We start from the raw sequence: 448,761 nt of genomic DNA on the forward strand, positions 1-448,761 counted from the left end.
ATAGACTACATATTAAACATAGGTTAGAGTGCTGCCTTATAAACTACTGACACTGTGAGATCATCAGTGACCTGGATGGGCAGTTTCAGTGGGGAGGAGGCAAAGGCCTAACTGAAGTGTGTGAAAAGTGAACTAGAGGAGAAAGGAGAGGTATTGGAGACAGTGAGTCTGGCTAACAAGGAAGTGGTAGCTGTAAGGACAAGTGGGCTGAAAGGAGACTTTCTTGATGAGAATGAATGAACTCAGCTGGGAGAGCTGCTGGGGCCATTTCTTTGAGTCCATGCAGTTGTGAGGCCCCTGGCAAAAACCATATGACACTCTCCAAAGAGGGAGCCTGGAGAGATTATAATAGAGGAATGGGCTGACTTAAGAGAAGCACTCAAGGAATGGTGAATCACAGGGTGCTCACCAAGCGGGAGGGCCGTGAAGGAGCAAAATCAGAGGCAGTTATACGAAACCAAGACAGGGAGCTTTAGCTACAGGAAAGGATTGCCCAACCAAAGCTGGAAAAGAGCTTCTGCCAACCCAAGGCCGTGGGGAGGCATTGAGGATAAATACCCCAAAGTCTCCCTCCTCCACCCTTCTCTGTACTACTTGTACCTCCCATTGTCTCATCCCAACAGAAGTCAGAATGCAACGAGATCTGGTTGATACTGCACAGAGATCAGCTCCAGGGCCCAGTGCAAGGAGAAGAGATCTGGAAGGGCAAAAGGAGGACACTTAGCACAGTGAGAGGAGATAGTATCTAGTGCACAAATAGAGGGACTGGATTTAGAGAGGGACATGGATAATTCACCCGCAGGAGGGACTCTTAGCCTTTATATATACCATAAATTCTTTGATGGATGAAATTTCTGGATGGTCAGAATAATGTTTTCAAATGCATAAAATATAAAGGAATACAAAGAAAACTAATTATATTAAAACACAGTTATCAAATCATTGAAAAAAAAAATCAAAGCCAGGTGTGGTGGCACATGCCTATAGTCCCAGCTACTCAGGAGGCTGGGGCAGGAGGATGGCTTGAGCCCAGGAGTTTGAGGTTGCAGTGAGCTATGATTATGCCTGTGAATAGCCCTACTGCACTCCAGCCTAAGCAATATAATGAGCCCCCCATATCTAAAAACAAACAAACAAAAATTGTGATACATTAAACCTGTGTTTCTTTATTAATGCCGTATATAAGATCTAGCAGTGGGTCGAGTAACTACCATAATTTCAAAGTAGACTGAGTGTAGTGGCTCATACCTGTAATCTCATAACTTTGGAAGGCCGAGGTAAGCACATGGCTTGAGCCCAAGAGTTTGAGGCCAGCCTGGGCAACATGGAGAAACCCTGTCTCTAAAAAAATTAGCTGGGTGTGGTGGCATGTGCCCATAGTCCCAGCTACTTGGGAGGCTGAGGTGGGAGGATCATTTGAGCCTGGGAGGTCAAGGCTGCAGTGAGCTGTGATAGTGCCACTGCCACTGTACTCTAGCCTGAGTGACAGAGTGAGACCCTGTCTCAAAAATAATAATAATAATAATAATTTCAAAGTGGTAACACACATATAACAATATTTTATGAGTTCTACAAAAACTGTTTCATATATCCGTAGTGTCTTTCGGGGCTAAAAGCACAGGTACTGCTAATGCTACATTTATTAACTACATTTATAGTTGAAAGACATGCTAGATTTCAGATAAAAGTCATTGGAAATAAACTTTCATTCCCACATGCAAGATCACGACCCTGTGGATTCTGCCCCCAGACCCGTTAGGAAAAAGGCAGAGTGTGAGGCCACAGAAGTCGACAGGTGGGGAAGATAGATGGTGGGAATCTGCAGCAACTTCTTCTTGCTTTGCATTTCTCAGTGAAGAAAGAGTCAAGTCATGAGCCAACAGTGAGGATGGAAAGGTAGATGTGAGAGGTTGAGAAAAGAGAAGGCATGAAAGAGTCTTCTAGGAAAGTGGGAAAGTGAATGAACTAGGAAATAGCATGTGATTACCAGGCAGCACAAAGGGCCCATCTGAAGTTCATGGTCATGGACTTTAACAGGAGACTGGTCAGCAAGGGTGTTTTCTTCTAGCCACGTTCAGCTTCATGAGAAAAAGACAGGCTAGAGGGAGAATTGGGTTAACCACTGCTGGGTTTTTGCCGCGTGAGTATAACAAGAAAGAGGCAAGGGAGGAAAAAGTGTGCATGCTTAAAGGAGGGATTGTAAAGATAACCCATGGAATGTAGATTTTTTTGATTTTTATTTCTTATGTCATTTATTTATGTATTTATTTTTTTGAGACAGAGTCTCACTCCATCACCCAGACTGGAATATAGTGGCTCAATTTCAGCTAACTGCAACCTCTGCCCCCCAGGTTCAAGCGATTCTCCCGCCTCAGCCTCCTGAGTAGCTGGAATTACAGACACACGCCACCACGCCCAGCTAATTTTTTGTATTTTTAGTAGAGACAGGTTTTCACCACATTGGCCAGGCTGGTCTCAATCTCCTGACCTCAAGTGATCCGCCTGCCTTGGCCTCCCAAAGTGGTGGGATTTCAGGCGTGGGCCATCATGCCCGGCCAGAATGTAGTTTAATTAGAAGGGAAGAGAGGACATTAGGAAATAAGGCACACTGAAAAAGTGGTAGACTTGATGAAGTGAAGCTCCCACAAAGGCTCAAAGGATTGTGGAATCAGAGTATAAGAGAGAATGAATGGAGAGATAGGAGGTAGTTGTCAGACAATGGGATTTTAAACATAACCTTTTGTGGTAGGCAGAAATCCTCCATCCTTCTAAAATGTCTAAGTCCGAATCCTTGGAATTTGTGACTATATTATCTTACATGGCAAAAGCAATTTTGCAGATGTAATTAAGTGCCTTAAAATACGGAGCTTATCCTGGATTATACAGGTAGGTCCAATGTAATTGCAAGGGTCCTTAAAAGTGGATGAAGGAAGCATAAAAAGAGAGCCAGAGAAAAAGAGGTGACAACAAAGCAAGGTCACAGTGATGCTATGTTGCCAGCTTTGAGTATGGAGGAAAGAAGCCATGAACCAAAGAATGTGGGTTGCAGCTGGGAACTAGAAATGGTATAGGAACAGATTCTCCCCTGAGCCTCCAGAAAGAAACACAGCCCTGACAACACCTTGGTTTTAGACCAGTGAGACCCGCGTTGGACTTCTGAGCTACAGAACTGTAAGATAATAAATATGGCCGGGCGCGGTGGCTCACGCCTGTAATCCCAGCAATTTGGGAGGCAGAGGCGGGCAGATCATTTGAGGTCAGGAGTTCAAGACCAGTCTGGCCAACATGGTGAAAACCTGTCTCTACTAAAAATACAAAAATTAGCTGGGCATGGTGGTGCATGCCTATAATCCCAGCTACTCGGGAGGCTGAGGCAGGAGAATCATTTGAATCCAGGAGGCAGAGGATGCAGTGAGCTGAGATCGTGCCATTGCACTCCAGCCTGGGCGATAGAGCAAGACTCCATCTCAAAAATAAATAAATAAATAAATAAATACATGAATGAATGTTGTTTTAAGCCACTGAGTGTGTTGTAATGTTTTACAGCAGTGATAGAAAGGTAATGCATGTCTTAATAATCAGTTTCATGCAGACTTAAACTTTGAGGAATTAAAGTATAATTCTAGATAACAAAGCATAAACAAGAAGCCATGAACAGAAGACTGTTATTTTTTTAAACTCAAAGAAATTAACTTAATGTTAAAGATGAATATTAAATAAGGCCAGTATAACATTTCTCTGTTTATATGTTTTCTTACTACATTTAATACTTTTTCACTTTCTTGATTATGGATTTTTTTCTCTGTTTTCCTCACCTCCATAGGTTTTTCGTTCTTTATCAGAATTCTCATTTTTTTGGTTCTCTTTGGGAGTAATATTTATAGGAAATTGAAGAATGTGTGCAAATTTAAAAAGTACAATGCACTCATTATTATTATTTGTTTGAGATAGTCTCACTCTGTCACCACGCCCAGCCACTCTTATTATTGATATGGATGATAAACTTAAGTCCTTTAGGGTTTCCCAAGAATAATATTCAAATGTGTGGAAATATGCGGTGGCTCACGCCTGTAATCCCAGCATTTTGGGAGGATGAGGCGGGCAGATCACGAGGTCAGGAGATCGAGACCATCCTGGCTAACATGGTGAAACCCTGTCTCTACTAAAAACACAAAAAATTAGCTGGGTGTGCTGGTGGGCGCCTGTAGTCCCAGCTACTCGGGAGGCTGAGGCAGGAGAATGGTTTGAACCTGGGAGGCAGAGCTTGCAGTGAGCCGAGATGGTGCCACTGCACTCCAGCCTGGGTGACAGAGCGAGACTCCGTCTCAAAAAAATAAAAATAAAAATAAAAAACAAATGTGTGGAAATATTTTAAATGATGTTAAATACCATCTACTACTGCTGACCTAGGTTCCCCTATATCTCAATAGTGTAGTAGGAGTAGGGTTAGAGATAGGTTACGATGACTTCTACAGATTTGGCTGAATCACTTATAAACCTTACTAGCAAGATTTAAGATACATTATAATTATATATCCTAAGACCTATAAAAATAGGTTATCCAACTTATTTAAAGAAAGCCTTATAATATATGTAGATGATTCTTTCAGTAAATTGCTCTTACCTTCACATTTTTTTTTCTTTGAGATGGAGTCCCACTCTGTCACACAGTTTGGAGTGCAGTGGTGCGATCTTGGCTCACTACAACCTCCGCCTCCCAGGTTCAAGTGATTCTCCTGCCTAAGCCTCCTGAGTAGCTGAGATTACAGGCACCCACCACCATGCCCAGCTAATTTTTTGTATTTTTAGTAGAGATGGGGTTTCACCATGTTGGCCAGGGTGGTCTCAAACTCCCGACCTCAGGTGATCCACCCATCTTGGCCTCCCAAAGTGCTGGGATTACAGGTGTGAGCCACTACGCCTGGCCCAAAAATATTTTTAAAACTTAATTTTTTTTTCTTTTTTGTTGAGACAAGGTCTTGCCCTGTCCTTCAGGCTGGAGTGCAGTGGCATAATCACAGCTCACTGCAGCTTCAACCTCCTGGGCTCAAGCAATTCTTCTGTCTCAGGCCCCCAAGTAGCTGGGAATTATGGGCACAGCCACCACACCTGGCTAATTTTTGTATTTTTTGGTAGAGATGGGGTTTTGCCATGTTGCCCTGGCTGGTCTCGAACTCCTACGCTCAAGTGATCCACCCGGTTTGGCCTCCCAAAGTGGTAGGATTACAGGTATGAGCCACTGTGCCTGGTCTAAAACTTAATTTTCTTTATTCAACTTAGCATCCTCTTGCATGTCTGCTTTATTATTCTTGGTGTCTAGTAATTCTACTTTATTTGAATGTTTTTAATTTAATATCAGGCTCAGATTTATTTGTAGACTTTTCTCTATTACTCTGTTTTCTTTGCTGTGCTTATGTGTGGATTTGGAGGTGGTTTTTTTTTTTTTAAGTAATGCTTACTTTTAATTTAATATGTTCTTTATATTAAAATCATTCTCTGAAAATAAAACAAATGTACTGATGTTGATATATGTATATATTCAGTATTTTGTTTAATATAACATTTGAGTTCAGGTTTTTGGACTAAATATTTTTGAAAAGGAAGTTTTTCAGGAATTTGTTTTTCAACTCTTCCTCCTCAAAAAAACTTTTTTCTTGCTCTGTTATTGTGAAAGCAAGTTGTTTTCATGTCTCGTGTTGTTTTTTAGATTTCTAAAGCATATATCCATAGCTATTTTGTTTCCCTCTAAACAAATGCCCAACAAAGAAAACCACTAGAAGAAACCAGATCCCACAAAGCGTAAGTGCAGAAAAGTAAACTCCCTAAAGACACAGGCTCTTGGGATTCCACCGGAAGAGCCAAATCCTTAACAGTGTTTGTAAAATACAAATCATCATTTTTGAGCATTTACTTTACGGTCAATTGTAAATAAGATCACTATGTACCTAAGTTTTTTATTTTTATTTTTTAAATTTTGTCTAAGTTTTAATAACCTCACAGTGAGTCTCATGATGCCAAAGGCAAAGTTTCATGGTATTGGCTTTAATGAGTCAATATGTTCATTTAAAACAAATGCACGTGTATAATATAGTACACAGCTCATTTTCACATTGCCTTCTGAAATTCCATCCCTGTGAAAGTGAATGGGGATCACTTACAAAATAATCTTAATAGAATTTTTATTTTTCCCTTCTAAAACACCAAGTATTTTAGTTTTTAATGTTTTTCAAGCACAAACAAGAGCATTTATAACAACAGATTATTATTTCACTGTAATGGTGACAGCCTCTCATCTTACTCAGAAGAAAGTCAGGGTGACCTAGGAGGCCCATCCTGTAACCTAGAAGGCCCATCATGATCTGGCCCCCTCTTACCTCTGTCATCTCATCTCCCATCACCCCTCGTCCCACCTCCCACCGTTATCTCCACCCCAGACACACTGGTGTTTGTACTGTGCCGTATTAGCACACTCTCAACTCTGGGCCTTGATCCCTGCTGTTCCCTCTGCCTGGAATACTCTTCCCAGATAGCCACATGACTCACTCCCTTGTTGCCTTCAGCTGTTTACTCAAAAGCCATATTCTTAGTAAAGTCTTCCTGGCCCTTTATTTCAACCACCTTTTCCCTAAAATTTTTTATATCCTCTTTCCTATTTTTTAAAAAAATACCTAGAACCGATCAACTACTTAGCATACTACATACTACATATTTTATCTATTTATTTATTTTTGGAGACAGGGTTTGTGTTGTTGTTGTTCTTGTTTCCCCAGGCTGGAGTGCAGTGGCACGATCTCAACTCACTGCAACCTCTACCTCCCAGGTTCAAGCAATTTTCCTGCCTCAGCCTTCCAAGTAGCTGGGATTACAGGCACCTGCCACCACGCCTGGCTAATTTTTTGTATTGTTAGTTGAGACAGGGTGTCAGCACGTTGGCCAGGCCTGTCTTGAACTCCTAACCTCAGGTGATCCACCTTCCTCAGCCTCCCGAAGTGCTGGGATTACAGGCATGAGCCACCGCGCCCTGCCTCTTCTTTTAATTCTTTTTTTAAGAGATAGGGTCTCACTATGTTGCATAGGTTGGCCTCAAACTCCTGGGCTGAAGGGATCCCCCTGCCTGAGCCTCCTAAGTAGCTAGGACTATAGGCGGTGCCACCTTCTCACCTTGTCTGGCTCATGATAAACATTCTTACTATCTGCCAAGAGTTACGTGATAGAGTATACATGTTTCATATCTGTATCAGTATGGTCCAATCAGGAGACAGAATCCACATGGAAATTTGAACAGGGAAACATTTAATATAAAGAATTATTTTTGGCTGGGCGTAGTGGCTCAAGCCTATAATCCCAGCACTTTGGGAGGCTGAAGTGGGCAGATCACAAGGTTAGGAGTTTGAGACCAGCCTGGCCAATGTGGTGAAACCCCATCTCTGCTAAAAATACAAAAAAAAAATTAGCCGGGCATGGTGGCGCATGCCTGTAGTCCCAGCTACTCAGGAGGCTATGGCAGATGAATCGCTTGAACCCAGGAGGTGGAGGTTGTAGTAAGCCGAGATCGTGCCACTGCACTCCAGCCTGGGCGACAGAGAGAGACTCCATCTCAAAAAAAAAAAAAAAAAAAAATTATTTTTTAGAAAAAGAATTACTATGCTAGTGCTGTTACGGAGGAATGGAGTAATGAGAGATTGGCTAGTGAAAAATAAACACATAAGGAGATATAAGCAGATATACAGAGCAGCTATGAGAAAGAGCACTCAAGGAGGAGCCTCCAGCCCCCAGAACTGAGATCCAGACCTTGCTGGAGAGGGTAACTCTAGCTCACTGGATGGAGAGAAGTTGCTGTGGTACAGCACTGGTGGAACTTGCTGGAAAGCACGCTTCTGGAGAATGCTGTTCAAAGAGAGGTGTTTTATGGAAGACCCTCCATTACAAAAGTATCTGAGGCAGGTGCCAGGGGAAGCTGCTGGCTGCTGGGTGCTCCTGACCCCGTGGCACTGCAGGAGCTAGGTGCTGAAGGAGCCACATACACTGCAGGAGCTTGCTAAGCAGGAACCCTGAAACTAGGACTAGGAAGGAAAGTCCCTTCCCCATCTCTCCAGCAGCCTCTATTTTTTTTTTTTGTTTTTTTTTTTTTGAGACAGAGTCTCACTCTGTTGCCCAGGCTGGAGTGCAGGGGCGCAATCTTGGCTTACTACAACCTCCGCCTCCCGGGTTCAAGCAATTCTCCTGCCTTAGCCACCTGAGTAGCTGGGACTACAAGCATTTGCCACCTAATTTTTGTATTTTTAGTAGAGGCGGGGTTTCACCATGTTGGCCAGGCTGGTCTTGAACTGCTGAACTCAAGTGATACACCCGCCTCAGCCTTCCAAAATGTTGGGATTACAGGCGTGAGCCACCGCATCCCCAGCCAGCACCCTCTATTGACAAAGCTTAACAGAGTGTGCAGGCTGGTAAAGAGTAAATTTTAAAGGGCTCACCTCCATTTTCATAGGGCAGGCAATCAAGGGAGGATTTGAAGTGGAGAGGCATGAAACAGAATACATACAGGCATAATATCTATGTCCAAAATTATCATAGTAGATATCGTACTATGTTACATATTATTATTTGGAAAAATTTGTTTCCTATCCTAAAGCTGTATTCTTAGAGGACTATATGGCATATTTCAATACTTATTCCACAAATGTACCATCTGAAATAATGTAGGCAGAGTATTTGGACTTCTAAAATGAAAATGCCACCTGTTGCCAGAGTCTACTGGACAAATTCATTATAAGTGGTAGCTATGTTAATAATGAACTGTTCAGTAATGGTAAATTCAAGAATATAAGGAAACAATTGATCAAAGGGAGGCTATTTAAGGCTAGAAACATTTAATGTTAACTGCGGCAATTACAAGTATGTCTTACACACTCATTTATGGAGGAAAGTATCCATATTTGAATTAGAGTAATACAGATTTGCTTAAAATATTAAATGGTACACTTTGGACAGAAGCCTAAGGTATGTCAGTTCTAAGAAAACATTGTCTGTTAGAAAATTGCCTTTTCTCCTCACTTAAATTTTGTTTGGTATGTTTCTTTTTAATCCAAAATGACCACAATGTTCTTGGACAACGCTGCTAAATATTCTCTCTCAAGGGCTCCAATCAATGTCTCAAAACATTTCCCAATAGGTTCCCACAAAGCTTCCCCTTTGTAAGGGTTTATTCAAGATGTAGAAGACAGCACCTACCCCAAAGGCAATTGGAAAACATAAGACACCATAGTCCTTTTAAATATTACAGAGAATCAGATGTTGGCAAGGTACACAGGCAGCAGTTATTGGCAAACCTCAGAAGGCTGGGTCAAGGCGGCCAGTTGCATTTGAAAGCAGCTCTTTCCACATCACTAATATATTGAAATACAGTAGTCCTTCCATGGTTTCTGCTGCCCATAGCACAATACAATATTTTGAGAGAGAAAAAGAGAGAGACGCAGAGAGAGAGAGAGAGAGAGAGACCATATTTACATAGCTTTTATTAGAGAATATTGGTCTATTACATTATTAGTTATTGCTATCAATCTCTCACTGTACCTAAATATAAATTTTATCATAGGTATGTATGTACAGGACAAAAACATAGTATATACAGAGCTCTGTACCATTTGCAGTTTCAGGCATCCACTGGGGTTCTTGAAACATATACCCTCAGAGAAGGGGAGGGACTACTGTATTTGATAATTATGTCGAATCAACAGCTCATTCACATATTGTAGGCAGGAGAGGGAAAAACTGCTCTAGTATATGAGATGTTTCTTACAAAACCAGAAAGGCAAGGTAGAAGGTAAAAGTGATTGAAGTTGTAATGAGTATTTTTTTCAATGTTTATATTTTTTAGTAGAGACAGGATTTCACTATGTTGGCCAGCCTGGTCTCGAATTCCTGACCTCAGGTGATCCACCCTCCTTGGCCTCTCAAAGTGCTGGGATTACAGGCGTGAGCCACAGCACCTGTCCAGATCTTTGGGTTAGAGGTCCTCAAAACCACCCCCACGTATGATGATTCACTAGGAGGATTCGCAGGACTCAGCATATAGTTATACTCATGGCTAAGGCATATAGATGATATCTATATATGTCTTTACTGACCTATTGCACAATCAGGAAAGGGAAAAGGCACCTGGGCACAGTCTAGGGGAAACCAGGCACAAACTTCCAAGTTGCTTCTCTCAGTGGATTCACATAGGACTTGCTTAATCTCTGCAGCAATGAGTTGTGTCAATACATGTGAAATGTTGCCAACCAGGACAGCTCACTAGAGACACTGTGCCCAAAGCTTCTATTGAGGGGTAAGCATGTAGGCATCCCCTGCCTGGCATGTACACAGATTCCAAACTCTCAGAAAGAAAAGCAAGTATTTAGAAAAAACCACATTGTTTGTACAGTTTTAGGTACAATGAGCCACCCTTATCAGTTAAATGTTGAAAACCCTCCCCAGATCTAAGTTTCTAGATGCCAGCTAAGGGCCAATCTTGTAATTGGGCTATTCCAAAGATAGCAGTTCAGGGGTCCTATGCTGCTTTCTGCACAATTTCTATCACAGAGAATAAAGAATATTCTTCTGATAATGATCTCAAAATATCAGTTATAGTTGAGACATTAAATTGTTAGATTTTTACTACCTGGGTGGTTCTATTAAACCAAGGTAAATAATGTTTATTTTTCCTTTAGTCTTTCACAATTTACTATGTATGTTCAAATCTGTCTTATCTTTTTTTTTATAAAGCAATCTGGCACTGTCATTTTTAATAGAAATTTTCTTTTTCTGGCTGGGAGCAGTGGTTCACGGCTATAATCCCGGCCACTTTGGGAGGCCGAGGGGGCGGATCACCTGAGGTCAGAAGTTCCAGAGCAGCCTGGCCAACATGGCAAAACCCTGTCTCTACTAAAAATACAAAAATTAGCTGAGCGTGGTGGCACATGCCTGTAATCCCAGTTACTTGGGAGGCTGAAGCAGGAGAATTGCTTGAACCCGAGAGGTGGAGGTTGCAGTGAACTGAGATGGGCCACCACACTCAAGCCTGGGCAACAGAGCAAGACTCTGTCTCAGAGGAAAAAAAATTTTCTTTTTCTTAAGCAGAAAAGTTGTTTTATTTCCCTTGGGAATTAGAAAAAGGACTAGCAATTGTTGGGTGCTCATGTCTATCTTGGAGCCACATGACTGGATGGATTTTTGGATAATCGTCCTGTTTTTTAGCTACGCAGTGTGATACATTGTTTCTTTTTTCTTTTTTTTTTTTGAGACGGAGTCTTGCTCTGTCACCAGGCTGGAGTACAGTGGCGCAATCTCGGCTCACTGCAACCTCCACCTCCCAGGTTCAAGTGATTCTCCTGCCTCAGCCTCCTGAGTAACTGGGATGACAGGCGCATGCCACCACACCCAGCTAATTTTTTTGTATTTTTAGTAGAGATGGGGTTTCACCATGTTGGTCAGGCTGGTCTTGAACTCCTGACCTCGTGGTCTGCCCACCTCGGCCTCCCAAAGTGCTGGGATTACAGGCGTGAGCCACCATGTCTGGCCACATTAGTTTCTTTAATGGCCCTTCTGCTCACTGTATTTACAAATGTCCTTATCTACAGGCTTCAACATCTTAAAGAACGGACACACTATGGGTTATTTAATAGAATGCACCATAACAAGTATTGATTTCCAGTTTGTTTATATTTTAAAGATGTCTGAAAATGTTGACCATATATTTGATATTTTTCTAAGCTTGCAATTATATATTTTTAATTCATTAAGAAAATTAAATCCCCTAAATTAGGTTTAAGCCCATTTACAAAAAGAGAAGGTAAGGCCCCTTTTAATTCAGATACTAGATCTGACCCAGAATACTGAAAGTTTCCCAAAGTTTATTTTGTATTTTTATCTAATTTATAATCTTTAATCTTTGTCTATTATATCCTTAAAATAAAGGCTTCTATAACTGCTTTATTTAGTGTATATTTTTATATTTAAAACATTTTACAGTTGCGTTATTTAAATCTCCTTCATGATTTGCTGCTTTTAGACATTTTTCTCTTTGGTAGGTCTTACAATTAATTGACTTACTTAGTACAGGTCTATAGTTTAGAACAATACTCATCTTTTAAAAACCTGGATTCTATAGCACATTTTTGCCTATTTCTCTGAAGACTGTAATTTCTTAATTATGGTCCTTAATTTGGCTCTAGACTGGGATTTTAATTCAACTTCAAATATCCATCAAGTGATAAATGGATAAACAAAATGGGGTATACCTATTCAATGGAATATTATTCAGCCATCAAAAAGAATGAAGTACTGATAATGCTGCAATGTAGATAAACCTAGAAAACAAAATACTAAGTGCCAGAAGCCAGTCACAAAAGGTCATATGTTATATGATTCAATTTATATAAAATGTTCAGAATAGGCAAATCTATAGAGATAGAAAGCAGTTTAGGCTGGGCACAGTGGCTCACGCCTGTAATACCAGAACTTTGGGAAGCTGAGGCGGGCAGATCACTTGAAGTCAGGAGTTCGAGACAGCCCGGTCAACATGGTGAAACCATGTCTGCCAAAAAATACAAAAATTTGCCAGGTGTGGTAGTGCATGCCTGTAGACCCAGATACCCGGGAGGCTGAGGTAGGATAATCGATTGTACTTGAGAGGCAGAGGTTGCAATGAGTTGATATCGTGCTACTGCACTCCAGCCTGGGTGACAGAGCGAGACTCTGTCTTGGAAAAAAAAAAAAAAGAAAAAAGCAAGCAGCGGGAGAATAAGTGGATTAATGGCAAACATTTTCAAATGGTACACCTCCAGAGTAAAAGGAATAATTACCTTACTAAATACCTGGGTCTGATTACTAAATGGTGCTTCTCCAAACCAAAAGTTGTCTAATTACTTGGTACAAACACCTAGTCCTAATGGATCTACTTAGTCATAAATCCTAGAATAGAAGAATAAATGCAGTAGTAGGGATTCAATGAAAACAGAGCTCAAATGGTTATTGGTACTGATTTCATATGGCAGCTGATCTGGTAGACCAACGAAATTTAGATAGAAGGAGCCCAGTAAGTGCACCCGTTGGTCTGAAGGTTGCCTGGAATACTGCCAACCAAGAGTCTTCAAAATGATCTTGGTGGAACCTCCAGAATTACTAAAGGATGAGACTGCTACCGAGCAATTAATGGGCTCACTGCCCAGTGCTCTTAGAAGGCAATAGCACAGCAGCAGCTTTTGAGAAAAGAAAAGCTTTATTGCCAGTCAACTGGCAAGGTAACAGAAGGAAGTGCTCAAGTCTGTCTCTTCAAGCTGAGGGCTGGCTCAAGTTTTATAAGCATAGGGTAATGAAGGGTGATCTGATTGGCTCTTGCAATGAGGTGATGCTGGGAGGCATGATCCAACTGGATACTGCTATGGGGTGACCCCAGGGCTCAATCTGATTGGATCCTGGATCCTGCCATGTGGCGTCCACTTGATTCAGTCCCCACTCCTCAGGCAAGCAAGTTCTGACAGTGGTTGTAGGCTTGGTTCATCTGCGTACATTCAGGTTACATGACCTTCAACCTGGAGGTCCATGGCAACTGAAAAACAACTCACAACTTTGTTACCTAAGTTGAGCCTGACTGGTCTGGTGGAGTTAGAAGACCACTACTCAGTATCTAAATAAAAAGACAAAGCTGGATTTGCATGCTACAGTAATGGAAAGCTATACTGGTCAGGTAGAGTCTGAGCAGGGCAGACTGCTGGACTCTATAGGGTTTGGGGGAAGCATGGAGTTCAGGGATGGGCAGATTCTCAGAGGCATAAATGGGATGGCAGGATCCTTAAAAGCTTGGTTACTCGGATGCTGCTGTTGTTGGTTGGCTGGTACTCAGACATCTTTTTTTGGAGTGAGTTCATCCCTGGTTGGTTGACTTTCAGACATGAGAGGCTGATGCTGATTGGTTAGCTTGCAAAAGTGGTTCATGGAGGTGAGTTGTGTTTATCAAATGAACGAGTTTAAAACTCATTCTGAGCTGGCCTGGTGGCTCACGCCTATAATCCCAGAACTTTGGAGGCCGAGGCGGGTGGATCACTTCAGGTCAGGAGTTCGAGAACAGCCTGGTCAACATGGTGAAACCCCGTCTCTACTAAAAAAATACAAAAGTTAGCCAGGCGTGGTGGTGCATGCCTGTAGTCCTAGCTACTTGGGAGGCTGAAGTGGGAGAATCTCTTGAGCCCAGGAGGTGGAGGCTGCAGTGAGCCGAGATTGCACCACTGAACTCCAGCCTGGGTAACAGAGGGAGATTCTGTCTCCAAAAAAAGAGCAAAACAAAATTCATTCTGGTTGCTACTTGGTTCTATGGCTCACAGAACAATCTTTTCCTGTTTGTGAGTTCTTATTCTGATTTTCTTACATAGCCACAGTACAATTATCAAATGTAGAAAATGTAGTCTTTTTTAAAATTTCACAACTCCTTTAAACAAAACGTGTTGTTTCCAATCCACAATCACGCATTGAATTTGGTTATCATGACTGTTGAGTCTTCTTTATTCTGAAACAGTTCTGTTTTCCTTTGTCTTTTGTCTTTTATGACATTGTCATTTGAAGAGTACAGGCCACTTTTGTGTTGGACTTGTTTTTTTGTTTTCTGTTTACAGAACATCCTTCAATATGGATTTTTCTGATTCTTCACGGATAGATTTAGGTTATGAAGGTAGAAGTGATGTTGTTTCCTCAGTGAATCATATCAGGGAATCTCAGTGATATCAGCTTTTACCAGTTTTGGTGATATTCATTAGGTGCCTCCACTGTGAAGTTACCGTTTCTTCTTCTTAAAAAATATATCATGGAGAGATATTTTGAAACTGCTCTTCATTAAACTTTTACTCAATGGTTTTAACACCTACTGATTATTGCCTGAATCAATTATTACTGTCATTGTTGCAAAATGGTGATTTCCTAGTTGTGACATTCCTTCTCCTTCCTTTATTTCTTTATCTGCACATTTTTAGTATCTGTATGGGCTCTTTTTCAATCAATGGGTTATAATTCATCGTTCCAGATTCAGCCCGTGGGAGTCCTTCTGGCTGGCCCCTGAGTCATTTTAACACGTTCCCATCATTTTCTAAGCACTTTTTACTTTCTCAGCCTCAGCCCTGGAATTGGCCAGTTCTCCATGAATCTCTGGTTCCTTTTAGTGAACCTTTTTTTCATTAAATATATTTTGGATATTGGTATATATTAGTACTGGACATTAATAGCTGCAAACTATTATACAGCGTAGATGTTCCATAATCTACTTAACATGTCCTCTTTGGTTGTTTCTAATCTTTTAATATTACAGACAATTCTGCAATGAACAAATATCTGCATACTTTATTTTGCACATGAATGTGTATATCTGTAGGATTATCATCTAGAGGTGAAATTTTTGCATCAAAGACTTAGGGAATTTTTAATTTAGATAAATACTGAAAAATGTCCTTCAACAGTAGAGGCTATACTAATTTACATTTCTTTCTTTTTTTTTTTTTTTGAGACGGAGTCTTGCTCTGTTGCCCAGGCTGGAGTGCAATGGCGTGATCTCGGCTCACTGCAACCTCCAACTCCCAGGTTCAAGCGATTCTCCTGCCTCAGCCTCCTGAGTAGCTGGAATTACAGGCATGTGCCAACATGTCTGGCTAATTTTGTATTTTTAGTAGAGATGGGGTTTCACCATGTTGGTCAGGCTCGTCTTGAACTCCTGGCCTCAAGTGATCCACCCGCCTCGGCCTCCCAAAGTGTTTGGATTATAGGCATGAGCCACCGCACCCGGACACTGATTTATATTTCTACCAATATCCTATGACAGCAAATAACCAGGCTTACAAATTTAGGTCAAAATTCTGTGTTTTCCATAGTACAGTTAGAGGATTTTAATTTTTCAATTATATTGGATTACTAGAATAGGCAGTTTAAGAAATATTTTCTTCATCCAGTGATCAAGAGAGAGTGATTAATCCTTCCTATGAGTAGCCCTGATGATGAAGTCAAATTGGATTTGCTTTCTTTTCTTGTTTTATTTTGTTTTATTTTTTTTAAAGAGATTAGGTCTTCTTATGTTGTCCAGGCTGACCTCAAATTCCTGGGGTCAAGAGACCCTCCAACCTCAGTCTCCTGAGTAGCTGGGACTACAGGTGCAGGTCACCGCACCCAGCTTCAAACTGGATCATTTTTCTAAAGTGCGTGATTATGTTCTTTCTCCAGAAGCCCTGAGCATAACAATGAGTTAGGCTTCCCTTTTGGCTCCTCAAGGTTGTCAGTTTTAATAGTTTTGTAGCTCTTGAACTTCTGAAAATTTTTGTTTTCTCTCCATGAATATATTTTAGATGGAGACAAAGAATTTGTGCCATACATAGTTGGGTTCTTTTGGGAAACTGATATTTGTATTCCAATTACAATACATTTAATAGTTGAACTATCTTATCAAAGTTATAGAAAATTTGTGCCTTGAACATAGTAGGAATCTCAAACTTTGGTGCTGATAAGAATAATTTAGACTGCATATAAAAAGTGTAGATTAGTAGGCTTATCCTGAGAGGTATGGTCCAGACATTTACATATAAAGAAGCTAACCTGGGATTTTCTGATGCAATGATCCCAGAACCACGCTTTCAGAAATATAACATTAAATTACTACTGATAGATTGTAGTCCCTTTTTTTAAGAGACAGGGAAGGCCAGGCATGGTGGCTCGCACCTGTAATCCCGGCACTTTGGGAGGCCAAGGCAGGCCTATCATCTGAGGTCAGGAGTTGAAGACCAGCCTGGCCAACATGGCGAAACCCGGTCTCTACTAAAAATACAAAAATTATCCAGGCATGGTGGCGCATGCCTGTAATCCCAGCTACTTGGGAGGTTGAGGCAGAAGAATCGCTTGAAACCAGGAGGCAGAGGTTGTAGTGAGCTGAGATCATGCCACTGCGCTCTATCCTGGGCGACAGAGCGAGACTTTGTCTCAAAAAAAAAAAAAAAAGAGAGACAGGGTATTTTTATGTTGCCCAGGCTGGTCTCAAACTCCTGGGCTCGAGCAATCCTTCCAACTCGGCCTCCCAAAGTGCTGGGATTACAGGCATGAGTGTCCCATATTTTTAATGTGGTCTAGGAAACCCATTTCAATGGAAAAGTGCTTCTTTATTATTTTTTTATTTTTATTTTTATTTTTAGATGGAGTCCCGCTGTGTTGCCCAGGGTGGAGTGCAGTGGTGCGATCTTGGCTCACTGCAACCTCCACCTCCTGGGTTCAAGCAATTCTCCTGCCTCAGCCTCCGGAGTAGCTGGGATCACGGGTGCCCGCCACCACTCCTGGCTAATTTTTGTATATTTAATAGATACAGAGTTTCACCATGTTGGCCAGGCTGGTCTCAAACTCCTGAGATTGTGATCCGCCTGCCTCAGCCTCCCAAAGTGCTGGGATTACAGGCGTGAGCCACTGCGCCCGGCCTGAAAAGTGCTTCTTTATTTAGAAGGATTCATGGTTTTGAAATGTGTTGTTCTATTTAAACCCAAGAAATAATGTTTGAATGGCTAACATTTTCCTGAAGATTTATAGCACATGCCCACTCATTGTTCTTAGCAAATTCCATATACGTATTAACTTACATACTCTTCACAAGCCTGTGAGGTTAGTGCAACTACCCCCATTTTACAGATAAGGAAACTGGGGCATAAGAGGTCAAGTAACTTGCCACAGTCACACATTAGTCCCATAGCTAATAAGTGGTAGAGCCAGGATTCAAACCGTCTCAATCAAGCTCCAGGTTTACTCATTACACTATGAACTCAAGAGGACTCAATTTTCACACCTAAAAAGTAGTTTGGCCATAAATGATAGGAACTCTCTGCCCAACTCAATGGAGAGAGTGAAACTGTTTGTCTAGATAAGGCCTTTGGTCTGTTAAAGGACTAAAGCTCTGCTTGGTTAATACAATTTATTTTATTACTATTTTTTTTCTTTTCAGACAGAGTCTCACTCTGTTGCCCAGGCTGGAGTGCAATGGCATGATCTCAGCTCACTGCATCCTTCGCCTCCCAGGTTCAAGCAATTCTCTGCCTCAGCCTCCCAAGTAGCCAGAATTACAGGCGCTGGCCACCACACCCGGCTAATTTTTGTATTTTTAGTAGAGACGACACAGGGTTTCACCATGTTGGCCACTCTGGTCTTGAACTCCTGAACTCAAGCAATCTGCCCACCTCAGCCTCTCAAAGTGGTGGGATTACAGGCGTGAGCCACCATGCCTAAGTAATACAATTTATTTTTATTTTTATTTTTTTATTTTATGAGATGGTATCTCATTCTGTTGCCCAGGCTGGAGTGCAGTGGCACCATCTCGGCTCTGCAACCTCTGCCTCCTGGGTTCAAGCGATTATCCTGCCTCAGCCTCCTGAGTAGCTGGGACTACAGGTGTGCACCATTAGTTTTTTTTGTGTGTGTGCGTATTTATTTATTTATTTATTTATTTATTTATTTATTGAGATGGAGTCTCACTCTGTCACTCGCCCAGGCTGGAGTGTGATGGCGTGATCTCAGCTCACTGCAACCTTCACCTCCCGGGTTCAAGCCATTCTGCCACCTCAGCCTCCTGAGTAGCTGGGATTACAGGCACCCGCCATCATGCCCAGCTAATTTTTGTATTTTTGTAGAAATGGGGTTTCACCATGTTGACCAGGCTGGTCTCGAGCTCTTGACATCAGGTGATCCGCCCACCTCGGCCTCCCAAAGTGCTGGGATTATAGGCATAAGCCACTGAGCCCAGCATATTTTTGTGTTTTTAGTAGAGACGGGGTTTCACCATGTTGGACAAGCTGATCTGGAACTCCTGACCTCAAATCATTCGCCTGCCTCGGCCTCCCAAAGTGCTGAGAACACAGGCGCCAACCACCATGCCTGGCCAGTTAATACAATTTGATGACACTGTGAAATTTGAAAGTAAGGATAGACAATTTCATGCTAGTCATAAAGCATGTTATTAGCTATGTATATTCATTATATATGAACTAGTGATAGGATGAAATAATCATAAAAATGATTTTTCATCTATTACTTGTTTTGTTGTTGTTGTTGTTTGTTTTAGACAGAGTCTCACTCTGTTGCCCAGGCTGGAGTGCAGTCGCACTATCTCAGCTCACTGCAACCTCTGCCTCCCAGGTTCAAGTGATTCTCCTGCCTCAGCCTCCCAAGTAGCTGGGGTTACAGGTGCGTGCCACCATGCTCAGCTAATCTTTGTATTTTTAGTAGAGATTAGAGATGGGGTTTTGCCATGTTGACCAGGCTGGTCTCAAACTCCTGACCTCAAGTGATCCGCCCGCCTCAGCCTCTCAAAGTGCTGGGATTACAGGCATTAGCCACTGCGCCTGGCCATGTATTAATTCTTGAAAAGTCTATCAGGGGATCAGTTAAAATTAAAATGCCAAAATAGACCTCAAAGTGTGACATTCTTTAAAAAGAAAAAAAAAAGGTGACTTTCTCTAAATAAAGCCAATAAAATAGTTATCATCTTGGGCAGTATTTCAAATGTCTCTCAGAACTCTTATAACTTCACATTTTCAAGGGTATTTATTGAAGTTTTTTTTTTTTTTAGACAGAGCCTTGCTCTCTGGCCCAGGCTGGAGTACAGTGGTGTGATTTCAGCTCACTGCAACCTCTACCTCCTGGGCTCAAGCAATTCTCCTGCCTCAGCCTCCCGAGTAGCTGGGACTACAGGTGCGTACCACCATGCCTGGCTAATTTTTGTATTTTTAGTAGAGATAGGGTTTCACCATGTTGGCCAGGCTGGTCTCAAACTCCTGACCTCCAGTTTTCCACCCACCTCGGCCTCCCAAAGTGCTAGGATTACAGGCATGAGCCACTGGGCCCGGCTGTGAAGCAAAGATTATTCTTGGACAACATTGCATCTATGAGTACTAGAGTGAATAACAAATTATTTATGGCTCATAATTTCTCATAAAACACTCACTTCACCTACTGTGAGTAACATACAAATATTGTTGATGGATTGTCAAGTAGAAAAAAAAATGAACAGAACACAAATTCATATCATGCCATGGGATTAAAAAGATATTTTTCCATTATACATAAATCGTAACATAGAAAATAAAGTTCTTTCAAACTTCATAGTGCAGCATTTGTCAGTAGTGTGCTATTTGTGTATGTGTGGTTTTAAAAATATTTTTCTAGGCCAGGCGCGGTGGCTCACGCCTGTAGTCCCAGCACTTTGGGAGGCCGAGGCAGACAAATCACGAGGTCAGGAGTTGAAGACCAGCCTGGCCAACATGGTGAAACCCCATCTCTACTAAAAACACAAAAATTAGCCAGGCATGAGGGCAGGCCTGTAATCCCAGCTATTCAGGAGGCTGAAGCAGGAGAATTGCTTGAATCCGGCAGGCAGAGGTTGCAGTGAGCCAAGATGGCACCACTGCACTCCAGCCTGGGCAACAGTGCGAGACTCTGTCTCAAAAAAAGAAAAAAATTTTTTTTTTTTCCGAAATTGACAAATTATAATTGTATATATTTACGGGGTAAAAAGTGATGTTATAATTTATGAATGCAATGTGAAATAACTGAATAAAGATAATTAACGTACCCATCACCTCAAATACTTATTGTTTTTTGTGGTGGGAACATTTAAAGTTTACTCTCTCAGCAATTTTTAAATGTACAATACACTATTATTAACTATATTCCTTCATAGTTCTCAAAAGCAAACTTATTACTCCTATATGACACTGTACACTTTGACCTATCTTCTCCTATCCCCCAACCCCCAGTCTCAGATAACCACCACTCTACTCTCTGCTGAGTTCGATGGTTTTAGATTCCACACATAAATGAGAAAATGTGGTTCTTTTTTGAGACAGAGTCTTACTTTGTTGCCCAGGCTGGAGTGCAATGGTGCAATCTCAGCTCACTCCAACCTCCATTTCCTGGGTTTAAGCAATTCTCTTGCCTCAGCCTTGCGAGTAGCTGGGAATACAGGTGCATGCCACCAAACCTGGCTAATTTTTGTATTTGTAGTAGAGATAGGGTTTCATCACATCGGCCAGGCTGGTCTCAAACTCCTGACCTCGGGTGATCCACCCGCCTCAGCCTCCCAAAGTGCTGGGATTACAGGCATGAGCCACTGTGCCCGACTGAAAATGTGGTATTTTCCATGCTTGACTTATTTCACTTAGCATAGCGTTCACCAACTCCATTCAAGTTGTCACAAATCAGTTTCCTGCTTTTTGAAGACTGAATATTTCATTGTGTAGAATAAATAATATTCTATTTTCTTTATCCATTCATCTATTGATGGACACTGGTTGATTCCATAATTTAGCTATTGTGAATAGTGCTGCAATGCACAGAGGAGTGCAGACATCTCTTCAACATACCGATGAAGAGACATACTGATGATTTCAAGCCTTTTGGGTAAATACCCAGCAATGGGGTTGCTAGATCATATGGTAATTCTATTTTTAGTTTTTTGAGGACCCTTTAGTTTCCCATAATGGCTGTATTAATTTACATTCTCACCAACAGTGTTCAACATTTCCCTTTTCTCTACATCCTCACCAACATTTGTTATCTCCTGTCTTTTTGATAATAGTCATTCTGACAGGTGTGAGGTGATATCTCATTGTGGTTTTGATTTGCTTTTCCAGAATGATTATCAACATTGAAAATGTTTTCATATAACTGTTGAACACCTGTACGTTGTGTTTTGATAAATGTCTATTCAGGTCTTTTGCCCATTTTTAAATCACATTATGTTTTCTTGCTATTCAGTTATTTGAGTTCCTTAAATGTTTTGGATATTGACCCTTACCAGATGTGTGGTTTGCAATACATTCTCTCATTCCATAGGTTGTCTCTTTACTCTGCTGTTTCCTTTGCTGAGCAGAAGCTTTATAGTTTGATGTAATCCCATTTGTCTATTTTTGATTTTGTTGTCTAGGCTTTTGGAGTGAAATCCAAAAAATCATTGCCCAGACCCAGACCAATGTCAAGAAGTTTTTCCATTTTTTTTTCTAGTAGTTTTACAGTTTCAGGTCTTATGTTTAAGTCTTTAATCCATATCGAGTTTTTTTTTTTTTTTTTGAGACAGAGTCTCGCTCTGTCGACCAGGCTGGAGTGCAGTGGCACAGTCTCAACTCACTGCAACCTCCGCCTCCCGGGTTCAAGCAATTCTTGTGCCTCAGCCTCCCAAGTAGCTGGGATTACAGGCATGTGCCACTATACCCAGCTAATTTTTGTATTTTTAGTAGAGACGGGGTTTCACCATGTTGGCCAGGATGGTCTCGATCTCCTGACCTCGTGATCCGCCTGCCTCGGCCTCCCAAAGTGCTGGGATTACAAGCGTGAGCCACTGTGCCCAGCCTTCAGTTGATTTTTGTATAATTCTGCATAATTTTTAAATAAGAATTAAACTAATTATATTTTAGAAAAGAATTAAGAAATTTTAAATTCATACAATCACTTAATAAATGCTTATTAAATACCTGTTATGTGCCAAGATTTGTACTAGGCACTGAATTTTGATGTAAGTATATTCTTCTAATTTTATTGATGAAGATGTGGTAACTTTAAGCATTTCTCTGGAGGATCTCAAGTCACACAGTGGCACAGCGAGTATTTAAACACTAATTTCTTTGATCCAAAGCTGAGCTCATTGCATTTACTATAATAATTTGGATTACAGATGAATACTTGATTTTACTAAATGAGTTGCTATATGAGCCCTTTACATAGTGAGCTCCCATAGGACTTTATACTTTATTTTTCTTACAAGATTCAGTAATAAATCTATCACGAAAACCATTTTACCACAGTGCCTTGTGCAGGGTAGAGCTCATTACATGTTGGTGAATGAAAGTAGTTTAAGTAGACTAGCTGTTACACACGGCTGGATTAAAGTTCTCTGTTTTAATTTACTCTTTAAGCTTTACATGGCTTATGTGTAAATCCAGGAAAGTAATTCATCTTAGAACTATTGTGAGAAATAAATGAGATAATGTTTGTATGGGCTGGGTGTGGTGGCTCTCGCCTGTAATCCCAGCAGTTTGGGAGGCCAACGCGGGTAGATCACTTGAAGTCAAGCATTCCAGACCAGCCTGGTCAACATGGTGAAACCCCGTCTCTGATAAAAATACAAACATTAGCTGGGCATGGTGGTGCACACCTGAAATCCCAGCTATTTGGGTGGCTGAGGCATGCGAATCACTTGAACACTGCAACATTTGAGGTTGCAGTGAGCTGAGATTGTACCACTGCACTCCAGTCTGGGCAACAGAGCAAGACTCTGTCTCGAAAAGAAAAAAAAAAGATAAGGCATGTATGGCATCAGGCACTCAATAAAAACTTTTTTTTAATTTTTTTAAAGAAATAATATGTTTAGGTGTATTTAGGCTAGAAATTGAGATTTTAGATACACATTGGTGGGTAGATCTAAGAATTATTGAGAAGGGAGAATCATTAGGACCACTGGGGACAAGTAAGAGAAAGGAGTCATTGATAGATACAGATTATAGGCTTGATGTTTGCTGAGTAATGTGTGCTTAATGTGGCTGGGCATGGTGGTTCACGACTATAATCTCAGCACTTTGGGAGTTTAAGGTGGGAGAATTGCTTGAGCCCAGGAGTTTGAGACCAGTCTGAGCAACATAGCAAGACCCCATCTCTACAAAAAATAAAAATTAGCCAGGTATGGTGGTGCATGCTTGTAGTCCCAACTACTTAGGAGGCTGAGGTGGGAGGATCACCTGAGCCCAGGAGGTACAGGCTGCAGTGAGCCATGTTTGCACCACTGCACTCCAGCCTGGGTGACAGAGCAAGTCCCTGTCTCAAAACAAAACAAAACAAAACAAAAAAACAAATGAGGAAGTTAGAAACGAATATTGGATTGCAGATATAAGGCTCTTCATCTAGAAAGGGAAGATGATCTGGGGAGAAGAGATATAGGATTTAGAGAGGGAAAGATAGAAATCGTATATTAGATGAATAGATGGATGAATTAATATATGAACAAATTATTTCAAATTATATTTATTGAGTGCTAGATACTATGAATTTATTGCCCAAAGGTAGCAGATCCATGAGGGTAGCTATAAACATTTCTATAGAAATTTATATGGAATTCCTATAAAAGAGAAGTTTTGGGGTAGCAACCAAGTTGTAAAGGTGTGTGAAGAGGGGTCTGGGTGGGGAAGGGTATTTGTTTTCATTCTGTAATCCCTTAGCACTCTAGATCAGATTGAGAAAATGTCAAATAGCAGGGAGGGGCACTGATGAGATGAGATTACAGATGGAATTAATCCCCGTCAGGATAACTCTCAACTCTGCCACTGCCACTGCACTCAAACACCTATAACCAAACAATAATAAATTAATGAGATACTCATTTTATCAGATCTATAGCATGATAGCAGGGAGGCAGGAGCATTTAATTCTCCATGAAGAGAATGCGTGTGGTTGGAGAGTAGGTGAGGGAAAGATTTCACAAAAAGGTGTGATTTTAGTTGACTTTTTCTTCTTTTTCTTTTTTTTTTTTTAAGACGGAGTCTTGCTCTGTTGTCCAGGCTGGGATGCAGTGGCACAATCTTGGCTTGAATCCGCCTCCTGGGTTCAAGCGATTCTCCTGCCTCAGCCTCCTGAGTAGCTGGGATTACAGGCATGTACCACCACGCCCGGCTAATTTTTGTATTTTTAGTTGAGAAGGGGTTTCACCATATTAGCCAGGCTGGTCTTGAACTGACCTCAGGTGATCCACTTGCCTCAGCCTTGCAAAGTGTTGGGATTATAGGTGTGAGCCACCTGACTCTTATTTATTACTCTTGAAGAAGGTAATTAATATTCTAAATACATGCTCTGAATAAAAGTCTTCAAAGACACAGAGAAGCTGGAGATCTTAGCAGACTGTTCAGAATCTGATGAAGTGGGAGTAATCTGGAGATGAACAACAAGCAGTGGCCCAATCATGATAGGCTTGTATGTTATGTCAAAAGTTTTGAAATCCATCCTGTTACTGATGGGAATGGCCGGAGAACTTTAGGCACAGGAATGACAATGATAAAATCTTACATAACATTTTTGAGCTACTTACAAGGCTGAGAGGCAGGAGGATCATTTGAGCCCAAGAAGTTCAGGGCTGCAGTAAGTCACAATCACACCACTGCACTCCAGCCCAGGTGACAGAGCAAGGCCTTGTCTTTAAAAATAATAAAATTTAAAACATAACATTTTTGGAAGATCAAAGAACCATACATATGAAAGAAATACAAGCAACATGAGCACCGTAGTCCTTTCATTATAAATGGGAAATTATGAAAAAAATAAAGCAAAATCCCTGTTCTCATAGAATTTATATTCTAATGAATGGGTAGAGGCAGGCAATAAAAAGACCACATACAGCCCGGTGCGGTGGCTCAAGTCTGTAATCCCAGCACTTTGGGTGGCCGAGGCGGGCGGATCACGAGGTCAGGAGATCAAGACCATCTTGGCCAACATGGTGAAACCTGTCTCTACTAAAATACAAAAAATTAGCTGGGCGTGGTGGCACATGCCTGTAATCCCAGCTACTCGGGAGGCTGAGGCAGGTGAATCGCTTGAACCCCGGAGGTGGAGGATGCAGTGACCTGAGATCAGGTCAGTGCACTCCAACCTGGGTGACAGAGTGAGGCTCCGTCTCCAAAAAAAAAAAAAAAAAAAAAAATATATATATATATATGTATGTGTATATATATGTGTGTGTGTGTGTGTATATATATATAAAAGCATACTATGTATGGACTGCTTCGTTTGGCAGTCATTTTGCTAAGTGCAGATGACACAAAGAAGAGTGAAAAGCAACACCCCACTTCTAGAGCTGAGAGTTGCAGCGCATGTGAGTGAGAGCTCAAATCCTGGGCCAGGAACCCATGATGGAGAGTTCCACTGCTGCTGGGCTTCATGTGTCTGATTTAGAGTTGATGCAATCCTGTCTGTTGTGGAGAGTGCACGAAGGCATATGAAAAGGGGAGCAGCAGGCCGGGCGCGGTGGCTCACGCCTGTAATCCCAGCACTTTGGGTGTCCGAGGCGGGTGGATCACGAGGTCAGGAGTTCGAGACCAGCACGGCCAAGATGGTGAAATCCCGTCTCTACTAAAAGTACAAAAATTAGCCGGGTGTGGTGGTGGGCGCCTGTAATCCCAGCTGCTAGGGAGGCTGAGTCAGAGACTCGCTTGAACCCGGGAGGCAGAGGTTGCAGTGAGCCGAGATCGCGCCACTGCACTCCAGCCTGGGTGAAAGAACGAGGCTCCGTCTCAAAAAAAAAAAAAGGGGGAGCAGCATATTAACAACGAGGAGAAATGACTGTCATTGTGTTTACTTAAGTTTCTCTAGGGAAGAAGCCCTGGCCAAATCCCACCCTTCAACCCCCCAGGGGCCTAACAGAAGAATGCACATCCTCGGGAGCTACCTAAATCTACTGAATTACAATGCATATGGGCGGGGCCCAGGAATCTGCAGTTTAATAATGAATATCCCCAGGCCATTGTTATGTACGCTTAAGACTTGAGAACCATTGGCCTCTCCAGCCTTTTCTCACTTCACCTATTAAAAGCCCTATTTTATAGAGGAGGAAATTGAGGCACAGGTTAATTAACTTGCTAAAGTCACATGGAACCAGAGCTGGACTCTAGATCAGCTTGAGATACAGCTCTTTTCTTTCTTTCTTTCTTTTTTTTTTTTTTTGAGAGACGGAGTCTTACTCTTTCTCTGTCGCTCAGGCTGGAGTGCAGTGGCGTCATCTCGGCTCACTGCAACCTCCGCTTCCCGGGTTCAAGCGATTCTCCTGCCTCAGCTTCCCAAGTGGCTGGGACTACAGGCGTGCGCCACCACACCCAACTAATTTTTGTATTTTTGTTTTTTTTAAGTAGAGACGGGGTTTCACCATGTGTTGCCCAGGGTGGTCTCGAACTCCTGACCTCAGACCCGCCCGCCTCGGCCTCCAAAAGTGCTTGGATTACAAGGTGTGGGTCACTGCGCCCGGCCAGCTCTTAGTCTTAAACCTAACAGTACGTTATCTCCTTTTGCTAACTGATTTGTTGCTAAAACTTCAACAAGCACTGGACTTGGAGTTTGAACACTTAGTCTGAAGGTCCACTATGTTCAGTCTAGTGAGTCTGAGCAATTAACTCACATTTTGAATTTCAAGTCTCTCGCCTTAGGCAAAACACCACCACCTGATGCTCACCAGAGGGGCGTGACGCGGCAGCTGGGCAGGGAAGGGATGGGAAGGGAGGCGATCGATAACTCCGGTGCGCCGCTGACTGTTGGATTGGCTCGAACTTCTCCCGCCAGGCCTAACCTACTCCCGCGCACTCCTGGGCCCGCCCAGCCGCCATCTTGATCTAGGAGGGAGCGCGCCGCACGCGTGAGTAAACAGCCGGAGCCGGGAAAGTCGAGCTCTGGCAGCGTCCGGGTGCCGAGGGGCAGAGGCGGAGAGAACCCTGTCCTGATCTTCCTAGGTGGGATAAATATCGGGGTCACAGTGGTAGGCCGCGGGGAACCCTCAGTCTGCCCACCCTCCGCCCCTCTCGGCGAGATGCCTCGTTCCCCGGGCTTCTCCCGCCCTCCGCCGATCTCCTCCCTCTGTTGAAAGCTGCCCGGGAAAGTGGTGGCGGGAGCGGGCCCAGGCCCGAATGTGGCGTGGGCTCAGGTGCCTGGTGCCGGGCGCCGGAGGAGGTTCGCGCTGGGGTTTGGTGCTTTGGAGGCCTGGGGTGCAGACGCGGCGTGGCTGTGAGGCCGGGGCGGGCGTGCGGGTGTGAGGGCCGGACTCACACTGGGCCGCCGCGGGGCTGTTTCCATCGGTCACTGGATTTTCTCCTCTTCCGGTTCGGGCCTCAGGGTGGCCGACATGACGGCCAGGGGTCAGAGCCCCCTCGCGCCGTTGTTGGAGACTTTGGAAGACCCTTCTGCCTCCCATGGAGGGCAGACTGACGCTTACCTGACTCTGACCAGGTGAGGTCCGCCACGGGGCGTAGCGGGGAGGGGGGCGCTCTATAGTGGGGAGAAAGAAGGTGGTTGGGAGGGGCGCGTAGAATGAATGTGAGTTCTAGAAGTCTAGCAAATGTGAGTTCTAGAAGTCTAGCAAATGTGAATTCTAGAAGTCTGGCAAATGTGAGGAAGCCCGAGTCGCGGACGCGTTGGGGGGCGGGGGAGATGTATCCTAGGTGACGTTCCCGGGTGCTGCTGCTGCTGCGCTTGAGGTGTGTATTTGGAACGAGGGAGCATGCACGTGTGTTTTCCAAGCGAGAGATTTTTAAAAGTTTCGGTTGGAAGTAGTTGTTGGAGGAGGGGTCTTCAGTGTAAACCTCCGATGTGTTGGGAAAATGTGGCTACCCAGAGTTGTTTTTTTAACAGAGCAATACACTGATTTTTATTAATTGGAAAATACTTCAAAATAATTTTCATAGAAATGTACTAAAGTTTTGTAAAACCTTTTGTAAAGGCTTAGCAAATCGTTAGTAACTAGGGATAGGGATCCCTGTTCTGTCTTTTTGGAGTCAGGCTGTCACAACTTGCATGTACTCGATGTAAAAACTTATTCTGAGAGTTTTTCTACTTTCATTTTTGATATATATTGCATTATATATTCTGTATATCCTTAAGGACCTTAACTACTGGGTCAATTCATTTGCAAGAGTTAGAAAGTAATTTTTAAAAAGATTGTACATGTATTTTGGGGAGTATTTTTTTTTTCCTGTCAACTGCTTAAACTTGTGTTCTTCCTGCTTTTTAAGTCGTATGACTGGAGAAGAAGGAAAAGAAGTAATTACGGAAATTGAGAAAAAACTTCCTCGGCTGTACAAAGTTTTAAAGGTATGTATCTGTTTGTTAAATAGTTTTTCACTTTTGGTAGTTTTTTTTTTTTTTTTTTGAGGTGTAGTTTTGCTCTTGTTGCCCAGGCGAGAGTGCAATGGCTCAGGCTCGGGCTCAGCTTACTGAAACCTCCGCCTCTCGGGTTCAAGCGATTCTCTTGCCTCAGCCTCCTGAATAGCTGGGATTATAGACATCCGCCACCACCCCGGCTAATTTTGTATTTTTAGTAGAGAAGGGGTTTTTCCATGTTGGTCAGGCTGGTCTCGAACTCCCGACCTCAGGTGATCTGCCCACCTCGGCCTCCCAAAGTTCTGAGACTACAGGCGTGAGCCACTGTGTCCAGCCACTTTTGGTGGTTTTTAAAAGTTTTGCCAGTTGACTCAAAAGGTTTGAATCTAAAATAACAGCAATAATACTGATTGTAATACTCTTTATTGTTACTTAAAGCTTCTCGGGTACTTTCTTAATTACCTTACACGCTTTATCACTTAACTCTCCATGGTTCCATGAGATTATTTCTTAATGATCACTTTGCAGGTGAAGAAATTAATTTAATTTGCCTAAAGTTGCCTAGGGGCACTTGAATCTGAGTTTGTGCTCTTGAAAGCAGAGATCAGAGATTAATGTTTCCTTTCCTTTTGGGAATCTACATCTAAGTGATTCTAAAATTACAGTTGTCTTTGGTCTAGTCTGTAGGTAGCATTAATTTCTTTTTCCTCATTCACCCTCAGTTTTTGCTACAACCGTTATCATTTTTGCTTTAGGGAAATGATGTTTGACATCATATTATGGACCTGTGTTCGTGTCTTCACTTGCCTACTTAGTGGCTTCCTGACCATCCTTAACATCTTTTAAATTTCCTTGTTTTTAGAATGAAAAAATTGAACTTTTATCTCCAAAGTTTCTTTGAGTTCTCATTTTTATGACTGTGTTCTTTTTTTTTAAATTTTTTTTTGTGTTTTTATTATGACCTTGTTCTTGTGCTTTTATTTTTGTTTTTAATTTTTAAAATTGAGGTGGGGGTCTTGATAGGTTGCCTAAGCCAGTCTCGAACTCCTGAGTCCAAGCGATCCTCCCACCTCAGCCTCCTTAGTAGCTGAGATTACAAGTAGGTGCCACCATGCCCAGCTTTTGTGCTTTTTGTTTGAGACAGAGTCTTGCTGTGTCGCCCGTGCTGGAGTGCAGTGGCACAATCTCAGCTCATTGCAACCTCTGCCTCCCAGGTTCAAGCAATTCTCCTGCCTCAGCCTCCTGAGTAGCTGGGATTACAGGCATGCCCCCACCACATCCAGCTAATATTTTTAGTAGAGACGGGGTTTCACCATGTTGACCAATCTGGTCTTGAACTCTTGACCGCAGGTGATCCACCCGCCTTGGCTCCACCAAAGTGCTGGGATTACAGGTGTGAGCCACCGTGCCCAGCCATGTGCCTTTAAACAAGTGTTTCATCCAGGCATGTACATTTTAACGTGATTTTTGGCTGAGTGTTAACAGAGATACTGCCTACTCTTGTTGTTGTCATAGTCATCAACATTTTTTGTGTAAGCAGAAACTTTATTGTGTGCTAGTTACTTAGTATCAGTGTTTATTCCATTTTCTTCATTATCCATATTCCACATTACAGTAATTCAGTGTGAAGACATGCACTTTTGTATATTGAGTATTTATAGGATCAGGAATTCTATTGCTTCCTTTTTTTTTTTTTTTTTTGAGACGGAGTTTTGCTCTTGTTGCCCAGGCTGGAGTGCAATGGCTTGAACACCTTCCAGTTTCAAGCCGTTCTGCTGCCTCAGCCTCCCAAGTAGCTGGGATTACAGGCATGCGCCCCTACGCCCAGCTAATTTTTTTTGTATTTTTAGTAGAGACGGGGTTTCTCCATGTTGGTCAGGCTGGTCTTGAACTGCCGACCTCAGGTGATCCGCTCACCTTGGCCTCCCAAAGTAAGCCTCGGCCATTGTGCCCAGCCAAAATGTCAAGCCAACTTGACATTTTGAGTCAAGTTGCATTGTTTGTAAATAGGATTTGTACCTGAAATTATTTGGATGCACATGGAAGGTTGATAATAGGACAATAAGCAATTTTAAACAATGAAGGATAATTGAATTCTTTCAGAGTAGGAACCATACCAGGTAAAATAGAATATGTTTCTATGGCGTGTTTAGAGTTCAGCTAGGATTGTGTCTAGGAATCTACAACATTCTTGAAAATGAGACACATCATCGTTAAGGAACACTTTCAAGTAAGTTTAATGAAAATTAATCACAAACATTTACTAGCTGTTATCCAGGAGATACACTAGTAGCTCTCAAAGTATTAAGCCTTACTTAGGTGCTTACAATTGGTTGCTGTGCTATATCCCTCACATTCTGTACTCTAGGGTTTGCATTTTTTGGCTTTGTTTTGTAAATATATAGAAGACACTGCAGGGAAGTATCTGCTCATATTGAACCATTAATATTTGCTATTCTTCCTGCTCAAGAATAACAATTGAAGATTCCTTGGATATTTGATTCAAATAGATATGGTGGTTTTGAAGATAAATCCCTTTGGAGTAGGAAATGGTACAAGGGAATGGGGTACAGGGTAAAAGTAAACATTCATATTGAGATCCTCTTTGACAGATTTGGCCTTTTATAGCTTTTACATAAATAGTATGAGTTGGGCTTTAAATTCTAGATTGACAGCCAGGCACGGTGGCTCACGCCTGTAATCCCAGCACTTTGGGAGGCCTGAGGCGGGTGGATCACCTGAGGTCAGGAGTTTGAGACCAGCCTGGCCAACATGGTGAAACCCCATCTCTACTAAAAATACAAAAATATAGGCATGGTGGTGTGCGCCTGTCATCCCAGCTACTCTTGAACCTGGGAAGCAGAGGTTGCAGGGAGCTGAGATTACGCCATTGCACTCCAGCCTGGGCAACAAGAGCGAAACTCTCTCAAAAAACAAAAATTTCTAGATTGACATGGATTGAAATTCTCTTATGTATAAAGTAAGGTTTAAAAAATTGTTTTATTTTACTATTAATTGAGATAATAATAGATACTTTATAAATGTTACATTCTAACCCCTTCCTTCTCCCAGTCTTAGAGGAAGAGATGTCACTCCACTGTAAAGCTAGGATGTTAGCTTTTGGATTTGAGTCTCTTGTTTACTCAGTGAAAGGGCCTTGCTCCCTTTTCCCTGTCATGTCTTTAGCATCTTTCATCTGTTGACCTCTTTTTCTTTGCTTTCATAGGTGTAGAGATATCCTTTATCTTCATTCAGTTGATCTCGATCCAGTTTCCTCTCCTTTCTTTACCAAGCTGTACACATGGCCTTCTGATTTTATTCCTTGTTTATTTTTATTTTTATTTTTTATGCGTATTCTCAAGGATTTGTTGGAGTAACGTGATGAATTTGCTTGTTCTGTAATCGACTTCTGCTTTCTAAAAATTGATTTATAGTTGTGCTTGTTTGTAATAAATGTGATTTTGTTTTTGTAGACTCACATTTCCAGTCAAAACTCGGAGCTGAGTAGTGCTGCTCTACAAGCCCTGGGGTTTTGCTTATATAATCCCAAAATTACCTCAGAATTATCAGGTAGATAAATTTCTTATGACTGTTAATATTTTTAGAGTATAAATAAAGTATAAGTTTTAAGTATTAGTAGTTTGATGCTGTTAAAAGTACTGTTATCTCTGGATTAGTTTCAGAACCTGTAGTTTAAGGTTTGCTTTTAAGAAAGAAAGAATGGCCGGGTGTGGTGGCTGACGCCTGTAATCCCAGCACTTTGGGAGACCGAGGAGGGTGGATCACGAGGTCAGGAGATCGAGACCATCCTGGCTAACATGGTGAAACCCCGTCTCTACTAAAAATACAAAAAATTAGCTGGGCACGGTGGCGGGTGCCTGTAGTCCCAGCTACTCGGGAGGCTGAGGCAGGAGAATGATGTGAACCCGGGAGGCGGAGTTTGTAGTGAGTCGAGATCGCGCCACTGCACTCTAGCCTGGGTGATAAGCGAGACTCCATCTCAAGAAAAAAAAAAGAATGTTTAGATTATCATTACCTACACATAGCTCTAACTTTGATACTACAAAATTTGCTCTTAAAAATAATGGTATTTGACAAAAAATTAGCCGGGCGTGGTGGCAGGTGCCTGTAGTCCCAGCTACTGGGGAGGCTGAGGCAGGAGAATGGTGTGAACCTGGGAGGCGGAGCTTGCAGTGAGCCCAGAGTGCGCCACTGCACTCCAGACTGGGACTCTGTCTCAAAAAAAAAAAAAAAAAGGTATTTGCTGGGTGCGGTGTCTCATGCCTGTAGTCCCAGCACTTTGGGAGGCCAAGGCGGGCGGATCACCTAAGGTTGGGAATTCGAGACCAGCCTGGCCAACATGGAGAAGCCCCGTCTCTACTAAATATACAAAAATTAGCTGGGTGTGGTGGCGCATGCCTGTAATCCCAGCTACTCGAGAGGCTGAGGCAGGAGAATCGCTTGAACCCGGGAGGCGGAGGTAGCAGTGAGCCAAGATGGTGCCATTGCACTCCAGCCTGGGCAAGAAGAATGAAACTCCGTCTCAAAAAAAATCAGATAAAAACGGTATTTAAACATGATTGCTGTAAAAAGGGAAGCTTTTATTCAGGCATATGCACTAAGGAATGTGCTGAATTGAAAAGTTCTTTGACATGATAAATGTGGGATAATTTGGAACTAAAAGTGGTAATGAAAGCACAGAACCTAATGCTTTCCAAGTTTTCAAGTAGTCTGCACTGTTGCTCCATAGTTAGATGATTTCCATTGTAAAGGAAACCCTTATCTTTAGAGAAGGGAAGTTAGGAATAAAGATGTCAAAGTTGTTACTATCTGTTTTTGAGGGAAAAGCCGCTGCCTGCTCTTTTTTATACATGGAAGTGTTAGCAACCTAAAGCAGGAGTTGTTCATTTTGGAGCAGAGATGCAGGATTGAAAACATCTTACCAAAAATTGTCTTGTGTGTTCAAACCTACAATGATATCTAGTTATTTCAGTTGCACAAGATATCTGATTTGGTGTCTGTTGTTTTATTTTCTCTCAGTATATCTTCCCTTCTAATCTGAATTTTGTGTTTTGGGGAGAAGTTTGGTATCAGCATTGGTTCTCTGATCTGTTCTCTGGATATACATTTAATTTTATGATTGATGAGTATATTGTTTTCTCTAGTTTTATATTTGAGACTTTAAAGAGTATCAACTATTGTATACGAAATTAAAACTGCTTGTTTTTCAGAGGCAAATGCTCTGGAATTGCTTTCAAAATTGAGTGATACCATTAAGAGTTCAGACAAAAATGTACGTACCAGAGCACTTTGGGTGATATCTAAGCAGACATTTCCCTCTGAAGTGGTTGGCAAAATGGTGAGTATAGTTTTTGGGTATGCCATCTTAACTATATGCCAATTAAAAAAAACTATAATCCCAATAAAAACAGTTCAGGCTTATTTCATTTGTATTTATTTGGTTTGTTTTTTAGGTATCCAGTATAATTGATTCATTAGAAATACTGTTTAACAAAGGAGAGACGCATTCTGCTGTTGTTGATTTTGAAGCATTAAATGTTATCATAAGGTATGCATTTGGATGTTGTGCAAATTGAACAATAGTTTTCATAAATTTAGCTGAAGGAGAGGGCTTTTGGGATTTAAATGAGAGACACTTTAAAGGGGGAATGTCATTTACACAAAACGACTCAAGGACAAAAAGTAACAGGAAAAAGATGGAAGTAGATGTGCATGGGTTACTAGGTTTTTTGTTTATTTTTACTGGGAATATGTTCAAGGTGAAGTCTTGGTTATGTTCCTGCTAGTAACATACACAGTTCAGGTTTGAAAAATATCTGTTAAAGCTTGTGTAAGGGTTTAAAAAATAATGTAAACTCATAAGTGGGCTTGGGTTGTTTAGGAAGGCAATCAGTGTTTAGCAGGGAAAAGAGTACCTTGTTCATTTTTGTTGTAACAGGCATGCCAACGCATAAACTCTTTTTTAAGTGTGAACTCTTTGATGACATTTCTGTCTTCCCTGTGTTTTGTTCTTTAAAATTTTCTTGTTGAGTTACTTGCTTTAACTTCCCCACTGTTGAGTGCTCTGATTGATGCTAAGATTATGTCATGGTTCTCTGGCTATCCTCTTCTATAACAATGATGAATTTAGTAATATAACAATAAGTAATACAGTTGGCCCTTTGTAGGTTCTGCATCCTTGGATTCAACCAATTGAGGGTTGAAAGTCTCAGAAAAATTGCGTCTGTATTGAACATGTACAGACTCTGATTTTCTTGTCATTATTTCCTAAACAATACAGTATAACAACTACTTACTTAGCACTTACATTGTATTAGCTGTTATCAGTAATCTAGAAATGATTTAAAGTATATGGGAGGATGTGCATAGATTATATGCAAATACAGTCATGTGTCACATAATGATGGGAATACATTCTGAGGAATGCATTATTATGTAATCTCATCATTGTGCAAACATTATAAAGTGGACTTAGACAAACCTAGGTGGAATAGCCTACTATATACCTAGGCTGCATGGTACAACCTGTTGCTCCTAGGCTACAGACCTGTACAGTATATTACTGTACTGGATATTGTAGGCACTTCTAACATGATACTATTTGTGTACCTAAACATAGAAAAGGTACGGTAAAAATATGATAAAAAAGATTAAAAAATGATACACCTGTATCTCACACTTAACCACGAATGGAGCTTTTAGGACTGAAGGTTCTTTGGGTGAGTCAGTGAAGGAGTGATGAGGGAATGTGAAGGTCTAGGACGTTACTGTGCACTATTGCAGATTTCATAAAGACTGTACACTTAGGCTATGCCAAATCTATAAAAACATTGTTAAAATAAATTAACCTCTACTTTCTGTAACTTTATTTTTTTGAGACAGTCTCACTGTGTTGTTCAGGCTGGAGTGTAGTGGTGTGATATCAGCTCTCTGCAACCTCTACCTCCCAGGTTCAAGTAATTTTTGTGCCTCAGCTTCCCGAGTAGCTGGGATTATAGGCGCCAGCCACCACGCCTGGCAAATTTTTGTATTTTTAGCAGAGACGGGGTTTTGCCATGTTGGCCAGCCTGGTGTTGAACTCCTGACCTCAGGTGATCCACCCACCTCAGCCTCCCAAAGTACCAGGATTACAGGCCTGAACCACTGTTCCTGGCCAGCTTACTGTAACTTCAAAATTTTTAAACTTTTTGTCTTTTGTAAGAATAATTAGCTTTGGCCAGGCACAGTGGCTCACGCCTGTAATCCCAGAACTTTGGGAGGCCCAGGTGGGTGGATTACCTAAGGTCAGGAGTTTGAGACCAGCCTGGCCAACATGGTAAAACCCCATCTCTACTGAAAATACAAAATCAGCTGGGCATGGTGACGCGTGCCTGTAATCTCAGCTATATGGGAGACTGAGGCATTAAGAATCGCTTGCACCCGGGAGGCAGAGGTTGCAGTGAGCTGAGATTGCACCACTGTACTCCAGCTTGGGTGACAAGAGTGAGACTTGGTCTCAAAAAAAAAAGAACGCTTAGCTTAAAACACAAACATACAATTGTACAAACATATTTTCCCTCGTTAGATCCTTATTCTAGGAGCCTTAATTTTACATTTTTTTTTTTTTTTTTTAACTTTCATAACTTTTTGGTTAGCAACATAACACATCAGCCTAGGGCCTCTGCAGGGTCAGGATCATTATACTGTCTCCCACCTCCACATCTTGTCATACTGAAACGTGTTCAGGGGCAATAACATGCATGGAGCTGTCATCTTCTGTGATTGATGCTACCTTCTGGAGTATCTGCTGAAGGACCCTTCAAGGCTACTTTGCAGTTAACTTTTTTTAAATACAAGTAGGAGTAAACTCTAATGATAAAAATTATAGTGTTGTAGTGAGGTCCTGGAACCAATCCCCCAGGGATACTGAGGGATGACTGAAATATTTCAATCTAAAGACAAGATTGGTTCTTTAAAAAAAATTTACAAAAGCAGTAATGTGCAAATTTGTAAAAACAACATCTATTTCTTGTGTGTATGCATATTTGTATATATTCTAAAACAAATGGGCCGTACTGTGTATATTTCTGTGTGTCACATATTTTACTGCTTGTTTAGACTTAAAACATGAGGTCATGCTAATTATTCATTGATTTCTCTATTATAGGCTAATTGAACAAGCCCCAATTCAAATGGGAGAAGAGGCAGTGAGGTGGGCAAAACTGGTCATACCTTTAGTGGTTCATTCAGCACAAAAGGTACATTTGCGGGGAGCAACTGCCCTGGAGATGGGAATGCCATTATTGCTTCAGAAACAGCAAGAAATAGCATCTATTACGGAGCAGCTTATGACTACTGTGAGTGTTCTTTTATGTAAGAATTTTCTGGATACTGCATCAGAAGGTTCTGCACTAAGCTTAAAATTCAGTCTGGTGGCCAGGTACGGTGGCTCTCACCTGTAGTCCCAAAGCGGGAGGCTGAGGTGGGAGGATTGCTTGAGGCCAGGAGTTCCAGACCCATCTGGGCAACATAGTGAAGACCCATCTCTACAAAATATCTTAAAAATTAGCTGGGCGTGGTGGCATGCGCCTGTAGTCTCAGATGCTTGGGAGGCTAAGGCGGGAGGGTTCCTTGACCAGAAATTTGAGGCTGCAGTGAGCTATGATCTCATCACTGCATTCTAGCCTGGGTGGCAGAATGAGACCCTGTCTCAAAAAAGTAAATAAAAAATCTGTCTGGGCATATTGGTATAGTTGCACTATGATCTAGGATTTTAGCTTTGAATCAAAATCTTAAGAGTTGCATAAGTTAGCATAGGCACATTGCTCATTACATAGTAGTAAGGAAGGGAGCTATCTATTGTTACTAAAATCCAGACATTTTACTTCATGTCTAGTAAACAGGAAATAGGAATTGTATTTCTGAAAGAGGGAGAGCATTAACTGATTCACTCATGTTTGGGTTGTTACTGTATAATCCCAGTAGATACAAATTTAATGTACATAAACTTACCTAGTCTCTATAGTTTTCTAGTTACTACTTGCCACAGATTTTAGGTTTTCTAACCATTGTTCTTATAACATATTTACTGGGCATCTGATATGTGCAGTGCATTGTTGCAGGCGCTGTGAATATAGCAGTGAACAAAAGAGGCTTGATGGAGCTTATTTCCTTGTGGGAGAGATCATTAAGTACGTAGTGTAGTAAGTGAAGACCACTAAGGAGAAGAGCAAGGACCGGAGAGTGCCGTGAGAAAGGAATGTAAGGTGGTCAGAGAAGGCAAAGGAAAGGACATTTGAACAGTGATTTGAAGGCAGAGTAGGAGTTATCCATGTAGATAATGAACCAGACAAGAGAACTATGAGGGCAGAAGGCCCGGCTCTAATGGTTGTGTACCTGCTTGGTGTTCTGGGAACACTGGGCAGTATGACAGTAGTGGAGTGAATGAGAGTGAGAGGAAAAGAGGGCCCAATCACATAGGACTATGGCAGGGACCATTGTAAGGATGGATTTTTACTCTAGATTACACGGAAAGCCATATTTGAAGGTCTTGTTTTGTTTTTTGTTTAAGAGACAAGGTCTCACTATATTACCCAAGCTGGTCTCGAGCTCCTGGGCTCAAGCAATCCTCCCACTTCAGTCTCCCAAAGTGTTGGGATGACAGGCATAAGCCACCACGCCCAGCCCCTAAAACCTGGGATTTTACTTACTTAAAATGCAAAAGACTTCTTGGTAATGTTCAGTATGACACAGTAACTCGAGTGTCTTCATAAATAGCTTTATTCTGATGAATTCAATTTTAGTAACACACACACATATATATATATATATATATTTTTTTTTTGAGACAGTTTTGCAATTGTTGCCCAGTCTGGAGTGCAGTGGCGTGGTCTCAGCTCACTGCAGCCTCCGCCTCCTGGGTTCAAGCGATTCTCCTGCCTCAGCAGGAGTAGCTGGGATTACAGGCACCTGCAACCATGCCCTACCGATATTTGTATTTTTAGTAGAGATGGGGTTTCACCATATTGGCCAGGCTGGTCTCGAACTCCTGACCTTGTGATCCGCCTGCCTCGGCCTCCCAAAGTGCTGAGATTGCAGGCATGAGCCACTGCACCTGACCATAAAATTCTTTCTTTAACCCATTTATCAAGCTTGCAACAAAGCATATATGAAATTCTTTATATAAATTTGAGCTAAAAATTATTTCCCGTGTCTGTTGATTATGAAGCTATTAATGTATTTTTTCATTATTGTGAAAATATTAATACAGTGTCATTTAAACTAGTTAATGATATGCATGCTGACATTTTTAGGGTAAAGTATATTGGTAGAAAAAAAAAGTTGGATTGATGGATGGTAGGATGACCAGATAGGTGATAAGACCAACATAGTAAAGTGTTAGTGGTAGAATCTGGGTGTTTGTATTAGAGCATTTACTGTAAAAACTCATTCAGATTTGCTGTATGCTTCAGTTTTCCTTGGAGTCTTTTGGGAAAATTTTTTTTTTTTTTTTTTTTGAGACAGTCTTGCTCTGTCACCCAGGCTGGAGGGCAGTGGCACAATTTCTGCTCTCTGCAACCTCCACCTCCCAGGTTCAAGCGATTCTCATGCCTCAGCCTCCTGAGTAGCAGGAATTATGGGCCCCTGCCACCATGCCCAGCTAATTTTTGTATTTTTAGTAGAGACAGGGTTTCACCGTATTGGCCAGGCTGATCTTGAACTCCTGACTTCAGGTGATTCTCCTGCCTCGGCCTCCCAAAGTGCTAGGATTACAGGCTTGACCCACCGCACCTGGCCTCGGGTGGGGTAATATTTTTATTATGGAGAAAACTATTTGGTTGAATCAGTTTTTGAAAATTATTCCTAGACTTTGGTATTGGATTTTTTTTTCTAAGAGTCTGTTTGGTAAATTAATTGCTTTTGTTTGCAGAAATTAATCTCAGAACTTCAGAAGCTATTTATGAGTAAAAATGAGACTTACGTGTTAAAATTATGGCCTTTGTTTGTCAAACTACTTGGAAGGGTAAGTGCCCAGTTAATGAACAGTCAACAGTTTTTACATGCTGGACTCTTTCTTTTCTTAGTTTTTCTTTGTACACTTGATGCTCGGTATTTCCTTTGTACAGCTGATGCTCATTATTTCATGCTTACTCACTAAAATTTATTTGTAAATCTGAAACCAGTACTTGCATTGCTTTTGCCTTCATTTGTAGACACCCAGAGTGGCAAAGAATTGGAGTCACACAACGTGCATGTTTCCAGCTGAGGTCAAGCAAGGTTACACTCTGCCTTTTTTAGTTCTTATACCTTAAACAGGTGTCCTTTTTATAATCCATGTAATGCCACATTTTTCACTTTTCTGTGCTTTCCTGGTGGTTTCACTGTTTAAATTTGGAACCCAAAGCTTGGGTCCAGGTGCTGTCTAGTTTGTGTTCCTAAGCAAAGGAAGGCTGTGATATACCCAGTGGTGAAAATAAACTTTGTTCAGGCACGATTTATAGAGCTACTGGCTGTGAGTTTGATGTTAGTGATTCAGTAGTGTGAAATATCTTCTAATAGATAGACGTTAAGCAGGTTATGTATTGAACAGCTGACAAAAGTGTTGTGTCCAAAGAACCTAACCCTGTATTTCCCATGGGATTGATCACTCAGTATTTGCCAATTTAGTGTTCAAGGCTACTTTATATAATAGAAAACCATAACTACTATGAATAATGAGAGAGAATCAATTGTATGTTCAATGATTAAGCCAGGTTTTGGATGGTAGGGGGTGTGCTGCTTTTATTGTGGTAAATATACATGTTCTAACCATTTGTAAGTGAACAAGTCAATGGCATTAAATCTATTCATAATGTTGCAAGCATCACCACTATCTGTACCCAAAACTTGTGCATCATCCCCAACAAAAACTGCACCCATTAAACAGTAAACTTCCTCTGCCCTCCTCCTACACCCAGACATTACCCTTTGGTAATGTCTGTTCTACTTTTTTGCTTATTCTAGGTACCTCATAAAAGTGAAATTACAACATATTTGCCCTTCTGTGTCTGGCTTATTTCACTAAGCATAGAGTTTTTTTTTTTTTTTTTTTGAGACGGAGTTTCTTGTCACCCAGGCTGGAGTACAATGGTGTGATCTTGGCTCACTGCAGCCTCTGCCTCCCGGGTTCAAGCAATTCTCCTGCCTCAGTCTCCTGAGTAGCTGGGACTACAGGCATGTGCCAGTATGTCCGGCTAATTTTTGTGTTTTTAGTAGAGACAGGATTTCACCATGTTGATCAGGATGGTCTCGATCTCCTGACCTTGTGATCCACCCACCTCGGCCTCCCAAAGTGGTGGGATTATAGGCGTGAGCCACCATGCCTGGCAGCATGAAGTTTTTAAGATTTATCCATGTCATAACATATATTAAAGTTGCATTCTTATGGCTGAGTAATTGTATGTATATAACACATTTTGTTTATCTGTTGAGAGACATTTAGGTTGTTTCTACCTTTTGGCTATTGTGAATAATGTTACTGTGAACACCAGTGTACAAATCTGTTGGAGTTCCTGCTTTCAGTTTTTTGGGTATATACCTAAGAGTGGAATTGCTGAGTTATGTAGTAGTTCTATGCGTAACTTTTTGAGAAAGCTCCAAACTCTTTCTTCTTTTGAGACAAGGTCTGGCTCTATCTATCACCCAGGTTGGAGTGCAGTGGCACAACCTTGCTCACTGCAACCTCTGTCTCCCAGTCTCAAACCATCCTTCCACCTCAGCCTCCCAATTACCTGGGACTACCACCCAGCCCGGCTGATTTTTTTTTTTTTTTTCCATGTTTTTTGTAGAGACGGAGTTTTGCCATGCTGTTCAGGCTGGTCTCCAACTCAAGTGATCCGCCTGCCTCAGCCTCCAAAATTGCTGGATTACAGGCATGAGCCACTTGGACCAGCCAGCACCAAACTCTTCTGTAGCAGCTGCACCATTTTATGTTCCCACCAGTAATGCACTGGGGTTCCGCTTCCTTAACAGCCTCACCAACACTTTTTATTTTCCTTTTTTTGATAGCCATTCTAGTGAATGTGAAGTGGGATTGATTTGGTATAGATTTGCATTTCTCTGATTACTAGTGATGTTGAACATCTTTTCACTTGGTTCTTGGCTGTTTGTTTCATTGTCTCTGGAGAAATGTCTAAGTCCTTGGCCCATTTTTGAGTAGGTTTGAATTTTTATTGTTGAGTTGTAGTTCTTTATATGTTTTGGATATTCATCTCTTATCAGTTCTGTGATTTGCAAATGTTTGCTTCCATTCTGTGGGTTCTCCTTTGCTTTCTTGGTAATATCCATTGCAGAGTTTTTAATTTTGGTGAAGTATTATATATATATTTTTTTTATTGCTTGTACTTGACATCATATTCATGAAGTTATTGCCAAATCCAGTGTCATTTTTGTTTCCCAATGCTTTCGTCTAAGAATTTTCCAGTTTTAGATCTTGAATGTAGATCTTTGAACCATTTTGAGTGAATATTTGGATATGGTGTAAGGTGAGAGTCCATGTTCATCCTTTTGCATGCAGATGTTCAGATTCCTCAGTATCATTTATTGAAAAGGTGGTTTTTATTAAATCCTTGTGGTACCTTTTTTTTTTTTTTGAGACAGAGTCTTACTCTGTTGGCTAGGCTGGAGTGCAGTGGCATGATCTCAGCTCACTGCAACCTCTGCCTCCTGGGTTCAAGCAATTCTCCTGCCTCAGTCTCCCAGGTAGCTGGGATTACAGGCGCCCACTACCATGCTCGGCTAATTTTTTTTTTCTTTTCTGTATTTTTATTAGAGATGGGGTTTTACCACGTTGGCCAGGCTGGTCTCGAACTTCTGAGCTCAAGAGATCCACCCGCCTTGAACTCCCAAAGTGCTGGGATTGCAGGTGTGAGCCACCGCGCCTGGCCTGTGGTACCCTTTTGAAAATCAATTGAACATAGGTGTGAAGATTTATATCAAGCTCAGTATTCTATTCTTACGGTCTGTATGGCTGTCCTTATGCCATTACCATATGTATTAATTACTGTAGCTTTATACTAAATTTGGCAGTCAGTTTGTCTGGTTTTATTTTTCAGGATTGTTTTGGCTTTTAATTTTTTTTTTTTTTTTCTTTTTGAGCTGGAGACTGTCCCTGTCGCCCAGGCTGGAGTGCAGTGGTGTGATCTCAGCTCACTGCAACCTCCGCCTCCTGGGTCCAAGCGATTCTCCTGCCTCAGCCTCCCGAGTAGCTGAGACTGCAGGCGCACGCCACCACGCCCAGCTAAATTTTTGTATTTTTAGTAGAGACGGTGTTTCACCATATTGGCCAGGCTGGTCTCGAACTCCTGACCTTGTAATCCTCCCGCCTTGGCCTCCCAAAGTGCTGGCATTACACGTGTGAGCCACCACACCTGGCTGTTTTGGCTTTTTGAGACTGCATTTCCGTGTGAATTTGACGATCGACTTCTTTATCGGTGAAAAAGACAGTTGGAATCATGGTAGGGATTGTGATGAATCTGCATATAATGCCTCGAGTAGTTAGCATTTCATTGATGTTAAGTCTTTCTACCCATGAACACAGATGTCTTTCCATTTATTTAGGGTTTTTTTTTTTTAAAGACAGGTCTCGCTCTGTTGCCCTGGCTATATTGGCTCACTGCAACCTCAGCCTCCTGGGTTCAAGTGATTCTCCTGCCTCGGCCTCCCGAGTAGCTGGGATTATAGGTGCCTGCCACCACGCCTAGCTGATTTTTGTATTTTTAGTAGAGATGGGGTTTTACCATGTTGGCCAGGCTGGTCTCAAACTCATGACCTAAAGCAATCCATCTGCCTCGGCCTCCCAAAGTGCAGGGATTACAGGTGTTAGCCACTGTGCCAGGCCTGGGTCTTTAATTTCTTTCAGCAGTGCTTTGTAATTTTCATCTTGTGTCTTTAACTTCTTGGGCTAGATCTATTTCCTTTAGCTCTTGTAGCTAACTTGTGCGTTTTTTTTTTTTTCTAAACCATTTTTTTTGTTACTGGTTTATAGCCTGTTAAGATTATATGTGGTTTATAGCCTGTTAGGAGCATTAGTGTTTATGTAATTTTTTATTTGTGATGCATTACTTGTCATTTTTCCATTTTGTGCTTTATTTTCCTTTTTTTTCTTTTTTTTTGAGACAGAGTTTCATTCTTGTTGCCCAGGCTGGAGTGCAAACATGATCTCAGCTCACTGCAGCCTCGGCCTCTCAGGTTCAAGTGATTCTCCTGTCTCAGCCTCCCGGGTAGCTGGGATTACAGGCATGTGCCACCACGCCTGGCTGATTTTTGTATTTTTAGTAGAGAAGGGGTTTCTCCATATTGGTCAGACTGGTCTCGAACTCCTGACCTCAGGTGATCCACCCACCTTGGCCTCCCAGAGTGCTGGGATTACAGGTGTGAGCCACCGTGCCTGGCCTCTTTTTTTTAAATTTTTTTTTTTGTCTCCTGAGCTCATATTTTTCTTTTTGTTTGATAGTATTCCCATTTAAATCTTACATAATATTTGGAAGTAATTCAGAAGTTATCCGGTTTTCTACCGGCTGTGGTTGCTCACATCTGTAATCCCAGCACTTTGAGAGGCTGAGGCGGGTGGGTCACTTGAGGTCAGTAGTTAGTCACCAGCCTGGCCAGCATGGCAAAACCTTGTCTCTACTAAAAATACAAAAATTAGGCCAGCACGGTGGCTCACGCCTGTAATCCCAGCACTTTGGGAGGCCGAGGTGGACGGACCACCTGAGTTTAGGAGTTCGAGACCAGCCTGGCCAACATGGTGAAACCCTGCCTCAACTAAAAATACAATAATTAGGCAGGCATGGTGGCACGCACCTGTAATCCCAGCTACTTGGGAGGCTGAGGCAGGAGAATCGCTTAAACCTGGGAGGCAGAGGTTGCAGTGAGCTGAGATCCAGCCATTGCACTCCAGCGGGTGACAGAGCAAGACTCCATCTCAAACAAAACAAAACAAAACAAAAATTAGCTGGGCGTGGTAGTATTAGCCAGTAATCCCAGCTACTTGGAAGGCTCAGGCAGGAGAATCACTTGAACCCAGGAGACGGAGGCTGCAGTGAGCCGAAATGGCACCACTGCGCTGTAGCTTGGGCGACAGAGTGAGACTCCCTCTCAAAAAAAAGAAAAGTTATTCAGTTTTCTTGATTTTTATCTCACTTTTACTATTTTTTATTAGCAGATAATACTGTTTTTTAAAAATATTTCTTTCACAGCTATGAAATAAGGTGTTTCCTTAATTTTCCATTCAGTTTGTTTGAAAGGTTATTTTTATTATTTTCAGGGTTCAACACCTTTTTTCTCTAATATTTTTTAATATAAATGTATATTTTGTTTGGTATTGATTTGATAAAGTTTGGGATTTATCTCCTCCTAATTTTCTCTAATGTTTTAGAAATGTTCTGTGTTATGCATTTTCTGCTTCTTCAAACTTTATATATTTTGTGATCTTGAGTTTAGAATGTGTGTTTAAAGTTTATTTTCTTATATTCCTAAGACTTTTAACATATCTAACATTTAACACATCTCTTTATGTTTTGTGAATAATTTGTCTTTTGTCTCCCCATTAGATTATGAAGTCCTAAGAGCATCTGTTAAGTGAATGAATAAAGGAATGATAGCAATTATTCTGTTTCATGGAGATGAATAACTTCTTTAATGATTTTTTCCCCTTTTTAGACCTTGCATCGAAGTGGGAGTTTCATCAATTCTCTGTTGCAACTAGAAGAACTTGGATTTCGTAGTGGAGCACCCATGATTAAAAAGATAGCTTTTATTGCTTGGAAGAGTTTAATAGATAATTTTGCTTTAAATCCAGGTAAGTAATATTTTAACAATTTTGATTTTCTATGAATTCGTTTTGCTTAAAGCAAGATAAATGAAGTTTTTCTGGTTTTTTGGATTTTAAGTTGAAATTAAGTTACTACTGAATTATTTTCATTTTAAGGGAATAGGAATAAATTTGTACTGAAAATAGAATTCACATACTAGGCATTGAAAATCACAAATATGAAATCTGTTTCACAGTATTTCAAAAACTGAACAAAGTGAAAAATAATGATTTGTGGCTTCCTTTTTTATTTATTTTTTTGAGACAGAGTGTCGCTCTTGCCCAGGCTGGAGTGCAGTGGTGGGATCTTGGCTCACTGCAACCCCCGCCTCCCAGGTTCAAGTGATTCTCCTGCCTCAGCCTCCTGAGTAGCTGGGATTACAGGTGCCCACCACTACACCTGCTAATTTTTGTATTTTTAGTAGAGACAGGTTTCACTATGTTGGCCAGGCTGGTCTGGAACTCCTGACCTCAAGTGATCCGCCCTCCTTGGCCTCCCAAACGCTGCGATTACAGATGTGAGCCACTGCCCCCAGCCTATTATTTGTGGCTTTCTTACATGTTAGCACTGAGTTGAGTACTTTATGTACCTTTTATTTAATCATCACAATAGACCTGAGATGTAATTATTAATCACTATTTTAGAGAGATTGAGTAATTTTCCAGAGGTCACATAGCCAGTAGATGATAGGAAGCAGTTGTGATTTCCATGGAATAAAAATATCAGTGATTGATGGCCTTACTTCTTTCGGGATCTCTAGAAGAGTACCTAATAAGTGGTTTAATATTGATATATGGAAGTCATTCTTTTTGATTTACTTTAACCTTACCTTCTTATTGTTCAATGGAGTTTTCTGATAATATATTCACAAGAAAGAATATTTAGCCCAAAACTGTGTTAGTATGAGTACTTAACTAGGTGGTAGTTAATCTTAGATTTAATTAGTACTGTATGTTTACAAGAGCTGCTAAGTAAGTTGGTTTTTATCCTATATTTTTCCTGCCAAAGACCATTATTTATCACATTTCTTCCTCCTTTTAATATGTTTTGTATTGTGATTATTTGCATTAATGTATAATTACTTTTTTTTTGAGACGGAGTTTCGCTCTGTCGCCCAGGCTGGAGTGCAGTGGCACGATCTCAGCTCACTGCAAGCTCCGCCTCCCGGGTTCACACCATTCTCCTGCCTCAGCCTCCCGAGTAGCTGGGATTACAGGTGCTCGTCACCACGCCCGGCTAATTTTTTTGTATTTTTAGTAGAGACGGGGTTTCACCATGTTAGCCAGGATGGTCTTGATCCCCTGACTTGGTGATCTGCCCGCCTCGGCCTCCCAAAGTGCTGGGATTCCAGGTGTGAGGTACCGCGCCCGGCCTTTTTTTTTCGAGATGGAGTCTCACTCTGTTGCTCAGGCTGGAGTGCAGTGGCGTGATCTCAGCTCACTGCAACCTCCGCCTCCCAGGTTCAAGCAATTCTCCTGCCTCAGCCTCCCACGTAGCTGGGATGACAGGCACCCGCCGCCACGTCTGGCTAATTTTTGTATGATTTCAGTAGAGACAAGGTTTCAACGTATTGGCCAAGCTGGTCTCGAACTTCTGACCTTGTGATCTGCCTGGCTGAGTCTCCCAAAGTGCTGGGATTACAGGCAAGAGCCACTGCTCCCAGCCCTGTAATTACTTTTATTTAAAATACTGGCACATACATTTTGGGGGCATAGGTTCCCCCCCCGCCGCCAGGGTCTTGCCTTGTCACCCAGACTGGAGTGCAGTGGCTGACTGCAGCCTTGACCTCCTGGGCTCCACTGATCCTCCCACCTCAGCCCCCCAAGTAGCTGGGACTACAGGCGTGTGCCACCATCTCTGGCTAATTTTTGTATTTTTTGTGGAGGCGGGGTTTGACCACGTTGCCCAGGCTAGTCTCGAGCTCCTGGACTCAAGTGATCCACCTGCCTCAGCCTTCCAAAGTGTTAGGATTACAGACAGGTGTGAGCCACTGTGCTCATTCTACTATAATTTTTAATTGAAATTGTAGCTTATTTTTATGTTTATGAGCTGGCATGTATTTGGGTCTAACTGTAAACCCAGAAGTGTGAGGTAATGTTTGGGACTACGATCTTTAGAAATTAAGTTAAAGCATAAAATAAGAGTAGTTTAAAGATAGTAAGTTAAAAATAAGTTCAGAGCTAGGGAATCCATGACTGATACTGTGGATCCAGGAAGTCATCAAGGAATCAGATGACTGTGTTTTTACTCTGCCATCTTCGATTTGTCTTAATTGCAGACAGGAAGGAGGGAAGGCAGAAGAGCAGAAAAGGTTTCTTCACAGCTTACTCACCTATACCTAGAAATAGCCTTCTAAGAATCTTATATACACATCCACTTAAATTTTACTGGGTAGAATGGCTCAGTGGCCGACTAGAAAAAGTAGTCAGAAACTGGGCACCCATCACTGTCCTGTGTAAAATCACATTTTGTAATTAAAGGAGATTGGTTTATTGCATGGCAATTAATCTCTGCTACTGTAGAGTTATTATTATGGAGCTCTTCTCATAAAGAGAACAGAATCCAGGCATGGTGGCTAACGCCTGTAATCCCAGCACTTTGAGAGGCGGGCAGATCACCTGAGTTCTCGAGTTAGAGACCAGCCTGACCAACATGGAGAAACCCCATCTTTGCTAAACATACAAAGTTGGCCGGGCATGGTGGCGCATGCCTGTAATCCCAGCTACGTGGGAGGCTGAGGCAGGAGAATCCGGGAGGAGGAGGCTGCAGTGAGCCGAGATCATGCCATTGCACTCCAGCCTGGGCAACAAGAGTGAAACTCCGTCTCTGAATGAATGAATGAATGAACAAACGAAAAGAATAGGAGCCCCCAAAAAGGAAGTGTCTTGGACTGGAGAACTTGTTCATACAGTGATTGCCTTTATTTTCTTATAGAACTGTTAACTGAAATAGCTAAATGGCAGAGTAGTTGTAACAGACATTGTTGAGTGCCATTCCACCAAATACATGGCCTGATTGATGTTTCAGAATCCTTTTCAAGTCTATTTATTTATTTATTTATTTATTTATTTATTCAGGACGGAGTCTCACTCTGTTGCTCAGCCTGGAGTGCAGTGGTGTGATCTCAGCTCACTGCAACCTCTGCCTCCTGGGTCCAAGCGAGTCTCCTGCCTTAGGCTCCTGAGTAGCTGGTATTACAGGTGCCACCGCCATGCCTAGCTAACCTTTTTGTAGTTTTAGTAGAGATAGGATTTCACCATGTTGGTCAGGCTGGTTTCAAACTCCTGACCTCAAGTGACCAGCCCGCCTCATCCTCCCAAAGTGCCAGGATTATAGGCGTGAGCCACCACGCCCAGCCCTTTTAAGGTCTTTTTGACAAGTTATTTTAGCACAGACTGTGTCTTAATTTTACATATCCCCAGTCTTACTCATTTGGCATAAATGTTTTTTCTGAAGATTGGATTTAATTTCTATGCTGAATTTTAACAATATGATTATTGTTAAGATAGGGCAGTCCTGAATCTAAATGAATCTATTTAGATTTCAAAAATGTATTCAATCATTGGCCCCAGTAGTAATGATTTTTGATGGAATATATTAATAATTGCTTTTAAAATGATAGCCCTTTTTGACATAATGTAAACATATGCTTCCGTTTCTTTGTCAAATGGGGATAATGAGAATGCTAAAGCAGCTAGGACAGTATTTCTCAAAGTTTTGGCATTTTGTGCTGGATAATTTGTTTTTCGGGACCGTCCTGGTGTGTTGTGTTGAAGTTTAGTAGCGTCCCTAGTCTCTACTCACTAAGATGTCAATAGCATCCCCTCATTTGTAACCAACCTGAAATATTTCCTGGTGGGAAATTGCCCCGGCACACAATATCTAATAAAAATTACTTATTTGTTTTAAAATATATTTTTGATTTATTGAGTGTTTTTGGTTCAGCTGTACTGCAGTTTATCAAAATTCAAGTTTTGGGTAGAGCAAGGACAGCCTGGGGATTTATTTTTTAAAAAAATATTTTAAAATCTGTTCTCTTGCTGTGATAAAAGACTATTGCACAGCTAATGTTAGAGTTAATCTTTAGCTTGGACGTCTCTTTAACTGTGTGCTTATTTTCTTTTAAGATATACTATGTAGTGCAAAAAGACTCAAGTTGTTAATGCAGCCTTTGAGTTCCATCCATGTGAGAACAGAAACTCTAGCATTAACAAAACTAGAAGTCTGGTGGTATTTGCTGATGAGACTTGGACCTCATCTTCCTGCTAATTTTGAACAGGTAACATTACAAGTGTTGACTATAGCACTCCATGTTTTTGTTAATGTGTTCTTAAATTCTTACCAATGTAATCTTTTAGTGTTATTTTTGCTGTTTATTAGCAGACTAGAACATATAAAAGATGTTTCACTTTACTGGCAGAGAACTTAAATTCATTTCCCACAAGGGATATTGTTCAATTGCTTGAAATGGAGCCCCTTTACCTGAAATGTTTTTATTTATTTATTATTTATTTATTTATTTTGAGACGGGGTCTCGTTCTGTTTCCCAGGATGGAGTGCAGTGGCGCGATCTTGGCTCACTGCAACCTCCACCTCCTGGGTTCAAGTGATTCTCTTGCGTCAGTCTCCCGAGTAGCTGGGACTACAGGCGCACAACCACACCTGACTGATTTTTTGTATTTTTTAGTGTAGACAGGGTTTTACGGTGGCCAGGCTGGTCTCGCACTCCTGGCCTCAAATGATCCGCCCATGCCAGCCTCCCAAAGTGCTGGGATTACAGGCATGAGCCACTGCGCCTGGCCCTGAAATGTTTTTAAATCAGCAAGTACTCAAGTATTCATTCTTACTCTACAAGCATTATGATTTTAAAAAGAGGGTTTTTTTCCCTAGAGCGTTTGGAATATAATTGAGAAGAAAACCAGCATCAGTGAAATAGAAATCAGCCAGGTGCGGTGGCTCACGCCTGTAATCCTAGCACTTTGGGAGGCAGAGGCAGGTGGATTCCCTGAGCTCAGGAGTTTGAGACCAGCCTGGGCAACATGGTGAAACCCCGTGTCTACTAAAATACAAAAAAGTAGCCGGGTGTGATGGCATGTGCCTGTAGTCTCAGCTACTCGGGAGGCTGAGGAGAATTGCTTGAACCCAGGAGATGGAGGTTGCAGTGAGCAGAGATCACGCCACTGCACTCCAGCCTGGACAACAGAGTGAGACTCCATCTCAAAAAAAAAAAAAAAAAAGAGAAATCAAGTGCTACACTGGGTAGATACAAGGTTGGACCAGTTCTTATTTGTTTATTCTGCCCTCCATTTTCTAGGCTGCATAGTGATAACCAGTGACTGAATCCTATTTGTAGGTTCTTTTTAATTGTTACACAAAGATTTTACGAATTCTTCAGGATTTGCATATCCTTACTGGTATTTAGATATAAAGTTTAATCTTAACCTAAACGTTTTGAGTTATTTGCAATTATTTCCATCCTTGGTTTTTGAATTTTTTTTTTTTTTTTTTGAGATGGAGTCTCACTCTGTTGCCCAGGCTGGGGTGCAGTGGCACGATCTCGGCTCACTGCAAGCTCCACTTCCCGGGTTCACGCCATTCTCCTGCCTCAGCCTCCTGAGTAGCTGGGACTACAGGCGCCCGCCACCATGCCTGCCTAATTTTTTGTATTTTTAGTAGAGACAGGGTTTCACTGATGGTCTCGATCTCCTCACTTTGTGATCTGCCTGCCTCGGCCTCCCAAAGTGCTGGGATTACAGGCGTGAGCCACTGCACCCAGCCTGGTTTTTGAATTTTTTTACAGTTAAAAGGAGCAGCTCTGCTAACATCTTTCTCATTTCTTTATCACTTATTTTGGATTTTGGGGATATATTTTACTTCTGGGGGTATATTTTGGGGGTATATTTTGTATTTTATATAAATAGCTGCATAGCAGGGAATGCATTCTTGGACAGGAGGACTTATACTTGAGCCATTTTTATTCAGTTTTTAATTTTTTAATTATTGAGTTTTAAATTTATATAACGTGAAGTAATTGAAGATGGGCATTGTCAATAATGTAATTTGGATCATAATGAATTTTCCAAATTCTACCATTATAAGGGTCCAATAGGCTAATTCTTTGCATTTGTCCAATACATTAATTGGAATAATTTATTTGGTAACTACATGTGACTGGTACTAGGATGATGTTAGAAATGAGCTTTGTCTTAGTTCATATTTTCCAGAGTTTTAAAAAGTTAAAATTAGTTTACCAATAATGTGTACAATTCAGATGTTGATGTATATAAACAAATTTAGGTAATACACATTTAGGGCAAATGCAGTTGTAATGTTCATATTTTTTCCAAATTCCATTTTTTAGCCTGTTTGTGCATGGGAACGATCTGTAAAATGGAATATATTAAGGCTCCATTTAATGAAATTTATATTATGTGAGGCTTTTAAAAACTGTGACAGTTGTATAGTTTATAGATCGATATTTTCTCTTCTTTTACCCCGTAGGTTTGTGTGCCTCTGATTCAAAGTACAATAAGTATTGATTCTAATGCCTCACCTCAAGGCAATTCGTGTCATGTAGCTACATCTCCAGGTTTAAATCCTATGACCCCTGTACACAAAGGTAAGAGGTAGATATTCTTGTTTTTTGCTTTTTTAATTAGGCTTTGTTGACCTAGAAGCATAGTTTTGAAGTAGGGAAAAAAAAGGCTTTGAGAGGTTTTGCTCAGTGTTTTTCGTTTGAAATGAAGCACTTCATAATTTTTAGGTTCATTACCAAAAAATCCATTATGTTTTCCTGTTTTTTTTTTTTTTATATTACTGATTACTGTTGTAAGCGCATTGTTGTGGTTAGAAGAGACGGATGTTTTTTCAGTACATTATACGAGGTACCTTGCAAAAAAAGCCTCAGAGCAGCTAACATGAAACTGTTGATTTTAGAACCAGAATCTTAGCGCTATTAAAAACAACACATTGGCCAGGTGAGGTGGCTCACGCCTGTAATCCTAGCACTTTGGGAGGCCAAGGCCGGCAGATCACTTGAGATCAGGCATTTGAGACCAGCTTGGCCAACACGGTGAAACCCCGTCTCTACTGAAAATAAGAAAATTAGCCAGGCATGGTGGTGGGCCCCTGTAATACCAGCTACCTGGGAGGCTGTGGCAGGAGAATCACTTGAACCCCGGGAGGCGGAGGTTGCAGTGAGCCGAGATCTCACCGCTGCACTCTAGCCTGGGCGACAGAGCGAGACTCAGTCTCAAAAAAACAAAACAAAGCAAAAACAACACTTCAGCCAGGTGCAGTGGCAGGCACGTATAATCTCAGCATTTAGGGGGGCTGAGGTGGGAGGATCACTTGAAGCCAGGAGTTCGATACCACCTGTACCACATAGTGAGACCCTGTCTCTACAAAAAATTTAAAAATTAGCTGAGCACAGTGGCATCCATCCATCTATAGTTACAGCTACTTGGAATGCTGATGGGAGAATTGCTTGAGCCCAGGAGTTTGAGGTTGTAGTGAACTATGATTGTACCACTGCACTGCAGCCTTGGCAGTACAATGAGACTGTCTCAAAAAAAAAAAAAATCTTAGCAGTTATAAAGTGTCTCTTTATGTGTGTCATTGAAAGACATATGATATACATATGTGTCATATGTATTATTTTATGTTTGCCATCTGAGTCTTCAAAATTTGTTACAGAATACCTGCATATTAAGATTTCAAGGTATGGATTAATGCCTGAGACATTTAAACTCTGTTTTTAAAAGTTTCGTTGAAATGAAATATATGCATTTGGGTAGCTAATATAAAATGAGCTTGTATGACTTACCCTTTTTTTTTTTCTTAAAGGTGTTTCCTCCCCGTACGGAGCCCCGGGAACTCCCCGAATGAACCTGAGTTCGAATTTAGGTGGAATGGCCACAATCCCATCCATTCAACTTTTGGGACTTGAAATGTTGCTTCATTTCTTGTTGGGTCCAGAAGTCTTGAGTTTTGCTAAGCAAAATAAACTTGTGCTGAGCTTAGGTATTTAAAGGTTTTAAGAATAATTTTAATTACTAAAACAGTCTAGGACTTAATGCACTGGGGTGAGGAGAGGTGTTATTTTTTCACAGCCAAAATATTTTATAGTTGTGTATGAAATATGAATCTTTTTTTATAGAAAACACACCTACTTAATAGACGTTTTAAAGTTTTATAGTGACAAATGTATTTCATAAATCTGTTGTTTTACATAATTATCTTTTATTTTCCCTTTCAGAGCCACTGGAACATCCGTTAATCAGCAGCCCTTCTTTTTTTTCCAAACATGCAAATACACTTATCACTGCTGTTCATGATAGCTTTGTTGCAGTTGGAAAAGATGCCCCCGGTAAGAGAATTTGATTTATTATTTGCTCAAATGTGTGTTTAAAAAGAAGAAAAAATAGGCCAGTCACAGTACCTCACACCTGTAATCCCAGCACTTTGGGAGGCCAAGGTGAGTGGATCACTTGAGCTCAGGAGTTCGAGACCAGCCTGGGCGACATGACAAAACCCTGTCTCTACAAAGCATACAAAAACTAGGTGGGCATGTTGGCAGGATACCTGTAGTCCCAGCTACTCGGGATGCGGAGGCATGAGAATTGCTTGAGCCCAGGAGGTGGAGGTTGCAGTGAGCCAAGATTGTGCCACTGCACTCCAGCCTGGGTGATAGAGCAAGACTCTATTAAAAAATAAAAAATAAGAAGACAAAATAGTAAATATTTATATGGTGCCATCTACTGGCCAGATTGTGCATTGAGAACTTTACATTTATTCATTTAATTTTCGCAGTAACATACCATGTTAGTTCATTTTACAAATGAGGAAACTGGGTTATACAGGAAATACATAAGTTGTGCAGAGTCACTTACGATTGGTAGTACTGTGTCAGGCTCTATGGCTCTAGCATCTGTACCTAAACTCCTGTGTTATATGGCCTATCAAATAATGAGGAAAGGAAATTTCAAAAATTGTTTGCTGTTTAACTGGTTGGAAAAGGAATCACAATGAATCACATAATTTTTTTCTATTGGTTGTTAGATATGCTTCTGAATCTCCGTGAACAATCTCTGCCTCAAAAGTAGTGGGCATTCAATTCAGAAAAGAAAGATAATAAAAAAAAAGATAAAGCAATTACCCTTAGTTACACAATTCATTGTTAACATGTTATAGTTGTTTTAAGGAACACATTTATGGCTGGCCATGGTAGCTCACGCCTGTAATCCTAGCACTTTGGGAGGCTAAGGTGGGAGTTCACTTGAGGCAGATGTTTGTGACCAGCCTGGGAAACGTAGAGAGAGTGCTATCTTTACAAAAAAAAAATAATTAGATGGGTGTAGTGGTATGTACCTATAGTCCTAGCTACTTGGGAGGCTGATGTGGGAAGACTGCTTGAGCCCAGGTTGTTGAGATGACAATGAGCTATGATTGTGCCACTGTACTCCAGCCTGGTGTTGAGATGACAATGAGCTATGATTGTGCCACTGTACTCCAGCCTGGACAGAGCAAGACCCTATCTCAAAAAATAAACATATTTAGTTTCAACAAACAAAAACGAAGTGATAGTGTTTTATAAACTTACTACAGGGTTGAATATCATGAGGGAAAATTAAATTAAGTATTGTTCAATTTATTTGTTTAATGTAAGGAAAGGGAGAGTGTTAGTCATCGTAGTCATATGTACTTCATTTAAAATACTCGTTTATTTTGTTTGACAGATGTGGTTGTCAGTGCTATCTGGAAGGAGCTAATTAGCTTGGTGAAGTCAGTTACTGAATCAGGTAAGCACTATTACACTGATCAAAATTCTTTTTTTGAAACAGGTGGTGATCAGATGATTTTTACAGCATCCAGTGAATTGTTTGGCAATATATAAAATTTATTTTAAAAGTATTTCTTGCACTACCATAGCTTCCAGTTTTTAATTTGTAGTTAATGCTTGAAGAACACTGGGGTTAGGTGTGCTGACCCACCACACGGTCGAAAATCTACATATAACTTTAGACTCCCCCAGAACTTAACTACTGGTAACTTAATATTGATTGGAAGTTATCAATAGTATATTGATAACAATAGTATATTGATTATGTTGCTGATATAAATAGCTGATGAGCACACATTTATATGTTATATGCATTATATGCTGTGTTCATTAACAATATTAGTAAATTAGAGAAAAGAATGTTAGGAAAATCATAAGAGAAAACATAATCATTAAGCGGAAACGGGTTATATTCTTGTCTTTATGTTGAGTACACTAAGGAGGGAAGAGGAGGGGTGGAACTTGCTGTTTCCGGGATGGAAGAAAATCTGAATATGAGTGGACTCATGCCGTCCAAACCCGTGTTGTTCAAAGGTCAACTGTACTTAGTATTGTTGATTTAGGAAAAAAAAATAAATTTTTGCAGCTCTCTGTATAGTCATCTCTGAAATTACATGCTTAGAAATACACCCTTCTAGCCGGGCGCGGTGGCTCATGCTTGTAATTCCAGCACTTTGGGAGGCCGAGGCGGGCGGATCACCTGAGGTCAGGAGTTTGAGACCCATCTGACCAACATGGAGAAACCCCGCCTCTACTAAAAATACGAAATTAGCCAGACACGGTGGTGCATGCCTGTAATCCCCAGCTACTCCAGAGGCTGAGGCAGGAGAATTGCCTGAACCTGGGAGGCGGGGGTCGCAGTGAGCTGAGATGGCGCCATTGCACTCCAGCCTGGGCAATAAGAGTGAAACTCCATCAAAAAAAAAAAAAAAAAGTAAATACACCGTTCTCGGCCAGGCATGGTGGCTCATGCCTGTAATCCCAACACTTTGGGAAGCTGAGATGGGTGGATCACCTGAGGTCAGGAGTTTGAGACCAGCCTAGCAAACCCTTCTCTACTAAAAATTAGCCAGGCATGGTGGTGCACACCTGTAATCCCAGCTACTCAGGAAGCTGAGGCAGGAGAATTGCTTGAACCCGGGAGGTGGTGGTTGCAGTGAGCCAAGCTTGGGTGACAGAGCAAGACCCTGTCTCAAAAAAAAAAAAAAAAAAAAACAGAACTATACCCTTCTTTTTGCCTTTGATAGGTAACAAAAAAGAGAAACCAGGTTCTGAAGTTTTGACTCTCTTATTAAAGTCTTTGGAAAGCATAATAAAGTCTGAAGTATTTCCTGTATCAAAAACGCTGGTAAGTATCATACCCGTATGTTGGACTTTAAAAACCATTTTCTGAAGTTAAATTTTATATTGAAGATATTTGCATAGATCTAGTTTGGGAAGACTTTTTTTATATCAAGCATTCATCAGTAGTTTAGTCCTATTGCAATAAGTGCATTCTATTAACTGTAGAGTCATTTGAAAGCTTTTTAATAAAGTGACTATAACAACAGCCACAAAAGTCTTCAATGTGGTAAGAAAAAAAGTATCCGCCATACAGAGAAAAACTAGGGTAAAGGACATGAAACTTGAACTGAAGAAACTCAGATGTCCTTTAATTTTATGACAAGATTGCTGAAAACTACTAATAGTTAGCTGGTACTTTGTTTTAAGTTAACTGTTTTTAACCAAGTTAATGACTTTGGTATTAAAACACTTTTTTTTTTTTTTTTAAACCCATGTAGTACAGGAAGAAAAGTGAATTGGATTTGATTTTGATGATATGGGCATCTCAAAATAAGCTCCAGTGGAACAGACAATACCCTTAAATTCTGATTTTGTTTCCTTTATGTACTTTGACAGTTACTTGTTCTGTGGCAGTATAGCATAGTGGTTAATAGCAAGGGCTCTGGAGCAGACTAGGTTGAATACCAGCCTAACTGTTTATTAGCTGAGTAAATTTGTGCAATTTATCTATTCCCTTGGCTTTGCCTAACCCCATATGTAAAGAGGGAATGTAGCAGTAGTTAAAGACTAAATGAATTGATACATGGAAAGTACTATGGGCCAGGAACAAACTAATACTGTCTATTATTATTACTAATCTGTTTCAGATGACAGTATGTGAAAATGTATTTTCACTGACGTAACTCTTCTATAACATTTAAGTTATGTAGTGCATGTTCATACCAGTATATTACCGCTGGGCATGGTGGCTCACATCTGTAATCCCAGCACTTTGGGAGGTCAAGGTGGGCAAATTGCAAAAATTAGCCAGGCGTGGTGACATGCCTGTAGTCCCAGCTTTTATGGAAGCAGAGGTGGAAGAATCACTTGAGCCCATGAGGTTGAGGCTGCAGTGAGCCAAGATCGTGCCACTGCAATCCAGCCTGGACAACAATGAGACCCTGTCTCAAAAAAGAAAAAAAAGACAGTATGGTAGTATTTTTGGAGAGCAATTTGGTAGGCTCAGTTAGTTTGATTTAGCAATCTTAGACCCAACTATTAGCAGTCTTTTGAATATTTGCTTTGGGTACCAGTATAATTAATTGCAGAATTTCTATTAGTAGTATGAAAAAACAGAAATAACCCCAAGGTCTCTTAATAGAAAAATGGTTGAATAAATAATGGACATTCATATAGCAGTATTTTTATATATTGATGCAAAAATTCTGTAACAAGATAAAATGAAGGTTAGTTGCAGAGTTTAATACCATTAGTGATTTACAGTGTAATGGCTTTAATGGTTTAAAGGAATGTGTGTATAACTGGCTGCCCAAGAAGTTGTGTGTTTTTCTGTGTACTTATACAGAAATTTAGAAGGGGAAAATAGACTCTGAACTGAAAATATTGATTATCGTTGGAGATTAAAGACTTTACCTGCTTTTTATATTTCTGTGTTTGAACTTCTAAAACGGATGCAGATATATTCATGTTAATGAATGTATTTGATCTTTTTTAACTAATGAGATTATGTTTACGTTAATGAATGAACATTACTTGTAATTGTTACAGATATAGTTAACACTCAGATTTTTATTAGATAATATTTTTACGGCTAATTTACTGTAAAACCTTTTATCTCTCATAGGTCCTCATGGAAATTACAATTAAAGGACTTCCTCAGAAAGTATTAGGTTCACCAGCATATCAGGTTGCTAATATGGATATTCTTAATGCAAGTATCTTAAATGTAATATGATGAAGATTGGCCAAAAACATTTATACTTCCCTTTTTTATTTTTTTATTTTATTTTATTTTATTTATTTATTTTTGAGACGGAGTTTTGCTCTTGTTGCCCAGGCTGGAGAGCAGTGGCACGATCTCGGCTCACTGCAACCTCCGCTTCCCAGGTTCAAGCTATTCTCCTGCCTCAACCTCCTGAGTAGCTGGGATTACAAGCATGTGCCACCACGCCCGGCAAATTTTGTATTTTTATAGAGACGGGTTTCTCCATGTTGGTCAGGCTGGTCTTGAACTCCTAACCTCAGGTGATTTCCCTGCCTTGCTCTTCCAAATCCTGGGATTACAGGTGTGAGCCACTGTGCCCAGCATATTTTCCTTTTTTTTTTTTTTTAAAGAAAGATGACCTTACGTAAAATTCTGAGAGTATTGGATTTGAAGTATATTGCCCAAATTAAAGGAAAAACTGATAGTTAATGTAAAGAACTAAATACGCTGCTATGTGAATGAAAAAACTATTTTCCTGGATTAAATACATGGCTCTAAAAGGAAAGTTTCCTATTTGTTTATATACGATATAGTGTTGGTTACTGCCATAAATATTGGAAGCTAATGTAAAATGCACTTAGGATATAGGCATTGGGATTCCAGTAAGTTTTACATCAGTGTTCTTTTTATATCTGGAATCTCATAATTCCTTGATTCTCTGTGTAGAGGAAACAGCTATGATTAGACTATAAAGAGCTTTATTTATTTATTTATTTATTTATTTTTGAGACGGAGTCAGGCTGTTGCCCAGTCTGGAGTGCAGTGGCGTGATCTCGGCCCACTGCAACCTCCTTCTCCCGGGCTCACACCATTCTCCTGCCTCAGCCTCCCGAGTAGCTGGGACTACAGGCGCGTGCCACCCTGCCCGGCTAGTTTTTTTGTATTTTCAGTAGAGACGGGGTTTCACCGTGTTAGCCAGGATGGTCTCGATCTCCTGACCTTGTGATCCACCCGCCTCGGCCTCCCAAAGTGCTGGCATTACAGGAGTGAGCCACTGCGCCCGGCCAAGAGCTTGATTTTTGTGTGTAGTTTATGGAAATAATTTTACTAACATGGTTGTCATACCCTAAGTAATGCCAAAAGTTAAATTTGTCATGCTAAAACAATTTTATTTCTTAAATAACCAATTATAAAAAACAAGTGTTCTATTCTTTGTAACTGAGAAGGTTGACTTCATTTTCTCCTTCAGGGAACTCCAGCTTTGTTCTTAATTCAATTAATTTTCAACAATTTCTTGGAATGTGGTGTATCAGATGAAAGGTAAGTTTCTACTTTAACTTGAAACTTTGTCTTGGAAAGGTTATGTAATGAATGAGATTATTTATGTACTATTTCATAAGTTTAAGTTTTTTTTTAAAAAAATTCGTTAACTTTTTGTCAGTTATTTTAGAATTTTGTTAACATTAAATTAATATATTACTGCCAAAAAGTTGATGCATTGTTTATAATTTTTTGTTCAGGTTCTTTCTCAGTTTGGAATCACTTGTAGGCTGTGTTCTTTCTGGTCCAACTTCACCACTAGCTTTCAGTGACTCAGTTTTAAATGTTATTAATCAAAATGCAAAGCAGTTGGAAAATAAGGAGCATCTCTGGAAAATGTGGAGTGTTATAGTCACCCCATTAACTGAATTGATTAATCAGGTATGAAATAAATCTGCTACATATTTTGGATAATATACCTTTTTTTTTGTTAGTGCAATTGGGGAAATGAATAGAAGTTTGAATTTGAATAGAAGATAGTAAATATTTTTTCTGGTGGAATTGACAAACGTTGTACTTTTGATTGATTTTATTGCATTTCTCCCTCACTGGTAAAGAAACTATAACTTAATGGGGACTAATCAGCTTCATTTTCTTCAGTAGTGATTATAAACCTAGAAGGCTCACATAGATGTAAATTCTTGTATCTTGGGTTCTTTCAGTAGTTTTATTAACAGGGAATAACAGCGGTTATCTTGACTAGGCTATATATTCCCATAGTTAAGCCACGTTGGTGATTACCTCAAAGCCATATAGCATTTTCTTAAGTCAGGAATCTATTGAGAGTTGAATAATCTGTGTATTTAAATACTTAAATCCTTAATGTTTACCTATTTAACAAAAGTGGGAATAGTGACAGGCTGTGGAGCACAAGTTCTGTTTATGATCTGTCAGCCTCTTTGTCAGTCTTTAAATGGGAATACGCATTCTCTGGGCTAATAGTGCGGTAGCTCAAAAATGAAATAACTCAAAGGAATTCTGTTGTTTTTGTTGTTGTTGAGTTGGATTCTCACTCTGTCACCCAGGCTAGAGTGCAGTGGCATGATCTTGGCTCACTGCAACCTCCGCCTCCCAGGTTGAAGTGATTCTCCTGTCTCAGCCTCCCGAGTAGCTGGGACTACAGGTGCACGCCACCACGCCCAGTTAATTTTTGTATTTTTAGTCAAGATGGGGTTTCACTGTATTGGTCAGGCTGATCTCAAACTCTTGACCTCAGCCTCAGCCTCAGCCTCCCAAAGTGCTGGGATTACAGGCGTGAGCTACTGTGCTCAGCTTTTTACATTATAGTTAACGTAGCCCTTGTTTTGGCTACTCAAGCTAGCACACTATTCTTCTGGAAGAAAAGTCATTTACATTCTTAAATAGCTTCCCACTGTTAGAAGGATCACAGAGGCCCTTTTTATTGTATTAGTTTTTGCTGGAATGCTGTGTATGTATAGTAGACGACTTTGGAGTTGGCTCTGGGATTCTTTTTTAGAACTTAAACATAGTGCATAATTTCCCCAGGTTGCTATTAACAAATTACAGCCAACTGGTGACTTAAAACTATAGGGATTTATTCTCTCAGTTCTGGAGACCAGCTATCCAAAATCAAGGAGTTGGTAGGATTGGTTTCTCCTGGAGCTCTGAGGCAGAATCTGTTCATGCCTCTCAGCTTCTGGTGATTGCTGGCAATCCTTGACCTTCCTTGGGTTGTAGCTGCATCACTTGACTATGCCTCCATCTTCACATGGTATTGTTTTCTGTGCCTATCCAAATTTTCCTCTTACAGAAAAGACTCCGTTCATTGGATTGGGGCTGACCCTAATCCAGTAGGACCTCATCTGAACATCTGCAAAGACTTTATTTCCAAATAAGACTACATTCGTAGATTCCAGGGGTTAGGAGTTAAACTTATTTTGAATCTCATCATTGGGGAACACAGTTTTGCCCACTACTTATAAATAAGTTATGTTACTACTTAGGATTAGAATAAGATGGTAATTTGTCTAACTTCATTATTTTTCTTGTTTTAGACCAATGAAGTAAATCAAGGTGATGCCTTAGAACATAATTTTAGTGCCATCTATGGTGCATTGACTTTACCAGTAAACCACATTTTTTCAGAACAGAGATTTCCAGTGGTAAGGCATTGTCAAGTATTGATTTCTGAGGGATTTGTATTTTTCTGAAAATATTATTTCATCCTTTATAATCAGCTTCCACAATGATTTCTTTTTCTTTTTCTTTGTCTCTTTTTTTTTTTTTTTTTGAGACGAGTCTCACATTGTCGTCCAGGCTTGGAGTACAGTGGTGCAATCTCAGCTTACTGCAACCTCTGCCTCCTGGGTTCAAGCAGTTCTCCTGTCTCAGCCTCCCAAGTAGCTGGGACTACAGGACCATGCCACTGCGCCCAGCTAATTTTTGTATTTTTAGTAGAAATGGAGTTTCACCGTATTGGTCAGGCTTGTCTCGAACTCCTGACCTCAAGTGATCCACCCGCCTTGGCCTCCCAAAGTGCTGGGATTACAGGCGTGAGCCACCGTGCCCAGCCCACAATAATTTCTAAAATAAGACTTCTTTATGACTTTATTATTAGCTTAGGAGAATGATGAAGGGTGAGAGAAGTTCTTTTGGATCTTTGATAATTTTTAGTATCATGGCCTTATTTCCTCTCTTCAGTTAGATCTCTAGGATGTGGGGGAAAGGTTATTACCCTGTGTTAGTCTCTTTTTAATTTTGAGACAGTTTTGCTCTTGTTGCCCAGGCCAGAGTGCAGTGGTGCAGTCTTGGCTCACTGCAACCTCTACCTCCTGGGTTCAAGCAATTCTCCTACCTCAGCCTCCCGAGTACCTGGGATTACAGGCGTCCGCCACTTTGTCTGGCTGATTTTTTGTATTTTTAGTAGAGACAGGGTTTTGCCATGTTGGCCTCGAGCTCCTGACCTCAGGTGATCCACCCACCTCGGCCTCCCAGAGTGCTGGAGTTACAGGCGTGAGTCACTGCGCCCGGCCGTTAGTGTCTTTTTTGACACACTAAATGTTGCAGCGTTTTTAAAAAATGTTAAAGATGTATTGATTCTATAAACTTTGATAGGTATATATTAACGAAACTTCTTTTTTTATTGTTATTGGTAGGCCACCATGAAGACTTTGCTTAGAACTTGGTCAGAATTATATAGAGCATTTGCTCGTTGTGCTGCTTTGGTGGCAACAGCAGAAGAGAACTTGTGCTGTGAGGAACTTTCTTCCAAGATAATGTCCAGTTTGGAAGATGAAGGCTTTTCTGTGAGTTTGTCCTGATGCTACCTTTTTTTGTTTGTTTTTAAAGGATTCTTTTCAAGTAAATGGAGATAATATTTGTGAACTATCACCTATTACTGCTTCTATTTATATGTGGCAAAGTTGATACTGAAAACAAGTATGCTTTGTGTAACAGTTTTGTGTCTTTGGGCTCTAAGATTCATGTTTTTGGGATCATTAACAGTGAAGATCTTTTAGTATACTGTGTATCTCCTTGTGCTTGTGTCATTCTAGATTAACACTTCAAGGGCCTTGCTCTCCTGGACCTCACTTTCTCATATGTATCTGTTAGATCTTTAAATTCAATCCCTGGGTGCAGCATACCAGCATGGCACATGTATACATATGTAACTAACCTGCACATTGTGCACATGTACCCTAAAACTTAAAGTATAATAATAATAAGTGCCCTAAAACTTAAAGTATAATAATAATAATAATAATAAAAAGAAAATATAAGTCTCTTTTCTCTTTCCTTCCCTCCTCATGGAAAGGACAGCTGTTGGGAACAGATTGATATGTGTCATTCCAGAATAGACCTCTTTCTGTTTACACATGTCATTTGTATATTGATACTTGCATGTGCATTTGAATACGGTATTCTTGTCAATGAAATCCTTATTGCATTTATTCCGAAGTAATTATGTAACTTTTCGTAAAACATTGTCTTGGCTCCGTTTCAAGTCAGTCCATATAGCTCTATTATTTGTTTCAACTGCTGTCTAGTATTCTGTAGTATGGTTGTACCATTACTTGGAATTCTATTATTTATTTATTTATTATTTTTTGAGACGGAGTCTCACTCTGCCGCCCAGGCTGGAGTGCAGTGGCACGATCTCAGCTCACTGCAGCCTCCGCCTTCTGAGTTCAAGCGATTCTTCTGCCTCAGCCTCCCGAGCTGCTGGGACTACAGTTGCACACCACCGTGCCCAGCTAATTTTTGTATTTTTAGTAGAGATGGGGTTTCACCATGTTGGTCAGGCTGGTCTCGAATTCTTGACCTGAGGTGATCCACCTTGGCCTCCCAAAGTGCTAGGATTACAGGCATGAGCCATTGCACCTGGCCTGGAATTCTGTTATTTTAAGGACATTTTGGTTTTTTCAATTATTTATTAGTTTGTTTGATCCTGGTAATGGCCTTCACACAGAAACCGTTGTTTTTCCATGCAGATTATTGAAATGATACTTGTTGTGCCTGTTTTCTCTACATCTTATATCTAACACATATTTTAATGAGGAATAAAAGAAAGTAAAAATAACAGTTCTTTTTTTTTTTTTTTTTTTAAACTGCCTGAGACAGAGTCTCACAGTGATTGTTGGGCAACAACCTAGGCTGGAGTGCATTGGTACAATATGGGCTCACTGTAACCTCTGCCTCCCAGGTTCAAGCGATTCTCCTCCCTAGTAGCTGGGACTACAGGTGTGCACCACCACGCCTGGCTAATTTTTCTATTTTTAGTAGAGAGGGGGTTTCACCATGTTGGCCAGGCTGGTCTTGAACTCCTGACCTCAGGTGATTAGCCCGCCTCAGCCTTCCAAAGTGTTGGGATTACAGGCGTGAGCCACTGCGCCCAGCCAAAAATAACAGTTCTTATTGTAAAAGATTACAAACAACAAAGCAAATTCCCCTTCACACATGTCTTCTCATCAGTAATAATCACTACCCAGTTAGATGTTCATTGTTTTAGTGTTTTAAATGGATTTATATACATATCCTCTACTTGTTATTAGCACAATTCTAATTGTATTTGTCAGAGTGACTTTAAAAATGTAAATCAGATCTTGTCACTCTTGAAGTACTATAGTTTTGTGTTAGATTTGGAATAAAAATCTGAGCTCTTTACACTACCCATGAGGTTTCTGCTTCCTTTTCCAAAGGACTTACCTAATCGCGCTTGTTTATTTTTGTTGTATAGCATCTTGTTAATTCCTTTTTAGTACTGTCTCGAAATTGTTTATGTCTGTACTTTATTATGTTATTTCACCCACACTCCATGAGGTTAGGGACATTGTCTGTCATGATGGTGATTATCTCTGGGATCTGTCTACTGAATAAATAATCTGCAGGTTTTTATAACTGATCGGGAGAAGGTTGACCCTCAGTTATCACCTTTTAAAAATGGTCTTAGTTAGGCTTTCTCCCTTTGTTCTTTTCCAGAAGACACTTGGAGTCTATCAAATTTCACAAAATACCCTGTTGAGATTTTGCTTGGCTTTCATAAGGGTGAATTCACAGATTAATTCGGAAAAGAATTTACATCTTTCTAATCAAATTGTTCCTTCCAGGGATTTGTGTTTATTTAGGTCTTGTAAAGTTAACCTAACTTGATTATTGTTTTTAAGCTGTTTTTTAACATTATAAATGGGTCTGTTCTTCCCTCATACTTGCTTGTTGCTGAAGGACATAAAAGTTGTTGCTTACATATTTCCTTGTATTGAATCATGTGTTTTTGGGATACACTTCTCGGTTACAGTGCTATTCTTTTAAATTATCATAGGATTACTGTTTTTTTCTGCATGTATATCTTCATTATGATATTGGAGTTCTCATTGTTCAATTTTTGTATTATGGCAATAGTGATTTCTTAGAATGATTTAGAAAACTGTTCTTCAATTTATATAGTGTAAGAGGAATGTCATATCTACAGTTGTATTCTTTTTTCTTTCTTTCTTTCTTTCTTGATGAGGTCTTGCTGTGTTGCCCAAGCTGGAGTATAGTGGCTGTTCACAGGCACCACGCACACTACATCCTCCAACTCCTGGGTTCAAGCAGTCATCCTGCCTCAACTTCCCGAGTGGGTTGGACTACATGATGCCAAGCCCACCAACCTTTTTGTTCTGAAGTCTTCTCTTTTCTTGGTTGGACTTGGTAATTAAAGGCTTCTCTAAGTCTACCAAGGAAAACAGCATGTAGTTTTATTTTACTGATCGTTACTACACAGCTTTTTACTTTTCTTTGTCGTTACATACATTGAATGGTTTTGTTTTAAAGCTTTTTTTCAAACATATGCATGTAAGACTTCGATTACTGCCATCAGTGATCATATAGACTACTTTGATGCCTTTTGTTTTTTTGAGACCGAGTTTCACTCTTGTTGTCCAGGCTGGAGTGTAGTGGTACGATCTCAGCTCACTGCAACCTCTGCCTCCGGGTTCAAGTGATTCTCCTGCCTTAGCCTCCCTAGTAGCTGGGATTAAAGGTGCGTGCTGCCACGCCTGGCTAATTTTGTATTTTTAGTAGAGACGGGGTTTCTCCATGTTGGCCAGGCTGGTCTTGAACTCCTGACCTCAGGTGATTCTGCCTGCCTTGGCCTCCCAAAGTGCTGGGATTACAGGTGTGAGCCACTGCACCCAGCCTTTGATGCCCTTTTTTTTTTTTTTTTTTTAATAGCACCAGGGAACTTGGAAGGGTGCTTTGTAATTTGATAATTTTTTATGGATATGTGTTGCTATTTTATCATTTTTTATTTTACTGTATTGTGATCAGAGAGGATCATCTAAAACTTCTAATTTTGGAATTCATCCTGTGTTATAACTGTGATAATGTAGTTTTATAATTGTTTATTTATAAGACACTTGGGATCAGGTATCTCCCTGATTATGAATTTGCTGTATATTAACATGTTTATTAAATACTTTGATGCCATATTGTTATACATTAGAGATTAATGACTATTGATGTTTTCATGGTAATGTGTTCCTTGTTACTACCTTTTTCTTAAATTCTACCAGCTTGAAATTTATTACACCTTCTTGAAAATTTGTGTCAAATGTGTCTTTAAAAACACCGTCCTGAGCAATAATTCTTTCTTTCTTTTTTTTTTTTGACGGAGCCTCACTCTGTCGCAGGCTGGCATGCAATGGTGCGATCTCGGCTCACTGCAGCCTCCGCCTCCCGGGTTCAAGCAATTCTCCTGCCTCAGCCTCCCGAGTAGCTGGGATTACAAGCATTCACCACCACGCCTGGCTAATTTTTGTGTTTTTAGTAGAGACGGGGTTTCACCATGTTGGCCAGGCTGGTCTCGAACTCCAAACCTCAGGTGATCCGCCCACCGCAGCCTCCCAAAGTGCTGGGATTACAGGCGTGAGCCACCAGTCCTGGCCAGCAACTTCTTTTTATGTTTTGTTTCCACTGGGTTTAGTGAAAACTTTTACTTCATAATTTTCAAGAGGAATTTAATAGAGAATCTGTGATCCTAGTATTTCCAATCTCAGTTTATTGGTTGATATGATGGCTTTTATGGGGATCTTAAAGGTGAATTATTTTTCTTAAATATTGAGGAAGAGAAAGTACAGTGTTTGACTCACAGCAGTTAACTGAAAAAGATTTGTAATCATGTATGGTCGTGCGCCTCATAACAATGTGTCAGTCAACAACAGACCGCAAATCGAGTGCTACATATCCTAAGCAGAACATTATGATACGATATTTTTACTGTGTCTTTTCCATGCTTAGATACACAAATACATACCATTTTGTTACAGTTGCCTAGAGTATTCAGTATAGTAACTACACACCCATAGGGGTGCCTAGGCTTCGTGTTTGTAGCTTAGGAGCAACAGACTATATAGGTGTGTAGTAGGCTGTATCATCTAGGTTTGTGTGAGTACACTGTGTTATCACAAGATGAAATTGCCTGATGACCCATTTTTCAGAATGGATCTCTGTTAAGCCATGGGTGGCTGCACTTAATGTACTGTAAGCTGTGGCATGTGTGTTACATAGGATATATGGGAGTAACAGTCTTATATTTTTTCATGTTGCTTACTCTTGTTGAATACTGTCCCAGTACTTGAATGTTTCTAACAGTGATACTCTCTTCCCTAGAATTTGTTGTTCATGGATAGAATTATTCATACTATTACTGTAATGGTTGATTGCATTGACTTCTCACCATATAATATTAAATACCAGCTCAAAGTTAAATGTAAGTATGTATTTTTTAACCTTTGTTTGTCCAGTATTTCATAAGCAGTACTGAACTTCGCCAGGGGACGTCCTAATACCTTTGCCACCTCATTTTACTAACTTTTGATTTTGTTTAACCATGTTAGTTACTATGCTAGGAGCTTTCATACATGTTCTCTCTCTTTTTTCTTTTTAATTTTCATATGCTCTGTATCATTCTCTTATCTCTATCACACAAAATGTCTTTACTCCTTTTTACAACACAGAAAGATAAATACTATTCTAATTAGAGATTGCCTAATAGTACAAATGGTTTTACTCATTCCATCTGGTATGAAGGATTATCTGGACAAGAAACTTAGACATAACTTAAAATGTTTTTATTTGCAAGCCTGATTTAAAATAGTCATTGAATTGACATTATAATTTAAAACAATGGGATCAGTTAATTGGTTATTTTTTCCCAGAAATGTTACAAAGTGTAACTCATCGTTTACCTGAAACATGGTAATTAAATGATTAAAATCGGACAATTGGGATCATAACAAGTTGTGTGATTTTTAAAACCATATGCCTTGGTTAGTTTTAAGTTATTTTGTAGCAAATAGTTTTTAAAGTCTGTTAATTGATTCATTGAAGTCATATATGTCCACCTATGTTTATATGTTCATACCATATAGGTAGTGATAATCTGTCATTAATGAAAAATGTTAGTTGATGTTGAGATATATTATTTCTTCTTGTTTAAAAATGAGGAACATAAAATTATCTACCAATAAGATTTGCCATTGATGAGTTTTCTAAAACATTCTTAGAATCTTTTTTGGTTTTTGAATTTTTACTAAGTAGCAATATGGAGTAACATGTTAAGCTCCTGAAGTATATTACAGGTCAGAGCATCCCGGCCTGAGTGCCATGGAAATATAGATTATAGATGTTCTTGACATACTGATCTTAGCTCTCCTCTTGGGCTGAGCAGGACCTAATCTGATTACCTCAGTGTGTCAGAAAAATAGGCTTATCTCTGAAAACCATAAGTATACCAAGATTGTATAACAGATGATGTCAGAAATTATAAGCCACCAAAGTTTCATAGAGCGAAGATGATCAGTCTCATTTTGACATAATTTTACCTATGTTGGTACTTCTGAAATTAGGTTTAACCGAATATCCAATTCAGGAACCCACAGTTACAAATGTCTTTTCCATTCCGTGTCCATGCAAAACAGAGCCAGAGTTCCTCTTGCTGTAAAATTTGGGTAATGGGGAGATTTTTAAAAGGAGTTGAGAAGAGGAAACGATGTTAAGACTAACCGAAAGGAAATTGTTATTATCAGGATCACCTTGGTATTTTTTGGTGACTTACATTGTGATGATTTCAAATTTAGAGAAATATTGCAAGAGTTTATGTGGAAACTTCGTATTCCTTTACTCAGGTTCCTCAACGGTTGATTGCATTTATCTTATCTGCTCCCCCCTGCCCCCAGAATATACATTTTATTCTTTTTCCCTGCTGAACCATTTTAAGGTATAGTTTTAGATAAGTTGACAACCTGGAACAGTTCCTCAGTCTTGTCTTTTATGTCTTTCAAAAAGCAACTTTAGGCTGGGTGCAGTGGCTCACGCCTGTAATACCAGCACTTTGAGAGGCCGAGGTGTGTGGATCACCTGATGTCAGGAGTTCTAGACCAGCCTGGCCAACAGGGCTATAACCTGTCTCCACTAAAAATACACAAATTAGCGAGGCATGGTGGTGCGTGCCTGTAGTCCCAGCTACTTGGGAATCTGAGGCAGGAGAATCTCCTGAACCCAGGAGGCAGAGGTTGCAGTGAGCTGAGATCATGCCACTGCACTCCACCAGCCTGGGCAACAGAGCTACACTCTGTCTCAAAAAAAAGGAATTTTACTTTCTTAGAGTCTCTCAATCTGGGATTATCATATTGCTTTAAGATGAGATTCAGGGTCCATTCATTACTGGAGTACCACAGAAATACTGCTGTAGTTCTTTTCAATTCATTATTTTCCCATTACTGGTGATGTTAACACTTCCTGTTTCTTTGAGGATGGCATCTGCCAGGTTTTCCACTGTAAGTTTAATTACTAAATACTTACTGTGGCACAATTATTACTTGTTTCTCTAGATACACTTTGATTTACCATCTAATATCACATGGGTTATGCTATTCATTCCTTTTCTGTATTTGTCTCTACTGTCTCTAATAGTGAGAAATTGATTTTTATTACCCTCAGTGTATTTACAACTTGATCATTCACTTGTATGTAACCAGTCTCCTGAAATATGGCTGTCACCTCACCTCAACATTCTGTCAGGGAATTTCTGGATATAGTTTTTCAGTGTACATTAATGTTTTGAGAAATTGATTCCAAGGAGAAAGATCAACTTCCTTTTAGTAGCAACACTTGTTTTTCATGTTACCATATGAGATTAATTTTAATTAAGCATTCGTTTTCTGTTAAATTTGAGATCTCATTCCTTAAAAGAATGGATTGATTGAGAGAAACAAGTAATTTTGGAATGGGTAAATTTTTTGGGCAAGAGCTATGTGGGTTTATTCTTCTAGGTAGATGTTTGCAGAGGGATTATCTAAGGGTACAAAAGAAAATCAGACAGTACTTTTAGGACAAATCTTTTTCTTTATATCTAGGAAATAGGCAGTAGACTTACTGCATTCCTTCTCAGCTTTGCATCTCTGGCTTGTTCAATGTTGTTTGTAGGGATCAATGTACTATAGGTGAGCAAAAAAATGGTCCATCATTCTTAGTGGAAATTTTTTGTTTTTAAAACTAACTTTCAAAATTTAAATTTGGAACCTATCTTATGTAATTTAGTACTTTCTTGCATATTAATGGTTGAAATTTTATGAAATGTAAAATAAAAGTTTGAGATGCATTTTATAATTCCTAAGAAAAAATGGACTTGTTTTTCTGGAATTCATATTCATGATCTGCCAAGTAGTTTTCGTCTCCCATTCTCATTTGTAAAGATAATGTTCTAGTGATACTTATCCATTAATGGTACATTATGTTATGATTTGTTTGGGGTGTCAGTCAACAAACGGATATGTATTTGATGTATCTAACATTTAAATGTGAGCTATAAATTGTAAAAGTGGACAGTGACTCCTATTTTCAATTTATTTGAGTTTTTAATTAATTCAATTTTTGTTTTTAGCACCACAGAGACCTTCAGATTGGTCCAAAAAGAAGAATGAGCCCCTAGGGAAATTGACTTCTTTATTTAAACTTATTGTGAAAGTGATCTATTCTTTCCACACTCTGAGCTTCAAGGAAGCACATTCCGATACCCTCTTCACTATTGGCAACTCAATCACCAGCATTATTTCCAGTGTACTTGGACATATTTCTTTGCCTTCTATGATCCGAAAAATATTTGCAACTTTAACAAGACCTCTGGCATTATTTTATGAAAACTCAAAGTAAGTATTTTGGGCTAAGTAGCTTTGAATTAAATGTATACAATTTAAATATAGGTAGCAACTTTTATTTTTTAATCAGCTGTGCTGTAGATGGTAGTCTTGACAATTTTGCGGAGAGGATAATAAACTACACTTTTGTTGAAAAGATAGTTCAAGTAGTATAGAAATATGAGAGAGAAATTGGAAGTCTTTCTATTTTGCCTGTTAGTTCCCTTTCCCTTTGCTTTTCAATGCTTACCTTTTCAGAATTGTTTATGCAAACAAGCATACCTATTAAATGCATGATAGATAGGAAAGCTTACTTGACATGCTGTTTTGCAATTAATTATATGGTATGCACTTAATACAGTTGGCTGTTTGTATCCATGGGTTCTGCATTCATGGATTCAACCAACCCTGGATCGAAAATATTTGGAAAAATTAAAAAGAATAAAATTAATGCAAATAAATACAATATGACAATTACATTGTATTAGATATTATAAGGAATGTAGAGATGATTTAAAACATATAGGAGGATGTGTTTAGGTTACATGCAAATACAACTTGTTTTATATTAGAGTGTTGAGCATCCATGGATTTTGGTATCCTGGCAGGAGGGTGGTCCTGGAATTAGCCGCCACCATGCCCAGCTAATACCCCATGGATACTGAGGGATTTCTATCTTTGTACTATATACATGAGAATCTCATTTTTAAAAATGTCTACATATGATTCTGTTAAACTTTTTACCCAGTTTCTGATTGGTGGACATACATGTTTTTCTAGTGTTTTCCCTCATAACAGTTGAACATTATTTATACGTAAATCATTGCCCACATTTGCCACTATTTCTGGGTATGCACATTTATGTGTCTGAAATGCTCTCCAAAAAATTGAATTAATTTTGCATCACCCTTTATTTGAATCGAAGCAAGCAGTGCCTTAAAACCTGAAAGAAAAAAAAAAAAGCCCCAGTAACAAACTCGTACAAGCATTTTGAAAGGATTCATGAATATTCTTTATAGCAAGCTTGTGTGGTTCAATCAGAAGACGGTTTATCTTTCATAAATTAACAGAAAGTTTTAGGAACAGATTTTATAAAGTACAGTACAACCCCCAAATCCATAAACTTTTCTTTGCAAATCTTTAAGTCTATGTTTCATTAAAAATAATGCCTAAAAGAAATGTACAGAAACAAGCAATTAATATGATTATTACTTTGAGGTTTATTGTAGATATTTTCTGTGATTCATTTTTCAAAGATGGGATGGTTTTTTGCTTAATATTTAGCATTTGAGTTTTTTACTTGTTAAGTCTTTGGGCACCTTTTTATATCATCAATTTATATTTATTATGTCTTTATTACCTTTTTCTTAGGATTAGCTTGATAGTACAGTTAACTTGCAGAAATATAAATGGTGTTCTATTTTATGTGTTTTCCTTCCTAGGCTTGATGAAGTTCCTAAAGTATATAGTTGTCTGAACAACAAGGTAAAAATAGACAATTGTCCATAAACCATACTTTCATGATGAGAAAATGATAGGGTTTAGATAATTTTCTTAAACATAATTCTGCTGATTTTTAAAGAGGTTATTCTTTCTTTCTTTTTTTTTCCTGGAGACAGAGTTTTGCTCTTGTCACCCAAGCTGGAGTGCAGTGGCAGGATCTCAGCTCACTGCAACCTCCACCTCCTGGGATCAAGTGATTCTCCCACTTCAGCTTCCTGAGTAGCTGGGAGTACAGGCACATGCTACCATGCCCAGCTGATTTTTTGTATATTTAGTAGAGACAGGGTTTCACCATGTTGGGCAGGCTTGTCTTGAACTCCTGACCTCAAGTGATCTACCTGCCTCAGCTTCCCAAAGTGCTGAGATTACAGGTGTGAGCCACCATGCTTGACCTAGTCTTCATTTTTAATGGACATTTAATAACACCATATGAACACATTTAGAGGGTGTTTTTTGTTTTTTTTTTTAAGGATTTACTACTTTAAATTCATATTAAGTAATGAACTTTTTTTTTGGTGACAAAATCTCACCCAGGTGGGAGTACAGTGGCATGATCACGGCTTACCACACCCCTGCCCTCCTGGGCTCAAGGTGATTCTCCCACCATAGCCTCCCAAGTAGCTAGGACTACAGGCATACACCACCACTCCTGGCTCATTTTTGTATTTTTTGTAGAGGTGGGGTTTTGCCATGTTGCTCAGGCTGGTGTCAAACTCCTGAGCTCAAGCAATCTACTCGCTTTGGCTTCCCAAAGTGCTGGGATTACAGGCGTGAACCACCGAGCCCAGCCTAGTTAATCAACTCTTAGCTCATCCCTTTGTATATGATGGCTACTGGACCCAAAGTTTTCTAGGTGAACGTATGTAGGTAACTATTTATCTTGTTATAATTATTACAAAAACATAATTTCTTTTGTTAATAGAAAATAAGTTCAAAATTGAACTGTAATATTAATAACCAAAGCAAATTCACCTGATAATTTGTCGAGTTATAAAGAGGGATATATATTTAAGGCAACAATGGGGGTTAGTTTAAAATTATCTTAATTTTAAAAATTGAAATAGCAACATAAATTCTGTGAGTTAATGTTTAGTATATTTTTTGCTTTTATTTTTTCCTTTTTCCTAGTTAGAAAAGCTACTGGGAGAAATTATTGCTTGTCTGCAATTCAGCTACACCGGAACTTATGACAGTGAACTTCTTGAACAACTCTCCCCACTATTATGCATAATATTTCTGCACAAGAATAAACAGATTCGAAAACAGAGTGCTCAGTTCTGGAATGCCACTTTTGCTAAAGTGACGATGTTGGTTTATCCTGAAGAGTTAAAGTATGCTAACAACAAAACTTATATACAACTAACTATTCTGTTGTGATCATATAAATTGAAATTTTGATTCAAAATAATCTTTTCTTATGGAGTATTGTTACAGAGGATTCCTTAGTTGAAATATTACCATTTGGAATACATGATAATTATTAAACATTATTTCACCTTTTTGTTGGTGCTTAGAATAACCTTGATTTCAGGAGCCAAGAAAAGCAGTTTAAATTATCCTTAATAAAAGAGAGAAGGAGGACAGGAAATAGATGATTTTTTTTTTTTTTTTTTGAGATAGAGTCTCGCTCTGTTGCCCAGGCTGGAGTGCAGTGGCGCGATCTGGGCTCACTGCAAGCTCCGCCTCCCGGGTTCAAGCGATTCTCCTGCCTCAGCCTCCTGAGTAGCTGGGACTGAAGGTGCGTGCCACCATGCCTGGGTAATTTTTTGTATTTTTAGTAGAGACAAGGTTTCACTGTGTTAGCCAAGATCGTCTCGATCTCCTGACCTCGTGATCTGCCTGCCTCGGCCTCCCAAAGTGCTGGGATTACAGGTGTGAGCCACCGTGCCCTGCCTGGATAATTATTAAAGCTAGACATGAATACTTTATATAATATTCTACTTATTTGAATTTTCCATGATAAAAATTTGGAAATTCAGAGAAGTACAGGGAAAAATACAAAAATTGCCTAATTTCTCCCAGTTTTATATATGCATAGTAAGGAACAGTCTTTATTTAAAAATAAAGATGTATTTTGCTGCTCTAAAAATTAAAGTGCTGTTGTTAACAGATCATCAGTGTTCACCAGTACTACTTGACTTAAGGTGTATATTTTATGTACTTTTTTAAAGACCAGTACTAACACAAGCCAAACAAAAATTTCTGCTCCTGTTGCCTGGTTTGGAAACTGTTGAAGTGATGGAGGAATCCAGTGGACCATATTCTGATGGAGTAAGTTGGGGGGTTTTATTGTTCATTTGTTTTTGGACATTTAAGTTATTTATTGAAAGTTACAAATAAGTAGAACCTGAACAGAAAAGAGTTTTGTAACATAGGCTTTTTCCACATTGTCAGTTGTGTGGCCTCAAATTTCTTTTGTGATTTTCCCTAGAGATTGTCATGTAAATAATCTCTAATTCTTGTCATTAATCATTTGTTTTGAACTCGGCCTCATCTGTGCTGTTCACAAAGAGTAAAATACATAATTGTTGCTTTGGAAAAACTGGAAATAACGGTTACTAAGCTATGTCTAAGCCAGAGCTGCTGTTCATTTTCTTATTTTTTAAAAATTGATTTTCTCATTTCTTCTATCAGAAAAACAAATCTTTGCTGTCACATCGCATTGGGAGCAAAGTTTCTTTGGCTAATAATATTTGATTACTGCCTGAAGATGTAGTAATGTAAGGCACGGGTACTATAGACTTGTGAGCTGGCGTGTTCTTAGAAAACTTTTTTCTATTCAGGAGCAGCTAGGGTATAGCTAGTTTTTGTTTAGAATCTTTCGGAGAAAAAAGACTGTTATAGCCAACTAAGTATCGCATTTGGTTTTGGCTGAAGTAAAAATTTTCCACTAGATAACTAACAATTAGACTTGTTAAAGAGTTCAGTGGAATTTGGTCTGTAAAAGCTATATATTCTGTTGAGGGGAAATATGCTCTGTCATACATGCTTTATTAACCCTCAATTGTTTAATGTTTAAAGTTCTATGGCTTTGAATATTCTCTTAGAAATATTTTCAGTTACAGGTAGAGTGTTTGAATCTAGTAATTCAATTCACTTTATGTATTTATGTGACATGTCTCATTTTCAGAATTCATAAAATTGAGTGGTATTAAACAGCTACTATAAAAGAGACACCAAAGCCATTTGCTATTATTGAATTAGACAGTGGCTTTCCTTTCTTTGATTTTTATGGGATTGAATAATTAGAAAAATTTTGACAATATTTGCAATTACTATTTATTAGGCAGGAATTTTCAAAACGTGAAAAGGAAAAGCAAAATATTACCGTTGTATTTAATGAAATTGTTTCGTTTTTAATAAAACAGACAGAAAATTCACAACTAAATGTGAAGATAAGTGGCATGGAGAGAAAATCAAATGGAAAAAGAGATTCATTTTTGGCACAAACAAAGAATAAAAAGGAAAATATGAAACCAGCAGCCAAAGTATGTTTTCAAAAGTTTAATCAAAATTTTTAAGATAAAGTATGTGGTAACTTACATACAACTTTAAAAATTGGATGGAAGAACTATAAAAGACTAAATAAAGGTTGGGATTGCAGGGGAATTGAGGGCATTTGATCTAGAAAGACTGCTAGGATAGCACGGTAACCCAGAAGCCTTTGGTGATGATTCCTGGTTAGGAAAGGTAAGTTTCTGTGTAATGCTTAGCAACTGTTACATGTAGTTATTCCAGGTAGCAGCCCCCTTGAGATGGAATGAAACTAGTTATGAATGACTAACATAGGTAGCACAAGAGAAAAATATTTTAGAACTTTTGTTTAGGATTATTGTTATTTTATAACTTAATATTTTGAATAGAAATAAATAATGCCTAGATAAGACACCTATGTTAAGCTCATGCTAGTTGCCAGTTAACTGACTTTTAGACAACAGTTCTCTCTTACATGACCTCCAGTAAAGGTTATTCTAGAATCTTGAGACCATGGCCCTGGTGAAATGAAAGAAAAGTGTTATTTTTTAAGAATACCTTTGCCACATTCTTGTAGCAACTATAAATGGAATTAAAGCAGTGGTTCCAGTGAACATTTATTAAGATAACATTGTAGTACCAAAGTTACTTGTATGTAGGGCATATTGTAGTGGTGACTTTCTCTAAGTCATGCCTCAACTTGAGAGCTGCAAATATACTCTCCTGCTGCCAAATCAGTTCATTTCCATGTGTTAGCCTGACAAATGGTTTTGTCCATACTTTGTAGTTAAGCACAGACTTGCCTACTTTGTAAAGAGGTTTAATACTTTCTACTTTCTTAGTATTTATTAGAGGCAGAAAGAAAGTGGGGGAACATTGTACTAATTTGTTACAGATCATGAGTATCATCAACTTCATAATCACTATTGAAAAATGGTGTCATTATTAGAAGAGAGTGATAGAAATATTGGAAAATAATTTGGAAACCAAAATATACATTTGCTTATTTTTTTCAAATCAGCTGAAACTTGAATCTTCATCTTTAAAAGTAAAGAGTGAAATTCTTTTGGAAGAGGAAAAGTCTACTGACTTCGTGTTTATACCTCCAGAAGGAAAAGATGCAAAGGAAAGAATATTAACTGATCATCAAAAAGAAGTTCTCAAAACAAAGCGGTTTGTAGGCCTTTTATCTTGAGTTGGGTATTTGGTATTCAGGCTTAGATTTCATGCAAGAAAACTAACTTTGTGTTTAGAACTAAAATATGTGTACTAATGTTTTGGTTTTGTTTGTTTGTTTTTCTTTTTGACACGGAGTTTCGCTTTGTTGCCCAGGCTGGAGTGCAGTGGTGCCATCTTGGCTCATTGCAAGCTCCGCCTCCCGGTTTCATGCCATTCTCCTGCCTCAGCCTCCCGAGTAGCTGGGACCACAGGCGTGTGCCACCACACCCAGCTAATTTTTTTGTACTTTTAGTAGAGACGGGGTTTCACCATGTTAGCCAGGATGGTCTTGATCTCCTGACCTAGTGATCCGCCCGCCTCAGCCTCCCAAAGTGCTGGGATTACAGGTGTGAGCCACCACGCCCAGCCGTGTGTACTAAATTTTAATGCCAAAAGTTATACTGTACCTAAATGCATTTCATAATGTATAAAGCTGCCTAGTAATGTACCAAATATTTATAAACTGAATTTCTTCTCTGAGGTAGATTGGGAGGGGAAGACAGTTTGATGGAATATCTGGGAAATATGCACTTAGGTCATGATTTTACAACAATTTAGTAGAATTCTAAGTTTCTTTTCTTTTTATGTTTTGTTTTATGTTTTTGAGACAGTCTCTCTTTGTTACCCAGGCTGGAGTGCAGTGGCATGATCTCTGCTCACTTCAGTCTCTGCCTCCCGGGCTCAAGTGATCCTCCTGCATCAACCTTCCAAGTAGCTGGGACTGCAGATGCACACCACCATGCCCAGCTAATTTTTTATTTTTTGTAGAGATAGGATTTTGCCATGTTGCCCATGCTGGTCTTGAACTCCTGAGCTCAAGCAGCCCACCCACCTCAACCTCCCAAAGTGCTGGGATTACAGGCGTGAGCCACCGTACCTGGCCATAAGTTTAATTTCTAATTGTAAGAATATCATCCAGTTTTTGAAGTTACTTATATACAGTTTTTTTCAGGTGTGATATTCCTGCCATGTATAATAATCTGGATGTTTCCCAAGATACCTTATTTACTCAGTATAGTCAGGAAGAGCCTATGTAAGTACAGAAGCCATCAAACTTTTATATCTGTTTTATTCATTTTCAAATAATTATAAAAACAATATTCTTACTAATATTTATTTCAGGGAAATTCCTACTTTAACCAGAAAACCAAAGGAGGATTCTAAGATGATGATTACGGTATGTTTGGCATTTCATATTTTGAGCTTTTTAGAATCACCCTTCCATTATACAGTCTGTTAAACTGCTGAAATATCTGTAGGTCTTCCCTTTATTAATTTTAAAATTTATTGTAGATTTATTGTAGGATTTCCTTTTAACTCCCATTCAGATACTAGCAGAATATCAGCAGACACTGTGTGTGTGTGTGTGTGTGTGTGTGTATGTATGTGTGTGTGTGTATAAAATAAATGTACTTGGCTTTTCTTGAATATTTACAATTAGGAAAACAAACTGTTAGGTATCTACCACTAACTTTGGAATAGTTGCCATATATTGAATGTCAGTGATTATCTTTGGGTTACCGAAGTTTTATACTAAAGTTTTCCCAGAAAGTCAAACTTGTTTGCCAGTTATTAATCTGTGTGTGTATATATATGTATATATTTCTGTGCAGGAGGAGCATATGGACAGTGACATTGTCATTCCTCAAGATGTCACGGAAGACTGTGGTATGGATGAACATCTTGAAAAGGCCTCCCTTTCAAATAATGAGTGTGGTTCTCTTGACAAAACCAGTCCAGAAATGTCGAACAGTAATAATGATGACAGAAAAAAAGCTTTAATTTCATCAAAGAAAACATCAACTGAATGTGCATCTAGTACAGAAAATTCTTTCGTTGTCAGCAGTAGTTCAGTTTCTAATACCACTGTTGCTGGAACTCCCCCATACCCTACAAGTCGGAGGCAAACCTTTATTACTTTGGAGAAGTTTGATGGTTCAGAAAATAGACCTTTTAGTGCATCCCCCTTGAATAATATTTCATCAACTGTTACAGTGAAAAATAACCAGGAAACCATGATTAAAACAGATTTTCTACCAAAAGCAAAGCAAAGAGAAGGGACTTTTTCGAAATCTGATTCTGAAAAAATAGTGAATGGAACTAAGAGATCAAGCCGGAGAGCTGGTAAAGCTGAACAAACAGGGAATAAAAGGTCTAAGCCCTTAATGAGATCTGAGCCAGAGAAAAATACTGAGGAATCTATTGAAGGCATTGTAGTCTTAGAAAATAACCCACCTGGTTTGCTTAATCAAACAGAATGTGTGTCAGATAATCAGGTTCATCTTTCTGAATCTACAGTGGAGCATGACAATACAAAGCTTAAAGCAGCAACAATGGAAAATGCTGTATTATTGGAAACTAATGCTGTAGAGGAGAAAAATGTAGAAATTAATTTGGAATCCAAAGAAAATACACCCCCAGTAGTAATATCAGCAGATCAAATGGTAAATGAGGATAGTCAGGTTCAGATAACTCCAACTCAGAAAACCCTTAGACGGTCTTCAAGGCGACGTTCAGAAGTAGTAGAGTCTACCACTGAAAGCCAAGATAAGGAAAATAATCATCAAAAAAAGGAACGACGTAAGGAAGAAGAAAAACCTCTTCAGAAGAGTCCATTGCATATAAAAGATGATGTGTTACCTAAACAAAAACTGATTTCTGAACAAACTCCACAGGAGAATTTAATTGAGAAAGGAAGTAATTTACATGAGAAGACTCTTGGGGAAACTAGTGTTAATGCAGAAACTGAACAAAATAAAAAAAAGGCAGACCCTGAGAACATTAAGTCTGAGGGGGATGGTACCCAGGACATTGTAGATAAGTCCTCTGAGAAACTAGTCAGAGGCCGAACACGGTATCAAACAAGAAGAGCATCTCAGGGTTTGCTTTCCAGCATTGAAAACTCAGAATCTGATAGTTCGGAGGCAAAAGAAGAAGGTTCTAGGAAGAAGAGATCTGGAAAATGGAAAAACAAAAGCAATGAAATTGTTGACATTCAAGATCAAGAAGAGAAAGTGGTGAAACAGGAATGTATAAAAGCTGAAAATCCGTCACATGATTATAAAGCAGGTTCTGAAGAAGATGTAAGCATAAAACCTCAGATTTGTGAAAAACAAGATGAAAGTAGTACTGTAATATGTCAGGATTCTACAGTAACTTCAGATGTGTTGCAAGTTCCTGATGATTTACCAAATGCGTGTGAGGAAAAAAGTGAAACTAGCAAATATGCAGAATATTCCTTTACAAGTCTACCTGTGCCAGAATCAAATCTAAGGACTAGAAATGCCGTTAAGAGATTACATAAGCGAGACTCTGTTGATAATTGTAGTTTGGGAGAATCCTCAAAAATAGGGATATCAGATATTTCTTCGCTTTCAGAAAAAACTTTTCAAACACTTGAATGTCAACACAAGAGAAGTAGGAGGGTGAGGAGATCTAAAGGTTGTGATTGCTGTGGGGAAAAATCACAACTTCAGGAGAAGTCACTCGTTGGGTTAAAAAATACAGAAAATAATGACGTAGAGATTAGTGAAACAAAAAAGGCAGATGTGCAAGCACCTGTAAGCCCATCAGAAACTTCTCAAGCTAATCCATATTCTGAAGGACAGTTTTTAGATGAACATCATAGTGTGAATTTTCATTTGGGTCTCAAAGAGGATAATGATACTATTAATGATTCATTAATTATTTCTGAAACCAAATCAAAAGAAAACACTATGCAAGAATCTCTTCCTTCTGGAATAGTCAACTTTAGAGAGGAAATTTGTGATATGGATTCTAGTGAAGCAATGTCTCTTGAAAGCCAAGAGTCACCTAATGAAAATTTTAAAACTGTTGGCCCATGTTTAGGAGACTCAAAAAATGTTTCACAGGAATCTTTGGAGACAAAAGAAGAAAAACCAGAAGAAACCCCAAAAATGGAACTGAGTCTGGAGAATGTTACTGTTGAAGGAAATGCATGTAAAGTAACAGAATCCAATCTAGAGAAAGCAAAAACTATGGAATTGGATGTAGGAAATGAAGCTAGCTTCCATGGACAAGAGAGAACCAAAACTGGTATTTCTGAAGAAGCAGCAATAGAAAAAAATAAAAGAAATGATGACTCTGAAGCAGACACAGCTAAACTGAATGCCAAAGAAGTAGCAACTGAGGAATTTAATTCAGATATTAGTCTTTCTGATACTGCTACACCTGTAAAATTGAATGCTCAAACTGAGATTTCTGAACAAACAGCAGCTGGGGAACTAGATGGAGGAAATGATGTATCTGATCCACACTCATCTGAAGAAACGAATACTGAAATGAAAAATTATGAAGAAATGATGATCGGCGAGGCAAAGGCTGAAACTGGCCATGATGGTGAAACAGAGAATGAGGGCATAACTACCAAAACCTCAAAGCCTGATGAAGCTGAAACAAAAATGTTGACTGCAGAAATGGACAACTTTGTTTGTGACACAGTTGAAATGAGCACTGAAGAAGGAATCATTGACGCTAATAAAAGTGAAACAAATACTGAGTGTAGTAAATCTGAAGAAAAATTAGATAATCAAATGGTAATGGAAAGTGATATTTTACAGGAAGATCACCATACTTCACAGAAAGTGGAGGAACCATCACAGTCTCTGACATCTGGAACAGCTATCTCTGAACTAATAATAGAAGACAATAATGCATCTCCTCAAAAACTAAGGGAACTTGATCCTTCACTTGTGTCAGCAAATGACAGTCCTAGTGGCATGCAGACACGCTGTGTCTGGTCTCCTTTGGCTTCTCCATCTACGAGCATTTTAAAGAGAGGACTAAAAAGATCCCAAGAAGATGAAATCTCATCACCTGTTAATAAGGTAAGGGGAATGAGGCTGAATATTAAGGAACCCAGTATTTGGTTGGGATATTTTGGCCATACAGTGACCTCTGGTGAATGACAAAATATTACAATTATATGGTCACTCATTTGATTATTTACCGTAATGGTTGCTAGGGAAAAGGTAGGTAGAAGAAAAGGTTTCGAAAAAAGGAGACTGAAGCCTTTTAGATAAGTCTTCCATTTTACAACACTAAAGATCTTTATGCAACTGTGCACATTGTTCACCTTTGGCAAAATTGATAAGGCTCCTAGCATCTTTTCTGCTCCCCATACCATAATATCATATGAGGAAACAGATTTAGGAATGCAGGCAACACTGCCATTGATAAAGCAGATTTAGTAGTTGTCATGTCTTGGAACATTATGCTGTTTTACGTTTTACATACATGTTCCAGACCATATCTAATTAAAAAAAAATCTCATGTGCCTTCATCAACTTGTAGATGTGATCTTATTTGTAGTTATTTATATCCCCATTTCCTCAGCTAAATTATAGATCTTTTACTTTAGAAAAGATAGATTATCTATATATCTGCTTTAGCTTCAGGCCCTGTGCCTTGCACATAGTTTGTTGAATGAATGAATAAAAAAATAGGAAAAGTTAAATGTATTTACGTAACTCAACTTGTCTTCTACTTAACAAAATAGATGTCCTGAAAAGGTATGATGTTGGCATTCCTTAATTTTGAACTTGAACCCTCTATTCATTGTAGAATACATTTTATATATACAAGCATGAACGTATAGACATGACACCTTGTTTTTTGCCTTCAACAAACACACTTTGAAAGTGTTCCTTCGGCCAGGCTCGGTAGCTCACACCTGTAATCCCAGGCATGGGATTTGGGAGGCCAAGGCAGGTGGATCACCTGAGGGACAGGAGTTCAAGACCAGCCTGACCAACATGGAGAAACCCCATCTCTACTAAAAATACAAAAATTAGCTGGGCATGGTGGCGCACACTTGTAGTTACAGCTACTCAGGAGGCTGAGGCAGGAGAATTGCTTGAACCCAGGACGCAGAGGTTGCAGTGAGCTGGATTGTGCCACTGCACTCCAGCCTGGCGATAGAGTGAGACTCTGTCTCAAAAAAAAAAAAAAAAAAGAAAAAAGAAATGTTCCTTCAAAATCCCTGTTACTGTTATTCATATGTCTGAACTTTGCAAGATACACTGAAAATTCTTCTGCTGAGAATCTAGAGATTAAGTTGTTTTTTGTTTTGTTTGTTTGTTTTTTGAGATGGAGTCTCACTCTGTCGCCCAGGCTGTAGTGCAGTGGCACGATCTCGGCTCACTGCAGCCTCTGCCTCCCGGGTTCAAGAGATTCTCCTGCCTCAGCCTCTTGAGTAGCTGGGATTACAGGCATGCGCCACTAAGCCCGGCTAATTTTTGTATTGTTAGTAGAGATAAGGTTTCACCATGTTGGTCAGGCTGGTCTTGAACTCCTGACCTCAAGATCCACCCGCCTTGGCCTCCCAAAGTGCTGGGATTACAGGCGTGAGCCACTGCGCCTGGCCTATTTCTGTTTTTACATCAGTCGTCTTTCTAGTCTGGTAATCCCATAAAGTTATTAGAATCAGATCATACACTTTTAACTGCCGCATGTGGCTTCGTTAAGTTTTTGCTACTGTGCCTTTTTCACATTCTTTGGTATTATGCAGAGACAGTTTAAAATATAGAAAATTAGAATGAATTGTGGTATTGAGTTAATATGATCTGTAAAGGCAGTCGCTAGGAACTGTGCAGCTGACTTCCAGTGAAATTCTCTAAATCCACATTCTATTTTTGGGTAACCTCATAATGAAAATTTATGATGTAATTTTTTAAAAACTTTAATTTTGTTAAGTAAAATCCTGACCTGTGTTTTCAGGTTCGCCGTGTCTCCTTTGCAGATCCAATATACCAAGCAGGATTGGCAGATGACATTGATAGACGGTGCTCTATTGTTAGGTCCCATTCTTCGAATAGTTCTCCCATAGGAAAAAGTGTTAAAACTTCTCCTACTACACAATCTAAGGTAAGCTATAGGGTTTAAAATATACATATATGTATACTGACACAGAATTACATGTACATGATGTATCAAAATGAACTATATATGTGAAAAACTTCTTCCTTGGTTTAAAATATATTCTTTTGTCTGCTACACGGTAAGCAGAAAGGAAGAGAAGAGGTGGTAAGAGGCAGTAATGATCCAGCAAGTGATTGATTAGGTAGTAGATTACTCTTTTTATGTTTTTTGAAATTTTAAAGAAATGATTGCAGTCTAAGTTGTAAAAATTGTAAAATTATAGTCATCTAGGGTTCTGAGTGTTTTTTTCTCTCCTTTCTTCTATCTAGCATAATACCACTTCAGCCAAAGGATTTCTGTCCCCAGGATCACGTAGCCCTAAATTTAAGAGCTCAAAGAAGTGTTTAGTAAGAAGTGCTTTAGTTTTCATGTCACTTTATATTTTCATGTTCAGTCAGTTGACCTCTGTGTAACAGCTTCTGAAATTTATTCTAAGATTTCAGAAATGGCCAAAGAATCCATACCGTGCCCAACAGAAAGTGTTTACCCAGCATTGGTGAACTGTGTGGCACCAGTTGACATCATTTTACCTCAGATTACATCAAACATGTGGTAAGTGGTTATTTAGGCTTCTTGCTTATATTCCAAGATGCCACTTATTTAAGAGGACTTATCTGAATGCTTGGTTCTCATGTTTAGAATTGATTGGCATGTACTCCTCTCACACACATTTTATTTTTGAAATAAAAATGCAACTGAGAAGGTAGGCCAGATAAGGCAATATGAAAAACATTTAATATAGTAAGATGTATGCATAGTATTTCAGGTGCTGCATTGAACCCTTATATTCATTATCTTGTTTAATCCAAATATAAACCTTATGAGGAATATGAATATCATTTCTACTTTATAGGATGAAGTTTACAAAGATTACCACCAAAACCACACAGCTGTTAAGTCATCACATGTAAGAAGCATGAGATTCACATACATAAAACTTGTTCATCAGCTGTTTTGTTTTGTTTCTAATTAGAAGTTTGTTTCCTTGATGTTTTAAGTCTTGGAAACTTAAATGCGTGCGTGTAGATCGTTCACTATATCTTGATTAAAAGAATTACTTCACGTAGTTTGTGATGCCTTGAGATAGATTCTCTTTAACTGAATTATCAAGCTACTCTGTCATAGCATAATCCCCAATAGGAGATGAAGTATTCTTAAACGTCTCTGAGGAATTTAATGATTCAATAATATGTGTCAGACATACCAAGTCCATTTCTGATTAAAGTTGGGGAGGGGATTATGTGTACTTAAGAATTATCTATTAATGAGATGTATGTAGAAGCACAAGGCATGCAATGGGCTCATTCAGTTGCCAGTACTATTGCTCATACCAGACATACACATCAGATTCGAATTTTGTTTTAAATTACACATACATGTGCCTGTCTTCACTGTGGGCTAACCTCAGTTATGATTGAGCTTAAATGGGGAAATTCAACTGGATAAACCCTTGCAAATAGCATATAAATAAAACTGTATAATTATAATTTCCTGTTTCTGTTTCGTTTAGGGCAAGAGGCCTGGGACAACTCATTAGAGCTAAGAATATAAAAACTATTGGTGATTTGAGTACTCTTACAGCATCTGAAATAAAAACTCTTCCTATCCGTTCTCCAAAAGTGTCCAATGTAAAAAAGGCTCTCAGAATATATCATGAGCAGCAGGTAAAAACTTAGATGTTAGCTACGATGTATATTAATAAATGATGTAGCAGTACACTTACAGAAGTTTGTTAAAAGATCACTACGTAATGGCACAGGGAAATTGATTCATTTATTTTGTACTGTCTTTATGCATTGCACCTCAGATAAATTTTTAAATTGTTTTCTCTTTAAATTCTGTTCATCCCCTTCTCTCTTTCATTTCCACCATTCGGTATTTGATTCCATGGCTGCTACTGCTAAAACCTAGATGTTCAAATCCAAACATCTACCAAAACCATACAGATTTGTAGGTCACGGTATTTTGATTTTGATGCCTACCACATTTGTGACTTATTTTTTTTATTTTTCCTTTTTGTCAGTATTGTGCACATGAACATTTTGGGTCATGGGCATTTTTCAAGATTCTGATGAAAGCTAAGATTCTTCTCTGCTGTAAAACTATACAGAAAATTTTGTATATAATTTCAGAAGGATTCACAAACTACTGAAACCCATTCAGAGACCCTCTGTCCATTGACACTACAGGTTGAGTATTCCTTATCTGAATTGCATAGGACCAGAAATGTTTTGGACTTCAGATTTATTTCGATTTTGAGATATTTGCATTATGCAGCTACTTGCCAGTTTAGCAGCCCTAATCTGGAAATCCAAAACGCTCATTAGAGCATTTGGGCATCATGTCAGTGCTCAAAAAGCTTCAAATTTTGGATTCCATTCCATCCAAAAAAGATTCCATTTTTGGAGTAGGCATACTCAACCTGTATCAGAAGTTTTGAATAAATGCAAAATAGAATAAGCAGTGTTCTGAATCAGAATTTCTCAGACCTGGGGTTTGCCAGCCACTGAAGACTTATGCTGTATTCTTGAAGGTCCTTGATTTTATATTAACTTATTTGTGATCTTCTAAACATTCGTTAACCGGTTACTCAGAAAACCAAAACTAGTAATTTTCTGTCTCACAGATTGAATTTAGTTTCTAAAGTATTTTCTTACTCAGTTTCCATGGGTCTTGGGAAAGTCTATGAGAATTAGGTTTTTTTTAACAGCTTTATTAAGGTGTGATTTACATCATGTAAAATTCACCTACCCTATGTGTGCAGTTAGTTTTTAATATATTCACAGAGTTAAATAATATTCCCCGTGATCTAATTTTGAATCTTTTTTTTATCACCCGAGAAGAAACACTAACCCGATAAGCTATCACTCCTCATTTCCACTGCCCAGCCAGTGCCTACTTTTCCTCTATAGATTTGCCTATTCTGGATATTTCATAAAAGTGGGGTCGTACAACTTGTGATCTTTTGTGACTGGCTTCTTTCTCTTAGCATAATGTTTTCAAGATTTATCCTTAAAAATTTCTGTTTTGAGGTTGAATAATTCTTTGTAGATTCTGGATATTAGCGTTTTGTCAGATGGGTAGATTGTAAAAATTTTCTCCCATTCTGTAGGTTGCCTGTTCACTCTGATGGTAGTTTCTTTTGCTGTGCGGAAGCTCTTTTAATTAGATCCCATTTGTCAATTTTGGCTTTTGTTGCCATTGCTTTTGGTGTTTTAGACATGAAGTCCTTGCCCATGCCTATGTCCTGAATGGTATTGCCTAGGTTTTCTTCTAGGGTTTTTATGGTTTTAGGTCTAACATGTAAGTCTTTAATCCATCTTGAATTAATTTTTGTATAAGGTGTAAGGAAGGGATCCAGTTTCAGCTTTCTACATATGGCTAGCCAGTTTTCCCAGCACCATTTATTAAATAGGGAATCCTTTCCCCATTGCTTGTTTTTGTCAGGTTTGTCAAAGATCAGATGGTTGTAAATGTGTGGTATTATTTCTGGGGGCTCTGTTCTGTTCCATTGGTGTATATCTCTGTTTTGGTACCAGTACCATGCTGTTTTGGTTACTGTAGCCTAGTAGTGTAGTTTGAAGTCAGGTAGCGTGATGCCTCCAGCTTTGTCTTTTGGCTTATGATTGACTTGGCACCACGGGCTCTTTTTTCGTTCCATATGAACTTTAAAGTAGTTTTTTCCAATTCTGTGAAGAAAGTCATTGGTAGCTTGATGGGGGTGGCATTGAATCTGTAAATTACTTTGGGCAGTATGGCCATTTTCACGATATTGATTCTTCCTATCCATGAGCATGGAATGTTCTTCCACTTGTTTGTGTCCTCTTTTATTTCATTGAGCAGTGGTTTGTAGTTCTCCTTGAAGAGGTCCTTCACGTCCCTTGTAAGTTGGATTCCTAGATATTTTATTCTCTTTGAAGCAATTGTGAATGGGAGTTCACTCATGATTTGGCTCTCTGTTTGTCTGTTATTGGTGTATATGAATGCTTGTGATTTTTGCACATTGATTTTGTATCCTGAGACTTTGCTGAAGTTGCTTATTGGCCCAAGGAGATTTTGGGCTGAGACGATGGGGTTTTCTAAGTATACAATCATGTCATCTGCAAACAGGAACAATTTGACTTCCTCTTTTCCTAAGTGAATACCCTTTATTTCTTTCTCTTGCCTCATTGCCCTGGCCAGAACTTCCGACACTACGTTGAATATGAGTGGTGAGAGAGGGCATCCCTGTCTTGTGCCAGTTTTCAAAGGGAATGCTTTCCGTTTTTGCCCATTCAGTATGATATTGGCTGTGGGTTTGTCATAAATAGCTCTTATTATTTTGAGATACGTCCCATCAATACCTAATTTATTGAGAGTTTTTAGCATGAAGGGCTGTTGAATTTTGTCAGAGGCCTTTTCTGCATCTATTGAGATAATCATGTGGTTTTTGTCTTTGGTTCTGTTTATATGCTGGATTACGTTTACTGATTTTCGTATGTTGAACCAGCCTTGCATCCCAGGGATGAAGCCCACTTGATCATGGTGGATAAGCTTTTTGATGTGCTGCTGGATTCGGTTTGCCAGTATTTTATTGAGGATTTTTGCATCAATGTTCATCAAGGATATTGGTCTAAAATTCTCTTTTTTTGTTGTGTCTTTGCCAGGCTTTGGTATCAGGATGATGTTGACCTCATAAAAAGAGTTAGTGAGGATTCCCTCTTTTTCTATTGATTGGAATAGTTTCAGAAAGAATGGTACCAGCTCCTCTTTGTACCTCTGGTAGAATTCGGCTGTGAATCCTTCTGGTCCTGGACTTTTTTTGGTTGAATAATATTCATTATATGTATATACCACATTTTGTTTATCCAGTTGACAGACATTTGGGTTGTTTCCACCATTTGCTATTACGAATAATGCTGCTGTGTCTGCAAGTTTTTATATGGATAGATGATTTCATTTCTCTTGTATATATACCTAGAAGTGGAATTGCTGAGTCATATGGTTACTGAACTTATTATTTTCAGAAAGTTAACTTTCTGAACTTAGTATTTTCTCAATCAGTGGTCCATAGGTCCTAGGAACACTTAAGAAAATTGTATCCTTTTTTTTTTTTTTTTTTTTAAATACAGTGTCACTGTCACCCAGGCCAGAGTGCAGGGGGGGCGTGATCTCAGCCCACTGCAGCTTCCACCTCCTGGACTCAAGCAGTTCTTCTGCCTCAGCCTCCCGAGTAGCTGGGATTACAGGCACCGTAATTTTTGTGTTTTTAGTAGAGGGGGGGTTTCACTATGTTTGCCAGGCTGGTCCTGAACTCCTGACCTCAAGTGATCTACCCATCTCGGCCTCCCAAAGTGCTGGGATTACAGGGGTGAGCCACCGCTCCCAGCCAGAAAATTGTGTTCTTTTTTAAAAAAAAATTCTATATTTTATTTAAGCTTGGAAATCTCTGGTATAGACTTTTTTATACCACATTCTTGAACTTGGGAAATAGACTGTAATTTTCTTAGCTGCCATGCCTATATTTCCTGAGAAAACCATTATGAAATATTGTTAAATTCTAACCCTCTCTTTGAGGAAATACTTTGTAATGCTTTATTTTGTGTAGTTAGAACCTACTTACTTAGCAGTATTAGCTCTTAATTGTGATGGGTGGTAGAACATAGGTTCTACGCAATATGTTTTCCAGTGTTTGTACTATTACTCCTATTAAAAGTAAATTTCAATTTGTTGTTGGTTTTTTTTTTTTTTTGCGTTTTTTTCTGCTCCAACTGTATTCAAGGTGAAGACTCGTGGACTAGAAGAGATTCCAGTTTTTGATATTTCTGAAAAAACAGTAAATGGAATAGAAAATAAATCTTTGTCACCTGATGAAGAAAGACTTGTCTCAGGTATATTTTAGCAAATGTGGGATAATTTTATTTAGAAGATCAGCTGACTTTCTTGAAATATTTTGTTATTTTTTTAGTCTGATTTGACCATGCCTTATTATTTCAACAATTATTTTATGTTTAATGTGAAGGATATGAAAAACTAATCGATTGGACATCAAATGTGTCTACTTGTTTTTCTTGTCAACTTCTCCATCAAGGTCTCAAGGATTTAAACTATATACTTTCTCTTCTAGTTATATTAATAAATGAAGTAGTCTACCCATTTTTAAATAGCACAGAATAATCTATGAGAATAACACAGAATAATAAGCTGTGGTAGGCTGGGCATGGTGGCTCACGCCTGTAATCCCAGCACTTTGAGAGGCCAAGGTGGGTGGATCGCTTGAGGTCAGGAGTTCAAGACCACTCTGGGCAACATGAAACCCCGTCCCTACTAAAAGTATAAACAAATAGCTGAATGTGGTGGTGCATGCCAGTAATCCCAGCTACTTGGGAGGCTGAGGTGGGAGAATGGCTTGAACCTATGAGGCAGAGGTTGCAGTGAGCTGAGATTATGCCACTGCACTCCAGCCTGGGCAATAGAATGAGGCTCCATCTCATAATAATAATAATAAGCACCAGCAGCAGCAGCAGATATATGGTAGATTTTTTTGTCTGCTTGTCCTCATCAAGACCTAAGCCTGCTCTCTCAATTTGAAACCTAGGCACTTGGACTAACTTAAAAGATCATGTAAATAATTTAGTTTTTGTCTGGTATAGATTTAATTGTGTTTTTTTCTCTTTTAGATATAATTGATCCTGTTGCTTTAGAAACTCCATTATCCAAAAACCTTGTGGCACAGATTAGTGCTCTTGCTCTTCAGCTGGATTCAGAAGATCTTCATAATTATTCAGGAAGCCAACTATTTGAAATGCACGAGAAACTAAGTATTATGGCAAACTCTGTCATAAAAAATCTACAGTCACGTTGGAGATCACCATCCCATGAAAATTCTATTTAGTATTTTCAGAGAAAATTAAAGGTTTTTTTAAACATCACTGGATTTCTTGATTGAGGAAACAAGTTCTGAAATAATAGCACAATTTCAAAGAAGAGACTCTTTGCAAAGTTGATAACATTTCAAACCCTGAAGGACAGTGATTTATTATGTAAGTTCAATTTTGTAAGTTCATTATGTAAGATCTTTTTTTTTCATATGTATTTTTCTTGGCTGCTATGCGTGGTTTTTCAGGAAATTTAATTATCTTACTGAGATGTGAAAGCAAAACTAGTAACAAAACTATACATTTTATTTCATAACTTTCTTAAACCCGTGCATATTCTGATGAAACATGTAAAATACTTTAAGTAAAATTGAACATTTTTATTTGAATTTTTGCTGAACTGATAAAGGTGTTTATACTTTTGTTTGTTTGTTTAATTCATGTTTGTTGGGACTGAGGTTTAGGAAGTTTGTTACTGGTTAAAAACCTCAAATGAAATGCGAAAGAATTGGAACTTTTCCTGCATATGTCAACTTTGGACAGCTTTCAAGAAAAATGAGAAAAGTTTCAACTTCTGGGGGTTAAAATATTAATGCAGAATTTACTAAGATTTTATTCATTTGCATTAGCAAATATTCGTGCAGCAGCAGTTGACTGTGAAAATTTATTCTTGAGACGTATAGTATTCGTTTTTAAATGCATGATTGTACATTATGTATAGATGACAATGTTTTTAATTTATAAATTTCATTCTTTGTTAATTGCATGGGTTTTTCTGCAGTTTATTGTGAATACCTTGGTTCTGTTCAATAGAAAACATTTTGTATATATTAAATACTGAAATATCAGTATCGACAGTGGAAGTGCTTCATGGGCTTGCTGCACATATTTGTAGGATACTGTATCTGCAAATACAACAACAAATAGTTTTGTACTTAGTTAACAGTCTTAGTTAAAACATGAGTTTATTTTCTAAAAGTATCCAGAATAAGTAAAATCATAGAAATAAGAAAATGTTACACAACTTTGCTGTTCATACCCTTACCTTCTTACTACTTTTGGTTTGGAAGAGGGTATCAGCCACTAGAAAGTGTGCCTCCTTAACATTTCTTAAAGGAAAGTTAGTTTCAGTATTTCACAGCAAGTTGGACTACGAAATCTAGAGTTGATCTGCTTTTTAAACCTTCATTTAAAAGCAAACTTGGAAGAAATTTGAAACTGTTTTTAATATATGTCTGTTTTGCCTAGGTTTTCTTTTTTTAAAGAGGTATGTGATTAAAACCTTTGTAAATTTTGCCAACTAATATTAGTGCCTGACTTCCCATATTTGTTTCATCTTTTTAACTGATAATATATCTCACTTGTTCTCTGAATAGAATGAGTGAGTGATCTCAGTTTTCACATTTTATCCAGAAGCTAATCCCTACTTAGCAAGGCACACAATTCTACAGCAAGTCATAGAAAGTTTAATCCTTGTGCCTAGTTAGCTCTCGTATATTCAGGGATCTCTATAAAAGTTGGTGTCTTTTTTCATCAGCCCTTATAAAAGTTGGTGTCTTTTTTCATCATCATAAATTCATCATAATCACAGATATTTTTGGGTCTAAGTAAGATATTCATATACCAAGGATGGTTTTGTAAAGAATTCTGGGATCATTGAATTAAGGATTGTGGCTTGAAATAACTAAAGAAAAATACTAATTTCTTTAAAAGAAATTATAATTGTGATTTACATTTTACATCATTAATTTCCCAAATTACATTTAACCGTAAGGAGGTGCACATGAGTATTTAGCAAACAGATATGAATAAGCAGCTATGTATATGTGTTTGGGGCAGAGGGGAGCAGATTACTTTAACACACTTCAGAATTAAAATTAGCTTGTTTCATGACTATGTGCCTTAATGTTTGTGTGAACTAAACTTGCTGATTGAATGAAATTCTTGGGAAGCTGAACAGTAATAGCAGAAAATGTGACCAAATGAGTATCATGTACTTAAATCACTGAATTTTATATAAGCACAAGTATTAATTTTAATAACATTATAGTTTAATAAGGTTGTATTTAAAAATATTTGGGAGCAAAGACAAGCATGCTAAATCTTCATTTTGCTATGGCTATAAGCATGTATTTTTGGCAACTTATTTGCAATATTCTTGCCTTAAAGTTTCCTGCAAATTTCCCACTTAGTAATTCCCAAATAGCAAAACATTAATATTCCATGATTAGCTCTACTGTGTTGTCTCACTATTAAAATGGAATTCGTTTTTTCAAATCTTTTCTAATGGTTAATAAAACAAATGTCAGATCATAATAACACTCAAATGTGTCTTAATTGTCTTATGCATATTTAAGAAGAAAAAACTAGTGGCATACAGGAGTGTCATGTAGTATCTTTTTTTTTTTTTTTGAGACACAGTCTTGCTCTGTTGCCCATGCTGGAGTGCAATGGTGCGATCTAGGCTCACTGCAAGCTCTGCCTCCCAGGTTCTCGCCATTCTCCTGCCTCAGCCTCCCAAGTAGCTGGGACTACAGGTGCCCACCACCACGCCCGGCTAATTTTTTGTATTTTTAGTAGAGAAGGGGTTCACTGTGTTAGCCGGGGTGGTCTTGATCTCCTGACCTCGTGATCCGCCTGCCTCGGCCTCCCAAAGTGCTGGGATTACAGGCGTGAGCCACCCTACCCGGCCATTTTCTTTTTTTTGTTTTTGAGATGGAGTTTCGCCCTTGCTGCCCAGGCAGGAGTGCAGTGGCACGATCTCAGCTCACTGCAGCCTCCACCTCCTGGGTTCAAGCGATTCTCCGGCCTCAGCCTCCCAAGTAGCTGGGATTGCAGGCGCCTGCCACCACGGCTGGATAATTTTTGTATTTTTAGTAGAGACGGGGTTTCACCATGTCGTCCAGGCTAGTCTTGAACTTCTGACCTCAGATATCCACCTGCCTCAGCCTCCTAAAGTGCTGGAATTACAGGCGTGAGCCACCGCTTCTGGCCCATCATTCTCATATCTATGAAATCTATTTTGGATTTTAGAGTGGATTTACATTTTCAATATTTCAGTGACCTCATTGTTAAAGTTGCTTTGCCACTTGTACAAGTTTGAAAACCATCGTTGAATCATATGGAGCTTCACTCTAATTCCAAATAGTTAAAGGATGAATCAGGTTAAATAATGCCGTTGGATAATACAGGTAAAAACAGGATTTAAATCCACACATTAAAAGCATGATTGAAGGCCGGGCAGGTGGATCACTTTTGTCCAGGAGTTCAAAACTGACCTGGCCAATGTAGGGAAATCCTGTCTCTACTAAAAATACAAAAACCAGCCAGACATGTTGGTGCATACTTGTCATCTCAGCTACTCAGGAGGCTGAGACATGAGAATTGCTTGAACCTTTTAGGCGGAGGTTGCAGTGAGGCGAGATCATGCCATTGCGCGACAGAGCGAGTCTCTGTCTCGCAAAAAAAAAAAAAAAGTTTAACATTGCCCATGGATTTTTTTTTTTTTTCTGTACAGCTTGAAGATAAGATAGTTAAAGACTCTGTTACAATTTAAACATCATAAAAATGTGAAGAGTAAGTCGTGAGGCAAGAAACAAAATTGGGGGAAATTGTGGGGATCGTGAATACATAAGTGAAGTTTTATTTTTTAAGGTGTAAAGGAATGAGAATAGAGTAATTGCTTTTTAAAAAGAAAGTATAAATGGCTTAATTTTTTTCTTCCAACTTTGACTTTAATGCAGTAAGAAAGGCCTAGGTTTCATCTCATATTCTTCATAATTGATTTTCAAGAAGTTAATTTGTCATTCAGCCTAGGAGGCTATAAAACAGCAGTTAGTTGGCATTATTAGACTAAAACTTGGGTGCGGGGAGGAGACTGTTTCCTTATTGCTGCAACCCATGTCTATCTTATTCCTAAGCCATTAGAAAAACCTTGTACTTTGTATAGAAACATTAGAGTGAGGTTTTGATTTTTAACATAGTGCTGCTCTCTCAAACTTTGATGTGCATATGAACGAGCGGATTCTGATTCAGTAGATCTGCATTGAGCCCCATGAGTCTTTTAAAACACAGTCTCGGGTGATTCATACAGATGCCTGTGAACTGCGCTGGTAGATGGGCCTAAGCGGCTTCAGGCTGTGTTTTAGGTTTTGGTAACCTAGGCAGATTCAAGTCCTTTTATAACTGTCAATTTTATGAATTGGGGGTGCAGACTGGTTTTGAAGGCTTAAAGTTCAAAAATTTTAAGAAAGTTAAGAATTTTGCTTAAGAGCCTTTTAAAAATATAGACGATTTATTTTTTAAGTAGGCAGACTAAGAATTTCAGGTTGTAAAGAATCTTGATAAGGCAAATTAGACAAAGTATTTTCTCATGAGTATTTGTGGGTTATGTTTTTGTTAATATAAAAGTTGAATTCTAAGTATTAGAATATATTTAGTCTCTAAATAAATCTTGCCGTCTATTATGGATCATCATTATTAATAAACATGGAAAATCAACACTACCCCTAATATTAATGTGGCAGTTAAATTTAGTAGTGCTATAATGAATAAGTCAGTCTAGCAGATATGCCCTGTCATTATACTGCGGACCTCTGGTCACTTAATTTTCCGTTATATTACGTGGTTGAAAATTCCTGTTTCATTGTAAAGTGAAATTTGAAAGATAGAGTTGAATAATATGATTCTCGAAAAGTGAGTTTTTCTTGGAATTCTGTTAAGGTGTTAGATTTTCCTCACATATTTAAATAATCTGTAAGAACTACCCTGAAAGCACTAAGGAAAATGTAACCGAAGGTTAATAGGTTTTAAAAATTTGTTTATCAAAATTTATTGATAGTTTGATCTGTAAAACAAATTGGGTTTCGTCCTTTCTGATGTCCAGTTAATAAGTATGTTATGTGCTAGGCTTTACATATTGCTCTTTGCAAGTAGCCATTAAAATGTAAATCATTGAAGTTTGAAGATCTATAAATATTTAATATAGTAGTCTAATAAAAGTTGTGAGAATTTACTCAGTTCTGAAATAGAGTGTTAAATTTTCCAATGTGGTCCTAATCATTTTTTTCTTTACATACTAAGCCTTCCTTTCTCCAAAGAACAGTTAAAACCAAATATGTTATGGTAAGCTGTAAATACCATTGGAATAAAAGATAACCCTTCATCTTACCTAAAAAATTGAAGACAATATTTTCCATTGTTGATGTCACAAGTAAGAAAAAAAACTCTGTAACTTTTGTACTCTACTTGTAGCAGAGGGAATATTTTTGGCCACAGTGTGCCAATTTATAATTGTAGATAAAGCTAAATTTACTGGACAGCAAGCTTATGTGCTGATAGAAGTTGATGCACTGAGAAGTGATGAGTTGAAGAGAATGGAAAAGACAGATTGAGCTGGAATTTTAATGCATAGTCTGTTTAGTAGAGAGACAAGCTGTCCTATATACTCCTGTATACTTCAGAAACAGCTGATAGCCTATAGTCTCTGAGAGCTGTTCTGTACATAGCACAGTATTATAATTGATGTTCATAAATACCCCAAGGGATTATGTTAAAATACATTAGTAATACTCCCACAAAAGCAGTAAGTTAATAAGTATTTCCAACAAAAGTCAGCTTTGTTTCTTAAACGGATAAGCAACATATAACTAGGAAGATCACCTTCAAAATAAAGTGTCATGGAACTGAAAATAGAATATAGTGTAACAATTATTTTGATACATTATTGAATAGCTAACAAGTGTCTAAAGAATTTTTTATTTTTATAGAATAGGAAGTTTCCAAAAGAAAACAATTAAGAGCAAAATTGGTTTTGAGTATAGAAACTGAAGGATGGCAGTCTTAACTCCTGAGTTTTTTACAGAGCACAGATTGGTAAACTAGCATGCCACCTGTTTTTTGTACTACTTGTGAGCTGAGACTGATTTTTACATTTTTTAATGGTGAAAAAAGAAGGAGGATATTTTGTGACACATGAAAACGTATTAAATTAAAATTTCGGTATCCAGAAATAAAGTTTTATTGGAACAGCTGTGCTCATTGTCTTTAGCTGCTTTCCTGGTACAGTGGCTGAGTTTAGTAGTATAACAGAGTCTGTACGGCTTCCAACAGTCAAAATACTGTCTGGCCTTTTAAAGAGTTTGTCGATCCCTTTTATGGAGGAAGGTTTTGCTCATACATGGCATGTTAGTCAATTTAGTTATTTGCTTCTAGCTGGCAGAGTGAGGTCTTGATTACTTAATTTCTATTACCCCTGTATTTTCCAAAATGGCTTCTCTTGATTTTACTTACGTGTTTTACTATTGCTCAAATTACAGATACTAGGAAACACTAGTACTTTATAAGTACACTTCTTTTTCCTACTTAAACTCTCAAACTATAGTTACGTATTTGCCATGATGTTAAGGGACCTTGATGGTCTGTGATTATCAGTTGCTTTCTGCACTACCTCCTGTGGATAGACCTGACTGATAGCACTTAGAAAAAGACTGGTAGATGCCAAATCAGTCTTATTAACCCTATAATATTGTTGTGGTAGATGCCAAATCAGTCTTATTAACCCTATAATATTGTTGTCCCGATCATTTGGTAAACTCTAAGCTTAGTTTTACATTCACAAAGTATTTATATTTGATAAGTCTTAAAAATGATCTAAGTTGAAGCCTAACAGAAGTACTTGTTCATTCCTCAGTTACCTGCAAATAATGGAAATAATGGTGCAGTCGGTTTTATTTGATTGTGTAATGCTTTATACTAGGGGTCTCAAACCCCTGGGTGGCATTAGATTCTCATAGGAGCGTGAACCCAATTGTGAACTGCACATGCAAAGAGATCTAGGTTGTGCGCTCATTATGAGAATCTAACACCTGATGATCTGAGGTGGAACAGTCTCATCCTGAAACCATCTACCCCAACACCTCTGTCTGTGGAAATTGTCTTCCACAAAACTGGTCCCTGTTGAAAAAAGGTTAGGGGACCACTGCTTTATACAGTGTTTGAAGCAGGCACACTTAACAGTTACTATTTCTGGTTCTTTATGACTGTTGGGGGGGGGCAGAATTCTATGTTTGATTCACAGTAAAACTTTTCATGAATCATTGAGGGTTAACTGTTATCACTTGCCAATGGAAACTGGATATTGAAACATTTTTAAAGAAATGCACTTTTACCTGAAATAAAATTATAAAAACTAAACTCTGGTACTTGTTTTTGTTGGCTACATTTCGGTTTTTCGTTTTGTTGTTTCCGTGAGATCTGAAATGAGTATGAATAGCTTAATTCAAATACCACAAAGTGTATGTTATATTCCTCCACAAACGTGAGCCGTTCCTTTTCCTTTTCCCCTTTTATGGCCTGCTTTTTAACCACAGAGGTTTTCTGATTTATGCATAGTTTTATGGGTTCCACTGGTTTCCAAATCCAGAGGTGGTGGTTTTTTTGTTGTTGTTGTTAATGAGTTCAGTTTCTCATTGAACTTGTTACAAGAGAGGTTTCGTCAAATAAGGGCTGAGTAGATGCAGGCAAGCTTGGAGAGGCAGTCCACATGGTGTGGGTGAGGGCAGAGCTGGCACTGCCAGGCTAGTCACCAGATGAAGTAAATGCCTTACCCCAACGTGACCTTAGCTTCCTCTGCAGAACCAAGCATGTTGGTGGCAGCTGAAGAAAAGCTCCATAGTTTTAAGGAAAAAAACAACAACAACAACAATTAGGGTAAACAGTGATGTTGAAAGATACTGTATTAGTTTCCTAGGGCTGCTGTAACAGTACCACAAACCTAATAAGTTAAACAACTGAAATGTATTGTCTCAGTTTTGAATAGTAGAGGTCTGAGATATGGTATCAGCAGGGTTTGTTCCTTCTAAGGACTGTGTGGAAGTTATCTGTCCCATACCTCTCCCCAGCTAGCTTTCTGGGGTGGTGTGCTGGCCATTTTTGACAGGTAGAGGTATTTCCCCAGTCTCCCATCTTCATACGACTTTCTCCCTATGTGCCTGTGTATTTGTCTAAATTTCCCTTTTATAAGGATAGCAAGGCCATTGGATTAGGGCCTCATCTGAATTAACAGCATCTGCAAGGATTCTATTTCCAAGGTCACATTCTGAGGCCTTGGGGGTTAGGACTTAACATGAATTTGGGGGTGGGAGGGTGGGACACAATACAGTTCATACATTTGAGTGAGATTTGGTTGAGATGTAACCCGTAGACCTAATTTCTCCCTTTTATAGTTTCTTGAAGATGGCTCTTTGCAGCCTACGTGGTAGTGGAGATATATACAAAGGACTTCCCTAGTATCGTTGGACCAACAAGCACAAGCAGATGACAGGAAGATTAGAACATTGGATATTGATTGCCAGTTTTTAAGGTGTGTTAATTTTCTTGTGATTAATGTTTTAAGAGTCCTTTATAAGATACACACTGAAAGGTGACTAATCTATAATGAGACTCACTGTAAGGAAGTTATAAGGTAATGGGAGGAGTGCATTGGTTTGGTGGAGAGGAAACAGGGTTAACCATGAGTTGATAATTTTTGAGGCTAGTTGGTGGATGTAGGATTATTCTCTACTTTTATATATACAGTCATCCCTCAATATCTATGGGGTATTTGGTGTCAGGACCACCCCCACCTTGTGGATGTTAAAACCCCTAGTGTAAAATGACCTAATATTAGCATATAACCTATGCACATTCTCCCATATACTTTAAATCAGGGTTCCCCAACCCACGGGCTGTGGAGTGGTAAGGGGCCATGGCCTGTTAGGAAACAGGCTGTACAGCAGGAGGTTGAGTGGCCGGTGAGCAAGCATTACCACCTGAGCTCTGCCTCCTGTCAGCTCACTGGCCACAGTAAATTCTTCATGAACTGCACATGTGAGGGATCTAGGTTTGTGCTCCTTGTCAGAATCTAACACCTGATCTGAGGTGGAACAGTTTCGTTCCCCACCCTTCCCCACTGTGTGGAAAAATTGTCTTCCACAAAACCAGTCCCTAGTGCCAGAAAGGCTCGGGACCTGTGCTTTAAATCATCTCTTGATTATAATACCTAATATAATGTAAATGTATGTAAATATGTTATACTGTATTGTTTAAGGACTAATCACAAAAAAAAAGTCTAGCTGTTCAGTACAGATGTGATCATCTTTTTTTTTTCTGAATATTTTTGATTCATGGTTGGTTGAATCTGTGGATATGGAACCCAAGGATCTTGGAAAGCCAGCTGCATGTTGAACATTTTCCAGGCTTTAAAGAAAAATCTGTAAGAGACAAAAGTTCTGTTTTTCTTTGCAATAGCAACTGCAAAGTGTGCCTTGGCAAACCAATAAAGTAAATAGGAAATTTAAAACTAAACCAGCCAGGCCAGGTCCGGTGGCTCAGGCCTGTAATCCCCGCACTTTGGGAGGCTGAGGTGGTTGGATCACCTGAAGTCAGGAGTTGAAGACCAGTCTGGCCAATATGGCGAAACTCTGTCTCTACTAAAAATACAAACATTAGCCCAGAGTGGTGGCGCACGCCTGTAGTCCCAGCTACTCAGGAGGCTGAGACACAAGAATCACTTGAACCCAGGAGGGAGAGGTTGCAGTGAGTAGAGATTGGGCCACTGCACTCCAGCCTGGGCGACAGAGCGAGACTCTCCAAACAAAAAAATGGCTCATTGTAATGGAGATAGCATATACTTTAGTATTCTAAAAGTTTGGGAGTTGGAAATCACAATAGGATTGTTGCCTAACTTGCATTTTTATCTAGTTTAAGGCGAGGTGGAAGACTTGGGAGCAGGAGAGTAGCAATCTCTGGCACCTTTTGGATGGTTAGGCATAATCTGCCTTTGTTTGGGTCTGTAAATTCCCTAAGGGCATCAGCTGTCTCTTGTTCTTCACTTGAGCTTCAGCCTCTAACCCAGTGCCTGGCATAGAGGTGTACGTTGGTCATTCGCAAGTGAGTGCACTCTCTTCGCAAGAGCATTTTCTCCCTATGAGTCTCAGACACATTAAGAAGCTTGAGGCAGCATTACTACGGCTATGAAATTACAGGGACTTAATCTGCCTTCTAGGAAGAACAGTCTGTAAACTTAAACATTAAACCATTATGTTTGCTTCTCCTCCCTTTGCCTTTGCCACATGCTGCCATCCTACTGGATACAGATGGGAAAGATGCCCTTGAAGTTAGGATTGGAGTCCACAGATGTTCTTAAAACTGTAATAGAAGCTTGCTGAATGCAAGTATAGATAGAATTTTGAGAATGTCTACTCTTATGCGTAACAGTACATTTTTTAAATTTAGATAATTTTTTAGTAATTTTATGTAGAATTTGCTTCATTAAATTTTTATAGGTAGATATTAAAACCATTAAAAATAAATAATGCTCATTCCATCCACAGAGTGTTGCAGAATTAGAGGTTTTATTAGTTGCTGGTTTGTTTTGATTATAAGTTTATAATTTCAGAACTGAATTAGAAATAATAAGCATTCGCAGTCAGCAAGGAAAAGGTGAACATCTCTGCTATTTTTCCTTTAATGTGTTTGGCATATTCAAAATCCCTGTTTTAGAAAAGAAATAATGTTAAAACATGTTCATAATGGAGAAAGACTAGGCACAGAAATAATATTGCAGAAGCTTTTAAAATGTCTGTTCTGCAACTTATTTTAAAACCCAAAGGAGAAAGGATGGTACTACCATAAATCACATTGACACAGAAAAACCATAGGCAGCTTGAGAACTTAGGTAACAGTGGAGAGTCTAAACTGAAACATTGACTGCAGGATCTGTAAGTCGTGCAGACAAGTGTGATGCTTTGAAATGCCTAAATAGCTTCAACGTAGTTGGCTGGGAGCATTCCGGTCCTGCCAGTCCTCTGCACAGTGCCATACATCCAACCTTCATCAATTGCTTGAACATTTATGATGGCATCTCCATCCTTGAAGGACACCTCATCTGCATCAGCAGCCATATAGTCATACATGGCACGGAAGATTTTCTATTCGTGGGGATGGAAGAAGGGGAAATATTATATGTTGGATTTACAACAGTTAACACACAACTATTTGTAAGATCTCTCATGACTGACTCCACAAACTTAAGTTGAACAAAAGAGAATGTGCAACCATCAACAAAGTAAAAGGAACCCACAAAATAGGAAATACTTGCAAGTCATGTATCTGATAGGCAATTAATATCCAGAACATATGAAGAGCTCCTACAACTCAATGCCTTCCCCCACCAAAAGAGGCAAAGGATATGAATAGACATTTCTCCAAAAAAGATAGACAGATAGCCAAAAAGCACACAAAAGGATGCTCAAAATTAGTCATCTGGAAAATGCAAATTATTAAAACCACAACGAGATGCCCCTTCACACATGCCAGAATGGTGATAATAAAAAAGACAGACAATAACAGATGTTAGAAAGGATGTGGAGAAATTGGGTCCTTCATAAACCACTGGTGGAAGTGGAAAAGAGTGCAGCCACCTTGGAAAAGAATTTGGCAGTTACCACATGTTAAATACAGCATTACCCTATGGCCCAGCAAATTCCACTCCTAGGTGTGTACCCAAGAAGAATGAAGACATAGGTCTGCACAATAATTTGTACATCCATGTCCATAGCAGCATTATTCATAATAGCCAAAAAGTGGAAACAAATGCCCACCAGCTGATGAATGCATAGCAAGATGTGGTATATCCATACAGATCTATTATTGGGTAGTAACAAGAATGAAGTACTAATACATGATACAACATGGATGAACTTCAAAAGTAGAGGAAGCCATGCACCAAAGTCAGTATATTGTATGGTTTTATTTATATGAAATGTCTCAGGTAGCCAAATAATATAGTGACAGGAAATGGATACTTAGGATTGGATGGGGCAGAAAGGGGTAAGTTGGGGATGGAGAATGAATGCCAATGGGCACCAGCATTTGTTTGTTTGTTTTTAATTCACCAGAAGAGTTTTGAATACACAGTTGTTTTTATGGTGATGAAAGTATTCTAAAATTAGATTATGGTGATGGTTGAAAAAAACTTAAAATCATTGAATTGTACACTTTAAAGTATGAACTTCATACTAAGTTATGTATGCATGAAATTGTGTGTGTGTGCACATGTGCGTGTGTGTGTACTGACAGAAAAGAGAATATGCTAATTTTATTTATGGCCTTTTTCTACCTTTTGAAGAGGTCAGTCTTGTATTTTAGAGAAGAATTTGAAAACCCATAGCACTATTGCATGTCATCTTTCACTCTGGGAATTTGGGAGCATACGAGTAGTAAAAGTTTCTCAAAGCTGTCCTCCACAGTGTTAAAATTGTAATAATTTGGAGGTATATAATAAGTGATAATATCAAAAGTTTCTTCCTAGGAGCAGCCACTGGTTAGTAGTTTTGGATGTAACCTATATGGTTTTTTCTTGCATTTTGAAATACACATGCATATATTCAAATTCACAAATAGATTTCCTTTCCCCTTTGCATAAGTGGAACATTACTATAAATAATACTGTGATTTGTTCTTTCCATTTAATATAGCTTGGAAGTCTTTCCATGTAAATATAGCTGTATCTTACCCTTTTTGACTGCTGCAGAGAATTTCACATTTTAGTAATATCATGAATTATTCAGCCATTTTCATTTTTCTGGACATTTAATTGTCACCATTTTTTCTTACACTATAATGAGCATCCTAGCGTTTATCTTTGGGCAAATAATTTCTGAAGAAAAAGCTTTTGAAAAAGGTGAAAGTTTTAGGTCAAATGGCATGTGTGTTTAAACTTATTTTATACATATATATATATAAAGTAATTTTACAAATAGAGATGGGGTTTTGCCTTGTTGCATAGGCTGGTCTTAAACTCCTGAACTCAAGCAGTCCTCCCACCTCAGCCTCCTGAAGTGCTGGGATTACAGGTGTGAGCCACTATTCCTGACCTAATTTTTTAAGTTTTCTGTTAAAATGTTCGAATATGATACAATATGATATTTGATTCAATTTGATACTTTGTATTATGTACTTTATCTTATTTTTATATTCCTCGTTACTAGCACTTTTTATATTTCTTGTTACTAGTCATGGTGAACACCTTTTTTTGTTGGCCATTTATATTTATTTTGCCATAAATTATCTATTCTTAGTCTTCCAAATCCTATTTTGAGGGCGAGGGGAATAATTTATCAGTGAATTTTAGAGTTCTTTATTCTTTTTCAATATTAATAAATATTTTTGCTATGTATGCTGTAAATGTTTTCTCCCAGTCTGACATGTTTGTTTTAAAATTTTATGATCAAATTGGCCAGACTTTTATACTTCTAGATTTTGGAATTTGCCTGGGAAGGCTTTCCCCTTTATATTTTAAAATTATTGTGGCCGGGCTGAGTGGCTGATGCCTGTAATCCCAGCATTTTGGGAGGCCAAAGCAGGCAGAGGGCTTGAGCCCAGGGGTTCGAGACCAGCCTGGGCAACATAGTTAGCCTCTACCAAAAAAAAAAAAAGATAGCCTGGAATGGCATATATGCCTGTAGTCCTAGCTATTCTGGAGGCTGAGGCTGGAGGATTGCTTGAGTCCATGAAGTCGAGACTGCAGTGAGCTGTGATCGTGCCACCACACTGCAGCCTGGGTGATAGAGTGAAACCCTGTCTCTAAAAATAAAAAATAAAAAGTATTCTCTATTATTCTTTGAACTTCTACAGTTTTGTATTTTACATCTAAATCTTTGGTACAGCTACAGTTTATGCTTTGAGATGGGTATCTAATTTTATTATTTTACTAAATAGATAACTGGTTACCTCAGATCATATAATTAAATAACTTACTCCTTTCCTGCTGATTTATAATTCTTTTAGGGTCTGTTTCTGGACTTCATCTATTTTTGTATCTATTGCCATGCTAAATCCATATTTAATTTTAATAGCTTTATAGTATGTTTTGTTCTTTTTTAGTTGAGTCCTTAAGTATTATCATTTTCAAATTTTACTTGATTATCCTTGCATCTTTTTCAAATTTTAGGGTTAGCACAGTTTTTTTAAATGCTATTGGGATTTATATTGGAATTGAATGCATTGGTTTATTTCAGGGAAAATTAGAACTTTACAATATTCCCTTCCTTAAATATAATAGGTCTAACACTTATTTAGACCTTCTTGTATGTCATTTAGTAAAGACAGTTGTCTTCATACAAAGATTGTTCATATCAATCCTAAAGTATTAGGCTTTTGAGGATATTATGAATGAGATCCAGGGTTTTAAACTAAGAGTTGTGAAGTAGTCTGGTGAACTGTGAAGATGATTTGGCTTACCATTTCTATATATATTAATAGGGGAGATCTAAGATAAGGCATGTATATATGTGGGCACATTGCATACATCTATACATTCTTGTTTTTTGAGACAGGGTCTCCCTCTGTCATCCAGGCTGGAGTACAGTGGTGCAGTTATGGCTCACTGCAACCTCAATTTCCAGGCTCAAGCAATCCTCCCACCTCAACTTCCTCAGTAGCTGGGGCTATAGATGCGCCACCACACCTGGCTAATTTTTTGGTTTTCAGTAGAGATGAAGTCTCACTATATTGCCTAGGCTGGTCCCAAACTCTTGAGGTCAAGCAATCCTCCTGCATCAGCATCCCAAAGTGCTGGCATTATAGGCATGATTCACTATGCCCAGCAAATGTTTAAGATAGTAGGTGAGACCAATGAGCCAAAACTGATGCTTTGCTCTAGGTTTGGGTTTTTTTTTTTTAAGTTATTGAATAATGCATTTCATTAATTTGAGTTTGATAATGAAAGTTTTCTGATATCATTAATATGAAACGTAATAAAAGCATTATATAAAATAGAAGGTTTGGTTAAAAAAAAAAAAGACTGTAATACCTAATACTTATAATCATGTTTGCACATATCAAAAATTAAGAATAATTTATTTAAGTGAGTTGTTATTCACTTACTCCAGCAGTAGATGGATGTGATGGGATGGAAGATACCGTTGTCTGTTGGGTAGCAACTGAAGATGATCGTTGTTGTGGGAGCTCTGTGGTTTTTGCATGTTTGTAAGCTGAAAAGAAGGGGGGAAATTCTTTCTAAGAAGAAAAATGGCTAGGTATCCTTTAATCTGTGTTTAGCAGCTGAGTGATGTCTTTTTCCCCCAACTTGGAATGATTTTCAAAAAGAGAAATCAAAGAAAATGAAACATCTAACTTCATGCAACCCTCCACAATTCTAGTCTTTTCTCATTAAAGGAAAGGATGAAAAATTTTTAAATTTGTTTTTGTACTCAAAGCATCTCTTATAGTAACCATCAATGAGCTGGCCACTTGGGACTGCCAGAGTCAGCGCCATGCACTTGTACCTGTTGAGACTGCAAAGACACCCCCGTCGCTGTAAGTCGAAAGGTGGTGGTCTGGCGCTTCTGAATGCTCAGACTTCTCCTCACCCCCACTGATGCTCAGTGCACTGGCAGATCGTGACTGCTCCCGGCTCCGGCGCTGAGCTTGGACTGGGAGAGATGCAGTTGGGGGAGATGTAGCAAACATGAAATTTCTATGGTACCAATGCCTAACAGTAATTGAATCTCAGTTATTGTTATCTTTGCCAAGCATGGTTTTAAGTACTTTCTCATGGGTCAAACCCTCACAGTTATTCTGATGTAGGTTTGTCTTTCTTATTTTTACAGATGAGAGCTTAAGTACATGACCAAAGGTCATGGAACAGTGAAGTTGTACAGCCAGGTTTCAAATCCAAGAGTCTATTTATAATATCTCCCCTCCACCCTGCTAATTTTCCTGGCTCACCAAAATGAATAAATAGTAATATTCACATTCAGACTCCATCTTTAACTTCTCCAGAAAGTCCTCCCTAACTGCAAATCAATTTAGAGTCTTTCTCTGTGTTCCCAAAATACCATGGGCAGACCTTTAAAATTGCACATGTCAGAATGCAACCATAGATTTACTTCTGTGTCTTCATCAGAAAACTGGAGTACAAATCCTTTGAGGACTGTCTCTACATAATATCCTTTTTTTTTTTTTTTTTTTTTTGAGATGGGGTCTCTGTTGCTCAGGCTGAAGGGAAGCGGTACAATCACGGCTCACTGCAGCTTCAACCTCCTAGGCTCAAGCTATCCTCCCACCTCAGCCCCCTGAACAGCTGGTACTACAGGTGTACAACACTACTCGCGGCTAATTTTTTTTTACTGTTTGTAGAGAAGGGGTCTCATTCTCTTTTCCAGGCTAGTATTCTGCTTTTTAACATGAATAGAAGGAATAAAGTTGTACAGCCTGCTTTGTGTAATGAATAAACTTCCTTGATGCAGTAGAGCTCAGGAAGTTCCTACAGGTCAAATCCTTTCTCTTCCTTTTGCCTATGTATTTTCATTATTTCTCCAATAGAAAGATTTACTACTGTTTTTTCTTTGGAAAAAAAGTTAGAAATGATAATAATGGGAGACATGCACTGAGGCGGTGAAACAAAATTTTTTCTAACTTGAGCTTATCTAGAAAGTAAGTTTTGCTCACTAGTTAACAAGGCATTTTTTGCCAAATGGGCAGCTCAGAAAATGGAAAACTCTGGAGGGAAGGAACTTCAGAGCCCAAAGGAATGTCATTGACTCTACCGTACTAAATGGTGATGTTTATGTTGTAAGCCTTTTTCAGCATAACACACCATTAATCATGTGTAAGCTTCGGGACTGGATGTTGTCTTCTGCTGGATCATAGTCAAAAACCGAACCAGGATTAGTACGCCAGACACGTAAACCTGAAAGGGAAACCAGTGATCAGAACAAGTGTTCTTGGAGTTTTCCCATAACTTGAAAACCAAGGCATGAATTTTAACAACCACCAAAGGATTGAATCACACTTATTCCAGCCTAGGTTCTGGGTCATGTCTTCACCTCAGAGGAGAACAAAGATAAGGTAGAAATCAGCTTTGTAAACTATGAGATAATAGGAGCTTTCTTGCACCCCTAAAAAAACAGATTGAAGTCCTTTATATTTTGACTTGATGTAGATAATGCTACTTTTGTTCTTCTACCCCCTCACTTAAAGTTAATCCCCTCCCCCAACCCAGGCTCGGTTACCTGTAATAGTCTCCTGATCTTGGTCATTCCGTTTTTGTTCCATTTCTACCACTTTCCTCTGAATACCTCGGTAGTTAATGTCACTGAAGTCCTGCATGTTCTTCTTTACTCGTTCAGTGATAGGATCTGTCACCACTGGTGTGAAGCAACCCTTGTGTTTCTCAAAGTCTTCATGATATTTCACCTGAAATGTCATGAATTTGCTTTATGAAAATATGATGGTGTGACTGTATCCCTTTTTACACATTCCGACAGGCAGCCAGCCAATCCTAAAGAATTCCTGACTCACCGTTGAGATGTGCCGTTGGGTCTCCCTCACCCGTCTCATCTCGGGGGTATCCAATACGTAAGCAGCTTTGCCTTGTATTTGTTTCCGGAAGCTATCAGAATAAAGAACCTGATGGAGGAGAGACCATGAATGAGTGGTGCTGTCCTAAATCTGAAACCTCAAAGCCTTTCCAGCAGATAGAGATGGATAGGAGCTGGTGAGGGACGCTTGGGTCAACTGAAGGGGCCCAGTGAGACACATGACCAACTTTGGAACAGGCTAATCTGGGGACCAGGAGGGCCCGCCAGCGGAAGAGAAAGGACTTTTGACTTCGAAAATGAAACTCATTTTCAAAGAAGGGGCACGGTATAATTTTGAAAAGAAAAAGTGACCTCTTGAAATTTGCTAGGAATTACAGCATCAACATATTCGATGGTATTTGGCTCTAAATCTGATATTGAAGGGAATTTGAAAGAACTGTCCTTTAAAACAACTGATTATTTTCCTTAGGTTATGTCCAGACTTCATAAACCAGTATGCTAATATAGAAATCAAAGTCCTCCAGACATTAAAACCCCAAAATATATCCAAAGAAGGCATCCGTTTCAGAGTATTACCCATGTCATAAAGTATCTTAAAACTAAAGGAGAGCAGAAGATTGAGGATGTTAGAAGTAAATTTGTTATAGTTGGTTATGTAGAACTACCCCAAGTAAAGTATAGGGGAAGGAAAACATTGGCAATTAACTTGTTATGTTTAGTATGATGGTTTGGAATGTAAAAGCACAGTTAATGTCAATTTTAGTGTAAATTTTCAGTTGAATAAGTGCAAATTTTTATGGTGTTAAAACGTTACTTTCCAAGATGTTGCATTTTTCTCTTTCTTTTTAGTGTTTTTCAGTTGAATGAGAAAGGCGTGTTTTTATGATGTTAAAATGTTATTTTCCAAGTTGTTGCACTATTTCTTTTCAGTCCTAGAAAATACCGAGCTAATGTTTTCTTGGTTGCGCTTAGCTCTCTCCATCTCTGGAGTAACAGGTGTCGGAGTTGCTTTTCTCATGTTCTCTTTGTACAATACCTAGGGAAGCCAAAAGAGCATCCAGGCATCAGACAGCAGAAAACCAGGTCTGAAAATCATCATTTAGCTGGTGTTACGGCTCATGTTATGGCTCAGTTATATCACACTGAAGGTAAAGCTATTAAAATGTTATGGTAGGAAGCAAAAGTTTAAGAAAGAAGTAAAATCACTGTGACCTCGTGGGGTTGGTTTGTTGTTTTTAAGTGGACAAGGAAGAATTTTTAGAGATACACAAAAGTTTTGGAAAACTGTAAGATAAATTAGTGGTATAACCATGTTTGCCAGGGCTGTTAAGATTTTAAGGATTTATTTTTCCTTTCTAAAATACCGAGCTAAAGTTTTCTTGATTGCGTTTCACTCTTTCCATCTCAGGAGTAAAGGGTGTGGGGGTTGCTTTCCCCAGGTTCTCTTTGTATAACACCTGTGAGATACAAAGTCGTGCCCGAAAGTCACTACGAGGTAATAATCACTATTAATTATATTGCAAGTTGGGGGAAAACGCTGTGTTTAATCTATTACTATTAGTGAGAACACCTCTCAAGAAGAAAGCTTAAAAAGAGTTAACGGCTACAGTAAATGTAGTGTGATATTTAGAGCAGATGCAAATGTAACTGGCATTTTGTTTGTTTTTAACCTGGGACAGGGTTAGGAGCAGGCCAAACTGCAAGAGTTATTTTGCAAAATTAAAAGCACTTTTGTTTCTCAAGACAATACCGAGCTAATGTTTTCTTGATTGCGTTTGACTCTCTGCATCTCAGGAGTGACAGGGGTTGGGGTGGCTTTCCCCACATTTTCTTTGTACAAAACCTATGCGAATCCAATGGATCCAAAAAGCCAAAAAGAAAAAGAGTTACAGTTACCAAAAAAAGGAAATGGTACAGATAACTTTTGATTATCTTTAGGGCCCCAAACCATTTGGGCAATCAGGTTAGATGGAAAGTAGTATGTTTCCTAAGGAAGTTAAGTGTAGTTACAGCAAGACACAATGTTTCCAGGATAGGCCCCTGCCCTGAAACCCTTGAGGACTGCAAGAGAGATCTGTGGTGTTCCTCAAAAGGATGAGAAACCACCATCATTTTACTGCTAGTCTCTCAATGTCAAGCCCCTGAGAGATGATCTAAACAGGAGTTACAGGCATGAGCTTCAATCACACTGAGAAGGTTGAGGCTGCTCCTAATATATCAGCTGTTTTTCTTTTGTTTCGTTTTGTTTTTGAGACAGACAGAGTCTTGCTCTGTCACCCAGGCTGGAGTGCAATGGCACGATCCCTGCTCACTGCAGCCTCCGCCTCCCAGGTTCAAGTGATTCTTCTGCCTCAGCCTCCTGAGTAGCTGGGATTACAGGCATGCACCACCATGCCCGGCTAATTTTTGTATTTTTTAGGAGAGATGGGGTTTCACTATGTTGGTCATGCTGGTCTTGAACTGCTGACCTTGTGATCTGCCCACCTTGGCCTCCCAAAGTGCTGGGATTACAGGCGTGAGCCACCACGCCTGGCCCACAGCAGCTGTTTTTTTTACTGGACTGTTTTGCAGCACTTAAACTCTCATAGACATACCAATAAAACTGTAGGCCCTCAGACAAAGCAAAGGGTTTCCCCTACCCTCTTTTTCTTTGTTATCCTCTATGCTCTGCCTCTTGCTTTAGTTTCATACAGCATCCAGCTTATCATTAAGGAATAAGGTTTTTGGCTCTTGTATCACTGTCAGTCATGGTAAATCAGTAGAAAATGAGAAACATAGTAACACATCGTGATAAATCCTCAACCTCGGTATCTGCCCTCAGTGTCATTCTTGGAAACGTGGGAAATTTAGGAAATGACATTGAAGAGGAAGAATTCTGTTGAAATAGTGATTCTCAACGTGGGGTCCTTGGACAGCAAGGTCAGTAATGAGAACTTGTTAAAAATGCAAATTCTCTGGCCCCCTCTATAACAGACCTACAGAATGAGAAACTAGAGCAGGACCCAGCAATCTGGCTTCACAAACCCTGCATGTTATTCTGATGTGTGCTAATGTTTTAGAAGCACTGTACTCAAGTACTGGAGAAACCTACAGACAGTGGAAATGTGGACACCACAAGGTTGTTTGCTACTGAAAGCTGAAGTCCCCCTGCAAACCTCAATCCCTGGGTAATTTACAACCATATATAATGTCATAGAGCACAAGCTTACAGGAAATGGTTTACTAAAGTTTGCAGTTAAAGACTACAGTAAAACTAAAGAACAACAACAAAAAACGAAAATTGGTAGAACAAAAAGCCATTCTGGTGACACTTTCATTTTTAAGTAAATTGATAATCAATTGCCAAAACTACTATTGGATCATAATTTATATCATTATTCTTGAAGGAGGGGATCAGGGATTATTTTTCCCAAGGTCTCTTTGTCCAAATCTGACAGGGTAAATTAGAACCTGAAGTCATTGACACAAAAACACAACAAAATCATATTTAAGAAAGAGCCCCATTGGACCTACTCTACCACCCCACACATACCCATCCTAAATTTCAAGCATATCTAAAACAAAGAGACCTTGGGGGTAGTGGATAGAGAGTAAGTAAGTTTGGGGAGAGAGAAGCAAAAAGATGTTTTATAGGAAAATCTGTTACTTCTTGATATTAGAACTTTATGGATTAAAGCAACCTTGTTATTATGGGGTTAGGCTAGAAGTAGCCCAAAGGAAAAAAGGGTAAATTTGCTAAAGAAATTCACAAAATTTAAGTTGTCTTTAAAAAGTAGGATTAATATGTATTATTTTAAATCATGAAAGTAGTTTTTAAAATCAGTAAGTAGTTTTTTTCTTTTCTCGCCAAGTACCGAGCTAATATTTTCTTGATTGTGTTTCACTCTCTCCATCTCGGGAGTGACAGGTAAAGGAGTTCCCTTGCCCATGTTTTCTTTGTATAACACCTGTGCGATGAGAAAGCATCCAGAAAAACAACCATGAGTAACATTTCATTTGTTGAGAGGTTTTAAGGGTAAGGTCAGCTTCCTTGTTAAGAAAACACAGTCGTCCAAGGAGCCAGAAGTTATATGCTGACAAAATGCCACCGACTACTTTAGTGGAAGCTGTTGTTGGGATGGGGAATCTGCACCCTCTAGAGAAGCAGGGACCTCAGCTGCTAGGGAAAGGCTGTCAGTTTTCCATGTTATTTTTTTTCATTTTTGTGAGTATGGTGCCTCCTAAACAATCACATGAGGATTTGAGACTGTTAGAACTCAGTGTTGTTATCCACACAAATGGAAAAACTCATTTTTAAAAAATGATTGAAAATATCAGATGAAATAAAAAATCGAAATTAACTGTATTATGGAAATGGTGTTAGGCTAGAAGTAGCCCAAAGGAAAAAAGGATAAATTTGCTAAAGAAAGAAGTTCACAAAATTTAAGTAAGTTGTCTTTAGAAAATAGGATTAATATGTATTATTTTAAATCATGAAATAGTTTTTAAAGTCAGTAAGTAGTTTTTTTCTTTTCTTGCCCAAGTACCGAGCTAATATTTTCTTGATTGTGTTTGACTCTCTCCATCTCGGGGGTGACAGGTAGAGGGGTTCCCTTGCCCATGTTTTCTTTGTATAACACCTGTGCGATGAGAAAGCATCCAGAAAAACAACCATGAGTAACATTTCATTTGTTGTTGAGAGGTTTTAAGGGTAAGGTCAGCTTCCTTGTTAAGAAAAAACACAGTTGTCCAAGGAGCCAGAAGTTATATGCTGACAAAATGCCACCGACTACTTTAGTGGAAGCTGTTGTTGGGATGGGGAATCTGCACCCTCTAGAGAAGCAGGGACCTCAGCTGCTGGGGAAAGGCTGTCAGAGTTATCCATGTTATTTTTTTTTTTCCTTTTTTGTGAGTACCATGCCTCCTAAATAATTACATGAGGATTTGAGACAGTTAGAACTCAGTGTTGTTATGCACACAAACGGAAAAACTCATTATTTTTAAAAAAGATTGAAAATACCAGATGAAATAAAAAATTGAAATTAACTGTATTATAGAAATGGGAATGGTGTTAGGCTAGAAGTAGCCCAAAGGAAAAAAGGATAAATTTGCTAAAGAAATTCACAAAATTTAAGTTGTTTTTAAAAAGTAGGATTAATATATATTATTTTAAATCATGAAAGTTTTCAAAATCATTAAATAAGTAAGTAGTTTTTTTCTTTTCTTGCCAAAGTACCGAGCTAATATTTTCTTGATTGTGTTTGACTCTTTCCATCTCGGGAGTGACAGGTAAAGGGGTTCCCTTGCCCATGTTTTCTTTGTATAACACCTGTGCAATAAGAAAGCATCCAGAAAAACAACCATGAGTAACATTTCATTTCTTGGGACGTTTTAAGGATGAGGAAAAAACACAGCCATCCAGAGCCAGAAGTTATATGCTGACAAAATGCCACCAACTACTTTAGTGGAAGCTGTTGTTGGGATAGGGAATCTGCACCCTCTAGAGAAGCAGGGACCTCAGCTGCTGAGGAAAGGCTGTCAAGAGTTATCCATGTTATTTTTTTTTCATTTTTGTGAGTACAGTGCCTCCTAAACAATCACATAAGGATTTGAGACTGTTAGAACTCGGTGTTGTTATCCACACAAATGGAAACATTATTTTTAAAACATGTTTGTAAATACCAGATGAAGTAAAAAATTGACATTAACTGTATTATAGAAATGGGAAAGTATATCCTTTTGTAATATAAGATATATTAGAAGCAAAGAAGGGAAATGGGCTTAAAACAAAAATAAATGTAAAGATCAGTTTAATTCTGACGTTAAGTGGCATTTTTCCCCTTTCTTTCCAGAATACCGAGCTAAGGTTTTCTTGATTGTGTTTGACTCTCTGCATCTCAGGAGTGATGGGGATTGGAATTCCTGTCCCCAGGTTTTCTTTGTATAGCACCTGTATGATGAGAAAGCATCCAGAACAAAAAAAAGCAATCAGTCATTTTCCCCCTGCTTTGGAGCAGTTGGGAGTGGGAAGGGAGGGGGGAAGAGAGTAAGTTAGAGGAAGAGAAATACCAGAAGCTTTTAGACTCAACCTGTTTGAGCCTAAAGACATCTTCAAAAGCAAAGGAATGCAGGAAAGAGCAGCAAAAACTAAGAAATAGGAAAAGAAAGGTTGTTATTTTCATTGTTTGAACTAATCTCTGCAGCACTGAGCAACCATGAAAGAGAGCAATTAGTCTTTCCCACCTTGTTACAAGGAGGGAAAAAAAGTAGAAACAGACAAGAGACAGAAATAAAAACCAAGGAAGTTACTTTTGATTTGAAAATGCTATTAATCACATAGGGATATTTGGGTTTTACAAACATTGTGTATATGGAGACACATACACGCAACTCTTCTTTTGTTCACTTTCAAAAGAAGTCAAAGTATTTAATTTTTAGTTTGGGTGAACATATTGAGAACAACGATGGTTTAAGGCAAATGGAGAGCAATGACAAGGTGCTAAAAAAAACACTTCAAAATATCTGTACAAGTAACAGTAGAGATAGAAAAGGTTAGAATAAGAAACGAGGCTAATAGTTGGATCTTCGCAAAATACATTTGTTTAAGCTTTAGGTTCAGATCAAATTTGCCAAAGCAGTATAAATGTGGATGCTTAGACACTGAGAATGTTACATTTATAAAAGCAGGAATATAATACTGAACACTTTTTTTATTAAGTTAAATGATTATATTAATGTTTTACCAAAATGGGGAAAACTGATTCATAGGAAATGGCAGCATTAAGTTGGGAAAAAGACAGGTCAAATTTTTTATTGGGATGAGTTGATTAGATTTTTTAAATCTAGCCATTAATCTTTTTAAAATTTTTTTTAAATAGTTAAAGGAATTTTTTATTTTTAAATACCGAACTAAAGTTTTCTTGATTGTGTTTGACTCTCTCCATCTCTGGAGTGATGGGGATTGGAATCCCTTTTCCAACGTTTTCTTTATACAACACCTGTATGACACAAGAAAGCATCCAGAAAAAACAAGAGCAGTCAAAACAGCCCTTTCATCTACCTTGTGGGGAACCTGGTATAAAACTACAGACGTCAGACAGAAAAGACAAATTCAACAAGTCAACCTCTCTGTTCAGGCACAGACCTGGGTGAGAACATGTTTTGTATTTCCTTAGTGAAATATCAGTGTATTTGATATTCATCTTTTTATTGTAACTTGAATATAAATATTTATTTCCTGTGCCAGGAATTAAGGAAAAAAATACAAATAATTTCCTAAGACCACTAAAATACTCAGTGTACAATAGAAAAATTGCTTAAGTTAGATTAGCAAGTATTTTCTCTACAAAAAACGTTTGTCTTACAGTCTAACAAATATTGAGCTTGACTCTAGTCTGGCACAGTGAAGAGACATGAGAGGTGTAGAATAAGTGGGAGGCCCCCGGTGCCCCCTCGCCCCCCGCCGTCCCCGCGACGGGGTGGGGCGGCACAGGCCAAATCTATGCAATATGGCAATTTGGTCTTTGTCATTAAGTTCAAGTTGTAGAGAGAGATGGTCAAGTATAAAGGTTCAATATGTGGCACTGTCTATTTTTCACAGTATCTAATAGGCTTATGCACCACTGGGCAATTTTGCCTAAATGCAATCTGTGTAAAAATTAACACAAATGGTTACTTTAAAAAAAGTCCAGGATCATCAGGATCATTAAGGTTTCAAATAGATACAAACAATAATATACTTACTGTAGTATAGAAGAAAATAATTAGAAAATAATTTTGAAAATTGTTGCAAACTTTTCAATAAAAGGAATAATAATTATAACCCACAGGGAAAACGATGAATATTCCAAAAGACATATTAACATTAAAAATTTAACAAAATTGAAGGTTAGTGAATAGTAATTAAAAAACAAAACAGAACAAAAAGACAGTGGGACCAAAGAAAGTTACTGATCTAATTATGTCAAAGAATCAAACTTTTAGAATATATTTAAACTGACAGTTAAAAATATTTTGGATTAATTCCCACTCCCCAGAAAAAAATCCATCTAAATTTTCCTAATGACATTTGATTCTCCATCACAGGTATAAGTGAACCTAAGGTCTTGATATAGAAGCTTCAGAGTTGTGTATAATACACAAATAATAATTTTTGTGTTAGAGTTTTTCAGCAACAATATTAATAAAAGAGAAAATAACATTAAATATAAGCTCATGATCTGATTTGTATATTAAAAAAAAAAATCAGAAGGCCTGGATTTCTATTCATGAAATGGCTTGTTTTGAATAAGTATCAAAATAAATAAGATTTCTTTCTTCCTTTCTTTTTTTTTTTTTTTTTGAGACAGGGTCTCACTCCTGTTGCCTAGGCTGGAGTACAGTGGCACGATCACGGCTCACTGCAGCCTTGACTTCCTGGGGTTCGGACGAACCTCCCACCTCAGCCTCCCAAGTAGCTGGGACTACAGGCACGTGCCACCACGCTTGGCTAATTTTTTCTATTTTTAGCAGAGATGGAATTTCACCATGTTGCCTAGGCTGGTCTCGACCTCCTGGGCTCAAGTGATCTGCCTGCCTCGGCCTCCCAAAGTGCTGAGATGACAGGTGTGAGCCACCGTGCCTGGCCCAAAATAAGATTTCTTTTGGTTTCAATATGGAGCAATTTTCTTTCTTGGTGCTACTGTTTATCTGAATAGGGTCTATGTTAAGATGATACCTGTTCCTAAGGAAGAGCCACCATTTCTACATGTGGCTTCAAGTCCAGTATCTTCTTGCATCTCTAACCCAGAAACATCAGATAAAAAGAGTTCCAAGTAAATAAGAGCTTTAGTGTTTGGTTTTTCTTTTCTGGAAATCAATTAACTTCAACAGTCCCAACAACATAAAGATGAAAAGAGAAGGAAAGAAAAGGTTTTAAGGGACTATTATAGAAAGTATAAAATGTTAGAATTAAACGGTGAGTAGGAGATCTGGAAAACAGAAGGATTCAGTTGATGTGATTAAAAAAAATTTTGTTAAATTGATTATTATAAAGGGATGAACAGTGAGATGTTCTGTTTTGTAGAAATTATTATTTTTTAATATGGAGTTAAAGAGCTTTTTCCCAAATACCGAGCTAAAGTTTTCTTGATTGAGTTTGACTCGCTCCATCTCAGGAGTGACAGGTAGGGGAGTCCCCTTGCTCAAGTTCTCTTTGTACAATATCTGTGTGCACAAAACCAACAAACAAATCAACCTGGACCCATCTTTTAGGTAGACTTAACCTAAAAAAACAGCCTAAAAGTATTTTTATTGTTGTTTTTATGATGAAGTACCTCAATAACTTCTAAAAATAGAGTTAACTATAGATCCCCTTTGGACATTTAGTCACACACAGGATGTCTGTCTCTAAAAGACATCAGTAAAACACAGCTGCCAGGCTGCCAGCAGGAGTGGCTTGACTTATGTAGGCCTTCTCTCAAAGACCAGAGTATCAAATAGCATTCAAACTAATTGAAATTAATATCCATGAGTTGTTGGTAACATTAAATTAGGGAACCAAAGAAAGAGGGGAGAGAGAGACAGGTAGGTTTGGGGGAACAAAATAAAGAATAAATGTTGAAAGCTAAATAATACTAGCTTTCAATGATACTGAAAGTTTTCCAAAGGAAAAATTTTAATTTATATCTTACATAGCCTACAAAAAATAGCCGAGACAAGTAAATTATATTTACTGTGAATTGCTGTGTTGTCTTTGAATGAAAATGTTTAAGAATGACATTCTTTTAAGAAAAGCTGCAAACACAGTGACCTCTAATGAGATTGGAGACTAGTATTGTAAGTGAAGTAACTCAGGAATGGAAAACCAAACGTTGTATGTTCTCACTGATATGTGGGAGCTAAGCTATGAGGATGCAAAGGCATAAGAATGATACAGTGGACTTTGGGGACTTGCAGGAAAGAGTGGGAGTGAGGCGAGGGAATAAAACACTACAAATATGGTGCAGTGTATACTGCTCGGGTGATGGGTGCACCAAAATCTCACAAATCACCACTAAAGAACCTCTCACAAATCACCACTAAAGAACCAAATACCACCTGTACCTCCCAAACTTATGGAAAAATAAACATCTAAACATAGAAAAAAAAACCTTAAAGAAAGAAAAGCTGCAAACACAAAGAATACATTAAACAGCCACAATAAATACAAATAAAATTCTAATTAACATTGTCCTTTTGAAAGGGTGTTTGTTAGATTTTACTTTTGACTGTGTCACACCAGTTAGAAACACCTACTGTTATTAAAGGAGGAATGGAGTAAGAAAACACAGAGTATTACAGGTTTTTAAAGAAAGTGATAAATATCTATGTTTTAGAGAAAACACAGTTAAAATTTCACACCAGAACTAAATACTAAATTAGATTCAGGTTGAAAACTGAGGTAATATTTGGTATCATTATTTTCATTATATGAATTTAGTAATTTTACATTTGTAAGGTGTTATTATTTTAAATAAAATTAAGGGTTTTTTTTTTTTTTTTTTGGCCCCCTAAGAAATACCGAGCTAAAGTTCTCTTGATTGCGTTTGACTCTCTCCATCTCTGGAGTGACAGGTGTTGGGATTCCTTTCCCCAAATTTTCTTTGTACAAAACCTGTGAGATACAAGAAAGTACCCAGAGGACATTTAAAACAAGCACAGAGAGTAAGGAAGGAAGGAAATGGGGGAAGGGGTTATATGTGAGGAGGCAGTTTTTTAGTAAGTAATATTTAGTAAGGATAATGTTTTTACTTTTTTCACAGTTTTAATGATGAACTCTACAATGCTAATTCTGTAAATGAAAAAGTACAATGGAAAGCATTAAGTTACATAACGCTGAGGAATCTTGTTAATTCTACTTACAGTATTTCAAATCTAGTCAAGTCACTGAAAATGTTCAAGTATAATCGGAAATGTGAGTCATTTTGTATTAACATGGTTTTGGTAAGGTAATAATACACAACACACACAGACACACACACAATTGCTGTTAAGATGTTACTGTAAAAAAGATGGGTTATTGTGGTAAATTTTTTATGGGAAATAGTTTCTTATATGATATATTTGTAAATACCGAGCTAAAGTTCTCTTGATTGCGTTTGACTCTCTCAATCTCTGGAGTCACAGTGGTTGGAATGCCTGTTCCCAAGTTTTCTTTGTACATAACCTGTAGAAAATAATTAGAATACCCAGAAAGGTAAAATGACCATAAATCCTTTAGATAGCAGCTACATGTGGGCTATTTGGGGGAAACTCATAAAAACAATCTAGCTCTCAAATATAACATTCAAGGAACAGGGGGGAAAATTCCATAAATATTTATGTTGTCTTTTCCAAAATAGTAAAAATGTTACTACCTTGAAAACTGGGCACTAAATTATGCATTTTCTGTAACCACTTAGCACATGCCTAAAATGCATTAATAAATTTACCAGTGAGAAAAAGCCAACCATTTTGTTGAATCTAGCTTTGGTGCCTCAAATATAGTAGGCCTGCAGTAGACTTGTACTTAATGAATAGATTGCTTGGTTTAAAATTTTCCTATCATAGGATACTCTATTCCTTCAGGCTTATTGAGAATTTTCTTCTTGTTTTGTATGTTCTAATGAATGTTCCTCGCTGGCTCCTAATCTGTAGGAGCCTAGTCCCTGGATATGAGATGGCTTAATCAGTTTATTTTTCAGGAAGAGCATCTTTACCTGAAATTTTTACTGCTAATTGCTGGATCAAGTAAACTAGTGTTTTCTGAATTGGGAGAAGTCCATATTTTTTAGTAGTAGTATCTAAGGACTATGCATTTTAATGAAAACATTAAGGAACCTCCACTCTCTGAGCCTCTTTAACTCTTAAGTTTTCAGCCTAAAGGACTGAATGGGTTCTTTTAAATGGATGGATTCCCTGGTGTATTAGTGCATGGGGTGGGGAGCAACGTACCCAGATTTTAATTCTTAAAATCAGTGACAAGCTAGGCGTGATAGCTTTGTTTTGCAAGGAAGCTTCTAGGAACCTTTGAACATCTACCTTCTTGGTAACAAAGTTGCATTTCCTTACTCTTCACCCAACAAAGCAGCAGAATTGATCTCGGACAACAGCACAAAGCAAAATTAAAGAAAACCAAGAAGTTGTAATGCAAAGTGACAAAGGAATCTGGGCTAGCTTTCTCAACTCATATTAGAGGACACAAACTCTAAATGAAATTTGTACCACAAGGAAATCTGTACCACAGAGTATAAGCAGAGAATGAGAAGGGAATGAGATCTAAATAATATGAACAACCTGCAAGAGAAATATCAAGTATCTTTTAAAGAAAATCAAATGAGAGTTCAGTCCTCCATTGACCAGGGGAATCCCAAGACCAAGGTCCTCCCATTTTATTGGCCATAAACTATTTCCCAAACTTCACATAGTCTTTTGCTAGTAGCCAACACCTGCCTAGAATCTGCGTATGGATGGGAAAAGGGGTAGGGTGCAGAGCCAGGGCTTGCATGACAAAAGGTCAGGAGAAATGTGCTAACCTGATATTTCAGGTGTGAGGGACACCTGCCCTGCAATAAACTGCACAGGTACCTGAAATTCCCATGACAGAACAGGCTTAATGTATAATACACCATTGTAGGTAGATCACAGCCTGACCCACTGCATTTACTAGATGGAGAGAGCAAAGAATACAGGAGAAGAAACCTTGAAAGGGAGGGGAGAAGAGACTTCACATGTCTACCCAGGCTCTTTTTGGACACTGGGAATCCTATCATTCATATGATGCATCATACATACACACACGCATGTTTTATATATATACACAAAACCGGAGTATGTTATACTACTTATATGTTTATATGTATATGCTTTTAGTTAAATTACTTGAGATCATCCCAATAACCTTATTACTACCATCAAAACATTTTACTTTGGAAACGAATGGCATGATAATTAAGCCAAGTCCATGAGCTTCAAGTCAGTGACAGGTAGGAAAAGAAAGCCAAATCCCTTCTACTCCTTGATTATGAGAAGAGAGGTTTCTTATCTACTTTTGCAACCTGTAGTGACCCCATCAAGACTAAGGGAGAATTCACAACATCCGTAAGGCATGGAAGCTCTTGATAGGAAGCAGAAGGATGAGAGAGCACCAGGGTAGCAACTGAGAGATGGCCAGTCACACAAATGGAAGCTGAGAGTATGGCCACTACCGAGCTAATGTGCTTCTGCGTCTCCTTCACACGTTTCACTTCAGGCAGGTCAGGGATTGGAGTTCCTTGTCCTATTGCTTCCTTATACTTCACCTGCAGATTTAAAAATGGGAAAAGAAAGGTATTATTACATGCTGGACTGTTATTCTTCCCAACATGTACATGTTTTTTGTAACCCCCAAATTTAAAAAATCAACAGTGTAAATAACGCAAGCTTTATACTTAGTGTGAATGGGACCTCATTCTGATACTGGGTAAGAGGAGAACAATTCCGAGGACAGGGACGTTTTGTCTCTCTCTCCGTCTCTTTGGGGCAGGGATGGGGGCCCCTGTTTAGACTGCTGCCCTTTCCTGTATACTCCAATGTCTTTATGCCCAGCAGGTCATTTGACTAGGACAAACAGATTCACATACATATATCCAGGAAGGTTGGTTCTTTGACTGTACCGGATTCTACCTTCTCACAAGCCTCTCTGTTTCTCAGATCTAATCTCTCCCTCATGAAAACCGCCAAGGCACTGCACTGAATATGAGATGACTCTAGCCACTGATGTATAGTACACAGGCACCTATTTTAGCAATATAAGCTGTTTCTGGTGACAGAGGCTTTGAGTGCAACTCATAGGTCATTGTAAATTATCAAAGGGAGGCAGAAAATATTGCAAGTGCATTCACTGTGTCTTTACCGCGCTAATGTGGTCCTGTGTTTGTTTCACTCTCATCATCTCAGGTGTCTTTCCGATAGCCGTTCCTGGTGAGACATCCTCTTTATATAAAACCTGGGCATTCAGAATCAAGACAGTGTTACACAGAAGAAAAGAAAACCCAGCAGTTCCTGGAGAAAGACTAGGACACATGGCTTCTGTGAAAACAAGGCATTAGACGATGTTCCCAGGCAAGTGCCAGAGCATCGCACTTGACATTTCCATGTCAGTATCAGTGACTCAGACCAGTTATACAACATGGATCACTTTCCAGATCTTAAGATTTCTTCTAAGATTGTGGTATACCGTACTAACACAGGATGAGAAGAGCCAGGAAATGTTGATTAACAACAACACCCTCCCATATGTAACACAAAATCCATTAAAGAAATGCAAAGTCAGTCAGTTATTTGGGGGAGGGATAACAAAAGAAATCACAATGTCAAAAAGAAATCCATCTTCTTGGAGCAAGACAACACATGTTACTGCTCTGGGATTAAAAAATTTAAAAATAAAAGTTACGTTGTTAACAGATTTAAAGTTATTTCGCATGGTCTCTGGAGAGATGATTTTGGGGCAAAGTATGGGGGATTTTAGCAAATCACTGCTAGTATTACTGAGGAGGTTAGATGTTAATTGTCTGTATCAATATAAGGCTAGTATATTTTTAAAGAGGACAGTGAAATGACTAGGTTAGCATTAAATGCAAAATAAATAGTAAATATACCGAGCTGAAATTCTTCTGATTTTCTTTTACACGCAGTATTTCTGGCGTGTCTTGAACAACTGTAATTTTTCCTTTACTGTTCTTAAGGTCACACTGGTATTGGAGCTATGAAGAAAGAGTAAACATCTTGTTAAGATTTCAACATTGCTTTGCTTTCTTTTTTTGTCGTATATTATGTGAAGAAAATTAAAATCGTGTATCTTTAAAAAAAGTCTATGCCACAGTAATTATGGTCTGGTAGCCCAAGGGAAATTATTTGATAAGAATTTTGTGGAGAAACTAATTTTAAAAAACATATAAAGCTAGGGGTTTGTTTTTGTTTAAGTATCCCGTGCTTAGATTTAACTTTGAAAAAGATAGATGTCACCACTAATGGAAAGCAGTGATAGTTCACATTCAGTAAAGGAAGCCACTGACAGGGTTTAGGATACACTACCCCAAAATATGGCACCTTGGCATTTGAAAAAACAGCAGAAGCAAGAGGGTTTTTCTGGCCTTCTCTGTTTTTTCCTGAAGCAGATAATAATTATCTGACCTTCATTTAAAGCAGGCAATAAGCCCCTCCTTCCAGAAGGGTCCTCCCTAGACCCAGAGGAAAGGAGCCAAAGACACAGAGATACTAGGAGAATCTGAACAAACAGGCCTCGCTAAATCCCGTTTATTACCATTGGATCATTACCCCTCATTGTCCAGTCACACTTCCGCATCTCTATCCATAAAAATACACACATTTCCCTGTTTCTTTGGGTAGTCATTTCTGAAGCTTTTATTAAATAAATTGTGTGTCTCTTGTTAATCTGTCTTTTGTTACAGGGGTTTTAGCCATGAACCTTGCCATGGGTAAGGAAAAGATACTGTATTTTCTCCCCACTACCACCAATGAAGTAACAGATGAGTCTCTCATGCTGTGATTTGGGATTAAGATATAAGGTGAGCCCAGAGATGAATTGAGCACACATTTCCTGGGGCAGGATGGGAGTTGTGGAGGGCTGCACAACAGCCCCACTGCAACCCTGGGATATCCAGAGGCATCTTCCTCAGCACCCCTAGGTGCCTGTGGGCTGTGCGTTACATTTAATACAAACTTACAAGGCTGAAGTTCTTTTGGTTCTCCCGGACTCTCTGTATCTCTGGGGTGTCCAAAACAGTCTCATAATACGACATGGACTTCTCAGCATCTTCCTTGTACTTTTTCTGGGAATAGATTCCAAGAAAAGGAGGGTAAACACCACAGGGATATAGGCCAATGGGACCTAAAATAGGCTATTTTAGCCCTTCCAGGCTCAGCAGAGGGAAAGTCCTTTGTATTTTCTTAACTGTTCAAGGATGTTAGGGCATCGCAAGGAAGAACCCTCTCAGTCAAAGAGCACCATACTTTTTCTTCCCAGGAAAGCTGAGCCCAGACATTCAGTAGGACCTATTGTCATGGCAAAGCTGCAGAGGGGGAACCTTGCTAGCTGGTCCACAGGAGGAAAGTCACAGCCAGCAGGGCCCAGAGAGAGAGATGGGGATGCCTCCAGTGGCAGTAATCCTCGCTGGGCTGGATGAAGCTATGGAGCCAGACTGTTCAACAGGCAGGCGGAGAGAAGCTGGAGGGTTAAGAGTCAAAGACATGACCTCTAGAAAGCCTTAGCTGGTGACAAGATGTTCACTGAGCCATGAGCAGGTGCGGTCAGGGCTCCCAGCTACAGGACTGAGCAGGCAGGCCCAGAGGCATTTCCAGAATATGGCTCTTGATGCTGCAGAAAGCAGCCTGACAGGACTGGCAGCTCTACCAAACAGACACACCTGGAGCGCCACTAAGACCAGCCGACTGGCCAAGGACTGCTCTGAACCAGACATCCCTATTCCTTGGGCTCCCCTGCCCTGCCCCAGCCTTTGGCTGGAGAGACGTGTCCATATAGAGGCTGCTCTTCCAGACACCAGTGGGCAGTCAATCCCACCACCAAACTGATCGTTTTTATTCTCTGCAGCAGAACACTTTAGAACCTTATTTTTCTTTGATTGCTTGTCACTATGTCCTTTCACTTTTCTCTCTAGCTTAACTTAGCTCCAGTTTTTCCCACTCTTCAGGGAAGTTTTGGTTTGTAGGGCTGAGGGCTGAGGAATGAGACTAGCCACTGTTATAATGGGGATAAAACTATTCTGTCTGTCTCTATTTACGTTGTTAATATAGGAATTACATTTATAAGTATTGAAATTTGTAATCTTGCCACAGACAACAAACAAGCAGTTTCAGCCAGTGAGCGATTTAGGCCTAGATTTTGTTCATCTAAATGGAAGCGAATTAAAGCCAAGATTTTTCGGAAGAAATGGTAGTTCACCAGGAACAAATGTTTTGTTCATGAAAAAATCACTTGGATGACTCCTTAGCTATGTAGATGTAAGGAAAACAGTTCTCATTGTCCTGGGAAAAGAATAGAAACAATCGTCCTTTTATTTTTATTGTTTGTCTTTTACTTTTTCCAAGATTAAGCAAAAGCTACCTCAACTGGTTTGCAGAGCTGGTGCTAATCCCTTAGAGGGGTAATCACATTTGAACACGGAACTTGGATGTATTCTGGGAGAAAGGGACCTGAACTCCCTGGTGTTCCCAGACCAAATTGAGGGTTGGGCTGCAATAATGAAATGCAGATGAACTGGGGAGGAAGAGAGGTTTTTGTTTTGTTTTGTTTTTTGTTTTTTTGTGACGGAGTTTCACAGTGTCTCCAGGCTAGAGTCCAGTGGCGCAATCTTGGCTCACTGCAACCTCTGACTCCCTGGTTCAAGTGATTCTCCTGCCTCAGGCTTCCGAGTAGCTGGAATTATAGGTGTACGCCACCACAACCAGCTAATGATGGGGTTTCACCATGTTGGTCAGGATGGTCTCAATCTCCTGACTTCATGATCCGCCCACCTCGGTCTCCCAAAGTCCTGGGATTACAGGCGCGAGCCACCGTGCCCGACCAAGAGTTTTTATTTCTGTAACTGGTTACTGGGAGAAGGCCTGGAAATTATCACCAGGCCAACTCAAAATTACAAAGTTTTTCAGAGCTTACCCTTTAAGCTATATGTCTTTGTGTAAGTGTTCATTCATCTAAAGACGTAAGTGATTAACTTCTTTTAATTTATAACTAAGGTCTGAGTTCTGAAGACCTTCCTCTGGAGCCTCAGAAAATTTACTTCATTTAAATGGGTTCAGTTGCTGGGGTGATTACTCTTATGTTGTCTCCTGCTAAATCAGGGAGGTTTGAGGAGTTTCTTCAGACCCCCAATAAACTTGTTTGTGGAGGCCTGGGGAGTTTTTTTTAGACGCACAGTAAAACGTTTAATTCTACATGGGTCCTGTTAAGAATTCCTTCATTATTTTGTTATGCTTTAAGGCCCAGGAAAGGCCTAGGCGAAACTTTTGGTGGGCTTTTGTTACATCCCAGCCTTTGTACAGGGACACTGGCTTTTTATCTAACTTAACCATTCATTTAGTACTCAAACAGTTGTTAGTGAGACCTGGCCTGCCATACTGGCATTAAGTATTCAGTACAGTAGTCCCCACTTATCTGAGGTTCACTTTCCACGGTTTCAGTTAACTGTTGTCAACCCCGGTCAAAAATAAGAGTACATTACAATAAGATATTTTGAGGGAGAGAGAGAGAGACCACATTCATGTAACTATATAACTTTTATTACAGCATATTGTTATAATTGTTCTAGTTTATTAGTTGTTAATCTCTTACTGTGCTAATTTACAAATTAAGCTTTGTCATAGGTGTATATGTATAGGAAAAAACAGTATATATAGGGTTAGGTATTGTCTGTAATTTCAGGCATCCACTAGAGGTCTTGGAACATATCCCACTCAGATAAGGGGAGACTACTGTATAGTATCCTAAATTTGTGAGTCAGCTTACATTGCTTGTATTAACCCCCAAGTATGAGGTTTAAGAGTTATAAATACAGATTCTCCACTGGAAGTCGAGAAGCAAGTTTGTGGAAACACAAGCACCATCTCACCAGTATTTACCATTCAACTGTAAAAACTGATCTGAACTGGGGAGGAACTAACTTGCCTGGCTATATTTTAGGCCTTGAGGAACCAGCCAAAGACAGTCCCAGGAGAGCAGAGCAAGTGACTTGATCCCACACTGGGATAGGCCCACATGCTGAAGCTTTCGTTAAAGATCAGCAGTGTCAAAAGCAGAAGGTAAAAGGCTGGTGAGGCTCTCACAGCCCAAAGAATGTCAGCCTCCCTGGCTCCCTCAATGAACACAGCATGGTAATTTGGAGCCCATATAATTTTGGTAATTTTTAAAAAGCTAATTATTCTTCCGCATCCCTACCCTTCAAAGAAAAGAAACATTTCTACCATTTGAATATACCTGCCTCCTAATCAAACCACTCTCTAGTGATAACTATATTTTTCATGTGTAATTTTACAATATACAACTATATGTTGCCAATAAAGGGTTGAAATCCTTGATTCCCCAACCTGATTGGTCATTAAGAGATCATCTGTGAAAATTAAAAACAAAAATAGATTTCCAGAGCCTACCACAGATTTACTAGCATCAAAATTCCAGAGTTGGACCAGGAAATCTACATCCCCAGGTGCCTATAAAGCACAGCTAGGGCACGTTAACTACGGCTTTGGAACTCATTGATCAGAAGACAAGCACAAATTCTAATCTGGCGCCACTCAAACAAATTGCAGACTCCTGACCATCACTGACAATCGTTAATACAAATGAAGGCCTATCCCGGGGTGTGAAGGACGGCCTACTTTTCTTCATCTCTCTATTTGTAGGAAGATGGAGAGTTATTCATCATGAGGGGAGTCAGGGGTTAGACTGTGTGGTCTCAATCTCAATCTTGTTTGAGATTGGTAATCCAATGTGGGCTACTTTGTTTCTTCCAGATTTGCGCACATATTTTTAAAGCCACATCATAAGAGATTTTACATGTTAAAATATTGATTCATTAATTACAAGTTGTACCAGGTAAGAGTTCTTCAGTACCTTAAAATTCCTGCATCATAGGTTACCCTCTCACTCTTTTTTTTTTTTTTTTTTTTTTTTTTTTTGAGACAGAGTCTTGCTGTGTTGCCCAGGCTGGAGTGCAGTGGCGCGATCTCAGCTCACTGCAAGCTCTGCCTCCCGGGTTCACGCCATTCTCCTGCCTCAGCCTCCCAAGTAGCTGGGACTACAGATGCCTGCCACCACGCCTGGCTAATTTTTGTATATTTTTTTAGTAGAGATAGAGTTTCACCGTGTTAGCCAGGATGGTCTGGATCTCCTGACCTCGTGATCCACCTGCCTTGGCCTCCCAAAGTGCTGGGAATACAGGCGTGAGCCACCATGCCAGGCCTCTGTCTCTTTTTTTTTTTTTTTTAAGAGTCTCACCCTGTTGCCCAGGGGACTGCAGTGGTGCAGTCACAGCAGACTGCAGCCTCAACCGCTTGGGATCAATTGATCTTCCCATCTCAGCCTTCCTAGAAGCTGGGACTGGCGTGCACCACCACACCTGGCCAATTTTTGTAGGGACAGGGTTTTGCCACATTGCCCAGGCTGATCTCAAACTCGTGGACTTAAGTAATCCACTTGCCTTGGCCTCCCAAAGTGCTGGGAATACAGACGTGAGCTACCGCACCTGGTGAATCTCTTTTTTATTGGGAAAAACTGATTTGAAGAATCTCTTAAGGTATTAATGGAAGGACTTCCATTCTTTCATGATTGGGGTTTATGAGTGATGGCATGATGAATGTCCTTACCTGGCTTGAAAGATTCTTGACTTGTTGGGCATGAATGATCTCTGGAGTATCAACCACAGAAGTGAAATTGGCTTTCTCCATTTCTGCTGATTGCTTATACTTAATCTGTAAAACAACACCCAATAGTTGGGTAAATGTTTACAATGTGCACAACAGTTGTTGGCTTGATTTGATTAAGAGGTGAGCCATATTTCTTTTCCAAGAGGAACTCATTCATTTGACATTCAACAGACATTTCTTCCTATTTTGTTCATAGTTTTATACCAAAGAGTGAGATTCAGTAAGAAAGGTCAAGTCCTAGCTGTTGAGAGAAGATTTAGTTGGATGCAGGATGGGATATGGGTAAGGAGGGATCATCAACAGATAGTAAGGCATGGATTGTTTACATACGAGCTGGGAGGATGACAAATAAGCAAAAGACCCATACCAGTGAGCATTTGACAAGCTAAGATGCCTAAAAACTCTTCTAAACTTAGGGCTTGAAAGGAGAGGAAGAACTCCCAAGATATTCTAAGCAAGGAATTCCTGGCATCAAATGAGTGGATTGACTCAGAAATAAGGCCAGGATGTCGAGTTTGCCCCAGCTCCAAACAGCTACTTAATTCCTCAATTTCTGCCCTTTGCTCTGAATGTCCCCAGAGCCTATAGACTCAGAAAGGCAGACAGCAATGAGCCTGGCAAAGGGTACTCCATCCTTTCATTGGGATGGATTCCTCCAGGCAGATGTTCAAGAATGCCATTGTATGCATGTGACTGTCACCAGTAAATCAGATGACAGAGGGACACTTTATGTCCTTAAAGTTACAACTACTTTCCTGAAAGATTGACATCGAATAGTAGCACTGACCTGACTGGCAATATCAGTAGCATTCCTGGCCCTCATAAAATCCGGAGTTTCATTGGCCATGGCATTCAGGCCTCTTCCTTTGACTTCCAGTTCCAGGTCTCGCTTATATTCTTTCTATAGTAGCATTAAAAGAAAAAAAAAGGTACCTAAATTCTACTACTAGGTAATAAACATACAGGGTGAATGTAAATCCACATAACACGCCACCCCAGTTGTCACAGATAGTGTCGCTTGCTACTCTTCACCTTCACTCTTCCGTGTAGTAGGATGGAGTGGTGTCTCCAGAAGCCCTCTGGAGGAAACTATTCTATGCAAGTCAGTATGGGTCAACAGAGGTCTCCTTTTGAATAGTTATAGCATTCTCTGCTTAGAAGATTAGAGTATAAAGTAAATTGTACATCTAGTTTGGTACATAACTAAGATTACACTTAGGTGCACACCACTCCAGTGTAGTGTTTTTATGTAAATGAGCACACCAAATACATCAAGTTAAATCAAATAATATTAGATAATAGATTATGATAACCACTACAGAAACATACTGTTATAATGTCCATTCATCAGAAATTGAGGTATATTTTATGTAATGGTTAACAATTATGTTGATATGGAATCTGAAAATCAAAAGCTCTGTTTTTCTCTGTTCTCTGTTTTTTTGCTTTTTCTGGTGTAATTTGGCTAACAAAGAAATGATGCTCTATGAATTACGTGCAGGTAGTCAGCTGTGGGCCTACCTCATTGAGGATTTGAGTGGCATTCTTTGCTCTTAGCATGTCAGGTGTATCTTCCATTTCAGTGAGGCCCTTCCCACGGATGCTTTCTTCTAGATCTTTCCTGTACTCTTTCTGTATCATGAAAGAAAAGCAACAGCACTGACAAGAAAGCCCAGGTTGATTCTCTCAGGCAAAGAAGAAAATAAAAAACAATTCCAATTTTTAAAGGGTTCACAGTTTAGTAAGTAAAAATATGAATAAAGGCGGGGTATAAGCATGATCAGTTAACATTAAATATCAAATGAAACTTGAAGTTAATAGAATGCTAAGGTAATATTCAAATAAAAAATTAGAAGAATTAACATGGGTAATAGATTAGGTGGTAGTACCAAGCACATGAGAACCCAATTTGAAACCCACAGTTAGGTGGTGATGTAAATGGTAGGAGGAACACATTAATGAGTGTCATTAGTGGAATTATTTGGATTAAGAGGGAAAGAAAAGACCAAGTGGGCACTACCTCGCTTGCTATTTTAGTTGCATATTTGACATGTAACAAAGCTGGTGTGACCTCCAGGCCAGTCAGGTTTCTGCCTTTGATAGACTCTTCATAATCTTTCCTATATTCTTTCTAATGTAAGTAGGAAGGAAAGACAAGTTAAAAAAAAATCTTTATTACAATTTAGCTCTCCATCTCAGGAAGAAAAAAAATAACAGCATTTTCTGTGTATGGACTCTTAACTCGATCATAGTTCTGCTAATGGTCACACATTTGAAACATGTATGATTGTACTTGAAATATGTTGTCTGGAGCAAATGGCCACAAGGAAACTCAGGCTGAGACACTTTGATGGGCCCCTCACTCATCAGTCTAATGTTATGACTGGGGCAGGCCCTTCACAGAGTGGAAGGATGGATGCACCATCAAGACTGAATCCTCTGTTGTCTCTTCTGAACTTTCCCACACCTTTCTTAAGGTAACAAAAGATTTTATTTCAGAATTACAAGTCAGTGATGCAAGGGGAAAAAAAATCGCAGAGGAAGGAGAGCCTAAGGCTACCAAATGCTAACTTGCTTTTTTTTCCTAATCATGACCTGTTTTTTTGCTATGGGGTCTTGCTATGTTGCCCAGGCTGGTCTCAAACTCCTGAGCTGAAGTGATCCTCCTGCCTCAGCCTGCTGAGTAGCTGGGACTACAGGTGTATGCCACCACACTCAGAGTTTTGACCTTTTTTTTAAAAAAATCACTGAATAGCTTAGGTGGGCAGTGAGGCACAGAGAAACTCTATGGTTTTGTCCACTCTGCCTCCCTGCCCCATCTCCTCTCCAGTCTCCAGACTTGGCTGACTCACAGAGGGGCTTGGAATAGATATTGGAACTCTACTTTTGTAATTTTGTTATTTTAATATAATTTTAAATTTACAGGAAAGTCACAAGAACAGTATAAGAAACTCCTATAGATCCTTTACTCAGATTCACCAATTGTTTGAAACCATTTTAAAGTATTGATGACCTGACATTCTATCACCAGAAAGCTCCACAAACTGCTACTTTTATTTAAAACAATTTTTCTTTATAGTTGGAGGAAGAGAGGCAAATAGAAATTCCAAATAAGCCCATTTCCCACTGAAGACAGACTAAGATTTAAAATAAGATTCCATTCTCTACTCTTGGTTAAAAATGACAAAAAAAAATTTAATGCTTCTGCTTACAATTCTAGAATAACGAATACGGCATCTTCAGTTTTGATTATCTGGAGTCTTGATAAACATCTTGATCACAAATACCCTTTTGTTTGGCTTGGGGCATTCTACTAAGAGTAGAGCATTTCAAAGCCAAAGGGGTGTCTGTGTGGAGGGAACTTTTCATTCATAAAGGAAAATCCAAATTACATTCAGTATAATTTGTTTGTGTTGGGAATAGTTTTCCATGTTCTAATTTTACAGAAATGGCTGTTGAAATAAGACATATGGTAAATATCTACTACCTAGAGCATTTTTAAAAAATAACCGAACCATAGGATTTCTGAGATGGAGAAGATTTTAGTGATCACATGATAAAAAGTTTCATCAGCTACCACTTTTGGATGACAGGAAACTGGCTATGTCATGGGCAGAGCTTGTGTTCAGTAGTGTGATGGATCATTGTTGTGTGGTGTGCTTTTTTTGACTCACCCCACTCTGCATCTGCTGAGACTCTTTGGCAGTGATGTATGTTGGTGTTTCAAAGTCCAGCATGGGTTTTCCTCGTTCCTTTTCATACTTTTCTTTGTATTTCACCTGGTGATAGAAAGCCATGTTAGATATCGCTCCTCTGGTCAATTCCTAGACAGCAGTTTAAGGATAGTATTTTTTAATTGATATGTTCTGTCAATTGGATGGCATCTCATTGCCACTTAAAACAGTTTCCTGTTATGTTTCAGATCCAGTACATTTTTGTTGTTGTCTAGGTGTTGAGGGGATGGGTACCATTACTGTCTGCAAGGCATAATTAGGATTTGGATTCAATTCAAGGAGACAAAAGAATCATTGACAAGAACTAGCTGAGAGAAATGCTGATGCAAGAAAATGCATGGGTAAAATTACCCAGGTAGATGAGGTTGGTCAATAATTGATGGGTAGCTGTAAACACTTTAAAATTATTAATGCTAGTAGCATTAATCAATATTTCTGATAAAAATCCTTAGTTTTTCTTTCACAAGAACTTTTATCAGAGACCTGGGGTCTAGATTGAATGGATAACACATGGAGCTTTATTTATAAGTAAACAACTCTATGTGGGTCCCGACTGGCCATATATTTAATGCAGCCAATAAATTGGTATAAAAATGAAAACTAGTTTACATATTGACTGACTTGTTAAAAAACCTGACAGTCTCAAAAGATCCTCAAGGCTGTTGTATAAATAAAATTTCCTCATCCTATAACATGTGGTTAAGAATCAGGGGAGCCACATAAATGTTTGTATGTGACAGAGGAGAACTAGAAAAACAGGCAAAGACCCTCATGCACGCAGCACCTTGATGGCAGTGCTCAATCTCCGAGCTCTTGGGTTGTAACAAGATGTTGGAATAAAGGCCTGGGGGCACATACTGCCCTACAGAAGACACGAGGACGTTTCTAGTAGTTAGTCCTAATGGTTAATGCCCAACAGGGGACCTAAATAATGCTGAATTTGTGATATAGGAGGTCACGTGATAGTAAGTTCTTTCCTCTGAGAATCTTCAATTATAGTCATGAATTGCTTAACAACTGGGATGTGTTATGAGAAAGGCTTTGTTATGCAATTTCATCATCGTGTGAACATCACAGAGTGCACTTACACAAACCTAGATGGTATAGCCTACTACACACCTAGGCTATATGGTATAGCCTTGTTGCTCCTAGGCTAGAAACCTGTACAGCATATTACTTTACTGAAATCTGTAGGCACTTGTAAGACAAGAATATTTGTGTATCTTGATACCCCTAAGCATAGAAAAGGTACAGTAAAAATGTGGTATTAAAGATTTTAAAATGGTACGCCTGCATGGGGTAGCTCCATTATAATATTATGGGACCACCGTCATACAAGTGGTCTGCCGTTGACCAAAAACATCATGTGGTATATGACTGTATCTTAAAAATTTAGTAATTTTGTAAATTCTCAGAAATGCTTTCAGTAGTAGACCTGATCATATCACTTCTCTGTTTGAAATCTTCCTGACTCCCTATAATCTACTGTAGTGTTCCCTAACCTGGGGCACGAACCCATGGGGCACATTGGAGTTACCATGAGGGGTTTGTCCCCTCATAACACACTCTTTATGCTTCCAGCCCCTGCCAATAGCACATAATTGCATGTATATTTCTCAACTATATGTAGATATTGTTGTAATTTATAACATAAGAATTTGTTTCAAAAAGTTACCAAATTCAAAACCCCTTATATCTTTGTGCATTTTCTCAAACAATGGAGGGAATCTATGAAATTTTTTTTCACATTGTACTGTGGATGAGTGTGCGCCAGAGGAAAAATTGGTCTTGATCCACTTACTATGCTCTGTAATTCTGTGGCCTCTTTTAGGTGAAGCTGCTCCAGATTATCGGGTATGGTGTGGTAGTGGCCTTTACTCTTCTCATACTTCTTCTTGTACTGGTACTGAGGGGAAGGTGGCAAAAAAGGCACATTGATGGAGAAGCTGCTCAGCATTCCTATTTTTCCTCTTTAGATTAGACATTTACAAAGCACCACTGTCAAGATCAAACTAAAAATGGCAAACACTAAACAGGAGGTTAAGAAAAAGTTTTAAAAATGAGGATCCAAGTTCAGTATTGTCAGTTAAGATGTAAACACTTAGGTTATGTGGCTTGTTCAAAGTAGGTGTTATAAGTAAAAAGTTAAAAGTGAAAGAAACTATTCCAGAGGGTATTTCTGTGTCCTTAGAGAAAAGGGAATGGTTAATTGGAGGGCAAAGTTTAAATATTTTTAAAAAAGAAGCATTTTTACATTCTGAGAGGTGTTACAGACAATGGAGAATTGGTAGATTAATGTTGTCATTTGGAAGAATAGACTCAAATGAGAACAGTTTTGTAATAAATCTAGGGTATCAGTAGCAGAGAAGAAGATGCATCTGGGCTCAGAGAAAGAATTTAGTTCCAAATGGATAAAACAAGCTGTTTCTGGAGCAAATGACTAGCTTACAGAACTGGCAAGTTGGCTTGTATTCAGGACATGATTCATGATCAGAGACTCCTTCATGTCAGTCACGGGTTTGTGAAGCTTCTTCAGGTCAGCCTTGTATTTAACCTGTGTGTTAAGGGGGAAGAAAGGAAATCACATAAATAGGAAATGGAACAGCACTAATGGAAATCAAAGTGAGATAGCCCATCGTCAAACAAATGCTGGAGATGGTGATGAAAAACCATACCTCATTCATAGTAGCCAGAAGGCAGAAACAACCCAAGTGTCTGTCAGCAGATGAATGGATAAACAAAATGTGGCATATACATACAATGGAATATTATTTAGCCATAAAAATTAATGAAGTTCTGATATATCCTACAACATGGATGGACCTTGAACATATTATGCTAAGTTAAATAAGCCAGGCACCAAAGGACAGATACTGTTTGATTCCATTTATATGCGCTCTCTAAAACAGGCAAATGCATAGAGACAAAAAGTAGATAAGAGGTTCCCAGGAGCTGACGGGAGGAGAGAATGGAGAGTTTTTGCTTAATGGTTATAGTTTCTGTTGGTATGAAAACATTTTGGCAATAGTGACAGTAGTTGGATAATATTGTGAGTGTTATAAATGCTACTGAATTGCACACCTAAAAACAGTTAAAATGGCAAAACCATGTTATATATTTTACCACAATTTTAGAAACATACCTCACTTGCAAGATTATTAGCATCTTTCATGACTTTGTAGAGCTGGCTGTCTTTTGGATTGTATTTTGGTGTCTTGCCCTTTTCTTTATCGAAATTTTCTCGGTATTTAACCTAACAGCAAATGCAAACATCCAAATTATTCCTGGACATCAATCAATTTGGGAATTGGGGAATAGTAGAAACACAAATGCCAAAGAATATGCATTGTACATAGAGTGATCATATAATCTATTATCCAAACTGGGACATTTAGAGTAAAGAAGACACTATTAATAATTAAGAATGACAAGACAACAGGCATTCAAATATACGATCACTGGCCTTGCTCATTTTTATATTATTCCAAGGTATAAAAAGTCATCACCTCTTTCTAATGCAAAACAAACAAAAAAAAATGGAAAAGGCTTCAGGCTAAATTCAGAGATGTGATTTAATGTACTTGATTTGGAGCATTTTAGCACTCCTAACTAGCAAAACCAACAGCAATTTAAGTCTGTATGAAATCCAAAGAAGGGCTGTAAATGATCAAGAAGGTTGAAAAATAAAGAATCTGTTAAATTAGGAGAATTTACTGTTATTTTAAAATGGCACTTTGGCTATATCATTTAAAAATTATTAAACTTGGCCAAAAATGGTATAACTCCTCAGTAAACAAATATGAGAGTTTGGGGGTTAATGGCTTCAAGTGTGATTTCAGACTAGAAGTAGGAAAAAAGTGAGATACTTTAGAATAATGAGAAGAAATCAGATTAAATATAGTTTTAGTATACATAAAAATAAGTTTAGGTAGGCAGAGGGCTAAATAACTCCAATTTAAAAAATAAGCACAATGCCTTGCACTAATAGTTGCTTAATAAATGTGATTTGATTGAATGAAAGGAAGAGACAGTCATTATGTCTAGGTAAAATATCTAAAGAGGATGATAGCCGGGTGTGGTGGCTCATGCCTGTAATCTCAGCACTTTAGGAGGCCAAGGCGGGCGAATTACTTGAGCCCAGCAGTTTGAGACCAGCCTGGGCAACATGCTGAAACCCCATCTCCACTAAAAATACAAAAATTAGCTGGGCATTGTGGTGCACCCTGTAGTCCCAGCTACTGAGGAGGCTGAAGTGGGAGGATCACTTGAGCCCAGGAGGTGGAGGCTGCAGTGAGTCAGGATCGCACCACTGCGCTCCAGCCTGGGCAACAGAGCAAGACCCTGTCTCACAAAATAAATAAGAAGATTTATTTATAGGAGAATTCAACAGAATGGAAAGTGACAGAAACATCTCCTAATTGAAAAACAAACTGATGCTTTTGTCAACAGTATTGTAGAATTAAGGCCAGAAGTAGAATTCTACTAGTTATTCACTCTAGGAGGAATGAAAACTGAGCTGTTTCTAGATGTTAGCCAACCAAAAGGGCAATATTTAACCCTCAGAGAATCCTAGAGTTTCTGTTATTGTTAAGATGAAAGACTCACTAACACCAGTACCCCTCATGCTTCATCACTGCTCTTCACCTCCCCCAACTTGACACATCCAGCACAACAGACACAAAATAACAATGAAATCTGCCACATCAGAGAAAATGCATTCACAATGCTGAGACTCCTTTACTTTGAATAAATCCTCAGTGGAAATGCAGAGAAAAAATAAGCATGCAGAACAGTTCAGCATGATGCAGGCACACTGAGACAGACACACAAAGTAAAGGAAAAAGAAATGTAAACAAATGCTACAATGGCTCTTCTCTGAAGAAGTTTCACTCTCAACATAAAGAAGTGGAAGGCCTGCTAAGGAAAGTCTGAGGTGTGAGCTGGTGTCTGGACCAAAGGCAACTTTTCCTAAGAGATACAGAAGTCCATAAAACTAGGAGATGTTCCCAAGAGTTGTGAAACACAGAAAAGCAAACCAGATATGCAGAGTCACAGTAGGGAAGAAAAGAAGCAAAAGCCCATCTCAAATGAGAATAAAATCTGCTTCTTTTAGAAGCATACTAAAAGTCCTCCTATCTTTTAGAAGATACTTGTTTCTGAAGAGGTATTTTTCAAGCAGCAATCCCATTGGTTCCACTTCAGTTTCTTTTTCTTCTGTTAATTTCAAGTTAACTTCAACCTTTTTACCTGAAAAAAAGTTATGGCTCCCTTCTCCATAGGAAGTCCTCTGAACAAATGCAGCTTAGTACAACTACTAATATGAATCTGAATTCAGAACTATTGGCCTTCCTTTTTGACTGGATCTTCTTAAAACTAGTTTGAAAGGTAAGGACATGTACCAGGTTTAGGACTCTAGGAATTCTTGGAATGGTGTTTGACTAGGGAGTAATGTAGTAAAACTACATACACTTGGCATTAGGGAATGGTGAAGCTTTTTCCCATTAACCATGGAAGCTAAGAGGCAACTCTGCAATGCCATGTATCGGCAAGTGGCAGCCCCCGGGGTTTATAATCCCATCAGGCTCAGAAATTGGGCCTATTATGGATGTTGTATAGGAAAGTGATTTTGAATTAATTATATTTTTAGGAGTTTAATTATATTTAAAGTTTAAGATCTAATTTTTTAGCTCCTTTTTATTGAATTGAGATGTATACTGGTGCTTCTAAAGACTGAAGAACAGTCCCGAGAATTAGAAAAGCTATTAAAAGTTTATACTGTTGATTCATAGAAGGCCTGAACTGAGAAACTATATTAAATACCAATCTTCAGTATATTAAAAACCAAAAATGGCAAATAACTTAAGAAGCAGCAGAGGTTTCTTTGGTTGAAGATGAGATTCTCAGTTTGTTTTCATTTCATCATTTAATTTGATCAGTGTCAGCAACCTAACGTACACATACATTAGGAGGCCATCTCTGAGTCTAGTCTACCTTCCTATTCCAAGTGGTATGTTCCAGATGGAAAGTTTCATGCAGGAAAAGAAGGGTGTGTGCAAAAGTATATCCTTCAACAAATTTCCACAGCAATCTACACGTTCCAAACACAAAAATCAACAGAAAAGAATGCAACCTGGTCAGTCCCCTGACCAATGCCAAGAAAGTAGACAAGAATCAGAGGAAGACAGAAATAATGGCTTGCTGGTTTCAGTCTTTCTTACATCACTGATGAGTACATTAATTTTCTTAAGATGCCTCATCATAGGGGTGTCATAAGATGCAGCGCCGTGCCCTCTCCTTTGGCCTTTGAGGTATTCCGCCTAGAGTACGCAGCAAGACAGCAAAGTCAGAACAGGGAGAGCCCACACACAGCTGAAGCTCCCTTGGGCCCAGGGCCACACCATGAAGCTGTCAATCCGGAGACCAGCCTTTCACAGGAAGTAAATGGGACCCATGGGGTCCCATTCTCCATACGATAGGATTCACTTAGTACTAGAAATAGGAGCCTCTTGATTTTCAAAAACAATAAAGTTTTCAAAATTTCAACATCATAGTCATTTGTTTTTAAATTATAATGATATGACCTTGTACATTTAAAAACACTAACTTTTTGCATTAATAAGTTCTTGTTACATCTCATTACTCTTAGAGATTCCACTGTTTTTTTGTTGGTGGTGGTGATCCCATATCTGTTTCAAATACTTATACAATTCCATTAATTTACAATAAAATATGTTACATAGGAATTTTAAGTTTAAAAACTTTTAAAAAATAATATTTGCTTTTCACCAGTCATCTGACCCTCTTGTGTTTTCATAATTCTAACTTGTTCTGTCACTTGACATTACGGCATTATATCTTCCAAAAGATTGGAATCCCATGTTTGCTATTGCTGAAAGTCAGTCACTCACAACAACCAAATGTATATCCCAAACCTATTTCTTCAAACCGATACCTGAGAGGACAAGGAAAAAGAGGGTAGGATCTGTAAATTGGAGGAGAAATAAGATATTCTTAAGCTAAAGTCCTATAGGACCAAACTTGCACTCTGACAGGTCTGGTGGTAGATGATGGGATCTCTGAGCTAAAGTCTGAAAACCTGTCATAACTTGGGGAATTTTAGATAATTGGTCTAACAAGGGAAAATAAGTCATGTGGTAACTGGGTTTGGGCAACACATTTCTGAGTCCATTTGCTTCTCAATAATATGAGATCTGCAAGAACGTGGCATTCTCCATCAGCACCCTGTGCATACCCTGATCAAACACTTGCCAAACAAAATTTTAATGATTTATCCATGGACAAGTAATCTGAAGACATCTGCTCATCCCTACTTCCTAGCCCAGGCAGTTAATATATGTATGTTTAATGAAAAAAAAAATATATTTTCATCTGGTTGGATTCTAGAAGTTAGAATTTCATTGCTCTTCATGTTAAATCTACCCCAGTTGACTCAAGTATGAATCAGACCCCGAGGATGAAACTCTTAAGGCCTGGGGAGAGGTTCCAGTAGGATCTCATGAGCTGATGTTTTTGTCACATAAAGATAGTTAAGCACACAGACACCCAGACAAATGCCCATAAATGGTAAAGTGGAGAACAAGAAAGGTCTAGACAGCTTAGAGGGAAATGAGAAAAGGCCCTCAGTGCACTTTTTATAACTCTTGGAAGCTTTGCAGTACTATTACAGACCCAGCATCCTTTTGCATTTTCAATCTGGAAATCACTTCTTCCTGCAAGGTCTTTTATAATCTCCTCACATGAGAGCCACCAGTGCACCCATCTGCATTACCTGGCTGCTCAGCTTGGTTGCCTTCTTGGCCATTTCTATGTCTGGGCGACCGAGCATGCTTAAGCCATGGCTGCCTTCCTTGCGGTGCTTGGCTCTGTACTCCACCTGAATCAGAGAAAACCAAAATGGGCAATAGGTGACGGTTGCCTGGCATGCCTTGACAGTGGCTGTTGGGGACTGGGGACATTTTCATGACACCCTTACCTCACTGGCCTGTTTGGCTGCCTGTGTGGCCTTCTTAATGTCTGGTCGATCAGCCACTGTGGTGTAATGCAGGTTCTCTTTGGCATCTTTTCTGTAAGCGACCTTTATTGGGGAAGAAAATGTTTACTCAAGAGAGAGGCTTTTTTTTTTTTTTTTTTTTTTTTTTTGAGATGGAATCTCACTCTGTTGCCTAGGCTTGAGTGCAGTGGTACAATCTCAGCTCACTGCAACCTCTGTCTCCCGGGTTCAAGTGATTCTTCTGCCTCAGCCTCCCGAGTAGCTAGGGACTACAGGTGCGCACCACCATGTCCGGCTGATTTTTGTGTTTTCAGTAGAGACAGGGTTTCACTATATTGGCCAGGCTGGTCTCAAACTCCTGACCTCGTGATCTGCCTGTCTTGGGCTCCCAAAGTGCTGGGATTATAGGCATGAGCCACCACGCCCAGCCAAGATATGCTATCTTTCTAAAAGTCCCCATTAAGCACAATCAGCTTTTTTCCTTAAACCCAAACCAATTCTCGCCACTAACTTTTTGAAAACTACCACATAGAGGAATTAGAGTGACCACACACTGGAACAAGAGAATGCACCAATCTGGGTTCCACTGCTTCAAATGGGCCCCTGAGAATGTTGAGAGGGAAAACTTACATCACTTTGCTTCTTAGCCACTTCCATAGCATGTTTCACCTCTGGTGGCTCCAGCATGATGGAGTAGTTGGATTTTCCTTTCTCCTTGACAAACTTCTTTTTGTAATTTGTCTAAATAGAGCCAGAATTACTTTTATGAGTAAAGGAAACTGGGAACAGAGTTGGTTTACTTGAAGAACTGTGAAATCTCCAGGAAAATCCATGCTCCCCATTTTGGCATCAGTCTGGGACTTAGATAAGACCCATATTCTAGTTCTTCTCTGTCATTTGTGTCCTGCAACCCAACACTAGAACCACGTGGCAATCTTTGGAGAACCTGGGTACAGGCAAATTAAGCTCTTTTATTTACCATTTCTACCTTTTGAAAATATATGGGACCATATGGGACTCATATAATACCAAGTTTACTACAGCATTATTGATAAGGATAGAGCAGGGAGAGATTACTGAGGCCCAAAGAGGTAGTTTTACCTTTCTAAAATTGGGTAGCAGTTTAATAATAGGAGAGGCCACTCCTAATCAACAACGTTTCCTTCTGTTATTAATAGGTTAGTAATATCTGATATGGCTAGATTACATGTCCTGTAGCAAAACCCATATTTGCCATAATTGCCAGAATTGGAAAGCCAATAAATACTGGGTCATTTTAAAAATCAGAGTTTAAGATTCACATGTAGATATTGATGGTAAGAGTGAAGCTACATAAAGGAAGCAAAAGGCAACTGACAGTATTTCACCAGATTCTACAGTCAAGTGGCATTTTTGCTGCCAAGAGACTGGTGGTTGATCACTTACATCACTGACATGCTTGGTCACTTCCTTGACGTGAACAGTGTCCCGGGTCTCTGGTAGTGTTGTGTATGAGCCCTGTGCCAAGTGCTTCTTGACATGGTCCTTGTACTTGTTCTGGGGGAATCCATAGAGAGCTCGTTAAGGCATCTGCCTGGGGCGTTCTCCCAAGAGGGAAGCAGAACTCATGGGCGGCTGGGGGTTACCTCAGACACCAGGTTGCTGACAGTCTTCGCCAGCAGGATCTGAGGCGTGTCAGGTACGGCGTGGCAGGTTCCTCTTTCCTTGACATGTTTCTCTTTGTATTTCAGCTTCAGGGGCAGGAAAAAGGGCATTTCTTTAGCTCTGCTGGATAGCCTACATATTTTTATTACACCCCCGAACCACTAGAACAGCATCGTTGACAATACTAAACTCAATAAAAGATGTGATACTTGCAAATTTTGGGAAATATTCAAAAGGGTTTTTTCCTTATCTCTAGCAAGTTGTAGTTTTAATAACAATCAAAATGGATCTCGTGATGAATCTTTATATAGTCAGACTTATGTTCACAGCATGCTCAGATATGCCATTTGTCCCTCCCATAAGCCCTCCATAAGCCCATTATTATTCCTTCTTTACAGAGGAGGAAACTGTAGTGAAGGGAAAGTATGATCCCATAGAAAACAAATCATGGCGTTTCCATAGAGTCCAGCCAGGCCTTAAGGATCCTAATTCCTGCTGTGTGAACTCTCTGCTGGTGCAGTATAAATCAAGGACTGTCACCTGGATCTAATGGCCCCTGCACTGCTGCTGCCCTGCTTGACTGCTGGTGTCCATCACAGGATAGGCCATAATTCAGGACCCATACCTGAGCCCTGATGGAAGCAGCTCTTCTCCATCCTTCCCTGGTGTCCCTGGGGACTGTACCATGGAAGATGGCCCTGAGTGAGATTAGGCATCATGAAAGAACTAGATACTTACATCACTTTCTATTAAAGTATTCCTGAGGGCGAGCACCGTGTTTTTGTCATCAGTGACAGAAAGCTTGCAACCCTTGAGGAACTCCCGGTCCAGCTTATATTCAAACTGTTATAGAAGAAAGGCAGAAGAAAAGGGAAGGGTCACAGCACAGGAGGAAGCTGGGCATTTGATTAAACACACAGGGTGTCCTCTTAAGGAGAGGACAAAGACTTGCTACCAGAATGAGGGGAAGAGCTTCTTGGTCCCTCACTGCATTTTGGACTCCTCCTTTTCAGCCTAGCTGCCAGGACCAAGCCCCTCCATCCCCAGTCTTCCCCCAGACTCTCCCCAGCCTCAGTCAGAACTCAGCCATTTGTGTCCAGGCCCAGCCAAAGGAGAATAGGCTCCATGGGCAGGTTTGGGTTCTGAGCTCGCCTATCACTCCCACAACCATCCTCCTCTCCTTCTCAGATGTCAAACGAGCAAGGGTTAACACTCATGACAGTGGTTATTATAAATATTATTCATTGTATTTCTCAGGTGCAGTATGCAGTTACGATCGTCTATGTCTCTCCTGTCTTACGTCGCTTTGCTGCAGGGATGACTTGGCAGCCTGGAGGAAGTCCGGTCGGTCAGGGGTCCACTTCCAGTGGGCTTTGTTGGCTTCGTACTGTTTCTTATAGTCCAGCTGTTTTTAACAGGAGAGAAAGAAATCACTTGATTCAGTAGGCTAAATTCACAAACACACACAGCACAGAGGGGCTCTTGCATTTTAAAACATCTCAAATCATGATCCCTAATGCAAGAGGGAACCCCAATTAAAATTTCTGTACAATTTATGCAGCTAGTCATCCACTCAGAGGTCATCTGTTGGGACCTTGTGGTCCCGAAATGGAGGCTAAAATTTTTAAAGGCCTCCAGGTGAAATGATTCTTCAATCTCTCTAGCTCTGCCAGTCCAGCCCAATCATCTTCAGAATCGAGTACTTTTAATTTCAAACTAAATTCAGGTTTAATTTTTAACAAAAATGATCAAACACTAGGTATTTATTTTCTGCCAGGCACTTTTCTAAGTTCTTTACAAATTACAAAACTAATTAAATGAATTATAAAATTTTATAAAATTAATTCATCTAATCTTCATAACAACTGCATGAAATAGACAGCTGAAGAACTGGATAGAAAGGTTAAGTAAACTTCCCAAGGTGAGACTTAGCAATTGGTGGAGCTGGAATTTAAACCCAGGCAGTCTGGCCTCAGAGGTGCTTGCATGCTTCCTAGACTCTTCAGGGCTGGAGAACTGGCTGCACTGGGCCAAATCTGAGCCACAGAAGTGTATGTAATTTAATTTGAGTGTCCTTGGGAGGAGCCTGCACTATTAGGCACATTTCTTTCCTCATTCTTTCTCTCTTTTTAAAATTGAGGTATAATTTATACACAATACAATGCACATGCTTTTATGTATACTATTTGATAAGGTTTTTTTCCCCTCATTTTATTTTGAAAAATTTCAAACATACAAAAATGTTGCAAGAATATTACAGAGAATACCCATATAACCTGGATTTTGCAAGGTACATTTTACTGCATTTTCTTTATCTCACATGTATCCTTCTATCCGTCTACCCTCAATCCATCCTCAGGATACATACAAGCTCTTTGCCAGCTCCTACAGGCATTCCAGTTTGCTAGCCCTCATAAATATATGTCCCCTCTAGCACTAGTGGGTAATAATTCGGTTACAATGGTTTCATTGTATAACCATTTAATATATTTTTAAGAAGTCAGTGCTCATCTAAATGCACAAAATTATTTCTGTAGTTGAGGCCTTAAGATGCTGCACCCAAGAAGAGAGTCAACGCAGGGAATATCTGAGCAGGAAGAAGGTCTAGGCCAATGCCTGATGGCACCAAATGGCTCAATGTTTTCTTCATCAGAAGAAGCAGATTGTAGAGTTTGAGTCAGGAGGAGAGCACAGGGGAAGAGAATAAAAAATGCTCAGGCACTTTCCAAAAATGCAACCTACATCTCAGAATTAAATGTCCCATTTCTCAGCCACCCACTGCAAGACCTGAGTGGGTGTAGCATCCATGGCATGGGATGAAGCCTCCTTTGCTCTTCCCTATGCTCCTTTGTGAGGACCAATGCAGCATTTATATTTTAGCATCATTGTTCACGCTCCTGGAGCCTGACTCTTGCTTTGGAATCAATCACTAGAGCTCAATTGCCTGAAGAGATGTAAAAAGAGGCCATGTGTCCTACAGAAGCTGGTAAATCCCCCACCATGCTTGGGGAAGTTTCTGGAACTTACATTGGTGTTGACTTTGTAGGCGTCCTTGGCTGCTTTGATATGAACAGCATCTGGCTCAATGGTGCAATTGGATTTATTTCTTTGGTATACTTCTTTGTATTTCAGCTGTGGGAGGAAACACAATGACAAGATTAATTTTTTTATAGCAGCATACTGAGCATCTTAAAAAACAAGAAATTAAATCCATGCATGACTATAGTACACAATGCTCCTTAAGACAGAATTTTAAAAATCTGCTGTGGAGCAAGGATACAGCCATGCAGAGATGCACTTTCCTATCTCAGATCAGGGCACACTGACTATGGTCATCAGTGTTGCCATATAATTTTTTTTTTTTTTTAACAGAGTCTCTCTCTGTCACCCAGGCTGGAGTACAATGGTATGATCTCGGCTCACTGCAACCTCCACCTCCCAGGTTCAAGCAATTCTCCTGCCTCAGTCTCCTGAGTAGATGGGACCACAGGCCTGCGCCACCTCACCCCGCTAATTTTGTATTTTAGTAGAGATGGGGTTTCACCATGTTGGCCAGGCTGGTCTTGAACTCCTGACCTCAGGTGATCCCGCCCACCTCAGCCTTTCAAGGTGCTGGGATTATAGGTGTGAGCCACCGTGCCCGGCCTGCCATATAATTTTTGTTTCTGTGCTTGTGCTGAAAGGACCAGTTGGACACCTATTATTCAGGTTTTCCTTTCCCCAAATCAGCAAATCTTGCTTTCAGAACATCTTGATAACTGCTGATGGAAGAGAAGCCTTTCCCTACCAGCTCACCCAGACAGAATTAGTCTTGCTCTCCTTCTGTGCTCCTGCAGTTATAGCTATTATCATATCATGTTATAATTTTTTTAATCTGCCTATTCTTCCCATTAAGAAGAACCCCTTAAGGGCAAAAACTGTTTATCATCCATCATCTCATTCCTAGTGTCAGGCACATAGACAATAAATATTTGATGAATGAATGAACTGATGAATACAGCAATCATTCTACCTTTTAAAAATATATGGAACTGTATATCGTCATTGCTAGAGACATACCTAGCAAGTTTTGGTATATGTGGGTTTGGATAGGAGGGAGAGGCAAAGGGAAGGCTTAGCCTCTGCAGGCCCAACAGGCAGTTTTTCCATCCTGGGCCTGGGACTTGCAGCTTCACCCACTTTTGCTCTTCTTAAATTTCAAGGTCAAGGGCCTCGATCTGGGCTTTCTCATTAATCATTGGGGAAGGATCCTAGGTTTTAATGTGACTAAGGCCAAAATAAACTGTTCTGAGGGAGCCATAGTGGGGTTTACTAAACTGATCATAGGAATCACAATTTTCCTGGCTTCACCATAGACCTAGTTTACCAATTTACTTATCAGTATCTTTAGGAGAAAGTCATGGAAATTCATTTTTAAAAACTCAGTACCTCAGGATATGTTTAAGCCATGTGGAGAGCCATCTGGGGAGAAGTCCAAGGCATGTGGAGAGGCCACATGAAGGGGTTCCTGTCTTGTCTACACAACAGCCCAGCTCCCAGCCGGCAGCCATCACCAATGGCCAGCCATGGGAGTGAGCCACCTGGATGTCCTGGCTTGACTGAGCTCCAGGTGTCTGCCAGCAACATGGGGAGTAGGACTATTCAGCTGTGTCCAGTCAACTTACCGAATCATGAGCAAAAGAGATGACTGTTATTTTAAGCCACTAAGTTTTAGGGTGGTTGTTACACAGGAATAGATAACTGGACCAGGGTTTGTTACATCACATTAGAAGGAGGTCAAGATGAGAGGGACTGCTAAGCCATTCTAGTACTTACATCACTGACTTCATCTTTAACCTTGCGGACATGCAGCAACATGGGCGTGTCGTGGATTGTGGTGTAGCCTCTGGGTTTGGCCTTGTTGTATTCCAATTTATAAAGGATCTGAAAGATCAAAAAGCAGAAAGACATCACGTCATGCTTCTCAGTGTATAATATCAAAATATAAATGCAAAATTTTTTCCTGAGTGAATATAAAGGAAAGAGAATTCTGCGAATTTGACAGGTGCTTTCATGCTCTCTGCTAAGACCTCAGTGTTTCCAGCTGGCGTGTCTGCCAGTTTGGTCACAACAACTCTTTTTTTTTTTCTTTTTTTTTTTTGAGACAAGAGTCTCACATTGCCACCCAGGCTGGAGTGCAGTGGCGTGATCTTGGCTCACTGCAACCTCCATCTCCTGGGCTCAAGCAATTCTCACGCCTCAACCTCCTGAGTAGCTGGGACCACAGGCATGCACCACTGCATCTGGCTAATTTTTGTATTTTTAGTAGAGATGGGGTTTTGCCATATTGGCCAGGCTGGTCTCAAACTCCTGGCCTCAAGTGATCCACCTGCCTTGGCTTCCCAAAGTGCTGGGATTCCAGGCATAAGCCACCACGCCCGACCACAACAATTCTTTATTGGGGAGGAGAATCCTGAGCATAACAGGACATCTCGCACCCCTGCCTCCCTCCCACTAAATGGCAGTAGTCTCCCAGACTGTGACAATTTAAAATGCCCCTCCATGTTTGCAGATGCCCCCTGAGTTTGAGAAGTTATTCAGTGTTTCTTGCACTTACATCGCTGATTTGTTTGTTGACTTTTGTAGTACGCAGGTGTTCTGGAGTATCCACAATTGAGGTAAATTTGTCCTTTGATTTTTCATAGTTTTTCCTGTATTTGATCTTAATTGTGGAAGAGAAGAAAGAGCTCTAAGAAGTTGTAGAGTGGGCTTTAAGGTATCTAATTGTCCTCTTGAAACACCAGAGTGGGAGATGGTATCTAGCTTTCTCTTTAATTCCTAACTGGAAATGTTTACTATAAATTTGTGTCTGATAGCAAAAGTGAAATGGAGTGAGCAGATGATACTACTACTAATAATTCCCTTTTTTTGTTTCCCTCCGAGACGGAGTCTTGCTCTGTCACCCAGGCTGGAGTGCAGTGGTGCGATCTCGGCTCACTGCAACCTCCCCCTCCCAGGTTCAAGCAATTCTCCTGCCTCATCCTCCCAAGTTCCAATATGTTTTATACACATGTACTCAGAGGCCCCCAGAGGTTACGAGACTGACCGAAGGGCACATTTAGACCAAATCTCAGAGCAGGACTAGAACCTGTTCTCTGGAGTCTGACAAACATTGTTTTACTCATAACATATTGTATTGAACATGTACAATCTCCAAAGGCATTTTTCCATATCAAAGATGAAACAGGGATATAAAATAAAGAATGAGTATATATGGTTTGAAGTTTTAAAATTTTAAAAAATTCGTTTTTGCAATTTTCAAGTCATAATTATTTTCATGCACAAAAGCTGTTTTAAGCAGGACAGATACAGAGAGCACCATAAAATTTCATGCACAACTATTTGAGGATCATATAAGGACAAAGGAGGAAGTTCAGGCAAACAGGATATTTATAGGGAGAGCTTAACCTCCTCATTTCACGTATTGATTTCATGGTAAACTAAAATGACAAAACAAGTTGCTAAGAGAAAAGCTCAATTAACTTTTTTTTTGTCTGGGAAAAATGGTATTATTACTAACATTGTGTCTGGTAGTTACCAATTATCACTGTTTATTGCTGCATCAAATTTACCTTTCAGCATGTGCTGGAAAGTGCATGCTTCAGTTGGCCTTCTAAAAAGGCATTATTATCAGAGACACTGTTAACCAGTTTGTGCGGGATCAGATGTGCTGGAAATAACCTAGCAATTCAGCATCAAAGTCAAGAGGCACCATGAATATATACAATATTCATAGAGCTGCACAGTAATCCTCATCTCCCCACAACAGTTGTAGTGATAATTGAACAAGGGACACATTAGATGAAAACATTAAATATTCAGACCTTTTACATGCTGTTGAATCTACTTACTATCTTCAATCTCTAAGGAATCTATTCCTTTGAGGCAAATACTGAAAAGTATAAATTAATGTTATACCACTTTGGAAATAACACTTGAAAGAATCAGTTGATTTTATTAAGAGTTCTGAAAGTGTCAGATGATGTACAGATGACCGCTGTCCCATCACCTTTGGCCACATTCAGAGGTCATTTACAAGGAATGAATATTTACATAGCTTTACCATACGAAGCCAGCGTGGGTAGGGAGTGGGAGAGGAATCAATGAAAGCATACAGGGGGATGCATCCAAGACTTCTCAACCTCCTTCTTCACATCCCGTCAGACATTACCTGGCTCCACATATGCGAATTGTAGAGAGCAGTCAACATATCTGGACGCAGAATTTCATTACATCCATGCTGCAGAAACATCTTGGCACTAGATTTATATTTTCTCTGTCCATGCAAAGAGCAGTGAAGCACAAAAGAGACTTATGAAGACAGAAAAGAACACGGCTCTATATCCCAATCACTTCTGAGTGAAGAGATGTAGGCATACACACTTTATGTACTCACATATGTGTGGGTGAAGACATCAAATACATTATAATGTGAAGCAGAATGACTGCAATGCTTGCAGTTGGCCATTCATAGTCCTTGTGAATGGGGAATGATACAGCTAGTTTCACTTACATTACTACCAAAATAGCTTTATAGAAAAGAAGACATCTTTGGAATAGAAAGATATATAGTAAGGAGTTATGTCTTCTTTCCTTCCATTAATTTTTGTTTGTTTTTTGTTGTTTATTTTTTGCTTTTGCAACTCAATCTGCACTTTACAGTTGCAGTTTTCAAACAGGTTCTCCAGAAGAGTAAAGGATGGGAGGACCCAGCTTTTCCTTTCATCTTCACCACAGCACAAGTGAGAACATAGAGCATGGACTGGCACACTCAAATAGCTGACAGGCTCTTTGGGTGGCTAGACAGATACTTTGAAACAGAACAACCCAATATCATAGGCAGAACCTATGACATCCTTGCAGCAGACGGGACGACATCTCATGAGAAACCGGGAGCACAGTCCTGCCTGGGCCACCGGCCAGCCCCATCACAGTACCTGACTGATCTGGTCGCCTGCGGTCTTAGCCAGCAGATGTCTAGGCTCATCGACTACCAGGTGGTATTTATCTTTCCGCTGCTCATAATCAGCTCTGTATTTTTTCTGCTCAAACATCATAGCATATTATAGCAAGAGTACAACTTCAAGGCTACACAAAAATGTCTCAAGGTAAATACTCCAGAGGGCCAGAACATGTCATCTCTAGTGGTGGGCTCCCAACATACCCAAGACAATAAAAACAGGGAAGCAAAGAGAGTCAAGTGGAGGAAGATTACCTGAAGAAGGCTGGAGTGTGGGATAGGTCAGATTTATGACACTGAAATTAGAGTTTCTTGTGCCCAAACATTTTACATCTTTGCATATGATGCCATTAACAACATTAGGTTCTATGACCTCTAATGGTATATTTAAAATAGGGTACTGATCAGCTACAGCTTTCTAACTAAGGCTGTGAGAATCTCAAAGCATAACTGATGCTAAAGCATCCATGGGAAATTTGTAATAGTCTTCTAATGCTATTAATTTATTGGATTATAAAGGAGACCTGGAAATTCTTCATGAAATAGAAAAATAGAAACAAAATATATCAAGATTGTATTCATAGGAAGCTACTGACAGTAATTCTTCAGGGTTGTCCCATCTGGAAATCTACTGAAAGTGAACTGAATCAAATGTAAAGACAACAAACAAAAAAGTCATACATTTAAGTAAATATACCATTGGCTATATTTTCATTTTTAGAAACATTGTACTAATTTTCTCACGTAATTTTTGAACTTATAGAAACCTGTGAAAAATCTGAAAATAGGAAATTAAATACAACTTTAACTATAAAACCATCCCAATGTTACAAAACCATCCAAACTAAATAAATTCATAGCTTGTTTATTTCAGCCATCTTGAGCTAAATTTAACTTAAATTATTGCAAAGATGGTTACAGGAAAGGCTGGATAAAATAGAAAGAAAAAATTTGGGTGCAAATGGATACTTCTGTGCACCAATATATGTGGGAGTAACAATGGCAATATCTTTGAAGCATGAATCACAACTATTCCTTTAGCATAGCTCTTCTAACAACTGACATTTTTGTGCCTTAGTAGAGGATACTAAATTAACCTTGAACTTCTGTGTCTTCCAAATCTACACAATATTCTATATAAGGGAGTTCTGCTGACAGTCAAGAAAATCCTTTACCTGCCTGGTATTGTCACCCGCAGGGCTTTGCTGCCCTGTGTTTGTGCAGAGGTGCTGAAGTTTGCGGGGCTCTCCCACCACTGAATGGTCCCTTCACTTGTTCTTGTTTGTAGTTTGGCAGAGCTTGTTGGATGGTTACATTATAGAGTCTTTTCCAAATCTTTAGTTAAAATGAAAACTTAGGATGGCTTTCCTGTCATTCTGTGTATTGGGCTTTAATTTAAAAAAAACTCTAAGACTTCTTTAGGGAATTGAATAGGCTTAATTGGAGCAGTTTATTCATACATACCTCATTCATCAATTGAGTTGCATACTTGAAATGCCTATTGATCGGAGAGTCGGCAACATACTTGAAATCTGACTTTGTCCTTTCAAATACTTCTTTATACTTATACTAGAAAAAACAGAACATGGTTACTTGACAGCAGGCTATGATTATCTTGAGAATGAGACATGCTGTTTATCATATGATATAATTGTGATAATTAATTCATAGAGCTAACACATATTCGATTGTTTGTTTTGAGACAGGGTTTCGCTCTGTTGCCCAGGCTGGAGTGCAAGGCACAGTCATAGCTCATTGCAACCTCTGCCTCCCAGTCTCAATCGATCTTCCCACCTCAGCCTCCCAAGTAGGTGGGACTACAGGTTGTACACCACCATGCCTGGCTAGTTTATGTATATTTTGTAGAGATGGGGTTTTGTCATGTTGCCCAGGCTGGTCTCATACTCCTGGGCTCAGGCTATCTGCCTGCCTTGGCCTCCCCAAGTGCTGGGATTACATGTGTAAGCCACAGATTCCAGCCAAGCTAACACATATTTACTGATTGTTTATTCTGCCTCCAAGGCAATGAAGGGTAGAACTGCCTAGATGTCTTGAAAACTAGCCCAAAAGTGGACACTACAAAAACACTTCCATTGAATGGATGCCAAATAGATTTATTTTCCATATTGGGCAAAAATTTAAATCAATGTCTAGTTTATTTCTATATATTATAATTATTATTTAACTTTGAAAGTATTTTCATGTGCACTTGAAGGTTTTTAGTACATTAATTTGAAGAGTTTTCCAGTAATTAATCAGATAATCATAATCTTCTAAGAGCAGGTGTGGGGTATAACCCATCTAGCATGCCACCTGTTTTTAAACAGCTTCATGAATTAGAATGGGTTTCACCATTCCACAGTGTTGTAACAAACAAAGAAGAATATGCCCTAGAATGAATTTGGCCCACAACATCTTCTTAGATGTTTTATTTACTATCTGGCATTTTTCAGGAAAAAGTTTGCTGGATCTTATTGTACAGCTCAAATGCAAGTGAATTGAATTGCTTTATATTGTAAACAGGAAAATGAGGCTATAAAAACTAGGTGGTTTGCCCCACGTCATACATTATTTGTGGATTAAAATAACCCCACTTTATATTGGCTGTCATATCAGCTTTAATAGGAGAAACCACCCAGAGACATATTAATACGGAGAGAGTTCTAGAAGAATCATGAGGGGTTGAACAGAGTTGATTTTTCATCAAATTCAAATAAATGCCTTCAGTCAATGAGGTTAAAACCCAAGAGTTTCCTAGGAGTGAACAACTAAGTATGTACTCAAACTATAAGCTCTAGAAGCCGTGATAGGGATGGAAACATGAAAGACTATTTCCTCAGTGCTAATTCTCTCTGGGTACAGGTATATGTCGAATGGATGAGGCCAATTCTCCTTGAGTATATATACCTTGCTGTAGAGAGTCTTGTTCTTTTCAGCCAGAGTGAAATCAGGGGTATCATAGGCATAGCAACCAATGCCTTTAAGCCAAGTCAGGTCTTCTTTATATTTTACCTGGGAAAAGAAGAACATCAAAGAGTTGTAAGAAGCCATCTCCAAACAGCAGTAAGTTAGTATCTATACAAGTGGAACAAACAGAAGCACTACCCCTTGAGGTATATGAAATAATAAAGTATTAAAACAATTATTTAAAAGACATTTTCAGTAATACTGACCTCTGGTATATTGTTTTATAACATATGGAAGTTTTCCATTTTTAATACTAATTAAAGCAATTCAAATTTAACAGGCATCCTAGAGAGTATATCATTAGCTTGGCAGCTATATTTTCACACACAGAGCTGAACTTTCTAAGTGAGCATTGTTATGTGTCTTAATTGCTTCATGAAGTTGTCACTTCATTGGATCAAAATAGGCTATTTCCTAGATGATATATATCACTTCCAGTCCTGTAATATGATATCATACATTTAGGAGAAAAATGAGGTTTATAAATTTGAATATATATTTCCTTCTCCCAAGTTGAAATTCACTCACTTAGCAATTGAGTTTTATGATTTAAACATCCACACACAAAATCTAAAATCTAGCCAAGGGTTTCTTCAGTTTTTATGCTGTGTATGATTTCAGAGCTTATATGGGAATATGAATTTATATGTGAAAATAGAAGATGTCAACACTCACATCACTGACTGCGTCAGTGACTGCTCGGTGGTGGAAATGCTCTGGACGATCAGGAATGGACCTCCAGATACCCAACTGGCTCATGTAGTTCTCCTTGTATTTTATCTGTTATAAAAAATACAAAGACAGCTGTAAGTCTTACCCAAAGTTAATGTAAATATGGCTTCTTTCTGGAGAATTGTAGAAGAGGGAGGTTGCTAAAAAATATATGTATATGTATATGGTGAGTTGTAGAGCCCAACACAAGTAGAAATATTTAGGGACATACTTTACTGATGTCATCTGTGACTTTGCGATGATAGACAATGTCTAGGGCATCTTTCACCGTGTGGTATTTCCCTTTGGTCTTTTGAAACGTTTCTTTGTAGCGTAGCTAGAAAGAGAAAAAGCACATGAATTACAAAAAAACTACCAAGTTAAATAATTGAGCTCTTTTAAGCTTGAACTCTCTTGTCTTCTTTCTGGTTTTCCCATGAATACATTTAGGAAAAATTTAAAAGCTTATTTCAGACCCTAGAAGAGAAAAAGAACACTAGGGAAAACTAATGAAATCCAAAGCAACTATGAAGTTTAACTGATCATAATGTATCAATCTTGGTTCACTGATCATGGCAAATCTATGATGGTGATATAGGTGTTAGCAACAGGAGGATATGGGTGTTCCCCTGGGTGTGGGGTATGTGATAACTCGTATAATTTCGATAAATCTAAGGCTACTTAAAATAAAAAGTTTAAATATAAAACACAAACCAAAAGTTCATTTGAGAGAAAAAAAAAAACCCCAAGCAAACAACATTGTTGAGCCCAAGATATGCTAATGTACATGGAAAAGGGAAAAAGGTTTAGCTTCTAACTCCTGGTATTAAAATGCCTTCTTCACTAAGCAGTCTTAAAACTTTATTTCATTATAATCTTTATCTTTGTGATATTTCAAGAGAAAACAGCTCTGATTCTAACCTGAGAATATCATAAATGATTCATCTAATCTACACAAGATGGGTGCTTCTCTGCACAACCTATTTTCAACGTCAAACAGTTCTTTTCTTTTGTGGTAACTGAGCAAGCACACAATGAAAGTTGTCTTTTCTTTGACTTTGTAATTTTGTTTTTTAGATGGATCATAAGATTGTTTAGATCTACTTGTGGGGCTAACCACGGTTAATACTGAATTAAATGCCAGATACTACCCTTGTTACATTAGACTATTGTAAAGATTAGAGTTATCAGAATTGCTACTGATAAAGCCCGAGGGATGGTGCTGTCCAGTGGGGCATGATGAATCCCAGGGCCAATTTCAATGTGTGGTCACCACTGTAAGATATTAATTCAGCTTGGCTCAAATAAATATTCAACATTAACTTTGAAGTGATAATGATGAAGGATGTCACAAGAAGACTAAAAATATCCTAGAAGGTAGTTTTTGAGGGGAGTATATGATTTTTTCCCAGCTTATATTTTAAGCACTAACTGGCATTGCCTTTTTCTAACTAGTAGGCTCTTCTCTGCTCCAAATAAAAATTCCTAACAAAATTATGGAACTGAGATATTGTTCACATTTGCTGTGCCTTCTCTTTTCTGCTTCGGGCTTACTGCAATTACCTTAAGATGCCTTGAAATCCTAGAGCTATGTTGCTAAGTTGAGGGGGTCATGAAGTTGGCTTGATTTTTGGCTCAGTTTAAGTCCCAACATGTCTAGTCCTCTAGGGGTGTGGCTCTGGTAATGGGTACAGTGAATTCCTGGTTGGACCCTGAGACACAAAACCCGTAAGGACTGGCTATTTACCTTGGATTCACTACTTCACATCTTCATTAACAGATTATTGACAGATTATTACCATTAAAAGGCAGCCTTGCCCTCGATTGTGTGATATGGAAAATGAACGTCTGTCCCCCCTAATTTTAACCACTGTGTCATGCATCATTCACATGATCTATATGCAATTAAGAGAAGAAAGGGAACAAACATTTTCTGAGTGTTAACTAGGAGCCCAGCAGCATGCTAGACACATATACATTATCTTGTTTGGTTTTATTTAATTATCACAATTCTCATTGTCATTCCACATATATGAAAAGAGACTCGGAAAAATTAGACAGATGATATAGAGTCATACAGCAGGCAAGTAACAGCATCAGGATTTGAATCCATGTCTGGCTGACTGCCAGACCATAATTTTATGGATAAGTAAATTAACTGTCAAGTATCCCCAGAAAATGCTACTGAAGAATTACAAGAAAGGGTCATATTTTTACTCAGGAGAGAATTGAGAAGAATAGGCTTCTGGTATCTCTCAGCTATTTTGCCTGACTAGTATTGTTTGGGCATTTTTTTTTTCTCCTTAAAAAAAAATGTGTTTTTTTCCCGGGCCATGATTTAGAACTATGGATATGGCTGAAATATGTTATGTTTCTTAGGTACTTCAACCTCAGCTCTCCCTATCACAACAGAAGAAAAAAGGAAGGGATGCATACATCACTGGCATTCCAGTAAGCCCTCTTGGCTCTGATGAGGATTGGCGTATCTGGAACCGGAGTGTACTTGTCCTTCATCTTTTCATATTGAATCTTGTACTTTTTCTGAGAAATAAATACAGAAGAGAGAGACAAGCTTAAGTGTCTTCCCAATTTACAACCAAGCCACAGGTCTTATGGAGGGCACAATGTGTTAGACACTTTAAGAGAATAGCCCTGCCTTTTGTGTTTTGATGATGCTGAGCACCATTTATAGTAATGAGCTCTCTGATCAGAGGTAGCAGGGGAAGGCTTTAACAAAGTATTTTTCCTTTTACCCAGTGCCTCAGTGCTGAATTCCCATCTTACCTCGCTGACCATGTCCTTCACGTCTTTAGCGTGCTTCAAGGCTGTGGTCTGGTTTCCAGCGTGATGATGGGGTCTCTCTTTGGTGGCAAGTTCAACATACAGATACTGAATAATAGAAGAAAGTGAGGTGTCATAGAGATAAAGCATTTAGTATTTAGCATTCAGTCCACTTCATTCATTTCTAACCATTCAGTAGGAAGGTGTTTGCTTACTGTCCTGATGTTTGTTTGCTTGTTTTTTTGTTATATGTGTTTCTGTTCATTTGTTTCTGTCTCATATTTGAAAACACATATACATACTCTGTTCTCTAATATGCCTACTGCTGAGTATGATCCAAGCAAAGCCATGTGATAAAGAATGCTAACAGAAGTGTGAGAGGATTCTGATAGACCCCTCAACGTATTTTCCCCTGATTTTTGCTTGACTGCATGAAATACAGCTTCGTTTGTCTGCGGATAACAGGAAGAGTCTATAGAATGATCAAACAATTATTTTCATTACTCCAAAACACAAGTTTTGTAACACTTAGGAAAGAAGATGTGGCATCCCTTGCCTGAGTAAAACACAACCATAATTATCATGGCCCGAAAGAGAACTGCTTCTTCAAGTGCAGTGTTAATGGGCATGAGGTTGCAGCCAGGACAACCAAGTGTGTGAGTCTGCCACTGGCCAGGTGGGGCCAGGCACATATAATAACCCCCTGTGATGCCCGAGTGGCAGGTTTATGAACCTCTGAGCTTACCTGACTCTGAAGCTTCTGCCCTCGCTTGGCTCTTAAAAGATCAGGAGTATCAGGAACTGAAGTGAAGACTGACTTCTGCTTCTTGCCTGCAGCTCTGTAGACCAGCTAGACATAAACCAAGTTATCACCATCATTTCTGTTTCATGGGCATGTTATGTTCTCTGCAGATGCCTTCCCTGCTTTTACATAGAAAAGGCAGGAGCCCTCCCACTGCAACGACTACAGTTTCTTCCCAATAAACCAACCTTTTATTTACCTCCTCCACCCTCCTTTTCTTTTTTCCCCTGTGTCAAAACAAGAAACATTCTCTAGCCTATCCAAAATTCAAGACTCCTGCTGTGTTCTTGGTCCCATTTGCAGTTGTCCCTTCTAGTACCCTATTCCAGCAATTGTCTCCATCTCCTCTGTATCTTCCACCCTTCCTGTTTTCCCAACCCCCTCTCTTCACCTGCAAACAGACTCAAGACCTCCCGTCATTAATTAAGCCTTTTCCAGTCTCTAGCCAATGGCCTTCATTCTTCTTTTCTCAGCCAAGTTGCCTGTGTTTCTTCTTTGCCTCTCTTTTGATTAATTTCTCAAGACCATAGTTTGGCTCCCACCTACCCACATCAATGAAGTCACACTCATTGAGACTACCAAGAACTTCATGATTGCCATGAACACTTCTCTGTAGCAACTGAAGCTGCTCAGTGTTTCATTCCTGAAAACTCTCTTCTCTGGCGTCTGTTCCACCATTCTTCCCTAGGTGGCCTCCTGTCTTTTAGACCTCCTCATCAGCCTTCCTCTGGTTCTGCCCTCATGCAAAGGCTGCTGTTAGCTGGGGTGAAGGATTGGCCCCTTTCACCCAATACATTCTCCCGGGGTGATCTCATCTGTACCTGTGATCTCAAGCATCACTTTGAGATTGATGACTTCCAAATCTACATATCCAGTGTCTTTCCTGAGCTCCAGACCCAAGTTTTTTACAACTTTCTGAATTTAGGTGATTTACCATGTTCAATATATAATTCTTTATATTGCCTCTATCTCAAATTGCTGCTTCTCCTATTTTCTCTATTTTGCTCAATGACTCGTTGATATCCCAGTTACTCAGGCCAGAAACTTGGGGGAGTCATCCTAGGCTCCTCCCTTATTCCTACATCAAAATGGTTGTGAATCCTGGGCTCCTCACTGTATGATATTCCTGAAATCTGATTCTTTGCCAACACCTCTGCCCTAGTTCAGCCTTCCATCTTATTTTCTACATGTCAAAACCACCTGCTCAACTCCTCTATTGGACCACCCCATATGAGTCACCCATCTTTCAAAAGTCTGAGACACATATTTTCTTAATGCTCAAATCTATTCTTCATAGAAATAATTCTTCAATGATTTTTCATAAAGTCCAAGGTCATTTATATAACACCTACAAGTCTTTATAACCTGGCTCCAACCTATGTTTCTATAATAGCTTCATTTCCCAGCATCCTTCCACACCCTCCATGTGCTATGTAAACTAGTCCCAGTTACTGGAACTCATTATGGCTGCTTTCACAGACTGTCTTTCCTGCCTTGAATATTCTTCTCCCTCTTATTTGCCTGGAAAACTCCAAGAGTCCATGCTGTCTTGACTGTTCCTATATAAGGCCATTTATCACACCAATGCCTGTTTCTTCTCCAAGACTAGGGCACAGCAGTTCAGTGGTACGATCCTTTCATCAACTAGAGCTCAGACAAAGGGCCTAAAAAATAATAGTTGCCTAATAAATGTTGAAGGAATTTAATATAATGAGGCAAATGAGAAAGAACCAATGGATACCAAATAAATTCTAATCATGGATATAAATACCAGTTGAACAGATAAAACATAAGAAACAAACACACACACGTCAATTTCTTTAAATCTGAATTATATACGACTGCAAGTTAAAACAAAATGTTAGTTGTGTGTTTGGGGCTGTTTTTTTCATGTTACTATTGAAAGAGATAAACTAAATGAAAACTTAATGTTTCTTCCAAGCTAAATTTTGAGTAAAGTAAATCAACAACTCTTAGAATTTTATGGTTAAAAGGAGCTCAAATCATCATTTAGTCCAGTTCTTCAGTTTAGGAAATTAGGGTGCTAAAGTTGTGAATTACATAAGATCATATAGCTAATTGGAAGTGAATCTGGGACTAAAACCCAATTCTTCCCTGCAATTTTTTTCTTATTTTTAAATTTTATTTATGTATTTATTTTTAGAGACAGGGTCTCACTATATTGCCCAGGCTGGCCTCAAACTCCTGCACTTCAGTCATCCTCCAGTCTCAGCCTCCCAAGTAGCTAGGACAATAGGTATGTACCACTGTGCTTGGCCTGTATGCCATTTCTAGAATTATACATTTCACTGTGTATTATATTTCCCCTGTACTTAGGTATGCATTGCTTATGCTTCTTGGGACAACGTCCCTGCTTCCTAGTACTACAAATGTGTATATGTCAAGAATCTATACAATTGAAAACTCAAAAGTCAGTAACTTCTTTTGGCCATCACACTTTTTACTAACTCAATGTTTTCCAAACTTTCCTGATATTAACCCTCCCCCCACCTCCACAGTTCTTATTAAAAACAGACTCGTAGGCTGTCTCCCAACCCTTCTAAATTCAGGGGAGTGGCTTGGATCAGCATTTTATCAAGCCTGGGTCATTCTTATGGAGAGGTAAATGTGGTGCAAACTGCTCCACTGAAAAATATCCATTCTTCTTCCTCAGTGCTGATGCGCAACTTGCCCAAAATCCCTCTGGGAATTGGGAAGAGGAGAAACTAAACTTTTAGATAATTCTGAACCCAGAAAGCCAAAAAGAGTAAAGGTATTTCAGAGTTATCTTTACTGTGAAGCACTATAAGTTACCAATTTTTTTTTTTATTATTATTTGGTAGCTGGAGGAGAGATGTGGTGCGGTGGTTTTCAACACAGGCTGCATATTATTAAACAGAATCTCTATGGAGCATCTAAAAGTGTATAGATGCCCAGACACAGAGAATCAGAGTCTGGTGTGGAACTAGGGGTCAGGGCCCTCTCTGGGTGGTTTTTAAATATTCCACAGGTGATTCTCATACTGAGCCAGAGTGGAAAAGCACAACTTTACCAGGATAAAAATAACGTAAGCATTCCAGTCTGACTGCGAGCACTGGCTGAAATAACACAGTGAAGCTTTTAGGAAAGCAAATTGGCTCAATGTTGCATTTGCAAAAGCTGAAGAGTTAGTCATCCTCTGTCTCTGGCTCACTAAGTATAGTATAGGAAGCTGCATATCCCTCCACTGAGGGTGACATTTGGTATTTCAGGGCATCGCTGAGAGCCTAAGATTCCTAATCAACAGCCATCAGAGCTACTGAGAAGGATGAAATGGCCTGGAAGCCAATGCTCAGCTGGGTGAAGCCACAATACAGAATGGTGAATGCACAAACTGATGAATGGAGCTACAATACCAGAGTGACAGTAGAATGAGAATGGCCAACTGACCTATAAGAAGAGCAACTATTTACACTTGTGAATTGCCCTTTGGCAAACATGTACATCTATTATGGCCAAGGCACTATGGGACACACGTAAATAACATGGGGTCCAATCATCAAGGAACCAACACTCTAGGTGAGAAACTCAGATCTACTCACAAATAACTGCAATATATCAGGAGCCTCAATGACAGATGAAAATGAAACTAAGTAGTCTGAATTTTACTGAATGGTCAGCAGAGCAGGGAGCCACTGAATACTTCTCCAATGGCACTGCCATGCTCAGGGCTCCTGATAGCAGGAATTAAAGAGAAAGAAAATTTTGAAATAAGTTTAAAGACAACAAAAATAATAAGTAAGAAGGTCTTTCTAGGCCAGGCGCGGTGGCTCACGCCTGTAATTCCAGCACTTTGGAAGGCCGAGGCGGGCGGATCACCTGAGGTTGGGAGTTCGAGACCAGCCTGGCCAACATGGAGAAACCCCGTCTCTACTAAAAATACAAAATTAGCCAGGCGTGGTGGCGCATGCCTGTAATCCTAGCTACTCTGGAGGCTGAGGCAGGAGAATCGCATGAACCCAGGAGACAGAGGTTGCAGTGAGCCGAGATTGCGCCATTGCACTTCAGCCTGGGCAACAGGAGCGAAACTCCATCTCAAAAAAAAAAAAAAAAACAAAAAAAAAAAAGGTCTTTCTAATCTATAAAATCATGCAAAACCCCTCATCAGCCCTAGACATAGGAAGAGCAAGTATGAATATCCTTATCTTACCAAAAGGGGGCAAAATAAGTAAACTGAGGTAAAGTGCAGTTGGTTGACTTGCTTAGACATAGTAGCCATTCCACAGTTAAGGGGCAAATATTTTACCTGCCGCAGTTGCCTGAACAGCGATCACTAGGGGAACTAAGAACCTTGTGGAGTAATTCAGTTTGTACAGGTCAATTTGGTTGGTTGCAGTGACAAGTAAAGTGTCCTTACCTCACTCAAATGTGTCTTCAGTTCTTGCACTTTTCTGTATTCTGGAGTGTCAAGCACCACTTTGTATTTGTCTCGCATCTTCCTTGCCTTATCAGTGTATAGGTAATTAGACTTAAAAAAAAAACAAGAGAAATACAAGTTGATTAATCATTTAAGGGATTCATGTCATGTTGTCTTTCAAATGTCTGGCATGTGTAAGCTGAACAGGGCTTTCATGTGTCCTGGATGTCTTCCCAGGCAGGAGCAAAAACAATTGTCATTTAACTAAGCTCAGCACCTTTCATAGGAGGCACAGATCACATTAAGCAGGTGATAATCTGCTCAAGTGAGTTAATGATAAATTTCTCCTTAAAAGTAGCTGCAGGCTAAGATCCCTTCTGCCTAGCCCTGGAGGCTGGTGATGGGGGCATCCAGCTGTGCGGGGGTAATTATGCATTGTGGTGATGTGCACTCACCCAGAGCTTCCGCAGGTGCCGGGAGCGGACCATGTCAGGAGTGTCATACAGGAAGCAGCCAAATCCCTTCAGGACCTGCAAGTCCTCTTTGTATTTAATCTGAGAGGCAAACACAGAAATATAGCTGGTCATAAGCAAATGTAAATCAGGAAACACAAAAGATGGAGTAGCAACACTTCCTAATTACTGTATGTTTCATTTTGGTTCATCTACTTTTTTTTTTTTTTTTTTGAGACAGAGTTTCATTCTTGTTGCCCAGACTGGAGTGCAATGCCAAGATCTTGGCTCACTGCAACCTCCGCCTCCCGAGTTCAAGCGATTCTCCTGCCTCAGCCTCCCTAGTAGCTGGGATTACAGACGTACATCATCATGCCCGGCTAATTTTTGTATTTTTAGTAGAGACGAGGTTTCACCATGTTGGCCAGGCTGGTCTGGAACTCCTGACCTCAGGTGATCTGCCCACCTCAGCCTCCCAAAGTGCTGGGATTACAGGTGTGAGCCACCATGCCCGGCCAGTTCATCTACCTTGTACTCTTTGTTTACTTGCACCCAAATAAGTCATGGTTTTTTTCATTTAAGTCTCTAGCCCTGAGCTGAGGAGAGAACACTGCTATTATTTTATTACTATAATACTGATTGGAGAAAAGAACAAATTGAATGGATTGGTCTTTTAGGAGGAGAGAACATACAAGGAGAATGAAAAAAATGGCAGCAAGAAGTTGCTAACGGGGTCAGAGTAGGGATGAGTGAGAGGAAAATACTCAACATGACCTGGGACAGAGGCCACATAGGGAGTTAGGGAGTGAGGAGTTGGAATGATTCCGCATTGAATGTAGAATGGTGGTCACTGAGTGATCAAGAATGATGGCAATTCTCTCTTTCCCAAGTGGTCCTCTTATTACTGTTTCCATAGCTGTAGAATTGTGGCATCCTCCTCCCACAGTCTTACCTCCAACTTGTACTCTTTGTTTAGAAGTGCTTATCAGAAAAGGCTGTTCAAAGACCACTGATTGTTTTAACTGCTGAAAGCAAGCCTGCGTCTTGGTAAGACTACTCCAGAAAGACCCCTATGAGATGCTTACATCACTGGTGATGTCTCCTACATAGCGGCAATGGATCACTTGGGGTGTGTATGGCAGAGAGATCATGTGGCCCTGCATCTTGAAGAAGTCTGATTTGTAGATCAACTAAAGAAAAAAAAAATACCCCAAAACACATGTATTAGCGACCGAATGATTGACATTCACCCCTAGTCTCTACTCCCTGTCTTTCCTAAGAAAATACCCACCTCACTGACAGCCTCTTGTGTCTTCTTGACTTGGCGGATCTCAGGGGTATCAGGAGTTGTATGGATCTTGTCTTTCAGTTTGTGGTACAATTCCCGATACAGTCTCTACGTTGGAGGAAATATCATTACAGGCATTTAGTAGGGGATGACGAAGGCATCTACTGACTAATCAAGAATAAAATATTTTACATAAGGAAGAGGGGAGGAAATATCAAGGATATAGAAAATGATTGAGATTAGGAAAAAAGGAGAAAATGAGAGTTATTTCATTTAGGTGAAGAATTCTGAGCACAAAGCCTTCCACTTTCTATCAGATGGTTGCATAGTAGGATCAGGTATGCAAACCAACAGTTGGTGTAGAAAACCAGGATCATGAGTCAGACTAAAATGCAACCTTATTAAAGATTTTTGAATATAAATGTCAAAGAAGAAATTAATTCTTTAGAAAAGTTTTGCATCATAATCTATGGAACCGAGTCTCTCCAAGGCATTACCAAATACAAAAACCACTACCAAGAAATATCAGTATCAAAATGTGACAATAAGGACCTTTTTCGTTTTTGCTGGTATGTAAGTTTACAACTGAAATACAATTCTTAATGCATTTCAAACAAAGCCATGGCTATTGAAACTCAATAAGTCTCTTGGAAAATCAGCATTCAGGTACCTCGCTGGTAACATTGTTGACTCTCCGGACGTGGACAAATGGAACATCTTTGGGGCCAAGTGTATACCCATATGCCTTGGTGTGTTCATAGGCTTCTTTGTACTTGAACTGCAAAAGCAAAGTCAGAATGAGATCAATGACGGGTAAACAAGGAGCAACATTACATTTCTCCAAATAGAAAAGAGATGTCACCTTTGTTTGAAAAATTGCTCTTTTTAAGGATTAAGTATGAAGAAAAGTCATTGACAAAATTTCAATATTAATCTAGGCCTTGAAAATTATGGGTTGGAAAATAAAACCAGGCCCAGAAAAGAATAAAATTCAACCTTGCCTAGGTGAAATCTGTTTGTAGGGAGGTATGCAAAATGCCAGAGAAAAATCTTTATTTTTAGCCCCAATGTGGCTAGAAAATTAGAAAATACAAAGAAGAAACAAGAGAATGTATTTAAGACTGACGAATAGCTTTGTGGACTGATTTTAACCAACCATTTTAACACATCCTTTAGGTGTTAGATTATTAAATCTGTGACTGTCTACTTTGGAAGTACATTATTGAGCCACAGGTTATTGGGTCCTTTCTGGCCACCAGGTTTGATTCCCAGGACTATGAAGGGTAGCACGGAGGGAAAGCTTACTATTCCACCAGTGGCTGTTTGTGGTCTGCAGGCCAGACTTACTGGGATGGCCACAATTTCCCTAAGCCTTCCCTATGGGGTAAATGCATCAAGTCCCAGTTGAGTACTTGTAAAAAGTGGAGAAGGGCAACATGAGGGTCATCATTTGAGCAAGCTACAGGTAGTAAGAGCCTATCTACCCCTCTAGCCTTCTATGAACTGGGCACAGAGGATAAGTAGTGAGCTAAATATCAGCCAGCAGCTAGGCAAGAAGCCTTCTTTTCAAAGGAACACATGGTGATGTTATATCTGCTGCAGTGAAACAGAGCAGAAGGAAGACAATACTATCACCACACCTCAGTAGTATATGTGTGAAGTTGCATTTCCAGTAAATGGCTTGGGATGATTCAGGGTGCATCTGTGCTAAGTAAGGCCAGCAGAAGTAGAGGCCTCATGACAGCCATGGGCCCTCAGCCAAGGCTCCCACGAACATCCTGTTCTAACCCACGGGGCTACCCAGGCACTGCTGAATTGCAGAAGCGATCAATTGCACAGCACCCCTCAAAAATATGCTATCTCTCCTCTCCAGCTCCCATCATTCAATCAGGTTGAACCCTTAGGGTGAGACTGGAGGATTAGAACAGGCTATTAATTAATATGAGTCTCCTGCCACCCCACCTTCAGACCCATCTCAATGAGGAGACCACTCACATAACTGCTCATGTAACGGGTGTCCTTGATGTGTTTGAAGTGAGGAGTGTCACCTGGAAGCCTATATCCAGTGGGCAGGGTGCGTAGGCTGGTTTTGTATAGATTCTGCCGGAATGAGGAAGAGCAGGTTAAATGACATCGAGCATCAAGTAACTGATCTCAGCTTAACAAATCACATATAGCTCATGTTACGTTTTTGACTAGATACTTAATACACTTACGCTAACTGAATTGATTTCAGGAAAGAAATACATTCTAAGAGTCATAAAATGAGTCAGATTACTCTTCACCTATTGTTTTGGAAAAATAGAACAATGAGTGAAATGGTTTATTGAAAGTAGTTCCTCACCAGGTGTGGTAGCTGATATCTGTAATCCCAACACTTTGGGAGGCCAAGGCAGGAGGATTGCTTAAGGTCAGGAGTTGAGACCAGCCTGGACAACATAGCAAGATCTCACCTCTACAAAAAATGTTAAAATTAGCCAGGCATAGTGGCGTGTACCTGTAGTCCCAGCTACTTAAGAAGCTAAGGTGGGAGGATCACTTGAGCCCAGGAGTTTGAGATTGCAGTGAGCTGTGATTGCACCATTGCACTCCCACCTGGGAGACAAAGGAGACCCTGTCTCCAAAAAAAAAAAAAAAAAAAAAACAAAAAAACTAATTCCTCTATGCTTCCGAACATATGCCCAGTTGGCTATATGGCATCTAGCAAGAATTTGGGAAATGCAGAGAAGACAGGTACCCAAGGGTCACCTCTGCCATTACTCCATCCTCAGGTGATGATATGCAAGCCATCACGAAGATATAGCCAGGCACATGTTTGTATTACCCTCTCCTGCCCCCTCCAAACACAGTGTGTTGACATCAGGCCATGAAGAAGTCAGGATGCACGTGTTCATGGCAGAAAGGGAGGACACGGAGGAGTGTCTGTCTGTGACCTTAAATACTCTGTGTCTTGGAGTTTAGGATTAAGAATTACATTTAAAATATGAAAAACAAAATTATTTTTATTTTTGAGACAGGGTCTCACTCTGTCACTCAGACTGTATCACAGTGGCACCATCACAGTTCACTGCATCCTTGACCTCCCTGGGCTCAGGTAATCTTTTCACCTCAACCTCCCAAGTAGCTGGGACCACAGATGCATGCCACTATGCCTGGCTAATTTATTTATTTTTGTATTTTTGTTCAGACAGGGTTTCACCATGTTGCTCAGGCTGGTCTCGAACTCCAGGCTCAAGCTATCCGCCTGCCATGACCTCCTAAAGTGCTGGGATTACAGGCATGAGCCACTGTGCCTGGCCAAAATTATTATTATTATTATTATTTGAAACGGAGTTTTGCTCTTGTTGCCCAGGCTGGAGTGCAATGGCGCGATCTCAGCTCACTGCAACCTCCGCCTCCTGGGTTCAAAAGATTCTCCTGCCTCAGCCTCCCAAGTAGCTGGGATTATGCATGCACTACCATGCCTGGCTAAATTTTTGTATTTTTAGTAGATACGGGGTTTCACCATGTTGGCCAGGCTGGTCTCGAACTCCTGACCTCAGGTGATCTGCCCGCCTCAGCCTCCCAAATTGCTGGGATTACAGGCATGAACCACCGCACCTGGCCCAAAATTATTTTTAATACTCAAGATGGGAAATAACATGAAAAGTTGAGACCAAATCAGCACCATTGGGTAACACAGAATAGGCAGGTTAAATATGCAGGTGGGATCCAGGTTCTTTCTCTTCTGAATTCCAGCAACAATTTCTAGTTCATCTTTTATTGAGGTTAAAGGCCTTGTCTCTGTTATCTTGATTTTCAGCTTTTTGAAAGCAGAGAATGTATATTGGCTTTCTTCTTTGTAACTTGTAAATATTGCTAAAACATGCCCATTATCATGCCCATTATGTTGGTTTGATTGCTCCATAGGGGGATCCTGGCAGCTAGGAGGGAAGATAGATTATGCTCTGTGTTTTTGTTTTTTCACCTCATGTGAATGGAACAGCATTTATACAAGGTCAGGTCAAGAGGAAGCAAGCTCAGCTTGCTTCCACAGAGGTTGACGGAATGGATTTCTGCTGGGCACTCTCAAGTTCTCACTGCTCACCGAACTCTGGAGCTTGTATGCATGAAGGGCCCGGTCCAGATCCACGGTTTTAGTAGTTGGAGCCACTTTGCCTCTGACACTGTGCACATAGTCATAGTGGTAGACAGCCTGGTGCAGAAAGAAGCATTGTTAGAAGCAAAGAGAATGGGAACCCAGGTCCCTCTTTAAAAAAAATAATGGTAGCCTGCTTCCCTTTGCCTGGAGAACTCATCTGACATATTACTGTGGCTTGTCCAATAGGATCAGAGCCAGTGTGTGGACACTCACACTGAGAAACAGAAGAGATGGCCCAGGCACAAGAAGAGGAAGGGTGGGCATTTTACCACTAGAAGTTCCAAAATAATAGGTCTCAATGTTTGCACTCACTAGCGGGATCTGATAATGACTTATCAACCTGTGGAGTTAATAAAGAAAGAGCAGCTTTGTGCCTACCCTGCTTGCTCTGTGTCAGGCATCATAGTGGGCGCTTCCTTACGTCCCCATTTTATGCATCAGAATGGGAGGCTCACATGGATTAAGTGCTTTTCATAAGCCTTATAGATAATGTGTGGTAGAGGTGAGACTGCACTCCACAACTCTAACTCCAGAGCCTGCTTGCTTCTTATTCTACCATAGTTGGCTCTAATTTATTAAATGGCCTAGACAGAAATAAACTTGCTATGACACAGGGCACAAAAAACAACTTTGGAAGTGCTAAGGCATAAAGTTACTTCATAGACTCGGATCACCTACAACTTCACCCCAGAAAACTGCTTGAACGCATCAGGTTTCAGGAAACAACAGCCAGCAGCATCTTCAGTGCTTTCAAACGTACCAACTCTGGTTTCCCAGTTAGAAAGGACTTGGCACTGCCCGGTCTATGGTTTTTGCCACCTCTGCTTGGGTGGTGGCCCTGCTTTATTACTGTCCACTTAACTTCCTCAGGGAGCACTTACGTCACTTAGCTGTTTCCCACTTTTGACAGCCTGCACGTAGACTGGTGTATCTGTGACAAGCTTGTAGTCATTTCTTGTTTTCAACATGTGAGCTTTATACTTGATCTGCCAAGAGGAAGAAAACAAGCCCATGTTGGACCATTCCTTATGCTTGAAACTGCTGGTTTTCATAGAGGATTTGGTTGCTTTTAACTCATGAGATTTATATTCATCAGCACTTACTCAACAGACCGAGATGCATTTGAATTTTATAACAGTGTAACCAACACTTATATGGGGCTTCTAGAGTCTTCTAGGACACTTGATAACTACTCTTCTAGGAAAGTTGAAGCTTTCTTACTGAAATCCTCATTACAGTATTTAATTTGCGTGGCAAATCCTCTCTTTACAAAATAGAGCTTGTCTATAGCATTGCAAACACTAACAAATGACACTTTCCTAAAATGACAATTAAGTGCTTGTTAATATATCCAAAATAGCCTAAAACGTAGAAAGAGAAGACGCTGGTCCCTTCTCCACCAGAGGATGATGGCACACCTGGACTGCACTGTTTAATAAGAATGCCATATGCCTTCCTGAGAGACGGTTGCTCTGCTCCTAGCATCTTTCTCCAGCTCAGACACCCCCCAGAGCTGGCCTGTGACAATGTCCCTATTTTATATAACCTCCTCTTAACTCTAGACTATGGAGAAATGGAAATATACTAAAGAACAAAACAAGGCAAACTCACATCATCACGTAGATCATAAGCATGCTTGGCATGGAGGATTTCAGGAGTGTCCCAGATGTAGCAACCAATGCCTTTCAGCCAGTTGAGGTCATCCTTGTATACAATCTAGAGGATTTTGATAGAGAGGATCAGAAAAAAAAAATTGACCATAATAACTTTAACACTAAAAAGAGAGATGCATTCTAGACTCAGAAGCCTTTGTGGAATGAGGAGCAAAGGCATTATGCAAAGAGGCTCAGGGGAGCCACAGAAACATGTGTACACAGAGCCCTGCTTCCAGAGACAGCTCTGAAGTCAAGTCAGACAAATGGACATACAGGGAAGAGATAGTGGAAAAAGGCTAAAGTAAAGAAATGGGTGAGTTTGCTGCTCTTCTGGGTGGGGCCGTGGGGCAGGGCCGTGGAGGGGTCCTTCTTAAGTCACAGGCTTACATCGCTGATCTGATCTGTGACTTTCCTGACGTGATCATTGACTTGCAAGTCGGGGTGGCAAATCCATTCATGGAGGTGCAGGCGGTAATCAATCTCACTGACTTTCTTCTGAGAATCCTTGGCAGTAACCATCTCTACCATGTCGGGCACGATGTGGATTTTCATCTTGTTCTTTTCATAAACTGATCTGTACAGGCGCTGTAAAGTTAAAATCACATGCCAGTTATACAGGAAATTGTGCCAAGGCATCATGGCCATACATGAGAAGTCAGGCTAACCAACTCACAGTGAACAGTTGGGGGCAGGGCGGTGACTGGTATTTTCTGACATTTTCTATAGATTTATACCAAGGGAAATTTTTAAAAAATAAAGCATTATAGCTGAAATAATGTGTAGCTTCTTTACATGTGCACAGTCAGTGTCATATGCATTGGTAAATAGAAAATGTTCGGGCTGGGCATGATGAATCACACCTGTAATCCCAGCACTGTGGGAGACTGAGGCAGGAGAATCGCTTGAGCCCAGGAGTTTGAGACCAGAGTGGGCAACATAGCGAGATTCCAATCGCTATAAAAAAAAAAAAAAACCTTAGCTGGGTGTGGTGGTGCATGCCTGTAGGCCCAGTTACTCAGCAGGCTGAGGTGGGATGATTCCCGGAGCCCAAGAGGTAGAGGCTTGCAGTGAGCTGTGATTGCACCACTGCCCTCCAGGCAGGGCAACAGAGTGAGACCTGTCTTAAAAAAAAAAAAAGAAAAGAAAAGAAAAAAAAGTTCCTATTAATAATACATGGCTATTTTACTTGACTTAAATTTGAAGTAAGGTCTTTGGAGTTACCCTCATGTGTTACATAACAATGTTTCAGTCAAAAGATTATAATGCTGTGTTTTTACTGTACCTTTTCTATGTTTAGATACACAAATACTTGCCACTGTGTTACCGTTGCCTACAGTATTCAGTACAGTAACATGCTATACAGGTTTGTAGTCTAGGAGCAATAGGCTATCCCATCTAGGATGTGGAAGTGCATTCTATGATGTTAGCACAACAATGAAATCACATAATGAGCGGCGCGTTTCTCAGAATGTATCCTAGTCGTTAAGGGGCGCATGACTGTACTTACATCGATATTAAGCTTGCCAACTCGGAGGCACCGTGCTGTGTTCGGATCATCGTCAACACTTCTTGGTAACGTATAAAGAGCTTTGAACTTTTCATATTCTTCCCGATATTTGATCTATAGAGAATAAGTAGAAAGGAAGAAACAGTTTTAGAGAGTAATGGATTTATATTATTAAAACAGCATAAGATTTAATGGGAAAAACCTGACTCTGAGATCCACCCAGCGTTGGGGACAACACTTCTCTGAACTCATTTCCCCACCTATACAGAGAGATACAGCAGTAGCGCCTGCCATGGGGTTATCGTGTGGCTTAAATCAGACTGTATCAAAAGTACTTTTAAACCATAGAGCACTATGAAATTTTGGTTGCTGTTTTCAAAATTCCTATAGCAATACTAGTACTTTTACTGCTACTACAAGCAATTCATTTTAAAGATTATGTAATTTAAAAATATTCTCTTGTGGTAATGGCTTTGTTTTTCTTACTAAAATGAGTGCAAGATTAAAACTGTGCTTAGGAATATCTTTGTTTTTAATAACTGAAAAGTCTGCTGCTAAGAAGACACAATCCTTGGATTTCAGTTTCTACAAGGCTTTCAAAAATACAGTGCAATCAACTTCTGTGGGATAACAATTAGTTCTTAAGCCATGTTGCCCGTTAATTAGTGTTCCATGATTATATAAACTAGGTTAAGACAGAGACTAAGATCCAATCTCATAGCACACAATAATAAAATAACAATTCTTCCACAACTCAGAGATTTGCACCTCTGTAACAAAAGAGAGATGGGAGTATATATTTGTATCAGAATTCCAGCAATGCTCTTCATTGACTGGAGGCCAACCAAAATTTCCACCAGATTTTTCCAAAACAGAAAATCAGCTTCTTACATCTAATCTATTTCCCAGCTTCAAAGATGATGGCATTTAAAGGCACCCTTAAAAAAAACAAAACACACACACACACACACACAAAAACTTTTTCCTAAAATAAGGTCAGAATACTTCTTTTAAAGGATTAATTTCTCTATGTTTTACCTTGCTCCAAAACCAATTTGCCAAGAATCTTGCCTCTATAATTTTGTTCATGACTCAAGGAAAAAGCCTCTTTTGAGCTTTTAAAATCTTATCTATAGTACTTTTCTTCCAAAATGAAAAGTTTGCTCCTTTTTGCAATCTTCCAAATAGAGTTGGGTCTGGGTAAAATCACATACGTTACTTTTTCCTCCAGGTAAAAATTAAATAATTCCACAGACTGTCTAATGAAGTTTATTTCTAAGCTGTGCATCTGTAAGCCCAGTAGAGTAGTGAAATCAATTTACTGAGTCACTAGCATTTAAATGAGTAGAACAGAATGGAAATTATCAGAGTGCACTGTCTCTAGTCTAGCAGTCACTACTCTTCTGTTAGACATTTGTGCCAGAAGAAACTCAGGTAAACTTCAGGGGTGTGTGTGTGCATGTGAACTTGAAATAAAAAATAAATTTCCCACTGTGAGTCATGGTCAAAACACGTTTGAGAAATGCTGATTTCAAGTGTTACATAAAATGTTCACAATTAAGAGATAAGATCTCTAATTTTTCTGAAGGAGAACTGGGCTAAGAATTACAATAAAGCTTACAGGGAATTTTACAATAAAAGGTTTTACACAGACTTTAAACCAACAAGATCAAAAAAGACAAAGAAGGGCATTACATAATGGGAAAGAAATCAATGAAACAAGAAGAGCTAACTATCCTAAATATATACGCACCCAACACAGGAGCACACAGATTCATAAAACAAGTTCTTGGAGACCTACAAAGAGACTTAGACTGCAACACAGTAATAGTGGGAGACTTTAACACCTCACTGTCGACACTAGACAGATCAACCAGGCAGAAAATTAACAAGGATATCAGGACTTGAACTCAGAATCTCTGGGACACATTTAAAGCAGTGTGTAGAGGGAAATTTATAGCACTAGATGCCCACAAGAGAAAGCAGGAAAGATCTAAAATTGACACCCTAACATCACTATTAAAAGAACTAGAGAAGCAAGAGCAAACAAATTCAAAAGCTAGCAGAAGACAAGAAATAAAGATCAGAGCAGAACTGAAGGAGACTGAGACACGAAAAACCCTTCAAAAAATCAATGAATCCAGGAGCTGTTTTTTTGAAAAGATCAACAAAACAGATAGACCGCTAGCAAGACTAATAAAGAGAGAAGAATCAAATAGACACAATAAAAACTGATAAAGGGGATATCACCACCGATCCCACAGAAATACAAACTACCATCAGAGAATACTATAAACACCTCTACACAAATAAACTAGAAAATCTAGAAGAAACGGATAAATTCCTGGACACACACACCCTCCCAAGACTAAACCAGGAAGAAGTCAAATCCCTGAATAGGCTAATAACAAGTTCTGAAATTGAGGCAGTAATTAATAGCCTACCAACCAAAAAAAGTCCAGGACCAGACAGATTCGCACCCGAATTCTACCAGAGGTACAAGGAGGAGCTGGTTCCATTCTTTCTGAAACTATTCCAAACAACAGAAAAAGAGGGAATCCTCCCTAACTCATTTTATGAGGCCAGCATCATCCTGATACCAAAACCTGGCAGAGACACAACAAAAACAGAAAATTTTAGGCCAATATCCCTGGTGAACATCAATGTGAAAATCCTCAATAAAATACCGGCAAACCAAATCCAGCAGCACATCAAAAAGCTTATCTACCATGATCAAGTTGGCTTCATCGCTGGGATGCAAGCCTGGTTCAACATATGCAAATCAGTAAATGTAATCTATCATATAAACAGAACCAAGGACAAAAACCACATGATTATCTCAATAGATGCAGAAAAAGCATTCAACAAAATTCAACAGCCTTTCATGCTAAAAACTCTCAATAAACTAGGTATTGATGGAATGTATCTCAAAATAGTAAGAGCTATTTATAACAAACCCACAGCCAATATCATACTGAATGGGCAAAAGCTGGAAGCATTCCCTTTGAAAACTGGCACAAGACAGGGACGCCCTCTCTCACCACTCCTATTCAACATAGTGTTGGAAGTTCTGGCCAATCTATTCATCTGACAAAGGGCAAATATCCAGAATCTACAAAGAACTTAAACAAATTTACAAGAAAAAAACAACCCCATCAAAAAGTGGGCAAAGGATATGAACAGACACTTCTCAAAAGAAGACATTTATGCAGCCAAAAAACACATGAAAAAATGCTCATCATCACTGGCCATCAGAGAAATGCAAATCAAAACCACAATGAGATACCATCTCACACCAGTTAGAATGGCAATCATTAAAAAGTCAGGAAACAACAGGTGCTGGAGAGGATGTGGAGAAATAGGAACACTTTTACACTGTTGGTGGGACTGTAAACTAGTTCAACCCTTGTGGAAGTCAGTGTGGTGATTCCTCAGGGATCTAGAACTAGAAATACCATTTGATCCAGCCATCCCATTACTGGGTATATACCCAAAGGATTATAAATCATGCTGCTATAAAGACACATGCACACATATGTTTATAGCGGCACTATTCACAGTAGCAAAGACTTGGAACCAACCTAAATGTCCAACAACGATAGACTGGATTAAGAAAATGTGGCACATATACACCATGGAATACTATGCAGCCATAAAAATAATGAGTTCATGTCCTTTGTAGGGACATGGATGAAACTGGAAACCATCATTCTCAGCAAACTATCGCAAGGACAAAAAACCAAACACCACATGTTCTCACTCATAGGTGGGAATTGAACAATGAGAACACATGGACACGGGAAGGGGAACATCACACACCAGGGACTGTTGTGGGGTGGGGGAAGTGGGGAGGGATAGCATTAGGAGATATACCTAATGCTAAATGACAAGTTAATGGGTGTAGCACACCAACATGGCACATGTATACATATGTAACAAACCTGCATGTTGTGCACATGTACCCTAAAACTTAAAGTATAATAATAATAAAATTAAAAAAAAGAAAAAAAAAGAAAAAAAAAAAGAAAATATGGCATATATACACCATGGAATACTATGCAGCCATAAAAAAGGATGAGTTCATGTCCTTTGCAGGGACATGGATGAAGCTTGAAACCATCATTCTCAGCAAACTAACACAAGAACAGAAAACCAAACACTGCGTGTTCTCACTCATAAGTGGGGGTTGAACAGTGAGAACACATGGACACAGGGAGGGGAATATCACACACTGGGTCCTCTCAGGGAGTAGGGGGCTAGGGGAGGGATAGCATTAGGAGAAATACCTAATGTAGATGACGGGTTGATGGATGCAGCAAACCACCATGGCATATGTATACCTATGTAACAAACCTCCACATTCTGTACATGTACCCCAGAACTTAAAGTATAATAAACCAAAACAAAACACACACACACAAAAAGGTTTTACTTGAGAGCATTAATGGTTAGAGGCCATAAGATTTAAAGGCATAAAGAGTTAGAGGACGTACGATCTTCTACTATATTTAAACAGCTCATGAGATTTAGGGTTTGTTTGTTTTACAATTATGTTTATATCTAAGAAAAGTTCTACCTAAAAAAGGAGAATTAAGCAATTTTTAAATGTTTTCTATTTCATTGCTATAAAATAATTTATATTAACTGGGGATGGTATAATAACCAGTTATCATATTCACTGGTTTATTTTTGCCCTACATCCATGTAATTCTATTGAAAAAGTCTATTTCTGTAAGGTGTATTATGTCTTCAGCCCATCCTTACTTCTGACTCTAGCAGAGATTATCATGTGCAGACAGGCAGCCTGAAAGGTCACATCCTGTCCTCTTTGCAAGTGCTTGTGATTCTCTCCAGGCAGCAGAGAGAGAGGCAGTGAGCACATAGACTCTAATGATTGAGCATTTGGAATTATTTCCTGGACATGCCCACAGGAGCGCTAGGGGTACTTCTGGACAACGTATGAATCAGCCTGAAAGATTCTTGGAGTGGAGAGCAGGGGAGGGGAGGGAGGGTGGGAAAGCTGTCATGTTTTTCCTTGACTTACATGGCTGGCCAGATGCTTCTGGTTCTTGGCGTGTGTCAGGGACAAGGTGCTGGAAGGCAGGATGTAGCTGGTGGCTTTCACTCTATCCCAGGCCTCCTTGTACAGGTTCTGCAGGAATTAAAGACCTTCTTGTGAATATGGGAAAATGCATCTGGTTAGCTTCTGAGTAGCAGGTTTTTCTGTTTCTGTCCTTCTCACACATTCCCTACTAACTCCCAGGATTCCTCTTTAAGGTGGGGCTTATTTAATTGTACCTACTAGAATTTTATGAGGTAAGTAGGATTGAAGGTCCATGAAGAAACCATAGAAAAGCCTTTAGGGATAGAGTGTCCATCCCGTTTATTCTCTTACTGTCCCGGAAGGGGGAAAGGTGGCTCATATATAAGAGGGGGAAAAAAAACTCAACTCACACTGCTGTAAAGATTCTTCAGGTTTCTGGTTCTGTCATAATCCACTGTTTCCAGAACTGTTGTGTATTTGTCCTTAATCTGATGATAATTTTCTTTATATTTCACCTATAGACAAGCAACAATAGGTTATTCACCTCTGTTGTTAGAAAATACATAAAGACAAGAAATAGTTTGTCCCTGGAAGAGGAGTATAGGAAGACGCACCTCACTGGCATTAATGCCACTCTGAACAGCAGTCACATAGAGGGGCGTGTCTGTGACCAGATTATAGTTTTGTAGATTTTCTTTACCTGCTGCTGTATATTGTAGCTGTGAAGAAAAACAAAAGTCATCAAAAATGGTAACATACAGGTCTGTCATCAGCTTTAGCTGCTTGTGCCAACTTAGATGTGCCTTTATTTCTGGATTTCTGCTTTAATCCTAACAAACAGGCTGTCATTCTAGAGTCTTGCAGACTTTGTATGGCTGCCAGAATGAATAGTTTCTCTTGACCAAGACTGGGGTCGAGATTTTGGCCATTTTGTTGCCTTTTCCATGCCTATTCTCCATCCCTGACAGCAGCCCCTCACTTTTAACATTCTATTACAACTGCCCCATCAGAGCTGAACCACGTGCTGAAAAGTTTTCCAGATACTGATTTTTTTCCTCCAAAACTTATCTACCTGTAATCAAAGGATGCTTCTACCTCCTACTCTCTGCAAGTTAACCTGATCAACTAAGGTACAGATGCTTGAGAGTAGTTCACTAAGAAACACCTCCCAGATAAACTTTTGTTATAAATGTGCACTGCCTTAAACCAAAGGAGAGACTCAGACTGGGAAGATCCAGCCCCAGAGCAGGCCACCAGAAGAGCTTTGATTGGGAGAGGAGGGGCTTCGGTCAGTTAGCCTACACTGTTACAGCAGCTTTCTTCACCTGCCCATCAGCTCACTGATACCACCATGGATTCTGATGACCCATGGAGAGCCAGTCCTTCTAGGAAGGTGGCTCACCTGACTCTGAAGGTCGTATGATTTCTTGGCATGGAGGATTTGGGGTGTATCCCAAACGTAGCAACCAATGCCTTTCAACCAATTCAGGTCATCTTTATACACATTCTGCAAGAAAGAGAGAACAATGAAATGTGGAAGGTATTCTGAATTTACAATTGAGCATTTGATAATTTCCTATCAGCCGTTGGCTGTGCTTATTGCTTAGAAGACATAGGGTAGGCCTCTTACCAGCTGGAAGGTCTTTAATTCCCAAGCCTAAAGAAGCTTGAGAGCAATATCAATGTCTGAGTCTATTGTTAAACCAATTAAATATTTAACATATGTGTCCTATGGCTTAGGGTGGATTCTTATACCAAAAAGTGGTTACTCATGCCACTTTGTTTTGAGAAGCAGCAAGATTTATGAATACAGGGACAACGGGAGCATGGCATCCAGGGTTGGCGGGTAGCCAAGACACACTCATGGAAGCTGTAGCTGAGTCAACCTGCAGAAGGGACATCATACATCACTCAAGATCTCCTGGGCGTTTCGGACGCGTATAACATTGGGTTCTTCTGGAAGAGACGTCCACTGGTGGAAATAGTGTCGATACTCCAGGTCACTGAGGATGTACTGGCACCTTTTAGCCAGCACATGATTCATCATGTCATTGGGGATATGAACATTTGCTTTGGTATCCTCATAATGTTTTCTGTAGTTCAACTAATATGTTTTAAAGACAAAAATAAGAAAGGGGTTTAAATGTAAATTATTCAGATCAATGTCTTTTAGATCCTTATTTCCCATATAGATCAGTATCTCTAGAATAAACTAAGGTTAATATATACTTTATTATATTCTTCATACTTTATATACTTTATATATATATACTTTATATACTTTAATATATTCTTCTTTTGAAATTTCCCATCTTTTTTTTTTTTTTTTGAAATGGTGTACTACTCTGTTGCCCAGACTGGATTGCAATGGTATGATCTCCACTCACTGAAACCTCTGCCTCCTGGGTTCAAACAATTCTCATGCCTCAGCGTCCCGAGTAACTAGAATTACAGGCATGCACCACCATGCCCAGCTAATTTTTGTATTTTTAGTAGAGATGAGGTTTCACCATGTTGGCCAGGCCAGTCTCGAACTCCTGACCTCTGGTGATCTGCCTGCCTTGGCCTCCCAAAGTGCTGGGATTACAGGTGTGAGCTATTGCGCCTAGCCTGAAGTTTTCCATCCTTTTATAACACAGGGTAAATAGTGACTTTGATGCTTTTTCCTTTTCTTAACACAAAGCAGTCACAGTGTTAAATAGTTGGGGAGAAAGTGGCAGGGAGGAAGCACACAGCTACTAACAGTCCACAGGCTGACTGGGAGGGGTGAGGAAAATCTCAGGAAGGGCCCTACGCTACTCCATTTCCCAGCTAAACTGAACTAAAGGGCAAGTTATAAACAGGCAGACACAACAGCACACTTATGGGGCGCAAATCCCATGTTAAAGTGGACATTTACTTACCGCACTCCTCATCTTTTGGAAATCCAGACAGTGAACCACACCAGGGAATTCACCGATCACTTTTCCAGCCAGGTAGTGACCTTTCTGCTTCTCATATGTCTCTTTGTATTTAAGCTGTAAAGTGGGTTCAACATTGAGAATCGCTGGAGTTTCCTAACCAGCCCGTTGATCCCCAGTAAAGACTCTCAAACTTAGGAGAGGAAAAGGTCATACTGACCTCACTGTTCACCAGATCAGCATGCTTGGCTCCAACAATGGGAATGTAGCGCTCATCCAGGGTGTAGCCATAGGCCTTGGTGCCCTCCCACGCCCCTTTATATAGTATCTAGAACAAATAAATACATGGCAACAAAAGTTTTCTTTCAACTTCTTTTAGATACCACTAAAACAATTGGTCTAATTAAGGTGAAACATGTATGTTCAAGGCAAGGCTGAAATCTTTATCTATAGCTGTTAGTGCATCTACCTAGAATAGGGCAGTTATTTGGTTTATTGCAAATTAAACTTACAGACTCGAGGCATTTTATTTTTTATTTTATTTTATTTTTATGTTTTTTGAGACAGAATCTTGCTCTGTCACCCAGGCTGGAGTGCAGTGGCATGATCTCAGCTCACTGCAACCTCTGCCTCCTGGGTTCAAGAGATTCTCCTGTCTCAGCCTCCAGATTACAGCTGGGATTACAGGCACGCACCACTATGCCTGGCTAATTTTTGTATTTTTAGTAGCTGGTCTCAAACTCCTGACCTCAGGTGATCTACCAACCTCGCCCTCCCAAAGTGCTGGGATTATAGGCGTGAGCCACCATGCCCAGCCGACTCTAGGCATTTTATGAGTTGACTATTTTTGTGACAACAAATTTGCACACAGGGAGAGAACTGGCAAAGATTCTTTCCCATTGGGTGCACACATGTACACTATTGGTCTCCTTTAAATTAGCTGAATGAAATTTTGGAGGGCAAGTTTTCCTCTTGTTGGCTAGAGATGCCGATGCATGATTACTAAAGAGGGACCAACCTTACCTCCCTTTTCTCTATTGGTAGGTGCTCAATGCTGTGTGCCCCCAGAACACTTGTTAGATTATTATTCTATCAATTTAAGTCTGTTCCCCTCACTTGCATGATCTCCTGAAGGCTTGTCTCATTGAGCTTTAGCCCCTCATTGCCTCCTAAAGAGCCCGGCACATCACAGGAGCTCAAAAACACCAGCCGAATAAACGCTATTTGCCTTGAATAACATGGTACTTCTAATACACAAGACTAAGTGCAATGGGAAAATAAATAATAGGTTGGCTTATAAGTTCAGCAGTTGACAAAATCAGCCAAGAATATGAATGCAACAAGAGCTTCAAATTAGAAATTGAGTGGTTATTACATAAAAGAGAACTTACAGTACTGTAGAGTTTTCCCATGTCTTTGGAGTGGGAGATATGTGGTGTATCTGGTGAAAACGTATACTTGCCCTTTGCTTTATTAAATGTTTCTTTATATTTTACCTAAGGAGAGAAAACCAAATCTTTTATTATTATAAATGAATATTAAATTTTTATAAGATTACCTAGAAACATAATCAGTCCATGTTTAGAGATTAAAACTAACCAACTGGTTGAATTTTAGTCCATTTTAGCTAAAACAATAGAATAATTTGAATAGGAATATAGATATCTAAAAGTGAATACAATTTACCACCTGCTAGTGACTTTTAAGACATACCCCCCAAAGATGGTCTTAGAATTTACCACCTCCCAATTTTTTTTACAAGCAATTATCTAAAGTTAAGCTAATTCACCCAATGATAGACAATTTACTCCCCAGTCTGTGCACTTCAGCATGCGCAAAGCAAACTTACATCACTTTGATTGACAGAATTAATCTTGGCTAAAACAATCTCTGGAGGATCCACCACACTTGTAAAGTTAAGATAGTTTTCAAGGGCATTTTTCTTATATTTGATCTGTAAAGAAACAGAGACAATTAAGACAGGTCTACCACCACAGGTTATCTACCCCAACATGGCAGGTAGGAGGACAGGCATAGGTTAGGAGAATAGGCTTTGTGTACCTGATTCATCATTTCCTGGTTCTTAGTAACCCTTACATGGTCCACAGAATCCAGTGGGATCCAGCCAATGCCTCGGAGCCACTCCAGGTCAGCTTTGTAGACATTCTGAGAGCAGGAAGAGAGATATAATGGAGGAATAAATGACTGAGACACAGGCTTACAGAGGGCAGGTTACAATTTTTTCAGAAGCTTTTAAAGGATTTCTCTCTAGTAGTTGTCTCATTCATTCAATCGTGATTTCACCTGAGCAATATTTCTTGAGGCTGTTACTGTGCATGAGGCACTATACTTGGTGTTTTGATGAATAAGTATCAAGAAGGAGTCTAGGAGTTGAGATAAGTCATTGATAAAGCAAGAAGTGCTGTTAGATCAGGTGCTCAAATGCTATTGGAGTTGAGGGGAAGGGGCTGTTATTTTCTATTGTCATAAGAAAAGGCTTACCAAGGAGGTTGTACTTTTAGATGGATTTGATACATTTAGTCACGTAGAAGCATGTGGGGCATTTAGACTAAATGAGGGAAACTACACAAGTAAATATTCACATATTGGGTAGGGGGAGGCATCCCCTGGGTCCCAGCCAAACCTGTTCTTGCCCTTACACCTTCAAGAACCTAGATTCTCCCAGCCTACTCGACATGAAAATAAGAAGAGTTGCTATTCTGATTAAAGTTCCACAACAGCTATTTTGCTGCAGCAACCAGTGAGGTGGGATGTTCAAGTTCAACATCTATGCTGCAGCAGTCTTTGACTTCCAGGTTCCCTTTTGTTAATGATGAGAAGACCCAGGGAGCATTAGCTTCTCTGGGCACCTAAGCAACTAAGTTGATGCATCAAGTTACTGTTCTGCACATACAGAAGGCTGGTGGCAGATAGAGATCTTGATTCAGGCTTCAGTGGGAGGTAGGCTATGTCTTATTCTCTATCCTAGCTTTACCAAAGCTCTGCATGAGGCATACTGGGCCCTCGTGCAGCTTAATCAGTATTTTGTTTCTCTTTTGCTTTGCGAACAACTTCATAAATGCCTCGAGGAATGAGATGTTTGGCAAAGCAGGAATAGGGCATGCTTAGGTCTTTAACTGTGCTATCATCTAATATTGTCAAAACCTCAACTCATTCTCAATTCCCACCCAAGCCAATTATTATTTTCCATCAGCTGATACTTTTCTATGTGAATGTGAGTGAGGAGTTGCTGATGGCCAAAATGGTACAAAAGCAGCAGATTTTTTTTTAAAAAAAATTGATTGAAAGTTATTCAGAAATGCAGTCAGTAGGCAAACCTAACAATCCATCACTGCTCCTGATCTTTCTTTACTTCATATCCAGCCTCAATTCCCTTCGGGAACGAATTAAATATCTATGGCCTCAAATTTCAAGCACTTGTGGATCTGGGATGTTGCTCATCATTCTCAGAGTGTACCATGCGTTTTCTAGATAATGAAGAAACAAAAATCACTTACATCGCTCTGTAGGTCATAGGCCTTTCTTGCCTGAATAACATCGTTCTGGTCAGGATGACACATCCATTGGTGCAAGTAATTACGATAATCAATATCACTGACAAGGGTCTGCCCCTGCTTGGCGGCCAAGACTGACACCATATCAGCAGGTATATTGATTTTGGTCTTTGTTTTGTGATAGTCCTCTTTGTATAGTCTCTCGTTCTGAATCTGGCCTGCATGCTCAAACCAAACCAGCTTAGGATCATCTCTCATCGTTGGGACACCAACATAGTGACCTTTTTGCTTCACATGTTCAGCTTTGTATTTCAGCTGGCGAGAAGAGGAATATAAATTCCATCAGTTTTGACAAGCACACAAGGCAGAGGGGGCTTGACCATCTACTAAAGGATATCAGCAAATTCAGCCCCCCAGCTTTTTGTTTGACACTCGCCCCCAACTCTGAGAGCAAATAATAAAAAGCATTGAAATAAATCCATATGAAGAGACACCCATTTAAAAATAGAAAAATATTCTGCTGAGATAGCCCTAAAAATGATAAAAATAAATTTTAAAAAATAAAAAGAGAAAAAATATATACTTGTTCTCTGATTCTGGCAATATTTTTATTCAAAGGCCTAAAGATTTTAGGGAGGGCAGAGAATATAAGAAAAAGTAAAGAATTTGAACAATTGCTTTTAAAAAAGCCAAGGGGGGTGGTAGGCGGGTGAGGAAAGAAGAAAGCTCAAAGCCCATGGAAGAAAGACCAAAAAGGGAGCAGGTACTCCAACCATCACCAAGCCTGGCCAGGTCTGCCACACTGAAACTGAATACCTGGAAGGTTCTATCTCTGCCTTCGGCATAACTGGAATCTCTGGGAGCAAGGTCCCACTTTTGCAAAATGCACTCCCATCAGGATATATTACCTCACTCTGAACGTCATTGCAGTGATGGGCATGAACAAATGGCACAGCATCTGGAGGCAAAATGTAACCTGTGGCTTTTTGTCTCTCCCAGCCTTCCTTGTAGAGATACTGAAAGACAGAGCCACAATAAAGGGTTAAAATGAAGCGGAGAAGGGAGGGGTAAGTTGTGTGCATAATTATCCTACAGTTCCATTAAGGCCCTCCACTCGTGCACAAACACCAGGCATCTGGGTGAAACCCATACCTGGTCCAGTATCCTAGCAGCCTCCTGGGCAGTGTGCAGCAGGGGGGTTTCTGTGAGGGTGTACTTTGATTTGGTGGCATTCCAGTCTTTCCGGTATTTAATCTAAAAAAAAGAAAAAAAATGAGAGGCAAGGGGGCAAGTTACTTGTTAGGAAAACATCATGTTGTCCAAGCGATTGTTAGCATACATCATTTCAGTGATTAAAATCTGTATTTCAGATGATTGCATTCTGAGTGTCAGTAGATGGAAAAGCTTTGGGAGTGATATCTGCATCACTATGAGATTTTAAAACAGCCATATACTTACATCATCGAGGATCTCGCCACTTTGTTTCGCTGTCACATAATCAACTCTGTCATCCACAGGCGTAAAGTTGAGAGTTTCTATTTTTGTGCGATATTTTTTCTATGGGAAAGAAAGCATCTTTTAGATAGTTGTAATTCCTAGACGTGTGTGAACTGAGAAGATACACTAAATTTAGGGTCCTTCTCTACTAGAAACATACAGTGCCGCATTCGAATAGCGTCTTCTTGGGAATTTGGCTTTCTTTTTAGCATTTTATTTTTTAAACAAGTGCATCAGCTTCTTATGCCTCCCACAGATTTTAAAGTAGGAAGTTTGCTTAGCTCTCAAAGTTATATAATGTATCATTATGTGTATTGTAATGCACATTTTTCCAATGAAACAAACTTTTCCCAAGTATATTGCTATTGCTGACAAAAAGATTTTTCCATTTATACAATGCCAAGCATCAGTGAGTGTGCTGGATATTATATTATGGATGTGGTTCCATAATGTGATAGGGACAGTACATTTTTAAAAATATATATGCTCAGTTTAAATCACAGCAATTGAAATGGTTAAGATTGCTGATATTAGATGACTATATTTTAGCTTGTGCATTTTGTCACTTTCTTGGGAAATGTACTGAATGTCAGGGTAAAATCTTGGAATACCTCACTGAAGATGTCCGCGGCATGTTTGGCATGATTGACGGACACGGAGTCGTTTGGCATCCACCCAATTCCACGCAACCATTCCAAGTCAGCCTTGTAAACATTCTGTGAAAACAGGGCTAGAATGAGTTCAGCAACCCTAGTCATGTGGTCCTAGTTAGCCTATGCATTGGTCTCATGAAGAAATACAATGTAAATGCTATATAAGCCAAGGAGGACATACTCAAGCAGCCACGCAGGTAATGTAAGAAAATTAATTAGGTGGCCAGGCCACATGCTATGTGACAAACTATAGCATATATTTTTATTTAAAGGGGGTTATCCTAGATTCCATTCTGGTTATTGTTACTAAGGGATAATTCAGAGCTGTGTCCTCTGAATTTCCAAGAGAAATGGGAAATCTGACATTTGTACACAAAAATTTTTGGATTTTAAAATCTTGGCAACTTAATTCAAAATTTCTGAACACTGTATCAATTAAAAAAGCATGTCTGTGCCTACATCCTGTCCGTGGACTGCCAATATTTTACTGGATATAAGCCTCTATTGCTATCTAAATTCTATAGAAAGAATATTTTCACAGTTTTCTTTAATCTGATACAATTAAGACCTGTATTCATACTACCACTTATTTCTTGATATAAAGTCTAGGTCCTTCTTGGATTTGGCGATTTTGATACCATACTATAAGGTCTCACTAATATTAAATTCTTGGTGATATGAAGTTGTAAAATGATGACAGAAGGGTTTAGTGTCATAAACTCTCTGGAAGTCATGGCAAACTGAGAAAAGAGTTCATCCCCAAATGCAGCCCACTCACATCGCTCTGCAGTTCGTAGGCCTTCTTGGCCTGAATCACATCGTTCTGGTCGGGCATGCAGGTCCACTGGTGCAGGTAATTGCGGTAATCCATGTCACTGATCAGAGCCTGGGAATTTTTAGAGTGCAGGATGGAAAGCATGTCCACAGGGCTCTGGATCTTGGCCTTCCATTTGGCCCAGTCCAGCCGGTACTCTCGTTCATTCTGGAGCTTGTCAGCTATGAGGGCCCAGCGGATCTTGTTGTCATCCCTGGCTGTGAGGGTGCCCACGTAGTGTCCCTTCTGCTTCTCATGGTCAAGCTTATATTTATACTGGAGATGCAAAAATAAAGCAGATGGGTCACAGCATGTCCTCTTGATGCACCTAGGGCATCGGCTGAAAAAAAAAAAAAACTGAGAAGTTAAAAAAGGCCACTCACGTCACTGGCAATCTCCCTGGAAGCCTTGGCAGCCTGGATGGGGATGGCATCCAGCCGGACATCACAGCCCGCCTTCATTTCATCCCAGCCCTCACGGTAAAGTTTCTGAAAAGGAGAAAAATAAGGTATCATCCTAGATTCAAATTTGCCAATACCTTCAATGGCTCTGGTGGAATTAATACCACAGGGGCACAGTTTTGGAGCCCAAGGACTTGAGAGCAGTTAAAGAAGAGAATAGGTGAGAATCGTTCTATGCACCATTGTCCTGGAACATGTAATGGTGTCTGGAGTCCAAAGGTCTGGGCTTGACAAACTCCTTTCTTTTGTTTTTATTATTTTTAATGTTTTATATTTTATTTTTGTGGGTACATAGTAGGTATATACATATTTATAGGGTGCATGAGATATTTTGATATAGGCATACAATGGGTAATAGTCACATCAGGATAACTGGGTATCTACCACCTCAAGCATTTATCATGTCTGTGTCATAAACATTCCAATTATATTCTTTTTCTATTTTTTGAGACGGAGTTTCGCTCTTGTTGCCCAGGCTGGAGGGCAATGGCACGATCTCGGCTCACCCCAACCTCTGCCTCCCAGGTTCAAGCCATTCTCCTTCCTCAGCCTCCCGAGTAGCTGGGATTACAGGCATGCGTCACCAGGCCCAGCTAATTTTGTATTTTTAGTAGAGACAGGGTTTCCCCATGTTGGTCAGGCTGGTCTCAAACTCCTGACCCTCAGGTGATCCGCCTGCCTCGGCCTCCCAAAGTGCTCCAATTATACTCTTTCAGTTGTTTTCAAATGTACAATAAATTTTAAATTTGAATGATAGCCTTGAAGTAGTTGCTCATGCTTTATAATCTCATTCATAAAAAGGGTTTTCTTGTGTTGGCGTATTGTTTTCTTGTGTTGGCGTATTGGTAACATTGGGATAACTTTAGACATTAATGGGTTACTGAATATCTTTAATGCAATAATTCAATTTATTTATCTCCAATTCAGTTTTGTGAACTTCAGAACTGTAAACTTGTTACATTTGTGGGTTTTTTTCAGTATGGCTTTTTTGATCTTATATGATTAATGATCCATATCATTTGGTAATGTTAGATCTTCTGCTGAAGCATGATTGGATGTCACAGCTATTTTTTTGGTTTTAAAGAGAAGTTAACGAAAGTAGTGACTGATTTACAAGTATTTTAAAAATGTATGTAAGTATATGTTCATATTTTAATGGATACATTGTGTATAAACAAATAACAGAAAGACTCAGAAATAATAGTAATTTAAATATATAATTCACAAATCATACCTATCAGTAGGGGAGCTTCTACAGCACAGAAAGAAGTGGATTTTAATTAGTGACAGTTTTGTAGCTTTTGCATGTCTGAAAAATGAGTGCTCAGACAAATTTTATCCTTGTAAGCATGGACAAGTTTTGTATGAATTTTCAATCAAGCTTTTGTATAAATTTTGAGTGGGCCTATTTTGACAACTGACTTGTTTTCTGTACAGAAGAAAAAATATTCTCCATATTAAAATGTACAAGAAGGGCTAGGTGCAGTGGCTAACGCCTATAATCCCAGCACTTTGGGAGGCCGAGGCAGGTGGATCACTTGAGGTCAGGAGTTTGAGACCAGCTGGCCAACACGGTGAAACCTTGTCTCTACTAAAAATACACAAATTAGCTGGGTGTGGTGGCACACACCTGTAATCCCAGCTACTAGAGATGCTGAGGCAGGAGCATCGCTTGAACCTGGGAGGCAGAAGTTTCAGCAAGCTGAGATCGCGCCACTGCACTCCAGCCTGGGTGACAGAGCGAGACTCCCTTTCAAAAAATAAATAAATAAAGTAATTAATTAATTAAACTAGAAAATAGTTAATGCAAACATGTATTATGTTATCTTTTTACTTTTTGTTTTCATTCTATTTTATTATGCATATTTTACACTATTTTTCTTATGTAATGCTTTTTATGAGATTGACTATATATTGAATATTTATATATATATTGAATATATATTGAATATTTATATACATACATAAAAGTACATATATATATATACTTTTTTTTTTTTTGACAGAGTCTCGCTCTGTCACCCAAGCTGGAGTGAAGTGGCAGGATCTCAGCTCGCTGCAACCTCTGCCTCCTAGGTTCAAACGATTCTTGTGCCTCAGCCACCCAAGTAGCTGGGATACAGGTGAGCCACCACTATGCCTGGCTAATTTTTGTATTTTTAGTAGAGATGGGGTTTCATTCACCACGTTGGCCAGGCTGGTCTCAAACTTCTGGCCTCAAGTGATCCACCCTCCTCGGCTTCCCAAAGTGCTGGGATTACAGGCATGAGCCACCATGCCCAGCCAAATATGTATATATTTTTAACTAACTAACTAAAAAAAAAAAAAGCCTGGGGCCTGAGACCCAATTTTTTCAGCTACTAACTTTGAGAACATGGGAAAATTTCTTAACTTTTAAAAGTCTCAATTTACTATCTGATAAAAACAAAATAACAATATCTTACTCATGTAGTGAGCATGAAGATTAAATGAGTCATTTGAACGTGAATTTGCTTTGTTACCCATAAAATCACATACAAATATTCTGCTAAAGTTGTGCTTTCTAAATGACGGCAGCAGTTTTAAATTGTGGGTTTAATCAAGATTACAGTAATGGTGATACATTGTAAAGAAAACGTCCGTACAGTTTGGTTAGCATTCAAATGGGGTGTTTGATTTCTTCCAAAATGGAAGTCATTCTCATTAATATCTTAATAAAGTTAATAATTTTACTTTTAGCATAATTTTGAATATTAGTCTTGTTCATATAGTATCAATGGTAAGGTTCTGGTGTTTTCAGCTGAGAAATTTATCATGCAAAAGAGAGCGTATGTGAGTTTCTAGAATTCTCCTGCCACAGATGCCTATGGATTGAGTGGGAAGAGGAGTCTATACTGCAATGAAGAACTGACGACCCCTTATTCAGCCTCTTGACAAGAATGCACTGCACCATGATATTGATATCTGGTCCAAAAGAGAAAATACATCAGCGCCCTAAAATTATATTTTCTTCTTAAACATTGGAAAACACTAGTCCCCAAGTGGCTCATTATACTAGAATTTATAGAACTGTTTGGCACATGGTGAGGAATCTTTGCTGGCAGCCTCCTTCTCTCACAAAGACATATTATTCTTTTGAAAGCATGCAAAGTTTCTAGCCTTGGCAAATTGCACTAAGGTAGTATCCTTCTTCTGAGGTCATACTATTCTACACACAAGCAATTTCTGCGATTGATGAAGATGGTATCTTCCTTGAACTTTTGAATTGTGTAGCCAGCCACGTAACTGGATTATCTTGTACTCACAAATAGTTTTTTTTTTTTCTCAGTTGATTCTCTTGCTTTTTTAAGGCTTAAAATGACTTCTTCTGCAAATAATGATAATTTGGCCTCTTTCTTTCCAATATTTATCTTCTGTTCTTACTCTTTTTTGTTTGTTTGTTTTTTAAGACAGAGTCTCGCTCTGTCGCCCAGGCTGGAGTGCAGTGGCGTGATCTCGGCTCACTGCTAGCTCCGCCTCCTGGGTTCACGCCATTCTCCTGCCTCAGCCTCCCAAGTAGCTGGGACTACAGGCGCCCACCACCATGCCTGGCTAATTTTTTGTATTTTTAGTAGAGACAGGGTTTCACCGTGTTAGCCAGGATGGTCTCGATCTCCTGACCTCGTGATCCGCCTGCCTTGGCCTCCCAAAGTGCCGGGATTACAGATGTGAGCCACTGCGCCAGGCATGTTCTTACTCTTGAGTAATTATATTAGCATCAATGAGAATCTCACTCACTTAGCCAATACTTCCAGCAAATGTTAAATAATGATGATATTAGGGGCACCCTCATTTTAATCCTGATATGAACAAGAAGTTTGGTCACAGGATGAGTTGGCCTTTGATTTGAGATTTATTTTTCAGTCATGTTGAGAAAATATTCATTTATTCTTTCTTAACTAAGATTTTATTTTTAAAAAATAAGAATGGGTATTGGATTTTGTCAGATGCCATTTAAATCTAATAAAATGAGCCTTTTCTTCTTGTTCTATGGCACTATTAGGTCTCTGACTATGGGGCCCTCTTGGCATTCCTGCATGAACCCCAGTTGATTATATCATATCATTTTAATGTAATGCTGAATTTGATTTATTAATATTTAAGATTCCCTCCATTATTATTGGTCTACAATTTAAATTGTATTTATTTATTTATTTATTTATTTATTTGAGACAGGATCTTGCCCTGTCACCCAGGCTGGACTGCAGTGGCATGATTATGGCTCACTGCAGCCTCTTCCTCCTGGGCTCAAGTGATCCTCCCACCTGAGCCTCCCAAGTAACTTGGACCGCAGGTGCACCTCACTTTGCCCAACTAATTTATTTATTTTTTATTTTCTTGCAGAGATGGGGTCTCCCTATGTTGCCCAGACTAGTCTTGAACTCCTGGGCTCAAGCAATCCTCTGGCCTTGACCTCCCAAAGTACTGGGATTATAGGCATGAGCCACCATGCCCAGCCGGTCTGGGCATAGTTTTTAATTTGTGACACTATCTTTGAAAAGTTTTGGTAATTGCAATGGATTTCCTTCTTTTACTAGGCTCCTGGTAATTTATTTATTTATTGAAGTTTTGAAATAATCAAGGGGACCCTGACACTTGAAAGTAGGAAGGAAAGTGTTTAAATGTTCTCCTTAATTTCTTAATTAAGAAACCTCTTAATTTCTTGCTATATGTTTTTTGTTTTTTTTCTCCTTGGGTCAATTTTGGTCATTTATGATTTTCTAGAAAACCCCCAGAGGTCCATGTTTTAAAATTAATTCATATATTTTTGCAGAGACTTCTTATAATTATTTTGAGTTTATCCGAGTCTATCGTTAATTCTCTTTTCTTGTTTGTGCATCTCTTCATTCCTCTTTCACCTTCTTTGTCCCCTTATTCAAAAAGGACAACTAAAGAGACTTTTGTTGTGGAGATATTGACTCACCAGTAACTGGCCTTGCCCAGTGAATCACCAGGGATCTCCTCCTTGCCTCACTCCTAGTCAAGGGGTGACCACAGGGAGTCTTCCCCTGTTGCGGGAAGTCAGGGACCAAGTCCATCTTCCCTCCCTTCCATGCTCATAGTATAGCCCTGACTGGGTAACTTTCCAAACAAAAAGAGAGTCTGTTGTGGTACTTACATTGCTCACATTAAGAGCATTTGCTCTAGCGAGATTAATTTCTGGAGTATCTGGCATTATGTGGATTGAAGTTTTATCCTTGTCCCAAACCTCTCTGTACTTTGGCTGTGGAAAGAAACAATAATAATAAAATTACTTCACAATTTTCATGTCGCTAGTCCCAGCACACAACTTTTAAATTTTCTTTTGGATTTGATCCAAAACCTTTTCATGTTAGGGCAAAGATTTCTGGAATCTTTTCACATAAGTTACTCAAATTTGATGTAAAATCTGTATTATTCCCTTTTATTAATAATTTGAGTTTTTGCTTAAAAGTAATAAGCAAACCAAGACAATACTGTATTACTTAAATAAAATTTTTGTTATTAACAAAGTTTTTATTATTCTAAAATAGATTACCGGGTTTATTATTTCTCATATATTTATGGTATTAATTCAATTTTAATAGAGAAAAACTAACTCACAATACTAATATTTTCAGCATTTGATTTAGCAAGGACCACTTCAGGTGTGTCAACAATGCTTGTGTACTTAAGGTTCACCACAGGCGTCCGATAGACACTGTCACAAAAGATCTTCTGGGCGTTTTTGACTCTCAACACTTCAGGAGACCCTTGGGGCATCCAGCCAATGCCACGCAACCACTCCAAGTCAGCCTTGTAGAGGGCCTGAAAAAGAAAACATAGGTAGAAGCAGGGTTTGCGTTTTGTTGTGTATGTGTGTGGTAAAATAAGGACAGTTTTTATGTTGTGTGTGTATATATTATATATACAACATAAAAATATATATAACATAAATACAGAAATAAATATATATATATATATATGTACTTTTTTTTTTTTCAGACAGAGTCTCATTCTGTCACCCAGGCTGGAGTGCAATGGCACGATTTCAGCTCACTGCAACCTCCACTTACCGAGTTCAAGCAATTCTCCTGCCTCAGCCTCCCGAGTAGTTGAGACTACAGGCACATGCCGTGATGCCTGTCTAATTTTTGTGTTTTTTTTAGTAGAGACGGAGTTTCACCATGCTAGTCAGGATGGTCTCAAACCCCTGACCTCAGGTGATCCGCCCACCTTGGCCTCCCAAAATGCTGGGATTACAGGCGTGAGCCACTACGCCAGGCCTCTTTTATTTTATCTTCCACAAACAATAATTAAAACAGAGCACTAGCCTGACAAACATAATTCCTCAAATGCACAATGGCATTTTATTTTGCTTGGTTTTCTGTGGCAAGGGTCTGTGTGGTAGTGCCCATGTGCATTCTAAAAGACAAAGTGATGCAGAAGCAGCTCTCCATTTGACGGACTGCATGGAAGACTTTTGAATAACATTTAGGTTATCATCATACCATTACCAATGCGGACGTTAAAGCAACAATAATGGGCTTTCTAGTAAGTTCTCCACACAGCAGCCAGAATGATCTTTTCAAAATTCAGAATTCAAATCCGATGTCACAACATTCCCCCATCCTATGGCTTCCCATCGGTCACAGGATAAACATCAAAATCCCTGACACAGACTAGAAGGGGATGAATGGTCTGGCACCAGTCCCCACCTATTCTTCCAGCCTCGTGTCATCTGTACTTCCATTGGCCCTGTGTGTCCTGATCACACAGCCTGTCTTTCAATTCGTAGTCTCATCAGCCCTCTTTGCACATGTTGGTCACCCTGAAGGAATGCCCCATGTCCTCCTAACCAACCCAACTTCTATTCTTCCTTCATATCTCTGTAAAATCAGTGCCTTCTCAGAAGAACTTTCTCGATCTCTCTTCATAGCACCATGGATCACTCTCAGCCATTCCATTTTTATTCTTTAATGAACATCTAGGTCTCGGTTATCAATGTGAACTCCCTAAAGTCAGGAGCTGTCATGTTTTTTGTTTGCTTTTGAGATGGAGTCTCACTCTGCCACCCAGGCTGGAGTGCAGTGGCAATCTCGGCTCACTGCAACCTCTGCCTCCTAGGTTAAAACGATTCTCCTGCCTCAGCCTCCTGAGTAGCTGGGATTACAGGCACATGCCACCACGCCAGGCTAATTTTTGTGTTTTTAGTAGAGACGGGGTTTCACCATGTTGGTCAGGCTGATCTTGAAACTCTGGACCTTGTGATCCACCCACCTCAGCCTCCCCAAAGTGCTGACATTACAGGTGTGAGCCACCACGCCCAGCCCTATGTCATGCTTTTTCTTCTTCTTTATTCACCATGGTATCTTTAGTGCTTAGCACAATGCCTGGCACATGGTGTGTTTAATAAGTATTTTTAAAAGGATGATTAGGAATTCGATCACTAGTTCCACAGTTTTGGTCTCCAGAAACCGTCTAAAATCCCCCACTTGGCAATGCATTTTAAGTGATGAGCATGCTTTCCTGTAATGAACTCATTCATTATAAAAAAGTATCTCTGGAAGCTTAAGGGAACCAAGGTCAGATAATTTTTAAGTTATCCATTCTATACAGGAAATAAATAACCTTCTGGAATCCATCATTTCTAAAAGTTTGAAGGGCAGAAAATACGAGTAAATCTAAAAATGCCTTAGGTGAGTTAATGAAAGACCGCATAGTGAAGAACGTCAAGTTAAAGGAAACAAGTGGTCTGGAGCGTGCTGCTAACTTTTCAAATTAAGTTTGAGGAAGATTGTCCTGCCCTTCTCTGATACATAGCCAAAGGACCATGGACATTCTTAGTTTAAGAAACTGCCCCAGCACTTTGGGAGGCCAAGACAGGTGGATCACCTGACGTCAGGGGTTTGAGACCAGCCTGGCCAACATGATGAAACCCTGCCTCTACTAAAAAAATACAAAAATCAGCCTGGCATGGTGGCATGTGCTTGTAATCCCAGCTACTTGGGAGGCTGAGGCAGAAGAATTGCTTGACCCCAGGAGGCAGAGGTTGCAGTGAGCTGAGATCACACCACTGCGCTCCAGCCTGGGTGACAGGACGAGGGAAGGAGGGAAGGAGCGAAGGAGGGAAAGAGGGAAGGAGGGAAGGAAGGAAGGAAGGAGGGAAGGAAGGAACGAAGGAAGGAAGGAAGGAACTGCAAGGCTGGGCGCGGTGGCTCACTTCTGTAATCCCAGAACTTTGGGAGGCTGAGACGAGTGGATCACCTGAGGTCAGGAGTTCAAGACCAGCCTGGCCAAGATAGCGAAAACCTGTCTCTACTAAAAATACAAAAATTAGCCAGGTGTGGTGGCACATGCCTGTAATCCCAGCTACTTGGGAGACTGATGCAGGAACATCGCTTGAACCAAGGAGGTGGAGGTTGCAGTGAGCTGAGATTGCACCACTGCACTCCAGCCTGGGTGACAGAGCAAGACTCCATCTCAAAAAAAAAAAAAAAAAAAAAAAAAAAAAAAAGCAAGAGACTGGAAACACTGTACGCATTAACAAATCTATAGGAAAATTCTGGTAGCACCTTTAACAATGAAAACTTTCTGAAGAAACCTGGCTGTAGGTAGGCAATTAATAATTCTGATAAAATAATAATAAAGTGGAGTGCCTACGTACAGAGAGTTGTGTTTTCAGAGCATTGGAAGAGCCATCAGGCAAAGCAATGGGGGGCTTGTTTTCTGGGGGACACACTTACGTCGCTCTGCAGGTCGTAGGCTTTCCTGGCTTGGATCACATCATTCTGGTCGGGAAAGCAAGACCAGTGGTGCAGGTAGTGGCGATAGTCCACATCACTTGCTAGTGCCTGACCTTCTTTGGCAGCGTTGATGGACACCATGTCCACGGGGATGGAGATCTTGGCTTTGTGGTCGTTGTAGGCCTTTTTGTACAGCCTGTCATTCTGCATCTTCAACACATTTGCTGCCCAAACCAGTTTAGGGTCTTCCTTGGCACTGCGACATCCAATGTAATGGCCTTTCTGTTTCTCATAAGCGGTTTTGTACAGATACTGGTAGATGTGAACAGAAAATAGAAGAGTAATTTTTCCAAACCCACTTTTTCTAGAGATCCTATTCAAACTAACTCCATCTCCCTTAGTTTACCTTTTTTGGGGGGGTCGGGGAATACTGTTTTTATTTAAATTCAAGCCATAAGTTTTGATATATTGGTTTGTCTTCTGTGTCTACATGCATGAAAACATTGAGAGCATCTCTTAGGCAGGAACTGTGTTGCTGGATTATCTCCCAATATAGCCTGGCCACCTTCAGATGTTTTGTCACACACAAGTACCAGTTGTACTTCTTATTACTTTAAATCAAATTAATTCTTTGTTGAAATATATATATTTTTTCTTTTCTTTTCTTTTTTTTTTTTGAGACACAGTCTCGCTCTGCTCCCCAGGCTGGAGTGCAGTGGCACGATCTCGGCTCACTTCAAATCTCCACCTCCCGGGTTCAAGTGATTCTCCTGTCTCAGCTTCCCGAGTAGCTGGGATTACAGGCATCCGCCGCCACACCCGGCAAATTTTTGTATTTTTAGTAGAGACAGGGTTTCACCATGTTGGCCAGCCTGGTCTCGAACTCCTGACCTCAAGTGATCCACCCGCCTTGGCCTCCCAAAGTGCTGGGATTACAGGCATGAGCCACCACGCCTGGCCTGAAATAATTTTTAATTATAAACTTATTTTAAAATTTTATTTAAAAATGTATAACCCTATCTACGTGGAAAAAAACCAGTATATTTCTAGCACACATTAAAACAACCATATAACTATTTTAAAAAAATACTTGTGCATGTACTACATAAAATTATTATAGGAACCACCGGTAGTACACATGCCACACTTTGAGTAACAACAGAATTCTTTGTACTATGAAATTAAATCTCTTTAAGTACTTGTAAATTAAGTGACATTGTGAAGATATTGAAAAGAAAATCAAAATCTGTGCTTAAACGCAAGAGTTGCAGAACCAAACAAAGATGCAAAAGGATCCTCAAATTGTAAGAGTTGTTATTGAATTTAGGATTTACAAATATACTAATAACAATGACCCAATGCCATTTAAACATAATTCAAAGGGCATTAAGTTAAACTCCCTCTGTTTCTACTAGTTAGTGCTTGTTCCGGTTGGGCAAGGAGGAGCTCTTACATCACTGGCAATATCCCTGGAAGCCTTGGCATGCTGGATCCCAATGGCATCTGCTCGCAGGTCATAACCAGTCATCTTGACGTCTTCCCAAGCTTGCTGATAGCGTTTCTGCAAACAGAGAGTGCAATACCACCGTCAGTCTGAAGACGGAGCTACTGAGTCAGCATTACTGATGTATTTAAAAATAGATATTTACGGTTACACTGAACATTAATGTCTCCTTAAGATTTATAAAAGAGTCTGGTTTCATATCAAGCTTGAATTCCAGTAGATTTTTAATGACACTTAGTAAAGCTCTCTTCTAATAATTATTTTTTGAAGAAGGAAACTTAAGAGATAATAAATCATGTAAAAATCAGAAAAAAACATATTGCTTGGCTTTTACAAGGAAAAAGCAATGAGGGATGGCCCACTAAAAACTGAGAACTAGGTATTACTCTACATGTATCTATAAGTTTTATGTTGTGTTTTTGGAGAAACTATTCCATTTTTCCTTCCAACAAACATTGAGATGTACATTATACAGACACACGCAGACCCACACAGCTACTTATCATTAACTTAAAGACTAGAAATAAAAGGAATGGGAAGAAAATGCCTTTTGCCAAACTCTCTTTGGAGTGTATGATAAAAGGTTTGTATAGGCAGAGAGCACTCTGAAAAGCAAATGATGTGTGCTGTCTTACATTGCTGATCTGCAGAGCATTGATTTTGGATTGCAGCATCAGGGGAGTGTCAGCTGGCACGTTCACATTAGCCTTCTCTTTCTCCCAGGCATCGCGATACAATGGCTGGGAAAAATGAAAAACAATGGAATGGTCAATTAGTAAATAAGTCAGTTACCACAAAAACAAAATTATAAAGTCATAAAACATATGCTTGAATAAATGGATGATGAATAAAATTATAAGTGAATTTTATAATAAATTAAAACTAACATAAGTAAATTAAAATTTTTAAGTAAGATTAATAGGTAAATCTAATTTTATATTAAATAATAAGTAAAATGAAAAGTTCTTTTTGGATGTTCTCCGATATAAATGTAGATTATACGTGGCATAAGCCACTGCACCTGGCCTCATTTGCACTTTCATTTAAGAGGTGCCAATAGTGACTTCAATGAGAACAGATTTATGTGTGATACAACATAATTTAAAATGAGTCAGAAATATGGTAGTAAAATTATTCTTTTCCATTTACTCACATCTAATTATCTGATGGGTAAGTCCACATTGCAGATAGCTCTGATAATCCCCATTACTAAGCAGGACCTAGCTGTTTTTGGTCCAAACAACTACCATAAAGTCTAATACTGAAGTTGTCCCTAGACTTCTCAACCTATTTCAAGCAATAAAGAAGTGGCAATTTTGTGATTATAGTACTAAGTGGTGGGCCTGTCTTATGGTCTGGATCTCCAAATGTGATCAAAGTGTGTATCAGGGTGTGTAGAACATGAAGATGCCCACCACATGTGCATTCACCAAACACTTACCAAAGCAAATGAAATACAGAGGCTGCTAAGAGACTGACTACACAAAGATTCATCTGGATACATGCAAACATGTTTCAGATCCTGACGCTGACATGAAGAGTCTAAAGTACACGTTTAAAATTCTTCTTGATTGAGATTTCTTCCATTTGTCTGAAAACATCATCCACCTGGACTTACCTCACTGATCTGTACAGCATTGATCTTTGCCTGGATTACTTCCGGGGTGTCAACAATGCTGGTGAATTTGAGGGCCTCAGGCTTTATACGATACAACCTTTCATTCAAGAGATTCTGGGCATTCTTCACTCTCATCACTTCCACAGAACCCTCTGGCAACCATCCGATACCCTTCATCCATTCCAGGTCTGACTTGTACAAGTTCTACATGAAGGAGAGGAACACAGAGTGGGGAAGAGTCAAAGTTGCCCATAAGAGTTTGATGCTTGCAAACCCCACATCACCTCTATTTAAATCAGTTAGGTGGCTAATCTCATAAAACTCAAGGATCAACATTAAATGTTAATATTGGGTGTTATCTCTCTGGCACACATGGGAGAAGTTTAGAGTATCCTGCAGGAATTGGAACAGGGCTCACAAGTGGCACTTGGTAGAATGGCAGCCAGCAATGGCACATAACTTTGTATGCTTGGATTAGTTTCTACACTCACCACTTGAAGTCTGCCTTTTATGTACCACTGGAAGTAACATCAGTAATAACATCAGTTTGATTTAAGGAGGTAAAGAACCTTAGATGTATGCATAATGAGAGAAAAATACATACCTGTATCTATATCCGCCCTGCTCCCCATCTCTCTCTTTTTCTGTATCAAGTAAACATGAAATCCAACATTTCCTTATGCTTACATCTACTTCTGAAATATGTATATGATTATGCAAAGGTAACGGCTCAGAGCAGCTGCAACTGAAATTTTCTACCTAATTACATAGAATAAGAGACTGATTTTCATCTTGGTAAATAAGGTGTTGCTACCATAAGAAGGAGTCCTCTATAAGATAGAAAATGTCTGAGGAAAATTCTGCTACCATGAATTCTACAGAATATGTTAGGTTCTATTAAGATTACCACTTAAATTATGCCTCTGGGGAATGCACTGGGATTAAACACACAAATACACATCTCCCCGGGGTCTGGTGATAATATACGCACATCACTCTGCAGGTCGTAGGCTTTCTTGGCCTGGATCACATCGTTCTGATCTGGCAGACACGTCCACTGGTGCAGATAATTGTGATAATCAATGTCGCTAACCAGGATCTGGCATTTCTTGGCTTGAACAATTGACATCATGTCCAACGGTGTGTTGTGAATTCCTTTAGACTTCTCGTAAGCTTTCTTATATTCTCTGTCACTCTGGATCTTGGCAGCATGTATAGCCCATACCGACTTGGGGTCATCTTGTAGGGTGCGGAAACCCACGTGGTGGCCCAGTTGCTTACGGTAACCTTCTTTGTATTTGTACTAAAGTAGTGAGAAATCAGATAAAAGAGACATGAAAATAATGTATTAAGAGGGGTTTTCTTTAAGTGGTTTCAGAATGTTTTCTTAGCCTTGGTATAAATTGTCTCAACATTGGCCATCATTATATATTTCAGTTCACTTTAAAGAAGTTAGATAATACGATTTTAGGTCGTTTCAGAGAGCACATGAGTAAATCAGGAGGGAGATGGTATGGTGAACAAGAGTAATAAAAACAATAGCTAACATTTACTAAGTAAGTACTCTATGCCAGACACTATTATGACTACTTCAAATGTGTTGGGTAGACCCATATGAAACTACCATGTTTTTCAGTCAAAAATCATTGACTGGCGCCAATTATGATCACAGTTCATCCTCACAATGTCTCTATGAGGTAGATACTATTATTAACATATATTTCAGATGGGGAAAACAAGGCACAGGTGATAATCTCCATCACCAAGTTTCCCTGACAAGTGCAACATCAGGTCAGATGATCTCCTAAGAGTACTGAAGGAACCTCAGGTAGGGAGAGGTCATATGTGTGTGGTTTTGGAAACAGATAAGAAAGATGCATGTTTCAAGGATGGAAAGCAAGGTTGTGGCTTGAATCAAAAGATAACAACAAAAGTTCTGTGGACAAGAGTTTCCATCTGATGAGTGTCTCAGGACTAGTGTAAGGTGGTTTCTGTTTCTTTCCTGTATTTGGACAACATAGGCAAGTTTGAACAAAGAGAGGGAAAACTGGGAATAAAGCAGATAACGTGGACTAGCTATGATTATTAGAGGCAAAAATGAAGAATAAGAAGGAGGAAACAAGTGGCTACATGATAAAAAGCAGAGAAGAACTCAGAGAAAGGGAACAAGGTGGCTTAAAGAGTTGGAGCTGGGGGCGGGGTGGACTTGGTAGCATAATTATTCTATTTTTGTTTTTATTTTTTTTGAGATGCAGTTTCACTCTTGTTGCCCAGGCTGGAATGCAATGGCATGATCTCGACTTACTGCAAACCTCCGACTCCCGGGTTCAAGTGATTCTCCTGCCTCAGCCTCCTGAGTAGCTGGGATTACAGGCTCCCGCCACCACGCCCAGCTAATTTTTTGTTTGTTTGTTTGTATTTTTAGTAGAGATGAGGTTTTACCATGTTGGCCAGGCTGGTCTCGAACTCCTGACCTCAAGTGATCCGCCCACCTCAGCCTCCCAAAGTGCTGGGATCAGAGGCGTGAGCCACCATGCCCGGCAGGTAGCATACTTATTTTGACCACTAGTAAGTTTTAAAATTAGAATTAAATGAACTTCAAAAGATTACTAAGAGTATTCTACATAAGCCTCCAGTATAAAATCTTGCATATAAATATGATTTCAGTCTTAACTCTTATATGAAACTATCATCTGTGATTTATATTTGTGGAGAATGTCAGAAATATTTTAGGGATAAAATGACATTGTATTGGGTCCTGAATTTTCCCAGGAATTTAATACAGACTCTTCATGATGTTTTGTTTCTACTTTGTAACAGCATCAAAGTAAATTTACACATATACCTCATCTACGCTAATTTTAATGTTTTCCATTCCATTTTAATATTTTCAAATACAGAAAGCTTCCAGCACAGGATGAGATGCAATTCTATGCACGGATTTTTTTAAAACACAAAATTCTTGAAAAATAGTCTCCCTGCTTGTTTTGTAGAAGAGAAAAACCACAAGAAAAGAGAAGAAAGCGTACCTCACTGGCAATTTCTCTGGAGGCTTTGGCGTGCTTGATTTCAATGGCATCTGCTCTTATGTCATAGCCTTTCTGCTTGGCCTCATTCCAGTCTTTTTGGTAGAGGTTCTATAGAGGGAAAATATAGGTTTGTTTACAAGAATGGAAAAATAAACAAATCAACTCAAATTTGTCATAATATAAATCATATGGAATAATGTAATGTAGTCACTATAAGGAAAAAGCATTCATTTCTGGGTTCTTTTGGTTGTTGGATATTTCCTTTGTGGTGTACAGGATACTTCTGGTTAAAATTTTAAAGCTAAACATCAAACTCTATTGATGTTTGAATATTTGCATCCATCACAATATGTTATGCATTTGAAAATATCCCACTGCAAGTACATGGAACCTAAGGATCAATGGGGAAGCCAGAGAATCTTTATCAAGGTATCAGGTAAGATCTGATAAGATTTTTCTTCCCCTAATTTTTCCCTTTGACTTTTGAGAAGTTTCAGCTAAAGAGTTGTGACATAGATATCATACATAGCCTGCCATTTGGATGTAATTAAAAATGGTCTTTTGTCTTTCTTGTGGCCTTGAAATGTCAAATGAAAAAGTCCTGGATCAATAAAAAAACCTAAGATGATAACAGAGACTGTTAAGAGTGAAGGAGGACACCAAAAGGATTCAGGTGTCCCAAATCCTGCAGTCTAGGCACCCAGCGATGTATCCAAGCACACATTTAAAAGAGAGAAACTCCATTCATATTGCATTGGGACTGGTAGCTAAAGAGAAAATGTCTAGCACCAAAAGCCACAAACATTGCAAAGTAGGCAATTTGTCTGCTATAACACTCTCCATGAGCAGACAGACATTGCCCATAAAGGCTTTTACACTTCATGTTCGTGCCACTTACATTGCTGATTTGCAAGGCATTGATGTGGGCCTGCAGCATCTCCGGAGTATCAGAAGGAATGGTGATGTTGGTTTTATCTTTATTCCAGGCTTCTTGATACAGTTTCTGTGGAGAGAAGGGAAACAAGAAATCAATATCTGAAATATTAAGCCTTAGGTAACGTTTGGCTAATAGTTAGCTAATGTAAGCCTTAGCTAACTACTCAATCTGGAAAAATGTTTTTACATGTTTATAATGGTTAATTTTATGTGTCAGCTTGGCTGGGGCACGGTACCCAGATATTTAGTTAAACATTATTTTAGGTGTTTCTGTGAAAGTATTGTTAAAATGAAGTTAACTTTTAAATCAGTAGATTCCAAGTAAAGGAGACTACCCTTCATGATGTGGGTGAGCCTTATCTAATTAGTTGAAGACCTTGATAGAAAAGACAAACCTCCCCAGTAAAAAGGAATTCTGCCAGCAGAAGGCCTTTGGGTTTGAATTGCAACACATCCCTCAGTCTCTAGCCGGCTGGCCTACCCTGAAGACTTTGGACTTGCCAGCCTGCATGATCTCAGGAGCCAATTTCTTAAAGTCTCTCTCTTCTGTGTGTGTGTGTACAAACACACACACACACACACACACACACACACACAGCCCCTATTGGTTCTGTTTCTCTAGAGAATCTAGACTAATACAATGTTATGTTATTATGTAGCATGACACTACATGTCTTAGTATTTAATATGAGGTCACAAATATTTGTGTTCCTGAGTTGCCACGGAGTGACATTTTCATTGCAGTGCTTCAAAGTGTGTATGTGTGGTAGAAGAAAGGCATGTTGGTGTTTGTCAGAGTTCTATTTTCAGTGTATCTTCACTAGTGAAGACATTTTTAGAGTTGCTCCTCTCACCAAAATTCTTTAATTCTTTGAAGAAGTCCAGTCTGCGGGCTCAGTTTGGGTGGTATCTTTGGAAAACAGAATCCAGAACCAGGAAAGCTTGATAGTAGGATGGTTCTTACCTCACTTATTTGCAGAGAATTGGCTTTTGCCAAGACAACTTCTGGAGTGTCGGCAATGCTGGTGAATGACAAAGCTTCTGGACGTATCCTATAGAGTCTTTCATTCACGAGGTCTTGAGCAACCTTCACTCTGTTCATTTCCACTGAGCCTTCTGGCATCCAGCCGATGCCACGCAGCCACTCCAGGTCTGCCTTATACACACTCTATAAAGAAGATGTCAGACAAAAATACCATTTCTGACCAACATGGTGAAACCCCGTCTCTACTAAAAATACAAAATTAGCCAGGCATGGTGGCGCATGCCTGTAATCCCAGCTACTTGGGAGGCTGAGGCAGGAGAATCACTTGAACCTGGAAGGCAGAGCTTGCAGTGAGCCGAGACCGTGCCATTGCACTCCAGCCTGGGCAACAAGAGCGAAACTCCGTCTCACACACACACACACAAAAGGCAAATGTCAACATTTAATGAAAAAATAGGCAAAGATTGTATGAGAAGCGAGGTGCAGGCCTTCAGCACTGAAACTCTGGGTACATGCAATGGCAAAGCAAAAACAAAACATGAAAGTACATCATTGTGACACTGGAAATCCCTTTTGTGATCCTAAGTTAAAGTCGTGAGTGCTAACATTTAAAAAAAATTTTTTAAGGGATGGAGTGCAATTGGAGATTGCACTTGCACTCCAGCCTGGGCAACAAGAGTGAAATTCCATCTCACAAAAAAAACAAAACAAAACAAAACAAAACAAAAAACATTTCAAGTGTTAGACATACCAATCCTTAGCTGAAAAATAAAACACATGGAGTTAAAGGGATAAGTGCAGGAGATTGTACTTCCAAAAAAGTAAGACCTGAGATCTCACATGATTCAGGGTTTTTAATATTGATCACAGAAGTCATTTGTAAAAACATAATTATTTATATTAGCCATAAATAATACTATGTAGTAATAAAGCTGCATTCCATAATATAATTATTTGATATTTCAAAAAATTTTATAATTGAAAATTTTTAAAGGAAAATTTTGCTGAATTGGATTCTATTTTAATCCTGTGATAATTGACCCAAGGAAATGCTATTTAGTGTTTTGGATCTAGCATAATAGCAGCAGTTATTTTAAAAACATTCAGATGATTTATATTTGTCTGAAAATACATTTGCCTGAAAAGTGCTGGGATTACAGGTGTGAGCCACCGCGCCCAGCCCTATGTGATGTTTTTTCTTCTTCTTTATTTACCATGGTATCTTTAGTGCTTAGCACAATGCCTGGTACATGGTGTGTTTAATAAGTATTTTTAAAAGGATGATTAGGAATTCAATCACTAGTTCCACAGTTTTGGTCTACAGAAACCGTCTAAAATCCCCCACTTGGCAATGCATTTTAAGTGATGAGCATGCTTTCCTGTAATGAACTCATTCATTATAAAAAAGTATCTCTGGAAGCTTAAGGGAACCAAGGTCAGATAATTTTTAAGTTATCCATTCTATACAGGAAATAAATAACCTTCTGGAATCCATCATTTCTAAAAGTTTGAAGGGCAGAAAATACGAGTAAATCTAAAAATGCCTTAGGTGAGTTAATGAAAGACCACATAGTGAAGAACGTCAAGTTAAAGGAAACAAGTGGTCTGGAGTGTGCTGCTAACTTTTCAAATTAAGTTTGAGGAAGATTGTCCTGCCCTTCTCTGATACATAGCCGAAGGACCATGGACATTCTTAGTTTAAGAAACTGCCCCAGCACTTTGGGAGGCCAAGACAGGTGGATCACCTGAGGTCAGGGGTTTGAGACCAGCCTGGCCAACATGATGAAACCCTGCCTCTACTAAAAAAATACAAAAATCAGCCTGGCATGGTGGCATGTGCTTGTAATCCCAGCTACTTGGGAGGCTGAGGCAGAAGAATCAGTTGAACCCGGGAGGCAGAGGTTGCAGTGAGCTGAGATCACACCACTGCACTCCAGCCTGGGCCATAGGGAAGGAAGGCAGGAAGGAAGAAAGGAAAGAAGGAAGGAAGGAAAGAAGGAAGGAAGGGAGGGAGGGAGGGAGGGAGGAAGGGAGGGAGGGAAGGAGGGAGGAAGGAAGGAAGGAAGGAAGGAAGGAAGGAAGGAAGGAAGGAAGGAAGGAAGGAAGGAAGGAAGGAAGGAACTGCAAGGCTGGGCACGGTGGCTCACTTCTGTAATCCCAGAACTTTGGGAGGCTGAGATGGGTGGATCACCTGAGGTCAGGAGTTCAAGACCAGCCTGGCCAAGATGGTGAAAACCTGTCTCTACTAAAAATACAAAAATTAGCCTGGTGTGGTGCACATGCCTGTAATCCCAGCTACTTGGGAGGCTGATGCAGGAACATCGCTTGAACCCGGGAAGTGGAGGTTACAGTGAGCTGAGATTGCACCACTGCACTGCAGCCTGGGTGACACAGCAAGACTCCGTCTCAAAAAAAAAAAAAAAAAAAAAAAGTAAGAAACTGCAAATACTATATGCAGTAACAAATCTATAGGAAAATTCTGGTAGCACCTTTAACAATGAAAACTTTCTGAAGAAACCCGGCTGTAGGTAGGCAATTAATAATTCTGATAAAATAATAATAAAGTGGAGTGCCTACGTACAGAGTTGTGTTTTCAGAGCATTGGAAGAGCCATCAGGCAAAGCAATGGGGGGCTTGTTTCCTGGGGGACACACTTACGTCACTCTGCAGGTTGTAGGCTCTCCTGGCTTGGATCACATCATTCTGGTCGGGAAAGCAAGACCAGTGGTGCAGGTAGTGGCGATAGTCCACATCACTTGCTAGTGCCTGACCTTCTTTGGCAGCGTTGATGGACACCATATCCACGGGGATGGAGATCTTGGCTTTGTGGTCGTTGTAGGCCTTTTTGTACAGCCTGTCATTCTGCATCTTCAACACATTTGCTGCCCAAGCCAGTTTAGGGTCCTCCTTGGCACTGAGACATCCGATGTAATGGCCTTTCTGTTTCTCATAAGCGGTTTTGTACAGATACTGGTAGATGTGAACAGAAAATAGAAGAGTAATTTTTCCAAACCCACTTTTTCTAGAGAGCCTACTCAAAATAACTCCATCTCCTTTAATTTACCTTTTTTTTTGGCGGGGTGGGGGTGGGGGTGGGGGGCAAATACTGTTTTTATTTAAATTCAAGCCATAAGTTTTGATATATTGGTTTGTCTTCTGTGTCTACATGCATGAAAACATTGAGAGCATCTCTTAGGCAAGAATTGTATTGCTGTATTATCTCCCAATATAGCCTGGCCACCTTCAGATGTTTTGTCACACACAAGTACCAATTGTACTTCTTATTACTTTAAATTAATTCTTTGTTGAAATTTTTGTTTGTTTGTCTGTTTTGAGACAGAGTCTCACTCGGTTCCCCAGGCTGGAGTGCAGTGGCACGATCTTGGCTCACTTGCAATCTCCACCTCCCAGGTTCAAGCGATTCAGCTGCCTCAGCCTCCCGAGTAGCAGATTAAGGCATCTGCCACCACGCCTGGCTAATTTTTGTATTTTTAGTAGAGACAGGGTTTCACCATGTTGGCCAGGCTAGTTTCGAACTCTTGACCTCAAGTGATCCACCCGCCTTGCCTCCTAAAGTGCTGGGATTACAGGCATGAGCCACCACGCCTGGCCTGAAATAATTTTTAATTATAAACTTATTTTAAAGTTTTATTTAAAAATGTATAACTGTATCTAAATGGAAAAAACCAATATTTTTCTAGCACACATTAAAACAACCATATAACTATTTTAAAAAAATACTTGTGCATGTACTACATAAAATTATTATAGGAACCACCAGTAGTACACATGCCACACTTTGAGTAACAACAGAATTCTTTGTACTATGAAATTAAATCTCTTTAAGTACTTGTAAATTAAGTGACATTGTGAAGATATTGAAAAGAAAATCAAAATCTGTGCTTAAACGCAAGAGTTGCAGAACCAAACAAAGATGCAAAAGGATCCTCAAATTGTAAATGTTATTCTTGAATTTAGGATTTACAAATATACTAATAACGACCCAATGCCATTTAAACATAATTCAAAGGGCATTAAGTTAAACTCCCTCTGTTTCTACTAGTTAGTGCTTGTTCCGGTTGGGCAAGGAGGAGCTCTTACATCACTGGCAATATCCCTGGAAGCCTTGGCATGCTGGATCCCAATGGCATCTGCTCGCAGGTCATAACCAGTCATCTTGACGTCTTCCCAAGCTTGCTGATAGCGTTTCTGCAAACAGAGAGTGCAATACCACCGTCAGTCTGAAGACGGAGCTACTGAGTCAGCATTACTGATGTATTTAAAAATAGATATTTACAGTTACACTGAACATTAATGTCTCCTTAAGATTTATAAAAGAGTCTGGTTTCATATCAAGCTTGAATTCCAGTAGATTTTTAATGACACTTAGTAAAGCTCTCTTCTAATAATTATTTTTTGAAGAAGGAAACTTAGGAGATAATAAATCACGTAAAAATCAGGAAAAAACATATTGCTTGGCTTTTACAAGGAAAAAGCAATGAGGGATGGCCCACTAAAAACTGAGAACTAGGTATTACTCTACATGTATCTATAAGTTTTATGTTGTGTTTTTGGAGAAACTATTCCATTTTTCCTTCCAACAAACATTGAGATGTACATTATACAGACACACGCAGACCCACACAGCTACTTATCATTAACTTAAAGACTAGAAATAAAAGGAATGGGAAGAAAATGCCTTTTGCCAAACTCTCTTTGGAGTGTATGATAAAAGGTTTGTATAGGCAGAGAGCACTCTGAAAAGCAAATGATGTGTGCCGTCTTACATTGCTGATCTGCAGAGCATTGATTTTGGATTGCAGCATCAGGGGAGTGTCAGCTGGCACGTTCACATTAGCCTTCTCTTTCTCCCAGGCATCGCGATACAATGGCTGGGAAAAATGAAAAACAATGGAATGGTCAATTAGTAAATAAGTCAGTTACCACAAAAACAAAATTATAAAGTCATAAAACATATGCTTGAATAAATGGATGATGAATAAAATTATAAGTGAATTTTATAATAAATTAAAACTAACATAAGTAAATTAAAATTTTTAAGTAAGATTAATAGGTAAATCTAATTTTATATTAAATAATAAGTAAAATGAAAAGTTCTTTTTGGATGTTCTCCGATATAAATGTAGATTATACGTGGCATAAGCCACTGCACCTGGCCTCATTTGCACTTTCATTTAAGAGGTGCCAATAGTGACTTCAATGAGAACAGATTTATGTGTGATAACAACATAATTTAAAATGAGTCAGAAATATGGTAGTAAAATTATTCTTTTCCATTTACTCACATCTAATTATCTGATGGGTAAGTCCACATTGCAGATAGCTCTGATAATCCCCATTACTAAGCAGGACCTAGCTGTTTTTGGTCCAAACAACTACCATAATGTCTAATACTGAAGTTGTCCCTAGACTTCTCAACTTATTTCAAGCAATAAAGAAGTGGCAATTTTGTGATTATAGTACTAAGTGGTGGGCCTGTCTTACGGTCTGGATCTCCAAATGTGATCAAAGTGTGTATCAGGGTGTGTAGAACATGAAGATGCCCACCACATGTGCATTCACCAAACACTTATCAAAGCAAATGAAATACAGAGGCTGCTAAGAGACTGACTACACAAAGATCCATCTGGATACATGTAAATGTGTTTCAGATCCTGACGCTGACATGAAGAGTCTAAAGTACACGTTTAAAATTCTTCTTGATTGAGATTTCTTCCATTTGTCTGAAAACATCATCCACCTGGACTTACCTCACTGATCTGTACAGCATTGATCTTTGCCTGGACTACTTCCGGGGTGTCAACAATGCTGGTGAATTTGAGGGCCTCAGGCTTTATACGATACAACCTTTCATTCAAGAGATTCTGGGCATTCTTCACTCTCATCACTTCCACAGAACCCTCTGGCAACCATCCGATACCCTTCATCCATTCCAGGTCTGACTTGTACAAGTTCTACATGAAGGAGAGGAACACAGAGTGGGGAAGAGTCAAAGTTGCCCATAAGAGTTTGATGCTTGCAAACCCCACATCACCTCTATTTAAATCAGTTAGGTGGCTAATCTCATAAAACTCAAGGATCAACATTAAATGTTAATATTGGGTGTTATCTCTCTGGCACACATGGGAGAAGTTTAGAGTATCCTGCAGGAATTGGAACAGGGCTCACAAGTGGCACTTGGTAGAATGGCAGCCAGCAATGGCACATAACTTTGTATGCTTGGATTAGTTTCTACACTCACCACTTGAAGTCTGCCTTTTATGTACCACTGGAAGTAACATCAGTAATAACATCAGTTGGAATTTAAGAAGTAAAGAACCTTAGATGTATGCATAATGAGAAAAAAAAAACCAGTATCTATACCCAACCTGCCCCCCATCTCTCTCTTTTTCTGTATCAAGTAAACATGAAATCCAACATTTCCTTATGCTTACATCTACTTCTGAAATATGTATATGATTATGCAAAGGTAACGGCTCAGAGCAGCTGCAACTGAAATTTTCTACCAAATTACATAGAATAAGAGACTGATTTTCATCTTGGTAAATAAGGTGTTGCTACCATAAGAAGGAGTCCTCTATAAGATAGAAAATGTCTGAGGAAAATTCTGCTACCATGAATTCTACAGAATATGTTAGGTTCTATTAAGATTACCACTTAAATTATGCCTCTGGGGAATGCACTGGGATTAAACACACAAATACACATCTCCCCGGGGTCTGGTGATAATATACGCACATCACTCTGCAGGTCGTAGGCTTTCCTGGCCTGGATCACATCGTTCTGATCTGGCAGACACGTCCACTGGTGCAGATAATTGCGATAATCAATGTCGCTAACCAGGACCTGGCATTTCTTGGCTTGAACAATTGACATCATGTCCAACGGTGTGTTGTGAATTCCTTTAGACTTCTCGTAAGCTTTCTTATATTCTCTGTCACTCTGGATCTTGGCAGCATGTATAGCCCATACCGACTTGGGGTCATCTTGTAGGGTGCGGAAACCCACGTGGTGGCCCAGTTGCTTACGGTAACCTTCTTTGTATTTGTACTAAAGTAGTAAGAAATCAGATAAAAAAGACATGAAAATAATGTATTAAGAGGGGTTTTCTTTAAATGGTTTCAGAATGTTTTCTTAGCCTTGGTATAAATTGGCTCAACATTGGCCATCATTATATATTTCAGTTCACTTTAAAGAAGTTAGATAATACGATTTTAGGTCGTTTCAGAGAGCACATGAGTAAATCAGGAGGGAGATGGTATGGTGAACAAGAGTAATAAAAACAATAGCTAACATTTACTAAGTAATTACTCTATGCCAGACACTATTATGACTACTTCAAATGTGTTGGGTAGACCCATATGAAACTACCATGTTTTTCAGTCAAAAATCATTGACTGGTGCCAATTATGATCACAGTTCATCCTCACAATGTCTCTACGAGGTAGATACTATTATTAACATATATTCCAGATGGGGAAAACAAGGCACAGGTGATAATCTCCATCACCAAGTTTCCCTGACAAGTGCAACATCAGGTCAGATGATCTCCTAAGAGTACTGAAGGAACCTCAGGTAGGGAGAGGTCATATGTGTGTGGTTTTGGAAACAGATAAGAAAGATGCATGTTTCAAGGATGGAAAGCAAGGTTGTGGCTTGAATCAGAAGATAACAACAAAATTTCTGTGGACAAGAGTTTCCATCTGATGAGTGTCTTAGGACTAGTGTAAGGTGGTTTCTGTTTCTTTCCTATGTTTGGACAACATAGGCAAGTTTGAACAAAGAGAGAGAAAACTGAGAATAAACCAGATAACGTGGACCAGCTATGACTATTAGAGGCAAAAATGAAGAATAAGAAGGAGGAAACAAGTGGCTACATGATAAAAAGCAGAGAAGAACTCAGAGAAAGGGAACAAGGTGGCTTAAAGAGTTGGAGCTGGGGGCGGGGTGGACTTGGTAGCATAATTATTCTATTTTTGTTTTTATTTTTTTTGAGATGCAGTTTCACTCTTGTTGCCCAGGCTGGAATGCAATGGCATGATCTCGACTTACTGCAAACCTCCGCCTCCCGGGTTCAAGTGATTCTCCTGCCTCAGCCTCCTGAGTAGCTGGGATTACAGGCTCCCGCCACCACGCCCAGCTAATTTTTTGTTTGTTTGTTTGTATTTTCAGTAGAGATGAGGTTTCACCATGTTGGCCAGGCTGGTCTCGATCACCTGACCTCAAGTGATCCACCCATCTCAGCCTCCCAAAGTGCTGGGATCAGAGGCGTGAGCCACCATGCCCGGCAGGTAGCATACTTATTTTGACCACTAGTAAGTTTTAAAATTAGAATTAAATGAACTTCAAAAGATTACTAAGAGTATTCTACATAAGCCTCCCATATAAAATCTTGCAAATAAATGTGATTTTAGTCTTAACTCTTATATGAAACTATCATCTGTGATTTATATTTGTGGAGAATGTCAGAAATATTTTAGGGATAAAATGACATTGTATTGGGTCCTGAATTTTCCCAGGAATTTAATACAGACTCTTCATGATGTTTTGTTTCTACTTTGTAACAGCATCAAAGTAAATTTACACATATACCTCATCTACGCTAATTTTAATGTTTTCCATTCCATTTTAATATTTTCAAATACAGAAAGCTTCCAGCACAGGATGAGATGCAATTCTATGCACAGATTTTTTTAAAACACAAAATTCTTGAAAAATAGTCTCGCTGCTTGTTTTGTAGAAGAGAAAAACCACAAGAAAAGAGAAGGAAGCGTACCTCACTGGCAATTTCTCTGGAGGCTTTGGCGTGCTTGATTTCAATGGCATCTGCTCTTATGTCATAGCCTTTCTGCTTGGCCTCATTCCAGTCTTTTTGGTAGAGGTTCTATAGAGGGAAAATATAGGTTTGTTTACAAGAATGGAAAAATAAACAAATCAACTCAAATTTGTCATAATATAAATCATATGGAATAATGTAATGTAGTCACTATAAGGAAAAAGCATTCATTTCTGGGTTCTTTTGGTTGTTGGATATTTCCTTTGTGGTGTACAGGATACTTCTGGTTAAAATTTTAAAGCTAAACATCAAACTCTATTGATGTTTGAATATTTGCATCCATCACAATATGTTATGCATTTGAAAATATCCCACTGCAAGTACATGGAACCTAAGGATCAATGGGGAAGCCAGAGAATCTTTATCAAGATATCAGGTAAGATCTGATAAGATTTTTCTTCCCCTAATTTTTCCCTTTGACTTTCGAGAAGTTTCAGCTAAAGAGTTGTGACATAGATATCATACATAGCCTGCCATTTGGATGTAATTAAAAATGGTCTTTTGTCTTTCTTATGGCCTTGAAATGTCAAATGAAAAAGTCCTGGATCAATAAAAAATCCTAAGATGATAACAGAGACTGTTAAGAGTGAAGGAGGACACCAAAAGGATTCAGGTGTCCCAAATCCTGCAGTCTAGGCACCCAGCGATGTATCCAAGCACACATTTAAAAGAGAGAAACTCCATTCATATTGCATTGGGACTGGTAGCTAAAGAGAAAATGTCTAGCACCAAAAGCCACAAACATTGCAAAGTAGGCAATTTGTCTGCTATAACACTCTCCATGAGCAGACAGACATTGCCCATAAAGGCTTTTACACTTCATGTTTGTGCCACTTACATTGCTGATTTGCAAGGCATTGATGTGGGCCTGCAGCATCTCCGGAGTATCAGAAGGAATGGTGATATTGGCTTTATCTTTATTCCAGGCTTCTTGATACAGTTTCTGTGGAGAGAAGGGAAACAGGAAATCAATATCTGAAATATTAAGCCTTAGGTAACGTTTGGCTAATAGTTAGCTAATGTAAGCCTTAGCTAACTACTCAATCTGGAAAAATGTTTTTACATGTTTATAATGGTTAATTTTATGTGTCAGCTTGGCTGGGGCACGGTACCCAGATATTTAGTTAAACATTATTTTAGGTGTTTCTGTGAAAGTATTGTTAAAATGAAGTTAACTTTTAAATCAGTAGATTCCAAGTAAAGGAGACTACCCTTCATGATGTGGGTGAGCCTTATCTAATTAGTTGAAGACCTTGATAGAAAAGACAAACCTCCCCAGTAAAAAGGAATTCTGCCAGCAGAAGGCCTTTGGGTTTGAATTGCAACACATCCCTCAGTCTCTAGCCGGCTGGCCTACCCTGAAGACTTTGGACTTGCCAGCCTGAATGATCTCAGGAGCCAATTTCTTAAAGTCTCTCTCTTCTGTGTGTGTGTGTACAAACACACACACACACACACACACACACACACACAGCCCCTATTGGTTCTGTTTCTCTAGAGAATCTGGACTAATACAATGTTATGTTATTATGTAGCATGACACTACATGTCTTAGTATTTAATATGAGGTCACAAATATTTGTGTTCCTGAGTTGCCACGGAGTGACATTTTCATTGCAGTGCTTCAAAGTGTGTATGTATGGTAGAAGAAAGGCATGTTGGTGTTTGTCAGAGTTCTATTTTCAGTGTATCTTCACTAGTGAAGACATTTTTAGAGTTGCTCCTCTCACCAAAATTCTTTAATTCTTTGAAGAAGTCCAGTCTGCGGGCTCAGTTTGGGTGGTATCTTTGGAAAACAGAATCCAGAACCAGGAAAGCTTGATAGTAGGATGGTTCTTACCTCACTTATTTGCAGAGAATTGGCTTTTGCCAAGACAACTTCTGGAGTGTCGGCAATGCTGGTGAATGACAAAGCTTCTGGACGTATCCTATAGAGTCTTTCATTCACGAGGTCTTGAGCAACCTTCACTCTGTTCATTTCCACTGAGCCTTCTGGCATCCAGCCGATGCCACGCAGCCACTCCAGGTCTGCCTTATACACACTCTATAAAGAAGATGTCAGACAAAAATACCATTTCTGACCAACATGGTGAAACCCCGTCTCTACTAAAAATACAAAATTAGCCAGGCATGGTGGCACATGCCTGTAATCCCAGCTACTTGGGAGGCTGAGGCAGGAGAATCACTTGAACCTGGAAGGCAGAGCTTGCAGTGAGCCGAGACCGTGCCATTGCACTCCAGCCTGGGCAACAAGAGCGAAACTCCGTCTCACACACACACACACAAAAGGCAAATGTCAACATTTAATGAAAAAATAGGCAAAGATTGTATGAGAAGCGAGGTGCAGGCCTTCAGCACTGAAACTCTGGGTACATGCAATGGCAAAGCAAAAACAAAACATGAAAGTACATCATTGTGACACTGGAAATCCCTTTTGTGATCCTAAGTTAAAGTCGTGAGTGCTAACATTTAAAAAAAATTTTTTAAGGGATGGAGTGCAATTGGAGATTGCACTTGCACTCCAGCCTGGGCAACAAGAGTGAAATTCCGTCTCACACACACACACACACACCAAAAAAAAAAAAAAAAAAAAAAAACATTTCAAGTGTTAGACATACCAATCCTTAGCTGAAAAATAAAACACATGGGGTTAAAGGGATAAGTGCAGGAGATTGTACTTCCAAAAAAGTAAGACCTGAGATCTCACATGATTCAGGGTTTTTAATATTGATCACAGAAGTCATTTGTAAAAACATAATTATTTATATTAGCCATAAATAATACTATGTAGTAATAAAGCTGCATTCCATAATATAATTATTTGATATTTCAAAAAATTTTATAATTGAAAATTTTTAAAGGAAAATTTTGCTGAATTGGATTCTATTTTAATCCTGTGATAATTGACCCAAGGAAATGCTATTTAGTGTTTTGGATCTAGCATAATAGCAGCAGTTATTTTAAAAACATTCAGATGATTTATATTTGTCTGAAAATACATTTGCCTGAAAAGTGCTGGGATTACAGGTGTGAGCCACCGCGCCCAGCCCTATGTGATGTTTTTTCTTCTTCTTTATTTACCATGGTATCTTTAGTGCTTAGCACAATGCCTGGCACATGGTGTGTTTAATAAGTATTTTTAAAAGGATGATTAGGAATTCAATCACTAGTTCCAGTTTTGGTCTCCAGAAACTGTCTAAAATCCCCCACTTGGCAATGCATTTTAAGTGATGAGCATGTTTTCCTGTAATGAACTCATTCATTATAAAAAAGTATCTCTGGAAGCTTAAGGGAACCAAGGTCAGATAATTTTTAAGTTATCCATTCTATACAGGAAATAAATAACCTTCTGGAATCCATCATTTCTAAAAGTTTGAAGGGCAGAAAATACGAGTAAATCTAAAAATGCCTTAGGTGAGTTAATGAAAGACCACATAGTGAAGAACGTCAAGTTAAAGGAAACAAGTGGTCTGGAGTGTGCTGCTAACTTTTCAAAGTAAGTTTGAGGAAGATTGTCCTGCCCTTCTCTGATACATAGCCGAAGGATCATGGACATTCTTAGTTTAAGAAACTGCCCCAGCACTTTGGGAGGCCAAGACAGGTGGATCACCTGAGGTCAGGGGTTTGAGACCAGCCTGGCCAACATGATGAAACCCTGCCTCTACTAAAAAAATACAAAAATCAGCCTGGCGTGGTGGCATGTGCTTGTAATCCCAGCTACTTGGGAGGCTGAGGCAGAAGAATCAGTTGAACCCGGGAGGCAGAGGTTGCAGTGAGCTGAGATCACACCACTGCACTCCAGCCTGGGCCATAGGACAGGAAGGAAGGAAGGAAGGAAAGAAGGAAGAAAGGAAGGAAGGAAGGAAGGAAGGAAGGGAGGGAGGGAGGGAGGGAGGGAGGGAGGGAGGGAGGGAGGGAGGGAGGGAGGAAGGAAGGAAGGAAGGAAGGAAGGAAGGAAGGAAGGAAGGAAGGAAGGAAGGAAGGAAGGAAGGAAGGAAGGAAGGAAGGAAGGAAGGAAGGAAGGAACTGCTAGGCTGGGTGCGGTGGCTCACTTCTGTAATCCCAGAACTTTGGGAGGCTGAGACGAGTGGATCACCTGAGGTCAGGAGTTGAAGACCAGCCTGGCCAAGATGGTGAAAACCTGTCTCTACTAAAAATACAAAAATTAGCCGGGTGTGGTACACATGCCTGTAATCCCAGCTACTTGGGAGGCTGATGCAGGAACATCGCTTGAACCCGGGAAGTGGAGGTTACAGTGAGCTGAGATTGTACCACTGCACTCCAGCCTGGGTGACAGAGCAAGACTCCATCTCAAAAAAAAGTAAGAAACTGCAAATACTATATGCAGTAACAAATCTATAGGAAAATTCTGGTAGCACCTTTAACAATGAAAACTGTCTGAAGAAACCTGGCTGTAGGTAGGCAATTAATAATTCTGATAAAATAATAATAAAGTGGAGTGCCTACGTACAGAGAGTTGTGTTTTCAGAGCATTGGAAGAGCCATCAGGCAAAGCAATGGGGGGCTTGTTTCCTGGGGGACACACTTACGTCGCTCTGCAGTTTGTAGGCTTTCCTGGCTTGGATCACATCATTCTGGTCGGGAAAGCAAGACCAGTGGTGCAGGTAGTGGCGATAGTCCACATCACTTGCTAGTGCCTGACCTTCTTTGGCAGCGTTGATGGACACCATGTCCACAGGGATGGAGATCTTGGCTTTGTGGTCGTTGTAGGCCTTTTTGTACAGCCTGTCATTCTGCATCTTCAACACATTTGCTGCCCAAGCCAGTTTAGGGTCCTCCTTGGCACTGAGACATCCAATGTAATGGCCTTTCTGTTTCTCATAAGCGGTTTTGTACAGATACTGGTAGATGTGAACAGAAAATAGAAGAGTAATTTTTCCAAACCCACTTTTTCTAGAGAGCCTACTCAAAATAACTCCATCTCCTTTAATTTACCTTTTTTTTTGGCGGGGTGGGGGTGGGGGTGGGGGGCAAATACTGTTTTTATTTAAATTCAAGCCATAAGTTTTGATACATTGGTTTGTCTTCTGTGTCTACATGCATGAAAACATTGAGAGCATCTCTTAGGCAAGAATTGTATTGCTGTATTATCTCCCAATATAGCCTGGCCACCTTCAGATGTTTTGTCACACACAAGTACCAATTGTACTTCTTATTACTTTAAATTAATTCTTTGTTGAAATTTTTGTTTGTTTGTTTGTCTGTTTTGAGACAGAGTCTCACTCGGTTCCCCAGGCTGGAGTGCAGTGGCACGATCTTGGCTCACTTGCAATCTCCACCTCCCAGGTTCAAGCGATTCAGCTGCCTCAGCCTCCCGAGTAGCAGATTAAGGCATCTGCCACCACGCCTGGCTAATTTTTGTATTTTTAGTAGAGACAGGGTTTCACCATGTTGGCCAGGCTAGTTTCGAACTCTTGACCTCAAGTGATCCACCCGCCTTGCCTCCTAAAGTGCTGGGATTACAGGCATGAGCCACCACGCCTGGCCTGAAATAATTTTTAATTATAAACTTATTTTAAAGTTTTATTTAAAAATGTATAACTGTATCTAAATGGAAAAAACCAATATTTTTCTAGCACACATTAAAACAACCATATAACTATTTTAAAAAAATACTTGTGCATGTACTACATAAAATTATTATAGGAACCACCAGTAGTACACATGCCACACTTTGAGTAACAACAGAATTCTTTGTACTATGAAATTAAATCTCTTTAAGTACTTGTAAATTAAGTGACATTGTGAAGATATTGAAAAGAAAATCAAAATCTGTGCTTAAACGCAAGAGTTGCAGAACCAAACAAAGATGCAAAAGGATCCTCAAATTGTAAATGTTATTCTTGAATTTAGGATTTACAAATATACTAATAACAATGACCCAATGCCACTTAAACATAATTCAAAGGGCATTAAGTTAAACTCCCTCTGTTTCTACTAGTTAGTGCTTGTTCCGGTTGGGCAAGGAGGAGCTCTTACATCACTGGCAATATCCCTGGAAGCCTTGGCATGCTGGATCCCAATGGCATCTGCTCGCAGGTCATAACCAGTCATCTTAACGTCTTCCCAGGCTTGCTGGTAGCGTTTCTGCAAACAGAGAGTGCAATACCACCGTCAGTCTGAAGACGGAGCTACTGAGTCAGCATTACTGATGTATTTAAAAATAGATATTTACAGTTACACTGAACATTAATGTCTCCTTAAGATTTATAAAAGAGTCTGGTTTCATATCAAGCTTGAATTCCAGTAGATTTTTAATGACAGTAAAGCTCTCTTCTAATAATTATTTTTTGAAGAAGGAAACTTAAGAGATAATAAATCATGTAAAAATCAGAAAAAAACATATTGCTTGGCTTTTACAAGGAAAAAGCAATGAGGGATGGCCCACTAAAAACTGAGAACTAGGTATTACTCTACATGTATCTGTAAGTTTTATGTTGTGTTTTTGGAGAAACTATTCCATTTTTCCTTCCAACAAACATTGAGATGTACATTATACAGACACACGCAGACCCACACAGCTACTTATCATTAACTTAAAGACTAGAAATAAAAGGAATGCGAAGAAAATGCCTTTTGCCAAACTCTCTTTGGAGTGTATGATAAAAGGTTTGTATAGGCAGAGAGCACTCTGAAAAGCAAATGGTGTGTGCTGTCTTACATTGCTGATCTGCAGAGCATTGATTTTGGATTGCAGCATCAGGGGAGTGTCAGCTGGCACGTTCACATTAGCCTTCTCTTTCTCCCAGGCATCGCGATACAATGGCTGGGAAAAATGAAAAACAATGGAATGGTCAATTAGTAAATAAGTCAGTTACCACAAAAACAAAATTATAAAGTCATAAAACATATGCTTGAATAAATGGATGATGAATAAAATTATAAGTGAATTTTATAATAAATTAAAACTAACATAAGTAAATTAAAATTTTTAAGTAAGATTAATAGGTAAATCTAATTTTATATTAAATAATAAGTAAAATGAAAAGTTCTTTTTGGATGTTCTCCGATATAAATGTAGATTATACGTGGCATAAGCCACTGCACCTGGCCTCATTTGCACTTTCATTTAAGAGGTGCCAATAGTGACTTCAATGAGAACAGATTTATGTGTGATACAACATAATTTAAAATGAGTCAGAAATATGGTAGTAAAATTATTCTTTTCCATTTACTCACATCTAATTATCTGATGGGTAAGTCCACATTGCAGATAGCTCTGATAATCCCCATTGCTAAGCAGGACCTAGCTGTTTTTGGTCCAAACAACTACCATAATGTCTAATACTGAAGTTGTCCCTAGACTTCTCAACCTATTTCAAGCAATAAAGAAGTGGCAATTTTGTGATTATAGTACTAAGTGGTGGGCCTGTCTTACGGTCTGGATCTCCAAATGTGATCAAAGTGTGTATCAGGGTGTGTAGAACATGAAGATGCCCACCACATGTGCATTCACCAAACACTTATCAAAGCAAATGAAATACAGAGGCTGCTAAGAGACTGACTACACAAAGGTCCATCTGGATACATGTAAATGTGTTTCAGATCCTGACGCTGACATGAAGAGTCTAAAGTTCACGTTTAAAATTCTTCTTGATTGAGATTTCTTCCATTTGTCTGAAAACATCATCCACCTGGACTTACCTCACTGATCTGTACAGCATTAATCTTTGCCTGGATTACTTCCGGGGTGTCAACAATGCTGGTGAATTTGAGGGCCTCAGGCTTTATACGATACAACCTTTCATTCAAGAGATTCTGGGCATTCTTCACTCTCATCACTTCCACAGAACCCTCTGGCAACCATCCAATACCCTTCATCCATTCCAGGTCTGACTTGTACAAGTTCTACATGAAGGAGAGGAACACAGAGTGGGGAAGAGTCAAAGTTGCCCATAAGAGTTTGATGCTTGCAAACCCCACATCACCTCTATTTAAATCAGTTAGGTGGCTAATCTCATAAAACTCAAGGATCAACATTAAATGTTAATATTGGGTGTTATCTCTCTGGCACACATGGGAGAAGTTTAGAGTATCCTGCAGGAATTGGAACAGGGCTCACAAGTGGCACTTGGTAGAATGGCAGCCAGTAATGGCACATAACTTTGTATGCTTGGATTAGTTTCTACACTCACCACTTGAAGTCTGCCTTTTATGTACCACTGGAAGTAACATCAGTAATAACATCAGTTTGATTTAAGGAGGTAAAGAACCTTAGATGTATGCATAATGAGAGAAAAATACATACCTGTATCTATATCCGCCCTGCTCCCCATCTCTCTCTTTTTCTGTATCAAGTAAACATGAAATCCAACATTTCCTTATGCTTACATCTACTTCTGAAATATGTATATGATTATGCAAAGGTAATGGCTCAGAGCAGCTGCAACTGAAATTTTCTACCAAATTACATAGAATAAGAGACTGATTTTCATCTTGGTAAATAAGGTGTTGCTACCATAAGAAGGAGTCCTCTATAAGATAGAAAATGTCTGAGGAAAATTCTGCTACCATGAATTCTACAGAATATGTTAGGTTCTATTAAGATTACCACTTAAATTATGCCTCTGGGGAATGCACTGGGATTAAACACACAAATACACATCTCCCCGGGGTCTGGTGATAATATACGCACATCACTCTGCAGGTCGTAGGCTTTCTTGGCCTGGATCACATCGTTCTGATCTGGCAGACACGTCCACTGGTGCAGATAATTGCGATAATCAATGTCGCTAACCAGGACCTGGCATTTCTTGGCTTGAACAATTGACATCATGTCCAATGGTGTGTTGTGAATTCCTTTAGACTTCTCGTAAGCTTTCTTATATTCTCTGTCACTCTGGATCTTGGCAGCATGTATAGCCCATACCGACTTGGGGTCATCTTGTAGGGTGCGGAAACCCATGTGGTGGCCCAGTTGCTTACGGTAACCTTCTTTGTATTTGTACTAAAGTAGTAAGAAATCAAATAAAGAAGACATATGAATATAATGTATTAAGAGGGGTTTTCTTTAAATGGTTTCAGAATGTTTTCTTAGCCTTGGTATAAATTGGCTCAACATTGGCCATCATTATATATTTCAGTTCACTTTAAAGAAGTTAGATAATACGATTTTAGGTCATTTCAGAGAGGACATGATTAAATCAGGAGGGAGATGGTATAGTGAACAAGAGTAATAAAAACAATAGCTAACATTTACTAAGTAATTACTCTATGCCAGACACTATTATGACTACTTCAAATGTGTTGGGTAGACCCATATGAAACTACCATGTTTTTCAGTCAAAAATCATTGACTGGCGCCAATTATGATCACAGTTCATCCTCACAATGTCTCTACGAGGTAGATACTATTATTAACATATATTCCAGATGGGGAAAACAAGGCACAGGTGATAATCTCCATCACCAAGTTTCCCTGACAAGTGCAACATCAGGTCAGATGATCTCCTAAGAGTACTGAAGGAACCTCAGGTAGGGAGAGGTCATATGTGTGTGGTTTTGGAAACAGATAAGAAAGATGCATGTTTCAAGGATGGAAAGCAAGGTTGTGGCTTGAATCAGAAGATAACAACAAAAGTTCTGTGGACAAGAGTTTCCATCTGATGAGTGTCTTAGGACTAGTGTAAGGTGGTTTCTGTTTCTTTCCTATGTTTGGACAACATAGGCAAGTTTGAACAAAGAGAGAGAAAACTGAGAATAAACCAGATAACGTGGACCAGCTATGACTATTAGAGGCAAAAATGAAGAATAAGAAGGAGGAAACAAGTGGCTACATGATAAAAAGCAGAGAAGAACTCAGAGAAAGGGAACAAGGTGGCTTAAAGAGTTGGAGCTGGGGGCGGGGTGGACTTGGTAGCATAATTATTCTATTTTTGTTTTTATTTTTTTTGAGATGCAGTTTCACTCTTGTTGCCCAGGCTGGAATGCAATGGCATGATCTCGACTTACTGCAAACCTCCGCCTCCCGGGTTCAAGTGATTCTCCTGCCTCAGCCTCCTGAGTAGCTGGGATTACATGCTCCCGCCACCACGCCCAGCTAATTTTTTGTTTGTTTGTTTGTATTTTCAGTAGAGATGAGGTTTCACCATGTTGGCCAGGCTGGTCTCGATCACCTGACCTCAAGTGATCCACCCACCTCAGCCTCCCAAAGTGCTGGGATCAGAGGCGTGAGCCACCATGCCCGGCAGGTAGCATACTTATTTTGACCACCAGTAAGTTTTAAAATTAGAATTAAATGAACTTCAAAAGATTACTAAGAGTATTCTACATAAGCCTCCCATATAAAATCTTGCAAATAAATAATGTGATTTTAGTCTTAACTCTTATATGAAACTATCATCTGTGATTTATATTTGTGGAGAATGTCAGAAATATTTTAGGGATAAAATGACATTGTATTGGGTCCTGAATTTTCCCAGGAATTTAATACAGACTCTTCATGATGTTTTGTTTCTACTTTGTAACAGCATCAAAGTAAATTTACACATATACCTCATCTACGCTAATTTTAATGTTTTCCATTCCATTTTAATATTTTCAAATACAGAAAGCTTCCAGCACAGGATGAGATGCAATTCTATGCACAGATTTTTTTAAAACACAAAATTCTTGAAAAATAGTCTCGCTGCTTGTTTTGTAGAAGAGAAAAACCACAAGAAAAGAGAAGGAAGCGTACCTCACTGGCAATTTCTCTGGAGGCTTTGGCGTGCTTGATTTCAATGGCATCTGCTCTTATGTCATAGCCTTTCTGCTTGGCCTCATTCCAGTCTTTTTGGTAGAGGTTCTATAGAAGGAAAATATAGGTTTGTTTACAAGAATGGAAAAATAAACAAATCAACTCAAATTTGTCATAATATAAATCATATGGAATAATGTAATGTAGTCACTATAAGGAAAAAGCATTCATTTCTGGGTTCTTTTGGTTGTTGGATATTTCCTTTGTGGTGTACAGGATACTTCTGGTTAAAATTTTAAAGCTAAACATCAAACTCTATTGATGTTTGAATATTTGCATCCATCACAATATGTTATGCATTTGAAAATATCCCACTGCAAGTACATGGAACCTAAGGATCAATGGGGAAGCCAGAGAATCTTTATCAAGATATCAGGTAAGATCTGATAAGATTTTTCTCCCCCTAATTTTTCCCTTTAACTTCTGAGAAGTTACAGCTAAAGAGTTGTGACATAGATATCATACATAGCCTGCCATTTGGATGTAATTAAAAATGGTCTTTTGTCTTTCTTATGGCCTTGAAATGTCAAATGAAAAAGTCCTGGATCAATAAAAAAAACCTAAGATGATAACAGAGACTGTTAAGAGTGAAGGAGGACACCAAAAGGATTCAGGTGTCCCAAATCCTGCAGTCTAGGCACCCAGCGATGTATCCAAGCACACATTTAAAAGAGAAACTCCATTCATATTGCATTGGGACTGGTAGCTAAAGAGAAAATGCCTAGCACCAAAAGCCACAAACATTGCAAGGTAGGCAATTTGTCTGCTATAACACTCTCCATGAGCAGACAGACATTGCCCATAAAGGCTTTTACACTTCATGTTTGTGCCACTTACATTGCTGATTTGCAAGGCATTGATGTGGGCCTGCAGCATCTCCGGAGTATCAGAAGGAATGGTGATATTGGCTTTATCTTTATTCCAGGCTTCTTGATACAGTTTCTGTGGAGAGAAGGGAAACAAGAAATCAATATCTGAAATATTAAGCCTTAGGTAACGTTTGGCTAATAGTTAGCTAATGTAAGCCTTAGCTAACTACTCAATCTGGAAAAATGTTTTTACATGTTTATAATGGTTAATTTTATGTGTCAGCTTGGCTGGGGCACGGTACCCAGATATTTAGTTAAACATTATTTTAGGTGTTTCTGTGAAAGTATTGTTAAAATGAAGTTAACTTTTAAATCAGTAGATTCCAAGTAAAGGAGACTACCCTTTATGATGTGGGTGAGCCTTATCTAATTAGTTGAAGACCTTGATAGAAAAGACAAATCTCCCCAGTAAAAAGGAATTCTGCCAGCAGATGGCCTTTGGGTTTGAATTGCAACACATCCCTCAGTCTCTAGCCGGCTGGCCTACCCTGAAGACTTTGGACTTGCCAGCCTGCATGATCTCAGGAGCCAATTTCTTAAAGTCTCTCTCTTCTGTGTGTGTGTACAAACACACACACACACACGGCCCCTATTGGTTCTGTTTCTCTAGAGAATCTGGACTAGTACAATGTACGTTATTATGCAGCATGACACTACATGTCTTAGTATTTAATATGAGGTCAACAAATATTTGTGTTCCTGAGTTGCCAGGGAGTGACATTTTCATTGCAGTGCTTCAAAGTGTGTATGTGTGGTAAAAGAAAGGCATGTTGGTGTTTGTCAGAGTTCTATTTTCAGTGTATCTTCACTAGTGAAGACATTTTTAGAGTTGCTTCTCTCACCAAAATTCTTTGAAGAAGTCCAGTCTACAGGTTCAGTTTGGGTGTTATCTTTGGAAAAGATAGTAGGATGGTTCTTACCTCACTTATTTGCAGAGAATTGGCTTTTGCCAAGACAACTTCTGGAGTGTCGACAATGCTGGTGAATGACAAAGCTTCTGGACGTGTCCTATAGAGTCTTTCATTCACGAGGTCTTGAGCAACCTTCACTCTGTTCATTTCCACTGAGCCTTCTGGCATCCAGCCGATGCCACGCAGCCACTCCAGGTCTGCCTTATACACACTCTATAAAGAAGATGTCAGACAAAAATACCATTTCTGACCAACATGGTGAAACCCTGTCTCTACTAAAAATACAAAAATTAGCCGGGCATGGTGGCGCATGCCTGTAATCCCAGCTACTTGGGAGGCTGAGGCAGGAGAATCGCTTGAACCCGGGAGGCAGAGCTTGCAGTGAGCCGAGATCACGCCATTGCACTCCAGCCTGGGCAACAAGAGTGAAACTCCGTCTCAAAAAAAAAAAAAAGGGGCAAATGTCAACATTTAATGAATAAATAGGCAAAGATTGTATGAGAAGCAAGGTGCAGGCCTTCAGCACTGAAACTCTGGGTACGTGCAATGGCAAAGCAAAAATAAAACATGAAAGTACATCATTGTGACACTGGAAATCCCTTTTGTGATCCTAAGTTAAAGTCGTGAGTGCTAACATTAAAAAAAAATTTTTTTTAAGGGATGGAGTGCAATTGGAGATTGCACTTGTACTGCAGCCCGGGCAACAAGAGAGAAACTCCGTCTCAAAAAAAAAACCAAACATTTCAATCCTTTGCTGAAAAATAAAGCACATGGGGTTGAAGGGATAAGTGCAGGAGATTGTACTTCCAAAAAAGTAATACCTGAGATCTCACATGATTCAGGGTTTTTAATATTGATCACAGAAGTCATTTGTAAAAACATAATTATTTATACTAGCTATTAATAATAATATATAGTAATAAAGCTGAATTCCATGATATAATTATTTGATATTTCAAAAAATTTTATAGTTGAAAATTTTTAAAGGAAAATTTTGCTGAATTGGATTTCATTTTAATCGTGTGATAAATGACCCAAGGAAATGCTGTTTGGTGTTTTGGATCTAGTATAATAGCAGCAATTATTTTAAAAACATTCAGATGATTTATATTTGTCTGAAATATGTTTTCATTGCCAGAAGTTACAAATGACATGGAAAAAAGTCTGGAATCTAGGCTCGGGAATAAAGGACATGACCTCACTAGGGCTCATCTCTGTTTTTGCTTCCCACGACATAACTACTAAGGATGGATTTTATATTAGACAATGTGAATGGTACCCCCCAGCCCCACCCCTAGGTTTGTGCAGTGCACAGCCCAGGGGGCTGTCCTCAGAGGCACTGACTGGGCAATGAACAAATCTACGTCTTCCCCTTCCCCCTTTCCCAAAATTCATGTTACGTACATCACTCTGCAGGTCATAGGCCTTCTTTGCTTGGATAATGTCATTTTGATCGGGCATGCATGTCCATTCATGCAGGTAATTGCGATAATCAATGTCAGTGACCAAAGTCTGACATTTCTTGGCCAGCAAGATGCTTAACATGTCCACTGGGCTAGAGAACTTGGTTTTCCACTTCTGGAATTCCTTCTTGTACTCCCTTTCACTTTGAATTTTTCCTGCATGTATGGCACACATAATCTTGGGATCATCTTCAATGCTCTGGGCTCCAATGTGGTGGCCTTTCTGTTTCTCATAGGCTTCCTTGTATTTGTACTAAAATGCCAGAAATACAGGTGGAGACATCCAGTTTTGAAACCATGCTCATGTGCTGACAATTACAGACAACATGAAATGGACAAGAATTTTCTATTACAAACATTTTGGCATCTCTGAACTATTATATTTAAAAGCAATGTTTTATACTGTTATAAAAATAATTGTAATGTAATCGTATATCTTCATTGGTGAAAGCATTCCCTGCAGCAACTCTAACTATAATGCCAAAATGTATTTTTATTCTCTGTAACAAGAAAGGGAACAGTCTTGGGAGGTAGGAAGTAGGACTGGAAGGTACATTTGGAAATAACTATAGAGTGTGGTTCACCAGCCACCCTCTGGGTTGTTCAGCACGGTGGAGACCACAGAGAGATAGATGGAGGGTACTCACATCACTGGCGATGTCCCTGGAGGCCTTGGCACTTTTGATGGAAATAGCGTCTGCTCTCAGATCATAGTCTTTCATCTTTGATTCATCCCATCCCTTGGTGTAAAGTTTCTAGGGAAGGGATAATAGACGACAGAAAATAAGAGTGTTTGAGGAAGGTAATAGGCCAATTCCAGAAAGGAAATTGTTACGGTGGAAAAGGCATTTTAATTACTCTTAGGTTTAAGCAACAATCAGGAAATCTCTTACTTGGCTGATATTGGCAGAATTACTCTTGGCCAGCAGGATTTCTGGGGTGTCTGGCATGACGTGGATGGAGGTTTTGTCAGCATCCCAAGCTTCTGTGTATAAATGCTACAGGGCAGGGCGGCATGGGGCGTGGGGAGAGGAAGGGAGTATAAGACCTTCTGTTAAAGCCAATAACATCATTACAGTTGTTAGCAAATTTAACTCACATTTAACTATAAAATAGCTCCTTCTAATGCATTTGGGAGGTGAGGGAAGCAAAAGAGTCATGGGGAAAGTAAAACATAGCAATATTTAAATAGCTGTACAATGGTTTCATAATTAATATGAAGCAATATAATGGTTGCTATTAGTAATTCTTTTCATCCAGTGAATCACAAGCTTATTCAGATATCCAAAGATGGATCTCAGTTACGGAACTATGAGACAGTAGAAATCCCTAGACTTCAGAGTCAATCCCAAGTGCAAACCCAACTCTACTATTTCCAAGCTGTGTGATCTTGAGAAAGGTACGTAACTCCTCACATTCCCCATTTCTGAGAGGGGGATAATCATTCTTTTTTATTATTTTTTGAAGGTGATCCATAGCATATATAAAATGCCCAAGTCATAGCAGATACTCAACGATTTTTTGGTGATTCCTATTGCTGTTATCGTTGTGGTTGCTGTTGATGGATATGGTATAAAAGAGTTTCTAGAGTTGTATACCCCAGACTCTGGAGTTTGCTGTCTGAAGCCACTTTCATATTTGTACTGAGCACTCAATTGTACTAGCCTAATGATTGGAAGGCCTCCAGGCAGGTGCGGGAGAATTCAAGTTCAAGTCAGTCTAAAATATGCATATTAAGGGCTGACTCATTGGATAAAAATAGATTGATAAAATTTTGTATGAAACAAATGATCATCTATCTTGTGTAATAAAACTGAAAGCAGAAATAGCAGCTAGCTTTCAAAAGTGGATTTCCATAACCTAATGTGGAGGAGCAACCTGAGCAACCAATTTGAATGTATACCAGCATTGCTATGAAACACTATGTGTATCCCAGCCCTCAGAATGAAGTGTAAATGGCTTATATTCCTTACCAGATGGCTAAAGACACGTAAGTGGCCTGAATCTGCTCTGCCTAGGAGAATGTGTGAGGAAGGGTAATGCAATTGTGATGTCTCCAGGTCACTGCTCAGAAGGGTGAGTGCATCACTCCAGGGAAATCATTCCAGGCTCTGTTCCCACATGCAGAGAATTAGGGGGCAGGGTGTTGAGAAGAGCACACTTTGAATTCAAGCAGATGCTCTGTTAAAGGCCTGCATGAAAATCAGGCCTATGACACCTCCTTTCTCAGGGAACCCTTAGGGAATTTCCTACTTTATGAGCCAAATCTGTGGAAGGTATGATTCTGGCAACAGGAAACAGCTGGAGACTCACCTTGCTCATTGTCAGGGCATTATTCTTTGCTAGGACAATTTCCGGAGTGTCTGTAATGCATGTGAATTTGAGCTGTTCTGCAGGCTGGCGATACTTCCTGTCACTCAGGATTTCTCCAGCTCTCTTCACCTTCTCGACCTCTACAGAGCCAATGGGAACCCATCCTATGCCTCTCAGCCACTCAAGATCAGATTTGTAAATAGCCTGAAAATGAAATAATGTCAAATATTTATGGATGTCACCTAGACAGCCTGGTGCCTGATCCTGATTTAACATACACAGATAATGTATAAGTCTGAATCTTATTTCTGTAAATTTCTGGGAAGACCCACAGGATCGCTTTACTTTGGTTTAGAATGGCTAGTTAAATGCCTGGCTCCTGAAGGTAGCCAAGATTTACTGTTTTAAAGACTCATAAAAATCTCTTTAATGCTATTCATTTTCAGTGATAAAAACCACCTTAAGGAAATTACTGCCTGCCTCCTGAAACAAAGTGTTTATTCTCTGATTTGATGGTCCCTACCTCCTCTTATGGAAACTGTACCAGGTTAGAATACAGTTGGCTCCTATGTTGTTAGGCAGTGGCCTTCATAGCTCTTCTTGGTATATAGAGAAGAAATGAGCATTACTGGTTGATCACGTTGCATTAACGTGTTTTTTGGGGGATAAAAATGACATCTTTTTTCATATGCTTCTATGTACATGCTTCCAAGTCAAAGAGTACATCTTTTTTTACTCATATTTATTTTATCCTCCATCCTCTTTCTTGTCTTAGAATTCAAGTAAACAAATACATTTTTTCTTTCTTTCATTTTCTTCTTTGAATATAAACAATTGGTTGAAGGAAAATTTTTCTTGTAAGGAAGGGTAACAATTCTTTTTGTTTTTATGGCTTTCGGAGAATCTCTCTTTTTTTAACTGTCACTGCTTTTATCATTCTTCCAAAAGTGCATGATTTAACCAGAGCTTGATTAAAACAAGGAGCTACGATATCAATGAGGTAATATTTGAGTCTCCAAAGGACTCTATTGGCCAACAACAAAAGTGCCTAACATATTTCTAGGGAGCAATCGTTTTCAAGTTTCTTAGAAAATTTGTCTTCATATGTATAATTCATTTTTAAACTTCCATTCAAAAGTTACAATAGATACTTCCTATAAGTTAAATAGACACAAAATTATAATGCAATTGATTGATTTGGAAAATTAGCTTGTTTAGAACAGGAATTCTTAACCTGGCATTAGTGAACTAGGATAGAAAAAATATGTAACATCCTCATTTTCATTAACCTGTAACTGAAATATAGCATTTCATCCATTATAAGTATAAGCAATATATTACAGTAGTATTGACACTACACCTGACTTTGTCAGCTATAGAAATCTCAAATCTTTTTATGTCCTATTATAGTTTGATATAGTTTGGCTCTGCATCTTCATCCAGATCTCATGTTGAATTGTAATCCTCAATGTTGGAGGAGGGGCCTGGTGGGAGGTGATTGGACTTCCCCCTTGCTGTTCTCGTGATAGTGAATGAATTCTCATGAGATCTGGGTGCTTAAAAGTGTATAGCACTTCCCCCTTTGCTCTCTCTCTCCTGCTCCACCATGTGAAGATGTGCCTGCTTCCCCTTCAACTTCCACCATGATTGTAAGTTTCCTGAGGCCTTCCCAGCCATGCTCTGGTACAGCCCATGGAAATGTAAGTCAATTAAACCTCTTTTCTTCATAAGTTACCCAGTCTCAGGTAGTTCTTTATCGCACTGTGAGAACAGACTAATACAGAGTTGTTGCTGATGTCTTAAAGTATTTATGCTCATCACTTCTTTGAAATTAGTTATTACAGTTACCACTAGAATTGTTTACTTAATGTGTTAATGAAAAGCACATTACAGGTTTGGTTTAATACTTTGATAATGATATTTCAATATGATTGGTTTCTTTTGAAACTAAATACATATTTTATTTTGTGCATTTCAGAACATTATCCTAAAGAGGTGTCTGTAGGTTTCACCAGACTGTGGAAAGATTCCATGGCACAAAAGAGTTAGAATGCTTTTCTAAACCATTACTGAAGAATATTAGAGCCACTCACATCACTCTGCAGGTCATAGGCCTTCCGAGCCTGAATGACGTCATTTTGATCAGGCAGGCAGGTCCATTCATGCAGGGGATGCTTGTAGTCTATGTCGCTTACAAGGATCTGACACTTCTTGGCCAGCACCACCCCCAGCATGTCCACTGGGCTGCTGAACTTGGTCTTCCACTTCTCAAACTCCTTCTTGTACTCCCTGTCACTCTGGATCTTGGCTGCGTGGATGGACCACATCATCTTCGGGTCATCCTTAATGTTCCGGGCCCCAATGTGGTGGCCAAGCTGTTTGCGGTAGCCTTCCTTGTACTTGTACTAAAAAATAGAGATATGAGTATAATGACAAGAACATCTTATATAATCATGTTTCATAGGTTCACATTCACATTGTTTCTTTTTCTTTTCCCCAACACTATCATGAAGGAGAAAAGTGAATATCATCAACCCTATTTTTAAAAGTCAAAACCTGAACCTAGCAGGGGTTTAGTGATTTGCACAGTCACACCACAAGCAGGTGGCAGCATGAGCCTAGAATGAAGAGCTTCTCATTCCTAATATTTTTCCTCCTCATTATACCACACTGCTTAGTTTACATTTGATTCCTTAACAAGTAGAGGTAAATATATTGTACAATCTTATGGAGCATAACAACCTGATGGAAAATAACATAGTTATTATTTTCCCAAAACTGTTTGACATTGAGAATATTTTAGAATAGTTCCCTTATTAGAACTTATAATAGACTTCTCAGTCAAGGATATGTGTTACATTTAGATAGAGTTTATGTGTCACCAGGAAATGGCTCTCTTATTAGCCTGTCAACATCACTGAACTTTCACTATGAGTCAGTTTATCTACCTTTAAGATTCAAGAATAACATATTATGGTCCATTTTACCATGAGACGATTATGGTGTGGGCTTCTCCAGCTTAACAGCAAGAAAAGTTTTGATAATAGGGTGTGTGTCCTTAACCTTGGCAAAATAAACTTCTAAATTGATTGAGATCTGTTTCAGATACTTTTTAGTTTACAGAAGAAATGAAGCATATGTCCAAGGCATGAGAACCTTCCAGAAGTGGGAAAGTCTGGATTTGAGTCCTAAGGAGGCTTGTTACAGAATGAGGACACTGGCCACCCTTAGGAGGTGTTTCCCATGTGAAGAAAAGGAGTAGAGAAGAGGCAAGCGGGTGCTGAGAAAAAGCTCTGCTTACTTTGCCACTTGTTCTTGTGTCCAGTGAGGGACATCTCACCAATCAGGAGTTACAAAGGACAAAACAAATCTCTAAGACATATCCATCTAGTTTTCTTTTAATGCAAGAATAAATATAAGTAGTAAGGAAGAGTTTACATGTATATTGGCTGTTTCTCACATATTATTTAAAGGGAATAAATTAATCCATTTAATTTCACAAACATCTAGGTCAACTGCTGCTCAATTATTTATTTATTTTTTTTGAAGACGGAGTGTTCAATTTCTGAGGCTCAAAAATATGAACCCATTTTTGGTGTCCGTAAAACACTTTTTTAAAAATAGTATGTCTCTAGTTTTGATTGATTGATGGGTATAATGGGTCTAGAATTTTGTGCTTTTTTTTTCCATTTACAATTTTGTATAGGGAAAAATCACTAAAGGGAATTGAGACTTATAGGGGTAACTAAATTTCTGGCAAGAAAAACTCTAAAAGCTTCTATTTGTCAACATCTTTGAATAAGAAATGGCTTTTCCAAAACATCCACTTACATCACTAGCAATATCTCTTGAAGCCTTGGCTGCTTGGATTGGAATGGCATCCAGACGCAAGTCATAGCCTTCCTTCTTGGACTCTTCCAAAGCAAGTTTATAGAGTTTCTGTAGAAAAGAAAGTCATTATTCATTTACTCCTTCCATAAAAAGTGCCAAGATTATTACTTTTTCTTTGTCCTCATTTAAACTACAGAAATAATTCACAAAGTCAAGCATTAGGGTGGGTTTATAGATAGCTTTGCCTCATGGGTGCTTAGGATTTTTAAGGCACATGTTCCAAACATTGGGATTTTATTGACTTGTAAATTTCAACAAAAAAATGTGAGGAAAAAATCAACATTTGGTTGGCAAAATTTTATTTGCCCAACAAGCAGATGTAAAAAAAAAAAAAAATTATTTATTGGCCGGGCGTGGTGGCTCACGCCTGTAATCCCAGCACTTTGGGAGGCTGAGATGGGTGGATCACCTGAGGTCATGAGTTTGAGAAGAGACCAGCCTGGCCAACATGGTGAAATCCCGTCTCCACTAAAAATACAATAATTAACGGGGTATGGTAGCATGTACCTGCAATCCCAGCTACTAGGGAGGCTGAGGCAGGAGAATTGCTTGAACCCAGGAGGCAGAGGTTGCAGTGAGCCAAAATCGTGCCACTGCAATCCAGTCTGGGTGACAGAGTAAGACTCTGTCTCAAACATAACAAAACAAAACAAAACAGTATTTATTATTGTCATCATAATATAAAAGACAGGGCATCTTAATACAAAAGAAGGATAAAAATAAGGACAATATTTTAAAATGTAATCTATTCTGTTTTTTGAAAAACTCAATGCATTGTGCTTATTTTTTCTTATTTTGCTGTGGACTATTATCTCGGACAGTGATTCATCTATGGACCCGGGATTTCAGGATCATTGCCCTTTTGAAAATGTTGGTTCTGGCAGAAATGCCTGGAAAAATGTTAACATCAAATGATTATCAGAGCATACTGGAGCAGCAAAATAATATGCGGCTTACTAACTCATCAGATTCCAACCCAGTCCTTGCCTACTTGCTAGCTGCTGAATAAAATAATGACTTGATATCCACACTGACCTGTAGGGGAAGGTTTTAAAAGTATAATTCCTATGGAAATATTTATTCATAATCATTCAATTCCTGAAAACCTGTTAATAAAATGGTAGCCTACTTTGTGGACCCACCACATAGCTCAAAATTGAATCAAGTGAGAACTATCTCTTCTACTGAAAATGGTAGTTTGTAGTATGTGTAGTAAATTAGTCTAAACATTTTCCTAAGAAAACAGCTACAATGGTTCATTTTTGCCTTTCTGTTCATTACAAGATCAACAGTTTACTTACATCACTGTAGTTTATTCGGTTGAGTTTGGCTAACATGATTTCTGGTGTATCAGGCATGACATGAATAGTTTTCTTGTCATTGTCCCAGGCTTCAGTATATAAGCGCTACCAACAAAAAAAAAAAAAAAAGAGAGAAAAATTATTTTGGTGTTCACAGATATTATTGTTTTGATTATGTGCCAGTCAACTCTCTTGTATGCAAGGTAGAAATAAAATTATTAAAGCTGCATAAATTCCTTACCTTTGTTTCTTATTAAAATTCTTTAAAGAATCTGTTAAAGGACTTATAGGTTATGAAAAGTATAATTGGATTGAAGTATTTAAAATAATTTATAGGAAAGAGTTACAGCACACGGTATTTTTTTTTTGACAACCTACTAATCCAATCAGAAGCACACAGTACTTTAGGCTGGGCATGGTGGCTTACACCTGTAATCCCAGCACTTTGGGAGGCCAAGATGGGTGGATCACCTGAGGTCAGGAGTTTGAGACCAGCCTTCAACATGGTGAAACCCCGTCTCTACTGAAAATACAAAAATTAGCTGGCATGGTGGCAGGCTCCTGTAATCCCAGCTACTTGGGAGGCTGAGGCAAGAGAATTGCTTGAACCTGGGAAGTGGAGGTTGCAGTGAGCCAAGATCGCACCATTGCACTCCAGCCTGGGCGATGAGAATGAAACTTCATCTCAAAAAACAAAACAAACAAACAAACAAAAGCACACAGTACTTTTAACAATGGCTTAATATTTTGAAGTATCACTAAGTAACTATGGTATTATAGTGGAAAAATCATTTAAGAAGGTATCATGATTCTTATTATTATTAGCTTTAAAATACAATAATATATCAGAATTTAAAAATTGTTCTGTGGTAACTTTCGGTATCTAACAGTGAGGATTGAAGACTCACCTTATTCATGTTTAAAGCATTGTTTTTTGCCAGCACCTGCTCCGGAGTGTCTGTTATACTGGTAAATTTCAGCGTTTCTGGACGCTGACGGTAGATAGTATCACTAAGTAATTCTCCAGCTCTCTTGGCCCTAACAACTTCCAAGGAATCAATCGGAACCCAGCCAATGCCTTTCATCCATTCAAGGTCTGACTTATACAAATTCTGCAGATCAACAGATAAGAAACACATTTATTAATTAGTGTTTCAGATTCATAGTTACAAAATGGGTTATCCTAGAGAAATACAAAAATACTGATGAATAGTTAAGGTTCCTAGCATAGTCATTCACTCACTCACACACATTATTGAATCCTAAGCGTATTTTTTTTATCTGAGCATTTTTTTGGTACAGAGGAGTACACCAAGAATGATAAAAGATCTTTTAAAGTAAAAGACATGGTCCTGCCTATGAGAGTATTACAAGATTTTTACACAGAAGCATGCTTTTTTAGCCTTGGAAAATGTAGTCTAATAGCTCCAAATAAAACCACACACTCAGACTGATGGTGTGTGAGTACTTCAGTCAAAAAATTCTCACTTTTATTTCCATCTTCAAAAATCACAAAACTTCAAGTGTATAAAGGAAATGTGATGTTACAGAGATATGTTTGGTATTTCCTTAATTATTCATTTTATTTTACTCTCAATAGGACATACTGAATGTTGATAAGTATTAGATGACTGGTTTCAAAAAACACAAGAATGATAGAATTTTCCCATCAGTAAGTATAAAATGTAAATTAAACTAATTTAGCATAATATGCTTTCCCTCTCACTGTCTCCCTACTACCCTCTGCCAATAAACACACACATTTTTTTACTTCCTTAGCCAAAAGTTTGCAGTGAAATATTTTTAAGGACTAAGTTTCATCTGATTCAAACAAAGGGAGCCTGAATCCCTAGGAAGATTTATACCTGTTTAGAACTGATAATATTTACTTTATTTCCTCTCCTACAGAGAACTTTCGGAGAAGAAAACAAATTGTAGTACCTCTAATGGGAAACTCCTTTCAGACATTTAATTGTAAATTGTTTGAAATATACAAACCAATTGCAGTTCATCGGCACTAGTCAGAACTCACAGACACGTTTCAGATCCGCTTTTAACACGCAGAACTAACATCAAGGAAACTTACATCACTCTGGAGGTCGTAGGCTTTCCGTGCATGAATGATGTCATTCTGGTCAGGCAAGCAGATCCATTCATGCAGAGGATGTTTATAGTCCACATCGCTGACCAAGGTCTGACACTTCTTGGCCAAAACGATACCAAGCATGTCCACTGGGCTGCTGTACCTTGTCTTGTATTTCTCAAAATCTTTCTTGTACTCACGGTCACTCTGCACTTTGGCAATGTGGAGGGACCACATTATCTTGGGGTCATCATGTACTGCTCGGGCACCGATGTGGTGACCCAACTGTTTACGATATGCTTCTTTGTATTTGTACTGAAAGAGAGAATCCAGTAAATAAGAAGGAAGCACAAAGGGCTATTCCCTGTTGTTCTTTCTGTGGTGGTGCTTTCTATGAAATCTTTAAGGCAACAGAAGAGTTTCACTGGTCATGCTGCTGTAACGCCACATATTGGACTGTTGTGCTCATTGGCACATGTCCAAAGAATAACCCCACAATGATTCCTTTATATATGCCAGAGAATCATATGTTGGCAAAAAATGATAAAAAGTGAATACTGAAATGAAGAGTCCAATTACAGTAATAAACCATGACAGTGTCTCACAAATCCATCATGTGAGTGAGCCTATTTAAGAACACACCTGGGGCGTATGTTTACATGGATCACTAAAATTTTCTAGCATAGTCTGAGAAATAATTTCCTCTTCACAAATGATTTGGGAGGGATAGTTTTAAAATGGACAATTTCTGTTATTTAATAGGTAGAGAGTTTAAGTTTTATAAGATGAAAATTCTGGAAATCTGTTGTACAACAATATGAATATACTGAACCCCACTAAACAGTATACTTGAAAATGGTTAAGATGGTAAATTTTGTTATATATATATATATATATATATATATATATATATATATATATATAAAACCAGAATTTAAACATTTAAAAACCTATAAAAATGAACAATTTTACTAGTCTTGGATTAATTTTTAAGATGTCCAGGGATCCGTTGTTTTCATTTTTAGGGTAAAGAAATATTGGTTCTGTGCACCACATAGAAAGAAGACTTTGTCCTTCTATGTTCAAGTGATGGGGCAAACTCAGTTAAGCCTGCTTCTTTTCTGGCATCTTTGCCTTGAGTGTGTTCCAAGGAAGTTCCTGAGGTTTTGTGAGTAGCTCAGCATACATACATTTAACTTTAATCGAGGCACTCACTCCTATTGAGCAAAGACCAAAAATAAGGAGTCAAATGAGCCACATTCCAGTCTAGGCTATGCCTCTGTGATGCTTGTGATCTTGGGCAAGTTATCTGTATCTCAAGCCTCAATGTATTTGCCTATGCACTGAAGGGGGTTAAGGTGGATGACGACCAAAGAGACATCCAGCTGTATTCCGTGTGGCTGGCATGATGGTAAGAAATGTTAGGACTTGATCAGCTCTTACATCACTGGCAATATCCCGAGAGGCCTTGGCAGCCACAATGGGAATGGCATCACTTCTCAAGTCATAGCCTTCTTTCTTGGCTTCTTCCATGGCCTGACGATAGAGGCTCTGAGGAAAGAAGGAGTAGCTTTTAAATATAGAATTCACATTCACTCGAAAAGAAAAGTATATTTTTTGTCAAAGGAAGACCACTTTTGGATGCAAAACTACACGAGGATGTTCAGCCTTAAATCAGAAAAAGAACTCTTTATTTTACTTTCTGTTTATCCTTGGATATTTATTTAAATGAAAATTTCACATTCAGCAAGTTTTAACACCACAACCTCTCTTTGCACAAATCTTATAAATGTTATACATTAAATGAACACCTCTTAATGTGTTTAGATTGTTCACCATTTGCCCTTTTCATAAAACAATCAAGAAATGTTGATTTATTTAACTCCAAATTTGAACTGGGAACATTTTTACTAGCAGAGAATAGTATCATATAATAACATATAATAATACTACCACTAGGAGGATGTGTCCATAATCAAATTTAGTGAACTAAGGATGTATCATTCTTTCTGAATCTCTCTGTTAAAGTTGATTTGCTCCCTATTATTTCATCAACTGCTGGAAGTTGTTAGCAGACATGAGGGTAGCAGGTACCAAAGATTTAGGAGTCAAAACTGCAAAACTGATAAAATTCTATTTATTAACTTCTTCTGTGAATTGAGAAAGCACCACCACTGTTCAATTTCTGTGGCAGGACAGACATGCACAGAAGACAAAACACAAATGTTCTGTGGAAGTGTCATTTGAGAACCACGCATTAAACAAATCATATATACCAATGGCTTTTAGCCCTTTTTGTGAACCAGTGATAAAAATTTTGACTGATTCTGTATCCTTTTAACAAAAAATTTATGTAATTGCCAACATTGGTATTCAACAAATCAAAACAAGATAAATATACAGTTTGATAATAATTTTTAAACATAAAATGTAAAAATTTATTGGATCTCTTAATGAGATTTGTAGGAGCTCATGGTGGTTTGATTACAAAGTTTTGATGGGCAATAATGAATTAAGTTGTCTGGTAGAGTTTTGTGGGGTCTTTTTTATTGTTGTTTTTTGTTTTTTGAGACAGTCTCACTCTATCGCCCAGGCTGGAGTGCAGTGGCACAATCTCGGCTCACTGCCTCCCAGGTTCAAGCGATTCTCGTGCCTCAGCCACCCGAGTAGCTGGGATTACAGGTGTGTGCCACCATGCCCAGCTAATTTTTTGCATTTTTTAGTAGAGATGGGTGTTGCTGATCTCAAACTCTTGAACTCAAGTGATCCCACCTGCCTCAGCCTCCCAAATTGCTGGGATTTCAGGCATGAGCCACTGCACCCAGCCATGTTTGGTAAAGTTTCATTTTAATACTTTCAGACATGCATCATAGTAACTACTAGGATGAATAAGACTATTTCTTTTTCTTTATTTAAAAAATGAAATCTTTATATTATCATATTTAGTCAAATATTTTAATGTATGTTTTAATATTTTGAAATGTATACTTTCCACCTTTTGCAAAACTTCAAACCTACAGAAAAGTTGCAAGAATGCTACAATGAACACCAACTATCCAATTTATTAACATTTTTGCCATATTTGCTTTCTGTAGCTCTCTATGTGTTTGTGTGTTTCTTCATTTTACTTATTATTATTATTTTCAATTGTTGAACTGATTAAGAGAAAACTGTACACATCACGGCCTTCATCCTTGAATACTTTACCATGTATCTCCTAAGAATAAAGATATTTTTATATAACCACAGTATATGTATCAGACTCAGGAAATTTAATATTGATACAGTATTATTGTCTAGTATTATTCTCTTTTACTATCAAATATACAGTGAATATTCAAATTTCATCAAATGTCCCAATAATTTCCTTTATAGCAATGTTGCTTTTCTATCCAAAATTCAGTTCAAGAGAATGAGTAGCATTTAGTTCTCTAGTTTATTTCTTCACCTTTAAACCATGCCTTTTTTGTTTTAACATGAGAGCAGAGTGACTATGAAAGAAGTGGGATGCCACTCAAGCTGTAGGGGCATTCTTGGGCAGATAATTTAGAAGAGTGTATGTATGGAAGTTGAAGCTATGTTAACTGATTTACTTAAAACGATCCATGCCAGTTTACCCCTTGGAGAGCCTTTGGGTAACCTCAAGGATGGTAGGTAGCTGAGATTTGAAAGCTGCTCATCTATATCCAAATACAGCCTTTAGAGCAATCTATGATTGAACAATTTAATCTTTAATTTCACTTTCCCCCTTTCCTCTTTTAAGAGGTTTATTGAGTTAGATAAAGCAGACACAGTACCAGTAGATAGTTCTGGAAAAGAATTTAGAAATAATGTATGGCTTTAAGGGAAAAACTACAAAGATTTACAGTTCTATAAGGCTTTATCATCCCTCTACTTTATACTGTTCAGTGTACTTTTCATTGTTGAGGCTGTGTAAAGACAAAATCTTAAACGTAAGGAAAATCCCTAAAAAGTGTGATACAAATAATTAAACTTCATTTTTATGCCCCATTCTCAAATTAGATTGAATTAAGGATACTGGACTAGTATCTGGATTTTAAATATGCTACAAATGCATTTAATATTTTTAAATATTTTTAACGACTTAAGACTCTTACAGGGTCACTATTATGTTTATAAAGTGGATTATTAAGATGTGTCAGTTTATAGTCTTTTTAAGATGAGATTTTATAAGAAAAAGCTAAAGTAAAAATAAGAATCAATTTAATATCTTTGAGATAAATTCCAGAGGGAATCTGTTTTTCTTCAAAATTTCTAGGAATGTTTCTTTTGAAACTGGAAGGTCAAATACTTCATTTATTATGTTTTTTCTTTAAGAATAAATGTTCACACTTTAAAAATGGTGTAAGTGGGAAAAAATGTGCTTCAATCATCTCATGGCTTCAGGCCAAAAAAATAGAGTTCTTTAATTCTTTCAACATTTAAAAAAGATGCAGTGCTTCAAAGGAGAGGACACTTCTAGCTATCATCAGGGATGTATTTTAAAGCTTGTTACTTAAGAAAACTAGAATAGATAAATGAGAATTTAAGAGGAAAAAAACAGATGCGTTCGTGTTTTTTAATTAATTAATTATTATTATTATACATTAGGTTTTAGGGTACATGTGCGCAATGTGCAGGTTAGTTACATATGTATACATGTGCCATACTGGTGCGCTGCACCCACTAACTCGTCATCTAGCATTAGGTATATCTCCCAATGCTATCCCTCCCCCCTCCTCCCACCCCACAACAGTCCCCAGAGTGTGATGTTCCCCTTCCTGTGTCCATGTGTTCTCATTGTTCAATTCCCACTTGTGAGTGAGAATATGCGGTGTTTGGTTTTTTGTTCTTGCGATAGTTTACTGAGAATGATGATTTCCAATTTCATCCATGTCCCTACAAAGGACATGAACTCATCATTTTTTATGGCTGCATAGTATTCCATGGTGTATATGTGCCACATTTTCTTAATCCAGTCTATCATTGTTGGACATTTGGGTTGGTTCCAAGTCTTTGCTATTGTGAATAGTGCCGCAATAAACATACGTGTGCATGTGTCTTTATAGCAGCATGATTTATAGTCCTTTGGGTATACACCCAGTAATGGGATGGCTGGGTCAAATGGAATTTCTAGTTCTAGATCCCTGAGGAATCACCGAACTGACTTCCACAATTGTTGAACTAGTTTACAGTCCCACCAACAGTGTAAAAGTGTTCCTATTTCTCCACATCCTCTCCAGCACCTGTTGTTTCCTGACTTTTTAATGATTGCTATTCTAACTGGTGTGAGATGGTATCTCACTGTGGTTTTGATTTGCATTTCTCTGATGGCCAGTGATGGTGAGCATTTTTTCATGTGTTTTTTGGCTGCATAAATGTCTTCTTTTGAGAAGTGTCTGTTCATGTCCTTTGCCCACTTTTTGATGGGGTTGTTTGTTTTTTTCTTGTAAATTTGTTTGAGTTCATTGTAGATTCTGGATATTAGCTCTTTGTCAGATGAGCAGGTTGTGAAAATTTTCTCCCATTTTGTAGGTTGCCTGTTCACTCTGATGGTAGTTTCTTTTGCTGTGCAGAAGCTCTTTAGTTTAATTAGATCCCATTTGTCAATTTTGGCTTTTGTTGTCATTGCTTTTGGTGTTTTAGACATGAAGTCCTTGCCCATGCCTATGTCCTGAATGGTAATGCCTAGGTTTTCTTCTAGGGTTTTTATGGTTTTAGGTCTAACGTTTAAGTCTTTAATCCATCTTGAATTGATTTTTGTATAAGGTGTAAGGAAGGGATCCAGTTTCAGCTTTCTCCATATGGCTAGCCAGTTTTCCCAGCACCATTTATTAAATAGGGAATCCTTTCCCCATTGCTTGTTTTTCTCAGGTTTGTCAAAGATCAGATAGTTGTAGATATGTGGCATTATTTCTGAGGGCTCTGTTCTGTTCCATTGATCTATATCTCTGTTTTGGTACCAGTACCATGCTGTTTTGGTTACTGTAGCCTTGTAGTAGAGTTTGAAGTCAGGTAGCGTGATGCCTCCAGCTTTGTTCTTTTGGCTTAGGATTGACTTGGCGATGCGGGCTCTTTTTTGGTTCCATATGAACTTTAAAGTAGTTTTTTCCAATTCTGTGAGGAAAGTTATTGGTAGCTTGATGGGGATGGCATTGAATCTGTAAATTACCTTGGGCAGTATGGCCATTTTCACGATATTGATTCTTCCTACCCATGAGCATGGAATGTTCTTCCATTTGTTTGTATCCTCTTTTATTTCATTGAGCAGTGGTTTGTAGTTCTCCTTGAAGAGGTCCTTCACATCCCTTGTAAGTTGGATTCCTAGGTTTATTCTCTTTGAAGTAATTGTGAATGGGAGTTCACTCATGATTTGGCTCTCTGTTTGTCTGTTGTTGGTGTATAAGAATGCTTGTGATTTTTGTACATTGATTTTGTATCCTGAGACTTTGCTGAAGTTGCTTATCAGCTTAAGGAGATTTTGGGCTGAGACAATGGGGTTTTCTAGATATACAATCATGTCATCTGCAAACAGGGACAATTTGACTTCCTCTTTTCCTAATTGAATACCCTTTATTTCCTTCTCCTGCCTAATTGCCCTGGCCAGAACTTCCAACACTATGTTGAATAGGAGTGTTGAGAGAGGGCATCCCTGTCTTGTGCCAGTTTTCAAAGGGAATGCTACCAGTTTTTGCCCATTCAGTATGATATTCACTGTGGGTTTGTCATAGATAGCTCTGACTATTTTGAGATATGTCCCATCAATACCTAATTTATTGAGAGTTTTTAGCATGAAGGGTTGTTGAACTTTGTCAAAGGCCTTTTCTGCATCTATTGAGATAATCATGTGGTTTTTGTCTTTGGTTCTGTTTATATGCTGGATTACATTTATTGATTTACATATATTGAACCAGCCTTGCATCCCAGGGATGAAGCCCACTTGATCATGGTGGATAAGCTTTTTGATGTGCTGCTGGATTCTGTTTGCCAGTATTTTATTGAGGATTTTTGCATCAATGTTCATCAAGGATATTGGTCTAAAATTCTCTTTTTTTGTTGTGTCTCTGCCAGGTTTTGGTACCAGGATGATGCTGGCCTCATAAAATGAGTTAGGGAGGATTCCCTCTTTTTCTATTGATTGGAATAGTTTCAGAAGGAACGGTACCAGTTCCTCCTTGTACCTCTGGTAGAATTCGGCTGTGAATCCATTTGGTCCTGGACTCTTTTTGGTTGGTAAGCTATTGATTATTGCCACAATTTCAGATCCTGTTATTGGTCTATTCAGAGATTCAACTTCTTCCTGGTTTAGTCTTGGGAGAGTGTATGTGTCGAGGAATTTATCCATTTCTTCTAGATTTTCTAGTTTATTTGCGTAGAGGTGTTTGTAGTATTCTCTGATGGTAGTTTGTATTTCTGTGGGATCGGTGGTGATATCCCCTTTATCATTTTTTTGTTGCATCTATTTGATTCTTCTCTTTTTCTTTATTAGTCTTGCTAGCAGTCTATCAATTTTGTTGATCCTTTCAAAAAACCAGCTCCTGGATTCATTAATTTTTTGAAGGGTTTTTTTTTGTCTCTATTTCCTTCAGTTCTGCTCTGATTTTAGTTATTTCTTGCCTTCTGCTAGCTTTTGAATGTGTTTGCTCTTGCTTTTCTAGTTCTTTTAATTGTGATGTTAGGGTGTCAATTTTGGATTTTTCCTGCTTTCTCTTGTGGGCATTTAGTGCTATAAATTTCCCTCTACACACTGCTTTGAATGTGTCCCAGAGATTCTGGTATGTTGTGTCTTGGTTCTCGTTGGTTTCAAAGAACATCTTTATTTCTGCCTTCATTTCGTTATGTACTCAGTAGTCATTCAGGAGCAGGTTGTTCAGTTTCCATGTAGTTGAGTGGTTTTGAGTGAGATTCTTAATCCTGAGTTCTAGCTTGATTGCACTGTGATCTGAGAGATAGTTTGTTATAATTTCTGTTCTTTTACATTTATTGAGGAGAGCTTTACTTCCAAGTATGTGGTCAATTTTGGAATAGGTGTGGTGTGGTGCTGAAAAAAATGTATATTCTGTTGATTTGGGGTGGAGAGTTCTGTAGATGTCTATTAGGTCTGCCTGGTGCAGAGCTGAGTTCAATTCCTGGGTATCCTTGTTGACTTTCTGTCTCGTTGATCTGTCTAATGTTGTCAGTGGGGTGTTAAAGTCTCCCATTATTATTGTGTGGGAGTCTAAGTCTCTTTGTAGGTCACTCAGGACTTGCTTTATGAATCTGGGTGCTCCTGTATTGGGTGCATATATATTTAGGATAGTTAGCTCTTCTTGTTGAATTGATCCCTTTAACATTATGTAATGGCCTTCTTTGTCTCTTTTGATCTTTGTTGGTTTAAAGTCTGTTTTATTGGAGACTAGGATTGCAACCCCTGCCTTTTTTTGTTTTCCATTTGCTTGGTAGATCTTTCTCCATCCTTTTATTTTGAGCCTATGTGTGTCTCTGCACGTGAGATGGGTTTCCTGAATACAGCACACTGATGGGTCTTGACTCTTGATCCAACTTGCCAGTCTGTGTCTTTTAATTGGAGCATTTAGTCCATTTACATTTAAAGTTAATATTGTTATGTGTGAATTTGATCCTGTCATTAAGATGTTAGCTGGTTATTTTGCTCATTAGTTGATGCAGTCTCTTCCTAGTCTCGATGGTCTTTACATTTTGGCATGATTTTGCAGCGGCTGGTACCGGTTGTGCCTTTCCATGTTTAGTGCTTCCTTCAGGAGCTCTTTTAGGGCAGGCCCCATGGTGACAAAATCTCTCAGCATTTGCTTGTCTGTAAAGTATTTTATTTCTCCTTCACTTATGAAACTTAGTTTGGCTGGACATGAAATTCTGGGTTGAAAATAATTTTCTTTAAGAATGTTGAATATAGGCCCCCACTCTCTTCTGGCTTGTAGAGTTTCTGCCAAGAGATCTGCTGTTAGTCTGATGGGCCTCCCTTTGAGGGTAACCCGACCTTTCTCTCTGGCTGCCCTTAACATTTTTTCCTTCATTTCAACTTTGGTGAATCTGACAATTATGTGTCTTGGAGTTGCTCTTCTCGAGGAGTATCTTTGTGGCGTTCTCTGTATTTCCTGAATCTGAATGTTGGCCTGCCTTGTTAGATTGGGGAAGTTCTCCTGGATAATATCCTGCACAGTGTTTTCCAACTTGGTTCCATTCTCCCCGTCACTTTCAGGTACACCAATCAGACGTAGATTTGGTCTTTTCACATAGTCCCATATTTCTTGGAGGCTTTGCTCATTTCTTTTTATTCTTTTTTCTCTAAACTTCCCTTCTCACTTCATTTCATTCATTTCATCTTCCATCGCTGATACCCTTTCTTCCATTTGATTGCATCGGCTCCCAAGGCTTCTGCATTCTTCACGTAGTTCTCTTCACGTAGCTCTTCACGTAGAGCCTTGGTTTTCAGCTCCATCAGCTCCTTTAAGCACTTCTCTGCATTGGTTATTCTAGTTATACAATCATCTAAATTTTTTTCAAAGTTTTCAACTTCTTTGCCTTTGGTTTGAATATCCTCCCGTAGCTCGGAGTAATTTGATCGTCTGAAGCCTTCTTCTCTCAGCTCGTCAAAGTCATTCTCCGTCCAGCTTTGTTCCGTTGCTGGTGAGGAACTGCGTTCCTTTGGAGGAGGAGAGGCCTTCTGCTTTTTAGAGTTTCCAGTTTTTCTGCTCTGTTTTTTCCCCATCTTTGTGGTTTTATCTACTTTTGGTCTTTGATGATGGTGATGTACAGATGGGTTTTTGGTGTGGATGTCCTTTCTGTTTGTTAGTTTTCCTTCTAACAGACAGGACCCTCAGCTGCAGGTCTGTTGGAGTACCTGGCCGTGTGAGGTGTCAGTCTGCCCCTGCTGGGGGGTGCCTCCCAGTTAGGCTGCTCGGGGGTCAGGGGTCAGCGACCCACTTGAGGAGGCAGTCTGCCCGTTCTCAGATCTCCAGCTGTGTGCTGGGAGAACCACTGCTCTCTTCAAAGCTGTCAGACAGGGACATTTAAGTCTGCAGAGGTTACTGCTGTCTTTTTGTTTGTCTGTGCCCTGCCCCCAGAGGTGGAGCCTACAGAGGCAGGCAGGCCTCCTTGAGCTGTGGTGGGCTCCACCCAGTTCGAGCTTCCTGGCTGCTTTGTTTACCTAAGCAAGCCTGGGCAATGGTGGGCGCGTGTCCCCCAGCCTCATTGCCGCCTTGCAGTTTGATCTCAGACTGCTGTGCTAGCAATCAGCGAGACTCCGTGGGCGTAGGACCCTCTGAGCCAGGTGCGGATATAATCTCCTGGTGCGCCATTTTTTAAGCCCGTCGGAAAAGCGCAAGTATTCGGGTGAGAGTTACCCGATTTTCCAGGTGCCGTCTGTCACCCCTTTCTTTGACTAGGAAAGGGAACTCCCTGACCCCTTGCGCTTCCCGGGTGAGGCAATGCCTCGCCCTTCTTCGGCTCGCGCACGCACGGTGCGCGCACCCACTCACCTGCGCCCACTGTCTGGCACTCCCTAGTGAGATGAACCTGGTACCTCAGATGGAAATGCAGAAATCACCGTCTTCTGCGTCACTCACCGCGTTTGTTTTGTTTTACATTTATGGAATGAAGGAACCATGTGAAATGGGTTGAGAAGAAATTCTCACATTCTGAAATGTGATCTTAGATTCCTCAGGGAATCAACATGATTACGCAATTTTATTTTTATTTATTTGTATGTATTCATGGGGGATGAGTGCAATTTTGCTACATTAATATATTGCACTGTGGTGAAGTCAGAGCCTTCAATGCATGATCATGCAATTTTAAAGAAAGTAAATCCAGCCGAAAATTTTAGAATTAAAAAATAGCCCAATATCCTTCCAGCAGTCTGAAAAAAAAATCTACCTCAATTCCCCTAATGTAAACAAATGAGAGAAGCTTAAGAGCTTCATTATAATCTGGAATAGAAACTAACTTCGTCTGCCTTGGATAAAATAAACCTCCTGGGAGAAGATAATCCAACTGAGAAGCTCTGTGGCCAAGAGAAAATGGCCCATTCAAAAGTGACTGAAGCCAAGGCCAATCAAATATCTATAATCAGGCTTGTCCTTTGGTCTGTTTTATAATGATGGAGAAAGTGAAATCATATCCTCTTCATTTTACTGGTCATGATTTATTTGATATAAGCATGCCTCCTCTTTAAGGCTACATTATTATAGGGAAAAGTAATTAATATGGGTAAAATAATAAGTTTGGTCATCTTAAAAATTAGTACTTAAAATTTTCAGTGCTCTCAAACCGAAGGAAATTCTGCCTTCCTTTTTTGCTAAAAAAAAATGAAGACACATAAACATGTTTAAAAAATTAGTATCCTTCTTGAATCAACCATATAAATTTTTGACTTTGGCAAGAACAATTGAGCAAGACGCTATTTATGCAGCAGTATTTCTGGACTGCAAAGATATGCAATGACAAGTTTAGCAAGGCTGAAGATAGTTCATAAAAGAATGTATTTTATTGTTCTCAGGCAATTTGAAACGGGTGAATTTAAGAATTCTCATTTCAGTTCTTGTAAATAAATCTCAAGTTATTTTGAGCACATTAAATACATCTAATTTTCATGGTGACTTGAGTGTAAAGGAGAGACATTAAAGTTTATTAAACAAATACTTTGCACCAGGCTCCACACTGGGCATGTTAAATATTTTACCTCATTTAGTCATTCTTTAAAAATTCTTTAAGGTAAGCATTTTAATCCTATTTTACAGATGAGGTAATTGAAGAAAATAAACTTGCCGCACAAATTTTGAAGCAAGTACTAATTTGATTAATAGCAAGAATTATTTTTAATGAAAGTTATGTTTTAGTCATTAATAGTTGACTTGAGATATTTTTTCCCTCCTGAAATGAAGATATTTTTGTGTCTGTCTATCTATCTGTCTGTCTAATCTATCTACCTTTCTATCTGCCTATTTTTTAATACAATGATATGTATATTCAAGGTAGGGTAAATGGCATAAAAAACTAACTAAGCTAACTGGCATACGTGAGGATTAATTTCATAATTCTGACATTCCTACATCAGCAACAATCAATGTGGCCAGACCAAAGAAATAAAACAAATGATCTTACCTCACTATAATTTATTTTATTTTGTCTTGCCAACATGATTTCAGGTGTATCAGGCATAATATGGACTTGGGTCTTGTCTTTGTCCCAGGCTTCTGTGTATAAGCGCTGTGAAGGATAAAAAGGTTAATGAATTAGAAAAACAGTTTGTTGTAAACAGGAGTTTTCAATTAAGACACCATGACAAAGTTGAGAGCCAGCTTTCTTGCTGTCTGTTCCATGTGCTGTATATTAATATTCTTTTCAACCTCTTTGATTTTACAAGACATTTATTGTAACAAAATATAAATGTATACTAAGATATGAAAAGAAAAATATATATAATATAATCAAACACACACACACATACACACCCACGTGTGTGTGTTTGGTAACCAGGTCACTCTACTCCAATTAAATAAAAAGCAAGTATTTCCTAAGCATATATTCACATCCATATCTGTACTATGACTATATTAACAAATCCTTCCCATGATTTTGTTTGATGCTGTTTGTTGTTAGTTTATTAGCTGCAAATGTACCTGTATGTGCTATCTCTAGATTTCTTTTTGATAAATGTTTTGAAGATTTGCATCTTTCTCTTTTTTTTGTGTGTGAGACAGAGTTTCACTCTCTTGCCCAGGCTGGAATGCAGTGGTACAGTCACAGCTCACTGCAGCCTCAACCTCTCCAGGCTCAGGTGATCCTCCCACCTCAGCCTCCCAAGTACCTAAGACTAGAGGTGCACGTCACCACACCCGGCTAATTTTTGTATTTTTTGTAGAGACAGGGTTTTGACATGCTGCCCAGGCTAATCTCAAACTGCTGAGCTCAAGTGATCTGCCCACCTCAGCCTCCCAAAAGTGTTGAGATTACATGTGTGAGGCACCATGCCCAGCTTGCATCTTTCTTGTTTGCTCTGCGCTTACCTAAATATGTACTCAGCAAGAAAGAAACCATACCAAATCATATATAACTAACTCTTATAGACTTCAAACAATTTGAACCCAAAATAGCTGTCCCATTCTTTTTTTTTTTTTTTTGAGATGGAATCTCACTCTGTCACCGAGGCTGGAGTGCAGTGGTGCGATCTCAGCTCACTGCAAGCTCCGCCTCCCAGGTTCACACCATTCTCCTGCCTCAGCCTCTTAAGTAGCTGGGACTACAGGCGTCTGCCACCATGCCCAGCTAATTTTTTGTATTTTTAGTAGAGACAGGGTTTCACCGTGGTCTTGATCTCCTGACCTCATGATCCGCCTGCCTTGGCCTCCCAAAGAGCTGTCCCATTCTTAACTCTGGCTATTTCACAAGAGATTTCAAAGCAGAAATGCTCCCATATATTGTTATCTAACAGAATAGAGAATTCAACTGAATCACTATACATTGGATAGCAATTTAATTGGATTTAAAAAAGAGACTAACTTAATTAACAATAGGTATCTTAAATGACATATAGCCCTGTCTTATTTTCCTACAAATTGGGGGCTCACCTTGTTCATATTGAGAGCATTGTTCTTGGCCAGCACCTGCTCTAGAGAATCAGTCACACTGGTAAATTTCAGCTTGTCTGGAGGCTGGCGATAGATGTTATCACTCAGTATTTCGGCAGCTCTCTTGCACTTGACCACATCCATAGACCCAATGGGGACCCAGCCAATGCCTCTCAGCCACTGGAGATCAGATTTGTAAATGTTCTGGAGAGATTAAACACAAAAGCGAGTATTACTGAAGTTGTTTTAACATGATTTCAAAAATAAAAAAATAACACTAGAAAGCTTGGATAGTCAAATTTCATGTATATATTCTTCAATATATGAAGGCCAAACTGAATACAATCTCAGGTATTACTTTCTTTCTCTCCAAAAAAAGTAAGGGGAAGAGTTGCCTAAAAAATGAGCAGAGAGAAGAAATGTCATCCCTTCTGAAGGTTCTACCTAATCCTAGACCGCTGTCTCAGTATTTCTATGAATTACTATTATGAGCACAGTTACCATGGATCTTAATTACTCACATCGCTCTGGAGGTCATAGGCCTGCCGAGCATGGATGACATCATTCTGGTCGGGCAGGCACGTCCACTCGTGCAGGTAGTTCTTGTAGTCCACGTCGCTGACTAAGGTCTGGCACTTCTTGGCTAACACCACCCCCAGCATGTCCACTGGGCTGCTGAACTTGGTCTTCCACTTCTCAAAGTCCTTCTTATACTCCCTTTCACTCTGGATCTTGGCCACGTGCATGGACCACATCATCTTGGGGTCATCTTCAATGTTCCGGGCTCCAATGTGGTGGCCGAGCTGCTTGCGGTAACCATCTTTGTATTTGTACTGAAATAAAGTTGGTCATTTCAAAAATAAAAATGAATAGAAAGGCTTAGAAGCCTCATTAATTTTAAACTTTATTATTTTAAAATTGCTAATTCTTGCAGAGAAATGAAAGAATCTGAATATCTGTTTATCTCCTCATCCTAAATTCTTATTAGACTCTACAGCACTAATCTAATGGGCAGTAGTCTAATGGGAAGTCTCATAAATAGTCTAACAGCAACAGTCTAATGGGAATAGTCCAGTGGGAAGACAGGCCAAACTACATGGTCCTATGGCTTGTAGACGTTAAGTTTCTGAAAATAAAGGAAGCAACACTTTCCGGAAGATCATTCGGTACTGTGTACTGCCATTTCTTCATCTTGGGCCCATGAAATCACTAACCCAGAAATTTTACATATGATTTTGAGACTGCTATTCCTGAGTCCACAGATACCATTTTATCCCTCCATCCAACACACCCATAATCCTTCCCAAATCCAGCTCTGCTGGGGCACTTGACTCCCTGAAGTGGTCTGGATTATATTCCCATGCTACAAGCCCTGCTCTGTTGCAGATCAAATTTGACTGAGGTTTGTTTGGGATTCCTCAAGTGAAAAATGGAATATGTACCTACAAAAAAGCATTTTGTTGGTGGTGGTGGTAAGGGCAAACTGGATATTTTCTCCCTATTTCAGACAACACATCACACCAATCCTAACAAATATTTACAGAAGTCTGAATTTTCAACTGGGCATAGTGGCTTATGCCTGTAATCCCAGCACTTTGGGAGGCCAAGGCAGGTGGATCACCTGAGGTCAGGAGTTTGAGATCGGCCTAGCCAACATGGTGAAACCCTGTCTCTACTAAAAATACAAAAAATACTAAATACTAAAAAAAAATTAGCCAGTTGTGGTGGCTGGTGCCTGTAATCCCAGTTACTCGGGAGGCTGAGGCAGGAGAATCACTTGAACCCGGGAGGCGGAGGTTGCAGTGAGCCAAGATCACACCATTGCACTCCAGCCTGGGCAACAAGAGTGAGACTCTGAGACTCTGTCTCAAACAAACAAACAAACAAAAAACAAAAGAAAAGAAGAAGAAGAAGTCTGAATTTTCCACCAAAGAACCCACCTCTTTCAGAGATGGCAGGAGGAGAAATTAGGTTCACCATTTTCTTGTTTTTCTCGTCTTTGTCTTTCTGTTTTCATTTTAAAAGAACTCAAAAGGAAGCATTTAAGATAATTTTCCAAAAAAAAAAATGAGTTGGCAGAAACACAGAGCAGATTTGGGGAAAGGTGGATTTTCCTAGACTTGGTTCTATCAGCTGTTTTTCTGATGCTGAACCAATACATGTAACTAAGTTATTTTTTAACACCTCTTCTGCCATTTTCTATTTTCTGTGAGGCTCCATGCTCAAAATATGGAGATGAATTTCTCATAATTGTAGATATGAAAAATTGTAGAATCACATCCAATTTTATACTGGATTGAAGTATACTGGTTTAGGTTACCCCCTTCCTACCTGGGACATAGATACTAAAGTCTTCCGAAGCTTAAAATAGGAGTTTTTTCAAATGAAAAACTTTGAATTTGAATTTGATTTAGAAAAATAAGCCAATAAATGTGCTTAAACTGGCCCCCAAATGTTATAATAGTAATAATCCTGCCTCCCCACTTCATCCATCCATGTAAATATCTAGGGTGTTGCTACTCACCTCACTGATAATGTCCCTGGAGGCCTTGGCAGCCACGATGGGGATGGCGTCACTTCGCAAGTCGTAGCCTTTCTTTTTTGCTTCTTCATTGGCAAGTTTGTATAGAGTCTATAAAAAGAAAGCCAAAGAGTTAAAGCAAAAGGTTGGACATCAACAATTCAGAGATTATTAAGTGACTTATATCCTAAAATTTAAAAAAGGATAGGAACTGGAGACAATTCAAGTTTCTGGCAATAGTGGAAAGCAAATAAATTATATTCTACCAAAAATACTATATAGCATTAGAAATAAATGGGATATATCAATGAACATTAATATATAGTGATATATTAACCTATTATATATCATTATAGATTAATATGCTATACATAGATCAATATGATATACATATCGGCATAGATTAATACAATTCTAGTAATACAGATTGATGAGCAAAGTAGCAATCCAAATGTACCACTAAGTGAAAAAAAATGGTAGAACAATGTTTAATATCTATCTGTATGTATAAAAATATATTTTTATTCATTTTTATTACCTACAATTTGCATGACAATCATATTTTATAATGTTTAAAAGACAAATAAGAAAAAATTAAAATATAACAAAATATAGTTAACTATAATCACAACTTTCTAAATTTTGGTTGTACCACATTAATAAACCACGTGTCTATAAAATTGCATTTTACTTTTAAAAAAGTCAGTAATCAATGTTATTGATAGAGAACACTTCTTCCTTATGCCTAAGGTTTTCTTTCTATAGACAAAGCTCAGTTATTTTAACTGCGGCCTTTTCTGCCCCTTTACTCTCTCTGCCCTGGAAAGGTGCAGTGATTTACTGATGTATCTAATTGGTAGGGATGGAATTAGTGGGCATGCATATTTTGGCAGAAATAATGGGCCAGTATTTTATCTGACAATCCTCTGAAGTGTCTAAAATACTACTCAGTCCCACTGACTCACAGTGGAAATCTCCACAAACAGAAAAGACATTGTGACTTCAGTTTGCCAGTGGAATCCCATAAAATGTAATATCTAACCCAGAGATGAAAGGTTGGATGGGTGGAGTGTTAAATGAAAGAGCCACATGCACCATGACAGCTGAGGCCCTAGAATCTCCACAAAACTAAGTATAGACACCACAACCATAATATAGTGCCACAGATTTTTGCCCCTACCTCACTGTAGTTGATTTTGTTCTGCCTTGCCAACATAATCTCTGGTGTATCAGGCATTATGTGAATTTGAGTCTTGTCTTTGTCCCAGGCCTCTGTGTATAAACGCTGTAAAAGAAGATAAGATGTTGATTAAAAATCATTTGAAATAGAAATGACAAAAAGTTCATTTAAAACTGTTATTACTGACCTCATTAGGAAAAATAAGCCAGACTTGAATATAAAGTATTCTACTGGAAGTGTCTTATTACTAGTTATCAAGATTGAAACTGGGAATAATCAAAATTATTTAGAGGATTTCAAGCATGTAATTTAAAAGGTAAAAATGCAACCCGACGCCTTCATAGATAATTTAGACTCCATTAGTCATTAAAGTATAATAACATCTTCTGGCATCTTGGAGAAGCTTGAGGCAGCTGGGACTCACCTTGTTCATGTTGAGAGCATTGTTCTTGGCCAGCACCTGCTCTAGAGAATCAGTCACACTGGTAAATTTCAGCTTGTCTGGAGGCTGGCGGTAGATGTTATCACTCAGTATTTCAGCAGCTCTCTTGCACTTGACCACATCCATAGACCCAATGGGGACCCAGCCAATGCCTCTCAGCCACTGGAGATCTGACTTGTAAATATTCTGAGAAGAGGAAAAAAGTCAAAAACTATTCATCAAGACCACAATATTTAGGGTAAATATGCAAATAGAATCAGTAATAAAGTGCAATTCTGTTTTCTATTAATAGAAAACAAGTTCATTGTATAAGGCAAACTAAAAGAATTATGTTCAAAAATGACCCAGAAATATCTCCTAGCCATAATAAAAAGTTATCAAACATTTCAGGTTATTAGGAGAGGAGTGATCCCAAGTAATATCTTCTGTCAGTTGGTTCAGTGAACATTATCATAATTATAACATCCCTATGCAGGGAAGAATACCAACCCGGAGTGACAGAAACCACACACATGCCAAACAACAGGCCCTTAGTGAATCAATTTTAGGCCTAGGCAAAGCCATTAAAAGCTTCACTATTGAAGAATATTTATGACATGTAGAAATGTCATTAATACAATATGAAATTTTAAAGTGGCACATAAAACAACGTGGGTAGATAAATTACATGAATAAGAGTGGGTTTTTCTAGTGGTTGGATTGTTTTGGATTCTTATTCCCTGCGATGTATTCTTCTATATATTTCAAAATATCTGTAATGCCTTTAAAAACACAGTTAAAATATAATAGTGCTGTAGAACCCCTGAAGCCCTGAGATCTTCAACAGCTGTAACTCTGTCCAAGATTCAGGGCAATAAAATTTAATTGCTTATTTATTAAATGAACAATTTCATTGTGCAAGGCCCCAGTCTCTTCCTCACCAAGTCCTCAGGATGGAAGCACAGACAACTGTATAAAATCATACTGCCATATTTTTCTCACTTTATTTAAAAATTTTTTTTTGCTGAAGATTTTTATGTACCCATTAAGTATTCATAACTACTCACAATCATAGTATTGGATCTTTGTTTGGCTCATTAGAAAGATTTCACCTGTCACAGAAACTGAGTAGAAAATAAAAAAAACTTGTATTTTGTAGTCTAGACAAAAAAAAAAAAAACTATTAGAATTAGCCTGTGCTGACTAGTTATTGCCCCCACAAATAACGATAGCAAGAATGAAAACAGGACAGGTGCGGGGGCCCACGCCTGTAATTCCAGCACTCTGGGATGCTGAGGGGGGCAGATCACCTGAGGTCAGGAGTTGGAGACCAGCCTGGCCAATATGGCAAAGCCCCATCTCCACTAAAAATAAAAAAAATTAGTGGGGCAGGGCAGCGGCAGCCTGTAATTCCAGCTGCAGGGAGGCTGAAGCATGAGAATCACTTGAACCCGGGAGGCGAAGGTTGCAGTAATCCGAGATCGCGCCACTGCACACCAGCCTGGGCGACAGAGGGAGACTCTGTCTCAAAAAAAAGCAAAAAGAATGAAAACAATAACAGTTTATACCTCTGGAATGCTTTTTAGCTTTCAACTACTTCCCACATTATGAAGGTCATATCACAGGGTGAGGAAGGCAATCCAGAGAAGGTGCCCAACAAATAGACAGATGGTAAGCAATCTGTCAATGTTGTCGTTGTATGGGTGACATCAACCCTTTTAAACTATCTTCTCTGTGCAGGCAAAGCCTTTCTTTTTGGAAAGAATTGCAAAACACAGGGTTCTGTATGTCAAAAGCTACAGAACAGATGTGGGAGTTTTCTCAGGTAGGCTGTAAGTTTTTAGGAACAACCAATTAATGTATAATTATTACAAATTAGTTTTAGTCTCCAAAACTTGCTAGTGCTTTAATTCCTTCAAAGTTTATAAAATACATAGTGCAGGAAATGTGCCTCTCATATCCAGATTTGAGATAGTGTATCTGCTTCCAATAAGTAGTAGGCTCTGTCATTACCATGTGGCTCCTCCATAGAGAGCCAGGCTAAGAGGAAGTGTCTGTGAAACAGTCCAGTAGTGTACAGACACAGAGACTTCTTTTATTTCATAAGCATAATATTTAGTGTTGCAGTAGGCATTAGAATTCAATAATTCTTTGTTTTGCAAAGAAGCCAAAAACAAATTCCACAGTAATTTCTTTTTAAAGTAAAAACGTGTCTTCCTTCCTTAAAAGAATAAAATGTCTCCCTCTAGTGGACCCTGAATTCTAATGTTACTTAATTCCCATTTTGTTTTTACAAGACCAAGTCCACTTTGTAAATTTTACTTTCTTATGAAGTCTATTAGTGTATTCATAATAAAGCAATAAAACTGTATTCTGATTTAAATCTTATTCATGGACCAATCAATCTTAACTTGAGCAAGTCAATGGATTGTATATAAAGGATAATTTTCACATAGTTTAAATTATTTCTGTGCACAGCTTCATTTATAGATGCTGTACTCACGTCACTCTGGAGGTCATAGGCCTGCCGAGCATGGATGACGTCGCTCTGGTCAGGCAGGCATGTCCACTGGTGCAGGTAGTTCTTGTAGTCCACGTCGCTGACTAAGGTCTGACACTTCTTGGCCAGCACCACCCCCAGCATGTCCACTGGGCTGCTGAACTTGGTCTTCCACTTCTCAAAGTCCTTCTTGTACTCCCTGTCACTCTGGATCTTGGCTACGTGCATGGACCACATCATCTTGGGGTCATCTTCAATGTTCCGGGCTCCAATGTGGTGGCCAAGTTGCTTGCGGTAACCATCTTTATATTTGTACTAAAATGAAAATGCACAAATCAGGTTTTTATTGTAACCCCTTAGAGGCCACAAGTCTGTGCAAAATCAACTTGCTTACATCATAGTTCAACTGACTTTTGTTAACAAGCACTAACTCAAGCCAGTATCCTGGCTTTCATCCTGGAAGCCTTTACAGAGGTAGAAAAATAGATGGAATTCATGTAATTGTAGTGTATACCCCAAATCACCTACAGCCTGGTACTAAGGGATACCTCTGAAAACAAGAAGTGCATATGTGGGGAAAAGGTCACCTGTGGAAGTCAGGGAGAGAACATTTGAACCAGGGAACCTGTAGAATTGGATTCTATACACTAAAAGCATGTCAGGAAGAGGGTTCACTTGGTGGAATGGTGTCTTTAATAAACAGTAAAATGAGGCCGGGCACAGTGGCTCACGCCTGTAATCCCAGCACTTTGGGAGGCCAAGGCGGGTGGATCACGAGGTCAGGAGATCAAGACCATCCTGGCTAATGCGGTGAAACCTCGTCTCTACTAAAAATATAAAAAATTAGCTGGGCGTGGTGGCGGGCACCTGTAGTCCCAGCTACTTGGGAGGCTGAGGCAGGAGAATGGCGTGAACCCGGGAGGCAGAGCTTGCAGTGACCCAAGATTGCGCCACTGCACTCCAGCCTGGGTGACAGAGCAAGACTCTGTCTCAAAAAAAAAAAAATAAATAAATAAACAGTAAAATGAGTGACTGATTCCTGCAAGGACCACCTGTAGTAGCAACAGAGGAGAATTTATTATTATTACTATTATTTTTACTAGATTCATGCATTCAATGGCAGTGGCAAGCTTTTGGCATCATTTTGAAAACTGATTGTACTTGTAAAACTGACACAGCAACCCAACTGGTTAGATTATGCTCTTAGTAAGGTCATGGGTTCTAGCCTCACATATGCCAACAATGTTTTTATTATTCATGTCCAATGACTTCATTCTGGAATCTAAGCCAGTTATCCAAAATACATGCTTCTAGTCTCAAAGACAACTGACTGAGAAAGTGTAGGTGAGTCAGCAAGAGACAATATGGTACAGTGGAAAGGAATGAGATTGTTCAGAGTCTCGACTCCCCCACTCACTAGGAGTTTGGTTTTAGGCAAGTTGCTTAAACAATCCACAAAATGGGGATAATGATGATATCTACATCATAGGGCAATTATGAAGAGTAAGTGAGACAATGCATGTAAAGCTCTTAGCAAAGAGTTCTCAATATTTCTTGGTTATTATGATGTCATTATTTATTATTATTGGCATAAGTCCATTTGCTGGGAGGGTCCAACATACATAAAGTTGAGTCACTAACGTAAGATTCCAATATAAAGGACAGCAAGTGGGCCTTGATTTTTAGAGCAGTCATTTGTTCCTCAAGAATCCCTGAGGCACCAGAAAAGGATGACAGTTTTACTCTGGGAGACATGCTAAATGGCTAGGAGCTATTGCTAAGAGTGTGACCTCACGCTTGTAAAACCAGCACTTTGGGAGCCTGAGGCAGGTGGATCACCTGAGGTCAAGAATTTGAGACCAGCCTGGCCAACATGGTAAAACCCCATCTCTACTAAAAATACAAAAAATTATGGGCGTGGTGGTGAGTGCCTGTAATCCCAGCTACTCGGGAGGCTGAGGCAGGAGAATTGCTTGACCCCAGGGGGCAGAGGTTGCAGTGAGCCGAGATCAGGCCATTGCACTCCAGCCTGGGCAACAAGAGCAAAACTCCGTCTCAAAAAAAAAAAAAAAAAAAAGAGTGTAATCTTAGGTCAGTAGTCACCTCTGGTACTGATCAACTGCCTTCTTTTCATAAGGGCGAATTTCAATAGCAAGAGCCACATGTGTTTTAAAATACTATCTATTCAAATGTTACATAAAGCCAGGCCCTGAATCTCACTGGCAGAACCTAAGTTTATGAGTTATCTCTTCTATAAGCTTTTCTATAAGCCAGTGATAATTCTTACATAAGCATCTCCAAGCCTGCAGCTTCACTCTAACAGTGTCCACATGAATGAATCTTTCTCTATTCTTGGTTGACCAGTTTTCACAGAAGATGCTGTGTCCTGTAGGTTACAGACCCCTCTTATAAACATCAAGATTTTCATTTCCCTTAAAACTGAGGTTTTGAAAAATCCCACACAAATATATCAGGATATATTTTCAAAGGTCCAGGAAAAGTTCTTTTCTAAGATTTAGTTCAGTGAAAATACCACATTAGATTGATCACATACTCAGAATGGAATTGACAACTCACATCACTGATGATGTCCCTGGAGGCCTTGGCCGCCACGATGGGGATGGCGTCACTTCGCAAGTCACAGCCTTTCTTCTTTGCTTCTTCATTAGCAAGTTTGTAGAGACTCTAAATTTGGGGGAAAAAAAAATCAGATGCTGACATTTATATCTAAAAACTGACAGAGGACTAAGACAATTCACTAAGTTCTCCACAGACAGTGCCTATAATAATCTTACTTTTGAGAGTTCTAAGCCTTCTGCATGTTTGCTGAAGTGAAGACTCAAAAATGAGGCTGGGTGCAGTGGCTCACACCTGTAATTTGGGAGGCGGAGGCGGGTGGGTCACCTGAGGTCAGGAGTTCGAGACCAGCCTGGCCAAAATGGTGAAACCCCATCTCTACTAAATATAAAAAAAAATAGCTGGGTGTGGTGGTGCATGCCTGCAATCCCAGTTACTTGGGAGACTGAGGCAGGAGAATTACTTGAACCTGGGAGGTGGAAGTTGCAGTGAGCTGAGATTGTGCCATTGCACTACAGCCTGGGCAACAAGAGCGAAACTCCATCTCAAAAAACAAAACAAAACAAAAAAAAAGATACCCATAAAGACCAATGCACCTTTTTTACTTTAAAAATTATGTTGAATTAAGTATATATACATGTTATAGGTTGTTTTAAAAAATTTTAGTTAAAACAATAAATCCAGTTTAAAAATTACAGGAAAAATTAAGCTGAAACTCATAGTTCTAGCGTGGTAAAATGTGGGTGGGAGGGAAAGGCTAAACTGTTGATCATGGCAATCAATTCAACTCACATTTATTCTGCCCTGACCCTGTGTCTCTGACTGTGTGGGGTACTTGGGAATCAAAGATGAGGTTGAGACCCCTCTCAACCTAAAGGTTCCTGGGAGAACTGATGGAGAGACTGATAACCTGTGGAAGCAACTGCTGAAAAGTCAAACCACATTAATAATGAAGAGCTCCAGGAAGGAGACATTTATTCTGAACTGAGAATCAGGGAAGTTCTTGAAGATGGGGTGACCTTTGAGTCAGACTTTGAGCAGAGTTTCAGTAGACTAAGGTGGCATCAAGGGCAGAGGAAATCACGTGAATCAAGGCACCACTGTGGAGGGGAAGCAGAGGGGTGTTGAAGGAAGTGGGTGAGGCCCCAGGGAGGAGTCGCAGGAGAGGGCTGAGATTAGCCCAGAGTTGGACTGTGAACGCCTCATTCTAAGAAGTTGGTGTTTAATTCTACAGAAAATAGGAAAGCAGCCAAAAAGTTATCTTCTTTTTAACATCAGAGGGGAGCGCCCATGGCAGCGTCCCAGTCTGGGTGGGTGGAATAGGGGGTTGCAGGTAAAACGGGGAAGGGCACCTGGGCCTCCTGGGACTGGCAGCCGAGTAGTTGCACTAACACATCTCTGAGCTTTTTCAGCAAAGACAGAGTTGAGAATTCCAGAAATGCTGACTGGCTAGACACGGTGAGGGCCGGGGGAGGGGGGGCGGTCTTTGTTTCCTGAAATTCTTGAACATATAATGCATGGTTTCCTGTAACAGGACCTATATTATAGGTTTGGCTAATAATTCAATCCTTTCTGACTGGGGAGTAAGACTTGATGTTTTTAGTTTTTGGTGACAATTAAGAGCTAGCTATACAAGCACAAAAATTACGGTCTCATTTCCAAAATAAAATTACTTAAGATGGTGGCAATTCCACCTAAATTCTCTAAATTATGCTCTGTGTGTTGATTTATGCTGCCAAAGAAACAATATTTTCCTTGCTGGTGGCACAAAGCCAGGTGAAATAACTAACGCATCAGCTGACAGAATCTTAGATTCACAAAAATCTCCACAGGCTTATACCCACAGGCTCAGTCTAAGAAGAAGAAATTACAGAGATAAATGCCAATCTTTGAACAGAGATAATTACCAAATGCATAAATGCAGGATGGAAGAAACCTAGCTTTAGTCCACATAAGATGTCTTAGAGTTTAAGTTGGTCTCAAGTTCTGTGTGCACCAGCAGTGACAGCTGCCAATGTACCCTGGGAGCACAGGATGCAGAACAGAGGTCAAATGTCCAGAAGAGGAAATACGATAGTTAAGTGTATTCTACGTGAGTCATTCCCCACTCATAGTATTTTGCTCAGTTCTGAGGGTCACATTTTACTAGTGATGCCATGTGAGGAATGCCAAGGAGCTTGGGATACTGGATTTGAAGGTGAACCTGGGGTGAAGGTGGCAGGGGAGGCACCCTAGTGCTGCTCTCCATCTCTGGGGGTCGGCACAGATTTGTTCTGTGCAGCTTCAGAGGACTATGTGAGTTTACAGAGAGAAATATTGTGACTCAATACGTCAGAAGATTTCTCGTAAATTTTCCAGAACGAATGGACTGATTTATGAGATCAGCTCCTTGTCATTGGGAACCCTTAAGCAAAGGCAGGTCAAAAACCTATTTGTGGGGAGGGGTCCCTTTGCACTAGAGTGGAGGCTTGACTCTCTGCCTAGGCCTCTGTGATTCTGGAATGATGGCACGTGGCCCTGTGCACACTGAAAGTGAAAGGAAATGGGCTTGCTAATATTTACACTGACAGATATTTCTCTCTCTCTCTCTCTGTGTGTGTGGGTTACCTGGTGGTACTGTGGATTTTAGTTCTTGCCTTTAATCTTATACACTAAAAATATTAAATTTGGATCCTAAACCACACTTAGGAACAATATATGGAAAATATATTTACTACAGTTATGCTTTAGCATAAAGGGGAGATACATGTATAGGTCAATTGCTAATTTCCTAACTTCAAAAAATAATAAAAGAAAATGGTCTACATAATCTCATGGTTACAGCTTAAATAATTAGTTCATGTCATTTGTATTTCCTAAATGATAATTCATATTGCGTAAAGTTTGACATTTATGATGGTGATTGAGAAATGCAAGAGTTGTTATTCACATGAAGCATGAAAAGGATTCTTTCTAAAGCTGTCATTTGGTATCACATCATCATAGAGTAGATCAACTGAAATAAGCAGTAGTGTGCAAATGTCAAAGAATCTGCTCTCACCTCACTGTAGTTTATTTTGTTCATTCTTGCCAACATAATTTCTGGTGTGTCTGGCATTATGTGGATCTGAGTCTTGTCTTTGTCCCAGGCTTCTGTGTATAAACGCTATCAAAGAAAATACACAAATTCATCAGGAAAAAAGTTCTGTGTATAGTTAACAGGAATTTTAGGGCCACAAAAACTTTATATATAAAAAAGAAAAGGTTACGTGTCTTATACACATTATGTGTTTTATGCACATCTTCAGGTAATAAGTTCATAATGGAATGTGTATTTATAAATGCCTTCTAATAATCTGAAATGTATGTTAACAAAAGGAAAATGAGAATAAGCATATTTTATGCAGACTATTTTTTGATAAACTATGCTACTTTATCAAAATCATGAAACAATGACTGAATATCAAAATATACATGATATATATCAGTTATTAATAGATAGATGACAAGCCGATAGATAGACAGATAGATAGTTGCCTTTTATTGCTCAATGTTCTTTCTTTCCTCATTAATGTTTCTTTTTTGTTGATTCAGCTTTAGGAGCCCCACTTTGATTCTTAATTTTGAAGTCTCACCTTGTTCATAGTGATGGCATTATTTTTGGCCAACACTTGTTCCAGAGAGTCAGTCACACTGGTAAATTTGAATCTGTCTGGAGGCTGGCGATAGATTTTATCACTCAAAATTTCAGTTGCCCTTTTGCATTTTTCCACATCCAAAGAGCCAATGGGCACCCAGCCAATGCCTCTCATCCACTGGAGATCAGACTTGTACATATTCTGTTGACACAAATAGTCAATAAATATTTATCTCTGTATCAGCAATGCATTTTCATCTGAAGGATAAGAAATCAAGTAAAAGCACTCTCAAAATTTAGTTTGGTGGACGGGCCAGGTATCACACAATATTTCATTTTGGTCTGAAGGGTTAAAGGATTAGAATTCCTGTGGATAAAGGCATGCTATTTGCCTCCTGCAGGGGCTAGTGAGCTTGTGCCATATATTGCCATTTTCTCCAAGAGGTGTTAAATAATTTCCCACCTCTGCACGTTACTATGACTCTCAGTACTCACATCGCTCTGGAGGTCATAGGCCTGCCGAGCATGGATGACGTCGCTCTGGTCAGGCAGGCATGTCCACTGGTGCAGGTAGTTCTTGTAGTCCACGTCGCTGACTAAGGTCTGGCACTTCTTGGCCAGCACCACCCCCAGCATGTCCACTGGGCTGCTGAACTTGGTCTTCCACTTCTCAAAGTCCTTCTTGTACTCTCTGTCACTCTGGATCTTGGCCACGTGCATGGACCACATCATCTTGGGGTCATCGTGTATAGCTCGGGCACCAATGTGGTGTCCGAGCTGCTTACGATAGCCTTCTTTGTACTTGAACTAAAAGAAGAAAAAGACAGATAGTCATTTGTTTTAACTTTTAGTAAAAAGCAATCACTAAGCCTAACTTGCTCTATTTATTAAAAAAAAAAATTTCCCTGAATATATAAATTATATGATAGATGTAAAAACAATTTAGAAAATAAATATGGCATATATCATCACATATGAAATATATATCTTATATAAAATATGTATCATATAGATAGGCATTACTTTAATACATTCTTTAATGTTAAAGTAATTCTATTAGAATTTAGAATTTGTTTTTAAAATATTTAATTTTTAGATGTATAAATTTCAGATTATGCTGCAATGACAATGACAATAAAAATGAAATTCTCCTGCATGGGTTTTGTATGCTCACTGATCCAAAATTTCATTGAGTATCTACTATGTGTCAGGCACAATTCTAGATAAGCACTGCAGATTCAATAAGAATTATCTCTGCCTGCAAAGAGTGTCTGTATATTTATACACACAGAAAAAAAAGAAAAATTAAGATGTAATTCTGCCACTAAAATAATTTTTTATGATTCGTGTGTGAGAATATAATTAGAATAGAAGTCATACTGTATATGGGTTTGTGCCTGCTCTTTTCAGTTATTATATAAGCATTTCTATGTGTCATTGAATAGTCTTTGCACACATGACTGGTTTTTTTTGTTTTTTTGTGTGTTTTTTTTTCAGAAAGCATCTCTATCTGTTGCCCAGGTTGCAGTGCAGTGGTACAATCATGTCTCACTGCAACCTCCAACTCTTGGGCTGAAGTGATCCTCCCGCCTTAGCTTCTGAGTAGCTAGCACTACAGGCATGTGCCACCACACCTGGCTCATTTTTAAGTTTTTTGTAGAGATAGTGTCTTGCTATGTTGACCAGGCTGGTCTCAAACTCCTGCCCTTAAGTGATCCTCCCGCCTTGACCTCCCAAAGCACTGGGATTACAGGTGTGAGCCACGGTGCCTGACCTATACATATGATTTTTAATGACAGGCAGGTATTTCATTATATGGTATTTAACCCTTCTGTGATTGTCATTTATTCTTAAATTATGATTACTTCCTATATTTTGGAAATAAAGAAAAAATCTAGAGGTTTTTTCCATAGACAAAAGAAATGGAAAGATAAAAATTTTTAGAAATGTGAGCAAATCCTTTTTTTTATTTATTATACTTTAAGTTCTAGAGTACATGTGCACAACGTGCAGGTTTGTTACATATGTATGTATGTGCCATGTTGGTGTGCTGCACCCATTAACTGATCATTTACGTTAGGTATATCTCCTAATGCTATCCCTCCTCCCTCTGCCTATCCTACGACAGGCCCCAGTGTGTGATGTTCCCCACCCTGTGTCCAAGTGTTCTCATTGTTCAATTCCCACCTATGAGTGAGAACATGCAGTGTTTGGTTTTCTGTCCTTGTGACAGTGAGCAAATCCATCTTTTAAAGAAAGCAAATATTTGTAACCCACCACCTGATATAGAAACAAACATATGTTCCACATGAATCGTTGAACTTTGAATAATGTGTCCTATAATTCAGCCCTTGTAGATTCATTGGTTCATACAGCATGGGTTGGGTTTTGAAGGAACCCTACAATAAGCTCAATTGTGTATGAGAGATACATCATTGGAAAAGCCAAAAAAATTATCTGAACTATAGTCAAGTATCTAATACTTTTGTTCAGCAGGAAATGGACATGTTTTGAAATGCATGTTGCTATGGACTCAACCATAACTAGAATTTGGCCTTTGTGTTGATAACTCTATTACCATTATTTTAAACCATTCATCGAAACAATAAACTGTTAGCAACAGCTTTAACCTCATGGCTTACTTGTGCCACTATAAATCCAGGAGAGAAAAATAAATCTTTGAGCCAAAGCTAAGGCAAATAACTTTCCAAGTATACTTACTTCACTTGCAATATCTCTGGAGGCCTTGGCTGCCTTGATAGGAATGGCATCTACCCGCATATCATAACCTTTCCTCTTGGCTTCTTCTAGGCCAAGCTTATACAATTTCTAAAATAGACATTAATAGTAAGTTGGATTTATAAAGTGCATTGTAAGCAAAATGTATCATGCACTATGAATATATTACTTACCTCACTGTAATTTACTTTGTTTTGTTTAGCTAATAAAACTTCAGGGGTGTCTGGCATAATGTGGACAGTGGTTTTATCTTTATCCCAAGCTTCTGTATAGAGGCGCTAAGAGAAACAGAAAAACATGACTGGTATAGGCCAGTAGTAAATAGACACATGCAGACAGTCTGATTTTTAATGAGAATCAAGAAATTCAGCTCAGTGAATCGGTATTTGTGACATTTTCAGGTCTAAATGTCTTGTGTCAATAAGAAGCACAATACTTTAAAACCACATTAGTACCAAGCAAAGGAATCAAGAATAAGTTTTCTTTTATACAGACTTCAGTGTTTCCATAAACAAAAAGATTAATAACCTCCTCAAACAAAGATAGGACTTACATGATTCATGGTAATAGCATTGTTTTTTGCCAAAACCATTGGTATGGAATCCATAAGGCTGGAAAACTTAAATTGATCTGGGTGCTGACGGTAAACATGGTCACTCAAAATCTGGGTGGCTCGTTTGTTTTTCTCATCCTCGAGAGAACCACTAGTCATCCAGCCAATGCCTTTTAGCCACTGAAGGTCTGACTTGTACAAATTCTGAAAGTGCAAGTGACAAATTTGTCATAATTAAATCATTTATCACAATTTGTCATAATTTGTCATAATTAAATCATTTGCCCCTAAATAAAAGTTCATATTATATTATATATATTTTTAACACTTGAATTATTAGAAAATTCTAAATTTTGGGTATGAATTATAGATCAACAAAATATTCAGATTAAAAGCATATCTTTAAAAACATTTTAAACAGAAGCACATAGGAAAGGACTCAATCCTTTGATTGTCTAGCTTGACAATCTAGAGGCTTCCACCAAAGCAATGGGGCTTTGCTGGCTCTTTCTTTGTGGAATAATGGTGCCTCCAGATGTCTGGGTGACTAGACGGGGCTTGGGCATTAGTCCAGGGTAATTGTGTAAACTCAACTCCCCTCACTACGGGACTCTGATACTTTAAAAAGCAGACATAATGTTTTGTTGGCCAAAGGAAAATCTTAGACTCACATCGCTCTGGAGGTCATAGGCCTGCCGAGCATGGATGACATCACTCTGGTCGGGCAGGCATGTCCACTGGTGCAGGTAGTTTTTGTAGTCCACGTCACTGACTAAGGTCTGGCACTTCTTGGCCAACACCACCCCCAGCATGTCCACTGGGCTGCTGAACTTGGTCTTCCACTTCTCAAAGTCCTTCTTGTATTCCCTGTCACTCTGGATCTTAGCCACATGCATGGACCACATCATCTTGGGGTCATCTTCAATGTTCCGGGCTCCAATGTGGTGGCCCAGCTGCTTGCGAAAGCCTTCCTTGTACTTGTACTAAAGAAAAAAAAATGTGTCTTATTCCTTTCAAAATTTACTTCTGTTGCCATCTTTGTGGCAAATTACAAAGCGCATTAACTCTAAATATTTTACCAAGCCTAGAGAGCCAAAGACTTCAGTCTTTTGATAGAAAGATTAAAGGCTAAATTCAGCTATGAAATTCCATACATAATAAATGCATCCTTGATCTTATCCTCATCCCACGCTGCATGGGATCATTTTATTCCATTGTAACTTGTTACCCCTTAGATTTTGTTCAATTTAAAATTAAATTGAGACTGCTTTGAAGTGATAAATTGCAATCAAATCAATATCAACAGAGGATAAAATCTTACTTCACTGGCAATTTCCCGGGAGGCTTTTGCTGCTTTGATTGGTATGGCATCAACAGGAAGATCGTAACCTTTTCTCTTCAGCTCCTCATAACCCATTCGGTAGAGTTTCTGTTAAGCAATGAAGATCATTTTGGGAAATACTGTTCCCCATAGACAAATATAGCATAATGATCAAATGTGCTAAATATTTTGAGTCCATGAGAATAGCATCTGTGCCCTAGAATACTCAAATGTAATTAGAAATTATGCCCATTGATTACTAATGATCCTGTTTTAAACTTTAAAGCTCTTCAATTACCTAAATCAGCAAAATTGTCAGCTCTTCCCAATTCAGTCATGCATTGGTTAATGACAAAGATACATCCCGAGAAATGTATTGTTAGGTGATTTTGTCCTTGTGGGAACATCACAGAGTGTACTTATGCAATCTTAGATGGTACAGCCTACTACACACCTAGGCTATATGGTATAGCCTATTCCTCCTAGGCTACAAACCTGTAGAGCATGTTAGTGTAGGCCACTGTAACACAATGGGAAGTATTAACATTTGTGTATCTAAATACAGCTAAACATGGAAAAGATACAGCAAAAATACAGTATGATTATGTTACGGGACCACCGTCCTGTATGTGTGCCTTTGTTGGCCAAACTGTTGTTATACAGTGCTTGTCTATGCTTGCAAGAATCAGGCAGAAGTAAAACAATAGAGCAATGAAATGGATTATTATTGAGGTGCTGTTTTTCAATTCACATGGACTGTTTCATTAGAAGTTTTTGTTAGAAAAGAGCTATGGCTTTTCATCTAATTCTTCTAATGGGGAAAAATCATGCCTAAGGGGTTATCTCTTCTATGTAGCTGATGCATTGTGAAATAGTCTGTCTCCCAAAATGGGACCATCCAAAATAGGATCCACATCTATAGGTAAGATACTGAGTCCACCATAATTTCTAAAACTTAAGATGTTTTGAAGAAAGTTTAAATAATGAATTTTAAAAGCTTAAGTGAAAGAATTTGTTTTTTCAGATCTGTGACATAATTTAAAAATTGAGAGTATAATTTAAATGTACTTTTATCCAGAAACCAGATTATTTAAAGTACCTATTGATCTTGGACTTGTGTTTATCTGTTAGTCCTTCCGTGGCACTACTTTAATACATTCTTTAATGTTAAAGTCATTCTATTAGAATTTAGAATTTGTTTTTAAAATATTTAATTTTCAGATGTATACATTTCAAGAGATTATGCTACAGTGACAATGACAATAAAAATGAAATTCTCCTGCATGGGTTTTGTATGCTCACTGATCCAAAATTTCATTGAGTATCTACTATGTGTCAGGCACGATTCTAGATAAGCACTGTAGATTCAATAAGAATTGTCTTTGCCTGCAAAGAGTGCCTGTCCACACTGGGAAGAGCAATATATCCACCTTATGATGATATGTATAACAATGGACTGCAAGGAACAGAGAATACAGACTCCCCATTCTGCCTGACATAGTGAGTACTAACATTTCGATGTTCAATCTAAAAGCCACTAAATAAGGAATCTAAGTCATATGTAGTTCATTAAAATAATTCAGGGATTCAGAGAACTTCTAGAAAATTTCACTGATTTAGAAACAATTAAAATGAGCTTTCTGAAAACACATGCTGAATTTGAAAACTTACATCACTTGTGTTGATTAAGTTTGCTTTAGCCAGAACAATGTCAGGTGTATCAGGCATGATGTGGATCTGAGTCTTGTCTTTGTCCCAAGCTTCTCTATAAAGTCTCTAAAATAAGAAATAATAATTTTTCAGTGGTGTTGTTAGATTAGTGAATGACACAGTTGGCGTCAAACAGAATTGCTGAATTTATCTGAATTAAACATTATACAGAATTGATAACATAAGCAGACAACATAAGCAGAAAATAGATGCAGTATTTCTTGACTTATCTGGGACATGACTGCCTTTCAAAACAGAGATTATGGGTCACATTTTCAAAGTTACAGATAATCCTGCCTACAAGAAATCAATCTAGATAATTACATGCTTTGCCAATATTATCAAATGAAATAGGCTTCTCCATCTTTTGGGTTGTGTCCCTCAGTGTTTAATTGAGAGGTAGCCCTTGCCTTTTCAAAAGATGTCTTATTCAAAGTGTGCCTAGAAATCAGGAATTTTTATTTCTTATGTGGCTTGTTTTTATTACTATCATTATTTTGACACGGAGTCTTACTCTGTTGCCCAGGCTGGAGTGCAATGGCGCAATCATGGCTCACTGCAAACTCTGCCTCCTGAGTTCAAGTGATTCTGTTGCCTCAGCCACCTGAGTAGCTAGGATTACAGACATGCACCACCATACCCGGCTAATTTTTGTATTTTTAGTAGAAACGGGGTTTCGCTATGTTGGCCATGCTGGCCTTGAACTCCCCACCTCAGCCTCCCAAAGTGCTGGGATTACAGGTGTGAGCCACTGTGTCCAGCTTCTATGTGGCTTAGCATTTATAGTTATACCTCATAGTCATTGTGAAGGATTAGGATTCCCAAAAGGATTTTTTTGGGGAGGAATTTATCAAAATATCTTGGATGTCCCAGAGCCATCCTTATGTCTCTTCAACAGAAGACAAGGGGATCCAAACAAAAATTTCACTGACTTACTAAAACTACGAATTTTTTTTTTTTTTAGATGGAGTTTCACTCTTGTTGCCCATGCTGGAGTGCAATGGCGAAGTCTTAGCTCACTGCAACCTCCACCTCCCAGGTTCAAGCAATTCTCCTGCCTCAGCTTCCCAAGTAGCTGGGATTACAGGCACCCACCACATGCCCAGCTAATTTTTGTATTTTTAGTAGAGATGGGGTTTCAGCATGTTGGCCAGGCTGGTCTTGAACTCTTGATCTCAGGTGATCCACCTGCCTCGGCCTCCCAAAGTGCTGGGATTACAGGTGTGAGCCATCGTGCCTGGCTAAAACTAGGAAAATTTGATTAAAAACAGAATATTTACACAGGGCAGAAAATCTCCCTGCCAGATTACTTATCAATTACAAAGGATAAAATGGTTACTCGACAGTATAGTAACCTGGCAATATCACTTTAACCAAGTGTTTAAGTTATTAGTAATAGAACAAACGGATATCCTGTGCCTCCTGATATGAGGTACTGAGGAGGACACAATGTGTGATCTCCTGCTGAAAAGATAATCTGAGTCCATCACAGGAACCCACCAGAAAACCCAAATGGAGGGAGATTCTACAAAATAACTGACCTATGTTCTTTACGAATGTCAAAAACTTGGAAGGCAAAGAAACAGTGAGGAACTAGTCCAGAGTAAAGGAGACTAAAGACATAGCAAGTAATGCAACCTGTGGTCTTGGATTAAATCCTGAGCCAGAGAAAATATTTTCTTTTCTTATAAAGGATATTAGTGATAAAATTAAATAAATTCTGTAGACTAGCAGACCAGTGAAAATTAATTTTGTGATTTTAATCATCACAATGTGATTATGTGAGAATGTTCTTATTCTCAGGAAATACAGACGGAATATTTAGGCATCATGAAGCAATTTAATTTCTCATATAGATATATAGATATAGATATAGATCTGAGAGAAAGAAAGGGAGAAAAAGACAAAAAGAGAAAGCAAATGTGGTAAAATTTTAACATTTGGGGAATCTGGGTATATGCACACACACATACACACACATGTGAATTACATGTACTATTTTTTCAACTTTTCTGAGTGCCTGAAATTATTTCAATATACATTTTTTTTGTCTCATTGTTTCCTTAAACTTGTCCATTTCCCTTTGAGGTGTGCAGCATGAGATGTGTGTGTCTGGCACTTTTCTTTTTCCTGCACATGTTTGCCATGGTGCATATAACCCAGAGAAGCCAATTAAGACCCTCAGCACCAAAACAAAGCAAGGCTTGTTAATTTCCATATGTGTGTATCCCAGTTCTGCACTACCCTTTTGGATTTAGTAACACCAGAGTTTCTCTTTAAAAAATTTTTTTATTTCCATATATTCATGGGGCACAAGTGCAATTGCATTGTGGTGAAGTCAGGGCCTTCAGTGCATCCATCACTGGAGCAACACACATTGTACCCACCAAGCAAACAGCAGAGTTTCTCTACCTCCTAACCACTGATATTGTGTACTGGATGATTCTTTGTTGTGGGGGCTGCCCTGTGCATTGCAGGGTGCTTAGCAGCATCCCTGGCTTCTACCCACTAGATGCCAGTAGCATGCCACTCCCCAGTTGTAAAAACCAAAAATATTTCTAGATGTTGCCAAATGTTCCTGTGGGACAAAATTGCTTCTGGTTGAAAGTCACTAAGTTAGACTATTTCTTCAATGGCATGCGCCACTTTCACCCCATGGAATGCAGAGAAAATGCTATTATTATTTACACTGGGATAGGTGTAACAGTCGATTCAGAAGGAGAGACAGCAAGCTCAAGGACCCCAGCTGTCCCGGGTTTTGTGTGGCGGTCCTGAGGCCTGAGAGCTCCATGTTTCAGCATTCCCCAAACTAGAGCACACTGCTGGGGAGTCCTGTCCCAGAACATGTATATTGATAAACTTAATGATCTAGGGGTTCTCATTTGGTCACCTTATTAGTTCAGATCTTTTTATCTCCTGTTTCATGGAGAGAAAAGAAACTTGGATTCCAAGAAGGGAGAAATATTTTGTACAAATTTGTTGTTTCCTCATTTTGTTGGATTCTGACTGTCATCATAAAAACAGTAAAGAATAAGTAAATGCTTAAACATTCATAATGAAGCTGACAGATCAGCATTTACTATACATTCTGGAAATCAACATTATAAAAAGTCTGTGAGGGGTTAGTTAGGAAAAGAGGAACTACAGTTTATCAATGCTCATTCTAAGCTGATTATGGGCTTATATATTATATAAAACTTGATATATATGATATATGTAAAGTGTATAGCATATTACATATAGTATATATATTCAGATCCTCCTGAGACCTACAGTATATATATTTAGATCCTCCTAATAACAGATGGTTATTATATATCTATTTAAATCTTCTTACCAATTACAGATTTCAGGGCACATACTTCAATATTCTGTAATGTTCAAGGTTAGGCTTTTAGCTGAGCAGTGTTGAGTAATCTTTCCCTTCTTTGCATATAATTACTCCACCCTGCTATCTTTTACGTATTTTTTTCAATGAATATTTATTGAGTACCTATTATGTGCTAGATACTGGTGTCAGAGCTGGTGAAGAAAATAAGTTGAAGATAGAATAGATACTTATTTACAGTGACAGAATTATCCATTTATCTTGATTCAGCTAAACTAAAAGCATTATAATCATTTGTCAGGAAATACACTCTTTATAACACATCCATTGTGCCTGTGTAAGGTACTCAGAAACTTTCCCCCTCATACACTCTACCCCAACAAAAAACATCTGGGGTTTTGTTTTTTCCATGCACTCAAGTTTCAAAGAAAAACAGTTTGTTCGATCATTTTCCCATTACATTTTGGTTAAATAATAAATAAGCTCTGGGTGACAAAAACTGACACTGACCCATTTTTACATGATTCAGTGTAGGATAGTTGCTAATTCAAATAAAGTGATCCAATATAAAATTTTATATGGTGATGTATGAGGCAATGCTTTGTGGTTCTACTCATTTATTAAGCAAGTGCTATTGAGCAAACACTAGGTAGCAGGCACTATAATCTATTTTATTTATTTCCAGAGTGCTACTCACATCACTCCTATTTTTGGCATTTGTCTTTGCCAGAACTATGTCCATGGCATCAGGAATGCTGGTGAACTTGTTTCTGTCTGGAGGCTGACGATATTGCTTCTCACTGATGATTTCCGAAGCCCGCTTGTTCTTTTCTGCCTCTAAAGAACCCAAGGGACTCCATCCTATGCCTCTCAGCCACTCAAGGTCAGATTTATATAGATTCTGTGAAAAGACAGAGCAAGGCTTCAAAATCCCATTCTCACCTGGACCCTTGATTCAAGTGATTCTATGCATTACAAACAGAAGCATTTTAGATTTTCAATAATAATTCCTAGTTTCTGCTTCTCTTTGACTAAATAGCTACTCATATAAAATATGAATTAATATATAAACTATTGGATTTAATAGAAACTGACCTCACTTTGCAGTTCATAAACTTTCTTAGCTTGCACAACATCGTTCTGATCAGGCAGACATGTCCACTGATGCAAGTAGTTCTTGTAGTCCACATCACTAACCAACTCCTGACACTTCTTGGCCAGTACCACTCCCAACATGTCCACTGGGCTGGAGAACTTAGTTTTCCACTTCTCAAAGTCCTTCTTGTATTCTCTTTCACTCTGCATTTTGGCTACATTCATGGACAACACAAGTTTTGGGTCATCTTGCAGACTCCGGAATCCAACATGGTGGCCAAGTTGCTTTCGGTAGCCTTGTTTGTATTTATACTGAAATCAGAGAAAACACAGCTCTTTTAGTACACAAAGGCCAAGTTAAGCTCAACTTGCTTTTTTTTCTTTTCTTTCTTTCTTTTTTTTGAGACAGGGGTCTCACTATGTTTCCCAGGCGGGTCTTGAACTCCCAGGCCTACTCTTCTAGCTTCAGCCTCCCTAGTAGCTGGGAATTACAGGTACATGCCACCTCATCCAGCTTCAGTTTGCCTTGTTTTCATGTTTGTTTTCCAAAACTGAGATGAGAGAAGGGTTGTCTATGCTAACTTAGTATGGAATGTTTACTTACTTAAACTAAGCCTTGTTTACATGGAAGCTTCTGAAGAAATCTAATGTAATTGAGTATCAAGAGAGGTTATGATAAGAAATTAATTCTAACTAGATGCAGAAATATATGTTTGGTTGTGCTAGATATTGTGTATTCTGACTTTGGGGTTGTATTTAATACAGCTCTTGTGATATTCTTATGGAAATGATCATCCTTATGGGCTAAATGGCAGAAAAATCAGGAAGATACATGACTAAGTAAATATGCCTAATAGTGCAGACTAATCTATTAAATAGCAGGATTTTTTTGTGGTTTGCCATGTGGTTGTGTCATGTAACCTTGTCTTGTTTGGGATCCATATCTTGCATGTGCAGATAGCTAAAAATAACTAAATATGTTAGATTAGGAAGAAAATTTCACAGGAGCTCAACATACTGCCAAATGGGTCAAAATGATTACATAAATTTAAGACAGTAAAAGTAAAATTTGGTATTTAGATTCAATTGAGAAAAATCACATTAGTACAAGATGACAATAACAACAGTGATAATAATGAGTATACTAACAGCATTTACTTGATGTTAGGTGCTGAACACATGTTATATGTTACATGATACCCAGCTTCATTATTACATATATAAAATATTCAGGAGTTTAAGTGGACTATAACTTCAACATAAGCAATCTGACAAAATTGCTTTTTAAAAAGCAGTGCCATAGATTTTGTATGGGGCACAAATAAGCTTTCTGAGCTGACCTCCCGTATCAAGAAAACAACACTAAATTTTGAGGGATTCTATTTTGACAAGAGTTTTGAAAAAATAGCACAAATTACAAATAGAATGATCAGAAGATTGAAGAATTTATAAAACTGAAACCAAAGGAGGGCAAATATGAAAATGTTTGAAGAGCTATCAAGTGGAAGTGGAAATAGGCTGCTTTGTGGTGTTGTAGAACAGAGATCTAGAGCTTATCGGTAACATATTTAGGTAAAAATAAGAAGGTATATAATGGCAATTAGAAATGATCTAACAAAGAAATGACCTGCCCTGAAGGACTCCAAAATTCCCTTAAAGAATTTTTTTATTTTTGAGACACCGTCTTGCTCCATTGCCCAGGCTGGAGTACAGTGGTGCGATCATGGCTCACTAAAGCCTCAACCTTCCAAGCTCAAGTGATCCTCCCACCTCAGCCTCCCAAGTAGCTGGGACTCCAGGCACACACCACCATGCCCGGCTAATTTTTTATTTTTTGTAAAGAAAGAGTCTCACTATGTTGCCCAGGCTGGTCTTGAACTCCTGGCTTCAAATCATCTTCCTGCCTTGGCCTCCCAAAGTGCTGAGATTATGGGAGGGGGCCACTGCACCCAGCCTCCAAAATTCTTATATGTTTAAGTATCTACAGACTTTTGGAGATGGAGAGAAGGTAGGATGCTGAGTGGGATATTAGATTAAATGTCCTTTATGTTATCTTCCGACTCTAAATTCTATGATTCTAATTCATTAAATTAAATACTTATAAAATTGTTTTAATTATCTGAAAATTTATAAATACAAGGACATTTGAAATTGAGGGAAATACATCTCTGTAATAGTGGGAAAGTTCACTTATAGTTCATTTGAGAGTAAGATTTCAAAAGGTTCGAATTAATGGGTTCACACAAAAAGAAATGTGGTACTATCAAATGTTGAGTTGTTAGGAAATTATTGATGTTATTTCTTCAATTCCTAAACTATCCTTAGCACATAGCATTAAATGAAAATGAGTTTACACATCATTATTGCTTTAGGCTTATCACCTCGTTGATTTATTCTAATAAGGGATTGACCTGCAAGCTGGAGAGTGGGTAATAATATATCATCATATTAATTTTCCAACATTTCTGGAGTGCCAGAAATTAAGTGAATTAAATAAAATCTTCCCCTATATTCTTAGAATTTATTGTCAGATTCCATTTTTAGGCACTCCTTTCCACCACTCTGTATTTCAACCTGCATATTAACCAAATCCCTGTTTTCTTTTAAAGATTTTGATTAAGAGGTCCTGCTTCCCTATGAAATCCTGGTAATTTATTCAGTATAACCAAGACCTTCTGAATTTTTGTGGTTAAGTCTTGGGATTAACAAAATGATATGCTAGCAATATGCAGAATATCTAAGTAAAATACTTGTAAAAAATGAACCAATAGAGACAATACCTAAATAGAGACAATACCTAGTTTTTCACCAGATTTGCTACTGTTTCTAATCATAACCGGAATCTACCTTTGGGAGAGTGAGTCTATGAACTTTAGATCAGATTTTCAGCAGAAAGAAGAGTTAAGTAAGCCCTTGAGAACTTAAACCTAAATTTCTGGACCTTCTTGGATTTTTTATGTCCCAAGGTAATTTATTACAATTATATAAGTGCAAAATGGGCTAAACTGAAATAACTGACAGCCTATTTTAAAATATGTGCATATAAAATCTATCAGCATCAGTTTGTTGAGGTTGATTTATCATCTGGCACTTTGAATTTGTCTAAAATAGACAAGTAGAAAGCAGGAAAATTATTATATTTTCAGGCAAAGTAGGGAAAACTTGCAATCTTGGGTCCTTTGTAATATCTCCAAGTAGAGCATCTTACTCTAATGGATCTTAGAGGTCTTCTGGCCCGACCTCTATTCAGGAAGCCCTTTTGACATATGAACAGTGAAAAAGAAGAGTGAACTCCAGATAAATGAAGAGGGTAGGAGAAAATGAAGGAAGCATTATATTTTGAAAGGTAAAGCCTATCCATAAAAATAGTTAACGACATTAAGTTACCTGATTCAGATAAAAATATATCCTTATATAACTCAAACTAGTACTCACATCACTAGCAATATCTCTTGAAGCTTTAGCTAGCTGTACAGAAATCGCATCAACTGGGAGATCATAGCCTTTCTTCAAAGCTTCTTCCCATCCAAGTTTATAGAGTTTCTGAAAATTAAAGATATTCTTCAGCATTATTCTGTCTATATAAAGAATACCAATAGATTATTAGGGAAAAGTTTACCTACAGAGTGAATATCAGATCGAACATCATCTACCCTATCTTTAAAGATATGGATAAAAATAAAACAAGCTGTTTAAAGGAGTAGAAAAAGCACTGACTCAGCATCATATGACCTGGCTTTAATCTTTTTTGGCTGTGAGAATCCTGGTGGTATATTTTATCATAGCTTCTGCTGTTCAGAAACAATATGGTCATATCAGGCATATCAGGTACCTTTCTCACTGCTGTTAAATACTGCCTGGGCTTACTATTTTGAAGATAGATATTAAGATAATTGCTAATAAAAACAGGTCACGACATTTTAATTAGCTAAGTGATAAAAGCAATAAATGATGAAATGCCTTTTATAAATTGCAATAATTTAGTTGCAATCTTTCCGAGTTGACTTTACTGATTGAATGGATGTATGTGTGTTAAAACTGGGTAATAACAAAAATAGCTCATAGTTATCCAGTACTTTCCATGGGCCAGGCACTGTGTTGAGGATCTTATACAGAATTTCCCATTTAGTCCTCATGGCAATCCAATGTCATAGGCACTTCTATGGTCCCAATATTAGGGATGAGGAAAGTGAGATTTAGATAGGTAATTGAGTTACCCAGTATTATACATCTGAAAAATGGCAAAGCCAAAACTCATACCAAGTCTGTTTGATGCAATTTTTACTTTATTTATGTATTTATTTATTAGAGACAGGGTCTCCCAATGTTGCCCAAACTGGATTCAAACTTCAGAGCTCAAGGGATCCTCCTGCCTCAGCTTCCTGAGTAGCTGGGACTACAGGTGCATGTCATCACACCTGGCTGTTTGATGCAATTTTTTTTCAACAATTATCTATTGATTTCCTGCTTGGTATCAAGCACAATGAACACAGAGATAAACAGACACAGAACCTGCTCCACGAAGCATATAGTTGTGGCTGAAGCCTTTGCTCTTAACCACTCTATTTTGCAACATCCTGGGCTAATCAGTGTGTCATTTCCAAACTTCCATTGCTTCAACATTTATATCAGTATTTACTATTACATTATTTTATAAGTTCATAAGTTTCAATAAAAAACTTAAAAGTAATTTTTATATAGCTTTACCTGACTATACAGTGTTTGATTCTGCTTGGCTTGTAAAATATCTGGTGTATCAGGCATCACATGAACCTTGGTCTTATCTTTATTCCAATCAATGGTGTATAAATGCTAGGAAGTAGGAAAAAAAGACATGAAATTTGAATAACTGGGACAAGCAGGAAAGAAAAATATGTATTTATACATTAGTACTTGAATGCACTCAATTTGATGTAGTAAGTAATAACTAAGTAGCATATAATTCAGAAAAGACCCTAAAAACAAACTCAGATTTAAAAAAATAATCTTTTAAGTATTTTCTATTTTCTACAATAGATTGAAAGTATTGAAGACATAATAATTAAAAACATAAATAATTTCTAACCCAACTAGAAGGTCAAGAGAAGAAAAAAAATAAGAGATGGGCAGAAGAAGATGGTGTAGGGCAATGATCTGGAATGGTTTGCCACAGCCTAGTAATGATGGACCTTAATTAGATTTCTCCAAACAAGAACCAGAGCCTGCTAGCCTTTCCTCACGTGGGAGCTGTGTGGACAGCCACTGTTCTCTGTACCTTGTTCATGGTATGCGCATTCTGCTTGGCAAGCACCATGTCCATGGAATCAGTCAGCTTCTTAAACTGGAAGTTGCTCGGGTGCTGGCGGTATTTCTGATCACTGGCATATTCAGTTGCTTTCTTGGCCTTCTCCACTTCCAGAGAACCTGCTGGACTCCAGCCAAGCCCTTTGTACCATTCATTGTAATCTTGCTTATATTCATTCTATAAAGAAGATAAGCAAATTCTACTTTATCTTATCCATTTAGACACAAACCATGGCATGTAAACAGACTGTGATCTCCCTTCCCATGCTAGGATTCCAACCATCACCCAAGTAGAAGAAAGCCTTACATCACTCTGTATGCGATTCATATTCCTGGTCAGCTCAATGTTCATTGCATCTGGAGGGAGGATGTACTTGTGAATCAGGTGCTTGTAGTTAGTGTTGGTGATGTTGGCTTGGGCATCCTTGGCAGCCGTGACACTGAGCATGTCGGCAGGGGTGTGGTAACTGGTCTTTGTGTTCTCATAGTTTTTCTTGTACTCCCGATCAGATTGCATCTTAGCCACTTGCATGGAATGGACTAATTTGGGATCATCCTCGAGACTGCGGAAACCAACCATTTTCCCCTTCCCTTTTTCATAATCATACTTGTATTTATACTGTGAAGAAAATATGAGTCTTTACACAGAGCAATTCCTTTGACTAAAAATCGGTCTAGTGTCAATATGCTATATTATTTTTGTATAATTATAAAATATAATTAAAAATTATATTTGTATAGGGCTCTATAGTTCACAAACAAATTTTTCATATTTATTGATGTAACTGAATACAACTCTCCCTTGTGAGGTAGATAGCAAAGTTCTTATTACTGCCCTCATTTTATAGATGAATAAGCTGAGACCCAGAGAGCTGAGCAACTTGCTGAGGCCACTGAGGATTAGAACCCAGATTTTGTGATGATGCATCACACTGACTTATGCATGTACTTTGCTGTTAGTGCTAAAGAGGCCTTTAGTAGGTAAGAAGAACACAGAAAATGAAAAAAAAAGGCAAAAAAACAGAACATTTCTCTTAATGCTGCCCTGAGAAATTATCCTGTTAGTCATTTACTGATGAGAAAAGGTTCAATTATGAGACACAGTGTAATTTTAGAATAGCTTTATATTCGTGGAGCTCCTTTTCCTTTAAGACTCTCTAAACTGCTATAATGGGGAAGAAATTGTACTATTTATCATCCCAACTTTCTTCTATAGAGGGGAGATCTTGATCCATGGAGAGCGTCTTTTTCTGCCTGTCTCCTTGTGGGGTTGCATGTGCAAGTTGGGGGTAGAAGCTAGTAGAGCCAAATTACTCCAGCATAGTAGAGGGGAGAAGAATTTGGAGTTCTCAGGATAATAAGAGAGAATGGGATGGGCTGGATAGGTAGGGAAGATGAAGAACAGAGATGAAGAGGAAAGAAAGTAAAACTGATGGGTGACCAAGGAAAGATTGTTTTGAAATATGCTCCTCCCAGGACCTCCAAGTCATTAAATGCTCCCTGTGAGTGGATTTCTTGTGGAAACAACCAAATGAAAGAATTGAGTTTCATATAGGTGGCATGTCATGGCAGTGATGTGTTGGTACACCTGCTTTTTGCCGGGCAGTGCGGGGAAAGCCTCACTTTGTAGTGTTTGCCAATTTCTGTGGTGTAAATATGCCCATCACAGCTGATATCAAGCCACCGATGGTTTAACAACTGGTTTGCAAAAATTCCTGATTATTTACTCATCAACTATCATGAGCCCATATGATCAGCACCCTTGCATACATGAGACATCCTGTTAGAAAATCAGATCTGAAGAAGCAGGAGGCAAGAACAACACAAGACTTTCACCAAGAAAGCTTAGTGAAGGGCTTTGAATTTCTATAAGCTATAGCCTTGGTGACAGATTCAAAGTAAGTTTATCTAGATCTCATGAGTCAGGGAGCTGACATCTATGAGGGTCACCACGTGGTTAGCTTGGTGTTTTTTCAGAAATATCAGAGAAAACACAAAAGCAAGGTTAAGAAGCATTCACAGAGAGTGAGACCCACTGTTTTTCATATTGTGTCCACTCAGTGTTTCCAGAACTCAGCCCTTATTATTTCGGTTCCTTAGAAACCGCCAGCCAGGTGACTGCTCTCCTTTGGACTTACATCACTTGCAATATCTCTGGAAGCCTTGGCAGCTTTGATAGGAATTGCATCAGGTCTGAGATCATAGCCTTTCTTTTTAGACTCTTCCAAGGAAAGTTTGTAGAGTTTCTGTAAAGAGAGGCAAAGAGAAGAGTTTTCTTCTAAATATGAAAGCCTGGATTTACTTTAGAAGAGTAAACTACCACTGTGGCGTCTTTTTTTTGTTTTTGAGCAGAATGCTTCATTGGTGCTTCAGTGGCTGAATGTTCTTACAAGCAACATAACTGTGTTTGAAAAACAATCTATAACAAACTTAAACATATTTTCAAGAAACTGCCAGAAAAAGTAAAAGTTGCTGGTCTCTATTAGGTTGTAAATATACTTTAAAAAATGTGAAAGTCCCAGAGATTCTTATTGATGCAAATAAGAGTTAAAGGAAGACAACAAAACAGCCCTACTCTTAACATCAAAAGAAAACGTCACTGTTTTATAATCAGCACTTTTATTTGTATAATAATGTGGAATCTACAATTTAAAAAAAAGGTAAGCTATTCCAAATCTCTGTGGAATTCAAACAAAGAAATGAAAAAAATAGAATTAGAGGATTTCCTAGCAACTATGATTAGGATGAAAAAGGAAATGAAATAAAATATCAATACATTTTCTAACAAGTGTTGCACATTCTTTGTTTTGGGGTTTGCCCCAGATTCTTCAAAATGTTCTTCTTCCTTTTCCATTTAACCCCTTCTTTAGAACCATCTCAAAGGCCTGATGGAAGGGCTCTCTAAGAACGAAATTCTAGGACTCTCATTTCCTTTTTCTCTTCTCCTGGCCCTGGAGCCTGTTTCTTTCTACCAAATCTCTCAATTTAATAAGGAGTGCCCCCCTAGAACAAAATCCAATCACCCTTCAAATTCTTAACTGCTTGGCCCAACCCCATCGACAGTCCTACTCCAACTCCGCAAAGCAAAATTAGAAAAAAGTCTCATGTGTGGATTTCCACCATTATTTTTAAAACATTCACTCTCATAACTGAGAGAGCTATTAATTAATTTGTTCTTTCTGGTTCAAATCTGCTGGAGAGAAAGATGACAACAGGGGGAACTATACTTACATCACTCATATTAATTGCATTTGCCTTTGCCAAAATAATCTGGGGGATATCAGGCGTGATGTGGACTTTGGTTTTATCAGCCTCCCATGCTTGTTTGTAGAGATACTAGGAAAAAAACAGTGTAAATTAGTGTTTAAAATCTTAAAAGAAGCTCACGTAGTACATACATATCATTGTACATATATATATCAATATTTCATGTATTTTTATTAGCTAGGTTTAAATTAATTAATTTATTTATTTATTATTTTTGAGACAGAGTCTCGTGCTGTCACCCAGGCTGGAGTGCAGTAGTGCAATTATTGCTCACTGCAGCCTCCACCTCCCAGGCTCAAACAATCCATTCTCCCACCTCAGCCTCCTGAGTAGCTGGGACTACAGGCATGCACTACCATGCCTGGCTAATTTTTGTATTTTTTGTAGAGATGGGTTTTTGCCATGTTGCCCAGGCTGGTTTCAAACTCCTGAGCTCAAGTAATCCACCTGCCTTCACCTCCCAAAGTGCTAGTATTACAGGTGTGAGCCACTGCACCTGGCCCAAAAAAATTTTAATGGAAAAGTTGCCTATTCAAACAATACAGCAGAGAGGATGCAAGACGGAAAGTAAAAACGCTTTTTTCCCTTATCTTGCAGCATGGAGGTAGCATTTGCCTCCTAAAATTTTCTGTGTAAATTAAAACACACATATAGTCCTTTTTAAATATACATGAAGTCATGTTCTACATCTTGATTTTTAACTTAATAATATAGGTTAGACATCTTTGAACCTTCTTAAAATAATTTACTTCATTCATTTGTAGAGCTACATAGTATTTCATTAGGAGGTATAATCTAATTAATTTAACCAGTTCTCTGTTGATGAATATTTAACTTATGGCCTCTAGCCTTTTTCTGCCACAAGCAATGTCATGATCCTTGTGGTGGACATGGAGATGTGTCACCAATATACTCATTCAAGGAAGGACCTGACTTCCCAACTTTTGGCAAATAGTCTCTAGTCACCAACTGTCTCACTCAAGAGTATGCCCTTCCCAGATAACCACATTCAACAACTCATCGAAGTGGGGGTACAAAGATCTAGCCATTTCAGTTCAATGCAGGTCTCTACTGACAGAGACACTTGAGAGCCCTCTGTGGGACTGGTCAAGCCTTTGTCATGCCAGCATCCCTGTTCAACTTCTCCTCCCGCCTAGTCCTTCCTGCCAAGGACTAGGATCCCTAAAAAATACTCTGTACTCCAATTTTCATTTTAGCATCTCCTTTCAGAAACCCTAAACTGCAAAACATATTCTTGTGTGTATGTATGTATGTATATCTTTGCACACATATATAAGGATATCTATAGGGTAATGATACCTGAATTTTAAATTTTAATGAACATTTAAAATGGCCCATTAAAAGTTTGCTTTAACAGAAACTCCCTTACAGATATTGCATGTAACACAGCTTTTTAATTTTTGCAAATGCAATAGATGAAAAATGCTATCTCTTTGTTTTAGCCTGTCTTAATTAAAATAAGAATAACCTTATTTCTGGACTAGAGATTGGCAAACTTTTTCTGTATAGACAGAAATTCCTTAAATTTCAGGCTTTGTGGGCTACACAATTGCTGTCATTAGCTACTCAACTCTGCTGTTGTAGTCCAAAAGCAGCCAGAGACCACACGCCAACAAACAGCTGTGGTTGTGTCACTATAAAACTTTATTTACAAAAACAGTCATTTTTCTGAACTTTGCTTTAGACCAGCACTATATAATAGAACTTTCTGCAACGATGGAAATGTTCTGCGTAATCCAATATGGTAGAACCTAGCCACATAGGTCGATTGAGTACTTGAAATGTAGCTAATGTGAATGAGAAACTGAATTATTAATATGATTTATGTAAACATAAATCAACACATGTGGCTAGTAGTAATAGTATTGGGCAGTGAAATGCTAGTGGAAAGAGCAGTGCCTAGTTATCAGAATCCCTGTTCTAGTCCAGACCCCGCTGTTGACTCGCTGTGTGGGAGGTGCTTTTCTTCTCTGGCCTGTTCTTTTCTCAACTCTGCAATGGGAGGATTCAACTTGATGGTCATCAAGATGTCTCTTGGTGCCAGTACGTGCTAGTTCTGTGATTCTCCTCTTGGCATCATTATCCTGAAATGTTAATCACTAACACTGAAAAAAATAGATATCCTCATGATAGTTTAGATTCTAAATCTTAAAAGAGGCACAGAAATTTGTGCATTGTCTTTGAGGCAGGTCCCTTCCAAGGAGGTTGATCTCCACAAATCATTCAGTTCTCTGAAGACTCCAGGGGGTTTACTCCGTGGCTTAGCATAATACAGTTCTATCTTTCTAGCACAACTATGGCCATTATTTTCTGCAACTGTTTCACGTTTAGATCCAAATCATCTTTTTCTTTGTTATGTTATCAAAGGCATTTCTCATTTTGATCCACCAGTGCTGCTGCAGTTATTTTATTATTTTTAACTTCAAAAACAGATGTTCAAGGTTGATTGTACTTGTTGGTCTTGATCTCTTATTGCCAATGTAAAAATAGAGTAAGTCTTTTCTAAATGCTGGAATAATTCATGAACCAAGGAAACACTGATGTAGAACAATTGCCCTCAAGATTACCCAGAGAACGTCCTTGTTTGAAATGCTGCTACAGGCATGTAATCTTGGAATTTTCTTTGATCCCATCAAAGCAGAAAGAAAGCTGGGGTTTGGGAGGTGGTTTGCAACACCAGCTACCATCAGGAAATCTGCTGATTCAGTGTCATGAATGTCTATTCAACCTCACCTTAGACAAACAGGACTCATTTTCAAGAGGTGCAGTAAAAGAAAAAGTCCCTATTTATTTGGTTATGTCAAGGAGATAGGATGGTTCATTGAAGATTTGAAGACTACTAGTTAGAAATAATTCCTGTCCTTTTTTTTTTTTAACCACAAGACTCTTTTTCTAGGTAAAATAACCTCAAGTGTGATGCCCTATAACTGTATTAGCAAAACCTGTGGATTAAATGTAAATTATACCTGGATTCTCTCTGATGCGTATGAAACATTGCATTATTGAAAGACTTACTTCGTTCATAATTTTTGCATTATTCTGGGCCAAAACCATGTTCATCGAGTCCATCAATGTGGAATACTTCAAAGTGTCTGGGTGCTGGCGGTACTTCTTTTCACTAATAATCTCCATGGCTTTCTTGTTTTTCTCTGCTTCCAGGGAGCCCAGAGGGAGCCATCCAATGCCCTTCATGAAGTCAGCATAGTCAGCCTTGTACTGATTCTGCAAAAGAGGAAAAATTAAATTATGAGAAGAAACTGAAACTTCCCAAGAATCCTAAGTGTGTGTTTAATATTCTGTAACTTCCACTTCATTTGTAACTTTTCTGTAACTTTTCCACTTCAATATTTGCTTGAATATTGGAATTTAACCAACAGCATGCTGAACTTCAACCATTTCTTCCCTAAACTTTTATCCTTTTTATATTTCCTTGCGTGATAAATTAAAAATAAGCAGAAATGTCTTTGTGACTTGTTTTTCTCAATGCCTTCATAAAGAAAAAGTACTAAGAAATACCACATAGATTCATCTCCCACGTGACTGTTATCTCCTTGAGAAAAGCAACTATACTGACCTTTCTTACAAAAATTCCCAAGTCCCCTTGGTTAACAGATGACTACGGAAACCCCATTTTTCTCTTTCACTGTCTTTGATCACCCACCACCATTACAATTCCCTCAGGTATGCCAGAAACCTTCCTGGTACTTTGTGTAAATTTCATTTTTTCCTCCTCAGCTTTGACATTTCTCTCTACACCTGTACCATGGCTGCTTTCATTCAGGCACTTACTACCTTCCTTGACAATAGCTCAGCCCTCACATTCCCAAAGAGAAATGTAGCCTTGCTTTGGTCTGCTTTGTGTTTGTAACTTAATTTACCTCTCCAACCATCAAATGGCCTCTTTAGCTAAATTCTTGGCTCTATTCTTTCTCTGTCTTCCTTATATTTGGTCCAAAAGCTGCCTCAGTCATCACCTTCTCAAAATTTCATTAGTAAGGGAGGCAATTGCAAAGCTAGAAGTGGTAGAATGAAACCCAGTTGGGAGGGAGGGGCTGGAGCTATCAGGTTATCTGATTTCTTACTTTCCCTTTTATTCCTCTATTAAAAGCCTATTATGCTTTTGACCATCTTTGCTAGACATATTTCTTTCAATACACTCTTTCTGAAATGAAGTTCCATTTGCTGTTGTGGAATTCAGAATCCAACAATGCTCACAGCAACAAGAGTAGAAAACAACACTTGAGTTTCTAGAATTGATCTCCTTTTGTTAAAGGACACGAATTCAATCTAAGGTAACAAATGAAACACTATGTTGGGAAATTGCAGATGAATTTCTTTCAGGATTTCAAAATGTCATTAATTATGGTCATTCATGGTTGCTTATTATCCAGAGTAAATGCTCTGCAAATGTGGATTTCACGTACATCACTTTGAATCTGCATCATATTTTTGGCCAATTCAAAGCTCATGGCATCAGGAAGCATGTTGTAGGTATGGATCACGTTCCTGTAGTTGGCATTGGTGGCCACTTCCTGAGACTTCTTGGCTGCCACCACACTGAGCATGTCCACCGGGGTGTGGAAAGAGGTCTTGGACTTCTCATATCCCTTCTTGTATTCCCGGTCTGACTGCATCTTGGCCACTTGCATGAAGTGCACCAGCTTGGGGTCATCTTCCAGGCTCCGGAAGCCAATGTGTTTCCCTTTGGCTCGTTCATAGGCTTGCTTGTATTTGTACTGTGGACAGAGAAGAAATTATGGTGATGAAAATGGTCAAAGAAAGAGAACAAAGTACCATTTGCTAGGTGACGTTAGCTTTGTCTTAGATGAAGGGTTTTAGAGCTACTCTAAAATTAGAAGGGAGGCACTCATGAGAGGCAGGGAGCAAACTCTTTTTACTTCATATTTTGTTTCCCCAGACTTGAATCCATGGAAAGAAAATAATCTCAGAGTTAATCGGAGAGATGTATAAATAAATTGGTTTAGAGAGATTTAGAAAGCAGATTTCCCCACTCAGTTGTCTAAGCAACAGAAAAGGCCGCAGGCATGATTTCTCATGGTGCATCTTTAAAGAGAGGGCCTGGCCATGGGCATCTGGTAAAACATGTAGATTGCATCTTTACATTTGCTTAGAATTGTAAGTGATTTGAATAGACTCTAAAGGCTACTTATTTTAACAAGACTCAGTCACTACTTACATTAAATAATGAACAGATGATTAGAGGGTACTTGGACGGGGTGAAGGGAGGTGTCTTGTGTCACATGGGATGGCATTCCCACCAAACCTGAATGGAGCTGACTGCTGCTCCTACATACACACAAGCTTAGCGCAATTGTTTTTACTTGCTCAGCCCCAAAAAAGGCCCAGTGGAAGCACTTACATCACTGGCAATATCTCTAGAGGCTCTTGCAGCCTTTATTGCAATGGCATCAGGCCTCAGGTCATATCCTTTCTTCTTTTCTTCTTCCCAGCCAGCTTTGTACAGTTTCTAAACAATAAAATAGAAAAACAACAGCATCTTGTTATTGGGGTTAGAATAGAGGTCCTGACTACAAAGTGGTTGGTATGTAGAAGGCAGACATAAGTATCAGTTCCCTTTAACCTTCTCCCCAGCTTTTGCTGTTGTTAATCTACTTACATCACTCATGGTGATTTGGTTTACTCTGGAGAGTAAAATATCCGGTGTGTCAGGCATGACATGAATGGTGGTCTTGTCCTTGTTCCATTTTTCAGTGTAGAGCCTCTGCAATGAGAAAGTCAGGTGCATGATTTTACAGCAGGACAAGTTTGACCCAATGCTAGCAAGAGGAAGAGATTTGCAGCTCCATGGTAGAAGAGGTTAAATGTGATATTAGAGAATGGATGAAATAACAAAAAGATGGGCCAAGTAAACTAAATACACAATGAGAAAAAAAATTCTTGAATAAGGCAACCTTCTACCACCAAAGCACCAAATACCATCTTGCCCCCACCACACAACCATGTGGAGTTTTGTGGTTCTGTCACATTCTTAACATGCTGTTGAGAGATGATCTGAGGGGTCACTATGAAAGAGAACGCTCTAAACATGATGGAAGCAATAGAGTCCCCCTCCCACCACTGGGACCAAGACGATCAGTAAGAAACACTGAAGGAGACGATGGGGGCACTGCCAGGCTCAATGGCATGAACACCATGAGGGTTCCCTGGGCAAGGCTGGCAGGTGAGTCCTTACCTTGTCCATGTTCAGTTTGTTACTCTTGTTAAGTGCCTGTTCCATTGTGTCCATGGCGTACGTGAACTTCAGCTTCTCGGGGTGCTGGCGATACTTCTTCTCACTAAGAATCTCTCCTGCTTTCTTTGCCTTCTCCACCTCCAGGGACTCTATGGGCACCCAGCCGATCCCTTTCATCCAATTGGTGAAGTCAGATTTGTACAGATTCTTTACAATGAGAAAAAAAATTTCATTTCAGAAAGAGTCAAGGCTTGGGTTTCTTTGGCTACGTGATTTACTTACAATCAAAAAGAAAAGGAGAAGCTGGGAGGGGGAGAATAATCTGCCTTTTACTCCCTACAGTCTTTCAGAAGAAATTAATTATAAAAGTAATTGCATTCATAGTGGTTTTGAACAGGAAATCCTGACCCAGCAATTCCTTTAAAAAGTTAACTTTCTTGAGGAAAATAAATGAAAAATTAACAGAATTTTGCACTGGAAGGAAAATTATATAACATCTATTTGAGCCTCCTAATTTTTCATAGACATCATATGTTTGGGTCTAATACCAACATTTTAAATATATTTGTATGCACATATATAAAATTAACAACAAAGCTACCTATAGTTCACATGAGTGAAATCCTAAAACTGAGTTCTGGAGGGAATCCTTAATTACAGTGAGTGCAGCCAGGTGTGGGGTGGAGTAAGTGGTTCCTGTTTTTCCCTCCCACCCATTAGAAATGGATAACAACTTGGTAACCAGTACATACATCACTCTGAATCTGCATGGCATTCCTGGAGTGCTCCACATTCAAGGCATCGGGCAGGAGAGTGTAGTGGTGGTATGGCTGTCTGTAGTTGGTGTTGGTGGCAACCTCCTGAGATTTCTTTGCAGCTGTCACACTGACCATATCCAGAGGTGTGTGGTACTTGGTCTTGCTGGCTTCATAGCCCTTTTTGTACTCACGATCAGACTGGATTTTGGCCACATTCATGTAGTGAACCAGTTTAGGATCATCCTGAAGACTGCGAAATCCAACTTGCTTGCCTTTGGCTTTCTCGTAGGCCTCCTTATATTTGCACTATTTGAAAACAAACGGCAAACAGAAGTTGGATAGCATAGAAGTCTGATATAAACTGAATTTATACAACAAATTAAGCAAAAGCCAACTTCAGTCTGAATCTAGGTAACATCGAAGTTTCTTTTTGTATTTTAAAATAAACAATTAGCAAAATAATTTTAATGGCTCATCTTGAGACCTGCCTTGGAGATCATTAAAAATGGAATAATGGAATAGTTTATGTTAATACTCTTCATAAGTAGATTATTTGAATATACTCAAAGGTTCCTGAGAAGCTGGCTTATGAAGCATTTGATGCACACTTTTTTTGTTTTTTGTTTTTTTTTGTTGAGACAGGGTCTTGCTCTGTCCCCCCAGGCTAGAGTGCAATGGTGCAGTCATGACTCCCTGCAGCCTCTGGGGCCCTCCCTCCTCAGCTTCCCAAAGTGCTAGGAATAGACGTGTGAGCCACCATGTCTGGTCAATGTATGCTTTTTTTATGACTATATTTCCATTATTAATTTGTATTACCTTAAAAAGTATTTGTATAATTATGAGTAAATTTCAGCCCTAATACAAATTAGTATATTAATCTTGAAATTAATGCGTTTTTACTCTATCAAGGCATTTATTATGTCAGTTCATATAGGAATATAACTTAATTTGTAAAAAAAAAAATTAACTAAAGTCCTGTTATGTAATTAACTAAAATCCTGTTATATAATCCATGGAAATAGAAATACGAAAAACCAGAAAGAATTAGCAAAATATTTTTTCTGGTTTTCCATATTTCGATTTCCATGGATTTTTTTTCTTTGTGGAAATTATAAAATTAAAACACTGAATTATTTTAAGATACTTGGAGACTTTTCTAATTTAGTGATATTTTAGTATATCATGACTTTTTTCATGACAAAATCCAAATAAAAAGTGGTTTTTAAGTTCATAACAATGATACTAATGAAAGTTTTAAGTACTTCACAGTTTTTAAAAAAGAATTTTCTTCTAACAACTTTATTAAGCTTTTAAATATGTGAAAAATATTCTAAGTGAGGCAATATAAATAACGTAATTGGCAATTAGGATTTTAGGAAATATTTTTATATTATAATTTCTTTACTTGCTTCTTTATATGTACATCACATCTTATACATCACATACAGATTTTTTTTTTTCTTTTTTAGAGACGGGATCTCACTCTGTCACCCAGGCTGGAGTGCAATCACAGCTCACTGCAGCTTCAAACTCTTGGGTTAAAGAGATCCTCCCATCTCAGCCTCTCAAATAGTTGGAACTACAGGTACACGCCACCACACCTGGCTAATTTTTTTTTTATTTCTGTAGAGACAGGGTCTTGCTATGTTGCCCAGGCTGGTCTTGAATTCCTGAAGTCTTTTAGATAGAAAGTTTCCTACTTTTAAATTAGACTTACATCACTAGCAATATTCCTTGAACTTTTCGCAGCAACAATTGGGATGGCATCTGGTCTCAAATCATAGCCCTTGGCAATGGTTTTCTTCCAATCTGCTTTATAATAAGCCTTCAAAAAAGTAGAGGTTGTTTTATTATTTGACATCATTAAAAGAGGAATGAAACAGAATGCCAAAATGTTTCTTATAAAACATGTTGTAATAGATCCCTTTCTATTAAGACAATCTACGAAGTTAGGACTATTAGTTTGTCTTTTATGTATATAATTGATTTTATTTAAAAGGATCAGTAAACTGTATACACAGTATAATCTCAACTGATCAAAAAATGCATATGCTTGCATAACAAAGCAACAGAAAGGTAATGCTTTGACTGCTGGATAACAGAAGGTTTTCATTTATTTTTCATAATTTTCTATATTTTCCAACTTTTCTATAATAAATACATAATACTTTTAGAAAAAAGTTTCTTGTAATGAAGCATTTCAAGCTTATATGAAGATATGAATACTAAAACTAAAAATCCAGATGTAGTACAACTCAGCTTTAATTGATCTTAATGTTTAAATATTACTTAGAAAAATCTTTCCCCTTAATGAAACAAAAGCACAGGAATGTATAGTTGGATATGAAACAGAGCCTAAAAACATTGGAAAGAATGAATAAGCCATCTTTTAAGAAATTAACAATTTTATCCAAGTTTTATTATGTTTTTAAATTAGGATTTATCAATATCCTTTTTTAAAAAAGGAAATAATTCATAGTACTGGATTTAAACATTACCACCAATTAGATGTCTAGACTACTTAAGAGAAAGGCTAGTTACATACAAAAAAAGATTTTGTGAAGAAAACTAAACTTTTTTGGATGTTTTAATAAATAATTAAAAGTTGTAAAAAGCAATATTTTCCATACTACAGACTAGGCACGCTTGTGTTTTCCAATCTTGTCTGTCTCATGTTCCTTTTTTTTTTTAAATGGCACACAACTTACTTGACTGACTTTAAAACCCACTAATGAGTCAGCCCATAGTTTGGAAAAGTCTGTATTAAGCAAAATTTTATTGTGGCCCCCTAGGCTCATGTTGTATGGTTAAGGGTTTAATGTGGAGGCTCAGGGTCCACACTGAATTCCTCCCCGCTACAATTCTCAGGGCAAGAGTTGCAAAGAACCAGAAAGGAGAGGCCCGCATAGGCAACATTAGCACTGGGCCAAATACTCACATCACTCATGTTGAGGGCGTTGACTTTGGCTTGAATAAACTGAGGCAATTCAGGGTCAATAGTATACTTGTGCTTCAGTTTCTCTCCCTCCACCTTGTAGTTCAACTAAAAACAAAGGAGACAGCACGCACATATCATTAGCTGACATAACATAAATTTCATCAAGCAGAGACTCCTTTAAAAAGGAAGGCTATCATTTGTGTTTTCCATTTATGAGACAAATGCCTACTCTGTCATAAGGGAGGGGCCCTGGTAGATGCATTTATGTTCCCATTCTACCAGTATTTATTGGACAGCACTGTGGGCCAGGCAGGGTGGTAAGTTCTGTGTTTAAAGAGGTGAGGAAGGCAGATATGTCCTGTTGGAGCTTACTGTCCAATAGAAAGGACAGACATAAAACATGTAAACTACAAACTATCACTAGAATTTGTGATGTGTTGTCAATAGAATAATTGTAGCAAAGAAACAAGGATGGTCAGTAAAGCCACTCTGCAGAGGTAACATTTATGCTCAAACTTGGAGAGAGGGGCAGAGGAAGAGCGTTCGGGACCTGAGGCTGGAAATGGCTTGGCCACCTTGAGGAACTGAAAGCAGTCCAAGTCACAGGGCTGGAATGTGCCCGGGTAGACATGGCGGTGAAGCGGTATTTGACAGAAGGTGCAGAAGGGCCACAGAGAGGAGGGTCTTTTGTCAAGTTGATGAGTTTAGATTTCACTTCACATTCAAGAAATTCCTAAGAGGTTTTACACATAAGAGGAACATGATTTGATTCGTGTTTTAAAACAGGCTCTTGTGGTTGTTTGAGACCTCAGGCAGGGAGTCCAGATAACAGGTTATTGCAGTTGTCTACACGAGCCATACAGAAGCTGGAAGTAGGGTTGGTGGCATTTGGGAGCAGGCTGGCTGAGAGATATTTAGGAAGCTGACTCAGCAGAGGTACTGGATGTGGGAGTTCACACAGGGAGGTGTTAACAGTGACTGCCAAGTTTCCAGCTTGAGTAACGAGGTAGATGTTGATGGCATTTATTGTGATGGGGAAGACTTTATATAGTGAGTGTACAGTTTGCCTAGCTAACTGGAAAAACACCATGAGAAGTGATATCTCACTCAGTACAAAAGAAATAAAAAGAATTGACACCAGTTATTACTCCTAAGATAGAATTAACCCTTAGACATCTGTGATAATGTGGGGGCAGGAGCTAAAATCCATAGATCTTCAAATCCAAGTCAAGCAAAGCATTTCCCCACCACCTTCCAAAATCTGGGGCTAAAATACAAAAAGTCTTTGCTTTTTACTTACCCGTCTCTTTCTGGTGGAGGCATTTTAACAGAACTCTAAAATTAACAAGCCATGTGAGGCCCTGAGCATTGTAATTAGCTTCTGACAGAAAGAATAAGAGTCCATACAGACGTGGTCTCAGAATGAGATCCCAGATGACTGCAAATAAACTGCTTATCTCCTCCCTAGAGGCCTCATTCTAAGATTGCCTCTCAGAACATGCAGCTATTATGCGAGGGGATTAGGACATTATGCCTCTTCCCTGTGTGGCTAGGTAGAAATATTGCAACCAAGAGCAATAAATAGCTTGTTTTGCAATTCATACAGAGCCACAGATAATAATAGTAATAATGTTATTTCATATGTATAATGTGTATCTGCTTATGAATATCACAGGCTCTCTACGTTTGGAAAACAAAGCAAATTTGGAATAGTCCCCCATTTTCACCTCCCTGTTTTTCCCATGTTCAAGATCCCAGTTGCTTCAAAAGGCAGCCCTTTCTCTCATACCTACGAAAGCAGTTTATTTGCTAACACAGATGCATCCTCACACATTGAATTAAGAAGGATGGAGGAGCGGCTCAGACACGTGTGGTTATTTATGGGCAAATCCTTTTGAAAGGAAAGCACTCACATCACTTAGCTGCTTTGTGTTATGCTGAGCCAACACCATGCCCATGGAATCAGGCACACTTGTGAACTTGATGGTATCTGGGTGCTGTCGATACTTCCTCTCATTTAATGCATCTCCTGCTTTCTTGACCTTCTCCACCTCCAGGGAACCAGTAGGGATCCATCCGATGCCCTTGAAGAAGCTGTTATACTCATCTTTATATACATTCTGTAAAAGGATAAGCTAATATGAGAAGACACCCTGGAGAATATTCAAGGGATGTTTCTGGGATCTGCAATTCTATCCAAGGGAAATGAATAGCAACTCTTCAGCATGCTCATGTCTGACTGTCTGTCACAGAGCTTATCTGGAGTGTGTTAATAAGAAGAAGATGTTCTGTTGTTACAGTGCATTATACAACACAGAAGGGAATCTAGGTCATATATTTTCATGGGTACTGCTAAAAAAAATTTTGTCACTTTTGACAATAAATTGGTACTTTCTATAATGGTTGTTTATCTTAAAGCATTTTTTTTTCAAGTCTCTTACTGTATTACGAAGCCTAATAAAATAGAGAGAAATGATCATGCTTTAGAGTGCATTATGCAACACAGAGGGGAATCCAGGTCACTATGGGTGCTGCTAAAAAGTATTTTGTCACTTTTGACAATAAATTGGGCTTTCCTTTTGATTCCACTGAAGACTTCAAAACTAAATTACATCCATACTGTCCACGTAGGCTATGCTTGAGCTCATCTGGGGAGCAATATTTTTATTGAGTGCCAATAAATGTATAACACTTCTTTCCTTTACAGAGGACAATTCTAACAGAAATCTAGCTCCTGCAGCAGGAGATGCTCTGAATGTTAAACACCTTTCCATGCAACTCTCCATGAATCATGTTGCAAGCACAAAACCTTCCTGGTTAATTTTAGATGACTCATTACAGCGATTTACATGGATGACATTGTGACCTTGAGTTAATAAAGGAAAAAAAAAAAAACACCTTTCCCAAATTCAGGAAGGATAGAAAATTCTTCTATTTTTGCATTTTGTATTTATCACCACTGCAGCCAACCCATCAGGAATACCCATCTCCTCTTGCTGTGAATCAAAGTGGCTCTCATAGTTAGGGGAATATAGTTTTATCTTTCATCCATAAGTTAATAAAGACAACATCAATGATTATGATATAAGCACAGAAAGCAGGCAAAAACAGCTTGTCTACCATGCCTTTGGTAGTCTTTCAGTAATGGTTATTTATTCTAAAGTGCATTTTTCAAATAGCTTACTGTAGTATGAAGTCTAATAAAAGCAAGAAGTGATCATCCTTTAAGTGCAAACATCTCTGGGTCTGTTGTTACACATACTTACATCACTCTGAATTTGATTGACATTCCTCGTATGCTCAAGAATCATGGCGTCAGGTAGGTATGTGTAATGATGCAATGGCTGTTTGTAGTTGACGTTGGTAGCGACATCCTGGGCCATCTTTGCAGCTGTGATGCTAACCATGTCCCCAGGGGTATGGTAGCTGGTTTTGGTGTTCTCATAGTTCTTCTTGTATTCACGATCAGACTGCAACTTTGCCACATTCATATAGTGGACCAGCTTAGGATCATCCTGGAGGCTTCTGAAACCCACATGCTTTCCCTTTGACTTCTCATAAGCTTCCTTGTATTTATACTGTGGAGGCAGAATTGGGTTAGCAAAGTCCTAGGCATTGGTAGCATTAGTGCTGCAATTACATTCACATATAAAGACACTCAGAGCTTTGTGACTTTCTCAAGAGTGTACAAAAAATGCAAACCACAACCCCCTCCTAAAAGTTCAGTGAAAACATATATTGGAGTTACAAGCAAGTGTCACGATAAATTCAAGATCAGTTTATTTTCTTTGCTATGACTCCTACAGATAATTTGCACGTGGAACTTTATTTTAAACAAACTGAATTTTCACACTTAATATGAACATGACACATTCTAAATATAAGGCCAATATCTCTTGGTTTCATAGGGTTTCATAGGTTTCAATTTAATATGTTATTTACACCACAAATATGAGTACCAGCTATAGGATAGCTGGGCCTTCACTGACTCCTTTTATCAGCAGCTGCTTTCCAAGCTCACTGCTGAAACAGCTGCAAATAAATTAAGGAGCCACAGTAAGGACCTGCTGTGGGGTTTTCCCATCAATAAAAACCTAATGGAAAAAGTTCTGCTGTGCAAAGTCTCTCACTGCTGGAATCAGCAATGGGATATAGATTGAGCAATCTTGTAACAGGTCAGAACCTCAATTGTTATGCAAGAGAATTCAAATCCACTTAAACCCTGCAGACTTTCAGCTCCTGCTATTCAAGCCTTAATTCATAAATAAGAGTTTAGCAGGCAAAAGGATCGTCAAGTAATTTCTAGCATGTGAAAAATCACTGTGTAAGTGCTAAAAAAAGAAAAAAAAAAGAATAAAGTTATACTGTAGACTTTCACTTTCTACTTAAACTAGAAATGTGTTTCATAGTGATGTGCACTGTGTGCAGACCTTTGAGGAAGATGTTTTCAGTACCATTCCTACAAGGAAAGTAGTAGAGTTTTTACACCTCTATTTCCTATGTGGTCTGTATACCTGGTTGGTTTCTTTCTTCTCTTTTCTTAAACCAAGATTTTATTCCCTGGGATAGCGTGTAACAGTGAACTCTGCAGGGCATGCATGCTTTCTAAAAATTTTTCTTTTTCTTTTTTTTCCTTTTTTTTTTTTTTGAGATGGAGTCTCCCTCTATCACCCAGGCTGGAGTGTGCAGTGGCACAATCTCGGCTCACTGCAAGCTCCGCCTCCCGGGTTCACGCCATTCTCGGGCCTCAGTCTCCCGAGCAGCTGGGACTACAGGCGCCCGCCACCATTCGATCTCCTGACCTCGTGATCTGCCCTCCTGAAATTTTGGCCGGGCGTGAGCCACCACGCCCGGCCAAAATGTTGTTTTCCAAAGATGGAAAGGGGTAGAAGTGTATACTTTTTCTGTTATAGGAAATGGGCATCAATTTACATGAATCAAAATTATATCCTAAAAAAGTGGACTTTTCCCTCTTTGGTTTATAAAAATCTGTACATTTTATATAACATCTTTTCAATCTTTTTAATACAATTATAATGCAGGCAGTCATTTGAATTTAATGTGGTAATGTCAGTCAGGGTGTTCCCACTGAAAATAAATGTGGGCTGTCAGGGAAATGTATCAGCGAAGGTAATTTGGGCTATGAATCAAAGGAGAAAGCCACTGTCAGATTTATGACAGTTCTACCAAGTGGGGTCAACTGAAAAGAACCACAAAAATGTTTCTAAAAGTGACAGGTTTTCCAAACAATATTTTGAGAATTTAAATGCCATTAATTTAACATATTTCTTTCATTGAGGTATCAATTTAAACAAGCATTTGATTACTTTTCAAAAAAGCAAACACCTAAATTTCACCTAAAGTTTGTACTCACATCACTGGCAATGTTTCTCGATGCCTTGGCTGCAGTGATGGGAATAGCATCGCCCAGCACATTGTTGCCTTTGGCTATTAAGTCATGCCAATCCCGTTTATAACAGACCTGGACAGAAAAGCAAACAGAATGTCAGCATCTGTAAGTGATTCCTCAACTGCTGGGATTGTTTTGTTCTTTTCCAGACAGAAGTTGAAGGAATCCCCCATAGCACATACTGTTTTAGGAAATCACATTGGCAAAGTGTCACACTGCGTGTAGCATGAGATCATTGGACTCTGCACTAATTATTCACCTACATCTGGTTTTGACACATATTGAAGAGAGGAATATTGAAAGACTGGATCCAGAGAAAAACAAATAAAGGTTCTGGAAACCATGGTATGTGAGGACCAACTAGACACAATGAAGTTGTTCATTCTCATGAAAGGAACGTCAAGAGAAGTCCTGGTGGTCAGCTTTAGAAATTTTAGGGTTGTTATTTTAAAAAGGATCTCATTTATTCTTATGTTTCTGGAGGATAATAACCTCCCCCACATGCGAAACTAGGAAAACCAAGTAGAAGTTTTAGGGGAATAGATGGTGAGCTCTACATAGAGAAGAATGTTATGTCCTTTAAAGTTGTCCTGCACTTGAAAAGGCCAACTGAAGAGGTAAAGAACCATCCTTATGGGATATGTTCCAGTAGGGGATTTGTGAGAAATGGGCCTAAATAAATTGTAAAGGCACCATCCTACTCTTGAAGTCTATGATTTTATTGTCAGGTCCGAATTTCACATCCCAGCAAAGACCCTACTTACGTCACTTATATTGTAAGCATTGCACTTGGCCTGGAGAAACTGAGGAAGATCAGGACTCATGGTGTATTTATGTTTCACATCTTCTCCTTTAGCTTTGTATAAGATCTGCAATAAAATGCATTTCACATAGTACAAAAAGGAAAATCTATTAATTGTTTGCTTTAAAGAGTTATTTTTAGCACAATCACCCATGATTTTCTAGTGTTAAAAATCATCAAAGGCATTTTCCTATTTTTTAAAATAAAACAAGCATATTATTATCTTTAATACAAACAAGTCTTGTGTGTTAAAATAGAAAGAGAAAAAATCCTTAAGAAAATAGAAATTGTTCACTGCCCGAGATGAATGGAAGGTAAATTCAACCATGAAACCCTAGCAAGAATAATAGAATTCACCAAAGCCAAATCAACTTATTCTTTGCCTGTGAGTTAATAGCTCTTCCATTTTTGTTAGTTTCTGTTTTTTTATCCCTAGAGAGAAAATAATAGTTAGAATAAGTTTTTCACTTCTGCTAAAAACTTTCCAAATTATAATTGTATCAATGAAAGCATACAATAATTTCCTCATAATGTAGAGATGCTTATATATGAATCTAGCATACTCAAAAGGCTCACTATTTCATATGTGCCCTATGTTGTTACTTTAAAGAATTATATACACTTTTGACTGAAAGATGTCAAAGTATGTGATGCAGAAATCTTACCGCATCCTCCTCCTGGTATTAGAAATACATTACTTAGTTCCTAAAACTAAAATAGAGCCAGAATCACAAGTAGATTTTCAATCTCATAATTCTCATTTATCATATATATCCTTATTTCCCAGGCATGACTATATGGAATATGACATGTAAACTGGTATGCATGTACCCAAGATAAAATCTGACATGGCTAATAGCTAAATTAATCCCCAAATAATAAATAATTTCTTCTAGGACCCAAAGAGTTACCTCTAAGTCCTCATTGCCTTTAAGAACAATATCTAAGCAATGACAGATTCATGAATTCGACCTTCTACACAGCTCCTTCTCTGCCATTGCTACTGCCTTAACTTCAGTCCAATTAAGCCTTCCTTGGATTTTGGTGACAGCCTTCTAATTCATCTTCTCACCTCCAGTCTCTCCTCTTTCCAAAGTCTCCACACTTGGAGCCAGCATTGTCTTTTAAAACACAGGCCTGATAATGCGGCTCCATGGATTAAACATATTCAACATCTCTTCTTACCTACCCCCTAATATCCAGACTCTAAAAGTTAGCATACGTGTCCCTTACTAATCAGGTTACAATCCTGAACCTTTTGCTTTTACACTTTTTCATTCCTTTCCTACTGCTGTTATATTGTTCATTCCTTTTCTACTGCTGTTATATTGTTCCCTTTGCCAGGAATGCTCACTTCTCTCACTTGCCTGGGAAACTCTGGTAGGCAGTTACCCGTGTACAAGGCACCTCCCTTGTATTTAACATTTTCCTCTCCTGTGGCATTTGTCTCTCTGGATGACAATGCTCTGTTTGTAGCCATGTCTTATGCTCTTACCCTACATTCTTGTGAATTTCTATATCCCATGAATCCTCATCTATTTCATCTTTATGCCATCAGCAGGTAATATAGTGCCTGGCACATGGTAAATGTACAAAAAGCATTCATTAAATAAATAAACGAGCGAATGCTTTTGATCTTCTGTATACGAAACTTTCCTTTAGAAACTTTGACTTTAGCCAGAGCATAGACGCTGCTCATGGACAGGCAGGCAAACGATACTCACCTCAATCAGATGTAAGTTAAAAAGTCTCTGTGATAATTGTGTATGCTGAATTCTTAGGAGCAAAAACATATATTCATATGTATTACTTCTCTGTATTAACGTCTTACATATGAAAAGAAAATATGAGAAACTTAACATAGAATTGAATACAACAAATCTGCCAAAATAAAGTGTCTGGGAGTTAAGCTTAAATTCTGTGTATGTATGTGTTTGCATGTGTATGTGTGTAGTCCTAGAATTTTTTCACCATGTCAAGTTTATTCAATAACACAATATTTCAAAGACAGTTAAAAAGGAAATTTTTTTTAAAAAGGAAGATAAAAAGCAAGAGAGAAGAAAATGTTAGTGCCCAAACTACACATAACTGTAATTTTTAAAAAATTAAATAAACAAAATAATAAATTTAAAATGGAAAGATATTGGCCCAGAAAAAAAAATATTGGGCTGCTGTTTACTTTTCTAAAAAGCTTCCTCCATATCCTCTGTCCTCTCTATTTTATCGTACTCACATCACTGACTTGCTTCGTGTTCTGTTTTGCCTGGACCATAACTGGGGAGTCCACGATGCTGGTAAATTTGAGGGTGTCTGGATGTTGCCTGTACTTCTTTTCATTTAGAGCATCACTGGCCTTTTTAACTTTTTCGACGTCAAGACTGCCGATAGGAATCCAGCCAATGCCTTTCATCCAGTTGTTGTAGTCTTCCTTGTAGACGTTCTACAGCAATGGAGAAAAGAGGAGTGAGGGCCTAGGCCAGGGTTCTTTTCATGGCAGGCTCTGAACTTAACGGGGGGTTTCTTGAGGAGTAAATGACACTTACATCACTCTGTATCTGCATCATGTTCTTAGACAGCTCCAGGTCCATGGCATCAGGCAAGTAGGTGTAATGATGGAGAGAATGCTTATAGTTGACATTGCTGACCACGTCCTGGGCTTTCTTAGCTGCCACGACGTTGAACATATCATGGGGCGTGTTGTATTTGGTCTTTGTCTTCTCATAGTCTTTTTTATACTCCCGATCTGATTGTACCTTGGCCACGTTCATATAATGAACGAGTTTAGGGTCATCTTGAAGACTTTGGAAGCCAACCATTTTCCCTTTAGCATTTTCATAGTCTTTTTTGTACTGAACCTATTGTAAACAAAGGTGGGCATAATTTAAAATGTAGTTTTGAAGGTTTTACTAAACAAGGAGGCCATGATTTGAAGTAATTGAACTTCCCGAAAATTACTGTACTTCAATAACCAAACAATTAACAATTCACTTGTATATACTCTGAAATGTAGCCTGCTTAAAATAAAAATGTTATGTATTATGGAACCCATTTGATTGTCTATAGCTGTCTCTACCTATCCAAGTGAGGTTGAGATGGGGCATTACCATAATTTGTGTCAGTGACAAAATAGATCTTTATATTCTTCCTTTGCATTTAGACATTAGTAGAGAAAAATGAAAAGATAAATATGTCACAATCTCTACCAATTATATTGTGCTACTAGAATACAAGTAGCTGGATATTTAATTAGTTTTAGAATTTTTAGTAGTAGTGGTAGGATGTTAATATTAATGATAGTAGAATTTAATAAGTCCTTGGATATTCAAAGGGAGACCCAGAGCCAGGAGGGGGTAAACACTAACTGGCTCTGGATAACAAAGTGAGGGGGACTGAGCTTCCTCGGAGACATGTAGAGGGCACTGTGGGACACTGAGAAGCAGAGACATGAGGGAACGTTCGTGGTATGTTGGGGCAGGGGCAGCTGGAGGAAAGTACCCACAGAGAAAGGGGGTGGGTGAGAAATTCTGGGTGGGACAGGGGCATTTCAGAACGAGGACATTTGTTATTCAATCATCACATATTTACACTGGATCGATGTAAACCTAATTTCAAACAATCAGTAAAGTGGTGTTTGGGACTCTGGGAAGTCAAAAGGAAGGGGCTATGTTTCATTTCTGGGTCATACAGAGCAGCAAGAGGAGACCCGCAGGAGGAGGGTGTAGATGTGAGCTCAAGCCAGCCAGGAGCCAGAGGTAAGCAGAGAAACAAAAACCTCGGAGACTCCACAGAAATCATGGGGAAGGGGATTCCACTCCCTATAGAATAACAGATGGGGGCTTGAGACAATTTTATTTAAATCTCAAAGAGCAAAGTGACTTCAGTTCACATCTTGGTTAAAGATAAATAGGATAAGAAATAAAATTCTTAACTGTAATAGAACCCAAAGACTGGCTATTAAGAGGTGGTGAAATTGAGGCCTATTCACCTGCCTACAGAAGGAATGAAGGAAAAAGGGAGAGGAAAGGGAAAGAAGGAAATCATATAAATTAATAAAATTTTGAGATAACATTTTACCATCAGGAGGCTATTATGACTTAAATGGTAAGTCACTTCTGGATGTCCACAAGAGAAGTAATGTGAGTTAGTGTAGAACTATACATGAGAATTTTAAATGAGGGGGCTTGATTAGAACTGATCAGTAGAAGGTTATACAAATCCTTTCCCCCTAGAAAATTTAAATCTATTTAGGGAACTTTATTTCCTAAATAGTTTTCAATCAGATTTGCTTCCAACTGGGGACCGCATGCATGGAGACTTTTGGGTCATCGTCAGACCCCAAACCCTCCCACCCACATTTTCTAGTTGCCCATGTATGACTACAGCTGGACTTACATCACTCGCTGCCTGCCTGGCAGCTTTGGCAGCTCTGATGGGAATCGCATCAGTTCTCAGGTCATATCCCTTCTTGCTCAAGTCTTTCAAGTCTGCTTTGTACATATTCTGAAAGAAAAATGTCATTTAAGTACAACTTAGAGACTGTGTTAGTAAAGTCTGGACACACATGTCAGCCCGTGAGTCCACCCACGCACCTCACTGATATTGTAGGCATTAACTTTAGCCTGGATGAACTGGGGCAGGTCTGGTGGCAGGTTGTATTTGTGAATAATTTCCTCTCCTTTGGCTTTGTAAGCGATCTGAAAGAGAAAAAAATGCATAAACAAACAAATAAAGTAGGAAGAAAATTTAATGGCACCAGAAAATAATTTCCTAATGGATCATATTTCACAGAGGTGGTTTTAGGAAGGACACTCTTTGTGCATTTGCATATTCATGTGCAAATATCTGTAGGCATTCAAGGTCACATATGCAGTTGCTTAGGATCCTGTCTCAGTGCTTATACAGTTTTGCAAAGATCCCTTGGAACTTGCAGTAGGAACCTCTGGGCCTAGCTCAGGAAAGTGTAATAGGGTAGAATACACCAACCACCTATATTATATTTTGTGGGCAATTAAAAGGACTTGGGGTGGTCTTGATTATATATGATTTTTTTTTTAGCGCTGACTTAAAATATAACTGCTCCCCATTTGATATACTCATTCTTTCTGGTCTTTCCTAGAAAAAGGCTTGTAGTTTTTGTTGTCATTAAGAGAAGTCCCTCTTACCTTTTCCTTAGAAAGAAATGTCAAATGGCTAAAAGGACAGTCAGCACAATATACATTACTGTAAATATATGAATTAGGCATGTTTTATTAATGAACAGCTGGGGAATTCTACAGATGCCTGTGTAATTGGGTCTCTTCATTTTGTATAATAACTAGAGGTGATCAGTACATTTGAAATACAAATGTATTTGTATTAGTTAACATCTATTAACATATAGATAGCATTAACACTTACATCACTCCTCTGGGCCTGGTTAATTTTAGACTGTACTGTAATTGGAGCATCTTCAATCGAGGTAAACTTGAGTGTGTCTGGATGTTGGCGATATTTTTTCTGTTTGGCAAATCAAAAAGAGAAAAACAATCTTGTTTTCCACTGAAGATTAATATGTCAAAATCCTTGAAATTTATTTTGAAGCGACAAGGAAGAGTTTTTCATGATTTTAAAATGCAAAAACACTAGATTCTTGATTGGCTTGATGAATGCAATACAAAAGTCAATATCTTTGAAAATCCATTTAATTGTGGATAGTTTGGGACAGCACAGACACATATACTGCTCTCAGGAACCAGACAGACTCCTTTCTTAATTTCTTGCCTATGACATGAAAGAAGATACCCTCAGCTAAGCAGAATCTGGAAACATCACAGAGTTTTCTAAAGGTTTAACAGAAAAGCAAGCAAGGAGATTGGAGTGTCTTTGCATGACACAAACAAGTTCTCTTTTTCGCTGTTACTCCATCAGCAAATGGCCTCAAGAAGCTGTCCGGTTGAGGAAGGAGGAATTGAGAAACTAGGCCAACAGCTAGGAATTATTATTAAGAGAGACAGGACTTTTGCTCTGCAAGTCTTAATGTGGTTAGTACATAAGTTATCACCAAAGCGCTGAAGGGGCACTGCAGAGGAGACCCTGGGGAGGTGTGCCCACTAGGAGGTGGCAACTTCTAGCTACCTTACTCCTGTATGTGTCCCTATTTATTTTCCCAGTCCTCTTCCTTTGTGCATATTGTACATCCCACTTAGCATCATCACTGTTTCAGCTTCAGACTTCTAAAAACCACTAACCCAGAACTTTATTCTGGAAGATCTTTGGGCAGACAAAATGGTTTTCATTGAAAACAAAACACTGAAAAAGAAGTAAAACTTGAGCATGGAAGACAACTCTCATACCACACCTCTGTCCTTTGGGTAGTCTGCCCTCCTTGAGGATGTACTCACCTGACAGCAGTGAGACTCTTCAACTGTCACAGAGGAGGGACAGATAATCTTGCTGCCTTATGAGCCTCAAGATCATCACTATTTTTTCTTACACTGAATTATAATTTATACATTACTTCAAAGTCAACCAGAATATGACATATGGAATAATTCTTCAAAGAAGATTTATATAATAGCTGTATTATTCATAATCACAAAAAAATAGAAACCATCCAGATATCCCCCAACCAGTGAAGCAATAATAACAATGTGGTATGTATTATGCTGGGGCAAAAGTAACTGTGCTTCTTGCCATTACTTTTAATGTCAAAACTACAATTACTTTTGTACCAACCTAATAAATCCATACAAAAGATTTACTTAATAATTTTAAAAAACCAAATTACAAGCAGAAACATTACACGAAGTGAAAGAAGCCAGACACAAAATAAATTTCTAGAAAAGATAAAACTTTGGAGACAGAATGCAAATCAGTGGTTGCCTGGGGCTGAAGATGAGAGCTGGAATTTTGGGGGGAAACTTTTTGGGGTGCTGGCAGCATTTTAAAACTCAATTGCAGTGATGACTGCACAATTACATGAATTTATTAAAACTTGTCAAGATGTACACTTAACATGAGTGACTTTTATTGTATGCAAGTTATACCTTAATAAAATTGTTAAAAATATTTCTATAATAAATGGTTAACATAAATGAATGGTTAACATAAATGGTTAAGAAGTTATACCTTAATAAAATTGTTAAAAATATTTCTGTAAAGAATGGTTAACATAAATGATTTTGGTAATATAAAGGCTTGTGCTGGTCTAGCTGGGTAATTCGTACACGTGGTAAGCTCTTTTCCTCAGCAACAGTGACTGAGAATGAAGCAATGAAGGAACACTGCCCATGCTTTTGAGAGCTTTAACACAACACAATCACCACTCTCCCTCTGACACACCCAGTGGCTTTACCTCATTGAGGATGTCTGAAGCTCGCTTTGCCTTTTCCATTTCTAAGGACCCAAAAGGCACCCAGCCACAACCTTTCATCCAGCTATTGTAGTCAGCTTTGTATTCAACCTAAAACACCAAGAGAAAGGTTACATTTCTTTGCTGTGTCATCCTCATTATGTAAAATCATCAAAGTTTTACCCAAAACAATGTTTTTGAGATTTCTGACCAGCTTCCTTACTCCAGACATTAAGGTTATTTTATATATTTCTTTGGTGAGATATAGTAACAGCTCTTAGATTTTTGCTTTCCTTCTAACTGGCATATGTTCCATTCCATCCTTATTTCCAACTTAATGGAAGTCTGTGGTACTCTAATTCCAACCTGGAAAATGCTCAAGTCAAAGCCGCACTTCAAAGAGTAAGTGAAATTGTCAGTTAACCAAATGTGAGACGTTTGTTCCCTGGAACTTTAAGTATTATGTTTCTATCAAATTAAAATAGAAGGCCACATTGAAGGTGGGTTATTTGCTCATTTTCTAATTTCCTAATTGTATAAGACTTAATAGAATTATTTGTACTAAGTATTTGCACACATGGCCCTTCATGTGTACTGGTCAAGTTTGGAGTGTTTCTACATTGGCTAACAAAACACTTTAAAATAGTTGCACTCGTTAATTTGCATAAGAGAACAGTTATTATTTGGAATTGGTCCTAGTTGAGGCACAGTTACTTGATGCTATTAAAATGCTACTCTTGTTGTCTGACCATAAGTGGTATCAAAAATTTACATTTTAGATACAAAATTCAAACTGTTGTTTTTTACTCTGGGCATTTTAAGTAGAATGGAAAATCAAGAAAGCATTTAGTTCCCGCCTGTCAGAGGCTTATGATCTATTTGAGACGAAAAAACATAACAAAATCAAACTAATAACAAGTAGAATAACATTGTAAAATATAGAATTGTTAGTGGTAAGAATGTAAAATTTTGCAGCTGCTGCAGAAAACAGTATGGTGGTTCCTCTACAAATAAAAAATAGAGCTACCATGTGATCCAACTATTCAACTTCTGGGTTTATACCCAAAAGAATCGAAAGCAGGATCTCAAAGAGATATTCACATGCCCATATTCATAGCAGCATTATTCAAAATAGCTTAAAGGTGGAAGCAACCCAAATGTCTATCAATAGATGAATGGGTGAATAAAATGTGGCATATCGATACAATAGAATATTATTCACCCTTAAAAATGAAGGAAATTCTGATACATGCTACAACATGGGTGAACCTTGAGGACATTTTGCTAAGTGAAATAAGCCAATCACAAAGAGACAAATACTGTGTGACTTCACATATATGAGGTATCTAGGGTTAGTCAAACTTAGAAACAAAGCATAGATTGGTGATTGCCACAAGCTAGGGGAAGAAGGAAAATGGGAGTTGCTATTTAATGAATATAGAATTTCAGTCTGGTAAGATGAAAAGGCTCTGGAGATTGGTTGTACAACAATGTTAATATACTTAACACCACTGAACTGTACATTTGAAAATTGCAAAGGTGGTAAATTTATGTTATGTGTATTTTGTCATATTTTAAAAAATAGAATTGTTAGGATGAAGTATTCAGTTGTGTAGTTTGGATGAATGAATTTGCTTAAAGAAGTTCTGATCTGCAGAAAAAAACAGTTATAAATATTTATGTTATATCATATATTTTCTTTTCAGATAGCAATCTATGTAAAAATCATTGATAATGATGAATGTGATGATTATGATAATAGCGATGATAAATACTGAATGTTTATTGAGAACTCACCAGGGACTGGCACCATGCTAAGTATTTTGCATGCATTTACATCCTCCAAACAATGTTTCTGATTTATTTCCATTTTACAGAGGAGGACCCTAAACTTAGCAAGGTTGATATATTTCCCAGAGGGAAACAGTGATGGGGTGCATGCCAGATCAGTTCTTCCTAACCTTGAAGGGCATGCTCTTATAGAACCACAAGGGTCGTTTGCTTACATACATAGGACAATGCAGATACCTCAGAGAAGTGCAAAAACCTCACTCAACTTCGAAGTCCATTTCAGTTTCCATCTTTTTAAAAGAGGGGCTACAGAAACCCTGGTTACTCACATCGCTCTGTAGCGCATACGCCTTCTTGGCAAGGTCCACATTGATGCTATCGGGCGGGTAGCTGTAACTGTGTAAGATGTGCTTATAATCAACGTCGCTGGCAATTGCCTGAGATTTCTTAGCTTGAGTGACTTGGAGCATATCAAGAGGTGCCGTGTAGACAGTTTTTGACTTTTCATAATCTTTTCGATATTCGTGCTGTGAATAGGAAATTATCATTTATTATCACAAATCCTCAATGGTTTCCAGAAAAGACAGAGATATTTCATAAACAATAAATACAAGTTAGAGAAAGAGTCAAACATCTGAGTAGTTATTTTGCCCAAAAATGTGTTCATATGTTACATACCATTGAAATTCCCCCAAAAAGCACACATGGGCAGACCTTCTCAAATCAATGAGAAACTGTCTGGGTCACAGCAGACAACGGGCCACAGCTTCTGCTTCAGTCAGGAACAGGAATGATTTTATTCTAAAACAGGGTTTCTCAAGGACCACTAACAAGTGTTACTATTATTAATGTAATTTAACCTATGAAGAGTTTTCAGTAAAGAAGCATTTTTTAATTGTAATGAAAACCATATGACAATTGGATTTTAACAAAATGACTACTTCATACACAGGGCTGTAGACTTAGTTTATTGGCTGTATAGAGTCATTTTCGAATGGATAGTCAACTGGTTTTTTAACCTACTATTGACAGGAGATAAGCCCCACTGAGAATCTCAAAGGTTGTTTTCATATCAAGTTCAATTTGGGCAGCAATTTAAAAGAAGCTTCAGATTGCAGCAGTTAAAAGACTTCATAGGAGAAAAGTTTGAGAAACTGAGCCATTAAAATAACGTTGGCCCTTCCGTACAGCATTATAAACCAAATGTCCTGACTGGGCCTCAAGGACTCCCTTCATTGCCTGGTTTTCTGGAATGGTTAGACAAGGTGCTAATTGGGTCAAATTCCCAGCTTCATTGTATCCACTCACCAATTACTTTGATAGAAAAATTTTGACCCACTGCCTTTAAGAAAATTCTAAACTCATCCTAGTTCCCCATGGTCACATATGTGTTAGAGACAGTGACCCAGCTGGCAAGTACAGATGTGCACTACAAATCTTCTGTAACAATTCCTTTTGCAAACGATCTGATCCTTTGGCTTTCTAAGGGAACTTGATCTTCCTTCTCATATTTTGTGGGTGGTCACTTTCACTGAATATATTTATTACTTAACTATAAAATTGAGACCCTGGTTTATAAAAATAAATATGGAAACTTTGTGATAGTTTGCAACAACATTGAAAACAACAGTTTGTCTTCGTTAGAAATAAACTGATAAAGCAATAAATATTGCAACAGCAGTAAGTGTGTGGGAGTATTTCTGAAGAAATTGTTGTTACTGTTTTGTTCATGTTCACACCAGCTGACACATACCAGTACATATAAAATGTTGTCAAAGATCCAAATGGCTTTAAAAGATTCTTTTTAAAAAGCCATTCATATTCTATATCTGCAGCTTAGCATTTTGCCTGGATATTATATGAGAATGACTCATTTGCTATGTGTTTTGGTCATCTACATCAATCAATTAACAAATATTTATTGGGCATTTATCATGTGCCTACTGCTGGGTTCTGTGATACGAATAAAAACAAAAGATAAAAATACACATGCTATCAATGGGGAGTTATATCCTTCTTGAGTTGAAAAGACTCAACTAGTGAACAAAATAGTAATATAAGTGAGCACTGTATACTGACATAATTCACTGTGAAGTTACTAGAGAAAATCACAGAATTACAAGTTTTAAAGTGCTATGTAATGACAGAATAAATGCGAAATGAATTAAAGGGGTATGTATAGATCATTATATAAAAGCATGGTGAAAACTAAATGATACAAATACCCTTCTCTTTCATCATAAAAAAACTAGTATCTGCAAGCTACACTGAATATTCTCAGTACTCTTAAGGGATTCTCTAAACATTTTATACACAATATATACTATAATTTGCAATAGTAGATGTTTGTTTCCCTGTACTAAGAATTTTAACTGGAAAATGTTACATGGCTCACAGATGAGCCTTAAGCAACCCATGAGTTCACCAAAATTCAGGCAAAAGGCATGAAAAGAAATGTTCATTTTCTAGATAGATGATTCAAATCTTTTATCAGAGTCTCAGAGGGGTTTATAATCAATGGAGTCTTTTTCTTGGATCTAGACCAAACTCATTACTAAAGTCAATGAAGAACAATACTCTATTAAGATTTTTGTGACTCATAAATGTCTTCCAAAGTAAAGACAGTTTGAAAATTATCATTTTAAAAATTATTTTTCAATTAGAAGAAAATATGAAAATATCTAGTGATGTTTTCCAAAAGGTTTTAAGAATACAATCAATATTCTATTAAATATTAATGCATACATTTTTCAAAGTGAAATGGACATCAAGTACAAATCAGTAATTTCTCCCCTCAAATGTGGGAGGCACAATAATCCAGGGCATCATTCTGAAGTTCTCTACAGCAGTACACTTGTGAATGTGAAAGAGCCCATGCTCATGAAATTCTTTTCCACACTACTACCCTTGGGCATCGTAACAGGGAGTCCATCCTGAAAACAAGACAGATTCACAAAGACACTCACATCACTCTGGTTTTTGGCTGTCTTCAAGGAGTGCAGCATCTTGGGATCGTCATTAATGCTGAGGGCTCCAATCATTTTCCCTTTGCTCTTTTCATAGTCTTTCTTGTACATCACCTGCAAAGACATCACACATGCCAGATCCCACTCACCAGGAAATGTCCCCAAGACCACCCTGTCCAGGTCCCCAGGTCCCCGGGCCACACTCACATCACTGGTGTTCTTGGTGTTGGCTTTGGCTGCCAACAGGGGAATGGCGTCCACTTTAATGTCAAATTTCTTGGCTTTGCTCTTCTCCCAGTCTTGCTTATAAACATTCTGGACAAGAAAAATTCAGCAAAGGAATGATAAGAACAACAGTGTAATCCAGTAAAAAAATAAAAACATATTGAGAATTTGTGTATATATAGACTTATTTCTCCTATAAAAACTATATTTATCAAATTGTAGTTTAAGTATTGATTTATCTATCATCCAGTTTCTTTCTCCCTACCACTAAATAAGTATCAACTACTCTTTTTAATGTTCTGTAAACTTTCTAAACACTCTGCTATCCTGATTTACATAAGGATGCTATAAAATGACACTCACTTGGAGAAGGTGAAATGTGAAATTTACATGGGAAAGGTGTTGTAAAACTCCAGGGAATAGCAGACGGGTAATTGGAGATCTTCTAATAGTAACAGAGACCATAGAAAATGAAATCTGATAGCTAAGTAGGAGTTTTAAGACCTTAAGACTTAATAGCTCCACTTACACGGTAACCATCTTAACAGTTGTTTATTTGCACAATTCCTAGTCTTGTCTTTTAAAATTTATAACATTTTCTCTTTTCATGCACACCAAACATAGTCTTCTGTGGCTTTGGTACTTACATCACTCAGATTATAGGCATTGACTCTGTGTTGGATAAACTGTGGAGCATCTGCTGGTATATGGCACTTGAACTTCTCACCTTCATGTTTTGCTTTGTAATTCAGCTGAAAAACAAAGGATATTCCAACAGTTCAGGGGAACTTCTTTGAATTTATTTAGGACAGCATATGTAGCTAAGGCATTAGTGCCCTTTTTAGAAAAATGCCTCAAAGAGATACTCAATTCAGTCAAAGTCTCGCACAGGATTCAAACTTTCATCCCCTACTTCAGGGACTGTGGCACAGTCCTCCTTTATCCTTGGGTGATACTTTTCAAGACCCCCAGTAGCTGCCTGAAATCATAGATAGCACTGAACCCTATATATACCATGTTCTTTCCTATACATATATACCTGTGATAAAGTTTAATTTATATATTAGGCACAGTAAGAGATTAACAACAATAACTAATAAATAAAAAAATTATAACAAAACTGTAATAAAAGCTATGTGGATGTGGTTTCTCTCTCTCAAAATATCTTACTGTATGTTTTCACCCTTCTTGATAAAGAAGGGACAAAGGGGGATGGTGTGAGATTTCATCATGCTACTCAGAACAACATGCAATTTAAGACTTATGAATTGTTTGTTTCTGGAATTTTCCACTTCATGTTTTCAGGCCATGGTTGACTGCAGGTAACTGAAATTACGGAAAGCAAAACCGTGGATAAGGGGGATTGCTGTGTAACCATACTTTGTGCCGCCAGCTGCCATTGCATAGATTCTGTTATATACACAGGAACACATTTCCAATCTATACTGCGAGGATGTGTCTAGAGAGCATGAACTTCTGTAATTAAAGCACTAACAATAACAATAATAATTCTAAATAAAATACCAGCACAGTTTAAAAGATATATAAATTACTCTTTTTTTTTTTGAGACAGGGTCTGGCTCCATCACCCAGGCTGGAGTACAGTGACACAATCTCGGCTCACTGCAACCTCCGCCTCCCAGGCTCAAGTGATCCTCCCACCTCAGCCTCCTGAGTAGCTGAGACTACAGGCATGTGCCGCCATACCCAGCTAATTTTTTAATTTTTTTGTAGTGATGGGGTTTACCATGTTGCCCAGGCTAGTTTCAAACTCCTAGGCTCAACTGATCTGCCTGCCTCAGCCTCCCAAAGTGCTGGGATCACAGGCATGAGCCACCGCACCTGGCTGTGAATTCTTATTTAAATTATTAAACATAGAACTTTATTTAAATTTTTTAAAAGTTGACGTTAGGTGTAAGGAAGGGAGTGTAAAGAATGGATGAGGCTGTTTAAATTTTGGAGCCGAAGGCAAAAATGCACAAGATTGAGAACTATGCAAGAAGTAATTCCAAGGCAGAGTCCATTGCCTACCTAAGCCCATAAGAAGAGTGACTGATAGTGACTGTGACCACATACAGCACTATATTTCTCTGCAGCTTGCTGAGTTCAGCTAGATCAGTGATGTTAGTGTTTAGCTGTTCTTTATTGGGACACAAAATATTAAGATGCTCAGAAAAGTGGCACAGGAGCAGAAATGACTTCTGAGTTATACTGATGCCATTCTCCTCTTTACTAATTGGATATGAGCTTATTTGTGTCATTAAAACATATTTTATAGTAGGACAAACTGTATCTTTCACTTACCTATCTTGAGAAGGGTGTACTACTCTCTAGGACTTAGCTATGTTAGCACCTTACTGTTTAAAGAGTAGCCTACCAATCACAGCATCAGCATCACCTAGGAGCTTATTAGAAAGTCAGAATATGGAGTCCCCTAGATCTACTGAATTAGAATCTGCTCTTCAACGGGGTCAGCAGGCGATTGCATGAATGTGGATGTCTGAGAAGCCCTGCTGCTTTCCCTCTGATCTTGGCATGACTGGACCACACCTGTCTTAGACTTTCTTTGACCACTCAATCTAAAGTGCCCATCCAGTTCTTTCTTTGATGTCATCCCACTTTAATTCTGTAGCATCATTCTATATTAGTTCTCTTATCACTGTTTGATGTCTGTCTTGTTACTGTGCCCTTTCTTTTTGTAAAGTCTTTGTTAGCAAATTCTAGAATCGGAAATATTTGCCTTGTCCTACACAAATAGATGCTTTTGTTGTCACTATTTAAGTTGGCACGAAGTTTTAGTGTGCATGTGACAGATCCTAATGAATAAGTAAGATAGTCCCACTAAAAATCAGTGAGTTATTAAAAAATATTTATTTTTATTATTGTCTAACACAACTTTCCTCAGGCTACAATTCAATCTAGCAGCCTCATTTGTGTTTTATTAAACAAATCTTGAAAAATAATAATATTGGGATGGTAGATGAGCTCATGAAGATTAAGCATGTAAATGCTTACATTTTAAATGAGCAAAGCACTCTGGGTCACCCACGCTTGCATAAATCAAAGCACTTACATCACTAAGCTGTTTCGTGTTGAGCTGGGCTTGCAACAGTACAGGAGAATCAGTGACTGCCGTGAATTTAGTCTTATCTGGATGAACTTTGTAGGTATGCTAGAAAAAAAGATGTTCTTTAATGAAATTTATAATGTATTTATACATTATAATGTGTCAGTATATTCTTGGTTATACATGCGCTAATATAAAAAATGGTTCCAGGTCATAACAGAGTTTATTTTGTTCCTGAAAACTTAGTTGATGCGTTTCCATTCTCACTTCTCTGTCTGTCTGTCTCTCTCTTTTTCCTTTAATCCCCACTTCCCAAGTTGCCTCTGGTCTGCCTACAGCAACTCAGCAACCAGATTAACCTTCCCCTGCTGAAGCCTTACACAGTAACTCTTTAGTGAACTTGGTACTCAGCCTCAACTGCACGTTGGCTTATGATCCCTACAGAATCCATCCCCTCCTTCATCTCCAACCATTTCAGCTCTTACTAATGCCTTCCTCCCCAGTAAATTTCAGCCACCCCATCCTTTCAATTCCTTAAATGCTCAGCTTGTTCTCTCCTGAGGCCATTCTTCCCTGCTGCTCTTCCCCTGACCTTGGCCTGGCTGGTCATGCCTGTTTTAGACCTTCCTTGACCACCCAACCTAAGATGCCCATCTGGTCACTCTCTCACACATTGTCCTATTTTAATTCTGTAGCATCATCCTATATTAGTTTTCTTATCATTGCTTGATATCTTTCTTATTTCTGTGCTCCTTCCTTTGTTTATTACTTGTCTCCTCCACTCCAGTGGGAGCTCAAGAGGTGGCTGGCTTTTTCTCTTTCTCAGCACCAAGGAAAGTGCCTGGCCCAGGATGGCTTCTCACATAGAATGTGTTAAATAATGAACACCTATCTTAAATCTGCATGTCCTTCTTTTGCCCCAAATTCGTGTAGATATAAACTAATGAAAATTAAGATTTATAAAATCTGAAATTTTGTAACAAATGGCCCTCCTCAACATAATTGTTGTGTTCCTTGGTTCCATCCCAAAACCAAAATGTAATTATTTCCTTCTAATCATTAGATATTAGCATGTAAACTCCTGCTAAATTTACCACTAGATGTCACAAGAATCCCAAGCCCAATTTCAATAATTCAGAGCAGCTAACTTACATCTTTACACTGGTCCAGCTTCTTGATTGCTTCATATTCTTGTGTTATTGTCTGAGGGAAATAGCATTTTCCTTTATCTTCTTCATATTCTGCTTTGTAACTTTTCTATAATGAGAAAAACCAAAAATAGATCATGATTGTTATGGCTCTCAAACAATGTCACTGTGAGGCATGAACCATTGTCTTCAAACTTACGTCACTGTTTTGAGCTGCAACTTTCATGCAGTGTGTGTGATATGGGTCCTCCATGCTGCCTACATAATGTCCCAAAATATCCTTTACATATAAGTCTTTATATTTAGCCTGAAAAATAAAACAAACATAATTCAAGTTAACAATCATTTGTCAAACAGTAGGAAAGCCCTCCTACCCAAGAGGTAACCGTGGCTTTTCGAACCTCACTGAAGTTCTTCAGCTGAGTATCAAGCTGATATTTTGGGGTCTCGCAGTAATTCATACTCTTTGCCTTTGTCTTCTCATAGTTTTCCTTGTATAATCTCTGTTAAAGGAAAAAGAAATTAAAACAAAAAGAAAGAAAAATATATCTTATAAAGTAAAAGCCATTCATGTCATTGCTGCACTTTAACTGAAGGGGCAAAATTTATGTTTTCTCACCATCAATTTTCCACAAAGCAGAAAAGCAGGATAGATGTGGTAGAGGCTCATGCCTTATATAATCTCATCTGCTAATAATCATAAAGATGTTTATGTTATGTTGTCCTAATATTTTTTCAGACTGAATAACTTAAAGCACACCAGTGCTGCTATGTAAGCAAGTTTTTGTCTTAAAATAATTCATTTGAATATGTTTAAAGAAAAATGAGTTTCACTAGGTGCAGGGGCTCATGCCTGTCATCACAGCACTTTGGGAAGCCAAGGTGGGCAGATCACTCAAGGCCAGGAGTTTGACACCAGCCTGGCCAACATGGTAAAACCCCGTCTCTACTAAAAATACAAACATTAGCCAGGCGTGATGGCACATGTCTGTAATCCCAGCTACTTGGGAGACTGAGGCAGGAGAATTGCTTGAACCTGGGAGGCAGAGATTGCAGTGAGCCGAGATCGTGACACTGCACCCCAGCCTGGATGACAGAGCGAGAGCCTGTCTCAAAAAATAAAGAAGGAAAGAAAAATGAGTTTAAGAATTGATGCAAAATGAGGTAAAAGGTATAAGGTGAACCTTAGATAATTAAGCACAGTCCTGGAAGAGTATTCTGTTGAGCACTTGGTGAAAATGCATTTTGTAACACCTCTGGAAGCTGGCTTTTAACGTTAAGACCTAACAGTTTTCTTTAAAGCAATAATAAATGAAAAGATGATTTGTCTGTATTTCTTTTTTGCTAGGAATTAGGAAAGCAATTTCTGTGAAGAGTTTTATCTTATTTTTTATTTTTTTGTTTGATTTCCAACTTTTAAGTCCAGGTGTACATGTGCAGGACTGTGGGTTTATTACATAGGTAAGTGTGTGCCATGGTGGTTTGCTGCACAGATCATCCTGTCACCTAGGAATTAAGCCCAGTATCCATTAGCTATTCTTCCTGATGCTCTCCCTCCTCCCCGACCCCCAGCCTCCAACAGTGTGTGTTGTACCCCTCATGTATCCATGTGTTCTCAACATTCAACTCCTACTTGTAAGAACATGAGGTGTTTGATTTTCTGTTCCTGCGTTAGTTTGCTGAGGATAATGGCTTCCAGGTCCATCCTTGTCCCTGCAAAGGACATTATCTGATTCCGTTTTATGGCTGCATAGTATTCCATGGTGTATCTGTACCACATTTTCTTTATCCAATCTATCATTGTTGATTCCTTGTCTTTGCTATTGTGAATAGTGCTGCAATGAACACATGTGTTCATATATCTTTATAATAGAATGATTTATATTCCTTTGGGTGTATGCCCAGTAATGGGATTGCTGGGTCATATTTTATTTTTAATAAGTATGTTAAAGTCTTTAAAATAAGATCAATATTCTATAAATTTCTTAAAATAAAATGCTTTGCTTTTGAGTTTATGCCTTATGTAGTTTTTCTTACTTTGCCCTTAAACTAATTTCTTTACTTCTTTTATTTTTCTCTCTATATATATTTTTGCAAAGTACCTTAATCAGTTCAGGGCATTGGGTGAATATGTACATGCACATATACCTATACTTACGCATATTAAGCTTGTTTCTAGGAAAAATAATAAAAACAATGATATTGCCAGAATATTTTTCCTCCTAATAAAACAGAGGGCATTAAGGAGATTAAGGAAACTTTTGCAGTATTCACTGGCATCAAAGGCATCAACAAGAATAAGAAACTTCATCTTCCTTTAGCACCTGGGTGAAGCTTTCATGTGTGATTTGTCATCTTGAATCTAAGATTTCAGTTAGGCTAATGTCCATCCAAGGTTATATTAAACAGCAACTTTGTGGCCACATCTGAAAATAGGAGTGAATTACAAAGACACTCACATCACTCTGGTTTTTGGCCACCTTCAAGGAGTGCAGCATCTTGGGATCGTCATTAATGCTGAGGGCTCCAATCATTTTCCCTTTGTTTTTTTCATAGTCTTTCTTGTACATCACCTGCAAAGACATCACACGTGCCAGATTCCACTCACCAGGAAATGTCCCCGAGGCCACCCTGTCCAGGTCCCCAGGTCCCCAGGCCATACTCACATCGCTGGTGTTCTTGGTGTTGGCTTTGGCTGCCAGCAGGGGAATGGCATCCACTTTAATGTCAAACTTCTTGGCTTTGCTCTTCTCCCAGTCTTGCTTATAAAGATTCTGGACAGAAAAATTCAGCAAAGGAATTGGCAAAAGTGATATGCATGTCATGACCTTTAAAGACTAATGGGCAACTAAATACCTTGTCTTAATGTAAAATAAATGGGCCCTTTTTATTGTCTAGGAAATCATGCATATTTTAAATATTTCTTCTCAAGCTGGAGCTATTAATTCTCCAAGATTGGGCTTCTCTACTCCCCATGAGAATTTTTTATCAAATTAATTTAATTCTAGCTATTATACTCATATTTGATTCCTAACACTGAATGTTTTATAGAGTAGCACATACATTCTACAGTTAACTTACTTTTTTATGATATAAAGGCATCACTTTCATTTGACCTCTAAGTTCTCTGCAAAGGTTATTTCATAAATCATTACATACTCATTGATGCCAGATAATCTTAGTACTCATTTATAGAATTATTGAAGAAATTAAGAACCCCAAGGATAATTTAACTTTTCTATAAAATTAAGTTTGAAAAATGAAGGATAGAAATGGGTACCTGGATGTCTGCCCTTTCAATCCCCTATATCTTTATTCATGCAAGTTCTCATATATGTAGAAATAAGTATCATTTGTGTGAAATAAGGGACAGTATAAGCCCAGGGAATAAATGAATTACATATAATTTAAATGAACATATGGCTAAAAGATCTACCATTAAAATTTGCAATTAAGCATACATGAGAGGTAACATTCTGAGGGCTGGTTACAATACTAATATTACGATTATCTAATTGTATGAAACTACTTACAAGATTGCTACACACATTTTGTAAGGTGAATTCAGTTATACTGGCAGAGGCATAGGAACATGGTACAAATGTTAACAGTTCTTCCCATTTTTAACATTAATCTATTCATTGAATTGCAACAAAGCAGTTCAAAAATAAAAGCACAGGTTGTCAGTACATCACGTGGTACAGGGCATGAGGAACTTACATCACTCAAGTTATAGGCATTGACTTTGTGCTGGATAAAAGCAGGAGTATCAGGGGGGATATGGCACTTGAACTTTTCACTTTCATGTTTTGCTTTGTAATTTAACTATGACAGAGAGAGACAGAACCAATTAGTTCAGAAGAATTGTTCCAGAATACATAAATTCTTGTGTGGTACATTTTGTCAAGTCAGTGACAGCATTATTGAGATCAGAAGAGACATCTAGAGCTTGGGTAGGCCACCTGCATTACTGAACCTATGTGTGGGACACTTGGCAGCTATTATCACATCTGTCACCATGGTAGGACCCTAAGGGAATGAGGTGGCTCTGTCAAACATGTTCCCCTCCCTGCGTAGCACAATTGGCCCTGTAGGTTCTGAGAGGGGCCCAGCCCTGTCTGTCTTGTCACTGTCGGTGCTCACATACCAGAGCCACTTTCCTTTCATCTGATTAAGAGTCCTCTCACAGACATCAGAGCTTTTGATCCTCTAATTAGAGCCTTCATTTCTGGCCATTCATCTATTGAGGTCATTTTTATTCTTTTAGTTCAACACAGCTTTGGAAATCCACACTTAAAGCTCATATAATAAAATTTGTCTCAGAGATTCCAATTTCCAGAAACTTACTAGGGAGAGAGAAACTCATGTACTGAATACCTGCTGTTGGCCAGGGTATGTGCAGTGCATATTTCTTCCTTCACTTACTCTTCAAAACAGCCACAAATTATAAAAGGGAAATATCAGGCAGAGGGGGGTTAAATCTTTGGCCACCCAGACATCAATGACAGAGCTAACATTTGAATGCGGTTTTGTTTGACTCTAGAACTCAGGTTCTTTCCATTGCTTTAAGCTACATTTGCTTCCTTCACAGAATTGTTTCACTGTAAATTTTATCCACCCAAGAAAATGCAGAAATATATTTTTATACAGATATATACTGTTTAAACTTGCTAATACTTACTCAGCCTTTTGAATAAACTTGATAAGTCATTGGATTTTATGTATAGAGTTATGAAATGTTATCCCTCGTAATTGGGTGTCCTGGGTAGTTAGAGGAACTTACATCACTCAGTTGTTTGGAATTGACTTGGGCTTGTAGCAGAACAGGAGAGTCTGTAACTTGGGTGAATTTTGTCTTATCTGGATGGACTTTGTAGGTGTGCTGTGGGGAAGCAAAGGCATTTGGTTTAGTAGTATCACCTGTCAGATCCAAGGTGGCCCACAGGCCAAGCAAATAGAACCTCATGCCCCACAAAGCAATGAAACTTGTAGTTAATAAAATATATTTTTTTCTAACTAGACTGTAGTTTGAGAGGTGCTCTTATAGCTGTATGAGAAACTTTTCTATATCTTCAGGTTTCTGATAACTCTTCTTTGGGAAAATGAGCTAGAATTACCTCTTAAAATGTAGGGATGTCAACAAGGGAAAATAGGATGTTTACTACAAAATAGATTTCATTTCTTGCAATTGCCTGGCTTACATTTATTCGTAAAAGTGGCAACATTTTAAACATAATCTGACCACTAGATGCTATGGAAGGCAGTCACATTCAAAGTTCAGACTACAGACTTACATCTTTACACTGATCTAGTTTCTTAATTGCTTCATATTCTTGAGTTACGGTCTGAGGGAAGAAGCCTTTGCCTCTGTCTTCTTCGTATTCTGCTTTGTAGTTTTTCTATGAGAAGAAGAAATCAGGCATAAGATGCAGCCATTGTATTCATGCCCTGAGAAAAATGTTATTTGGAAAGTCAAACAACTGTCTTAGAACTTACATCACTGTTTTGAGCTGTGACTTTCATGCAGTGTGAATGGTATGGATCCTCGAAGCTGCCTACATAATGTCCCAAAATATTTTTTAAGTAGGAATCTTTATATTTTTTCTGCAAGACAAAACATATTTCATTTATTAATTGGTGAAACAATGGGTTCTTTTTTTAACAGAAAGAGTGACAGTAGGATTGCTTACATCACTACTGAAGTTCTGCAGAACAGTATCGAGCTTGAATTTGGGGGTCTCACAGTAATTTATGCTCTTTGCCTTTGTCTTTTCGTAGTTTTCCTTGTATAGTTTCTGTCAAAGAAAAAAAAATCAGTTAAAGTAGATTCCTGTCACTCCCACGCTGATTATAACACTTACATTTTCTAACACTAAACAAAAGATGAAGAAAAGATATCGCTTGTCAACTGTCTTAAAAACTGACAATTGAGGCCGGGTGCGGTGGCTCATGCCTGTAATCACAGCACTTTGGAAGGCCGAGGTGGGCGGATCATAAGGTCAGGAGTTTGAGATAAGCCTAGCCAACAAAGTGAAACCCTCTGTCTACTAAAAATACAAAAAGTTACCTGGGCATGGTGGCGGGTGCCTGTAATCCCAGCTACTTGGGAGGCTGAGGCAGGAGAATCGCTTGAACCCAGGAGGCGGAGGTTGCAGTGAACCGAGATGGCGCCACTGCACTCCAGCCCGGGAGACAATGCGAGACTCCGTCTCAAAACAAAACAAAAAGAAAAAAACCTGACAATCGAACACAGAATGTCATGAATAATAAGACTGTTCTATTAGCAATTATTATAAAGCCTAAGTTTCATACATTCCAAACTCAAAAAATTAAGAAACCAATAAGCCACCTCTGACCATGCCCTTAGTAGCAGATATTCTTGTGTATTTGTGAATTGCTGCCCTCTCTGTCTCTCAGCTCACATACTCTTTCCTCACTGACAGCACCACAGCAAACACAGGTTTTGAGCAATTGCAAGTTGTTTACTTTTTTTAAACAAACCTTCATGAAAAAGTTATAAAAGGTGAGAAATACACAATCTCCCTCCCTCCTATACCTATAACAAATCTCTTATTATGCAAACAATTAGCCTTCAAAATAAGATATATATATATATATATATATATATATATGAACCGGTACTATGAGTTATTACTAACTCTTCTTCTCTGCCAGGATTTACCTTTAGCTTGAACAAGAAGAAGCAATGATTAGTTTTAAATATGCAGCTGATAAAGCAGATTATTGTCACTTTTTTCATTCTGGGTTTTCAAAATGTAAATGATGCTATTCATGTTTAATATTTTTATATTCCTGTCTTTATCAACAAAGGAGATTTGAACTTGGGCTTTTAGATGTTTAATAAGGATGTTTTTCACTTAGAGAGTAAAACTGCTTTAAACTGCTTTTACACTACAGGTGGGAATGTAAATTAGTACAGCCACCATGGAAAACAGTATGGAGATTCCTTAAAGAACTGAAAATAGAACTACCATTCAATCCAGCAATCCCACTACTGGGTATCTACCCAAAGGAAAAGAAATCATATGAAAAAGACACATGCATAAAAATGTTCATAGCAGCACAATTCACAATTGCAAAGATGTGGAACCAGCCTAAGGGCCCATCAACCCACGAGTGGATAAAGAAAATGTGGTATATATACAGCATGGAATGCTACTCAGCCATGAAAATGAATGAAATAACGTCTTTCAAAGCAACTTGAATGGAGCTGGAGGCCATTATTCTAAATGAAGTAACTCAGGAATGAAACACCAAATATCATATGCTCTCACTTATAAGTGGGAGCTAAACTATGAGGACACAAAGGCAGAAGAATGATATAATGGACTTTGGGGACTTGAGTGGAATGTTGGGGTGGGAGTGAGGGAGTAAAGACTACATATTGATCATAGTGTACACTGTGTAGGTGATGTGTGCACCAAAATCTCAGCAATCAACACTAAAGAACTTTTCCATGTAACCAAAAACCACCTGTACCCCAAAAATGACTGAAATAAAATGTTTTTTAAAAGAAAGCAAACGTGCTTTACACTGATTTCCCAGCAGAGCTATTTGGACAGATCCATTTATACCCTCTCACTTGCCACTTTCCCACACCCGCTCCCCAACCACACACATATTTCCTATGCTGCTGACTTAGTTCAAGGGACAAAGAAATGATAACTAACCCACACAGACAGCTACATAAAATCCACAAGTGCTAGGAAAGCTTAATGCAAACCTAACCGTAAGAGATAAACTCAAATCATCACATATTCAATCTCTCTCTCTCGCTTTCTCTCCCAGGCTGTTAGTCCTTTAATCCCAAGCCCAGTCTCATTTGCCTAATATGCTTTAAATTGAATGGCTTAGTCGGGCTCTTAATAATTACACAATTAGAAAGTCCTGTGAAGACTTAGGGGCCCATCTTTTAAGTTCTGTCGTTGGCAAATGACGGTTTCTGGACCAAGATCTATCTTTGAAAGTCTCCTTCTGCTTCTGTCAAAATCACAACACATCTGCAATGTGGAGGCCCAGGTGCCCGGAGCTCATAAGCAACACATCCATATGGAGGCCCAGGTGCCCAGAGCTCATGAGCAAATGAGAATTTCCCTGCCCATTGTATTAACCCCACAGAACCACAAACATTAAGGCACATTGTACTCAGAGAGACTCATGCCTTTCTGTGGTTACATAGTTCCAATGAACCTACCACTCCATAACCTTAATGTATTTGCAAAGTTATATATTCATTTAGTCATTAAAGGAGAAAATTTTCATCTCTTTTGCAGCTAAGGTTTAAAAACACTTTTGACAAAAATATACTTACATCACTTAGGGCATCTCCTGCTGCCTTCAGCTGCCTAAGCAGTGGGTTCTCTGAAGCAGGAAGCACATTATAATCTGCTTTTCCTTTATTCTTTTCATAGTCTTCTTTGTATTTTACCTGTAGGAGTGAAATAAAATGATAAAGTAACTCTATGGGTTATTTTTGCCCCCATCTCTATTATGAATATGACATACTTCCACAAATCAATTTTCTCTTTAGAAAAATGGCAGCTTGACATTTGATAAACAAAATACTCATAGTAACTCTTAACAGCAGCAGAGAAACTGCATAAATTTCCAGGATGCTTTTTCTTCCCATTCATTTATTCATTCAAAATTATCCATAGGGTGTCAATTCTGTTTCTGGCTTGGGGACAGATAAAAGAAAGAACACATGGTCCTTGCCCTCAAAGAGAGAGATACAGAAATAATAGGAGAGAGAAAGAAATCCAAATAGTGACCATGCAAGATGTCCCAGATACCTGCTGCTATAGAACCTTCACTCAGCTCTCAACCCCCGGCTACCTACCTGCCAACACGCTCCTAAAGAAAGGAAGCTGGAAGTACCACTAATCCACCCTTTTATGCCTCACCTGCAACTGTGCATGGAGCACACATGTATTCAGTTTACAAGTAGGAGGAGGAGGAAGGAGCAGGGAGAAGGAGCCTTGCTTTTCCTCCTGCTGTTCCTATTTGCACTTTTAATTCCAGCTATGGCAGAAGCAGCAAGTTGAGGGGTGTTGGGGGAGAATACGGAAGGCAGGGTTCACAAGCACCCATCAGGAGCCTGTCCACAAGGATTAGAACAAGAAACTGATCCTGGTTCCCACCATGATCCCCAGTGTAGCCCTTTATTCAGGCAATATAACCACAGAAGTTCAAGGAATCCTAGATAAATCTACCACTTATGAACTCAGAAAACAAAGGCAATCAGCTTGGTATCCAAAGGCAAGAGATACACAAGGGAAGCACAGAGGCATCCACCCCTCAGCCTCCACAGAGCATCACAACAGTATGCTACAGGAATGGGAGACTCAGATCACTTTTCCACCTTAGAGAATTAACTGTTTCCTTGAAAAATGGAAACAACCAGAAAGCAGATTCACAAACTGTACTCTCCCGCTACCCGCATCTGGGATACGCAGGCTTCTCCCCTGATATGCAGATGAACTGTCAGGGCTTGTGGCAAAGCCATCCCCTCCTCTTAAGCACCAAATCTCTTTCCCTTCCACCTGCTCTAGGATATCACTCCAGACATTCTTCCCCATTCCAACATCACCAAATCTTCCCTTTCTACTGGATTCTTTCCATCAACATGATGTTTTTGTTTCATATCTTAAAAAGTCCCTCTTTACCCAGTTTTTCATCAGCTACTTGCCCATTTTCTTCTTTTCTTACCAGGAAAATACTTAGAAAGAGTTGAATATACTTGTATCTTCAATTTCCCTCTTTTCATTCACTCGTGAATCCTCTCTAAGCAGACTCCACCAAATTGCTCTTGTTCAGGTCACCAGAGACCAGACACTGGTAAATCCATTTCAGAGACATTTGACACAGTTGATGACTACCTTCCCCCTTCACTTGCTTCCCAACGCATTGCCCTCTCCTGCTTTTGCTTCTCCCTCATCTCACATATATGTTCCGATGGAAGGACCCCAGAGTTCAGCCCCTAAAGTTTTCTGTTTACACTCACTCCCTTGATGCTCTCCAGACTCATGGCACGAAACACTCTCTGTATGTTGATGACACCCCAGTTTATACAACTTTCCATATATCTCCCCTGAAACTTCAGGCTCATGTAGTCGACTGACTTCTGACACTTCCATGTGGATGTCTAAAAGGCATCTCAAGTCTACCATATCTGAAGATGAGCTCCTGTCTGTCCTCCAAAAAAATTACCAACTTCTTCCATAGTCTTCCCTGTCTCAATAACTATTCATCTAACTGCTTAGACCAAAACCCACGTCATCCAATCCATCAGCAAATCAAGTCAGCTGTGCTTTCAAAATACTTCTTATCACCTGCCCTGCTACCCTCCTGGTCCAAAACACGTGGATGCTGTAATAGCCTTCTAAGTGATGTAATCCTGCTTTCTCCGGCACAGCCAAGGCCAGGGTTAGAACCAAGTGTGTTTGGCTTCGAAGTTTATGCTCTCTTTAGTGACCATTGTGCTTTAGAATGCCAAGGACTCAGGCCATTCATCAAAGTCACTCAATCAAACATATGGAAATATCCATGGATTTATGAACCTGCAACCAGGTTTTTTCATAGTCAGTGGGAAAATAAGAAAAATAATAATAGTGTTGCATGTATGATTGCCTATCTTCGTATAAGGCCGCCAATTGCCTCTTCCTGGGGGGAGAAGTCCTGCTAAGATTACAATCTTTCTCCTTCTAAACAGCAAAAGGCCCTTCCAGTGAGAAGACACTAAATCAAATTGATAAATGTACAGTTTGGTTCCTAGGCAAATAATAAATTAGGAAATATTGAATATGGTAATTAGATGTTATTAATGCTCATACATGGCAAAACATTTTTAGTAGCCCCATTATAATTCCAAAATACTTTTGTTGTTGTTCTTGTTGTTTCAATTCTACTCTTTTTCAAATGCCTCACATCCACTGGTCTCAGCCCTGGTAGTTCCCCCAAGAACCACTCCTCCCCTTTTTTACTAATTATATACAAGAGCCAAAGTTATAAGAAATTCACCCACACTCAAACCATCAAGATAAATGGGATGATTTCCTCGTACCTTGCTAGCTGCCACACCAGCTTTTTTATTCATTTTATACTCTGGTGTTTCAGTCTGCATGAAGTAGATCTGGTCTTTCATGTTTTCAAAATCTTCCTGGTATTTCCTCTGTAAGACATTAGACAAGCTGAAGAACTGCTGTGGAAACGAACTATGCAAGAATTTCCAGGAGAAGACACAGGGATTTGGAAAAGTTACACAAAGCCACCCTGTCCTTGGTTTAGGCTGGTCAGATTACAATTAGAGAATGTGGTACCATTACAAAAATGATTAGCAACTTAACAGAGATTTAGAACAATTAAAAGAGGCTAAAAACAGAATTAGAAAGGCTTTTCTTGGCTGCCAACGAAGAGCTCTTAAGGGCCAGGAGCAGGCAACTTAAGAGAAAAGAAAAACAATAGTTAGACTTATGTTTTCCAGTGAGGAGATACTAAATTAATCAATTTCGTAACTGTACAGTTTGGCTCCTCAGGCAAAGAATAATTAAAAAGAGTCCCTTTAACTTGTACTAACCGCACTTTGCAGTCAGTAAGAGGGTCTCACCATAATGTGTTGTAAAAATCGAGGTAGAAATAATGGCATGTGGCCAAAATAATATTTCTCAAAAGGAAAGAGAGTTTGTAAAATTTCTTTCCTAACAGGAACTCTGTACCAGGTCTTGCCCCAAGAAGAGGGGCCTCAAGTGTTCTAGCACCCATTCAGGTAGAGCAGGTGGCTAGAAGTCACTAAGGAAAGAGGTCTCCCTCCCAGGATGACCGACCAGCCATCCCTTCCCACTTACTGTGCTAATGTTATCAGCATTCATTCTGGCGTTTGCAACTTCAAAGCAAGGTGTCTCACTCCATTTGCCTTTGATTTTATTTTCATAGTCTTCTTTGTATTTTTGCTAGAAAAAAGAAAAAGAAAATAAGACAAGCATAACTCATGAATTGACAAATAAGACAGCAAATTAAGAAATAATGATAAACTTTAAAAAATATCTTCAGCAAGCCATTCTTAGGTCCTTAATAAATGCCTTTAAAAAAAATCTTCCAATGTACTGTCAATTTACCCAACCAGAAAGTTGGGCGATGGGGATAGAGAATGGAGAAAGAGGGTACTAACACCCCCTCCCCTTGCTGAGTTTGGGGACTTCATTCATTCGGAAGTTGCAGATGTCCCCTGATGCTTAAAGAAATAGAGTCAGAAATCATCCTGTATTTATATTTCAGAGATACAATACAACCTATCAACCTGAGATTTCTACGCCAAATGAACTTAGCCATTAATTTTTAAGCTTTACCAAAACTCCTGGTTATCCAGAAAGAAACAACCACAATAAAATTCAACTTGCAGGCTAATGAATAGATCTTCGCGTTTAGAGTTAAATTTAATAGGAACTGGAAAGTAATTCAAAAATTGAATTGTTGCCCCATCTGACTCCCAAACCCCACTCCATCTGAATCCCAGGCTATAAGCTCCTGGAAGAGTGAGGTGGTATGTCTTCTTCACTTTCATATCCTCAGAACCCAACACAAAATGCAGCACACAGAAGTTACATCATAAATGTTTGTTCAACTACACTAAACTGAGACCATGATATGTGGTTTTGAAATACCTTGGCTTAAGTGTTCTTGGAGCAGAATTAACCAAGCCAACCCCAAACCTGGGTCCGTGAGCTAGAGCCCAAGCTGAGTTAGAGCAATTCTCCCTCCATGGCTCATAAAAAAGTGTTAACAGACATAACTAATGGGTCTCAAGGCACTGGCATATGCCTACATCCCCACAATACCCTTTAAGGAAAAAGAAAGTGTCTTTCTGGTATACCTTTAACAGAAGGTGAGTGATGTGCAGAGTTGACGAGCTTGGGTTAAAGGAAGCTTAGTCCTCACTCAAATGCCTAATTTCCTTTCTTCTCAAAAGGTTAATAATATGTAAATAAATAGCCAACTGGTTTTCCTAGCTATAAATTTTAGAGTCCTGGGCCTGGGTTCAAACTCTGGGACCAAGACTTGACTTTGTCTTGACCAAATATGATTGTTTTCTCAGCCACAAGTGCTGGCAATAATATTTACAGAGAAGGCTGCTAGGAAGTTTAATAAGATCATTAGCTAAAGAGTGCTTTGTAAACCCCACAGTGCTAAGCAAATACAGGGTATAAAAATTATAATAATAATAATAGCTATTACTATTGTCATCATCATAACAGAAAGAAACTCTGTAAGAAAGAAAATCGTATGTGCGAGGAGGGAACAATTCTTCAATGGAAATCTTTGCTGAGATAAGATTTGTGCTATACTGCTGATTGATTTACCTGCACTCTGTTTTGAAGATTTAAAGAACAGAAGTCAATAAAATTGATCTCTGGATTTGCCAAGACTACTTATAGAAATGTTTCTCATCTTTTTTTTGGAGACAGACCTCTTCAAGAAATTGAGAAAGCTATAAAACTCTCACAAACAGTTATAACTTCAGAGGTTCTTGATGTACACATACCTCAGGTTAGGCTCTCCTAACATATCGTTTTTTGGAGGGACATGGCCCTACCTCTTGCTTGTTGTCAAAGGAGAAAAACCTTAGGATTGGGAAGGGGCAATTGGGCCTGATCCCCAAAACTGAGATCCAGAGAACTTTGAAATATAATTTAAAGTTGAGAAGGTAGCATATATTCTTAATGAGGTCTAAATGTTGGGCATTTATCAAGAAACAGGCATTGCATATGTAGATTTGTTAAGGATAATTGAACGGGAGATTAATTCTCACAGTGAGAGATAGATGTCTGGTTTTCAAGAAGATATTAAAACAAGATGCAAAACAAGAGTATAAGATCACTCAACCCCCTCATCCAAAGTCCTTCCTTCCTTCTTAATCTTCACAGACCACGACATTTTATTTCCTCCTATCCAGCAGCTGAAATGGGTCAGGGTGGAGATGGAGCTCTCACAATCCACTCCTGAGCACTGCCAAGTCTGGGAAGATTTTCATGACACAGGAGGAGGCTGGAGCTTGTTGGCTGCTGAGGAAGTTATGGTCTTCTGTCTCATTTGTGAGTAGGAGAGAATTTGAAAGGACAAGGGTCCATAGGTGGAGGAGTGAGAGGAAGAGAGAGGTATGTGTCCATGTGGGACCCTCTCTACCAGCCAAGGGGTCTCACTCTCCAAGTCTGAGAGTGAGGCCAGAGCTTTTGTACAATACATGGAGACGGGTTATTCATGTCAGGGTCCAACATCCAAACACAACAGAGTTGGAGAGAAAGGTTAGGGGGAAACCTTTCTCTCCAAACTCTGTTGTATTTGCAGTTGAATGACGGAAACTTGGAAGAAAGAGTCAGTTTAACTTCTCTAGAATTTTTTTGGTTTGTTTAACAGAGGAAAGTATGTCAGGCCAATTCCAAGCTCTGGGACACCTTCTCTGGGTAAGAGGGTGACCATGTGTCCATAGATACAGTAAGATTGTTTCCCTCCTCCTCAGAGGTCAGCTGAGGGGACTTCCACGGGGCCACAAACTGGGTACCCTGGTGTCTTGCTTAAACATATAGCTTCATTATCTACTTTCACATCTGAATCTGTAATTTTTATGTGGTTATCAAGTGGAAAGGAATATGAAGCCAGTTAATTAACTCTTCTCTTTTTCTGTGGGTATCTAAGCACTGGGACTCCTGATAGTTCCATTCATAGAAAAGTTATCCCTGCAGAAAAGGTATAAAGAACCAAGCTGGTATTTTTATTGTCCACAGTGGGCCTAACACTGCCTGCTTGACTCAATCAAATCTCTTCTGGTGAAATCAATGGAAATCTTCCCAATTCTATGTGATAGAAGAATTTCCATGGTTTTAGAGGACCCGGGCCTGGTATCTTCATGCTGTGTAAAAATATGTTACTGAAAGATTATTTTTTTAAAAAAAATTTAGGCTCCAGTTGGTATCAGTGGGAAATTCCAACCTGAAATCTCACATTTTTTCTTTTGTGGATCTGGAAGGGAGCAGAGAGGCAGGTACAGAGAAACTAAAGGGACTTCCCAGTGTTGCATTCAGGGCCCTACTTTCAGCTTCATGGTGTGCATAGTTTCCCCACCTGGAAGGCCTGTTTCTACGAACAACTCTGCCTGTTCATCTATGTTAGAGCTACAAAATGCATCTGAGACAGAAGGAAGTATGTAGCTAATGGCTTTGGCCAAAGACAAAGGTGAGAGAATTGATTCTGACAGGTGTCGTAAGGAAGGCTGGCAAATGGAAGGTAACATTAGTGTAATCACTGCAGATATGCAATCATTACCATCTGAACTGGGAGCTGTAAGAAAAGGATGTGAGAATGCACAGAGAACTCCACCCCAATATATGGCTCCCTAGTATAATGAGTATTTTGAATTAAAGGTCCTTAGAGATTAATGGAAGGTAAAAGAGACTTCTTTCTACATAAAGACCAGACAGACCCACTAAGAAGAAAAATTATTTCCCCGCTAACCTCCCACCCCCATCCTATCTCTCAATCCTCTACCTCTCCCAAAGCACAGGCTCAAGTTTCCTTATCTGTCTAAGGTCTGGACCTACCAAAGAAGAAAACAGTTCCCTCTGACCCCTTCCCTGAGTTTTCAACTGAACCTATATTGCAGGAGGGAAGACTAAAGTCTGTCAGAAACCTGGACAGACTACTGTCATAAACCATTGTTTGCTTTGTGGGTCCAACAGACTTCACCCCAGACTATTGTATGTTCTTCAAACCCATTGAATTCTCCCTAGTAATCATTTCTTGCTCCTCAACAGAATTCCTCTTCTCCCCACTCCCCATAACCTGTTTTGCCAGGATCCAAGTTCATAGTCTTTCTGTAACCTCAAGATGGTATATAAGCTTCTGCACTCCCTGGGGAGCTGGAGCTTCATTCTGAAGGCTCCCGTGTGTACACGTTAAATAAATTTGTATGTCTTTTCTCCAATTAATCTGCCTTTTGCAAGGTGATTTTTCAGCCAACCTTCAGTGGGCCAAGGGGTCCTCCCTGGTCCCAACAGATGGATCTGGGAGACATGATTCAACAAGGGGATATTGAGTTTAAATGCATGCGAGTGAGTAGATAAAGGAGGTTTTTTTTTAATTTATTTTTTTATACTTTAAGTTCTAGGGTAGATAAAGGAGATTTTTATCCTATTTTAGGGAGAAAGAAGATATGATCCTGCTGCAACATGGGCCAAAGCATCTTGAGAGTGAGGAGGGAAGATAGTACCAGAGGTAAGTCACTCTTGGCAGCCCTGTGCCTCCCTTGTTGGATGGTTTGTTGTTGGGTGGACTTCTACCAATCACAAGCATTTCTCCCCAACACAACTATTATTTTGGATGCACAATAGTCATTAAGAACTCAGAAATCTGGGTTAAGACTGGGAATAAATAATGTCACCATGGCCAAATCCAGTGACCTTTTTCCACAGCCACCCTCCCCTTAGCTCATATTATTACTCCACAGGGCAAAGCCAATTCTGGCAATGCTTTCAAAGAACCCAACATTGTCACCTTGCCCACCTAGAATGGTGCTATCCAATGCATATATAATGCAAGTCATTCTCGTAGCCACATTTTTAAATGTAGAAAGAAACGTGGGAAATTAATAATACAGTTTACTGAACCCAGTAGATCTGAAAATTAACATTCCAACATGTAATCAACATAAAAATATTAATTTGAAACATTCTTTTCTTCATAATTAAATATTCAAGATCCAGTGTCTATTTCTCACATATTGGACACTAAGTGTTATGGGATGAATGCCTGTGTCCCCACCCCCCAAATTCATATGTTGAAGACCTAACTCACAAGCATGTGATGGTACTTGAAGGTAAGGGGATTTTGGAAGCAATTAAGTTTAGGTGAGGTCATGAGGGTGGGAACCCCATAATGAGATTATCATCCTTATAAGAAGAGGAAGAAGAGGAAGAGATCAGAGCTGGCTCTCTGTCTCCAATGTGTGAGAACACAATGAGAAGGCAGTTATCTACAAGCCAGAAAGGGGTCTCTCACCAGGAACTGAATCCGTGATCTTAGACTCCCAGCCTCCAGAACTGTGAGAAAATAAATGTCTATTGTTTAAGCCACCCAACGTATGGTATTTTGTTGTAGAAGCCCAAGCTGACTTATAGACTCAGTTTATACTGATCAAATTCAGGTACTTCCTAGTCACATTTGGCTAGTGGCTACTGTACTGGAGAGTGTAGCACTAAACCAACTGGCAAGTTTAAATTGGTGGAGAGAATGATTACAGAGGAGTTTGAAAGTGATTTTCAAAAATCACTTTGAAGAATCCCCACTGCATACTTAAATAAGGCAAAAGAATGTTTCCTTAGTAAAGTATCTTTTAAAATAGACTTTAAAGAAAAATTTAAAAATAGATTCCTTTTTCTTTCTAAATGACCACTTGAAAACACCTTTTTATTTTTCTTCCAGAAAGATAAATTGTCCTTCTCCCCTGTCTTATTTACAATATCAACACTTTCTTTCTTTCTTTTTTCTTTTTTTCTCTTTTTGAGACAGTTTCACACTTGTTGCCCAGGCTGGAGTGTAATGGCACAATCTCGGCTCACTGCAACCTCCACTTCCCGGGATCAAGTGATTCTCCTGCCTCAGCCACCCAAGTAGCTGAGATTACAGGCACCCACCTCCATGCCTGGCTAATTTTTTGTATTGTTAGTAGAGATGGGGTTTCACCATGTTGGCCAGGCTGGTCTCGAATTCCTGACAGGTGATCAACCCACCTTGGCCTCCCAAAGTGCTGGGATTACAGGCATGAGCCACTGCACCCGGCCAATATCAACACTTTCAATGGATCATGTATTTCTGTACAGTTCTAAAGTTAATTTCTACTTAGCCTTGGGCAAAATTTCAGATTGGTAGTATTCCTATTAGTGAAATTTTACTATACTTACTAGATCCTTTATCCAAACAGCTCATAGTTACACAGTTAGGTTATCTACAATATCAAACACTAACAAACATCTCTGAATAGACATCATTATCCATATCATTTAATGCTTCTTCTCTACTAGATACTTTACCCAGAAAATGCTTAAGATAAAAATCTTGAGGTTTCATCAAAATTCAAGCAGAACAAACTGACACTCATCTCCACAGAGGGCAAGATAAAGTATTTAAAAGCAGCAGTATCCCAGGAGAAAGTGGCCTGATTTGGACCAATTTACAATAGGAATTTAGCATGGGCCTATTCATCAGCTGAGCATCTGTCTCTCCGCATTCGTCATCAGAGCCACATTCCTCAGAGCTAGTTTACCGCCTAAATATAGGTAGACTAAGCTGTTTGTTAGGGCCTTAAAAGTTATGAGGTCCACTGCCCACTGCTGTTAACTAAGCTATGTCTGAGACACATTCTTATTTTTCCAAGTGTGACTGACAGCATAGAACTATCCAAGGTTTTCACCGTGAATTTAAACCAGCTTTTCATGGAAGTGTGTGTTATTTGGTGACTCTGTAGTATTACTGTCATAAGTGAAAATGTCAAGTGACATTAGGACATGGCTTCTGTTTTCAAAAGGTGACTTTCACATTTATCAATTACTGAGTCATCAAGCTGGCTAAACATATATTAACACAGTTCTTGACATTTATGGATGTATTGCTTTTGCTGTAGAGTTTTTGGGGATCATATGTAAAAATACTCCAAGTGTCTGTGTTTTGTCTTCAGGCTCACCTTTAGTAACCCTCTCTGATGGTTGAAATTATTAAGCAGAGTCTTCAAGGGAGGCAATGTCCCAGCTCTATTTACTTACCTTGCTCACTTGATTGGTTACTTTCTTGGCAAATTCTATATCTGGAGGATCGGCCAGAGGCGTGAATTGAGCTTGCTGTTCAGCGAGACCTTTTTTGTAGGCAACCTGATGAAATAAAAGACAGGGATGTATTTTAAAAATGATTATGCTTTCATCTTTATTTGCAGTCTTAAATTTTAGTGTAACATGTTATAATTTGTCCTTCTAGATGTTACATATCCTTGCTCTCAGTACTGCTAGTGATTTCTATTTTGTTGAATTTTCTTCTCTCCTCCTCAGGACTTATGGCCCTAGATCTGCTTTCTTCCATTCATTTCCATGCCATGGTTTGCGATTGCAATTATTCTCTTAACCAGCATCTTCAACTCCCAACCCCTTGTCTTTTTATCACACTCAATAAACCCCCAGCCTTGGATCAACTCGACCATATACCTCCTCTGTTCTTTTTTTTTTTTTTTGAGACAGAGTCTCGCTATGTTGCCCAGGCTGGAATGCAGTGGTGCGATCTCGGCTCACTGCAAGCTCCGCCTCCTGGGTTCATGCCATTCTCCTGCCTCAGCCTCCCGAGCAGCTGGGACTACAGGCACCCGCCACCGTGCCCGGCTAATTTTTTGTATTTTTAGTGGAGACGGGGTTTCACCATGCTAGCCAGGATGGGCTTGATCTCCTGACCTCATGGTCTGCCTGCCTTGGCCTCCCAAAGTGCTGGGATTACAGGCATGAGCCATTGCACCTGGCCAGCTTCCTCTGTTCTTATGCCTAGGATGCTGAATGCCACAACTCCATGGATTAGGCAGTGCTAACATGATGAGTAGGGTTAAGAGGGACACAGGAAGAAGGTACAGGGCAGGGAGCTTCTGAACCCCAGCACTTAGCTTGAAATCTACATGCCTGCCCAGTGGTATGTTCTGTGAACAACAGCTTGCTTGGGGCTCTGTGCCTAATACTCTATGACCCTATGGTATACTAATGCCATTTTGTCTTCAAGGAAACTTTCACAGCCCATTATGAGTCTCTGGTTAGTCCCTACTCTCAGGGGCCAGTCTAAAACCCCAACACTGTCCTTAAGCCCACAATCAACTCCACCTTACTCTCAGCTTCCTCTTTCATAGAGTAAAGAAATGCTACACACTTATCTTCTCCATATTCATCCCTGCCTCTCCCACCTCTGCCCTGGCTCAGAGGAGAAACATCCCTCAGAGGGAATGACTCCTGCACACAGGGTGCTGTCCTTTCCAGCACATCCTTTTGCACCCAGCTCTCTCAGTCATCCCTCCTCTTTCTCACAACCCCGACCTCTCCTTCTTCATTAGCTCCTTCCCTTCAGCCTATAAAAGACTTCTATCACCTTAAAATAAGTATGGTGCTCACAAATCATGCATATCCTTCTCTCTTGCCCTACTTTCTCTCTTCATTTCTGACTCCTCTGGTTTTTTTGTTCCATCAGACTTGGCCCCTGCTTCCAACAATGCAGAACTATTCATAGATCCCCAGATACATGAAGCCCTCAGATGCTTCAGGGCCTCATACATGCTGTTCCCTCTCCCCATCTGTCTGCAAACTGCGGTTTCCTCTCCACGGCTCAGGATAACCATGACTCCCCTCCCAAGCCTTCCCTGACTCCTGAGCCAGATGCGATGACCTTCTCCTGGGATCTCACTCAACTTGGCCATTACCTCCTTTAAAGGGGTCGTCAGATGACACTGTAATTTGTTGTCTACATGTCTCTTTCCTCTTGACTGTGAGCTCTGGGATGGCAAAGAAGATGTCCTATCCTTGGGAACCCTTGTTGCCTGCATAGTACCTAGCTAGAGCAAGAGTCAATGACTGACATCTCAATGTGTCTTACACACTGAGGCCATGGGGGAATGTCTCAAGAGGAGAATTATCTTTCTAATCTTCCATGACACAACTGTGAGATTTCTACAATTATTTTCCCTTCCTCATGGCAGTATTCTTATTTATCAAGTATAAAGCAGTTGAATAATCCCAAGGTCCCAATCATCTTTATACTTTAACCAAGTCTAACTGTATCTTATCCCAATAATATCTACCTAGTGCCTATAACAAAAGCTTTCATGGACATCAAATCAATTGGGATACAAAAGACAGATTTTGAAATGTATTTACACAAATTCCACAAACAAGCCTGGCTTAATTTCTTTTAAATAAGTTAAGCAAGGCACGGCGACTCACGCCTGTAATCCCAGCACTTTGAGAGGCAAAGGAGGATGAATTGCTCAAAGGTTCAAGACCAGCCAGGGCAATATGGTGAAACCCTGTCTGTACCAAAAATACAAAAATTAGCTGGGTGTGGTAGTGTGCACCTGTAGTCCTAACTACTTGGGAGGCTGAAGTGAGAGGATCGCTTGAGCCTGGGAGGCGGAGGTTGCAATAAGCCAATAAGCCAAGATTGTATCACTGCACTCCAGCCTGGGTGAGAGAGTGAGACCCTGTCACAAAAAAAAAAAAAAAAAAATACAAACTGAAGACTTTATTTTAGGCATAGGACAACAGGATTTTTCATGGCTGGTTAAGTCCTTAGGGTAAAAGCAACATTTAAATAGGATAAATGCTTATTAAGTATGACATCCTGCCAAGAAGTTTCAGACAAATCAGATCTAGAAGTCCTAATTTCTCAGGAACCTTCTTCAGAATTCTGTTTAGTTAGAATTCTGTTGTTATGGAGAATGATCTGATTTTAAAAAAGTAAAAAAAAAAAGTTCAGTATTCTGCATCAGCTTATAGACTCTTAGTGTGTGCAAAGTAGTTTGTCTCTACTTAGATAATAAGGAAAACATGATAAGTAGATTAAGAATGACACAGGAAGATGGTACAGGAGAGGTAGCAACAGCCTCTAAACCCAAGCCCTTAGCCAGAAATCTATGCGCCTACCCAGTGATGCATTCTGCAAACAACAGCTTGCTTAGGGCTCTGTGCCCAATAATTGTAGAAGTTCATAGTACTGACAACAGTATTAATAGGCATGTCAGTAATCTGATACTGAGTGCATACTTGGTCTGCAATAAAAATAAAAGCTATGCCTTAACTGTCACATCTTTTTGAGGAATAGCAGGGAAGACTTTACTTCATTATTGTATGTTCTCTTTCATTACATCTTCTACTGTAATTGCTCAAAACAAGTGGCCAACTTTCATTGTTCAAAGTCCATAGCATTAGAATGGTATGAAGGTAATCCTTCATCTCTCCATTTGTTAGATGAAGGGAGATAGGAGATTAACTGTCTTCTTGGAAACCTCTCCCAGGCTTACATGACATGGCATTTCCTGGTTCCTCTTCAACTTCTCTGTTTGTTCCCTCATCCTTTTGCTGGCTCCTGTTCAGTCCTAAGTGTGGGTGTCCTCCAAAACTCTGCCCTTGGCCATGCACTCTTCTGCTTCCCTCATAGATGTTCATGTCTTTGGCTATCACTTTGTTCTGATGACTCTCAAATATTAATTTCTTGCCCTGGTCTCACACCTGAGCAATGGTACTTTCTAATTTATCCATAGGATGCCTTGATCTGAAGTTTCCTTCAATCATCTCAACTCCATTTCTCTTTCCATTAACGCAGCTTTACCAGCTGTGCCCCTGCTCACCCAGACCACCAGTCTACAGTCAGAAGCTCCTCTAGGGCTTGTTTCTCTCCTTTGGCTCCAATATCCAATGCCATTCATGCTTATTAATACTTATTACCCTCAGATTCCTTTCTTCCTCTCCTTTGCCCTAATTATTACTAAAATAGATTTCTCCAAATTACCCAGTTTTTCCTGTATTCCCTAATCTCAATCTGTCATATTGCTCATCAAAATTACTCCAGATTCTATTTTTATCATGCTGTTTTCCACTCCAAAATCTTATGATGCCTCTTATTTATTATCGTTCCACGTCGAAGCAATTTTGTCTGCCTTTCAAGGTCCTGCTGCCGGCATTCTCACAACTGCCCTCCAAATGAGGCACTCCCATCATTCACTTTCCTTGTCCCTCAAAACTCAGACCTCATTTTACTTGTGTCCCTTTGTTCGAGTGCTCCCTCTACTCAAAATGCCTTTCTTCATCACCACCCATGCCCTCAGGACCACCACCTCCACATGGCCTTCTCTGATTACTTACACATGTTCTGTCTGTCTTGTAGCAAGTGTTAGACTGTTGGGTTTTGTTTCATTTTTAACTTTTTTCTTGTTGTTTGATATATCATACTTTTATTTTATCAGCCTGATTACAAATTCTCAGAGGAAAGGATGAAAACTGCTTGTAGTACTTTTCTATCCTGCCAGGTGTACATGCATAATAGACTTCCAATAAATAACTCTTGATCACTTGGTAACAGCCATGTAACAATATTGTGAATCTGTGAGATACAGAATCAAAAAGCTAACCTTGAAAGAGAAGCAAGAAATACTCACACATTAAAATTGGTACCATGTGCTAGATGACTTCAAAATTTTGTTATACCTTCTCTACTTCCTAACTTACCTATGGAAGGATACGACTGTATCTGTGTTATATTTTAACCAATTACATAGAAAGTGAAATAGAAAAGATGTCCACTAAACTTGCAGGTGATATTAAGAGGGTGGCATTAAAAATCAGACCTCAAAAGTTGGAGACACCATCAAATTGGTACGTATAATTTTGGTTCATGGCAAGATCAGACCATAGATTCCATTAGAAGTAAATCCCAATCAGTCTGAACTGGCTTACTAAGTCCAAATTGAGTATAAGAGGTTCCAGGGATCTAACCAACAATTGAATGTCAAATAACTTGTCACTTTATAATACAGTGCTCTGCTGAAGACTGGAGTAGCAGTCTGGATTTTCAATATGGCCTCCCGCAAATCCAATGGTCATGTAAGAAAGTACCTTAAAATAAGGGAGAGTGTTAGGCCCAAGTGGGTCTCTCTGCTGCTGTTGCTGCTGGTTTCAAGCCTAAGGACTCTATTAAGCCTTTTAAGTTCCTCTAACATACGGTTTCCAAGGTCTAGGATACAGAAATTCTGGCAAGTGGGATCACTAATTTTTCACTAACTGAAGTATCTTCTGATAGCAAGAGCTCTTTGTGGGATAACTATACAAATGTGTTTTTGGTTTGTTTAGTTGTTGGTGGTGTGGTCATTGTTTGTTTGTTTGTTTTTAAGATGGGGGTCTCGCTGTTGCCCAGGCTGGAGTGCAGTGGCTTGATCATTGCTCACTGCAGCCTCGACCTCCTGGATTCAAGTGATCCTCCTACCTCAGCCTCCTGAGTAGCTGAGACTACAGGCATGCACCCCCACACTTGGCTAATTTTTTAAAAATACATTTTGTAGAGATGAGGTCTTGCTTTCCTACCCGGGCTGATCTCAGACTCCTGGCTTCAAGCAATCCTCCCCTCTTGGCCTCCCAAACTGCTGGGATTACAGGGGTGAGTCACCACACCCAGCCACAAATATGTTTTAACAAGTATACTAGTCAGGTCCCACACACAGAGAAAGGGAGACACACCACAATTTGGACTTGATGATCAGAATAGCAAGGCACAACCCTTCCATAACATTGTTTACTTAATAGATTTGGGAAGGTGGCTATGATTACAATAGGTTTTTAAAAATTGTCACTCTGTTGTCACAGAACAACTTCAACCAGAGCCAAGGGGAAAGAAGGACTCATGCTCTAATGGGAAGAATACTAGTCTTGGGCTCACAAGCCTGGGCTCTGCCACTAACTAAAGTGACCCCAGATTCAGGTTTGCCACCTATAAGAAGAGGGAACTGGACAAGATTATATTTAATATAAAGTATAAATTATATCTAATTTAAATGAGACATCATAAATTATAACAATTCTAGACGTACTCCTCTGAAATATAACATTTAGTCTCTTATAGAGAAGAGCTGCAGTGACCATCTGGCCAGAAGATGTAATTCAAGTTCCCCTGACTCTGCACACCTAAATGGTGCCACTTGCATTTCACTTACATCACTGAGAGCTTTCTGGGCCTGGGCAACTCTCCTCAGTTCTGGGCTATCATTGTAGGGGTAAAACAAACTTTTGTCTGCTTCCCAGTCTTCAGTGTACAGTTTCTAAATCAAAAAAGAGTGAAAAGTTAGGAGGAAGTAGAGTCACGTTTACACAAAATACATAGTTTTGAATTCATCCATTAATAACCTAAAGAACCAAGGGCCAGGTGAGAGCAAAGGTAAATGAAATTCACAGATAACTTCCCACTTTCCATCCAACCCAAGTCATTTTTACTGATAGCATGCCCTGCTTTTTCTTATTTTCAGAGGGGCAGATGTGTCTGATTTTGTTTCATCTCTTCTCTGTGACTCTACCTGCCTTCTTGGTTTTTTTTTTTTTTTTTTTTGGTCATTCTTTGTCATTGTTTATTAATAGCACTTACAAGTGCTAACACAATGTAAGGAGCCAGGAAGCACTTCACATAGTTCAGGGCAATATAGGACACTTGCAAGAAGGGGCACAAAATAAACCTCTAATTAGAGTAATAGCCAGGGACATCCAAAGTATAGCAGAAGGTCTACAGACAATTTTGAGATATTACTTTGTGGCTCTCTCAGCTGGTTCTCCAGAGCACCTTTATTCTCCACAGTCACTCCCCTCTGCCACCAGGTTGCTCAGGTTCCCAAAGGACCCTCTTCCTATTCTGCCTAGGAGCTTTCCTCTCAGTCCTTTTTGCCAAGCCCTATCCCTGCAGTCTCACATGTCTCAAGGCTACTCATAAAAAGATTGGGGAATTGTATTCTGGATGATCAAGAGTTCACCAAGTATTACATGAAGTATATGATGGGATGACATAGGAAGATAGAAGTGGCAATGGAGCGGGCCCTTACCTTGCTAAACATGGCAGTGTTCTTAACAGCCTGGACAAGTTCAGGGGCATCAGGAGGAAGCAGGTACTTATCCTTGGTGTCTTCCCAGTTCTGCTTGTATAAAACCTAGACAGAAGGAGCAGAGGATCTGTGGCTTGAGGTCTCACCCAAAGGCATGAGGATTTAAACAACAAAGGGAGACTCATGAATGCATCCTTGCTCAAAGGCTGCCAATGTGTTACTAGGAAAACATTGACCATGCCATTGTCCTATAATATTTTTCCTACAATAGTCAGCTTTTGATTGAAAATTCTAATTCCTTTCAATTAAAAATTTAGCTCCTCAGCTTCTTTGGCGACACTGGGACTCCATGCAGCAACAGCCTGCAGCCGAGTCACAGATGCCTCTTTGGGCAGGGCATGGACTCTTCCATCCACCCACAGGTTCTACAGGCCACTCAGTCATCTGTGCAGCCTCCTTGATGAATACAGGTATTGAATTCACACTTCCCAAGAGGCTGGTGAGCAGGATCAGGCCTGTCCAATTTTCTCCTCTAAGACAATGCAGACATGATGCACATGCTACTGAGTACCCCAGCCATCCATATCATTGCCTTACCTTACTGACTTGCTGCGACACTTTCTTTGCATGTTCAATATCCTTTGCTTTTTCATCTACGTGACATATAGTCTTAGCAACATCACCATCCATTCGATACTTAACCTGCCCAAATAATGCACAGTTAGAGTTCATCACAGGCATGAACATGTGAGTATATTAAGGAATTTCTTATAACCACAAAGCATTACCCCAGTGACTCTAGGTCTGCATCACAAAGCATAGTTTCTGCATTTTAGCTGGAAAAATGTGATCTTCAAAGGAGCACCAGCATTTACTGCTTGTCTGCTTTCCTGGCTGGATCTCCAGCCTGCTGCTTCTTGGCCTTACTGTGCTACAGTGTGGAGAACCACAGTGAGTTGGAGCTTCCATCTCATAGTCTCCTCTTAAGCTAAGTTGCTAAGCCAAGCTTTTAGAAGTTTCTTTGGGTTCACATTTACAGCAACATGATCTATGGCTTCATGCTTTTCTAGATTTGTGAACTAGCTCATGGTAATTCAACTGCTCATTCTCACAGCACATATTTACAGCCCAAAATTCCCAGCAGTAGGTGTATTTTGAAATGTCCCTCTCTTTTATTTCAGCAATGCAGCCCACCTCACTGAGTTGATCTTGTACTTTTTTGATTCTGCGAAGTTCTGGAGTATCTGTTGTGCTGGCGTATGGCTGTCCTTTTGTTTTCTCAAACTTCTCCTTGTATTTATTCTGAAAAGAATATCAGATATTAGCCTAACAAGACAGCAGCAAAAATTTCAGGCAACATACTCACCCCATCTGATTAAAAAAAAATCCTTCAAGTTATAGCAATTATCAATTGTAATAGCTTTCATTTTGTCCCCTACCCCAACTCTCAGCAAAAACTAAAATAGATTTGATAATTGCTTCTCCTAAACATGGTTGGATCTTGGAGACAATGCAAATTTATTATAGACTATTGTCTTCGAAATACCCTAAAATGATTCTTTCAATCTTTTTTTTTTGTCTGAATGCATACATAAAAAGCCTAAACCTCAATTATCTTAGAAAATAAATATAGAAATTGAGTTAATTCTGAAAAGATTTGATTGCTAATACAATGCAAAAATAATAAATTCAGAAGTTGCAGCTAAACTTCAGTAGTTCAGATAGCTGAGACACCAGCTGAATTAATGACAGGTCTGAATTATATTCTGTAAATTTAGGAATGTGATTTTATTATATCTGCTGAATACACAATGAATTCTTGCTTTAATGATAATGTGCATAATTTATCATTATAAATGTTTTGGGAGTATTCTTGAGTGGAGTAGTCAATAATCTAAATTATACTATTGATTTGGTTACTTAAAACTTAAAAACTATTACAGACCTTTGCTGACATTCTGTTCAGAACATCAGAAATTCTAGGTTCATAGGATCTGAATTAATAAGAATGTATGAATTCTATCTTATTAATAAGAATGTATGAATGTAGAATAAAAAATTCTATCCTTGCTGAATACTGCAGCACTAAAGAAGGTAAGAAAATCTTGTTTCTAGAAATCTATCTTAGATTATTTAAGGTTCTGAACTAGAATTTTACCAAACAGTGAGCTGCTATCATTTAACGAAAAGTGAGTATGTATTGCTCAACCTCAATAGGATGCTTTCGACATAAACTTTAGTCTTATATAATCCAATGTTCTCTTAAGCTACATTTCATTTTTTAAGCCTCCAGAGGACATGCAATCAAGCCACCCAGTGAGACCTCAGCCCACCATGGACAATCAACAAATTAGACCCATTGAAATGTGTCTGAATCTGTCTGAATCAGTCAGTGTAACTTACAGAACTGTACATGGGAATTTAAGGACCAGGGACCATTGAGAGCAGTGATTCTCAACCTGGGTGCACATTAGAATCATCTGGGCAGCTTTTTAAAATCCTTTTGTACAGGGCTGGGCGTGGTGGCTCATGCCTATAATCCTAATGTTTTGTGGGGCCAAGGTGGGAGGATCACCTGCGGCCAGGAGTTTACGACCATCCTGGGCAACATAGCAAGACCCTGCCTCTATGAAAAAAAAATTAGGAGATCCACAATTTTTTTTTAATTAGCCAGACATGGTGGCATGCACCTATAGTCCTAGCTACTAGGGAGACTGAGGTAGGAGGATTGCTTCAGCCCAGGGGTCTGGGGCTGAAGCTATTGCTTGATCCAACCTGGGCTACAGAGAAAGATTCTGTTTCTTAAAAAAAAAAAATCTTTGTGCACAGGCCCAACTCTGAACCAATTAAACTAGAATGGCCTGAGCATATTAACCAGTGTGCAGCCATGGTTAATAACCACTGTTCTAAGGTACAGCCAAACATTCAGATCCTCAGTTTCAAATGAGTTCTTAGTCTGATCTTGGATTTTTAAAATAAATGTTCTTCTTCACTACACACCTTTTTATATACCTTTTTATATGCTGTTAGCTAGTCTACTGAGAAGCTATTCTGCTAACATTGTTTAAATATGTTATGTAGCTTCCGTGAACTGGCCTAAATTAAATCTGTATTTATGATTGCATTATTCTAGATTGGCTAATAGTGATTAAATACCAATAAATGCTTTATGATTGGCCTTATGCTTATTTTGCAGGAATGATTTCAATAAGAATGCTTTCTTATGCTGCAATGGTATAAATGAATTACATAAAAGGAAAATTCGACAGTCACAAGAGCCTATAATTTGCAAAATAAGTTTTTGTTTCATACAGGTTTAAGAAATAAAATCCAGCCAGCATCCAAAACAGAGTGGGTTGAGATCAGTAATTTCTTAATAATCAAACCAGGTCAGCAGAAGTTGTTTGAAACTTACTGGACTAAAAAGATCCTGCATTTTCTGACTGTGTGCAATGTAGGGGGTCATGAACTTTGAAGGATCCACTTTCTTCCGGATGACCTTCCTCCTCTCCACCGGCTTTGCTGGTGCTGGCTGTGCCAGAGCTGGTTTGGAAGTTTCTGATTGCTCATAGTCAGATGTCCTTGTTGTCGTAGTCTCATAAATTTCTGTTATTGTCTGAAAATTTGATACGCAGTTCAACATTGTTGTGAAAGTCAAAACTGTGCTACTGTGATCTCAGTATATATTATTCTAACTTCAAGTCAGATTTACATTCCTGGTGTTACTTCTCCATATCTAAAGTAAGCCAAAGCAAGAAATGGCACACTGTAGCCGTATGAAGGCACATTATGTACAGAAATCTGAATGCTGATTGTTGGGATTGTGTGGAATAAAAAGTTTACTCCTTATTACTTTGCAACATTGTCTTAAGTTTGCATTTGCAGAAAGACACTCGAACACTTCAAAGTAGTCGGGGGGAAATCGGCAATAAACTACTTTTTTAAAACAGTTGAAAATCTTAAGTTGCCTAGGTAAAGTAAAAGCAAACTTGAGGTTGGGGAACAAAAGGTTAAGATAATCAAACAAAGCTCAAATTCTTGACTTTAATATTAACTTGTAAATGACTAAGGGAAAATTGGTCGTTTGTTCTGCAGGGATTTAGGCATTCTCCACTGTAGTAGGAGACAAAGAATAACGAACTTTAAAAAAATGAATCGCATCAATATTATAAGAGATTTTCATTCCCTTGGCTTAGTCAGTTAATTAATGTGAACTGGAGTGCCATTTACACTAATAAATGCTTAGGTGGACAAGAATAATGATGACAACATAATGGGGGTAATTATCCTCACAATAGTCCTATCTATGTAGTAGGTGAGAAATTACTATTTCTTACAGCAGGCTATAGTGGAAGACACTAAGACCCAAAGTTTGGGTCTAATCCAAGGTTAAAAATAATACATGTAAGAAAAAAAGATAAGCAGCCAAGTCTTCTATCCATTTCACAGTATCTTTCCCTTCACAGCTAATATCATCTGTATCAAAGAATTATAGCATCAATTATGAAAAAAGAACCTAGTAAGGAAATTGTACATTTATAAAAACCCCCGCTAGTGTTGTCACATCATTGCTAATAGGTTGTTTTCTGCCCATGATTACTAAGGCATGGTTGACTGTGAGAAACTAACCAAATTACAGCATCTACAGATGTTAGTTTTTATGCAGTCACAGGTTCTCTGAACAAGCTTCAGGATTAACCATCCATATCATTGTTGGTCATGCTCAAAGAGAAACAGCTGCATGCAGAAAATAAAGCATGAGAGAGGTATTTCACCTTGAAAAAAAAAAAGAGCTTGAACGTGGAATATTTATGGTAATAGCTTATTTAGAATTCCTAATGTGCTAAAATCCGAGTAGCATTTCAATGCATCATAAGGAATGAAGCCCTGGAGGCACCATCCCTGGTGGCAGAGATGGTGTCCTACAAGTTACAACTCCACACAGTAAAACTGCTTGTCCCTATGAATCACAAAGCCAAGGCTCCTTGGCTTGTTGTCACCATCCCTCCTGCCACTGTTGGAGAATGGTAATAGCCACTGACATTATTCTAATTAGCTTCATCTACACAAAAATATCACACAGGAGCAATAGGGGGAACCACCCCCTGCCATCTTGGGTTTGTTGAATAGGAAAAAAAGGTGAAATAATCCATCAAACAGGTAATGTTTGTGCTTTCACACCAGCTTCTGGGCACAGGTAGGTAAGTGATCCTCTGTCAGATAATCCCTTTTGCCATCTTTGTGGCCCTGGGAGTCTGAGAAAGGAGAAAGCTCTTCCTGCTTTAATGAGAATGCAGTTTATGCAGCTGTGGGCTGGGCCTTACCTCTCCCGGCACCTCTTCATAAACCACTTCTTCTGTGTAGTACTGTAAATAGAGCACAAAGGCATTGGCAAGAGAACCAAAGCAGAAACCACCTCTCCTCTGCCTCAGCTGAACCACTTAGGTGACTGCACTAGCTCGGTTGATTCGGAATGTCTGTGGGAAAGGGGTAGGTGAGGGAGCCTGTTCATATTTTGGAACCCATCTTCACTTTGTAATACTTCAGGAAAGCTAAAGTGAATGCCATCCAAATGGACAAAGGGATGCAGAGGGCTGAGAAAAATGTGTGAGGCTGTTTTTTAATCAAGAGAAGCTATATTACTTTACTGGGACATGGAAATTTTTTTCTTATGGTCCCCAAGATAGAATTTGCTGAGAATACAATAAGAAGATCCTGAGTGTGTGGGTTGGGCAGACAGGAACTGTGATAAAACTCATTGTTTGCAAACTAACAATAAACTAAAACTGAAACTCGAGTGTGAATACATTTTTAAATGGATTGTATCATGGAAATAATAAGATCCCAAAGTATATCCACATCTCAATTATTCCTATACCCTCCTGATTAGTAAGTAATAAGTTTCTTCTGGAGTGATGGGTGAGTCTCTTTCAATAGTGTGATTGTCCTAAACAGAGTGGTGCTAATATGAAAATTGGTAAATGCTAAGGAATGAAGGGGAAAATGAGAAGATTCTTCATCACAAAGTGTGGGAAAGGTAGGCTGCAATTTGCCACAGTGGCTCTGAGGTCATCATGGCCTGCATGACGGATCTGCAGCCTGGATCTGAAACCAAGTCTACTTTTGTTCTACTTCTGACATCACCAGCAATAAATAGATGCAGAAAGGAACTGGTTGACATTTGGTTTCAGATGTGTAAGGAGAGAGGAATCCTGTCCTTAGCCTCACCCTGCTCTGTAGGGTCAACAGAAGGAGAGGCTCGTTTAGGCCAAGCACACGAGGAAAGGGATAAAGATGAAACACTTGGCTTATTTCTTAGTTTAAAAAAAAAAAAATGGATGTAGAACACTTTATGCTTCATTTTTCTTATCTTTAACACCAAAACATACAGCACTCAAGGGAAGAGAAAACATTAAGATGCAAAATTTCCCTCAATGACCTGCATTCATTTCAGTGAAGTGTCATCAAATTACTTAACCATTGTCAGTAGGCCGCCTGTGCTATTTCACCTGCGTTAACAATTGTCTAAAACTTGCCTAATGTTCCTCATTCTTGTGCTTTCTTTACTCTTGAGCTATTGTTTTAATTTAAAATCTAATTCTGCCTGTATGTCGTTACACATAGCAACAAAAATCACAAGCACTGACAGGACAGAGATTTGCTTTTTTACAGTTGTGACTTTCAGCACATGAGAAATATCATTTGGACACTAGAAAATATTGTTTGATGCTGACGCCACATAGAGTCATTCCTCCGGTCACACAAAACATCAGTGGCTTCAGAAGAAATATTAAAATAAAATGGAAGATTCACAACTATTTTGGATTTTCTCAGCATCCAAGTTTAAAAGCAGCTCCTTGGAAACCATTCAATTTTACCTTTGCTGGGCTCTCACCATTGGTAAATGCATCTTAGAAATACGCTTATAGAAGAGGCAACATTATTTAAATGGTTGGCATTAACTTGTATGCCAAATCTCACTCTTTTTTTAGAGCTGTGCCACTAATTAGATAGTACATCCTTGCTTCTCTCTCTTTCTTTCCAAGTTTAAGTTAGAGAGAACAGTAAAACTTTATTTCAGATGTCCAAGATCCCAAGGAGATATATTTTTAAAGCCAGTTCTTCTCTGTTTTCTGCATATTTTTAAAGCTAGCTCCTCTCTGTTTTCTAAAATCTTCCCTGGCCATTTTTTCGAATGCACCACCCTCTTATGCTCATGATCTTTTTTGAGGTCAAAGAGATCTCAGTTCAATACTTTCTGGCAGGCAGTCTATTCGTTTATCACCTGCTGGTCAGACCCAGATGCTGTAATGGGAACAAAATGGTAGGGATGGGATGTCTAAAAATAGCCGCCTCCTTTTTTATGACATCTAGTTGAATCATCAAGTCTAGCACTAAGGACAATTTCCAGTGGCAAAGGTAAACAATTATTTTAAGAAAGACAAGGGATATTTAAGTTGGAGAGTAAAAACTGTTACTGGCATTATTATCATAGGGAAGATAATTTAATTTATACTTATATTAGTGTTTGATAGTGATATTTCTGACCCTTAGGTACATAAGTAAAATGCACACTAGTGATAATATCAGCATGAAAGATGTGGTCATCAGCATTTAAACCAGAGAGGTTGAGTGTTACATTGTATGAGATTCATTCTATTTTTTCCCTCATATCCTTCAGTAATAAAAGCTATTTTATTTGTAGAATAAATAAAATTTTCTCATCTAAATATAGACTGGTCACTAAAATAATTTTCCAAAGAGTAATTTTGGCACTGCCACCTAAAATTTGGTTCTTGGTAGCTCTAACAGTTAATTTCAGTCTTATTAAAAAGCATAGATTTTCAAAACTGCCTCCAAGTGCCTTAGGCATTTGGAGATTTTCATGTGTTTAGATCATCATCATTAATTGGTAATTATTAAGCACATTCAGATTCATGGCACTGTATTTATGTGCATTATAGTTCCAAGCCTTTAGATTTTATTTCTAGAATGTGAAGATAAAGGCAAGAGCCGGTGAGGAAAAACCGTAAGATGATAAAAACAAAAGGATGTAAAATAAATATAAAATAAATGATTAACAGCTTTGTAAAATGTGTTAGATGTCCACCAATAACTGGAAGGAAAATTTTCAAGATACCCACTATAGTCTTTGTTCTTATTCAAAATTCAAAAGCAAAAGCTAGTCTTGTTCACTTGGGTAAATATAATGAAGTTGGTAGGAAGGTACAGCTCCAACTATCGCTGCAACCTTCATGCCTTTATTTATATTTGCTTGTATGTGAGTGTCGGTGCACATGTGTATGTGTTATGTATAAAGTCTCACATCTGCCAATAATTTCATACATATGATTATTCTGAATATCTAACCCATGTTACCCTATAGATGATTAGCTAGTTGAAGCAAAGAATAAGGAGTAGATGTTTTCCTCTATTGCTATGCAGACACTAAGAGACAGAGTTCCATTTTCAGAACTTTCTCTTCATCTCTGTCCCTTTGAACATCGGGGTTGGGAAGTGGGGAAGAAAGTAGTTTTAGAAGACGAATTAAAACCTGCCTTTACTCCAACTTGGTTTTTTGAGAGCTTAAAGAAAAGCAAAAGTGGGAAACAGTGATATTTCCTTTCAATTCTAAATCCCACGTAATTATAGTGAAACCGAACATAAAATATTCCTTTCTTATGCTTTAAATGATGACTCTTTGTGAAGTTATAATAGACAATGTATTTTTTGAATGATTAATTCACCTACACAGCTTTGATTGTCACTACATAAAATAGTTTGCTGTCAGTGTTTTTTTTAAAATCTTACCTCCACCACCTCCTCATAGTCTTCATCATCTGCCATTTTTCCAGAGTAGTAGTGACACCTACAAACTTTGCATATTCCATACAAATGAAAACATATTAGAGTCCATTCCCAGCACAGAAATTATCTTACGACATTATAAAAATAGAATTTGAAGCTAAACTATTGTAAAAATCATATATTGTTGCAGGCCAAAGGAGAGAAGACATTTAAAATACAAGTATAAACAGCAGAAGCTTCAAATTTCTTTCTTTTTATTCCTTCAGTGTTGGGAATGGCTACTTCTACATAATCAGCTTAGTCAAAATTGTAAAAGGAAATTGAGGTAAGGAAGTGAGAGAGTTTGGACTCAGGGAACAGAGAATTTAAACTTCCAAGCACTTAGAGAAAAGACATTTTCCAGCAAAAAATTTAGTGAAAGAAGGTCAGCTTGGGTTTCAGAAGAAGCTGAAATTTTTCCCCCGGCACCAAAATTCTAAGAGGGCTGACTTAGTTTTCCATACTGCCCTGATCCACTGTTTGCAGTATATCTTAGGCTTCAAATTGGAACTCATAAAAGTACATCTGTCAATACATTTTAAAAGAAAAAAAGAAACCTCAAGGCAATGGGGATATTTTCTTCCCGAACACCATTGGCTTATACAGACTTTTTCTTTCGTTTCTGTAGCTCTCGTTCAAACCTGAAAAATAACAAAGTTGTAAAGCATTGGTTGAAGTGCATATAGGATTGTCAGTCCTTAGCCTAAGCTTCTAATGCAGAAAACAGGGAAAGGATCTCTCAAGGCCTCTACAGTTTGACGCCAGAGAGTGAGACTCTTGATATGAACTGGATGATGAGTTGGAACAGCTGTCGCTTCATCCAAAGATGTTTGCCATGTAAACCAATACCCTGCAGTGGCTGGTTTTGTTAAGCTAGCGAAACTGCCACTCCTCAGGCAAATGAAGCCCAGTAGAACAGGATAAATATAGGAACGTAAAGCAACGTATCTTCTTTTTCATACTAATATATTTAGAGAAAAATATCAAAGGCAAAAAACTGTTAGACAAGAGAGCCAATTCAGTCAAGCAATAAATTGGTTAGCAAAGGACTTGACTCTAATCACACACTGTACATAGCAGATATTAGTAGGGCCTTAGTAGGGCAATGGGGTTAGACTCTCCTAGCCATATTTCTACCATTAGTTTCCTCAGTTATAGCCCAAACCTTTGAAAAATACTTCAAGGGAAGTTGTGGAACATCTCCTGAAAGAGTATTACAGAAAAAGTCATAAACTGGCCTTACCTTCAATCTACCAAATAAATTTCCTCAGCAGCAAAGCCTCTCCCAACTCTCCCCTCCTGAGAACCCCAGGCAAAAGCCAGCGTGATGCCTGGGCTCCGAATTATCATGTGGCAAGAGCAACCAATCAGATCTTGAGTTGCTCAAATTTCAGAAGCTAAATTTACCAAGTGATCTTCTGAAAACCACCTGTTCATCAATTCCACTAAAGGATAAAGGGTAACAAATTGCTTGCTTAGAACTATTCAAATGGAATCAAATTTTACCTAACTTCCAGCCTATGCAGTTCAATTTTAGGTTGAATTTCCCATTTACTGAGGCCCCATTCAATGTCATATTCATGCAAAAGAATTTAGTAGAAAATAAGCATGACTTTGAGAGGCTTTGACCCTTCTGTGACTGCTTTCTTCATGTCATTTGTCCAGTCATGGTGATAAATGTACTCACCCTGGTAAAGTTCACCAGGTGGAGCTACAGATAAGTTACTGGTGTTAGCGTGAAAGAAACTAAGGAATAAGACCCAGTAAACATCAAGTTGGCAAAAGCAATTTTTAAAAATGTGATGAGTGAAGTTAAAGGTGAAAACATTTGACAACGGCACTAGATAAGTTATCCACAGGATGTAATTAGAAAGAGTAGACCCCATCATTTTTCTGTTACTAAACCAGGAGGGTATACTAAAATCCTATTTAGCACCTTCTCCCTCCTTAGATAAGGCAAGCTGCTAGGAATATAGAACCTCTCTCGTATGTAACCGAGTTAGTGATTTTTCTATTAACTCAGATGACTCCTGGCTCCCAGAAACAACGTGTGAATGCAGACACAAACAGGCTCAATTTCTGAACAGCAAGAGCAGAAAACACGGAAATCAGTAACTTATCAGGAGAAAATGATGCCCTATTTGGCAAATCCGAAAGTAAGACATTTCCTTCATAAAAATTATCTAACAATTTTCTTAAAACTTGCCTAATGTCTCTCTTGCACTTTCTTTGCTCCTGAAGTATTTTTTCTAATTTAAAATATAATTCTATCTGTCTGTCTCTCCGTCCTTACACATAGCAACAGAAATCACAGGCTCTTATATGACAGAGAACTGCTCTTTCTCTGGGTTGCTCCTGTATTCAGGCAAAACCCTGTGAGTCACCTATATCTTGATATGGATTCGAGATTAAACATATTGTAATATTTTTTCTTTTTTAAGTTAAACATTAGAAAGTAATCTTGCTGGGCGTGGTGGCTCACGCCTGTAATCCCAACACTTTGGGAGGCCGAGGCAGGCAGATTGTCTGAGGCCAGGAGTTTGAGAAAGTAATCTCATATTTCAAATACATATACCTTTTCCCCCTCCATGATTCACATGGTAGTAAATAAAATCTAACATAATTTTATCATCTTAACTGATTATACCTGTTCATCTTGTATGTTCTCACAGGTCTTATGACCAAAGGATATTTACGCAATATGAGATCACTCACTTGGTAGCTGCAAACTAGAATTGTGACTTACTCGTCATTACATGCTTTAAAATGTGTTGTTGAATTAAAAAATAATACACGCCCATACTTTAAAAACATAGAGTACAAAATTATATAAAGTAAAAAATGAGCACTGACCTTCTTAAAGTAGTCATTTTTAAGTTTCAGATATTTTCAATATAGATATTGACATAAGTCGATATACTTAATATGCAATAGACATTTTTTATGAAACATCACATAAACATATCCTACTCTAATTTCCACAAATAATTCTATTGATTGGATAGAGTATAATAGTTTAATCATTACTTTATTAATGGACATCTAGGTTGTTTCAAGGTTTTTGCTATTACAAAATAAAGCAAAACAATGCAAAACAAAACACACAGTAAGCATCCCTGTGCATTACCTTTGTATACTTATATGAAATGTATCTGTAAGGTAAATTTCTAGAAGTAGAATTACTGAGGCAGAAGATATATGCACATTTTGAAAATTGATAGATTTTGTCAAGCTGCCAGTCAAAATCCTTACACTATTTTATGTTTCACTAACAGAGAATGAGGGTTGCTATGTATACACATCTCAATATCCTTAGGGATATTAGACTTGAAAAATCTTTACTATCTGAGCTGAATGTGTCCCCCCAAAATTTATATGTTGAAATCCTACCCCCCGATGTGTGGAAAGTGATTGGGTCATAAGGGTGGAGCCCTCACAAATGGGATTAGTACACTTATGAAAGAGGCCCCAGAGAGCTGCCTGGCACTTTTTCTGCCATGTGAAGTTACAGGGGGTAATGGCTAGCCACAACCTGAAAGAACGTCCTCACTAGAACCCAACCATGCCAGCACCCTGATCTTAGACATCCAGCCTCTAGAACTATGAGAAGTAAATTTCTGTTTATAAGCCACCCAGCTTATATTATTTCTGTTATACCAGACCAAATGGACTAAGACACTCTTTATACATTACTTTTGAAACCACTATGATAGTAACTAGAAGTGCTACAGATGAGCAGAACCTCAAACTCCATTCATAGTGAAGTGTGCACACTGATCTTAGACATCCAGTCTCTAGAACTATGAGAAGTTAGGGTGGGGGGTGGGGCAAGAGTGAGTTCACATGAAATTACCCTGGTTTAGATCTCTTGGGATAAATTCCTCCTAAAAGAAAGCCCCAAAGCCCCTGCTAAATTGGCCTGCCGCATGTTACCCTAATAATTTGCAAAGCACGTCAGAAGTAAGAGACTCACAGGAGAGCTGGTTATATTCCCACCATGGTTACACAGGGGTGAGTGTACCAGCAAGCAGCTTACATATACTTCCTAGTCACACTAGAGAAAAACACTGCCACCTCCTTACTAAATTCTGCAGATTCTAATCTGGAATGATGCCCTCTAGAGATGAAAGAACAGCTTTATTTTCCTGGCCTATCTATGATGTCTTCTATGGAACGAGAGCACATTGATACCCTGATTTATTGGTAGGTTCTTATTATATGCCTTGCACATAGTAAGTGTTCAGTAAATGTTAGCTATTATTATTTTTACTATTATCATTTTTTACATTATATTGGAAGCTTCACTCTTTATTCTGTAGTTAACTGAAATACCAAATATCTCGAAGCTTCTAAAATCAGACAATAGTTAGTCTAAGAATTTATGAATACACAGGCATCTGACTAGAAGCTTGTACAACTGGCTACAAACCAAAGCAGGGCAGTTACGTGCCAATATTGGAACCTAAATATTGCTTCCCTAAATATGAAAATATAGAAGTGTCATGCCTGGGGACCAAAAAAGACACGATAAGGGAGATGGGATTGTAACAGTTTTTGTTATTTCTTTGATTTCATTATTTTGATCAACTTCTATATGAACATATCTTAAGAATCAAGCTTAAGTTTTGTAAGACTTGCTACTAAATCAACACTTCCTGTTTCCTCTATTCCTTTTTCCCCTCCCTGGAGACATCACTTGGACTCATTTAGCTGAATCTTTTGTTATATTCCTTTACACATTTAACAAAATGTCTACATTGCTCCTTCCTGATCTTTCATTCATAGGCATCATTTATTAAGCTCCTGTCCGGGAAGATGAGGCTTTAATTCTCTTTCATCTAAACCACAAGCCTCACCTCCTGCACCTCAATAAAGTTCTACACATATAATTCGGAACTCAATGTTTACATTTTTATGATTAGCAAAAGGCTATTCACAGCTGAACCCTATATATTACGATTATTTTTCTTTTCCTCTACAAGGGCTTGTTTTTCTGGAAGTTGGTATTTTTCTCCATTTATTTTATTTTCTTCCTTGGCTTAATTTTTTTTCTAGACAAGTGGTGTCTGAGAGAGCTTTCTGCAATAGTTGAAATGTTCTATACCAGCACTGTCCAGTAGAGTAGCCACTAGCCCCATGTGGCTATTGAACATTCAAAATGTGGTTAGTCGCATATTCTCACTCATAGGTGGGAATTGAACAATGAGAACACATGGACACAGGAAGGGGAACATCACACTCTGGGGACTGTTGTGGGGTGGGGGGAGGGGGGAGGGATAGCATTGGAAGATATACCTAATGCTAGATGACGAGTTGGTGGGTGCAGCGCACCAGCATGGCACATGTATACATATGTAACTTACCTGCACATTGCACACATGTACCATAAAACCTAAAGTATAATAATAATAATAATAATAAAAAAACAACAACAACAACAAAAAAACACAACAACAACAACAAAAAAAAAAAAAAAAACAAAATGTGGTTAGTGTGACTGCAGAATTGAATTTTTAGACTTTTTATTTGACTTAAACTCAAACAGCCACATGTAGCAGGTGGTGATGGTATTGGGCAGAATAATTCTAGACACTTATAGCACTAACGCCTCAAACTTTCTGGCTAAGTCAAGTCTGCTCTTGGTGTTTTCAAAGACATTAAGTAGTGTTCTATAATTCTACCCATTTCCTCTTCTTAGATCTCTCAGGGAGTCTTTTCTTCCATCTGGATCAGTTCCCTGTGCGGCTGGAGCTCAGTTCTTTTCTTGAGCCCCCTCCACTGTCTTTCATTCTGGGAATTATCCTCTTCTCTCTTCTGAATTAGACCTTGCGTTGCCTGGATCTCATGTCTTTCTCTTGCTTACCTTTCTTGTTTTGATGGAAAATATCCTCCAGCAATTTCCTGAGAAAGGATACATAAAAGGTATGAACCCAAAAGTATCTGAGACAGGTCTCAATAAATTTAGAAAGTTTATTTTGCAAAGATTAAGGACGTGCCTGTGATACAACCTCAGGAGGTCCTGACGACATGTGCCCAACATTTTTAAAAACTTTTCAACAAAGTATAGTATATGCATAGACCTAGACTTTCAGAACTGGAACCAGATGCTCATCCAAAGACTTCCTGGTGGCTTTTGAGCTGTGAGTGTGGGACTGGATGCTGGAGTGTGGGACTTAGGATTTGTTGCTGAGCTTTGGGGCTGGATGTGGCCTGCAGTATATGGCTCCATTCTTCCGGTTCCCTTCATGACTACGGATGTGAATTAGATGAACAAAGACTTGTGGCAAAAAGATAGTAATGTGGCCCCATGATAATCTCTGCCTCCTGGTGATCATACTTTGGTGAAATCCTGTGCCTGTGCCCTGCTGCTAACCAGTAGAATTTGGCAAACCTGTTGAGATGGCACTTCTGTAGTTACATGCAACATATAAGACTCCATCTTGCTAGCCAACTTGCTCAAGAGACACTTCTTGCTGGCTTGATGAAGCCACGTGGCCTTGGTGGGGAAGCCCACCTGGCAAGGAACTGCTGTCGCCCTCTAGGAGCCGAGGACAGCCTCCAGAAGAAGAGAGTAAAAAGCTGGGCTTCCAGTCATACAGCTGCAAGGAAATGGTCCTGCCAAGAGTCAGAGTAATCTGGGAAGGAGATTCTTCCCCAGTCCAGCCTGCAGATGAGAACACAGCCTCACCAACAACTTCTTTGCAGCCTTGTGAGATCCTAAAGAGGACCCAGGTAAGCCAAGCTGAAACTCCTAATACTCAGAAACTGTGAAACAATGAATATGTCTTGTTTAAACCACTAGGTTTGTGGCAACTGGTTATGCAGCAATAGATAACTAATATATCCTTTAATCAGTAGAAAAGAGATCAAGAATATTCACAAGAATTTGGATATTTTCTTTTTAACAAACTTTATTTTTTAGAACAGTTTTAGATTTACAGAAACAACTGACGAGATAGTACAGAAAGTTCCCATATACCTTCCACTCAGTTTCCCCATTGTTGACATTTTACATTAGTATGATACATGTGTTATGATTAATAAGCCAATATTGACACATCATTATTTTAAAAATGGCATATAGTTTATTTAGAGATCCTTAGCTTTTATTTAATGCCCTTTCTATGTTCCAAGATACCATCTCAGATACCACTTTACATTAAGTTGTCATGTCTCTTTAAATATGGCAATTTCTCACACTTTATTTTTGATGACCTTGTCAGTTTTGAGGAGTACAGGCCAAGTATTTTATAGGTTGCTTAGTATTGGAATTTGTCTGATGTCTTTCCTCATAGAAAAGACTCGGGTTATGAGTTATTGGGAGGAAGACCACAGAGGTGAAGTGCCATTTTCTTCCCATCATATCAAGAGTACCTGCTATCCCCATGACTTACTACTGTTAATGTTGGCCTTGTTCATCACCTGGCTGTGGTGTTTGGGAGGTTTCTGTTCTGTAAAATTACTCTCCCCACCACCCCTTTTCACACCACACTCTTTGGAAGGAAGTCACTAGGCACAGCCAAAACCTAAGGATTGGAGAGTTGTGCACCCCTCCTTGAGGGTGGAGTAACTACATAAATTATTTGAAATTCTTCAGCATGGGAAATTTTTCTCTTTTTCCCAATTTATTTATTTAATCACTTATTTATATCAGTAAGGACTAATGGATATTTATTTTATACTTTGTGTTGCAATCCAATACTTCTTTATTTTATTACTCAAATGGTTCTAGCTTTGACCATTGGCAGCTCTTTTAGTTGGCTCCTGCATTCCTTTGACATACCCCCCATCAGTATGTGTTTGTCTGAGTGTGTGTGTGTGTGTGTGTGTATGTGAGAGAGAGACAGAGAGAAAGAGAGAGAGAGAGTGCATTTTCTTACTTTCTGGAACTGCAAAATGCTCCAGGACTCCAAATATAAATATGCATTCAATCTATAAATCTGAAAGTAATACATGTTCACTGTAAAAATTTCAAGCAATAAAGGTTCATATAGATTATAATATGAAATAAAGGTTTATATACATTATAATATAACAATTCTAATTCATTCTTTTAACTATTATTTATTATGTACAATATATGAGGCTCTGTTCTAGATGCTTCCTTCATGCAGCAGACATCATTAGTTGCTTAAGCAATATACAGCCCTCCCCCAGTGGGTATTGGGCAGAACAATTCCAATATCCATGGAAGGTTGGTTCCAGGACCTCTAGCAGATATCAAAATTCACAGATGCTTAAGTCCCTGATATAAAATGACATAGCATTTGCATATAACCTGTACACATCCTCCTGTATACTTTAAATCATCTCTAGAATACTTGTAATACTTAATACAATGTAAATGCTATTTAAATATTTGTTACACTGTATTGTTTAGAGAATAATAATGCCCCCCCAAAAGTCTCTATGCATTCAAAATGTTTTCTTTTTACAAAATTTTCTATCTGTGATTGAATTTGCAGATACAGAACCCACAGATACAAAGGGCCAACTCAATGTGCATCTCTTCTTGTCTATTAACAGAACCACAGTTTAGTGCGACGCAGAAATATGCCCATTTAAAAAATACACTCCTTAGATTCCCTAACAGTTAGGGGTAACCTATGACACTGTTTCGCCAATAAGATTTAAGTACAATTCTTAGTGCTGAGGCCTATGGGAAAGCTCTTTTTTGACTGACAAGCAGGGTCAGACTCACCTGGCATGCACTAGTTTTGCCGTTCTTCCCTTTACTATGTTTGGAACACAGATGTAATGCCTGGGCCAGGGCAGCCATCTTGAGACTATAAGAATATGGATCATGCACTAAGAAATGGTAAAGCTAGAGGAGTCTTAGCCTTTACTGATTTTCTTAATTTTTGTATTTTAAATTACTTTTTAATTTAATAATGTTAATGTATTATAATTATACAAGTAATTACAGTGATTATATTACTTCTCCCTATGTAGCAAACATTTTTTCTACTTTTACTTTGCCAATTAATAATAAAGTTGGTTATTTTTTCATATGTTTATTGACCATTTATATATTTTATTCTGTCTACTATCTGCTCATATCTCCATCCCACATTCATTTCTAGGCATTTGTAATGTACTATAGAAATGATTATTTGCCTCTTGTGTATGTTGTTAATATTTTCTCCAAGTTATTTGCGGTGTCTTTGACCACGGAGATGAGTTGAAATTTATCGTCAGTCAAATCTGTCAATCTCTTCTTTCCAGTTTCAACACCATTTATTGACTAAATTGAGTTTGAAATACTGCTTTTAACACATATTAAATTAACATGTATTTCTGTTTCAAGAGTCTCATGTCTTTTCTTGTTTTCTTTTCTTTTCTTTCTTTTTTGAGACAGGGTCTCACTCTGTCGCCCAGGCTGGAGTACAGTGGCCCGATCTCAGCTCACAGCAACCTCTGCCTCCTGGGTTCAAGTGATTCTCCTGCCTCAGCCTCCCAAATAGCTGGGATTACAGGTGCAGGCCACCATACCTGGCTAATTTTTGTATTTTTAGTAGAGACAGCGTTTCACCATGTTGGCCAGGGTAGTCTCAAACTCCTGACCTCAAATGATCCACCTGCCTCAGCCTCCCAAAGTGCCAGATTACAGGCGTGAGCTATGGTGCCTGGCCTTCTCATTTTCTTTTCTTTACTTCCTAGGGTTTTTGTTTTGTCTTTGACTTTATTTGGTATTGCTCTTCTTATGAAATGTAACATGTAGGAAATTATGTAAAACTTATGCGTACAGTTTAGCAAATGGTGGTAAATGGGGGCAGCCATGTAACTATTAATACTACACTAGCACAGAAAGGTCATCTCTTGATCTTGGCAGTAATAATTTCCTTGCTTTTATTTTTACCACGTATGTATGCATTTCTAAACAATATAGTTTCATTTTGTCTGTTTTTAGATTTTATATAATGGAATCATGCTATATGAAATTTTTTTTTTTTTTTTGAGATGGAGTCTCGCTCTGTTGCCCAGGCTGGAGTGCAGTGGTGCGATCTCGGCTCACTGCAAGCTCCACCTCCCAGGTTCACACCATTCTCCTGCCTCAGCCTCCCGAGTAGCTGGGACTACAGGCACCCGCCACCACGCCCGGCTAATTTTTTTGTATTTTTAGTAGAGACAGGGTTTCACCATGTTAGCCAGGATGGTCTTGATCTCCTGACCTCATGATCTGCCTGCCTCGGCCTCCCAAAGTGCTGGGATTACAGGCATGAGCCACCACGCCCGGCCTGCAATTTTTGTAACTTAATTTTTTACTTATATCATGTTTGTTGGTTTTTATTATTGTATAACATTCTACCAAATGGCCATACTTCTGCTTACACATTCTGCTGTTGAAAGGGAATTAAGTATTTTCAACTTTTGTCATTTAAGAACAAAGATGAAATGAACATTCTTATACATTGTATTCTTGCGTGGAGGGGTGGAAAACTTTTCTTCTACCCTCTTAGGTTCTGTGACTTGGCTTGAGAATTAAACTAACAACAGACAGATTAACAGGATAAAAACATATAAATTATACTTGATGTTAATATTCTTACATGTACATAGAGGCCTTCATATTTAAGAGAAGACCTGAGTTCCAAGATGGCTGAATAGGAACAGCTCCAGTATGCAGCTCCCAGCATGAGTGACACAGAAGATGAGTGGTTTCTGCATTTCCAACTGAGGTATTGGGTTCATCTCACTGGGGCTTGTCAGAGAGTGGGTGCAGCCCACGGAGCAGGGTGGGGCATCGCCTCACCCGGGAAGCGCAAGGGGTTCGGGAATTCCCTTTCCTAGCAAAGGGAAGCCGTGACAGACGGTACCTGGAAAATCGGGTCACTCCCACCCTAATACTGTGCTTTTCCAATAGCCTTAGCAAACGGCACACCAGGAGATTATATCCCGTGCCTGGCTCGGAGGGTCCCACACCCATGGAGCCTGGCTCACTGCTAGCACAGCACTCTGAGATCGAACTGCAAGGTGGCAGCAGGGCTGGGGGATGGGCGTCTGCCATTGCTGAGGCTTGAGTAGGTAAACAGAGGCTGGGAAGCTCAAACTGGATGGAGCCCACCACAGCTCAAGGAGGCCTGCCTGCCTCTGTAGACTCCACCTCTGGGGGCAGGGCATAGCTGAACAAAAGGCAGCAGAAACTTGTGCAGACTTAAACGTCCCTGTCTGACAGCTTTGAAGAGAGTAGTGGTTCTCCCAGTAGGGAGTTTGAGAACTGAGAACAGACAGACTGCTTCCTCAAGTGGGTGCCTGACCCCCAAGTAGCCTAACTGGGAGACACCTCCCAGTAGGGGCCGACTGACACCTCATACGGCCGGGTGCCCCTCTGAGACAAAGCTTCCAGAGGAAGGATCAGGCAGCAACATTTGCTGTTCTGCAATATTTGCTGTTCTGCAGCCTCCGCTGGTGATACCCAGGCAAAAAGGTCTGGAGTGGACCTTCAGCAAACTCCAACAGACCTGCAGCTGAGGCTCCTGACTGTTAGAAGGAAAACTAACAAACAGAAAGGACATCCACACCAAAACCCCATCTGTATGTCACCATCATCAAAGACCAAAGGTAGATAAAACCACAAAGATGGGGAGAAACCAGAGCAGAAAAGCTGAAAATTCTAAAAATCAGAGCCCGTCTTCTCCTCCAAAGGAATGCAGCTCCTCGCCAGCAATGGAACAAAGCTGTACAGAGAATGATTTTGACGAGTTGAGGGAAGAAGGCTTCAGATGATCGGTAATAACAAACTTCTCTGAGCTAAAGGAGGAGGTACGCACCCATCGCAAAGAAGCTAAAAACCTTGAAAAAAGATTAGATGAATGACTAACTAGAATAAACAGTGTAGAAAAGTCCTTAAATGACCTGATGGAGCTGAAAACCATGGCACAAGAACTACGTGACACATGCGCAAGCTTCAGTAGCTGATTTTATCAAGTGGAAGAACGGGTATCAGTGACTGAAGATCAAATGAATGCAATGAAGTGAGAAGGGAAGTTTAGAGAAAAAAGAGTAAAAAGAAACGAACAAAGCCTTCAAGAAATATGGGACTATGTGAAAAGACCAAATCTACATCTGATTGGTGTACCTGAAAGTGACGGGGAGAATAGAACCAAGTTGGAAAACATTCTTCAGGATATTATCCAGGAGAACTTCCCCAACCTAGCAAGGCAGGCCAACATTCAAATTCAGGAAATACAGAGAACACCACAAAGATACTCCTCAAGAAGAGCAACCCCAAGACACATAATTATCAGATTCACAAAAATTGACAAGAAGGAAAAAATGTCAAGGGCAGCCAGAGAGAAAGGTCGGGTTACCCACAAAGGGAAGCCCATCAGACTAACAGCAGATCTCTCAGCAGAAACTCTACAAGCCACAAGAGAGTGGGGGCCAATATTCAACATTCTTAAAGAAAAGAATTTTCAACCCAGAATTTTATATCCAGCCAAACTAAGCTTCATAAGTGAAGGAGAAACAAAATCCTTTACAGACAAACAAATGCTGAGAGATTTTGTCACCACCAGGCCTGCCCTAAAAGAGCTCCTGAAGGAAGCACTAAACGTGGAAAGGAACAACCGGTACCAGCCACTGCAAAAACATGCCAAATTGTAAAGACCATCAAGGCTAGGAAGAAACTGCATTAACTAACGAGCAAAATAACCAGCTAAATTCATAATGACAGGATCAAATTCACACATAACAATATTAACCTTAAATGTAAATGGGCTAAATGCTCCAATTAAAAGACACAGACTGGCAAGTTGGATCAAGAGTCAAGACCCATCAGTGTGCTGTATTCAGGAGACCCATCTCACGTGCAGAGACACACATAGGCTCAAAATAAAGGGATGGAGGAAGATCTACCAAGCAAATGGGAAACAACAAAAAAGCAGCGGTTGCAATTCTAGTCTCTGATAAAACAGACTTTAAACCAACAAAGATCAAAAGAGACAAAGAAGGCCATCACATAATGGTAAAGGGATCAATTCAACAAGAAGAGCTAACTATCCTAAATATATATGCACCCAATACAGGAGCACCCAGATTCATAAAGCAAGTCCTGAGTGACCTACAAAGAGACTTAGACTCCCACACAATAATAATGGGAGACCTTAACACCCTACTGTCAACATTAGACAGATCAACAAGACAAAGTTAACAAGGATATCAAGGAATTGAACTCAGCTCTGCACCAAGCAGACCTAATAGACATCTACAGAACTCTCCACCCCAAATCAACAGAATATACATTCTTCTCAGCACCACATCGCACTTATTCCAAAATTGACCACATAGTTGGAAGTAAAGCACTCCTCAGCAAATGTAAAATAACAGAAATTATAACAAACTGTCTCTCAGACCACAGTGCAATCAAACTAGAACTCAGGATTAAGAAACTCACTCAAAGCCACTCAACTACATGGAAACTGAACAACTTCCTGCTGAATGACTACTGGGTACATAACGAAATGAAGGCAGAAATAAAGATGTTCTTTGAAACCAATGAGAACAAAGACACAACATACCAGAATCTCTGGGACACATTCAAAGCAGTGTATAGAGGGAAATTTATAGCACTAAATGCCCATAAGAGAAAGCAGGAAAGATCCAAAATTGACACCCTAACATCACAATTAAAAGAACTAGAGAAGCAAGAGGAAACACATTCAAAAGCTAGCAGACGGCAAGAAACAACTAAGATCAGAGCAGAACTGAAGGAGATAGAGACACAAAAAACCCTTCAAAAAATCAATCAATCCAGAAGCTGTTTTTTTCAAAAGATCAACAAAATTGATAGACCGCTAGCAAGACTAATAAAGAAGAAATGAGAGAAGAATCAAATAGATGCAATAAAAAATGATAAAGGGGATATCACCACCGATTCCACAGAAATACAAACTACCATCAGAGAATACTATAAACACCTCTACGCAAATAAACTAGAAAATCTAGAAGAAATGGATAAATTCCTGGACACATACACCATCCCAAGACTAAACCAGGAAGAAGCTGAATCCCTGAATAGACCAATAACAGGTTCTGAAATTGAGGCAATAATCAATAGCCTACCAACCAAAAAAGTCCAGGACCAGACGGATTCACAGGCAAATTCTACCAGAGGTACAAAGAGGAGCTGGTACCATTCCTTCTGAAACTATTCCAATCAATAGAAAAAGAGGGAATCCTCACTAATTCATTTTATGAGGCCAACATCATCCTGACACAAAAGCCTGGAAGAGACACAACAAAAAAAGAGAAATTTAGACCAATATCCCTGATGAACATCCATGTGAAATCCTCAATAAAATACTGGCAAACTGAATCCAGCAGCACATCAAAAAGCTTATCCACCACGATCAAGTTGGCTTCACCCCTGGGATGCATGGCTGGTTCAACATACACAAATCAATAAACATAATCCATCATATAAACAGAACCAAAGACAAAAACCACATGATTATCTCAATAGATGCAGAAAAGGCCTTCAACAAAATTCAACAGCCCTTCATGCTAAAAACTTTCAATAAAGTAGGTGTTGATGGGACGTACCTCAAAATAATAAGAGATATTTATGACAAACCCACAGCCAATATCATACTGAATGGGCAAAAACTGGAAGCATTCCCTTTGAAAACTGGCACAAGACAGGGACGCCCTCTCTCACCACTCCTATTCAACACAGTGTTGGAAGTTCTGGCCAGGGCAATCAGGCAAGAGAAGGAAATAAAAGGTATTCAATTAGGAAAAGAGGAAGTCAAATTGTCCCTGTTTGCAGATGACATGATTGTATATTTAGAAAACCCCATCGTCTCAGCCCACAATCTCCTTAAGCTGATTAGCAACTTCAGCAAAGTCTCAGGATACAAAATTAATGTGCAAAAATCACAAGCATTCCTTTACACCAATAACAGACAGAGAGCCAAATCATGAGTGAACTCCCATTCACAATTGCTTCAAAGAGAATAAAATACCTAGGAATCCAACATACAAAGGATGTGAAGGACCTCTTCAAGGAGAACTAGAAACCACGCTCAATGAAATAAAAGAGAACACAAACAAATGGAAGAACATTCCATGCTCATGGATAGGAAGAATCAATATCGTGAAAATGGCCATACTGCCCAAGGTATTTTATAGATTCAATGCCATCCCCATCAAGCTACTAATGACTTTCTTCACAGAACTGGAAAAAACTAACTTAAAATTCATATGGAACCAAAAAAGAGCCCACATTGCCAACACAATCCTAAGCCAAAAGAACAAAGCTGGAGGCATCAAGCTACCTGACTTCAAACTATATACTTCAAGGCTACACTAACCAAAACAGCTTGGTACTGGTACCAAAACAGAGATATAGACCAATGAAACAGAATAGAGCCCTCAGAAATAATACCACACATCTACAACCATCTGATCTTTGACAAACCTGACAAAAACAAGAAATGGGGGAAGGATTCTCTGTTTAATAAATGGTGCTGGGAAAACTGGCTAGCTATATGTAGAAAGCTGAAACTGGATCCCTTCCTTACACCTTACACAAAAATCAATTCAAGATGGATTAAAGACTTAAATGTTAGACCTAAAACCATAAAAACCCTAGAAAAAAACCTAGGCAATACCATTCAGGACATAGGCATGGGCAAGGACTTCATGACTAAAACACCAAAAGCAATGGCAACAAAAGCCAAAATTGACAAATGGGATCTAATTAAACTAAAGAGCTTCTGCACAGCAAAAGAAACTACTATCAGAGTGAACAGGCAACCTACAGAATGGGAGAAAATTTTTACAATCTACCCATCTGACAAAGGGTAAAATCCACAAAGAACTTAAACAAATTTACAGGAAAAAAATCAAACAACTCCATCAAAAAGTGGGCAAAGGATATGAACAGACACTTCTCAAAAGAAGACATTTAAGCAGCCAACAGACACATGAGAATATGCTCATCACAACTGGACATCAGAGAAATGCAAATCAAAATCACAATGAGATACCATCTCACACCAGTTAGAATGGTGATCATTAAAAAGTCAGAAAACAACAGGTGCTGGAGAGGATGTGGAGAAATAGAAACACTTTTACACTGTTGGTGGGACTGTAAACTAGTTCAACCATTGTGGAAGATAGTGTGGTGATTCCTCAAGGATCTAGAACTAGAAATACCATTCGACCCAGTCATCCCATTACTGAGCATATACCCAAAGGATTGTAAATCATGCTGCTATAAAGACACATGCACACGTATGTTTATTGTGGCACTATTCACAATAGCAAAGACTTGGAACCAACCCAAATGTCCAACAGTGATAGACTGGATTAAGAAAATGTGGCACATATACACCGTGGAATCCTATGCAGCCATAAAAAAGGATGAGTTCATGTCCTTTGTAGGGACATGGATGAAGCTGGAAACCATCATTCTGAGCAAACTATCGTAAGGACAGAAAACCAAGCACCGCATCTTCTCACTCATAGGTGGGAATTGAACAATGAGAACACTTGGACACAGGGTGGGGAACATCACACACTGGGGCCTGTCGTGGGGTGGGGGTAGGGGGTAGGGATAGCATTAGGAGATATACCTAATGTAAATGCTGAGTTAATGGGTGCAGCACACCAACATGGCACATGTATACATATGTAACAAACCTGCACGTTGTGCACATGTACCCTAGAACTTAAAGTATAATAATAAAAATAAAATAAAATAAAGAAGACCTGAAGAAGTGGATAGGCCTGAGAACCTATACTTCACTTCAATAAAGAACAATATGTGGCAGCGACGTGGCAAGACAAGGGAAAGAGGGGTTTGGGCTATGGATGATAACCTGTGGGAAAGTGACCAGGAAATATATGGGAAAGACTAATGAAAGATAAGCGTTATTATAGTAGGTTCGTTTGTACAGATTCATCTCAGCGTTGACTTCCCCACCTCAAGTGACAAAAATGTTCTCTTCCTGGTACAGGAAGGACACCTTTTTCATAAGAAATTTATGCTCCACTTTTAGGTAGGAAAGGGTCAGAGAGCCCTTCCTGCATCTGCTTTTCTTCAATTACCTTCAATTCAAAATAATCAATATGTGCTGGGCGTGGTGGCTCATGCCTGTAATCCCAACACTTTGGGAGGCTGAGGTAGACGGATTACCTGAGGTCAGGAGTTCGAGACCAGCCTGACCAACACGGCAAAACCCCGTCTCTACTAAAAATACAAAAATTAGCTGGGCATGGTGGTGGGCACCTGTAATCCCAGCTACTCAGGAGGCTGAGGCAGGAGAATCTCTTGAACCCGGGAGGCGGAGGTTGCAGTGAGCCGAGATGGTGCCACTGCACTCTAGCCTGGGTGACAGAGTGAGACTCCATCTCAAAATGAATAAATAAAAATAATCAGTATGTTAAAGTAGTATATTTGGGGTTGGCATGTTCTGATCACCTTTAGGAACCACTGACAATGAAATCAGTAAGATATACAAGTAGAAGTGGAAATTATAGGTTATAGAATATGCTAATCTTCAATTTTATTAAATAATTCCATCTGTTTCTCAAAGTGTTGGTACTAATTTACATTTTGTCAATCATGCATGCTCCTAGCCTGGCCAACACTTAAGATTAGGCTTTCCTGCAGGGTGTGGGGGGTCACGCCTATAATCCCAACACTGTGGGAGATCAAGGTGGGAGGATCACTTGAAGCTAGGAGTCTGAGACCAGGCTGGGTGACACTGCAAGTCCCTGTCTCTACAAAACAATTTAAAAATTAAGCAGGTGTGGTGGCATGCACTTATAGTCCCAGCTACAGGTACTCTGGAGGCTGAGAAGAAATAATCACTTGAGCCCAGGAGTTCGAGTTTACAGTGAGCTATGATCACACCACTGCACTCCAGCCCGAACAACAGAGCCAGACCCTGTCTCTCTCTCTCTCTCTGTATATATACACATACATATATATAAATTTTAAAATATATAAATTTATATATATATATATAAATTTTAAAAATTAGGCTTTCCAAAGTTTGCCTAATGGGTGTGTAATAGTATAATTGTGTGGTTTTAATTTGCATTTTCATGACTACTGGTGAGGCTGAACTTTTTAGATGTTTGTTAGCCAATTCAATGTTTTGTTGTTGTTTGAGAAGTGTCTGAGTCTCTTAACCATTTTTCTGTTGAGTTGTTGACCTTTTGTTTATTGATCTATAGACCTTCTTTATTCTGAATATCCTTTGATCATCACATGTGCTGCAGATGTCTTCGGCTCTCATTGGCTTTTCATCATTTTCATACTAACATATGATGAAAAGTTTTTAATTTTCATGTAGTCAGCTTCATGAATCTTCTTTTTTGTGACTACTGCTTTCAACAAAAAAATACTTTGTACCCAAGGTCACGAACATACGTTCCTATATGCTCTTCTAAAATCTTTAGAGTTTTACGTATTACATTTAGGTCTTGAACCTACCTGGAAATTATTTTTATATGTTATGAAGGAGAGATTTAATTTTATTTTTAGTATGTAGGTAGCCAATTGTCTCACATTTTATTGAGAATTCCGTCGTTTCCCAACAGGATAAAGTTCCTCCTCTGCTATCAATATTTTCTGATACCAAAATTGTGAGTTCTTTCTGAACTCCCTGTTATATCCACTGGTCTATTTGTCAAGCCTTGCACCAATACCACACTATTTTCATTCTGTAGCTTTGTGGTATGTCTTGATTTCTAGAAGAGCAAGTCCTCTCACCTCATTCTTTATATTCAACAGAGTTTTGGTTATTCCTGTCTTGGATAGTCCACACAAATTTTACAACCAGCTTATCAATTTCCCTGAAAAGTGTAGTTTCTTTCCTCAATCAATCTGTTTCATTGTTCCTAAGTCAGTATCACACAGTTTCAGCTACTACAGCTCTTTAGTATGCTTTGATATCTGTAGAGCAAGCCACCCCCATTCTTCTAAAATACATTTGGATATTTTATATTTTTGTTCTTTATGATATATTTAGCCTATCATGTTTCATTAAAATTATCCTTGGATTTAAAAAAAAATTGCATTGAATTTATAGCTTTGTTTTGCAAGAATTGGTACTTTTATAATGTAATCTTCCCATTCACTTCCTTTTTTATGTCTACAGCAAAGGGTTAAGGCTTTATATAGGTCTTGCATGTTAAATAGCGTAAGTGTATTTGTGGGTATTTCAAAGCCATTCTTTTCATCGTGAATTTTGTGTAGAAATTCTAGTAGATGCTATTTATCAAGCTTCTTGTTTTTTATTGCCATTATTGATTTTTTTGTTTGTTGTTTTTAACTTTTTGTAGAATTTATTGAGATTTTGAGAAAGGTCACACATTTGACATTTTGATAAATGTCAGCCATCTTGAATCTGAAGCATGGAGCTAGCATTTTAAGTACATTTTCAATAGGATTTCTGGGAGGTAGAAATGACAGGGGGAAGAACATTCCAGGATTAGCGGGTATTATGAGCAACAGCACAGACTTGGGAAGGAGTGTAGCCTGTTTGGGGAATATAAATTCATCTGGTTTAGATCAACTATAAGGTGTATGTAGAGAAGCAATGGAAAGCCATAAAGTTGAAGCTATTTTATGGAGGACCCTGCACACACAGCCCGGCAGTAGAAAACAGTAGAAAGCAGTACATTCTGACATTGTCACATTGCTATTCTCTTCTACATAATTTAGTGCTTTAATTCAATCAGATATTAGCAAAGTAGAAAAATATCAATAATACATTATACAGTATGTAATGAAACATATTCAATTGTGAAACATGCAGATTCAATAACACAGCAGGAATATAGGTATGAATACAAATCTATATCAACATTGAAAAGAGCTTTCTCAAATTATCAAACCTCCCAAGTGTTATCTACTTTTCAAAATCCATGTCAAACACAATAAGTTTTACTAATGCTGCCCCCTCATCCTTCTAAATACTCCTACCTCCTCCTACTGATGTTCCCTAAAATCAGACCCCAAGAAAAACCCATCAACATGGGAGAGAAATGAGAGGTTTCAAAATATTAAATTACCCTCTGATCCATTTCTAGGCTGCTTTTCTGCTGTCTGTGATTTCTTATGGGACTTGGATATAGATTTATCTTCTAAGTGCAGTATTTCATTCAGTTTCATTGTTGGGAGGGTCCTGACTTTGGAATTGTGTGTCTCTTGATTTCTGTATTGAAATCAGAGTAGCCAAGGGTTCTATGTATTTTGCTTCTACTCTTTCAATCTCTACAGCCAAGGGCAAAATTGCTCTTTTGACCCACTATCCACAGTTATTCAATTGTTACAGAGTAAATTATCAAATTTGGCCACAACTTACTCCCCATCCCAAAACAGACTTTGCAAATCATGGGTCTCAAAAAATGCCACTCTTAAATTGCTGACTTCTAAGGAGCTTCCAATATGAGAGCAACGCCCATTTCTTGTATGGCTTGTCATCTAACTTTATAGGCAGTACTGCCAACCCTTGGCCTCACACACAAATTATATGTGTGTATGTATGCACATGTGTGCATATGTATGTATTTGTACATTTTTTTCCAGGAAAATGACCTCCAGATTTAAGTTTGAATTGATAAGTCCTTACACTGTTGTTAGTAGTAAGTCTTAGTGCTTGAAAATTACACATTGCATGTATCCAGGTATACACATACATGTAAATATGAACATAGAGGATTTGCAATATAAAAGGTGGTTCTAGCTCAGATGACAATTTTTTAAATAGAATATATATTTCCATGTTTATTAATTTTCATAGAACTGGTCTTGAGGGAGGAAGTTGTTGCATAACCTCTAGTTAGCAAGAGAAGTCTGTGTGGAGTAAGTGGCATTTTATGAGGTCCTGTAGATGCCAAACTAACTCACCTGAGCCATCCTTAACAATCATTTTTTAATATTTCTTTTTCTAAAAAAATTGATTAAATAGTTCTAAGTGCTTTTCATAAGAGCAATCCAGAGATGCTTAATTCCTTTAACAGAGTTTGAATTAATATCTAAGTCACCTTTCCATCATTATTGCTGAAAGTATCTGGGACCAAAACAGTTGTTTCACAAGAAAAAGAGAGTGAAGAGGAGTTTGTCAGCAGTAACTTTTCAGGATCCATTACATAGCATCTGATGTTGAAAGTTTAACAGCAAATACAAGTAGGTAAACAATGAACAATTGTCCCATTGATTCCTAGATCCATTTCACTCACAGGACACTCTCTGGAGTGTAGGTCCTTTCCTGAAATCTAGTTCACTGTGGACTGTACAGTCTAGCTGACTCATTTAACATAGTTTGGAGGCCACTGAAAAACTAGGTCAGTTCTATCATCTCCAGTGACTTCAGACATACTGAGGAAAGGCCAAGATGGCATGATGGGCCCTGAATTAACAGATAATCTCAGACACAAACTGAAGCCCAACTTGATGCATTCCTGGGATTATCATTTCAGTAGACAGCTGTCTAGAGTGGGCATGACCTGACACTTGGTTAAACTTGAGAATAGCTTTTTCCAAAATGTAAGACTGGTTCCATAACACCTTTCTGGCTTCCTTTCCTCTTAAGTGAACAAGGGTACTGGGACTGGCCTTTCCCAATATGAGTTCTTGAGAATCATTAGTCTCACAAGTTGGTCCATGAGAAGAGGTTCCCATTGTTAGCAAGTGTGGGAAATTCTGAACATTAAAACATTTCTGTGGGATTTGTAAATGCATTCAATTGTAATGACCCCAAGAAGCAGATCCTTGAAGTAAAATAAACCTACTGGCTTTGTTCTACTTTGCATATCTGAAAACTACACAACTACAAAACAATATATTTAAGTAACATCAGTTCATTTTGTTCCATAGCATATGCTTTTGTGAATCCCTACCTTAACACTGTCCAGAGTGGCAACTCCAGACCTGCCCTGGTCTAAACCCAAATCCTTGGGACAGAATGGGCAGAGGACAGAAATGGCATCCATGGCTGGGGAGAGGCTCAGATTACCATCCTCCCCACCTCTGATCTGCATGCCATTTAATTTACAACTAAATGTGTTACTCTTGGAAGTTACTCCCCTGCTTTGGGACTCATTTTCCTCATCTGTAAAATGAGTGAGCTGAATGACATTTTCAGCTCTGTCATTGCACCAAATATCCTTCCCATGGGTGAGTTTACTTTAGAATTTGACCTCTTCCCAGCCCCTTGGGCTACTGAGTGACAGACACCACAGCTAATCCTCCATAAATAGATGTTCCACATCTTGGGTCTCAGGATGAATTTATAGTTGAAGATTGACACTTAGTAACTTTTCAACAAGACTAATTTGACCTCCAAGAAAAAAACGTTATACTATTTCAAAACCATTATATTACGTTACATTACATTGCACAGCAATGTTATATGTTTTATTTAAGAAATATGAATGATACTCCAGATTATTATTATTTATTTATTTATTTTTGAGACACAGTTTCACTCTTGTCACCCAGGCTGGAGTGCAATGGCACGATCTCAGCTTACTGTAACCTCTGCCTTCCGGGTTCAAGTGGCTCTCCTGCCTCAGCCTCCCCAGTAACTAGGATTACAGGCACACATCACCATGCCCAGCTAATTTTTGTATTTTCAGTAGAGACGAGGTTTCACCATGTTGGCCAGGCTGGTCTTGAACTCCTGACCTCAGGTGATCCACCTGCCTCGGCCTCCCAAAGTGCTGGGATTACAGGCATGAGCCACTGTGCCCAGCCTGGATTTTTATTTTTTAAAACTGTTTAAAGCTAACCAATACTTACTGGTCAACTTCTCTGGACAAGACAATATGCAAGAGGAATTTCAATGAAACAGAGCTATTCCAGGAACCACTGGGGCTAATAATGACTTTTTACCTAAAATATTTGTTTCCTTTTGCTTTTCCTTTTTGTGAAAAGCAATAAAGGGCCTTTCAACATGACTAGTACATTTCCTCATTGGTCACAGGTGTGCGTCATTTGATCACCCCAGGAGCTTAACACGTAGCAGAAATATTTGGTTCCTCTGTCATTTTGCTTAACTCTAAATGGTGGCAAAAGGAATATGATTCCAGCTGATCGAAAAAGATGATTCCAAGGCTGTAGAGACTTGGAGGAATCAAAAGTAAAATGAAAACCCAATTTAAATGCCCAGGAAAATATGAGTTTCAGGAAAGAGTATTTGTTATGGACTGTACGTCTGTGTCCCCCCTAACCTCCAATGCAATGGTATTCAGAAATGGCAGCTTTGGGAGGTTTAGATGAACTCATGACAGTGGAGCCACTGTGAAGGGATTAATATATCTATCAGGAGAGAAAGGATTAGAGCTCTCTATCACATGATGAATTAATCGGAAGACTGCCATCTGCAAACCGTGAAGAGAGCTCTCACCAGACTCTAAATCTGCCAGCACCTTGATCTTCGACTTCCCAGCCTTCTGAACTATGAGAAATACATTTCTGTTGTTCAAGCCTCCCAGTCTATGGTATCTTGGTATAGCAGCCCAAACTGACTAACAGTATTCTAAAAGACTATCCAAGGTATGGTATTTTTAGTGAGAAAAATGAGATAATAAACCAGTAATGTGCTAATCTTAAGTGAATATCCAAAACAAACCCAGGACCTGATTAGCAGTTTGGAACTGACTTCTGCTTCCTGGAATAAGAAAAATAGTCCCACATGTAAGGAAGATTAAAATGCACTATTTCCATAGGCTAAATACCTGACATCCTTAGAATACCAAAAGGAATCCTCCTCCCCATCCCAGTTTAACTGACCTTAGTGGCTTTCTCTTTCTCTAGTTGCACAAAATGAGAATGAACACAGGGTCACAAGGCCCATTGTTGCTTTGCCATAGCCACTTAAAGGTTCAGACCGGGAGCCTTAACAGAGACCATTATTAGCATTTAGCTAGAGGTTACCCCAGATGGTGTTTATGTACAGTCTTCCCCTGGACCTTTGAATATATTCCCACCATTTATAAAGCTAGCACCTGCATCTCTGTGCCTGAAGCTCTTTCCCCAGGACTCAGGGAAGCAAGCTGCAGACCAGAAGTGCGAAGGAATTAACACACCTCACCTGTCACCAAATATAGCACTCAATCATGACTCTCAAGAATTATTGTATTAATACCCCAGCTGCCTCCCACCTTGGTTGGGATCATTTTGAGCTTTGCACTTACCCCAGTTTTCCTGTGGCTTAATGACTCCACCTTCTCTTCCCTGTACAACATGCCTTTCTTTCCTGGAGTTGCCTGCACTTCTTAATTTCATTTAAATCCTCTTGGCATCTGAATCTAAAACAACTCACACTAAGACTCATTAAATCCAATGGCTATATCACAACATGAGCAAGGGAAGCGCTCACAAACAGATACACTGCAAAAGCACTGGTTATTTAAAAAGTCTTATCTCTACCACACTCAGGCCCTCAAAAGTCCACTTGAACAGGCAGGACACAGTCTCATATTACTGACTGTCCATGCCATTTAGCCCACCTAACATGCTTTCCTCCATCTTCTCAGCCCATCTGCGTCTAATTCCTTCCTAGAAGCTACATTGAAACCTAACCATGCTATTCTCTAGGATAGTGGTTCCTGATAATGCTCCTGGTCTGAACCATTAGGTGGCCATGGCAAAGCAACAATGGGCCTTGTGACTTTGCATTCACTCCCATTTTGTGCAACTAGATAAAGAGAAAGCCAATAAAGTGAGTTGAGGTGGGGTGGAGAAATAGAGATTGCTGGGCCCCTACCCAAAAGAGGGGCCCACAAATTTGCATTTTTTAACAAGTTCCCAGGTGATCCTAATGCTGCTGGTTCTGGGACCACACCTGTGAGGATACAACAGGAAGATGGCTGTCTTCGAACTATGAAGACAGCCCTCACCCACTCTTGGGTAGGGGCCCAGCAATCTCTATTTTCGCAAGCCCACCAAGTGATTCTGATGTTAAAACAAAAAAAGCTTGAGAACCGCTGCTCTATGAAGTATTTCCTGTCAACCCCAACCCCAGCTCCCCATCATCTTCCACATTCATTCAGTCAACTCTCAGCACTACCTCCTACCTCTCTCTCGCGCCGGCCTCTTTTCTTCTCCTCCATTGCTAGTGCTTTAATTCAGACCAATCAACATTTCTCACCTGAATTATCAATACAGCCTCCCTACTCGTCTCCCTGAATCCAGGCCTCCAGCTATTCTCCATCAGCTGCTAGAGTTACCTGTCTAGAAAGCCAATGTGTTAAGTTCCTCAAGTGTTTCAAGAAGTGCCTGAATAACTCCATCACGAGTCCATTCTGCAGGGTTTTTGAGGCCCCTCCAGCAGCCCTGCTTAAACAAGCAATGGGCATGTGAAAAACAGACCTTTACAGCAGTATCAGAGCTCGGAGGGGATCATAGCTGAAAGCAATTCAGGCTGCATCAGTGAAGGGTGAAGGAGGGCAGAGCTAAAGACAGATTTTTCTCATCTTTCACAGTATTCCCCAGTGCAGTTCTTACCCTCCGGGCTTAGTTAGTCAGCTCACCTGGCTTCTGCATCTACCATCCCTGGCTCTAGGATTTCTCATGTTCCTGAACTCTTTGAAATGAACTCCTCTGTAAACTAGACATAAATATTTGCCTTATCTACTACATGGCACTGGTCGAGGCTCACATGAGAAAACATTTCCCACAGGCTTTGAAAGGTTTGGCATAAGGCAAAAGTAAGGTATTGTTAAAAAATTGTAATAATTATACTAGCCAACAGAGAGCACCAATTTTTTTTTTTTCCAGACCCTTATCTAAGAGATTAACAAGCCTATTTTTTTTTTTTTTTTTTGAGATGGAGTCTCTCTGTCACCCAGGCTGGAGTGCAGTGGTGTGATCTTGGCTCACTGCAACCTCTGCCTCCCGGCTTCAAGAGTTTCTCCTGCCTCAGCCTCCGTAGTAGCTGGGATTACAGGCATGTGCCACCATACCCAGTTAAATTTTGTATTTTTAGTAGAGATGAGGTTTCACCATGTTGGCCAGGCTGGTCTTGAACTCCCAACCTCAATTGATCCACCCGTCTTAGCCTCCCAAAGTGCTGGGATTACAGGCGTGAGTCACCGTACCCAGCCTCAACAAGCCTAATTTTATTTACTTCTCTTAACATCTCATGAGTAAGATATTATGATAATTCTACCTTTCTACATAAGAAAACTGAGGCACACAGATGTGGAAAAAACTGGCCCCAGGTTATACAACTTACAAGTGATGGTACTGGGATTTAAACTCAGGTAGTGTCACTCAGAGTCCAAACTCCTTGCCCCTGTGTGCTGCTCCCTCACAGGCATGTCTGTGACTGTGTGTACTTGAAGGGCCTGACATGTCCTTGAGCAGGCCAGTCAAGCTCTCTGTGCCGGGATCAGTCTACTGCTCTATTGTCCATCCATCCATCCACCCATCATCCTCCACAGGTCATCATCCATCCATCCACCCATCATCCTCCATAGGTCATCATCCATCCATCCACCCATCATCCTCCAGGTCATCATCCATCCATCCACCCATCATCCTCCATAGGTCATCATCCATCCATCCACCCATCATCCTCCATAGGTCATCATCCATCCATCCACCCATCATCCTCCGCAGGTCATCATCCATCCATCCACCCATCATCCTCCACAGGTCATCATCCATCCATCCAACCATCATCCTCCACAGGTCATCATCCATCCATCCATCCACCCATCATCCTCCATAGGTCATCATCCATCCATCCACCCATCATCCTCCATAGGTCATCATCCATCCATCCATCATCCTCCATAGGTCATCATCCATCCATCCATCCATCATCCTCCATAGGTCATCATCCATCCATCCATCCATCCACCCATCATCCTCCATAGGTCATCATCCATCCATCCAACCATCATCCTCCATAGGTCATCATCCATCCATCCAACCATCATCCTCCATAGGTCATCATCCATCCATCCACCCATCATCCTCCGTAGGTCATCATCCATCCATCCAACCATCATCCTCCACAGGTCATCATCCATCCATCCACCCATCATCCTCCATAGGTCATCATCCATCCATCCATCCACCCATCATCCTCCACAGGTCATCATCCATCCATCTACCCATCATCCTCCACAGGGCAAGTATGGTCTGAATGTTTATGCCCCACTAAATTCACATGCTGAAACATAATACCCAGTGTAAGGATATTTGGGCTGGGTGTGGTGGCTTATGCCTGTAATCTCAGCACTTTGGGAGACTGAGATGGGAGAATCGCTTGAGGCCAGGAGTTTGAGACTATCCTGGTCAATGTAGTGAGGCTTCATCTCTATTAAAAAAAAAAAATTTTTTTAAGGGTATTTGGAGGTGAGCCTTTGGGGGTTGATTAGGTCATGAGGTTTTCATGAGTGGGGTTACTGCCATTTATAAAAGAGGATTGAAGGAGTTCACTTGTCCTGTCTGCCGTGTGAGGTCACATTGAAAAGATGGCTATCTCTGAACCAAGAAGACTCTGAACCAGGGCCCTCAGCAGACACCAAATCTGCCAGCACCTGGATCTTGGACTTTCCAGCCCCCAGAACTGTAAGCAATAAATGTTTGTTGTTTTTAAACCACCCAGTCTATGATATTTTGTCATAGCATTCCCAAACAGAGCAGGATAGGGCCAGAGTGATGAAAATTCCTGTCGCTGGGGTCAGAGCACCTGAGAGTGGGTTGCCAGGGTCTGCAAAGATACTAATAGTGTTGGATGGGCATGGTGGCTCATGTCTGTAATCACAGCACTTTGGGAGGCCAAGACAGGAGGACCACTTGAGACCAAGAGTTCAAGACCACCCTTGGCAACATGGGGAGACCCTATCTTTACAAAAAAAAAAAAATTAGCTGGGCACAGTGGTGTGTACCTGTGGTCCCAGCTACTTGGGAAGCTGAGGTGGGAGGATCACTTGAGCCTGGGAGGTCAAGGATACAGTGAGCTGTGATGGTGCCACTGCACTCCAGCCTGGGTGACAGAGTGAGACCTTGTCTTAAATAAAATAAAATAAAATAAAAAAGATACTAACAGTGTGTCCTTATACAAGTAACCTACTTGCCTTGGGTCTTGGATTCCTTATCTGCAAAGTGAGGATGATATTTGCTCCTGCCTCATAATGTTTTGTGCAGATTAAATGACAGGATTCATATAAAAAGCCTAGCAGAGTGCCTAATATACCACAGTAATTGCTCAATAAATATTGGTTATTGTTGTCATTTCTCTGGAGCAGTAGCAGTGGGTTCAGGTAAAGCAGTCCCTTGCCTTCAAAATGTGGAGAGTATATTACGGGCACAATGGCTCGGGGGAACACTGGCAGCACTGAGAAAATGGTTCTGAGCCCTGAGCCCTCTCTGGGTCACTGGACAAGAACAAACAGGCTTAAGGCCTGGGGTAAGCACAGTGTTGTTTGCAGAGCTCAATGCTGCAAATAGCAGCCACCTGTGGGCTGGACAGTAGCACGTCCACCCTCTGGCAAAGGATGGGCGAGATGCGGATGAGAAAAGGACAGGAGACAGCCAGGCACTGCTCTGAGTCAGGAGCATGAGGACATGAACAGAGTGATGTCAGAGGAAAGGCAGCGTGTGTTGGCTCAGCAGGTAGAAGGGAAGGAATGAGGCATATGTCAATTAAAAAATGGCTTCTTCCTAAGTGTGAGCAGGGCTATCTGTGGGGAGCCGGTCCCTTGGCCCAGCCTCACTATCGCAACGGGCCTCAAATGTAGGAGTCTGAAGTCATGACTAATGAGGCACACGATTGCTGCCTGAGATAAACCCACAGGATTAAAATAAATTGTCTTTTCTTAGGGAGTTGAAAACTTGGATCCTACTTCCAAGAGTACACTGTAAATTAATATTTTCAAAGTAAATTCTGTAATTATCTTGTGAATAACATAGTTGTGTTGCACTCTATTTGTGTGTTATAAATGGTTAATTTAAAACATTTGAAGTATCCCGCAATATGTATAATCCCACAAATCTTGCTACAGCATTTTTTAAAAATTATCTTTTAGTAAGTCAGGAGGCTTCAAAGAGGAAGTGGAATAGGCTAGGAGATGAATCCTGTGAAACTTTGAAAATCCTTTGAAACAAACTGGACCTAAGGGTGTTATGGGTTTGTGTCCCCCTAAAAGATATGTTGAAGTCCTGATCTCCAGGGTGTCAGAATGTGACCTCATTTGGAAATAGGGTCACCATAGATACAGTGAGTTAAAATGAGGTCATCCTAGAGCAGCATGGGTTCTTAATCCAATATGACTGGTGTCCTTGTAAGAGGAGTAGAGACAGAGAGGAGAATGCCATGTGAAGAGACAGAGACACAAAGGGAGAAGATGGGGTGTGACGATGGAGGCAGAGCTTGGAGTGAGGCATCTACAAGCCAAGGAACTCCAAGGATTGTCAGCAACCACCAGAAGCTGGAAGAGACAGGAAGAATTCACCCCCAAGTTTCAGAAGGAGCCTGGCCCTTCTGACTCCTTGATTTTAGACTTCTAGCACCCAGAACTGCAAGACAATAAATATCTATTGCTGCAGGCCACCCAGTTGGTGGTACTTTGTTACTTTGTTACACTGTCCCTAGGAAACTGATACAAACAGTTGTTTTTTCCTTTGTTTTCACAGATTCAGGCATCTGTTAGAACAAGGTCCCCTGCATTGTATTATGTAACTCAGCATATAATAGTTGCTCAGTAAATGCATGTATGAATGAATGAATGAATGGATCTCCAAGAGCCTCTGGGATTCACCTTGACTGCCTATTTACCTCCAGCCTCTAGCCCTTGAATACTGAACTGCTTCCCAACTTAACAGGAATGCAAAGGTTCCCAGGTGTCAAAAACCAAGGCAGCAGCAAATAGACCCAGAGGGCACTGGGGCATCTGAGACACTGAGTTGGCCACACAGCCTTGGTCTCAGATCTGCCCCTTACCTCTAAGCAGCCTTGAGCTACACACTTGGTCTTTTGGGTCTTTTTCAGACTGCGTCTCACTGTGTTGTCCACGCTGGCCTTGAACTCCTGGGCTCAAGCTTCCCAAGTAGCTGGCACTACAGGTACAAGCCACCATACCTGGTTTCTTTTCCATCTTTTACAAAGTAAGTTATAGACAATTGACTTGACTGGCTGATTTGCCTGGGAAACAACTCCTTGTAATTAAAGATGAGTATCACTTCAATGTTAAGTGCACATTTTGGGTGATAAAAGCTGTAACTCAGTGTTTCTGCTTCTCCATACACTACACACAAACACTTGTACACATACATATGTAAAGTGTGTGTATGGGTTTCTGATTTTGGTGTAAACATCATTTGATTTGATATATTATGATCTTTACAATTAGTCTAATGCAACTCTTATTGTATATGAAACCATTAGATTGAAAATATATTATTAAACATGTCAGCTATGGAAAGATGACATGTAACAAAAGGAAAAGAAATAGTAAAACAAAAATCAACTCATTAAAGCGTATGTGTTTTCAGAAGTATTGGACATTTACAATTCTTCAAGATGTGTAACTTCAAACATATCCAATTTATGCCTCACTAGAAAAAGTTGTATTTTATTATTTATCCTTAGATGGAAATAGGTTTATTTCTAACAGAGAACCATCGTGACTTAAGAACTGGCACCCCCAGTCAACCAGACAGTTGCTGGGAGGATCAGATGGGAAAGAGAATGACTATGTGCTCACCATCTGTTTCCCATATTGCCTGAGAGAAGATCCAGATAATCTGAGTTTTCAGGGCAGCTAGCCTTCACATCAGTTGCCAGGAAGAGAAATGCTTCCTGCCACTTCTAAACTGACCACACTACCATAAGTATACCTCACATTCAGTGGTCAGAATCTCCATTGCCTGCTGTTATTTGAATAATACAATGCCAAAAAACCTAGAGAATTCTGACCCATCTAGATTGTACACTTTTGGGTACAAGTGTTTTAGATGTGACACTTGGTTACTCTGGGGCCTTTCTCTCTCTGAATTTACACTCAGGCCTGTCTACCTGCCAAGCAGTGTGGATTTTAGTAGCTTGCCAGAGGGTTAGCCAGACTGAGGTTTAAACTGGGGGCATGTTGCTTAAAATCAGATATTGTCATAGAACTGACATGAACATATTTTTGTAAAACATTTAAAACCAATCTTGCCTAGAGGTTTTCTGACCATGGTCTTTAAAGCCCTTGTGGCTGTACAGAGTTCTCTTGGGGTTACTCCAGTGGAAGCTTACTGTAGAACTGCTCTATTTCCCACGCCTCTCTTTTTACGTATTGGAATTTTTCTCTCGAAAGGCAAGGCAGAACTCGGTTTCTAAAATTTTAATGCATGATAGCAGGCATTCGGTAGTTATTGAATGGCCTAAAATATTAAAAATATATGTACTTGGTGAATTTTGGATTAGCAGATGCTAAATAATGTCACTGCTTATGAAAGCAGGCCAGACGAAAAGGCCTAGTCACTGAAAGCTGTGTGAATGGTATACAGGTATTCAGGTATACCTTTCTCTTGACACGGTCTTGTGGGTATTTCACACAGCATGGACTGTACCCCCTAGGAAAGAAAGAGGAAACCAAGTGAAGAGAACTCAGAGGTCTTGAGTTCTCTTCATGACCTTTAACTGCTCCATGTAAACAGGGAAACCAAACACACATGCAATCAAACAACTCCCCAAGCCCATGTGGCTGAAGCCACAAGGCCCGGCTGCCATGTGGGGGTGGGAGACCTGGGTCCATATGTTATTATTCCCATCACCACCAGCTCTGGTGGAGCCCCTCTCTGAGACCTGTCCTCAACACTGCCTAGAGGCAAGACACATCATAGGCAGCATCTCCCTTATGTTGTAGCCAGGCTGAGACCACAGAGAGGTATGGTGGCCCACCTCACTGGGCACTAGGGGAAACCTGCAAGGCTGAAGTTGTCAAGTTTCCCTCTGTTTGCTGGCCAAATGTGCTCCTCACCTTGTAGTCATGGCTATTTTGCAATTTTCAAAAATCAAGTAAAAGTAGCACTTTTACTAAGCAATTCTTATGCAAATGTACACACATACATGCACACACACACACACACAACAAGAAGATATAATCAATGCAAATGATACCTGCAGGCATGTGAAACGAGCTCGTGCTGGAGACATTGGGTAGACCAGCAAGTATGACTCTGCCCCACAAATCAAAGCATTTTTCCAGCAAATATTTATTGAGTGCCAACTATGTGCTAGGAACCATTTGCAGTGCTACGGATACAGTGATGACTAAAACAGACGAATTCCTGTGCCTCCTGTGCTTACATCCTAATGAAGGAGATAGATGATATGCACACAGACAGATAAATATTCTTACAGGAGGGACAAGCTATCTGGGATAGCAAGAGAGACCCCCAAGAAGGTGAAGTTGGAGCACGGTCCTCAATGAAATGAGAGAGAGCTAAGTGCATGTCTGAGGGAGACCCTTCTGGACCAAGGAAACAGCAAATACAAAGGCCCTAGGGAGGAACGTGCTATTCAAGTAAAAGAGAAGCCAAGGAGGCTGGGAGAGAAGGATGGGAGAAGATGAGCAGGAGACAGCTAGGAATACCACCTGGATCAAATCTTACTGGCCCTTATGATACTTTTGAAGGTTTTGAGTCAGGGAGTGGCATCTATGTGCAGTGTGGTCCACATGGATAAATCTTGAAAAGGGTATTTATCTGTACTGCTGAGGACTGGGCAGTGTCTTTGGTCGAGTATTTAGGGATGGCCAGAGGGCCACTTTTGCTTACAGAAAGCAAGTTCAAGCTCAAGTCTCAGACATTATGGAGCTAATTAGGGAGTGGGCATCACTCTGTCCACATTTCTTCCTCCCTCCTGCTCCCCATCCTCTGGGACTCACCCTCCACTCCAGGCTTCTAGGGAAGGTGAACTGTGAGAAGAGACAAAACAAAAGCCAGTTAATTCGAGTCTTTCAACTTGGCCCAAGTTTAGGTAATGGAGGGGCTGACGCTGATTGGAGGTCTGGGAAGTAGCTGAGCAATGTGGGTCTTTTGTGTTTGCCCTTTGCTTTCTTTAGATTCATTTATCCAGCCCCAGCCTTGCTCTTTTATTTGCTTATTTTTTAATTTTATTGCTTCTTTATTTTTGAGCCTTTGAACTCACCCTTCTGGAAAATAGGTTCCCACTTGTACCAGCCCACCCTGTCCACGCCACACCTCTGCCACCTCAGGAAAATCCTGAGGCCAGGAGAGTTGTGACCTTCTCTTCTTTGATTTCAAAAGGTTTCATGGGAAAAAATGGCTTTGGGAGATAATACAGGAACACTTGATGCACGACACATAATCATTCAGCCTTGCAAATACTTTAAAAGTTAGCTGAGAGACAAATCATAGGCATTGACATCAATTCTCTCTGTGTTCTAACTCCAGGAGAAAACACAAGGGAAAAGGGAAAAGTGGAGGAAATAGGGCTTATCTCCTCCTTCTAAGTAGTGACTTCAGAGCTTGGCAATACGAGATGAACTGGAATGCGTGCCCTTTCCTGCCTCTTTCCTCTGCCATCAACTCCACGTGCTCTCCAAGAAGCCTTGCCAGACCCTCTCCATCCTTCCCTCCTCCTCACCCCAAACTCCGGGTTCCACCCTTCAGTGTCAAAACCACCACCACCACCACCACCAGAGTGAGGAAGGAGACGGGAGAAGCAGTGCTTTAACCTGCTGCACAACCACTGAAATACAGCTCTGAGGGCCGAAATAAAAACAAAGCCCTCCCGTTAGAATGAAATCCAATCTCCTTGCCTCAGGCCCACTTCCTACCCCTCCGTGCTCAGGCCAAACACACTCTGGACTCACTGCCTCAAGTGCTTAAGCTCCCTGCTCAAACAGCACTTCCTCCCCACAGCTCCTGCCTCACTGTATTGCCTGTGTGCTGCTCATCACCTCTACCTTCCGCTGCGGAGCTGTCTATCCGGGTATGACCTGACCCCTCCCCGGGGCATGGGCTGCTAAGAGTTGGGACTGCGGGGGCTTGTTTCATGCTGTGAATTAGTTCCCGGCATGCAGAAGGTACACAAAAAAACAAGTGAGAACAGAAGTTTGAGTAGCATAATACACTAGAAATTACTTCCTATTTATGTTATTCATTTTAGAAATGGAGAAAATGAGGCCTAGAAAGGTTAACGTGGCTTCCCGAAAGCCACATGACCAGGGAGCAGTGGAGCTCAGGCCTAGAAGTCCAGGGGTCCTGACTCTCCCAGACTGGTGTTCATCCAAACACCCCACCCTCACCCACAGTGGCCTTTGGTGTGTTCTCTCTCTCTGTGTCTCTCTCACGCATGCACACACACACACACACACACACACACACCTTCTAATGGGCCACAAGGGAAATCTCAAGTAAATGATATTCAGTAGCAGTTTCCTGCCTCAACATTCAAAATTTGAGCCAAGAGAGAAAGGAAGTTGAGAGCTACTAAGTAAACATTTAAAGCCTACAAGGCAGAGATCTTCTCCAAATTTGACAGATAAAGCACTGGGCCTTGAAGAAGCAGAGAAGGTAAGAAGCTTTGCTCAGTAGCTCCACCAACAAGCTGCGTTGCTGACTCAGCACCCTTTGTCATAACCACACTGCTGGGCCCCTCATTAGACTGCCTGCACCAAGGCTGAGGTCTCCTGTTGGTTGTCCCCATCTCTGGTGGATGCCCTTGTGACTGCATGACCTACAGTCTCTCAGATTCTTAACAAGCCACATCGGCTTTGGGGCAGCAGCCCTACCTTTGATTCAGAGCTTAGGGTGTGTGCCTTCGAGGCTGAGAGGAGTGTGCAGGCATAGCTGGCACTTTCTAGAATGACAGCTCATCTGCCTGCCCTCCCCCCCCGCCCCCGAAGGTGCCAGGGACTGAGATAACCCAAAGGCGCTCACCCTCCCAGGAGTACCTCTCATCCTCACCTGTGCATTAGCTCCTAGGGTCAGTGGGATGCTCCCAGCTAGAGATTACTGGGCAAAGCCACCTTTAAAATGAACAAACTCGCACATATAGTCCCCCCAGCTACTCAAGAGGCTGAGGCAGGAGGATCACTTGAGCCCGGGAGTTGGAGTCCGGCATGGGCAACATGGCAGGTGAGACCCCCATGTCTAAAAAACAAAAAAGAAAAGGAAAGAAAAATCAATGAGCCCAGCTAGCACTTAGCAAGTGGGCATAAACATGCATGTTCAATGTTCAAGTACCAGAGGACACACACGAACACCCCTCCCTCACAGTTTTGTTTTAGGTCAGAAGTAGGCAACCTTGGAGTTGGAACTTGGAAACAGGCATATGTTAGTGTCATACAGATGACAGATGAGACAGAATCTGAGGGACTCCACAGGGCAGAATGAGGCTTAAGAGAGTTCCAGGGAAGTTAATACAGAGAAAGACTTCCTAACAACTAGAGCTGCCTGAAAAAGCAGCAGCCTGTCTGGCAAGGCAGTGGCTGCTGTGGCTCAAAGGGTATGGAATATGAATGCACAGCCTCTGAGAAGAAACGCTGAGGGGACTTCAGCCTCCAGGATCCTTCCAACACTAAGATTCTGAGACATCTTGAAATAGTTCACTTACTGCTGTCTGGTGTCGAATCATCGTTTCCTAAAGTCACTATGACTCATGGTTCCTGAGGACAACTTTTGTCCCCGTATCCCAGATGTACTCACTTTGAAGTTTTAAGAAAGAAGATAAACTTGTAAGCAGGGAGTTTGTGTTTGGCTGTCAGTGATAACTTACAGATATTTCTCATCTCCCTCTCCCTGTGATATATTTTTAAAGTATATTACTATAGGGAGTATACTTGGAGGGAACTGTCGAAACGTCTTCAAAACCTAAGGAGTTAAAATTGATGTCCTGCTTTCAGAAATAGCCAGGTAAATCCTTCCATTGACCTAAAACTCTCTGCTCAGCACCCTCACTCAGCTCGTACCTGTCGGGGAGCAATAAGGAGGACTTGCTAATCCTCTTCAAGGAGCAGAGAAATATTTGCCATTACACTTGTGAGCTTGCCCTGTAACCCTGGGAAAGCTGCTTAGCTTCTCTGAGCCTCAGTTTCTTCATGTGAAATGTGGAGGTTAGACTAGTGCCTACTGTACAGAGTTACTGGTAGCATTAAATTAAATAATACATGCAATGCACTTACACTATCAGACACACAATAAATACTAAAAAAAGAGGTTAGCTACTGTTATTATTAACATCATCAGCATCATCCTTATTAGAAATTACTACTGTAAAGAAAGCACAGTACTTATGAATACAACCAGGTCTCTATTCTGGATTTGCCACTCTTAGCATTAGAATAGCACAAACATGTCAGGTTCATTGATGTTTTTCTTGTTGTGCCTGGGATGTCATCCAGGCTGGCACAGGGTGCATGACACTAAAGATAAAAGATACTAAGATAAAACACTTCTGAGACAGGTGACATTGCCTACTCTTGCTACCCAAAGTGTGGTTGATAGACCTGTAGCATTGGCCTCACCTGAGAGCCTGCTAGAAAATCAGCCTTGAAGGCTGGGCACAGTGATTCACCCCTGTAATCCCAGCACTTTGGGAGGCTGAGGCGGGGGGATACCTTGCGCCCAAGAATTTGAAGCCAGCCTGACCAATATGGCAAGACCCTGTCTCTAGAAAAAATTTTAAAAAATTAACTGAGTGTGGGTGGCATGCTCCTGTAGTCCCAGCTACTTGGGGGTACTGAGATAGGAGGATTGCTTAAGTCCAGGGGGTCGAGGTTGCAGTGAGGTATGATCATGCCACTGCACTTCAGCCTGGGCAACAGAGTAATACCCTGATGAAAAAAAGAAAATCAGCTTGGAGAACAACCCTACCTTTGATTCAGAGCTGAGGGTGAGTGTGGGGGAGGGAATAGAAGGGGAGTTGTATAGAGTTGCTCCCTGTGTGTTTTTTTTAACTGAGCATTAGAGATATTGTTTCCCTTTAAAATGGTCCAACCCCCAACTCCCCACTCAGCCAAACACTCTCATCAACTTGGTATATTCTAGGTGCTCTTGGGCAGTGAATGCAAAATCAAGACTGTCTTTCTAATGGCATGTGATGAGCCAAAGTAAAATAGATGACTTACTAGATAGAGGAAGTTCATTTTAGAGTTTTAGAACAATGAAAGGATTTACCTGGCTATTTCTGAAAGCAGGACATCAATTTTAACTCCGGGGTTTAGAGGATGTTTTGACAGTGCCATTCAAGTACACTACCTATAGTGATGTGCTTTACAAATATATCACAGGGAAAGAGAGATGAGAAATATATGTAAGTTCTCATTGACAGCCAACATAAACTCATATTTAAATGAACCGCAAAAGCATCTCTGTATGTGGCCTTCAGAAAATTAGCTGAACATTCCTCCAACATCTGCCACAATGTCTGACATACAATAGATGCCCAAAATATAACTGATATATTAATTTTTAAATTGTAGCATTTCTTAGTCTCTAAAGAATTAAAGTAATTTATTCTGAAATTCTAGGCCTACCACAATCTGGATACATATGACAGAAAGATACTAAATAACTGTATCTTAAAATTTAAAATTCTCTCTCATATAAAACAAGTTGTGGAGATAAGCAGTCTCAGGCAACTTCGAGGCATTATTAATAACCCAGGCTCCTTCTTTTCTTCTCTATAAACTTCAACATATGCCATTCTCAAATCACCTCCTAGCACAAGACGGCTGCTGGAACTCCAGCCACCCCATCTGCAGTCCATGTAGCAGGAAGAAAGGAGGAAATGGATATGCAACTTGCCGGAGTCCCCCAGAACATTTCTGCCTATGTCTCATTGTTTAGAGCCAGCCATGTGCCACACTTAATTGCAAAGGAGGGTGGAAAGTGTTATCTTTAATTCTGAGCATTAAGAAGCTCAGCTAAAAATCAAGGTTGGGTTATTAAGGAGGAAGAGAAGATAATGGGATAGGCAACTAGGGATGTCTGCCAAATCCTGAACCCCCTTCCAGCTGAACCTGCCGTCTGCTCGCTCTCATCTGTCCTGCCCTACAAAGACGCTCATGTACTTGCTGTCTCCCGACACGGCACTTCTGTGTCCTGCTCATTGTGTTGTCCTGGCTTGGCATGCCTCTGGCTTCTCTTCGCTGCCAGTGGCCTCCTCCTTCCAGGCTCCTATCAGGACCCTCCTCCTCCACAGAGTATCATGACCTCATTTTCCAGGAGATGCCAGTCCTGCATTTTACCTTGTTGTTAAAAATTTACCTCCAATGTCAGGCGCAGTGGCTCACACCTGTAATCCCAGCACTTTGGGAGGTTGAGGTGGGCAGATCACTTGAGGTTAGGAGTTTGAGACCAGCCTGGCCACCAGGGTGAAACTCCATCTCTACTAAAAATACAAAAATTAGCCGGGCATGGTGGCACCCGCCTGTAATCCCAGCTACTCAGGAGGCTGAGGCAGGAGAATCACTTGGACCCGGGAGGCAGAGGTTGTAGTGAGCCGAGATGGTGCCACTGTACTTCAGAGCCTGGGCGAAGGAACAAGACTGCCTCTCAAAAAAGAAAAAAAAAAAGAAAGAAAATTTACCTCCAAAATGATAGGATGAGCTTGTCAGGCCTAGGACCAATTTTGTTTTTTAACAAAGTTCCTGTCACAGTAAGCTCACCCCTTTTTGTGAATATTCCATACATATTTGGTTTTGTTGTCAATGGCGGTGATAAGCAAGAGCTTGATAAGCAGAGCTGTAAGGTTTGGTAATTATTTCGGCTTGTCAAACTCCCTCGGCTCCTACGGATAATATCACAAAACTGTACTGTCTCTCTAACCCTCTTTGGAGTAGAACTAGTCCAAGGTGCTGTTAGCTAATCTCAAAGGAATATGGAGAAGATATGGAGAGTGAAAAAATTATTATATAGACTTTACAGAAGACATTAAAAAAATTTTATAAGCCCTATTTGTGGATGAAGTCTGGGTCTCCCGGGTAGTTTTTGGTCTCTGTTTAACTTTGCAAAGAGTATTGAAGCTCTTAGAATCAGAGGTTAGAAAATTATCATATTATGAAGTCTTATCTTCCTATTATACAGATGAGCAAACTGAGATAAACTGGGCTTAGAGAGAAAATGTTATGGCCAACATAGAAAGAGTTAAGAGGCTCTTCTCCAGACACACTCCAGGTTCCTTACCACTGCACCACATCACCAGGTTAGAGGACCTTTGTTTCCTTCTGTAAAGACATCTGAGACAAATACTCTACTGGGCCATTCCAGTACCCATTGTTCTTTCTTCTCTAGCCTCTCCTCCTTGTCAGAAGCCCAGACATAGACTCTCCAGTTGAGCAAGGGTAGAGTGAAGAATTTACATGTTAAACTAATCTAGGCCTTTGAAGACCTCGATTTAGAAATGGGGACCCTCAAATCTTGGCTTAGCCTCCCTTTCCTGCCTAGGGCCTGGACACTATGAAGCATTCCCATGATCTAAGCCAACAAGCCACTGTCATTGCTGTATTATGTTTACATTTACACCTTGCCATTGTTTTAGTTTTTTTCTTTTCTCAGATCTCTATTTCTGGACTAAACAGAGAGGTGACATGAAACAGTTCAGCAAACACAGCTGTCTGGGGCAGCCCCATGCCTCTGGGAAAGCAGTTGCTTCTCCTCCAGTAACACCAAGGAGCCAGCTCGCACTGAAAGGTCATTGGCTACCAAGCTGGCTCTGAGGTGTCTGAAATGCGACAGTTGTTTGGCGTCCACTAATGCTGGATTTACTCATGAGTTTGGCTTGTTTCTGGAAGCAACCAGGGATTATTATGACTACCGAGGCATACTATTTATTGAGTGCTTACGGTGTAAACAGAAAAGGGAATATGTCTGTTTTCAAAAAGAAGCTAGCGAAGGCACTGCACATGTCTTGAGAAGAGAAATACATTTCATTTTGGCTGCTCAACAAATGATCCCACAATAGTTCTTGGCGGTCTCCCATCTCACACAAACCTATTCTTCATTCCCTACCTGAACCAGGGAGGGTGCTGGTACCTGCGAGAGACAGAGGAGGTGTGAAGGGGGTGTGTTGGCCACAGCCCCTGAGTCACATGTCTCCAACCTCTTTTCTTTCCAGAGGGCCACATGGGCTTACATCTCGGCCAAGACAGAATCTCCCTTACAACAAATGCTACCCACAGGACATTACAGGGATTCAACAATGCTCCTTCTGAAAGACTGAAAAATGACTCCAACCAGATTCTTCATAGCACCATCAGCTTACTGAAAAGTGGAAGAACTCTAATATCTTCTAATCCAATCTTCCTGGCTTCCACACAACATTCCTATAATTTTTTTCCAGAGTCTGGGATTCCCCAGTTTTGTGAGGTAAATTTATTAGCAATGCCCCAGTTTGGTTCTGTAATTGTTCAATACGAAATCTTTGAGTGGCAAAGACTCAGGCTAGAGTAAGAAAGAAACTTATGACAAACAAATTCTACAGTCTTGTAACTTAAAGATGAGGAGCCAGCTAAGGCTTTTCAGCAGAGGAGTCTCTGGTTCCATCCCTTGCAGCACCTTAGGATCACCTGGGATCTTTGTTCTTCATCTTGCCATTGACGATATGAAGCTTGTACTTCTTCTAAATACAGACTTCTCAACTATCTGGTCCAAGAATGGAAAAAAAAATGGAAGGCCTCATGTGCTACAAAAGTGGGTTACATTCCATGTCTTTAAAGAAAACCTTCAAACACCTGAAAGTCTCTCTATGAAGCTTCCTCTACTATCTTCCTCAAATGGAATTGACTATTGTCTGCTTTGTGTTCCTAGCATGGACTAAGAATGTTTTTCGTGGCACAACAACAATACTTTATTTGGTGGTATACCAGAGCTGGCTAGTAGCTACTCTCTAAAAAAAAGTAAATCTGAAGAAACTAGCCATATTAGATATTATTGTGATATTGCAGGATGACTCAGAAGATCATTGGCTCAGAATAGAGGATAAAATAGAAATGATAAAAGCAGAATTTCTAAGCAAGGTAAGAAAGATTATTCAGTAAATGCTGTGAGGACTTAGTGCAATGAAAAAAAAGTTAGATTCCCATTTTGTTTCTTACATGAATATTAATCCCAGATGAATAAAGACGTAAGTACAACATAATGAAACCATGAAAGTACTAGAAGGAGATATTCTTGGCCTGAGGAGATACTTTCTTGAATAAGATAAAACCCAGAAATCATAAAGAAGATTGACTAATGTACTACACAAATTTTGCATTAAAAATACCGTAAGTTAAAAGAAAATGAACTGGTAAAAAAAAATTGCAATTCATAGGAGAATGGAGCTAATTTCCCTAATATATAAAGGCACTTATATAGCAATTTGAAAAAGGGGCATAAGTGAATCTTTAAATATATTTTAATGTTTTATTTCATTAAGAATATATCTGTAATATTCTTTACAAATATTTAGAGGAAAAAAAAGAATTAAAAAAAAGGAAGACATTTGACTCCAACACCCGTTAGTCTTTATAAAAGGGGTTCAATCTTTTTTAAAAATGAGAAAAGGCTTTGAATACACAGTTCAAAGGGAATAAAAGAAAGGGCCAATAAACAATGAAAAGAGTTTTTATCTCATATATAATTAAAGAAATGCTAATTAAAATGCCATTTTCACCAATGCTTGTCTAATGTTAAGTCATTTGATACTACCCAGAATATAATAGACAGTCAAACTTTTTGAGGAGCAATTATGTCCTTAAAAATATAAACTGAACAAATCCTTTGACCTGGCAGCTCCATTTCCAGTAATTTAGTTCATATATATATATATACTTTTATGAGTACACGGAAACATCTTCAGCAATATTTGTAACAAAAAAATGATTGCAATAGGGGAAAGTAAACAATTAAATGCCCATCAATAGGAAGTTGGGGTAATAAATTAAGGTACCTCTAACATGAAATGTATAGCTATTAAAACAAATGAGGTAGATCTGTGTGAATATAAAAAGTTATCTAAGATATAGGAAGAGAACAACACAAGGTGCAGATACATAGAAGCTATTTTATGTAAAACAGATATGTATGCTTGTATATTTGTAGACATTTCTGTAAGAAGACACGAATTATTAGCAGTAGTTACCATTTTTTTAAAATTTAACGTATGCAGAGGCAGTTCTGTACTTCATTTATTGATACTACATACATAGCAAGTAGAAAGCATACTTGAAACTAAGACATAATATAGTTTATTTTAGGGTGAAAAGAGTGGAATGAAATTGGAGAAGGGCACATAGAAATCTTTAAACATACTTTAATTTTTTTTAAGAATATATCTGTAATACTCCTTACAAATATTTGAAGGGGGAAAAAAAGAAATGACTTATTTGACTCCAACACCCATTAACCTCTATAAAACTGCTTAAAATAATCAGTGATACAATGATGACTCACTTTTTTTTTTTTTAATGTGAAAGCCTGTCATGCGTAGGGATTAACATTTCCTTTGAGAAATTGGATCTACTTGGTGGAACATTCTTGTACTGATCTGTCTTGTTTACCAGATTTTTTCTATTAATACAGTCTGAAAGGAACAGTTGTGGTTTTATAGTGTGTCTCTGTTTGTTGTCAAACAGCAGCTGATATTTTATTAAGTTACTAGTAGTGCTGGGGAAATAGCCCCATGAACCCCTTACCTCCCTCACCTGCCTTGGAGATCTCTCACCAAAATTACTGGATCTTTTGTAAGACATGGGTCTCCAGCAAAATATTACTGGTAGATATTCTTTGAAACCTAGGAGGGTAAGTCTTCATTTTCTGGAAAAGTCAAAAGTTAAAAATTGTTCACTCTGAGCTGTGGGCTGGGTTCTCAGATCTGCACGGCAGAATTCTCCCTTAAATATCGGGAACTTCTTCCTGCTTACAAATCCCCACTGACACCTTTGGGAACTCTCTGTGCAGGATGGTTCAGAATCCACCACCCAGACTGCTCCCTAAGAGCAAAGAGGAGGGCTAGGTGATGTGGCACTAACTGCCCTCTTGTCTCTCTGATTCAGAAACTTATAGCGACAAGAGATAACAGCACCAAGCAATGAAACTAACATTAGTCAAATGTGGGTGGGAGGCAGCTATTGCTTTGGATACCAAAGTAAGTGGCTTATCTTCTTGCACGACACACATTTTACCCTCGTAGCATTAAAACAGAGTTTTAAACACGCACAGTGGATTTTCTCCCAAGCACTGTGTCATCAGTATGATGAATATTACTTAGTGAGGGGCACACATCTGAAAGTCAATTTTTGTATTGTTTTGTTTTGGAAACAAGGTCTCACTCTGTCTCCCAGGCTGGAGTGCAGTAGCATGATCACAGCTCACTGCAGCCATGACCTCCCAGGCTAGTGATCCTCCCACCTTAGCTTCCTGAGTAGCTGGGACAGAGGCATGTGCCACCACGCCAGGGTAATTTTTTTATTTTTTATTTTTTGCAGAGATGAGGTCTTGCTACGTTGACCAGGCTGGTCTTGAACTCCTGGCCTCAAGCGATCTCCTCGCTTTGGCCTCCCAAATTGCTGGGATTACAAGTATGAGCCATGATGCCTGGCCCCTAAAAGTCACTTTTAAGGAGACAGTTTCCTACCCAGAAACCTGGGACAAACTCATTTCAGTAGACAGCCCAGTTGGCTAGTACCAACATCCCAATGGAAAGCATGCTAGCCACAAATTAGCCAAAGAAAGTATTATAGGAAGAAAAAAACTACATTACATATTGCTAGGGTCTGAATATGTCCCCCCAAATTCATATGTTGAAACATAATTACCAATGTGATAGTGTTGAGAGGTGAGGCCTTCAGGAAGTAATCAAGTCATAACGGCAGTGCCCTCATGGATAGGATCAGGGCCCTCATAAAAGGGCTTAAACGACCAGGCCCTCACCAGACACTGAACCTGCCAGCACCTTGGTCTTGGACTTCCCAGCCTCCAGAACTATGAGAAATAAATCTCTATTGTTTGTAAATTACCCAGTCTGTGTTAGAATGTTACAGCAGTAAAAAATGGACTAAGACACATACCCTGCCACGACAAATCCCAGAACAGTACTATCAGTGAAAAGAGCCAAAGTCTGTAAAATACTTGAAGAGTTTTATTTTGAGCCAAATATGAGTGACCATGGCCCACAGCACTGTCTCAAGAGGTCCTGAGAACACGTGCCCAGGGTGGTTGGGTTGCAGTTTGGTTTTATACATCTTAGGGAGACATAAGACATCAATCAATACATGTGAGGTATACATTGGTTAAGTCCCAAAAGGCAGGACAATTTGAAGGGTGGGGACTTACAGGTCACAGGTGAATTCAAAGATTTTCTGATTGGCTGAGAGTTAAGTTATTATCTAAAAACCTGGGATCAATAGAAAGGAGTGTCTGGGTTAAGATAAGGGGTTGTGGCTCCAAGGTTCTTACTATGTAGTGAAGCAGGCAGTTTCCAGTAGTCTATAGGTGGCAGGCCTTTCAGACCATAGATGGCAAATGTTTCCTATTCAGTCCTTTAAGAGGTGCTAGACTCTCAGTTAATCTCTTCAAGACTGGGAGGGCCTGGTAGAGGAAAGACCTAGTTATGTTAATGGAGATTCTTTACAGAGGCAAATTTCCCCCATAAAAAAACGGCCTTACAGCGCTACAGAGGCAAATTTCCCCCATAAAAAAACGGCCTTACAGCGCTATTTCAAAATATGGCGATGAAACACATTTTTGGGGTAAAACATTTCGGTTTCCCTCTTCATCTGTCATGTTATGTTATGACGAGTCAAGCTGGAAAGTAATCCATGTTACATAGGGTTAAATAAAATCCATCTCTGAGACTTTCTGTTTGTAGTGTGTGACTTCTCTGACCCCTTAGGTAGGGATTTAGACAAGAGAGAAAAATGGTCAGTTTAGTCCTTGGTATGTTTTGGTGTCTGGGTCTTGCTCTGTCAGCCAGACTGGAGTGCAGTGACACAATCATGGCTCAGTGTAGCCTTGACCTCCTGGGCTCAAGTGATCCTCCCATCTCAGCCTCCCAAGTAGCTGGGACTACAGACACACACCACCATACCTGGCTAATTTTTAAATTTTTTTGTAGCAACAAGATTTTTCACTTTGTTGCCCAGGCTGGTCTTGAACTCCTGAGCTCAAGTGCTCCTTCCACCTCAGCCTCCCAAAGTGCTGGGATTACAAGTGTGAGCTACTGTGCCCAGGCTGGTTTGCACTTTGAGATGCTCTGTTGGCAGACTCCTCAGCAAAGCCTGCCGCCTGCTGTGTCTTCCCACTGGTGCAACAAGTCTGTTGCTCTTTGGGCGTCCTCTGCTCTCCTGTCTCTTTGGGGCTCTGGGAGACATAGGCTTTTGCATATTCACCTCACTCCTGGTCCAGTGTCCTTACTCATCCATCATGGGCACTTTAGGTCTTTCTGCTGTTCCAGATGTTAACAGGTGAATGAAGTCTCATAGTCACCGTATCAACCAGTGGGTACAGCAGCTCTCAGAATAAAACTTTCTTTCTCCAATTCTTTGCATTGTGCTATTATCTATTAACTGGCATATATTGAACACTAGGAGGCTCCAGACCTGCCCTGTCCAGTACAGGAGTTATTAGCTACTTTAGGCTATGGAGCACTTGCAAGGCACTTAATACAAATTGAGATGTGCTCTGAATGTAAAATACAAGATGGATTTTGAAGACTTAACACAAAAAAATGTAAAATATCTCAATAATTTTTATACTGATTACATGTTGCAGTGGTAACATCTTAGATATATTGGGTAATTAAAATGTATTAGTAAAATTAACTTTATTGTTTCTTATTACGTTTGAATGTAACTACTCAATGATTTAAAATTACATATGTGGCACACATCTTACTTCTATTGGACAGCACTGCTCAGGACACGTTTATTCAAATGTCTGTTGAGTGCCTACGAGGGTTCAGTCACTAAGTCAGTCAAGTGCTTAGCTGCATGGTGGGGCTTATGAAAAAAATCAAAGCCTTTGCCTTCATGAAGACAGATAGTAATGTAAACACCCTGTGGGTTCTTCTTGCCAGCTTCCCAGATAGAGCCAATTTATCAAGGCAGGGGAATTGCAATAGAGAAAGAGTTTACCACTGCACTCCAGCCTGGGTGACAGAGTGAGACCATCTCAAAAAAAAAAAAAAAAAAAAAGAGTTCATCAGAGTGAATAGGCAACCTACAGAATGGGAGGAAACTTTTGCAACCTATCCATCTGACAAAAGGCTAATATCCAGAATCTACAAAGAACTTAAACAAATTTACAAGAAACAAACAACCCCATCAAAAAGTGGGCAAAGGAAATAAACAGACACTTCTCAAAAGAAGACATTTCTGCAGCCAACAAACATATGAAAAAAAGCTTATCATCACTGGTCATTAGAGAAATGCAAATCAAAACCACAATGAGACACCATCTCACACCAGTTAGAATGGCGATCATTAAAAAGTCAGGAAACAACAGATGCTGGAGAGGATGTGGAGAAATAGGAATGCTTTTACACTGTTGGTGGGAGTGTAAAATAATTCAACCATTGTGGAAGACAGTGTAGTGATTCTTCAAGGATCTAGAACCAGAAATACCGCTTGACTCAGCAATCCCATTACTGGGTATATACCCAACCCAGTGGATTATAATTCATTCTACTATAAAGACACATGCACACATATGTTTATTGCAGCACTATTCACAATAGCAAAGACTGGGAACCAACTCAAATGTCCATCAATGATAGACTGGATAAAGAAAATGTGGCACACATACACCATGGAATACTATGCAGCCATAAAAAAGGATGAGTTCATGTCCTTTGCAGGGACATGGATGAAGCTGGAAAGCATCATTCTCAGCAAACTAACACAAGAACAGAAAACCAAACACCACATGTTCTCATTCATAAGTGGGAGTTGAACAATGAGAGCACATGGACACAGGGAGGGGAACACCACATATGGGGGCCTGTTGGGGGGTGGGGGCCTGGGGAGGGATAGCATTAAGAGAAATACCTAATATAGGTGACGGGTTGATGGGTGTAGCAAACCACCATGGCACATGTATACCTATGTAACAAACCTGCATGTTCTGCACATGTACCCCAGAATCTAAAGTATAAAAACGAAAAAATAAAAAAAAACCTAAAAGATTCAAAGAAACTACTTAAAAGGCAATAGCAGTCATCCAAGCTTGAGGTGTTGATAACTTGTACTAAGGTGGTAGCAGTAGACGTGTTCAGTGGGGAAGTATGTTTCACCTGTCCCCAGTCTTCCAGTTATCTGGGCTCAAATAAATATAAAGACAAGAAAATGTAAATAAATTAATAACTAGGAGAAGCTCAGGTCTCTCTCTACTGTTTCCAAGGAGCTCCAGAGAGGAACTTACATTTTCCCGGTGATCTCGCTCACCCTCACTCCTGATCCCTGCTCTAAACTCTGTACTTGATTCTCTGTTCAGCTTGCTCTGAATGTGACCTTCCCGTGCTAATACAAGTCTAGGCGGTGCTAATACAAGTCTAAGGAGGTAGTAAAGCTTCACTGAAGACTAGGGAAAAGGTAACAAAAAACCAGCGTGTGAAAGAGAAAACAACCTTTACTTCATCATCCAACAAGCCTGTTGGCAAAGATCACTTTGGGCATTTCCTCCTCTCTCCTTTTCCTCCAGTTCCAGGGTCCAAACTCATTTCCTTGAGTTTCAAAGAGAAAATGTAAAAGTCTCCCTCCTTCTTACTCAGAGCCAGTTAGTGTTACTGCCCTCTTTCTCTTGACCTCTTACATCCAGATGCAGCTGGGGCTTTGCCTTCCAGAAGTACATGGCCCCAAAACAGAAGGATACATTTTCCTTGGTTGAGTCCCTTTAACATGAAATCATCTGAAATTAGGTTTTTAAAGAGAATTTTCTTTTTCCCACATTTGTATGACCTCATTTAATCCTCATATGAAGTGGATGTTGTGAAGCAGAAAAGAGAAGCTAAGAGAGGTGGCAGAGTAAGTTGCTCCAAATTATATAACAAGATAAGAGAAGATTCAAAACTGAATCCAGCTGAAACCATGGACCCATCACCACCAGCCTACACCACCTCCCCTGCAGAGATGGGCCCAAGGGCAAGGTCATTATTATCTCCTCACAGCACCACCACCTACTCCCTCTCCCTTTTGGAAAGCCACTTTTCACCTTGATGACTAGAGACTCAAGAATAAATTTTGCAGAAATTGTATAACCAAAACCGCATTCTAATTTAGTGCCATTTTTCCTCTTAAGGTTGTTATTGTTGTTTTCTCTAAAGGACAATTCTCTGTGTGCCCAGGAGCTGTTAAGTCACTCAAATTTATTCTATTTCAATAAAAAGCAATAGTCACCTATGGAGATCCCAGGTGAAATTATAACAGAATTCTTTGAATTCTCCTAAGCAAGGAAGAGACGGGTCAGAGTTCAGAACACTTCCTCCAACTAGGCAAGGATATACTAGCATCTTAGTGGGAAATAGAAAACAAAAAATTGCAAAGGCTATGGTGGTGGTGATAATGGTAAGAAGAAGGAGGAGGAGGAGAAGGAAGAAAGGGAGGAAGAGAGGGAGAGGGAGGGGGAGGGGGAGGAATCATCAACATTTATTGTCACTTGGTGCAAGGAGGAGGAGGAGGAGGAGTCAAGGAGGAGGAGGAGGAGGAGGAGTCATCAACATTTACTGTCACTTGGTGCCATGCACTGCACCAAGCACTTTACATTCATTGACTCATTTAACTCTCACATCAACTCTGTGAAGTTGTTCCTACTGGTATCCCCATTTTACTGCTGAAGAAACTGAGTCTCAGACAAATTTACCAACTTGCCCAAGATCACACAGTCTAGATGTTTTATTTTTAAAACACATTAACTTCTGGAGCATTTTAGTAAGATAACCTGGACAGACACATGTGAATATTGGTCCTCAGAGCCTCTTCCAGATAACAGAACATTTAGAAAAGACAACATCAATTGGGTGTTACTGAGAATTGGTGTATGAACCAGATGCCACTGCCAAACCTGCTGATAAATTAGGGCAGCAATTAATTTATTTTTGGTTGCATCGATTTAATCATTGAATATTTATTCAAGTCATCACAGTGGAATGAATTTGATTGATGCATTCATTTACTAATTTATTAATTCATTGATTAGCTGACACATGCCCAGCTACTGCAAGGCACTGAGGATACAAAGACTCATGAGACTGTACCTGTCTTCAGGTCGTTCAGAGCCTAGAACGGGACCATAGCTTGGCAGGGTGGGACTTTTCCTGTCTGCCCTCTCAAGCTGTCACCTTCAAGGCTAAGGTTATAGAAGGGGTCCTTGTGTATTGTGACAGAAATGCAGACATTCTTAGCATCAGAGAAAGGATTGTGTCAGCAAGTGTGTAACCTTCCTCATTTGTTTTTCAGACTTTGTATTCTGAGATCAGACCTATATGGTGCTCCCTTTTTCCTTTCTTTTCCGTTTTTAGGAGCAGAAGCTACCTTTCCTGCGTATCCAACAGGAGACCTGTGTGGAGCATAAAATGGAGACGGATGCATGTGACTGAGACACAGTAGACAGCGAACCTTTGCAGGGGATGGCAGTGAGGATCCAGGAGAAGGGAAGGACCATCCAGGAGGGGAGAGAGGCCTTGAGAGAACTATACTTGGTGCCAGGTATTGGGGGGTGGCCAGGAAGGTGGTCCTGGGGAAGGAGCTGTACCCACAAATGTTTTACATCCAGCAAAATAACATTGTCCATCTTATTAAATAAATGTTGCTTCTTTGAATTGTATTGAATTTGTGGTGTTTAAAATTTAATTTGTAAATGTATTTTGGTTTAAATGTATCAGTAATAAATCTGATTTATAAATAAAAATATACTTGACTTTATATACACAGATAGTCTTCCCTTATCTGTGGTTTTGCTGACCCACAGACAACTGAAGTCCAAAAATATTATATACAATAAGACATTGAGAGAGACACCACATTCACAGAACTTTTATTGTAATAAATTGTTATAATTGTTCTATTTTTTATTATTAATCTCTTACTGTGCTTAATTTGTAAATTAAATTTCATCATAGGTATGTATGTCTAGGAGAAGCATAATATATATGGGTTCAGTACTATCCATGGTTTCAGGCGTCCACTGGGGATCTTGGAACATAACCGTTGCAGGTAAGCATGCACTACTCAATGTAGTAGGATGTGGAAATTTAGTAAAAACAACTCTGCTATTCATAGAATTATTTGAATAATTTTTCCATTTTCAAAATTACAGTATAATTAATATATAGTAAAATGTACCCTCTAGTGTACAGTTCTGTGAATTTCGACAAACATGTATAGTCATGTGGCCACTGCTGTAATCAAAATGTCAAACGATTTCATCATCCCAAAAATGTCCCCCATGCTACTTTGTGGTTAACCCTGCTTATCACCCTGGCTCCTGGCAACCACTGGTATGTTTTCTGTCTCTATAGTTTTGCCTTCATAAGGATGTCACATTAATGGACTTGCACATTATGTAGCCTTCTAAAAAACGAAAAAATCTTTATTGAGGTATAACTGACATCTAGTAAATTGCACATATTTAAGGATACAATTTAGTGGTAAGTTCTGACATATGTAAACACTCATGAAATCATCATCCCTATAAAGATAATGAATATATCCATCATTCCAGAATGTTTCCTCACACCCCTTTGTAATCCCAGCTCCCATATTTCCCTGGTCTCCCATTCCCACTAATCTGCTTTCTGTGACTATAGATTACTTGGCATTTTCTAGAATTTCATATAAATGGAATCATTCGGTATGCAATCTTTTTTGTCTGGCTTACATTCAGCATAATAATTTTGATATTCATGTATCTTGTGTATCAATAGTTTGTTCCTTCTTACGGCAGAGTAGTATTCCATTGTAGGGACATAACACAATTTGTTTGTACTTGCATGTGCTAAGGGACATTTGTTTGTTTTTTTTTTTCAGTTGTGGACTATTATTGAGAAGCTACTTATTATTTCCCTAATAACTAATGCTGTTGAGCATCTTCTCATGAGCTTATTTGTCCTCTGTATATCTACTTTGTTGAAATTCTGTTCAGATCTTTTGCCTTTTTTTTTTTTTCTTTGAGACAGGGTCTCACTCTGTCTCCCAGGTTGGAGTGTGGTGGCACAATCTTGGCTCACTGCAACCTCCCCTTCCCGGGCTCAAGCAATCCTCCCACCTTAGCCTCCTGAGTAGCTGGGACCACAGGTGCATGCCACCATACCTGGCTAATTTTTTCTATTTTTTGTAGAGACAAGGTTTTGCCACGTTGCCCAGGCTGGTCTCAAACTCCTGGACTCAAGCAATCTGCCCACCTCATCCTCCCAAAGTGTTGGGATTACAGGCGTGAGCCAAGCACATTGTTCTATTTTTTTAATTGAGTTATTTATTTTCTTGTGATTTTTAGATATAAGTTCTTTATAACATATGTGATTTGCAAATATTATTTGTTCCAATATGTGGCTTATCTTTTGATTTTCTTATACATATCTTTCAAAGAGCAGAAGTAAAATAGTTCCCCCTCATCCAGGAGGAATACATTTCAAGACTCCCAGTGGATACCTGGAATGGTGGATAGTACTGAACCTTACATACTATGTTTTTTTCCTATATATAATACCTATGATCAAGTTTAATTTATAAATTAGGCATAGTAAGAGATTAACAATAATAAATCAGAACAATTATAATAAAACGCTGCTATAAGCTATGTGAATGTGGTCTCTCTCTATCTCAAACATCTTACCGTATGTAACAATTTTGGACCATGGTATTCACTGCGGGTAATGAAACCACAGATAGTGAACTACAAATAAGAGGAGACTACCATACTTAATTTTTATGAAGTTTAATTTATCTTTTTTCTTTTTTTATGGCTCAAAGTTTGGTTATATAGCTAACAAATCTTTGCCTAACCCAAAGTCACAAAGATTTTCTTCTGTGTTATCTTAAGAACTTTTATAGTTTCAGGTTTTACAGTTAGGTCTATATTCCATTTTTAGTTGATTTTTGTATAGGTTACAAGATACGGAACAAGGTTCTTTAAAAACAGTTCGGGTGAACTCAAGTTTCAGAAACATTATAACATTTTCTGAAGGAGCTTGGTTGAAAAGGGAAGGGAAGAATCAGGTAGTATCAAGAAGGAGGTATAACGTTAAGAGAGTCTAGGATTTTTTTTTTTACAGGGGAAAAGTTGGAAATGTCTTAGATCACATAGACCATTTAAGGGAAAAAGATTGAAAAAGCAATAAAAAAGATTCTCCTCATTAGAATGGAAGCTCAACTTTGACCATCTTAATTACGATGACTACATTCCCAGCATCAGCACAGTGGCATGCATATAGTAGGTGTTCCATAAAATGTTATGGAAGGAGAAAAACAAGGCATGAATGCAAAAGGAAATGGAACTAAGAGTATAGTTATGGAAGGAGACTTGAATCAGCCTCAGTGACTAGAGAGAACAAACTCCCAGAAAATGAGCAAAGGGAGATGAAATGGTAGAGAAGTCCAGGAGTTCACACCTCATAGCCTTTATCGTCTTTTAAATTATGAAGCAAGGCTGTCTGCTGGGGATGGGGAAAGGAATACGGAGCAGACCTGAGGAGTCTGCAGCAATACCCCATGCAGGCAGGGAGGAAGAGCATCCACTGTGTGCTGAGTTAGGTGTTTCAGGAGACACTGTGCAAGATGGGATTCCCTACTATTCAGCCTTAAAAAAGAAGGAAATGCTGTCATTCGCAACAACATAGATGAACCTGGAGGATACTATGCTAAGTGAAATCAGCCAGGCACATAAAGAGGACTACCACATGATCTTACTCATATGTGAACACTCTATTTAAAGGTGTTGCTACTTTGCAGGGCCAAGATCAGTGCTACCGAAATTTGAGAAATGGGAAAGGAGGAGGCAGGAGGTGGAGGGTAGGGAAAATGAATTCACTTTCTGACACACACATTACCTTTCAGACATCATCTGAACAATCACACACGCAGCATGAATCTGCAGGTTACTAGGGTCTAAATAAACACTGAAAGGTCAAGGATGGAGAGGGAAGTTTGGTAAAACCCTGAGTGACTTGGGGTAGCAACAAGTGGGGGCATGTGATAAGGAATGTCCCACAATATAGAGGTGAAAGAGCAGTAGGCACAAATAAGAAAAAAAGAAAACAAACCTACCCCAATAGAAGAACCAAGCTTGCTACTGACATCTAATAAAAAGTGGAGATGCCCTGGCACTGACTCATTTCTTACAGGTCTTTAGGCTATTTCAAAAGTATGTATGTCAGGAATTTGATTACTAGAAGCAGAAATACTTACCTGTGATATATTTCTAACACCGCATAAGCTATTTGTTCAAAAATCTGCCCCACCAGATTAAGCAACCTGGCAACATACATGGTTTCGTTCTCTAAATCCCTGACCTCTAGCGGTTTCTAAGTCAGAGTAGCTACTCAAATGTCTACTGACTTTTATTTTGCTATAAATAAAATTTTGCTATTACGCATAAGAAGCCAAATGACACAATTTTGGACTCCCTAGGGGGATGGGGTGAGGAGATACATACAGCATCAAAAGAATCATTTGTAGCTAAAATATTGTCCTCAGAAAACTGGACATGCACTTACTGATTTTTGCCCCGTTGATTGGTCCATTGAACGCTGTATAGTTCACTTGTGTTTCCATTGAGCCAAGAAGGAGGGTAGGAACTCTTGACTGCTTTCAGGCCACTGGGAGTCCTGCATTTATATGCTTGACAGTCTTACACTGCGAGGAAACAGACAACTAACAAATGCCTCTGAAACACATTTCTCACATGTCTGAAATGAAACGAGCAATGTAGGTTTAAATTCCAGACACCCAAATAATTTTTTTACCCCAAAGATCTATCTCCAAGGAACTTATCCAAAAAGTAAAATTTTTAACAGTGTCACCTTTTTCTGAATTCCCAATACGGGCTATGCAAGCTGGTATAGCTACACTTTGAAGAAACAAATACATTGAAAAGAAAAAAAAGCACAAGGTTTCCTTTGACTTTAATGAGTAGACTTTCAGCTCATTTCCTTTAAAATGCTGCCCCTGAATTGCAAATTACTTCATGGTCTTTATTTAGTGAGCTCTCTTCCTAGACTGACAGAACCAGCTGCAGAATTGTACTGTCTATGGAAATAATATCATCAGCACTTTGTCACTGAATAAGACCACAATCATTACATTTGGCTTCTTTTCACACAGCAGGAACTGAATATATGCTTGTTTACAGCAACAATATTCAGAAAGTTATCATTTTTGTGCTCTAACAGTTGGTAACTTAAAATCAAAGGAAAATTTAGCATGAAATACCTGAATCCCTTTTTAAGGTCATTTTAATTTTAGTACATTACTAATACTTAAACTATTAGCTTTTTTTCTAGGATTCAAAGAGCATATTAATTAATTTTGGTATTCAGTCAGAGTAGAAAGTATTAAGAAATCAATTTATATTCATTATACATATTTATATTTCTTATATTTTTCTGTTCCAACTTAGAAATTAAATTTTTGAGAACCACATTCACTGTGAAAAATGTTGTATAAATTTATGTCACATCTTTTATTCAAGTGAAGTTTTCATCTAGCAAATATTAGCAAAGTAGCCCATTAAACTATAAATAATTTTAATTTGGCTCTCACCAAGTATGAAAATAAGCAAGTAATTTTATAATTTGAAAAAAGATTTTACATTTTCTTTACAAAATAACCACCACTCTCTCTGACACTATTTAATAAAAGCTTTATTAAAATGAAGCCAAAACATTAACACCATTTATATGTACAAGACCATTAAACATTTTATTTTTCTATCTTTAATAAATGTTCTTCCATTTTTGTCATTTATTACTTTCCTAATTTGAAAAATTGATTAATGTGAAGAAACATTACTAAATTAAACAAATGTAAAGTTTAAATTTAATTATTAAACAGTTGAGTTTAAAGTTGACAGCTAGTTTAAGGTAGAAGACCTTCATAATCCAATTACTTTTACTTGGTTTCAGAACTACCCCTAGGCAAATTCTCCTAAAATAGAAACTACATGCAAGAAAAACACAAGCAATGTTCATCATTTAAGATAAACTTTAAAACAGTTAAATTTTTAAAATTAATTTTAATAAAAATTGGTTACCAGTTAGCTATATAACCTAGAGCCTATCAATCTCTGTGTGTTTTCTCTTTTGTTAAATGTAGAACTTAATTCTTGCTCTACATACCTCTCAGGATTGTGTGAATAAAGATGATACATGTCAAATCAACTTGGAAATTATGGCACTATTGTAGAGGTGGCAAGAAATGGGAAATACTTTAGTAGACATACTGGATTCAGTTCCCAGCCAAGAACCAAATAATTTCAAAAATATTTAAGTGCAAAAAAACCACTAAGGCAACATGTAACCTCCTTTTACTAACAAATAGATGTAGTAATAAGACAAATCCAGGCATATAGTACTTACATCACTTTATGATAATACATGCTAAGGAAAAGTAAAATTGGCCAAACCCTGAAAGTTTCTGTTCTGTATATGTATGGACACCCCCAATGCATGCCATGCTGACAGTGGGGATATGGAGCTGAATGGGATCGAGTCACTGCCCTCCAGAGGCTTGCAGTCTGGAACAACCTGCTGAAAACAGACAAAAATCACGCACTATGGCAACAGAGAAAGACCTGCTGAACTGTCTTCCAGATCAGGCCAGACCTCCCAGGGTGATGGGAGAGCTCAGTCTTCAAGGATATGTCAAAGATTGCTATGTGAGAAAAGGAAGGAAAAGGCATTCTAGTGGAAGGAACAGGCTAGATCAAGGCATGAGACAGAAAGAACAGATGTTTAGAATACATTTAATTATAATAACCAGTACTCAATATTTTAGAAATTGTTAAAAAGACAATCAGCAAAACCACTATTTATTGAGGTTCCAAAATATATCGGGCTTGTGTTAAGGGCTCTGATATATATTTAGTTAAAAATATAATGAAACTAAGGTCCAGGGATGTTACTTAGCTTGCTAATAATGTTGTGGGCATATTAATAGGGTGTCTTTTTTCACAGTATCAGGCTGACGATTTTTCTTGGCACCATATCCTACTTACAGTTAGCTTTCTAAGAAAAAGATCAGGTAAAGTTAAAACATTTTTAAAGTTCTCCAGTTTGATTCTTATCTGTAGGCACATCTTTGTAATAAACGTAAAATAGCAGCATTCTTTACATGGCATAAGGTAGTTACAATTCCTTCCAAAGGAATAAGAACTAAGAAATTCCTAGGAATAGTCATTATAGGTCAATTTGACTCAACCAATTGTCTACTGTTTCTGAAGAACTTTTAAAAAGCTTTATTGCTAATCATTCTTCCCTGCCACTTGCCTTCTTACCTCAAATGTAAAAACTAAGTAACAAAAACTTTAAGGCAAAGCTCTTATTTTACAATATCATTTCAGGATTAAAAACAACATGAATTGAGTCACAACTATGTGCTTGGATCATAGAACTAGTTTACTTTCTTAATTGAATTAACATAACAGCATCATTTTAAGATGCTCTAACTAAAGCAGGGCATGGTGGTGCAGGCCTGTAGTCCCAGCTATTCAGTAGGCTCAGGCAGGAGGATCACTTGTACTGAGGAGTTGAAGTCCAGCCTGGGCAACATAGTCAGACCTTGTCTCTAAAACTAAAATAAATAAATAAATAAATAAATAAATAAATAAATAAATAAATAAATATGTGTGTAACTGAGGCAAAGAACAGGCAGAAATACTGATGATCATTCTGCCAAGTTGGTAAAGAAGCCTTGCCCTTTTTTTTTCTATTAGCAGTACTTAATGTTCACTACATTCATTCACGAGTTATTTTTTATATAAAGGTCATTAATGACATTAAATTGCCTATTATAATGGCCCAATGTAAACATCAGCAGTCTGTCAGCAAGAAAAGCTTCATTATTCAAATGCTGGTCAAGTCTTGCTACTAATTCATTTGATGACAGAATGACCAACTGCCCCTTAAGATGACAACCCTTCCCCTCCACTGCTATCACTGCAAAAACACATTGTCCCCTATCTGAACACGATAACTCAGTGTCATTTCTGGATAACACTGAGGTGATTCAAAACACACTTCATAATTAACAATGTGAATTAGTTCACATCATCCTGTCTCTTTCTCTTATCATACCGTCATTCTTCCAGGCAGCAAGCTCCAACTGCTCTGTGCCTCCTTCCTCTCTTTCTCCTCACATCTAGTTACCACAACTCCTCTTCTGCCCAGACTAGTCCTGCAGGAATGTTTTTATTCTTCTTATCCCCCTTTTTCATGAATTAAAAAAAAATATTTTTAGTTGACAAATTGTATGTATTTATGGCGTATAATGTGGTATTTTGATATGCTGGAGTAATTATTAATAGAGCCTTCTTTGACTCTTAAGCATGTCCCATTTTGGCTGATAACTTATATGGTTACTTACCCATATTCCATTAGACATCAAGTTTGTCTTTGCCTTCTCTGCCTTGTTTCAGGCCTTCATTTTCTTTCACCAGGGATACTGTAATAATCTATTTATGATGTTATTCCCAGTTTCCTCTCTTTTCAACCCATCTTTTAGAGGTTGCCACAAACTTTCATTTTAAGAGGCTGGCCTTAAACTGTTATTCCCAGGCCACGTGCAGTGACTCATGCCTGTAATCCCAGCACTTTTGGAGGCCCAGGTGAGAGGATCATTTGAGTCTAAGAGTTTGAGACCATCTTGGGCAACATAGCAAGACCACATCTCTAAGAAAAAAAAAAAATTAGCCAGGTGTGGTGGTATGTGCCTGTAGTCCCAGCTACTTGGGAGGCTGAGGTGTGAGGATCACTTGAGCCCAGAAGGTCAAGGATGCAATGAGCCATGATCATGCTACCGCACTCCAGCCTGGGAAACACAGCAAGATCCTGTCTCAAAACAAAATAAAATAAGCAAACCTTCAGTGGTTCCCCAATGCCTACTACTACCACTACCTCATTTTAGTCTATAAGGACTGTTGACTCTTGCTATCACTGTCTCTCTTCATATAGCCTCCAGTACACCTGATCTGAACTATTCACTTTACATTTGGAGTGTTTTTTTGGTTTGTTTATTTGTCTTAATTTGAGATAGTCTCATGGTCCCCTGGGCTGGAATGCAGTGTTGCATGTTGCAATCATGGCTCACTGTAGCCTCAACCTCCCAAGATCAAGTGATCTTCCCACCTCAGCCTCCCAAGTAGCTGAGACAACAGGCACATGCCACCATGCCTATTTTGTTTGTTTGTTTTTTGTAGAGATGGGGGTCTCACTATGTTGCCCAGGCTGGTCTCAAACTCTTGGGCTCAGGTTTTCCTCCTGCCTGGGCCTCCCAAAGTGCTGACATTACAGGTGTGAGCCACCACACCCAGCCCCTTTGGGTGTTTTTAAATATAACTTTGGCATTTATAACAAATGCAACCACATGTTAGATCTTATTAGAAGTACTCAACTTTTAGGACACCAGATCAGGTTGAAGAGTATTTTGAGTACAGCAGTTAAACCATTTAAAAAGACCATTACCATTTACAACTAATTCTCTGTGGGCATTTGATGTCATTACTACACAGCCAAAAAGAACCTATCCCACAAACCAACCAACCACCAAACCATCTAAAGCAAAACACATAATATCAAGGCATAAGCTAAAAAGGTAATCTCTTTACATCTGCAATAATTGGTAAGAACTCTGTCAAAATCAAACTTGCACTGAAGGTTGCAAATGGCATTGCATCAATGAATTTTTACCAATCACCTTTTTTTTTTTTTTTAAATTTCAACTTTTATTTTAACTTCAGGGGATTTATGTGCAGGTTGTCACCTGAGTGCATTGCATGAAGCTGAGGTCTGGGGCATGACTGATCCCATCACCGAGGTACTGAGCATAGTACAATAGCTTTTCAACCTTTGGCCCCCTTTCCCTTACCCCTCTCATAGTCCCCAATATTGCTGCCATCTTTATGTTCATGAATACCCAGTGTTTAGCTCCAACTTCTAAGTCAGAAAATGTGGTATTTGGTTTTCTGTTTCTATGTTATTTTGCTTAGGATAACAACCTCCAGCCGCATCCATGTTGCTGCAAAGGATATTATTTTGTTCCTTTTTATGGCTGCATAGTATTCCACTTAACAATCATCTTGATCTCTAAACTGAGAGCTTCATCCCATTTACTTAATACAATGTTTGTATTCCTTCCCATCCCTATTAGATGATTCTTTAAAAAGAAAATGATTCAGCAATGTTTTCTGATTATTGGTATAATGCACTCAATATAGAATATTTGTAACATACAAAATCATAATCAGAAAAATACTGGCTATAATGTTGATACCTACAACTCCTAATGTTATAATACATTTCTTTCTTTTTTTTTTTTTTTAAAGACATAGTCTCACTCTGACACCTAGGCTGGAGTGCAAACACAGCTCGCCGCAGCCTTGAACTCCTGGGCTCAAGTGATGCTCTCACCTTAGCCTCCCGGGCAGCTGGGACTATAAGGTACATGTCACCATGTCTGGCTAAATTTAAAAAATATTTTGTAGAGACAGGGTTTCGCCATGTTGCCCAGGCTGATCTTGAGTTCCTGGGCTCAAGCAGTCCTCTTGCCTCAGCTTCCCGAGGTACTTTCCTATCTTTTTTCTATGTTTTTTGTTCTCACATAATTGAGATGATAGATGTAAAAGTTTATATTATTAAAAAAATTGTATTTTTTATCCTGTTTAACATGTCACAACCATTAATAATTTCCTCATATTATTTAAATCTGTTAAAATATTTAATGGTAGCATGTTTTATCATATAACTCAACTGTTTTTAATATGATGGACATAAATGGATGGACACTGGGTGACTTTTCTGAATGAACACAGGACTTCCTACACAGGACTGGCATTTAGGGCTGACAGCGTAGATGGACACATTGGTGGGAGAGCATCCTAGAAGCAGAAGACTGGCCATCTATGGTAGATAATAAAAGTTGTTCATTATTCTTCCCCAACATTAAAAAAAGGTCAGCTGAGAGATTGTATACGTCTTTTCCCTTCTACCCTTCCCAAAAGGAGTCAATGATTAGCATAGGCTGAATACATTATAAGCAGATTAACAAGTAAACTGCACAATAAAGGCTAAAGATCACAGAAACCTTGTGGGCGGAGGGAAGCTTTGCACTGCCCACTGCTGGAAGGACTGGTGAACATGTAGCATGACCTGAAGATGCCCAGAGTGGTGGTGGCCTGTGACAGTAGTCAACAGGTTTACAAATCTTAATATAAAGTGTCTTAATATAGAGATGGCCATGTATATGCCGAAGAATTGACAAGGATATGGGGAATCTTTTGGGAAGACAATTAGGCAACAGGCTACCAAAGCCTTTTAAAAGGCCATACGCTTTGACACAGCGATTGGACTTGTGAGAATTCATTCTATGAAAAATAAATCCAAACGTTAACTACAGTAAAATTACTGCAATGGTAAGAAATAAGGAACAACAATGTACATCAACATTAGACTGGTTAAATAAATTATGTCATGTCCAAACAGCAAACACAATATATCCATTAAAATGTTTTATATGTAAATGATGTTTACAGTATATCATGGAAAAATAATGAAGTTTTTGGAATTCTGTATTCAAAACAAACTAAGAAATGTATACTCATTTGTTGCATAATGATGGGGATTTGTTCTAAGAAATGCATTGCAAGTGATTTCATCATTGTGTGATCATAGAGTGTATGTATGCAAACCTAGATGGTATAGCTACATGGTATAGCCTATTGTTCCTAGGCTACAAACCTGTACAGCCCGTTACTGTACTGAACACTGTAGGCAATTCTAACACAACGGTTATGTATTTGTGTATCTAAACATAACATAGGTACAACATATGTTACTTGGGTGATGGATACACTAAAAGCTCTGATTTCACCACTATGCAACCTATAGATGTAACAAAATTGTAATTGTACCCCATAAATTTATACAAAATTTCTTTAAAAGATAAAAAAATGGTACACCTGTATAAGGCACTTAATGTGACTGGAGCTTGCAGGACTGGAAGTTGCTCTGGGTGAGTCAGTGGTGAGTGAAAGTAAAGGCCTAGGATGTTACTGTACAGTACTGTAGACTTTATAAACACCCTACACTTAGGCTAAATTTATTTTAAAAACAAACTGTGCTATAATGTTACAACAGTTACAACATCACTAAGTGATAGGAATTTTTAAGCTCCATTACAATCTTACAGGACCAGCACCGTGTATGTCATCCACTGCAAACTGAAACCCTGCTATATGTCCCAAAGTGTTGATAACGGTTATCTCAATTTGACTTATGTCTCTTTTCTGATTTTCACTCAAAAGAGTCATGTATATTTTATGTAATTTTTTAAAAATTTTATTTATTTATTTTTTTGAGATGGAGTCTCGCTCTGTTGCTCAGGCTGGAGTGCAATGGCACAATCTTGGCTCACTGCAACCTCCACCTCCTGGACTCAAGCGGTTCTCCTGCTTCAGCCTCCTGAGCAGCTGGGATTACAGGCACGTGCCACCGTGCCCAGCTAATTTTTGTATTTTTAGTAGAGACGAGGTTTCACCACGTTGCCCAGGCTGGTCTTAAACTCCTGACCTCAGGTGATCCACCCGCCTCAGCCTCCCAAAGTGCTGGGATTACAGGTGTGAGCCACCGCACACGGTTGATTTTTTTTTTTTTTTGAGACAGAGTCTCACTCTATCATCCAGGCTGGAGTGCAGTGGTGTGATCTTGGCTCACTGCAACCTCTGCCTCCCAGGTTCAAGCGATGCTTATGCCTCAGCCTCCCAAGTAGCTAGAATTACAGGCATGCACCACCATATCCAGCTAATTTTTTGTATTTTTAGTAGAGAGGGGGTTTCACCATATTGGACAGGCTGGTCTCGAACTCTTGACCTTGAACTCTGAGGTGAACTCTGCCCACCTCAGCCTCTGAAAGTGCTGGGATTACAGGTGTGAGTCACCACGCCTGGCTGTAATTTTTTACATTAACAAACACTTTAGGGCAGGTGCAGTGACTCACAACCGTAATCCCAGCACTTTGGGAGGCTGAGACGAACAGATCACTTGAGACCAGGAGTTCGAGATCAGCCTGGCCAAGATGGCAAAACTCTGTCTCTACCAAAAATACAAAAAAATTAGCCAGGCATGGTGATGCATGCCTGTAATCCCAGCTACTCGGGAGGCTGAGGCAGGAGAATTGCTTGAACTTGGGAGGCGGAGGTTGCAGTGAACCAAGATCACACCACTGCACGCCAGCCTGGGTGACAGAGTGAGACTCTGTCTCAAAAAACACACCACTTTATATGCTGAAAAGATAATTATAAAAATTTAAGCAGTATACTACGATGTGTTTTGCACACACATCTGCAAAAACATGACAAAAGATAATATATTCACTATTTAAACAGAGCTCCAGTGGCGAAATTGGTTAGCACATGGTACTTATATTTACTGTTTTAATAATTTAATTTATTCACAAGAACACCAAGATTATAATAAATGAATAAAGCAAAAGAACAATTCAGAGGAAATTAAAACAGCAAAGAAAAATAGTCTCAATAAATAAATAGGTGCAAAATATAACAATATGCTTATCTCTCTATTAAACTGGAAAGGGTTTTGTTGTTTAACATATTAGTGAAAATTTGAAATAGGCACCCTCAAATCCCATCCTACCATTTAATCCAGTAGTTTCACCTGAGATTATAGCCAGAAGAAATAATTTTAAATATGAAAAAACACACTAAGTAGATGGCCATTGCAATGTTATTTATAATAATACAGGAAATACAGTAGAATATAATTTGGGGATCTAAATATATTGGAACTGTTTCAAAAAGATTTTTTAGGTAAACATCTATTTTGGTATAGAATAATTAGCTAGAATGCAAAGTATGTAATGATGAGAATAATGGGTCACCTAGGCATCCCAACTCATGGAATCCCAAAAGGGTGGTCATCAATCATAAGGAACACATTCAAAAGGACTGTTAGAGGTTATTCTAATGTTGTGAAAATCTCATCAATTTCATGGGACAAAAGTTATTTACTAACAAAAAGGGGATATTCCAAATATTAAAAAATGAAGGAAGAACAAGCATAAAAGATGAATAAGATGACACAGCTGTTTTTTCCAAAAAAGTTGGTATACCATTTACTATTTCAGTATCTGCAGATGCTGACAACAAACTCTGGTATGTTACTTACATTCCTTGATGTAGGCCCACACAGATTTCAAATACATAAAATTTGTATATATCTGCCACTGCATGATGCTTTTAGACCATTTTTAAGGAAATAAGTGCTATTTCTACTGAAAGAATGAATGAGAAAAACATACAGTCACCTAAAAACCCTTTTGAAGTTAGGCAGAATTAAATGAGAATTGAGGTAAGTGTTAAATAAGAATTAAACGAGGCAGTATGCTGCAATCACGTAGGTCAAAAAAAAAAAAAACCTACCTATGAGAACAAAAGAGGTAGAAAAAAACAACAAAAACATTAGTAGTCCATTCATTCATTCGTCAACACATATAAATTGAACACCTGTTGCATACCAGGCACTGTGTTCAGCACAGAGAGATATAATTGCCATCCTGGGGCTTACATTTTAGCAGAGGGGAGAAACACAACATTCAAGTCAGCATGTCACTGGGGCTGACTCCTCTCTCGCTGCTTTTTTCCCTTTTTTCTTCTGTTTACTATCAACTATGCTCATGAATGTTCACTTTAATAATATTCATTTTAAATGACTGAACTTTTCTCAGATTTTAAAAGAAATCAACTATGCAAACTGATCATTATTTGTCAGCTCATTTCCAATTCTAACATTCAGAAATACAAGATAGAGAGCTCTCTATAAATTGACCAAGTGCCAGAAAAGTTTCCTAGAGAAGATCAGGACAATCTTTCTGTCATTCGTACAATGCAGCTGTCATACCTTTTCAATTACCATGTGGATCCCAGTCTTTCCAACACTGAATCTGCACGTTTAGAGAATAAACCAGAATAAAAACACTGACAACACAGAGGTGTGAATAGTAATTATAATTAACCCTTTCTAAAAGGAAAGGTATATGTAATAGTACATAATAGAGTAACAATTGTAACTCAAGTCTTTTTTTTTCCTTTTTACTCAAAGCATAAACCAGACACAATACGTTATACCAGATTAACATGCAACTTAAAAAGAGGTTAATGTACATATTAAGCATGGAAATTCACCAGTAAAATCTTATTTGTCATTTTACCCCAACTACCTTGACATTATTCTTCCATTTCATAATCAACAAGGTTCTACTTCTGGTCACCTGATAAACGCCTTGCATTCCTGGAGCTTGACATTTCAGTCAATTATGGACACAAGAACATTGTTACAAGCATAATGAAAAAAAGCATCTACAAAACAGCTGACTGCACTGCTTTCAATGGAAAGGTCCCCACTCCAACCTGCCCACTCCCTCCCTTTTCTGAGCACAAACATAAATATCCCCCAGTCATTCATGAAGCTGTGTTGTCAAAAAAGTCCTGAAGCATTATTTCCCTAAACACCTAACACATCAGCACTGACCAAATAAAAACCACCCAAGCACTCTAAAATTCTCACTTTTTCAAACATTCCTTGTGTGTAAAATTTTCTTAGCATACAGAGAAACACAAGTTCACAAAATGATAAAAAGATGAGACAAAATTTCTGCCTCTTCTTGAATGGAAATCTTGAGTCAAAACCTTTTATTGTTTTGGAAATTCAAATACAAGAAACCTAAGGTTTTCTCATTTGCTTGTCAATATGCATAGAGCCCAATTGGCAGGGATGGAGAGGGGAGGGGGGAAGGTCTTATACAAACAGACTAGGTGGAATCCATTTTTACCTAGGCTTCTCTAGGACAATATGATAAACAAGAAAGATTAATATCTACTACAAGAATTTGTCATATTTAAAATCAATATGATTAGTAAAATGTATTTTAAGTACAAATTAAAATGATTAGTATACATTTCTCTCATTTCTAGAAACCAAGAGAGCCCTCATTAGACATAGCTGCCTCCTCAATGCTGTATCTTGGACATTAGCCTAAAAAAATATCTTTAAAAGTGCTTTGCAGGTATCACCTCATCTCATGGAACCATAGAGGGATGTAAGAAAAGGCTACTCCAATCTAAAGGACTATTTTCAAGCAAAAATAGAGGAATTCTGTGTATCATTAATGAAAGAAGTTTAGGGGAAGGGTATAGTACATATTACAATAATTTAAAATCATACGCATATTTCACTTTCCATGCACGATGATTTTAACATGAAACAATGTAACTACACATCACTGAAAATACAATCAAGCTTTGCCCCAGAACTTACAGCCACTCTCTATAGTCAGTTAAGAAAAACCCTGGAAGAATATATGATAAATGTATTCAGATTCTATTAGTTTGATTTGTAAGCAGAATCTAAACAAAGAGGAGGAATTTGGGCACATATACACATGCACAAATGAAATGGCTCAACATCTAAATGATATGACACAAAATTACCACTACGAGAATCAAGAGGCTACTATGCAAGCAACAAACTTTTACTTATGATTTCAAACATACAGCTTAATTTTCTGTTAAAACTGTTTTAAAAAACAGTAGTAGGGTTCAGTTTTCTAGTCATGGCATGAACTAATGCCAGGGACCTATTTGTATTAGGAAAGAGACAAAATGGTGTGACTCGTGCTTCATTACATCATGGTTTGTTGAGGATTAGGTAAGTATCTTCCATTTCAAGACTTTTTATTTAGGCCAGGCACGGTGGCTCACACCTGTAATCTCAGCACTTTAGGAGGCCGAGGCGGGTGGATTACGAGGTCAGGAGATTGAGACCATCCTGGCTAACACGGTGAAACCCCGTCTCTACTAAAAATACAAAAAATTAGCTGGGCATAGTGGCAGGCGCCTGCAGTCCCAGCTACTTGGGAGGCTGAGGCAGGACAATGGCGTGAACCCAGGAGGCAGAGGTTGCAGTGAGCCGAGATCTCGCCACTGCACTCCAGCCTGGATGACAGTGAGACTCTGTCTTAAAAAAAAAAAAAAAAAGACTTTGTATTCAAATAAAGCACAAATTGTGACAGAAACCCTCTAGGCTGTGTCATCAGTTAAGACAAGCCATACGATACCATAGAAAATACATATAATTTATTAGATGGGCTTAAAATCAACACAAATCCATTTTTAGGCACTTCTTGAGTACAGACTATAGGAATTTTTTACCAAAGAACGGGATATCTAGCAGGCAACAGCATAAAGATTTAAAGTTTAATTTTCAGAACAATACACAAGGGCTAGACATTGATAAGAAATACTGCATAACTAATCCAAGTGTATCCTGGAACATTTCTTCACAATTTGACAGGACTTTAGGGTTAACTAGAAAGTTACTTTTTAGTATCCAAATTCTAATTTCTGGCTTTCTTTCCTTTTTACTCTATTATCATGGTCTTAAAATAATCTATCATATATTCTTTGAGGGAGCATGATATACAAGTTGTATTTTTGTGTAAGTGGAGCTTTAAAGACATATTTCTCTATCTACATTTACAGTCAATGCATGACAAGTGATTATTTTGATGTCTTTAAAGCCCATTTCAACAGGTTTATTTTTTAAGGATAGGCTTTTCATTACTAACTCCTTTAGACATCTAATGTTTATCTCTGTTTTGTAAGTAAACATGAAATAAAAATGGGATGTGGGAAATAGTTTCAAGAATGCCCTTAGGTTATAGACTACATATAAATTTGATTTGGCATCTTTTTCCAACTCAAACTGAACTGGTATTCTGTGAAACATAACCATTCTTGGTAGTGGGAAGATAATACACATAAAACTTATTCCTGCCCATGCCTAACCAGTAGCTCATGGAAGTGGCAGAGTCTGGGTATTTCTCCTATCTTTCTGAATCTACTTCCCAACATGTGAAGTTAAATTAAGAAGCATGAAAATGTTAAATATAATTTAAAGAATTCTAATATTGGCATCTATATGCTACACACACTGCAAGCTGGTCTTCTGATGGACTCCACATCTCTGATAATGCTCTCTAATGAGCAAAGTCCAAATCACTACCTCAAGCCAGTGGTGAGAAGATAGCAAGGAACTAGAAAAGCTACATAGAAACTACTGGTTTGGAAACCATTGTCTATAACAACAGTTACAAAGAAAGTTTAGAATAACCTCCAGGACAGAGATCTCTTCACTAATAGTAAATGAAGATACAGGAGAGCAAGGGATACCTGAGCTATGGGGAAGCTGACCTTGAAAGCAAGGAGGTCCAGATTACATTTGGAGAGTGGGAGAGGTCCAAGTTACAAGCAGAAACTTGTCTCTACCCAGCCTCGAAAAAGGGATTGATGGCAAGATACAACTGGGCAGTTGAGAGAAGACTGGAGTTTGGAGATAACTGATGATGTGGTATTATCTCCTGTATACAAAGCAGAGCCTATTACACGTACATTCCCAAAAATGCCTCCAGAGAAAACTAGAAAGTTGTCTATAGTTTTTCTATTTACACTAATATAAACAGATTTGGAGGTTGTCTGTACTGTATGTCGTTGCTGTAGTGACAGCAAGAAATGTAAAGTGCCTATACAAGGGGGGACAATAGAGTCCTATTTCTAGGCATCTTAATACTATATGCTGAGACAAAAAGGAAAAGAGTATCAGGGACTTCATGCCTTTGCTCAAGCTCTGTGCACTTCTCTGGGTCTCAAATGACCTACTAGGCACTTTTTAAAGGCCAGAAAATAAAAACTCTTCTTCCCTCTATTTCATCCCATGCTTCTAAAGTCACTTTCACTACCTATATTAAAAATGCCAGCCATCAGTGCTAAAGCAATTTTATATTCTTAAGGCAAAATGTCATATAAGAAAATGAATCCCCTATCCACTTCCCCACTATAACCCCTAAGCCACCTGCCTTCGTTGTATCCTTTGCCCATTATGAGGACCAAGATGTACTGGGAAGATAAAGAGAACTGAAAATTTCAAACAAGAACCCTCTATATAATGTGTAAGATGTACTTTTACAGATGCTATTATGACAAAATTAAACATATTCAAATGCTTATAGCATATGGTTACTTTTGCCCAGATATCAAAAGTTACATGACTTTCAAAATTAGTATCAAAAACAGGATATTTAAATCCAGCCACATGTACAGAAGTATGAATCTTTGTTCTTCTCAAAGCTGAACACAATGACTCCATGAGATGTTTTCACTCAGAAGTGGCATATTAAAAACCCAAAAGCATCTCCCTCTGCTTAATTCCACTTAAACTACATACAAATTGCCAATATGACTTTTCACCAGCTTCTCCATCTTATTTGAAAATAATACTGTTAAAATGATTTTGACATTTTCATATATAAATTTATTTTTTTCCCAACTATAATTTTGGTTTTATGTACAAGTACACAAGTACCACCTTATTTTTAATGGTTACCTTGAAGGGTAGAAAACAAAATCATGTTTTATAAATGTGGTATAAAATTACACATCTTCTCATGATGTCATGTCAATAATCCACTACACTAAACCAACTGTAACAAGGTAGTGCATGCTTTAAACATCCAATTAAGAATAAATCTGAGCCAACACCTTGATGATAAGGGAATGTGCTAATATCGTGTTAAACTGATGTGGCAGTAATCCAAGGGACTAAGCACATGATTATTCAAATTAAAAAATAAAAAGGACAAAAGGTGTGGATTTTCTGGGCTACATCACATAATATTTGTCTGGCGAAACCATAATACAGATTTGGGTAAAGGGGATTTTTAATAGATAACAAGTAATTCTTTATAGTGATTTGAGAAAGTATGAGAACATATGGGAAAAGCTTAGTAATTTAAGATTTACTTTTGTAAAACCATGTGGACAAATATTAAATGTTATGCTTGCATTTTGAACATTATAAATATAAAACACAGAACATCCAATGTTAAATACTGATCTCCCGTGCCTGACCTGGATTTAGATATTGAGTGTTTCCCATTTTAAAGAAAGAAACTTTCAAAGTTTTGTCAATACTTAAAGTATATACTATTATTCCTCACCAAAATCTTCATGAAATTTAAAGGGCTGATATTGAAGGTAGTTTTTTTTTTCTCAAATATGCGAAAACATGTGAGTTTGGATTAACCTTCAGATTTTCAAGGCATGAAAGATACATAAATAGAGTACCCAAGAATATGTTTTAACACATTTAGGATAAGTTTGTTTACAGTTGTGACAGGAATACCTTTGACTTTCAGACATTGAAAAAATATACCCTAAGCAAACATAAAAGGTGTTTTGGGTCAAGTTACTTCTTAGTACAAATAACACATTGTATCAATCAATTTTTAAGCCAAATTATTAAAATCATTCAAAAAACACTTGCATTTTATAATTGTCAATGCATTTATGTAATAGAAGATACAACAAAATTTAGAAATAAAAAATCTCACACTATATTCCAAGTACCAAAATAAGAAGAAATTTGCAAATTAAGAAATTATCAATGTTGCTCAGAAACATGCCTTACTTTTACTCTGAAATTCACTTTAACTGCTTGACATATAATTTAATACTTAAAAATAACATAGCTAAGTTGTTTAATAGTATTTATAGAATGCTACTTTTCTGGGTAGACATGTTTCACAAAACAGTTTTCAATTAATGCTGAGCATTCATTTGATAATTTTAATCATAATTTGATTCACTGATTAATGGATTAGTAATTTATTCAGTAATTTAAATGCCATAAGAACCACTGAAAGGAATAATCTGATAGTTGCTCACTGTACAATCCTGCCCATTAGTAATACTAAGCCAAGAATCTGATAGGTATCCCACTCTGTTGAATTACATGTTTCCATGTGTGTGATTCTGGTCAACAACAAAAAATCGATACACAATGTCATGCTTTTTCCTTTTCCTTTTTTTTTTTTTTTTTTTAAAGGAGCAGCTCAGTGATTTGGGAGGTTGGTTAGTACAATACAGAGAACATAGAGAGAAAGTATAAAATGGCACTGAACACCAATGCCAATACTTATCTCATTATGGTTATAACGAAGGATATTATTATTTGTGTTATTTTTGTCTGGAACATAAATCAATGCCATTAACTTGAACTTGAGGTATATACACAACACACACACAACCTTAAGCAAAATACTTTTCATAAGTAACATTACATTTTAAAATATTGGAAACATTTGAATATCTGTGCTGATTTGTATTTTGACTTAATGGAACAAGAAGAAAATAACATTCAACTAGGGAGGGTAAAACTGATAATAAAGCTCTTAAAATTCAAAATGTCTTCCTCTCCCTTTGTACTTACCATAGGCTACACAATGTCCTGAGAGGATTCATTATGAGAAAAATGTCAATCACAGCTTTAATAACTTACTTTGGAAAAAACTAATGAGAAAGCAAACTGGAAGGTAAGACTTCATCTTTGTTTTCAAATAAGTGGTCTTAATTTTTCTTCTTATAGAAAAAGTTTAAATCAGTTTATTATAAATATATCTAAACCATTAATTTTTGCAGCTTTCAGGTAAAGTCCAGCACTTCATTTATACAAAATCTATGAGAAGAGGTCAGTAGAGATCATCTAATCTTAAGTCGTGACATCATCCATTCAAGTCCTTGGCACAATCTATAAAGAAAACAAAATCATTTGATGAAATTCTGAACTAAGAAGCTATGAACAGCAAACTATGAATAGCAAACTAAAAGACAGTATTTTTCATTTAGCTAAATAACAAAGATTTAAAAATCAATAATATTCAGTGCTTGGGCTGCTGCAGTGAAGCCATATTCTCATACACAATATATCTGTGCTTTTTTTGTCTTTCCTCTTTTTTAGACAGGGTCTCACTTTATCACCCAGGCTGGAGTGCAATGGCACAATCAATGGCAGCCGTGACCTCCTGGGCTCAAGCGATCTCCCCACCTCAGCTTCCCCAGTAGCAGGGACTACAGGCGTGTGCCACCACGCCCAGCTAATACATCTGTGTTCTTTTGGTTCGGTTATATCTCTAGTGCCCAGAACGCTGTCTGACACTTTTAAAAAGCTTTATAATTATACAATGAGTGCCCACAGAAAACAACATATGTCAAAAATATATCTGGCAATACGTATCAAAAATATGTAAAATATCAATACTCTGCATCCTTTTTTCTACTTCTAGAAATGTATCCTAAAAAAGAAAATCAGACATAAACATAGACTTACATACAAAACTGTTCATTAAAGTACTTTTAATAGGAAAATAATTTTTGTCTAGAAATACAGAAAAAAATAAATTACAAGATATTTGTATGATGAAATATTTAAAATTTTCCTTTAAAAAATGATTTCATAATTCTTATCACCAGGAAATGGAGGAAATAAAACCATTTTATAATAGGATAAAATGCTCATGATATAAATGAAAAATGGCAGGATAGTCAACAAAATATATATTGTAGTTATTAAAACAAAGTATACACATAATATGTTACATAAATATTATAAAATGTAAGTATGTAAAACTTTTGAAGGCAATAAAATTTCTTATCAGTAACATCAGTTATCACTGAACAACTGGTAATTGAACATAACCCAAAATATAGAAAAGGATGTTCACTGTGGGAAAAGAAACTAAAAGTTGAACAAGAGAGAAATGGTTGTACACATTAAGTTACAATAAAATGAAGAACTGTTATAAGTATTAACTATTATCTATGACAAGCTTTTGCAGACATAAAAAACTATCTTACATTACTAAATATTTTTCAATTCAGATTTTTGTTAAGTATGAGTCTAATAATGTAAAAGAAGACACAAATAGAAAAAAGATGGCAATGAGGTAAATAAATGGATGTTTTGGAATAAATAGATTCGTTACTTTTAAACTACTGATAGGAAATAGTACACAAAAATAACAGATGAAGAGATTGTTTAACTCCAAACTGATAAATGAACAGTAGTTACCTAATAGCAAACTAGAAACTGACTTAACATCCATTCTCTTAATCTTTACAACACTGAGATCAGAATCCTTCCAATGTTACAGAGGAAACCCAGGGTGGGCAATGTTAGCAAATGGGAAAAGAGTCAAATGAAGCCATGCACCGAAGTTTGTGATCTCCAATCCACTGAATCAAAACGCTAATCAATACTAAAATCAATAATTTAGATCAAGGTAGCTGAACTATAAAAGAAAAACAGAATATTTGTCTCAAAACCAAACTCATCTATTACTTTCCTATTTTTTAAACAAAATTGCTTTACCTCTTTTTAAAATGAAATTGAGTTAATATCTATACTAATGATACATTTTCCATACAATTATCAAAGTATATAAATTAAATGTTATGTCAATCCTAGATGACTTGTCTTTATTGCCAAATATTATAAATCCATGCTTTTGCTTGACAAAGATATGTATGTTAGACTATTTGACAAAGAAATACTTAACATATTTTTACTTAAATGAATACATGGATAATTGGTATTATCTGTGATTTTTTTTAATGAACAGTTGTTTTTTTTTAATTAAAAAACCTTTTTTAAGGTTCTATTTATGCTCTTCCAAATGTCAGTAATAGTGCCTTCTATTAAGATTTGGCTTCAATAATTCATTATATTTGGTTCACCCTTCATTGTGGTCTTGAAAGGAATACAATTTCTCCCACTTGAGCTAATTCATCTATACCCCATGCTTTTGTCCTTTCCTAACACCTCAAGAACCTCAACCCCAAACTTAAGACCTCTATTTAGAATTCATCGCTTATTTCTTTTTTTCTCTGCTTTTAAATGCAATCATGCATCATTTAATGACAGGGATACATTCTGAGAAATGTGTCAGGTGATTTCATCATTGTGTGAACATCATAGAGTGTACTTACACAAACCTAGATAGTATAGCCTAGTATGCACCTAGGATCTGTGCTATACAGCCTGTTGCTCCCAGGCTACACACCTATACAGCATGTTACTGTACTAAATTCTGTAGGTAACCACAACCCAATAGTAAGAACTTTTGTACCGAAACGTATCTAAAAATAGAACAGGTTATTGTAAACATATAGTATTTTAATTTTACGGGACCACTGTCATATATGTGGTCTATCACTGACCAAAACATCATTATAGGGTGCATGACTATATATACAGATCCACCATATTTTGGAAAAACAGCAACAAAAATTGTACTTTAGTTTGGTCCTCCTTTTAGCTTTTTATCCTATTTCCAACCTCCTCTATTTTATCTCTCCTTCCTCTTCTTGCCACACTCTAGAGTTTACAAAGCTATTTTTGCTTCCTAAAATCTACCTCCTCTTTAAACTACACTTACCTCATGCCCACTTTCCCAATGCACAGAATTTGTTCTGACAAACTGGTTGAATGTACTCATTTGTTGTTAATTCAATGGCATCCTCTCCATCTTCCTGGTCCTTGACCTTAGATTTGACAATGCTGACCACACCACTTCCTTCTTGAAATACTTTCATCTCTGGGTGCTAGACAGGGCAAATTTCTACTATAGGCACACACTTCTTTTCCAACACCTATCATTCCAGAACCAAGGACCATCATTGCTATACTCTCTCCAATTCTCCTAATCCTTCTTTTGTTTAAGTGCATCAGTTCCAACAGTAAATAACCCCAAAGTAGTCTCAGACATGCATTCTCTTTGATTGATTTGAGCTTCTTTATGCATAAAATATCACTTAAAAACAATTACTCTGTAGGACTGTTATGGGGATTAAATGAAGCACTATATGGAAAACTCCACACACAGGACTTGCTCAGCAAGTGTCAGGTCTTCAGTTCCACTATCATCGTAAAATGTATTTCCTAACTTCTCCAGCTCTCACTGATACTCTCATTTCTCTGAGCTCCTATAGCAATTATAACAGCTACATGCTTACATGTTCAGTAGGTTTATGTGTATTATGTTTATGTTGTTTTACTATTTACAGAACCACCCTAAAAAGTCTCTGATTACAGACATGAACTACAGCTTACGTCTGTCCCTTACGATGTTTTATACACAATAGCCTTAAATATTTAGGAGTTTAAAGAAGATATACATGTTTCTAAGCAAAATACATGTTCGATAACATCTAAGAGGAAGATGTCTTACCCCTCGCCAGTTAGAGCACAGCATGCCTGGATATGCCACTGGTGATCTTTAATAGAAGTTAGCTTCAAAAACTGGGAGATTTCTGCTACAGTCATGCATTCTTTAACATCTTGTTTATTAGCAAAAATCAGCAATCCAGCTTTTCTTAGGTCCTATTAAAGCAAATAAAACTGTAAAGGCCAATACATTTTCCACATATTTTTCAACTTAATTAACAGAATCTTTTTCACAATCTTAGTAAACAAGAATTTCTCAACTATGTGACATAAAAGCATCTCAGTGCCTAGGCTGATAACACATTTTTTATACTTGTATGTGTTTACATATTTCTTATAGTCTCAGACTACAATTTTTTATGGTCCTAAGTGCTGTATTTAACAGTCATGTTTCCCAGTATATATACCACCCACTCCCTAAATCCAAAATTAGGCTTAAATGGCTAAGAACTACCTTTTAGCCTAATACTTGAGAGCTCTCCAAAATTTTATCTTGCCTATACTTTTCTGCTTTACCTCACATCACTCCTATATAAGTACTCTGCTGTAATTAGCAACCTATCCTACTGCTCTCTAAACAGTTTTGGGGACTGCCATCTCTATGTTGTTCAGATCATTTCTCTTGCATATATTTCCTTCCCTCCAACCTCCTAAACCAGCCTTTCCCAATCAGGATTCCACAAGAGAATTAAGTTCCACAGAAAACGATGAGTGACTACATTGCAAATCTCCCAATAATGTACACAGCTAGTACCTTCTAGCTGCATAGGAAATAAATGAATTCATTACAATGTATGCCTTAAAAGCTTAGGGCTTAATTCTCAGCTGAAGTTCTATCCTAAACCAATCCTATTCACCCTAATTTCTGTCACTGCATATGAAGATTTCTTAGATTTAAATATGTAATACGGCCATCTTGGAGTGGCATTAAACTTATCAAGTTTCCCCAATTAGAAGTTCTATTCCTTCAATGCTATGACTCAGAGGCAAGTTCTTTAAGCTTTCTGAATTTGTTCCTCATATCTTTTATTGAGTATCTGATCTGAGCAAGACACCCACTGCATTAACCCTTTTCCAAATGTAATTGTGCACACTCCAAATAACTGGTATAATGTTTTACTCACTAAACAGGCCAAAGGTTCTTAGTCTCTTCCTGCCCCACTCCTCTCTACCTGCCAGTTTTAAAGCCAGGGACTTCCTTTAAAATCTGTTCAAAATCACAGACCTTTCCCCCCAAAACACACATATGCATATACACAAAATTTTTTAAAGTTTATGTACAATTTAAGGGTGTTAATGAATACCCTAAATTCCCTACATGGATACTGGGCCAAGAATCCATGAAGGATGTACTCAATTAGCAAGTGAAACCCTCATAAAATTCTGCCTGTTATATATTAAGAGATATAAAATTAAGGTTTTGGTGCCACACTTGCCAAGTTTTCACAACTGTTGAATGGCATTTGTCTTCTTAGGGATTTTACTGAGATATTTTGGTTTTAATAATGTGTGTATGTGTTTGAATAAATAAAATCTTCAGCAGATACAAAATGACTTTTGTTAGAATATAGTTTTGATGATTCTTTCTGATGCAAATAAAAACATTAGTAGTATATTTGTATTTCTTATTTGGTTAAAGGAGTTAATGTAAAATATTTTATATAACAATCAAGACTGACTTTAATTACAGTGCCCTCTGCAGGATGGCAGCTATTAATGCTACCACAGTTTATATAGTTATCTGAATAAGTATGGTCAGAAAGGAATACTGCTACAATGTTTGCAATTTTAAGATTTCATGTTCAACTAGTTTCACCTATATTTCAGTTCACCTGCCTATATCAAAGGCAAAAAACTTGAAGAGATAAAGTATAACTTATATACATATAGTCATTATCAAGGATATACAGTAAATATTTTTTCTTTTCTCCTAAACAGAAAATGAAACCATTAATCAGCCGGGCATGGTGGCTCACACCTGTAACCTCAGCACTTTGGAAGGCTGAGGTGGGTGGATCTCTTGAAGCCAGGAGTTTGAAACTAGCCTGGCCAACATGGCGAAACCCCGTTTCAACTGAAAATATAAAAATCAGCAAGGTGTAGTGGTGCACACCTGTACTCTCAGCTACTCAGGAAGCTGAGGGATGAGAATACCTTGAACCCAAGAGGCGGAGGTTGCAGCGAGCAAAGATAGCGCCACTGCACTCCAGCCTGGGCAACAGAGTGAGACTCTGTATCAAAAAAACACAAAGAAACCATTATCAATAGTTGTTATGTGGCTGAGTCAATAAGTAGATGGACTTTCCATGGGATTTAATTCCTATCTTCCTATCTTCTCAGTTTCAGTACGTCTTGCTAGTGTGTGCTGAAGTCTTATATAGGTCAAGTTTGCGAATGTTGACATGTTGAAAGAACAACCTTCTGACAAATACTTGGCACAAGTTAGGACACACGGTTTATATTATTATAAGTAATCTGTATTCACTCTTAATGATGAAATTATTTGTAGAAGCCCCTGAACTGAAAATTGAAAAATACAAAAAATAAAGCCATTTAATAAAAGGTATCCAAATACCTTAAATCAGTTTTTCTAGATCTCAAAGGTTCAAACTTTAATTTAGAGTTCTTGACTTTTAAGAAGTTATTTTATCAATTTTTAAATATTTAGAAAGAGAAGAAAATCTTCATTTGCTTTTTATTATATAACCTCAAAACCAAATATGTATATATTAGAACAGTAGAAAATAGATATATTAAATTAAGGCTGTTCATCAACGTGACTTAACAAGAGGTCAAAGTATAAGGTGAACAATGGTGATCTTTTGTACATAAACCATTTCAAACACTTTAAAACCACTTCTGCTACAAATTTCTAGTCTAAGATATATTTTAGTTTTATCAAGGAGATGAATAACAGCAATTGCAAGACACATTTACTTAGCATCTTCTATATACCATATATAGTTGCCAATTTGTTTCTTAAAACTTCATTTGGGGACTGGGTGCTCACGCCTGTAATCCCAGCACTTTGGGAGGCTGAGGCGGGCAGATCACCTGCAGTCAGGAGTTCGAGACCAGCCTGGCCAAAATGGTGAAACCCCGTCTCTACTAAAAATATAAAAAAATTAGCTGGGCGTGGTGGTGGGCGCCTGTAATCTCAGCTACTAGGGAGGCTGAGGCAGGAGAATTGCTTGAACCCAGAAGATGGAGGTTGCAGTGAGCCAATACGGTGCCACTGCACTCCAGCCTGGGCAACAGAGTGAGACTCTGAAACAAAACAACAACAACAACAAAAAAACTTCATTTGTGAAGGTAACTCCTAGAAGTTGAGTCATTCTGAATAAAATTTCAGACTTTGGTGTTTGGAACCATTTTAAAATTAATGAGTTCTAAAGTTGTACACTTCATTTATGATAAAACTTTGAAAATTATTTTAAAATTTTTACAGTTTTGTATTTTGTAATAATGTAAAGAATCATTATCAGTGATGACAATAAGATTTCGTTGATTTATGTAGTATGTAAGAAACATCCAACTAACATCATGTCTACATTTATTTTTCACTCACACATTCTCACTCGTTGATCCATTTGTCTCTCTCCAGAACTCTGCCTGTTTGGCTCTTCTTGACCCTACTGAGTAGCTTGCTCAAACTCCTAACTTCATCTGTAATTCCTTTCTTCTCTGGTCATCTCCTCATTCAGTCTCCTTTCACTTTCCAACTAGGCCCTACTTATGTCTTCTTTTTTCTTCTGCTAATAAAGAGTCTGAATGAGAATACTCAAGTTCAAAACCTGGCTCTTAAAAAGCTAGTCAAGTCACATAACCTTTCTGGGCCCCAGTGTAGTCACCCATAACAGATAACATTAAGTGACCTATGTAAGTTAATGCCCCCAGCTAGTAAAAATCAAAGACTTTGAACCCTACTACTGGGCTCTTCATATACCAATCCTGCTGCATATTGGCCAATTAGAGTAAAAATCAGATAGGGAGACTACCTGTTAACAAAGTAAAAGATATAGCCCAGAGACAAATAACATTTGTATCAGTTTTTCTTTTTCCAAAGTCTTCATAAAACCACCCTTTGGAATAAACTGAAAAATGCTGCATTTTTGCAAAATAGGAATTTGAAAAGAAAAAAAAAAAACAACCTTTATCTTCTGCCTCTTTTATGGCTTATTGCTTGTACCCCAACTAGCAATGAATCTGGCAAATGAACAGAGAATGGCAAGATGTATTTCTGTAAATCTCCAGGAGGTTTAAACACAGCTGCCGGAATTAGAGTCCAAAATAGGAAAAGGTGTATCTTGGTGGTCATAAGGAAATGAGGAACCTCAATTTATAAAACTACTTTACTAGGTTAGGTTCCCTAAAGCCCTGAAAGGTTGTCTGAAATACACAAAATTCTTAACGCAAATCTCAAAAGCAAATCATCAAATCAATAATAAAATTAACATAAAACTTCACTACAAAGATATCCCTGTTTTCCTAAGCTTTGCAAAAAATTCCACTGAAATAAAAAAACTCTATATATCTAAATATTAACTTTTCTATTCCTAGCTATAAATGAGTTGAGAAAGTAGCATCTGCAATAAGATATCTAAAAATAATCAATTTTACTAAATACTATATAAACACTATAATGTTATAGTTATCAAGTTGACTATATTATTCAGTTTTTTAAATTTATGTTACTGTAATATTTTTCTATTTTAAAAATTTTAATTTTTAAATCTATTTTTATTTCTACTTACTTATTTTTAATTTTATTTTTTGAGACAGGGTCTCACTCTGTCACTCAGGCTGAAGTGCAGTGGCAAGAACAGCTCACTGTAGCCTTGACCTCCTGGGCTCAAGCGATCTACTCGCCTCAGTCTCACGAGTAGCTGGGACTACAGGTGCATGCCACCACACCTGGCTAATTTTGTTTATTTTTCGTAGAGACGGGGTCTTGCCATGTTGCTCAGCTGGTCTTGAACTCTTGGGTTCAAGCGATCCCCCCACCTCAGTCTCCTAAAGTGCTGTGATTACAGGAGTGAGCCACTGTGCCCGGCAGGTATTTTTCAAGGACTAAGAAAATGTGGCTAGTCATCTAGTTTTGTTTAGTCAAAGGGACAATATCAGAGAAACCTAACAGCAATTACATCTAAATATTAGTCTGCTGAGTAACAATCAAGAATTGCTAAGCACCCAGGTACTTCAAAATCTCATTTCCAATGATAATCCTCTGTATAATTAATCTATTCAAAACGCAAAATGAAAGTCACTTATAGAAATTACTTTTGCCCAGGAAAATTGTGAAACCAAATGTATCTAGGATAAGTGAAATAAAGTTCTGCAACTTACTCCACAATCTTTCTGCTGCTTCTGGATACACTTCCAAACTGGGAGATGTCAAAGTAATTGAGCAACGTGGCCAGCAAATAACTAATTATTTTTAAAAATTTGAAATTGATAGCACTCTCATGAGAAACTAGAAAACAAAATATCGATTCCCATACCCTTCCCATATCTAATGTAAAAAGACTACTTACCTCATGCGCTAACATTTTATAGAGTTCTTCTCTAGTTACAGAAATCCTCTCTCTGTCTGTACTGTCCACAACAACTATTACAAACTAAAATAATTACAAAAAAATTATTAGTGATTATACAATTTGGTATCTGTAAAATTTATAATGTGTTTATTTGACATACAGGCTATTAATATCAAGAAATTGGAATCTTACGGTATTGTTGGAAAATCAGAGCTACCTATACATTGTGAAGCCAAAAGGTCTGATCGATTTTAATATATTTACTAATTTTTAACAGAAAAGAGAATATGATACTAACATTCTAACTAATATATATATATAACGCATGTCTGTTTTCTAAACTAGTATCTTGAATGCTAATGGACCTATATCCATCTATTTGCACTACAAATCAACAAGAAAAACATGCAATATGATCCTAAATTTATTACTTCCAGTAGATATTATTTATTAATATCAATCTGAACACCTAAAAGGGCATGGGTATGGGAGTAAAGTAATGTGACAAGATAAAGAAATCAATTTAAAAAAAAATCAACCAACTGAAAGAATAAATCTCTATCTAAAAACAAGCTCTCTTCCTTACATAAGTATCACCTGCTACCTGCAAGCACGACCCCTTCATAAACTGAAGATGAGACTGGTATCAGAAGGTGCAATGAAAGACTTGTGATTGCTGTACAGGACTGAGCTCCACCGCACCTCTTCCTCAACTCCGTGAGCACCCAAAAGCAAGAGATCAGCAGGAACAGACGGAGATTTAACTTACTCACTTTATGATAGCATTTATGATGCCCAAGTTGGTTCTGACTGCCTATTAGTAACATGCACTATTTATTTTTTGGACCTAGATCTTAATTTTTAAATAAACTATTATGATTTTCTGGATCTTTTCAATTCTTCAGACTTCATCAACCAAAAGGCAGATGTATGAGAGAACTGCTACTTTACCTCTCCTCTCACTTGACAGCTTACTGATAGGTGGCTTTATCACTGTTAAGGCCCATTTTATTCCAAGGTATTTTAATAAAACTGTTAATTTTCAGGCTGTTGGCATGAATTTGAAACCTATAGCATTATGTATACACTAGCATATATACCTTTATAATCATACATAACTTCCCTTACAAAAAAATGATTAAATGCCTAATGCAGTGTTGGGAAATCAAGTTGTTAGATACACTTAATGGTTTCCTAATGACTTAAAAGTCAGCTTTATATACATATAAACCATGCATTATTAACTTATAATAATGAACACCACAAAAACAATGGTCAGTGTTTTAACTCACAGGTCTATGCAATGAAGCACTCAAATGTCAAAGGTCTGAAATTTCCTTTGGGAAATAATGTGTAAATAAAAAGATATGATTATGTCTAAAATGCCTTATAATCAAAAGAAAAACAATTATTTAATGTGCAACTGTGTTTTGTAAAAGAAAATAGTAAAACTGGCTAGGATTCAAACCACCAAAACCCTCTCATTTGGTGAGCTAAACTCAGTCAAACATAAATAGAGAGAAATGAAATTATAAACTATGAGATGGAAGTCATTAAAAAAAAAACTATTAAAGACAAGTTCTGGGATCAATACACAATCAGAACATAATTAACCACCAATTCTCCCTATAGAGGTTCAATGATAGTGGACATATTGAACAATGACCTTGGAATAGGAAATCAAAGATTTTACTCTGCTTAAACTCTCTATGTATTAACATACTGTGATATTTCAAAAAGATTAACTATAAGGACTCAAATCCAGATGTTTTCCAAGCATTCTGTTCATAGAATTTTAAATATTGTAAGAAACATTACCTCTGTGTTAGTATAGTAAGTGTTCCAGGAAGAACGAAGAGATTCTTGGCCACCAATATCCCACATTAGGAAACGTGTATTATTAACCACTATCTCTTCTACATTACTTCCTATTGTAGGAGATGTATGTACAACTTCATTCATAGAACTGGGGAAAAAAGTTTATATACATTACAATTAGCAAGGAAGCTAACTTGCTTGAACAATTTTTTAATCAAGGACAAATCAGCATGACCTCCTTTCATAATTTATACCTAAATATCTTTTTCCCACTAGTTTACAACATGAGTGAGGGTTTAAACAGGGCTGGAACTAGGTCGTAGGCTATCTGGCATATACTAGATCATTCCAGGAAACTTTATGGTTTCTACTTTATAGTTTTCTACTTTCTTTTTTTAAATGTTACCCAGGCCAGAGTGCAGTGGTGTGATCATACATAATCAGTGGCATGAGGTTCACTGCAGCCTTGACCTCCTGAATAGGATCAAGCAATCGTCCCACCTCAGTCTCCTGAGTAGCTGGAACTACAGGTGTGCACCACTATGTCCAGCTAATTTTAAAATATATATATATACATATGTATCTTATAAAGAGATGGCATCTCACTATGTGGCCCAAGCGGTTTCTCAAAGTCCTGGCTTTAAGCGATCCTCCCACCTCTGCCACCCAAAGTGTTGGGATAAAGGCATGAGCCACCACACCCGGCCATATTTTTCTACTTTCAATAAACAAAAGAGCTTTAGCACAAAACAAGTGGACAACTCAATGCCAACTATATGCTCAATATCATACAAATTTCTTGCTTTCTACTAACTATTGCTGAGATCTGGCTCCAGGTTTATAGTCAACCTGCTTTCCTACAGGGTAACTTAGGTTTCATGTAATTTCTTACTGCATTCATTGATCGACTATCACCCAGGCCAAAAAAGTAACTAGAAATAAAATAATTTTTAAGATAGTTAATACTTACAATTGGTAAAGAATGGTAGTTTTCCCTGCATTATCCAGCCCAACAATGATAACTTTGTGCTCTGAAATAGAGAAAACACCAGTGATTTTTTTTCAAAAAAGGAAAAAAAAGATTAATTATAGAAAAAAATATACTCTGTATTTCACCCTTCTATCTATGGCATAATTCAGTGCATGGCACTTTATACTTTCTCAGAAGTCAAAAGAACATCCTAGCAAGAACAGCAGAAGTGTGCCATTATACTCACCTTCCCCATCGCCATTATTCTAGAGACAACTCTCATCTTTCCAACCACCTCTGTAGGAAGCCATAGCACTACATTTCCTCTATTCCTAGGCAAGCCTACTCTCAGTAAAGTAGACCAAACATAATCACAATTTACAAATGACTTAAAGTATAAATGTTTCACATTGGATTACATCAATGAGGTTCTAACTGGAACTTAAAGCATCAACTGGGTGCGCGTATGTGAAGTGGAGTGAATGGGAAGGAAAAAGGACAGTTTTTTAAATGGGTAATTGTAAATTATGAGTACCTTAAAACCACAGGGCCACTGTAACATGAAAAACAAATCTAAGAACCTATGGCTATGGTGGCAGTGACTCCCTCCCTCCGTTTGGCTTCTGTGGCACCACTTTCTCCAAGTTTTCTTCCTGTCTCTAGTCATTCATTTTTTTTCAATGACTCCTCTTCCTTGAGTCTTCTTTCAGACATTTACGTTCCCCAGATGTTTTCTTGCACCCTCTTCACATTTCAGTCAGGCATTTGTAAGACCCATCTATTTCCAGCCTGTCTGAAAGCAATTCCCAAAGACAGCACAGCATGTGGAAGAAGCCAGTGTCCAAGATGGCCTCTGGATAGTCATGCCCTTATGTAGCTGCCTCCTCTTGAATCTGGGCTGGCCCTGTGAGTTACTTTTAACCCACAGACGCAGCAGAAATGACCAGACGTGATTTCTGAGCTTAAATCATCAGAAACATTGCAGTTGCTGCCTGGCTGTCTTGGACAAGTCCTCCTGGGGTAAGTCAGATACTATACAGCAAGCCCAAGACTGCTGTGCCATTTAATGAGTAAGCCCAAGTTGATCATGTGGTGAGACCCTGTTGAAAGGGATGACCAGTCAGCCCCTATCTCTTCTAGCCACTCTAGCTGAGATGACAGACAGACAAATAAAGAAGCCATCTTGGACATGCAGCCTGGTTGAACCTACAGAGTACTCTAATTTTAGCTGCTATCTGACTGCAACCAAAGGAGACTCCCCAAGGTAGAACTTCCTAGCTGAGCTTAGTCGGTGCATAAGAAACATGAAAAATAATACATCATTGCTTTAAGTCATAAAATTAAAGAATAGCTTATTACATAGAAACAGATAATTGAAGGAGATATTAATGGTATTATATGACCTTGAGCAAATGACTTTTATTATTTCTCTGACCTTAAGTTTCTTCATTGTAAGACAGGGGAAATACTATCTATCACTCAGGGTTGTTTAACAATTAAAATAGCACACAGCAGTGCCTAGCACTGAAGAGAAGAGAGTTCTTAACCTGTTTTGCTAGCCCAGAAAAAGATAAAAATTTACTAGAAACCGTACTTCAAATTTTGAATTTTGATCTTTTCCAAGGCTAGTGATATCTAGTACGACACTCTCAAGACACTGGGAAGTAGCAGTGAGCTGCAGCTCCCAGTCGGCCACTCAATAACGAGGGTAAACAACCAATACTGCATAATAGTATATACTGTGCTATCAAATGGTTTTGCCCAACTGGAGGCTAATGTCTGTGTATTGAGCACATTTAAGGTAGGCTAGGCTAAGCTATGATGTTCAGTAGGTTAGGTGTAATAAACGTGTTTTGACTTAAGTTACTTTCAACTTATAACAAGTTTATTGGCACATAACTACATCATAAGTTGAAGGGCATCTATAACTAAAGTTCAAGTCACTCTCCCTACACAAGCTGCACATATGTTCACAGCAAACATTTCTCTACAGCTACTCGTGGTATCACCAAATGCCAGAATTATCCTAATTCTCCATTTAGGGAATTACACCAATCCTTTAAGGTCTAGCTTTCCACGTAAAATCACTTTCTCCTGCTTTCCCACACTACCTCTACTCTAGCACTTATCCTAATTATTTACATGTGCACTAATCTCTGCTTAATGAGGCATCTTCAACTGTACAGAATACATATTAATCATCTTTACATTCTAGTGACTACAACTATTCCTGGCATAAAGTAGGTACTCGATAAATGTTGAATTAATATTCATTCTATAAGTAATAAATGTTGAGGATTATAACGCCTCAGAGTAAGATCTTTATAATTCAAATGGTAGATGTTTTCCAAATAATTGCCACTTACCAGAGGAAATTCCTAATGATCTATAGGCACCTCCTATTACACAAAAATAGGAAGATCAAGTAAATAAAACATTTTAATACAATCTATTTTATCCAGTCATCTATTTCTTTGTAAGAAAGAGTAGGCAGCTTAGAACCACTAGGGTCCTTAAGTGACATGACCACCTGCCCCTTTTATGAGTTATTAAGAATCTTTTTAAAGACCTAGGGCCCAGGCCAGGTGTGGTGGCTCATGCCTATAATCCCAGCACTTTGGGAGGCTGAGGCCGTCGGGTGGATCACCTGAGGTCAGGAGTTCAAGACCAACGTGACCAACATGGTGAAACTCCATCTCTACTAAAAATACAAAACTAGCCGGGCGTGGTGGCACATACCTGTAATCCCAGCTACTTGGGAGGCTGAGGCAGAAGAATCGCTTGAACCCAGGAGGTGGAGAGTTGCAGTGAGCCAAGATCATGCCATTACACTCCAGCCTGGGCAACAAGAGCGAAACTCCGTCTGTGGCCTTTAGTCTCCCAGATCCACAAACAATTCTGCTACTATCCTAGAATAGACAGGACTCAGAGAGAGCAATTCATGGAAATGACTAAGACATAAATAAGAACAGCAAATGAGTAACATAAAATAAGACCAAATGTTGAAAAATGAATGACAAGTAAGAAGTCTATCCCTGAGGAAATGTTACACGGTGGCTGAATTAAAATCAGATGATTACTTGGGGAGCATGGAATCCCAACCACAAGGAGTGTTACAGGCTGCAATGACGGATGTGAATCCTTTTTTTTTTTTTTTTTGAGACAAGGTCTCACTCTTGCTGCCCAGGCTGGATTGCAGTATCACAATCACGGCTCACTGTTGCCTCAACCTCCCAGGCTCGAGCGATCCACCCACCTCAGCCTCCTGAGTAGCTGGGACCACAGGTGTGCACCACCACACCTGGATATTTTGTTTCTTTTGTAGAGATGGGGTGTCCCTATGTTGCCCAGGCCGGTCTCAAACTCCTGGGCTCAAGCAATCCTCCCGCCTCAGCCTCAAAAAGTGCTAAGATTAGAGGTGCAAGCCACTGTACCTGGTCTGAATTCATCTTTAGAGCAAGGCCATGCCTGCATGAGGGCCAGGTAATCAAGTCCTTGGGACAAAGTACCTTTGCACCTAGAAAGTTTTTAAATAGCATGGCAATTCTGCCTAACTCCATTTTTCTATGTCCCAAAATTAAGCATTCATTTTCTGATAACATAATTCCTCTTCAGTTTTATTAATACATGCACTCATAAACATTTTTAACACAACTAGAATTCATTATCAGGCTATACTCTGATCTCTGACTTGGATAACAGTTTTTAGCTTCCCAGGTGAATACTGATTTTTAATCCCAGCATTCTCAAAATGTCAACTTATTTTTAAGTTCCGGGAATATATCCCGCCCCCGCCTCCACCCCATTCCCCCAATGTATTAGCTACAGGCCAGAATTTAGTTGAGCTTCTCAATACTCAGGAAGAAAATACAATTACTCTGACCAATGAAAGAAACAGTAACCTAAAAACAGTACAAAATTAGCAGGAAAAGTCCAAAAGGAAACAAAAATACAGGCAAGAATCTATAATATATAACAATAAAGAATGACTAAAAAATGTGTATATTTATAAATAATGTACACAGAGACAACGAAGTGAAAAACAGTACTCTCTTAGTTTCTTACAAGTTCCTTAATCAGCTAAGGAGGTTAAACACTTATTCCAACCATGTTACCATTTTTTCAAAATAGTTTGCTACGGTTCTTTTATAATTGCTTTCAGAGCCTGAGGTACACCATTTTGAATATTGCCACCGAATGGTGGCAAATCTTTTAAACTCTGAAGATGAACTTGACTTTAAAGTGGGAGATGAGCCACCTCGTATCATCTTGGTCATAAGGTAAAAGGTATCTAAAATGAGTGCTATCTTTCTGTTGTTAAGTGAAATATGAAGAATCATTTAAAAATTTGTTTCCAAAGAACTTCTGAGTTTCAAAGAATAGATTGAATAATAGTAGGACATATCAGTGGAAAAACTATATAGCCTCCTAAAATGATAGCTTTAAAGTAAAACCTCATCTGGCTTTAGTACAGGTATTTTTTTAAGTGGTCTCCTTACTTCAGCCATGTCCCTAGGACTTGGTTATTATGTCCTAATTCCAAACCTGGTGCTTTTCTAACAGTTCTGTTAGGAAAAACTAGCTAGGCAAAAACTACTGGAAAAAAAAAAAAAAAAAAAGACTCAGGCTGGGCATGGTGGCTCATACCTGTAATCCCAGCACTTTGGGAGGCCGAGGCAGGTGGATCACAAAGTCAGGAGTTGAAGACTAGCCTGGCCAAGATGGTGAAACCCCATCTCTACTAAAAATACAAAAAAATTAGCCTGGCATGGTGGCGTGAGCCTATAGTCCCAGCTACTTGGGAGGCTAAGGTAGACGAATTGCTTGAACCTGGGAGGTGGAGGTAAAATTATTTATCATACCTGGCCACTAGCTGAACATGATCACCAAGGTAAAATTGCTCTGAACAAAACCATGTGCAATAACACACAGACAAGTCTAAGATAAAGCAGATGGCAGAAATTACTCATTCCAGGATTTCATCTTATAACACAAGTTAGTTGCCTACTGAGGAAAGGAAAAGGTTAACAGTTTCAAGATGCATCATCTTTTACAACCACTGTATGGAATGAACTAGAGTATCAATAAGCTGAAATTAGATAACCTATCCTGTGGTGGATTAGGATTTAAACTGCTTTAAATCTTTCTTTAACAGTGCCTAGAAATAAAGAAAGCACACTGGAGAGAGAAGGTATAGTAGATGATACAGGGTAGGAATCCACATGTCTGGGCCAGGCACAGTGGCTCACGCCTGTAATCCCAGCACTTAGGGGGGCTGAGGTGGGTGGATCACTTGAGGTCAGGAGTCCAAGACCAGCTTGGCCAACATGGTGAAACCCCGTCTCTACTAAAAATTCAAAAATTAGCTGGGTGTGGTGGCACACACTTGTGGTCCCAGCTACTTGGGAGGCTGAGGCATGAGAAGCTTGGCCAACATGGTGAAACCCCGTCTCTACTAAAAATTCAAAAATTAGCTGGGTGTGGTGGCACACACTTGTGGTCCCAGCTACCTGGGAGGCAGAGGTTGCAGTGAGCCAAGATTGTGTCACTGCAATCCAGCCTGGGCAACAGAGTGAGGCCCTGTCTCAAAAAAAACAAAACAAACAAAACAAAACACAGAATCCACATGTCTGGCATGGTGGAAAATGTTAATAGAGAAAAGTGTGTCAGAGACGGTGATAAGAAAGAAATGAAGTGGCTAGCCATGGAATTTGGGCAGGGAAAGAAATCCAGTCCTGCCCTACAAGGTTAGGAATGTCTGGAAGTCCTAGTAGGTGAAAGGTTAGGTTATTGTTAGGGTAGAAGGAAAGATGAAAGGTAAAATGGCTATGAACAAGAGGAGAGAAATTAGCCAAGGTCTGAAGCTTTCGAGGACCCATAACCTTCTGGCTGCACCTGAAAGTGAATAAGTAAATCCAGGTAAGATCATTGGATAAACATGATGAAAAAGGATGAGTGTGACAAAGCCAGCTAAGCCTTAGCCCAAATCTTCCCCTAACTCTTCTTGACCTACGTACTAAAACTTAGAAAAGCTGCTCTACTCAGTCTCTAGAACGTGTCATAAACTTTCCAATCATTTAACTTTGCTCACACCACTCTCCACACTACAATCTTACTCTTCTGCCTACCTATTTTAAAATGAATTCCTATTCATTCATTCCTACCTATTTCAATGAATTCCTATATACTTACAAATGCATAAATATGCAACCATGCCCCCAAACTCTTAAGACCTAAGCAGATTTCTAAAGTCAATCAAGGGAAACCAAACTAATATATTTGAACATATCATATTCTTACCAAATGGTTAAAATACTTGAAAAACAAAAAGGAGTAAAGAAACTCCAATCAAACATAAGCAGAACCTGGAAAATATCCAAAAAAACCACATGTAGTCTGAGATCTCTGGAGGGCCAGTACAATGAAGAATCCATGATCCAGAGGATCTTTACCTCCTTACTCCACCCAAACACCTACAAACTACATTCATTACCAAGTTCTAGTTGCTCCCTCCCAAGACGTAGCTCTGTTTGAGTTTTTTTGTATTTTCACAATAAAGCACCAATGACTTTTTTGAGATGCAGTCTCGCTGTTGCCCAAGCTAGAGTGCAGTGGTGTGACCTTGGCTCAATGAAACCTCCACCTCCCAGGTTCAAACGATTCTCCTCCTGCCTCAGCCTCTCAAGCAGCTGGGACTACAGGCAGGTGCCACCATGCCCGGCTATTTTTTTTTTTTTTTTTTTTGAGACGGAGTCTCGCTGTATGCCCAGCTAATTTTTGAATTTATATTTATTTATTTATTTAGAGATGGAGTCTCGCCCCGTCGCCCAGGCTGGAGTGCAATGGCATGATCTTGGCTCACTGCAACCTCTGCCTCCCAGGTTCAAGGGATTCTCCTGCCTCAGCCTCCCAAGTAGCTGGAACTACAGGTGCGCACCACCACGCCCAGCTAATTTTTGTATTTTTAGTAGAGACGGGATTTCACCATATTGGCCAGGCTGGTCTTGAACTCCTGACCTCGTGATCCACCTGCCTCGGCCTCCCAAAGTGCTGGGATTACAGGTGTGAGCCACCTTTACGTGAATCATCAGAAGTTTACTGTGCCTGGCCTAATTTTTGTATTTTTAGTAGAGACAGGGGTTTTGCCATGTTGGCCAAGCTGGTCTTGAACTCCTGACCTCAGGTGATCTGTCTGCCTTGGCCTCCCAAAGTGCTGGGATTACAGGCATGAGCCACTGCATCCCGGCCACCAATGACCATTTTTAATAGCTTCCTAAATCTAAGACATAGCATGTGGGTCACAATAAGAACTATAAAATTAAGACCAAACTGTGCAATGGGCTCAAAGACAAATGTGTCATCTCAATAATAGGGTCAGATTAGTCACAAAGTTTTTACTAGTAGATCAATTTCCTCTGAACATCTTTACTCTCATCACCACGGCCTGTTCCTTTCATTAGCAAGATGGAAAAGCATCTATACAAAACGTAAATTTGTAGCCAAAAAGTGCTATAATGCACTTCAAAATACAGACTTCATAGAATCCCAATATGCCTACTACAAGAATGTTATTGTGGACAAATGTAATAAAACTTTCAGCCATTCCAACTCTTCGATGCACGCGAATCATCACTTTACTGCTTAGTATGATTTTTCTTTTAGACTATGTCACAGCATTCCTGTATTTACTCAAATAAGCCACAACAACTGCACTGTTCTAATGCTTTGATGGAACTGTGAGTTATCAATTAGGCTTTAACATACCAATCAATACTTTACTGTTTTGTCATGAAAATTGCTTCTTGTTTCCCTTTTCCTTCATTTCCTTTTGACACACTCAGGCAGTCTAGCAGTTCCATTCATTGCCAGTTTTTAATAGTACATATTCCCCCCAACTCATCAGTCAATAAATTAAGCATAATAATAATGTTATTGTAGAGAATTACTATCTCTGTGAATCACACAACATCGGAAAACACAAAAACACCAGGGCAAATAAATGGAGAGTCATCTTGATTCATCATTCTTACCTCATATCTGAACTATCACTAAGCCCTATCAATTCTATGTCTCTCAGAGCAAAAAATTCCATTTGTCATGTTCACTATAGTTCTCTCAATCCATAGGACAGCTCCTGGAATAAAGCATGAGCTTAATATTTTTCGTGAATAAATAAATCAGATCTGGAAAATATAAAGGTTAGGAGAGAGATATCTGCTTAAGTCGTTTTGTATTAAAAGTTCAATTTTTAAAATTTAAAAGTCTTAACAATAAAAAGAAAAGTTTGAAAATAAACTTGCTATTACAGTAATGGCAAATGAAGTTTCAGGGGAATAACCAAATTTTCTTTTACACTATGAGGTTGCTAAAAAAAAAAAAAAAGCAATGATTATACATGGCAAAATTAGAGATTCAATCAGGAGGCAGAAATCACACAATAATTTGAACTTGGAAAGTTCAACATCGAAAAAATATTACAGGGGACTGGAGTAATGAGAGATTGGCTAAAAGATTATGGGAAGGACAAATATAAGAAGCACTCACTATCCCTAGGGTTGAGATAAAGGTCCTCCCACTCCTTCCAGACTTAGATGCAGACCTCGTTGGAGGGCACAGATAGTGGCTCACTGAATGGCAGAGAAGTAGCTGTGGTGAGGTGCCAGCGGGACCTGCCCAAAAATCCTCCCTCTTTGGTGCTGAGGAAAACTGTTTATTGAGAGGTATTTCACTGGAGACCTTCCATTATGAAACCAACTAAGATGGGTACTAGGGGAAGCTGTTGGCTGCTGCTGACCACTATGCAGTACAAGAGCCAGGCCTTGGAGAAGGTGTTCATGCTACAAGCAGAGCCCATCAAGAAAGCACACTATAACTAAGTACAAACACCCTTTCCTCCTACAATGCCCCTCCAGTGCAGCCTACTGACAAAACTTAACATTTTGCCCAGTGGCAAAAGAAAAATGTTTAAAGGACCCAGCTCCACTTCCACAGAGCATGCAAAAAGGGTTTACAAATGGTCTCTGACTCGTGATGTTGTGAAAGCAATCACATTCAGTAGAAACCATACTTCAAGTACCCATGCAAAGATTCTGTTTTTCACTTTCAGTACAGTATTCAATAAATCACACGAGATATTCAACCTTTATTATAAAATAGGCTTTGGGTTAGATTTTGCCAAGCCATAAACTAACATAGATGTTCTGAGCACGTATAAAGCAAGCTAGGCTAAAGCCATGATTTTCAGTAAGTCTGGCATATTAAACTCATTGTTTACTTACTGTATTTTCAATTTACAGTGGGTTTACCAGGATGTAATCCTATCACAAATTGAGGAGCATCTGTATTAGAAGCTAAGAGGCACAGTCTACCCCTTGGCTACTCAGCTTCCATATGTACTCTTCTCTACACATTTAAACTCCCTAATAATAATAATAATAATAATAATAATAATAAGCCAGAAACAGAGGTGGCTTCCTCAGCATCAGGTTCCTGAAGCACAGGCAGCTTCTCCTGCACCTATTCATACTTATAATTCCTTTTCTAGCAACCAATCAAGACAGCAATACAAGGCTATTAATGAGGAAATTCCACAACTTCTTTTATAGTTCACATCAGAGTCAGTTCTTTTTATCTGAGTCCTTCTTATACAAAGTCCTTCTTACATGAAGTTGTGTGCAAATGTGCGTGTGTGTGTGTGTGTAGAACTAACTCTGGCACTAGATAATCTTGTTAAAATCCAGCTGTGTGTGCATGTGTGTGTGTGTGTGTAGGAGAAATAACTCTGGCACTACATAATCGTGGTTACAATCCAGGTCTATCACTTTTACCCATAGTGCTTTAAGCAAGTTACCTGTTTCCGTACCCCTGTAAAATAAGGTGAATAATATCTACCTTATAGGGTTGTTGTAAAGAGTAAATCAACTAAGTGAATATTAAACCAAACAACCTGTGTGAACCTTGCACAAGTGTTAACCACTATTATTTTACTTGTAGAAACAAAGTGAGTTAATTTCCTGTCTCCCAACACTACATGAAAGTTCCATAAAGGCAGTGGAATTTGTCTGTTTTGTTCCCTTATCCCACCACGTAGAACAGTTCCTGGACTAAATAGGTGTTAAAATATTTGTTTATTGAAAACAAGTAAACCACTGATCACAAGCTCTTCTATAAAAAAAAGTTACTAATGACAACTTTTCGAAGTTCTAAAGACAACTTAGAGTTTAGCAACTGAAAAAGTTAATGGGGGTAGGAGGAGGGAGGAAAAAATGATGTCAATCTCTTCTTTAAGAGATTCCTTCAGGGTTTTAACTTGCCTGGCTCTGGCATATACCAGTTGCATGGCCTGGTGAAAAAAAATCATTCCACTTAAGCCTCAGTTTTCCCTTTTCAGGGGAAATAACTACTTCAAAAGATTGTTAAAACATAAAATAAAATAAAATAAAATGATTTAAATGACAGCATCTAGGATAAAGTTTGTACTCTACTGAATCTCAGTATCAACTAAATGTGACCTCCAGTTTTTCCAGTTCGAGCAGTATACAAATAGCTTTCACTGTGCACTCAATCTGAGCTTTAACTGAAAAAGCTGTTCTCAAGGGGTTTCAGAAACAGGAGATACTGCATAGCTTAAGTTTCATCAGATGGCAAATTCTGTAATCTCCCGAAACATACTTTCCAAGAGTTTCTATGAAAAGAATATAAGATTGCATTCTGAATCCACTGAAGGTAAAACAAGAGCATCCAAGACATACTAACTTATATATGTCCTATACAGGAAAAAAAAAAAAAAAAAAAAAAACCCTGCTGGGCACCGTGGCTCAGGCCTGTTATCCCAGCACTTTGGGAGGCCGAGGCGGGCGGATCACGAAGTCAAGAGATGGTGACCATCCTGGCCAACATGGTGAAACCCCATCTCTACTAAAAATACAAAAATTAGCTGGGTGTGGTGGCACGCACCTGTAGTCCAGCCACTCGGGAGGCTGAAGTAGGAGAATCGCTTGAACCTGGGAGGCAAAGGTTGCAGTGGGCCAAGATCACACCACTGCACTCCAGCCTGGTGACAGAGCAAGACTCCGTCTCAAATAAACAAAAACAAAACCCAACAAATATCTGGCATTAGATTAAGTGGTGGATATTCTGAAAAGTGACCCTATTGATAAGACAGCCACACTGTTTAGCAGAAGAGAAATAATTTATTCACACTTTCACAATATTCATATCTAATTTTCTAGAACTTCATTAATTCCTCTATTAATTTCCGCCAAACTGCCATAAATGTCCCGTCAAAAATTACCACAAAATACAGGTTATAAAAACACTACTATTGGCAATTTGTAGTGATACCAGAGCACACACCCTTATTATTTACTACTCCAAGGAGCTGTTGGCAAAGTTCTCATTTATTCTTAACTTACAGAAACAAATAATTTTATCATTGACTCAAAATAGAAAGTGGTGATAACTATTTTTCTGGCAGCACTAGAGCTCAATTAACAGTCTTTCTAAACCCCACAGCAGATGAAACACTAGCTTTGCTAAAAATAATACAAAATGATGGATGTTAAAACTAGATCTTATCTACTATAAGTATCACCAGTCTTACAGCAATGCACGTTTTAATATTTGCAATGTAGAAATAAAGTTTACAAGATTTGTAGGCTCCACAGATCCCTGGTGTTCTAGGTGAGAAAACCTAGACCAGAAAACCAGAGAGTTCAAGTGACTGGTTCCCACTCTCTTGCTCCCAACACAAACAGCCAGTCCAGTCAGAGACAGTGCTGATTAGAACTGATTTTCTCTACTTTATGAAAAAATCCTCTTATCAGAAAAATTGCTTGATACTATCCTTTCTTTTGGTATCACGTGACCTACATATATATGTGAGTGTGTGTGTGCGCGCGCGCGCGTAAAATATACATTAGGGATCACAAGTTCTAGTTCTGCTTGCTTCCCCTAAGCTTCTTAAAAGAGCAGCTAGATCATGAAGAAGGAGGTGGTAGTAGTAGGTGTACATAATAGATGCCACCATTCACGTAAATCTTTATCGGAAAACTGGGACGTGACACCACCACCAGCTTACACAGGAGAAAAACACAAACTAAGTTACTGACAGCGGAATGATGAACCACCCAACTTGAGTTAAAAAGAAACAAAAGTACACCACTATATCTTAATAAGTATCCAGTCTTTGGGTTAAAATTGTATTCTCTTTCCCCAGTTTTAGTCATTTTGTAACAAATTTTAACAAGCCTGATAGGTATTGCATGGCCATGTCTGAGGTTAGCTAAACTTAAGCATCCCTATATAACACTTTACACTTAGTAACTTGCTAGTTACCTATGGTTAACAAATGTTTCATATGGTATGTTTTTAAAACTTTCAGTTAAACACTTTAACATTTTTAACCCAGCAAAACAAAAACTGTGTCTAATAACCCACACGAGTAGAAAAATGACCTTAAGCTTAACCTTAAACACAGATATAATAAGTAAAACAAATGGAGAGAAGTCCATCTCTATTCAGGAGGCAGAAGAACCCCCCCAACCCCAACACACACAAAGACGGGTGGCAGTGGAGGGCAGGCTCATAAACCAGAGGTGTAATGGACAAGTCGAGCGATTCCTCCCGTTTTCCGCATTCTGCAACCCTCGGTCGCTCAGTGGTGCGGTTAGGGCCGCAATCTATAACCTTCATTCCAGAAGACCCCAGCATTTCTATCTGGTGTCCAAACACAACTGGTGAGCAAATAAAGGTCTGAAAGACAGGCCAGGCCGTGCTACTCAGGGACGTCGGATCTAGGGCAAGAAACCTTTTCCACTGTCATTCGAAATCGGAGCAATGGGTGTATTACGGAAAAGACTTCTTAGGAAGGTCTCCTAAGACAAAGGGCTGCGAGTCAGGAACCATCCCCAAGCTCGGGAGCCGGGGCCGAACAGTCCCGGGCCCGTATCCGCGCAGCCTGCACCCCGCGCTGAGCCGGCGCCCAACCGAGCCGCCCACATTCCGGAAGTGTTCGGAGACCCCCACCTAGCCGGCCCGAGCTGACCCTCTCCCCAGCCCATACGCCCGCGGACCGAGCTCCTCACCCTGGTGATTGAACAGTCTCCATATTCTGGTGAAGAGAATTCCCATTCTCGGGCAGCGGACCCCCCCCCCCGCCTCCAGACACCCGGGCCGCCTGGCTTCCCCTGGCTCAGGCTGAGGGGGAGGAGAGAGACGCGCTGGAGCCTCCGCCTCTGCTGCTGCTCCCGCGCTGGTCGCGGGCCCGCTTCCAGGGAACCGGAGGGAAGCCGAAGCCCAGGCCGCCCTGCCGCGCGCAAGGCCCCGCCGCTGCCGCCGCGGCACTAGCCTGGCTCGCGGACATCGCCGCCGCGTTGTCTGCGACGAGCCTCGCGGGCCACCGTCCTCCCCCAGCTCCTCTCGGGCGGCTGCGGTGGCGACGACCACGCGGGCGGGGGAAGTGAGGGGGCGGGCCTGGCGGGACGTGAGTGCGCAGGCGCGCGACCAGAGGGGCGGAGCCTAGGAAAGGGCGCCCGCCAGGTCCTCGCTTATTTGCATAACCAAGACTGATGAAGGCGCGGGACTTTCTCCTGGGACGGAGGCTGTGAAGACCGCAAGTTGGGGCAGATGGCTTCCGACTGCTTGCTGTTGCGTCCCCGAGTATTTATATTTCCCTCGAATCTTCTCCATTGCGCCATAATGTAAACATATAATTGAGTACCCCATGTCCATCCCCAACCCTTCACATACGCTACACTAAAAGTTCCATGTCATGACCCTTTAAGACATGGTGTCCCCCGTGGGTTTTTGAGGGAAAAGCCTGCCGCCCTCTGACACTCAGCTGAAGTCAGTGGCCTTACCTAGATAGTCGCCTTAAAGCCATTTTTGCACTTCAGCGATTTTTCTCTCCAATCTCTTAACTCTCAGGTCAGTATTGCCCAAAACAACGATTTTTATCAAGTCACGCCCCTGTTTAAAAACCTTTAGTGGCCACTAAAGCTCTATCCCTTTCTGTTCTCCTTAACCTTAGTAAAAAGGAAAAGAAAGAAAAATTGGGAGACTTGCAGGAGCCATTTGAACTGCTTTGCACGCCCATCCCCAACAGCTGAGTGAAATTAAGCAAAATCAGCAATAAACCGCACCTTCCCAACTCATTTCTCCTAACTACACAGTATTTTACCTCGAAATATAGAAAAGTAATTTGGTTGACTTCTTTTAGGGCTTTATGGTTAAAAAGCCAAAGTTTAGAGGGGCCATACATGAAGGGAAGGAAAATCATAGTAATCCATATTAATTTATGGATTATCATGTCTGGATTTACTTAATATTGTGTACGATGTTTAGAAGAACAATGTAGTTTGTATAACCAATTTGCATTAACTCTTTAATATATCCATTCTTGCACACCATAGGTAATGCTTTGGTAGCTCTAAGACTTTTTCAGACTCCCACACAGATGTCAACTTATGAAATGGATGTCATATACACATTATGTGATGGCGGAGCTTCATATTTTACAGTCTACTCAAGGAAATGGTCTCCCAGGTTATTTTCCGAGTGAAGAAAGAAGAGAGAGAGAGAGAGAGTTTAAAGACCAATTTATCTGTGATTACAGAGAAGTGCAAAATGTCACTGGAGAGACTTCTGACTTCAGGCATGAAAGAGTAGGATGGTTTGAATATATCCTCCTACCATTAGCAAATAGAAAACTGCACAAAGTACAGGCAACGACATTTCAGATATTGAAAAACACATCACAGTACAGTGATTCTTTGCAAAAGAGAAAGAAACAAGTGGAGTCTTACCATTTCCTGGACTTTATCCCTAAAAGCAATTCCCAGTCAACTCCAGAGGAAGTGGGAACCCAAATGAGAATCTGGGAACCTCCTAGAACTGAAGACGCAGATCATCATTCCCAGAGATCAAGGTGACTGGAATTTGTGAAGCAGAGTAACTGGAAGGAGGGAGCTACACAGAGAAAAGCTCTAGAAACCTGTTAAGGGGCCATTGAGTCTTTGGCTGCATATCAATTTGTGCTCATGCAGTATGAACCCCCAAGAGGCTGGCCAATCACAATTCCTGAGGAAAAATAAGTACCAGGAAACTGTAATGCAAATGATTCCCAGAGATTACAACGGGTCAGGAATCATTTGAGTTCCCTTCAGCCAGAGTGAAGAGAACTGAATATACAGGACAGGGGTGTCCAATCTTTTAGCTTCCCTGGGCCACACTGGAAGAAGAATTGTCTTGGGCCACACATAACATAAGCTAACACTATTGATAGCTGATGAGCTAAAAAATAAATAAAATCACAAAAATACTCATAATGTTTTAAGAAAGTTTACAAATTTGTATTGGGCCACATTCAAAACCATCCTAGGGCCAGGTGCAGTGGCTCACACCTGTAATCCCAACACTTTGGGAGGCCAAGGTGGGCAGATCTCTTGAGGCCATGAGTTCAAGACCAGCCTGGCCAACACGATGAAACCCCATCTCTACCAAAAATTACAAAAATTCGCTGGGCATGGTGGCGCACACCTGTAATCCCAGCTACTCTGGAGGCTGAGGCAGGAGAATCGCTTGAACCCAGGGAGGTGGAGATTGCACTGAGCCAAGATCGAACCACTGCACTCCAGCCTGGGTGACAGAACAAGACTCTGTCTCAAAAATAAATAAATAAATAAATAAATAAATTTTTTAAAAGCCATCCTGGGCTGCATGCAGCCCACAGGCTGTGGGTTGGATAAACTCAATATAGTCGAGTGGACACCCCCAGAGACCTTAGAAGAGGAGCTAACTGGCCTAAGAATAAGCCCTACCCAAGACCAATCCTAAAGGAGCTTAAAACCAAACCTTGAAATGGCCAAACTAATTCACATTTGCCTGCCAAAACAAGTATAACATTCTTTAAAGGAATATGAGATCAAGTCATCAACAATGTAAACTTTACATTGTCCCTAAATCCAATAAAAAAACACTAGACATGCAAGGAAACAGGAAAATGTGATCCATAACCAAAAGAAAATCACTCTACAGAAATACCCAGGCATGGGGACATTAAGTGATTGCCCCAAGTTCATGGCTAGTTATTGCTGGATCTGGACTTTGAACCCAGACAAAGGTTAGATCCACACTCAAACCACTGTGCTAATCTGCATGTTGTATGAAAGTACAAATGAGATGTTTCTTTCCCTAGTCCATTTTATTATTGGAAACGTGCTGATGACAGGAGAAGTAGCTTCAGGCATATGGCTGGTGGATGAGTTTCAGATTGTTGGCTGAAATACTTTGATAGTTGAGACAGCCTTATATAATACCTCTCCAATAACTGAGGTACTGTTCATTCAGTCAACATTTATTGTATTCCCAGCATTGTTTTGTATGCTTCAGATGACTACCTAGCTTAGAAGTAACATACGAGTACTTTTTTTTTCTTTTTCTTTTTCTTTTTTTTTTTTTTTTGGGATGGACTTTCACTCTTGTTGCCCAGGCTGGAGTACATTGGTGTGACCTCGGCTCACGGCAACCTCCGCCTCCCAGGTTCAAGGGATTCTCCTGCCTCAGCCTCCTGAGTAGCTGGGATTACAGGCATGAGCCATCACGCCCAGCTAATTTTGTATTTTTAGTAGAGATGGGGTTTCTCCATGTTGGTCAGGCTGGTCTCAAACTCCCGACCTCAGGTGATCTGCCCGCCTCGGCCTCCCAGAGTACTCGGATTACAGGTGTGAGCCACTGTGCCCAGCCAAGAATTTTTCTTTAAAAATACGTACTCATAGCCGGGCATGGTGGCACCTGCCTGTAATCCCAGCACTTTGGGAGGCCAAGGCGGGAGGCTCACGTGAGGTCGGGAGTTTGAGACCAGCCTGACCAACATGGAGAAACCTCATCTCTACTAAAAATACAAAATTAGCCAGGCGTGGTGGCGCATGCCTGTAATCCCAGCTACTCAGGAGGCTGAGGCAGGAGAATCCCTTGAACCCGGGAGGCGGAGCTTGCCATGAGCCGAGATCACACCAATGCACTCCAGCCTGGGCAACAAGAGTGAAACTCCATCTCAAAAAAAAAAAAAAAAAGAAAAATTCTTTTGAGGGAGAAGTTTCAATGAACTTTGGTTTCCTCATTTGTATTTGTGTCTCATAATCCATGCCCTGCCTACTTTCCTGGGTGATCAGATGAATTAAATGTGACAATTGTGAAATGACTCCAGTAAATCACTATATAATCCTAATGCAGTGATAAAAATCAACATAGTCCCTATTTCTTTGGAATCTCCTATACAGTGCAATGACAAAAAAGTCAAATTCCAATCAAGTCTTAACATAGACAATTGACCCCAAATACATACTGTGGAATTCTTACAGGTACAAGATGGCTTTGGAAATGTCTGATAACTGCAATATTAATCATTTTGGAGTGGATGACTTGTGAACAATATAATACTTCATCTAGTATATTTTTCTATATCCAATCCTATTTTGCACATGTATTCTAATATATTTTATCTCACACATGTGTGTATTTAACTTATAAACTCTTTCCTAATACAGTACTTATTTTGTGATCACTCATAGCACCTGGCAGAGTATTCAGAAAGTAGTCAT

General features: G+C 39.0%; 3 protein-coding genes across 29 annotated transcripts; 1 reads left to right on the top strand and 2 right to left on the bottom strand.

Moving 5' to 3' along the window:
• The first annotated feature begins 27,295 nt into the window (after positions 1-27,295).
• Positions 27,296-123,847, top strand: RIF1 (replication timing regulatory factor 1). Of its 21 annotated transcripts, none has more exons than XR_010122818.1 (41): positions 27,386-27,512; positions 27,892-28,005; positions 28,788-28,866; positions 32,349-32,445; positions 34,107-34,234; positions 34,350-34,444; positions 37,043-37,232; positions 39,806-39,898; positions 45,577-45,715; positions 49,856-50,007; positions 52,230-52,347; positions 53,574-53,750; positions 53,986-54,096; positions 55,466-55,528; positions 56,817-56,917; positions 58,697-58,783; positions 60,027-60,097; positions 60,298-60,478; positions 62,113-62,220; positions 63,214-63,363; positions 68,207-68,306; positions 71,481-71,745; positions 73,176-73,218; positions 74,365-74,567; positions 75,408-75,507; positions 76,605-76,724; positions 77,732-77,883; positions 78,881-78,961; positions 79,051-79,105; positions 79,542-82,775; positions 84,667-84,813; positions 85,137-85,214; positions 85,304-85,419; positions 86,378-86,531; positions 90,629-90,737; positions 91,527-91,889; positions 99,950-100,086; positions 109,037-110,238; positions 110,499-116,217; positions 119,851-120,002; positions 123,005-123,847. XR_010122818.1 is itself a non-coding variant. In XM_063647475.1 (36 exons), exons 2-36 carry the CDS (start codon positions 27,902-27,904, stop codon positions 91,739-91,741), a joined length of 7,416 nt encoding a protein of 2,471 aa, XP_063503545.1. In that variant the 5' UTR covers positions 27,372-27,418; positions 27,892-27,901; the 3' UTR covers positions 91,742-98,918. The 21 variants fall into 21 exon arrangements, 3 of the variants coding, with proteins under 3 accessions (XP_063503548.1, XP_063503545.1, XP_063503547.1); XR_010122822.1 differs by lacking the exon at positions 110,499-116,217 and having other exon boundaries at positions 109,037-109,127; positions 110,131-110,238; XR_010122829.1 differs by lacking the exon at positions 85,137-85,214 and having other exon boundaries at positions 109,037-109,127; positions 110,131-110,238.
• NEB (nebulin) lies at positions 100,815-348,590 on the bottom strand. 4 transcript variants are annotated; one of them, XM_054478960.2, is made up of 181 exons: positions 348,555-348,590; positions 345,068-345,109; positions 343,159-343,359; positions 340,938-341,045; positions 340,341-340,445; positions 339,744-339,848; positions 338,871-338,975; positions 332,917-333,021; positions 325,954-326,058; positions 325,173-325,280; positions 322,422-322,538; positions 319,780-319,884; positions 319,586-319,693; positions 319,384-319,488; positions 318,873-318,971; positions 317,810-317,914; positions 316,756-316,863; positions 316,549-316,662; positions 314,491-314,592; positions 314,289-314,396; positions 314,094-314,198; positions 312,948-313,046; positions 310,522-310,626; positions 309,857-309,964; positions 309,650-309,763; positions 307,013-307,210; positions 304,896-305,003; positions 302,960-303,058; positions 302,152-302,256; positions 301,955-302,062; positions 300,106-300,417; positions 299,796-300,002; positions 297,525-297,629; positions 296,725-296,832; positions 294,617-294,928; positions 293,264-293,470; positions 291,351-291,455; positions 290,130-290,237; positions 288,407-288,718; positions 287,655-287,861; positions 287,079-287,183; positions 286,821-286,928; positions 285,865-286,176; positions 284,456-284,662; positions 281,384-281,488; positions 280,291-280,398; positions 278,460-278,771; positions 278,124-278,330; positions 277,577-277,681; positions 276,305-276,412; positions 272,870-273,181; positions 272,472-272,675; positions 268,408-268,512; positions 266,737-266,844; positions 266,087-266,398; positions 265,416-265,619; positions 265,036-265,140; positions 264,845-264,952; positions 262,619-262,930; positions 262,122-262,325; positions 261,548-261,652; positions 258,508-258,615; positions 255,934-256,245; positions 253,434-253,637; positions 253,010-253,114; positions 251,833-251,940; positions 249,830-250,141; positions 249,309-249,512; positions 247,843-247,947; positions 237,166-237,273; positions 235,726-236,037; positions 234,548-234,751; positions 233,640-233,744; positions 232,279-232,386; positions 230,541-230,852; positions 228,448-228,651; positions 227,028-227,132; positions 226,782-226,889; positions 226,076-226,387; positions 224,681-224,884; positions 223,729-223,833; positions 222,832-222,939; positions 220,789-221,100; positions 219,798-220,001; positions 218,815-218,919; positions 218,133-218,240; positions 216,683-216,994; positions 213,973-214,176; positions 212,971-213,075; positions 212,073-212,180; positions 210,035-210,346; positions 209,047-209,250; positions 208,063-208,167; positions 207,377-207,484; positions 205,934-206,245; positions 203,255-203,458; positions 202,253-202,357; positions 201,355-201,462; positions 199,317-199,628; positions 198,326-198,529; positions 197,343-197,447; positions 196,657-196,764; positions 195,204-195,515; positions 192,082-192,285; positions 191,618-191,722; positions 186,403-186,507; positions 185,984-186,295; positions 185,164-185,268; positions 184,514-184,612; positions 184,208-184,309; positions 183,964-184,071; positions 183,059-183,370; positions 181,602-181,706; positions 181,390-181,494; positions 180,932-181,036; positions 179,761-179,868; positions 179,544-179,657; positions 178,547-178,744; positions 178,043-178,147; positions 177,255-177,359; positions 177,051-177,155; positions 176,641-176,748; positions 171,597-171,710; positions 170,477-170,674; positions 170,046-170,150; positions 169,316-169,420; positions 168,381-168,488; positions 166,289-166,393; positions 164,964-165,071; positions 164,297-164,401; positions 164,091-164,195; positions 163,009-163,107; positions 162,554-162,664; positions 158,101-158,205; positions 157,359-157,463; positions 157,011-157,115; positions 154,807-154,911; positions 154,539-154,643; positions 153,804-153,908; positions 152,361-152,465; positions 150,874-150,978; positions 150,108-150,212; positions 148,494-148,598; positions 147,713-147,820; positions 145,925-146,029; positions 144,198-144,302; positions 143,636-143,740; positions 142,879-142,983; positions 142,679-142,789; positions 141,884-141,994; positions 141,236-141,337; positions 141,032-141,136; positions 136,385-136,495; positions 135,692-135,796; positions 135,044-135,148; positions 133,183-133,287; positions 131,529-131,639; positions 131,030-131,140; positions 130,296-130,409; positions 129,449-129,553; positions 124,795-124,899; positions 123,706-123,810; positions 122,961-123,053; positions 122,275-122,367; positions 120,162-120,254; positions 119,610-119,702; positions 118,181-118,273; positions 115,975-116,067; positions 114,927-115,019; positions 114,306-114,398; positions 113,617-113,709; positions 112,945-113,037; positions 110,841-110,933; positions 110,455-110,547; positions 110,034-110,126; positions 109,071-109,178; positions 108,782-108,965; positions 108,367-108,459; positions 107,054-107,200; positions 106,653-106,759; positions 100,815-102,694 (listed from the first exon to the last, which is right to left on the bottom strand). In XM_054478960.2, exons 1-181 carry the CDS (start codon positions 348,588-348,590, stop codon positions 102,521-102,523), a joined length of 25,668 nt encoding a protein of 8,555 aa, XP_054334935.1. In that variant the 3' UTR covers positions 100,815-102,520. The 4 variants fall into 4 exon arrangements, with proteins under 4 accessions (XP_054334935.1, XP_054334937.1, XP_054334936.1 ...); XM_054478962.2 differs by lacking the exon at positions 150,874-150,978; XM_054478961.2 differs by lacking the exon at positions 150,108-150,212.
• A 64,123-nt stretch (positions 348,591-412,713) lies between these two features.
• On the bottom strand, positions 412,714-444,646 carry ARL5A (ADP ribosylation factor like GTPase 5A). Of its 4 annotated transcripts, none has more exons than XM_063647470.1 (7): positions 444,247-444,623; positions 433,528-433,560; positions 431,162-431,222; positions 430,192-430,339; positions 428,371-428,454; positions 422,841-422,992; positions 412,714-419,362 (listed from the first exon to the last, which is right to left on the bottom strand). In XM_063647470.1, exons 1-7 carry the CDS (start codon positions 444,290-444,292, stop codon positions 419,314-419,316), a joined length of 573 nt encoding a protein of 190 aa, XP_063503540.1. In that variant the 5' UTR covers positions 444,293-444,623; the 3' UTR covers positions 412,714-419,313. The 4 variants fall into 4 exon arrangements, with proteins under 4 accessions (XP_063503540.1, XP_063503541.1, XP_054334056.1 ...); XM_063647471.1 differs by lacking the exon at positions 444,247-444,623 and adding an exon at positions 439,192-439,294; XM_054478081.2 differs by lacking the exon at positions 433,528-433,560 and having other exon boundaries at positions 444,247-444,646.
• Between the last annotated feature and the right edge of the window lie 4,115 nt (positions 444,647-448,761).

This window comes from Pongo pygmaeus, chromosome 11, assembly GCF_028885625.2.
Source record: "Pongo pygmaeus isolate AG05252 chromosome 11, NHGRI_mPonPyg2-v2.0_pri, whole genome shotgun sequence".
NCBI lineage: Eukaryota > Metazoa > Chordata > Mammalia > Primates > Hominidae > Pongo > Pongo pygmaeus.

Bases quoted from the DNA above. Each gene is read 5' to 3' on its own strand.
- NEB (XM_054478960.2), bottom strand. From the start codon at position 348,590: ATGGCAGATGATGAAGACTATGAGGAGGTGGTGGAG. The intron at 345,110-348,554 runs GTAAGATTTTAA...CTCTATTTACAG, and splicing joins ACTATGAGGAGGTGGTGGAG to TACTACACAGAAGAAGTGGT. The intron at 146,030-147,712 runs GTAAGTACTAGA...TTCCTCCCACAG, and splicing joins TTAAAGATGAAGTCAGTGAT to CTGAAATACAAAGAAGTATA.
- ARL5A (XM_063647470.1), bottom strand. From the start codon at position 444,292: ATGGGAATTCTCTTCACCAGAATATGGAGACTGTTCAATCACCAGG. The intron at 428,455-430,191 runs GTAATGTTTCTT...TAATTATTTTAG, and splicing joins CTTACTATACTAACACAGAG to TTTGTAATAGTTGTTGTGGA. The intron at 419,363-422,840 runs GTAAGACATCTT...TTTTCTTTATAG, and splicing joins TGTGCTCTAACTGGCGAGGG to ATTGTGCCAAGGACTTGAAT.
- RIF1 (XM_063647475.1), top strand. From the start codon at position 27,902: ATGACGGCCAGGGGTCAGAGCCCCCTCGCGCCGTTGTTGGAGACTTTG. The intron at 28,006-28,787 runs GTGAGGTCCGCC...CTGCTTTTTAAG, and splicing joins GCTTACCTGACTCTGACCAG to TCGTATGACTGGAGAAGAAG. The intron at 68,307-71,480 runs GTAAGTATGTAT...TTTTGTTTTTAG, and splicing joins ATACCAGCTCAAAGTTAAAT to CACCACAGAGACCTTCAGAT.